This window comes from Sorex fumeus, unplaced genomic scaffold (assembly GCF_029834395.1).
Source record: "Sorex fumeus unplaced genomic scaffold, SorFum_2.1 ptg000149l, whole genome shotgun sequence".
Taxonomy (NCBI): domain Eukaryota; kingdom Metazoa; phylum Chordata; class Mammalia; order Eulipotyphla; family Soricidae; genus Sorex; species Sorex fumeus.
This window is the reverse complement of record NW_026606206.1, coordinates 1,941,983-2,373,620: the sequence shown is the minus strand read 5'-3', so window position 1 is coordinate 2,373,620 and position 431,638 is coordinate 1,941,983. Positions and strand designations below refer to the sequence as shown.

The 431,638-nt window shown below is 38.3% G+C and overlaps 1 protein-coding gene, 1 non-coding gene and 1 pseudogene across 5 annotated transcripts; all 3 read right to left on the bottom strand.

Moving 5' to 3' along the window:
- Positions 1 to 5,485: 5,485 nt before the first annotated feature.
- On the bottom strand, positions 5,486 to 322,654 carry RFX3 (regulatory factor X3). Of its 4 annotated transcripts, XM_056106891.1 has the most exons (20): positions 322,628 to 322,642; positions 288,121 to 288,188; positions 270,226 to 270,299; positions 186,968 to 187,092; positions 137,223 to 137,320; positions 112,052 to 112,310; positions 94,595 to 94,669; positions 84,872 to 85,053; positions 79,073 to 79,192; positions 63,661 to 63,782; positions 61,735 to 61,847; positions 57,087 to 57,202; positions 56,494 to 56,648; positions 52,396 to 52,493; positions 48,970 to 49,119; positions 42,706 to 42,914; positions 32,719 to 32,872; positions 11,743 to 11,805; positions 10,789 to 10,831; positions 5,486 to 7,350 (listed from the first exon to the last, which is right to left on the bottom strand). In XM_056106891.1, the coding sequence occupies exons 2-20, from the start codon at positions 288,162 to 288,164 to the stop codon at positions 7,112 to 7,114; spliced, it is 2,439 nt and encodes an 812-aa protein (XP_055962866.1). In that variant the 5' UTR covers positions 288,165 to 288,188; positions 322,628 to 322,642; the 3' UTR covers positions 5,486 to 7,111. The 4 variants fall into 4 exon arrangements, with proteins under 4 accessions (XP_055962866.1, XP_055962867.1, XP_055962869.1 ...); XM_056106892.1 differs by lacking the exon at positions 288,121 to 288,188 and having other exon boundaries at positions 322,628 to 322,654; XM_056106894.1 differs by lacking the exons at positions 270,226 to 270,299; positions 288,121 to 288,188 and having other exon boundaries at positions 322,628 to 322,654.
- A 13,801-nt stretch (positions 322,655 to 336,455) lies between these two features.
- On the bottom strand, positions 336,456 to 357,796 carry LOC130016240 (protein FAM50A-like; annotated as a pseudogene).
- On the bottom strand, positions 354,254 to 354,360 carry LOC130016264 (U6 spliceosomal RNA). Its single transcript, XR_008791218.1, has one exon. It is a non-coding gene; the product is annotated as a U6 spliceosomal RNA (small nuclear RNA).
- Positions 357,797 to 431,638: the final 73,842 nt, after the last annotated feature.

The following is a 431,638-nucleotide window of genomic DNA, read 5'->3' as shown; positions in this document are numbered from 1 at the left end:
GAAGAAGAAAAGGACATCTTCCTTCTTAAGAGCATTAAGAGAGATTTTAATAAGCTCTTTATCTACGCCAGGAAATGGGTTCTAAATATCAACGTGGTGATGTACAACAAACACAAACACCCCCAAATCTGGATTGATAATGGAAATGTGACAGCCTCTGAAATTAATAGCACTCAGTCACTAATTTTCTTTGAGGGTAAGATTTGTACCCTGCTGGGCATATGATTTTGTTTTCTCTTTCTGTGCCGTACATGTGTAAATATTGCCAATTTCGTTTGACACACAAAAAGGAAAACAACTCAGTTTTGTTTTTAAGCTGGCGAGTGACAGAGACCATCCTTTAGATAAGGCAAGGCAATAAATATTTCCTGACAATGATTCTGAGGAGGGGGAAAAACAAGCCATTTCAAGTGTATTTGTAACAAGGAAACAAATTTATTGATTTTAAAAGACAAGACACCATTTTTTTTTGAAAAACACAAGAAAGCTAGCCTGAGTTCAAGTCTGAAATATTCAGAAAAATCCTACTAATATCTTTAGTATGTTCCAGTCATTTGTTTAAACAACACACTAAAAGTTAATATATATTTTTATAATTATAAAAGTTCCCCAGTTATTGTACAAGTACACAATACAAATCGCCCACAAACTATTATTTAGCTCTTGCCAATTTTGAGAGGACATGATATACTAAAAGATTTAGCATTTCTCACAAAAATCACATCGGAAATACGTATTTACAAAATCAAATACATTATACAAAAAACCATCACATGTTATTCGGTAAAGATGTTTTTAAATAATTAAAAATTTTATTCAACTGGAGTCCAAAAACTGGAAAAGAACATTACATTATCTCACACATACAATCTCTACAAAAGTTGCTTACCTCATTTACATAATATATTCAGTCGATTGTAAAATAAATGTTCAAATATCTCCTAGTGTTACTATGTTTCTGTGCTTGTGGGACTGAATAATGTAATCTGCCACTTACTAAGTGAAATTTAAATGATGGCACTTAAAAAAAAAATACAGTATCTTAAAAAAACACAATGAAAGAAGTTTTACCTAGAAGGTACGAAAGCCCTGAGTGATAGTAGAATTACTGATTGGTAAGCACTACAATTAACCTAATTAAAAGTTTACCACCCCAGGCACAAATTTCCAAGTTTTCTCAAGGCACTCACTTAAAGTTTCTGCAACCAATGCGCTGGTCACCACCATTAGTCCCAATCGATGATGGAGATGAGTAGAGAAAAGAATTTGCTTTGGTACAAAAGATGCTTTTTAAACGAATAAAATTCAATACCTCCTTTATTAGGTCATTTAAAAATTGGGTTTAGCAGGTTAAAACAAGGCGATCATTTGTTCAAAACAATTAATTGAAGGAAAAATTTACTCGGTTATTAACAGTCAATGGGAGTTATTTTTTCTTCCCTCCCCAGAATCATAATTCTCCTAACAAAGATTTGTCGTCCTCATATTGAGCTACATAAACAATTCTTACCAAAGATTTCATTACTCAGGGCTTCCAATCCCAACATCATAATTCATTATTTTTTTAAAAAAAAGGAAATAGGGATAAAATAATCAGATATCAGAATCAAAGAGACAAAAGACATTAAAAAAATTAAGACACGTTACCAATTACTTCAAATGAAAGAAAAAAATCCTAGGCAGTCACTTTGTAAGTGGCTTTTACTATTTAAGTAAAATTGGTAAACTAAACTCAGGTCTACTGGCACATAAAATCACTAGCAGCAATGATCAAGGCATGCAAACTGAGAAGCATTTACAGTAAATCATCATGAAGAATTAAAAAAGAAGAGAGTTAAATTAAAACCCTTTGAGTATTGCATGTTAACACGAGTAATTTGCATGATTTGACTTCCTAAACTGCCTAAAAAAGCAACGTGTACGGCAAACTTGCACTATGCTAAGGATGTCCTTCCGTCAGACATCGGAATAGGTTACACTCTTACGGTGCCCAGCTCGGGCAGCACAAGTACATCTGCAGAGGACGCTGCTCTCATTTTCCATCACACAGGGGACAAAGGGAGTCAAGAACACGCAGACTGTCCACTGAACAAAGTCAGCCATTGTGTAAGCAGACTGGCATTTGTGGGTATCTGGAGCAGCATCAAAGCATCTCCTGACAGATGAGCTCAAAGCTCAAGTGCTCTGCTCTCCATTCTATCTCTATATAATCTTTCTGACAGAGGATTAAAGTTTTGGAGCACAGATAAAATTATGCCCTGTACAAAATTCCCAAACGATATTTTCTGAGAGATCTAATTCCAAATAGCCTACCTGCCCTCAAGAAGTTCAGCTTTTCTTGATCCACTTGAACTTGTTTCTTCTAAGGCTTCACTTACAACTGTACTTTCTAAAGCTAATAAAGAAATGTGATTTTTGTGTGGTTTTGGAAAAAAAAGAGAAAGAAATGTAACCCCCCCTTTTTTTAATCATACCTTTTAAAGGCAATCTAGGTACTTTCAATGTGCAGAGATCGGTTATGACATAGGCCTACTGGCCTACGGATTTGTCCTCTTTTTCTAGAGTTACGATGTGATGCTAGAAAAGGTGATTTTTGTTTTCTCTTCTGTAAACAGTACACTTAGATGGCAGTGAATATTTGGGAATAAATATATCAAGCCCTCTTGAAGAAAATTAAGAATTGTATATAAAATGTAAGTGTTCAGCGTGGAAACACTTTCTCTTCCTAACCCCCCTTTAAAAAAACAGCATAATTAGACATTTGGATATAGAGTATACTTTACCGGTCTAAGTCTAAATAAACGATCTGAAAGGCTTTTGTCCCCCACTGTATATCTTACAATGCTCAAAGGGTTAATACAAGGCATTACATCAAAGGGGTTTTCTAATAGTAGAACTAAGCACTGAATTGATGCTTCTATTCCAGTTTTATTTTTTCTTTCAGTAAATCACCAAACCCGCAGAAATACTAGGATTCCTTTCATTGATCTGTTGTAACCCTATACATGGAGGTCATTCCGCTCTAGTGACAAGCCCAATTTGTAATAGCACTGCATGTCAACCCCTGTCCCCCATGTTCTGGTGTGATTCACAAATCCTCAATTCCGATCTCGACTTTTTGAAAGGTTATTATTTTCTCACCAAGAATTTGGGGGAAGAGAGTTTATAGCAAAGGTCAATTTGCTGAATATAACCACTGCCTCAAATTGTACACAAAGGTGACTCGCCAGAGTTCTTTACTTTCTACCTGCGTCCAACAGGGAGGAACCACTCACAGTGACACACATTTTTTTTTACACTAAATATTTTAAGCACAGCATTATTTTAAACATCTCAAATATATCATCTGAAGAATCTTTTAAATTTGAAAATGCATTGCGTTCAGCACTAAAAAAGTTCATGATTACAGTAAGGAAAACTGTACTCGTTTTCTGAATGACTTACAGCATTCTACAAGAATGTGTTCAGTTTTGCTCAGTTACTACAAATCAAAGGCAGTCAATGTCGCACAGTACTCATTTTAGGTATGCAGTGTGAAAACCGTTTTCTAAAATTTACTTTCATTTTTAAAGGACACCATCTAAAAAGAGGTGCATGAACCGTGCTATACAGTACAGGAAAAAGCACAAAAAAGGAAAGCAGATTTCTGAAAAGGCAGTAAGACTTATACAGTTGGTCCAAACATTGTTTGGATGATATCCTGAAAAAGTGACCAGCAACTTGATACTCAAAGAAAAAATTAAAAGATGGGCCCCTGTTTATCAAGAAGGTCGTTTCACCCATTTCACTCCATTGTTCACTGGCTTCAAGAATGTAATGATTCTGGGTCTGATTCTCAAACTACATGCAAAGATCCAATGATTACCATGGCATTCAATCCTGTTGTTTGAAAATACCTTTTCTGACAAGCAAATGTAGGCAACAAATCATCCTTACAGTTCTCCCACGAGGAGAAGTGCAGCATTTAGTCCAAGTAGCTATTTTATGTCATGTTGAACTGAAATGCCGAGAAATGAAAAAAGTCTGTAAAATGTAACTACTTATTACATGTTAATAAATAACTCAGAGCATTAGTGCTTATCATTTAGAAAAGTCACTCTCAGTGAAGGAAAAAATGGAAATAAAATGCTCGATCAGGGCAATAAATGAGATTGCCCCCTTTGCTCAAATCTATAAATTATGATATTTTAATTTTCTAACATATTTCAAAATTCCAATTTGAAGTTGGCTGAGATGTTTATGTGTGATTGCATATGTGGACTGAGAATAACTGGAAGAGCATGAATCATATATACGTGATTTTTGTCTACTGGTCAGAACAATCCACACCACTGACAAAGATTTAACATTCCTAATTTGTTCATAAGGAGGTATTTTTAGTGAGTCACATTGAAATTTAATATTTATTAATTCCTAATATCTTCTCATTTAGAAGAAACCATGAACAATTGGAAGAAATGCTGAATCCTGGAGGGTCCCCAATCCTAATTTCCATCAACTGAAATTTACCCATTATTATCAGATTCCTCTAATGATACAAATACTTCCGACATTAAACAATGATGAAAAAATACATTTAAAATCTTCAATAAACAAGATAAAACAGGTAAATACATTTGGTCTGATACATAGAAATATAGTCCTGGGAGTTGTGGATAGCACTAGGAAAGTAAAAAAATTCAGAGTTGAAATGGAGAGTGCTTTTTCCCCCCCTAAATTTTACCTGTAAAAATTTGCTAATGCACAAATAAGTAGACTCATGGTCTTGCAGCTTAAGATATTCTATCTGTTTATCATGTGTGAGCGTGTTAGGGTGCAAATTCATTGCCTTTCGGGGAGGAAGACAGGGGATGGTGATTTAAATTATATTTAGATGAAGGTGAGGCTAGGATGCTGGTGGAGACTCTGAAATATATGAATGCATAATACAGTATCTGAATCGGTTAGAAAATTACATCTAAAACATTTGAAGTTCATCTAAGAAACTTTGTTGGTCTTCGTCATCTGAGTAGCCTAAGGCAATTGAGCAACAACAGCTGGAACGCACTGTCGGCCACCCAAAAAGCCATTTGGTGTTTTTTGACTTGGCTCACCCTCTTCTTTCCAGCCCCTCCCCTGCCGCCTCCCTCCACCCCACTCCCCCGGAAAACTGAAAGATAAAATATCTCGAGTTTAATATAGGCCTCATTGATAATCTGTAAATCATTTTGTGCTTTCCCTTCTTTTGGCTTTATTTATGCATTCATTTGTTCTCCTGTTTATTTGTATCCTCCATGCTTTAACTGAATGGATGTGCCTGGTTTTCTTTTTTCTTTTTCTTTATAGTAATTTGAGTGCTTAAAAGAGCCTTGCCTTGCCTTGTCGTGTGAATCAAAAAAGGGGGTGGGTGTATCCTCGCTAGGGTCTCACCTTCCTATTTGATAGCTGAATTTTTGCCCACAGGCACTGGCGTGTGCTCCAGGACGTAGACACTGAGACGCACAGACAAACATGCAGACTGAAAAGATGCACTTCGATAAGTACCTGCTTATTTTGCTAACTTCCTTAAATTATAATTCGATAAGGAAAATCTAAAACAGTGATGATTTTGATGTATCAAGTTGGTAATTAAAACTAGCCACACCCTTAAGCAATCTGGTCTGCAATCAAGTATTATCAGCTCTAAGAAGAAAATGAAGGTTCATGGTCACTCAAAGAGGGGAACTGGGTTTTGAAATTTTTTGTTGTTGCTGTTTTGCTTTGTTTTCCTTAAATTTCCTTTGAAGAACAGGTGGCCTGTCTTTACTTTGGGAGTCTGAAAACGACAGGCACTCCTTATCAAATGGATTGAAGAGGAATTCACATGAACAAAATAAGCCTTACTAAACCTTAGCTTCAGTTCTGTTTTAAGGCACCATGTAATAGCCGAGGTACGATGATCCCTGATGTACATTCTTCAATGGCACTGGTCCATTCGGTCACTTATCCAGATCCTACAGAATTGGGGATAAGCAACCGTGTGGCGTGCCAGTTACACTGCCTTCAGGTTCTGTTTAAAATTTAAATCCACATACTTTAGAAACCAGGAAATATTTTTGAAGGAAATAATGATATGCAGGTTGCTACATTCCTTGCATTCTATAATTTTTTTTTATATAATAGCAGCATGTTGAACTACTATTAGGAAAACGACCTGGAATAAAAGAAAGTCATTCAAATGGAATGGTTTCCTGTATGTCCAGCTCAGCATAAGTAGCATGTACACTTAAAAAAAAAAAAAGTCAAGTCATTTTTTCAGCTTCAGTTTCTAACTATAACAGCCCCACTCAACAGCAGAATGCATCTGTGCAGTGGTCCCAAATACAGAATCAGTAGTCTTTAAACAGAGGAATTGGGATGCAGATAACAGTTAAAATTCAATGTTTAACGGAAGCTTGCATTAACGTGGTCTGATAATTATGTACACAAATTATGTACATATTAGCATAATCTCTTGCAATTTTGCCATTTACTCTGAACTAATAAATGCATGGCTCAATTTTTCTCCAGAGAAAAACAGATGACCTTCCCAAACCTCTCGCATTATAATAAAAATGTTCTGTATTCTCTCTCCACACTCCAAAATGGATCAAAATAGTGTCTTTTGGTTGTGTCCAATGAAAAGCACCTTTCAAAGGAAATTTGATGCATCTGCTGGCAAACGGGCATGCCTCCAGTGTAAATCAAAGAAATTCATTTCTTTTGATATTTCACAGAAGTGCATCTAATTAAAAACTTATACATGAAATCATACACCAAGACTAACAATCAACAATAAAATAGTTTAAGCTACAAAAATGTAAATTACTTTTTAATTATAAGAAAACAAAAACATAGACATTAAGTGTTGTAAAAATCCTCCTTGACACTTGAAACTAAGGGGGAAAAACTCTTATTAAGAGGCAAATAATTTGTTTACATTAAAAAAAAAGTCTGGCAAAATACATACACCCATTCCATTTCACAACTCCAAAAAGTAATGTTCAGCACAGATAGAATTTGACAACAGTCGACCTTCAGGCTTATTAAATTTTCAACTTAAGCCCAATATCAACAGGGTAATGTTAGCTGGAAAAATACGCTTTAATATTCTTTAGACTGCAGTATAGGTGTTTCCTGTAGCACTGCACTGTCTGATAGTCTGAGTACTCGTAACGATGTGCTCACTGTGGATTGGATTCAGGAGGCTTGGCTGCACACCACTCTCCAAGACAGGCTGCATGCAGCCCACGGGAAATGCCTGGTTCAGCTCAGTTTTCTCTCTTTTGGCTTGAGGTTCTGAAGAGTCATCTAGTTCTTCATCCATTTCACTTTCCACTTCACTGCCTTCATCTGCGCAAATAAATAATACTGAAACAGTCACCAGAGGAAGACGGGAACACAGGAATCAGTGTGCGCTTTGGTAATACCTTAAGGCAGTATCATAAGAAAGCAACTTCTTGGGGCCAGAGGGATTGCTCAAAAGACAGAAGCATGTGTTTGGTGCTTGAAAGCCCAGGTTCAGTTCTGGCATCCCAGGGTCCCCTGTGCGTCCCTGGGGAGTGACCCCCAGCACTGAGCCAGGAGTAAGTCCTAAGCATTGCTCAATGTCGCTCCCAAACAAGTAGAAAGTAACCTTATTCTACTAAGGGACAACAGGACAAAGCTTTTGCTAAGGGACAAAGCTTCTAGGTTTTCTCTTACCTCATTTTACTTAGATCAGTTCTTTAAAAACACAGCAAAAGTAATTTATTTTTGGCTAATTTTTGATTGATACCTTTAACAGTTCTTTGAAGATCCATGTATTTTCCTAAAGATTTTATATAGCTGAAATTCATTTCTGTACATTAAACATATTAAAAAGTCAAGATTACCGCCAAGGTTCTGTATATTCTATGAACAAAAACATTGTAATAATAAAACATGATCTACAATTTCATCATCTAAAAAACTCTTATTGGGGCTGGAGCGATAGCACAGCGGGTAAGGCCTTGCACGCAACCAACATGGCCAACACAGGTTCGATTCCCAGCACCCCATATGGTCCCTCGAGCACTGCCAGGAGCAATTCCTGAGTGCGTGAGCCAGGAGTAACCCCTGAGCATCGTCGGGTGTGACCCAAAAAGAATAAATAAATAAATAAAAATAAAAAACTTTTATTTTTCCAGTATGCACTATTAAAACAGCCAAAGACAATGTTCTCAAAGCTTTAGTATGGAGCAAGATTCTCTTTATTTTTCAATCAGAAAAAATTAAAATACTCAAGAGGCCACAAAAAAAAATCTTGGCTATTCCAGTTTTCGGATCTGAATATGCCAGCTTAGTCGTCTCAAGAAACCATCACTTTCACGGACAAACGGGACGGCTTCTTTGTTCCCGCCACCAACTTTCCTGCTCCTGGGGTCTAATACACAATAATACGGGGTAACGCTGAAAGGAAAGAACCTTTTGCTCTATTTTCAGAGCAGCTACTTTATTTACTTATTTATTTTTGCTTTCTGGGTCACACCCAGCGATACTCAGGGGTTACTCCTGGCTCTGCACTCAGGAATTACTCCTGGCTGTGCGTGGGGGACCATATGGGATGCTGGGGATTGAACCCAGGTTGGCTGTGTGTAAGACAAATGCCGTACAATCTCTCTGGCCCCAGGAAAGAACCATTTTAATGGGCCAAGAGATAGCACAGGAGTTAAGGTGCCTGCCTCGCATGTAGCTGACCCTGGTTTGATCCCCTGACACCACATCCACGGGCCCTCATGGTGAACCACCTGCCTAGTGGGCTGAGAATCACTTGGAGGGATCCCCGGGTCTTCTGGACACCTATTGAAAGATTCCGGAATGTCCTTCGACCTGCCCGACTATCGATGAAAATGGCAATGCGATGGTAGGCAGAATAAACGTGGACCACCAAGCAATGCACAAGTCCTTTTCCATGTCCAGTGGACAACTGGATCCATTCCATCTACATTTGCACTTTTAATCAAAACTCAAAGACACGTTCCAGGAATTTATTCAAACTTCCGTAAACCTGGCATACAAAACCTAAAATTAGGTGTTAGTGAATTTCCTGGAGACCAGCACTGACTGGCAGTCAAGGAGAATGCCAGTCAGCCTTTGGCCAAGTAGCAACACTCCTGCTGCATTCTGGCCCCCAGCGAGAAAGTTCCCAAAAGTAGGTTAGGAGACTTTGGTATCAGTGCCTCATTCAAGCTGCTTTATGTCAACCTGGATTTCAACTGTCACCTTTCCTGCTCGGAAAGTACAAGTTAATAGAAATGATTTGCTTTTCTGAAGGTTAGACTGCTAATTCCAGAGTATATATTTGCAGTGACCAAATTTGGGGGCTATAATTTTCCACCTGTGTTGCTTTGTTCCTATGCACATTACTAAAGCAGAAACTAACCCATGCACAGTTGGTAAACAGTGTCTGGTGGAGTCTGTGGGAGTGGTATTGATTCTGAACGACTTCCCCCGCATACTAATGTCTTTCCCCCACCCAGGAGGAAGAGAAGCTGAACACCAGGCAACACTAGTCAAGGACTCCAGAGAATGGTGCGGTTTTTCATGTGCAAATTCCCCAAGTCCCTCCTCAGCCTCATTTGTTCCTGGAATTTCCCCACTGACTCTGGCGCTGCTTTGGAAGGGCTAATTATTAATTTTCAATTTTTGTGCCTTTTGTACCTGTGTCCTGAATTTACTTACTTAAAACCTCAAAATACGTGCAGTTCCATTTTAAAGACCTGTATTTTCTGCAGGTTTTTAAAAATTTTTCTTAATTTATTAATTTTCTGCTTTTAGGCGATGCACAGGGGTTACTCCTGGGTTTGCACTCAGGAATTACTCCTGGCAGTGCTCAGGGGACGATATGGGATGCCAGGAATCGAACCCGGGTTGGCTATGTGCAAGGCAAACGCCCTACCCGCGGTACTATCGCTCCAGCCCCAGTCTGCAGGTTTTTTTTAAATTGAAACTACATTTCTTATTTTTGTCTTATTTTTAATATTACCTGGTACTTTCATCAGGATTGATTCTGTTTGTACATGCACTATTTCAAATTCATTTTCCCCACAAGCCCTGTTCCTATTCCCATATGGTTTTGTAGATCCTGATATTCTTTTTGGGGGTCACATCTGGCTATGCTCAGCGGATAGTCTGTGGTGGCAGGGATCAAACCTGGGGATGTAGGGCTTGTCAGGCAAAACCCCTACCCATAGGACTATTTCTCTGGCCCAGTACTGGGTTTCTTAAGCAGTATCTCTCACATGGCCATCGTAGAAATTCAATGATGCTATTACAATTAAAAAGCATGCATGTTATCTTTTAAACCTATACCCATTACTGCTCCTGCTAGTATGGTGAATTCCAATGTATTCTGAGCTTTCTTTTCCACTGAAAAGTGTGAAATGGTGATATGAGAAGACTGAAAAGTCTTTTCTCATGCCTGGTGAGTCTTGAATAAAAATACTGCGACCAATTCTATCATTTTCTTTAGGACTCTGGAGACTGTCAGAAATAATTTCTTGCTACTTGTAATGAAGTTAAGGCAAAAAGTAGAAAGAGTTTGTAATTACATTTAAATTCATTTCTTGCATTTAATATTCCTCACTAAAGAAGTTACAGAAATGGAGAAATAATGAAGGATTCCAGAAGACATAACTGTCACACTCGTCCTAAATTGTATGCTATTTCCACAAAATAAGGGTTCTGTGAATATACACTACATTTCTCCCCTCAATTAGAATTTATCTGTCAGAAAAGTCCTTAAAAATGTACATTATTTTCAATTCTTACCTTTATCCAGATTTCCAGGAGACACAGCATTTAAATCACCAAACTGCAAAACAACAGTCATTTGTGCAACCGTTACAACCAGGGAGATTAAAATCCTTTATCAGCCTGCTGTAAAAATACCACATTATGACTTTTAAAACTGTAAACTAGTGACCATTTTGATCTCTACCTACAGAGGCCACATAATTTTCTAATCACACTTGTCGAATCTGAACAGCTTAAATTATGTCACAATTTAGCTGTCTTAGCTTCTTTGCAAAGGGTTACAATTTTCTCTGCCTTCTATGCTCCATTTTACTTTGTCTCATTTCAAGTTAACTGTAAAGAAATCGGGAGCTGATGGCCTTGATGAAGATGGATGTGTTGGAATAAATTTGGAAAAGCCTGATGAAGGAGGACACTCTTAGCGCCAGCCCTCATGCACGGCCCCATGAGTCTACCTGGTACTTAATAAATAGAGGAATATGGTTCAACCTCTTGGTCAAACTGGCCTCCAAGACCTCACTTGTACAAAGAGTATAACAGGAACCCCAATGTTGAGGGCTGCTGTTTTTACAAAAGATTTCATTTGAAACCCCTCATCATTTTTAATAGGGTCTCAACATGAGAGGCAGCTATTGGATCACTACTCTTGCAAACAAAAAAATGAGTGTAAAGTAATATAAAACAATAGCCTTCACCTTAGACTTAATTTCTGATCTAGGTTCAAGAGACTGACTGATGGGATTATACCAGTGAGAAAATACATTTTGAAATAAACAAAGGTGGACACACTAAATAAAATATTCAACAACACAGGTAACAAAGCTAATTAAGAAAGTATAAAAGTGAAACCTAGATGCATCCATTCTCTAGACATTAATATTTTTAAAGCTGCAGATTCAGAGTAAGTCATTATCAGAAATGCAGATTTCTCAACAGGCTTAAAAAAGGTGAGACAGAAATTCTACTTACATTCGGAAGTTTGCTTATAAAGAGTTCCATGATAGGAGTATTTTTTTCATCTACAAGGTATGTCTATAAAGTAATAAAACTGATCTTATTTTGCAAACATACACACATTTTTTAAACCTAAACACGTATTGTTCTTCATAGTAGCTACCTTGGGAGCTTATACATTTATTCCAAGGTTCTGGAATTCCTCTTTGAAGACCAATTTCAGGCGTTATTTTGGGTATCACTCAAGAAAGTCTGTCTTGATATTCTATGTCTAATTATTATTCTAAACAACATCCCAAATTTATTCACTGCACTTGTTTCTGGGATGATTTCTGACTTCACACCACAATGGAGTGCATCTCTGACACAATTCAGGATATTTACCACAGCATGTCAGTTTATTCTTTGTTATTTCTTAGCAGTTCAGAGATACTTTAAAAAGAGGCATTCCACAATATTTTAAGCACTGGCAGCATTACTGGAACAAATGTGCAGCATTCCTAGGTGACCGCTTTGAAGGGGACAGGATCTCCTTGATATAACACTCCTACTATGTTTGTTTCAAAGAAGGTCCCATTACTTTATAGTTACATCTGATGGCCACCAAATATAAAATCATAAATAACAAATTATCTTGAAGTTGTTCCTGATCACATGGGTCAGACTTTTTATACTAATCTAAATAAAAAGCAACTCATATAGGATTCCTCGAGTTCAAGGCTGTAATTTAAACAACAAGATGGCAAATTTTAAACCATTTCTGGTATTATTTGAACCTTTCAGAACTATAAAGAGAATGTTCAAAGCTAATGGGTCATTTATAAATTATTTCTAAATGAAGCAACATAGTAAGATTTTTGTTTTAACTGATCCAATTATGTATTGGATCTTGGCAGTGATGTAGATCTACTTCATACCTATTATAAGCAAATATTCAGTTGCTTGAGCCTAAATTATCAATGTCATTGTTGTTCAATAATATCACACCCAAATGGTTTTGGAAAATCTCTGGAAGTTGCTTGAGCCTAAATTATCAATGTCATTGTTGTTCAATAATATCACACAAAGTGGCTAACACCAACCTCTGTATGTATCTGAAAATTTTCTTCAAAAGAAACACTACTTTCAATTACCACTTAACCATAAAAATATGGCAATGGTCTTAACAGAAAGATCTCTTTACATAGCTTCAGCTTAATCTGATTTCAACTGATTATTTAAAATGCTGAGTATCAAAACAAATTAGAGCTCAGGTAGTAGGGACTTAGCTCAGAAGCAAAGAAGGCTTTGTGTACATATTAGGTCTTGGTTCACTCCAAGTATGAAGAAGAAAAGAAATAGAAAAGGAACAATAGAGAGGAGAATAATAGGAAATAAACATTCAATTTTTTTTCAGGCAACCCAGCTTATCTTTATTACAAAACACAAATGCCTTCTGCAAACTGCCCACCTCCATCACAGACGACAATGACTCAGCCAGGACTGACCAGGCTTTCGGACTGACCCACAGGTGGGTGGGGGTTGGGGCGGGTTCGCTGGAAATGGGAATAGGACATTTGCAGAGTGAGAGTGGGAGAGGGCGCAGAGCCTTCTTACAGAACACAGAAAAGGGCAACCCCCCAGCGGCCAGTGCAGTGTCCTACAAGCAGATGTCCCCCATGTCCCCCCATTCCTCCCATAGAGAGTGACAAGGGAAGGCAAGGGGAAGAGAAAGGGGATGGTAGGGGAGAGACGGGAAGTGGAAAGGAGAGCCGAGGTGGGAGGGAATAAAGAGGAGAGAAGAGAGGAAAGGGAAGAGAAGGCAGAGAAGAAAGGCCAGGGAGGGGAAAGTCAGGGAGAAGAGGGGAAAGAGAGCAGAGACGGGAGAGGGAAGGAGCAGGGAGGTGAGGGGGAAAGGCAGAGGTGTGTGTGTGTGGGAAATCGGAAAGACTGTTGGTTGTAAAACAAAATTACTCTTTGCACGTGAACTGCTGTGTGCCAGTGGCAAAGCAGACTAAGCAGGATCTGGACCCAGATGGTCCCGCGAGCACCGCCAGGAGTAATTCCCTGAGTGCACGAGCCAGGAGGAACCCCTGTGCATCGCCGGATGTGACCCAAAAAGCAAAAAAAAAAAAAGAAAAAAATTTAGAGGTTATTAAGAACGGTAGTGCTTGGAGGGATCGCTGGGGATGGGAGATGAGTGCTGAAAGTAGACTAAGGACCAAACATGATGGCCTTTCAGTATCTGCATTGCAAACCATAATGCCCCAAAGTAGGGTAAGCAGGAAGGTGTCTGCCACAGAGGCAGGGGCTGAAATGGGGTGGGGGTGGCGGGAGGGATACTAAAAACATTGGCAGTGGAAAATGTGCACTTTTCCACTGGAGGAAAAAGGAGGGTTGGGTGCTGGATCATTGTATGACTGAAACTTAATCATGAAAGTCTGTAACTATCTCACGGTGATATAAAAAAATAATAATAAAAAATTAGAGGTAGAATTTCTCTTTTATATCTGAGATTTAACTTTATTTTAAATTATAGAATTAGCATTTTAATTTTCTAAAAGTAGTTTATCCTTTTCATTTCATTTATTTATTTAAGTTTTTATTAGTGAAACACCATGAGGTACAGTTGTAGACTTACAAATTTTTGTGCTTGGGTTTCAATTACAAAATGATCAAATACCCATCCCTCCACCAGTGCCCATTTCCCACCACCACGTATCCCAGTAGCCCTCCCATCCCCCCACCCCCCATCCCACCTCACCCCTGTGGCAGGGCATTCCCCTTTGTTCTCTCTCTCCTTCTGGGTGCTGTGGTTTGCCAAAGAGGCATTGGGTGGCAATCGTGTTCGGTCTATAGTCTACTTTCAGCATGCTTCTCCCATCCTGGGAGGATCCTCCCAACACCCTTTATTGGTGCTCCTTCTCTGAGAGTAAACTTTAAAAAAAATGTGTTCTACATGTGACGAAAGAGAATACAGATGCTTATGGAAAGCACTTTAACCTGCTAGTCCATATCAGGAGCAGCAGTTCATTCACTCAATCAACTATGTCCTGAGAGCTTAGGTGCTAGATTTCATGGTAGCCAGATCCAGTCAAAGCAGTTCGCAAATGTTCTTTTTCAATGGAGGTTTCAGAAGCTGCTTGCCATGTTAAGGATAAGTATTTGGCTGAAAAATGAGTAAGCCGAGAAAAATCTCAGGTAAGGCTTGAGAACAAAGGCGATTAGAAGGGGGAATAATTGCACGGTTTGTTGGGTGAGCCGCTGGTCAGAGGAACAGGAAGGAGGGATAGAAACAATGAAAGGGAAGATTGAGAATGGACACAAAGACCACAGAATCACAAACGGGGGCGGACGACAAGTCTGTGAAGAAGACGAGCATACAAGAGAATCAGAAAAGAACGATGAGATAATTGATATGGGTGAAAAAAATTGAGGCTCATAGAAAAGTACAGAAAGTTAAAGTTTCAGAAATGGGAAAACTCTGATTGTGTTCCAAATTGCCAAACTGTGCAGGAAACTGCATCGGAGCTCCTACTCACCGAGGCTATTTCTGTAAGTACAGGTAGGCTTTCTCTCAAATCCTATGGCCTCAAGTGTCCCCTTCTCAACATCACTTCCTCAGACAGGTTTGTTCTGACAGCGTAAGTACCTGCTTCCCTGTCATTCCCAATCAGACCCTTCAAAACCACCTACACAATCTTACTGTTTATTTAAAATCTGTCTTCCCAATCCAATGCCAGTGATATGGGACTCAGGACCCCGTTTATCTTCTTAATTACACTCTAGATTCTAGTGCTGCAATGATTCATATCAACCTCACAAATAAAAACCATCAATTTGGTAATGTAGAGAGCTTAGATTTAATCTTACATAGCGATTGGATTGGGTTGGAGCAATAGCAGAGCGGGTAGGGTGTTTGCCTTTCACAAGGCCAACCCGGCCGACCCAGGTTCAATTCCTCCGCCCCTCTCGGAATGCCTGGCAAGCTACCAAGAGTATCTTGCCCGCACGGCAAAGCCTGGCAAGCTACCTGTGATGTATTTGATTGCCAAACACAGTAACAAGTGTCACAATGGAGACGTTCCTGGGCCCGCTTGAACAAATCAATGAATAACTTCATGCAAGTGACAGTGATAGCTATTGGATGCAATGAATTGGTTTGTTGATCATTATATCGTAAAAATGGTGGTGCTAGATTTGAGACAAGATATTCCGAAACTCAGTTTAACAAAGAAGGAATGTTCTGAAGGAGAATGGACCAGAGAAAATATGTGATGTTTTCCAGAGTAAGATTCCTACCCCGCAAAGAATTTCCCCCCAAGGGTTCATAGTAGGAGCACCGTCCTGGGAAAGAGCAGATTGAAAACTGTGGTTTTGGGGTCAGAGTAATAATACTGTGAATAGGATGGCTTCCCTTGCCTTTGGCTGACCTGGGTTCTATCCCGGCACCCGAGATGGACCCCTGTGCCCAGCCAGGAGCGATCCCTGAGTGCAGAGCCAGGAGAAGGAAGCTTTGAGAACCATCAGGTGTAAGCCCCACAGACAAACAAAGTTGTCAAGGTGGCTGTTAAGACCGTTGTGAAGACCACTGTGCAAGGCTGTTAAGACCATAAATTCATGAGTCAGTAATGGCTCTAAAGCATAAATGGACGAGTGGACAGCACGGCCAGTGCAACTATGGGCAGGCCCATGAGAAACCCTGAATGTAACCCTGAGGAGTAGCTCATTCTGTGGGCTACTGTCTTTGAGAGGGCAGCACAAAAGAAACCAGGTTTGGGCTGGCGTGAGAGTACAGTGGGTAAGGTGCTTGTCTTGCAAGGTGCCTACCTGGGCTTACTCCCCTGCATTCCGTATGGTCCCCAGAGCCCTGGCAGGAGTACAGAGCCGGGAGTTAGTCTGAAGCACTGCTAGGTATGCCCCCAAAGCAAACAAATCAAAGGGAAAAGAGAAAGAAGTCAGATCTGCAGTGGGGAACACAGCCCAGAGGCAGACTCAAGAGTCGGCTGCCCGTTCAATGCAGCCACGGGTAACTTTGCACAGCAAAGGAGCGAGGTCTTGCGATCTTAGATCCTGAAACATGCAGAGAAAGTGAAGGAGTAGGGATACAGCAAACAGGTGAGGATCCACAGGCGGGTCCAGATTGGGGGACCAGGAGCAACCTGACTCTCAGGGCTATTTCTGCTGAAAGTTTATCCCATCCGAGGGAGAAAGGATTAGTAGTAATTATAATCACACTCTCTTGTGAAGATGTTCCCCCACAGAAATGGCATCTTACACAAAATATGTTCGATAGCCAGATTTAGGGATTAGTAAGCAGACAGATACAATCATGCTTGAATGAGCATACACATGCATATGTAACATTTGCCTGCTGACAATAGCTACTTCTTTGTATCCTGTGCCATCCCTGTGTTAATTACGTTGCCATCCACATACAATATATGTGATTTATACACAACATATGTGATTTATACACCGGCATCAAAACAAACATGTCTTAGGATAGGGACTGGCAATTTTACTTTCATAGCGAGTAAAGCAGTATTTTGGGCTTTCTGGTACTGCTGCAGTTTCTCAACCTTTCCATTAATGTATACATAATAATCACAGGCACATAAACAAATTGGTGTTATTATAACCCCCCAAATTTTCTTCATATATTTTATTTTTGGGCCGCACCTGGTGATGCTCAGGGATTACTCCTGATGGTACTTGGGGAAACCATATCTGGGTTGGTCACATGCAAGGCAAGTGCTGTACCTGCTGTGCTATCTATCTTTCTGGCTCCATAATCGCTATGTATAAAATAGTATGATGGGCTGATTGCTGACTAGAAGAGAGCTTCTTAAGCCCTAGAAGATCTGCTTCAGTTCACGAACAGTCAAAGGGATGGATTTCTGTCTTTACAGAAGGTGTCAAGACTTTTGACCCAAGAAACCTATAGAACTAGAGGCTTTTGAGCTAACACAGCTCGGGCACATGGGTCTCACTCAATGAAAACCATAAAGAAAGAAACACTGTTCAACTCTAAAAGATGGAAGTCAGCTGGAAGAACAATCGTCCTTGATGTTCTCTGGAGGCTTGCATGTATAGAGAGAGATAGAGGTGTTTGGTTATGATGTGGGTGAAGAAGGATGATATCCATGATGAGAGAAAAGGGAAGAGATAAGATTTGAAAAGGGCACATGGATTACTAGGGGGCAAGGCTCTCTGAGGGCGGGAGCAGCTTCAGTGTGCAAACATCATTGGAGAAATGACAGAGACAGTTAGGTCCAGGAGAGGAGAAAGGAGACACTACAATTTACAATAATGGTTTTCATCCAGAGTAACTACTGCTTTCACACGGTAATAGTTTCCTACTGCTGCCGTAACGAATTGTCCCAAACCTAGTGCCTAAAAACAATACAGACATATTATTTTCCAATTTAGGACATCGAAATTCCCACGTTTATCTCACTGATCTAAGATCAAGGTGCTGGCAGGGTCGCATTCTTTCCTGAAGCTTTTTGAGGCTACGTATAGCCTTTGCTGTGGTCTACTTCCGACGAGAGCTAGCAATGCCAAGTCAAGTCCTTCTGCTATATCTTTCTGACATGGATTATCATTTCTCTCTGTTCCATTTTAAAAGGTCCTTGTGAAGACACTGTGCCCAGAGATAATCTGGGATAATCTGCTTATTGTCAATTAATTATATTATCTGTAACCTAACAGATTCACATGGTATATAGACATTCTCCTTACACTACCACATATCTAAGACATTCGAAAACAAAATAAAACTGTTAAGATTGCCTGTGTAGGACTATTTGACAATGCCTCTCCCCCATGGTGCCCACCCGGCACCTCTCCCCTCGTATTGTAGAACACAGTAATTTCCCTCTTAATTTTGCCTTTTTGTTTTGTTTTGTTTTGGGGGAGGGATGTTGGGTGACACGCGGCTGTGCTCAAGACTTACTCCTGATTCTGTGCTCAGGGATATGTGTTGCTTTCTTTACTGTGGTGGGTTAGGATATATAGGAATAAATTAATCTTCCATTATTTTTCACTTAGGTATTTCATACTTTTTCTTTTGTAAACTTTCAATGTCATGTACAACTTACCCTCTTGAAAGTAGTTAAACAATGTGCACATTCCTGAGAGCATTTCATTTCACAGTACTTAGAAGGCCTTTCATTCATTCTTACTAGATTTAATACAAGTGTATAGCTATGACTGTCCAGGTTAGAGCTAATTAAGTTGTTTCTTCCTCAATGCTGTTATTTTATTTTCTAGACAGGCTATTTCCCTATTCTGCTTTACTGGCTCTGTTTTTCAAAACAATGAAGTAGTTTGCCTTTGATGACCACTGTGGTTACATCCCAGAGAATTCTGTTAGGTATTTTTGACATTCTATTGTTCATTTAACTCAACATTTCAAAATTATCTCTAGGCTTCTTTTCTCCTTACACTATGTTATTATTCAAGCTTTTGGGTATTTTTGTGTTACCTGTTTTATTATCTTCAACTTCTTAGCTCATCTCTGTATGACTAAAGAAAAATATTCTAATTATATACATTGTTATTTGGACTATCAGTGAAGAATCAATAAAAAAATCTAATGCATAATTAAGACGAGAAACTACAGTCCTGGGATCAGAGAGATAGAACAATGGATAAGATGCTTGCCTTGTACTTAGCTGACCCAAATTCGATCCCTGGAGCCCCATATGGCTCCTTCAGCACCATGAGGAATTATTCCTGAGTGCAGAGCCAGGTAACCCCTGAGCATTGCCAGGTATGGCCCGAAAACATTAAAAAAAAAAAAAAAACCAACTAGAGTCTTCCTGAATAATACAAGTAGCTCCAGGTATTTACATGTTTATAGAAAGGGGGGGGGGAGAACAAAAATGGGGACCTACTATGTGTCTACCTACCTATCAACTTCATACTCAGCTACTCATCTATGTAATACTCACAACTCCGTTAAGAAATGACCCCTTTCTCTCTCACTCTAAATTATAAAGATTATATATAAAAATTATAATAGCACAGCGGTAGGGTGTTCGCCTTACAAGCGGCCAACATGGTCGACCCGAGTTCGATTCCTCCGCCCCTCTCAGAGAGCCCGGCAAGCTACCGAGAGTATTCGATATGCCAAACACAGTAACAACAAAGTCTCCAATGGAGATGTTACTGGGCCCGCTCGAGCAAATTGATGATCAACGGGAGGGCCTTTACCTTTACCTTTTATAAATATTACATGGTTTTATAAATATTTTATAAATATTACATGGTTGAGCAACACCCTCAGATTTGTTATTAACTAATGTTATCTGAAATGATCAAAAAATAATTAAGCGGTGGTGACTATTTTCTATCTTTTCATCACGGAAATACCTTGAAATTTTGATCACAAGGAATTTTATTTTATTTATTTAAAAAAAATTTTTATTAGTGAAACACCATGAGGTACAGTTGTAGACTTACAAATTTTTGTGCTTGGGTTTCAGTTATACAATGATCGAGTACCCATCCCTCTACCAGTGCCCATTCTCCACCAACACTGATCTCTCCCACCCCTCATGCCCCCAAAATACCCTGCCTTTGTGGCAGGGCATTACCTTTTGTTCTCTATCCTTTTGGGTGCTGTGACCTGCAAAAGAGGCATCGAGTGGCAATCATGTTCGGTCTAGAGTCTACTTTCAGCATGCTTCTTCCAACCTGGGGGGATCCTCCCAATACCCCCTATTTGGTGCTCCCTTCTACATCTGGGCTGCCTTTTCCCCTAGCATGTGCAGTTGGCCTCCAAGCCATGAAGCAAACCTCCTGGTACTTTTCTCGGCTATTCTTGGGTGTTAGTCCCCTATTTTGTTACTTTATGTTCCCCAGATGAATGCAATCTTTCTATATCTGTTCCTCTCTTTCTGACTCATTTCGCTTAGAATGATACTTTCCATGTGGTACTACTTGTATATAAATTTGATGACTTCATCTTTTCTAACAGCTACGTAGTACTCCATTGTGTAATTTCCAGGTGTTTGACTTGGTTCTCCATGTCTGTGTGTGATTCACTTCTATTCTTAATGCATCATGGTCTGATGAGATTGCTGATACTATTTTTATCTTCCTGATTCTATTAAGGTATGTTTTGTGTCTTAGCACATGGTCTATTTTGGAAAATGTTCTGTGTGCACTGGAGAAGAATGTGTACTCTTTCTTTTTGGGGTATAAAGCCCTGTATAGGTCTAAAAGCCCTCTTTCTTCTATTTCTTCTTTCAAAACCAATGTTTCTTTGTTGAGTTTTGTTCCTGTTGATCTATCCAGAGGAATCACAAGGAATTTTGAAGCCTTAGTATTTTCTTTAAATATATTCTAAATGAAATCAAATTAATCAAAGCATTTTACATCTAGCATTGGTACAAGATTTTGCAGCTGAGAAAAGAAGTTGCTGACTATAAAATGATTTCCAATTTTATAAAATTTGTTAGGAATGCTAATGTTTGGTAAAATTTGGTGTTCCTTGATTATTATTACAGTTTCCTGTAAATCCAAATAGTTTTATTAAAGCCTGCTAAGAAGGTCAATATTTCTTCCAGTCTACATCACACAGAGGCCAATTTGGCTCTTACGATCATACTGGCCTTCTCCTCTGGGCCAGCCAGCTAACCTAGCAGTGTGTGTGTAGTATGTACTTTGTACACAGGGAACAGACTAGCATCACAATGGTAACCAGGCAGGCTTTTTGTCCTCTTCTTCCTTCTTGGATACAGCAAAGCATGTATATTTATATTACCCTGAAATCTGCAGTAGCATGAAAAAAGGAACAAGCTGGTGGTGCAACGTAGCAAGAAAACAGGCCTTAGTTGCTTTTAAGAAGAAAAACAATTTCAAGACAGGGACATTTAGTATCACCATTAAGCTAAGTCAAGAAAAAAAATCTCTATTCTTAACCCCATAGAGAGCTTTGTTTTTTTTTTTTTTCGCTTATTTTTCTGTGGCCGTAGCTTTCCCTACAGTATAGCACGTCTTTGGGGCCAGTTGTATCTTCCTGGAACAAGTTTCCCTCAATCCTACTCCCCATATCACACTCATTATCTGTAAGCCCAAATTTCACTTTTTAACATTCTTAATTCCCTCCTAGACTTGTGCAGATTATCTTATCCAAGTCAACCCTGTGGAAGAAAGAAGGAACTTCTAACGAGGAAAAACTGTTTACAAATAACGAACAGAATATTGACACTAGACTCAGGTATTAACAAAATAGACACAGTCTTCCTTATAATCAAAGATGGGAAGTGAAAATTTAGACTGAGAAGCAGTCTGAGGGCCAGACAATGTCTGATTCAGTGTTTTCTCTCATGGAACTAGGAGGAGCCTGGTGATTTTAAATTTCAACCCGCCTTCCAAGTTGCGTTACAGATATATTTAATCAATCAAGGTAGACAGCTCTGATTTTATTTGACTCATGACTTAAAAAATATTTAAAAATACAATAATAGAGGTCTGAGAAATGTTTGTGTTGGGCCCAGCAGCGTAAACTTTAAATAGTTCTGTAGCACTGTCCTCCCATTGTTCATCGATTTGCTCGAGTGGGCATCAGTGACCTCTCCATTGTGAGACTTGGCGTGACTGTTTTTGGCATACTGAATACGCCTCGAGGAGCTTGCCAGGCTTTGCCACGCAGGCGGGATACTCTCAGTAGCTTGCCGGGCTCTCCGAGAGGTGTGGGTGAATCGAACCTGGGTCGGCCATGTACAAGGCAAATGCCCTACCTTCTGTGCTATCACTCCAGCCTTCTAGTCTAGAAGTTTGGCTTCTAGACTAGAAGTTTGAAAGTGACGGTGATGCGTGAGAGGGGGATGGGAGCAAACTTTACACACACACACACACACACACACACACACACACAGAAAGACCCTTGACAATTCTAATTTAAGGCAGGCTTCTTTTGAGGCCATCTTCCTTGTCTAATTGGAAGCCATGGCAATACTCTACCCAGAATATTTTATGTTTTTGTTATTATTATTATTATTTGTTTTGGGGGCCACACATGGCAATGCTCAGAGTTTATTCCTGGAACTGCACTTAGAGATCACTCCTGGTAGGCTCAGGAGGCATAGAAGGTGTCGGGGATTGAATACGCACAAGGCAAGCACCCTACCCACCGTAAGAGTATTTTTAAAAGGAAAATGTTTGACATGTAACACTGAATTCATTTTACTTTATTTGTGTATTGTTATATAATTGCCACTGTAGTAAGAGATAATCTAAGAGCCTCTGAACTAATCATTGGACAAAGAAAGAGTGGTGTAAATGATACATACACACCCTCCAAAATAACATTAAGTGTATCACCTAATTTGGGGGAATAAATTATTAACTGGGGACGGAGGGTGAGGGGGTTAAAAAGTGTGGGGTTAAAAAGTGTTTTCTTAGTAGTGAAAAATAATCTTATCAGCCTAATCAGTGGCTGAATAAATAGCAGTACTCCTACATTAAAAAAAAATCTTGACAATTCACATGAGTTGTTTTGCAGTGATGTTGGATTATCGTAACACAAGCTCCTTTCCAGTAACAGAAAATTCCTCATGTTTTATGACACTGTGATCTTGGTACCATGATGGTGAGAAGCAGGAAACCATTCCTGTGAAATGAGAAACTTGCCCATTCCAAACAAGGGCTCTTTCTTCGAACCAGCAACCTATGGCTCTCATCAGAAGTGCCAGAGAGGCAAAGCCAGCATCCCTTGGGTTGGGTTCACGTTAAAGAGAGTGGTGAAAGGTTCAGCTGGGGAGAGTTACCACGCTGAAACAATCCAGGAAATCGTTCACAGCCTGCCTCGTAGTTGGGACTGCCAGGTCTCTCTTTTTTAGGCAAATCTCCCAGCGGAAGACTTTGCCACTGAAGAGAACTATGTGCTGAACTTTCTTCCCTCACATCGAGGGTGTCCATTTTAGTTCTTAAAATACGTTAAGAAAGCTTAAAAGACAGCTCACAGGGCTGGGGTGTATGTTCTGCATGTGGAAGTCCCGGCTTTCCTTACCAACAGCACATGTTCTCTCGGCGTCACTGGAAGCGACCATGCAAGCAACGGGCCAGAACTAGCCCTTGAGCACTTACTGGGTGTGGCTCAACCCCCCCCCCCCCCCGAGATTAAACAGATAAATCTCAAGATTCAGTTTTCTTTCCCTCCACAATTTCAACTGTTTTGGAAAACTGCTATTTGTAAGTGCTTGGGTGGGAGGGATACTGGGATCCGTGGTGGTGGGAAATGGGCACTGGTGGAGGGATGGGTATTTGACCGCTGTATAACTGAAACCCAAGCACAAAAATGTGAAAGTCTACAACTGTACCTCATGATGTCTCACTAATAAAAATGAAAAAAAAAAAAAACCCAAAAAACCAAAAAACTATTGTTGCTGAAACTATTGTTGAACATTCTTCAACTCTCGGTTAAGGTGCATCATTTTCTTGATATGGAAATCCAGATCATCAATGTTAACTCCTATAATTTGAGTGCCTATCATTCTTTTGTATCTCCTTCCCTGAATGATCACTTTTTTTTTTTGTGCATCTACTGGAAAACTGTGTTTAAACCAGAGTTACTAGCAGCACACCATTCCCTGAAAATGAGGAGAAGCTATAAGCAGAGCCAAGCAGAGAAGGAATCAAAAAGAAGAACCTAATACTCAATAGGGGTTCCAGAGGGAAAGAATGGTGGCCGTGGGCTACTGAATACTTTTATAAACGTATGGAGAGATGTGAACACAGTGACACACCAGGAAGGAACAGGATAAAAGGGAGAGTCTAAGAAAAACAGGAGAGTAACCAGAGAACGAAGATGTAGAAGAGTTCTATAGACCTTCTCCCATGCCTCTCCTCTGGGGGGTTAGTTTTATAATTTATTTTCACACTGTAAGAATTGTGCTAATGCAGAGCAGTTAAAGCTAAAGATAAAGCAAACTACAAATTCTAAAAACAATTAATTTTGATTTAGGTCTGGTCTGTGGGTGGGTATGAGGGAGTTGAAGGGTGTAATTTGTTGTTGTTTTCTGGCAGATTTAACATACGAACCACCGTTTACTTAGAGTAATATTCCTTATTGACATATTCTGAATATCAAACAAAATGTGGAAAGCAGAAGGGTGGAAGTCCTATCAAGATACGTCCTACTGCAGGGAAAAGACGCCTGGAACAAAATAATGGAAACTTAGATGCGAGTTATCTGGTTGTGTACAACTGTCAATGTGTGGGCTGGTGTGTACATGTGCTTGGTAGATTTATGCAGCAGATAAAAATCAATAAGCTCCTAATTCTTAAGCGTGCCTATAGTTTATAAGGCAGGGCTGGAGAGATAGTAAAGTGGGTAGGGCACTAGCCTTGCACGTAGCCAACCCAGGTTTGATCCCTAGCATGCCATATTGTCTCCTGTGTCCACCAGGAAAAATTCCTGAGTGCAGAACCAGCAGCCTGAGCATTACTGGGTGTGCCCCCCCAAAAAAATTATAAGAAAAAAGATTCAAATGTGGAGTAACCCATTCGGCTACTTTGATTGTGATAGTCCTGCTTTCGAAAGTTAGATCTTTAGGGATGCTGACACACCCCTTGCAAGAATTCGGTGAAAATTATTTTTTCAACTAAATTTTGCAAGCTCCCCGTGACGTATTCGATATGCCAAACACAGTAACAACAAAGTCTCCAATGGAGATGTTACTGGGCCCGCTCGAGCAAATCGATGATCAACGGGAGGGCCTTTAGCTTACCTTTAAATTTTACTGATTTGCCATTGGTTTCTGACACTATACAAAATCTTGGGAGTATAGCTCCACCAAAGTTCTAGAGTTCCCATAATCAGACTGACCATTTTCCCCTCTTCCCCTTCCATTCTTCCCTACTCATGACATTTTTTTGCAACCTCGGATTTTGTTCTTATGGAGATTCGGGGGAGAGGCAAGTTGGTCTATAACCATCAGTGTCCAGTGGCTTTGTTCCTGGCTTTGTGCTCCAAAAGACCCTTGGTGGTGCACTGGTGACTTGAACTGGGGTTGGTAGTCGGCCCTTGACCTCCTGTAGTCTCTGTCTCATAAGAAGATTTCTGATTACTGTTTCAATTCCCATATTTGTAACAAGTCTGTTCAAATAATCTGTTTCTTCATAGATCGGTCTTGGAAATTTTCAAAATTGTAAAATTTTGTCCATTTCTAAAAGGCTGTCCAATTTTTTTGCATATAATTGATAGGATTAATCTCTCTTCTGAGGTTTTGGATTTCTGTAGTATCAGAATTTCATGTCTTTCATTACTAACTCTTCGTCATTAGTTTTTAATTTCTCTTAGTCTAGCTAAGGGTTTATCAATCTTGTTTATCCTTTCAAAGAGGTACCTTTTGATTTTGCTGATGCTCTGTATCTTCTTTTTAGTTTGTACTTCACTTCTGCTTCAATTTTGGTTATTTACTTCAGCCCGGCAAGCTACCGAGAGTATCTCGCCCGCACGGCAAAGTCTGGCAAACTACCCCTGACTTATTCAATATGCCAAATACAGTAACAACAAGTCTCACAATGGAGATGTTATTGGGCCTGCTCGAGCAAATCGATGAACAATGGGAGGACAGTGACAGTGACAGTGACTTCAGCCTAATTTGATTGCTTATGTTTTTTTTTTTCCTCCTTATTTATGGATGTGGTCCTGTGTTGAATGTTCCTCTGTTGAGTTTGCTAAATCTCAAATCTAAATCCAATAGCACATCTTTGTTTTTATTCGTATCAAAGTAACTTTTCTTCTTCTTTTTTTTTTGGCTTTTGGGGTCACACTCGGTGATGTACAAGGGTTACTCCTGGCTCATGCACTCAGGAATTACCCCTGGCGGTTCCCAGGGGACCATATGGGATGCTGGGAATTGAAGCCAGGTCAGCCGAGTGCAAGGCAAACGCCCTACCCGCTGTGCTATCGCTCCAGCCCCATTTTTATTCTTCTTTCTCTGTTGATTCAACAGTTATTCATCTCCATGTTTAAGAAATTTCCAGTATTTTTGTTGTTGTTGTTATTGTTGTTACATTTTCTGACTGATTTCTTACTTCATACCAACGTTACTGGACAAAATGTAGTGATATTAATATTCACCTATTTATTGAGTCTTGTTTTGTGTGCTAACTTAAAAACTACCCTAGTACAGTTCCATGTGCATTTAAAAAGAATATGTATTAATTTTGGGGGGAATGAAGCTGATGTGTATAGGGATCTGATTGCTTTTTAAAAAGCCATTATATATAAAATTATGTATTATATACGCACATATTTTGCTTTTGTGTTTTAGGTCATACCTGGAGATGCTAAGGGCTTGCACCTGGCTCTACATTCAGGATGACTCCTGGTAGTGCTTGGGGGGGAACCATACAGGGTACCAGGATAGACCTGGATCAGTTGGGTGCACAGCAAGTGCCCCGCCCACTGTGACAACTCTCTAGCCCCTATAATTAAGTTTTTGTCTGATGATAAATCTATTAACATAAAGTGGTGTTGAGAGTTCCGACTATTTGCAGCTGCTGATTTGTCCTTTTAGAATTTTTTTGTATTTACATGTACTTATGTTTGGTGCATATAAATGAATTATAGTTTCGTTGGTGGATTGGTCTCCTTTTCCTAATACGGTATCTGTTGCTGTCTATTATAAACTTTTTGGCTGAAAGTCTGTTTTATTGAATATGCTACTTTAAGTTCCTGCCGCTTTCTCTGCATTACTAGCCTGAAATAACTTCAGCATTTTATTACTAGTTTATGTCTGACTTTAAATCTGGTAAGAATTTTTCTAGAGATCCTTTTTTTTTAAATTTTAAATCTATCTAGCTACTCTGTGTCTTAAAGTGGTTTTATATATATATATATATGTATATATATATATATATACACACACACACACATATATATGAGTTCAATTATTGTAATTATATTTTTATTTTATGATTGTTTTCTATTTCTGGTGCTTCTTTTTTACATGAGCTTTAATCTATATCTCACTTGAATAGTTTCCTTGACAATTCTTTCATTTTTTTACAATATAAGTGTCTCTATTTTGTTTTGTGGTTGCCATGATGATATAATCAGTCTTTCTGACTTAACCAGTCTTTTTATGTTGCTATCAATCCCTTGTCATTAGTCTACAGAGACTGTCACTTTCTTCCTCCCCTTTTTGTTTTTTTAATTGTTTTTTAATTTTTTTTACTGTCTCATTTTATTGTTTGTATTTTTGATTCTATCTTACTACTTATCACCTAACTCAAAGTTAAGTGTTCTTTTTCTTTTATGTGAAAGAATTCCTTTTAACATTTCTTGGAGTAAAGGTCTTAAAGCTTCACTAGCTTTTCCTTTTCTGGGAAAACCTTTATTTCTATAAATTCAGAGATTTTTTTTTTAAATTGTATTGAATCACCGTGAGATAGTTACAATCTTTCATGTTTGGGTTAGAATCACACAATGATCAAACACCCGTCCCTTCACCAGTGCACATTCCCCACCACCAATATCCCCGGTATAACCCTCCTATCCCCCTTTCCCACCTTCCCCCTGCCTCCATGGCAGACATGATTCCCCATACTCTTAATTTAGAGATATTTTTAAATTACCGAAAGTGTATTCTTTGCTGGTAGAGTCTATTTTTCTTCTTTTGGTTTTGGACTACACCCAGCTATGTTCAGGGTTTACTCCTGGCTCTGTGCTCAGAGATCACCCTTGGTGGTGCTCAGGGAACCATATGGGGTTCGAGGGGATCGAACCTTCATCAGCCACTCCTGGGTGGGCCACATAACAGGCAAGCGTTCTTTCCCTTTGGTCCCAACTGGTAGATTTTAATTATAGAACTGGAAGTGTGACATCCTTTGTCTCCTTGTTCGTAGAGTATCTGCTGTGAAACTTAGTTCACGGTGCCAATTCACGGTGTATTTGTATGTTAGGTATCTATTTCCCCAAGCAGGGCTTAATACTTTATCATTAATTTTCATAAATTAAAATCATGTGTTTTGGAATAAACATTTTTGCATTTAGAAATCTGTTTTCTCTTAGCTTCCTGGAGTCTATGGTTAGATCTCTCATTCGTTTTGGGAAGTTCTTTGCTATCACTTGTTTGAATAGACTCTCTCTTCACCCTCTGTTAAATTCATTATCCTCCTGTTTTCTTTTCAACCACAGTCTGGTAATTTCACAGGGTTTTTCATTTTTTCCTGATTTTCATTCCTCTTGTCTCTTCCACTTGAGTCACCAAAGGAATTTTGTCTTTAATTGTGCCACTTACTTCCTGTGCATAATTGAGGCTGCATGTTATGCTTTTCACGGAAGTTTTCATTTTATTCACTGAGTTTTTAATATATAGAATATATTCCAATTTTTTTTCAGTTTTAATATCTTTGGTGAAAAACATCCCCTCCTCCATTCTGTTTTTTTTACGTCATTACTGTTTTATTCCATGTTAAGTGCCTTTGATACAGTTCACTGATTTTCTTGGTAATTATTTTAAATTCATTGTCTGTTTGACTCCCTAATTTTGTGTCTTTAGACTTTCTTTAATTTTCCTTTTTAGACCATATTGTGATGCTCTGGGGTTACTCCTGACTCTGCACTTAGGAATCGCTCCTGGCGGACTTGGAGGACTATAGGGATGCCATGGATAGAACTTGGGTTCCCAATCACCAAAGGGTGGATGAGTTAACTAAAGCTGCCACACAATTCCTGTGAAATGGCTAATACTCAGGGTCTTGTTATATTGCCCGATGTCAGCAGGTCATGTGGATCTTTCCTTCCTCGGTAAAAGATTACTGGAGACTCAGGAGATTACAAAAGTGTAAGTAAAAAACCTGCGTGGCAGTATCTGCACTGCAAACCAGAATGCCCAAAAGGAGAGAGGAAAGAAGGAAAGTGCCTGCCTGAGACAGTTGGGGTCAGGGGGCGGGTGGCGGGGCGGGGGGGGGGGGGGGACGCTGGTGGTAGGAAGTGTACACTGGTGGAGGGAGGGATGTTGGAACTTTGCGTGACTGAAACTCGATCATGAACAGCTTTATCGTGCGGCGATTCAATTGAAAACAAAAACAAGCGGTGTGGAATTTGGCTATTCTGCAGCAGCCTTTTCTTAAGATTTAAAATCTTCACTTATATACCTCATAGAGAGAACTATAAAAATATAGTTGTGTAGGTTCTAAGTAAATAGCAAGAATATAGATCATCAATATACTGAAGGCATTGAGGGCCAATGTATCTCAAGTATTTGTGGGCCTTTCTTAAGGCAAACCAGAGTTGTTCCAGGCAGAAACAGGTCTTTATAAAGTGTTCTCACAAAGAGAAATGTTTCACAAATAAGAGTATAAAAGAGGCCACTGCGATTATGAAAGATGCAACAGGAGGAGGGGAGGACACTGAACTTGATCGGAAGGACAGGGTCAAGAGACATAAGAGCAAGAATTTGTTTGTTTTGGGGCCACAACCCCTAGTGCTCAGGGATCACCTCTGGCAGGCTTGGGGGACTCTATGGAATGCTGACTACTGAACCCAGGTTGGTCACAGGTAAGGCAGGCTCCCTACCTACCCTATCACTACAGCCCCCAAGAAATTATTTTTTTAAGAAAGAACTAAGAATTTTATTCTTTAACACAAAAGAAGAGAACGTCACGGAAGGGTAATTAAGTAATGATAAAACAATTAGGTTTGCATTTTCATAAGATAAGATACCATGAGGGTTTAGAAAACATCAGACATAGCAACTGACTGGTTACAGAGGTCAAGACAGAAAGACATAGAAGAAGATCACACCAAGGTGTCTAGCGAACCCAACAGGAAGGGTCATGGAACTATTTACTGAGAAAGAAAATAAAGCAAGACCTAATGTCATTAAGTATATGAAGAGCTCCCAATAAAGTATTTATAATTATTATTTTGTGGTTGTTATTATTGTTGATTAAGAGCCACTTACTTAAACCGAGATTAAGTGTGATTTTTATCAAAAAACGCACTGAGACTCAACAAGTAAAATCCTTTTTATCTCCAGTTTGATTTGTAGAGTAAGCTTGGGGTAACATGTGAGGGGCACATGAGAAAACAGCCTACCTTTTCCTTGACTTTACAGCTACATTATTCAAACACCAAGAAATTTAAAAAATATGACCATGGCCAACATGTTTATCATGCCCAGCAGGTGTATGAGGAGGCATTATTATGTGACGATCATGCCTATAAAATTAGCCTTAACTGTAATCATGAGGGGGTGCTTAGATCTTTGAGCTTACAGAAAGTGTTTTATGCCTCATTTTCCGAACTATGCTTTATTCATATTTTTTGCTTCATGTGGCAAGCTGTCATTTTTTATTGTTATATATAATGATAAATTTAAAGGATGTCTATTAGTATAATCACTTGACAGGACTTCCCGAGTACGCCATATAAATTCTGGTAGATCAGTACTCCCTGTACAACCATAGGAGACAGCTAGCTATGCCTTCACACTGTGTGACCAGCTCAGGTACACAGCCTTTGCTCCCTAGAGATACAATAAAACAATAGCACACATCAGGATTAGCCACATTCTGTTAATTAGGATCACTGTTGTTGTCAGTATCCCTTTTGTCCTATTCCAAGTTGTCTTGGAACAGATGAGGTAGATGGGAATGTGTTAAATATATCAAAAGGCATGTTTATTTCAGAAGTTTTGAGCCCTGAGTTTAGAAAAATTTTAGTGCTTAATATATATGCCAACTGGGCATTTTGCAATCAGGAATCTATAAAAGAACTAAAGTAATAGGCAGTGATGGGAAGCCAATTTTAAGAAAAGTCCAGATAATTTTGGTAACATAAGATCCTGCCTATAATTTAAAAGCTACAGTGATTCTTGCTTAAACTCACACATATATAATTGGTATCATTTAAGTACAATCACCAGTAAGCAACATCACACAAAGACACATATAATTTGTCAAACACCAAGGGATTTTTAAAAGAGGGAATGAGGACTACTTTAACTGACATTCTTAAATAGGACATGAATATAATTAATATGAATACTTATGGAGGTTCCTGAGGTACTTCATGTTTTATCTATCTTTATTATCATTTATTTAACTAGAAAATCATCTAATATTTTTTCATTTCTAAATTTAAATAGGCACACATAACTTAAAAAATGAACAGACCTATTTTTTTTCTGTAGTTTGAGTTACAGTCTAAACTGGTATAATCCGGCAAGATCTAAAGCATCCTCATTTCAATACAGTAAACCACTTCTGAATCATCTAAACATCTGCTTTATTTTACATGATATTAATAAACTGTTATTTATATTAACCTCAGAACTTTGGTTTTTTAACACTTGTTGAGGTATTTTAATACCGTACAGAGATTGGGAGGAATAAAATTTCTGCATCTGCCACATCTGTAGTGACTAGAAGCATAGATTTTATAATCAGATGGTACTCAAAACAGGCCTTCGCCACTAAGTATATCATTACTTAATCTTTGTGTCTTAGTTTTCCACAAGAATCTCAGACACTTATCTTCAAAAGAAGATAAAGTAGCATCAATCGCAGAGTTGTAGCTACAAATGTTTATCTACAAAGGTCTTAAGAATATTATGCACTGTCCCAACAGTGCTAGCTAAGTATTATGTTTCTGAAACAGAATCAGTAATCTTGTTTTGGGGCATCTGGGAAAAAAGAGTATAAATACACATTAACTTCACTTTCCCTTGCATATTCCCAGTTCTGAGCTTTATAAGAAGTATCTTTATTTTTCATTCAATAATTAATTCTAGTCCATTGATTGTCAGGACTTTTTCTTCTGCATGGATGCCTTTATAACACGTTGAAACCTTCCAAGGGTAGACTACAATTTGCACTTTAAAGATTCTCATTTAAAAAATATAAAGGAGCAGAGGGATCTAGGATCCCTGCAATAACACCACAGCTCCACTCAGAGTCTAAGATTCACTGGTTAGAAATTTCCTTAAATAACTCTTTTTAAAGTCCTGGGGGGATCATAGCTCTTTTAGCCTCTCTTACCTCTCCCATGACAGCAATGGGGGTCTCTCCCGTTGCCTGAGCAACACGATGTTCTACTAAATAGAACATATACTCGTCGTAGAGTAGACGGATCAGGTGGAAGGAGCCAAAGCTAGCAGCACTGCGTAAGGTTAAGTCCCGAATAACCATTGAGCTGTTTCAAGAGAAAAGACAGATATGTAGCTAATATTAGTGACCAGGATCAGAGCTTAATCTAAAGTTTCTCTTAGAAGAGGAAGGCATTCTAGACACACCATTCCTCTTAGAGTTGCACAATAAGCCACAGAATAATTGCATGATTAAAAGCAGCTGGCTTAACTTATTCAAGTAAGATGGTCAAGAGGAAAATCTCACTTGAGTATTATCTATAGCTTTATTAGAACCTTAAAGGTTACGATTGAGAAAGACATTTGATTATAGGCAGGTCTGCTGAATTCACAAAACTTACAAACGGGTCAGATTTTTTTTTTTAAAGGCTTTTAAAAATTGACATTTCATCACTATTATAAAAAATGTAGCTCACAAGGACATTTTTATTGATAAGAAAACACTGTTTATCTCCCTACTGATGATAATTTGGAAATACATTTTGGAGAAAATATGTATTTTGCCATACTAAGGTCACCAAATATAACAAGCAACGTTCCCAGATTAGGCAATATTGAAGAGAGTATGTACAGAAGTGCCTGAACACTTTATTGGAAGCAAACTTATTGATTCCAGTTTCCTGTATAAAAAGGAATTTCAATTTTCCATAAAAGGTGTGATAAAATGATTAAGAAATGCATCCTTGGGGCCAGTGCCATAGTACAGTGGGTAGAGTGTTTGCCTTGCATGTGGACGACCTGAGTTGGACACCTGATATCCCATATGGCCCCCCAGCACTGCCAGGAGTGATTCCTGAGTGCAGAGCCAGGAGTAACCCCTAGGTGTGATCCCCCTCGAAAAAAAAGCAAACAAAAAAAAAAGAAAAGAAGCAATGCATCCTTAAATAAAAGCATTCAATTTACAAAATAAACTAAAATATTTATTAGGAATTAACATTGACTCAACAAATTTTAAACAGAAATAAATCCTAAGTAAAATTTGATCTCATTGAAGATGCATCAGTTGTTGTCCATGCACTTCAAACTACCTGTTTCTAGGTAGGATCAGCATAGGAAATGTAAACCGGATGTATGCCCTTCTTATCATTTTTATTAGTAAACTTCCCTAGAATTTTTTTACCTTGGAAAACTAAATCGTTATTATATTCTCAGAGGAAAAGAGTACTTTTTCTCATGAAAGAGTATTCCGAATCTTGGTTTGCTATGAATTCTAAATAAACTGTTATCTCAATAAAAATAAGTTTTAAAAGTATTTATAACTCAAAATAATCGTAAAATATCAGGTAAAGGAAAAAAGACTATATTTATGGTTTGTTTCATTGCCAATTTTATTTACCTAGGGGTTACTAAAATATTATTATATATATTATTGTGTAAGCTGAATTTAATACCTGACTGTAACATCATCGACGTACATTTTAAACCCTGAAGGTTGGGACACTGATTCTGGATCTTTGTTAAATTCTCTGCTGATCTCAAACAAATCATTTCTCCGAAACTTTTCCTCTTGGGTGAAAATAAAAGCAATTCTTTAGGTCTTATATGATAATTTCAAATCAAACAAGTGTATGTCTAGAATGCTAGAATAATACGGCCTAAATAAGTGGAAGTGATTGCAAAATAATCAGACACAAGAAACATAGTTCCTCATTTATCTAGAGATCAGAGGGTTAATCTTAACAATGAATTTCTCTAAATTTCTTTACCATAAAGAAAATAATGTATGAATTGGAAATGAGACTCATATTTACCACAAAATGACATGACCATGTCAGTCAATATTTTGAGATTCAAAATGAGCTTTGGAGCCAAGTAAAATAATGCATAGGAGATTGTTAGAAAACTTCAATATTATATTACTTTTTGTAATTATGTTAATATTTATTATATAAACAGTAATTCTAGTGGATGATATTTTAGTTTGGAACTTTATAAATGAATTACTAAAATATATTAACATACGGGGCCAGAGAGGTAGTACAGTAGGTAAGGCACTTGTCTTGTATGTTCTGACCAAGATTCAATCCCTGGCATCCCATAAAGTCTCCTGAATCCTACCAGGAGTGCTCCCTGAGAAAGTGGGAAGTCCATACATTATATATAATATATGTATATGATATATTATATATAATGTATGCATGTATACAAATTGGGGCTGGAGCGATAGCACAGTGGTAGGGCATTTGCCTTACAAGCAGCCAACATGGCCGACCCGAGTTCGATTCCTCTGCCCCTCTTGGAGAGCCTGGCAAGCCACCGAGAGTATCTCGCCCGCACGGCAGAGCCTGGCAAGCTACCCGTGATGTACTCGATATGCCAAACACAGTAACAAGTCTCATAATGGAGACGTTACTGGGCCCGCTCGAGCAAATCGATGAACAAAGGGAGGACCGTGACCGTGATGTATACAAATTATACACATAATAATTTATATGCTAAAAATATACGAAAAAATTGTTTCTCACTCTTTAAAATTTGAATAAAATCAGATATACCTTTCCTAAATTCATACACATCATATCCATTCTGTAAAAATAATTTTTATAGTTTTAAATTTGGTAGTTGTAATTTGGGTCTCCTGCTTTTAGCATTGTTGGTTCAAATCATGTGCCTTAATTTAAAAGTTTATTGATTAAATATGACAAATGTAATAGTTGTTTAAAATTAAACATTTCTTTTTAAAAATCTTTTTGGGTCACACCCAGCAATGCACAGGAGTTACTCCTGGCTCCTGCACTCAGGAATTACTCCTGCTGGTGCTTGGGGGGACCATATGGGATGTTGGGAATTGAACCTGGGTTGGCTGTGTGCAAGGCAAATGCCCTACCCACTATGCTCTCCTCCAGCCCCCAAATTGAACTTTTATTATAGAAAGGAGTAAAGGAAAATTAAGCTTCTATTTGAAAAAATAGCATAAAAATAATTATAAGCTGGGGCTGTAGCAACTGTACAGTGGGTAGGACGTTTAGCTTGTAAGCAACCAACCTGAGTTCAATCTCCAGCATCTATATGGTCCTGGACACAGCCAGTGGTAATTCCTGAATGCAGAGCCAGGGAGGAGTAACTCCTGACTATCTCCTGGGGTGGTGAGCCCCACCCCCAGCCTCCAAGAAAGCTACAGTAAAATGTTTCTAGTCTAATTCAAATCTAACTACTTGGAGTCAATAATTTTGAAAAAATAAGAAAGTAGAAGCAAAAATTTGTTCCTAATTGTATCTATTTATCTGAGCAGAGACAGCAAAATAGAACCTAAAATAGAACCTAGAGGAAAAAAGTGGCTAACGCCATGAAAGCAAAAACATATCTGATTTTATCCAAATTTTCAAGAAATTTAACTAAGGCAACATATATCATTTTTCAAACTGTAAGAAATCAAAAGATTAGAGTGTTGTAGAAGATTTGAGGCAAGAACTTTCATTTATTCTTCCTACCAGTTTAAATTCAAAAAATCTGTAGCAGATAATTTGGCAGCACATCAAAAAAATGTATACATCTACTGACCTGAAAATTTAATTCTAGAAATTTACCCAAATGAACAGAGGGATAATTTAAATGAAACAGTAAGAGATAATTTAAACGAAACAGTAATTACAACAGTAAGAAACAATGGGAGGAAATGAAATGTCCATTCGTAGAATTCTAATTAAATTAAGATATATTCATATGTGAAATGTTATGCAATAAGTTTGAAGAAATGAAGTAGGCTAGACATAGAGCCGGTAACATAAAATAATGTTATAATGTTAAATTAAGAAAGATGCATAACAGGAGTTACTTAACATTAAAACTTTGGACTTAAAACAAATGGCAATGTTAATAGTTTATTAGGATTGAGAAAACACATTATTAGGATTTTATCAGTCATATTTTAAAAAGTTACCAGAATCTGTCTAAAGATACATATGTAATTTTATACAAAGCAATCATTATAGTATTTAAAAATATTATTCCACAATTCCATACCACTGAAGGGCTCTAAAATAAAGGAAAAAAATAATGTACAAGACATACACAGTGGAATATTGTGGGACATTAAATATTACTTAGTATTTAATTTAATTAATAAATATCCAGAGATATTTAATGATAAGATATGCTCAAGATATGTTAAGGGAAAGACATAGATACAAATTATGGTAAACAACCAGATTCTGATTGTATACAACACTTTAAAAAATACTTAATCCAGGACTGGAGTGATAGCACAGCGGGTAGGGCATTTGCCTTGCACACAGCCGACGCGGGTTTGATTCCCAGCATCCCATATGGTCCCCTGAGCTACCACCAGGAGTAATTCCTGAGTGCAGAGCCACGAGTAAGCCCTGTGCATCGCCAGGTGTGACCCAAAAAACCAAAAAAAAAAAAAAAATTCTTAATCCACTGGTTGTTTCTGGGCATTAAAGGTATAGAATATTCAAGTTTCTTCTGATCATAGTTTTTGTATTTCCCTTGTTTTCTAAAGTGAATGCATATTTCATAATGGAATGCTTATTTTTAAAGCTGATATTCGTTTTAATATAGAAAGATTAATCCCTGGTCACTTGAATGCCAATGAATCTACAGGGGTAAATACAGATATGAATAGTAAATTACACGTGTTTCTAAATTAAAACTAGGCCCTATGTTTTCTTCCAAATGCAGTAACCTTGAAGTCCTAGAAATAACGAAGGTAAATATATTAATATTACAAAGCTCTCTTAATAGCACGAGAGATTGTTTTCAAGAGAATTTAAACTCAACCACACAACAGGTACTTATTGTATCCTTAGTGTTTCCCGGTATCTTACTCTAGGACAAGTCAGACAAAATTCAATGGCATTCACATTAGGAAAGGAAAACCGATTGCAAAAAATAAGTAGACACAAAATAGTAAAGATGTCAGGAAAACGATTTTCAAGCAGGTACTATCAGAGCAGAAACTTGATTGAAGTAAAGGGAGTGAGTCATGCGAACATGTGAGCTTCTGCGGCAGGAAGAAGACAACTATAAGCTGAGGTAGAACGAGTTTAAAGACCTGCCAGGAGAGGCATGGTAGGGAGTCAGCAAAGAAGAGAGTTCTGGATGAAGTCTAGAGATAACCACCAGAAAGACAATGAAGGTTCACATACACCATTCTAAGGCTTTAAATTTTGTTTCAAGTATTTCAAAACCTCCAGACAGTATGATACTCACTTTATTTCAGCATAAAATGTATGTGAAATATGAAATTGTGTTGGAAAACCAAAATATACTACTAGTCTTCGGCTGTAATAACAAAAAAGGGATAAGCATACCATGAAATTATTGTCGCATATTCAAGAAAAGAATTAGTTTAGCTGTATTATTAAATGCGGTCTCCTTTACTCTTTTTGCGTTGGGCTGATGCCCTACAAGCCAAATATTAAGTGACACGATTACCAGTTTAATTGGAAATCTATTGTCCATTTCAGACTATTGTAAAATATGTTACAAAACTGAGTCCATTGAATTTCTTGTTGCTAAGCTACCACGAACTCACCTACTTTTGAAATTAGAATTATAAATGTTAACTAGGTTATGAGAGATAAGAAACGTCTTTGTGTGTTTAACATTTTATTCATGTTTGGAAATTGAAACATATACTATAACATGCATTTCCCAATCTGCTTCTCACGTATTTGAGGATACAGCGTAACCTTCTTAAAAAGAAAACTGAGAACACCTTTCCCTATTACCCCCATGCCAACTATTTTGTTTTGCTTAGTTTGTTTTTTTTTCCCACACCTTGCAGTGCTCAAGGCAGACTCCTGGCTCTGCATTCAGGAATCACTTCTAGCTGTGCTGGGGGGACTGTATGGGGTGCTGGGGCTCGAACCTGAGTCAGACAAGTGCAAGGCAAAAGCCCTACTTGCTGACCTGTCACCTGGGCCCAGCTGCTATTTCTTGCCGAATGATTATAGTTGATTCCAAAGACTCTCATTTTTGTGATAACTTATATATTATCCAATTGTAGGTAAGGCAGATTCCCTAGGCCTCCTTTCAAGTCACAAAATCATACTACAAATTCCATTCTTAGAAAAGGAAGAGGCAGACTAGAACTGACATAAGGGTAGTGGGTGGTGGGCAGTCTTGGGCACTTTGTGATGGTGAAGGTGTGTCAATACCATCAAAATTAACACTATTGTAACCATCTTATCAAGATACAACAAATTAAAAGATTGTAATGGATATTTGGAAGGCTCTATTCTTCTGTACATAGGCAGACAAATACCTCACTATTTCTTTATTTTTGCCTCAGAAAGATGGTGGCATTTTTCTCCCTCGCCTTCCTGAGAACCATCAATGGCCACTGCGAGTGGTTAAGAAAGAAAGGAGCACCAGCTGTTATGCAAGAAAGGAGCACCAGCTGTTTGCAGCAATTGATCAACTGCATCTCTCATGACTGTCTGCAAGTTCACTTTGATATCTCTGTACATGTGAATATGCACAGAGAATAAAAAAATTTTTTAAAGAGAAATTGACTTCAAAACACAATGGGTTTAATGGTGGAGAGTAGCTAATTCTTATTCTAACATAAATAAATATTTAAATATGACTCTAATAATTCTTCTTCTCTGATTGTGAATGTAGTTTCCACTACTTACTCTGTTCTTGGGCCTCAATAGAACAGTTTAGATTTTGAAGGCTCTTAAATTTCTGAGTTATTCACTTTGTCTATCAATAGGAGATACGGATCTCTCTGAATGCACCTTTCCTTCTGAGGCCCTGAATTGTACACCTTAAAGACTTTCTTTGAAAAGAAAATAATAATCATACTTATAATGTGTCTAATAATAAACCAATTATCCCCAGCTCAGGGGAGGACAGAGGTCAAGCAAGTGATCATCTACTGGGTCTGTGTATCTGCAGAGAACAAAAAATAAAGCAAGGAGTTTTCTTTCTTTTAAAGATAACTGCAACAAACCTTGATGGAGACAGAGAGTCCACAGATGTATTTCTAAAGCAAAATCAAGTAAATATAGGTTAAAAAAATAAAATGAAAAATGGATGAGTCTAAAAAAAGCCCAACAAAATAAAAAAGCAGTGAGAAAGAAAAAATAAACTTTCTTTTCCTGACACAAAGGATTTTTTTTTTTAAAAAAGCTAGTATCTCTTTTTCATCAATCATTCATGAAATATATATCTCATCTCTATGGTTTTCTGAAGGGGTGGAACAAAGGCGAGTATCTATAAATCTTCTAAAGAAATACTCACACATTAAGAATTTAAGATATTCCATTACTATTATTGTTTCTGTATCTACTTTGAGAACACGTTTTCAAATATTTCCCACATATTGCAGGAAACCTTATTATTTATCATCAATAGATTTCTATTTAATAGCCATATCCAAACTTCATACTGGCTTTAATGAAGCATACTAGGTGGTCACAGAGCAAACAGATTTTTTTGGGGGGGGCTTTTTGGGTCATACCCTGTGATGCACAGGGGTTACTCCTGGCTCTGCACTCAGGAATTACCCCTGGCGGTGCTCAGGGGACCATATAGGATGCTGGGAATCGAACCTGGGTCGGCTGCATGAAAGGCAAATACCCTACCCTCTGTGCTATTGCTCCAGCTCCAAGACAGCACCTTTTAAGAACAAAGGTATTAAACAGGTAAGAGAGAATTATGAAAATGTTTCATTCCAGAAATATTGGAAAATAAAGCAACACAAAACTTTTTTTTTTCACTGCTGTTGACTTTGGAGTAAACACAGGAAAATTATCTGCAGGACATAGTATATCTATAGTTCTTCATCAGTTTAAGAAATAAAAATGGGACCAAACCTTCTGAGAAAAAAAGAATTCACTAATAAGAAAAAGCAAAGCAACTATTACCATTCAACAACAACAACAACAAAAACTGGCTCCATTCTTATAACGATGGTCAAACAAGTTGGAAATCCTAGAAATCCTAGAATTTGGGTTTTCTGAATTCACAGGTTACTACTTCCTAAACTCTGTTACTTCTTCATTTATATTCTCCCCTCCCAGCTAAGCTGTAGATTCAACTGATGTTCTGATGACAACAGTGAAGCCTATCGACACAGAGTGTGTATGCCCCCACTTCACAGTTCTACACAATTTATTTATAATGTTTATCTTTATCTCTTTCTTGCGATGGGGATAATACTGAACTTGTATTAGCAGATGCTATTATAATTATTAGTATTATTAGATTTTTTGGGGGGGGCGGGGGGCGGGGGACACAACTCCTAAGCAGTGCTGAGGGACCCTGGAAGGCAACTTCAGCAACTGGACAGGTGATTCAATGCAAGGACCTGAGGACGATGTGCTGCTCAGACTCTGAGAGGCCAGGGCCACATCACCTGGTGAGGCCACACACTGCCCAGCCACACTCAGGGGGAACAAGTAGTACTGGGGCTAGAACCAGGGTTGACTACATGTAAGATCCTTATCTTAACCCCTACACTATCTCTCCCTGATTATCAGTTTCATTTTAAAAAGACTTGAAGACACAGAGTTCAGGCCTTCAGAATGAATGGCGTGGAGAGTTGTAATCATCCTTTTGGTATAAAACATCGACAGCTTAGAAAAGTATGAGCTTTTAAATCTGAGGCATAAGCATAGACTGAGGAATGAAAACTGCATTAGTGTATGCCTGACAACTCACACAGTTTTTAACTCTTGGGGTAGGCCTCTAGTCAATAGCTCATCTCAATAAATTTTTTCACATATAACTTAAAGGGCTTTTCAGAGGTTTTGTTACATCCGACAAATATACATTTAATACTGTATTACTTTAATCAAAAAGTGATACAATAATGATGCCTACTAAATATTGATTATTCACTAGAATTACCAGAAATAAGTCTTTTTGCTTTATTTAGCTTTGTGGGCAAATCTGGCATTGCTCAGGGCTCACTCCCAGTGGTGCTGGGGATCAAACCTGGGTCAGCCCCATCCCCAAGGCAAATATCTTAAGCCCTGTGCTATCTCTAGGGCTCCAGAACTAAGCTCTTTAAAAATATATATATAAAACTTATATTCCTAATTACTATTTCCTAATCACTAAGATTTTGAGTCAATGGGGTTTGGAGAAGTGCCTTAGAAATATTTAAAAAGGGGCTGGAGGGATAGCACAGCAGGTAGGGTGTTTGCCTTGCATGCGGCTGACCCGGGTTCGATTCCCAGCATCCCATATGGTCCTCTGAGCACCGCCAGGAGTAGTAATTCCTGAGTGTAGAACCAGGAGTAACCCCTGTGCATTGCTGAGTGTGAGCCAAAAAGGAAAAAAAAATTTAAGAAGTTAACTCTGGGAACTAGAGAGATAATACAGGGTGCTTATCCTGTGTGTGGTTGACTCTGGTTCTATCCCTGGCACTGCATAAATGGCTTCCTGAGCAATGCCTGGAGTGATCCCTGAGCAGAGCAGACCTAGAGCACCACCAGGTGTGGCCAAAAAACCAGCCCTTGCAAATTAATTCTGATAGGCAAATTAATTCTGAACAAATTAGGCAATTATCCAAATGGTTCTAAGCACACTTGAGAATAACGTGGATAACTTTTTAAGAAGTGGAGATTTCTTGGCATCACCTCCACAGTTTCTGATTCCAGCAGAGTTTGGGAAGGGGCACACATTCCTAATATCTTTCTAAGTCACAATCATGCTGTTAGTCTGGACATCAGTTTGAGAATCGGTGAATTAGAGAAATGAAAAAAAAAAGAGTTGCTGATAAAGCCTTAAAAAAAGGCTTTGAGCAAAGAGGATCTCTCTTTCTAACAAAAACTTTGTTCTCAATGTCATCGTATGGTTTCATAGTGGGATCACTGAGTTGCACTGAACGAAGTAAAACAATTACAAACACCAACACCAATAGAATATGTAAAACAAATTTTAGAAAAGACTGAGAGGATACCTGTAGAAGGACCATTTTAGCAGAAATTGCCTGGCAGCTTTCGGAAAACTGGGTCTTCCCTCGTAGGGTTTCAGTGCTTGCATCATCACGTTGTCAAGCCACGCAGCCCACTGCTCCAGGGTGCTCTGCTGCTGAAGAGTCATCTTGAAGTCCGTTTCTAGTCTCTGAACCATGTTGTCATCACACTGACACACCCAGGAAGCCTGCTCCTGGCACAGTCCACAGAAAGCAGAGGAAAAGCTCAACTCAGCATCATTTCATTGCACGTGATCACACCAACCACACGTACGAGGGAATAGGAAATTTAGGGATAAACAATAAAACACTAAGAAAATGAATGACCACTTGACAGTTAATAAAGAAAGTAACACTGCCTTTGAGTATGAAAAACTGACATAGAAGCTTGACCTGGTTTTTCTGTATTAATGAGTATGTTAAAATATATGATCACTTCAGAAAAGTAAAGCCTGGACCTATGGTACACAGGGTCTTTCATTCTGTTATATTTTGTACTTCCTTCAACAGTTCTCAATGTTTCTACCAGACAACACTTTCAAGCCCATTCATTGAGAGGATTTGGAATAAGTCAGATGGATAAATAGATTCAATTTGCCTAAAGTAATCTCTCAGAATTAAAACAGAAACAGACTTGAGTAGTATTACGAGGAAGCATTTGCTATGCAAGATTTATGTATTGGGAACTTGAAATCTCAAGGGCTATCGAGGCAAGGACATAAGTACAGTTTAATTAATAGGACTGAAAAACAAAACTAACAAGAAATAATACTATTGAGAAACTGTAGATTAGTAGATGCCAAGAAACTCAATTACAATAGCATTCCTTCTGGTTCTGACTGAGAAGTTTCATGTTTGGTAATAGCAATGAAGGCAGGAAAATTTAAACCTACTTTTTTATTAGCGAGACACCATGAGGTACAAGTTGTAATTTTGTGCTTGGGTTTCAACTATACAATGATCAAATACCCATCCCTCCACCAGTGCCCATTTCCCACCACCTACTTTTAAGAGAGAGAGAGAGCTCAAAGGCTTGCTTTGCACGCAAGAAGCCAGGATTAATTCCTAGCTACACGTGGTTCTCCACCCCTTACTCTGCACTTCTAGGAGCAATGGTGCCATGAGTGCCAGTGGGTATGGGTCAAAAGAAAACAAATAGAAAAACCCTGTATACTGAGGTCCAAATTTATTGTTTCAGTGGAATAAATCCTTAATCTTAGCCTCTAGTACCAGTACATCTTGATCCTATGGATTTTACCTATTCAAGAAGTATTTCAAACAGAAGACGCTTCAAGTACAATATACAGACTCAATTCATTTTATTTCCCTGGGGAAACTAGTTTCTCCTGTATTCTCAGCTGAAATGCTATCCATTCTCTTTTCTCTTTTTAATCATAAATACTTGAAGATTTCATCCTCTAAATACCATTCTTACGTATTTAAAATACACTAGAAATGTGTTTACAAAATCGTTAACCATTTTGTTCATGCATTAAGAAATAACAAAATTCGAAGTAGATCTAAAATCCAAGCACTGAGTAAACCACTACAAGCTAACATAATTACCCTTCACATGCCTTTAAATACTTACTGTATATCAATATTTAAAATGAAAGAGGACCACATTATCCTTCTAATTAATGGTATATTTAGTTTAACTACACATGCTAACTGAATTATCATGTAAGCAAATGTAGAGCTTTCTTTATTGCTCAATGGTTGAATGCGCTTTAGTGTTATGAATACACGGTTATTTACATAATAAAGTCCAAGTTAGAAATTAGTGTTTATTCCATTTATTTTCTGTTAGAAATAATGCCATAATTAATGATCCTATAAGTTTGCATGCCATATCTTTAATGATCACTTCCGATGTTAAATTCTAAAATGTAACTTCCACTGGCACAAATTTTTTCAAATTCTCAAAATAATGATTACTCGCATGGACAATTTTATTTTGTGTTTTATGCCATTCCTGGCTGTACTCAGGGTTTACTGCTGGCTCTGTGCTCAAGGATCAGACCTGGTGGGACTTGAGGGACCATCTGGGGTGCCTGAACCACACCTTGATCAGCGGCTGTATCTAGTGGTACTCAGGACTTCCTCCTGGATCTGTCCTCAGGAATCACTTCGAGCAGTGCTCAGGGGCCATATGTGGTGCCGAATGGATTGGGACCGCCAATTTGCAAGTGCCTTGACCCATGTACTATCTCTCAGGCCTGCTGTCTTGTCTTTGATACGATGAAATTATCTAAGAATAACTAGGTAGATTTCAATCTGTGCTGTCAAAGTGATTCTCAGAAATTTTGTGTTCATTTCAGAGTCCAGGAAATAGCCAAGATAAAACGAGGGGAAAAAATAGCCTTCTCGTTGGTAGGTATGGAATGAGTAGAAAATAAATACATAAATTACCACTAATATGCAAAGATATTAGCAAAGTTGGCATTTATACCGAGAATAAACTCATGGATGGGTATACATTAATTGACATACTTTATAGAGCTGAAGATAGACAAACATGCATCTAAAAATAGTCAAAGGATCAGGAGTGTGGTTCAGCAGTACACTACATGCTCTGTGGACATAAATACTTAGCATTGTTGGAGATGGAGAGAGAGCAAGCTGGAAAGGCACCTGCCTTGCATACAGTTATCCGTCTGGCTCCTGGCACTACATACAGTCCCTCGAGTACCTCTAAGAGCAATGCCTGAGCAGAGCTGAGTGTGGCCCCCAAACCAACCCACCAACAGTCAACTATTCCTAAGCATTACGAAAGAAAAAGAAAAGAAATACACACATAGAGTAAAAATATTTAAGATATATCTCAAATACTTTCAGAAATCATTTTATATGCATTTATATTATTCAGCTTAAATTACGACTGAAAACCCCAATTTATTATCCCTATTTTTCTTAAGGCACTTTCAAACGTTTTTGTTCTGAAAAATGTTTACTTGATTGATTTGAAGTTCATCTCACCCAGGGACTTACGGAGGGCAAGCAGAGGGTAGAATGCTTGCTCACAAGCTATCTGGGTGTGATCCCCGTCATCCCTTATGGTCCCTGAGCCCTGCCAGGACGGATCCCTGAGTGCAGAGCCTAGGAGTAAGCGCTGAGCACTGGCGAGTGTTGTCTGAACAAACAAGTAAAATAAGGCTCATTCAAATCTGAAATAAGGATAGGAAATAAATATTTGAAAAAAATGTATAAATTTGAAGGCCAAATGAACTTTTACTATTCTCACTAGAATTAATGTAAACTCCATGGAAATATGGAAAGGTGATGTTTTTGGCATTTGTGATTATACATGTATTTGTGTATTAATTTATAAAAAGATTTTTTAAAATTTATAGATATTAGTTGCTTGAACCTAATCAGTAAGTCAGAATAAACAACTAATTTAGAGTCTCCTAAAATGAACTGAGGTCCAATATTATATTTTGATATATTTGGTGATTAAACCAAAGTAGGGCTGCAGATTGAGATATCAAGGACATGGAATGATGAAAAGTTTATTTTTTTAAGAATTCATGCTGTTTAAAATATTTTAATGTGATGTAAATCACAGCATTATAATTTACTCTAACTATACAGTTTCTCTTGGTATATTCAGTTTTACATTCACGTCACAATAAATTTGGAAACATCTGATTTCATTTTCTCCACGAGGAGCCTGTAGACGTCCCTTTCCTGTCACCTTCCAATTCCCCAATCTCTTCGAACTTTACAAACACTAATCTACTTTATGCGTTCGTAGGTTTTCCTTTGCTGCACATCTTCATCCAAATGTAATCATGAACCCCATGTGATTCTTGGCACCTGACTTGTTTCATTTAGGTTTTCAAAGTTCACCCAGGCGGCAGCAGGTATCAAACAACATTTCTTTTTGGTGTGAAGCAGTGTTCCATCCGGTGGTCATACCACATTTTGTGTATATATTCATCAGTTACTGGATAGTTACTGATGAATTTTCACTTTCATGCAGTTCAGGTGAAGAGACTGATATGAACATACATCTAAACTTTTTTAAGCACCTGTGACTTCGTCTGGAATATTTCTAGTAGTGAAGTTGCTGAGTCATACAACTCAAATTTTAACCTTTTGAGGAAAATGCTAGGCTGTTCTCCCTCGTGGCTACAGCATTTTACTCCAATTAGCAAGCAGAGTCTGAGGGTCCCAATTTCCCCACATCCTCATCACGCGTGTTATTATCTGTTACCTTGATTATACCTTTTAGTGTAGATGAAGTGGTATCTCACTGTGGCTTTGATTTGCATTTCCCCGGAGGCTAATGAAGTCTGAGCATCTTTTCAGGTGCTTAATGGGCATTTATGTATCTTCTTGGGAGAACTGTCTATTCATATATGTAATTCCTTAATTGGGTTGTTTCTTAAATTATTGGGCCGTAATGGTTCTTTAAGTAATCTGTATACAACTTCTTAATCAGATATATAATTTATAAGTACTCTCAATTCTAGGAGTGCGTAGTGATTTCATTTTCTAGGTGATCTTTTTGAAGCATAAAAGCTCTAAATTTTGATTCTGATTTCGTAGTTTTCCTTTCATTGATTATGTTCTGGGTGAATAATGATACTGTTCTTGTATAGTAAAAATTAGTCTTATGTTTTAGCATCTAAAATAAAATATCTGCAGGGATTCCATAATTTTTCTAAATTAGCTATTCAAAAATTTACTTTTTTAGTTACGATGTCACTGTCACTATTCTCCCGTTGTTCATCAATTTGCTCGAGTGGGTCCAATAACATCTCCATTGTGACACTTGTTACTGTGTTTGGCATATCGAATACGCCATGGGGAGCTTGCCAGGCTTTGCTGTGCGGGCAAGATACTCTCGGTAGCTTGCCGGGCTCTCCAAGAGGGGCGGAGGAATTGAACCTAGGTTGGCCAGGTTGGCTGCATGCAAGGCGAGTGCCCTACCCACTGTGCTATTGTTCCAGCCCTTAGTTACCATAAGGATAAAAATATTCCTTTTCATTTGAGCTATCAAAATTGTTAAGCACATTATCCCTAATTCTTTTATTTATGGGAGAAGGTCACACCAAGTGTGGGCTGGTTCTCTGCAGTGTTCAGGAGACCATGTGGTGCTAAGGATGAAATTTGGGCCTCCAGCATTTGCCTTGCAAGCAGCCGACCCGGGTTTGATCCTTCCATTCCTTTCGGAGAGCCTGGCAAGCTACCAAGAGTATCGCGCCTGAACAGCAGAGCCCGGCAAGCTCCCCATGGAGGATTCCATATGTCAAACACAGTAACAAGTCTCAAAATGGAGACGTTACTGGTGCCTGCTCGAGCAAATCAATGAACAACGGGAGGACAGTGCTACCAGATAGTGTTCAACCCATAGAACTCTCTCTCTAACCTCCTAATTATTTTCCAATGACCAAGTTTGTCTGGACTATGTATAGTAAATTCTAAACTAGAGCTGCTTTGTTCTTAGTAGTTTCAAGCAAGGCTGGGAAGAGACTTTTTTTAATGGAATCACTGTGAGATACAGTTACAAAGCTTTCATGTTTGAGTTTCAGTCATACAATGATCGCTCCAACAGTATGCATTTTCCACCACAAATGTTCCCAGACCCTTCCCCCCGTCTTCATTCCCAACCCTCCTCCTACCTCTCTAGCAGACAATTTCCCCCAGAGTCTCTCTCCACTTTTGGGCATTACGGTTTGCAATACAGATACTGAGAGGCCATCGCGTTTGGTCCTTTATCCACTTTCAGCACACATCTTCCATCCCGAATGATCCCTCCAATCATCATTGACTCAGTAATACTTTTTCTATTCCAACGGCCTTCTCCCCCAGCTCATGAGGTAGGTGGGGAAGGGACTTTTAAAAACAAAATCTCTGGGTTCGTCATGGTGCAAATGTCTTTACTCAAGATGTAAGCAATAATTTAAAATAGATACTATACGGCAACTTGATCAAGGTGCAACAGCTAGATGGATGAATTTAATCTCTTGGCTAATTTCAGTGACTGTGACTGCCTTCACTCCATTAACTAGTAAATTCTGGTGACATACTACATTGCTGTCCACTACTATAAATCTTAACAGGCTTTAACCATAAAGCGGAGAAGCAGTGTTTAATAAGAATAAACTTTCCTCTATCTGGAAACTGTAAACACAAAAGCTGCCCCATGTAGTGATGAAAATAAGTCCTAGGTCTTAAAAAAAAAAAACCAAAAAACTGGATCTCATTAAAAAATTTTCTTTCTGGAAAAAAAAAAAGTACCTGGACGTTGGCAAAGTCAACACGGTTGAGATCATTGAGCATCTGGTTGATCTGAGAAGTGTTCTGAAGCACTGCACGAGCCGCCTGGGCCAGGTGATTGAGCGACGTGTATCTTCGCAGAGTCTGGGCAAAGGCACTTACAGCGGCAACCTGTGAAGAAAGCCACTTAATTCGGGATACCCGCACCCTTCAGTTGAAGAGACCATTGAAAGCTCCCGATTGTTTTCCTTTGCTACATTTTAAATGCTTTCCCCTCTGAAAGTTATTTCAATTGGTGTGGGAGTGGACTCGTAAATTGTAGCATTTAAATCTCTAAACCAAGTATTATTTTTCCTTTTGAAAAGGTCTCGGTCAGGACTAAAGCAAACACCCACATTCTTGACACCTGAGTGCAGAATTAATTAAACCAATCTTGCAAGCAACCACTCATCTAGAGCAAGAAATGATCTTGTCTAGGGAAGTAAGAGAAACATTGATTTTCATCTCTCTTATATTCTCTGTAGGATAGTTAACTACAAATTAGGCAAAAACATTTTTTCCCCTCTTTTTCAATAGGAAACCAAACTATGCAGTCCGATACTTTATATTAAAGAAAAATCACCATTACTAATCTTCAGAAAACTGTCATTCCGATTCACTCTATATACCTTATTTTTATTTCACTGCCTTTTAGTTTTAAATACCTGACTTTATGGATATCTAAGGAAAGTGTTCAAAGCTATTATTTGAAAACGTATACCTAATGTACTCGTCAGACACAAGCAACAAGCTCTTCTGAGAAATTTCATGAAATCTTCATTCACCCTTTTTTCTAACCTCTTTTCTATTTTCAAATTCTACTTTCTGTCCTTTCCTTTTCGCCATATGCTATAGGTCTGAATAGGTATACTGGCACGCTTTCTGATGCCATCAATGGCTTTCAGTTGGGTTTGGTGAATGACAGGTACTTTCAGACTAAAGTATATAAAAAAAAAGGTTGGCTGAGGCCTGCCTTTCTTTCCCTTTAGTCACTGCTCTCTCTCTTGGTCTTGGAAGAGCTTTTTTTCTTTCTAGGCTTTCTAAGGCCCCAGTCACATGAACAGGAGTGGATCTGCTATCACCAGAGCTTTCATCTGTTTCCCCTTCATGTACCAGGTTGGTCCAAAATTCCCACTATTGCTAGTCTTGGAGTGCTTCACCATTCCTCCCTGGCTTTCTTATTTCTGTTAACATTTTGGGAAGCAGATCTTTCATACACTCTCTTCAATTTCTTAAACTCTCTTCAAATTCTCCTTGGATGGGCTCTGAATGAACCAGATGATGTTAAAAAAAAAAAACAAAACAAAAACAAAAACAAAGATAATGCCCTCAACCCAATTAAAATGCTAGATAAATTTCTCTCATGAGCTCATGAGAATATTTTAAATACTTAGACCTGAGAAACATTTATATTTGTAGGAATGTATGACATGTCATCGTTATCGCTAAAGGTAAGAAACAACTGATTATCAACTAAGTAGTAGAGGTGCATTATGACTTACGGATGTACACAGCTTATTCAATGCTAGAAAAAATATTTGAAGGATAGTCCACATAATTAGTATATAAACCCACGCGTTTTGATATCAATACCTAGAGTCATAACATAATTATGCTGTTTCCTAAGACAGACATCTTCATTTAATAAGCATTCAGTTGAAAAAAGGCAGCAAACCCGTGATGAGGAATAACAGAGGACATCACTCACTACGGCAAAGCATCCAGGTCAACTCTGGTGACCAAGGAAATGGCAGTCATTGTAGCTGGATTACTGCCACATCTACTTTGATGACACTGAGAAGGGGGTATCGCCAGCTGTTGGAAGCTGTTATGACTAAAAGTGACTGCAAGTTGGAATGCATGCTCTCCTCATCATAATCAAGTATCTCCTCCTTTTACTGCTCAGCTCTATGTGGTAACCTAGAACAGATCCACCACGAACAAGTTTGTTCAATGATGGAAATGCTTTGCGTGTGTGTTGCCTGATGATGGCAGCAATGGCAACTTGAGTTATATGAGATGACCGAGGAATTAACTGCTTAATTCCATTGTGTTCTCATGGTAAATAAAGAGTCAAATGCAGCGCTAGCTTTACTGCATCAACAACATGGCTCTAAGGCAAGAGTCTAAAGGGAGTGTATCAATGAAATGTTTCCTCCCATGTATTTTGGAGACAGTATTTTAGAGAGAAAAAGTATTACTACAAATCTTAAGCCAAGCAGCTTGAAAGAATTGGGAGTGACCTGTGATTCCACTGACCTGTTACTTTAAATGTTTTAATCTATCAAATATGCCTCCAAAACAAAAGCCCAAGCTTATTACTGGAGCCTAAATTACTAATCACAGATTAGTAATATATTATCAGGATCTAATTACTAATCAGAGATAAGTAACTAAGACTCCAAAAATAATGACTGATAAAAAGTCACAAATAGGACTTTTATGCTAATATAGGATTAGTCCAACCTTGCCATGGACCAAATTCCCAAAAGCTATAAAAAGGGAGACAGAAGGAGATAAAATTGAAGACTGAATTCATATCTCTAGCTAAATAATGACCAATTATGAGAAAAGTGTGCACTTGAAGAAATGATCACTTGATTTACAAAAGCAATGACTCTCAACCTTTTCCTGACTGTGGCCCTCTTCCAAATTGTTTCTTTCCTATGCCCGCTCCCTCCTCCGCTACCATCTGGATTCCTAGTGTCACGCCATGACCTCCATTAATTTACAGGATTTTCACCTGTGCCGACTCTGGAATATTCTAAAGTACTAAAAAGCACTCTATGGTCACTGGTTGAGAAACGTTTCACAGAATCATTAGATTAAATAAGCACTCTGAAAATCAAAAGTATTAATTTGTATTTATATGAGCTTTTCAGTGCATAGTAAGTGTATACGGGATTTAAAAAAAATATAAAACTTGGGTTGAGGATGGGCTGAAATGTTCTGAGTACATCCCTTGATGCGTTCAACTACTTGGCACCACAGAGGCTCCAAGAGCACTGCTAAGTGTGACCCTAGAGGCTTCCCCAAGCACTAACGGAGATGGCTCCCACAACAGAAAATCCAGACTTTTTCTTTTTCATATAAGAACCATCAACATTTTTAGTATATATGAAGTTAAATAATACTGAATATATACTTTAGGAAAGATCTTGTCAATATACTATGTTTAAAATGCTTCTCTTGTCTCTTAAAAAAGAAGCCTTATCAAATGTCTCACGTAAGTTCTTTATCTAGGAACTTCATGACTACAAGTTACAAATATAAATATTAGTTCTAGAATATTCTATATAAATATTATATCAGCATGGGGCACACTACAATCTGATAGGGAAGATACAAATTTCCTTGTTAAGAACCTTTTCCTAAACATAAAGAAAAACTTAAGACCTTAAGGTGTACCTTGGTTTGTATCATTCTCTGTGGAATATTGTTCATGGCATTGGAGAGCCAACCTTCAAGGCTTTTTGCAAAATTTCGAATGGCTTGGGTCAAGGCACCTAAATGTTAAAAAATAAAAGCAGAAGAAAAAAGATACCAAAGAACATTAATCCTCATGCCAGAATGAGGGAAAACAGATGTACACAAAATTTGAAATAGCACAGAACTTATATTGTCATTATTACAAAACTTTAATAATATTCCTAACTGTGAAAGCATTCAAGCACGATAATTTTGCTTATAGCAACATATACCAGTTGTGAAAATAGTTATGGAATTTTCTATCTGAGACAAACACTGTTTTCATTAATTGCTTGGTGTTCAAAAGCTAAGTATTGCCTTTAAAAATTCTTCATTCTGATTTGTCAAGTTTTTAAATCTATTTTCATTTCTTTAGTTAAAATGAAAATGCAAAGCTTCTCTCTCTCTGCATCTATTTATACTAGAACATATCAATTAGACTAATTATCTCTCACTCTTGTTGGAAAGTAAGGTAAAAATTAAAATTGCCTGATCTGAAAATTCTGAATAACTATTCTCTGACACGCTTGCCACGCAGAGATAATATATCAATATGACAAGACTGCTATTCAAAATTAGTTCATTATGTATCCTTACATATCTAGTAAGACCTGAAATAGCTGACAATGGAAAGATAGTATAGTGGGTAGGGCACTTGCCTTGCCTGCGGCCAACCTAGGTTCGATCCCTGGCATAATCTTGGTTTGATCCCCAGCATCCAGTATTATTCCCTGAGCTCCCTGAGTGCAGAGGCAGGAGTGACCTCTAAGCACTGCTGGGTGCGCCCCCTCCCCCAATAAAAATTAAAAAAAAACCCTGAAATAGGGATAAGACCCATGAGAACATCTTCTATGGTTGTCACAGGATGATTAGAAGCATTGTTAGCTATCAGGAATGACTATGGCGTTTTACAAGAAGGCACGTGTTAACCGAGACTGTTGTGTAATAAACAAAATTATTCTCTTAATCAAGTAATCTAGCCAAAGTCTTTTACTTCAATTGTGCCCAAGACCCACAAGTATAGTAAGCTGTTTTAGATACTGAATAAGTACATGCTGAGGTTTCCATAACATAAAATTAATCTCTATTATGTTGGTATGCATTAAAATTTTATTCTATTATATAACAAAAGAAAATCTGTATCTTTTATCCAAGTCTCCCAAGAATATTAAGGTTACTGAGGGGATTCAAGTCTTTGGTGTTTCTTCCTGTGTTCAACTGAGTCTGGCATGCTTCTCTATTACTTTTTTTTTTTTAAAGTAGGGTGAGAAATAATTCAGTTAACTCAAGTAACTTGGCAAAATATATCAACTTTACTAATTCAATGATAAAACTAATTTTATAAAGTCTATTAATGTAGTCAAATGACATTAGGAACTGAAATGGCCAACTTTGGATTAGGAAAAACACTCAAGAAATGCAGACTTTCAAGCACAAGAGCATCTCTTTGAAACACATGGAAATGCCAAACAGAAATCTCTTGAGTACTAATAATTTGAAATTTCCAAAACTTTGCACTTCAGCAAAAAAACAAAAAAAGAAAGTGAAATAGTTTCCTTTTATATTATGTACTAGAACCATGGAGGACAGGCATGAATGGAAATGAAAAAAGTGAAAAAAAATTAACGTTCCTTTTAAAAACTCAGTAAAATATTGTTACAGATTCAGTTTGGCTTTCTGTATTATGCATATTTTTACAACAAATACATGACATGTATTTAATATGGAAAAACAAACACCAGAAAAAGCTGCATTTAACAACAAATTAGCAGGAGTCCTATCTAGATGAATTTGAAACTAGGTTTGAAAATAAAAGTATATCTTTCATAATAGTAGTTACATCTTGTTCCCTGTCTTTTTTTGAGGGTGGGGGTGATAAAAGACATTTTGGATTTGGGCCACCTTAAATAAAGCTCATAATTGTTACCAATGACTGATTTCTTATACAATTCGTTACACTGAATTTAAAAAAATTCAGATATGTGTAGTTTAGAATATAGTAGCTTCAAGCTGACTTTAAATTAGTGTGATGTGCAGACTTTTTGGGGGGCTAAAAAAGGAATCCCATCTGGATAGTAAATGGTGAGTGAAGGACTAGTACCAGAAAAAAATTTTTTTTTAAGAAATAAAATTAAGTTTTCTCTCTCTATAAGGATTCATGTCAGATCAAATTGTGCAGATTGTCTCTGGGAACTTTTTCTTATGAATGGATGGTTTGAAATTTAAAACTATTCCAAAGCTAACTTGTCATAATGTGCTCGTGATTAATAGTAAAATGCATACAATCAGAAGACAGTTAACAAAACTGCATTTTAAACTTGATTTTTGTTAGGTCTTATTGTAGAATGGGAATTAAATGTCCAAATTACATGGCAGGATAGCACACGGCTACATCTTATAATTTCAGAGAAGCAAAAAAGCTATATTCACACGAAAGGAAGAAGTGTCTGCTGAATGTGAGACAAACTCCATGCTAGAATAGGTTGATTTTTAAGTCAAAAGTTGCAAAAAGGTTATGTGTATGTACTTAATCCATGGGGCTTAAGTTAAATAAAACTGAAGTGACAGTTAGGTAACTATTGAACTTGCAAGAGTAAAATTGTATGATGTTAGCATAGAAGCGAAATATTTTTGAATTAAGAATTATTGATATTGTTGGCTTGCCTTAGAAATTAAAGTGTTCAATAACATCTTTGCCTGTATCTCATTAGAGAAATTGTATGTCAGTGGTAAAATGTTATAGGCTAATGAGTTGCCCTATGCAACGTCTATTAAATATCTCTGGAGATTATCATTCAGAGCACAGGGAGCAAGACAATAACAAGAAAAGTCAGATTCAAGAATACAAATCAGTAGAGAATTTATACATCAAAATTTTCCATGACAACATCATTAAAAATCAATCTTTAGTTAGAAAATATGGTGCAGATAGAGTAGAAAACAACAACAAAAATGAGATCATGGCAGCTAGATTAAAAAAAATCAATCCCTACACAAACTTATGCATATTATATGAGCATGCATTTCTTAGAAATATATTTTAGGTTGAGGTAGCCACATTAAAGAACTCATGTCTTTTCTTGTTTGTCATATTTAGAGAAAATAAAGACATACAAATGTGAGTATTTTCAACTTTTCTTCTACTAAATTCTTAAATGTTTTCTCGACTATTTAACATTAGTAAACTGTGAATAGTGTACCTGACATAAGTGGTTGCCAATTTCACAAGCAAAAATACTGCTTTTACTTTATTAGTGTCATTGTAGAATGGAACTCCTATCCTATTTCTGAAAAAGTTAAGGTCACTAGAATACGATCATGAAAATTTCGGCATCACATCACTTCAGCTGCCTCTAACATAAGCATCCTTAGAAGCATTTATATTGAAACTTGCAGAAAATAGCTTCTTTGCTCCCAGGTAGTTTTAAAAGCATCATCACTTCAAAAAGTAATCTAACTTATCTGTATAATTTCTATTTGCTTCGTGGTGGGAATACAATGCTTGTGAAGTTACATAGATTTTTCTCTCAAAATGCCAGCTAACCATTACTGCTAATGGAAACTGCATTTGTAGTTTTTAACCTGATGTGGGTGACAAAATAAATGCTTTTATAAAGGAATTCAACGTCAGTGGAATCCAAGACACATTCATTTCAAATCAAAAGCAACCATGAAAGAGGCAGGCCTCGCAATTACAGATTTCAAAAGTTTTTGACTTTACGAAAAAAAAAAATCGTGTCCTTGAGGAAAATACTGTCTAAATGGCCTAGAAATATTCTGGCAATTAGTCACTGGGGTTGTCACACCCATGAGCTCACTTTTCTTATCAAAAATAAAGTGAAAACTTGGACATAAGCATTCCTCTTTTACTGCAGTTTTGCTCTAGGCTGCTGTCATGCAATGCTGTGTTGCATGTTTCCTATCTGGTAAATTTAAATGAGATCAGAATCACTCTAGATTGCAATGTCACTTCCCCAAACTTCCTGGGTGGAATGTACGAGAACAAAAAGCATCCGTATTTGTCTGCATTTAACTTACTAGGAATAGGTCTAAGGACGTCGGGGATGAGAATCTCCACCAAAGCCTGGTACATCCCATGGTCACAGTTACACATCCATTTCAGGATAGACTCATGTTTGCACAGAGTTATCAGCTTTGCTTTCGGAAGTCGACTTTCTATTTCACTCAGATTGCTGGTGTGAATAAATGTAGCAAATGAATAGATGGCAAATGAGGATAAAAAAAGAAAATGGACTTTTAAAAATAGTTTTAGTTCATCAAATATTACTGAGGTTAGAACTATACCACCATTGCACTGGTGCCGTACGGCCGGACACATAAAATACTCCCCCAGAGCTGCCTGTGCACATTAATACCTTCTGACGGCATGAAAGGCAGATATGACAGTAATTCCATGAGGATGAAATAGCTCTACCGCAGCCCCCGAAATCAATAAATATGGGAGCTATAATATACACACTGAATCCTCAAGAGAGCAGTTTGTGGTTTATTTCACTCTATTCATTTCATGTCATCGGGTAAGGTTCACAACTGGTATACATATCTCCAATTCATTAGCTGTGACATCTATTCAACCATGAACATGGACTGAAAAGCATATTGATTCTGACCTTGATTCAGTCATGGTAGTGCCGTCAGTTGGAGTAGAGGGAGAATAGCGCCAGAAAGTTTGCCATAATTTTTCTATTAGGCTAAACTGAAGATTCACAACAACGTCCAATATTGCCTAAAAAGTAAAGTTCTAATTAGTATCACCTTCCAACAGTATTCCCACTTGAGATGTGTGAAGAAAGCATAATGTAATGGAACTAAAACTGAATTGAAAGACACTTTAAATAATCTTGGAAACACGAGATCATATTTCGTCTCATGAAATAGGGAAACAAAAAAGATTAGTTCGGAAAAAGGAGAAGAAAACGACTCTTGAAGAATTAAGCAGAATAATTAATATTTCTCCCTTAAAGGCCTTATCTCCCACCTTCATTTTCATTTCTGATCTGTTTTTTTTTCCTGCTTGCTTCCTTTCCCTCCATTTTCTTCTTTTCTTTTCTTCCATTCTTGTATACTCTACTTCCTCCTACCTTTGTGGTACCCATCTTCCTATTCTCAGACGCAAAAGGGTAGGGAATACAGATTCCATCACATCAAGTCACTGCTGGGCCTCATATGTCCACTGGCTATCCAAGAGGGCAACAGTGAAGGCCATGGAGGTGCTTGTGTCAGTTGGGAGTTAAGCTGCGTTAGCCCTAAGGCTGCTGACCTGGGTTTGGGAGTGTTCCCAGGAAGCAAAGGTGAGGGCACAAACTACAGTCAGGTTGGCTTTCAGAGGACAGCAAATGGCTACGGACACAAGGGCACAAGCATCTACCTCTTGTTGGTCTGACAAGAACATCCTTTCACTCCCATCTCCGCTCATCCACTTCAGAGAGCAGCTTCAAAACTATCCCTATTACTAACTTTGGGGGCATAGGGTTCACCTCCTCCATAATTTTTCTCTCTCAGAAACATTTGCCAGCTGTATCAAGGACTTTTTTTTTTTGGATCGTGCTAAAATTTGCTACTTTCATTAACTTTTGATGATCATATTTAATTTCACTCTGTCATCGCAATTAGTTTGTAAATTAGCCTTCAAATAAAAAGGCAGTCAGAAAAATCAAAGAATAACTTGTTTGTGCAAAGAATATGTGATTCTGAGATTATTTTGAGCATAAAAGAAAGAAGCAGTCAGTAAAAATGTGTCAGCATTAAGAATGAGGACAGGTATAAAACAGCCCTTGTCAAGATCTGCAAAATTCACAAGCGCTAAAAGACAACGGGCAATTGAGAGTCATCTGAAGTATTTCAGTCAAAAAAGAAAAAAAAACTCTACAGAGTGTGTGCTACCTATGTCGATATGGCCAGATGCATGGTACAGAGAAACTTGAGCTGCTATGCAAAACCCTCAGATCAAATCAAATAGTCAGCTAAATCCTCTTGAGGGGCCTTTCTGGGAACCAGAAGAAATAGTGCAAGTAGTATGACCATAAAAATGGAATAAGGAAACGAGTTAATTAACACACCCCTCGTTCTTTAACATCAGGGGCGAAAAAGCAGTGTGCAAGCACTAAGTCAAATGCATAGAGATGTTCTTCCTCCGAAGCAAAATCCAAAATCGTCTCAAGGAGCAAAGGATACGGACTTTCTCAGCTATGACTACGGTGTATTCTAAGAGACATTTCTAAGATATGAAACAGTTATTAATACCTTCTATAACACTGTAATAATATTTGGGGGCGTCAACACTAGACAGGGCTCAGGGGAACATATGGGGCACCAAGGATCAAACGAGTTGGCTGAATGGAAGACAAATGCCCTACCTTTTTATACTGCATCTCTGGGTTGGCTTTAGGAATATTATGCATACATTAAAAGAGGAATACCAGGCTGGAGAGATGCTTCAAGGGGTTGGAATGTATGATTTGCCTGGGCGAGACCTGGGACCAAGCTCTGGCACAGCATGATGCTTTGAACACCACTGGAAACAACCCCCAAGCACTACACTGAGGTACTTTTGGGGGTGGCAGTAAACAGAGAAACAAACTAAAACCTAGATTCTCATTTTATAGAACAGGCTCAGGCTTTTTTCCTGATATAACTCATGACACTTACAACTGTTATAATCAAGTTGTGAGAATTATAAACTATAAAAAATAGTATATCAATTTTCCTTGAAAACAGATACCAATATGAAATGTAAAGTGAAATATGGCAAATAAAAGACTTTGAGGCATCCAAGATGCGGAATCAATTTAAATAAAATGACCTCAAATGATTTTTAGGCCCTGATTTGAGATAGTTTAATAGGTGAATAAAACATTTTATTGTTTGTACACCCACTTCAAAAGAAGTTCACATTAAAATATATGGGTAAATGTATTTCAAAATAATACATATTCTGTTGGTTTAGGACAAATCACTCTACAGGTCTGGATATGAGATTCAGACACCTGTACTTCAAAAATTTGGAAGTTTAGGGATTGAAGAAATAGTACAGTGGGTAGGGCGCTAGCCTTGTATGTAGCTGACATGGTTTGATCCTTGGCATCCCAGAGGGTCCCCTGAGCACTGCCAGGAGTAATTCCTGAGTGCAATGCCAAGAGTAACCCTTAAGAATCGCTGGGTACCTCTCCAATTTGGGGGGGAAGTTTGAAAGAAAAAAAAACAATTTTCTTTTTTAATATATGCTATTGCACCAAGGGAGAGGACAGGAATTCTGGTCACTCTGAATTCAATGGGGATCATTCTGCCAAGTGCCAACAAAAATTTGGGGAGAGTTTTCAAGTAGATAAATCATACCGTACATTGTTCAATAATGTAAACAACTAAAATCCAAATTATATTCTGATTGAGAATCTTGAAAAATACAAATTATCTGTCTGTAGGGTGGTATGATTAAAGCAACGTTCATCTGAACAGAGTAGTGAAAAAATGAATGAGAATTTTATATATTCTTTAACATATGAGATTTACAGAGAAATATAAAGATTACCCAAGAATTATCAAATATTGAGAGATGCACAGTTGTCAATGAGAAATGAGCATTAAGTATCTTTCATCATCATAAAAATGTTGAGAATAAATGGACAAGATATGCTGAAGAATACTTCTGGCATGAGCTTTGTTAATAAAAAGATAACTTGTTCTTGGTTATTAATAATCTAGCACCCTTGACAAGCACTCAGATTCACTAAAGCAGGTCTTATTCTAAAGTGGGAAAAAAAAATCTGTGAATGCTATGAGCTGAGATTTCTCACTGCACACTGCATTGTCAGCAGTCAGGGTGATTGGCCAGGAAATCCAAAGGATTATCTTTTACCACCAAGCACATCACAAACAGTACCTGAATAACACTACTTAAATTCCATAAGGACTCTTCTCTCAGAAGGAGAGACACTTAAGAAAATTCTTGCTGCATCCCTTATCCTTCTTCTATCAGGTGAGCAACACATATATTAACTTATTGGCCTTGACTGAGTTCGATTCTTGGAGACAATGTGTAGCTAATTTGAATGAATGATCCGCAGAAAGGAAATAGGAGTGGGGAGAGAACTTGTCCAGAGAAACACTAATCACACGATCAAAAAAGGCTAGAGTCTTAAGGAAGTCTAGAAAGAACCCATAAAATGCTTTGTTCAACATTTGTATTTAAAAATGTATTTATAGTGCAGTTCTACGGCCTCATCTGGTTGTTCCCAGGGCATACTCCTGGGTCTGCACTCAGAGATTACTTCTGCGGGGGCTCATGGAACCATAAATGGTGCCAGGGATTGAACCAACACAAGGTAAATACTCTAGTGACTGTACTCTTCGGCTGAATTTTTTTTATATAAATACACAGTAAAGGTGCAATCTTTAGGAGATAAAAGGGAGATATCGAACTGTTCTCTCTTTTCACTCACTCCCAATGACCAAGTTTTCTTCAGAGAGGCAATGAAAACCGTTGGTATTTTCTTATTATTTCTTCTGAACAAATAAGATACTACGCTACAGACACTTGCTTTGTTCCTCCATTTTCCTTTACAAATAAATTCTGAAGCTGGTTATGTACTCGCCTATTTAAGGATGGCTGTTCTTTGAAATGGCTGCATACTATTTTCTATAAAACACTATAGTTTCATCAGTTCCTTTATAGTATTACAAAATACTCTAACCTTCATGAATTTAGAATCTATAAAGATACTAGATACTAAATTCATAAACTTCAATACAGATCTAAATTCATAACTCTTTTTTGCATATTTCATTTTGTATTTATTGTTTTACCCAGGATAACGACCTAGAATTGATTTGAATTGCTGCATCAAAATATTCACACTAGGGGCTGGAGTGAAGTACAATGGGAAGGGCGATGACTTTGCACGTGGGACAAGCCGGGTTAGATCTCTAGCACTCCATATGGTTCCCCGAGCACTGCCAGGACTAATTCCTGAGTACAGAGCCAGGAGTAATCCCTGAGCATTGCCGGGTGTGACCCAAAAAGATCAACAACAACAACAAAATCACACTAGGATAGATAAAAAAAGATGGAACGTAAACTTTATTTTCCCTTTCCTGTATCTCTCATTTCTCCACTGTGACACAGAAAAGAGAAATTAACTTATTGTAAGTGCTCATAGAAATTAGAAAAGTAATCTGTCTTCTAAGAAGAAGTTTATTTTGTTTTAGCAAGTTGTCTGGCAAATCTTAGCATGTGTTTATACTTTGTTTGAAAATACTTACCTCACAGTGCTCTCGATAAAGACTCTGCAGTGACTTGATATCCTCAAAGGTAGTACCATCTGGCAGAGAAGAGATTTCAACTTCTCCAAACTCTGGAAGTGCTCGAGATGCATCTGTTACCATGACAACACAACAGAAAAAAGCTATTGTGGATGGTGCCAATTGCAGATTAATGAGGGAAAATTTAAGAAGACTAAAAAGGAAAAAAATTTTAAAGGTCAGAGGTCCAAGGAACGAGAACTTTTCATATTAGTATACTGTGCAAAACTTAGCAACACTGTCAGCACAAGAAAATATAGAGAATACTAAAAGTTTTACAGAAACAAATTTTTCACCGTAACTATATTAAAAATAATGTCACAGTGTCTCTCAATGTAAGACTCTTTTTAGAAGAAAAGGATCTCAAGTTGGCTCAGGATTAATTTCAGCTTTTCTGATTATCACTTAGGCATATGAAAAAGTAACTATAAACTCATGATACTCAGACCTCTTACATAATCATAAACCGGAGAAGTCACAAAAAAGATACAAGAAGAACTACAAAATAACATTAAACTTAAAAAACACTATGTGATGTGATGGGTGATGTTATAGTCCTAAATTCAATCACCCCTTGAAACAGGAACATCGTACTGGCTCGTGGCACAGAACGCTGGGCATCTGACAGGCCTTAACCAACACATTCTTCATGGTGCTGGTTCTCCTATTACTCTGGTATGTTCAACTAAGCTGTAAAACGTTTCTCTATACAGAGCACTGGGTCATCATTGAGCCTTCTCTTAGGATGAAGGATTAACGAGGCTCTTTGTTCTTCTCTCATTCGCTCTGGACATTAACGCAAGAGCTATGGTGCTGCCCAGTCATAAATTCAGATACATTGGTGGAAACTAAAATTGCAGTAAAGTGCTCACTCCAGAATTCTAGTAATCCAGAATATGCCTTCACATTCAAAAGAGTTTTAGGTAAAATAAAGACACATAATGAAAAGAATAAAATTCTTATCAAGAGCTCAAGGGTCCGAAGAATGTACCTGAGGTTTTAGTTTAAGAAATGCTGCTGTTTTCAACTTCAGTAGCTATACTAACCCGGGCATCCATTTTGTTGCCTTTGTAAGAAAGTACACATAGATACATATACATACACATATACACACACACACACAGACACACACACAGACACATACACACACATTCTCTGATAGTTTCCACTTATTCTGAAGTAGCACTGCAGCACTGTCCTCCCGTTGTGCATCGAGTTGCTCGAGTGGGCCCAGTAACGTCTCCATTGTGAGACTTGTTGTTACTATGTTTGGCATACCTTATAAAAATTATGCAATTTCATCTCTTAAAGAGATGTCAATTAAAATTATAATTTTGCACTTTTGGCTGTGATAGGAATATTTGTAACGTTAAAGTTCCATTCCTAACTCTTTAAATAATAAAAAGCATGTATACCATCTGAAAACTATAAAAAATAGTTAAGAATTGTGATGTATTTTAAATACCTCAAGTTTATGATTTTTTTACTAATCTTACTGAATATTTAACTTAAAATATTAAACTGAATACACATTTAATTTTAACAGAGAAACTGAAAATTATTTTTGGCACCTGAAGTAACAACTAAATAATAAACACAATTTTGATCAGAAAATCCCGATTAATACCAAGTCTGGAAAAAAATTTCATAGCTTTTAATTCATACACATTTGAAAACCTCACGTAGCTTGCATTTTTTTAATGATTAGCTCTTTGGAACACAAAGAGTAAAAATAACCTAGAACTGTATACTGTGCATAACTTTAGCATAAAAAAAAACTGGCGTAATTGACATCTATAATAGACATTGTACTTGAAAGAAACACTACTATGATTCGATTGTTTTCAAAATCCTAGTAGCATCTATTAGTATTACACCTTAACATACCTAAAAACTGTTGATGATGTTGGCTTTGGGCAATTACAGTTTGCTCAACAGATGTGCCTGTCTGTTGACCACTTCCTGTGAAACCATCTGCAACCCCATCCACTTTCTGCATAGGCTTGTACCTAAAAACATTAGATGGGGGAAGAAACAAATAAACCAATTATTCCTTGCTTTTCTGCACCACACAAAACTCCCAAGGCATTCAATTTTAACCTATCTTCTTAAATGTCTTGCGATAATTATAGGATTGTTTCTTTAACAGTTTTAAAGTTAAGGTAAAAATAATAAATGGAGAGGGACTTAGAAGATCATTTTTTGATTCAGAAATTTATCTAAGAAATAAAAGTTATGAAATATCTGTTTGGACAGCAACAGAAAAGATGTCCAAGATTACCGTTTTAGAACAGCTGGAACATAGCTTTAAATGACCTGTGGATTAAGGGAGTAATACTTTGAATACAGAGACTTTAATCTGAATTATGATTCAAGTGCTAGGATTTGAGGCATGTTGACAAATGACGTTCATTTAAATATCTCCAAAATATATTTCAGTCACAAACTCTACACACTGAATTTTTCTCATCGCTTATCTCTTAAAAGCTCTCATGCATCTCAACACATATTTATCTCCCTTGACTTCTATCCACATCTGCAAATACAAACACGAGAAGGAACATCTTGCAGCAAAATATATGCAAGAATCCAGCTACAAACCTAATTTACTAAATTTTAAAAAAGGAATCAAAGTCAGCTGCATATGTGATTTTATCTTAGATGCTAGTCGTACAAACTTATGTACTTTTCAGAAGACAGAGAAAATACACATCAGCAGTACAGGCAAAAAGGAAAGACTATTTTGAAGATGAACATCATACCTATACACATAAATCAATTAACAAAAAACCCAAATTTGACAAGTATATAATGATAAGCAGATACAAAATAAGAAACAAGAAACTATAATTAAAAATTTCATTTACTTAAAAAAGTCGGAAAATAGAACATGAGAAAATTTAAGTTTTACAATACACTTGTATCAGTTACCGTCATTTTTGTACTTGGCCTTTGCATTCCTTTTTAATTTCTAATTATATTTGTAAAGAAAACCACCTAATGTTCTCACCATCCAGACAACTGACTCTTACACTGTCAGCTTATTAAGACAACTGCATCATTAATATGAGGTGACAGTGAATAACAATGTCACTTAATCGTGCATGGCATACGCTGAAAATGCCTGCACTTTGACCAAGGATACGAATCAAATGGACCTAGTGGAATACCGCATAAATTAATGCGAAGGTTGCTGCAGAAAATGATTCAACCCAGAATACTATAAAAACTTGGATGAATTAAACTTGAAAAAAAGCAGTTAATCTAAGCGACATCTGTATTTATTTCTTGTGTACCAGAATCCCACAAAGAACTATGAAAAGAAAACGTAAGTTACAATAAAAGAACAGACATCCCTTTACATATGTGTATGACTAACAGCATTGTCCTTTATGACTCAGAATCTTTCATTTTCTTTAAATCATGTTCTTCACATCAGAGAGTAAGAGGGATTAAAATTCAAAACAAAAAAGAAGAGTGTGCAATACACATCACTTGTGTTATTACTTCATGATGACACTGTATCATCAAAATATTGTTAATTTCTAGTGACAAAGATCTCAGACATTTATTCAATGGAAAAAATCATCTGAAAAGATGGGGTCAGAGTAACCGAGGATGGAAGGGTTAGTACTATGTTGTTCTAAGAGTGCATTTATGAAAAATAATAAATTATTTTTTATTTTTCCTTTAATCTTTTCATTGAGAGAACAATTTTATGAGGAAAGCAAACCTTGAGCAACTTGGGTGAGGGAGTAGTTAACCATGTTCTAGAAGAAAGATTTTATTTTTAGGAAATATAGAGAAGTTTTATTACACTCATTGGTGAATTCCAGGTTTTATTTGATTCCCTTTGTTTAGCTATGAAGTTTCATATCACTAATAAGATAGGTCAAATTGTTTAACATCCTTCAACTTGTGAAGTTTGGGATTCTCTGGGTTAAAAAGCAAAACAGTTGAATAATTCAAATTCAAAGAGGAATTTGAATTATTAACTCCAGTGAAGAGATAATGGAAATACTACTTATAAATTAAATTATTTTACATTTTAATATAGAATTAAAAACTAATGATGAGACTCCACAATTATGTTTTATCGAGTTTTCTTTGTTCTTCATAGCATCTAGTACATCATGCATGAAAAAAGAGGCACAAACACTGAAGAAAAATAGAATTTTGTCACAAAAGAAAATAATGTATTTTCTTCTGTCATAAGTTTTCATAGGACTGGTGCAATGTTCTTAATCTACCTGCACACAATCCTTAGAAATATGGGCAACAGACGTTTCTCTGGGAAACAGGTATAGTTTATTGAGCATTCAAAACACAATGCATTATAATGTATGATTTTGATTAATAATAACGACAAAATGGGAAACACTATTTATATGTATACTACAAGGTAGAGAAAATGGTATCAATATTAGTTTGTAGGTAAAAAAGGAAATAAGCTGGAGAAACCATACTGGTTAGTACGTATAAATAAATTTTACATAGAGTAGAAGGGAAGGAATATATAGCTAGGTCTGGAAAATGAGTTTTTAAAAAACTAATGGTAAAAGGATATCAAGGTGAATACTGGACTGAATGAATTAGGCAAGGATATGTAAGTGTATCTGTTCTTTAATTTCCCTATCAATATGTAGCATCTCAAAGAATCTAACATTCCTGCCTCCTCAGAAAAAGTTCTTGCACAAGTTTGAGAGGAGTTTGTTCCATGAGGAATGATGTCAGAAAGGATAGAAATATGGCGCATACATAAGAGTATGTAAGTAAAAATTATATATATTTAAATATAACATATATCGTATACAATATTATAAATTATATATAAATTATAAGTACAAATCTATCGAGTAAGAGATAATTTCCAGGGAGCGCTCATTTTCGTTTTTCTTGTTTTGTTCTATGAAATGGATCATGTTGTAGCATCCGCAGAGTCTGATGATTACTGTTGGATTAGTATTCAAAAGGAATCCACAGAACTCAGAAATATTAGACTGAAGAAAGCTACATTTTCATTTTTCGGAAGTCTGGTTCTAAGGAAATTTTCCTATCCCTAGGATCATGGCAGAGAGCTGGATCTTCTGGAAGAAGGGAGATTAACAGGAAGCCAAGAAGAGTCATTAGAATGCTACCATTGATACTGTCTTATGTTTTGAAAATGAAACATTAAATTGGGTAGTTTTCAAAAATTTTAAATAGTATTAAATTATTTTAATATAGTATAAAATTAGTATTTAAATTAGTATTAAAAGCATTGGGTAGCCTTCCAAAAAAATTGGGTAGCCTTCCAAAACTTTTAAGTGTTAGGCTGGCCCTAGATCTGCCCACCATAAGTTTTGAGAACGGAGTTTAGGAGTTTATTATTTTAACAAGCATCTAAGACACTTCTTGAGTAGCCTACAATAGTAGTTCACAGAATCTCCTTGCCCTAATACAAATTCCTTCAGTTTAAATGTTGACGGACATTCAAACATTGATGACATTAAAAAAATTTAAGTTGTTAGTTTTCAACTTTTTCCTAGTAAACTATATTTGGATTATAGTAGTAGCTTTGAATGGAGGACATGAATTAATACTCATGGTAATATATTTTATCACCAACTGGCTTTAACATACATCAATTCAGTATTTCAGAGTATTTATGGGTTGGGCTGGAGCGACAGCACAGAGGGTAGGGTGTTTGCCTTGTATGCGGCCAACCTGGGCTTCATTCCTCCATCCCTCTCGGAGAGCCTGGCAAGCTACTAAGAGTATCCCGCCTGCACAGAAGAGCCTGGCAAGCTTCCCGTGGCATATTTGAGATGACAAAAACTGTAACAAGTCTCACAATGGAGACACTACTGGTGCCCACTTGAGCAAATCGATGAACAATGGGAGGACAGTGCTACAGTGCTATGATGGGTCAAACACAGTAGGGATATGGTTTGTAAAAGACTGTGTATAAACAGAATTTTTACAGGATAAGAAATAGTCTATTGAGTTACATGATAATGCAGAAATGTATGAAATGTATTCGCTATTTTCAACTGGGCTTTTGGTCAGGACATATCTTTCATATATCTTAATAAACAATCATCATTTAAATCACAAATTTTAAGAACAAGAGAGATCTACTAAAAAAGTCTTTGCTAAATCCCTTAGAAAACGGAAGTCTTCAGTTGTTTGAGGTATTCTACTGTATCTTAATTGACTTTATAAATTCATTACTTTTAGACTAAGCTTTCTTACACTAGATTCATACTGTTTATGAGTTGTGGGTGTACTGAGAAAGACCTGTGCTATATCAAAGGAAGAAACAGCTCTTGGTTTCAAAATTAATAAGAGGCAAATGATAATTTTAACAGCTTGCAACTCCATGGGCAATCAGAGCGAAAGTTGCTAATGATTAAGAAATCAAAGAAACTGTAATGCTTTAATAGCTAAGTGTTCTCATGAATCCTATCACTAACAAAGAAAACTTGGAAAATTATTAGGCATCTTTCCTCATGGGGTTAGTTAAAGCTGTTATTTAGAACTTGGACAGCTGTAACTCTACTGTAAAATAATGTCTAATTTTGTCAATAATCTCACATGTACAGGCACTGAAGGAGTTTAAGGAGAAGCGAAGAATGGTATATATTAACAACTATGTTCAACTAATAAGTATCAAGTAGAAGAATTTTCAACATGATAATGTCTGAAAAAGCACCTTTGAAACAGGTGGAAAACACACATGCAAAATCTGAACTGTATAGGCAAATATACTCATTATCATGCCAATAACCCTAGGAAGTACACAGTCATTTGATTTGCATGAACAAATCTAATTACTTAACTCGTAAATGAGGAAAAATGTCAGTATTTTCTACTGGAATATTGAGATTATTTTTGGAAAAACAGTTCCAAATAAAGTCTTTAGTTGACCTGAGGTCTGAAATAAAAATAATATAAACATGGACATACTGGAAGAAAACAGTGAAGGTAGATTCCCAATCTTTTAGAACAGTACTGACTCCCTGATGTCACACTGGGCATGTCTATGTCTAAATGATTTATAAGATCAGTTCTGCCAGTTAATGACAATTACTCTATCTTTTCGATTCTTTTTTTTTCTTTTTGGGTCACACCCAGTGATGCACAGGGGTTACTCCTGGCTCATGCACTCAGGAATTACTCCTGGCGGTGCTCAGGGGACCATATGGGATGCTGGGAATCGAACCCAGGTTGGTCGCGTCAACGCAAACACCCTACCCACTGTACTATCTTTTCAGCCCCTTTTTCAATTCTTATTGATAACTTTTTGAGTATTTATCTCTTTACTAGTTTTCCGCTTATAAAACTGGGTAAGGAGAGGAGAAAACATTGGATTCACTGGGGTAGTAATATTAATTACATCTATAATAAAAATAATTGGGAAAAGTAGGGTAGAGAGTATGTTGACAATGTTCGCTAAAATAATAGCTCTAAATTACTCTTTCATTTAACATATATTCATGGAACACTAATAATTGTATAGAATGGGTATATTCTTGCTAAAATATGTATAACAGTTCTCTACTATAGTTGGCTGTTTCTGTGATACTGATTCTAGAAGAAGTCCGACCTCTCCTTTATTTGGAGTGACAATGAATCCACCTTATGTACGGACAGCCAAAACAAAAAGGGAAGAGAGGCTAAGCAAAACTAAATTAGTGACTTATGGCTTCTTCAATATAGCAAAATTAAAGTGGCTACAATTATTTTTGTTTTTTGAGGTCACACCCGGCAGTGCTAGATCAGGGCTTCTGTTGGGTTGGTGCTCAGCGGATCATGCAGTGCCCGGTGATCTACACTAGGAATTTCAGAATCCTTTCTGATTTCTTTTTTTTTATTTGCTTTTTGGGTCACACCCAGCAATGCATAGGTTTTACTACTGGTTCATGCACTCAGGAATTACTCCTGGCAGTGCTCGGGGAACCATATAGGATGCTGGGAATTGAACCCGGTTGGGCCCTGTGCAAGGCAAACGCCCTACCCGCTGTGCTATCACTCCAGCCCCAGCTACAATTTTTCTTATCAGTAAATAGCAACAACACTGCTAAGTAACATCCTGCATTATTTACAGAAATTACAAGATATTTTAAATACTCAATAAATGCTAATCAGAAACATAACTGCTATTACTGTCAAATTCTCCAATGAATTTTTATAATTTTACAATTTTAAAATGAATCTCTAGAATTATTAAATGGTGATTATTTTTGATCTTCCTGTATTCACTGTAAAATTTCTTAACACATTGAACTGTTGTAGAGGCATAGTGAATGTTAAATATCTCAGTGACAAGATTCCTTGTCTCCAAAAGCCAAATGAATAGCAGATCATCTTCTACTAAGAGTCCTGTCACCTTCAGTTACCTGAGAGCAATTTACCAATAACCTATAATGGTCCTATGGGACTTATGGCCTACGAAAAGCATGGTAAACAATCACTTGCCTAGAAGATTTAACAAAATGTAAACCAAACTAATCAATACCTAGCTTCATTCTTCTATCAAGCACACTAACTCTTAAATATTTTTTTATGACTTGATGTCTTCTTTTCTTTTCTTTTTTTAAAAATTTTTATTAGTGAAACACCATGAGGTGCACTTGTAGACTTACAAATTTTTGTGCTTGTGTTTCAGTTATACAATGACTGAGTACCCATCTCTTCACCAGTGTCCATTTTCCACCACCATGGGTCCCAGTACCCCTCCCATCCCTCATCGCCCCCATCCCCCCCTGCCTCGTGGCAGGGCATTCCCTTTTGTTCTCGCTCTCCTTTTGGGTTCTGTGGTTTGCAAAAGAGGCATTGGGTGGCAATCATGTTTGGTCTAGAGTCTACTTTCAGCATGCAACTCCCATCCTGGGAGGATCCTCCCAACACCCTCTATTTGATGCTCCCTATTTTTTTAACTCTGTGAACTCAGTATAATAGTGATAATTACTAGTTATCTAACACATTCGTGTTTATATTTTCACAAAACTCCTGAGGGACGCGTATGCTTTCACAAGTCTACAGCCAAAGCACAAAGCCTTGGTGCACCATCTTTTCAAATGACTTCTACTGTTCTCCTTCAGGATCACAAACATACCTTCTACAGGATGCATTCAAGCCACCATTCAAAGAGGGAGGAAGCGGCATTTCCCCCCCCCCCCACTTTTGGAGGACCTGGTCATAGAAGTATGACCTGTTACATCCCTGCCACGGGGGCAGGCTCGGTATGGCAGGGACTCTGGGGACACGGGTGGTGGGATTGGTGTTGCAACACTGTAAGCCTGAAGCAATTCTATTATGAACAGCTTTGGGAATCATCGCGTCTTGACTAAAAAGTAAATAAAAATTAAAGATAAAAATATAAAAGAATTTTTAAACAAAGAAACATGACGTCCCCTCTTATTTCACAGAAAAAAGAAGAGGGGGGTGGATGGGTCACACACTACAGTGTCCAGGGGCTAATCCTATCTGTGCTCTGGACCTACAAGTGTCAGCAGCAAACAAGGAAAGTATCTGATTACCTGCAGTGTCTCTCTGCACCCCCTCTGCTCCCCACCCCTTTCCCCAATCTGCATAAACGGCCATCTTGCTGGCAGAGAAATAGCCCAGCTCCACAACTAATCTCAAAAAAAGAACATGATGTTGCTAAATATTTCCAGCTGGATGAATCCCAGCTAAAACTCTGGGATCTTCTCAGAACAGAGGCAGACAGCTTCTCCTTTCGACCTGAAGGAACAGCAGCCCGCAGTCTCACCCAACAGCCTCCAACACAGAAACAGCCCAGTTTCACAACTGAACCTCATCAAGCTGCCAAGTCACTAAGTTGTTCCAGCTTCATGGATCTTGGACCGCAAATGTGGCCGCGGGGCACCACCAAATTTCACAGGGTTGCCAGTCCAGTGGGATTGCAAAAAATATATGGGCAAGTTGTGTAGAAGACCGCCAAGCTCATGAGTGAAAACAGTAACACAAAGGCACAACTAGTATCAACCAGCTCAGTTAATACTCAGACAATAATTTCAGTAACACTGTTATGAGATATAAGAATTAACACAAACTGAGTTTTATTTATCTCACGGTCACAGTTCACAGTCACAGTACTCCCGTAGTTCATCGATTTGCTCGAGGGGCCCAGTAACGTCTCCATCGTGAGACTTGTTGTGACTGTATTTGGCATATTGAATATGTCACGGGTAGCTTGCCAGGCTTTGCCGTGTGGGCGAGATACTCTCAGTAGCTTGCCGGCTCTCCGAGAGGGGCGGAAGAATCGAACCCGGCTTGGCCGGGCCGGATGCATGCAAGGCAAGTGCCCTACAGCTGTGCTATTTATCTAAGTTTTGATAATTCCACTTGCCTTTTATTGTAACAAATAGCACAGCGGGTAGGGCATTTGCCTTGCACGCAGCCAACATGGCCGACCCGAGTTCGATTCCTCCGCCCCTCTCGGAGAGCCCGGCAAGCTACCGAGAGTATTCGATATGCCAGACACAGTAACAACAAAGTCTCCAATGGAGACGTTACTGGGTCCGCTCGAGCAAATCGATGATCAACGGGAGGGCCTTTACTTTACTTACTAATATGATTTAAATTATTTGTGCCTGGCAAGGGTACAGCAGGCTGGGACGGTGGGTAGGAAACAGGACACTGGTGGAGAGAAGATCATACTGGTTGTGAATTGGTCCTGGAACATTCAATGCCTGAAACAAATGTATTGTGAATAACTTGGTAAAGCATGGTATTATAGTAAAGCTTTAAAAAAAAATTTCCTGAGTATGTTTCTGTTTGGGTTACTTTACTTCGATAGCACAGCGGTAGGGCGTTTGCCTTGCACGCAGCCAACATGGCCGACCCGAGTTCGATTCCTCCGCCCTCTCGGAGAGCCCGGCCAGCTACCGAGAGTATCTCGCCCGCACGGCAGACCCTGGCAAGCTCCCCGTGACGTGACGCATCTGATATGCCAAACACAGTAACAACAAAGTCTCCAATGTTACTGGGCCTGCTCGAGGTAAAATTCTTTTAAGAGAACTGGATACTAGTCCTGTTTGTTACATATTCTAGTTTTTCTTAGAAAGTCTAGGGAAAGCACTTGGCTCTATTTTACCCCTTTTGTCTAGAGTTGGAAGAAAAACTAAATTTGTATGTGTTAACACTTCGTATATGCTTCTTTTAAATATGAACAATAAGGACTGAAGAGAATTAGAGGGCAAATTGCTTGCCTTGCATGCAGCTGAACTGGATTTGATCCTGGGCACCCCATATAGTCCCCTGAGACTGCTAGGAGTAATCCCTGAGCACAGACCCAGGAGTAAGCCCTGAGTACAGCTAAGTGTGTCCTAAAAACCTAAAGAATAAAAATTCTTTTAAAAACAATGCACTGTAACAAAAATCTGTATGGAGCTAAAATTAATGATCCATTTTCTCTATGATAAAATCTGAATTTATTTATGTTGAAGCGAGAATCAGCAAATTAGTTCATGAGTAAATTTCACTGAAACTTGCATATTACTTCATTTAACTCAAAATTATTCTCTGTGACATATTTTGAACTGAAGGGTTTTCTTCTAGGGGTGGGGGACAGTGAGAGGGTCACACTGGCAATACTCAGGAGTTACTCCTGGTTTTGCATCCAGGAATTACTCCTGGCAATGCTTGGGGGAACCACCTGGGATGCAGTGCTTGGGGAATCCTAGGAGATGCTGGAATCAAACCCTGGACAACTGCATGCAAGGCAAGTGCTCAGTCCACTGAATTACCTCTCCAGGCGCTCCACTGAAGGTATTAAAAAAAAAAACTAAAAAACTCAACTATTACAGATTCTCCTGTTTTCCTTAAGGAGAGAAAATAAGTTACCTCCTTTTAATCAGTTATAATGTCACCCAATATGCAAAAGTTATTAAACTTTGTTAGAATACATTTTAGCCACCAAAGTGATACTCAAAAAGCCTTTTAGATTGTCTACCTCTGTTTGTCTCTCCACTATGTGCACAGACTGCTATGTTTAATAACCAAAAGTAAATAGAAGGCTTTGTCCACTTAAATTTCCTCTCACCAGCTGTTATATCTCATGATCACCTATGAATTAAGTGGTTCTAATCTGCTCCTTTGTTTTAGGTAAATGGCTTGAAGGTGGCTTTGCTGTTTCAATTAAGCTGAAGGCCAGGTACAGTGACACCTGTGTTTTCAATTAGAAGCTGTTTCTATTTCCAGAGTCATGGCTATGTTCTGTATAGTGGCTTAGCTGGGAATCTGTTTTGTAGATAAGTAGAAATTTCTTCTACTGGCCCATCACATATTCAAATAAAATACCACAAAGGAGCTATAAAATCCACAATGCTATATGAGCGACGGAAATTATAATTGCCAACTACTGTGATTCCAAACTGACCACTAAAGCTTTACTTTTATTTGGTTAAATAATCACTGCATAGGCTTGAATTTTCTTATTATAAGAACATATGAGGGCAGATTGAGACTAGCACACATCGAAAATAAGAAGAACAATCAGTGCTGGTGCAGATGAGGGGAGAATCTCTTAACTGAAAGAAGAAATTCATTGTCGGTGGGAATGTCAACGATGGTTCAGTCTTTTTAGAAAACAGTAAGGGCATTCCTTAAAAAACTAAAAACCAAGCTTCTATACGACCCAGCAACACCACCCCTCAGAAGACACCCCAGGGGACCAAAAATATAATGCAGAAAAGCCAACTTCTATGTTCTATGTTCACTCCAAAATAATGAAATCATGAAATTTGCTCATAAGTGGATGGACACGTAGAATATCATGGTGAGTGAAATGAGTCCAAAGGAGAGGGGAAGGCATATTACTGCACTCATTTGTGAGATATAAAAAAACCATAGTATGAGACTAATACCCAAGGACAGTAGAAACAAAACTTGGAATGACTGGTCCATGGTTGGGAGCTTGCTACAAGTGGGGGTGGGCTGGAAGGGCAGAGAAGGGAACACTATGACCAGGCTAGTTGGAAATGACCATTCTCAACAAGAACTGAGTGCTGAAAGGAGTTAATGGGGTATACATTGTGAGCTTTCGGTACCTATATTGCAAACCACAATTCCCAAAAGAGGGGTGAGAGGGAGAGGGAAAGGGATCGGGAAGAGAGAGTCTGCCAAAGAGGCAGCTGGGTTGGGGTAATGGGAGGGAAACTGGTGACATTGGTGGTAGGGAATTTACACTGAAGGTCAGTTGCTGGAACGCTGTACGATTGAAACCCATCATGAACAACTTTGTAACTGTGTATCGCATGGTCATTAAATAATTAAAAAAATAAAAATAATAAAGAACAGATGAGGGCTAGAGAGATGGTACACGGTTAAGGCATTTGCCGTGTATGCAGCTGATCCTGGTTCTATCCCCTGTACACATGGTCCCCTTAGCACCATTGGGGATAATCCATGAACACATACATAGCCAGGAGCAGTCCCAGAGTACTACTGGGTATGCTCCAAATGCCTCCCTACCACTCAAATGAAAGAGCATGTGAGAGATTAAATTTACACTAAGGAAGATGAATATATATAACTGTATACAACAGGCCCCTGGGCATTTAAACAACTTGAGTTTGGGGAATGTTAAATATTAGTAGAATAATTATTGTGAATGAATATATAAAATATATTTGTATAACATTAAAATATTTTATAAACGATATTAAATGCTTTAAAATACATTATGAAATTTATTTATAAGCGTATTCATTTAAACATATTACAAACATAAATATAAAATCTGTTAAATCTATATAACTGTTTATATTATAAATTATACTTATAAACTTATAAACTGATAAAATATATTAAATACTTTTATGACATACTAAAATTTTTTCATGTCATTTTATGTGAAAAAGAATGGCAGGCTTTCAAATTGATTTTAATATATTTGTAGAATCACTTGAGTTTTGGAATCATTTTATTTAAAAAAATTTTTCTTCACATTGTGAATCTATAATAACATTTTTAAAACTTTATTTTATTTAAAAATTTTTAAAGTTGAGAATCATCTTTTATAAGCTATGAAGACAAATTACTCAAAACTATCTTTTCATTGTTTCGAACATACTCACTGTTTGCTGTATTTTTGGGGCACACCTGGTGATGCTCAGGGTTTACTCCTGGCTCTACACTCAGGAATTGCTACAGCTGTACTCAGGTAACCATGTGGGATGCCAGGATTGAACCTGGGTCAGCCATGTGCAAGGCCGACTCCCTGTCTGCTGTACTACTGTTCCAGCTGGAGAATACTCTTAACTGTTACATCCGTACCTAGGGAGATAAATGTCCTCTCCAGTCCAACTATTTTTGCAAATAGGGTAATTGGCTTCAATTTAGACCTGTCAGTGCTGCCACTCAATAGAATCCTTCAGAGAAAAACCGAAATCTTCTTGCTTACAAATCCCAATGTGTGCTCATTACATTAAAAGCACTTAGCACCACAATTAGCAAGACTTCATTCCAAAAGAAAAGGTGCAAGATCCAAACTTTCATCATTACAAAAAAAAATCTAAAGTTTCAGAATGTCTTTGTTTTTTGTAACCTACTATTGAAACTAATATGTACGAAACTGAAGTTAGCATAATTTATTAACATTAGTGATAACTCTAAATTACTTCTTAAAATGTCCACACTATTGTGAATTTTAACACGATATTATTACTATGTTAAGATTATCTGCTGGGCAGGGTTTGTGGACCAAAATTTACCCTTTATAGTTCTAGAATCAATTTCAAAAGGAAACTTCTGAGAGTCTTGCTTTCTTAAGACATTTTTATTTAAAAACGAAATACTCCATGAAAATCTGCTATGATTCTTTGCAAGTCCCTGGAAAGCAGCCATCAGCTGTGTTAGGTGCAATTTATCAAGGTTCTTGTTCATATTTAAGTTTTTAATTAATATTTTTTATTTTGCAGGGATTTACTTTTTTGGGGGGATTTATGGATCTGAGTTTAGGGATCACTCCTGGCAGTGCTTGGGGACTGGCAGGGATTGAACCCTGGACAGCCATGTGCAAGACAAGCACCTTACTCAATGTACTATCTCACCAGCCCCCCAATTTTTAATTTTTTATCTCATCATCATCTTCACTGTGCAGTACTGCTTTGCAGAAATTCAGAGACCACAGCAGAAAGTAAAATTCCTGTTACCACTAATATATATATATATATATATATATATTAGAAACCCAGGAAAGATTATACAACTCATACAAGCATTATATTTACAGCAAAAGTTACTGCTCTACTGTTCATTTTATTATTACTGAGCTCTTCCTACTCTTTATTGGTTATAAACAAAGAATAGGGGTCTGTAATTTTAAAGAAACATTGAACACCTATGAATTACAAAATTTAAATCCCTGAGAGAACTACTCATAATAGATGACCCTGGGACTGACTCTTCAATATGGAACACTCACACTAGAAATTAGGACTGTGGTAAAACCACTTAAGTGTCTTTATCTCTTGTTTCTTCTTATTCAATATGTCTTGCCATATTAAATGACACTTGCCAAAGTGTCATTTCTATTGAAAATGTTGTGACATTTCACCGTTTTGCTTCAAACATCGAGAATCAAAGTTATTTTTGATTGTTATAAGGTTTATATATAAATTCCTTAATCTATGATACAATGCACTTTAAAAACTTTATCTATTGGGATTGAACAGATACTGTACAGTGGGTCAGGCGCTTGCCTTGCACGCAGCTGCCTGGGGTTCAATCGCTGGCACCCAGAGGGTCCCCCAAGTCTCTTCAGGAGCACGAAGTCAGGAGAAATCCCTGAGTACCACTGGGTGTGGCCCCCAAACCACAAATAACATAAAAATAAAAATTTCATTTCTCACTAAACTACTCAACCCTCTTCTTCCTTTCTTCTCCGGAAATACTACCCTCATCAAATCCTGGACCCTTTACCAGAAACATCATGGACTCTACCCACGGATGCTTTTTCTCTACCTGATTCCCTCTGAATGTAACACCTCGCTTTTCCCCGGTATTTCTAAGTCTCCATTTACAGCACTTTCTCTACATAACATCCTTGCCCTCCTTCTCTCCCAGAGTGTAGTGAAGGTTGTTCTGTATTTCAATAGTTCTTTACATTTCTCAAATTGAATTATTTAAAAAAGATTCCCAAGTGTTTCCCCTTCTGTTTTATTTATCTTGTATTGTCCTGAAATGGAGTCAGGGAGCCATACCCAGAAGGCAGGCATTTTAACACTGAACCATATACTGACGCAGCCATCAATTCCAACCGCCTTTTCAATTTCTAACTCCTCAACGGTAGGCCTGAGTCTTACATCTGCACATAACAATTAGCACTTATTAGAGATCTACTAAGTGTTCATAGACTAAACCCACAAAGAAGGTTCTTTCTCCAGCAGTGACTTAAATCTAATGCTTCTGACTATGCTTCTACAGATGAGGAGATCTGGTCAAGGTCATGAATCACTCCAGACAAGCTGATTAAGCAGATAAAAACCTAGATCATAGAAGTAACTATGTCCCTCCTCTCGTCTACTTAATTACAATTTCTTAACTGAAAAGAAAAATTACAGTTATTGTGATAGCTATGCTTCAATGGCAAAGAGGAAAGGACTTTTATTTCTTTTTTTCCAAATGTGATATAAGTAACATGGGACTAGTAGGTCCTTGGCTATAAAAAAGTATAAATTTATGCAAATCACTTGCCATCTCTGGAATTTACTGGAAATGCAAGGTTTTTGATGCTTTTTACTATCATTACGTAGCACTGAATCCTGAGAGCTATTCTAAAACTATTCACTTATCCATGCATGCATGCATCCATTCATCCATCCATCCATGAGTGCCTGAGATCTCTTATAACTCTGATACCTGCAATTACATATCTTTGGAAGTTGGATCAAAAATATGAAAGAAGAACCCAATAAATTCCATAATAATGCAAATTCCATAAAATAGAATAGTCTGAGAAGTGTGTAGAATAGGAAAAAATTATGAACAGTCAAAGTAAGTTTCCCCAGTTGGCATTTGCCTAGATTTGCTTCTTATGTTTGTGTTTAATTTCTGCCTACAAAAGGACAAGTCACACAAATTAAAAAGGGCAGAGTGACTGACTAGTAATTTAAAGTGTGTGGAAAATCAGATGAATGAAATTCTAAATCATATTTGATTTCTAGAGAAAGTCTGCCAATATTTGCACACACTGATATTTGTCTTGTTCCCTCCCACCCCCCAAGTAACAGGAGCGAAGACCTAAAGAAAGATATAACTGTATCATGTCAATAATTCTAGAGTTTACCTTTGTTTCTGTTGCATGGGCTGTTGTCGCATAGCCATATATTGCATGTCTTCTTGTAGACGATTAAGAGGGGAATCTGGCTTGACACGAATCCCATAGTAATGGTACTTGGAGTTTCCTCTTTATGAAAGAAAAGAGACAGTATGGAGATAAAAAGTCAAACTAATAATTATCGTACAGGATAGGTATTTACTTCTTGAAAAAATAAACACAGCATATATTAAAGTTGGGTCAGAGCCGTAGCATAGCAGGTAGGGCGTTTGCCTTGCAGGCGGCCAACCTGGATTCAATTCCTCCGCCCCTCTCGGAGAGCCCAGCCAGCTACTGAGAGTATTCTGCCCACACGGCAAAGCCAGGCAATACTTCTGATGAATTAGATATGCCAAAAACAGGAATAACAAGTCTCAGAATGGTCAATGTTACTGGTGCCCACTCGAGCAAATCGATAAGCAATGGGAGGACAGTGCTACAGTGCAGGCTATTTATGATTGACTTAATTTTGGATAGTTGTACATGTTTATGGGAGCTGCATTTGAAGAAGTAAGATTCTGAATTAATCAACACAAGGCCAATTAAGGAAAACATTTCCCTATACATGTTCACTTAGATATTACCCGGTTTGTTATTTTGTTCATAATTCAATTGAGAAAGAGAAATGGTGGGGAAATTTCCTGGCTAATAAAACTTTACTAACAGGATAAATGGATGCACAGTAAACTTATCTAAGCACCGTAGCACTGTCTTCCCATTGTTCATCGATTTGCTCAAGTGGGCACAGTAACGTCTCCTTTGTGAGAGCTGTTACTGTGTTTGGCATATCGAATATGTCACGGGTAGTTTGCCAGGCTTTGCCGTGAGGGTAAGATACTCTTGGTACCTTGCCGGGCTCTCCGAGAGGGGCGGAGGAATCGAACGCGGGTTGGCCGGGTCGGACCACGTGTAAGGCAAATGCCCTACCCGCTGTGCTATTGCTCCAGCCCAAAATTTATATAAATCATATGAAAAAAATAATATTTTAAAGTGTTTACATGAAACACAAAAATTTAATGCTATGGTCTTAAATGAACTCAATGTTTCTCTATGTTTATTTCTGCAGGGATGATGTGAAATGAAATAACTTCTTTGGCATAAGATGTAATGAATACCATTGCTAGATATTTTGAAAACTAGGCATGTTGTCTATTCATCTTGAAATATATTTGATTAGTGTTCAGTTTGTGTTGTAGCTTTTGTTTTTAGAGCTACCCAAGCAGTACTAGGGGGCGTAGGGGTCACTACTTGAGCTACTACACAGCCCAGTTGTGTGGTTCTGAAGGTTCTGTGCTGCTCTGGGAATTATGGAGAGTTGAGGATAGAATTTAGGACCTTGGTAGTCAAGGGACACCCTCTCTCTTGCCTTGGAACTATCTCCCAGTCTGTTTTGGAGGTTCCTATCAGTTTTGAAAACTGAATAATTTGCTCACAACAGACATGAGAAAATTTCTCCTTGAGAACAGAAAATTTCTAATTGGAATAGTAATGTAACTATTCCCTTATGACTATGAAAAAGATCATGTTTATTACTGGAAATGATAAAATTTTGCATTTAACAAAACTTGGAAATTCTTACAAAAGTAGCATTTTAAACATAAGTTTTGTAAAGAGAAAATAGGTTTATGCAAGTATATATACATAAATAATAGCAAGACATGTACACATATAGTTATTCACATAGCAATAAATACTTTTTTCTATTTTTTTGATTTTTAAGTTTTAGTTTATCGAGTTTTAGATTAGTTTTTTTTTATTTAATTTTTATTAAGTGAAATACCGTGAGGTACAGTTGTAGACTTACAAATTTTTGTGCTTGGGTTTCAATTACACAATGATCAAATACCCATCCCTCCACCAGTGCCCATTTCCCACCACCACAGATCCCAGCATCCCTCCCACCCCCCATCCCCCACCCCCCATCCCACAGGTAGGGCATTCCTTTTTGTTCTCTCTCTTATTGGGTGTTGTGGTTTGCAAAAGAGGCAATGGGTGACAATCATGTTCGGTCTATAGTCTACTTTCAGCATGCTTCGCCCATCCTGGGAGGATCCTCCCAACACCCTTTATTTGGTGCTCCCTTCTCTATCTGAGCAGTCTTTTCCCTTAGCATATGTGTGACTGGCCTCCAAGCCATGGAGCAAAATTCCTGGTACTAATCTCGGCCAATCTTGGGTGTTAGTCTCCCGTTTTGTTACTTTATGTTCCCCAGATGAATGCAATCTTTCTCTGTCTGTCCCTCTCTTTCTGACTCACTTTTTTCTATTTTAACTTATTTTATTCATTGCTATTGCCATTATTACAGTTTAGATTTGGTGTTTTTACAACAGTGTTAATGATCATGGTTCTGATGTTCTTTGCACCATTAATATGTCTGCTATAATTCAAGGGGAGTGTATTAACACGAACATTTAATGAAAATACTTAATGACGAGGAAATGTAGCAGCAAAAGAGGGGGATGCTTAGCCCATCCTTGACCCCAGTGTTTAGAAAGAAACTGGTGATGGAAAGAAGTCACAGAGGAAAGAAGAGAATAAGAAGGAATGGTTTAACACTCATGAAGGCTTCAGTTATACCAGTGATACGAGTGAGGGGTGTAGCCACATATTCTTAATACAGATTCAAAAGAACTGAAAGCCTGGGATCCAAGCTGCAACCATGGACACTTTGTAATGTGCCTCTCAAGTGGACAGACAGACAGGGGTGAAGTGAGGGTTGGGATGGGGAGGGAACCTGGGAAGGCCGGCTGAGGGAAGTGGACACTGTAGAGGGATTGGTGTTGAAATATTGTATATCTAAAACAGAATGCCTTTCAGTAACTTGTCTTTCAGTAAACAATGGCTTTCTAATAAAAATTAATGAAAAAGAAAGAGGAAGGAAGGAAGGAAGGAAGGAAGGAAGGAAGGAAGGAAGGAAGGAAAGAAGGAAGGAAGAAGTGAAGGAAGGGAGGGAGGGAGGGAAAGAGAGAAAGAAAGAAAGAAAGAAGAAAGAAAGGAAGGGAAAAGCACTCCTTTTGCTGAGAATCAGACCCTGTCTCCAAATCCACTGCAGAAGACAGCAAAACAAACCAAAAACAAAACAAAACAAAACAAAACTCACAGAAAACCTTCCTGAAGTACCACAACCCAACTAATACTGTTCCTTTATTCAAACTGGAAAATAGTTGGGCACAGGGACAGGGGTTCGGAGCAGGTAAAATTCACCAGGGAATATGGCTAATGACAAAGGTGCAAAGCAAAATGAGGCCTCTTGTGAGACTTTAGTCTCTAGTTTCTTTATAGTTTCCTACAAATAAGCATTTTGATCAGGTGTGTGAGGAGGCAGTTCCTAGGATTCCGTTAGAGACGGTAAGGGGCAATCAGCACGTCGTGGGGACCTAACAAACGATGCCTTTTGATTTGCCTTCATTTAGAAACAAAGAAGATTTATAGTTCACTTCAGGCCAAACTTCAGAAAAGCTGTAGGTCTGGCATGATACGGTAATTTTACTGACAGATAAATAACCAATATACAGAGAGATTGCTTTTGGAAAAGTACCTAACTTTTTAGTTCTGCTGTGGTGACATATTTTGAGGAGGAGGACAATTGTACGCCTAAAACATACACAGTGAGTGTAGGATAACACTCTTTTGTTATCCTACAAAAGAGTGTTATCCTACAAGTGAGCTAATTTTATCAAGTGAAAAAAATATCTGAGTGAGTGTGCCTCATGATTTGCACTTTTCAGCTCACTGGCTTATCAATAAAAATCAAGAGGTAGACGTTTCTGTAGTCGAATCTCTCGTGTCTGTCTCACTGCCAATTTTGCTACCACGTAGAGACTTTTCACTACTCTTTCATAGCACTGTGTTTTTTTAAAAAAACTTTCTTGATCGAATTGCTTTGTTCCTTATTTTTCGAGGATTTGCTTTCCATTCTTAATTGCAAACACTACATACAAATTTAAAGGCATCAGGCTACATAATTACTATCTAGTGCGGAGGGAGAGAAAGAGCATCAAAAGGTAAAAGCTAAAATACCACAATGTGTACTTAAAGTATGGATTCTACTCAATCACAAACCCAAACAGCCTCAATTTTGTTTCTCTCTATTTCAAAGATACGTTTCAAGGTTTGAATGGGAGCCTCAAAATAGAATCCATTGAAATCCTGTTGGTAACAAAAGGCGAACAACAATACAGCTATTAGAGTTTTGTATAAAGCCCAGAGTCTCAAAGTATTGGCATGGTATGCATAACTACGGAGCCATCGCTTAGGAGATAGTAGGTTAGGTCTCCGAAGAATGATTTTTGTGATTCTTGGAAAAATACTAGAGAAACAAAAACCTTTTTTCCTAGGGACTGGAAGCTAGTTCCTTTAGTCTGAAAAGAGAATCATAGTATTCAGTTTAAAATACACTAGTTTTTAAAGTATGGGTAGAAGAAACTATATATATATATGAGAGAACTGAATCTCCAGCAATCTGACTGCTGTACAAGCACATAAAGTCAGGGGAATTTTGTGCAGAATAATTTACATTCTAAATTTACATTCTAAATACATAGAGCTTGTTTATCTCATAAAACCGACACACTGCATTTTCAATATAAATTTATAATGAAGTTGTTATTCAAGTTTTTATTTTTTTAAGAATATTAAGAATTCTCTACTAGGATTCTACAAACTTGTGACATGTAACTAATTACAGATCTATTATCTAATGTTATGCAGTATATCTTTAGTTTTATGTTTGCTAATAGATTACTATAATATTTAAGAAATAAAAAACATTCATCTTTACCATATACTTAATTATGTTATGATAATTTGTAAAAATTATGAAGAGGCAAAAATACAGTTTCATAGTTCTTAATACTATTTTCATCATTTTTCATTAGCAAAAACACTCATTTATTCCAAAAGAAAGGAAACAGAAAAACTAAGAATCTTCGTCACATTACTGATTTCCATGTGAAGGAATTATACTTACTATATGAGAACTTTCATACATATATGGTTCATAATTAAGAGTTTTTAAAATGTTTAAATCAGATAAATTGAAATTATGTCATGAGAACTTCCAAAACCATTTTTTCCTTAAAAAAATTTTTTTTTTGGCTTGTTGGGTCACACCTGGTGATGCTCAGGGTTTACTCCTGGCTCTGCACTCAGGAATTACTCCTGGCAGTGCTCAGGTGACTATCTGGGATGCCGAGGTAAAACCTAGGTTACCTGTAAAACATGCTACCCATCTATTATTGCTCGGTCCTCAAGAATCTTCTTTGCAAGTTCACTGAATCATTTTGGTTTCCAGAAATGAAACAAAAATGTCAGCCTTAATTTCCTGGTTAGTGCATTCCAACAGAATAGTTATGTATTAACGCATTTCAGTGTAAATCAACTAGAATCAAGAGCTATAGCTTTCTCCTTTTACTATTTCACTTTATTTATATTTATTATTTACAGAAGAAGGAAAGACTGATTAATATTTATTTGTAAAGCATCATATGTACATCTTCTTTGGCTTATTTCTATATGATCTGCGAACCAATTCTTTTCAAGGCTTTGCTCAATTGGATGTCTGGGACAATACATCATCATTTGGTTTGGTGGTATCACTGCATAATGACCTTTCTTTTTTTCTGAGGGGTTTTATAAAAATAAGCGAATTCTTCATTTTTTTCTTTATATGTTTTCTGTAATCAAGCATTGTTGCTCAAACAATAAACTGAATTAGTCTGGCTTGAAAAAAGATGATTTTTTTTTTTTATCTTACTTTTCAATACTAACCTAGTTCCCAATCTCCTGGTTCGTAGCCCCATGAAAATTGACCTTATTAGTTTTCCAAAAGAAGCAGCATTGACTGGGTCCAGTTTGTGTTCCTGACAGTGTCGTAGGTAGTGGTTGTATAGAGTGCTTCTGGGAAGACTCACTCCTTCTGCTGTCTCATAATTGTCCAACAGCCACTGGAGCTAGTATGAGTAAGACAGTAAACACAGAAAAAAAAGATCATTTACCAACATTAGTGGACACTGCAAACAGAATATACCGAAAATCTCAGATCTCCATCAAGTCTTGTAATAAGACAAATTGCTGCAATTCACAGGTCATCTGACCTGAAAGTGCTCAGAAACACTAGAAAAGGCAGACATCATTGATGACTTCATACCATGCCCATTCCTTCAGACATTCATGCACAAATGCAAAAATACTAGTATTTCCTACATGGACTGCTATATGGAGATAAATATCTCCAGAGAATTCAAATAATTCCATTAACTGGACATATATACAGCTTGCAATTGCCATGAGACAAAATATATTACCAAAGGTGACAGCATGGAACATAATATTTATTCAAATTGTTTATTACAACACACGGATAGCAGGATGTCTTGTACCATTTTTATAGTATCTAATTTCTTAAAATAACCACAAAATAATATTATTTACTAGAAAAAAATTCTTTAGGCAGGAGAATAAAAATCACTTTTCTCTCCAGAAATAAGGCTCATTAGACACTAGTTTAAAAAAAAAATCATGTGGATTAGTACCAGGAATTTTACTCCATGGCTTGGAGGCCATCCACACACACTAGGAGAAAAGGGAGCTCAGATAAAGAAGGGAGCACCAAATAAAGGTGTTGGAAGGATCATCCCAGGATGAGAGAAGCATGCGGAAAGTAGACTATAGACCAAATATTATTGTCACCCATTGCCTCTTTTGCAAACCACAACAGCCAAAAGGAGAGAGAGAACAAAAGGGAGTGCCTTGCCACAGAGGCAGGGTGGGATGGGAGGGGTGGGGGTGGGAGGGATACTGGGATCACTGGTGGTGGGAAATGGGCACTGGTGGAGGGATGGGTATCTGATCATTGTATAATTGAAACCCAAGCACAAAAATGTGTAAGTCTGCAACCGTACCTCATGATGTCTCACTTTTAAAAAAATTTTTAATAAAAAAAATCATGTGGTTGGGGGTTGGAGGGATTTTGGGGACATTGGAGGTGGAAAATGTACACTGGTGGAGGGACGGGTGTTTGATCATTATATGACTGAAACTCACACATAAAAGTTTTGTAACTGCAGCTCACGGTGGTTCAATCAAAAAAGAAAAAAAGAAAAAAAAATCACGTGGGGTCTGAGAGAGAGGACCGGGGATAAGGCAGATGCTCTGTATATGGTTCCTTGAGCACAACAAGGACTGAGCAAACCCTGGGCACAGAGCCAAGAGTAAGTCTGGAGTGCCAATGGGTGCTGGCCCCAAGCAACAAAAACACCCAGCCCAAAAATCTTAAATTAAACTATCTATGGGCCATCTATTTAAAAAGAGAAAACAATTTTGAAGAATATACGGTTTAAGTTACATGTCTTGCATGTGACCAATTGTGGCTCCTTTGCCGCGCCACCTGGTCGCTTGATTGTCATCGAGTGCTGTCCTTGAGGCCACTAAACTGTGCTAACGGTGGCCTAAACAGATCCACACTGCAGTGTGTGAACAACATTGCATCTTCAGGCCTTTGCACTGAACTCTTTGCATTGGGCTCTGGTTGGCAGAGAATGATCCAGAGAAGATCCTCTTGGCTATCCACATCTGGTTAAAAAACCACACTCTTTGACATCACTGTATCAGTGTCCTCCCGTTGTTCATCGATTTTGTTCGAGCGGGCCCAGTAACGTCCCCATCATGAGACTTGTTGTTACTGTGTCTGGCATATCGAATACGTCACGGGGAGCTTGCCAGGCTTTGCCATGGGGGCGAGATACTCTCAGTAGCTTGCTGGGCTCTCCAAGAGGGGCAGAGGAATTGAACCCGGCTCGGCCATGTTGGTTGTGTGCAAGGCAAACACCCTACTCGTTGTGCTATTGCTCCAGCCCAACTCTGTGACATATAGAATATATTTAAGATGATCCAACACACACACACACATATATAATCAAGTCCAACATTAACAAAATCAAATTGTCAACCTGTTTACTAATCTACAAAAAAAGAGAATTAAATAGACTCAAAGTACTTTCATAAGGTCACATATTGTCTCAGTGCTTGAGTCTGATCTCCAGTATATTCTGTAATTACTTGTATACCAGTTGTGATACTCATTAAAACGGCAACTATTTTAGATGATTTCTTTCAACAAAATTTCCACATCACATATGAGGAATGTTAGAGTAAATGGTTTTACAATCTATTCAAGTAAAATGTTGAGAATCACTTATGAAGTAGGCAAGGTGCTAGACACATAGTGATTCAAAAATTAATGTTGTATCTTCTTGTTCTCTAAAAACTTGCAACCAAGTTCCAAAAAAGACATCATGTACCATCAAATGAATTAAAGAATTTCTATATTTTGCTTACATTAGTCTGGGATGAGACTTAGAATCTTCAGACTCTCAAGAAAATTCATTAAAAATAATTTTTAAATGACTTTTTAAACATGACAAGTTTTTCAGAACTATTTTAATACTAAATATTCCTACATGATGTTACATAATTAAACATATATCTATACTTAAACTCATATCTGTATTCAAATCTATATCAACACACTCATGTAGTCGAGAAAATATGGCCTTCAAGATTATAAATATAGTAGAGCAGAATACTTTTACAAATAAAATTCATTTTCTGGAAGTGTCTATAGAGCACCTATCTATGGATGTACATTTAAACATATGATTGTATACAGGAAACAAACAATTGCCTCTGTAACAGTAATAATCTCCCCAAATACAATTTTTAAAAAGGTGACACAAAATAAACATTCAATTTTATGACAAAATATTATTGAACAAGATTTTTGATATATGAATCATCTGTAGTCTTATTGTCAGTAAACATTTTTTTTACAGACACACTCCTACATTATTTCTGAGTATTTCAAATCACAGAGTAAGTTCACTTATACATATTCATTTAGTGTAAAAGAGGAAGAAAGCTGATGGAAAAACAAAGGAGGAAAACATGTTATTAAGCCTCAGCCTAGAAATTTGCCAACAACGTGTGTGTGTGTGTGTGTGTGTGTGTGTGTGTGTGTGTGTGTGTGTGTGTTGGGGGTGGGGAGCAGGACACTCAAGAAATCTCTTCGGTGATTCCTTTTAAATTTTAAGAATTCGTTGATTATGAATACAAATGATATCTCTATGACAGACAAAATGGGGTATCGCGAGCATATCTCATCACCTCAATCAATGAATGGACTGTGACCGCATTGTTTTCTCACTTGGATGGAATTAGGGTAGTTCTGGTGAACCATATTGCGCAAAACATTGCTGGTTCTTGTTTTGTTACAGATACTAGAGAGACTTCCAATAGGATTATTAATATGGCAATAAAACAGAAAAACAAAATAGAGACTAGGGAAAAGAACCTAGACCCGATACCACTGTCATCCTGTTGTTCATCAATTGCCTCGAGCAGGCCCCAGTAACGTCTCCTTCGTCCTAGTCCTGAGATTTTAAAAAGTGCCATATTCGAGGAAGACTGGATATACAGGAAGAAAAAGGAAAGATTAAGGAAAAAACCCTCAAAAAGTCACATATGCCGAAAAAATATAAATTATTAGAAACAGCAGTATTTTATAAAAGTCTAATGAAGTACCCATATCTACAAGCATGGGAAAAACACTTGTAGATAAAAATGTCAAAGGTATGTACGTATGATATGTATCTTCATACAATAATGCATTCTATTGAAGCCAAAGCAGCTAAGAAATCAATTCTTAAAATCCAATCAGCCCTTCCTTTGTTAATGAGCAGAATATAGATCTGTAGAGTAAATCTTAGTTTTAAGGTCATTACTCTTGAAAAGTGACCAATAATCAATTTTATAATATTAACTTTATAAACTAAAGCTCAGAGTTTTTACTTCCACTTCACCCTCTTCTCCTTTTTCAAAGTGATCTCCAGGTTTCTCCTTTTGTCCTTTTTGTAAAATTAAAAACACACACATATGAAAAAAATGCAAAAAAAAAAACTCTGAAGGCTGAAGGTAGTAGCTCTACTAGTCATGGCTGTTTCATTAGGAAACTTGCCAATAACTGCACTAGGCCCGGTGATCCTAAAAACCACTAAATAAATGGTAATTGAATTAGGATCAACCAGATAAGATGCTGAGGTTTAATCCAGCTTTAAAATCTGCATTCTACATGCCATCATTTAACCTTCAAGTTTGGACACAGAGATGAAATCAAAGAAAGGACTAATTACATTGTAAGAGAAACTTAGCAGTTCAACATAACCTGAAGACAAACATTACATACTTGATGTATTTCCCAAGGAAACGTAATGCTGATTCTAAGATAATTTTTTCCCTTTGGTTTTTGTTTTTAATACACTGAATTTGAACACCTGAATTCAATACCTGAACATTTGGTAATTTAGAACTAAACCATTACATTTTTTTGCTATACTTTACACAATGTCTTCTAAAACATTTGTTTACATTCATGGTTTTAAACGGCCATAAAATACCATAGGAACTTTTGACCTTTATCTTTAAAACCTGATTATTCTACTAATGAACGAAATAAATTTATCTAAGGATGGAAAACAAGATAATTGCATCTTTCAACCTTTGCATTTAATCTATATTAATCAGAATAGATTAAAGAAAATGAACAGTTCCAATTTTTCCCAAAGGGAAATACTGATTGACAAATAAAAAAAAGTACAGCTTGTACTCTCAAATTAACATCTAAACATAACATTTGGCATTTTTTCCCAGACGGATTATTATCCATTAGAATTCTTTTAAGTTCAGTTCACTGAGAATATGCATTTTGACAGGTCTTATTTCTATCATAACTTATATTTACAATATAGCAAAATCAAAGGAGAATGGATATAAAACACGTTTTTGCTTTGAGCTGAATGTATCTGAGCAGCTAACACCAGCAAAAAATTATAACATAATTATTTGCTAGATTTGAAGTGTATAAAATAAATGACTGAATCCTTTTATATACTTTAAATGGATTTTTCTCAAATGTACAAGCTGAAGAACATTATGTGAGAACTGAGAACAATTATTTTAAGAACATTCTGTATTTAAATTTACAAGCAAAAATATCCAGAATTGGAAACAATATAACCACTATCAATTTGTATTACACTATAATAGATATACTTCATTAACTACAACTGAGGATGAGTATGAAATAAATGCAAATCTTCAATGAAGAGAATTACGGCATTCTAATGTAGGCTGAATATATACCATTTATAGCATTTTCAAATATAAAACCTTATTAAATATAAATGATTATACTAATAGACTCAATAACCCCAAGCAAAGTCAAAAGCACCACATCAAAATATTACGAGATGAATTACACTACCACTGGATAAAATTTTTTAAGTATAAGACTGGAGTAAAACTACCTTGTCTAGCGCTCTTAAACTGAAGGTCAGATCTGGAGAAATGACAGTTTGCATACATATTGTTTAACCCAAATGTAGGCAGAATACTTTTAAAAGTTTTTGAAAGTTCCAATTCTATCAAGAATGTTCAAAAACAAAAACACTAAAGCACGTTTGAAAAAAAAAAACCTAGGTATGATTTCACAGAAGAGCACACACAACGGGCAAAGGCACTTAGCGTCTATCCCACTCTATTTCTCAAATTCATTCATTTAGCAAACATCTAGTGAACACTCAATATATAAGGTGCACTCTTTTACTCACCAGGGATGCAATGGTGGACAAAATGTATACAATACTTACTTTCTGAACATTCAACTGTTAATTAATATTTATTATTTGACAATGAGAACCTAGTGCTAAAATAGTTTCAATTATGTTACTATTATTAATGTAATAAAATATGGTGATCAGTATAAATGTATTTGGTCACAAATGGGAGGGCACTATAGGGTATGAAGTAGCTCTTTGCTCTGGATGGTATTAGCATAATTATAAAGACAGAACAACAGTACTAAATACTCCAAATTATTATAGTGAAAAAAGGAAATAGATTTTAAAAACTCCTACTCCATCTTGTAATCTACAGAAAGAAAGTTTTTTTTTAAAAAACAGCACTCAGTGGAATTCTAATGCAAGAGCATTTTTGATTTTTCCCTAATAGGAACCTTTGAATATTATTGTAATAATTGCATGATGAGAAAATTCTGTATTCTATATTTCCAAAATGGAATAACAATAGGTTTTCAGTTCCAACACCACGACTGAATCCCATCTTTTAAAATTAGTATATATGGTACAGCTAGAGAGGGGCTAGAGTGCTTGTCTACACGCAGTCCACTTTAGTTCGATCCTTGGCACTGCATATGGTTCCCAGCCCTACCAGGAGTAATCCCTGAACATAGAACCAGGAGTGGTTCCTAAGCCCTGCTGATTATGGTACAACCCCCAAGCCACTCAAAAAGCTGAAACAAAACAATAACAAAAAACCTAGTAAGTACTAGACATACATTTTTGATGTTTTTCCCCTATCCACTGACCAAATAATCCTTTTCAGAAATTGGTAAATCAGGAAACTAGCAATATAAACCTGAAATTTTGTCCACGTCAAAGGATGTCACAAACTTCGATATTTTGTTGAACACAGCAAGAGTAAAAGCAACACAGTTTATGGGAATTTATAGTAGTTGTGCTTTCATAAAACTTCTCCACAGATGTTTACTTTTCTACAACACTAAAAGTTTCTGATTAGATTAACAGATTTAAAAAACACCCTCGCTGGTGCTTATCAACTAGAATGCATGCAGCAGCCTACTCTAGTTAAACAGGGCTAATAAGACACAGGACATCACAAACTTTTCAAGAAGAATTAGACAGCAGGCTCTTATGTGTTGAGAGAAAAGGGAAAACGTGACTGCAGCAGAAAACACTGATTTTTTCCCCCCACTGTTCCACCTGTATCTTAAGACTCAGTAGTTATAAAGACTTGACTGTAGATGTGTTTTAAAATAAATTTTAACGTAACTCCAAGTTATAATAAAATGTATCAGCATATCAAGGAAAAGATTATCAGTGAATTTACAACATTTACACCTACTTTTTCAATATACTGAAAAGCTTCTCATGGCTGTAAACAATATGGATGATTTGTCACGCTGCATAATACAAAACACAAAGCCAGGGAGTAACAAACATTTGTCTGATGTTTGATGTTTATGCAGCTTAATTTACACATTCATTAACATTAACTAGTATACTTCATGACTCCTACAATAGGAATATAATATCACAGAAACTCGAACATATTTGAAAAGTTTAAACAAGTCAATAAATCAACAAAAATATACAAAGAAACATGTTCCACAGTACTGTTCATGAAAGGACTAATCAAAATGGATATTCTTATAATTAAATGTCACACATTTTAAGAAACCACGGATCTCATTTGTAAAGAAAATGTGAATTAAATATGAAAGTCCAAATTCACATAAATTCAAAAATTCTAAATAGGTAACTGGAAACTTCAAGGGTTTTGACCCCCTTTTGTCCCAGATATTCTTTATGAAGAGGGAAGAATGTTTTCACCAGTCATTTTCAAAACACAAATATTAGTTAGAACATCCCTCCCCCAAACATACACCCTAATATATACAGTAAAGTCATATTTTACACACTCACAGACTCATGCTAACACAGCAGAAATATAGTTATGAAACATATAAGAATTGCATATTAATATGAATTTTCTGAAATGGGAAAATAATATTTTAGCTATCACAAAAGATTATTTTAAAAACTCTATGATTTTCACTAAAATTGTAGGCATTTTTCAAGTTGGCAAATCTGTTTTTTATCATGACTCTTCTTAATAACCAAAAAAAAAAATTCTAAAAAAAAAAAGTGTCAGAACACAAGTCATTTATTATTATTATGCTAGAATACGAAGTCCATCATTTTAAATTTAACTATTTTAAAGATTACTGAAAACACTTTCAGAGTGAAAACTATCAATGATAGGTTTTTGGTTTATTTAATTGTTTTACTGGAAGTGGGGTTGTGATTGGTCATACCTAGCAGTTCGGGGGTTAGACTTGGTTCTGTGCTCAGGGGTCATTCCTGAGAGAGCTCAGGAAACCATGTGGTACTTAGGAATTTTGAGGTGCTCAGATCAAACTGGGGTAGGCTACATGCAAGGTAAGTACCTTCATCCATATACTATCTCTCCAGACCTTTAAAAGCTTATTGTAAAGATGGAATTTATATGATTTGGGAGATTTAATTTTGGACGTTTCAGTCACAAAATATGTGGAAGAATTAACTCACAATGACAATTTTATCTCTAAATTTAGGAATACACTGTCAGTTGAAAGAGAAAACAAATTCTTATTAACAAATTCTTATTATAATCATCATTTAGCATTAGAACATATCGTTTCTTATGTTTTCGGGAGCACACCCAGAGGCATTCAGGGGATACTCCTGCCTCTACACTCAGGAATTGTTCCTGGTGAGTGTGAGAGATCATATGGGATGCTCAGGATACCTGAGTAGGCTGTTCAAGGCAAAAGCACTACCTGCTTTACTATTCCAGCTCCAGAATATCTTAAATAGAATTGAATATTGGGTGTCTTTTCTTTTTCTCATTATTTAGAAATAAAAGTAACAAAATAATCTTTCTTATTTTCATTGATGCCCCAAGATTTGAATATTTGGTTGAATAGTTTTAGTTTCACAAAACAGTAATTACTTTTGCTACACTGTTACAGTAATGTTGCATATATTCATGGTCAAAAATTTCAAGAAATAATTAGAGTATCTTGATTTTTTTCTCAATTATTAGCAATTTTTTTTCTTTTTGGATCACATCTGGCGATGCTCAGGTGTAACTCTTAGCTCTGCTCTCAGGAATTACTCCTGGTGGTGCTGGGGGACCATATGGGATGCTGGATATTGAACCCGGGTTGGCTGCATGCAAGGCAAACACCCTACCCACTGTGTTATCGCTCCAGCCCCAATTATCAGTAATTTTTAAACTTTTCTTCAGCATCACTTCTTTTTGGCCATTTCATTTTTAAGTCTTAGGACCTCAGCTTATTTAGATAGCTGTTTCATGCCCATACTATATTTTCTTACTGTTAAATGAACATTTTCAAACAATTTATCACTGGGTTAGGCATGATAAGCCTTGAAAAGCCAAACAGACTATTACTGGTTACAGAAGCAAGTAAGAGTAACTCTCAGTCCCAGACACAGGAGATATAGATTCCAAGCATTTGCTTCAGAAAAAACAAATATCAAACTAGAACATTTTCAGTATTTAAAATGCCATTTTACTTCTTAAACATATATGGCAGCCTGTTATTTACTTGGTAACGTCATACATGTACCCAAAGACAGTACAAACCTAAGAAAGCAATATACTGGGGTCTCTATGTTTTATATATTCCATTGTACAAAACAGCCATTAAGTGATAGAGTTCATAAGGGAAGGAAGGTTAAGAAGTAAAATAAATAAATAAAACAAGCATTAGGAAGCAAGCAACACATGCAGAACAAGCAAGAGATTAGTTTACGTGAAGAAGAGGCAACTTACATGGCTGTTGAGAAGAGAACTTCTGTGAGTGGACAGACCGTCAGACTTTTGCAGCGTCTCAATCGCCATTTCAATCTGATAAAGATGTCATTAAAAAAAAAAGGGCTCAAGACAAGATAGTGATAAAAGGCTCACCAAAGAATTTCTGAATAAGAATTTTTAAAGTTCAGTTTTCTTTTCAATGGTGGCTAATGAATAGGTTTAACTAAAATGTGTACTTCCCCCATTTCCCCCCAACCCCAAAGAATTAATTAAAAAAAAGGCACACTAATAATATGTCCAATCGCAAAAGTAGACCTTTTAAAACATCCTGCAATTATAATCCGATTGGAGACCCGTGGAACAGGAATCCAGTGAAATTTTCTGGTTATAAGAAAATAATTTTGACTTTCACAGTTCCAAGATGTGGGAAAGAAACCACTCTCTAAATATTCTCTCATTTAGAGTATTTAATATTTGTTCTATTCTGTCACGAAGGAAAAATTATACTCCAGATCTTGCGTTTAACATGCATTAGCATTTTAATGTGAATGTTCAAAGATCACTCTATTAATGTTTAAAAGTTATGAATATATCCATCTCTCTCTTACTTAACCCTGTATCAAAATTTAGAAATGGAGGGTCATTAGTAAGAACAAACGTATTAAGATGAAATCATGGCTCCTATATTATTCTTTAGGATGTGGTGGTGAGGCAGAGCGATTAGAAGTGACAGCGGAAATGGAACAGAGAAGAGGAAAAGAAATTCAGAGCCAAGGAAGAAAATGGGCAACAGCAGAAACGATTCTAGTCTATGTAGTCTCAGCATACAACAAGCAATCATCGCACCTAAAGAAGTAGCTTGGGGCCAATAACAAGTGAGAGGCACTCTTCACTTCATGTTTAAAGAAATCTACTGCTCAAGTTCTATCTCAGTATAGCACAAAGTTTAAAACAGGTTCTGCACACCTGTACTTGGTTCATATGAACAACTTCACCACTACTACTATAGTCGGCAGTTATAAAGTATTTCATATCTTAAAACACAGTTGACTTATTTATATTTACATTTGCTATGGAAATTAGGGTAATTTCTTAACACTTGCACTGCATCAACTCCCAACAATGACGAAGATATATAACAAGAATATATCCACAGCAAATGTATATTTTATTTTTCTAATAAATTTCCAATTTTTTGGTAGTATAACAATCTATAGGCTATTTAGTTCAATGAAATTAAAACATTAAACCTAATTTTCTTCTAAACTTGGGAATCAGCCACTGTACTTCTCTTTTGTATTATTTGCTCAAATTAGATTCTTACTAGTGTTAATAAAATGTAACATGAGAAGAATATTCGATTAGATATTATACAAATATTCTGAAAACAGTAAATTTAAACAATGATATAAGACTAGTCTATATTTTTATCATAAAATTAAACTGTTTTCTAGAAACCAATTCTCAAATGTTAATATAGTCTATCTTTATACTTGAAAATAAAATTGAGTTATAATGTAGAAGTGAAAAAAAGATCCAGAAAGTCATGTAAATGTAATGAGTAAACAAGTATTTTACCAAAATGTGAAACAGTAAAAATGATAAGGGACCTCAATCACATCTGATAAAAGGGCAAGAGAAAACGCTCTTGTTTTCAAATAAAAAACTCAGGCACACACACAGACCTGCACATGAAGAAGCTGCTCAAAACTGTAATTGGCTAAAACGTCTATGTTTCTTTTAAAGTCTGAGTGTGGAAATTGAGGCTAAATTTCTACCAATCATATAGACACACAAGCTGATCTTTATTTTGTAATTTTACAAGTTTATATAAAAAGCAAGTTTATATGAAAATACTGACATAAATATAAGAACTGTGAAGGGTTTGGTTCTCTGATTAGTGCTCACGGCCTAAAAGGGACACGGTGGCCATGCTTGAGGGGTCACCTATTGCTGGGGCCTCTGAATGAAAGATTTATGCTTCAGGCCTTTTGAAGTCTTTTGCTTCTAGTTAATCAACAGTTGGTAGTTGGAGGAATTAATAGTTTCACTGAAAAAAATTTTTATGTTTTTATTGCTAAAATTGCTTCTTTTATGGTGGTCCCAGATTTCAAACAATGCCTGAAGTCCAGGCTGTTAGGAAATGATTCTCTCATTTCTGGTCTTTCATTCATTTTTCCTTTTTAAAGAGCTTTGGGTAAAGTATAAAGTCTAGAAAAAATCTGGGTCAAGCTAGATAAACATGAGGCAAAGTAACTCTCTAGAATTCTCGGGATCTTAGAATTTCAGTTCTGTCGTTATTTTGTAATAAAGACTAAAGATGAAGTAGCTCCCTTGTAGCAGTTTTATAAACTATTTGACTTTGGTCTGTGCAAATCTGTAGAGGCCAGGGAACAGAAAAGAGGAAAAAGGGGAATGACAGGACATGCCAGGCGTCAATAATGAGCCAAACAAGATGAGCAGCTTCATAGCAAGAATGTTGGAGCCCACTTGGAAACCTTCTAGTTTCTAAATATCCATGAAATCTCAGACACATTAATTGGTCCAAAGGGATAGCCAGAACTTAGATAAAAATTTCTTATAAACATACCCCTCCAAAGCAAAACTCCACAAACCCCATAATATGCATTAAACATATTTATTAAATAAAACTAGTGAATGGAGTAATTATCTCATGAAATGATCATATACCCCCAACTCCATTCTCCCCCCCCCCCAATTCCATATTTTAAGGGATGGGTTTTATTCCTAACAGGAACCTATCACACCTTATATCATATTTTGTAGGGAACCACAGTAACAGAAAACAACTTCATAACCCAACCGACATTGCTATCTTATAAGAAAAGAAGGGTTTGTAGTCATTTCTATAAAAATATAAGTTCATATGTGACAAAAATAATAGGTCAAAAATGTTAAATTCTCTTGAATCCCCTAATGGGAAAATGCACAAAAGTAAATGCACACAATTTTGCATTCATTTCTCAAAACCTATAGTGTCCCAAATTAAGATTCCGATATTTAAAAGATGTCAGTATTCAGGAACTAGAAATGGGGAGCAGGGTGTTGATTCTAGGAGGAAAGCCGGGCCCAATACAAAAGGAGGCAGAAAAGCACTGGGTGTGTCTGTAACTGTGAAATAGCAAGAGGTCCAGAGTATATGGGAGAGTCAGGGGAGACTTATCAATATTAGGTTTTAAGAGACCTAAGTGGTATGTGCTTTCATAGAAAGCTCTGATATACGTTTTGTTAGGCATAACGCATGCAGTCCTCTAGTTCTAAGGTAAGGAATAAAATGTGCCTGACAATGCTTGTTGAGAGGAAGGTTTCAGGTAGAAGATCACAGACGAGATTCATATCTACTGTTATCTATTACAATAGTAGAGGGAGTGAAGGTGAAAGAGAGCCAGGGAAACAACAAAGTCAGGGGTGAAGAAAAAGCCAGGCAAAACTTTGATATGGAATCAACAAAGGAATAACTAGATGCAATATTCTAAATGGATTACGGATACAACTCCTATCAAACAGCCCAGGATTTGGTCTTTTCAGAGTTACATGAGGACGGGGATCTACAGATATGTATATGGATAAAGATGAAAACTAACCAGGTAAAATCCCTTAGTCGGTTAGAAGAAATTCCTGTAAGAACGAGCGAAAGGAAGGCCAACTGTTCGACTTTATATATTATTGTGGCTTAGATACTTGAGCATTTTATTTTCAAGCATCTGGGGATTGATTAATCTCAAGAAAAATGCACCATTAGCATTTTATACCTAAAATATTGAGATAAAAGTTACTGCTAATTTTTTTAAGCATTACATTGAATCCTTAGGAAATTTTACAAATTCCCCTGGGTACGTCTTAATTTGACGTTAAATTATATTCCACAGTACTCTGTCATATTTAAGAAAGGAAATGACAATCAAGTGAGGCAGATGGAAAATTTGCTTAAAAGTATAGGATCAGTGATCCACTAGATCATTGGTCCAAATGTTCAACATGTTCACATATGGAAATGTTTCGTCTCAAAGAAATGTTTCCAACCTTAACAAAGATTTCTACCACAGCAGCATTACGCAATAATAGTTATTCAATAGCTGGATTATTGGCAAGATTGTTAGAAGTGAAAGTGATTTAAACTTAAGACATATGAGGGCTTGCAAGGCTAAAAATAAGATTTTAAAAGCTATCAGAAAAACTATGGAGCTTGCTGATAACCGAAAATTATTAGACTGTCAAAAATTCGTACATATATTTTTATTCTATTTTAATAAGCATGAAACTCTATTGTCTGCAAGGTTTGGTGTTGGCTCTATGTGTATGAGTAAGCACAGAAAGACAGAGGCAGACATATTTTCAAAATATCATTCACACTGCCCGGTCAACCAAAACACTATAACACATTATGATCTAATTTAAAGAAGTGATAGAATGAATCCACCAATATAACAAATTTATATCTAAATGAAGATAACCAGGACACAATAAATATCACCAGAAAACAGAGGCAAGAAGGAAGGTGGGGAATAATTAGCTCTAGCTGATACTACTAGAGGAAATGTAGGTAAGATGACTATCAAGCAGGGAAATGACAAACAATGCACGGCATTCGATAGGGCACGTTAGTGAACTCTGTAGGCAGACACAAACAAGACACAACAAAACACAGAAGCACAGACCTAAAAGAGCATAGCCTAAAATCAAGGAAGGGTAAGACTGCCTAAGGGATGAAGTTGCGCTAGGGATAGATAAATTAAGTTAGAAGAATGTCTTCCCAGTTGGAATCTGCAACTAAACCGGACATAAAACATAGTGGAAAAGCCCTGAGAAAGGAACTTATCTGATCTTTATATGCTAATCTGGGATAAACTATAGAAAGCAAACAATACACAGACAGGACAACCCCCTCGAAAGACAGGATAGTAACCTAGTACTGAGGTGAAAGTCCCATAATCAGGTAGCAACGAGAAGAAATAGAAATATTTGAATTATATATTTAAATGTGGGGAGTGTAAGCTAGAAAGCCTGTCAATGATTTATTTGAACTTGAACACAACAGCCTTTATTTTATCCCTGTGTGATTAGAACATTTCAAATATACATATTAAACACACTGACACAAATAGATTCTAAAATGCTTTTCTGTTCACTTTTCTGCTGCATGATCTTTATTCTAAAAATACTGACATTTTGATATTGAATTTTCAACTCTACTGCAAATTATTATAATCAAATTAACAAGAAGTCTTGTGCTAGCCTGAAGGTCAGACTAATTTAAGGATTCAGTGAGACCCCTTCTTGAGTGCTGTTTCACTGCATATGAGCAGAGACTAGCATATACATATATACACTTTCTCTTAGATTATCATCTTGTCTTTCAAGCATTTTTTGTCTTTTTCTGTTTAATGATACAGAATCAGGTAATTTCTTTATGTCTAAAAGTGTAGAAGTTAACATATATATAATATATATATATATATATATATATATATATATATATATATATATCCTCCAAAGCAGTGCTCATGTTGCCCAGGGACCACTCCCAGAAATATTGGGCAAAATGGATTATTGTTCAATGTGTGAACCCAGACGGTATCTATCCAGGGCCTGACATTGCTGGAGGATGCTAAAGCAACCCTGATGGTGCTCAAGGACCATCAGAACTACACCTAATGGCACTAGTATGTCATACAGTGCCATGGTTCAAACTTGGTTCCACAAACATGCCGTGCGAAGCATATGACCCTGCCTACTTGAGCTGTTCTCTCAATACCTATGACTGTTGATTTTTAGAATTATAAAATGAGCACGGCAAATTAACAGCTTCCAGTTTTTCTTAAACTTCAGACTATGACAATATATTGATTTATTTTTTGAAAAATCTATCTGAAAAAGTGTTCTACATTAAGTAAGTAATCACCCTACGACCAAGCTGCTATCCATCCTTTCCACAATTTTCTAATGCTAGGACACGCAGTACTTGGTAGTTTAGGCTGGTTCATGAGGATCCTCACTATGGCTTCGTAATCAGGCAATTCTTTTGAGATCATTTGGTCCGATTCTCCATTTAAGATTAGATGTTCAGACTGAAAAGACAGACTGAAGAGCATTATATGACATTACTAGAATGGGTAAGACTTATGAGGTCTCTCTGTGAAATAGTGGGTAAGAAAATGAACCACCTTTCCATAACTATGGGGATATGACTTCTTAGAAAACAAACTTTTGGGTAAGAAGAAAGGAGATCTTCAGCAATATAATTAGGATGGCTTAAATCCCTGTAAGCTCACCAGTTAACACAGGATTCCCACAAACATATGTCTGTTCCGAAGATGGTTATCAGCTAAAGATAGGAACCATTGGTCTAGTGTTACTGCAGGAACATTTTCAGAAACCAGAGATGATACTTCGTACTATCTTTAGAAAGGCCACTGAAATGCTAGAGGAATGGCAGTTGTCTAAGTAGAAAAGTGATAATATCAATGAAAAAATTACCAGTTCAAAGAACTATATTTGGACTCAATGCTATTCCAGAAGAATGTCTGGCAAAGTCTCATGAACCAAAGTGTAGGTAATATGAAGGACCTCCTACATTCATTTGCCGCATTTACCTGACACAGAGCAGGAAGAGGAAAAGACCTTTGAGATCTCTGTTCAGTATGTTGTTATATATATGCCACAGGTACCATGAACACAATTTGAAAATTAAGACCTGGTTTGAGCAATTTCTGAGATAATAATAAAAATAAAAATCATAAAATAATAAATATAATAATAATTAAAAATAAAAATAAAATAATAAAAAAATTAGTGGACTTTTTAAACTTTATCAAAGAATAAAGGGATTCCTGCCCCATCATTACTGTGAGTTTTGTTGTAAGTGAGGTAATATAGGTAAAGAAAAAGTAAAAATTACACAAAATTATTAAAGTGTGGGTCATTAGAAATTGGAAATTTAAACAACAGATAGGACTCAGGATCCCCAAACAGAAGAATTCTCAAAAGACGGAATGCCAAGGATTGACATATGTGCATTTATTTCCACCCTTCTGAATAAAAAAATCAAGCTTGTAGTGATAATTAGACACTAGTTTGCTTTTGTGACAAAAAAGTGGCATGATCACAATACGATAAAAATATGATAAAATAGTAGTAAGTAAAAGTTTCTGTAACAGATGCAAGGGGGAAAACTGATAGATCTGTGCAGCAAAAGAAATCCCTATTGACTTTGAGTATATCAAGCATGCATACCTGTGGGAAGATTTGGCTGTGTCAGTAAAGGAAATCTTTCAGGATTTTTCAGGAATTAGTATGAGATTCAGAAAAGGCCAGGGAGATGCTATATTTCACATTGAATACACAGAAAAATAAAGCAAGTTGAGCTTCTACCAAGATGCAGAAAATCCCAGAAAGAACACAAAGGGAATAGGGCATTTACCATCTGATGGGAAACAGATACCCAGTAGGAAAAACAAGTTGTCCTAACTCTCTGTTTGCTGTTTTGGAATCAAGGACACGTGGAGAGTCTCTGAGCACATGAGTCACCTCGAATCCTGTGAGGTATACAGGTAAAAGAACCAAAAAGGACCACAAAGAAAATTCCACTCAAGCCTTAAGGTACAGAAGACGGGAGTGGGGAGAAGAGGGCCAATTAATAACTGGGTATTCCATAGGCAATCGTGTTTGTGCTCCCTTTTCCAAGCAAAAAGAAGTAATGAGGGGCTGGGGCACAGGCTAACAAGCAGGGCACTTGCCTTTCACACATCTGAGCTGGGTCCGATACCCAACACCCAATATCGTCTCCTGAGCCTGTCCTGAGTAATTCCAGAGCACAGAGACAGGAATAAGCACCGTGGGGAGTGGCCCACAAATAAGAACAAAACGAAACAAAAACAAAGGACTCAAACCCTTCTTGCAGTATGGAGCCTTGATTTGCAAAGCTGCTACCAGGGTTAAATCATTCTGCTGAAGAGTTGATAAATTCAAAGAAGACAGGGAAGAATCTGTCTAGGGGACAAATGTATCTATATCCATTGGATAAATTTGAGAGAAAAAGCAGTGCAAAAAGAATTTTGTACACTGTAAAGACTGCTTTGCTCTGGAGACTGTGACACTGAAACCTTAGTTCTCCTCCCTACAAAATTACCAGTAAAAATTACTGAAGTCATGGATACTTGTGCTCCAGTTGGAGAACAAGGTTCATTTAAGGGGCAACTGAGAGATGCAGAATGAAGTAAATCTCCCAGTCTGAAATGTAGGAAAATAAAAAGAGGTGCTGGAGTGTTTGTAATGAGTCACATGTGACAAAAATTAAGCTCCCTGAACATGTGATTTATGTACACATTTATGGACATCAATGTAATGACCCAGAAAGAGTAATATATATATATGTATATATATATGTATATATATATGCGTGTGTGTGTGTGTGTTATACATACATACACACATATATGGGCAATTAAGACTTTCTCTTGGGGCTGGAGTGATAGCACAGCGGGTAGGGCGTTTGCCTTGCACGCGGCCGACCCAGGTTCGATTCCCAGCATCCTATATGGTCCCCTGAGCACCGCCAGGAGTAATTCCTGAGCGCAGAGCCAGGAGTGACCCCTGTGCATTGCCAGGTATGACCCAAAAACCAAAAAAAAAAAAAAAATATTTCTCTTAATGTAAATATCAACCTACCTATCAGATGGTATTATGAGAAGAAAAAGATTAGCCACAGTTATTATATATTAAGGCATATTCTCTTCACTCTAACTTTTTTAACTGTTTTTCTAAACTAAAGGTCAAGATCAAAATATCCAACTACCACTATAACTTAAATAGGTCTCATAGAATAAATGATTTTCTTTCTAGAACTGTTAAATAAATTGATTTCAAAATAACATGATCATGTTTTATGCTTTATAAAGTCTTTTTGCATTAACTATTATTTCATCTTCATAGCTTCTTTGTGAAATTGAAAGAATCAAGCAGTACTGTCTCCCTAAAGATTAGAAATTAAATATCTTGAGGAATAAGGGACTTTCTTGAAATTGATGGGTATTAACCATGAGACTGGTATTGAACTTAGGATTTATCACCCTAAATTCAACACCATTTATATTATATCAAAATATAACATGAATAGAATAAGTAAAAATATCTCAAGTGCTTAATAAAACTATCTTATGAGATGTGACAAGTAAAATTAAAATTTGCTAAATGGTTTAGCAAACAGGATTCACTTTCTAATAGGAAAAAGATTTAAACATGGTATTGCTTGAAATACTTCATCACTTTGATTTCAAAATGATGAAGACTTCCAAGAGATCAAGGCAACAGAAAGTTTCAATGGATAAATTTTAAACATAGAAAATAAGTTATCTTTAGCATACAATGATCACCTTTTTGTCTTTATAAGTCATTGTAAACCTCACCACAATTACTTTCTTATAGAAACAACACTGTTCTTTTTATCAAATAGTAAAAAACTTTTTGTTTTGTTTTGGGGTGATGTCCGGCTGTGTTCAGGGCTTACTACTGGTTACGTACTCAAGGGTTGCCCTCTTGGCATTCAGGGAACCATATTTGAGCTATGGGATTGAAACAGGGTCTTGCAAGGCAAGCACCATAAACACTGCATGATCTCCCTGACCATGAAAACAGCAAATTTTTAGAAAAACTGATTAGTCCACTTACAACTGGAAACTTCTTTTGGTTAAGTTTCTCTTGTTAATTCCAGGCATTTAAACTCTGAATTTGAAATAAGAAATATTTGTACCTGATGGCATTTGTTCAAAAGAGGTTTCTATTGTTGCTGACATAGCATCAAGTCACAGTCGTTTTTCAGAAGGAGGTAGTATTAACATTCGTGGTTCCAATACCAACTCACAGATTATACTAAATTTTAATTTGCCACCAATTACATTTAATATTTTCTCTGGACTACTTGACTTCTGTTAATGTGAAATATCAGTGGCCTTTACTTTATCAAATCCTATAAGCTAATAAATTAATTTGAAACTAGTCTCAAACTAGTAAATTAATTTGAAATTTGATTTATAAACATAAGAATTAGACGTTTCTTAAGAGGTCACCTGAACTATAGCTTATGTCCATACTTACAAGTAGAAAGTACAAACATTGCTAAACCTTCCTAATCTAGATTTAATGTAAAAAGAAGTTAGTCATTTCTGGCATGCTACAACACACCTGTGCTCTGAAATGTTGTTTAGTACAAAATCGCTAAAAATATATAATAACTCATCGTATTTTGCTTCAGAAATGCAAGGGAATCTATTTGGCTATGCTCAGGGGAGGCTGAAAGCCCCTGTTATTCTGTTTGTCTTAACCTTTGAGTTTATCAAGATTTCTCAGAGTGGAATGTCTTACAGCCTCAGCCATAAAATTATTGCCTCTAGATCTTATCAACTTTAAAACGAGAGCAGTGTGGAACTGACTGACAGCTGAATAGAATATAGATGAAGTGACAGAGTACGAGTCACTCAAATTCCTATTTTATTAAGTGCTTTTAAAATGAGGTCCCAGAACCTTCAGTCAATTTAGGATTTAGTGCAGGAAACAGAAGATTCATAGTATTCTCTCTGAGGGATTTCATTTGAGGTTTCGGCTTAGCCTAGGGAAAACAGGACACAAGAAAACTGGAAATGCTAAGATCATAATGGATATATGTGTTTCTACCAAAGTAAGTGGAGAAGTTTTGTTTTTAAAACCACCGAGACGGAGTAGAATTGTAAGACCAAGAAAATTATTTAAAATAAACAAGTACTGGGGCTGGAGAGATAGTACAGTAGGTAGAGTGCCTGCCTTGAATACGGCTGGCCCAGGTTTAATTCCCAGCATCCTATAAGGTCTCCTGAGCATCTCCAGGAATGATTCCTGAGTGCAGAGCCAGGGGTAAGTCCTGAGCATCATCAGGTGAGGACCCCAAGTAAAACAAAACAATGTATTATCTCTCGTATTAAATAATTGATTTATGCATAATTTATGTACGTTTCTAATTTAAATTTTTTCAATACATACCTATTGAGCTACCGAGAGTATTTGATATGCCAGACACAGTAACAACAAAGTCTCCAATGGAGACGTTACTGGGTCTGCTCGAGCAAATCGATGATCAACGGGAGGACCTTTACTTACTTACTTACTTACCTATTGAAAAATATTGAAAAAGAAGTCTTCATCTTATATGTCTGCATGCTTCTCTATCTCTAAATTGTATTAACCAATAACGTATATCAGTTTAAAAAATTTTTCCTTTAGAAAGCTAGATGGGTAATTTGACTCCTGCTAATATAAGTATTCCATTCAATCTAAGGGAGTCAGAGTTTGATCCTTGGTACTGCATGTTCCAGAAGCATGACCAGGAATGATCCCTAAAAATCCCTAAAGTTCACAGAATCTCCTGAGCACCACTCAGGGTGGTCCAAAATCCCAAAAATACAAACAAAAATTAAATAAACCCACTAGATACTGGCCCACTACAACAGAGGAATAAGAAAACAACCTAATTTCCAGGGAGTAGCACTGTCACTGTCCTCTCATTGTTTATCGATTTGCTTGAGTGGGCCCAGTAACGTCTCCATTGAGAGACTTGTTGTTACTGTGTTTGGCATATCGAATAAGTCACGGGTAGCTTGCCAAGCTTTGCCGTGAGGGCGAGATACTCTCGGTAGATTGCCGGGTTCTCCAAGAGGGATGGAGGAATCGAACATGGGTCAGTAGGGTTTGCCGTGTGCAAGGCAAATGCCCCACCCACTGTGCTATTGCTTCCAGGGAGTACTAAACATAATATTTTTTTTTAAGAGAAAGCATTCTCCTATATCAGGTTTATAAACACGTGTTGTAAGTACACAGATAAATAAGAGCATCAATAATTCTTAAATGAGTTAACCTGGTACAAATGATATAAACTGGGCCAAATTTTGCTTACACAGCAGCAATTAACATCTATACTTTCATCTACTGGTCACGGTCATGGTCCTCCCGTTGTTCACCGATTTGCTCGAGCAGGCCCAGTAACGTCTCCATTTTGAGACTTGTTGTTACTGTGTCTGGCATATCGAATACGTCACGGGGAGCTTGCCAGGCTCTGCCGTGTGGGCGAGATACTCTTGGTAGCTTGCCAGGCTCTCCGAGAGGGGCAGAGGAATCGAACTCGGGTTGGCTATGTTGGCAAACACCCTACCCGCTGTGCTATCGCTCCATCTATACTAATTAAAATATTGTACATCAAAAGTAGATATAAGAAAAATATTAACACATTTTACTTAGATCTATTAGTAAAATCTAATTACAACAATAGTAATTTAACATATATAATTACTAAAGATGAAGCTAGAAAGGCATAAATATGTATTTTTTAAAATGATTCCTTTGCATTGCTTTTCTCTACTATAGTGTTAGGACTTGACGTAAGCATCACTTTTCTATTTCCTAGAAACAGTTCACACAGAATATTACTATGAATATGATGTACATTAAAAATAATTTATCTAGCTATCAAAACAATTTATCTAGTTCTAAGTAGCTATCTCATAATGTAGGAATACAAATGTTACTTTACAGTTTGTTTAAGATAAACTATGTGGACAAAAGCATGAAAATATCACTAGCTATAATCACATTTTTGATCCTCAAATTAATGAAAAAATTGTTTCTAATAAGATGCATAAGAAAATATGGTGATGTAGTTAGAAAAAGCATCAAAATATAATGAATTCAGAGTATGAAAGAAAGCCAATTCTTCTACCTAGTGGCTGTATTGTAGAAGTATTAACAATAAATTTGCTATTAATCTGATATACTGTAAAACACCTCTTCAAGTAGTAACTTAGCTGAGTTTATAATCCAGCTCATACTCCAACAGAAAGCATTTTAGGATTAGCAGCGTGGCTTAGAGGTAAAAGTTTATGTAATGCATGTATGAAATCTGGATTTGCTCGTCAGCACCACAAAAAAACCACCATCTTCCCAAAGTTATATAACCTAATAACAAATTTTATTTACTAGTACATTTATTTATCAGCATGAAATGTGTGTATATACTTATATAAATAAAAATATATACAAATACATATAACATCTACAAAACTGGATTCTAACAACTAAATGAAAGAACTAGAGAAACTATTTTGACCAAACTGAATTTTTGCAGGTTACTTAATATCATAATAGATTCATTAAAAAATTTAATTTACCAGATTCTTTTAAAAGAGATTTGTATATATCTTAAAATAAGAAAGTTAAAAATTGAAGATTAAAACACTTATGTAAATTTTTGATTTAAGGTCACAAAAAAGGCTGCTGTATACTAAATATTTCAACTATGTAAGATATTTCAAGGGTTAATCACTTATTTTTCTTAGCAATTTTGTTAATGATCATTAATTTTTATTGGTATATCACGAGAATCTGATTTTGCACTAGCCCTGTAGCACTGTCCTCCCGCTGTTCATCGATTTGTTCGAGGGGGCACCAGTAACGTCTCACAACACATCGTGAGACTTATTGTTACTGTTTTTGACATATTAAATATGTCACGGGGAGCTTGCCAGGCTTTGCCTCGTGGGTGGGATAATCTTGGTAGGCCGCCGGGCTCTCCAAGAGGGGCAGAGGAATCAAACCCGGGTTGGCCACGTGCAAGGCAAACGCCTTACCGCAGTGCTATCGCTCCAGCCCGGTAAACATACTACACATAAATTTTATTATGTCTAAGATGTATATCCAAAAATAAAAGCATCTTATTCTTCCCCAATGTTTTCATGCTGTGAATGGGCAAAATCTACCTAAATTTTTTCCTTTTTCTTTTCAGCTTTTGGGCCATATCTGGTGTTGCTCAAGGTTCATATCCTTGGCTCTGTGCTCAGGGTTTGGTCCTAGCGGGGCTATTTGACCATCCCTGAGTGAGCTGAGTTCCTTGCAAAAGCCCTACCCACTGCACTATATCTTGTGGGCTCATAGCTGAAATTAATATCAAATGAAAAATAGACACAATGTTGGTATTACTACAGGTGAAAATTACCATCCAGGACCAGAGAGGTTGTACAGGGCCGACCCTGGTTCTATCCCTAGCACTGACATGGTCCTCAGATCACAGACAAGAATGATCCCTGAGCACAGAGCCAGGAGTATGCACCGGGGACTACCATTAGTGGAAATATTTCCTTTGTGGCACAATATACTTCCAATAAACTTAAAATATCTCTACAAAGACAGGTCAAATGAGAGAAAAACAACATAAAAGCCAGGACTAGTGTTCAAAGAACTGAAGTAGGAACCTTGCTCATTAGAGAATTATCAGGCTTACGTTGCTGCTTGTGTTGCTATTGTAATTACCTGAGTTTTGATTAACAAGTTGTTTAAAAATGTGCTTATATACATTACCTTAATGGTTTTTAACAGCGAATGAAAAAAATCACAGGAAATCAAACAAATTCCTTGCACTTATCAAACTGAACTTGATTTCTAGGACTGTAAACAACTAAGAGGAGGATGAAAGAAATTTACTACATAGGTTTCAGGTAACTTAACTATCTTAACAGATGTGAAATTAAAAACAGAAATACCACCTCACAGTGAATTAAACTGACGAAGATCTCCAATACAATAAAGAGGGTAATTTAAATGAAATAAAAATTTCAGTAATAAATACAAGGCAACACAATAAATACAAATAGGTGTATATTTAAATAACATGCATCTATCATGTTCCACTGTCAAATGTACAATGAAGAGGACCTTTATGATTTTTTCTGAAAAGTTACTTTTACGTTTTATTTCTTTTGGTAAAAGGGGAAGTCCTTAGTGCTAAAGGATTAAAAAAATCCTTTAAAAATAACGTTACATACTGTTGCTTTTAAAAGTATTAGCATGTAAAATTAATTACTATGAATTGGTGGTTCTTTTTAAGTAACCATTCACTGTCCAATTAATATAACTCAGTCATTTAAAGTGTTACCTTAATTTCCCCATTATAGCAAGAATTATGCATCAAAATTATGCATCAATGACTTAAGGGGTAATATCTCTTATAACCTATCTAGAAGATCAAAGCATAGTCCTTACCAGTAAGGGGATAAAATGAACTATAAAATATACCCTAATAAAACTTACAATTATATTTACATTACCTAAAATTAGTGATAAAACTAGTATAGTTAGTAAGTATACCCACTTGATGGGAGATTTAATAGGTATCAGTGTGAAGACAAACAGAAATGTCTAGAAGGTGAGAAGTACAAAGGGGTTGGGGCTAGATGGTATGGCGGCATGAGAGAAGGTGGAGGAAGTGGAACAGACCCATTTTTCATAACTTCTTGTTTTCTTAACATCTTGTACATTTAAAGTAGTTCCTTCTTTACCATAATGGATTTCTGATCGGGAGTTTTTAAGTAATGTTACCTTTTCCTTTTATTTGTTTTTTCAATCACACCCAGCAGTGCTCAGGGTTTACTCTTGGCTCTGCACTGAGGGACGACTCCTGATGGGCAGTATGGGGTGGTGGTGTCAAACCTGAGTCAGCTGCCTACAAAGAAAGCACTCGACCCGCTGTACTACAGCTCTGACCCCAACCTCTTTTGCTCTTAGAGTAAGTATAAAGCGATTTTACAATGTTATAAATTTTACAAGGTATTATAATTTTAAAGCTGGGAGGAAATTAGGATATTGTTTCACTTAACGAACCCCTTGTTTGACAGATAAGAGAACTGAGGTTCAGAGAGGCTATATTTTTGTTCTACGTAAATATAAATACACTGGTATGACTAACTGGCTTGGTTGGAATACCATTATAAGTATTATTAAAAGCCAGAGACAAATACATATAAAAAATGCTTCAAAACCGAAGGAAAAATTATAGGAAATAAACTCTCCACTTAGAATGGCTAATCTTCTGATGTTAGTAATAAATAGTAAAATAAAGAATTTTAAAAATGGATTAAGGTACTGATAACAAAAAAAAGAAAACAAGTAATCATTATAAATATAAAAAATATACTTAACAAGCATGTCATATCTTGAGTAAAATGAGAAATTAAAGCCCTCTCAAGATTTTGTAGCACATCTGTTTTTTAACTGTCACTGTATGAACAGACTATATGGTAAGATAAGGAAAAGGGATACTTGCACTTGAATCATATCCTAAGCCTGTTTTTTACAGAAATAGCTAAGAAGTGTATTCCATTATTTTTGGAGGTAGATGATTCTAAATGCTTTCCTTAGTTGAGGTAAAAATGGAAAGCTCAGGATATAGAGTTTGATGATAAAAAATTATGCAGCTTTCAATTTCCACTGCTATGATACTATTTTGACACATTTAAAACTTGGAAACTCAAAAACAGGTGTGTTACTAAAAAATAATATGCTCATAATCATGATTTAGAGTCAAATCAAATATTTTCATTAAAGTTACCTTCATCATTACTTACCAAAATCTCTCTCTGGCAGAATGAATTTACATAGAAACAGTTTTTTTAAAAAACATGTTTGCAAGGATAAATATACCTTTTAAATATGGATTTCACTGTACATTAGGAAAAAATACTACATGTGGATTTCTATCTTAAAAGTGAATCAGCTGAATATTATTAGAAGCTAAGGCTTAGCAGAAATATATATGATTTACATATGTGAGGCCCTGGATTTCATCCCTGGGACTGGGGGGGTGGAAGGAAAAATATATATATATATGTGAGTACAGGGGCAATTGATTATGGCCAAATATAATACCTAAAGTTTGATAATTGCTATTCTCCAAATGCTGTTCTCTTTAACTCTTTAACAATGAGTCAGGAAAAATATTACTGATGAAAGAGGTGAAATTTCCAAACTAAATTACATTTAGTTCTCTTTATTAATTTTTGTCTTAGAGAAATTCTAGTAAAAAAAAAGCATAATATAAAATCTCTTTCTTTGTGTTTTTTTTTTATTTTGTTTTGTTTTGGGCCACACTGAGCAGTGCTCAGGGCTTACTTCTGGAGGTGCTTGAGGACTATTTGGAGATCCAGGGATCAAAACCAGGTCAGTGGCATGCAGAACAAGAGCCCTGCCTGCTGTACTTTCACTCTGGAGTAACAGTTCCTTATGTGGAAAGTATTTTATGAAGTGTTGCTGAAGAAACCTTAATTAAAATCATTATGAATGAGTATCCCCTATCTCAAAAACTTCTCAGTTCATGTACTGTTGAACACATACCAGCAGCATTCGGTCTAGTATATATGTACTACACGCTGGGCCTAATTATTCTTTATTATTATTATTCTGTATTATTACTGTATAATATATTACTGTAGTATTTATGTACTAAATACTGGGCCCAACTATTCTGGGTCTAAGACTATATTCTGAGTTCTACAATAGTAAAACTTCCCAACGCATCTTGTGCAAGCTCATCTAAATTTTTCTTTCTATGGAGGAAAATGCACAAGAGAACCTATCAACAAGTTAAACAAAAACTCAAATACTTACTGTCGCTGGAGAGGCCCGGGTCGTGTGTGTCACTGAGTGGCCAGAATTCTCCATCGAATTGCCAATTAGATAAGTTCCTCCAGAGCTGCTGATGAGTTGTCCTCCTGTGACGCCCATCTGAATCCCACCAGTCCCCACCATACTGTGGGAGGAGACCACTGTAGTCACCTGTGCAGAACTTCCTTGAGTATCAAAGTAATTCCCTCCAGTGTTTTGGCTGTACATCTGTGTTTCTGTGTAAGGATAGGTTGTTGTTCGGCTTCAGGAAAAAGAAAAAAAAGAAAAGAAAAGAAAGGAAAAAATTTACTAGCTTATTTATGTCATTTCATTTTCCCTATTGTGAATGTTTGTATCGGTTGTTCTTAGCCTTTGGAATGTGGAAAGTTTGCTTTTTTGTATGGGACTTCATCCCTAGTAGCTGGGTTTACCTTCAAAAGCAAAGATACACTCTCCTAGTAAAGACATCAACACTTTTCTGCAGTTTAGAGAGTTTTTACATCCTTTAAGCGTCTGCCTCTAACACAGAAGGTCTTTTCCTTCCAAGTAATCTGAGTGATTTCAACTCCTTGTAAAATTTTCTGCAAACACCAATTTTAGGAAAGTTGTATCTGGAATGACTAGGAATTCACAAGATAACTTCCCATGCTATACTGAAATTCCTAGGTGATTTGCAATAAGCCACCAAGAGGTCACTTGACTGGATCTTTTTATTAAGACCAGAAGTTCCTGAACAAAAAGCTCACTCACTTCAAACAATAAATTAAATTCTTTCTATAACTCTTTCTTCCTTTGCACCCAAGATTCTCCTTGATGAGGCGACTATGTCAACTTTTCATACCCTTGGTCCCACTTCTCAACAACTGCAGTCAAGTGTCTGGAACTAGTTTTTCATCAAAATTAATTTTTAATTAAGGTCACTTGTGATCAATTCTAATACCAAGATAAAAAGTTGCTGTCACTCTATATCTTTTCTGATCCACCTGCAGAAGTACCTGTTTGCTAAACTGTTGGCCCTTTTCTCTATTTTTCTGTTCAAATTAAGCTAATTTTATTGATTTTTCATTTTCATGTACCTATTACATTTCAACATAAGTTTTGTTTATACTTCTTTGAAATAATTATATTCTCTCAAGAGCAACTATAGTTAGGAATCTGAAAGTTTTACCTTAAAAAGTTCAAACAAATTCTCAGTTTTTTTGATCATTTTCTTCAGTCTCATGTCTCAGCAAGGATTTGTGTCTATGCTTTCAAACATTTTCTAAGTGTATAAATTCTTTGTTCTTTCTTCATTCTTATGGCAATTATTTTCCATTTTTTATTTTTGACTCTTAATGGACCTTCTGGATGGTCCATTTTGCTAACACCTTGAATGTTAGCAGTTTTCTGTGGTCGCCAGTCTTAGCCAGACAGTGAGCATGAACAATCAGTATTTAAAATACGAGTTTCTAATAGCCATCGAGTTGTTTCTTATAGTGTACTCTACACTATATAGGAGACCCTGCATGTAAAATTTAAATGTACTAATATATGAAAGTTATTTTTCTTGTTATTTGTCTTAGATTCTCCTTCTGTGCAGCCTTATCTCCAGAATGTCCTATCCCCAGGCTAGGAAATTATTGCTAACTCTTACTAAGTTCTGCTAATTTATCATCTAAATAATTCTCCAGTTCTCTTTTTAATCCTCACACTCACTGCCCTAACCCACGATATTTTCCATTGTATTACTTTTTCCCTTTCTCTCAATGTTTTTTTCTCCTCTATCTACTTCAATTTCACTACCAGGATTTTTTTCTAAGATGCAAATAAAAAAAATAAAATATTTATTATAAACCTTATCATGATTCTCTCTTTCCTTCAGAAGAATTTTAAAAACATTTCGTCTGCCTTTCAAGAATCAAGGTCCATGGCTATGTAATCTCCAGACCTGGCACTAGTTACATCTTCAAGTGCCTTTTTCCTGTCTGGTTAAGTGGCTCTGGGACACTACCCCGGTCTCATGTATCCAAGGCAAGTACTCCACCACTGACGAGCATATCCCCCACAAAACTTTCTTTACTCATTTCACACTGATCTTCTAACTGACCCTCAGGGAGTCACTGTCAACACCCATCTTTGCTGCTTACAGCTCATTCTACTCGAAGTTTTTTACATTTTTCTTCAACTTGCTTCCACTGTCCCCTCATGTCAGAATTATTTACTTACACATACTTTGCTCTTCATGACCATTCTTCAAAGGGATATTATTTTTTGCTATCTACATTTTCCTAATATCTACTATATTCCTAAAATAAAGCTCTAAACACTTGTTGTTAATTTCCTCATGTGTCTTTACACTCCAATGCTGGAGCGATAGCACAGCGGGTAGGGCGTTCGCCTTACATGCGGCCAACATGGCCGACCCGAGTTCGATTCCTCCGCCCCTCTCGGAGAGCCCGGCAAGCTACCGAGAGTATTCGATATGCCAGACACAGTAACAACAAAGTCTCCAATGGAGACGTTACTGGGCCCGCTCGAGCAAATCGACGATCAACGGGAGGGCCTTTACCTTTACCTTTATTCTTAACTGTACTTTCAAAATACACCCATACTTGCTGATACACACTTACTAGTCAATAAATAAAAATACAACTTATTATAAGTATACTTGAAATATCTAATTTCATGAACTTCTGTAATTTTTTGCTTTATGAAAAGACGAGAACAGCGCAGTCTCCTGCCCCCGTGCCTGGCTCTCCTCACTGGGGCCCCTTGGGGGGGAAGGGTTGAGTTTCTCTCCCCACCCCCTCACCCCCGCCCCGAGCAGAGCCCCACAGCAGCTGAGGACCTCTGGAGCCAGCCACGGCCATGCTGGGACTACTCTCCACATGTCCGAATGGGCCTCATGCATGAAGGAACCAGCAGAGGAACCCAGGCATGCGGGTCCCGGGGCTGAGGTCTCCAAGCCTACTCGGACTGGGACTGGGCCTTCTCCACCCAGAACCCCCCATCTTCCAGTAGGTAGGCGTCACACCCACCAGCTGCCGCCAGCGCCAGGTTGGTCCCATCAATGGTCAAGACGCAGAGACTATAAAACCCAGCTCCCAGAAGTGACATCTTATTATCTTTCCTTTGGAGAACCTGGCAGGCTACCAAAAGTATCCTGCCCGCACAGAGAGTCTGGCAAACTTCCCGTGTCGTACTCAATATGCCAAATACCAGTAACAATGATGGGTCTCATTCGCCTAATTCTGAAAGAGCATTGAAATGGCTCTTTTAAAATCTCAGGGCTAGGTAGAAGGAGACGTTACTGGTGCCTGCTCAAGGCAATCGACGAACAACAGGATGATCGTGATCGTGATTAAAAGACGAAAATTATGCTAACCTACACAGATATTTTTCTGCCACTTAAATAGATCACTTAAAACTCATTACAACTTACATTTCTAATATAACTTATAAGACAAATTTTAGTAGAATAAAAGGTTTCTCTGAAAGTTTCTACACCGGGTAAAGCGACTACTTTCCAGAAAGAGTCACTTCAAACAAAATTTGGGTTGATGATAGAAAGAAAATCCATGGAGAATTCTTTTTTTCACACGAGAAAATAATGTCATTTAAAATACAGATACAGGGACTGGAGAGATAACATCGTGGGTGAGGGTTTGCTTTGCATATGGCCAACCCAGATTCGATCCCTGACATCCCAGATGGTTGCCCGAGCCCTTTAAAAGTGACCCCTGAGCACAGAGTAAGAAGTAAGCCCTGAGCACAACCAGGTGTGGCCACCAAACCAATACACATAAAATAAAGATACAGTTCTCTTCATCTCGACATTTTAAATTAGAAATCTAATTAACAGTTTTCTCTTATTACATATAATTTCTCCTCTGTATCATTCCAATTTTAGTATATGTGCTGCCGAAGCGAGCATTTGGGCTGGAGCAATAGCACAGCGGTGGGGCGTTTGCCTTGCAAGCCACCAGCCCGGCTGAGCCAGGTTCGATTCCTCTGCCCCTCTGAGAGCTCGGCAAGCTACCGAGAGTATCTCCCCTGCACGGCAGAGCCTGGCAAGCTCCCCGTGACGTATTCGATATGCCAAACACAGTAACAACAAAGTCTCCAATGGAGACGTTACTGGGCCCGCTCGAGCAAAGCGATGAACAATGGGAGGACAGTGCTACATATAATTTATTTGAAGAAATAAAATAACCCTGTTATACATTTCAGCAAAGAGAGGTCATTTAAGTTTATGTTTATTTGACTTTCCACTTCCTATTAAATTGCTCAAAAGAATATAATTTAATCTTAGAATTGCATGCATTGGAAATTATTATTCACGGCGTTGTAAAGCACAGTATCTCAATCAAAATTTTTAAAACAAAAATTTTGACACAAGCAGGACGTGTTGCTGCCATTTTCTGTTGTGCAGCACAAGTCAAATATTTAAGCGTATCTCCAGTTCTAGGTTGGACTGAAAATGATAATGAAATTGCTAACGTGCACTGACATTCACTGGCTTTTTCCAATGCATCAAATACTAGTCTATGTGCTTTTCAAGTAACAACTTATTTCATTTTCATTACAATTTTATCAGACAGGTACTACTTTTCTTATTTCCTGGATAAGATGTATAACTAAAGTTTTGATAACTTAAATAGCAAACAGCTGGTAACAAATTGATCTGAATTCTGCACTCAGCTAATGCTTTCAATCATTTTGTCACATAAAATAACTAAATTTACATGTAATCTCCCCAAACTGAATGAGGACTAGGCAGAAAGCTGGAACAGGCCAATCACAAGCAAGGAAACTGAGACTAATTAGGAATCTCCCCAAGACTAAAAAGTTCTGGTCCAGTTAACTGGGGAATATCATCCTACCTTCAGAGAAGATATACTGTTGTTTATCCTTAAGCTCTCCAAAATATAGAAGAAATGGGAATCCATCCTAACACCTTTACAAAGATAACATTTACTGATACCCAAAACAGACAAAGCTATTTCTAAAAAGAAAATTTCAGACCCATCTCCTTAATGAAAATCATTAAAAAAAAATTCTGAACTAAACCTTAGCAAATAGTCCAAAGTGCATAAAAAACCCTATACATTATGATCAAGTGGGTTCATCTCAGGAATGCAAGGATGGGTCAAAACATTCATATCAATTAACATAATACACCAGATCAGTGAAAAATAAAAATCATATGATCATACCAATCAGAACAGAGAGAGCTCTGACAAAAATCTCACACTGATTCATGATTAAAACCCTCAACAAAATAGGGGTGGAAGAACCTTCCTCAAGAAAATAATGGCTATCTATGAAAAGCCTACAGCCAATGTTATTCTTAATAGTGAAAAAGTTAATTCACGCTGAAATCAGCCACAAAACAAAGATGTTCACTGTTTCTACTCTTATTCTACATTGTATTTTAAGTCTCAACAACAGCAATCAAGGAAAAAAAAAAGAAAATCAAAGGGACCCAAATCAGAAAAGGGGATGTGAAATTATCTCTATCTGCAGATGATATGATAAAGTACAATGAAGACCTTAAAGCGTTCATGAAAAAGCTCCCAGAAACAATAAACCAATACGACTAAGTGGTAGAATATAGTCAATACACAAAAAAAATCTGTCACATTCCTATATACAAATAATGTGTGGAATCACAAAAAAACCTTAAATAACTAAAACCATACCAAAAAATGAGAAACTGGGAGATATCTCATTACCTAACTTGAAACTACTATAAAGCCATAGTGACTAAAGTAGTGTACTTGAATATGGACAGAATCTCTAAATTATGGTTCAGAATAGAATATTCAAGGACAATCCCACCCACCCCGCCAATGTTCAGCTAATTTTTGACAAAGGAACTGGGACCATGAGATGGAGTAATGAAAACCTCTTCGAAAAACAGTACTAGGAAAACTGGATAAACACATGTAAAAAAGTTGCATCCATATCCCAAACCTTATACAAAAATTAATTCAAAGTTGATAAAAAAAAAAAACACTTGAGATGAGACCAGAATCTTCACTCAGGAAAATATAGGCAGAACATTCTAAGATGTGGAGCTCAAAGGGTGTCTTCAATGATACAATATCACTGGCAAAAGCAATAGAATAAAAAGTAAACAAAAGGGAATACATCAAATTAAGGAGTTTCTGTATGGCAAAAGAAACACGGGCTAAAACTGAAAGACAGATAACTGAATGGGAGAAAATATTTGCCATTCAACACTTTATATAAAGGGCTAATATTCAAGATATACAAAATACTCACAAAAATCAACAACAAAAATCCAAAATCCCATCTAAAAACACGGAGAGAGAGAGAAAAACAGGGACTCCTCTGAAGAAGACCCTCAGGATGGTCGACAGGGACAGAAAAAGATGCTCATCATTACTTAGGGTATAATTCTAATTAAGATGACAATGAGATATCATCTTAGACCAGGGAGAATGGCACGTAACAAAAATACTGGGAACAACCTCCTATATATTTTGGGCATGAGGACTAAATCATTTGTCTTTAGTGAAAATTACTAAAGCAAATCTATCTCATAAGTATATGAAATTATATCTGAAATTCTCAAGTTGGTATGAAAATATGGCAGAGAAAGCAACTCACTTCCCAATAGGTGATGATTCTGAACTAAAAATAAATAAAAATAGGGGCTGGAGCAATAGCACAGCGGGTAGGGCGGTTGCCTTGCACGCGGCCGACCCGGGTTCGATCCCCAGCATCCCATATGGTCCCCCGAGCACCATCAGTGGTGATTCCTGAGTGCAGAGCCAGGAGTAAACCCCTGTGCATCGCCGGGTGTGACCCAAAAAGCAAAAATAAATAAACAAATAAATAAATAAAAATAGAGAACACAGAAGGTCATTAAAGAATATTGTTATTGTATCACTATGCCCATTATTCAACCAAGACCTATGGTACTGAGGAAATGGTAACACATAGCAATTTTTAGGAGGAAAAACACAATTTTATTTGAAAATAAAGTATCATGAATTATCTCTGAATTTATCTTTAACAAATATAGTGACCATGAGAAACAGAAGAGACATTTTAACACTGGAATAGATAGTAGAGGTAGACATTAAGTCCTTAGTCTTTGTTCTTTAAAAATAAGAAAGTTAATCCATTTGTTAGAGTATTGCCAAGACTAGAGTCAGAGTTATAGAGTTAAAATTCCTAAACTTATTTTCAAAGTCTAAGTACTCTAAGCTTAGATAAATACTTAAATGAATAAATGCTAAAGAATTTGCATTATATGAATGACTGTAACTAACTATCATGAACAACTTTGTAAACCACAGTGTTTATACAATGTCTAAGGGGACATACAATGTCTAAGGTCACTCCCAAATGTTCATCAAATTGCTCGAGCATTCTATAACAAATTGTGAGACTTGTTACTGTTTGGGGCATAATGAATACATCATGGGTAGCTTGCCAGGCTTTGCCATGCAGGCGAGATACTCTCAGTAGCTTGCCGGGCTCTCTGAGAGGGGCGGAGGAATCGAACCCGGGTCAGCCGCACGCAAGGCAGATGCCCTACCTGCTGTGCTATCGCACCAGCCCAGTATTATGCAGGTAGATTACAGTTTTAATAATCATAATTACATTATGATTGTTTTTTGCGGGGGGTAGGGGAGGTTTGGGGTCCAAACTCAGCTGTGCTCAGATTTATTCTTTGTACGTGCTCAGGCATCATTTCTGGCAGGGCTCAGGGAATCATATAAGGTGCCAGGGATTGAACTTAGGTTGACTATAAGCAAGACAAGAGTCTTACCTGGTATACTGTCTCGCCAACCCCTGATCATTGTAATTTCTAACAATATGCATACTTTGTTTTTGAAACTTGCTTTTCGACTATACCTGATGGTTCTCAGGGGCTACTGCAAGCTTGGCACCATATACGGACAGGGATCAAACCCAGGCTTTCTATATGCAAAGCAAGACTCCAGCCCCCTGAGCTCTCTCTCTGATCCTACTCTGTGTACATTTGTTTTCATATTGCCTGAGCAACTACTCTGATATCTAGGATAAAAGAGAAACCTTTACTGTCTAAAGAGCTACACACATGAAATTGCTTGAGAATTCAGGTGTTTCCAGGAAATAGAAATGGTGACTCTTTACATCCTAGTAACTTAGATCATCTTGTCTTTCGGAGTGTATTATGAATTCCATGAGTTACTGCTTGTATACTTTTATTACCCCCAACTTTCAAAACATATATTTGAGAAAATTATCCAATTTTTGGCATATCAGATTGAAAGTAGCTATTTTTGGATTGTGCATTTGTGAACTAAATTCGCATTTGAAAAAAAAGTTTCCTTTTGTTCTTTATTGTCAGACTTTTGTAAAAATAAAAGTATTCCCATGGGAGAAATATTTCTATTGTTCTGCATATGTACCTAAAAATGAATGTCAACATAGAGATATGTGCATACTTTATAATAGAACCTGCTTCAAAGCTGACTATTATAAGGTTGTCTATAAACGTCAGGACTCGTGATTGATTAAATTCAATAAATTAATGGTTTGCATCCCATCATGCCTCAGCAAATACCCTAAGTATAACTCTGTGTGTTCTCTGCTTAGTTATTCGCTAGAATCCTTTTATAATTTACTCTAGCTATAGCCAATTTTTCTGTTTTTTTACTTTGGATATGTTATCCACAAGTCCATATATGTAGTATCTCGAAATTATATGTTTTGCGCTTTACCCACGTTTTAAATATCCTCCTACCAATAAGCTAGTCAACTATAAAATCAACTAATGGTATGAAAATGGTTTATGAAAAAATATTTTATAAAGCTCACACCATAAAATCTATTATGAAAACAGAAGATAGCAATGTTGATCATTATAATTTCTCACAATGTTTTATTTTTAGGATACTCTGTATACATTTAAGAAAGTCTTACTGAGGATCTATTATGACACCTAGAATAAAAGGAACAACTTCTACTGTCAAAAAGACTACAGAATGTAAGAAGTAGGTGGCCCAAAATAAAAAAGTAAGTGAGACAATCAGAAATTTACTTGTCTATGAAAGACAAAAATAATATTACAATGTGAGAGGGGGAGGAGATAATGTATTAGATATGGTTGTTCAAAGAATGTTAACCCTGAAGAAAATACATTTAAACTGAAACTAAAAGACGAAAACACAGTTAGCTCCATGGACAACTAGAAGAAACTCAAATTAGGAAGCAAATATAATGTACAAAATTTAAAAAACAGACAATATGCTGTTGATTTCTGAAGAACTTTGGCAGTCTAGAATGGAAAGCTAAAATGGAGGTAACAGAATAAATGAAGATTGAGAGTAAAAATGAAATATGCAGATAGTGCAATTTTTTTATAGGTAACACAGGCGTAGAACATTGTGCTTTAGGAGTATAAATTCAGACACACACACACATAACACACACACACACACAAATATACACTCCTCTTCAAATATATGGTATCAAATCAGTCAGTCAGCAGGTTATCAATAATTAATGCCAAGGTCTACTTGATGCCCCTCTACTAACCTTGTTTAGGCAGATCCCATGTTAGTTTGGGGTTTGGTTTTTGTCTGTTCTTTTGTGGCAAACAAATATTTCTCTTCTCTCTCTCTCTCTCTCTCTCTCTCTCTCTTTTCTCTCTTTCTCTCTCTCCACACCCACCCAAAATCAGGCTCTATACTTTGGGTTCATTCCTGTATATGGTGCTTGGGATCAAACCTAGCTTGGATGCATCAAGACAAGCACCTTAACTGCTGTGCATCTCTCCAGCCCCGAAAACAAGATTTTAATTATTATTATTGTTATTATTGACCATTTGAACCCTTTATTGGAAACAAACGACTCCGAGAGACAAGTTAGTTGTGATAACAGCTTCTCACTATAACACAGGGGCAGACATGGCTCACTGAAGGGACAGACCAGGCACTTCAGAACAATATGTACAACTAAAACAGTGGCTAAACTGTTGTATAAAAACACAAACAAAAAAAAGGAGACAGGGGAACAGCAAAGCTGACAGGGAAACTGGGAACCCACTTCCCGGGCAGACAATATGCACTTTCTGGAAGTACATGGGGAAGATGGGGGGGAACACAAGATGTGGGCCATGGGTGCAGGACCCAGGCTCACAGTGCCTCAAGCCTTTCCTTTGACCACAAATAAGGCCCAGGATGACCCAGGGGCCCTACACTTGGCCTAGCTCTTACGAGGCGGGTAGCAGAGGAGGGCAGAAAGGGGAAGGAAGAACAAGAGAGGACAACCAAACCCAATCCAAGCCAGAAAGAAGTGTTTGTCTTGAAACTACAAATCATGACTCACAACTTAATGAATCACAACAGTATTTTAAAATACTGATCAACATTAGAACATAATATATACTAAAGAATTATTTTGAGAAACTTGTCATCACAGATTATATGTGTGTGTGTGTGTGTGTGTATGCATGGTCATGTATATTTTTATCTGCTTATACAATGCATATCCAACACTGTTACTGTACATGCTAGTTAACAAAATTTGAAAACCACTACTATGTGCTATAGCAAGAAATTAAGATTTTAAGTTTAAATCAGAGTAAGAAAGCATAGAAAGAGGAGAGAGAGAAAGGAATGGTCTAGCCAAAAAACTAATTTAACAAAGTACTGAGGACAAAGAGGTAACAGGAAACTATAAAAAAAGGAGGGGCAAATAAAACAAAATTAGAGGTGGATCAGGGGAAATCACTCTGAAATACATTTAGAAAGAAAGAAAGTACGGAAGAAAGAGAGATGTAGAGAGGAAGGAAGGAAGGAAGGAAGGAAGGCAGGCAGGCAGGCAGGCAGGCAGGCAGGCATGGATAGTATAAGGCATTTCAGTGTAATGGAAATATATTTAAATAAACTAAATATTAAGGAAATAAGTAACTAAAAGTGACCAAAAATAGCAGTTTTTATACATATCTGTGTGTGTTCATATGTGTGTGTGTGTGTGTGTGTGTGTGTGTGAGTCCGGCTGTGTATGTGTGTGTATAAATTTGGGAGTATAGAAGGGAGCTATGGAGAACTGTATTTAGAGAAAAAGATGCATTACATCACTTAATCAGCAGTAGGTAAATGTACATACAAGTTAGGTGCTGACTGTCAGTCCCTTTCCCATCACAGTTATTTTAAGAATCTAAGGATAGCAAAGGAAGACAATGTTTGGGATGACTGAAGTGCTGTGCTGTCCTTTGTGGACTTTTTTATTAACTGAATTGCTGTGAGACACACAGTTACAAAGATGTTCACGATTGGGTTTCAGTCATCCAATGTCCCAACACCATCCCTTCACCTATGTCCCCAGTTTTCCTCCTGCCACCCCTCACCCCCCTAGGTTTGCCTCTGTGGCAGGTACTTTTCTTTTTGTTCTCTTGCTCTCTCTCTCTTTCCTTTTGGCATTCTGGTGAGTGGACCACTTCTATGCTGTGGTCTTGTCTTTTATCCAACGACTGCCTGTTACTTGCATCTGTCTTTGCTCAGCCTGACTCTTTAGCCCGCTGATAGGAATTGTAAGTCAAAAATAACTTTCATAGCAATTGTGCAAAGGGAATGGAAACAAAGAACATCAGAACTGGTACTCAGCAGGAAACATGAGACTTTAGGGGGCTGGGGAACAGGACAGGGAGGGGGCGATGCCTATGGGGGAAGAGAGTGTTCAACCCAGAGGAGAGAGGAGGGAGGTGGTGACGTGTTAGGTAGGAAACCCTATCAGCAATTGCACTGTAAACTACAGGGCAAAAATGTAAGCACGCTGGTGGATGGGAGGAAAATGGAACGAAGGGGGCATTGGTGGAAGGGAATGAACACTAGGAAAGAAATCAGTGCTGAAACACTGCTTGCCTGAAACCCAGTCGTAAATGACTCTGATTTTATAGTGATTAAATAACTTAAAAAAAACTTTAAATAAATTCTTTGTTTAGCGAAATAAGCCAGAATTAGTGTTTGCTGACTGAACTACTATTTGCCCATTAGGAAATTTATGAATATGGATGAACAAAGTTCTTCATAAAGTAACATTATTTGGAATCTTCAAGATATTGTATGCATGCATGATATAAACTCTGACAGGCTAGCAGCCTGTATAACTTAAATTGTGATTTTTTTGGGGGGGTGGGGTACTCCAGAAAGTGTTCAGAGGCCTGGAAATCCCTCCTTGATACTTTCAGACACCAGGACAACAGTCTAATGCAATGGTTCAAGGTGTTGTGTAGGAGAAGATACGGTACTAGGGATCGAATTGGAGTCAGCTGCATGGAAAGCATCTTAACGCCAGTATGATCAATCTAGCCGCCCCCTTCTTTTTTGTGCTGATGCATCCACCATTTATAAGTGAGAAAATGAGGCTCTGAGAGCAAAAATGGCCGCCACATTTTCCCACCAATAAGCCAGCTCGCACTACAATTCCAAGGATAGTTTTTAGCCTCTCTACTCCGCTATCCTATAAGAGTGTCCCCCCAAATCTGTCCTGCATATGATTTGGTCTGCATAAGATTGTGTTGGGGTCTAGCCCCTTTTTGTTTGAGTTTGGACAGGCAATTTCTGTTAAATATCCTATGTCTGAATGCAAAAGGAGTATGTCCTGATAAAAGTGAGAAGAACAGTTTTTGAAGGACTCTAAGAGTAATGGATCTACTCAACACCACTAATACAACATATGCCTTGATTCAAATCTCCAAAGAGAAACTTATTTCCATTGTTAAAACAATAAGCGGGCTGGGGGTGAGAAGGAGCCTTGGGGCAGTGGAAGTAGAAAGCTGAGGACTTAGGAACACCGAGTGCCTGAAATTCAACTTTGAATAACTTTGTAAATCACTGTGCACTAATAAAAAATTAACTGAATAAAAAGTAAGTAAAAACTTAAGAATTTTATTGAACTATTGCCAAACTAAGGAAAAATGCAAGTTGAATTATTAAAAGTTGATAATAATTCTTTTAACAACTAGCTAGCTTTCTGATTCATAGGTAATATTTTATTACCATAAGTGTTGATAAAATACAAGTATTGAAATCATAAATAAATTTGTACCATCTTATTACCACTATAGAAAGGTATTTAGGCTTAATTTTTTTAGGTATCTATAATTAATTTCTGCATTTCAACTCACTATTTCTATAATAAGGCAGTGTAGTTATCACACTTCAGGATCCATGTGAATTATCTGTAGGATTAGTGAAAACATGAGATTGCAGTATCCAAAGATGCTGATTTGTAGAACCAATTCTGGGAATCAAAAACTGTTACTTCTAACAAGCTCTCAGAAGATGTCAACTGGCGTCAGTTGATGATCTGTTATCTGTTCTTTGAGACCTAGCAGATTGGTAAAAATACAAAGCCCAATTTTAAGATTTACTTTATGAATATTAGTTCATTCAGTGTGAGGTGCTGTGTTTTCTTTTTGTTATGGAGTCATATCCTGAGGGATGCTCAGGGCTTACTCCCTGCTCTCTGCTCAGTGATACTCTAGATGGGGTTTGGGCAACTCTGTGTGGTGTAGGAGATCACATCAGCGATGTGCAAGGGCTTATGTGCTATACTCTCTCTCTCTCTCTCTCTCTCTCTCTCTGACCCTTAGTGTGAAATTTTTTTTTAAAACATATTTTTTAAATATTTAAAACCATTTTTTAAAAAACATTGTTAGCTGTTGCAGGAGGGTCACACTAGAAAGGCTGGGAAGAATTGGCTATTCCAGGCAGCGCCCTGGGATGAGAAAGGTCACTTTTGCTGGTACTCAGGAGACCACATCTTGCCAAATATTCAACCTCAGGAATTCACCGGGAAGGCATATGCTACACTACTTCGAGCCACATTCTGAGCCACAGTGTGTGTTTTACAAAGTCAAAGTCTACTTTAATAATTGAGTCTTATGTCCTGTGGTAACAATCTATAAGAATTACCAGATTTTCCACTGCTTTTGTCGTTGCGAGTTGTACTACAAAGGTGTAATTATTTTGAGTTGTAGTAAAAAAGGCAGACGTTATTGTACTAAAAAGGAGTACATAACACGTGTGGGTTATTTGCCCTCTCAACAGAGTCGAAGAAGTAAATATAGAATTTAATTAACTTTGGCAGAAATGGCATTGTTAAATAATCTTTGTTGCTGTTTGCTTTTGAGTCATAGCTTGCTTCTGGCTTTGTGTTCAGGAACCTTTCCTGGCAACGCAAGGTACCAAATGGGAATGACGTCAGGTTGGCTGCATGCAAGGCAAGCACCCTACCCACCGTACTACTGCTCCAGCACTCATTAAAGATTTTGATTCCGAGTTACTGGTCTAAATTTACAAAACAAACAGAACTAGATCATAGGGCAATTCAATCTCCATACAGCTTTCCATAATGGCTGTACCACCACCAAGAGTGTTAGAAGGACTCCTTTTTTCTCTATATCCTTACCAATGTGTGTGATCTCTTGCCTTGCTGTAATAACCAATTTCACAGGGTTTAAAATCCTAATCTCTTTAGTCGTAATCTGTATTTTCTCAAGACTAATGGTCATGAGTAACATTTCATGTAGCTCTATGTCTCATTACCATTTTGTCTTCTTCCTTATACCTATATATGTACATGGATTTGTATACACTGAGCACCCCCAGGTGTGGCCTAAAAGCATATACATATTTATATATCTATATATACTGTAGCATTGTAGCACTGTCCTCCCGTTGTTCATCGATTTGCTCGAGGGGGCATCAGTAACGTCTCCATTGTGAGACTTGTTTTTATTGCTTTTGGCATACAAATATGCCACGGGGAGTTTGCGCGGCTCTGCCGAGCGGGCAGGATACTCTTGGTAGCTTGTTGGGCTATGTGAGAGGGATGGAGGAATCGAACTCAGGTGGGCTGCGTGCAAGGTAAATGCCCTACCTGCTGTGCTATTGCTCCAGCTCCAAGACCTAATTTTTTTTAAAGTTAAGTTGCATGAGTGGTCTAAGATGGGAATCCAATTCCAATCTTTTCATGTGGATATCATTTTTTTCTATACCACTTATTAAAGAGACATGTCTTTTCTGATTAGGTACTCTTGGATTTTTTTCAAAGATTAATTGGTCACACATGCATGAATTTATTTGAGATCTCAATTCTGTTCCACAGGTCTATGTATATTTCAGATCTACCATAGACCTTGGGTCCAGGTTGACTGCTAAAAAAATATAGAAAATCACTACCTCAAGCTATTTTCACCCTTATGTTCACAATAACCAGAAAACAATTGAAGAATTCATCAATAAAAGAGATTTTAAATTGCTGAATTGTAGAGTATCATAGTAAAATACTGATGAAACTAGATGACATTTTTAGATGACTTTTTTTAAGACAGAAAAAGTATTGTATGATCTCATTTTTAGCAGAACATTAAACTATCAAGTTTAATCAGATAAAATAGAATTGCTATCACCAGGAGGTAGGGAATAGGAGAAATGGTAGAGATGTTTGTCAAAGAGTATAAAACTTCATTTGTAAGAGAAGTTTTCTGAGAATCTAATTTACAGTAGTATTTGTATGGCAGTAACACTGTAATATTTTATTTTAAGAATTAAAAGAAAATCTCATCAACAATATGTGCACCCCAAAAATCTTGACCTAGATAAAGTGAAATAAAAACATATAAATACAATGTTAGCAGTACCTCCAGTTTTCTATTTCCACCTGTTTTCATCGACGCATTTAATAATAAGTGATCTGGTCTATTTTCATCTGTCCTGCTATTCTTTTTTTGTTTTTATATTTCCGGACCACATCCGATGGTGCTCAGGTCTTACTCCTGGCTCTAAACCAGTTACTATTTCGGGAAAAGTCCGTATGTGGTGCCCTACATGCTGTAGCATTGTGAATATAATTAATTCAACAAATATGAATTGAATGTCTGATAACATTTTTCATTAATAGAGAATAAGATCTAGTTTTCCACATAAATATATATATAATCTAGTGTGGTTAAACTCTACATTAAAAGACAGATAACACAGTTTAGTAACAAATATGCCTCCTGGTAGAGACAGTTTCACATAAAATTACCTTCGGATATTAAAATAAAGGATCAAGTAAGACAAGAAAAAATACAGTTAGAAAAGCTGTAGGAAGATAGTGATTTAAGGGTAGATTAGCTGACTGGCTGACTATTAGCAGAATTAGAAAATTAAGAAATCTAGAAGAGTATTGTAAGTTTTAACAACTAGAGGTCATCAGTGACCTTTCTTGACAAACTTGATTGTAACTCAGAGAAGGAGGCCAGATTGCAAACGACTGAATATGTGGTCAATCCTAAGAGATTCTACTGTGAAGAGAAACACAGAAACCACACACTTGTTAGAAATGAATATATCGTCAAGTGGGATTTTCAAAAACAGATGAAAGCAGCTACAGCACGTATATATGTAGTCTAGGCAAACAGGTCATATCCAAAGTCAGGCTCGCTGCTAAACTCAAGGCAGTCTGGGGACTCTCTGAGAGGAAAGTCTATTAGCCTGACTCCTTCTGACCACTCCACTAAGACATGTTGATACCATCTTCTTTAAATCCTTCCAGACCTGTGAATCAGGTTTAGACTCTCTATAGCTACGGGATTATATTCATATCCTCAAAGACTTTTCAGTCCATGTGAGCTGCAATGCCTTGACTTCCAACCTCTTCAAATATATATTTCCCCCCGAAGACTTCTAATTTCCAGACATTCGTGCAGGCAGAGATTTTTTTAAAATCAAATTCTACATTTTGTATTATTTTTATAATTATACTAAAAGTGAGTCATATTTTTCAGACAATACAATTACTCTAGTTCCCACTCACTTTCTCCCTCCTCTCCCATTCCTGGACCTGTCCTAAATATTAAATAATACTTTTAAACTGTCTGTTTGTCCTCCTGCTGTTCATCGATTTGCTCGAGCGGACCCAGTAACGTCTCCATTGGAGACTTTGTTGTTACTGTGTCTGGCATATCGAATACCCTCGGTAGCTTGCCGGGCTCTCCAAGAGGGGCGGAGGAATTGAACTCGGGTCGTCCATGTTGGCTACGTGCAAGGAAAAGGCCCTACCCGCCGTGCTATCGCTCCAGCCCAGTTTTAAACTATTAATTCTTAATTTACAAACCAAAAAAAAAAAACTAGGCATAAATATGTTATGTATGGTTAAATATTCTAATCAGTGAAAGAAAATATTCAAATGGGTATTTTCAATTCAGTTAAGAAAATAACTTTGGTTTAAGCCTAAAAAGAATGATGTAATTCTTTTCTTAAAAACAGGGAAGATGAAGAAGAAAAATATTAAGTGTCTATTGTAGATGTCAAAGTACTGAATATGAAAATAAAGGAACATATGGTCTTATTGTGCATTATCTGATTTTATTAATGGAAAAGTAAAAAGGAAAAGAGTGCAGTCAAACTATCACCTTTTTTCTTGAAACCTATTTAATTAAAGCATGTGATGTTACATTTTGTTTGTTTGGTGGCAACCAGCAGTGCTTGAGGACACTCCTGCCAATGATTAGGGGATCAGGCACCAGGGACTGAACCAAATCTTCTGTCATGCAAAGCACATGCTCAGCCCTTTACACTCTCTCCAGCCTATGATGCTGAAAACTGTTCTATACATTTTAATGAATAGTCAAAAAGCATTCTACCATCATAAAACAAATTTAACGATGAAAGTATAAGATATAATTTTAAAACCATCAAGAAATTCCTATGAGATACAGACGAAGAATCATTACCCATAAAAAACTCTGAAAAAACATAAAAAGATGCGATTCGGTGTCAATCAACCATATGTCATATAAGAAAATACAATACCATAAAGTATAAAATTCACTAAATTTCTTTTCCCTTACGGGAAAAGGGTTTTCTACGCCAATTTCAGGCACTAAGAAAAGTCTCAATTGTTCAGTTAAAATATATGCTCACTTGCTCAGTTTTAAGTCTGTTAATCTGGCAGCAATTGTCTATCTTCACAGCAAGAACTAGGTAAACACTTGAATATCATCAAATTATAATGATTACACATTTTCATAAGTGATGACACATCTCAGTGAGGGCTATCATCACCTCTTGACTGAGACTGTGATTTATGACAACGCAGCATGGGGATGTTGGTGACATGAATGGGAATATGGGAACCATTCCTTACTAAGCAGGATAGGTTGTAGGGCCATGTGCTGGTCATTCAAAAGTTCATGATATTTACATTTATATTCTAGGAGCATCATTAACAAGAAAAGCATGTATTACCACACAGAAGTAAGGATTTTACTGTGACGCAAGTTAGGCATCAACTACTAGTTGCATCATTCAGTATGCAATTAAGGAAATGTGAATACCCTTTCCTAACACACATAGAAATGTGCCAAATTAAAGAAGTATAAAGACTTCATGAGATGAATATTAGGGAAAAACTGTAGTGAAATGTCAGCACTGAAAAACTATAGAAAAGGTAAAAAATTATAAAAATATTGTTATATTTAAGAAAAAATATACAATATAGGTCTGGAGAGATAATACAGCAGGTAGGGCAATTGCCTTGCACATGGCCAACCCAGTCTGACCACTAGTATCACTGGGGTTAGAGTAAAGATCAGGCGTATACAAGACATGCACCTTAACCCCTGTACTCTCTCTCTGGCTCCTCATTTAAATTTCAGTAAAAGGAAGATGATACTATAGATTCTCTACTCAAAAATTATACTGGATAATCAAAGGTTTTTAAAGATGACTCTTCTTTCAATCAAAGAATGCACAGCAGTTACACAAGTAGCTAGGGTTGAAGAGTTAAGCCCGGTCCACAGAGACCTAGGACAAATAAACTATTTATTTACCCTCTGGTAAATAAACTCATGACCTATAGGCATCATTAGCCATGATCTAGCAACTAAGCTGGGCCACAGAAAATTCATGTTGAACTAGCTGTTTAACTGGAATCAGTTATGCATAAAACAAGGCATGTACTTTTAAACAGTTACATTAAGAGATGCTTTTTTTCTAAGAATTATAATGAATGGATCCACAGATCTCTCTGAATTTACTTTAAGAGAAGAACCTAGAAGTCTAGGGCTGGGAGGTTCAAAAATTTCACAAAAAAAAACCCCTTTGGAATCACAGGGTGAAACACTGAAATATAAATAGTACATAATTTGCCTTGAGTAAAGGTAGATAATATTAGTGTTTACTCTTTCTCAAATGCCATATAACGTACTTGGGATCACTACCACTATTTTGTAGACTTAAAAAACGGGAAAGAAGTTTTATGTCTTTCACCAACACTAGGATGTCACAACGACTTTGGATTAATGGCAGCTCAGATTCTGTAAAGTTTCTTTTCTAACAATCACACTCAATGCCCTTTCCTTTGCTGCCTCCTATTCCAAAGACTTGAAAGCAACAATCTCACTTTTCCAGATTCCTCTGCAGCCAACCATTACTGTTTGACAGATGCAAGCGACAATGGACAATGAGATGCAAGCGAAAGGGACCTGTAGCACACACTGCATCCTTTTCTTCTACATTCCCTCTGGCCGTCTAAATTAGCCCAATAGAGTAGGGCAGCTGACTCTATTGTCAAGAAACTAACAATGTCGTTCTAATAATGTAATAACCTAATAAAGAAACTAAGAATAAATTTTCCCTATTATTTTTTAGTTTTTTCTTTTTTAAAATATTTTTAAAATTTTTTATTTTATTATTTTTTGAGCATTAACAAAGCCATTCATGATTGAACTTGAGTCATACAGTATTCCAACACCCATCCCTCCAGCCCTGTACACTTTCTAGCACCAGTATCCTCAGGTTCCCTCCCTTCACCCCTCACCTCCCCTTGTCTTCCTCTTTGGCACTCTCTCTTTCTATCTCTCCCTCCACCCTTTCTGCCTTTGGCATTGTGGTTTGCAATATTGACACTGAAAGGTTATTCAGAATATCTCTTACCTACTTTTAACCCTCAGATCTTGTCCAGAATGATCATTCCAACTATTACTGTCATAGCAGTCTCTTTATATCTTACCTATCCTCAGCCCCACACCCAATACCCTTTGGATAAGAAGTTATTATTAAGGACATACAAGGCACTGGCTGAACTCTACAAGAAAGAAACATCCAATCCCATCAGAAAAAGGGGGCGATGAAATGAACAGAAACTTTCTCAAAGAAATGGCCAAAAGGCACATGAAAAAATGCTCTTCATCATTAATAATCAGAGTGTGCAGATCAAAATAACAATGAGATATCATCTCACACAGCAGAGACCGGCACACATCCAAAAAGAACAAAAGCAACTGTTGTTGGTGTGGATGTGGGGAGAAAGGGAATCTCCTTCCCTGTAGGTGGGAATGCTGACTTGCCCAGCCTTTTTGGAAAACAATATGGACATTTCTCAAAAAACTAGAAATTGCGCTCCCATTTGACCCAGCAATAGCACTTCTGATAATATACCCTGGGGGTCCCAAAACACACAGCAGAAGTACCATATGCAAACCTAGTTCATTGCAGCACTATTCACCATAGCCAGAATCTGGAAACAACCTGAGTGCCCAAGAACAGTTACTGGTGTAACTTTCATGATGTATCCATCCGGCTGTGCTCCATATATATATATATATATATATATATATATATATATATATATATATCAGCTTGTAATATTTTGTCCATATGGCTTATTTGAATACCATAGTTACAACGACTTTCAAAAATATGCTACCTCTGGCCTGCTTAACTAACTAACAACAACAACAACAACAGAAGCTCTAATTTGTTTAAACCTCTATTTGTCAGATTTTCTGTATTTCTCCGCTGATAGAATACAGCAATAAATGTAAGACAAAATGTTATGGAAATAGACAGCAGTTATGGAAACTAAGCACTCCCAGGGGGATTGGTAAAGCTGTATTTAGAATACCTTTGAAATAAGAACAAATTAGGTAAGAAGTGGTATAGGCTTGATTAATGACTTTCCTCTGGGGTCCTTAAAAAAGAAATACCACAGGCAAGGATAAAAAGACAACGGAATGAGCTTTAACAGTATCTAGTATCTATTTACTTTTTCCTGATTGTCAAAGGTCTAAGTAGTAGGCTTCACATTTTTTTGTTGTTGTTGCTATAAATGTCAGTAGAAATTTGAGCTTAAGTAGAGATCCCAAATGCAAGCTCTATGCAGTCTTGCTTATTCACAAGTAAATATACTTATAGTATGTTTTTATGCAGATACTTATAGACTCGCTAGAGTAATAGGAATTTAGTGACCTTGCATTATGTGCCAATCACCTTACACTACCAATATGCATAGCACCATGCTTGAAGTAAAAGTCAGAAAGAACATAGTATTTACCCTACAGAGGAAGGGTAATTTAACAATAGAGGGAATTGAGTGTTTGAATATTAGCATATACAGATATCATTCTCTATATATCTAGAATGTGTGTGTATGCATACACACATATTATTGTATATACTAGATTAGGCACAAGGGATATTAAAAAAAGCAGAGTTTTCGAAATATGAGGAATGGTGTGGGAGTATTTGGGGACAACGTGCAACACTGGTTGCTTCTAAAAGAGGTGGAGGATGAAGCTAGAGAAGCAGGAATGGGAAAAATGCTAAGGTAGAGAAATGAATTTTTTCTGATAAAAGGTTTAATGGCAGTGGTAATGCACTTCCTAAAACTCTTCCTTTTTCAAAAGGAAGAAAAGAGGTAAGAAAAGAGGTAAGGGTTAGGTCAACAAGAGCTTTCTATTTTGTATCATCTATTTAGTATCAAGTCCTAAGTGAATTGCTTTAAATATAAGAGTAATTATTTTGGCCATGATTATAAAACTAATAAACTAGGTTCTAGATTTTTAGTTAATAGCAACAACAAACAATTTAACTCTTTCAAAGCATCAAACATTCCACTGGTGTTAGATTTACTGCAGTGAAAAACACACACACACACACACAAAACACAAAAATTTCTATTCTCATGTGACTTACAGATTGACAGAAATACATCATTTTAAAATTAGTATTATATTAGTTGTAAAGGCAACATGTACAGAAATTCTCCTTATTTATTTATTTATTTATTTATTTATATAGCACAGCGGTAGGGCATTTGCCTTGCGCGCAGCCGGCTCAGCCGAGCCGAATTCGATTCCTCCACCCCTCTCGGAGAGCCCGGCAAGCTGCCGAGAGTACCTCGCCCACATGGCAAAGCCTGGCAAGCTACACGTGACGTATTTGATATGCCAAACACAGTAACGACAAGTCTCATGATGGAGACGTTACTGGGCCCGCTCGAGCAAATTGGTGAACAATGGGAGGACAGGGCTACAGTGCTATTTATTTATTTATTTACTGTATTTCAGATAAGCTGGCTCAGGTAGTGATAACTTTTACATTTTCATTGCACAAAAACTGCCACCAGCACCAAAATGCCAAGAGCCTTCAAGTTGTCCTTATGTCACTTTAGTTTACCTCTTTTATCCCCTCTTCTCTTCACTGCTTTGTAATTTCATTTTTTGCTCACAAGTCAAGGGTCTAGGGTCATTCAATTTTATCCATGCCCTTGATTTGTTTCCTTACACATCATAGGTAAGTGAGATGATCTGGCATATGCCTTCCCTCTGACATTTCATTTAACATAATGACTTCTAGTTCTAGCCAAGGTGCAGCGAATTTTAAGATTTGATCTTTTCTGATCTCTGCATAATTTTGCACATCTATCACAATTACCTTACCATTCAGCTGCCTTGGACATTGAGTTGTTTCTGTATCCTAGTTACTCACTATTTCAAGTTCTCACTATTATCTTAGTTACTCACTTTTTCTATTTTGTACATACTTCACAATTACTTTACCCATTTTATCTGCCTTGGACATTGGGTATTTCTGTATCTGAGCTACTCACTATAGCAATCAGCAAGAAAGAGAATCAAAGACATTAAAATCGGAAGATAAATTAAACTCTCATTACTTGCAGATATAATATACATAGACGACACCAAAGACTCTAATAAGAACTCTTAGGAACAATCAACACAGCAAAGTAGACGATTACAATTCAGGAAGTATCTGGTGCATTCGTATATGCAAAAAAAAAAAAAATGAACTGGGAGAGAAAAAAATAAAAAAGACATCTCCATTTGAAACAGAGTTTAAAAGCATCAAATACTTAGAATCAATCTAACAAAACATGTGAAAATCTTTATGTGGAAACCTACAAATCACTATTGAAAGATATAGAAATGGGAAACAAGAAAATATGCCACATTCATTGACTGGAAGAATTACTACAATTAAAATGACTGTCCTAACCAAAGAAAAGATTCAATTAAATCCCTGTAAAAATAAAATGACATTTTTCAAGGATTAGAATAAATGCTACAAAAATTTTTTACAGAATCATAAAAAATCTGCAAATAGCCAAAGCAATTTTGAGGAAAAAATGGGAGGAATTGCATTCCCTGATTTTATGCTTTAAAGGTATAGTAATAAAAACTGTGGTAAAAACCAGAGAAATGAAAGACAAACTTTGTATATAGACAAACCAGACCAGCGAAATAAAACTGAGAGCCCAAAGACTCAGACTCAGATATATGGACAGTTCCTCTATGATAAAGAAGTTAGATGCAAGAACCATACGCCCCAAAGTTAGAGAGTATGGGGGAAATTGTCTGCCATGGATACAGGGGCAGGGCTGGAAAGGGGGGAGGTATTGGAGACACTGGTGGTGTAGAATGAGCACTGGTGGAGGGATGGGTGTTTGATCATTGTATGACTGAAACTCAAACATGAAAGCTTTGTAACTCTATCCCACAGCGATTCAATTAGAAAAAAAGTTAGATGCATAAAGTAGACAAAGAAAAGCCTCGAAATAATAATGATAATGATAATAATGATAATCACTATATCACCGTCATCCCATTGGTCGTCGAATTACTCAAACGGGCACCAGTAACGTCTCTATTTCTCCCAGCCTTAAGATTTTAGCAGCCTTTTCTTACTTGTCTTTTCCCAACGACTGGAGGCTCTGTCAGGGTCAGGGGAATGAGACCTATTGTCCTTACTGTATTTTGCATATCGAACATGCTACGCGGAGCTTGCCAGGCTCTGCCTGTGCCGGCGGGATATTCTCAGTAGCTTGCTGGACTCTCCGAAAGGCATAAATGGGTAGGAAGTATCTTATAATGTGACGTGCTGCCACTTTCTGGCCTCGTGGTCTGGAAAGTGGCCTGGAGCGTGGCGGTGGTTGGGCAGCGGAGGTTGGCTGTTGGGGCTGGGTTCCTTGGGGTGGGGAGGGCTCTCACCCGCCCCACAGCCTGGTGCGGAGTCCGGTGGCATGGTTCTGGGAGCCTCCTTTTATAATCCCATTTGGGAGGGATGATGATGATGATATAATAATAATAATAATAAAAGTAATACTAATAACAACAAAAATGTTAATGATGATGATGATGATGAAAGGCAAATATCTTTCACAAATGGTATTAGTAAACCTGAATAGCCAAATGCAAAAATAAATAAATCAATCTGGATCTATATCTCCCAAATTTCCAAAAGTTAACTCAAAGCTTAGATAAGCACCTTGAAATTAAACCAGAATTCATAAAATACAGTAAGGAAAACACAGAAACAACTCTCCAGGTGTGGACCTTAGAGGGATCTTCAAAACTTAAACTTCATTAGCAAAGAATACAAAAATAAAAACAAACAAAGGAGAATGCGTCGAATTAAAGGAAGTTTATGGATGGTAAAAGAAACTCAGATTAAAATAAAAAGACAGGGGCTAGAGTGACAGTACCGGAGGTAGGCTGTTTCCCGAGCGTGAGGCCTACTTGGTTCGATCCCCAGGACCCCATATAATGATCCCTGGAGTCATCTAAGAGCGACCCCTGAACACCATGAGGTGTGGCTCTCCCCCAAGACAAACAAAAGTAAAATAAAACAAAATAAAAAGATAGCCTAATGGATGGGAGAAACTGAAACATTCTATAGGAATTCAGTTCCGGCGAAATGAATCTGTACTCTTAGTAAGCACGAAGCTTAAAGCGGCCTCATGTCAATAACTGCTCGAATTTTAAGAGGAAACAATTTAGAGACAGGGAGGAGGCAGCATGTGAAACGTATAAGAAGCACGTTTGCTTTCTTCAGCCAAGGGATACTTAAAAAACTCGAACGCGTGAACTTACATCGCTCCATTGGTATAGACGGTATCACTTCCTTCCACATACTGCACCTGAGCTGGATAGACATGTTGTACCTGTTGCACAGTCTGTACCTGCTGTACCTGAAAAACAAATATTGTAAGAAAAATATGAAATCCACGCCACTTAAAGTAAAAGCACATGTTAGGAAAAGATCAACAAAAGCACTTTTGCTGGTTAAATTCAGTAACACCCTTGCTTCTTATGCATTCCTGAACAACTATATATAATTGGAACAAATAACATTTTGTACGTGTAGAGTGGGCTGCAGCGATAGCACAGCGGTAGGGCGTTTGCCTTGCAACACAGCCAGCCCGGCCGACCCGAGTTTGATTCCTCCGCCCCTCTCGGAGAGCCTGGCAAGCTACTGAGAGGAGTATCTCACCCTCACGGCAAAGCCTGGCAAGCTCCCGTGACGTATTCGATATGCCAAACACGGTAACAACAAAGTCTCACGATGGAGACGTTACTGGACCCGCTCGAGCAAATCAATGAACAACAGGAGGACCGCGACCGTGATGTGTAGAGTAAAAAAATTGAAAGCTCTAGCATAATTTGTTGAATTATAAAATTCTCTTTGATAGCTTTGAAAGTTAAATTATTAATTACAACTCATAATAGGGAATTTTAAACACACAAGGTAAGAAAGAATACTCTAATAAGCCTCATGTAGACATCGTCCAAGATAATCACTAGGCCTCTCTACTTATTCCTCACAGGATGATTTATAAGAAGCTACTGATTGTATTATTTTCACTATAAATATTCCAACTCACTTCTAAAAGATAAGAACTACTATTGACACAAACACACAAAACGATATCACATAAAACATTAACAAATTCCTAGCATATTGAAATTCCCACCACTGTTCAAATTTTTCTGAATATTCCAATGTCTCCTTACAGTTGGCTATTAAAATCAGGATCCATAAAAATTTCAATTACTATCTTTCTCTTTTAATCTTATTTTCCTATCCTATTTTACGTTTGAGCATTGGGTTCTAATGAAACTGGATTATTTTAACTCACATAATTTCGGGAACTCTAGATTTTTCTGAGAGTGACCTTAGGATGTCATTTCTGAAGTTTATCTCTCAGTGTCCTTTAATTGGTAACTAGATTGAGAATCTGGAACAGGTTCAATTTTTGAAAAGCAACGTATTTTCTATTACATCATATCAGCTGCATACAGCAACTGGTTGTCTCTTTTTCTGAGTGGAATCAAATGTTCTCAGTTAGATCCATTATTATACTTTTTTTCTATTAATGTTTTATCAGAGCATATTAATCATCTAGTGATAATTCAAATAAGATTACAAACTTGTAATCTAATCAGTATTCCCTTTTCATTTATTCATAAACTTCTGTAAAGAAATACCTTCGTTATTTGGTAACTTTAACAAATGACTCGCATAGGAAGAGTTTGTTAAGTACCTGACTTTCCTTTTTCTTTCTTTTTGTGGGAGTGGGGGGGTCACAACTGGCTGTGCTCAGGACTTACTCCTGGAGGGTTCAGGAGACCATATGGGATCCTGGATGCTGAGGATCAAATCTGGGCTGCATGCAAGGCAAACACCTTACCCTCTGTTCTGTCACTCTAGTCCCTTGAGTCTTTAAGGGTGCTCAAAATGATCTTTTTTTGAAAAAACAAAGTTTTCTTTTCTTCTTTATTTGAATTACCATGAATCAGAAAGTTATAAAGTTACTCTTGATTGAGTTTTAGGTGTACAATGTCCCAACACTAATTGCTTCATAGGTGTCCCCTTCCTCCACCGATGTTCCCAGTTTTCTTCCCACCCCCATCCTGCCTCTATGACAGGCATCTATTTTTCTTTTTCCTTTTAGTTCTTTGTTCCCCTTTTAAGGCACCATGGTGAACAATACTGTTACTGGCTGGATATCATGCCTTTTTTTTCCAGCACCTAGTTCTGGTCCATAGTCACTCTTTCCCTCTATCATTGTCAACGTGGTCCCTTCCTGACCTATTTCTCACCTCCCCATACCCCAGGCTTCCTTCAAGAACCAACTCTCCTGCTCTTTGTTTCTGTTGCCTTTCCAACTTCAGCTAAATAATAACCTTATACCCTAGCTCCCTCCCAAAACGATCAAAGCAGTTTTCAATTCGATTTGATTTGATTTGCTTACACCCTCATGAACTTGACTTCTAAACACATTAGATGCTCTTCAGTCACAGCAAGAGTCATTTCTTTGTTACAACATCCCCATCTTTATTCAATAGCACTCCCTTCAATCAGAGAGGGCATGCCCCATCTTCACAACCCTGCTTTCTGTTTTGGTGCAATGTTCTAGAATTAGCTACTATATTCCTCTCATATATATGGTGTCAATAGTTTTTCACATCCTTGGTTCCTATTACCTGGTGCCTAAGAGTTAGTATCAACATATAAAAAGGGCTTAATAAAACAAATTGTTTAAGAAGTTTACGAACAGGCATACTATTTGATACCTTTGTGGCTTCTTCTACAGAAATAGTCATCACTGGAGGAACTACTAGACATTCTTTGCAAAAGTTTATTTTTATTTTCTCTTGCTTTAGGTTTCGGGATCGCATGTGACAGTGACAAGGCTGACTACTGGTCCTCTGTCGAGGGATCATTCCTGGAGGTGTCACAGGGAACCCAGACTGGTTGCATGCAAGACAATCACCTTGATTCTTCTACCATCTATCTTGTCCATTTAATTTGTTTTGGGGGCATTTTGGGTCACACCCAGAGGTGTTCAGGGGCTATTGCTGGCTCAGTGCTCAGGAGTAACTCCTAGTGGTGCTTGGGCAACCACATCCAAAAATCAAAACTGAGTTGGCCACATGCAACACAAGTGCCTTAAGACCTCTTTCATCTCTCTGGCCCATAAAAATATTTTATAATTATAAGCACAAGAACTTATGAAAACCTGAGTAAATTTGAAGTTGAACAATTAAATAAATTATAGGAAAAATTCTGTAGAACAAAGAAAAAATAGAAAATAGAGTAGTCGAAACTTTTTCGACTGTGATACAGACTACTAACAGATACCTCTAAAAGTCCAGTGCAAACCAATGTATAGACCAGGAAACCACACCAACTTAGAGTAAACCGCCACCATCACTAAACTGCCGAAATTAGTGATGAAGAGAAAATTTATATGCAAGGCAACAAAAACAGTAGGAGGACTGAAAACTTCCTGTCCAAAATCAAGCTCCAGATAAATAACATCATAAAAGCAGGAACAGAATATCAAGATCACCCTTGAACCCAATGTTTAGAGAGAAGGAGAGAGAAGGAAAGAGACTGGGGGGTGGGGGCAGGGGCCAGTGGGAAGAGAAGAGAATCCGAAGAAAGAGGTGAACGAGCATCAGGGCTTCAGTTATACCTGCCAAGTGGGAGAGCGGTATAAATATGTAGACCAAAAGCAGAGTCAACAAAACGAAAAACGTGAGATTTAGGCGAAACTTTATCATGTGCTTGTCAAGTTGACATGGGGATGGGCGGAGAGGGAAATATGGGAACTCCAGTGGAGGGAAGTTGATTCTGGTGTTGAAATACTCTATGCCTAGAGCTTCAACTATCAAAAACTTTGCGCATCGCAGATCTTTAATTGAAAAAAAAATAAATAGAAACAAAAAGTTTACAACCAAAACAAAAGGAAAAGCTTTTATCTGGAGAAGTGAGGGGGAGGGCTTGGGGCCACATCCAGCAGTGACCAGCGCTTACTCCTCACTCTGTGCTCAGAGATCACGCCGGGTGGGGTTCAAGGCACAATATGTGGTAACAGAAACTGAATTCACGTCAATTGCAAGCACCCTATCCACTGTAGTATCACTCTGGTTCAAAAAATATATATATATATATATATATTTTTTGACAAACATAAGCAGACCTCCAAGGAAGGTAATGTCAAAGAAATTTCTTATGTTTTGTGGGAAAATAATACGAGATGAGAAATGGTCTCTATACGAGGAAATGAGGAAAATTTTGAAGAGAAGTTGCTATTATTTTCAGGTTTTGTTTTTCCCCTTGGCTTCTTCTTAAAAATGCTATGTTAGGGGCTGGAGTGATAACAAAGAGGATAGGGTGCTTGCTTTGAATGCATTCAATGCAGGTTCGATTCCTGGCATCCCATATGGTCCCCTGAGCACGCCAAGAGTAATTCCTGAGAGCAGAGCCAGGAGTGACCCCTGTGCATTGGCAGGTATGGTCCAAAAAGCAATACACACACACACACACACACACACACACACACAAACACATATACGTACACACAACGTTAATGATTTTTAACCACATAGACTAAGTTACAATATATATTGAGTACCTACAAATATAGAAGTTAAATGTATGTTTAAAAAAAGCATCAAAAATGTGACAAAAATATTTAAGTATTAAAAATTTGCACTGGTACAGTTGTGATAAAGTTAAGATGCATAATAAAAATATACTAAAATTATAACAAAATATATAACCAGTAGCATAGATAAGGTTTAATAATTCAGAGGCAGAGCAACAGTACAGTGGGTAAGACCTTGCACTGTCCAACCAGATTCAATACCTGGCATCCCATATGGTCCCCACAGCAAAGCCAGGAGTAATCCCTGAGCATTTCTGGGTATAGCTCCTAAACTAAAAAAGTTTAATAATTAAAAAACAATATACTCCGTAGAAGACAAAAGTGAAGGAAAAATAAAGTATAATTGAAAGAGAAAAGAAAAATATTCTACATTAAATGTAATCACATCAGTAATTTAACTCAATATACGAAATTTGAATCTTGATTGTCAGAAAGAGTAAAAATAAGTTAAGCTCTAATATATTCTCTTCATTAGAACACATTTTAAATATACAGTTTAAAAATAAAAGGATATGAAAAATAAGTTATAAAGGAAAAATTATTATATGGCTATAATATCAAAAGACCTTGAGAAAACAAATCAAAATATAAATAAGGTATATTGTGTTCCTTAAATACATTGTGTGTGTGTGTGTGTGTGTGTGTGTGTGTAAAATGGTAAAACAGTAATGGAAATAGCAAATCAGTAAGATTTCCATTTTGTTTAAAAAGTAAAGGGCAGGAGAGAGTAGGAGAGAGTACATATGTAAGGCTCGCCTCGCAAGTCACTGACACAGATTGGATTCCTGGCACCACATACAATCCCCCGAGCAACCTCAGAAGTAACTCCTGAGCACAAACCAGGAGTAAGCTCTGAGCACAATCAGGTTTGGCCCCCAAACCAAAAATAATAAATATGTAGAAGAAAAAGCGAATGATAGAGTTTAGTTTCTCTAAGAAGTCTTCTTTATATTACCCCACGAAGGACTTTCTCCCTCTCCTACTGTTTTCTCTTAGGACTCATTAGTGCAGATGACAGCACGTGGCTTGGTACTAACATATTGCCAATGGATTGTATTCAGTTGGAGCTAATGCAGTGAAGTGGAAAAATCAGTTCATTTGGAAATAGAAGAGCTGATTCCAAACCTTCGTACTAGGCCAAGAGACAGCACTAAGTTTAAGGTGCTTGCCTCGCCAGTAGCTACGGTCGTGACAGTGACTGAATCCTGGCACTGCATATGGTCACCCAAGCACTGTGAGGCCTGCTGTCTAAGCATAAAGCCTCTTAGCACTGCCCAAGCGTGGTCCAAAAAAACAAAAACAAAAAAGAGGTCAATGGAACTTATAAAAAAATTTAAAAAATAAAAGGTTGATAAGCAGCTTTTAAATTAGAACTATTCTCTTTAGGTAAGAATCTTATTGGCGTAAAATAAAGGGTGTTTGGAGGATCCTTCCAGGATGGGAGATGCATGTTGAAAGTAGACTATGGACCGAACATGATTGCCACCCAATGCCTCTTTTGCAAACCACAGCACCCAGAAGGAGAGAGAAAACAAAAGGGAATGCCCTGCCACAGAGGTGGGGTGGGGGGCATGGGATGTGAGGATAGGAGGGCTTACTAGGATCATTGGTGTTGGAGAATGGGCACTGGTGGAGGGATGGGTACTCGATCATTGTATAACTGAAACCTAAACACAAAAATTTGTAAGTCTACAACTGTACCTCATGGTGTTTCACTAATAAAAATTAAAAAATAAATAAAGTGATTTAAAAAAAAAAGGATTTTATTGGTGTAAAATAAAAATGAGAAATTTTATTTTCTCTAAAAATTCCATCTAGTCTATCTAATACAAACGCAATGATACTGTATAACCATATGTAGTTACAATAAATCTTCAATAATTTTTGGAATTAATTAAAAAAATAAGATTGTCTTCTATATCTGTAATTTTCATCTCTATATTTCACTTCATTTCAGCCATAAATGAGATAATAAATGTTTATCAAGATTTCCCTCAATAAGGTTTTATAAATAACATAGAGTTAAACTGTGAAAGTCAAAAATATGATGAGGTTGAATATCATGTTCCAGTAACTCACCTACAACATAAACATATAAGAATATATCCCATCATTGCTCTGAGACATCATAGTACATAGACATCATTTTTCATCAATAAAAAATAAAGACATGATTATCTACAAGTTAAAGAGCTGACAAAGTAATGAGAAATCCAAATTGAACAGTCCAAACTAAATAGCTCAAGTATTGAATTACAGGATATCTGTAAGATATTACAATTTCATCCGTATTCATTATTTACAGTTATGGGAACTGCTTGAAATAGAAGTGTACATAATTATTGCAATTCAAAAAGTTTTTTTTTCAATGTTATAATGATAGTGGAGGAAGCAAAAAAAATAGGAACTGAAAAAAAGAGAAAAGTATAAAGAGAAAATTATCGACCTCTTAAGTGTGCGTACCTCAGATTACCAATGCGAAATGAAGATCCTTGAGTGTTTCTTGTTTAGTTAGGTGTTAGCTGAAGGATTGTTATTTGATTTTCCTTTTGGCAGCAGGAAATGTTATGAGGAATTGTGGGACACAAAAGCATAGAAATTATCCCTTTGCCTCAAAATAAAGACAGTTAAGAGATAGAAAAAGGACTCTAACTTCAGAATCTATGTAAAGAGACTTACAAACTCAGTCACAGCAACAAAAATGAGAGTGATAGAATTTCAGCCTACCTCTACCTTTTTCAAGCTCATTAGTCATTCAGAGCAAAACCAATTTTCATAGTGCTTTATCAAAGACCTTAAAGAGTCTAAACATGTATCAATATGAAATAATGATCCAAAATTAAATAAGGTCCTTTAACTGGCAAAGGAAATTATCAGTGCATATACTTTAAATTTGTGATATTTTCTAAATATAGATAAATGTACTTTTAAAATATGATAAAACCACTACGGAAAGATTATTATTTTTAAAATAGGTAATCTGTTGGGATCACCTGTATTGCCTTTTAATGAATGATCATTAAAAAACAAAACAAAAAATTTAGAATGATATCAAGCTATTCTTATCTCTCCTAAAATAATTGTTTGATTTCAATTTGCTCAAATATTATTTGATATTGTTATGCTACACATTCATTTATGTTACTCTATTTACTGAATTATGAATCTAGCAATTTCTGTATTTTATAATTTTAGGAAAGTTCTATAAATTTCTATAAATTTTATTTCTATAATTTTATGGCACTTTAGCACTGCTAAAAGAGAAAAAGAAACTAAGATCCTGTTGAGATTTTATTATTATGCCCAAAATATGTATTTACATTCAACTTTGTAAAATCTTTAAACTATCACATTTTATTGCCCATTTTATTCAAGACTTTAGGAGAGAGGAAGGAGATATTAAATATATTCTACAGGAGATTAAGTTTTATCAATGTTAACATTCTTTCCAAAAAAAATAAAGGAAATAATTCTGAGGTGAATAAACAAATATTTTCACCACTCTTGAATTTCAATAAAAAGTAGTCAAAATGTAAACTGAAATGGACAAAGACAAAATTAGAAGGAAGAAGAAAAATTTCTCTAATAATTTTACCTGTGCAATGACTAAAAATGCCCTTGGTCTAATTTCTAAAATGTTACTGGATACACTAGAATGTTGGCAGTAATGAAATCTAACCATTACAATACCTGTATGAGAAATTTATCCATTCTCTGTAAAAGGAGTAAAGACATTATCCCCAGGATATACATAGAAACAACAATGTCATTTACAGTCCACAGATATTAGGTAAACTAAGGAAATTAATAGTCTTATTGGCAAATATTTAAATGGGAGCATCTCCTACTACAATTCAAATGCAGCAGTGCAGATAGATTATTTTTGTACTTTAAATAATTCTTATTATTTTTAAAGAAGTGAATACCAGACAAATTACATGCCACAGGAAAGTGTGCTAGTTTAACAGATTCAATTACTATATACTGAGGAAAAAATTGTACAATATGTTGTTTTGGATGTGCTTCAAGAAAATGTAAATGAATCACACTTCTTCTTACGTCCCTCCCTCTCTTCTCCTCTCCCTTCCTCCTTTCTTTCCATTCCTTTCTTTTTTCGCCATACCATGCTCATGAATTTCTCCTGGCTCTGCATTCAGGAATCACTCCTGGCTTTGCTCAGGGGGAGCATACAGGATGCCAGGGATAGATCTAGGGTCAGCCATGGGTAAGGCAAGACTCTTACTCACTGTACTATCTTTATGGCCCTCCAAATCACATTTCTGTTAAGCAGAAATCCCTTTCACTAGCAAATAAAATCATTTCTAAATGTGAAGTTTATTGTTTAGCTAAGAAAGACTAGTCTCTTTGTGAAAATTTCAATACGGTGTCAGTTTCTTTCTCTTAGAACACTCCTTACACATTTGATTGACATCAAACATTTCAAATCTTTTTACTCTGAATTGTCAAAAACTGCCTTAAGCTTATTTTAATAGAATTGTAAGAGATAGGAAAGAGCTCTTAGCAGTTTATAAACACAGGGACTAACACAGCTCTTAGAGGCTGCTATGTGACGGACCAAACGTGAAGGAGAAGTGGGGAAGACACACAAAGTAGAAGTTAGAGAAGTCATTTTTTGAAAAAAAAAAAAAAAAGACAATCTTTTTATGAAAAGAGAGAACAAAAACAAGACAAACTTCTCAGCACTTGGCATTGACTATGGCAATCACTCATGGTTCTTATGGTTCCCCACTTCCAGAGTAAGAAGGGTTTGTTTACTCCAAGCTTGCTAAGGGATTTTATATATTTGCAACAATGAGTTAACACTTCATTTTATTGAATGTCCTATTGTCAAATCAGGTATTTTTCTTTGATTTTTTTTCGCATTTTAGTGGAGGTACTTAGCTAGTATCTATAACATTTTCTAACACAAAGCCAGCATTTCCTTTCTTAGTATAACACACTCGTGTATTTTATAGGCCTATGCTGATTTTACTCTGAAAATTTCTTTAATTCTCCTACTTTTACTAAATTTTACATTTGTAGGGTTTAACTATATCATAAAATTTTAATGTGTCAACACAGTATTCATAAAACTAGTTTTTAATACATATAACTGTAAAAATAAATATTTAGTTTAAAAATATTCTATCAACTAATCATTGATATACAATTTTGTGGAATTTCAGTTTAGTTCCTGAATTCACCTCCAAAATAAATTTTTAAAAAACCCTCTTTCATAAGGGAGCTAAGAAAAGAACATAATATGGAAATGACAAATGATCAAAATCATTAGAATTGGATATTTGGTCTACAGAACTGCACTTACATAGAAGGGGGTTGGTAGGTGTCCTTGGGACATTGATGGAGAGAAGTGAGCTCTGTGATGATGTCTCTGGGGTTGGAATGACGTAAGCATAAAAAGTATAATGAACACTATTGTAAAGCAGGTATCTCAATAAAAGTGGTTGAAAAATGGATTTAAATATAAGAAATGAAACCATAAAATTTCCAGAAAATAGTAACTGCCCCTTTATTATTAACCTTGGTGATAAATGTTTTGATTTAACAAAGTAAAGGAATAAGAATAAAAATTAAAAGTGAGTGCATAAAACTAAAAAGTTCCTGCAAAGCAAAGGAAACCATTGGCACAATGAAAAGGCACCCCACTGAATAGAGAGAATATTTGCAAATCATATATCTGAATATTAGAAGTTAATATGCAAAATACAAGGAGAACTCAATAGCAAAAACAAAAACATATTTTTCCCAAAGCAATCATGGAGACAGACAACAGGTACACTAAAAAGATACTAAACACCATTAATCACTGGGGAAATGCAAATCAAAACCACAATGAGATATCACCTCACACCCGCTAGCATAGTTATCAAAAAGGACCAGAGATAATGAGTGCTGGCAGGATGTGGGGAAAAGGGAATTCTTGTGCAGTGCTGGAGGGAATACGAATTGGTGAAGCCTACAGAGAAGAGTAAGGAGGTACTTTTAAAAAATGAAAGGAAGAACCACCATTTTATCCAGCTGGTGATTATCCAAGGAAAACAAAAGGTTTAACTTGAAAATACCCCAATGTTCATTGCAGCACTATTTATAACAGCCAAGATACAACCTGTGCCAATCAACAGGTAGATGGATAAGGAAAATTAACAAACATGCACTTGTATGTGAGTATTACTGAGCTAGTTTTAAAAAGAATAAAATCTCTCTATTTGTGACAAATAGATAAACTTTCTAAATATAAGCATTATGCTAAGTAAATTAAGTCAGAAAATGACAAAACTCTGTATGATCTCATTTAAAGGAAGAATACAAAATAAGGGGCATAGATTAAAAAGAACAAATTGTGGTGATAATAGGTAAAAGCGAATCAAAAAGCACAAGCCCCCAGTTATAAAAATAAGTCACAGATGTATAATATGCATCACGGTGATTATAGTTGATATACAATATCATTTATTGGAAAACTACAGAAAGAAAATCTTAAAAGATCTCGCTGCCAAAAAATGTATAAATACGTATGGCAGTAAGTTACCCAAATTTCAACTAGAAAAAATTAACTACTTGGCAGAGCTGTTAAGATAAAGTTGTGATAGTTAAATATTTGCTTGTCCAGGGACTAGAAAAGTTTCGAATGTTGGTGCCTTTAGCGAGATGGTTTTTGAATTTAATGAAGTATCCAATGCTGTTCTTGTTAAAACTCCAATTTCTTAGAAATATAAGAAAATGGTAGTAACAACAGCACCTTTCTTAAAGTTTTGGCAGGCCAGTTTATCAGTCAAATGAACAAAAAGGGCTGTTGAAGTATTCGTGGCTTGTGGCTCACTAAACAAAAGGCAATGCTGCTTTGACGACCGAGGTGTCCCTATGCTTTGGTTTGCGATCTATTTGTTTGTCAGCTGTTGAAGAAGTTACACTCTATTTCCAGCCTGCTTGCCAAACTGCCTGGAACTTCACAATGAGAAATCATTCCTTTAGAGCTAATACTTTGCTTATTCCTAAGCACTGTAGTTTATAAATGCAAATTATTTGTCATTCATTTACACTTAGAGTATACTAACTTGCTCCCATAAACAACGCTCCATTAATTAGTTCTAATTTAGAGGAGGGAGAATTTAGTTTTATAAGAAATCTCCAGGAAGGCAGGAATAATGTGTTTCTTCTTTACTAGACATTGCAATACCTGTTACAAGAAAATCCTCCACAAGGATAAGCAGTGAAAAGGAGGCGATCAAAACACACCTTTACCGCGTAAGTCTGAACTGCCAAGGACTAAGACACAAAGCAGCAAAGAACAAACAGAACACCAATGGAGAAAAACAGCGAAGATAATATTGAAGGGAGAAGGAAAAATTCAATTTCCATACCATTCCTAGATGAATCAATTTTGTTTCTTCTAACTTGATACATTTCTTTTTTAGTAATCCTACCTATGTTGTAGCTGACTAGAATAAAATACATCATAATGTGAGGACTAAATTCCACTATGAAAAGACTGCTTCCATTAAAGTCAAAAAGATAAGGTCATCAGCACAGTGACAATGTAAGAAAAGGTAACTATTTAGAAGATCAATGTTTTTACATTAGCAGAAACAAAAACATTTTGAAGTCTAAAAAATTACGCAGGATGTGAATCATTAAAATGTTGAAGGGGACCGGTAGATAGCTCAAAGGGTTGGAATAAATGCTAGCAAGCATAAGGCTCCAAATTCAATCCTGGGTATCACAGGGCTCCTTTAGTATGGCTTGGGATAGCTCTGGAACCTTACCCAGTCCAGCACTATGGAGTGTAACCATCGTGACCTCCACCACCAGAAAATCAAAGGAACATTACACTGCCATCTTAACGCTGAATCATGTAGCATTGTTGGATTAGGATCATCAGGTCTCCCTGAGGATTGCTTGGGAAGATCCTCACCAAATAAATAAATTTAAAATAATTTTAAATAAACAATTTTATGATTTTAAACTGAATTACTGACCAATTAGGACTGCAGACAAGTTATTTATGATGGCTAGTTAGTGCATCTGAAATGAAAAGAAAGTTTACGTGATCTCCACGCAAGTCATTAAATGAACCTGTTTATTTTATTTAGGGTTTGATTTTTAGTATTAATCCAGATTACAAAATATAAGGTCAAAAAGTAGGATTAAAATTATTCGTCATTACTTTTCCTAATCAATTTTTAGTGTCATCATATGAATAGCCATTTTTTTTAGTGTATCAGTGATTCAAACAATCTTCAAATATCTATTCTTTCATTTTAAATTCTTCTCTGGGGTAAACTCCTTTTTAAAATGTAAACTTATTAATATGTGATGTGTAAATTAAAACAGGGCTTGCTTCTGAGGAGGGCAATGATGAAGAAGATCCAAAGACACAGTCTTTGGTGCGAAAAACATATCCTGGATCTTTTGGGAGAATGGATTATATGCTGAAGGAAGATAAAAATCCAGCTATCCGAAGAGAAGTGGAGGGGTCTTAAATGGCATCATGGATGTTTGCCTTTAAAAAGACGTAAACCTTGGGGCCAGAGCGATAGTGCAATTGTAGGGTGCTTGTTTTACATCCTGCCAACTCGGGTTCTATCCCAGGCATCCCATGCATCCTCCACACTCACTGGGGATAGATCTCAGAGATGCAAAAAGTACAGTAGAAATGATATCTGCACTTGTCTGCTCATTGTGGCACTGTTTGCAATAGCAGAATCTGGAAAAAGCTTGGGTGCCTGAGAACAGATGACTGATTAAAGAAACCTTGTATATCTACACAATGAAAAACTATACAGCTGTTAGAAAAGATGAAGTCATGAAATGTTTCTATTTATAAAAACTATACATGTCTAAACCATGCCTACTTCTTTTAGCTATCTGTTGGCCTGTACTTTAAATAATTTTATTTTGTATGTCAATATGTTTGCACAAATCAACATTAAATCCAATTTTCTTTGTTAATGATATAAAATTGTTGTATCACCAAGATTTTGACAGGAAAGGCAAAGGTCTTTAATAATAAAACCTAATAAGACCCAGTGAAGAGAATAGACTGATATCTTGCTTACAAGTCTAGTAAAGAGGCAGTCTACTGACAGATCCAGAAACCCCAAGACATTTTTGGCAACACTGAGAACAGAGGTATTAACACCTAAACAAAGGAGTCACTGGTGGAATCTAAAATGTGAGTAGCACTGCTCCTGAGTTCAAAAGAAACCATAAAGCTCAATCCTAGGTTCTTTATCAAGTTTTCAGGGAGAAGACTAAAGAGATCTATATAGTTATTTCTGTTTTTACTATATATATGCAAAATAACTAAATCTATTAGAACTTGATCTAGTTTGCAAAAAAGTTAACTTGACAGTGATTATTTCAGTAAAGGTAGAGCAAGGATGAAAGAATTACATTTTCGTAACATATTTTTTGAGGACCCAAGTAGGCTTCTTGATAATTCTTTAGGGTTTTTGGCTTTTACCAGTAAAGTGCAATATTTCCTGAGTTTTTCTCACTATGACTTTCCAAACAAAAAATTTCAGCTTTTCTCCCAATCGTTTTATTCAGATTGATTAAGAGCTGTGATCTTCTTGTAAAATAAGAAGGTTGAAGATGGAGAGTGAGATATATATACTTCAGAGAGATTACCACAATGATTATGCATGAACAATCATGGTAATTGAAGATTGTTTTCTAAATATTTGAGGACATCAGAAACACAATATCCAAGGAAAACCTAGCAACTGAAAATGGTTTGACTCTGGCTGCCCTCGGAACTCCTGATTAGATAATTGGGATTTTTCCATTTTAAACAGTTTCATAAAATGTCTCTTTACTTGCAAGATATCAAACTAACTTTCAGTTTCACCTATAGAATTGCCTCAAGTATTTGAACACAATTGTGAAATCAAACGAATCTATTCTCAAGACACAGAGAGACTGAAATCATTTAAAATCAACTTGTAAATTTTGGAACTTCTTGAAGAATTCCAAGGGAAAACTCATAACGCTGCAAATATCTGTATTCCTAAAAAAATCATCAGCAAAAGTTTCATATATATATCATGGATCGGGGTGTGGAGCCAGGAAGTCAAAATATGTAATATTTCAAAAATGATCATACATAAACCTGTCCTGTAAGTTATCTCCTTTACTACATAGATGAAAATCTAGTAAATTGGAACTTAAATCTGCATACTTTGTTTTATCATCCCTTTTACAGATATTTCTTACAAACACCCATTATAACCATACAACAGAGAGCTGTACAGGATGATTTCTTTTCTACCCCAATATATGGAAATGATCGTTTTATAAAACATACTGAACTGTATCTATTAAGGTCTAGGCATCCCATTGTAAATTGGTCATTAAAAATGACAGAAAAAAAGGATGTACACTAAATATTATTATTATTACTGTTACTATGGTTTGGGGGCCACATCTAGTGGTGCGCTAGGCTTACTTCTGGCTTAGCATTCAGAAGACACTTCTGGAAGGTTTGAGGGACCTTATGAGGTGCCAGGATTAAACCCAGGGCAGCCATGTGCAAGGCAAACACTCTATCCACTGTACTGTTCCTCTGCCCCACGATACAATGTTTTTTTCCCTCCATTATATTAAATACACATATTAATATAGCACTGTTGCACTCTTCTCCCATTCTTTATCAATTTGCTCGAGTAGGCCCAGTAACGTCTCCATTGTGAGACTTGTTACTGTGTTTGGCATATTGACTATGTCACAGGTAGTTTGCCAAGCTCTGCTGTTTGGGCAAGATACTCTCGGTAGCTTGCCGGGCTCTCAAGAGGGGCGGAGGAATCGAACCTGGGTCAGCAGGGTTGGCCACGTGCAAGGCAAATGCCCCACCCACTGTGCTATTGCTTTGGATATAATACATAGTAATATAATCAAATTAATTTCAAACTGAGATTGGAGCCTTTTTTTTAACAAAGTCCAGATAACCTAAATTAATTTCAAACTGAGATTGGAGCCTTTTTTTTACACTGTCCAGATAACTCCTATATATTTATCCACATATTCAAGGTGATGGTCCCAACTGTGTGTATTTAGTGAGAAGGGGAAGTATTTTTCTCAGAAAGGCAAGCAGTAATTAATTATCTCATAATGATACATGGCCTTAATAAAATGGTAAAGCATTTGTAGAAATAACAATAAATAATTTAAAGAAAAATCCTTCAATTATTGTGTTTGATTTAAAATCAATTATTTTTAATGAAGCAAAAATAATCAGAGAATTATTTCACTCTAAGGGGGAAATGGTAATACAGTTATCACATTTACTTGCAATTGTATATCCATATCTTTAGATACACATATGTGCATAGTATATATGATAGGCATACTATAATATACTATACATAGTACATACAAATGCCTGTATATTATGGAAACAGAACATTATTTGATGCAGTAAAGGGTGATTTCTCTAAACAGAGAACTGCTCTCACAATCTACCATAATTCGGTATTTTTAAAGGATGTTTCTGCTTATAGTATCATCAATTGAGTACTTCTTGGTTTGTAACCAATGTAGTAGCAAGACAAAGCAAATGAATTTAGATACTTACAAAATAATGTAACTAATTCAATTTCTTTGGCAGCACAGTCAATTCCTACAGTTTAATTTTAATACTTTATGTTAGGACAAAGTACTTACTATTAAATCAATGTTTCTACTTTATAGCTCTAAAGTACATTATAATAGCTATCAAATAATTGATACAGATATGCTGACTGTGGAGATAATTTCAGCAATTTGTATAACCAATAGCATTAGTATTACCACTCTAGTAATAATAAATTACTAATAAATTATGAAGCTTTATATTGGGCCATGAATTTAAATTGTACAAGGCTTCAATAAATGTACTGTCTTAAAAAAGCAGTTATGGAAAGTAGACTCATCAACTTAAGCAAGATGAAGAGAAGCTGGACAAAATCCAGAAATAAGGACTATAAATGTGGAAATAATCTAACAAAGAAAGCCTAAAATAAAGTGGGAATAAAAGGCAAGGATGGGCGTTAAGAAGTCTTTCGTCAAAAAGATCCAGTAATATCAGTGCTGTCTATAGACAGTAGAACCAAAGAAGATAAGCTAGCGACCAGAAAGGTAACACAGCGGGTAAGGCCAACTATGGCTAAAACCCTACACCACATAAGATCCTCTGAGCACCACTAGCAGTGACCCCTGAGCACAGAGGCAGGAGTAGTCCCTGATAAGAGCTGTATAGTCCCAAATAAGTAGAAGATACACTTTACAAAAGCAACTGACGGGGTCTAAGTAGATACCCCCCCCCAAAAAAATTCCTTTGAAGTATCAAGACTTTACAGCCTTACAACAAAGACAGCTATAAGATTCTTAGCTCTGAAAATATTTAGCTACAACAGATACGACTGAAAGTTGTCATTCTTACATGCAGTAAATATTTGATTAAACCACCTCCACATGATTTCTCCTCCTTCAAAGTGTGCCAGTCTACTTCTTGCAACCGTATCGGCATTTCTTTGCCGGAGAGATTCCACACACTCCTTAGCATCCACTTCGCGTTCATCCCCCCCTGTCAGAAAGGGACTTCTCAGGAAGGACAGCTGAGGTAAGAAACTCTGAATCCCAGAATGTCCCAATGTGATTCATCTCTAATTATCCAGAGTAGTAACTTGTATAAAAAAAACTGTAACTACACAAAACATTCGCCCCACCCCCATTTATTCAATATCCCCATGATATTTCCAATAGTCACTTTCCAAATATATTACATGTTCTAATATATTTTGTATCAGACTATACATTGAAGCACCAAACTAAGACCACAGACACATTCACAATAATTTATTTTAAAATCTAATTCCATTTTATTTTGTGGTCCCAAGGATCAAATACAGGACTTTACACATACAATGTGTGTGCTCACTTGGTCCCATGTCAAATCTTGAAATTATTCCTTTATTTTAAATTTAATAATATACATATACATATGTATATGAGCGATAGCACAGCGGTAGGGCGTTTGCCTTGCGCGCAGCCAGCCCGGCTGAGCCGGGTTCGATTCCTCGGCCCCTCTCAGAGAGCCCGGCAAGCTACAAAGAGTATCTTGCCCGCATGGCAGAGCCTGGCAAGCTCCCCGTGACGTACTCGATATGCCAAACACAGTAACAAGTCTCCAATGGAGACGTTACTGGGCCCACTCGAGCAAATCGATGAACAATGGGAGGGCCTTTACCTTTTTACCTTTTATACATATACATGCATATATAAAACATAACTGGAAATAATAATTAGTAGCTTCTATACTTTATTACTATGATGCATGTAATAAAATAAATAACACCAATTTAATACCAGGTCAACAACTGTAAATCTAATTATCAACCTTCTCCTAGTTTTTTAAGTAGTGTATGTGCTTTTATTTTGGGAAGGAAGGAATATTAGTAAATATTGTGAGGTTAAACAAATATACAACTAAACTGACCTTTATTATTCCAAATGAGTGACAAAACAAAAGTGGAAATAATTTCTTCACAATATAATCAGGGTCTGAAAACTCTCTCCCAGAACCACCTGAAACTTATAAGACCACTTAAAATCACTTCACATTCCAATAGAATATATATCATTCCACACTTAAGAGAGTATTATACTACGTGACAGATTAACCCTAAAAAGACTAATTAGTCTAACTCAGAAACAAATTACCATATACTTATTAAATTTCTTTGATCACTTTACAGTTTCAGAAACTTTATGTAGTTAGAAGTGCTAGTCTTAATTTTGTGTGGTTGAGGCCCAGTCATTTCATTTTTCTGGACCTGTTACTCTCCTTAAAATAATATAGCCAAAGTAAGATTTGTGCTTCTGCTTCTATTTTTCATGTTTATCTCTTTTTTAAAAATAAAATGGGTAAGTAAATATGAAGTTTGAGGTTCCCAGTTTTTAATTTCAAAGCAGATCTAGGAAGATTTATTCTCTATTCAGACCTATTTATTAGGAGGAGAGTTACAAAAAAAAGAAACACAAAAGAAAATAAGTAGAAGAGAAAGAAAACTGCTTTTGGAGAATGGGGGGGGGGGAGGAGTAATATTAGGCAGTGAGAAAAAATACCTTATTTTAAGAATAATCTAATTTTATTAGCAAAAACACCCCCATTTATTAGAATGGCAACTATCAAAGAGATTGAGAGAGTGAGTGGATGAGAGTAAGAGGAGACATTGAGGGTCATAGAAAGAAAGAAAGAAAGAAAGAAAGAAAGAAAGAAAGAAAGAAAGAAAGAAAGAAAGAAAGAAAGAAAGAGGGAGGGAGGGAGGGAGGGAGGGAGGGAGGGAGGGAGGGAGGGAGGAAGGAAGGAAGGAAGGAAGGAAGGAAGGAAGGAAGGAAGGAAGGAGGAGAGAGAGAGACAGAGAAACAGAGAGAGAGAGAAAGAAACTATTGTAATGAGGATGTGGAGAAATAAAACCCTTATACAACCGGGAGTGTAAAATGGTGTAGCTATTAAGGGAAGCAGTATTGAAATTTTTAAAAATTTTAGGAGAGCATATTGTACAAGTCAGCAACTTCACTCATGGATATATACACGAACAACTGAAAGCAGGGTTACAAAGAGATGCTTATAGCAGCAATCGGTAAGAGTCAAAGGCAGAAGCAATTCCTGTCCTTCAACATAAAAGGACAAATGTAATAGGCCCTACCCACTGTGCTATCGCTCCAGCCCCAAACTGGACTATATAATTCATCAATGCACCTTAACAGAAACATAGAAGATACACCAAGAAGCTACATGATTTATCAGATCCTGGCTAAATATAAGGTCAAAACTAAAAAAGAGAAATTCTAAGAACTTTTCTTTCATTCTGATATATCTTTTCTGGTACAAAACTAGAATGCATCTTATTTTTAAAACATATGGCACAGGGACTGGAGAGATATTACAGTGCAGAGAGCACTTACCTTGCACATGGCCAAGTGGGGCTTGATCCTTGGCACCCCATATGGTCTCCCAATCTCCACCCAAGGAATCCCTGAGTTTACAGCCAGGAGAAAATCCTGTGTAGCACATGTATGTGCTCCCCTCCCCCCCCCCCCCCCCCCCCGCAAATAACAGAGACCATTTATCCTATTAAGAAATTAGATGACTGGTTAAAGAGGCTTTGGTACATCTACACAATGGAGTACTATGTAGCTGTTAGAAAGGATGAGGTCATGAAATTTACATACAAGTGGTACAACATGGAAAGTATCATGCTAAGCGAAATGAGTCAGAAAGAGAGGAATAGACATAGAAAGATTGCATTATCTGGGGGATATAAAGTAACAAAATATGAGATTAATAACCAAGAATAGCTGAGATCAGCACCAGGAGGATTACTCCATAGCTTAGAGGCCAGCCGGGTATTCTAGGGGAAAGGGCAGCTCAGATAGAGAAGGGAGCACCAAATAAAGGGTGTTTGGAGGATCCTCCCAGGAGGGGAGATGCATGTCGAAAGTAGACTATGGACTGAACATGTTTGCCACTCAATGCCTCTTTTGCAGACCACAACACCCAAACGGAGAGAGAGAACACAGGGGATTGCCCTGCCACAGAGGCAGGATGGGATGGGGGGACGGGGGGTGGGAGGGATGCTGGGATCAGTGGTGGTGGAAAATGGGCACTGGTGGAGGGATGGGTATTTGATCATTGTATAATCGAAACCCAAGCACAAAAATTTGTAAGTCTACAACTGTACCTCATGGTGTTTCACTAATAAAAATTAAAAAAAAATCAGTAAATTAGTATTTTAAAATGGAATGTGGGTGTGCCTATTTGACACTACATTTACAATTAAGTATTTTCAATTAAAGGTAAGGTAAAGGTAAAGGCCCTCCCGTTGATCATCGATTTGCTCGAGCGGGCCCAGTAACGTCTCCATTGGAGACTTTGTTGTTACTGTGTCTGGCATATCGAATACTCTCGGTAGCTTGCCGGGCTCTCCGAGAGGGGCGGAGGAATCGAACTCGGGTCGGCCATGTTGGCCGCTTGTAAGGCAAACGCCCTACCTCTGTGCTATCGCTCCAGCCCAATTACTATTAATAAAAAGCACATTCATATTGCCTAGTTCGCTAACTGACTTAACAAAATTCATTGATCATGTGTCATATTGCATGTGCTAGATTGGCCTGCAATAAGAGCAAAAGAAGACATGGTCCCTGGATCACTTAGGTACAGCACAGTACAGATTAGTTAGAAATGCACGAACCACTTAATTAAAACCATAATAACAAATTAGCCTGTAAAGGAAAGATACATGGGAATGGGAAAGTATACAAAACAATATCTAGTCTGAGGATCAGATAGGCTTCCTTGGGACAATGACTACTGCCTTTCAGTTTCCAATAAAATATTACCCAAACATGTACACACATATGATAGGCTGACACTGCTGGGGTCAACTACCATAACAAAGCTTCCTATATATTCAACCTATTAGTAATATCTTTTGCCCTAGCCAGTATTTTCTATTTCTCCCCATTAATCCAAGCTATTCTGCATAAAAGAAATCTTAAACATACATGAAAATACTCTACAACTGGATGGGCATCTTTTTCATAACGTAGCAATTCAGATACCCTAATAGACATTCATGATCTCTTCATATATCAAGTAAATATTCACACAAAATTAGTATGTGTTTATATTCATATACCACATATGAGAAGCACTTTTCTTTACAATTGTTTTTCTTACTTCCAGTTCCTAGTAGAGTATTTGATACATGAATCAGAATTTATTCTCATACTTGTAAAAATGCTTTGCAATTTACATTAGTACCGTCACAAATACATTCTCGCTTGAACTTAGTAAGAATTCTGGGTAAATTTTCTATTTCAGGACCAGAGTGACAGAACAGCAGTAGAGCATTTTCCCTGCATGTAACTGACCGGGGTTTGATCCCCAACTCCACATATGGTTGCCTGAGCCCAGCCAGAAATGAGCCCTGAGTGCAGAGCAAAGACTAAGACCTAAGAATTACGGGACGTGGCCCCCAAATAAATAAAGTAAAAATAAAATATTTCTAAATGATCAATTTCAAACATAAAAAACATTAAAACTGGGTTATAATTCTGTAAAGTATCATGATCATCAGCTGTTTTCCGTAATTTCACCCATGATTTCATCTAATAATGCACCTGCAATTTATATCATGCACTTTCGTCAAAAAGTGTAAATCTGTATCATGTACTTTCCTCCTAAAGTGTACAGTGTGTGTGTGTGTGTGTGTGTGTGTGTGTGTGTGCATGTTTGTGTGCATGTGTTTCAGGAAGTACCAATCATTGCAGCACCTTCTGTTTGCCTGTTCTTGGTAATATTAAGATCTTTATATTCTAGTATCAGAATAGTATCATTCTCGCACAGTTGTTGCTACACAACGGATTCTTAGCCATTGTTTGCTAAATATGCTCCACAAAACACTCACAAGAAAATGAGAACAGAGGTGAAAGTAACTTGCTCAAGGAGCTTATTCAAGTACACGTGGCATTCCAACTTATTTAGGTATATTTAAATAAAGTTTAAGCTATCGTTTCTTTAATCCATATCTCTAATAATTTAGGGCAAAATTAACACTGCTCCATAGAACAAGAACCACAATCAAACTGACCAAAAATATATCCAAGGGGGTAAAAGAGAGAGAGAGAAAGAGAGAGAGAAAGAGAAAAAGAGACAACACTACAACTAAGGCATTTGCCTTGCATGCAGCGAACCTGGGTTACTGAGTCTGGTTACTGAACCTCAACACCCCCTATGGTACTCTGCAGTTTCCAGGAGAGACTCTTTTTTTTTTTTAAAGGGTGAGCATCATGCATTTTCTGTTTTAGATCCTAGTTCCTGGATGGATATTGAGAATACGGTGATTTTGTTGATTTGAATTAAAGATATGCAAAATTTTAACTTAAATCTTTTTAACTTCACGGGGGTATGGTCCCGCCAGCAGATCAATCTGTACCTGTGAGGCGAGTGCATCAGCAGCCTCGTGGCGCCTTCAGACTTCCAGATTTCCAGATACCCCAAAATTGCTGCTGTGCCTTTGGCCAGACCCCAACAACTTGGGGCAAAGTTTACCAAGAAAGGAAACAGTCAAAAGTTAGGTATGTGGGAAACACACCCACAAACCACCTCCGGCTCAGCTATATAACCGGAGGCAAATGAATCTTGGAAACCAGCGGCTTTAGGTAAAAATGCATCCGGTCCCTGCAGGAGGTTACCAGTGCTGGGCCAACCCAGGTGGAATAGGTTTCATGCCTTGGCCTGTTCCCCCTGGCGGCCCAGTGGCCGCCATCCTTCAGAGGCCACTGGATAGTCAGGTTTGGGCCCCCAGTGACGAGACACACAGGGCTTCATGGGATGGGGGTGAGGCCGGGTTTGTCCTCCCCACCCCAACGAGACCCCAAGTCATCACCCACGAATGGCCTCTCTGGCTCCTGATCCAGCTGCTTAACGGCCATGATCCCAGAGACTCAGAAACAAATCTCAAAACCCAGTGGCTTTTGGCAGAAATGCGTCCGGATCCCACAGTGTGTTACTGTTGCTGGGCCATCCCAGGGAGGAAAGGGTGTTGTCACTCCACCTGCTCCCTCTTGGTGGCTCGGTGGCCATCATCCTTCAGAGGCCATTGGACAGTCAGGCTTGGGCCTGCAGTGACAAAACTTGTTGGGCCTCACGGGATGGGGGGGGGGGGAGCCAGGCCTGTCCTCCCCTCCCCAACGAGACCTCAAGTCATCACCCACGAATGGCCTCTCTGGCTCCTGATCAAGCTGCTTAACGGCCGTGATCCCAGAGACTCAGAAACAAATCTTGAAACCCAGCGGCTTTTGGCAGAAATGTGTCTGGACTCTGGACCCTGCAGTAGGTTACTGTCACCAGGCCACCCCAGGGGTGAAAGGGTGCTGTCCCTCTGCCTGTTTCCCCCTGGAGGCTCGGTGGCCACCATCCTCCATAGGCCATTGGACAGTTAAACTTGGGCCCGCAGTGATGAAACTTGTTGGGCTTCACGGGATGGGGTGGAGCCGGGCCTGTCCTCCCCACCCCAACGAGACCACAAGTCATCGCCCACGAGCGGCCTCTCTGGCTCCTGATCAAGCAGCTCAACAGCCATGATCCCAGAGACTCAGGAGCAAATCTCGAAACCCAGTGGCTTTTAGCAGTAATCCCTCCAGATTTAGGTGTTAAAATTTCGGAATTTCAAAATCACATGGCCCTACTGCAGCCACACGACATCATATGTTATTCATAACCAGCAATAGAACACAAATTGTCTATTGTTGCCTTTTCAGCATATCTGTGTGTTGGGGTAAAATATCAAATAATAATGGTGGGTCTGGTGTCGAAATATTCAATGTGATCAAAGTAGAGAGAGAGTAATGTGAAAATCATCTGCCCCACAGGTGGGGGGAGGGTGTGGGATGGGGGTATACTGGGGTTTTTGGTGGTGGAGAATGGGCACTGGTGAAGGGATGGGTGTTTCATTGTATGACCGAGACTTAGACCCAAATGCTTTGTAACTGCTCTCACGATGATTCAATAAATAAAATTATTTAAAAAAAAATCTTTTTAACTTCAAAAATATTTTTATTATTAGGATAATTTAACAAGTTACCTCTCTGCTCTTATTTTTCCCTTATCAAGTTTGTGTTATTTCTTTAGTGTTAAGAGACAGAGAGTGAGGTACAAGCCCACTGGATTTGGGAGGAAAAAAGTATCCCCAGTTGCATCAGTTTTTTTTTAATTTAATTTTTTTTATACTCTGGTTTCTCTTCAGATCGCATAAATCTTTCGCCTTTTATTCCAGGAGAGATTCTTAAGTGCAGAGCCAGGAGTCAGCCCTGAGTACTGCCAGATGTGACCACCAAAACAGCCCTATACATAAATATGTTTCATGTGTGAGATGATCTACTGATATTTATTTGTACTGTCAGTAACTTATTTTTATTTTGTATATTGAAGGACTATGAATCATCTGTATTGCAAAGACTAAATCATATCATTTTTTTCCTAGATAGTATTACTCAACTTCTCTGATGCTCTTGGTGGTAATATTTTTTTATTTAATAAATTTTATCAGGGAGTGGGGCATACCTGGAAGTATTCAACGTCACACCTGGAGATGCCAGCTTCAAACTAGGATCACGACCCGGCTGCCTGCAGGCAATCATACTCTTTATCCAGCCCCACATTCTTTTTTTACTGACTGGATCAAATTAATCGCTAGAACATTCAATTTTTGAAAAATTTACTTAAGAAATTATTAGGGAAAAATGGGAGTATAACATATTTGAGTAGTATAACTGTCTATCAGGTTACTGAACCACAGGCAGCAGTGAATTTTAATACCAAAGGAAAGCTTTGAATATAAACAAAAGAGAAAAACTGAAAACAAGTGTTAAAACAGTTTTGTACGAGAGGCTGTGGAAATAGTACAGAGATAAGGCTGCGGCCTGACATGCAGATAACCCCAACTGCATCCCATAAGGGCTCCAAGGCACAGCCAGGGCTCCCTCCTGAACACAGAGCCAAGACTAGGCCCTGAGCACCGCTGATTGTGAATCAACCCCTTCTTCTACAGTAACCTCTGTACAGAATAAATCTGTTACTTTGGGTACCACAGAGCACTATAATCAATGGTTTACCATCAGCCCCCTTTCACAAAAAAGAAAGGTTATTATTAATAGAATTAATACTAAAGTTTTGGTTCATTTGAAATAAAATTAAGTTAGCTACTCTCACTTCTAGAATCTTCAGAAATAATTTTTCTGTTAACTTTCATTCAGGGCAAATCAAGTTAGTTTGCATGATAGTTTAATTAAGCAAGCGATGAAATATAAAATAAATCTGAGATTTACAATGGCACTAGTCCTGTTTAAATCCTATTAAAATCATTTTTATTTTGGAATCACCTTTCTTATGTTCCAAGTGCTGTATTTTCTTGTGTATAATTTCTTACTTCATTTCATTAATCTCATTTTTAGTAAGTTGATATTATTAATAACGAAAAGCACAGGGCTTTATAATAGAACCCAAACTATGAATACTTAATAACTAGAAACACAAAGTAATAAATGGAGACAGCAAATAGCTATGTAGACTTATGACTTACCAATCTGTAAATCAAAAATAAGGGACCGGAGTGACAGAACAGCAGGCACGTCATTTGCCTTACAGGCGTACGACCTAGGTTCTATTCCCAGCATTCCATGTGGTCCCCGAGCACTGCCAGGTGTAATTCCTGAGTGTGGAACCAGGAGTAACCCCTGAACATCGCTGGGTGTGACCCGAAAAGTAAATCAAAAATAAAGGTTCCTGCGTGTTGTTCTTCTTAATTTTAAGGTCTACTTCTTTCCTGCATTTTAATCATATTTCAAAGAAAAAATATTTTAAAGCAATACTAGAAATTATTATTATAAAAACAAATTATTATTTATTAAAGAAATCCATATTTGCATTTTACTCTCTGGAGAAGCTCAGATACCTTTTTTTTGCTAGTTTTCTTTCAGTTTTCTCGTTCTTTCTTCCTATACCCTCCACCTCACTCCTTCCTTCTACTAATATTTCTCTAAATAAAATTATTTCACCTCTTCCAAAAGAAATGTTTATTTTAGCTCCTTACCGATGCAAAGCACAATACAAATAAAATATCCTGTCAATTACAACATAAACTTTGGTAAAGTTAACGTTCCAAAGGTTATAAGTCAATAGATTTGACATATCTGGACTTTTTCACTGTTGGCATAGGATGGTTACCTCGTCCTTCATATTATTGATATGTATTACAGTAACTAAAAATATCACTGTATCACTTTATCACTGTCATCCTGTTGTTCATCGACTTACTCAAGAGGGCACCAGTAACGTGCCTCCAATCGTCCTAGCCCTGAGACTGTAGCACCCTCTCCTTACTTGTCTTTCCCAACTCTGTCCCATTGGAGGCTCTTTCTAGGGTCGGGGAAAAAGACCCGTTATTGTTACTGCTTCTGGCATTCGAATATGCCACCAGTAGCTGGCCAGGCTCTGCTGTGTGGGCGGAATACTCTTGGTAGTTTGCGGGGCGATCTCGGAGAGGTATATCTGTTTGAACCCCATCAAAGATGGTGTGGTGATGTTCGCTCATGTGTGAGGCTTGGGGCTGGAGCGATAGCACAGCAGGTAGGGCATTTGCCTTGCACGCAGCCAACCCAAGTTCGATTCCCAGCATCCCATATGGTCCCCTGAGCACTGCCAGGGGGTAATTCCTGAGTGCAGAGCCACGAGTAACCCCTGAGCATCTCTGGTGTGACCCAAAAAGAAAAAAAAAAAACTCATGTGTGAGGCTCAGCCCGAGTTTGTGGAAAGCAGCCTGGAGCCTGGCAACGGTCGGGTAGTGGAGGTCGGCGGCTGGGGCTGGGTCCCTTCCATGCACTTCTGGCTAGTTTTTTTTTTTATTTTGATAATCATCAAGGATTGGTGGAGATCACAGGATATTACACAAAATCACCAAAATTCATTTTTCTTCTAGATATTTATCTTTTTAAAAGGTATTTACTTATCAATAAGAGACAATATTTTTAAAGGAACTCTGTGGCTTAGCACATACACAAGCATAGAGCAAGACTTCGGCTATATTTAGAATAAAAATGATAAATAAGTTTCCATGTCCAAGATAGATTTTGGAATTAATCTCGTATATAATCACTTAATTTGCATTAGTTGTTATTTTATAAAAATTTTTTCTAATATAATTTTAGGTTTCTAGAAAAAACCTCATGATTATATAAAACATCCCCAAATATCCTTTCACCTAAGGGCTGGAGCGATAGCACAGCAGGTAGGGCATTTGCCTTGCACGCGGCCAACATGGCCAACCCGAGTTCGATTCCTCTGCCCCTCTCGGAGAGCCCGGCAAGCTACCGAGAGTACCTCGCCCGCACGGCAGAGCCTGGCAAGCTCCCCGTGACGTAGTCGATATGCCAAACATAGTAACAACAAAGTCTCCAATGGAGACGTTACTGGGCCCGCTCGAGCAAATGGATGAACAACGGGAGGGCCTTTACCTTGACCTTTACCTTTTATCCTTTCACCAGAACATCTTAATAGCATTCCACAATGATATTAATATTTTCCATCTACTTTTCATTTCATTTCATTTCATTTCATTTCATCATCCTGTTATTCGTCGATTGCCTCGAGCAGGCCCCAGTAACGTCTCTTTCATCCTAGCCCTGAGATTATATTCAAGGCTCTTTAGGAGAATGAGACCCACCATTGTTACTGGTATTTGGCATATTTGGTACGCCACGGGGAGTTTGCCAGATTCTGCCCTGTGGGCAGGCTACATTCGATAGCCTGCAAGTTTGTCCAAAGTAGGAATGAGACAATAAGATGTCATAAAAAAAGTTCTGATAAGATAGCACAGCGGTAGGGCATTTGCTTTGCACCCAGCTAACATCTACTTTTAAAGACTACATTTGTTTTTTAAAGTAGATTTTCAGAGAAGACTTCAATGAATCTCAAGATACATAATATTTTATCTGCTAGTTATTTCATGCAAATAGTCCTTTATACTTATTCTGGTTTGTCGCACTTATCTTGCAAGTGGGAGTTACTAAAAATAAAATGTGCTAACCTAAAATATTATGCAAAAATCATATCATATACGTTAACTAAATTATATCAAATATGCTAACTAATATGAAAACACACAATAAAATAATTTTATAAAGTATAATGTACTAAAATAACTCCTTGACATAATGTCTATCCTTTGCCATGACTGTCATATTTAGTATAAGTATGTCAACAAACTTAAATCACTTAAAATCTTATTTTGTAATAATTCATTTAGTTGTTTTATCTCTTTCATAGCTCAGGCTCTGAAGTTGGGCTTGGATGATGCCAACAACTAACGTGGCTCATGAAAATTATATTATGTAAACATCAGGTTTAGATTAAACACTTGAGACAATAGGCAGATGGGATAAAGAGAGTATAAACTGATTTACTCTAAATAGTAAATCAGTTCATAAGGACTATAAGGAAAACAAATCATCAGTCATTGAAGAAATGGCTTTGACTGATGTCTCCATACAAGTCTGGGGGAAAAAAGAGTCATTACATATGTCTATTTCTAAAACTGGCCCTGGATAAAAAAGCAAGATAATATTTATCTTGGTGTACGAGTATAAAAGATACACGTTAAGTGTTCCAAGAATTAACCTTCTGATATAGAAAATAAATGTGAAGATTCTGAAGACGGAGAAAATGTAGTTTAGGTAGTGGAGCATACGCCTACCATGTGCAACACCCTGATGCTGTGATGTTCAATCCCAACATTTTGTTTGCCGAGCATTAAGTGTGTAGCTCTAGTAAAACCCAAGCAAACCAGGAGTGCTGTCATGGCTTCTGTGCATCCCCGAGTGACCCCTAATATCAAGGACCCCAAACAGCATTGTATTTGTTCAAGGCCCACAATGCCAGGCCTAGAATTGCTGAGAAGAGCTACTCTCGTCTTCAAGGCACTGATGGAAATAGTCCCCTTGAGAAAGAACTATTTATCTTGCAACAAAAGAGTAAAGGAGAGGTGAAAAATTGCCAACCTTGTCCCAAGTATATCTCAGGAGCTACTATCGGGGACAAGAGAAAGCCAGTAGATAAGTAAGGTTAACTAGTCCCCAGGCCCATCCAATCCAATATGCATTATAATTCAATCAGAAGAGTTCAGTTTTTGTGTCTTTATTTTCCTTTGGGATAATTTATATGAGAGCACGGGAGACTGCGAGCAAGTGACAGAGTACCTACTACTTGCTCAGCATTTTCTTGTCTCGTGAAAAAAAAATTAAAAATGAGATTATCAGGCTGGAGCGATAGCACAGCGGTAGGGCATTTGCCTTGCGCGCATCCAGCCCGGTCGAGCCGGGTTCGATTCTTCCGCCCCTCACAGAGAGCCTGGCAAGCTACCGAGAGTATCTTGTCCACACGGCAAAGCCTGGCAAGCTACCGTGATGTATTCAATATGCCAAACACAGTAACAAGAAATCTCAAAAAAAATGGAGATGTTACTGGGCCCGCTTGAGCAAATCGATGAACAACGGGAGGACAGTAGTCCAGTAGAGATTACTTTTTAATAGATAACAAAAACACATTTTAGTCCTTTAAAAACCCAATGTATACCACCAATTCAATACACATACATTTTATAAGCATTACTCCTGACGAAAGCACAGAGTCAAGGTCAAATTGATCATTATTTAAAGTAAGTGTATTAGAATTCTCTGAGCCTCAGTTTTCATACTTACAAAAGGGAGATAATGGCATCCTTTTTCAAGATTCTTTTAAGTTTTAGTAATAATGAGTCCAGAATAAAGCACAGATTTGACTAATATGTACTTTTATCTGGCACTATCCATCCCCTCCCAGTCTATCCATTTTGACCTTGTTTTATTTCCAAAAACTCATCAGGTACTCTCACTCCAGTTCTCAATGTGAATAATTCACTCAGTCAAACTTCAGCTTGAAAGTCACTTCCCCTGGAAAGACTTCCCTGAACATACTGAACCATTAAATAATCATTTTTATTTGGACTTAAACAAGTTTTTTCTTTCTGATACTGATGACAAACAGGCTAGCTATAAACAAATCTAGCAGAGCATGTGTATTTTTAGCACAGATAAAGAATTCCTCTTATTGCTGGCAAAGAGGCAAGGTGCTCTGTTTTAATGAAGTTCAAATTATTCAAATTATATGAAAACATAAATGCCAGTTATACTAAAATTTTATACTTTCCACTCATATGAAAATTTTATGGGAGATACTGAACATTCCAAGTGAAAAAAATGCCAATGTTGAAACTGATTAATTTAATAATTTGATAATTATCATGGGAAATATAGTATACACCTACATGTAGGAACATTATTGAATCAGCTAAATAATTTGTTAAAGAAGAAAACTTTCTGCTCAAAATTTTCCACTGGGAAAACCTTTTTAATAGTTTCATTAAATAAACTCCTAATCAGGTCAGAGAATACATTAATGTATCACTCTGAGTGTGATTTATAAAACCCCACAGCCTTTCACAATACCACAGTTGTTTCAAACACCTTATCTTTTATGAACTTAATAATATACTGGGGCTGGAGCAATAGCACAGCGGGTAGGGCGTTTGCCTTGCACGCAGCCAACATGGCCTACCCGAGTTCGATTCCTCCGCCCCTCTCGAGAGCCCGGCAAGCTACCGAGAGTATCTCGCCCGCAGGGCAAAGCCCGGCAAGCTACCCATGACGTATTTGATGTGCCAAACACAGTAACAACAAAGTCTCATGATGGAGACGTTACTGGGATCACTCGAGCAAATCGATGAACAATGAGAGGAAAGTGACAATAATATACTGGAGTTTTATTTTATCGATAGAGAAATCTTTAGGCATTTTCTCTGATCAATATGGAAGCAGCATCAGGTGTCCATGCAGGGCTGAGAACAGCAAAATAACTCCCGAAGGTCAGGCAAAGTGGACATTCTAATCGAGGGCCTGGAACGTCTCTAACTTAATAGTGAGTTTGAGAAATATAAGAAAAACCAGTTTATTGCTTAGTAGAGAACATGGAAGTCACTACTTGTAACACTAAAATAGCTACACAGAATAAACCAATGAAAGTCAGTAAAGAGAGAACAAAGGACATATCATAGAACAGAGAGTCTAAAATGTCCCTTTAAAATAATCTGATAATTTCCATACTGCTACTACTGTTATCAAAGGAACGCAGAGGGTAGGGTCAGAAAATCAAGAGCTCCAACTGGTCATTTCACAAACCCTGTTTACTCAAGGGCACTTGCAACCCAACTGGTCAGTTCTACAAAACTCAGCAGAAATAGCTAAGGGGCGGGATTACAGAATATACATAAGTACAGGTCTCTGTAGGATTCAGTTGAGTTGCTGCCATTGCGATCTTTGAGACAGCGGTTGCTCCTGAACTCCTTTACCAACGTGAAGCATGAAATAAGATTTCTAACACTGAAGAAATCTACATGTTGGAGTGTTAATCTTTGTCCCTATCCACAAAAATTTCCAGGAACCTCAGATCTGCTGCAACGTTACTAACAGTAAAACCAGTACAAGTAAAAACTAATAAGTTTATTATTCCAATACAGATTCCCTGATTTCACTTGAATTTTATGATGCTTTTCTCTATCAAAATAACGTGTGTTATGTGTGTGTGTGTGTGTGTGAGAGAGAGAGAGAGAGAGAGAGAGATGCATTTTTTCTTTCAACATGCTGCTCAGACATCAGAGGTCACAGTCATGATGTAAGATGGTGAAAACATTACTGATCTTAAATTCCATGAACCATCTTCATCTTTACTCTTGAGGACTTTATATCTAATTCAATAACAATATATATCTCACTCAAATGTTGCATTCCTAAATTGTCTTTTAATTTTTATTAGTGAGACACCATGAGGTACAGTTGAAAGACTTACACAATTTTGTGCTTGGGTTTCAATTATACAACGATCAAATACCCATCTCTCCACCAGGGACCATTTCCCACCACCACGGATCCCAATATCCCTCCCACCCCCCACCCCCCTCCCATCCCACCCTGCCTCTGTGGCAGGACATTCCTAAATTTTTACCTCTAAAGTCCCAGTATCTAATATAATATCAACTTCACTTACTCTTCTTTAATATTCAGGGCTGGAGAGATACTATAGCAATGAAGAGCACTTATCTTGCACACAGATGACTGGGTTCAGTCCTTGACACCCCAGATGGTACTCTCCACAGAGCCAGGAGAACACCCTGAGTAGAGCCAGGTGTAGCCAAAAATCAAATGAAGTCATGAAATTTACATACAAGTGGTACTACATGGGAAGTATCATGCTAAGCGAAATGAGTCAGAAAGAGAGGGACAGCCATAGAAAGACTGCATTCATCTGGGGTACATAATGTAACAAAATAGGAGACTAACACCCAAGAATAGCCAAGATAAGTATCAGGAGGTTCACTCGATGGCTTGGAGGCCAGCTGCACACTCTAGGGGTAAAGGTAGCTCAGATAGAGAAGGGAGCACAAAATAAAGGATGCTGGGAAGACCCGCCCAGGATGGGAGATGCGTGCTGAAAGTAGATTATAGACTGAACATGACTGCCACTCAATGCCTCTTTTGCAAACCACAGCACCCAAAAAGAGAAAGAGAACAAAAGGGAATGCCCTGCCACAGGGGTGGGGTGGGATGGGGGGGTGGGAGGGATGCTGGGAGCATTGGAGGTATGGAATGGGCACCGGTGGAGGGATGGGTACTCAATCATTGTATAACTGAAACCCAAGCACAAAAATTTGTATGTCTACAACTGTACCTCACACTGTTTCACTAATAAAAATTTTTAAAAAATCAAAATGAGAAAATATACATGTATAGTATCCAGATCTGATCACAATGATCTAACTCCAGATGAGAAAGTACTTTAAAAATATTTTAATAGAAAACCAAAGATAATGATTTAAGGTATTTAAATGGGAGGGTCTTGTTTTATAAATATCCAGTAAAGACTGTCAACTAAAGAACCTTCATATTGGGTTGGAACAGCGAAGTTTATTACAGGTGTTCTTTAAAATACCTTACTTGAATTTTCAGTGTGCTGAAGAGACAGTAGATTGGGTAAGGCAATGCATATGTCCCAACCCAGGTACAAACCCAGTACTATGTAGAATTTCCCAAGCCCCACAGGAGTGATCCCTAAGTACAACACCAGGACTAAACCCTGATCACCGACAGATGTGGCCCAAGTCCCTCCGAGTTAAAAAAAAAAATATATATATATATATATATTTATTTATATATTTGAATCTATATAAACCGCTGTGAGAGAGACCATCACAAAGCTACTCATGATTGGTTTCAGTCATACGATGTTCCAACATCCATCCCTTCACCAGTGCACATTTCCCACAAGCCAATGTCTCCAGTTTCCCTCCCACCCTCTCCATCCCATCCCACCCAGCACCTGCCTCTATGGCAGTCACCGTTTTTCTTTCTCTCTCTCTTATGTATTACGGTTTGCAACACAGGTACTAAGAGGTCACTGTGTTTGTTCAGTGCATTCACTATTTTTGCCTGGAAGGTACAGCCGGAGTAACTTTGTTTCACTAGGTGGAGGCTTTGGGGTTATAGATGTGACTTCTGGGGCTTCTAGAAGTACAGGAGGTTGGGGTGAGGGAGGTAGCCGTCCCAACCCCGAAAAAGCCTGGAGATTTCAGTCACAAAACCCTCATACCCAAATTGTCAGTGAGATTCAGTCACAAAACCCTCATACCCAAATTTCTCGGTGAAATTCATCCCAAGATGGTGGAGGCCGGCTGGGGGCAAGCGGCAATTTGGGACTGTGGGAGCAAGTAAGTGCTGGAGGTTCTTTTTGGGTGGGCTCTGGGCTGACCCACGTGATTCACCCTGGTCTGTTCAGCCTTGTGCAGGCCCCAGATTAGTTTTGGCTTTTGATCTCTTTCGAGATTCATTTATGAATCTCTGAAGCAAGGTCATAAAGCGCTTGTATGGCTGAGAGGGAGGTGGTTTGTGGATGTGGCTCCCAGCTACCTAACTTTTGGTGGTGTAATTTCTCAGGAATCTTGGTCCTGAGTTGCTGGAGTCTAGTCAGAGGCACAGTGGTGATTCAGGGATATCAGGAAGCCTGAAGGCACTCCAGATTAACCCGCGGCAGCATCACGCCCCCCTGGAAGCCAGTGGCAGCAGCAGCAGCAGCAGCCTGGCAGGGACCCGGCCCCAAACCTGGGCTGCTCCCATTCCCGGCCTGAGTACTTTGGTGGGCTGCAGCCACCAGCCAGCAGAGCCTGACCTGGGGCACATGGTCCATCCTGGGTTTCCAGACAGTTAGCACTCAGAGAAGTCTTACTCCATAATATGTTATGGGTGGGGTGGGCTGGTCCAGGGATGAAATGGTGGTAGGGCCACCCTACTGGAGGCATATCACCAGGACCGCACAGTGGGAACCTGAGGTGCTCCCTCAACTCCAGGATCTTGACTTTGTGGTGCTGCTGGGTTGGACCCAAAGCAACCTATTCAGACATGCTGAAATTCTGCAGCTGCCTAAGCACTGAAAGCTGCATTCGCTTTGCCCACAGGCAGCTGAGCCTCCACCGACCGTCCTCACAAGTCCCACTCCCGGTTGGCACTCCGTGGAGGGCGACCCGCCGTTTTAGCTGAATGACACTCTCCTCGAGACAGGATATCAAAGGAGCACCCATATTCATTCACACAGAAATTTTGTGGCCGCCATCTGCTGTTCAGAGTGCTGAGAGCGGCCAGTCCTTCACCAGCCTTCCTGCCTGCCACTGGGCTACCACTATCTTGACCAGAATTCTATGGTTTTATTTTTAATATCGAAGTTTGAGTAATCCTGAATTTCATTTGTCTTAATATGCAGATGAATTGGATGGAGTGGTTCAAACCCATTTATGCCGAGGGCTTCCTCCTAGCTCGGTGCTCAGGAATCACTCTGAACTATACTCAGGACCATATTCAGTGCTTGGAATCATACTCTATACATTTCATTTTTAGCCTGGCAAGCTACCCGTGACATATTCAATATGCCAAGCACAGTAACAACAAGTCTCAAAATGGAGACGTTGCTGGGCCCGCTCGAGCAAATTGAGGAATGATAGTGACAATGACCGTGACTAAGAGTGACTCTGGTTCTTTCAAAAAATGCTCTTTTCATTTGTAGAACTGCACAAGAAAAATACCTCCAACCCCCTCAAAAAATGGGGAGGAGAAATGAGCAAAAGCTTCCTGAAAAGGGAAAAAGAATAAGAAATACAAATGGCCAAAACACTCTGCAACACTAATCATAAGAGAGATGCAAATAAAAACAACAATGAAATGTCACCGTACACCAGATACTGGCACACATGCTCCAGATCACGAATCATCAGGGAGATGTAAATAAAAACAATGGGATCATCTCACACCACAGACTGACACACATCAAAAAGAACAAGAACAACCAATGCTGGCACAGATGTGGGGAGAAAGGGACTCTTGTATTGTTGGTGGGAATGTTGACCGATCCGGCCTTTCTGGAAAACAATATGGACATTCCTCAAAAAACCAGAAATTAGGCTTCTATAATCCAGCAATATTACTTCTGGGAATATATGCCAAGGGTGCAAAAAAAACAGTAGAAATGACACCTGCATTTGTATATTCATTCACTGCAGCACTATTCACAATACCAAGAGTGTCCAACACAGACAACAATACCTGAGTGCCCAGAACTGACAACTTGTTAAAGAAACTTTTGAATATCTACACAATGGAATAACATTCAGCTGTTAGGAAAAATGAAGTCATGAAATTTGCTTATAAGTGGATGGACATGGAGAGTATCACGCTAAGTTAAATGAGTCAGAAAGAGAGGGACAGACATAGAATAACTGCACTCATTTGTGGAATATAAAGTAACAAAATATGAGACTGACACCCAAGGACAGTAGACACAAAGGCCAGTAAGACTGCTCCTTAGATGAAAGCTTGCCTCATAAGCTGGGGGAGAAGGCAGCTGGGAAAAAGAAGGGATCACTAAGTCAATAATGTCTGGAGGGACCATTTGGGATGGGAGATGCGTGCTGAAAGTAGATAAAGGACCAAACGCGATGGCCTCTCAGTATCTGTATTGCAAACCATAAGGCCTCAAAGTGAGAGAAAGAGGGAAAATGTCTGTCACAGAGGCAGGGGTGGAGTGGAGGTGGCAGGAGGGATGATGGGGACATTGGTGCTGGAAAATGTACACTGGTGGAGAGGGAATGGGTGTTCGGTCATTGTATGACTGAAACTCAATCATGAAAGCTTTGTCAGTGTATTTTGTGGTGAATCAATAATAATAATTTTTAAAAAATGATCTTTTGCTTAAGATTTTAAATCACTCTTTCTTTAAAAAGACATTCAACTGGGATTCATCTTAAAACATAAACTCATCTTTTAGAATAGTCTGCCACGGTCTTAATTATGAGAACACTGTCCCCATAGGATAGCAAGCCAACGAGAATTAAATACCAAATAATAGCAAACCAAAGGAAAATGTCTTCGTTTCGGTTGCTTATATGAGATAATGCTCTCACAAATGAAAAGAATTCTATTCATGTTCATCAGAGCTAGGAGGCATAGAAAGCAAACCTCTTGACCCTGACGAGAAAGGAAAGATAAAGACAAGCTTAACTCTCCAAACTAGAAAAGAGGCCCATTAAAAAAGCTATTGATCAAATTCTGATCCCAATAGAATATTCTTTTATATAATTAATGTATTTTATGGCTTTTATTAATGTATTTTATGTTTTCCTAAAATATTTTTAAGAAGCGATCTTTTACTACCCTCTTAATTACCATTTATTGCTTCTACACAAAGAATGTTCTCATGGGTACATTACTAATTATCAAAGTTTTTCTTTTTTACCGTGATGATGAGCTACAATATAAAAATATGGCATACAGAAATGAGGACCAAAATGGTGCATTATTGAAACTTTGGTTTCAAGTGAAGATCCTAGCTATCTTCTTACCAAACTTTGTTCCTAAGATTTTATTTGTTGATTTTATAGCATTATAGAAACTTGCAGCACTGTAGCACTGCCCTCCTGTTGTTCATCGATTTGCTCGAGCGGGCACCAGTAACGTCTCCATTGTGAGATTTGTTGTTACTGTTTTTGGCATATCGAACATGCCACGGGGAGCTTGCCAGGCTTCGCCATGCAGGCGATATACTCCCGGTAGCTTGTCAAGCTCTCCAGAGGGATGGAGGAATCGAACCCGGGTTGGCCGCATGCAAGGCAAACGCCCTACCTGCTGTACCAGTGGTAGTGGTATATAAAGTTACCCACAAAAAATAACCCATTGGTTTATCATCACCAAGGCAGCCTAGATACACCAAACCTGAACTGACAACAGTTTTGAGGAGGTGAGAAAAAAAGAAAGAGGATGGGACTAAAGGTGACATTGGACAAGGGTGTAAGGGTTATAGGCACTTCAGTAATGGTGGTGTAGAATAATTCTGTACATGCATACTACAAACTTGAACACTATTTTGACCATATTACCTAAACTATAATTTATAATGGGCTGGTGTGATAGCAGAAAGGGTAGGGCATTTGCCTTGCATGCGGCCGACCCGGGTTCGATTCCTCCGTCCCTCTCAGAGAGCCCAGCAAGCTACCAAGAGTATTCCGCCCACATGGCAGAACTTGGCAAGCTCCCCATGGCGTATTTGATATGCCAAAAACAGTAACAACAAATCTCACAATGGAGATGTTACTGGTTGCTCAAGCAAATCGATGAACAATGGGAGGACAGTGCTACAGTGCTACGCAATTTGTAATAAAAACTGAAATATTAGAAAGCATTTGTTTAAAATTCAGCCAATTTGAGATAATACATGGCCTATAATCCCACATCTCTGAATGGATCTCTTTGCCAAAGTACCCCAAGATTAACTGAACACCGGGTCAACATATTTACTCTTGATACGTACCATACCTACATGGAAATGCTAAATATGTGATAAACTGATGCTAATCGAACAGGAAAAAATATAGTAATATAGTTACTCCTTTCACTTAAAAAATGCAAACAGTGAACAGTCACTGCCAAGATAGGTTAGTTATATAAAGGTTCTTATCTTCATAAACTCTTGAAAAAATGAGTATTTAACATAAAAAGAAAGTTCCAGCTAGATATCAAAGACTATCCAGAAGCAAACTGAGTCCTTGGGCAACCTCAGGACTCCAGGGCTAGAGAAATAGTTCATCAAGAGAAACACTTTGCATGCATGAGGCCTGGGTTTGATGCCTATACCTCATGGTTCCCCCAGCAGCGCTAGCAGTAACACCCAAGCACTGTGCTACGAGTGGCATTGCCAGGTACTGTCCCAAACCAAAAACAAACAAAAAAGCAAAGAATAAAATAATCTGAACAAAGTTAACAGTCTCTTTAGAAAATAAAATCTTTCAACTAAAATCAAAGACACTCATCCTCAGGGCTTCATTGCTCCTAATATGCTGTGTTTCGGAAAAGCAATTTAGAGACAATATACTTGCCAACTCTGAGAGTCAAGACATATTTTCCATTTTCAAGGAAACAGAACACAGGCAGAAACACAATAGAGAGAACAGCCATCCTTAGGGGAGGCAGCTGAAACTAGGACATTTGAATGAAAAACAACAATAACAAAAAGCTGAACAAGCCCTCATCCAAGATGGCTTAGGAATTATTCTCAATGTCAGTGGCATTTGTGGAGTTCAAGGTTAAAACAAAAACTTAGAGTTTGACCTCTACATTCTACTTTGAAAAGAATTTAATTGGTTGTCTATCTGAGAAGAGAGGAAGGAAGGCATTTTCATTTTCCCTTACCTAGATTTTCAATTCAGCTCTGAGGAAAGTAGGCTCAGTTTTAGACATAATATGACCAACATTATATGAAACTCTTAAAAATCCTTCAAGTGAAGTGGTGATAACCCATTTCTACTCATAGTTCAAAGAAATGCCTTAATTAAAAAAAAATTGGCAGGTTTGTTATTTCGATTCTTTTGGAATCATACCTACCAATGCTCAGTGCTTAGTGGCTGCTCCTGATAATTCTCATAAAAATATGCAAAAACTATGTTAGGGAGCATACCCAGGCCTCCAGCATGAAATCATGTGCTCAGTCCTTTGAGTTATCACACCAGCCCAAAGCAAGGCAAATGTTTGGTTTGATTTTGCTTTTTCCATTTAGTTTTTAATCAAGATAAGGTACAAGGAGATTTTTAGAGACTTTATAGAAAACATTTAAACACAGGAACCCAGAAACAGCAATATGCTCTTTTCCAGTGAGACTTCCAATGTGGGGTAGCTATCCCTGTTGAAAAATAAGTTTTTTTTTTTTGGTTATCTGTATTTGCCCCATTGTCTCTTAGTTAACGATGCCTGACCTGATTGGACACTCCATATTAATGCAACCAATTTAAAGGTTTAACTCTTACAATTCAAATTCTAGTTTTAGTACACCTGATAGTAGTCAAGGCAAGTCACACGGCAGAGTCTGGCAAACTCCCCGTGGCATACCCAATATGCCAAATACCAGTAACAATGAAGGGTCTCATTCTCCTAACTCTAAAAGAGCCTTGAATATGGCATTTAAAAAAAAAAATCTCAGGGCTAGGACGAAGAGACGTTAGTGGGGCCTGCTCGAGGCAATCGATGAATAACAGGATGGTTGTGATTGTGACTGATAGAAAACATAAAATATGAGTAAAATATCTATATGTAGAAGCTAAGATGGTGGTGTTTTGGAATCTAATAAAAACTTCAAAGGTATCAAGTTTGATAAATTATTACATAGCAAGTCCTTGATATTTTTGCTCAGAAATCTCTATTCCTAAACCCGAATGTCTAAACAGAGGTAAAATATTCATTATACCAAATAATGAAACATCATAGAAATTAGAATCAAGGTTTTATTTGGCACCTGTTATACAATAAGATCAGAATCAAAAGGGTTTAAAAATCATAAGTATATGTAAGAATTTTAAAATCTTAATATTCTGATATATATAGCATTACATGAATCAAAGTAACAAAAATTACTCATAGTTGGGGGCCAGAGCGGTACAGTGGGTGAGGCGCTTGCCTTGCATACAGCTAACCCAGATTTTATCCCCAGAATCCCATATGGTCCCCTGAGCACTGAACAGAAGTGATTCTTGAGTGCACTGCCAGGAGTAACCCCAGGCATAGCCAGGTACCGCCCAGAAAAAAAACAAACTAACAAATTAATTACAGTAAAAATGACCAAAGCAAAGACACAACTGAAAGTTGAATCAGGGTTTAGAGAGACAGTGAAGTAGATAGGGTGCATGTCCTGCATGTAAACCAACACATGTTCAATCCCTGGCATCTAATCAGTGCCAGAAGTGATCCCTAAGTACAGAGCAAGGAGTAGTCCAAGCAGTGCCAAAAATATGTAAATAAAAAGTAATACAAAAAAAAATAAAGTTAAAATTAAAGAAAAAAGTTCGATCAGAATGAAAAGACACACTGGAAAGCCGAAAGAAACAACAAAAAGTCTATCTTACACATCAGTGTCATGATTTCAATATCATCCTGACTCAGTGACAAAAGTTAAAAGCTTTGAAAGCTACTATAGCGTGAAAGGTATTCAATGAGATAACACCAGTACATTAAAAATAATGTAGGACACAAAGCAAGAAATTGATCACTTGATCACTTGACTTCCCGTTACTCTCCAATTTGCTTGAGCTGGCGCCAGTAATGTCTCCATTCATCCCTGTGGCATGCTAGTGTAGCCCAATGGCTTCTGCTCGTTCTAGGAACACGAACAGCCTCAAACAGATCCTTCAGGGTCTTGAAGAAGAAGTCTGACCATCTCGTAGGTGGGCAGCCACGCAATCTTTTGATGTCCTGTGGAATCCAGTTGGTAATGGCTCTAGGCCAGCGGTCATCTCCAAATCTCATTACGTGTCCAGCCCATCTGATTTTTGACGACTTGGCAATGAGATAGCGTCCTTGATTCTTGACCATCGATGGAGGTCAGAACTCCGAATTATTTCTCTCATTTGAGTGAAGCATGATACTCCAACCATAGCTCTTTCGAATCCTCTTTGGGAGTCCCGAATAGTGTTCTCATCCTGTTTTTGTAGGGCCCAGGTCTCCGAGGCGTATAATACTGCAGGAAGAACAGTGGAATCAAAGAGATGTGGCTGGAGCCAGAGGTTCTTCATCCTCTTAGCTATTTCTTGGACAGCTCTTGAAGGCATTCCAAGCCACTCTCTTCCTCCTGCTCAACTCAGGTGCCAGATCATTCGTCATGTTGACTTCTTGACCTATGTATACATAACTGTTGCATTCAGAGATGTTCATTATGTTGAGAACCAATGGAACGTCAGGAAAGAGATCGTTTCTCATAAACAGTGTCTTCGTGAGATTCAGCTGTAGTCTGACCTTTCCACACTCAGGGTCAAAGTTGGCCAGCATTTGTGCCACTTGGCTAATGTTTGGTGTTACTAGAATGATATCATCAGCGAAGCAAGGTGGTGTAGTTGCCAACCGTCTATCTTCACTCCCATTTCTTCCCATTTCAGTGACATTCTCGAGGGTGGCACTGAAGAGTTTCGGTGAAATGGTATCACCCTGCCAAACCCTTCTTTTGATGTCAATGATCACCTCCCTGTAGAATGGTGAGATCCTGGTAGTGAATCCACAAGGCAGCTCACGGAGGATCCTGATGTATTGAATTTGAACGCCCTGTTTGGCTAGGGCTTCGATGACTGCTTCCATCTCAACAGAATCAAAGCCCTTCTTTAAATCAATGAACGTTAGACAGAGCAGCATCTTGAACTCCCGAGAAACTTCAATGTGCTTGGTTATCATGTGGATATGGTTCATCATGCTGAATCCTTTTTGGAACCCAGCTTGCTCGCATGGTTGTCCTTCATCTAGTGTTTGCCAATCCTATTCAGGATGACTCAAGTGAACAGCTTGTAGACGACAGACAACAGGCAGATCGGGCAATAGTTGCCAATGTTGTGGATGTCTCCCTTCTTGTACAATAGTAGTCCTGCTGGTTTTCCTTTGGGACAGAAGAAGAGCCTGATAAAATCTCAAGGTCGAACTAGGATGCCAAAACAAAGAAGGACAAAAATGACTGTCTGTACTTTCAATGCATGTATGCTGGCATCAGATGCATCCATCGAGGACCTGATGGTACAAGTGCGAAAGATTAAGTATGACATCACTGGTCTGACGGAGCCGAGAAGGTATCAATCACATCATGCCGTTTTCGACACTGGAGAAGAACTCTTCTTTGGAACATGTGACAAAAGAGGCATCAATGGTGTTGCTGTCCTTGTCAACAAAAACTTGGCCATGAGCACTGACTCATTCAAATGCCTAATAACTCAAATTGGATGATAACACTTGAATAGATGTGGCTCACTGCCAGCAGTTTCTATCTTTGTTGTCTATGCACCAACATCCAATTATGATGGAGAAATCGCGAAGTTCTATATAGAGATGGAGAAGTTCTATAAAGAAGACCACAACTTCTACAAAATCATTGTCGGTGATTTTAATGTCAAGATAGGACAGAGAAGATCAGCCGAAGCATTCCACATCGGGACCCATGGCCTAGAATGGAATGAACAGGGTGAGAGACTGAGTTCATCATGTCGACCAAGACCATCCATGGTAACTCACAGTTCCAGAAGGCCGAATTTAAACGTTGGACATGGGAGTCTCCCGGTGGACGGTTCCACAATGAAACTGACCACATCATATTCAATCGACGGTTTTGCCTGACCAGTGTCGTTGTTGTCCCAAAATTCCAAAAAGGATGTGACCACCATCTCCTTCATGCAAAATTCTACTTCACGGAGCATGAGAAAGGGCTGCAACGTTCAAAAAGAGAACTCCCAGCACAACCACCAACTGGGAGCTCTTTGGCACTATTGCTGCAACATGGGAAGATGCCGTTGTTGACAACATTGAGGAGGAATACGATCGACTGGTTCAGCACCTCCATGATTGTACGAGGAACGCCAAGAGAGAGATAGCCAACAAATTACACCTGTCTTCGAAAACTCTTGAGCTCATTTGCCAATGTGGCTTGGCACAAGCCTCAAGCAACCGTAAATGAATGTCTGAGCTTGCAAAGCAGTGCAGAGAAGTGATCAAGGAAGACCTCAAACAGAGAAGAGCAGCAGTGCTGGCAGATGTGGCAGAAGCCGGGAAAAGCATTTGCAATGCCCGCCTGTCCTTCGCCAACTAGAAGACCAAGATGACTGCCCTCCGGTGTCCTGATGGATCCATCACATCTTCCAAAAGGGCAATGGAGAAGATTATCCATGACTTCTACTCGTATATCTTCGATAGCCATGTCCACTTGCCGACATACCAATTCCCACAGGATGGATATGTTGTTCCCAACATTCTCCCATCCGAAATCTGACACGCCATTTTGTCGGTAAAGAAGCAAACAGCACCTGGCTCAGACAAGGTCAGACCCAAACACCTGAAGAACCTGCCTTCAGTACTCATCAATACACTGGCTCGGCTCTTCACTCACTACCTGTCTGAATGCAAGGTTCCGTGCCAGCAGGACTATAGAAAGCAAGAAATTATTATAACACAAATCTTATCAGTTATAGACAATGTACATCCATTTAGACAGAATGCACTGGGGAGCTTCAAATATAACAGTTCTAGTGGGAAAAAATAATGCCAGAAAGAAATAAAAGAGGAAGAAAGGAATTCAAGTCTGGAAGGACTTCAGGGAAAACATCACACAAACCCCCTATGTGAATAAAATTCTTCTGACAAAAAATAAAATAAAAATCTTCAATTTCTTTTCTTGGTGTAAGGGGACATAATATACTGCCTTAATAATATATAGGACATCTTGAATGTCCTAAAAGGGTCAACTTTGAGGAAGTGAAAAACATTTCTATGAGGAATGAGCTACGCAGCATAGTACTATGCTTTCCAAAGTGTGCTCCAAGTGTTCTTGAGATAAATTTTCATGAGAAAGTGAATATAGCGTGTATATGAATGAATCTGTGATCTTTCGTTTATGGTCGGTGATAGAGGTTTTTCATTCCCTGTAGCACTTTAACTTTTTTGGGAGTGGAGGTGGGCACATTTGGTGGTGCTCAAGGTTTACTCCCAGCTGTTTAAATTTTAAATGGGTGTGTTTTAAAATAAAATAAAAATCAATTTTTAGTTAAGAAGCAATCATATCCCCTCGACAGACTTCAGGAGATGAGGTAACCTGCTTTTTCTCTAGTTTTCCTGAAAGTTTATTTTTATGTTTTCGTTCAAACTCTGCACTGAGGAAAACAAGTACCAGTAATAGCATATTTTTAAAAATAGGAATATTAAGTAAATTATTAAGAAATAGCCGACTCTCTTCAGAAATCAGCTCCCAACAACCTGAAAAGTGGAAAAGCATTCATTAAAAAATAGGATTCGTGACACCCACCATTCACAACTTCAACAGACTCGGCTCTACAGCTCCTGAACTTCTACTCATGGCCACACAATGCCTGGCTGAACAATCTGCACGCTCAGTACCTGAACTCAACATCTCGACAGGTCCACATTCCCTCGCTCCTTACCTCCAGTGTGCAGCCACATGCACAGCTGCACAAGGGCTCCTCATAAAATGTTGCACTGCTCCCAGTTATGCTTCCTATCACTGGGTGAAGACCGGCAGGCAAGGCAAAGAGCAAATTCTAGCCTAATTCCTCGGAGAGCCCCAGGAGGGCTGTCTGCATAGATTCATACTCAGCACAGCAGGGGCACAGCAAACCCAAAGGGGAAGATGCGTAGGAGACCACCAACTCAGAAAATGGTGACTAATACAGATGGGTCAACCAGCACCAACCGGCTCAGTCAATCTGCAGACGTTGACTTTAGTTACACCATTGTGGGGATGTTTGGTGAACTCAAAGGAATGATGGCACAGGTAGTCAGCAAAGCACAAGAAAGTACGGAGTAATGAAAAAACTACAGGCAGAAATGATATATAGAGTATCATAAAGGTAAAGGTAAAGGCCCTCCCGTTGATCGTCGATTTGCTCGAGCGGGCCCAGTAACGTCTCCATTGGAGACTTTGTTGTTACTGTGTTTGGCATATCTCGTGCGGGCGAGATACTCTCGGTAGCTTCTTGGGCTCTCGGAGAGGGGCGGAGGAATCGAACTCGGGTTGGCCATGTTGGCTGCGTGCAAGGCAAACGCCCTACCGCTGTGCGATCGCTCCAGCCCTTAGAGTATCGTACTTGAAAGAAAAAAAAAATGGAAGTCATGAGCAGCAAGTTGACAGCAGCTAAAGAAAAAAATCAAGGAACCCCAAGAAAATATAGTGGAAACAGAAAACAACTAAAAGTGGAAAATAACCTGAAATGAAATGATTAGCATACCTAGAAATAGGGGATGAGTTCAGAAGGAACAATATTAGAATCACTGGAGTTCTGAAGAACAGGAAGGCAAATTTTATATAGATACAATCGTTAAAGAAATCAGAGATAAAAATTTCCCATATTAGAAGGATACAGGTACCCAGATTCAAGAGGCCTAACGGGTACCAGCGAAAATAGACTTGCCCAGGCACATTGTATTCAAAATGACAAAACCCACAGATAGATACAGAATATTGAAATCAGTAAGATCAAAAAAGGAACTTACATTAGAAAAGGAAAACCCATAAAATTCACAGCAGTTCTATCAAATGACACCTTATGAGCCAGAAAAGAGTAGAGAGACATAGTATAAAAATGTAATGATCTGAACACCAAGAATACTCTATCCAGCTAGATTAAAATTCAGATTTGAGTGATAAAGAGCTTCTGGGACAGGTAACAGTTTAGGGAATTCATACCTTAAAACCAGGCTTGCAAAAAGCATTAAAGAAGCTTCTTTAAAAGGAAAGACAATTTCCTAAGCACTAGGTATTGAGTATGGCATTCACTCCTGGCGCTAATTGTTGCCCTCTTCTAGATTAAGAAAGGTTATTTACTCCTATCCTGCTAATAATGAATAATTATTAGCACAATAATGAATCAACATTTCATTTATATTGAATATTATATATCTGGGGCTGGAGCGATAGCACAGCAGACAGGGCCTTGCACGCAGGCCACACGGCCGACCCGAATTTGATTCCTCCACCCCTCTCGGAGAGCCCGGCAAGCTACCGAGAGTATCTCGCCCGCACGGCAAAGCCTGGCAAGCTAACCGTGATGTATTCGATATGCCAAACACAGTAACAACAAGTCTCGCAATGGGCCCGCTCAAGCAAATCGATGAACAATGGGAGGACAGTGCTACAGTGCTACAGTTATATATCTGATCAGGTGCTTTTTATATCAATAGATACTCCTATTATAATTCTTATTAATGCAGACATTTAAGCATATCTATAATACAATATTTTCTAACACAAAGTCAATATCCCTTTCTTAGGATAAAACACACTTTTATACATCTACTGTAGGGCTATTCAGATTCTCCCCTTAAATTTTTCTTAACTTCTTCACTCTTACAAAATTTTACATTTGTAGGATTTATCTATTTAATGTGACTCTTAAAATGCACTACATCTTAATCAGCATTAAATTATTCATAATATTAATTTTTAAACTTATACACCTCTAAAAAAAAATCCTGATAGCACAGCGGTAGGGCGTTTGCCTTGCACGCAGCCAACATGGCCAACCCGAGATTGATTCCTCCGCCCTTCTCGGAGAGCCCGGCAAGCTACCGAGAGTATTTGATATGCCAGACTCAGTAACAACAAAGTCTCCAATGGAGACGTTACTGGGCCCGCTCAAGCAAATACACCTCTAAAGAAGATACAAGTTTTGAAAAAAATTCCTTTCTCAACTTATCACTGACTTACAATATTGGGGAATTCTAAGAGTTTAGCTCTATTTACCTACGTGTGTAGATGCCACTACCTCACAACTGAGAGAGAAAAAGAGAGAAAGAGAGACATCTATCCCAGATATGAGATTAAAAAGAATCTTGGTTAAAGGAACAGCAAATGCTCAGTCATTGAAACTGAAGACTTTGGTCAGCAGCACTGAGCTTACATGGGGGAGTGGGGGAGAGGCATCCTTGGTATACTAGTGGAGGGGGTTCTCTCTGTTGGTGGCCGTGGTGTCAGAATGATCTACCTATAAGAAGTATGAGTAGCTGTAACGTAAATATCAGTAATTAAACAAAAATGGTTTTAAAAAATGATCAGTCCATGAAGGAAAATATAAATACTGAGTATCAGAGGGTGCTCAATTTAACAGTCTATATGGCACTTATAAAAGTGAACAAGGTCCACTCAGACATTCAAATCAGTTTTTTATTGCTGTAGCACTGTAGCACTGTCCTCCCGTTGTTCATCGATTTGCTCGAGTGGGCACCAGTAACGTCGCACAACAAATTGTGAGACTTGTTGTTACTGTTTTTGGCATATCGAACACTTCACGGGTAGCTTGCCAGTTCTGCTGTGTGGACGAGATACTCTTGGTAGCTTGCCGGGCTCTCCGAGAGGGGCGGAGGAATTGAACCCGGGTCGGCGCGTGCAAGGCAAAGGCCCTACCCACTGTGCTATTGCTCTAGCCTTTTTGTACATGTGACAAGGATCACACCAGGCAGTACTCATGGCCACTGGGCCACTGCAGGACCAGGAACTGATCTAAGACCTCATATATGTGCAAGACTGTGCTTTACTGCTTATCAACACACCTGACCTTACTTCCCTGTTTCAAAATATAGGTAAACACTTGAACATCTGAGAAAATCTTCTAAATAAAAGAGAAAAAAGAATACAAAGCAGCCTAAAAGGTCACCTTATCCAAAGATCAGAAAATTTCAACAACTTAAACCAAATTAATATCTTTAGAGAGATATAATTGGGAATTTATATGATCAGGAGTAAAATCAGGAAGCAAAAGGAAATATGTAGGCAATTTTTAAAAACTCTTAAAACAGAAATGAAAAATATTACCACTGAAACATGAATTTCGCCTCAGAACAAAAGAGTCAAAAAAGTGAAAAAGAGAAAAATAAAAGTGGAGACAATCAAAAATGAAAACTAAAAAAAACCTAAAAACTAAAGGTTTTCTAGAATTGAATGTTCAGAATGAAAAGGGCCTCAAGTTTCCAGCACAAAATATGAAACACGCACCTATCAAGATAAGTCATCATGAAATTTTAGAAAACTGAAAATATGTCATTCTAAATATCTTCAGTTTGGGTCTTTTTTTAAGCCTTGGCATTGCGTATGATCCCCCGAGCCCCACCAGGACTGAACACAGAGATCGGAAACAGAAGTAAGCCCTTCACACCACAGGGTGTGGCCCTAGAACACCAAGAAAAAAAAAATGTGACTAGGAGATAAAAGCTTAAAATTGCTATAGATCACAATTCCATGTAATTTAACATAATAAACCACAAGTATGGGATGGCAAGGAGAAGCTGTGTGTGTGTGTGTGTGTGTGTGTGTGTGTGTGTGTGTGTGTGTGTGCGCATACGTCAAAATCAAGAAAAGTTCAAAACGTAACTATGAACCAATTTTTTGATATATTTACTTACAGAGACTAAAAATCCTTTTCTGAAATCTTAGCATATTCTCCTCCTATTCTACTTTTCTCTTCTGAGTTTCTTTGTTTTTCTTAATTACTTATTTATAATTTCAAGAGCAATATTTGCTACTGATTTTTTTCTTGATACTGGGAAATTACAGGCAAATCTCACACCTAAAGATAACTGCTTTATGACATGATCCTTCTCACTCATTTTCTTGCCATTTAGAAGAAAAATTATAGGCCAATGTGTTCACAATCCACATGTAGAACTATAATTGGCATGAATAGCATAATTTTATCAGGATCCTTCCAAAACAAGCCAAGTGTTTTATGAATAAGCCCCTGTAGTAAATATGTGATGATAAATTCATTCTCAGTTTTCTTGGAAAGATGAGTCAGATCTCCAGACTTTTAAGAAAACTTCGTTTTCATTAAACTGCACTAATCATCTGGGGCTGGAGCGTTAATACAGTGGGTAGGATACTTATCTTACACATAGCTGACCTGGGTTAAGTACCCAGCATCCCATTTGGTCCCCAGAGCCTATCAAGAGTAATCCCTGAGTGAAGAGCAAGGAGTAAGCCCTGACCACATCATCCAGGTATGGCTCCCCAACAAACAAACAAAACTGTTATCAGTCACCATAATGTCCACCAGGCACATTTTATGATAATTCAAAGGCAAAAATTCCTATCTATACTGTATGTGCATTATTCTTCATCAGGAAGTACTTCCATGAGCCATGAAAATTACAAACTATAGTCCAAGATTGTCATAATACTCAATCTCAGAACACAAATCCAAATAGGATGCAACTGTCAAACAGTACCATGAGGATATGAAAATATGATTGCTGGCATTTTAATGTTGAGGAAATGTTCTGATAAAGAATGGGAGTTGTAGTAAGAAGAAAAAACCTATTTAGGATGGTTGATCAGAAACAAATACTCTTCTTAAACACTCATCTTCTATTTCTAGAGCTTAACACACACACACACACACACACACACACACACACACACACACACACAACCCTAGTACATCAATGAGATGCATAAGAATCACCGAGTTCATTAAAAAACTAAACTAAACTAAATCTGTCTTAGTACCTACTCATTGGTCCAGAAAAAAAAATCACCCAAATCATCTCTGGACACAGCTCTATTAGAAATTCAGTTAGACAGATGTCACGGTACCTTCTCTGAGAGAAGCAGTTTCTTACCTGTTGTTGTACTGGTACTTGCTGGACCACCTGGGTCGGCACTGCTGCTTGACTAGCCACAGATGTTTGTAAAGTCACTGTCGAACCTGTGTCCGACCCAGTCTCTGATGTTTGCATGATGGTCTCTGAAATACATTAAAATAGAAATTAAGTCTTAAATATTCCCCTTGCATCACCAGATGCATCATTTGTTCTTAATAACCCATATATAGACTAACTTTCAACTCAAAGAGTAACTCTTAACCGAGCTTACTGTCACAATAGTCTGTGCGTGTTTCTAAAAGAATTACTGAAAATTACTTAGCAGTATTTCCTTAAATCACAACTAGGAGTAAGTCTTTCCTCTCCTTCTCCCTCTCTTTTTCCCCTTCCTTCCTGTTTTTCTGCCAAACCGACTGATGCTCAGGAACCACTTTAGGGATCACATGGTGCCTGTAAACTGAACCTAGAACTCTGGCACACAAAGCAAGTGAACATAACCTTTGTTTTTTTTCTTTTTCCTTTTGGGACACACCTGGCGATGCACAGGGGTTACTCCTGGCTCTGCACTCAGGAGTTACTCTGAGCGGTGCTCAGGGGACCATATGGGATGCTGGGAATCAAACCCGGGTCGGCCGCGTGCAGGGCAAACGCCCTACCCACTGTGCTATCTCTCCAGCCCCATGAACATAACCTTTGAACTACATTTCGATTCCCATGGTTCTAGAATTCTTATCTTGAGGCTGTGAAGGTTGAACTTCACTGAAATCTACCTTTCTTAGCACTCATCAATTATAGACAGTTTCACCACATTTACAAAATTATGTCAAAATATTCAGTTCTCAGAATACAAACCTTGCCAGGATATAAATTTCAAGCAGTATTTTCTAGATACCTTTTAATCACAGCAGAATGCCACTAGAGGGATGCAAAAGTATTTCCATGGTCCTTTCCGACTTTCTAATTTTCTATTCAATGACATTTTAAAAAGTGTATTTAAGTCCTAATGGATATTGGAGGGTAACTGATATACCCTTCAAAACTTAGTCTAATGATCGGGCTCAGTTATTTTTCTCTTCCCATGATAATATGTGATAGTAAAATCATTACATTGTTACAGAAATATAGGTAAAAATAATAATGCTTAAGATTTTAAAAAGATGGGAACGGTCACTATTATATAACTTTTTAACAAAGACATGAAATCTGATTCTCTTGTTCACAATTTAATATGGCACATTTAAGCTCTCTTCTACCAACACAAGATCAAACTTTGCAGTGTATATTCTAACAAGGAAGTGGCTTCTAAGAACTCAAAGCCCTGACATACTATTTTTGCTACTGATACAGTCAATACAACGTATATTAACTTCTTTGCTTTGAAGCAAGGACGAGAATTCTGATTTCCTCTTCTGGGGAAGGAGGAATAATATTTAATTGAGAAAAACACTGCAATATGGTTTAAAATTGGAACCAGTATGGTGAGCATTACTTTTCCCGGAGAAAATTCTTAAAGAGTATTCAGTTCTTTCAAGTAGAAAATTAACCCTTCTCAGAATCTTTTTGTGACAGCATGACCTCTTCTATTTCCCACCCAAAACCTTTTATATCGTCTCATTCAATTTGAGAAATGGATCAGTGGAGACATCTAATTTACTCTTCTCATTTCATAAATGAGAAAACGAAAGCCTAAGAGATTAAAAGACTTGCGCAAGATGAACAGATATTACACTTGATCTTAGCCAAAAGGGTGGGAAGTGATGATTTACTGAAGATGATAGGAGTAGATGGGACAGGTCTTTTTTCACAATGAATCTGTACTCTTTTTCTCTCAAGACCTTGATACTGACATTCCTGAGTATTCTTATTCTAATGTCAGTCAAAACTCTAAAGCAACAGAATAAACCTTAGCACATACAAACAATATAGCAGTAACAAAGAGTACTGGTTGGGTGTTTAGCATGATGATAATTTTCAAAATGTTAATTCATAAATTAATCCATGCAACAACAGAATGTAATTGGTATGATTTAATTTCCATCTGCGGATGAGAAACTTCTGGTACAATACGTTATGTAAAACTAGGGACTTCAAAAATAAAAGGAAAGTGGTGATGACTGTGGGTAGGGTCAGTTAGTGTTCCACTCCAGGAAATGGTGAATTTGAAGAAAACTAATCTATAGCAGCCAGTTATTCCCGTTTTCTAGAACAGAAAACCCACATTTCTATGTAAAAGCTCCCAAAGAGTGGCTCAATTAAAATTTAAAAAAAAGAAATCCAAAACCTAGCACCGATCTCTAACATACAGACTCTACACATGCACACCACTTTGGACTAAAACTGAGATACTGTTTTTAGGTATGCCTGAAATATATTTGAGAATAGCAATACTCATTATAGAAAACTTGTCTAATTAAGCTTGCTGGTGTTGAACGGTTCTCAAATTTTGTGGATGAGGAAACATTAGCTATGCCTCTCTCCATTTTTTCTCTTGCAGATAAGTCAAAATACCCTAAACACACATACACCAACAGCAAAGCCGGTGTCCTTTGACTCACTGTATAGTTATAGATTATCGGTGACATTTGTGCTACACCAGAGAAGCTATTAGTGGGAGTGCAGTGATGCCTCAGCATAGGTAACAGAAACAGTATCTTCATTAGTGAGGTTTCCTTAGACTTTCTACCTCCAATACGGCAGTTAGCCTTTGTTGATTAGTGTACAGATGAATAATAGAGGGGTGCCATATATGGCTTCTTGCTTAAGCTGCTCAGCCAAAGGTGGATGAGTTTCTTAGAATTGAAATCAAAACGTTTTTCACAGTGCAAGCTGAGAACTTCATCAAAGGCTCTCATTAAAATTAAAGAGAAACACTGACACTGTTTCATGTCCATAGAGTATATTACAGACCAGTCCTCATATCCTTTTTTTTTTTTGGTATCTGATGACTCATACTTTGCCATCTACTTCTGTAAATAAAGATATACTAAAATGTAGACAGAATACCATTTATTTAAAAACAAAATGGGCGAGGGTTTAGGGCTTATTTCACTTGGATGGGCTTGGGAAACCATATGCGGTGCCAGGGATTGAAAGCAAGAAAGCCACGTGCAAGGTACATCCCCTCCCCATTGTACTATATCTCCTGCCCCCATAAAAACTAAATACACTTTTAAAGCAATTCCTAACAACTCTTAGTAAAGATCTGAAGAGGGTCTCACTAAAGAAAGATTTAAAAGCATAGATTTGGGAACTGCTCACCAATAGACAATGTTAAGCTAGCAATTGGTTTTCAGTCAGAGTGAACAGAATTTTAAATTATTAATTGCCAACACTTTATAATTAGATGACATTCCACTAAGAATTTTCAGATTCCCAGGACAGAGAGAAAGTACAATGGGTATAGTACTTGTACTGCATATGGCCGACTCAGGTTCAATCCCTAGGGCCAATATAGTATCCCAAGAATGCCAGAAATGATCCCTTAGTACAGATCCAGGATTAAGCCTTGAGTACAGCCTGGTGTGGCCCACAGACAAAAACAAATCAAAAAAATAATCTGCAAATTCCCTTGAAAAATGAATGTTTCTATACAAGGCAAGGCCATGTTATAGTTTTATAGACAAATCACTGAAATGATTGTGTGTATTCACTTTTGTGGTCTCTCCAGGCTTTGGGGTCCATGATATGCTGGGGAAATGAACGGCAAACTAATGCTATCAATTCAGACGGAAGCAGAATATTTCTTTCCTTGGGTTTAAGACAGTTCTGATAACATATATACGGACTCACTTCTTTCATGCAGAAAATATACAAGCTTTGACTATTTTACTAAAAGAAATGTGTGATTGGAAAAATCAGTCGTATTTTAGTACGAGTCAACAAAGGCTCGGAGATGTTAAATCACTTAAAGAGAAAGAGCTACTTAGTAGGAAAAGGCGGTTTGGATATAACACTAAAGCGTCTGCACTAAAATAAATGCCACACTACAATTTTTGAGTTTCTTAATAGGTGTTGCTCATATTGAAGTGAAGGGTTTAAAAACAAACAGCACACCAGTTAACTTTCAGAGTAACTTCCAAAAGTTTCAATTACTTAACAGACTCAATCTTCATAGAACACACAGTAAGAAAATTAAGATGGACAGAAAGCAGTAACTCACAGAACCTGGAGTGTCACAGGTAAATGTATTTCCAACCTCTGGTTCTATGTACTTATCACATGAAAATTGTCACATAAAATTCAGGACAACAGATAACTATCCCAGAACACCTGTCTACTCCCAAATTACCGCTTACTATCCAGTGTAGTAAGCTGGGTTTCTAAATTACAAGGTCATGTTTATTGATAAAAAATAAGTCTCTAGGTTTTATTTCCATTTTTCCTCAACTGGAACAACTCCATCCTCTGATTTTGTTGTCTTCCTCAACTTTGAGGGAAAAGTCTCTCTTTGCCAATGTGTCATAGCTTGAGAGAATCAGAGACAATCCCTACATATCATAGCCATTAATAGGTGTTTCATGGAACAAGTCCTTTGTCAAGTGCCAGCAATATGCTAAGTAGCTGAAATATCTTCTTCATTTAATCTTCAGAAAATTCCCATACTGAAAAAACTAAGGCATGAATAGATGAAACAACTGGCTAAAAAGCCACATTAGTTAATAAGGCGCACAGAGTAAAATAAAACTAGATTTGTCCGAATCTAAAACCCATGATGTTAATCAATGTGTTCCCTGCTTTGCAGTAACATACTGAGAGGGCATCCACACGAAAGCTAAAGACAGTCCCAAGAGCAGTCTCTGGGATTCTCAATTCTTGGCATTTCTATTTTTAACAACCATGAATGGCCAACCTTCCTCCCAAAACACCAGAATGAGAAATCATTCTCTCTCTCGACTGAAAACATTTTTTTAAATCTACTTTTTTTTTTGTTCAGAAACACTTCAACTGATTAATTCTGAAGACCTGATCTGAGAGCTCAATCAGAATCTTTAAAGCATGTTTGAGGAGTATAACCCTCCTGCCAAATTTTGCTAATTTTTTTTTAAAAAACCCATAGACACATTCGACTATTCTGGTAATTTTCCAGCATTTTTGCAAAGTAAGGATCATCACATGGGGGTATTTTCTTTACAAGTCTCATTTGTAAGCTTCGTCTTACACTCGGCATGAAGGTTTGTGTATACATTTGAGGTGTTCTCTTTCACACAGCAGTGGTTTGTGGTGTGTTGTTTATGTTTGGGAGTAATTTGGTTAGTTTAGTTCCTCCACAGACTCCTTTCAAGTGATACTTGTTTATCAGCCACAAATAGTCACATTAATCCATTTTGATAAGTTAAATAAGCCCCTGCAGTTTGTGCATGATGCAGCCCATATGTAAAGGAGCTGTATACTCTTGCAGGAGAGACATGCACAATTTCAGTCTAGTCATCCTTGCCTAATGTGGCTGTCAGGTGTGTCAAGAGCAACAGATGCTTGTTTGACAAAGGACCTTTTTATTCTGGCTAATTAAGCAGTTGGACCCACCCGCCTGTTCATGGTTCTGCTTTGTACAGCCAGCTCTGCCTGAATCATGCGGATCTACAGTTAAATAGGCCACGTTTTGAAAGAAGGCTAATTAACCCCTAGGAGAAGGAAAAGAATATTGCAAAAACCCAGCTGCTGAATGCAACAAGATTAGCATTTCTTCAACCTGATGGGCAAAACCTAGGCAAAGCAAATGTGTTTGGAACAAACATGCGTTATTACAAGTTTCAAGGCATTCAAATGTTCTTTGTGGAACTTCTTGAAGATTATTTAATACACTCAAATTCACAGTTGGATTCCTTTTATCACACACAATGTACATGCCAAATTAAATGGTTTAACAGTCTGACCTAATCAATTCCTTATCAAACAAAACTATATAGCTAAGCTAGCTTAAAAACAGGTAGCATACATTTAATTTTTATGGGTTTCTCATCCAGAAACAAATCAGTCTCATAAAAAAGCAAAGTCTGCAAAGTTCAGTTCCACTAAACTGCCTGTACTGCCACTGTTTTTACACTGAGAAATGTAACAGGTTTTAATTTAGTAGAGAAGAAGAGACATGCATTTTAATTTTCAAATGTAACAAAATTTCTTTATAGAAAAGCAAAAAATGCTCATTTTAATTCCTGCTTGAAAGTAGCCAATACCATAAGTAGTCAACAGGTTTGGTGGAAATGAACAATAACTAAAATGTTACACTTAAGAATTAGTTTTTTATTTGGAAAACTATTTCATATCACAGGAATAATATTGATTTTTCATAAATAAAGATGATTTTCAATTAGAAAAAAGTTTTAACACTGATATGCTCTTAAAACTTAGGGGTTCAAAACCACAACTAAAATTCTGCAGCTGAAAGACTGCATTAATACCCTGAGTATCAGCATCTTTGAACATTAAAAGCGTCCCTACTCATAATTAAGATCTTTCAAATTACATAATTTAAATAAGCAATGGTTTTGGGAGAGGAGGGAATGCAGAAATTTGATTTTCTGAAGATAAAACTAATATCAAAAGTATGTATTTCTGCTATTTGGAGTAGAAAACAAAAAGTATGAATATTCCAATTTTGAGGGAAAAGCTCCACAATTATTAATTTTTCAAATAACTCAAAGATATTCTATATACATATTATAGTATATTAGCACATATTAGGCATACATATTTTAATATGCCCAATAGTAAGACAATAGGGAATATTAAAATCACATGAGAAATTAAATAATCATATGGTTAAATTCATGTTTTGAAATTGACAAAAAAGATACTGAGCTAATACATTTACCTAAAAATATAAAACACCATGACCTGTCTCTTTCCTATTCCATCTAGCACACAAGAAAGAAAGTGGTTAAGTTATAAACTGTAGTCAGCCTTTTTATTTAAAATGCACCTTTGTGAAATGTATTCATTGTAAAACACAGGGCTTTATCAAATCAATAAATCAAGTACTGAAGGGATGTGAAAGGAAAATTCATGATTTTCTATATTATAAAAGCTCTGCCTCTTTATTTAGGTTTGGTGTTGCAGTCCTCATGACTGTGTACAATTAATCTTTTGTACTAAATTGATCTGTAGAAAAGTGATGGAATGATAATAGTGTAGACTGTTTGGCAGTCATCTTCCAGTGATAACTGATGACAGTGATTAATGTTGGAGATGATTAATCAGCACACTGGTAGCATATACAGGTTGCCTGGGTAACTTTTTCACTTTTCAAACAAAGGTTTTCCCGTCACAAATTCTTCCCTTGACTCAGAATAGATTATGAGAAACTGCTTCTTTAGGAAAGAAAAAAAATCAAAATAATGCAATAATTTCTACTTTTAATGGTTAAATTACGTTTTAAATGATCAATTAGTGGATTATTAAAACCAAACTGCTAAAATGATGAAAGAATTATTTTGCTATTATTTACTTCTAGTCATCAAAAGACTGTAGATCAAGAGATGCCATTATTAGACAGAGGAAATTAGGAAATTTGAGAAAAATAAGAACCAATTGTTAGTGTTTGTGCAGTCAACTGCAAATACCATTCCAGCATTTTTTCTTACTACATTTCATGAGTTCATACAGTCTTTCCCTGATGGCATATGCTAAAATCTGGGTGTTTCCTAATAAAGGCTGAAAGAGAAGAAAGAAGAAACAGAAACGACCAGAAATCCCACATTCTTCTCACTGGAAAAAAAGGTCAGAGAACAAAGTGATGTAACACTCAGAAATAGTCTTACTAAAATATGACACAAAGCCCTAAGTGTTTCTCCCTCAGGTCAATTCAATGCTAAGAATGACTAGAACCTACTAAATGACCAATTATTGATAGTAGTACTTAAAATAGAAAAATTTAAAATTCTGACCACTTAATTATAAGTCAATCTTCTTTATTATTAGTGATGTCATCTGTTCAGTACCACTTTGTGATGTCAGAACCCTAGTTGCATCCCTAAGACAAATATTTCCATTTTAAAAGTTTAGAAATTTTTTTGTAATTTGCCCAGAGTTATAGGATTCCTAAGAGATAAAACCAGAACTCAAGTCTAGATTTGTCTCGCTCTAATAATGATACTTATTATCAGTTGGTCACACACACACACACACAGACACACACACACACACAAATAGCAGTGTGGCTACTACTGAAATTAGACACAAAATCTATTAAGACATTGAAGAGGAAAGCTAAATTTAAAGAGAGAAAATTATCACATGAATAGAAAATGCAAACAACGCCTAGAAGGTGATTAAATTTTACTATTATAAAGTCATTAAAGCTATTATTGCTACGGCACAGAAAAGCATATCATGGATTAAAAGATAACTGTACTATGTGTTCACAAAATATTTTATAGAAAGTCCAAAGACACATTACAAGCATTAAGGCACATACTTTGCATGAAAATGCTTCACGTTCAATACCAGCACCACATATCATCTACAGCGTACCACCAGAGGTGACCCCTGAGCACAGAGCCTAAACACTATCCGGTATGATCCCCAAACTCCAAAAGGCAAATTAAACAAAAGGGTTACTTTGTGAACCAAGAGCTATGACAGCCAAAGAAGCCACATTATGGGAGATACAAATTTCCTCTTCTACGGGAAGCAGAGATCAGAAAACATTTTCAAAAGAAACTGAATTGATTCTGTGTGCCAGGCACTATTTTAGGGTGAGTCGTAAAGAATCTTAAACGTTGTAAGTCAGGTTTAGAACTTCTTGGCCAGGAGGAAGGCTCAAAGGGCTAGAAACATGCTCCATAGAATCAACTCAGAGAAGCCATCTAAAAGAAGTCATTCCTAAATTTTGTACCCTAAAACAGTTCTTAGCTAGATACCTGTAAAAAGATTTGGCATATGTTGACCTATTCAGATGCTGGAGAAGAACTCATTTCCTTTCTTACTCTCAATGGCTTAAAACTTGAAGACTTTAAAAAGCAACTTTTACAATAATGAAATAGGTTATTTAAGATACATATTTGAAGATCATATCTGCAAATGCACGAATCTCACTGTAGTTCCATAACCTGTCATTTTCTAATGAAAAAGGAAAATCTATGGTAATAATTATCAAATGCCAAAGAAGATCCCTTCCTTATGACACTGCCCTATAATTAATGCCCAATCCAGATTCAGGAAGTAATGATTATTTTGCTTCACTGCATAAAAAGTGGTAAGAGTAGTGCTCCCTCTGTCAACATCTCCAATTCAGAAGGATGCTGTAAGGAGAGAATTTGGGTGTTTAGTTCCACCAAGCTAACAAGTGTACCGTCTTCCTACTAGCCTTAGTAATGGCTGCTCGCTTTTTTCTACATGCCATAAACTTTATTTGCTAACTTTTTTCTTCTTCTCTCTGTGGTCACTGGAGAGGTTTTAACCTCACACTTGAAAATTCTCTTATTACCGTATTTTTTGGATTGATTATAAATGATAGGTGAGATGAGAGCAAATAAAAGGAAAAGCTAGGTAAAAATTGTTACTTAAAAATTTACAAAGAAACATGTAGTAGTACCCTAAACAAAATTAATAATATCCTTGAGATTTTACAAGAGTGAAGGCAAGAACAGAAATTTTTTATTTTATTTATATCAAATAAAAGGCTCCAATAACAATACTCTTAAATTCCCTTGCCCACATAAGAGATTTTTTCCCTATTTTTTCTCTCATTTCTTTTTCTTTTTATAAAAGTGGAGAATATAATTTCTTACAGCTCATAACAATTCTAATGATAGACTCAAAGAGATCACCATATCTTAAGAAAGGAAAACAATAATATAGTTAATAATGGAAACAATATGCCCCATTTTAAATGTATAGCATCCTGAAGAACAAAATTCTTATTACTGTTTTTTCAGTAAATGTAGAGAAAGTGGGTGTAATGTGCTCAAAAACAAATCTATAGATTTACATACACATTGGCTTCTGTAAACACTATAAAACAATTCAATTAATCAAAGATGTTTTTGAACTGTCTTGTTATTATGTGCATTTGTGTACACTAGAATAAAAAGATGTGGACAAAAAAGGAAAATTAGAACAGATTAATGAATATAAGCCAACAGATTAAGTGAAAAAAAACTCTGAAAATCAGTAATACTTTAATTCAATTACACTTAATTTAAAATATTATTCTTTAGAACTTACAGGAATTGATAGTTGAGCTGGGGTGTCTCTTCTGCTTTTCCATTACTAGTTAAAGAATTCAGCTGTAATAATTATTGACTATACACAAGTAATACAAAATAGTAACTCTAGTCAATCGGCTTCCTTTTATTAAGTTTCAATCTTGAATTTGGTTACTGACTCTTCTCCCTGTAGCCTCCTTATTACATGCAACCATTCCTACTAAACTACAAAATCTCAACTTAAATTTCCTTCATCTTATTAAACCTCTGCCCGTAACTGCTATTAGACGCTGTAGAGAATACACAGATTCTGCCCTCACTTAATTCAAAATCTATTGATAGTCCGGGACAAAAGAAGGTAAAAAGTAAGAGCTGAACAGCTGAACTTTGTTTTCCTCTCATCTCCCAATTTAATCATCAAGTCAAGTGGTCCTGCTTTCCAACATCTCTTCAAAAACCTATTCATGTATCTCAGTGCTCTAGATTCATTGCACTCCTGTTCTTCAGAGTTCAAGTCATTGCTACAACAGGTCACAGATTCCCCCAGGATAAACTGCAAATTCTTTAACAAGGCTTATAAGGCTCTTTAGAACATAGTTCCTGCTGTCTTCGAGAGCAGATACACTCTTCTGAAGAGTATAAACAATCCGGCCAGTAGTGTGGAACCACTCTCAGTTCCCCAATCCTAAATCCTTTGGCTTAGCAGGTGGCAGTTACCTTTAAAAAAACAAAAACAAAAACAAAACCCTTCTCATCTCTTCTTATCTTTATCTTGCAGATTTCATGATAAATTTTAAGAAGAACCGGGAGGACCAAGTCTTCCCCTTTCCTTGCGACTTTTTTTTTCTTTTTTGGGGGGAGGGATCACTCCCAAAAGTGCTCTGAGTCTAACTCTGGCTTGGTGTTCATAGTGAGTTGTTCTGGGTAGTTCCTATAGCAGCCTATTCTTTACGACATGCACAGCAACCATCCTAGTGCAGCATAATTGTCCCTTCAAAGAGATTCTAAGAATCATGGTCACATGGTTCATGCAGAGGTTCCTGAAAGTTCTCTGACCCACAGCTCCTTTTGGAAGAAAAAAAAATTACTCAACCCCTAGCACCCATCACTTCCGCCCCTGCGCCTCCAACACACACATACAGGAAACCTACTCTCTTTTCATCAAACAGAAAGCAGCCCCAATTACAACCAAGACTCCTATATTTTGCTCTACCACATTCTGCTCTCCTAGTTGATTCCATCACCCCCCAGGTGGCAGCATCACCCACTCTGGAAAACACTTTATTTACTTCCCCCATGAATGTGCAATAATGAATGCTTAACATGCAAAAGATATTTGATCTGCTGCGTGAACTGGTGACTGTAGGAGATAGGCAATCTTCAGACCCCAATGAAACTCATTACCATTAGTGGGTGCTGTATCGCATGTATGTAATACTCTTAAATTCCCTGTATATTTTCTATGTGTTATTTTTCATCAAATCCATTAAAAATATTACCTCTTGACTTTCTAATATAACTTCACATTTGACTCTTATTACGGAAAATTTTCCAATTTTCATATTCCAAGACTTATAAGCCCAAATAGATTTTGTGTATAAAATTTTGTTAAGAAACAATGATTAGGTAACTCAAGTAAGAAATTAAATCTTCGATTGATCTGAATCTCCTGAAACATCGCTTACTGTGTTTTAGTAAGTATATCTGATTCACCAATTGTGGATTCAGATCCAACTCTCTAATATGTCATCTCTGAAAAGGTAGCCTGGTATGCTTCTTTTGTTTTTATATGACAGAAGCACTCAGAGTTCTTTAATTTTCATAGCTGAAATGCTAAGAATAAGTAATCAGCCTAATACTAATTGTTCTAACTTCATCATTAATTAACCACTTGAAATATATTTGAGCTTGGAAACATTCAACTGACATTTTTCTATGTTCTCTTAATAATCATTCAAACTTTTCACATACACACACACAAAGATATTTCAGGAAGTCTAGCTACAAACTAGTTAAGACACTTATAAAAACTCTTTAAATATATTATATCATCTGTCCAGAAATGTTATGAGGTACATATTATCACATCTTTATGGATGAGAAAACTTTGGTCCAGAGGCTAAAAGACTCTATTCCCAAGTCACAAAGTCATAAATAGGCAGAGTAACAACTTAAATAATACCTATTGGGTTCCAAGAGCAAATATTTGAAGATTTATTTTCCCTCTCTTTTTCTTAACCCAGTCACATATGATATTATGCTTCTGAAGTATCCATTCTTTCAACATGCTAAACTTCTATGTCATAGGAATTGGACATGCTGTAAAAAAATTTTAAGGACAGCTAATAATTTTCCAAGATATATCATCCCCTAAAATAAAATCTTGGGTCTTATACTGATAAGGCTCTTGGCTTGCATGCAGCCAACCCAGGTTCAGTGAGCAACACTGGGTGTGACCCATAAATCAAGCACCGTAGCACTGTCACACGGTCCTCCTGGTGTTCACCGATTTGCTCAAGGGGGCCCAGTAACGACTCCACTGAGAGACTTGTTGTTACTGTGTTTGGCATATCGAATATGTCATGGGTAGCTTGCCAGGCTTTGCCCTGCAGGCGAGATACTCTCTGTAGCTTGCTGGGCTCTCCGAGAGGGGCGGAGGAATCGAACCCAAGTTGGCCACGTCAGCCGCGCGCAAGGCAAACGCCTTAACCACTGTGCTATGGCTCCTCAAATCAAACAAAATATGAATCTCAAATTCATTTTCAGCAATTCAGAATACCTACAAGAGATGGCTGTCTATTCCATTCTATAGATCTCAGCAAGGAATAACAAAAACACTGAATCAGGTGAGTGCTATACAATCTCTGCTGAGTTGTCAAAACAAATATGCTTGTTGAAATTTAAATTGAGGCTCAGGAGGTATTGAACAAACACATTATCTTTTATTTTTTAAATCTCTGAATTGAGCTCTCAGATGCCCACCATTAATTCTACCTGAAAAGAACAGAATGACTAGTTGCAGCTTTTCAGATGATAAAAGTAAGAGTAAACTCAATTCATTCACAAAAATAACTGGTTTTCTGAAACTAAGGTCTTTGGTGTAAGTTTCAAAGACTGTTCTGACTTTTACAGTCATAAACCGACATGAGTAACTCAAAGGAAAATGTTTAACCTTACTGCCCAATGGCATTGCAATCAAGGACACTGAGTGCAAAAAAGAGAGAGCTTTAAGGAAGGTTGCAGAACAAAAACAGTATTCAAAAAAAGCTAAGTGCCATACAGTTTCATGAAGTCATCATTCTCTATTACAACCACCATCTTTATCTGCTTAAGCACTGGGACATCTTTTCTTATCATATGCTAAATAAATCATTACATTCCTAGATCAATTGGTTTTGTTTCCTTAATCAAATGTTCATATGGGAAATGTTTTGTTACAGTAATCAGATGAGCAAAGTAAAAACTTTTTCAGTCTCATGGAGAGCTTTTATTGTTATCTATAATGCTTCAGAAAGTCAATTGTGGAAGGAGTCTCTCACACTCACATGAACACACACACACACACACGTACACAGGGACACATACACACAGGACCTGTAAGTGGTTCCAATTTTGTCCAAGGGTTCAGTTGATAATAAAACACTTAATTCCAGTCAGGAGTACTCTTATACCACAGCCCCAGTGTTCCCACCCCTAGAAGAGATGGTGAGGATATGGTAACACTAAGTTAAACTTTTCAAGAATTGTCATGCCATTCATTCATCTGGGTAGGATAAAGTAACAAAATAAGAGACTAATACCCAAGAGTAGCTGTGATAAATACCAGGAGGTTCACTCCATGGCTTGGAGGCCAGCCGCACACCCTAGGGGTAAAGGCAGCTCAGATAGAGAAGGGAGCACCAAGTAAAGGGTGTTCGGAGGATCCTCCCAGGAGGGGAGAAGCATGCTGAAAGTAGACTACAGACCGAACATGTTTGCCACCCAATGCCTCTTCTGCAAACCACAGCACCCAAAAGGAGAGAGAGAACAAAAGGGAATGCCCTGCCGCAGAGGCAGGGTGGGATGGGAGGGATGGGGGGTGGGAGGGATACTGGGATCCGTGGTGGTGGGAAATGGGTACTGGTGGAGGGATGGGTATTTGCTCGTTGCATAACTGAAACCCAAGCACAACAACTTGTAAGTCTACAACTGTACTGCATGGTGTTTCACTTAAAAAAAGAATTGTTATGCCAAATCATTTAATCTGTTCACTGAAAAGGTCCTTGTTCTAGCCATCCACAATGGTGACTTAATATACAGCAAGTAAAATAGTTCAAAAAGGCCTTGAAGCATTTCTTTGTGGGGACAGTGGGCTTACCTTGCACATACCAACCCAGCATCCCATACAGAGCCCTGAACACTAACAGGAGTGATCCCTAAGTGCAGAGCCAGGACTAAGCCCTGAGCACCACCAGATATGCTCCTCCCCCCAAATTAAGTGGGTCAGAGATAGATCATCCGGCTACAATACGAGCTTTGCATGTGGCGGACTCACATTCCGTTCCCAGCACTGCATACGGTCCGCAGGAAACAAAGCCAGGAGAGTCCTAATGCATCACAGGGCATGGCACCCGAGCAAATCAACGGAACAAACTCAATTCTTTGACACATGTGCAAACCGTAGGGTATATCAACAGGAAGGGTTTGTTTCTTGCACCATTTATCTATTAAGTGTATTCTGAGCTCTTAATCCACAAATGTTAACTAGATGAATTAGTTCAACTAGATGGATGTGTTTTGTTTTAAAGTAATTGCAAAGCATTCAACATAATAACTATCAGTGATAAATCTGGCACTTAGCTGACATAAACTGATACATATTTCTGTTGGAAAATGTCTAAGGTGAGACTACAATTAAATACTTAAAATTGCTTTAGTGCTACACACAAAAAATTCTAAAACTTTTAAACAATCTTATACAGTATGATTTGTTCAATAAACTGCTTTTAGGAAAAGTATCCATCTAAAAACTAAACATCTAATAAACTGTGCGTGACAGTTTTCAGTGAACTGGGTAAATATTTGTTTTGGATAATTACCTAGCTTCCTAATATTACAGCATCTTTAGGTATACAGAAGATCAGGCCCCCATTTCACAGGGGATCTGAGACTGATACATCAAACAGATCCATTAGTTAGTATTGAAGTTGGCATTAGAACTCAGAATTCCGAATTCCCAGTCAATAGCTCTTTCTAACAGACACGATTTAGAAGAGAAGAAGGCCGGCACTCAAGAAGAAGTAGGAAGGCCTGCCAGAAGCTCCAAGTACTTATTACACAATGAGAGAAATTCTCGTAACATGCAGAATGCTATCCTAAAATAAGAGGGTCTCTTAGATGCTTCCAAGTTTCTTTCTCGCATAAATGAATAAGGCACTGTGTATGGGTATTTAACAAGATTCAAGTAAGGTAAACCATGGATCTGTGGAGATACCATTTAAAACGGTCACTAGATTTTAAATTCTGTGAGGGATTCTGGATCATCTTGCAAAATCGTTTTTTGGTGCGTTTTAGATTTTCCTCTCGGAACATGGCGCATTTTGATGTTTCAGGTTCAGTATTTTATTAGTATACGGAGCAACTGAATACTTATGTCTTAGAATTTTGTTACATTATCCACAACATAAAAACTATGCTTACAATAAAATACAGAAACCCAAGACTAATTTCTGGCCTGCCAGTAAGAAAAGAAAAAGCGAAATTCAACACCTCAGTAATTGCCACCAAAATAAACAGGGAACAAACTCTGGATTTGCACTTGAGCAAATAAGTGTAATTTTGAGGTGTGAGACAGAAATCTTTTAAACGTAATGGTTTGTGTAACAGCTTTTCTAAGGTGCACTTTTCACTGTCAAATAGCTTGAATTACTTGTAAAGGTAATCAGTTTGAATGGCAGGTTTACAAGCCTTCCACACGTGTATTATTTATCCAAGTTTAAATGTTTTGCAATTACTCCTCTACATATTACGCTCATGTTGTCTTTTTCAAATTATTTTTACAAATGTAACTCCAAAAGCAACCATACTGACTTAATCACCTGAGGCATACTGTTGGTTTTATTAGCTCATAAATTGTCCAGATGTAATTTACATAAGTGATATTTCTGAAAACAAGAAGCATGTGAAAGCTAGACGCAAGTATCTCCTAGTAATACCTACTCAAAATTTTTATTTTCTATAAGAGCTTTATTATAAAGCCAATGTAAACTATTTACTTTTCATAACAAACTAGTAAACTAAGATTTACATATTATATTTAAAACTATATATAATTTTGGGATGATTACTTGTCCTGATTCTAAGGAGTCATTTTTTTTTCTTTTTTACAAACCAGATTTAGAAGAATGTCCTCCCATTGTTCATCAATTTGCTCAAGAGGGCCCAGTAACATCTCCATTTTTGAGACTTGTTGTTACTGTGTTTGGCATATTGAATATTCTCAGCAGCTTGCCAGGCTCTCCGAGAGGGGCAGAGGAATCGAACCCGGCTCGTCCAGGCTGGCTGCACGCAAGGCAAACGCCCTATCGCTGTGCTATCGCTCCAGCCCTTAGAAGAATGATGTTTTCAAAATGCACCTGAAAAGGTATTTTCACATGGAGTTTCCGTATGATTTACTCAAGGGGCCAAAGGTGCTGTTGAGGGAGTAGGGTGCTTGCTTTACTACATTTGCAGGTACCAACCTGGGTTCTACCACCAGCATTTCATATGGCCCCTCAAGCACAGCCAGGAGTGAGCCCTGAGCACAAGCCAAGAAAGAGTAAGCCCTAAGCACAGCCAGGTGCGGTCCCAAACCAAAAAAATAATAATAATAATAATAATAATAATAAAACAAAATAAAATAAATTGTAAAACTTTACATCGAATAATATATTCTCTTTTTTTCAGGTAAGACAATGTTTTGGTTTGGTTATTTTGGATGTGGGGGGGCACACCCAGCGCTGTTGGCAGGGATCACTCCCCAGTGGTGTTCAGGGGACCATGTGGTACTGGTGATGGAACCCATCTGGTTCCACCTACATGTGAAACCCAAGCTCCAGCCCCTGAGATGCCTGCCCAGGCTAAGCCAATAGTAGAATTTACTTGAAGGACGTTAACCAAATAATCATTCTTCCTCTCTCCCCGTCCATTTCTCTTGGTTCCCGCTTCAATGTCCATCCATTTCCTTCTCTGCTAGACTTTACCAAAAAATACCTACTCAAGTCCATAGTTTACTAATTGACTATAAACATCCCCTCTAAAATGTTGAGGTAGAAAGTCACTACTTTATTTCTTCACCAACTTTATTTCTCCAAACTTATTTTTATTGATCTTGAGAACTAGTTCTGACATTTCCTACAGATTTGGTCTTATAGTTACCATTTCAGTCATAAATATAAAAAGAAAACAGCTATTTTTTTTCAATTTTTACATAAAAACATGGCTCAAGTATTTGATGTCACAAAACAAAATTTATTGTGAAATCAAATGATCACTGGAAAATATTCCTGGTATATACTTTCTCAACTATCAAAGAAGTGCTTAATATTAATGATCATATGATGTTAACAATAAATGTTAACACTATTCTTGTGTTACTTTCAGTACGTGGTACTCAGAATAAGGTGAGTTCCAAGGCTGGGCAGATCCTTCCTGCTAAAGCCCAAACATCGCTCACATTTTGGATGACCTGTTTGAATCTTCATGGTAAAGCTCAATGTTCCCCTTTTACCATGCATATGGAAATGATACATTTTAGCATCTTTTTAAAAATTATTAATGAAAAATAGTCCCAGCAATGCTCACGGGCTGCCTCAGTGCTCAGGAGTGGACCCAGGCAGTGCTCAAGGGGCCATAAGAAGAAGTCTCAAGGATTCAAACCTGTCCACCAATAGGCTGCTCTCTCAATAAAAGAGCACATTGTATTAGATGATACTTTCATAGGTACGAAAACAGCTCCTAATCTCTTTAAGAATAAAACAATCACGCCTGTATTCTACACACCAATAATAAATTAAGGCATTATTCTCTCTTTAAATGCAGGGAACCATTTAATACAAAACTGGCTAAATGAGAAAAGTAGGTACTAAAAGACGACTCCTGGTGGGGCCCATACGTGGTGCCAGAGATTTGTGGTGCCAGGCTGGCCGCATGTAAGGCAATTCCCTTCACCCACTTAACTCTCCCTCTGGCCCTCTTCTAAAAATCCTTGGCAAGGAAAGTTTGTTTCCTGCCTCACAGACAGGGTTACCATCCTGATTTATTAGTGATCCAACGCCCTAGTTTTCTCAGGAAAACAAATTCATTTATTCCTGAAGCCTTCAGAGTCATTCTTCCCCAGTGATCTCTTCAATCCCATGTTCCTGCTTCTGCCACATCTTTTTCATTACTACTGTGAAAAAGGTCAGTTTCGTGTGCTTCTCTTACTCAGCTTTTCATGGCCTTTGATATGACTGACCACATCTTTCATCCTCTTGCCCCACTCCAGGCCAGCAGCAGATATTGTCTATTCCACTTCAGAAATACTTACTCGTGGAGGAGATAGCTCAATGGGGTTAGGGTATGTTTTGCATGTGGGACGCTCACGTTGGATCCCTTCTACTGCTTGGTGCCCTGAGCACCTCTGGAGGCAACCTCGAGCACAGAGCTAGGAATAGTCTCTGAGCACTGCCAGCTGTGACCCCAAATAACTAAAGCCAAACAAACAGGTTTGTTTCTGTCTGCTTGTGATAGAACACAGTATCTCATGGCTTCAATAACTATAGCCTCTCAACAGATCTCCTCTTTTCCAATCCAATCCGATTCTGCACAGCACCTAAATGACTCTAAACTGACTCCTCGCAACCGTCCTCTACCCAGTCCTGAGAACCACTCTGGTCTTTACTCATCCCACTTCATTCAAGCCGGCTGCCTTTCTGTCCTCCAACACGTGGGCTCACACTCAGTGTTCCTTCCACCATGTAATGTTCTGCCCTCAGGAAGCTGCCTCGTTGGCTCTTGATTCTCATGTCAAGAGGCTCCTGCAGAGAGGTCTCCGGGACAACCCATGTAGCATGCCTCTCCAGGACACTCTAGCCTCCTTCCTAATTTTTCTTTGCTTTGAGGAGAAGCATCCTGGTGGTGCCCAGGGATTACAGGACCACACCTGCTGATACCGAAGCCAAGCAGTAGGGGGTTGATGCTTTGGATGCCCAAGCAGTGCCAGGGAAACAGGTGATACTGTGGCACATCAAACATCACACCAGCAATCTGCCCTAGACCCTGTTACTCTCTTCACATTACATACCACTCACTGAGTTACTCTGTTAATTTCTTCGTTTTCTGACCTATTCAAAATAAAAAAAAATTGATCAAAGCAAAAAGTTCCTTGGATGTCTCTTTTGGCTCCAACAAGGTTACCATTTAAGAGATATCCTTGTCCTTCCTTGCTTCAATCTGTTGCACTTACTGAATATCATTTTTCAGCTTCAGTATTCACATATATAATGACTCTGAAATCAATGACCCCAGATCCTTCTCCTCCTTTACATTTTCTAATCCTATATAAACTCATTTTCTTTCTCGGACAACATCAGTGCCAATCCCTCAACTTCTATAGCGATTCCAACAAGATAGTAAAAAATATCTCTGAATGTTCCAGCTTCTTGTCTTACTGGCACTTAATTCACTGTCTAGATCTCCTGTAAACTCCAAAATCTACTTGACTTAACTATCACAATCACTTAGAATCACACCTACGTTAAGTATTTCTTGCCTTTTTTGCATACAAAGTAATTCAAAATTTGGGGGTTGGAGGGACAGTCAAAGAAGTAAGGTACTTGTCGGGCATGCAGCTGACTCCAGTTCAATCCCTGGTACCATATGGTTCCCTAAACAGATATTTGAGGTTAGTTAGTCCCTGAGTACTGACAAACGTGGCTCTAAAACTAAATGAATAAGTTTTTTAAAAACAGAAACAATTAAGTTTGTAAAACTGATACAAGAAGACATTATTTACAGTGAAACTAAAATAAGAAAACTTATTTGAGAGTCAGGCAACAACTTCCATAGTCCTTATTTAGCAAGCAACTTTTGTTGTACCAAAATGTGTCAAAGCAAGTTTAATGAGGTGCTTTCTGAATAATACTCCATTTAATTTTGATAACCAAGGTAGAAAACAAATGTTATATGTGAGCACATGACATAACTCAATTAGGTGTTATCATATTATTAGACATAAAATTAGAGAGGTTAATTGTGCAGTGTCACAACAAGCAAGTAATAATGTAAGAATTCTAATTTATATCTAGCTGACATACAGACAAGCATTTGTGACATTATGCCATGCTGGCAGGTTTTTGACTTTTATTAAAGTCAATTTAAACCAAGCCTGAGTTTTCCTGTTCAGAAAAAGAAAGGGTATTATCCATAGTCCTCTGGGAGCAACAAATCAGCAAGGAGGCACCTGGAATGAGGTATTTTGCAAGTTTCAATAGACATGCCACATGATTCCAGTATGGCTCTCCGCTCCACACTACCATTTTCCCAATTGCAACTAACTTTTTTGGTACCAAACAGTTAATAGAAGCCCTGAGAACCACGTAAACAAAACAATAGCAGCAAACGACACCCCAAAACAAAACAGCACGAACAAAAAAGTTGAAACAGAATCGGAAGTAATTTTCAAGGAACCAGGGGGTGATGAAATGGCATAAAGAACTCTGCCCAGAAAGCACAGAGCCTTGACTTCAACCGTCATCCTGACATAAGCAATGTGTAATCTCAGAGGGTCTGCTTCCTGGGGTCCCAGAATCCACTGCGACAGCGTACCGAACCTCTGGCCCACAACAGTCAGATATACGCAAGCTCAGCAGCTACAAGCATGTGACTCCCGTGATCAATACCAACAGAATGTACTGGGGAACCACTACATAAATAGTGAAAGAACCCCACCCTCACCCCCTGCAACTACCTCCACTCTGCTCTCAGCAAGCTCTTGTACTAGTACCACAATTAAAGTAAATGAAACCCAGGGAGTTAGCATCAGAATATGTGAGAACCCGAGCAGATGTACCAGACATGGAAAGTAGCATGACAAAGTGTGTGAGCTTCACAACCTAGCATGTGTGTGGCTCTCAATCACTGTTACAACAAAAAGGGAAAAGGAAGAGGGGGGAAATACCAAATGAAAGAAAGCAAAAGGAAAAAAGAAACAATAACAGGTCAATATCAACATCATAGGTTTAAAGCTAACCATATCAACACTCATAAAATGCAATTTAAACACACCAAAAAAATGAAAGATTGGGGCTGGAGCAATAGCACAGTGGGTAGGGCGTTTGCCTTGCACGCCGCCAACATGGCCAACACAGGTTCGATTCCCAGCATCCCATATGGTCCCCCGGGCACCGCCAGGAGTGATTCCTGAGTGCATGAGTCAGGAATAACCCCTGAGCATCACCGGGTGTGACCCAAAAAGCAAAAAAAAAAAATGAAAGATTATCAAATAAGACAAAAAGAAAGAGAAAGAAAGAAAGAAAGAAAGAAAGAAGGAGGGAAGGAAAGAAGGGAGGGAGGGAGGAGAAAAAAAGCAAGAAAGAAAGCAAGAAAGAAAGAAAGAGGAAGGAGGGAAGGAAAGAAAGGAAAGAAAGAAAGGAAGGAAAGGAAGGAAGAAAGAAAGAGGAAGGAGGGAAGGAAGGAAAGAAAGAAAGAAAGAAAGAAAGAAAGAAAGAAAGAAAGAAAGAAAGAAAGAAAGAAAGAAAGAAAGAAAGACAAGGCAAGAACAGTAACAACTCAAGTGGTGGAACACATATGGAGCAAGTGTGAGGCCTGATTTCGATCCCTGATAATGCATGCTCTATCCCCAGCATTGGAGGCCAGCACCCCACCACTGTTGGGCAGAGACAATCAACTATCAGGCTAAGCATCATCAGTTCAGCACTAAGAGTGACTCCCGGCAACCCCCCCCCCCAGCCCCCAGTACCACTACATATGATTCTATAAAATTAAACAACAACAACAAACAATAAGACAACCTATTCTGAAGAGATATCTCAAAGAGGTCAAGGGCATGCCCAGCAGTTATGAGTTCCAGACTTCATTCCCAGCATTACACAATACGTGAGCACTATGACTGTAATATTGGGGACCCCCGAGCATCACCAATCACCATTGGTGCAGCCACAGTGGACCTCAGAACTTCCAGGTCAAGCATCAAACTAGTATGCTCACACTATCTGCTTAAGTGTCATAAGAAGTAAACCCTGGGCCCAGAGCAATGCAAGGGGCCCACTAAGAAAAGAAAGCACATTTTTAAAAAAAAATACGAAATCTATTTAAAAAATAATAAAAGAGGTTAAAAGTTAAAGGGCTAAAAGACATAGCATGCTATTTTAATGTCAAAGATTTCCAAGAAGGAAATGAAAGAATAAAGGATTATTTCGTAATAAACAAAACCAATTCACTAAGAAAACTGGAGTCAGAGAGATAGGTCAAAGACTGCATGCATGGGACCAGATTTTGATTCTCAAAACTGTAAGATTCTTGGAGCACCAACAGAAGTGACTTTCCAAGCACTCAGTCAAGAGCATATGCCAAGTGCCTCTGGATGTCTCAAAAAAAGGGAAAAAGAAAAAAGGGGAAAACCTAATAATTCTAAATGTTTATGCGCATATCATCAGAACAGACTATAAAACAGATGAAGTAAAACTAGAGTAAAGGTAAGGTAAAGGCCCTCCCGTTGATCATCGATTTGCTCTAGCGGGCCCAGTAAGGTCTCCATCGTGAAACTTGTTGTTACTGTGTTTGGCATATTCAATGCATCACGGGTGGCTTGCCAGGCTCTGCCGTGCGGGCGAGATACTCTCGGTAGCTTGCCGGGCTCTCCGAGAGGGGCGGAGGAATCGAACTCGGGTCGGCCATGTTGGCTGCGTGCAAGGCAAACGCCCTACCTCTGTGCTATCCCTCCAGTAAAATCATTAACGGAGATTTTAACATGGTCAGCTAATAACTCACATAACAAGTAGACAAGAGATGGGCAAGGCTACAGAAACACTAAAAACCAACCTGACCTAACCTGAATTTACACGACTCTCCAGCAACTGCGGAATACATAGGATCCTCAAGTACATGCGGAATATTTAGCGAGACAGACAATACAAAACAACTCTCAGTAAATGCCAGAGTCAATATTACAAATTAAGTTGTCTAGTAACAGGACTGAAGTAGGAATCTCTAACAAAAATATTAGGGAAAACCGAATAATGTACTTGTAAATAATTCATGATTCTAAGAAAAAATATAAAGAGGCTCTGGAACGTATTTTGAGCCAAATAAAAGGAGCATATAACATTATACTTTGCGAGATGCTGCATTCTCCCGTAAATATCGGAGTGGAGGAAACTAGCTAAATGAGCCGATCAATCAACTGGTTTTAGAAGTCGGCAAAATTTAAAAAAAAATAGTTTTAAAGAAAGAGCGCCGTATACACAGTGCAGTGGGAAGTATACTTCCTTTGCATGTAGCCAACTGGGGATCAACTCCCAGAACTTGCTTGGTCCCCCAAGCACCGTGAACCAAACATCAGGAGTAACCGCTAAGCAGCCAGCCAGGAGCGCTCTGAACACTGCTGGGGTGTGGTAAACATCTGTTTATTTACATATGTTTTTATATGTTTAAAATAAATGTTCAAAAGATGATGAAATTATAAAATATTAAAACTGGAAGAATCCCAGAAATCGTTCTAATATTTGTAAGTTCACAAAATTAACAATGAAAATGGTTCCAGGAAGAATGTGTGATTTGCTTCATATGGTTTATAATAGTAAGCATTTTTAAGTGAAGTCTTTGTTAATCTATATTATACAAGTGTGTTTTTTAATGTCTACTTTTATCTATAAAAAAAAGACAAGTTTAAAAAATAGATGTGTACATAGTTGATTTCTGTATGATTAACGTGGGAATACTTTACTTCCTGTATTGACATATACCGTAATAATCTAGAGTACGAAACTGTTGATCCACATGGCCTGAATTCATATTCTGGCTTGACCAGGCCAACAGTCAGAAGATTGGACAAACTGCTTAACTCCCAATGCCTCGGTTTTCTCAAATGAAAGTGGGAGTAAAGTGAGAATACATAGTTCCTAAAGTGATCATAAGGATTAAGCAAGTAAACGCATTTCGTGGGCTTACAACACCTTCTGATGCATGCATAGCAGAGCTCAATAAATGACAACTATTATTACATAGTGTTGATTTATAATCACTTGAGGCTTATTAGTCAAGACAATGACTTTTAATTTTTAATTAGGTGACATCAATTAAAACAGAATATCAGAACAGAAAAGGGGGGGGGGGGGAAGGGGCTTCTTCCAATTCATAAATGCGAAGGAAAAAAACTCAGAAGTTCTTTGAAAGCCATGTCAAAACAAAGATGGAGCAATTTCTTTTCAAGGCAAGAGACAATGATCCAGTGAAATATTATCTATTATATGCAATGTTTTATATCAAACAACATATTTGAATACAATCACACGTATGAGATGATAGTCTAGCGTTATCCTACCGCCATCAAGGCTATTCTACCGCTATTCTTTACAAGGCTCTTGATTAAGCTAGAATTTATAGATTCAAATACAATAATTTTTAAAAGAGAAAACAATTCTAAAGTTGTATTTAGGTAAAAGGCAGAATTCAGTAGTATACCACTTGAACATTTGCTATAAAGAAAACAAAATAAATGTAAAATGCATTCCACATTTTTATTTTATGTAACTTTAATGCTTTCAACGCTGCATACATTACTAAATGCACAAAAATAGATGCTGTACTATCAAATTGTAAAGAATACCAAATTTAGATAATTACACTTCCTAATGTCTTCAAGTATCAGATGAACAAGTTTTTCTAAATGAAGATAATTTCATATGTCTCTTACGTGTTCTGCGCTGGAGCGACAAGGTAGTGTGTTCGCCTTGCATGCGGCTGACCCGGGTTTGATTCCTCCGCCCTCTCGGAGAGCCCGGCAAGCTACCGAGAGTATCCTGCCCGCACGGCAGAGCCTGGCAAGCTACCGTGGTGTATTCGAAATGCCAAGAACAGTAACAACAAGTCTCACAATGGAGACGTTACTGGTGCCCCCTCAAGCAAATCGATGAGCAACAGGAAGACAGTGCTACAGTGCTTATGTGTTCTACAGAGGGTAAACAACTTTTAATTAAATAACTCCAAAATTTCATATTTTAATAAAAACTATTGTTCTTATGACACGCCATTTTTTGACATGATACCAAAGACACATTAAGATAAACTGAATGAGCATATGCCTCAATCAACAAGGCAACAGAATAGCAAATAAGTCTAAGTTATACTACTCTAAAGTTTAGGGAATTAGGTGAATGAAGTATTTATCACCTATAAATTCCTTACTCTTTTCATGCCACACAGGGACGGTTCATGCTCAAAATGTTAAGTTTAGGGGCTGCAGAGATAGTACAACAGGTAGGTCACTTGCCTTCCACGCAGTCAACCTGGGTTCTATCCCCAGCATCCCATATTGTTCCACGGCCAGGAGTAATTCCTGAGTGCAGAGCCAGGAATAACCCTTGAGCATTGCCAATGTGGTGCCAAAGCAAAAAAGTTAAGTTAGTCGTGAATGTCCATACAGTCAATGAGTGAAATTAGCTGAACAAAGCAAAAAGCACATGGAAAACCACAGAACCACGAGTTCCTTTAGGTTGCTTTTCTGCTTCCACGTATCCTCGGTCGGCCTAAGGTGAATTAAAGCCCCATCATGTGCACAGCCTTCCTGCATGTGCACAGCCTTCCTGCAGGTGACATGAACAATACAAACTCTAGCACTCACCACTGGGAGAAAGATCACAGATCACAGATCATCCTGTTATTCGTCGATTGCCTCGAGCAGGCCCCAGTAACGTCTCCTTCATCCTAGCCCTGAGATTATATTCAAGGCTCTTTAGGAGAATGAGACCCATCATTGTTACTGGTATTTGGCATATTGGGTACGACAGAGGGAGTTTGCCAGACTCTGCCATGTGGGAGAAAGATCAAGGTCAAGAAAATAGTCATACATAGGCAAAGTACTAAAGAGACACTGTACAGTTCACAAAATCTAATGCCTACAAGATAGCAGAAACCAGAAAAAAGAAGCTAACACAATAAAAAAGGGAGAAGCATGCTGAAAGTAGACTATAGACCAAACATGATTGTCACCCATTGCCTCTTTTGCAAACCACAACACCCAATAAGAGAGAACAAAGGGGAATGCCTGCCACAGAGGCAGGAGGGGATGGGGGGTTGTGGGGGGTGGGAGGGATACTGGGATCTGTGGTGGTGGGAAATGGGCACTGGTGGAGGGATGGGTATTTATTTGATCATTGTATAATTGAAACCCAAGCACAAAAATTTGTAAGTCTACAACTGTACCTCATAAAGTCTCACTAATAAAAGTTTAAAAAACGCTGATTGTGACCCTCAATTTTTATAACCATAATCAATATTTAACTAGAGCTTTACATTTCTACACAAAGCATTTCTGCACCATTATTTGTGTACAAAGCATTTTGCACACATTATTGTAGACAAAGCATTATTGTGGACAAAGCATTTCTACACACATTATTTGACCCAACAAGTCAATGAAGAAACAGTGCAGACATTTTTATCAATAACTATAGTTTACAAGTAAAAAAATTAAGCAAGAATTCTATGTATTTTTTTTATTGAAATACAGTGATATACACTGGAGCAACAGCACAGCGGTAGGGCATTTGCCTTGCGCGCAGTCGGCCCGGCCGAGCCGGGTTTGACTCCTCCGTCCCTCTCAGAGAGCCCAGCAAGCGACCAAGAGTATCTTGCCCGCACGGCAAAGCCTGGCAAGCTACCCGTGAAGTATTCAATATGCCAAACACAGTAACAACAAGTCTCAGGATGAAGACATTACTGGGCCCGCTCGAGCAAATCGATGAACAGGAGGACCGTGACTGTCACAGTGACATACACAAAGTTGTTCATGATAAGGTTTCAGTTATACAATGTTCCAACACCCATCCCTTTACCACTTCACCATTTCCCACATCTAATGGTCCCAATTTTCGTCCTCCCCAGCCCCCCTTGCCTTTATGGCAGGTGCACACTCTCTCTCTCTCTCTCTCTCTCTCTCTCTCTCTCTCTCTCTCTCTCTCCCCCTCCCTTCCTCCCTCCCTCCCTCTCCTTTTGGGCCTTATAGTTTGCAATACAGACAATGGAAGGTTATCAAGTATATCCCTTTACCTACTTTCAAAACTCAGTTTCTATCCAAAATGATCATTTCCAAATAATATTGTCATGCTGGTCCTAACTGCCTCTATCCTAACTGCCTTTAGCCCCACACATACGCTTAAAATTAGAATTTTAAGAGACTTATCTCAAGGTCACTTTTACCAGTACATTAGTAGGGGTAGCACTGTCGCACTGTCCTCCCACTGTTCATCGATTTGCTCAAGTGGGCCAGTAACAACTCCATTGTGAGACTTGTTGTTACTGTGTTTGGCATATCAAATACATCAGGGGTAGCTTGCCAGGCTTTGCCGTGTGTGCGAGATACTCTCGGTAGCTTGCCGGGCTCTCCAAGAGGGGCGGAGGAATCAAACACGTCTCGGCTGGGCCGGCCAAGCAAATGGCAAACACCCCACCGCTGTGGTGCTATCCAGCCCACATTAGTATGAAGTTGATTTAAACTTTCTTACAAATAGCTGCTGATTTCAAAATCTTTCAGTTCCATAGCTGTGTCCATTAGATGAGAGGAAGGTTTTACAAAGATACTATCGGAAATTATTTCTAAACCATTGTAAGCTATTGTATTTTCACTAACTTCTTTTCATCGGGGTCTTCCCTTCCCTCCTCAGGTCTTTTCATTCATTGTTTTCAACTGATGATCAAAAACTTTAGAAATCATATTGGTCACCTAAATCCCTTACATTCTAACCTGCTCGGTCAATGATGAAACCAGAAAATATGGACCGTTTTCTTCTATGAGATTGGTGACTACGCCAGAAACAAATTTGTGGAAATATCAAAAGGAAACATTTCTAACCTGTGTAATCAAAAAAGCAGACCAAATAATCAGACATTATCTACTGATTCTGGTCTCCGGCTGTATGACCACACTGAGTGAGCATGAAGAGACTGAGAACGGCAAAGTTAGCCACAAATAAAAGCAAAATAAGATAATAAACCTCTAAAGAACGACTCAGGTAATTGCATCAAGTGTTCACAATGTGTTCTTAACTGAAAAAAAAATCTGTATCAAAACTAAGTGGAAAATGCTAGCAAAATGAGGTGGAAGAAACTCCGATTAGTTGTATGTTTCAGTATTTGGGGGGAGCCTTACTTGGTGACACTCAGGAGCCAGTCCTCACTCTAGAACTCAGAAGAGACCATTGGTGGAACTCCCGAGTATCAGATGTGGTACTGGGTATCTGAAGAGGGGTCAACGAGGATGCAAGGCAAACACTATACTAACTCTCTGTCCCCAAACTGTATGCAACTGTTAAAATAGCTTTCACATAAACTTAATAATAAAATTTAACATGCAAAAAAGGAACATCTAAATTACCAGACATACAAATCAATAAAGATAGCCACTATTAACATTTTCTAGCTAATTTATGAAAATAAAGAATATGAGAGAGGGCATTTTTTGAGATAAACACTAAACCCTGTTCATTATTCACTGAATAGAAATAGATTAAAACAGACTTTCAGGTCCTTCATTATACATGAAATCATTTGATCATCCCACTAATTCAATGATTCAAGGAGTACTTTTATTACTAATTTACAGATAGGAAAATCTAGTCCTGGGATGGTTTATTGTAGATGAACAAATGAAATAGAATAATCCTGTAGTTCTTTCACCTTTTCTTCTGTTATATTTTATCTTTCTCTGCCTTTTTGCACCTCTATCCCAACACAGTTAACACAGAGACCATTGCAAAGTGGACTCCAGCAGGGAAGTTAAACTCATCAACAGGATCAATAGTACTGTGGGTGGGAATTAGTCACTCCATAAGGCAAAAAGACAGTGCTTTGCTAAGAATAACTTTTTGGAAAAGGGGAAGAGAGAGAGAGAGAGAGAGAGAGAGAGAGAGAGGTATTGTGGGTGAAGATACCATATAGAATAGAAAAGGTGTCCAAGGAATGCAAGAATCCTTATTGCAATATCAATAAAACCAAAGGTTGGAAACAAAACTTAATCCATGGGATTTATTCTAAAATAAAAAATGTATAACCAAACCATCCCGGCAGGTCTTCCATGAGTATCATTGAAGATTCTCCCCCCACCATCCCACCAAATGTCTGCTTTTAGGGCCTACAAGATGTACAGATGAGGACTTTGCATGGCATATGGCAGGTTCCAGTTTCAATGTCCAGCACTGTGAAGGGTCCCTGATTACCACCAGGAGTACCAGATCCCTGGTGTGAAGTCAGGAGTGGTAAGAAGTCAGTAAGAAGTAAGAAGTCAGACGTCACTGAGTTCCACTAGGTGTGGTCCAACCCCTCCCCCACACACACACATACCCCCAAATGAAGTTCTGCTTCAGTCCTGTAGGGTTGATTCCTGAATCAATGTAAGCATTTCTCCTACCAGTGCAGAACTAACTGTGAAAATAAAGTTGGGCATTGTCTTATTATTGATGGTACTGGAGGTACATGTCTTTGTAATCATTTCTGGAAAGATAGAGTCAAAGGTGAAAATACTGTCACTTCTACCTTAGCATGGAGTAGATCTACCCAATTTTACAGTACTGAGTTTATAAGTGAGTATTTAATATTTAGATAGTAAAGGAGAAACCTTTCTACTGACGTATCAGAAGCACCTCTTTTCCACCCTCAAGTGCTACTGAGAATGAAAGGTTTTCTAAGTGATTTACAAATTAAACAACATGGACTAGAAACAGACCCATGGTACCCACAGACCGATGAACAGAGTTGAATATTCTGTCACAGACCCCCAAATATTTGACCACTTAATCTTTGACAAAGATGCAAGAAATGTGAAGTGGAACAAGGAAAGCCTCTTCAACAAACAGTGCTGGGGAAAATGGAGAGCTACAAGCAAAATATGAACTCTGACCTCTATCTAATGCCAAGCACAATAGTCAGATCAAAGTGGATTAAAGACCTCAATATCAGACCTGAATCCTTAAGGTATATGGAAAAAAATGTAGGCTGAACCCTCTATGACACTGAAGCTAAAAGCATCTTTAAGGATGAAACACCACTGACCAAGCAAGGGGAAACAAACATTAAACAAATGGAACTACATTAAACTAAGAAGCTTCTGCACCAAAAGATAAAGAGAGCCCATGAAATGGGAAAGAATATTTACTCAATACCCAGCTGATAAGGGGTTAATATTCAGGATATACAAGACACTAGTAGAATTGTACAAGAAAAAAACGTCCATCCCAAAATGGGAATAAAACATGAACAAAAACTTCCTCAAAAAGGAAATAAAATAGCCAAAAAAGGACATAAAAACACGCTCTACATGGCTAATCATTAGGGAAAAGCAAATCAAAACAACAATGAGATATCATCTCATATCAGAGACTGGCAAACATCAAAAAGAACAAGAACAATCAGTGCTGGTGTGGATGTGGAGAGAAAGGGACTCTCTTTCATTGTTGGTGGGAATGCCAACTGGTCCAATCTTTCTGGAAAACAATATGGGCAATCCTTAAAAAACTAGAAATTGAGCTTCCATATGACCCCGCAATACCACTTATGGGAGTATATCCTGGGACATAAAAAAAGCACAGTAGAAATGACATCCGGACCTGCATGTTCATTGCAGCACTGTTCACAATAGCTAGAATCTGGAAATAACCCTAGTGCTTAAGAACAGACAATAAAAGAAACTCAGGTACATGTATGCAATGGAATACTAATCAGCTGTTAGGAAAGATAAAGTCATGATATTTGCTTATAAGTAGATGATCATGGAGAGTATCATTCTAAGTGAAGTGAGTTAGAAAAAGAGGAACAGACACAGAATGACTGCACTCATATAAAATATTATTATATGAGAATAACTACCGAGAGTATCTTGCCCGCACGGCAGAGCCTGGCAAGCTACCCGTGACATATTCAATATGCCAAACAGAGTAACAACAAGTCTCACGATGGAGACGTTACTGGGCCCACTCAAGCAAATTGATGAATAACGGGAGGACCGAGACCGTGACCGAGAATAACATCCAAGTAGAGACAGGGCCAGGAAGATTGCTCCACGGATGGAAGCTGCCTTATGAACTGGGGGAGATGGCAGCTGGGATAGAGAAGGGATCATCACTAAGTCAATGATGATTGAAGGGATCCCTCAGGATGGGAGATGTGTACTGTAAGTATATAAAGGACCAAACATGATGGCCTCTCAGTATTTGTATTGCAAACCATAATGCCCATAAGGAGAGAGAAAGTAAAACTGTCTGCCATAGAGGCAGGATGAAGGGTGGGAAGTGACGGTCAGGGGGATACTGGGGATACTGGTGATGAAAAATGTACACTGGTGGAAGAATGGGTGTTCAATCATTGTATGACTGGAACTGAAACATGAAAGCTTTGTAAGTCTTGCTCATGGTGATTCAGTTAAAAAAAAATATGAGAATTATTTCTCTATTTTCTCTAATTATTCCGGGTAGGGCGTTTGCCTTGCATGCAGCCAACATAGCTGACCTGAGTTCGATTCCTCAGCTCCTCTCGGAGAGCCCAGCAAGCTACCGAGAGTATCTCGCCCTCACAGCAAAGCCTGGCAGGCTACCCGTGACGTATTTGATATGACAAACACAGTAACAACAAGTCTCACGATGGAGACGTTACCGGGCCCGCTCGAGAAAATCAATGAACAACGGGAGGACAGTGACAGTGTTATTCTCTATTAGTCTCAAAGATTTCTTAAGTTAGAACTACTTAAAGTTCCTTCCAATTTAGTTACTTGCTTATAGAAATCAAACAATATGTATCTGAACAGTGAAAATACAGTATTCAAGAAACAAGGAGACACTGCACATGTGCTACGTATAAAAACTTCTATAAAAAAAAATTAAGGGTCAAGGGAGTTTAGAAAAATAAATGGACTTAAGTGGACAAATACATTTCAGAAATGTGACTTCTGTATGATTTTAATGTGATGGCTAACCAAACAGCCACAGTGAAGCTGCATTGGGAAGAGGTGGGCAGACCAAGTATGTTCAGGGAAAATTCCTGGCTATGCTTAGGAATCACTCCTGGCGGTGCTTTAGGACCACATGAGGCACCAAGGATCAAACTCTGGTCAACCACATATAGGACAGCTGCCTTACCTACCGCTATCTCTCCAGCCATAACATATTTTTTTTTAAGTTTTCTATTTAAAAAAGAATCTCTACCAGAAAAAAAAATCCACTTTTGCACAGAAAGACTAACTCTCTAGAAAATAAAACAGAGAATGAAAGATAAAAAAGGGGCCTGTGATACAGCTTGAGTGACAGAACATATTCACCATGTGTAAGGTCCCTGGTTGAACTACTGGCAAAATATGCCCCTAGTCCAGCCCCTCACAGTACTCCACCAACAGTAACAACAAAAATTCTCATGGGAACAAGGTATTTTTTAACCACAAGACTGTACATACCATAGACAGAACCCAGAGCAATAGTACAAGGGGTAGGGGCTGTTGCCTTACACATGGCTGACCTGGATTTGATCTCTGTCATCCCATATGGTCCTCCGAGCACTACCAGGAGGAATTCCTCAGTAGATAGTCAGGAACAACCCTGAACATTACTGGGTATGCCCCCCTCCCCACCAAAAACAATTTAAACCAAAGGGAGACTGAATAAATATGATTGCTCTCATAACCTCAAATTAACACTATCAAAAAATATGCTAAGAATTATGTTCCACTTAAAATCTATGAGTGACCTGGGAAACAGCTGATGTATAAGGTGCTTCCTTGGGTGCAGCCAAACTAGGATCTTTCTCCAGCACCACACATGGACCCTGTACTGCTGCTCATCACCAACATGCCCACTGTAAGGCTTCTGTTTTGTATAAATCACCTAATGGTAAATAAAATACAGTCTCAAACAATTCACTTTCGAATCAAATTTCAAGTACGGCATGACAGTCCAAAGAGAAGACTGTCAATTCAGAAAAAAAAAAAAATAGCAAGCTGTATATCCTATAAATGTTCAACAATCAGCCAGGGAAACAGTGCTTTCCCAAATGTCCAGGAAGAAGAGTTCCTTAGTAGAAGAGAGGAGAGGAAGTTAAAATTTAAGACAAATCTTAATGTAATGATGCTGATGCATACCACCTGCAACTTATGCTTGAACGTGGTGTAATACAAACTGCAACAACGAGTCAACAAAGACAAGGTGAGGTCCCTAAACAGGTGGATATTCAGGATGGCAGCATATGATACAGACATAAGTCTCATTCTTTCTTACTTATCTTCCCATTCGTTTTTTCCAGAAGCCAAAAGTTTTGTTTGGGATATATGAGAGTCCCCAAAAAATTAACTATCACTTCACTTCAGTAATGTGAAAAAAAAATTCTCACAATCCAAGATACAACAATTAGGGACTTAATGGCCACAGTTATTTGTTTCTACATGGAAATAAGACCTACAATGATTGATTCAGAATATCAGGACCATAGCACAGTGGTAAGGCATTTGCCTTGCAAGCGGCCAGCCCGGCTGAGCCGGGTTTGATTCCTCCGCCCTTCTCGGAGAGCCCGGCAAGCTACCAAGAGTATCTCATCCTCACGGCAAAGTCTGGCAAGCTACCCAAGACGTATTCAATATGCCAAACATAGTAACAACAAGTCTCACGATGGAGACATTACTGGGCCCGCTCAAGCAAATCGATGAACAATGGGAGGACAGTGCAGTGCAGTTAGAAATACTCAGACAAATTCTCTCTTACCTAATGGAGTCAAGTCTGAGAACAGTAAACCTAAGTAGCCATCAGATTCCGTATCAGAACCTACACAGGAGCACCACAAAGACCCAACAGCAGGAAGTTAGTCCAAAGAAACAGAAGCTAGTAAGCTACCAAGTCATTTCTAAAGTAACCCATCTTTGGACTTCTGAGTTACATTAAGATATTTCAATTGTAGCTTAAACCCATTTGAGTCATTTTTTAAAAATCAGTTTAATTTTTTTTTTATTACACGCAATAAAAACCAGTAAGGCAAGGACTTAACACACACACACACACACACACACACACACACACACCCCACACACATACAAAGTCAACAAAACAAAATGCACAACATATAATGAAATTTAACTGCCTTTAGAATGGCCAAATTTATTTTTAAAAATTTTGCTATTAAAGGAAAACATAAAGGATCTGTTCACAGATAAGTAAGGAATTACTTGGCTTCTCGACTTTGGAATTCAGAGCACCATTTTAGATGCTAGCCTCTGTCCCTGAAACAAAAATACCTAAATGGCACCAGGAAAGATGGCTCTAGGTGCTGGAGTGCATGCTTTGCATGCAGAAGGACAGGGTTCAATATCTAGCACACCAGGTATTCAAAGCACTGCGAGAAGCCCCCAAGCACCACCAAGCACAGTCCCTCAGTGAAACAAAAACAAAACAAAACCTAAGATACAGAAGTTGTCTTAAGTGACTTTCTTGTACAAAAATCATTTCAATTACATTTTGCCCAAATAGCACCTGATTGAAAACATTTTCCAAATTTACACATCTATCTGTAAAAACAGATGTTGGCAGGAAAATATTTTCCGTAAGACGAGGAGACAGTAAAAAATAAGTATCTTTGGTTATTTTAACACATAACTGACAGTTTTGTTTAAAAAAAAAACGCATTCAGGATTCACAGTGCAGAAGTATGCACTACAAAAGATGTTCAAGTCTGTGAATTATTTTTCAGCCATAATGGATTTAGCTTAAAATTTTTATACATTTTATATAGTTTATACACATGATCAAATATACACACAAATCCTGATGGTATAGCATATGATAAATCTAGGTTATATAACTAGCATATATAGTAATATATTTACGAATATAGAAAAGGAAAGAGAAGTGGGAGTGAAATGAAAGAAAGATGGGGAAGACGAGGGAGAAAGATTATTGAGTTTTTCTCTTAGAAAGAATCAGTCCCAACTTAATTTAAGATATAAAAATTTTAGGTGAAACAATGGATTACTATGTACCTGTTAGAAAGGATGAAGTCATGAAATTTACCTACAAGTGGTACTACATGGAAAGTATCATGATAAGCAAAGTGAGTCAGAAAGAGAGGGACAGACATAGAAAGACGGCATTCATCTGAGGAACATAAAGAAACAAAATGGGAGACTAACACCCAAGAATAGCCAAGATAAGTAGCAGGAGGTTCACTCCAAGGCTTGGAGGCCAGCCACACATGCTGGGAAAAGGCAGCTCAGACAGAGAAGGGAGCACCAAATAAAGGGTGTTCGGAAGATCCGCCCAGGATGGGAGATTCATGCTGAAAGTAGACTATAGACAGAACATGATTGCCACGCAATTCCTCTTTGCAAACCACAGCACCCCAAAGGAGAGAGATAACAAAAGGGAATGCCCTGCCACAGAGGCAGGTTGGGGTGGGGGAACGGGGGGGGAGAAGGATACTGGGACCCGTGGTGGTGGAGAATGGACACTAGTGGAGGGATGGGTACTCGATCATTGTATAACTGAAACCCAAGCACAAAAATTTGTAAGTCTACAACTGTACCTCATGGTGTTTCACTAATAAAAATTTTTTTAAAAATTTAAATAGAGATCAGACTTGTCTTAGAAAGCAATATCCTTTAAATTTAGAAAATAGCTCTGCATTCCTTGCACTATATCTTTTGTTACGCAGAATGAACCTAATTGTTTCTTCCAAATAGTGGCTAAATGCATTTAACAATCTTCCATCACCATAATGATCTCTGGATATTGAAGCAGATTAACTATGATGTGCCCAAGTGTGACACACTGTACAACAATAAGTCATACTGAAGGTCAGGGATACATTCTAGAAATGCATCGCGAAGCCATTCCATTGTTATATAAACTTCAGAGTGTAATTATACAAACGTAGACAGTATAATAAGCATAACAAAGTAACAACCCTTAGATACTGATTTGACCATTTTCTTCTGAAAGGTAATGACTTTGCTCTCGCCAGTATAATTTCTGGCTGGAATCTTGAATTTGTTCCTGTCTTATTGGGAGGATTTTTCTGTAAAGCTCAAAGTGTTTCTTAACTTCTTCTAGTTTGGCAGAATCTAATTTCTATCTCCGGAGGGCTCAGGGATAGCTCAGAGGGAAAGGGAATTTGATTCTAGCTCACCCCCGTAAGTTGAGTGAAATCCCTGCTGTACAGGAATTCTGGCACTATAACAAAGTGGGCATCCTTTGGTGAGCACATGTGGAACCTCCACAGTTAAGTGTGTGAACCACAGTGAGCACAACGAAGTGTGTACGCACTGCATCCAAGTATATATAACCCCTGATCATGGCAGCAACAAAGAGAAGGGGGTGGGGAAGAGAAAGGGAGAATGTATTCTTTCTTTCTACTTACCATGCATCTGGTTTTTAATTTGATTTTATACTGAGATTCTGCAATTTACACCAAAGCATTAGTAACGGTTTCTAACACCAAACCTATCACCCCTTCCTTTCCCAAGGATCTCTTCCAATGTTCCCTCAACTCAACTGTGTGTATTGGTTCTCCCATTACGTGGCCTTTGGCCCTGTGTTGCTACCTTGCTGTGTATCTTTAAACTCCTTATGAGAAAGGTCATCCCTTTCCTATTAACTGACTTCATGCATCATCTACTTCTATCCTCCATGTCGTTACAAACGGCATGATTCTGTCATTTCTTAGAGCTGTACAGTATTCCATGTAGATTTTATTATTAACTAGTGATAAATGGTTAGAGTAAACTTTGCAGTATGTTTTGTAAATCTGCACTGAAAATTTGAAATAAAAAAAAAATTGGGAGAGCGTGTCTCACTCGGTGGTGCTCAGGGCTTACTCCTGGTTCTGCACTCAGGGATCACTCCTGGCAGTGCTCAGGTGACGATATGGGGTACCAGGAATCAAATCCAGGTGGGTCAGGAACAAGGCAAATGCCCTACCTACTGTACTATGGCTCTGGCCCAAGTGTGGACTTTCTGGTTCTCAGTTGGACACCTGAAATGCTAGTAACACCTATATATTCCCTGCTGACACAAATCAGAAAATTTAAAATATCATGTCATTGACGGATCACGAGTAGAATTAGAACTTTTCTCGTTTTCTAATTTCTGAAGTTGATCTAATCTCAACCTCCAGAGAAATAAAGGTCTTCTTCATATTTAAAACTATGGAAGTTTCAACCTGTTTACCAAATAGGATGTAAACATGATTTCAAAATGAATAAAGTTAAAAGGTTCAATTAGTGTGCCTGCCTGTCAAACAGACATGAGGCTGGGTTCATCCCAACAACTGCTGTATAAAGTGAGTGCAATACCAGTGGCACTGAAGTTTGAGATCCAGGAGCCAAAATGGTGTGCCAAGCTTGTGTGTGAGCACGGCTGAAGTGTCTGATCCTTGGTGAGCACCAAAACCGAATCGACATGTGCCACAGCTGTGTGTGCAACTCCCTATCACTGACATAAAAAACAAAGGGAAGGAGGTAAATAACTGCATTAAATACAAAATATTTAGGACTTAATATTTTTAAACACTGAGTGCAATAATCATCCCACTGAGGAAGAAGGCTTTCAGGAAAGCATGGGTTACTTAATCGAATTAATCAATCATGCTAATTCAAAAATCACTTGAGATATAACATTGCCGACATGCCCACTGCGTTCAGGTCTAAGTATTTTTTGTTGTATTTAGCTTGGAAGGGAACACACTTGTCTCAGTGCTTAGATCCCACACCTAGCAGCACTCGGAGGATTATATAAAGTGCCAGGATTTGAACCAATAAAGGGTCACAGGCTAGGCAAGCACCTTAACCGTGTACTACCTCTACATGTAGTCTCAGTTGTAATCACTTTTGAGCCCGCGCGTGTGTGGGTGAAGGGGGAGGAAGGGTGTTGGTCAAACCCAGCAGTGCTCAGGACTTACTCCTGACTGCGCTCAGGGATCACTCCTGGTGGAGCTCAGAAAGCCATATGGCATGCCAGGTATTGAACTGGTTTAGCTGCATGCAAGTCAAGAACCCCATATGCACTACTCGAGCTCGGTCCCCAAGATTTTCTTCAGAGGGTAATATGTCTTTTAAAAATACCGTATTTAAAATTAGGTTGGAGCGATAGCACAGGGGTAGGGCGTTAGTCTTGCGCACAGCCAGCCCAGCCGAGCCGGGTTCCATTCCTCCGCCCGTCTCAAGAGCCCGGCAAGCTACCAAGAGTATCTCGCCCGCACAGCAAAGCCTGGCAAGCTCCCCGTGACGTATTCGATATGCCAAACACAGTCACAACAAGTCTCACGATGGAGATGTTACTGGGCCCGCTGGAGCAAATCAATGAACAACGGGAAAATTGTTTTCAGCATGTCCAATTCTTTAAACAAAGTACGTTAAAATGCAGAAAGAGATGGATGCTTACGTGTCTAACATCATATGCAACTGGGTTAAGAACTAGAAACAAACAAAAGCTCTTGGAGCCCAGTAGGGAATATTCAAATCCTTACTCTGCCCATTTATGGTTTCATGACTTGGGATCTTTTTTCTTCTCAGAGTTTTTTAACCTCTGGACCTACGCTTTCTATAAAGATGTGGTGATAATATCTCACGGCAACTTGGGACGGCCAGGTGTAACGCAGGTGCCCTACGTGCTGTACATTGCTCTGGCCTATAATCACTTTTATTTATTTATTTATTTTTTTGCTTTTTGGGTCACACCCAGCGACGCTCAGGGGTTATTTCCGGCTTTGCACTCAGGAATTACTCCTGGCGGTATTTGGGGGACCATATGGGATGCCGGGGATCGAACCCAGGTCGGCCGCGTGCAAGGCAAATGCCCTACCCGCTATGCTATGGCTCCGGCTCGTGCCTATAATTACTTTTAAAGTCAGAATAAAAATTTTCATCCAATGAAAGGTTTAACATTTCCTGACTTTTTATATCAACAGTCATGAATTACAATTAGGTATATGGATATGCACAGAGACCTGTGTCAATGGACGTAAATTGGCAATTACTTTCAGATTTTTAAGAAATGTGGTCTCTTACAAAATCTGTATTCTTTATGTAATTTTAAGGTGTGAGGCACCAGGCACTCTTCCCTTTATGTTCTTGGGAGATGTAAATGTCGTATCTAACACTTACCCGTCTGAAAATTTTGGCTTGCCTGAAGTGAATTCACTTAAAAATTAATTGAATAATACTGGTAGTACTCTGGGTAGCTAAACATTTCGCTGGCCTCTTTAAATTACCCAGTAATAGATGCTCTCTTCTCGGCTGTTTCACAGCTGTTTTATGTTTGCTATCTACAATACAGAAATGGACTTCTACTCCAAAGCCACTTAGTGTCACTTTCTATTTCAAAGCCCTTAGTTTGGTGGAGAAGCTTACAAAGCCACAAACTCCAAGCAGAGATTTTCAACCCACAATCCATTTCAGAACCAAGATGATCACACCCAGATTCCTTAGCTGACCTAGACTACCACTATCACTTACTTTTACAGGATCTTTTAATTTATCACTAACATTTCTTATAACAGAAATTATATGTTCACTGTGGCAACATAATTTTCTTTTTGTTATTGAGTCATACCCTCCTGTGCTCAGGACTTACTCCTGTGCTCAGAGATTACTCCTGGTGGTTCTTGGGTGACCGCGTGTGGTGCTGGGGAATCAGACCAGGGCCGGTCATACACAAAACAAGTGTCAATTCAGAGAAACAAAAGTGTTCACTGGCACTCAAAACAAATCTTACAAGTAAGTTCAATACTCAGGCCAAAAAAAGCGGCTTCTGAACTGAAGCTGCATGAAAACTAGACAGCATACTATGAGCAAATCATTCGATTTCCTTAGATCTCTTTGCTTCATAAAGTCGAATTCATTTTTTTTAATCAAAAAGATAGAGAATTGGGGTTGTGTTGGAGTACACGGAGCTTAGGTTTATCAGATTGTACCCATTACTTCGTCTGCCTGTAACCTCCTCTATGCTCTCTTCCCCAACCAATTTGTAAGGTCTCATCCTTCTTAGACACTGAAGCTGTACTGTAAGTTAATATTGTCTTTCTCCTCTCCTTATGTCTTTTGAGCAGTTTACTTGAATGCAATGTCCTTTTGTATAGATACAGGAAGACAATTAATTAATATGCTCCGTAACTTAGGAATTGATTGGCTTTGGATATTATTCACTCCTGGGCATCTGCCTTCTCAACTTAAGCCTCAGTTGCCCTCACTTCCTAGCACCCCAAGGGCAGGGTCCCGACGTGGGACTGGATGGAACCAGGGCAAGCCGGTAAGTTATGTGCTACCCTGGCATCGCGATGGGCCAGGCCAAAGTGCCACGGTTCTTAACTATAAGTTAAGAGTTTGATCATAGGCAAATGATGTCATGATCCAAAAGTAATGACGAGACTAGGGCCCTGCTGCTAGGAATAGGAAAGATATCTGGCCTGAGCACTGCAGTCTGAGATCGAGATGGCCCTAGGAGAGCAATTCTATAAGCCCAAAGTATTTCTTACTGTGTCCATACAAAATGATTAATATTATGTTGGTTGGACAAGGAGAGGAGAAACACGTGCTAGAAGCAGTTTCCTGTGTGTCCTGACTAGCTTGGATGAGACTGCTTTTTTGGAGATGTAGATTCCAAGCTCTAGCAGACTGGTCTTTGTTGTGCTAATCTAAGTGCTTGTAGTTTGTGAAAAGGTGAGGCCAGGATTACTGGCCTGCGGATGTAAGGAAACAATGTATGTTTGCCACCTCAATGTCCTTTCTGTAACTCCTTTTGATGACATCATTATATTGGGTCCTTTAGAGGTACTATGATCTATATAAGGGAGATTTCAGGGCTCTCTGGGGGGACACGTGCATCAGAGAATCTGGGAAGATGGGGCTGAGGACAGAAGCGGAGAGAACAAAGGCGCGCACATGCTTGAGGATTCCTGAGGCCTCCATGACATACATCTCTTCCATGTAATAAACGGCTGCTGAGACCAACCAGCCTGGCCCTCATTTCCTTCCTTCGCCTGACCATCGCCATCGACCTCCTTGGAGTGGGGAAGCGGCCTGATCGCCGGCCCTTTTATTTTTTGTGTGTTTACACAGGGTTGGAGGATAGCACAGAGGGTAGGGCGTTTGCCTTGCATGTGGCCAACCTATTCCCAGCATCCCATATGGTCCCCAGAGCATCGCCAGGAGTAATTCCTGAGTGCAGAGCCAGGAGTTACCCCTGAGCATTTCTGGGTGTGACCCTCCCCCAAATATATATATACATAATGTACCGATATATTAACATATATATATATATATATTCTTTGTAAACAAGATTGAAAGGACTGGTGATAATTTATGTTCACGGGTGATTTCTTCTGTTATCCGACTTTTACTAAGCAGTTGCTTTTAAGGCAAAAGTCCCATTTAGCTAAGACACACCCACCAATTTTTTACTTTCTGATACTACCATCTCAGCAATAGCTGATCAGAACAAGAGAATACCTTGTCCCAAAATGATTTAGGTACTCTTCCAAGATTTCTGAAACTGAGAACTTTGTCTAGAATGGTCTCTCTATTGACGAGGGACAGCGGCTGGCTATTATTTGGTCATGTGAACCTGAAAGTTGAATTTATAGAATATGAAGGAGGGAAAGCCATAGAGACATAAGTAAATGTAAAAGATAAAGAGAGTTCTACTTAGGTTTCTGATGATAAGTTCCTATTTTTTCAAGAAACTAAGCTGTTCCTTGGGAGCCAGGAGTTAGTCCAGTATCTACTAAACTTTCAGCTTTTAGATGCATTTAAATAGGTTTCTGATGTTTAAACGTGGGAAAAACAGAACCTAAGAATGTTCAATTGATTGAGTGCATGTTTTGCATGAAAAAGGCCCAGGTTTCGTCCTGGCACTACATGGTTTCCCAAAACACTGAAAGGAGAGAAAACCTTTACACAAGAAAACCCAAGCACAGATTCTGGAGTAGCCCCATCCATCACTGACTATGGCTACAAACCACACACACACACACACACACACACACACACGTATGTACACAGAGCAATTTTTATATGTATCTATATATAAAGAAATTTATATATGAAACCACTTGTGTATATCCTCTGTATATTTATATTGTCTGTATACTGTATGTATACACACAAAAACTTTTATATATAAGATTATATATAATATACATACAGTGTTTAAAATAAATGTCTACTGTTTTAAAAGATTGTATAGAAGAAAAATTAGACATAGAAAGTGTAGAAAGTACCCAAATCACTGAAGGATACTAAACTGAGTAATAATCAAGTTTCTCATAATCAAAGATAAGTAATCAAAGACATGACTGTTATGAAACAACATTTTCACTGAAAGGAACACTTCATTAACATAAAACATATTGATCCTAAAACATAAATAATTCTATAACTCCTTCCAGGAAAATTTTGCTATCACTGGACACTCAGTTTCAAACTTATTCAAACTCCTTTATTCTAGCTGGCTAAGTTAACTACACTTTTAAAACTAAAAGACTAATCACGATCATGATCATCCTGTTGTTCGTCGATTTCCTCAAGCAGGCACCAGTAACGTCTCCTTCTTCCTAGCCCTGAGATTTTAAAAGAGCCATTTCAATGCTCTTTCAGGATTAGGAGGATGAGACCCATCATTGTTACTGGTACTTGGCATATTGAGTACGACACGGAAAGTTTGCCAGACTCCGCCGTGCGGGCAGGATACTTTTGGTAAAGACTAATATTGGAATGTTTACTGAAATAAATATCTAATCCAAAAGAAATATGAGAAGACAAACTCTATGCAATATTTAAAGTAGAGGAAATTATCACACCCAACTGGAATTTTTGCTCAAACATACAAAGAAGATGCAAAAATCAATGGGTCTAATCCAAGAAACTCCCTAGACATCTCCTATAAGTCAATCATCTCAAAATACCATGCAATTCTGGTCACTCCTAGAGCCAACAATTTCTACTTAGTGTTTTTAAATTGCTAATTGAGTAATCTACATCTGTGTTAGAGTTAGAATGGAAATGACAAAATTCTAACAGTTTTCTTTTATAGCACAATTCAAAGTATCCATTATTTTCCAAGCAGCAAATGAAAATGTCAAAAACATTCTTGCTGTAGATACTCAGTTGTTTTCTGCCAAATTAATGAAAGGAAAATATTTCACTTTGAATTGGTTAATTACCATGAATCCTTCTGCAAAGGGCTCCTGCTTGCAGAATTAAGCCAGCTCTAGTTGGCAGAATGCCCTAATATTCATGGAGACTAGACTATAGGCTCCACTGTACTCAAGAGACTTTTAGTTTTTGGCATCCGCTCTTCAGCTTACAAATCATCAGTACTAACCACTGTAGACACTCAACTGTCTGAAGTAAACAGGGCAGAAAGCACCTGTGTTTAACAGTGATGTGCCACATTCTGCTTCTTTGAAATGTTAAGGACAGACAGAAAACAAAATGAACAGGAATGTTCTGACTTACATATCCTCTACAAACTAAAGCTAATGCAACTAAAATCCTCTAGTGACAAAGCTACTTCAAGGAATGCTTCTAAGAAAAAGGCTGCTATGGACAAGGAGAAATCTGAAAAAGTTCTTTTCTTCTGTTTTAGAAGCTATTTCAAATACAGCTCTTTCAAGTGAGTAAATGAAAGCTACGTAGGTAAATGAAGCCATCTGAAATACAGGCCTCTTGAGAAGCCGCACACAGATCTCATACCGTGTTACAGGATTTTCAATGCTGAAATCTGCCTATTCCGAAATCTTAAAAAATAGCCATATAATAAACATAAAATAATTCATGCCTCACCACAGCTCTCCTCTCCACCTTCATGTCACTCACTTCTCCAAAGAAATTATTTGAATCTGGAAAAAAACTATAATGTTTTGTCTTTTTTTTTTTTTTTTTTTGCTTTGGGGCCACACCCAGCAGTACTCAGGGATTACTCCTGACTTTCTGCTCAGGGATCACTCCTGGGAGTGCTTAGAGGACCATATGGGTTGCCAAAGATCAAACCCAAGTCCAATGTGTGGAAGGGCAAAAGCCTTCCCCAATGTATCATCCCTCTGGCCCCAATCTGTGACGAATAACATATAGGATATACTTTCAAACAGGAAAATGCTTAACATCTTGTAAATATTTCATTAACCCTTCTATGTAACAAATAATGGATAGATGAAAATTGAAAATATCTTTTTTTTTTGTTTTTTGGGGTCACACATGATGATGGTTAGGGATTACTCCTGGCTTTGCACTCAGGAATTACTCCTGGTGCTACTTGGGGAACCCTATGGGGTGCCAGGGATCGAACCTGGATCAGCCACGTGCAACATCTTTCTTTTTTTAATTTTCCTTTCCAAAAGTAACATAAAAAATTGATCTTGACTCAAAATGGATAAAAACTGGTACGTTCCTTCCTTAAAGACACTTTCCACCTGGTCCTCATGAGTGAGAACTCCAGACTCAAAGTGTCAACACTTTACAAAGAGAATCAGAAAAGTACAGAGGCCAATAGTTAATCCTAAGAAATAATTAATTTCATTAATCTCTGTTAATATCAAAGTATTAAGGCAAATAAAACATCAAACTTTTTAAAGTTAGTAAAATAAATCCTATAAATTCCTAGTCAAAAACACCAAAGAAGTTAGATATTTGGGCTTTGACAAGGTAACATAATTTGCTTACATTTATTTTGAAATAAATTTAAATTAACTCAAGATGACAACCAGAATGTTTAAACAGTCAACAAACACTGAGAGAAACAATACACAAGTTAACCAAAGAATGCAAAGGATAAACAGGGAATAAAGAGAAAAAAATAATAGGGCAACAAAATGACAGACTTAGAACAAACTGTATCAACAATCATAGTATCACTGTATCACTGTCATTCCATTGTTCATCAGCATCAGTAACATCTCCATTGGCCCCAGCCCTGAGATTTTAGCAGCCTCTCCTTACTCGTCCTTCCTAAAGGTGCCGTACTGTAGGCTCTTTTAGAGTCAGGGGAATGAGACCCGTTGTTGTTACTGATTTTGGCATATCGAATACGCCAAGGGAAGCTTGCCAGGCTCTGCTGTGCTGGAGGGACACTCTCCACAGCTTGCCGGGCTCTCTGAGAGGGACAAAGAATGAATATAAGAGAATAGAATCAAGTATGTTAAAACCAAACACATGTGTGCTACTTTAGGTACATCAGTGGGCTAGACTAAGAGGTCGCACGGCCCCGGTGAAGACAGCCTGGTGCGGGGGCAGGAGATTCTGCATCGCTCTCTTCTGGGAGCTTTAACAATCATAGCAAATTTAAGTAATTTAAACTTTCCCATTAAAATGCATTTATTGGGCCGGAGAGATAGTACAGCATGAAGGTACTTTTCTTCCATTCCTCAGAATCATATATGGTCTTCTGAGACCTACCAACAGTGATCCCTAAGCTGAGTCAGAAGTAAGCCCTAAGTACAGCCAGAGTAAGTCCTAAGTACAATCAGGAGACAAAAAGTAACAAAATAGGAGACTAACACCCAAGAATGGCCGAGATTAGTACCAGGAATTTTGCTCCATGGCTTGGAGGCCAACCACACATGCTAGGGGAAAAGGGAGCTCAGATAGAGAAGGGAGCACCAAATAAAGGGTATTGGGAAGATCCTCCCAGGATGGGAGATGCATGCTGAAAGTAGACTATAGACCGAACATGATTGCCACTCAATTCTTCTTTTGCAAACCACAGCACCCAAAAGGAGAGAGAGAACAAAAGGGAATGCCCTGCCACAGAGGCAGGGTGGGATGCAGGGGATGGGGGTGAGAGGGATACTGGGATCCGTGGTGGTGGGAAACGGGCACTGGTGGAGGGGTGGGTATTTGATCATTGTTTGTAAATCTACAGCTGTACCTCATGGTGTTTTACTAATAAAAATTATAAAGAAGTAAGCCCTACACAGAGACCCAAAAACCAAAGGGGAAAAAGAAAACAGAAAATATCAGGATCCTAATAAAGCAAGACCCAACAATAGGCTGGCTTTGTTAAGTATATATAAAATATAAAAGCAAATAGGTGAATACCAAAAGGACAGAAAAAGATAAAGCATAGTAACACTAGCCAAAATAAACCTAATTTATTAGTATAACCTGTGAGATCAATACTAGAAAGCACTGATTTTAGAACTACTAGTCAGATGACATGCCTCAGCGATACAATAAATGCTCTGCATATGTAAAGCCCCATATTTATTACCCAGAACTACCAAAACCAAGAAAAAACTCCTCAGTTTAGAGAAAGAATTAAATTTTGCAGACTGCTGCAACTCGGATCAAACTGGAGGGTGCCATGTTAAATAATGCCAATCAGAGGAAGAAAGACAAATACCAGATGATCACAATCATCTGGGAGATATACAGGAAAAAAAAACAACACAAGGGTGTAGACAATATTGAACAATGACAAACTCTTGTCTCTGGATTATAAAACCAAGACTATAAACAATGGGGGAAAGGGTGGAGAGGGTCCGAGGAAGGAGTAGACTAGAAGTGACATAAACACAGTGAGGGAAGGTCTTGTGCACTTTGCTGGTGGGCCAGTTTAGTAGCTTTGTACATTACAATTACTAATGGTAATACCAGTGTAATTATGCTACGTAAACTATAATAATTAAAAATTCAATAGCAGAACAATCACTACTGATATACAAGATAATTTCATTATGACAAAGTGATCAATTCATTAAGAGTTTATAATAATCTTAAATGAATATGCACTTACTCTATTTACATTAAGAACCAAGGTATGCAATATATCAACATAAAAAGACTCAAATTTAAAAGGATTCAGATAATGGAAAGTATGTTCTCTGCTCACAGGTGAATAAAATTAGAAGATATTAAGAATAAGATCTCTAAAACATCCCCAAATATTTCAGAACTTAACACGATACTTATTAAACCAAAAGTAGGAGGTTCAGAGAAATTGATTGAATTTTTAAAATAAAAATAAACTAAGAGTGGAGTCCAAACGTAATTTAAATGAGTATGAAAATATACCAAATATATCAAAATCTGTGAAATCTCACTACAGTAGTACTTAAGTCAAATCTGTAACACAAAAGATCTATAGTAGCTTCTCCCTTAAGAAGCCAAAAAAGAATTAATTAAGCCCAAAGCAAGCAAAATTGTGAAAATGAGAAACCTAAGAAAAGGTATAATGGTTAAGCAAATAAGAAACTAATTAAATTGTATATATATATGTATATATATATATATGCTCTGGAGATACTAGTATCCCCCAAATAAGAAATTAAAAGAAGGTTGAGTCAGGTACTCAATTTACATCTCAAACTCAAACTGTCCAAATGTACATCGATTTTTTTTACGGCAAAGCTCTCTCACTGTCACAAAAAAAAAGTTTAAACAGAGACTCAATTTATCACTTGGCTAAGTGAGATACTAAAGAATTCCCACTTGAGATGAGACAGAATATCCTGGTTCCTAAATGTACTGGTTAAAAACCCAAAGTTTCTGCCCAAGAAAACATTTGATTCAACATAGTCATAGACCACAGAAGTAACAATATCAAATATTTTGAATGGTTATATGGATGGTTATGTGGAACACATGAGCAAGGTTTATAATAAGCACATTATTAATCTTCAATAGGGTTCTCTTTCACATCACAGAAGAAAGGAAGACTTCAAAGATAGTTGGTACATGTGTATCTTGTTTTTACAGAGAGTAACAAACATTTCTTTAGAGAAAAGTACATCTGTATTTACTATGTAACTCTAAACAAGTGTTCAATAACAATTATAGCTACCATTTATTGAATATATTACAGACCCAGGAACTTTATAAGTTTTTGAACACAGGAACTTGACAATACTGTAAAATAGCTATCGTCTCTGTTTACTCTTGAAAATCTTATGCAGAGGAGGCAAACACTCTTCAGATTGAGGACCTGAAACCACGTCTGTCTGTCTCTAAACGCCAGACTAGTTTGCTAAAGAAAGAGGCATCTGCGGCTCACTCTGTGATCAAATACTTTTCAAAACTACAAATTTTAAGTCATCCAACTTCATTTCCTCCAATACTGTGGAACTTCTTTACAGTCTAAAGTCATCAAGGTTGTGAGTGAGACCTTCTTGTCTACTTGACCAACATCGTTTCAAATCATTTCTCCTGTATACTTCAGATACACTAAAACAATAGCAAGTCTTAAAAAAATACAATGCATTTGTACTTGCTGTTTGTATGTTTCTACATTTTTTTAAGGTCAGATGAATAATCCTTTAACCTGTCTAGTTCTAAAAATATTTTTTCCTCTGTTGAAGTCCTCCACATTTTAGTAAAAATTAGATGCACTTTCTTTAGCAAATGCATCATTCTCATATGAACAATTATGTATGAAGTATGTTTCCAAAAAAATTCTCTCAAAATGTTATTCACCTCTTTATCACCAGTTCAAAGCCCAATGCCTGCTACATGGAAAAAGTTCAAAGATTACTGATTAAATGGATGAGTAGAGGACAGGATGAATCACAAGTTACACGAACACACTTCAGAAGTATCTGAAGTTAAACACTAAGAAAATGTTTTCCTTTATTCTTGGCATATAAAAGAAACCATACTGCCTATAAGAGAGAAATATGGTTGTCACGATAATGTGTAAGTGTATGCACATCATTAATTCCATATGATTTCATCCTAATGTATGTCATAACTGAAATTACTATTATTATTCAGTCTACTTGTATAGCTGACAATAAATTATAACAGTACCGTATACAAGCACTGTAGCACTGTCCTCCCACTGTTCATCGATTTGCTCAAGCAGGCACCAGTAACGTCTCCATTGTGAGACTTGTGACTGTTTCTGTTTTGTTTTTGTTTTTGTTTTTTATTTTTTTTTGTTACTGTGTCTGGCATATCGAATACATCACGGGTAGCTTGCCAGGCTTTGCCGTGCGGGCGAGATAATCTCGGTAGCTTGCCAGACTCTCCAAGAGGGGCGGAGGAACTGAACCCCGGTCGGCCCCGGTCGGCTGCGTGCAAGGCAAGCACTCACTGTGTTATTGCTCCAGCCCAATTTATACCAAAAATTGTAAAATTTAATTTATACAAAAAAGTATACAAATATTAGACCAAAATATCACGACAGTTGGAAACCAGGGGATCTATGACTCCTCTGATTAATTGTTAAGAAGAAAGCCTGGGTAGCCTTTTTGTGACCTCCTCCCACAAACAAAACTATTCACAGATTTTACCACTTCAAGATGGAACCTGGTTCAGTTCTCCGCCCACAGACAATATGAGACATTAAAGAAAACTCCCACCATCTAAGACTTCAGGCTCCATTCTTCAACAAACAATACAAATACATTATTTTGGTTCTGCTTTCAGACAGGGATTGGGGTTTGGGATGGAAACATCCCAAATGTGGGGGTGGAAAGGTATAATCCTGGTGGGATTAGTGTTTGAATATCAGATGTAACCAAATATTGTACGCTACCTTATAAAATAAAGAAATTGAAAAATATATTTTATACCAATAAACGTAAGTGTAATTAGATTTCTAAAGTAAGTTTTAATATGTCACTGGAATAACTTATGGTTATTTTGATTTAGTGGGCTTTAATAAATTCTTATATAGTTTTTTGGTGCCCAAAGCTGGTAGAAATAATTTGATCGTTGTTTTTTCCCATTAAAATTGGGCTATAACTAAATTTTAAATGCAAAATATGACAAAACTTAAAATCAAGAAGGTTTGAGAACCACTCTCAGAAAACAGAAAAATTATTTTAATTACATGAGAAAAGTTCAAAAATAATCTGGGTGAAAACGAATTATTGCCTACTGACTGAAGAAAATACCTTTCCTAAAGAAATGTTCAAAAGAAACTGTTCGTCTGTGAAACAAATGCCTTTTACATGTAGGTTAAAAAAAAAAAAATTCACACCTTGCTTATTTTATTCTCTTCTAAAATACCACTTCATAAATAACAGTAACATTTTGATTTGGGCTAGAAACTTTTTCTTCTAAAGAGGAACTAATAGCACAGCGGGTAGGGCGTTCGCCTTACAAGCAGCCAACATGGCCAAACCCGAGTTCGATTCCTCCGCCCCTCTCGGAGAGCCCGGCAAGCTACCGAGAGTATTCGATATGCCAGACACAGTAACAACAAAGTCTCCAATGGAGATGTTACTGGGCCCGCTCGAGCAAATCGACGATCAACGGGAGGGCCTTTACTTTACTTTACTTTACTAAAAAACATATAAGAAAAGCCCTGAGTGCTCTCTAAAGTACTCATCCATAGCATGGACTTTTCTTTAAAAGGACAAGAAGAATCCAATTTAAATCACATTAAGTGTAATCTTTGTTTTTCCCCTGAAACATGATAGTAAAATAGGGATAATAACTGATCGACTTAAGAAACAAAAAAGAAAAGTTTGAGACTGCAAAATCAAAAGATAAAAATAAAATATTTTGGGTTAAGATGCCCATTAAATAAAAGGAGATTATTTTCCAAAAGATGGTGCAATTTTTCCCACAGATTAGCCTGAAAACATAAAAAAAGTTTCATGAGAGAACTGGCCTCTAATTACACACATGTACACACTTCTCTAAAGGTGGATAAAAATTCAAAAATTTTTGAAACATCATCTTCATAAAGGCCAACAGTGCTTTTTAATTATACTAAAAGTCCCTTGTCTGCTTAATCTCCCAGGAACAATTTTAATCAGTCAAGCCTAATACACTCTATCTCATAGACAACTTAACAGAGCTCTCAACTATGAGCTAATGGGAAGACAAGGAACCACAAAAGCCATTTTTATTTAAAAAGGAAAACCAGCCGGCCAGGATATTTGGCCAGCATTAAAGGAAGATTAAATCATGCTTCCCCCCCACTCACTCTAGTTAACTTCAAGAATGACAGACATATGATTAATTTGCTCTTGAGACATTTTCTGTAAACAAAAACATACCATTTGAAAAACATTACCTCTTTACAATTCACAGTGTTTCTCTTATTTTACTTTCCCATTCACAAACATAGTAACATACTAACAGCCAGTTTGCCATAATCCTAGAATAACTCCTAAAATTCACCCCCTTCCACAATAAAACAAATGCTAAAAGGCACTCTTTAGTTTGCAAAAATCCTGCAGATCTCAAAACAAATCTGAAAAGATATTTAATGGACCAAATAAAATGATCTCCACCTTTAAAGCAATGTCTAATCCTTTTAATCAATCTCTAATCCTCCTCTGTCAGTGATCTGTCACTTCCTCATCCACTCTAAGGCCCTCTCAATACAGCACCTACCATAATCTCATTCTTCAACCTCTCTAAACTATTTAATTCTAAAAGTTAATATTTAAAACTTCTCTCAACCAGTACCTTAAAAAATGAACTGATGGCTGCCCAGGCACTAAGAGTCTAAACATATTCTACACTAAACTAAACTGGTTTTGTCTGGTGATCCCTCAAACTGCGCTGAAATTAAAAATTCAGATTTTTAAGACTACCCCTAAGATACCTCCAACTCACTACTGCATGGTTTATATAATATTTTCAATCCCTTCCATGCCTCATTTCTTTCGCCTATAAAACGGACTCTTTCCTATAGCTAATAACATCTTTCCTCAAAAAGGATGTAAGAATTAAAGGACATAATACATGAAAGAATGGATTTAAGAATTAAAGAACACTGTACATCAAGAATGGGAGAACATTTAAAACACTTAAATTTCTCTCCAACACATCCATGGAGGGATGTTTTAGTTTTTCTCAGTTCTTCATTTGCTTCACAACTTCCACTGAAACCTAATGAAAATACTCAGTTTCTCACATCCTCCCTGGAAAATTCTGTCAGCCTTAGTCTTTGCTAGTAGCCAGTTTCCAAAATGTTATATTATTATTATTATTATTTCTAATCTCTACACTCAACCCCCTACCTCTTGAGGTTTTCCAGCTATTTTAGGGCTCCCTAGGCATCTCTGCCTTGGTTTTCCTGTAATATGAGTCATGTTTGCTCTTCATTAGAGGCGATTTGATTTACCTTGGCTTCCAATTTTTACTTGCTTGGTTCTTTTCCTCATTAGTGCTGTTCTTTTTACTAATTGCATTTGCACACTATCAGCTTGGTTTGACACTTTTTATTTATTTAAAAGTCTATTCTTTATAATTAAACTATGAGGGAAAATTGAAATATAGAAGATAAGAATAAATACTGATGACTATCCCCTAGTGAAAAACAATTGGATAAATCTTAGAAAACGTTATTTTACACACAATAAACTTTGTATATTAACTGATTAGATCCTGTGATTCTACTGACCTGGCTGCATGATGAGCTAGAGAAACTCAACTTGTTTGCTGAAATGGTGTGCACTAGCGGGTGGAAAGGAATACTTGCCTTAGCAAAGCAGGGAATAAAAATAAAACAAGTTTTCAAGAAATGTTCAACAGTACAATGAACAAAGAAAATAAACACAAATACGTTAGCCAACCCCCAACCCCTCTGAAAGAGCTGTCTGATTCACCTGCAAGTATTCAAAATTAAGACACTCACAATTCTAAAATTGGTAAAGCCAGATATGTAATAGGGAATATCTTTACAGAATAATTTAAATCATTTACTACCAGAGACGAGGTGACTTTTTTCATTTGCAATAATTTTGTTATCCTGTAGTATTATTCTCCTTATTCTCTGTTGATACACAAATTTAAAATGCTTAATGGTGCAAAAAAAAAAAACTATTAGTCTTTAAAAACGAATTCCATTTCCTTCACATACTTTATGCTTGGGGCTGGAGCGATAGCACAGCGGTAGGGCGTTTGCCTTGCACGCAGCCAGCCCGGCCGAGCCAGGTTCGATTCCTCCATCCCTCTCGGAGAGCCTGGCAAGCTATCGAGAGTATCTCGCCCGCACAGCAAAGCCTGGCAAGGTACCTGTGGTGTATTCAATATGCCAAACACAGTACCAACAAGTTTCAAAATGGAGATGTTACTGGGCCCGCTGGAGCAAATCAATGAACAACGGGAGGACCGTGGCAGTGACCGTGACCATGTAATTTGGGGGGACCCACACCAGACGTACTCAGGGCTTACCATTGGCTTTGTGACAGGAAACACTCTAGTGGGAGTGATTTGCATTCAGGTACCTATATGGGGTGCTGAATATTGAACCCGGGTCCACTGCAAGCAAGGCAAGCGCCCACCAACTGTACTATCGCTCTAGCCCCAGTTTTATTTTTAACAGTAATAAACTGATATTGCTTACTTTACCTTCAAAGTCTTAATATTATTCCATTTCATTCACTTGATATTAACAAATAAATTTTCGAATCGATCTAATTCAGGACTACCGGCAATAATAACCAGAAGTTTGTCTTTTACTCAGTATTTGCTTTTAAAAGACCATCTATTAAATTGGTGCCTAGATATAAGCTTCAAATAACCTTTTCGAGAAAAAGGACTCTGCTGAAAAATGACTGCTAAGAAAGGAGCAGAAAATGCCACAGTGAGTCTGATGTATCCAGTCGTGATGGAAAATAAGGACACGAAAGATAATACCAAATGAAGCAACTACAACTATTAGGGACTATCAAAGTGACACGAGCCAATTAGAAACTTTTCAGTGGCAAAAGTTAAAAAATTTGTACAATGAAATATACACTTTCGTGCTTATATAAAATACAACCGATTAAAAAATGAGCAAAGAGAAAAAATCTCATAGAAAAGTATCCTAAATAATATGAGAATATATTCCACCCACAAGGAGGTACAACATAACTCCTTAAATGTGGGCTGAACATAGTTACTTCTTTCCAAAAATCTAAAGTCTGAGAAAGGGAGATAAGGCATACCTTAGTAGTGGTGAAACCAGTTAATAAAAAAAAAAATGAGGTATGTTAAAATCTTCAGAAGCTTTCTTTACAGCTTCCTAGGAAGCTAAGCTTATTCTAAATAAAAAATGAATTATAACTCTTCCTAACATTCTCAAATCCAGAAATCACTTGCACTAAGTTAAATGGAAAGATGCGATTCCTTTTCAGAATCCTGTACTTAAATTCTATTCTATATTTAACTCTCCATGTGACTCAAAGAACCAATTTCCTCATCTATAAAATGAAGCAATCCTATCTGCATTCTCCTCACTGTCCCACCTGCATACAGTCCTAGCCTTCAATGTCCTGGCCTTGCTGAGATGCCAACCTGGTGTCAAAACTAGCTGTCTCTAATTTGTTCAAATGTCACTTAAAAACAAATTAGTTCATGCCTGCTCTAAGAATAATCAGAAATTAGACACAGTGGTTCCCTCTATCTGGGAGAACAGGAGGTTGGAGTTGGGAGGGAGATATGATTTACACCATAAACACTCTTGAGCTACTCTTGAATTCTTTTTTACTTACTTGTATTAAATATTTAAACACTTGTTACAAAAGCAACAATAAGAATCCATTATTACTCAGGGATTACTATAGGTTCCTCATTTCTACCTTCATATCTATTATCTAACTAAGAATTTAGAATGAACAGTAGAAATTGTCTTTGAGATTCTGCAAGAACATTAATTATTAATTTTTTAGGTCCTACTAACATCTTGTGTTTTGTCAGTTTACTGCAGATGGGCCTGTAATATAATAGTTAGATATAGACTTTTGAAACTGGTGGTAACATACAAATTTAAATTTCATTTAAAATACCAGTTAGAATAGCGCATATAAATATCTTAGCTGTTTAGTGAATATTTGTTGAGTGGATGCAGTATGTTAAATATGTGAACATATAACATACAGTTAAAGTCATTTTTTTCTAGTTTTAGTGATGATTACATCTCATCAATGCCAGGCAATTTCCAGCACTATAGTGTTACTTTCTTTTAACAGATGAGTAAATAGAGAATGAGTCTTTTAAGTTCTTAAATATTTAAAAATAGCTATTATTTTGATGATTCTTACGTTCATGGAAAGCATATACAGGCAAGTGTATATATACAAATTTATAAAAACATATAATATACAAAATGAATGTATAAATATGTATATAGGTAAACACACAAAATGCAATATACAAATGTATGTATATACATGTAATACAAATATATATATTAGTGGCAGAGAGATAGTACAGCAGGAAGGGCAGTTGCCTTGCACACAAATGTACCGGGTTCAAATCCCTGGCATCCCACATGGTCCCCCAAGCACCGCCAGGAGTAATTCCTGAGTGCAGAGCCAGGAGTAACCCCTGAGTATTGCTGGGTGTGACCCAAAAAGCAAAAAAAAAAAAAAAAAGGAAAAAGAAAAGAAATACATACGTTAACTTTCAGTAAGAAAATCACTACGATTCTTCGAAATATTCCTTTAATAAGGAAATCCTGAGGTACATCTTAAGCCTGAAAGACAATGGTATTCTCTCACCAGTACAGAGGCTATCTTCTGCACTTCTATTAAAATTTTAGTCCACATAGCAGTGACAGTTACATCACAAATTCCCAGATCTTTTTCACAGAAATTGCTCTTACGACATGTCTATTTGATTTTTGACTGTCACTGTCACTGTCCTCCCGTTGTTCGTCGATTTGCTCGAGCGGGCCCAGTAACATTGTGAGACTTGTTACTGTGTCTGGCAAATCAAATACGTCAGGGGGAGCTTGTCAGGCTTTGCAGTGCGGGCGAGATACTCTCAGTAGCTTGCCGGGCTCTCCAAGAGGGGCGGAGGAATCGAACTCGGGTTGGCCCAGTTGGCCGTGTGCAAGGCAAACACCTTACCTGTTTGCTATTGCAACTATTAGGATAATTCAACAAACCCATAAGCAAAGTTTTACACTATCTATTATAGGCTATTTTCATTTCAGACAACTAATCTTTTTCCAACCCGATTTCCTCAAACTTGGTTTTCACTCCCAGCTTTATGTGATATGCAAATATGACTGACTGTTTTATCCAAGTGAGTGATAGAAATGGTTAATAGAACACAGTGAAAGAGTTCATGTCATCTTAATAAAAATCTCTCTCCAAACCATCCAGTTTTTTCAACCCACTTTGAATCTGTCTTTAACAGTTTGACAATGTATTTTAAAATGTATCATGAAACAGCCATTCAGAAATCTTGCTAAAACCAATTAACTCCATCTACATGAAAAAACAATTATCAAGGTTTGTTTTATTGGGGGGGGGGGGGATGAGGGCATGGGAGGGCATGGGGACTGAGCCACACCATGGGATGCTGGCAATCAAACAGCCACACGCAAGCTAAGTGCCCTACTCACTATAAGACCTCTCCAGCCATAATTAATTACCACACTCTTACGACACAGTGAACCCATGTGTTCTCCTTCTAAGTAAGTCTTTACAAGTCTTCACTTATCTAGTGATCAATTAAAGGATAGACTTGATGCCGATGAATCTCACAAGGGCATTCATTCTACTTTTACTTTTTACACAAAAATTTTAAATAGGATATGCAAGGAAACTCTCTTTTGGAACCTCAGGTTCTGACCATAATTTAATGACTACAAGATCACTAAATCCTTTATATCAACAATTGCGTTCACCCTACAGCATCACCTTTCTTGAACTTTAATACCCTAGCTATCATGTTTTGTCTCCTTTCCTAACTTTGAATACTATTTTCTTTTGACAGAGAAGCTGACACCAACCCGAGAATTACAGAGCTCTGTCCTCACACCAAAAGCTAGTTATTACACTATCTGTCCCAAACAATACTTCCTCTTTTTTCTTGTGTCCCATGACATAAGCATGATATGTGTGGTCTTTAGCATCTCAACCACACTCTTCTGTATACTTTTTAAATTCATGTTCCAACTTTTCCTTACTTGAATCCTTTTCTTCTCATATAAAATCATAATTTTACTTTGAAACTCTCAATACATTTCATTAACTCAATTAATATTGCATTTCATAGTAAGTAAATGAATTTCACCAAAGTAAAGCAAAGAATACAAGTATGTCTAAGGTCTAGTTCAAGAAATTAAAACTGGGGACTGGATCAATAGTACAGTGGGTAAGGCATTTGCCTTGAATGCAGCCAGCCATATGGTCCCTGAACACTTCCAGGAGTGATTCCTGAGTGCAGAGTGGAGTAAATCCCCACAGTAAAGTATTGCTCAAGCAAAATAAATAAATAAGTGATTTATTTTAAGGCAGGAACAGAGACTTCTATGTGAGAATTGAGTACAGAATAACTACATGAAACATGCATATCCTCGTAAATCTTGAAAAAGGGTATGATAATAGTCTTGCACAGAGAGGAAACATTCATATCAAGACCAGAGACATATACAAAATTTTATGAGTATACTGTTTCCATACAAGAATGATCAACTCCAGGGGTGGAGTGATAGTACAGCAGGTACGGCATTTGCCTTGCACATGGCCAACCCGGATTCGATCCCCAACATTCCATATGGTCCCCAGCACTGCCAGGAGTAATTCCTGAGTGCAGAGCCAAGAATAAATCCTTAACATTGCCAGGTGTGAACCAAAAAAGAAAAAAAAAAAGAAAAGAATGATCAACTCCATCTATCTGAGACTTAAGCTATTTGAATTGAGATGGCTTAAAAACAATGAAGATGGTCATTAAAAGTCACTGTAATCTGAATGTTCAATACCTAGATACCTAAATTTAAGCAAACTCTCTGTGAAACATTATGCAGAAGCTAGAACTCAAGATATGCACCCTCCAACACTCAAATAAATCTTTTAAATAGCGCTAAACACAGTACTGAAGCCACACTACAACAGTGTACTTGCCTGGCACACAGATAGATAAATTCAATCCCTGACATCCCATAAGATCCTCAAACCCTGCCAGAAGTGATCCCTGAGAGCAGAGCAAGGAGTAAGTCCTAAGCACCACTACCTATGGTCCACAAACCAATAATAGACAAATAAAACTAAAAACTAAAATAATACTAAGCACAAACAAATATCTAGAGTCTATCTTGAATTTATTTGGCCTAATATCCCCTTTTCAGGGAAAATTTTTATTCTTTTTTATTCAGTGCGACCCTAGAAATGTACCTTCTTCAGGACAACAAACATAGTATCACCCAGTCACACCAGTCCTCCATCCACCCAGCTCCAAATCTGAAGTTTACTGTGACACCCCTGCACTGATTTAAAGTCTAAGACCAGCAAGACAAAATTAAAATACAATGTGCATGCACTGTTTGTATGCCCACTAAATACATGCTTTAAAATACTTGTAAATAAAAGCATTTAGATTTTTACATTCATTTGACTAGTTACCGGTGGGGAGAAAAAGTGGGATGGAAAATAAGAATGGAAATTTAAATGAATATATCCATATTGGAGGTCAAGAGACAATTTTTTAAAAAGTGACAAGTTTTAAAGTCTACAAATAGCAAAATCTAAGAAATGTATAAAGTCGACAACCCTCTAGCTACAGGGACTACTGGGAGAGCATAGGTTCTTTACATGCTTTCCTGAACATGCCAAGACACTTTTAATATCTAGGAATCAGAATAAACTAGAGATACAAAACATTTTGTAATATGAAGAGGACAAAATTTAACAGGGAGAGGACAGCATAAATAAAAGCAATCCAAATGTAACTTTCTTCCAAAAACCATTATTGAAACATTTGTGTTTCTGATAGATGCTGGATAAGGGATTCAGTAAACTAAGGATGTATTCATTTTTTAAAGTGTTCCAATGGGAAAACAAAGGGGAGAACAATTCAAACTAGAAACTAGGATGAGTATTACTAGGAGCTCAGAGTAGGAACATCTTTAATAAACTCAGAGAAGCCCCGTCACTAGCAAGACAAATCCTGCATTAGGCTTTATCTATACAGACTTTCTACTGAACCAAAACTGAACACTATAGGCAAAGAGCCAACACTTAAAAATCTTCATCAAGCTTTAGTGCCAGGTGACAACTGTTTGCTGTGGTAAGATTTATGCAACACCATTCAACTAGCTATCCTAGAACCAAAATAATGTTACCAAATGATTCTCATCCAAACAAAAAGAAACGATTTTTTTACGTTTTTTATAATCACATCTGTGAAAAGCAGAAATACCTAGGAAATTTCAGGACAAGATATCACTGGTTAAGTTTTCAGGAAAAAGAATGTAAAATCACAAAACTGGCACCCTAATTAGAAACGTCAATAGGGTGCTCAGGGCTGGAGCAATAGCACAGCGGGTAGGGCGTTCGCCTTACAAGCGGCCAACATGGCCGACCCGAGTTCGATTCCTCCACCCCTCTCGGAGAGCCCAGCAAGCTACCGAGAGTATTCGATATGCCAGACACAGTAACAACAAAGTCTCCAATGGAGACGTTACTGGGCCCGCTCGAGCAAATCGACGATCAACGGGAGGGCCCTTTACTTAATAGGGTGCTCAACTAGGGGTAAGGATGTAGCTCAGAGACAGAGTACTTTCTTCGCACGTGTGAGATCATGTACTCAAAAGTCAGTTCCACAAAACAGTCTTTGAATTTGGGGGTGGGGGTGAGAGGGGTCTGGGCCGTATCCAGCAATGCCGGCGTTCACTCAGAAATTCCTTCTGGCGGTGCCTGGGAGACTATATAGGACACTGGGGAGAGAACCTGGCTGGCCACATGCAAGGCAAATGCCCTACCCATTGTACTATTACTCCAGCCCTAAAACCAACTAAAAAAAAAAAAAGTTCAAAATCAAGACAACTTGGAGACAACTCCACTGACAAGGGAAATAAATGCAATAAACATATGGAACTATGTGAAATTAAAAGGCTTCTAAACAACAACAACAACAAAACTACCACAAGAACAAAACTGCAATCTAACAACTGGGGAAATAGATTTGTATATCATACAAAGGGGCAGATGACAAGGGGTTGATATGCAAAATATATCAACAACTCATGATCTTACTAACAAATGACAACCCAGGCAAGCAATGAGCAGTTCTACAGAGAAGATATACAGACAGTTCAGAGACATACTAAAAATATCCATTATTATTTACTATGTTGTTCGACGATTGCCTCGAGCAGGCACCAGTAACGTCTCCTTCGTCCTAGCCCTGAGATTCTAAAAAGTGCCACATTCAAGACTCTTTCAGGGTTAGGAAAGATCCAGAGACCCAGAGACTATTTACTATGTCAATGTTAATACATGTAAATAAAATATAAATAAAATAATAATGAGGTGCCACTTTAAAACGATGAGAATGGTCTATATCAAAAATATCGAAAATAGTCAGAGAAATAGTATTGCAGGTCAGGCACTTCCCTTGCATGTGACTGACCTGGGTTTGATCCCTGGTACCATATACATATGGTTCCCCAAGTGCTACCAGGAGTGATTTCTGAGCACAGAGTCAGGAGTAAGTCCTTAATACTGTCAAGTGTGGGCACAAAAACAGGAAAGATTAAAAACAATAAATGAAGGTGGAATATAGATTAAAACATAGGTTAATGGGAATAGAAACAGAGCTATGAAAATCATTTAGTGAATCCTTTAAAAAAACAAACAAAAAACCATATGATTCAGTGATATCTCTCTAGACATTTATCTTATTTATCGCCATGTAAACTCTGCTACTGCATAATCATAGTACCCTATTTTTTCAGAGAAAAACTTGATGTAAAATCTTCCATCATGTAATAGTCTTACGGTATTACTGTTCCCCAAATTGCTTGTACTGACCAGTGACATATGGATGCACGTTTGTCTTCTTGAGTTCTGTGCGCCACTAACAGAATTCTCAGGACACATGCGTTGTCGGTGTATTGTCTGAAAACAACTTGAGTAGTTTATATAGAACACTGTAGTCCCAACAATCTTGTGACTCAAAGCAACACAGCAGCGTAAGTTATGAGGGGAGCAAGCAAGCCAGCGAAGTGATAGGGTAAGGCTCACTCTTATTGTCCTGCAATTTGTCCGTGATAGGTTAATGTGCAAAGCATTTCGTTCTCTTTAAGGGCAAATATAAAAGCAACTCTCCAGGCCTCAAGCTAAAAGTATCAATTTGAATGATTCAATTTTAACATATGAGTATTCCCTGCATCCTATTCCAACAAAGACAGTTTAGTAAAAAATTATTTTAGGTAATACAAATACAATTTTTGGAAGCTTTATAGAATGGCGCCATCTCACATGAAGAAAAATGGGAAGTATAAAATCTGTGATGACTATGTAGTAAAAGATAGTATCCAAAGGGCATGAAAACACGAATTCAAAAACATGTGCACCCCTATGATGATAGCACTATTTACAATAGGCAAAACATGAAATTCACCTACATTCTTATCAATAGAAATAAGGATTAAAAAAAAGTCATCGTAAACAAACTCAATGAATGAGACTTAAAGAACAGGACTTTTCCACTGAAAATGATGAAACTGCGGCTGAAGAGACAGTACAAGGGTAAGGTGTTTGCCTTACCTGCAGCCAACCCTGGTTCAATCCCCAACACCACAAACCTATGGTTCCCCTGAGCACAGCTTAGGTAGAGCCTCTCAATACTACCAAGTCTGCTCCTAAAGCAACAACTGCTTCCTCCTCAAAACAGAAAAAGATGAAACCGAACACTGGAAACCAAAGGGACAGAACTTGAGTGATTATGTGAATTAAAAGAAAATTACACGGAGAGGCCCCTGGGTCACAGATAAAATAAAGGTACACCGACAAAAATTTCATTCTTGGACTCATGAAACTATGGTATGTATCCATGAAAAAGAGAAATAAGTAAAGAGGGTTTTTTAGTAGTGGCTGGCTGGAATTTTGGTTGTAGGTATTGTGAATCTAATGATATAGAGGTGTTGAGCTACACATTATATGTATTACAAATCCGATTGATCTGTGAATAGACACACACAGTATACTTCTAATAGGTTTACTATAATAAGTGCCTGTCTATCGGGTACTTAGTAGATATTATCTCTCTTTTGGAATCTAAAAATCAAATTATATTAAAGTTGAAATTTTGCCTTATGAGATGCAAATCAGCATCTCAGCAAATTGCCTTTCCACGTATACACATACATAAAGCCAATAAATCAGTAACAAAGTCATATAACAGATTTAACATAAGAAAAAAGTCCTTGTTTATTAAAAAACTCATCACCATATATCGACTACATATTAAAGATAAAAACTGTTGACATATATACTTCTATTTCATTCAAGTACTAAATAACATCTGCTCCTTGTTACATCGGCTATCAGAATGTCTATCTTAATTTATACATCCTGACATGATCTTTATGTCTCCACACATACTTCAGGCACCATCATTTACAATCCTATTAATGACACGGTCTGATGCATGCAATGTCCTCACACAACACCCTCATTCCCTCCACCGCTGCCCCAATGTCCCCATCCCCCCAATCTCCCACTCCAAGGCCCTCAGTGTGGTAAACTAGACACAAAAGGGAACAGAATCTAAAATGAATATTTGAAATAGCTGTTTTCCAACGATCAAGTTACCGTCTCCTTTGGGCGGGGGTGGGGGTGGGGGTGGGAGGGCTCTCCCAAGCAGTGCCTGGATGACCATTCCTGGTAATCTCAACCAACCAGACTGGACGGTTCAAAGCCAGGACCCGACAGTGCCCGGCAACCAGAGCGAAAACAGCGATGCCAAGGAAGCCATATACTGCAGGGAATCAGGCCTAAGTCCCATGCATGCAATAACCCTGATCTCTGCATTATCTCCCCAACCCCTTGTTTTCTCCTCTTTACATTAACACTGAAGCTGATATAATAGAGTTGCAGAGTCTTATTCACACCACTTAGTCACCTTATTTTTTTTTGTATACTTTAAATGGAAGGAGACGTCACAGAATCTCAGAGTTAAATGCCTTACCTCTCATCTTCCTGAATGAGGGTGGATTGTTAGGGAGATCTTAAAAAAGTATACAAACGGGGGCTGGAGAGATAGAACAGTGGACTGGGCATGTGCCTTGCATGTGGATGACTTGGGTTCAATCGCCAGCAACCCACAAGCAAGTGAGCCTACCAGGCATGATCCCTGAGCAAGGCCGAAAGTAAGCCCTGACACATGAAAAAATGCTCTATGTCACCAATCGTCAAGGAGATGCAAATCAAAACAACAACGAGATATCATCTTACACCACAGACTGGCACTCATCAAAAAGAGCAAGAATAACCAATGCTGGCATGGACTTGGGGAGAATGGAACTCTCTTTCATTGTTGATGGGAGAGCAGACTGGTCCACCTTCCTGGAAAACAGTATGGGGATTCCTCAAAAAACTAGAAATTGAGTTTCCATATGACCCAGAAATACCACTTCTGTGAATATATCCTGGGGGTGTAGAAATGACATCTGCACCTATACGTGCATTGCAGCACTGTTCACAAGAGCCAGAATCTGGAAACAACCCAAGTGCCCGAGAAGAGACTGGTTGAAGAAACTTTGGTATATCTACACAATGGAATACTATGCAGCTGTTAGGAAAGATGATATCATAAAATATGCTTATAAGTGGATAGACATGGGGAGTATCATGCTAAGTGAAATGAGTCAGAGAGGGAGAGACATGCAATGGCTGCACTCATTTGTTGAATATAAAACATCATAATATAAAACCTGCACCCAAGGACAGTAGAGACAAGGGCGAGGAAGACTGGTCCATGGTTGGAAGTCAGCCTTATGAGCTGGGGGAGAAGGCAGCTGGGACAGAGAAGAGATCACTAAGTCAATGATGGTTGGAGGGATCGCTTGGGATGGGAGACGCGTGCTGAAAGTGGATAAAGGACCAAACATGATGGCCTCTCAGTATCTGTATTGCAAACCATAAGTCTCCAAAGTAGAAAGTAAGAAGGAAATTGCCATAGAAGCAGGGGGTGTGGTGGGGGTGGCAGGAGGGACACTGGAAACGTTGGTGATGGAAAGTGTAGACTGGTAGAGGGACAGGTGTTCAACCATTGTATTACTGAAACTCAATCATGAAAAATTTGTAACTGTATCTCACGGTGATTCAATAAAAAATAAATTCAAAGTAAGCCTTGAGCAGATGTGTGGCCCCAAAATAAAAGTGTGGCCCTAAAACAAAAACAAAACTGGTCATCAAACAAGATGCTAAATCACTAAATACATAAAGACATGATAGCAGTCAGTTATAAGCTACACAAATTCATTATAAAAAAAATCCAAAACTCCGCTCACTATTTTCATGTAATTTCTAAGTATACATACATATATCTAGATTGAAAAACATGATTAACAGATAATCAATTTCCTAACTATCCCTAAGTAGCGTATTTTGAATAAGTGTACAAAATAGAGAATTGCAAAGGCTTAACAGTTCTGTTGTATTTTTATTCTGATTTTGATATATTCAATATTCCAAAATAACAAGTTATGAGACTTTATAAAATCTGACATTTCCCAGTGCGCTATATAACAGTCATTCTTGAGAGTATTTCTTATTTTCTTTTTTTTTCCATTAATATTTACTTAAAATGTGTATTAAAGTAGTCCTGCTACTATATTTAACAGGGTAATTTGTAACTTGGCTTTTTATATCATTTCATACAGTAAATAAACATAAATGTAACTCATGGGGCAAGAGACTTCATAAAATATGATCATGCTAGGTAACAACAATGCACTGAATGATTTAGTTGTAGCTACTGGTTCTTGTATCTTATTTCATTAAGTAGGTGCTTTTAACGCAAAGAAGCATTCAGCAAGTTTACACTGGAGAGATTTTGATATCATAACTGTTGTAAAGAAGGAAAATAAAAAAGACTAAATACCTTATAAAATTCCGTTTCATATGGTTTAAAAATTTCCACTAAGTTTGAAATTTCATTATTCTAATAAATGTCACCTAATATTTATCAAAGAAAACTCATTATAGATGATTTACAGGGCATATAGCGTTCTCTTCAAACAGACAAAACTAGATGGCAAAACAACAAATATTTTAAGTCTTTTTGAGCAAAAAGTTAAAATATTAATATTCTTGATGCAGAGCAAAAGAGATAAAAGAGAGCCAAAATCTCATTTTCACTGAAAATAAAATTTTGAGTTCTTTAATACTCTGTCTGGTTCATTTTCTTTTTTTCATATAATCCAATTTCCCAGTATTTTAAAACAATGTTAATAGGTGGTAAATGGCATTTATTATCCTGATCATAAAACTCACAGAATGTGCTCTGCATGAAGACAGAATGGGTTTCAACCCAACATGTAAAAACAATCCGACTCAGTCAAATCAAAATATAACTAAGCAACTTATGAGTCCTCAGGGTGGGGAGGGGAAAGGGGTGATGAGGAGATAACACAGCAGATAAAGAACTTGACCCAAGTTTGACTCGCGCATCACATATTAAGTTTACAACCACAGAAACTTCAGACGGCTAAAGAACCTTGCTTTTTAGTTAAATGTGTCATCTACTGCTAAGAGTACACAGCAAAAAGTCTGAAGGTTTTCCTTCTAAGGGTAAGAAGAAAATACCTCTTTCCCAATTTCTATTCAACAATAGTTCTAATGAATACAACGTGGCATAAGACAGATTAACAATAAAAAAATAGTTTAAGTGACACTATTTAGACTGTTTAACGAAATTAGCTAATCTAACCAAATTTAGACTCCTACACTATGAAGGACACTTGAAAAATGAAAGTACAAGTCAGACATCAAGAAGTATGGGGACTTTTCAAACCATTTTCGGCAAAAGGTTTGTACACAGAATATATAAGTATCTAAACTGAATAGGAAGAACACACAAATATTTTAATAGGAGAATGGTTTGGAAACTTTACAAAAGAATATATGCAAGTGGCCAATAAACATATGAAAAGATGTTAAAAATTATTAGTCACTTTGAGGAAATACAAATTAAAACTACAATGACTTATTATTGTAGTTTTACTAAACTATAGCTAAATTAAAAGTCCTGTCAAAACCAGCACGTAGGGGCTGGAGCAATAGCACAGTGGGTAGGGCGTTTGCCTTACACGAGGCCGACCCAGGATCGATTTCCAGCATCCCATATGGTCCCCCGAGCACCGCCAGGAGTAATTCCTGAGTGCAAAGCCAGGAGTAACCTCTGTGCATTGCTGGGTGTGACCCAAAAAGTGAAGGAAAAAAAAAAACAGAATGTACTGTAAAGGGCTGGAGCGATAGCACAGTGGTAGGGTGTTCGCCTTACAAGCGGCCAACATGGCCGACCCGAGTTCGATTCCTCCGCCCCTCTCGGAGAGCCCGGCAAGCTACCGAGAGTATTCGATATGCCAGACACAGTAACAACAAAGTCTCCAATGGAGACGTTACTGGGCCCGCTCGAGCAAATCGACGATCAACGGGAGGGCCTTTACCTTTACCTTTACTGTAAAGTATGCAGAGTTTTTGACACTCAAAATCGCTGTGGATGAAAAAATTATACAGACAGTTTGGAAAACAGTTTCAAAAGTACATGTGTGTGTTTGTGTGTGTTTGCGCACGCACATGCATCCACCTTCATCAGATATCTCAGCAATCTCCAACTCATTTATCTGAGGAAAATAAGGCACACACCTTTGAAAATATGTGTAATAAATACATATAACAGTTTTGTTCAGAGTAGCCAAAACTAGAAACAATTCAAATACCAAAAAAATACTAACAGCACAAACTGATTTAGTTCCCATAAAGTGAATTACCATCGCTCCAGCCCGTTGTTCATCAATTTGCTCGAGCGGGCCCAGTAACATCTCCATTGTGACACTTCTTACTGTGTTTGGCATATAGAACACGTCACGGGGAGCTTGCCAGGCTCTGCCATCTGGGCTGGAGCGATAGTACAGCGAGTAGGGCATTTGCCTTGCACGCAGCCAACCAAGTCGACCCGAGTTCAATTCCTCCACCCCTCTCGGAGAGCCCGGCATGCTACCGAGAGTATCTTGCCCACACGGCAGAGCTCCCCGTGACGTATTCGATATGCCAAACACAGTAACACCAAGTCTCACAATGTTACTGGGCCCACTCGAGCAAATCGATGAACAGCGGGAGGACAGTGACAAACTGAACTACACTCAGCAATAAAAGAGAAAAACAAACAAACAAAAAAAAACTTGCACAATGTGTATACATGTTTGGTAATTTGCTCCTCATAACAAAACACCCCAAGGACGAGATATGCCCCTTGATAAGAAAGTTCAGGTAATAGACTGCAAGTGCAAGGGGTTTGCAAATGTGCACCTACAGAAGAAAAGAACAACAAAAAACTGCCTCGGAAAAATATACCAGGCAAGCATAGAACGGAACTGGGCAGGATCTTTTAGATGTAGGGACAACATGGGCAAAAATAGGAAGGAAAACTGTCTGGGCTCTACACAATTTTAGGGGGGCCTTCCGACAGCTGTGTAAAATACCCCAGCCACTGACCTTCACGAACCCTTTAAGCGCTAAATGCCCTTAATGTCTCTATCAACGAAGGCTCACCAGATGGGAGGCTGGGGAAGTTGTGCAGGAGTGATACTGTACTGTATAAAAGGCCAGCTTTGGAGACCACCGATGGCTGCCCAGAGACCTGACGCCTGACTGAACAGTTCATGGGTTTGTCTCACGTGTTTGTCTCATTCTCTGTGACCAGCCTCTGCTGCATAGGGGCTGAAGGTGCCAATCTGACTGGCTTCAGACATAACAGTATAATCCGAACGAGGCCAAATGCAAAAACTATTTAGTATAGTCTTCAATTTGTGTAAATTCTGTAAAAAGGCAAGACAACAATGATATAAAGCATACGTATGATTATCAGGGGCATTGGGGATGGTGTGGAAGACTGAAAGCAGAAGCAGAAACAAACTTTTTGGGGTGGTACTCACCATCTTAATTGTGAGAGTAATATCACTGTTTATATTTGTCATGACTCATTAAATTGTAGTTAAAATTTATTATAGTGTTTATAAATCATTATCTCTTTAAGAATGAAATTTGCCAAAGACGTTTTTAGAAACCAAATAAGGCTACTATACTTGCAGATGGCTACTGATTCTGCATTTTCCTTTGCCATCTTTGGTTACTGAACCTCTTCTACAATAGAATGTCAGAGACACAGGGAGAGGACAAGAGGTAGTAGACCAGAACATATTTTTTGTCATAAATGTAAGGATTTATGTTTATGGAACTTCATGGCTGTTTGCCTCAATATCCCATGTGCTCAACATGAGAAACCACCATGCAAGTTAAATATTGACAGTTCATATCGCCATATTGTTAGCCTTTGCTTTCTGAGGACTTCATTCTCTACACTCAGTATCAATCCTCAGGTCTCTTATGTTTCTGAAGAACTTTGATTTCTCGCTGCTATGAAAACTGTACCGTAAAGCAGGTTCACAGAGGGAATTTCGTATCCTGTTTATTTTGTCACATAGCACAGCGGGTAGGGCGTTCGCCTTACACGCGGCCAACATGGCCGACCCGAGTTCGATTCCTCCGCCCCTCTCGGAGAGCCCGGCAAGCTACCGAGAGTATTCGATATGCCAGACACAGTAACAACAAAGTCTCCAATGGAGACGTTACTGGGCCCGCTCGAGCAAATCGACGATCAACGGGAGGGCCTTTACCTTACCTTTACCTAAAAAAGATACATGTGTCAGGGGCTAGAGCAGTAGCACAGCAGGTAGGGTGTTTGCCTTGCACAGGGCAGACCCAGGTTCCATTCGTCTGCCCCTGTCCAAGAGCCCAGCAAGCTACAGAGAGTGTCCCGCCCACACAGCATAGCCTGGCAAGCTCCTCTTGACGTATTCAATATGCCAAAAACAGTAACAACAAGTCTTACAATGGAGACGTTACTGGTTCCTGCTCAAGCAAATCGATGAACAACAGGACAACAGTGCTACAGTGCTTATAAATCAGGTATCAATCACAATCAATCACAAACATCCTGTTATTCGTCGATTGCCTCGAGCAGGCCCCAGTAACGGCTCCTTTTTCCTAGCCCTGAGATTTTTTTTAAAATGTGCCATATTCTAGGCTCTTTCAGAGTTAGAACGAAACCCTTCATTGTTACCAGTATTTGGCATATTGGGCACGCCACGGGGAGTTTGCCAGACTCTGCCGTGTGGGCAGGTTACATTTGGTAGCCTGCCAGTTTGTCCAAACAGATATCAATAAAGCCAATAAAAGCAATCAGACACACTGATGCAATATAACTGATCCATGTGTAACTAATAATTTTCTATCTGGGAAATAGCCACAAGTTGTTTGATTTGAATATACAGAAATTCAAATAATAAAAAACAGGTGAAAACAAAATATTTTAATAAAATCTATATAACTTCAATGCCTCTTAACTTTCTGTTGCAAAAAAAGCGGTAAGAATCAACATGCTAAAGTGTTTATATTTAAAAAATAAATAAAAATAAAGTGTTTATATTTTATAAAGTATTAAAAACAGAATATTCTTTACATAATATGTAAGGCATTCTTTTCTAGGGGGGATCTTACTACAGTGATTACAATTTGAAATCCACACACTATAAATCAGAGTTTAAGATTATAGGTGGCATGTCAGCATTTCATTTTATTTAGTCAGTTTTCGGCGGTCACACCTGCTGGTGCTCAAGGCTTACTCCTCTGAGCTCTGAGTTCAGGGATCACTCCTGGTGGATTTGGGGGACCATCTGAGGGTACCAGCAATCAAACTCTGGTTAGCCAAGTGCAAAAAGTGAGCACACTACTCACTGTACTGTTACTCCAGCCCTGGCATGTCAGAATTTCAGTTAGTATTCCACTTCTGAGAGCCCTAGTCTGCATTGTTCTAAAATTTATCTGCTGGAAAACAGCATTATTTTTTTATCCATACGTATTTTTGATTTTTACAAATCACATTTTTGTTGAAGCAAGAAATTTTTATTGAAATTTACTTAGAAAGATATGAAGTGAGAGAAAGGGAGAAGTGTGTGCTCAAGAGAGAAACAGGCTTCTCCAGAGTGGAAACAGGCAGGCTAAGAAACATACAGAAAAGGAAGCAAAATAAGTGTTCAAGAGAGAACACTGACTTGAAGAGCAAGCCCACATTTAAACTTTCTTAAAGAAAAACACAAAATCAAAGTTATTATTATATTGCGTACCAGGGAAGAGAAGGCAAACACAACAGATGATTTTATTTGCATATGTACCAAATTGGGAGAAATGACACAGTAAGATTATTATGAAAGAGAAAAGTGAAAGAGGACGAAAATCAAATAGGAGAGAGTTGAATATTTCTGCATAGCAGGTCTGAAAAGGATGAACGAGACTAACACTCACATCGATGTGACTCTACTAGCATTTTCAGTAGCTCGAATAGAGACTTCTTACTTGAATTGGAAGATTGCCGAGAAGTACAAGGTAAGACTGAAAAGAGGATTCATTTCTCCAAGAAACATTTATTGAGCACCTATTCTATGCCAGGCACAGAACAGAAATGGATATGTTTAGAAATAATCTAACTTCGTCATTTAACGCTGTTGTCACTAATAAAGTTCTCTAGAACTCATAGTTCTTTCATACACAAAATCTCAAACAATTTCCACAATGATTTTATAGACTGGTTTAATAGAGTTTTAGTATAAGGTAAAAGGTAAAGGTAAAGGCCCTCCCGTTGATTGTCGATTTGCTCGAGCGGGCCCAGTAACGTCTCCATTGGAGACTTTGTTGTTACTGTGTCTGGCATATCGAATACTCTCGGTAGCTTGCCGGGCTCTCCGAGGGGGCTGGAGCGATAGCACAATGGGTAGGGCGTTTGCCTTGCAAGCAGCCAACATGGCCGACCCGAGTTCGATTCCTCCGCCCCTCTCGGAGAGCCCGGCAAGCTACCAAGAGTATCTTGCCTGCACGGCAAAGCCTGGCAAGCTACCCGTGACATATCTGATATGCCAAACACAGCAACAAGTCTCACAATGGAGACGTTACTGGGTCCGCTCGAGCAAATCGATGAACAACGGGAGGGCCTTTACTTACTCGAGAGTTTTAGTATATATACTTTTATATAAAAGTATACCTTATATAATGTATACCTTTTGTATAAAATGAACCTTTCTTAAACAAGAAAAAACTTAGTACTTCCAGCACAGTACCCTTTTCTTGGGCCAATCTCTACATGCTATTTGGCTCCTATTCTTTACCAAAGCAATTCTTTTATTAAGAAAACAATGTTGATTTCCTGGTCCCTAGGCTGCCAGCACAGTGCCAGATTTGTTCTTGGCATCGTCCATTGGTGACCGTCCATTGGTGCTGGCTGCACTGCTGAGACAGAAGGCGGTGTCCTAGCAGGGATCTTGACCCTCCAGGATGTTATGGGGCTTGGCCACCACAGCCCATCGATGTAGCTGGTCACCCCTGTGCTGGCTCCATGGGCGAGGTAGGGCCGTGATCCAAGGCACCTCCAGCCACTGCCAGGAATTTTACAATTGATGTCACACCCACAAACCACCTCCAGTGCCATGTAAACTCTTTTACCGGCCATGATCCAGAGATGCATAAATAAATTTCAAGAGAGATCAACAAGATGCAGAGATTCTCCCAGACCCCATACAAGACTGAGACATCCAGGTACCTCAAGTAGGCAGATGACCCCAGCACCTGCCAAAGGACTCCACTGCTAAGGACAAGCCTCATCCAGAAATTAATCTATTGAAAAGCTCAGGTATGCAGGTTTTGTGACTGAAATCTCTGGGATTTCATGGAGTGGGGGAATGGGCTATGTGCCCCCCCCATCTCCCTGTACTTCCAGAAGCCCTGACAGTCATGCGCATGCCCCCAAACACCACCCAGTTAAAAATTTAACTCCAGTTGTATCAGCCTGTGAAAAATTTTCGATTTCCAAATGGTCACATTTGTAGTCACGCAACACCTCAAACTCTACAATACTGAGAAACCCAGAGTATCACATCAGATTGGATGGGATGGATTGGAGATGGCACCCAATCTTGCTTAACAAAATATCAACACAGAAAGTTTAACCTATAGCAACATCTTTGTAATCTCTTACATAGGGACTTAATAGCTCCATGGTGAGAGACACAATCTTCACTAAATTTCTTCTGAAAAAACATTTTTGATCATTCTTTTAGAAGATGATAACAACCAATATAAAATAAATTACTGAGGGTCTGCGATGGAGGCAGGCTTAAGGGATGGCTGGAGATAAGGGTGGTGGGAAGGTGTAATGGGAGTGGGATTTGTGTTGGGATACTGAATGTCTGTAACAAATCATCACGCACAACTTTGTAAACCACAATGCTTATAAGATGTAAGGGGAAAATGAATTTTTTAAATAGAAAAAAAGGAGAAAGTAATGCATCCAACAAATATATAAAACGAGGTTGTATGGGCTGAATTAAATAGCAGAACTATGAAAGGCAAGGAAATGTTCCAGCACTCTATTATAGAACTCCAAGAATACAGGAGAGAACTGTAGCAATGAAAGGCACTGTCTCTAATTAAGTACAAAAGAATTTAAATGGGTGTCCTATTTGAAAATACAAAGACACTAAGATAACTGAAGAACCAGTCTAGTCATTTTTAAAACTGAAATGTCAAAAAGTACATCTATTTTGTTGCAAGAATTATCTAATTTGGTAAAAAATGTTTCTCCAGTCACTAAAACATTAAGTCACATATCATAAGTCTTGTCCCCTGAAATCAAAATAACCCAATTTACTGCTAATGGATATATTATTTATATTAGTAATTATCTATACTTAAAAATATTCTAGAACCCCTACCAATCAAACTTTCTGTAATCATACAGTCCAATCTGAGTTTATACCCTCTTTCTGAAAATCTCAACAATAGTTCGTAAAGCTAAGTTTAAAAAAATACAGATTAAATCTATTGAGTTGAGATGAGGCTGTCTTCCAGAGGACCAGGGTTATTTGCTAATAAAAATAAATGCCTAATCAAGGGTTTGCTAATGAAAAAGTATTTTAAAATTTACAAAACATGAAATCTACATAGAGTCACTTTAATATTCTCCTTAGATGGGATTGTATTTCAGAGTAGATACAAATTCTTTCCCAGGGCAGGATTATACTCAAAACTTCTTTTACTGTTCTAAATAACTTCATTCGCTTATGATATTTAACAAGATGCAGTAGTAATTTTATCAATATAAATGGAGACTCAACAGATATAAACTAGTCTGTGAAAGAGGAAAACCGGATCCAGAGAGACAGTACAACAGGTAAGGCACTTGTCTTGCAACCTGCACTGTGATATTCCCCTGAGCCCCTCTTTAAGTGATTCCTAAACACAGAGTCAGGAGTAAGCCCTGAGCACTGCCAAGTGTGGCCCCAAAACAAAATGAATAAATAAATAAATAAATAAAGGTAGGAACACAATCAGGAGATAACATCACATAGCTAGCACAACACCTAGCATGCACCCTATCTAGAATTGATTCCCAGCACAACACAGTACTCTCAGATTCTCTAGATACAGCCTGAAGACCCCTCTAGCCACCATCAAGTGTGACCCTGTAGGTTCCCAGCACCACGGGGCTAGGCCTGGGTATACCTGGCACCTCAGGACCTGAGCAGCTGTTCTCAGGACCCTGCACTAAACTGTCTGGCCAGTGGGCAGAGAATCATTGGCTGGGCTCTAAGGCCTCTCGAGAACCACTTGGGTAATGCCCCAAATCAACTAACAAAAGGGGATAACAAAAGGATTGAAACCAAATACGTCCAGCCCAAGTAAAATTAAATGCAACCTGGAGTGGAAAGAATTCAATGCTGCTCTTTGCAACGGCCAGCAGAGGCTGCCAACGTCTAAGAACACGTAAGGCTCCCCACTGCCCCACAGAGAGAGAAGAGTTGTCACCAAAATAGCACCTTTCTGGTATGGTATAAACCCCAGCATTCTGGATTCTTCACAGCACGTTATTATACGACAATTACCAAGTTTCTTCTCCACCACAAATTATGGCCGTGTAGTAGGAACAATGGAACTACGTACGATTTTGAAAAATAATCACACTTACTATCTTGAGCAAAAGAAAAGTCTTCTACAAATACTTTTTTTAAAAAAAATTACAAGTTTTACAAACAAGTAAAAACGGTTCTTTTCACTGCAGAGTATCGCAACCTAAGATCTTAAAAATTTCATGTGAAGAGACGCATCATTTGACTTCTTGAAATTTTCAGTTACTGAGAACAAACTTGATTCGATAATTTGGAAGTATCAATCTTAAATTTACAAATACTCAGAAGCTTCAGTAGAAATTATTCAAGGTCAGCAGTCCTGTGAGATTCTGTCGGTCTGTGGCCCTTACTCAGAGCCAAGAACACGGATATACAAAGACGCCGAGAGGCAATCATTTTTGGGGATGCATTTCGTGAATCTGCTCCACAGACTCAAGACGTGTGGATCTGGTCCCTTTTGTGCTTCACAAGACTGCTATTTCTTGCAGCGAGGAACCTGACTGTCAATCACTGCTCTCCTTTGCCAAGCGAGGATGTGCTGCAGCTCTCACTTGTCACTCCTATTATATGCAATGTAGGCAGCTTAGCGCTAAATCAATTTAAGGAACTGCAGAAGTTAAATACATACATTATTATTATGGTGACAGAAAAGGCAATGAAAGTCTTGCAGCTCCATTTGCTTTCTTTGTTGAGAAAAAAAAAAAAAGCTAATTATCTGCAGCTGTCAACCATGAAGACCTAGACCTATTTAAGTCAACATTAGTCTTGGACAACTGAAAATATTTCTCGTATTTTTGCCCATTTGTTTTCATTTTGAAAAAAAAACAACAAAATTTCATTACAGAATATTAAACATTCTGAAGGACGTTAAAACAAGTTGAAAAATATAAACTGCAGATTTTATATCTCTTTTCACAAGCAACTCTAATGCCATAAAAAAACTTCAAATTTCTTCTCATCTTCATTTCCTACTTGTTTAGTCCAAATATTAGACTGATACAAAGCCTTTCCCCAAAAATTCATATTGTAAAAATACAGGTTAAAACGACACTTCGTTAACAGAAATTCCAAACTTATTAGGTCTACTGTTTACTTTAGCACAGTGGGTAGGGCGTTCGCCTTACAAGCGGCCAACATGGCCGACCCGAGTTCGATTCCTCCGCCCCTCTCGGAGAGCCCGGCAAGCTCCTGAGAGTATTCGATATGCCAGACACAGTAACAACAAAGTCTCCAATGGAGACGTTACTGGGCCAGCTCGAGCAAATCGACGATCAACGGGAGGACCTTTACCTTTACCTTTACTGTTTACTTTTAGGGGGGAAAAAATCAGCACCCCCCAGAAATCTACCGACCTTCTTCAAGTGAACAAACTAAGCACCCTTCAGTTGTACCAGGTGGGGTACTAGAGGGAACTTCCAGAATGGCTTGTGCCAGCACCCATCAGGGCATGCTATTGCCTACTTCGAGAAGAATTACATGTTCTATTTAACAAAAAGGAGGGGAAAAGTGGCCCCAAAGTTGAAATACTGATGAAAGACCATTTATATTGATCATCTGCTTCTATGCTCATAGATGATTCTATTTAGCCGACAATCTTCTCTTCAATCTAGTCCCGTTTGAATTGACAAGCTGAAAATAATTTGCGTTTTTCAAATTTAAGGATTAAATATCTGTGTACTTTCAAAGTATCTCTTAAAAGAATAGATTTGTCGGGGGGGGGCGGGGAACTTATCATCTGTATATACAGAATCTCTTAACATTGTACTCTAACTTGTACAAAGATAATGCTTGATTGTGAACATTAAATATTCTCAGTTGTTTCCAGTGACAAAAGTTTTCTCTTGTAATTTTCATTAGAGCCATTATTATATGAACATACTTAATGTTTTGAAGTTTCCTATTAAAATACGGCCCTCATATACAAAATACTGGTGGAACTCCACAAGAAGAAAACATCCAACCCCATCAAAATATGGGGCAATGAAATGAACAGAAACTTTCTCAAAGAAGAAATCCGAATGGCAAAAAAGCACATGAGAAAATGCTCTACATCATTAATCATCAGGGAGATGCAGATCAAAACCACAATGAGATACCATCTCACACCTCAGAGACTGGCCCACATTCAAAAGAACAAAAGCAACCGATGCTGGCGCGGATGTGGCGAGAAAGGGACACTCCTTCACTGTTGGTGGGAATGTCGACTAGTTCAGCCCTTTTGGAAAACAGTATGGACGTTTCTCAAAAAATTAGAAATTGAGCTCCCATTTGACCCAGCGATACCACTCCTGGGAATATACCCCAGAGAGGCAAAAATGTGTAGTCGAAGTGACATCTGCACTTGTTTGTTCATTGCAGCACTGTTTACAATAGCCAGAGACTGGAAGAAACCTGAGTGCCCAAGAACAGATGACTGGTTAAAGAAACTCTGGTACATCTACACAATGGAGTACTATGTAGCTCTTAGAAAAGATGAAGTCATGAAATTTACATACAAGTGGTACTACATGGAAAGTATCATGCTAAGCGAAATGAGTCAGAAAGAGAGGGATAGACATAGAAAAATTGCATTCATCTGGGGGATATAAAGCAACAAAATATGAGATCAATACCCAAGAATAGCTGAGATCAACACCAGGAGGATTACTCCATAGCTTAGAGGCCAGCCGGATATTCTAGGGGAAAGGGCAGTTCAGATAGAGAAGGGAGCACCAAATAAAGGATGTTTGGAGGATCCTCCCAGGAGGGAGGGGAGATGCATGTCGAAAGTGGACTATGGACTGAACATGTTTGCCACTCAATGCCTCTTTTGCAGACCACAACACCCAAAAGGAGAGAGAGAACAAAGGGGAATGCCCTGCCACAGAGGCAGGGTGGGAGGGGGGGTGGGGGGAAATGGGCACTGGTGGAGGGATGGGTATTTGATCATTGTATGACCGAAACTCAGGCACAAAGATTTGTAAATCTACAACTGTACCTCATGGTGCTTCACTAATAAAAAAAAAATAAAATAAAATAAAAAAAAATACGGCCCTCTACATTACCATGAATTTTAAAAATACATTCTGGCCCAGTATAAAGTCAACATAGGCAAATGAAATATTAGAAAATGAGAAATGCGAGGGCCAAAACAGGGGTTTAGGATCACTTGCACCACCAGGAGTGATCCCTGAGCCTAGAGCCAGAAGTAAATCCTGAGCACTGCCAGGAAGGATCCAATCCTCTTTTCCCTTGTCCCCAGCACCAAACATCAAAAAAACTAGACAAAAACAAAAGTCATGAAAAAAATTACAGTCTTTAAAATCTGTAAATCAAGCTATCCTTTTAAACCAGCCTTAGATGGAAGCCTTTTCTCAATATTCCTGACGCACATCCTAGCCATGTACTCAGGGGCCACTCCTCACAGTGGTTGGGAGACCACATGTGGTGCTGGGTATTCAAATGAGAGACAGCAAGGCAAGCTCACTATGCACTCTACTATCTCTCCAATGGCCAGTGTTTCCTCTTTTACTGTACCTTACTGTTAATCAAAAGTTTGTACAATATATCTTTACGAGTTGTCAATGCCTAATCTATGTAACTTGCTCACTCTCTAAATCTAAATTTCACTAAGTGTAACTGAGCTAATGAAAACATTATGTTTACATATGCTTATGCCTGATATAACTAATGCTTCCAATAAATTTCACAGAATATTTCTTCAAACTCATCAAAAAGATCCCTACCAAGATGCTGGTCACAAATAAGGTTTATGATTCTTTTTGAATTCTACTAATCTCTGAACACAGTTAAAAAAGATGAAAAACCTGATAATTTGTTAGATTATGAACTGGTATTCTCCTGGCTTACCAACTCTAATAGGACAGACAGAAGTACGGCCTTTTTGTCTTTGATTTCTCAGAATCTGTCAACCCAAAAGCACAACCATTACTGAAGGCAAAAATGATCTCATTTAGTAAAGTAGATTCTTGCCCTTTCATTAGGCCCTAATCTAAATTATGGTATAAAGCCATAAGGCTCTGTACTCATGACTGGCTCATGATAAAAGGCAATGACTGGCCATGTGGCCTGATGAAGTCCTAGGACACAGAAGGGTCTTTTTGGGACTTTATCAGTCTTAGCACAGGCAATTTATTTTGAGCCAGAAAAATAAAACATAATCTTGGGCCATCTGGTTCTGTAACACTCTATATTTGTTTAGAAAGGTCACTGTTGTCAAGATATTGAATGTTATCTCTGGAGTAGACAGGAAGAGAAGCTTTTGAAAGCAGGCCAAGAATATTAAAGCAACAGATATTAAGGTGTAAAGCAGAATTTAAAAGCTTGGACTATTGTATTAAAAAGACCTTAGTTCAAATCCCAGCTCCACCAACTGCTAGTGAAATGACCTTAGGAAAGTAATCAGTTTTCTTAATCCATCTTTCCCACATAGAAAACTGAGGTAAGAATACTGCAGAAGGATATTACGACTATAAAATTATGTCACATATATCACTGGCTTATAGTTACAACTCAAATTACCTACTCAATAATTACTATTTTCTGTTGAATCTTTCTTGGTTGTCTTTAGTTTTGCATGAAACCAAAAATGTCATCTTTTTATAGACATTTCTTCAGACAGCAAACTGAAGTTTAAATACAGACTGACAATATAAGGTATGTATAAAATAAGTGGATTTAAAGCTTGTCACTAAAACATTAGTCTAAAGCATGTAAGCAGTACTTGCTTTTAAAAAAATACTTATAAGCTATTACTTTATTGGTGCAATGGATGGGTTGTATTACTGAAGAATAAATAAAAAGCAGTTACAAATCAGCAGTTCAGTGAGACTAATCAAGTTGTTTTACTGAACTACTGTTATAGTATCCTGATACGTTACAAAATAGTTTCTTAGCAAAGGTAGTTTTTAAAAAATATTTCACTATGGTACTATGCACAAACTATTACGGTTAGAGGATAATCCAGAATTAACTTATACACACTCTTTAAAATCCGTCTAGATTGGCAATGTGCTTAAACACACACAAATAGTGCCAAGGGGACAAAGATACTAAATAGTAAGCAGTGAGCTGCTTGCTGTGCACATGTGACAGACCCAGGTTGTTCTATTCCTGGCACCACTTACGATCCCCCAGAGCACTGCCAGGGGTGATCTCTAAGCACAGAGTCAGGAGTAAGCCCTGGGCACCCCTAGGTGTAGTCCAAAAACAAACTATATGTCACATACATAAATACCAATGTGTATGTATATATCACACACTTTATAAAACAGCTCAGTTGAAAAAACCGTTTAGAATGCTGCCATGAAACAATGTTTTCAACTCAGCAAGCAAGATTCCAGCTATATTTATGTAATTCATCAATGATGGCCTAATATTTTACTGGCACTTTGGTAGAAACAGCCATAATGATGTGCTGAACTGTATTATCCCCACATCGACTGACTTTCCCCAAATCAAAGTAGGCACCATCTGCTGGAGCAAGAGCTACGACTGGGTTAGAAAAGAACATACCAAATTCTTTTCCACTTTAAATATAAAATGTCATATCACTTCCTGTTATCAATAATAGTATTTGTCATCAATAATGACAGGCACACGAGCGCGCACACGCACACACACAAACACACACACACACAGCGCGCACGCACACACACACACACACACACACACACACACACATCTTCCAAATGAACTAATAAAAAGGCTCCTGCTTTATACTGACCAAAGACTATGAGAATTAAAAACACATTTCAAATTCTTGGATCCAGCCAAGATGGCTACCTACATGGCAACAAGAGTCTGATACTGAACTGAACTGAAGTCAATAAAGAGAAGTAGATTGTAAAAATTGATTATTACACAGAGTAACATGGGCTGGAGCGATAGCACAGCGGGTAGGGCGTCTGCCTTGCACGCAGCCAACATGGCCAACCCGAGTTCGATTCCTCCGCCCCTCTCGGAGAGCCCGGCAAGCTACCGAGAGTATTCGATATGCCAGACACAGTAACAACAAAGTCTCCAATGGAGACGTTATTGGGCCCGCTCGAGCAAATCGACGATCAACAGAGTAACATATATATTGGAAGTTCTCCTGAGCAGCCTTCAATAACCAACTTGCTTATATCAATTCACACGTTATGTCCACTCTACTTTAACAGATTTCTGTGGCACACTGAATACACTGTAGATTTTGTTCTAGAATCTTCAGTTCTCTTCCCAAATGTTGAATAGTATGCTTTCAGAACCAGTGTTATTTGTAATAAAAAATCTCAGTGTGGAGTTTATAATTATCAGTTAACATCATAGTTTGTAAGCCAAGAAAATACATATAAAAGGCATTATATAATTTCAAATCGTGTGTGTGTGTGTGTGTGTGTGTGTGTGTGCGCGCACGCATGAGCGCATGTGTAGGCAGGGATGAATGCATGGCCTTCTACATACAAAGAATGTGCTCTACCACTGAGCCAGTGGCTGGAAAGAGAGGAAAGAGAGTACATACAGAAGGCAAAGTGCTTGCCACAAAACAGATAACCTAGGATTTATCCCCAGCACTGCTCAAGCACAGAGTTAGGAATTTCTCTTGAGTACCACCAGGTGTGGTCCCCAAACACCTAACAAAATATAAATTTAAAAGCTTTGAAAAGACTCAATAAAGGCAAGTCACCTCTAAACATTGTTGTGGAAATATACAAAATAAAATACTGCGGAAAAGTCATGAAACATTCTCAAAGTTAAAACGAAGAGAATACTATGTCCCACTCCTTCAGTTTCTGAACCAGTAGGGATGGGGTGAAACCAAAGAAATTGCCATATGATACTGATAATGCTTGCTTGGAAACCACACTTTTGGAAGACAATTACTTGGAATTCCTTAAAATTTTAGTCTACATTGAATAAACAATATATAGAGGCCAGAGACATTTTAGGACCATAGGGCACTCGTATGCAGCCATCCCAGGTGCAATTCCTTCACCGTGCATGTTCTAAGCCCTGCCAAGAGTGATTCCTGAACACAGAGCCAGGAATAAGCCCTGAGTAATGCCGGATGTAGCCCATAAACCAACAATATAACAATAATTAAAAAGAAACTAAGTATAAACTGGAAATTCTTTATTGGGATATATTAAAGAAAAATCTGGAATTTCATCAGCAAACCTATACCACAAAGAAAAGATTTTTATATTAATCCAAAATATCCCACTTACAAAGGCAAAACAAAACAACCTTCTGGCTAATCAAACATCTTAAGTTAACAAGGAGATTGGATAAGAGAAAAAGCTTGAGAAAGGGATCCAAAGAACTGTGGTGGAAGGAAACTGGCACTTTTGTGGTGATTGTATACATTAACACTGACAGGGTTTAAAATTGTATTCCTGAAACTATGTTCAAGAAGTGCCTTAGGTTTACAACGAAGTCTAATGCATCTAATAATATGCCACTCTGGACTGCTTAGAACAGCGCAGAAGAACCAACCCAAAGATGGTAACCACCCATCATTCAACCACTACAGCAAGCTTGTCATTTTAAAAACTAGAGTGATAAAAAGAGTATCTCAGATATGCATTACCAAGTAGTGATGCATTCCTACAGTACCATGTAAATTCTAGTGCAAAGAACATCGTATTTGTTAAACTATAAAGAAATTCAAATGCCAGTTTTATAGAACCAATCTAATATGTTTAGGGCACTTGGTTCTTTTTTATGTTGCTATTTTACTGTGTTTTCACTTATTTCAAATAGTGTTTGAGAGCACAGTATAAGGAATTATAAAGAATAGAGAAAATCCTGTAAATCTTCTAAAGTACCTCATTTACTGAGAAAATAAGTAAGACCTAATCACTATATTAAAAGCCTAGAATTGAGTTACTACATACCCACAATTTTTGGGGAAAACCAAAAGCAAAAAGACAAGAGCAAGAGAAACTAAGATAAACTGAAATCCTAGTGTGCTATTGATGAGAATGTAAAGTGATGCAGCAATTTTAAAAAAATAGTACGGAGTTTCCTCAAAACACGAACAACAGAATTATCATATATGCTAGCTATCCCACACTAGAGAACAAAGAAAACAAAAAATGAAACCAAAAACAGGGTCTTAACAGGTCAAGAATATAACTGAAAGCACTGGAGCATGCAAGAGCTCTGGAAAAAAAGGAGCTCTGGGCTAGATCACCATCACCATCACCATATGGAGCCTAGAGCATCGTAAGAAATGGTCCCTGAGCACTGAAAGTACAGTCCCCCAAATGAAAATAAAAAAAAGATCTCAAAGATTTGTACACCCATGTTCACTGTGACACTGCTCACAGGAGCCAAGACATGGAAGAAACCTAAATACTCATAAGTGGATGGATGAAGAAAACATGGCATGTGTACAGAGCGGAATATTGTTCCGTTTATGTTATCTCAACTACAATAAAAATAAGTGAAACAATAATGCAGGCCAGGGCACAGCCACACATCAAATTTCAACTCTTAGAAAAAAAAAATGAACACAAGTTCTATAAAGAAAGAAATATATGCTACAAAATGGATAAACCTTAAGAACTAAGTGAAATAACAGTCACAGATGGTCAAATACTGCATGATTCCATTTTTATGAGATATCTAAAACAGTCAAACTTTTAGAACCAGAAAGTGAAATTATTCTTCAATGGGGACCAAGTTTCAGTTTTGCAAGATAAAAATGTTCTAGACATCTGTTGCACAGCAGTTAACAGTGTACACAGTTAACATTACTGAACTATACACTTAAAAATGGTTAACATGGCTTAAAAACAAGGAATGAAAATGTCTTGAAAACTGAAAGGTAATAGAAAAAATATTGAAAAAATTCAATATAACTTCTGCTTGTGAAAACAGTAGTCTTGCAATATCAAACTTAATTTTAGCATTTTAATCTTTAAACATTAATGTATGTAAAATTCAAATAATCTCTTAAATTCGCTATTTATTATGGAAAATAGGTATGCCATATCAGAATCATTTGGAGTTCTTTTAAAATATTACTTATTCTCACCCAGAGAGATGCTCCCAGTTGAGTGAGCCATCATTACTGATGCAACTGTGCTATATTCTTCAACAGTGCTGGGACTGAAAACAGATTGAGAATTTCATTTTTAAATGATAGTTTAAATAAGCAATAAAATAAAATCTAATCACTTTTCCTATAATTAGGAAATTACATATATCGTTTGATATAATTAAATATTCTTCACACCATAAAGCTAAGCATGGTTTTTATTTTCTGAAAGCATATGAAATACATTATGTGACAGCTCTAAACTACATGGAACAATCCCTGTTGTACAATTCCACTGGACTGGGCCCCCATGGAAAAAGAAGCAACAATATATGGAAAATGCAGACAGATACACCTCTGAAGCTCATGCAATATTCTCTCCAGTACATTTCTCCTTTCAAGCTTGCCTATGTGCATTTATCTACAGACGCCATTTTCCCATAATCTCTCTCCTATTCTCCAAACTCCTTTGCACATCTATCTTACAATTAGAGAAAGAAAAGTTACACTTTTTCTACCCAAATTTACCAAAAAAAAAAAAAGCCTCTTATTTCCATATATTGCTGTTTCATCTCCAGGAAAACAAAACTATCATTTAAGAACCCTAGGTTATGGAACTGGAAATTGTGTAGTGTGGTTAAGACACTTTCTTGCACCCAGCCAACCCAGGTTTGATCCCTGGAATTGCATGTGGTTCTCTGAGCCCACAAGGAATGATCCCTTCATACGAAGTCAGGAGTAAGCCCTGAGCTCAGTCTGAGGAGGCCACAAAAAATAAAACAACCAACTATGGAGTTAATGAAATCTTTTCACACAAATTTAGCTTTTTCTTACACCATATGCAGGAGTAGTGCAACAGTTCCACTACTACAGAATAACAACACTTTTTAAAGTCACAAAAAAAATATAAAAAACCTATTGGTAAGTGGCACTATAGTAAAATTAACCCCTAAAAGATATCTGTGAGCCAACAGTCTGTTGGTGAAAGTATCTTTTTCAAATGTATTAATTAAAAACTTATAGACACATCAAGAGCATGGCAATTACAAATTATAACCTCTATTCCCTGGATATATCTGAACTTGCAATGCCCCTTATTTCTCAATTTTTTTCTTCTTTTTGAGTCACACCCAGCAATGCACAGGGGTTACTCCTGGCTCTGCACTCAGGAATCACTCCTGGCTGGCTGTGTTCGGGGGACCATATGGGATGCTGGGAATCGAACCTGGGTTGGCCACGTACAACGCAGACGCCCTACCTGCTGTGCTATCACTTCAGCCCCTCAATTCTTGACCTCTTCATATTATATCAAAAATCTCTAGTATGCCAATTTCATCCTTTCACTTGTTTCCTTCACTATAATTTTTTAGTTATTTTCTTAATGGTTGTCCTGGAAATTACAATTAACATTTTAACTTCAAATGTTCGAGCTTGAATAAATTATAATTTAATTTCAATAATACGTAAAAACTTTCTTCCAATGTACCTGCTTTTTTCCACTGTGTTCTTATCATTATCAAACAAACCACACATTTATAAGCCCATGGGCACAGATGCATGGCTATTGCTTTCTCTAGCTGGATTTTAAAATGAAGGGAAAATTACCAAAATGCATTTATATGCATGTCTTTAATACCTACACCACTAGTCAGTACTTTTTTATATGGATTTAAAATTCACGAGTTTGTTGTCTGATACCCTTCATCTTGAGGGAATTTCTTTTCTAATGGCAAAATTGCTACTTAATTTTTTTTTTGTAAAGTTCTTAACTTCTCCACCTTTGACTAAATGCTTGGCTAAACTAGAATTTCTAGTCCTAGGAATTCCTAATTTCTCATTTTTAACACTTTGAAAAATATTTTTTAGTCTCCATGATTTCTGGTAAGAAGTCAGCTACAAGTCTTACTGAGGATACTTTTTAGATGGAAAGTTATTCTCTTGCTGCTTCAAAGTAACGTGTTTTTGACTCTTGGAAATTTGATTACGCCATGTCTAAGGATGATCAATATGGGTTTACTCTATCTAGGTTATGGTATTTTAATGTATAAATTAATTTTCATCAAGTTTGGAAAGTTTCTTTAAATTATTTCTCATCTCTTTTGTGGACTCCCATTACACATATGTTGCTATACTTGATTGTGTCTCACTTTCAAATTCCATAATTTTGATATGGTTCTTTAAAAAGTATTTCTGCTTACTGAGTTATCTTTGGTGAGACAACATTCTCACACTTTATTTTTTTTTTTAATTTTTATTAGTGAAACACTTTGAGGTACAGTTGTAGACTTACGAATTTTTTGCTTGGGTTTCAATTATACAATGATCAAATACCCATCCCTCCACCAGTGCCCATTTCCCACCACCACGGGTCCCTGTACCCCTCCCACCCCCCACCCCACCCCCCCCATCCCACCCTGCCTCTGTGGCAGGGCATTCCCTTTTGTTCTCTCTCTCTTATTGGGTGTTGTGGTCTGCCAAAGAGGCATTGAGTGGCAATCATATTTGGTCTATAGTCTACTTTCAGCATGCATCTCTCACCCTGGGAGGTTCCTCCCAACACCCTTTATTTGGTGCTCCCTTCTCTGAGCTGCCTTTCCCCCATCACACTTTATTCCTGAAACACAACTTTATTTAATTCTTTGAACAAACATTTTAGCTGTCTTAGCAAAACAGTCTATTATGTCCAGATCTGGGCTTCTGCCTGAACATTTTTCTGTTACCTACTTGCTTTGTTTGGTTTCTGTATACATAGTTTACTTTCAAATTTATATACATATATATTTTTATTGGGGCTGGAGCAATAACACAGCGGGTAGGACGTTTTTGCCTTGCACGCGGCTGACCCACGTTCAATTCCTCCACCCCTCTCGGAGAGCTGGGCAAGCTAGGAAGAGTATCTTGCCCGCACGGTAAAGCCTGGCAAGCTACCTGTGATGTATTCGATATGCCAGAAGCAGTAACAACAAGTCTCGCAATGGAGACATTACTGGTGCCCGCTCAAGCAAATGGATGAACAATGGGAGGACAGTGCAACAGTGCTATATTTTTATTGAAAACTAACCTTTCAGATGTTTTCACACCTCATTAGAATCTCCCATACCTAACCAAGTGTTTTTATTTTTAACCCACTGACATTGCACATTTTCTTAATGCCACTATTTGCCTAGAAGCTTTATGAACAACTAGACTCAGTTATACACAATAAAAGATTCTATTACTCAATGTCGTATGCATTCACTGAATCCTCTAGATTTGTTTTCTTTTTTCTGTTGGGTTTGCTTGGTGACTTTAAGGGGACCTTGGGTTCAATCCAGGAAATCCTCAGCAAGTCTGGCCACAGAAACAATGAAAAGGCCCAAAGATACAGTGTTGCTCAGACCGCTGGGAAGATGATCAGTTCCACCCCCAGGGGAATTAAGTCTTCCAGAGCTATACCCAGCACTATGGGGGGTCGGGAGGGGGCCACGGTGGTATTCAGGATAGGACAGAGAAGAAAGGCATGAGCCCCAAGACTTATGCCATTTTCCTGGTCCCTCTTGAGATTCATTTTGACCTGTACCATCTTGAGATTTGTTTTTAATGTTTTTTTTTAACCTGATTTTTAGAGGAGCAATACTCGAATCCATAATTTTGTGATCAGTGACTGGTGTCAGGAGACTTCCTTAAGCCTACAAGTCATTCACCTTTGTCAAGAGATATTTACGAGCCATCACACCTTCAAATCCAAGTCTGCTTATGAAACAGTGCTAAGTCTTCCATCTCCGCTTACACGGTGTCTCAGAATCACACAGAGAGAATCATCTCCTTCTCTTGATCTTTCCTGGGCACGTGTACAGCCTTGCATATCATGAAGCCTTAATAGATACCTGGGAGTATGTTAGAGCTTTTCAAAGTTCCTCTGTGGCTGGCTAAAGCTCCAGGATTCCTTTTTAAATTTCTGGCCAGGCTTTCTTTACCCAACTGAGATCACAGCCTTAAGCAGTGGAAATGCTGCCAATAGTTGCTGTTGTTTTCCAGCAAAGCCCTGGGGGTACACTTTTTTTTTTCCCTCAACTGAGCTCAGCTCTGAGTCAAATCAAATAGCCAACCACTCAGACAATAACATTTTCCCAGGGAGCTGCAAGTTTGGGGAAAAAAATATAGCATTTGTACTCTGAGCTGGTGCTCTTCCTGGATGTGCAAAAGTGGTCAGACATCTGTATCACATACAATGCTGCCGGATTTTACAATAATGCTATGCTGGGGAAAGGAAGGAAAACGGGAATAGTTACAAGTTTGTTCCTGACTCCACTGACTTCCAAGGGTGCAGTCCTTTTCTCTTAGACAGCTTTGAGTTCACTCTCTAGTTTTGGCTAATTTCCAGAATTCTGAAATGGTTGATAGTAGCTGTCCAGTTGATGTTTTGCTTTAGAGGAGAAGAAAGGCCACTAAAGCCCTAACATGAAATTAACCTCTAATATTTTTAACTCTATTTCATTCATTATTAAGACATTAAAAATAAATTTAAGCAAAATATTTTGCTAGAAATTTATAGTGTGGTTTAGTACGTTTCATTATTGGGGCAGAGGGGTGGGGGCGTTGAGGCAAAGCTGGGTACCAAACTCAGACTAAAACACGTAAACAATATTGAGTCCCTCCAGTTACAAATTTTCCTATCACAGTATAATACAAACTTGGGGGAAAATTATATGAGCATAATGTTTAAGGTTAAACAGTGAGAAAAAAAGCCTGATCAGTGAGAGGGACAACCTCAGGAGCAATTTCACTGTATTTGAAGTTACTACATAAATGACAAAACAATTAGGGTGGTGTCTGACATTAGATCTAGTCTTGACTCCAAAGGCCTCCCAAGTCTTATCTGAACAAGGAACAAATTCAAGGCAGAAATGCTATTTCATCTTTTCTGACTTGACTTGTCTGGTCCAAATCCAATCCAACTCTGACAGGGAGAAAAAGAGTCACAGAAGACTGAGAGTAAAAAAATCAACAGAGAAGACTTGAATTTAAAAAGCAACCATCTCTCTGGAGATTTCTCTGGAAATTCAATACAGACAAACTGCATTTGTCTCAGCTTTATCCGAGTACGACCAAATCGGTGTCATTAAGGTAAAAATAAGCTGAGCTGTAGAAAGGAAAAGAGTTATTCATTACTATTAGCTCTCTCAACACGGCCTTATATTTGATAAGCTAAAAACAGACCAAAACTATCAACTACTTTTAAGTAAAAATTATTTTTTGGCAAAACATCTATTTTTGTAAATGTCTTATCATTTATTTTTCTATTGTGTAAGAACCCTAAAATGCACTGAATTACAAAAAAAAACACTTTAGTTTTTATGTTTTTTGTTTATAAGTTTCCAATCTGGACATGGTCCACTTATGCACTTGTGTCCCTTGCTTGTGGCAAATCATACAACTACTTTCCCCTGGTAAGCGACACTTGGGCTAAGCTAATATCTAGCATGAATCAATCTAGGTTCACTGAGAATTTTTATTATAGGTGGAAAAAATATGAACCTGATTTATAATACAAGCTATATGATCTTGGAAAAAATCACCCTATTTAAAATAAAAACAAAAAATTAGCTTTAAAAACTAAACTGCTGAACAAATATAAGAAAATGTCATTTACTTAATAGAGTATATAAGTGTAGTAATAAATGTAGAGTTATAGTATAGTCAACCTACCTAGGTTTTATTCTCTACTGCATGAAATTATAATAATAAATGTTCATTAGCCCATGCTAAATTACTATCACAGCAACTACATTATGCTATAATACAATAAAGAATAGTAACACATAAACTATGATTTAATGTTATATGCCAGGGGCTACCAAGAAACTCCAGGTAAACTACTACTTAGACTATAACTCAAGGTAGCCATCTTTTAACAAATAAAATGAATAAAAAGTGTAACTACTTTAACTTTCTCAAGGTCAAAATACTAATAAGTAGAAAATCCATTCAAGCCTAATATATAATAGGTACTTGATAAATATTTATCTATATTAGAGACAAATAAAGCTAGGAATATCTACTCTGAAAGCAGTCTTTACCAGTATCAAACTATAATACTACTTATTTTTATATGCAGCTCTTTAAATAATAATGGTATTTAAAAACTAATATGTGCAATTCACCTTTCTCAGCTGCAAAATAGCTTCCCATTTAAAAAGTACTTTCATTTTGGGTTCTGGCAGACAGTACAGTGGGAGAGTCCTTGCCTTGCACGTGTCTGACTATCTGAGCAGTTTGATCCTTGGCACCACATATGGATCCCATGAGCCTGTCAGGACTGATCAGGTCCAAGCACAGCCAGGTATACCCCACCAACCATCCACCCAAAAAGAAAAAAATAATGGAAAAGTACGTTCATTTCGGGCTGGAGCAATAGCACAGCGGGTAGGGCATTTGCCTCGCAAGCAGCCACCATAGCCGACCCAAGTTCGATTCCTCTGCCCCTCTCGGAGAGCCCGGCAAGCTACCGAGAATATCTCACTCGCACAGCAAAGCCTGGCAAGCTACCCATGACACATTCGATATGCCAAACACAGTAACAGTTGTCACAATGGGGAAGGACAGTGACAGTGATGTTCATTTCAAAAATCTCTAATAATCTAATGAACCATTTTAATGGTCATATTATGATGTCAGATTACAAACTGAAAATAAAAAATTAGTGACCCTACCCAAGAAATAGGGACAGAGAGCTAGTAATAAGTGGGTAAGGAGTTTTGCCTCGCACATCCCAATCCTGGGTTAGATCCCAGGTGAGCTATATGGCCACTGAGCCAGAAGTAAGCCCTGGGTACTGCTAGGTGTGGCCCAAAAAATAAAACCAAGAAAATCACTGAGACATAAACCAAATGCTTTACCAAAAAATGTTTTATATATATGTTATATATATGTTTTATATGTAAAACAGATATAAGTTCATATTCTCACATTATGAAACAATCTTAAAACATGAAAGACAAAAGAGCAGAAAGTGACCAACAGGAAAACAGAACTAAAGATATAAACTGACAATCAACAAAAGAAATCTAGAACTAAAAAAAAAAAATAGCTCAAAGAAGTTGATGTACATGTTGAAGGACAGGCTAAGGATCTGTGTTCTATCTCTGGCACCGCATGACTCTACTGGCACTGCCAAGTATAGTCTGATTGGTTCCTAAGCTCCACCAGACCTAGCAGACCACATAATCAGGCTCTGAGCACTGAACTTCAAGCCAGTTCTAAGTATTATCACTAGGTATGGCACTTGGACTCACTAAGCATTGTCAGGGAGCCCCACTCACCTACCCCCAAAGAAATACAAGGGACTGATACATATGCTTTTAATTTTTTTTTAATTTAAATAAAAACTGTATCTCCAAAAATGAGATAACTGGAAAAAAACTTAATTCTAAGATATGATCATCCTTAGTGGCAGAGAATGTGCTTATAAACAGCATTAAACCACTACTATTGTATTATAAAATGGCATCTTTCTAAAAATCATTCTGGTCACAGACAAAAATAGACCACCCAGAAATTTCATTCATAAGAATTCATTTAGGGACAGAAAGATAGTACACAGGTAAATCACTTGCCTTGCATGTTCCTGACCCAGGTTTGATCTCTGGAACCATAAACCAGCCCCCATCACACCCACCAGCAGTGATCCCTGAGTGTGGAATCAAGAGTGAGCCCTGAGCACAGTCAGTTATAGCCCAAAAACCAAACAAAAAAAGGAATTCATACTTTATTTTTAAAAGGCAGTTATATCAGATACATATGCAATAATCAACCACAATAAAAGCACACACTGTCTAAATATATAGCTACACGATACCTTAACAAGATGATAGAAATAAATCCAATTAAAATACTACCATGAAAATATTCAAGATATAAATTCCTGAATTATAAAATAAATTTATAAATAAATTTTCGAGAAAGTACAAGGGGCAAGCTCTCCGTGGCGTATTCAATATGCCAAAAACAGTAACAAGAGGACTCACAATGGAGACGTTACTGGTGCCCGCTTGAGCAAATCAATGAACAACGGGAGGACAGTGCTACAAGTAGAATTGGAGATATAGTACAACTAGTGCGGCACTTCCCTTGCACGTCATAGGCAGAGGTTCGATACTCAACACCATATCCCTAAGCACAGTCAGCAGTAAACCCTGAGCACGGCCAAGTGTAACCCCAAAACTGAAACGAAACAAACAAACCAGAAAGTACAAGTGTTTCTGTGTTTGTGGAAGGGAAGGAGTAGCACATGTTAGATAAAAGCAGACCCAAGAATACCAAAACAAGCCTATATTATGTAATCACAGAGAGAAAAATCCAGAAATGTGACAAAATGATTTTTACTTTATCCTTTATAGCTTTTTGTTTTCTTAAGTCATATACGATTCATGAATTATTTTATACTCATAACACAATAATTTTCAATGTCAACTGTTTAGCCTGAGGCTCTATAAATTTTCAAGATTATTTTTAATAAAAATATTAAATAGTTGATAACGAATGTTTTATTTCTATCAAATGACAATCTCAAAGCTATAAATCATACTTGTTTCTACTTATTTAGAATTTGCGGTATCTTTTAAAGTATCATTTAAAATTTTTAAGTGAAGCAGGAATGGTTTAAATCCTGAAGAACACACTTGGCATATGTGTGCCATTTTATGTGATGGAGAAATGATTTGCATATGTAAAGTCTTAAACACTTTGATTCGGTCAAAAAAAAAAATTCAGCATCACTTGGTATGTTAACTTGGGAGCTTATGCTTGTTATTTGCACAGTATAATGAGAATTCTCAATTAGCCATGGGTAAGATTATCCACAACTAAGCTTGCTTTTCAATTCTGCTCATTGTACCCAAAGTGTAGCACTTTGGTTCTTTGCCTTGTAGATCACTTGGCATTATTTACTTTGCATGAAGCCAGGATTACAAAGAAAGGAAATGTTTAAGATCAATTATTCAATCTAGCAGAAATGAGCAAGTACTATCCTTGGGACCAGGAGTCTAAGATCATCCATATGCCCCATGTAAGCCATCTTAAAGCTTTAGGGGGCCATTTTGGTGGTCATAAATGACTCTAATGGCATTTTGGCTACAGGTGCTACAATAAGCTGAAACATGGCTATTACAGCAAAACTATCCCATTAGTAATGACAATGGTGACCCTACTGAAATAACTATTTTGTTCAATGTTATATTTCTAGCTTACTACGTAAGAAGAGATTAAATAATTGTTGAATAGTCAAAAGAAACAGATTTCTAGTCCTGTAATCAGCACACAATATAAACAAAAGGGAATGACAATAGAAAAACTAGAGTTTTCTACCATGACCTATGTGACTGGGTACTATTATACTTATGGAAATTCTATAATCAGACATACTCTACCCAAAATATGTAGAAAAGCGTAATCTCAATATTATCTCGATGCATATTATCTCAATGCATAATATCCTAGTGTCGACTAAGTTCAATCTTGCCTTGGCAAATGGTAGACAGAGTAGCCTGAAGCTCATAAGGACTCTCGAATAAAACTGGCAGATTTAATTCTGGCTTATCATGCATTACTTGAGTAATCCACTTAAGATCTTAACATACCTCTCAAATCTAGCCAATTTACTTAAAATCTTCTAGATCAAGATCTTAAAATCTTCTATAAAAATGGAATAATAATAATATAAAATCACAATCTCCTATTCTAAATACCCCATAGACTAAACAAGTCACCTGACTCAGAACTTTTTCAATTTTAGGCCAAAGATATATGGTTTGAGTGGTAGAGCACATGCTTTGTTTGTTAAAGGACTTGAGTTCAGTCCCCAGGATCACATGAGGTGATCCCCAGAATTTTAGGTCTAGTCCAGGGCACTCCAGGTACCTTCAGAAGAGGTTCACAACACTAAAAAAAATAATTACCTTGAATTGTAAGAATATATGTGTGTGTATGCATATATATATATATATATATATATATATATATGGATATATGGATATAGGGGCTGGAGCGATAGCACAGCAGTAGGGCGTTCGCCTTGCACAAGGCCGGCCCAGCTGAGCCAGGATCGATTCCTCCACCCCTCTCGGAGAACCTGGACTGAGAGTATCTCGCCAGCACGGCAAAGCCTGGCAAGCTACCCATGACGTATTCAGCAACAAGTCTCACAATGGAGACATTACTGGGCCCGCTCGAGCAAAATTGATGAAAAACAGGAGGGCAGTGATATATATGTATGTATGTATATGTATACATATATATACGACTATACCACATGTAGATCTGGATCAGCAATTTAATCATATGTAGCAATATTTCTAAATTGAATGAATGTTCAAAAGTATAGACTAAGCAGACTCATGTCTAGGGTTTTGCAACTATTTTTGCCACAAGCTTAGGGAAAATTAAAATTAATTAAAATGCTACATTCAAAAGCTTGAAATTACTGCTACAGTGGGCTGAGACCACCAAGTGGAGTGGGGAACAGAAAAAAGGGGACCTTGGGACATTGCAGACGGCTACAAACACTCTGGTGGTGGGAGTAGTAAAGTAACAGGAAGCAGCTTTTCAAGAATAAAGCAATAATATGTAAACTGCTGTAAACCTCACATGTAAAAGCAACAACAACAATAAAAACACCCTACTACTTAAGGAAATGGTTGATTTTAGTTTTCTGAAATTCTGAAGTCAGTACATAATTCTCTTGAGGAATGTAGAGATTACTGGTGTGTAAAGGTATATACAGTGCCTGGCGCACAGATAAGACTTAATAATAAAACTTATGGTTATAAAACGTTGGTTGCTAAATTTACAAAGATAGAGCAAAATAGATAAAGTAACTTGACCTAGATTAGTTGTATGGAGGGATGAGAAGTGATGGAAGTGGACTGGTCAAAGGGAACCTGAAGATAATGCCGCTACCAAAACAAAACAAATTAGAAGTTCACTGACCACAAAACCAAAAAAAAAATAAAAGTAATAAAAATGCACCTGACACACTGAACTCTTAAATAGACACCTGCTTCCTTTTGATTGAGGCGACTGTCTCTAGAAGATCAGAAGACATTTACTATTTTTACTTCACACTTCACATGCGGTTTCCTACTTAAAACTATACAACTTTCTTCCTGTGGAAATAAAATAAAGTGGATTGGGTATTTAAGATTCTTTTTTTCAAGGTAGAACCAAACTGGTTTCTCCTTCACATAACAAAGCAGGCAAGTTTTTATTGATCTGAGCAGGACGAAGCAAATTTTGAGCTGCTAATAAATGCAAGTACATTGACCTCTATCACTTAAAAGACTCTAGTGAAATTTGTTCCTTCATTCTCTTTTGTTCTACTTGCTTTCCTGGTCTGAACTCCTGGAAAAACTAACACTTTTAGGGAGAATAAAAAATATCACTTGGCACTCAGTGGCAAACAATGAATTAGAAAGTTTAGCAATACACCCTATTTAATTTTCACAAATTCATAAGGCAATAGTAATTATGTTACATTAAGTGGACAAAATATGGTTAAAACTCAGGTTTGACTAAACTCAAAAATATATAAGCAATTTCCATATGCCAAAGCCCACAGCTACATGACCACATTCTTAACGTTCTCTAGTATTTTCATCAAGTATTTTTTATTTCATTTATTTTTATCATTTTGTTTTTAATTGGGGGGGGGGGGCATACCAGCAGTATTCATTTATCACTTTGCTTGCTTTGTACTCATTTATCACTCTTGGTGGGGTTGTGGGACCATTTGGGTTACAGGGGACTGAACCCAAATAGGACATGTGCAAGGCAAGCACCTTACCCACTGTACTCTCTCTAGCCCCATCAGTATTTTTTTTTTTTTGCTTTTTGGGTCACACCCAGCGATGCTCAGGGGTTACTTCTGGCTCTGCACTCAGGAATTACTCCTGGCGGTGCTTGGGGGACCATATGAGATGCCGGGGATCGAACCCAGGTCGGCTACGTGCAAGGCAAACGCCCTACCCGTTATGCTATCGCTCTGGTCCCCCCATCAGTATTTTTAAAATATTAATATATGATGTGGAAATTCTATTATGTCTCAGATCAAGGATGTTTTTGCTCTTTCTCCCCAAATTAAAAAGATAGCTTGCACTGGGGCTGGAGAGACAGCTTAACAGTCTGCAGTCTGTGCTTTGATTCAGGACGCTTCCCTGAGTACTGCCTGAAAGACTAGTGAAGAGCAAGCCTAAAGTAGACCCCCAGCACCACCAGGTGAGGCAACAAAATCCAACCCAAACTGGTAAAATAGCAGTCACAGGGACAGTTCAGTGGGTTAAACACCCTTGTATACAGTCATCCCAGATTGATCCCTGGCACTACATATGGGTCTCCCAAAAGTCACGCCAAGAGAGATTCCAAAGCACAGAGCCAGGAACAAATCCTGAGCATAGGCAGGTGTTGCCCGAAAAGCAAAATTTCAATTTAAAAAAGGTACATTACACTTACAAAATTTAACAAACTATCTCTTGGCAAAAAGTAAAAATACCTCCATAAATTTTATATATACACACAATTTTTAGTTACAAATAACTAAATGTTTGGCTAGTACGTTTCCAACTATTTACTGGTACAATTTTAAAAGGAGAAAACTAAACTAAACATTAAACATTAAACTAAACCTTAAAGAAAATTTGGTCAAATAATCATTCTGTTCTTCAAAATTGTTAAGGGGACATTATCTAACAAATTACTCTCTATTTCTACTCCAGATTCGAATGACCATTCAGGAAGTGTTATTTTAATAATAAAACAAAATCACTATTTCTGGGGCTGGAGCTATAGCACAGCGGGAAGGGCATTTGCCTTGCACTTGGCCAACCCGGGTTCGATCCCCAGCATCCCATATGGTCCCCCGAGAACTGCCAGGAGTAATTTCTGAGTGCAGAGCCAGGAGCACCACCAGTGTGACCCCAAAAGCAAAATAAATAAGTAATAAATAAATAAAAATTTTAAAAATTACTATTTCAATATTTTAAAGTTTATTCTCTTTAGGGTTGGTTTTCAAGGCAGTTTTATTTTTTTTTAATTTTTATTAGTGAAACCTTATGAGGTACAGTTGCAGACTTACAAATTTTTGTGCTTGGGTTTCAATTATACAATAATAGAGTACCCATCCCTCCACCAGTGCCCATTTTCCACCACCACAGATCCCAGTATCCCTCCCACCCCCCATCCCCCCACCCCACCCTGACTCTATGGCAGGGCACTCCCTTTTGTTCTCTCTCTCTTCAAGGCAGTTTTAAGTTAAGCTCTAAAATACCTATCATTTTATTGCTTTACTGATTTTACTTTAAAGTTTGTAAATAATATGAAAATACATTTGAAAAGAAATTTTAAATTCTTACTCTTTCCCTAAACTAAATAACCTCTATGGTATGAATCTTCACGCACTACTGTCAATATACATTTTCACTGCCCTTTTTCAGTGTCTCTCCAGTTGCAGTATGAGTTGTGGAGAAAATAACTGAACATTATCAATTTAGAGTATTTAGTCCAATTCAACGCTCTAAAGAGAACAATGACTACGAAAAAAAAATTTTAAGAAAAATAATACTCTAGAACCTCACGTTCATTTTTAAAAATTTAACATTTTCATTTTTAAAAGTACAAAACTGTTGATGCATATTTGAACTGTAAAATAAGATTTGATTCTAAATACTCTTATCTAGAACTTGTATGATTTAACTTTTAAGCATTATTAAACTTCATGTTTCTACTGGACCACTGATGGAAATTTTCTATCTGCAGATAATTTCAAAAATTGTTATGATAAAACAAAGTTTATACATGCCTATTGGTAGGGCCAGAGAGGTAGTATAGCAAGTAGGGCACCTGCTTTACATGCAGCAGGTATAGGTCAACTTCCAGTACTAAGCATCATCTCCCAATCTGCCAGGAGTGACTTCTGAGTATAGAGCCAAGAGTGGTCATCCTGAGCACTGCCAGATGTGGTACGTAAATACAACAACGGGGATGGAGCAATAGTACAGCGAGCAGGGCACTTGCCTTGCACAAGGCCAACCCAGGCTCAATTCCCAGCATCCTATATGGTTCCCCAAGCACTGCCAAGAGTAATTCCTGAGTGCAAAGCCAGGAATAACCCCTGTGCATCGCCAGGTGTGACCCAAAAAGCAAATAAATAAATAAATAAAAACACACAAATACAACATACATATATATGCACACACATACGTGTGTATTTGTTGTTGCTGTTTGGATACACATTTATAAATACATACACGCACGCGCGCGTACGCACACACATACACACAAAACAGAGGGATAGTACAGCAGGCAGGGTGCTTGTCTTGCATGCAGTCAACTTGGTTTTTATCCCTGGCTCCCAAAATAGTAGCCCCAAAATAGTCCTCCAAGCCTGCCAAGAGTGATCTCTGAGCACAAAGTCAAGAGTAACCTTGAGTACTGCAAGGTTTAGCCAAAAAATTTACCACACTCTTCTCTCTCTATTCTTCCCTCCCTCCCCCTCCCTACGCCCCCTTCGCCAAAAATCTAACATTCTCAAAGGTCTATACACAAAAGTAACTTAAAAAAAATTCTCTTCAAATTCACTATAATAGGGGCTCAGGAGATTCTCAAGGATCAGGAATGTATTCCTCACATGTACAAAGACCTAAGTTAGATCCCTGCCACCTCATGCCCCCTAAGTACTGGAGCTCTGGAAGCATGTACTAGACCTCTGTAAGTAGGATCTAACATAGAATTTTCTAGCCCAGTTGGCTGAATATTACCAAGAGTTATGCTCCAGAACCCTGAGCATAAGCCAAAACTCTCATCCCTCAAAAAATAACCCAACAATGTAAGCAACTGCAACCCAGATTTGAGAATATGAATACTATTTTAAATTCTATTTAAATTATGATGCTTATTAGGGCTGGAGCGATAGCACAGTGGGTAGGGCGTTTGCCTTGCACGCAGCCAACCCGGGTTCAATTCCTCTATCCCTCTCAGAGAGCCCGGCAAGCTACTGAGAGTATCCCACCCGCATAGTGGAGCCTGGCAAGCTCCCCGTGGCGTATATGCCAAAAATAGTTTAACAGCAAGTCTCACAATGGAGACATTACTGGTGGTTGCTCGAGCAAATCAATGAATAACAGGAAGACAGTACTACCAATACAGTGATGCTTATTAATATATAACTTTATGACCAAGACATGGTATGGCCAATGAACAGTTTAATTCTTTTGAGTTTTCCTATCTTATGCTTCAAATGATAATTATTTCAATTGAACCTGGTAAAAATTGTGTATTTCGTGCATTATGTTTATTGGCTAAATAGGAACAGAAGCAAAGGAAAATGCTAATTCTTGTTTCTAAATTCACAATGCCAATGGAAAAAGAGTGCATAACTTGACCTTTCTTGTGGAATACAAGAACAAAAGGAAATATACCTTCCTACTCTATAATCCTTGCAAGCAGTATGGAGCAATGACTCTCAAGTCCTATCTTCTGATGAACTACACTACTAATTAAACAGAGTAGATCTGTTGTGCAGACCGTAACATTTCTTGAGGTACCTCCTGAAAAAATCTGCTTAGAAAATGTAATTCAAAAATAACTGGTAGAGGAAAAGAGAACATTCAAAGCAAGAGTTACCAGATTTGGGTTACATGCTTGATTTTCCACCTGCATGCTACATGGACAGCCTCAATCACATTGTTTGCACTTCTCAGTTTCCATTTCCCTGTTCCATAATATGGAAACAACCCTTACACTTTATGTAACTGATCCGCTGGGAGAAATTAAATAAGATACTACACAAAATATTATCTAAATTATGACCTAAAGTATAATTCCTTTCCTACTTCTATGCAATATGTGAGAACATTTTTCCCTACTACTACCTTCCCCAAGACAATTTTTATATTTAAAATATAAAAAAGGATTTCATACTATACAAATTAAAGAAGATTAAAAGGGCAAGGTAAATGGAGAACAGTAAAGATGGACACTGTAACAATAGTGCACCATGTTTCTTGGGATAATTCATGATAATCTCACGTCCACTGCTTTTCTAAGTGAGCAACTCCACTGACACATCTACTAGTTTTTATTTTGTTTAAAAGCGCCTCCAAACAATTCTAACACATATGCATTTATAAGCATTTTCAAAAGACATATACTCTATTTTCCAGGTCCATACATGCTTTCGTATTATACATGCTATCCAAGTCCACATTAGATGTTTTCAATCAGAAACACTGAGTGATTAGGAAGAGAAATGTCAGAGTCACCTGATACAGATAAGGCCAATGGATTGAGAAACATGACAAAATTAAATTTGAATATACTATCTTTGAGAAAGTGTCATTCCTCCTGGGGAGAGGAGGAAGACCACACTGAGCAGTTCTCAGGGATCACTCCTGGCTTTGTGCTTGAGGCTCACTCCTGATGGGCTGGAGGAAAAGAACGTGGGAGGGGTGGGAATTCTCTGGGATACTGGGGATTGAACCCGGTGGACCACAAACAAGGCCTGAGCCTTATCCACTGTACTATCTCTCCAGCTTCAGTGATAAAGATTATTATGGCTTTTAAATTATAACTCCCAGAACAATTCTCTTTTAACTCATATTGCCATGGTCCTAACCACAAAACTATTCGACCACTTTCTTGCAGTCACAGATCCATAATAAAATTTTGGAAATATAAAGGATCATTTTTGTTATGTCCTGTAAAGGAATTTTATAAAACCACAGGCTTGAGATGGAAGATATACCTCCAGCATATTTCTCTTGAATAGTGACTGAGTCTCTACACCAGTGGACAGGGCATCTACTTCCCACAGAAAATAAAGAAGTTTTAAAATAGCTATGTTTTACCCTCTTGAATGGACAAGTAACTGCATCTCAACTATGCAGAAAGAAGTAACTGAAGTGCAAACATCTCATAAGTTGATCACGGTAAACAGGGTACATGTATTTTGACTCTAAGCCTATGGCTCTGATCCCTTCAGGCCTTCAATCCAGCCCTACCCTCCTCTTTTCACTTTTCTGAAAGTCAATGGGAAGTCTCACTTTACAGTTCTGTTGTAGTAGAAGCTCACACATCTAACTGGTGCCCATTCCTGAATAAGAAATCCATTACTGGGTAGAAGAATTATGACATCAGCAGTATGCTAAAAAATTATTCTACAATTAATTATGTCCACTGATTCCCTAACACGGGTTCTCATGTCACTGGCTGGATTTCATTAAGATTAGCTAGATATTTTAACTATCTTCTATATTAATTTATTATCATAAATGTACTGATTAAGAACTTGTGTCATAAAATATTTTATAGAGTATAAAATATTCATGAACACGCCTTTGTTACGTATACCTAGTTTACTATACTTCAGAATGCCAAACTCATGCATCATGCAGAGTAATCCATGAGTACATAATAAATGGACAGGAAAAGACAGCATTGGTGTCTTATAAGTATGTCATTTTTAAACTACTTTTGTGTTGTACAAAGTGAAATTTCACATTAGTAAGAGTTTCAATGCTGTTTCTTATTATTTCCTTACATACTTTGTACCAGCCATTACTTTTCAAGAAGCATGCCTTTAAACTTACCTGGGGCAGTTTGGGGAAAAGGATAGGAAGGAGAAAAGTTTTCTAAGAAGCAACAAAAAGATAAACTACTACAAACATTTTAAGATATTAATTGTAACCACAATCTGAAGAACTTTATCTTACTGTTTTGAGTATATAAGAGAAAAATCTCATTATTTTACATATAAACTACTGAAAAAATGTGGACAAGAAGAGATACCATATTTGACATTAAAATACTGTTCTGTACACATAGTAAATATAGTTCATCATTTATAGATAATATGTGATCAATTACCTCATATTCTTTCCATGAGTCAAAATCAATGTATTCTCTACCATAAAATGCCAGAATGACCAAGTGGCCTAAAATATTAAAAGCAAGAAGAATTAAATTAACATAAAAATAAATAATCTGATATCTAGAAACTGTTATTATTTCAAATTAATGCACTTTAATATTAATTTTCATACATAATCTTTAAAAATTCTTTATAACTACATTTTCCTTTCACTTAGCCATGGAAGATATTGCTTTGGTTTTACAAAAAAGACAACATACATTTTTCAAAACAATTAGACTTAAAGAATAAATACTATTCTAATAATTAGGAAATACATATATGAGGGAAAATAAAATGAATTATTTTTGAAATAATGTGTACTTTTTTATTGTGAAAACTAGGAAATGACACAATTCTACATTTGAACATCAGCAAACTGATTTCTTAAATACAAAGAAAACTGAGCACAGATGTAACTCAGTGATAGAGGGGCATGTCTTGCACGCATGAGGTTTAGGTTTGTTCTGAAGTACCACAGGACATATATACATACATACAGACAGACAGACAGACAGACAGAGCTTATGGCAAAAGTGAGAGTGTTTTAGCAGGCGACATAGCTCTGGTCATCCCTTAAACATAATTAAACAAAGGACCAGAGAAACAGTAAAGAAGGTAAAGCATTTGCCTTGCATGTGGTTGACCCCCAATAGTTCCCTGATACCACATTTGGACCCCAAGCACCACCAGGAGTGACCTCACCACAGAGTCAGGAACAGTCGCTGAGCAGTACTGGGTGTGGTCCAAAAGAGGAAACAAAAATAACTAATAACAATAATTAACAATTAAAAAAAAGAATCCAATGCATAAGCCTGTTTCACAAGCTGAGGAAATTAACATGACACAAATGCATTTCCAGCTGTATAGAAATTTTCAAAAGTAGTAATTCGGTTTGGGGAGAACAGGCAAGATTACTTTGTTCTGGAGAGGGGGAAACTTGTTGTAAGGATGAAACCGGGAGACAGACTTACACAAACAGAGCATGTGCCGTATCAAAGTTATTTGATTCGGGCAATATCACTTTAATAACTTTTACTGGATGATAAGGTAAATTTACAGTAACAACGACACAAAAATACATTGAAATGTATTCATTTATGTATACTCATGCCTTTCGAAATTCAGAGTACAAAGGATATTTGAATCAGCTACAAACAGCAACATAGCTGCCCAGCATGATTTACTTTTGTTTGCTTTCTTTTTTTTCTTTAAAAGTAAAGACTGCATTAAGTGACAGTTGCCATAAATTTTTATGTTGGTCCATTAAACTTGGAGAAGAAACAAAGCAAACAGGCACAGCTGAGTATATATGAACAGGTAACAGTCTAAACACACGTATTTGGGGTTACCTGAACAAGACAAGACAAGACATCACTAAAATAATCACAGGTGCCTGCTGTGTATTTAGGCAATTAGAAGCCAAATGCAGCCAAAACGCAACAATCCATACCAGAATTAACACGAGAATTCTAAGAAAGAACTTGGCATTTTTAACCCCACTGTCAGACAGTGTTACTTTATTATAAATCTAAAATATATTTTCTGAAAAATAAATTTTCTGAAAGTTTTATCAAACATATTTACTACAAAGTAAAAAATGCTTTATAATAATCGAGCAAAACAAGTGTTATACATACCTACAATTATTATAATTTTTACCACCCTAACTGGTTAAGTCTTTTCCCCAACTACCCTCCTCTTATACCTAATGTCAGTGAGTAACTAGAAAATCTGGGGCTGGAGAGAGAATACAGCGGAATAAGGAGTCTGCCTTGCATGTGGCCAATCCAGATTCAATCCTCAGCATTCCATACGGTCCCCTGAGTACTGCTAGGGGTCCTTCCTCAGAGCAGAGCAAGGAATAACCCATGAGCACTGCCAGATGTGGCCAAAGAAAAGAAGAAAAGAAAAAACAAATTACAAAATTCAAGTCAATCCACAGTTACACTTTATCTACTCCTTTTCAACAATAAAAATCTCCTCTTCGGGCACATTTTCATCATCTTGTACTGATACTAACAAAATTGCTCAGGATCATTTACTTCCTGAATTGCAAACTCCAAGTCACCCTACTGGAACATTCGTGATACAAATTTGCCTTTGTCACTTATCATTTTTACCTTAAAATTCAATTTGTCTTTTAGAGTTACTTCTCAAAATCTACTTTTTCTTTAAATTGAGACCATTTAAAATGACATTCTATTCATTTAAAGAAGATTTTGCTTTGTTCATTGTTGGTTTGGGAGCCATACCTATCAATGCGCCAAGGCTACTCCAAAGTCTGTTCTGCATGGAGATATTCTCCACGGTGAAGCATCAGTTACAAATAGTAAAAATGGCACTGAACTGGTGGAGGCACGGGTACTCGATCATTTTATGACTAAACGTAATCACGAAAGTTTGTAAATCTAACTGTATACCACGATGAGAAAAATCTAACTGTATACCACGATGAGAAAAATCTAACTGTATACCACGATGAGAAAAATCTAACTGTATACCACGATGAGAAAAAGGGAAAAAAAAGAGAAAAAAATCACACTCACAAGTAACTTGCACATTATGATGCCAATCCCTTCCTCAAAGATGTACAAAGGTCCCACAAGAACTCTATTCCTCATTCTATGTTCTATATACTTCTCATTTCTGACATGCCTATACAAATGTCTTCATCTTAACCTTCAACATTTATTGAAGCAATCTCCTGTGCTCACCAATATGCTGGAATTAGGTGTGCAGTAATGAATGGTAAGCAAAACATTATTGTTATGCACTCATATCTAACCTTGCTACTTTCAAATACTGTCCTTTCTCAGTGGCCTTATAATTCTACCAGAAGCCATCATTCACCTTCTTCATGCTCATCCACTCATTACTCCACTCTTGGTAGCAAACAAGTCCTGCTGATTCACCATCCATAATCATATGATCCCTACCACCATGACCCTGACACCCAGGCCAAAAGGGTATTTCCACGGGTCTTCCACATTAGAGAGCCTGCTTTGCCATCTGGCGAGTGAAGCACTTCCAACCCAGAGCTACGATCTTTAATGTGTCTGGAATCATAAGGCAATGGATCCTCAAGACCCAAATTACCTGGCAGAGACTTTGACCATCAGCCCAGGGCAGATGATAATTGAGGCATACCCACATCTAGGCCCAACGTGTAGTTACTAGAGTGCTTGCAAGTGGCAAGAGACAGGTTGCTTTAGGAGTAGGTACACAATCATGCTATGGTAAAGAGTCTAAGATATAGAACCAACAAAGTAGACAGCTGGAAGGAATAAGATTCCAAGAGTCAATCTTCTTCTTCAATTAAGTTCTACAACAGAACTCATGACAAATCTGAGAATTCTATGTTTATCCATCTCATTATGAAGTCCATTAGATCAAACAAAGAGGTAGCAGCACATTTTATTGAAGTTACAAGATTTACAACATTTAAGTTTGTGGAATTATAGTAGAGTTTCTGTTTTCTTTCAACCATTATGCCAAAGGAAAGACCCGATTTCCACAACAGTTTTCCACAAATAACTCCCCTTCTCCAATATTCATTAGAACTCCTTAAACAATAATTATAATAGTAGTAGTCACAGCAGTAGAAGTAGTAGTAATGAGAGTAACATAGATAACATTTCACACCAAGGGTATTGACAGAAACTAATCTATGCTAGGCACTTTTTATACCCTTATAAAAATGTATAGATATCTATATCTTGACCCATAAAGTAAAAGTAATAGAATGGCAGAACAAGGTTTCTAACCAGGTTCCTCAGCATTAAAAGCCCATACTCTTCACCCTAGCATTGCTTTCAGAAGATTCAAGAGAGGGCTTACCTGTCCTGAGACACATTCCCTGCCAAAGTACACTGTGATCATACTTCCCAGAAAGACCACTTTTATCATAAATCTGATCCACTTTGAAACATACACATTGGTTGGTTTTGCACTATCAGTTCCACATCCTTAACCTGGTTTCATTCCCACTCCATCTGCTTCATTATTTTCTTAAAAACTTGTCAAAATCTTCATACTAAAATAAAACAGCATCCACTCACAGCATGTGCTACTTTCCCAATACACCTCCCAAACAACCTTTAAGATCCTTCACCCATATTAGCTTCTTCTGTAGACTTCTCTAACCACGTAAGCCAGAATCTATGTGTGTGTGTGTGTGTGTGTGTGTGTCTGGGGTGTCTGTGTGTACACATACAAAATCTTCCAACAATTCAAGTACTCAATAACTACTCAAAGTACTGATAATGAAGGAATAAAACTAACTGTAAAAATCTTATTTGGGGGAGAAAAAGTTCTATGCAGAGAAAATTTATGAAGCTAATGTGTTGGCACTGAACTGAATATCAAGTATTAAAGGTACAATTATGGTCTACATGTTCATAAGCTGCAATACACTACAAATAGCCAATTAATGTTTTTAAGTGGCTCCAATCCGAATAAACGTGTGTTTTTAATTAACCTAAAATTTTTGCAATGTTTTGGGCAATTTATTAAACTGATTTGATTAAACAGTTTGTCAGTTTCTCATGTAAATATGTAACCAAAATTGAAATAAAAATTTTGTAATTTAGTATTTGAAGGGGCTGGAGCGATAGCACAGCGGGTAGGGGATTTGCCTGGCACACAGCCAACACGGCTGACCCGAGTTTGATTCCTCCGCCCCTCTAGGAGGGCCCAGAAAGCTACCGAGAGTATCTCCCACATGGCAAAGCCTAGCAAGCTAGCTATGGCACATTCGATATGCCAAACACAGTACGAAGTCTCACAATGTTACTGGGCCCACTCTAGCAAAATTGGTGAGCAACAGGAGGACAGAGACGGTGACAGTATTTGAAGAGTTACTGGTAACAATTTATCTGAAAAACTGGCTACATTTAATGCTAGTTTCCTTTAGCTCAATATATCACTTTAATCTCGCATTCTCCTCAAACAGGATATCAGGGAAATGTTAAGCATATCCTCTACCTCTTTCTTTCCTTAAATTTAGTCTCAAACTACCTTCTTTAAAGAAATGAAAAAGGTAGCAATTGGCTAAACTAAATAACCACTTTAGTTACTAGCCATTCAGTTTCACTTGACCGCAGCTAAAAGGTCAATAAGTCATAAAACTACTGAATTTCAAACTACTATTCTCATTAAATCACTGCCTTTATGGAACCTTTAAAAAAAAACAGCTTACACTAAAATTAAAACCACTTGTTGTTTTGCTCACCACCATTGAGTGTCAAACATTCTGTTTTTTGCTGTCTATTTTGTTTTGGGACCACAGCCAGTTACCCCCAGGATACTCCTGCCTCTCTACTCAGGGATTATTCCCACTCAGCCATAGAGAAGGTAGGTACTTAACCTGCTCTAGCATCTCTCTTCTGCTCAACTCTCCCTCCTGACCTGCAATTGAACAATTTTAAGGGATTCAACCTAAAACAACAAAAGCAATCAGACTTTTCTTGTAATCCTGTGGTGGTCTTCTCAACAGAAGTTACTGATACCCAGTTTCAATGCTATCATCAATGTAAAATACTCACACACGGCTGGACAAACGGTTCACTTTTGTTCTGATAGTTTTTCACATGGAAGCAAAATTGGGCAGCCTAAATGTTAAATATAAGGTTGTCTCTAAGTATTTACTAAGTCATCCTATTCTTTACATGCTAGCCTTTGACGGTATATAATTACTTCATCTGTTAACATATACTTTCGCTTTTTGGAGGGGTCTCATCCAGAGGTGCTCATGGCTTACGCCTGGCTCTGCACTCAGGGATCATTTCCTGGCAGGCCTTGAGGAACCATACGAGAGGCCAAAGACTGCACTCAGGTCATCTGTGGAAAGGCAAGGGCCCTGTCTGCTGTACTACTGTTCCAGCTCCAAATGTATACTTTTATTATCAATTATTGCTCCTGTGATGTTTAAAGAACTTGTCCCAAGATCTGAATTCATGAACAAAAGGGATTACTTTAGGAACGTTCTCTAAAGAACTTCTACTGTAAAAGTGGCCTATCACTCCTTGAAAAAGAATCATGATTACACCTAGTTCAAGTTCCTATTTTCAGCTGCTGTTCTCTCCTACCAATCCATCTCAAATCTACAAGAAAACTAAAGATAATAATGGCAGAAATACCATCTGAGTGCTAACAGTAAACAGCCACGTAAAGCTCTCTTATATGAAATTATGTTAACATTTCATTTTACTGTATTATAACTCCATTGAATAAATTATTAATTCCATATTTTTAAAAAATCTTGAGATCAAGGTTATTAAGTAACTTAAAGAAAACTAGTTATTAAATAACAAGACCAGCAATCATACTTAGATCTTACTATAGAAGACTAGAACTCACATCTTTCCTACAATACAATGGTAACAGATCTTATGCACCAAGTAAGTGATTTTTCCTTATTTATGCGAAAGAAGTTAAGGACATCTGAGTATGCAGAACTGGTATATGAGTGTCTTACATAGTATATTTGGGGTCTTTGTGAAATTTTTACAGTTCCATACAAACACTACAGTACCAATATACCAATACTGTGACATACTTAACCAAAAATAAATCTATGCTCAAGAGGAAGAAACTCTTCCTACAAATCTTGATAGTGAACCTTTGATTACGTATTCAAGAGTGAGGTTCAGACTAAGATAGCTCAAAGTACTAGAGCACATATCTCGCATGGAGGAAGCCCCAAGTTTCATTCCCCAGCCTCATGTGGCACCTTCCCACCCAAGCAACACGGTATAGTCCAGGATGTCCTCTGAGCACCAAGGGGTATAGCCACGGTGGTCCTCAGGACCACAAGCCCTGGTTGGTGGTCCCCAATACTACTGAACCCAAGTAGCATCACATGGCCAGGCCCAGCACTGAACCATCTGGTGTAGTTAACAAAGTATCACCATGCCTCAAGCTTCTGAGCACTTCTCGGAAGTCTCATTCCCACCCCCTCTTCTTAACCCCCACCCACAAAAAAAAGTGAGCAGTGACTATGTTTTCAAACTCAGACAGACACAGACAGAATATATACCATGTCAAACTTAACTGCAAGACAAAAATTCAGACTGAGAAGCAGGGCTGTTCTTTAAAGTACTATACAGTCAGGATTTAAAATATAGGTGGATCATGGGGCAGCAAAACTTAAGTAATATCATTCAAGATAATCACAAGGTAATACCACTCAAGGAAATAACAATCACTTTTTTCCCCTCTGGAAAAGCAGACAAATCTATATTATAGAAGTGATCCCTAAATTCACATATTTAATTCACCATGATTATAATGGATGACCAAGGGACATTTAAATATTTCAGAAATTGATAAAATAGTGGTAAAAATAAGAAGAGTTCAAATTCTGTCTGGCAAAGGTTGCACTAAATTTCACTGAATTGGGGTTTCATCTGTTAGCAAAATAAATCTGCTCATGATGTCATGCTGACCCCTGGATCTATGATGCTTCATAGTAAGACGCTCTAGAAGGAAGCCAGTATGGTATTCAGTGGGTGTATTAAAATATCTCAGTGGGAAAATGCCACCACGGGCAAGCTATTACTAGAGAAATGCAAAAAAAGCATGCCCCCTAGTCACTGATACACTCTACCTGAAGCAAACTCATTGCTTAGAAAATGGTCTATACTATATTGGGTCTTATTCTATGCCGTGCACTTACTCAAGAGGTTGATTCTACCTTTAGCTAAAGCTGCGTATTTTCTAATCTGTGTAGGGCAGCTGTCAAGTAATGAGAGTAAGCAGTGCCATTTTAATAAGGAAGTCTTTTAATGAAATATAATAGGTCACAAATACCTAATTTCTGCTCTTTACTGTAATTGCCAGTCTCTACTATAACTGCCACTTTAACAATCTTTTCCGAATGCTGACACAAAAGATGAACAAATCAAGGGTATTAACATGTGTGTGTATTTACAGCTTGTTGCTGTCAAAGGCTGTAGTTCTACTTCCAACTGGAGCAGCAATATGTGGATCTGTTTCTTTTGATGGAGGCATCTTGTTCCGTGGTGGGGAATGTATCTGAGTCAATCTCCTTTTCACGGTTATATAAGCGACAATATTCTAAGAGATACTCTGGAAATGCTGACAAAGTTATGGCACAATATTACACCTTTAGGAACATCACAGTTTTGTGAAAGAGATATAGATTTTACTGCTTTATTTTTCCTTTCTCTGCTCCATTAGTTATTACAAAAGCATTAAAAGTCAGTTATTAAAATAATTCTTCAGAGTTCACTGTTTTTCTTAAACAAATTTCAATTTATATCAAAACAAACATACAAATATCCACTTAAACTGCCTATTAGTACCTAAGAAATTGTTTTAAAATTAAACAATCCCAGGGGGCTGGAGCGATAGCACAGCGGGTAGGGTGTTTGCCTTGCACGCGGCTGACCCGGGTTCGAATCCCAGCATCCCATATGGTCCCCTGAGCACCACCAGGAGTGATTCCTGAGTGCAGAGCCAGGAGTAACCCCTGAGCTTCGCCGGGTGTGACCCAAAAGGAAAAAAAAAATTAATCCCAATGAGATAGCACAAGTTTTATGTTAAAGGCTCATGCTTTATGCTAATTTTGCCAGTTCAATTTTATAAGCATAATAAGAATCAAACTAAAATAAAAAGTTCCCTGAAAACTTTTTTATATTATAATCCTTTTCAGCTTTTTGTTTTATTTCAAGCATGCTGTTTTTTAACCAGAAACTTTTGAAACTTGGTACTATATTTATGATTTAAATATCAAAAGTCCTAATGTGCAAACAGTGGTAGTCGTATAATAAGTTTGCCCAATTTTGAATAGCTAAGCTTCCCCAAATCAAACTAGCTAAAACTGAAAAGAAAACCATGACAACTGTTTGTACCTCTTGTTTTATTATTACATCCGGCCTGGTCACTCTGAGAAATTCAATCTATTATGGTTGCTAGGAGTCTGTTGCTGTGCAACGTAGAAGGGTATGCTGTGCTTTCAGGATAAGGAGTGCTAATAAACCTGTAGGCTTCCCTCCATGGGTCTGACCAGAGTGTTTAAAGGGTTTAATACTTTTCAAGAGTGATTGGCCCACAATTCAAGACACATCCTATTAAAAACAAGTCACACCGAGAGAGTTCTAACAAAGGAACAAAATGCTAAACATACACAAATATTCAGAATGTATCCTCAGAATCCCTGACTAATTTGGTAAAACAAACAGAGAACAGATTATGATCTACATTTTAATTACACCATCTACCATTCCCAAGTTTTTTTTTTCTTCCCTATATTCCCAGGAAGGTTATAAGGGATATAAGTGAACTGACAAAGTTTCTGGAGGGAAAAAAGCAAGCATCATTAAGAACCTCCAACTTCACCTTCACCCTTTAGTATATATAAAACTTAAATTCTAATAGAAAAATTAACTAAAACTAGGAACTCGAAGTCCTGAGCAAAACCAAATAATCCCTCACTATATTCATCCATATTTCAGTGATAATTTTATATTAATTAAAATCAATTCTATCATGGATACGCATATTTTACCACTTTAGAGACTTACATACAACAAAAGTTACTTGCATAAATTCACTACAACAGAACTGTCTGAATATAAAAAAGAAAACAGAATGGTAATCTACCAATACCACTCAACAAAATGGGTGAGAAAGATCTTTTTCATTGGGCAAAGGAAAAAGCAAATTTCTAATAAAAGTTGTAAACAATTTGTATAGCAGGTATATTATCACAAAGTATTTGAAAACAAAATACCCCGTCTATCCCAAAATTCCAAAGAACATATAAAAAAGTAAATGCCACATAAATAAGTAAATGTGTGGTTCTATACTAAACCATGACAGTTTACTCAGAACTTTCCAAGTCGTATTTGGAAATGTTGTACTTTGATTATCCTAGTACTGCTGAAGCATAAAGTTAATTTGTTTTAAATCTCACAACATTTTCTCTTTCCTCATAGCAACACTGAGTCCTCCTATATAACTACTCAGAGTTCGGAGGACTTTTTAAAGAATCTGCCAGCTGCATGATCTTATTGTTTTACCTTGTGTTTTTTAAAGTCCATGAATATCTGCTCTTCAATGGGTTTCCCCCTCCCAGCCCCCCAAACTCATTACACACCATAGGAAGCAAAGAAAATTAACTATTTATCTAAAAGTACCGAGAAACAATGAACAGAGGAATGCAGAACAACTGTCCAAAAAAGAAAGACAAAGAGTCCAATAATAAAGAGGACTGCAACAGGCTGAGAGACCAAAGAAGTGAGATTTTAGCAGGAAGAGAATAGTTGGCGAAGAAGGTTTAAAACTAAAAAAAGCTTTTAAGTAAAGCCAAGCAGAGCAGAGGAGCACAAATGGAGAAACAGGATATAAAGGATGAGAGAAACAATGTTTTAAAAATAGAATTACATTTTTAAAGAGAAACAGGGGATTCATTTTCCTGAATTACATTTTAAAGAGAAACAAGAGGATTCATTGTACTGATAAGGTGAAAAGGAAAACAAATACGGATTTTTAATAATCATCAATTAACTTTATTTTCTTTAATTCATCTTTGATGCCATAATGCATGCAGCAACTCAGAAAATGCTTTCAATGCCCTGATATTTGTAACATTTAGTATGTAAAGAAGTAACAAGAAGATGCAATTTAATTGTACAATGAAGCAATGTGAGGATTTCTCAACTATCACTTATGACAAAGAAAAAATAAATTCTAAGTCTCAGGACCTAATGTCTGAAAACCTATTTGAAAGTAATGAAAACTGAGTTTTCAAATAATAAAATGTTAAATGTACATATCACAAGTTTTAAAATTACTGGTACCTGACTCTACTTATGAGTATAAAATTCACACGTGTTAGGTGAACTTAATTTCTAAAGCAGACTATTTGGTCAGTGACTATCAGGTGTACTAAAACTAGAATTTGAATTGTAAGAGTAAAAACCTTTAAATTGGTTGCATTAATATGGAGTGTCCAATCAGGTCAGGCATCATTAACTAAGAGACAATGGGGCAAATACAGATAACCAAAAAAAAAATTATTTTTCAACAGGGATAGCTACCCCACATTGGAAGTCTCACTGGAAAAGAGCATATTGGTGTTTTCTGGGTTCCTGTGTCTTCAAAGCTACAATAATTATGTATGTAGTGTGGTATCAAAGAACCACAGGACTATATACTTGAAGAGAATAGTATATTCATCTAAAGGATTATGCCTCTAAAAAATTCTTGGACCTGCAACATCTTATTTGACTATTTCTACATACTTACCCTATTTAAAAATATCCTCAATGAATATTTTAATAGAACTGCATTCAACCTTCTAAGTTGTATTAAGTTTAACTAAAAGTATAGGTTCTTTATGTCAGTATTGTTTTATTAGCAGGAAGAAAAAAATATAAGAGCCATAAATATTAATTCTTCCTAACAAAAGTGTTTCCCAAAATGTGTTTTCATTAAGTTTACAATTTAACCAAGTCTTTACAGATACTAATAATGAATTAAAAATTTAATACTAAATTTATAAAAGAAACGTGATATATTTATTTCGAACAGTGGTATCAATTAAAATAATTTAAAACTTCTTAAATTAAAAAAAAAATGTGGGGACTGACTGGAGTGATAGCACAGTGGGTAAGGCACTTGTCTTGCATGCAGTAGAACCAGATTTGATCCCCAGCATCACAGGGGGTCCCCAAGTCCCACCATGAATGATCTCTGCATAGAGAATGTAGAAAGCCCTAAGCACAGCTGGGTGTGACCCTGATTAAAGAAAAAAATAAAACGATATATACTACACAAATTTTTTGAACGTAAAATAAATTTTACTTGGGTCGGCCATGTTGGCCGCGTGTAAGGCAGACGCCCTACCCGCTGTGCTAGGGCGTTCGCCTTACATGCGGCCAACATGGTCGACCCGAGTTCGATTCCTCCGCCCCTCTCGGAGAGCCCGGCAAGCTACCGAGAGTATTCGATATGCCAGACACAGTAACAACAAAGTCTCCAATGGAGACGTTACTGGGCCCGCTTGAGCAAATCAACGATCAACGGGAGGGCCTTTACCTTTACCTTTTACCTTACATTTATAATATGTACTGTCGTATAAGTACCGCGTGCTAACCAATAGTGCTGGAGTGATAGAGAGCACAGCAGTAGGGCACCTGCCTTGCATGCACCCGGCCCGGCCGAGCCAGGTTCAATTCCTCCACCCCTCTCGGAGAGCCCGGCAAGCTACCGAGAGTATCTCGCCCGCACGGCAAAACCTGGCAAGCTCCCCGTGACGTATTCGATATGCCAAATACAGTAACACCAAGTCTCACAGTGGAGACGTTACTGGGCCCGCTCGAGCAAATCAATGAACAACTGGAGGGCAGGAAATTTATAATGGCAGATATAGTAGTTATTTACAAACTCTGGCCTATCATTTGCTAAAATGTGGTCATTCTGATCAAGCATTAAGGTTTGGATATTTAACCAACTTTCAAAGATGGAAACTCAGGATTAAAGTTACCTACAATTACATAAATTCAAACAGATAAAGCTGGTTTTTTGTTTTAGGGGGCAAGGGGGTGTTTGTTTTTGCACCACATTTTGTGGTGCTCAGGTCAGGGCTTACTCCTGGCAGTGCTGAGGGGACTGTATACAGGGACTGAACCCAATCAGATGTGTGCAAGGTAAGTATACCCTACCCCCTGCACTACCTGTCCATTCCTAGTATTTGTATTTTAACACACAAAAGTAATTTGTACTTTCTTAACTTACATGTTTAAAAAAAAACAAGTATATATTACATTATGTACATCTAAAATTTTATATGCATTTCAACAGAGAATAATCTCAAATACCAGAAAACTGTGTATTATATAATAAATGACCGGCATATAAAGCTGAATATTTGACACGGAATTGAAACAAAGTGATTCTGACATTAGTACACTGAAAATCTCATTCTAAAAATACCAGCATAATTTGTCAAAACGGCAAATTTTAAGACAATTTGCCTCCGTTAGTAATTTTTATTTATCTAAATAACCTCCCATTTTCTTTTGCATGTATTAAAATATTATAAACTTAATTACAAATTAATGATTAAAGATGACTAAATATGACATTTATGCTATACAGACCATGGCAATCTAACTTTCAATGCACTGAGAAGTAACTGATCAGAGTTATCATATATTCTTTCGCCAGTTAAAATTAGTCATATAAACAAACTGAGTATAACTAGCAGTTGGGTTACATGTATCAATTCTTTCTGATTTTGCGAATACATATAAGTTATAGAGATGTTTCAAAAGAACCTGTAAATTGGAAGCCAACAAGGTATACTCCACTATGTCCTTCCTTCCTTCCCAAAATGAACAAAGAGCAGTTTTCAAAAGGTTCTTTATTCCTTAATATTTAACCATATATTTAGTTAACAAACCTAATATGTATATATATATAAACACACACACACATATATACACATATACATTTACAAATGTAGGCAGTATATTTAGGGAAAACAATACAAACATAAAATGCAGCAAATAGGGGAAAAATTATTAAGGACAATGTAAATAATTAGGACTCATCAGAAAGGCTAGCATCAAGGTATCATTAATATATAAAACCACATTAATATAAAAAATTTACCACAGCCAAGTTTTGTACAAAGGTCTCAGGTAAAGTCTTCCTAGCCATCCTATTTCAAATTGCAGCCTCCTCTATCTTTATCATCAAGCCTCCATATATCCTCTTTTTCACAGCATTTATAGTCATCTGCTATAGCACTAATTCACTTTTTTACCTTTATCCCCAATTACTGGGTTGAAGGCTCCAAAGAGTAGTGACCTTATAAACTGGGGGTTGGGGGTCGTGCATGTGTTTGTTTGGGGGCAGAGGGGGGTTTGGACCACAGCCAGTGATGCTTGGCATTTGCTCCTGGCTCTGTGCTTAGGGATCACTGCTAAGTATGCTCAGGGACATGGGGTGCTGGGTATCGCACTGGAGTCAGCCACATCGCAAGGCAAGAGCCTTAAGCCCTCTACGCTCTCTCTGGCCCCAATCAGCTTTGTTCACTGTCGATCTCTCTGATAAGTTACTCTTTAATACATAACGTGCATGCAGTATTTTCTCAATAAACAAATGGGCTAATATAGAAAGTAAAAATGAGCTTTCACAACAACTTAACTGATTCTAGAAGCTGAAGGGAAATCCTTGGGTTTAGAGAGCAATTAAGATGACTGTCCACAAATAGCAGAACATTCACCAAGAGGTGATAGAGAAATACACTGACTAGAAAAAAACTTGATGTGTATATTTATGAGTTATAGCTAGATTCAGATTTTTTTTTAATTTTTCTTAGGATAAAGTTTCTACAGTAAGATGGAAGGCTGATAACTGTAATAGTAAAACCCTTAGTAGTTAGTGTGGGGGGGGAGGGATCACAAATGTTACCCCAGATCTAACTACTATAATCTCTCTACTGTAATCAAATCTATTTTTAAAAACATGAAGTGAAAAAATCCATTTACAGTAACAATGCATTGCTCTAATGGCCATTATAAAAACGGCTGGAAAAATCATAAAATAAAAAAGTTCTCTTGGGGCGGGAACGACAGTACAGTGGGGGAGGGTGTTCGCCTTGCACGAGGCCGGCCCAGGTTCCATCCCTGGCATCCCATAGAGTCCCCGGAACACCGCCAGAAGCAACTCTTGCGTGCAGAGCCAGGAGGAACCCCTGAGCACTGTCGGGTGCGACCGACCCCCCTCCCGAAAAAATGAAGCAAAAATGTTTTCTATAATGTGATAAAATCTAAAGAGTCAATAATCTGAGGCTTAATCATTTTATATGATCACTAATAACAATAAAAGGCACTGGGTTTTGTGCTATATTAGAAAAATTATATCCTCTGCCCCCAGTAAACTTTCAGTTTGAAGAGATCAACCACTTACAAACAGAAATGGAAATAACTACTCCCAATCAGTAAGACGAAATTCATTACAGTGAACTTACCAATTAAGGAAGAACCTAACTGTAGGAGAGATCAATATAAATAGAGTGGGAGATACATTCTAAGAATAACAAAAGGTAAAGATAAAAACAAAACAAAACAAAACAAAAAAACAGAAATCAAGTGACCATATACAGAAGCACAGCAACTGACATTTACTTATGAACCAAATAAAGTGCTTTTTTTCTTTTGGCCTCTGTCATCTGATGTAACCTTATAAAACAATATTTTAAGGTAGATTTTATTCCACTTATTTCAGAGTTTAAGTAGCCTCTGCCTATCATTTAAGTACTTACTGGTCAGCAGTAGAGCTGGGATTTCAACCTGAGCTATTTATTCCAGACTTCATGCTCCAATTACATAACAGTATAAGCCAGGCTCTCAGAAAAGTTACAGCGCGGTGTTTGTAAAAATATGTTTGAAAAATGCATATTAGGTGGTAAGCATCTCAACACCAAACTCTACGGTAGTCTGATGACTCAAAAACAGTTCTTAAATAATTCTGATGAACAGGAAACAGGGAATACTATACATTTCTAACAAAGGAACAGTAAGCTGTGGGCTCTCTGGACATCCAAATCACCTTCTTTCTTATGGTATTTATCAATTTGATATTTTTATTTTGTTTCGGTTTTTATTTGGGTGCCACTCTCAACTTTAATCAGGACTTATTCCCAGCTCTATACTCAGAGATGACTCCTGGTGGGACTTGGGGGATCATGTGCAGGCTGGAGACTGAGCCCTGAGCAGCTGAGTGCAAGCCAAGCACCTTTCCTCCGTACTGTCTCTCTGGCCCCTTATTAAGCCACATTTAGAAACAATTTAATACAAATCCATCCAGACTAAAAATTCACAAGATATTAAGACCGCACTCCATTTTTCAGATAATTCTTATTTACAGCCAATAAATATAGCAATCCAGTATTAGTTACTCTGGAAACCGAACCTCTATTTTCAAATCTCAGTTTAAGTCTTGTAAGTACTTAGCACATTCTTCTCACCTAAATTACATGTTTAATATTTATAATTTCCATTCCATTTAGTAGAAAAGTCGGCATGATGGCAGGTCAGGAATATAGTTAAGTTGGAAAAAAAGTGCTATTTAAAATTCCCTTCCCTCACCTTAGCCCCCAAGCCACTTTTTTCCAATTAATCCAAAGCAAAGTCAATTTAATGTGCTGTTACGGAATCCCTAAATTGACATGAAACCGCAGCATCAGATTAGAAAAGTAAAATCATGAGCACGGAGAATGAGGAACTTCTAGGCAAAAATGCAAGATCTAAGTAATATTTCATCATACCTTTGTTTATCGTATCTCCATTTTTATTGAAGGTGAGAATAAATCCAAAGGGAACGCTTGTACAAGAGAGGCCTGCCCCTGGGGATCTACCTTGTTAAGAGCAAATGACAAACGGTTTTCTCCTAAAGGAAACTCACTCCTGTTTTATGTAAGTGTATCCTTTCTGATTTGGATACCACAAATCAGACTTGTCAGAGCATCGAGTCACCATTAGAAAGTTCAGTGGTCATTTTCCTGGTGGAAGTGTTTCAAATAATCAGTATAATTAATTAGTATAATCAACCGAGTTTGATGCCCAAATTGCGCTTCTTCGTCAAAAGGCAAGAGACAAAAATCCACTTCGTCCTACCTCATAATTTTACTTCCGATTCCAAAACACAAACTGGACATACACACACCCTTAACAAAAATCTTGAGAAACGCTTATTCCTGCCGTACTGTCAAACAAGCGACCCTTCCAAAATTCAAACGAAGAAAGTAAGGAAAATACACTAGCAGGGCTTCTGGTATTGCTTCTGGTTGCTATGGCATCAAGGGCAGTCTCCGGATTCTCATTCTTTTCCTTCTCTTACTTTGGAGCACTGCAACACCTTGAGAGCCACGCTGGGCAAGCTTCAACTTGTGCTGCTCAGGGCAAGCTGCCAGTTATTTTACTTTAGTTTCACAGAAGAATGACCCATAGAAACAAATGTTTCCAGCTTTTTTTTTAATTAAGAGCTCAACGGATTTTTTCCTAACAATCTTTAGAATATCAACATTCTTACCCTCATTTAAAAACAAGGGGGGGAGGGGAGAGAAAACATACCACGCCTGAGAATCATCTTTACATTAATTATGATATATATGTGTATGTAGCACCCAGCAAAAGGGAATATAAATATTAAGAATGAAATTATAGTATTTTTAAGGGCAAATATAGTTTTTCACTTTACAATAGTTTATGATTATTATTTATGAATTTTATCTCTACGCCATTCTGAAATAGTGGTCTTTATACAAAAATTTATGACAAGTAATTTTTAATTCAAAAATATATCCAATTTGAATGCAAATTTTTAAATGATTTTTTCAGAAAGCAAAATTTAAACATACAAGGGTTTGAACTTGTAGACAAAAAAAAAACAACTATCCTAAATACAAAAGGCTTTAAAACTCAAAGAGCTATACGACAGAACACTGGTTGAAAAGCCTGTGCAGGTTATTTAATCTTCGTGATTCTCTAAGTAAGGGAACAGACAGAAAGGTTGAAATAGATAACCACCAAACTTTTCAATACAACTATTACTAAAGCATCCTAATTATGTCTCTCTGCGATCCAATATATTTGCGTCACTTGGAAGCATCACAGGCTTTTCACCTCTTTAGCTGTGCTCTAGCACTTTTCCTTCTGGTCAGCGGGGCAAAGTCAGATATAATAAAGGAGCAGAAAATTATGGTAAGAGCAGAGTAGAAACAAGGAAAAAGACTGGAGTTCAGCCTCTGAGGAAGGTAGAAATTACCACAAGGTGTTTAAGGCTCTAATTCCAGACTCCAAAGTTTCGCTATACGCTAACTGGGTCATTTTGAAAATATGGGTCAGTTCTTAGGTAAAGCTTGCCTTCATATGGTATCAAACTGGAACATTAAATTGTTTGCTATTTAGAAGTTTCTACAGGCAGATCAATACAACACTGGAAATGCTTATCCTATAACTGTACCCAATAATTAAGCGCAGTGATAGTCAAACGTTTTTCAATACCAAGATAGATTCACCAGTTCTTACTGAAGTTATAAAGAATGCAGAATAACAAAGCCAAATAAAATTGTAATTTGATTTTAAATTTAAGATGTTGATGGGGGAGAACGCTGAAAAGGGGAGAGTGCATCAACAGATGGAATAGGAAGGATGCTGGTATTCTGATTGTAGGCTGGGTATGGTAACATTATTTTTAAGGGGGGTAGGATTACACTCCTACAACATATTCAGTCTTGTAAACCAACGTTATCTGAATTTTTTTAGAAAATGTTTCTAGGGCTGCAGAAACAGTACAGTGGCTAGGGTGCCTGCCTGATACACAGCCTTTATAAGGATGATTAGCCTTATAACTCAGGGCAGACCCTTGGCAACCCACACGATCCCTGCCTTCAGAAGTGATCCCGAAGTGTAGAGCCAAGAGTAAGCTTTACGCACCAGCAAGTGTGGGGATGAATAAGCTTTAAAATAAAATTGTTTTTAAAGATTTAAAAAATCATTCTAAATATTTACACTGATATTGCATTAAATTCACAGCAAAATCTTCTACAGTACTGAAAGGTAATCTGTATATTTCATGATCTTTTATTCCACAAGGTCATATTTGTAGTTTGCCAAAACTGGTATTTTCTTGTATATAATCCACCTTCTTTCTACTTTTGAAAAGTTTAAATATGTAAGAATATGCAGAATCATACAGTAACATAACATTTCCTAATGGTAGAAAGATAACCCTTTGAAAATAGATTCAGTACTTTAGTTATATAAAATAAGTTCATTAAATTAGTGCATAACTTTGATAATTTTTGTATCTCTTTACTATGCTATTTTGCTGATTAACCTGGAGTACAGATATCTAAATGCTAAAAATTCTGTATTAAGTTATATACATTTTAATGGAAACTTTGGATTCAAGAAGTTTAACTGTTACATAATTAAACACACACACACACACACACACACACACACACACACACAAAACCATAGGCCAGGGCTGGAAAAGATAGTACAGCAGGTAAGGTACTGCCTTGCACAAGGACAAACCAGATTTGATTACCCAGGCATATGGCCCTCAGAGACCTACCAGGAGTGATCTTTGAGCACAAAGCCACAAATAAGCTCTGAGCACTGATAGGTGTGGCTCAAAAAAAAAAAAAGGCCTTATTTAAGGATGATGTTTTACTTCTCAAGTCTTGTTTACTTGGATTCAAACAACAAGAAAACGCTCGCTTTTTTAAATATTTAGGTCTACACTTTGTGTTACTTATTAAAATGACATTAATCATTATTTGTCTGCTCATTACAGAATAACTTCCAACATGAATAATGGATTTTTTTCTTTTGCAAAGGACTAACATTGAAAAATAAGCTTCAATCATACCTGATTTCAGTAAATAAAGCCTAAGGAACCCTCCTCCTTCCCTGAAATAACTGATTTTAAAAAAGTTAATTGCTTTGAGTATCATAAATTAAAAGAACATTATCGCTTATCTATGGAAAGTGCTTTCTTTCTACTCTATAACGGCTCAGTAACTAAAATAACTTTGAAGGGAACTTTCCAGAAAACAGTGGCACTCTTTCCTTATCAACCTGCAAAAGTCCACCAAAATCTACCCAGGAACACTTTTCAAGACCTACGTGCTCCAGCATTCTGCAACCTGGGCTGTTGTTCCTGTGCTTGCGCCTTTGTAAATTGTTAAGTCAGATTCCAAGAAGAACCACCTAGAAATACTACAAAAGATTTCACCAACTAGGGGAAAAAAAAAATTCTGATTTAAAAATGTTGCACTAAAAAGAAACAACTTGAGGAGAATCACTTTATCTTTTTTGTACTGAACAGATTTAAATAGTTTAAGTATTCGTGATCTGACTGAAACTTCTCAGATAAGCAAAGAAAAACAGAATTAAAATTTATTTCAGAAAACAAGTCTTTCAAACTATATTTCATTAAAAAAATAAAGTACTGATTATTAAATTAAGGTTCACATAGGGGTCACCATACTGTTTTCTCTACTTGAATATAAATTTTTAAAGTTCTAAGAAAATTTTAAGAATATAAATTTAAGGTATAATTTCCTCCCTATATGGACTTTCCTAATGTAAATGGCTTTAAATATACTATTTGTGGCTAGAGTACCGTACTTTAGGTAAGCCACTTACCTTGCAAGAAGGTGACCCGGGTTTTAATCCCTCACACCCCAGTATGGTCCCCAAGCCCACCAGGAGAGATCCCTGAGTATGGGGCCCAGAGTAAACCCTGAGTACAGCTGGGTAGAGACCCAAAAGTCAAAATAAATATTATATAAGCTAAGCAAATATCCCAACTATATTACATTTTGTACACTACTGTTATAATACTATAACTCTGTAATCAGCTACGAGAAATTCTGATACAGCATCTCAATTTAATGCTTTTCGGTTATTATTAAAATACTAATAATGAAATCTCATGTAATAATGGTCGAAGTTTTCAAAGCCTTATTATAACTATTTCCAACAAAAAGTGGTTTTGAAGTTGGTGCCCATAAGAAACTTAAGCACAGTTTATTCCCCAGCCTTCCTTATTCTTAAAACCACAGTAAGACAAAACATTACTAGCCACCCATTACTGCATCACTCGTACTATATAAATGATTCATATAATCTAATTTTTCTTTAAATTATCTAATTTTGTTTAACTGTATTCTTAATACTGTCTACTTTTTCCATCATTATTGATTTCAAATCACGTCATTTTTCAGTCTATACTTTGAAATCTTAAAAATACAGTACAGGGGGGCTGGAGCAATAGCACAGCGGGTAGGGCATTTGCCTTGCACGCGGCCAACCCAGGTTCAATTCCCAGCATCCCATATGATCCCCTGAGCACCACCAGGAGTAATTCCTGAGTGCAGAGCCGGGAGTAATCCCTGAGTATCGCTGGGTGTGATCCAAAAAGAAAAAAAAAAAAAATACAGCACTGTGGGTAGGGCGTTTGCCTTGCACGCAGACAACCCGGGTTCGATTCCCAGCATCCCATATGGTCCCCTGAGCACTGCCAGGAGTAACTCATGAGTGCAGAGCCAGGAGTAACCCCTGTGCATCGCCGAGTGTGACCCAAAAAGCAAATAATAATAATAGTAATAATAATACTAATGCAGTACATATTTCCAAAATATATACTAATTTATATTTTATATGTAATTTCATATGTAGCTAAGAATATAAAATTTTCATCTAATAGACCTCATTTTCCTCTTTCAAAATATTCAAATATTTTAAAAATATTTTTCAAAACTCAATAGAAAAATGACCCATTTCAGGATCCCTATATTAACCAAATGTCTGCCATTAAATACACTCATATTTAATAAGTATCATGTAAATTATTAACCCCTCATTCAAAAGTAAAGCTAAAGAATAATTACATAAAGTGACAAGTACACAGATTAACATATGCAATTATCAAGCATCTTTCCTAGATATCTTTGGATCAGAAATTAGAAATGCAATTAATAATACTGGTAACATTACATGTTATGCATGTATGTATGTATAATATATAATATGTATGTATGCATAATATGCATAATATGCATGTTTTTATAATATGGTAACATATAGATACACTGAACAAGGCAAACTGGGTTTTTTATAGTTCCTAAATTGAAGCTTCTTTTTCTCTGTATATATATCAATAGCTATTCATTCTCCAGTTTTTCCAACTATATGCTCCAACCCTGATGTACCCTCATTCATATGCCATTTCCCGCAGACTGAGGTGGCACAGAGTGTCATGTGCTGGCATTCTCAGGCCTATAAACCAAAAGGTAGGCAGAACTTTCAAAACTAAAAGATACTGCATCACACAAAAAGGTACTAGATGTTTAGGAATTCCAAGCAGCAGTGTAAATGAGCAAAAATATATTGAGGATTATATTGTCCAATATGAAGTCTTTCGTTCCAAGTTTATCAAGGACAGCACTTATGAATGAAGTACCATGTTCACTAATGAGCTCTCACAAATTACCCTGATCTGCACCCCAGAGCAGTCACATTTCTATCAACATCGGTAAATGCTCAGGCAAGTCTAACACAAGCAAACACTAAAACACATTTTCTTCCTATTTCACAAATAAAATCCAACCTTACTCGTAAGCCAGATGGCTCTCAAACCTTTGCTGAAATATAAATCCACATCTATTATGCAGCTCTACTCATTCAACATTACTTAAAAGGGTTTAAATTTCAGAACTCAGCAGATTTCTAAAAATAAGGAAGCAGATCAAATGTTGATCCAGCAGTTCAACATCTTAGCCTAATTGGAAAATGAATTACAATTTTTACCTTTAACTATAACTTAATTCAACTTCAGGATTAGCGGCCTTTGTTAACTAAAGGTGGCCTCTGAAAGCCATCCTATGAGGCGATATTATAAACTATTCCCCAAATCACACAAAGGTAATTCAAAGAATTCTCCAGACATTTCCCCCAATTTTCTTTGCTTCAAGAAAATAGCATTCAGGTGGTTCAGATATTGTTCCAAACTACATATAATGCAAAAAATCAATTTTTAAAAAGTAATAGTGATAGTTGGGCTATAGTGATAGTAATAGTGATAGTAATAGTGATAATTGGGCTGGAGCGATAGCACAGCGGGTAGGGCGTTCGCCTTACAAGCGGCCAACATGGCCGACCCGAGTTCGATTCCTCCGCCCCTCTCGGAGAGCCCAGCAAGCTACCGAGAGTATTCGATATGCCAGACACAGTAACAACAAAGTCTCCAATGGAGACGTTACTGGGCCCGCTCGAGCAAATCGACGATCAACGGGAGGGCCTTTTTAATAGTGATAGCAATTTATATCACCAAACAAAATGTGCATTGAAATGACTTTCTAAGACTCTACATCCACATATACACACAAAACACACTATCTAATTTAACCTCTATATTTCTTAATATAATCACATCCTAAAATATATCTTGTCAACAAAATGTTTTAAAAAGTTCTTTAGAAACTTGGATTACAATCATGTTGCAAAACATAGAACTAATTTTATCTGGCCTACGTATATTAATTTTTCAAACTGGGTTCTCACTGGGTTCGCACTTAAAATATATACTATACATTTAAATAGTAAAGGTGGTTTTCAGATCACAAATGAAATCTCCTGTTTTTTAATAATGATCCTTAAGCTGATACTTCATTAAAATTCATCCCAAGATTATTATCAGATATAATTTGATACCAATCAATGAAAGCCAATTGTGACATAATATTATATACTCTTTGGTTTTCTGAAATGTCTAAACATTGGGTGAACCTAGTTAAAACTGGAAAAAAGATACATACAAAACAACAATGTATACTGTAAACCATGTGTGTCTAATATAATAAAACATAATATTCACAAAGCAATACAAAATGTAGACAGGTAGGTTTAAGAAATTGTTTTCATTATTAAACACATCAACTTAGACTTTCAGCAGAACCAAATGATATGCTTAGAAGATTCTTAAAAGAATCCCTAAAATATTATTTCATATCCACTAATATCTTAAGGGATGAACACATACAATACAATCAGTTTGAGTAAAGGAATCACTGAAAAATATAAAAGAGGAAAATTGCCAGACTCATGAAGATGTATGCTCTCTGCAGAATACTACAGTAGGGGAAAAAATACACAGAAGAAACATCTAAGTACCTTCGGTCTCTCATTCTCAGGCCCCAGTGCAACTTCAACCCTTACCCTCATCAGAACTTTATAGTCCAGGAAAACTTGACAGTCCCGGGTCAACAGAACACTTAAAACACTAGCATTATAAAAGAAGAAACAGGATATGATTTCTAAAGATATATCCTCTTCCTGCCCCTCTCCAGCTCTCTCCCTCATCTTTCTCAAAATAAAGCACGGAAGTTAATTGACAGTTTTAAGAACGGTTTTGCATATTAACCATGTTGATTGAAACTGGAGACAAAGAGATACATTTTTGAGAATGTAGCTATTCTATTATACAATCTATTATACAGAAACATGCAAATGGTACAAAGTATTGAAATGTCCACTGTATATCAGATGTTTAAAGCTTTTATCAATAAAAAATAACATTAATTTTTTAAACAAAAAACAATCAATTTTTCAGAGACTCTGTAAGGCTAGTGAAAAACATGAAATAAGCAGACTATATTACTTGCCTAAAATAACTGCAAAAGCTCTTCCCTTTATAATATACAATCCTGGAAATTCTTGGTAAGTCCACTTACCAAATCAACATTAAAATAAAATTTGGTAAAAATACACACTTCTTGACTAAAGGCACAATAATTTTTCTGCTTATCAAATCTAAAAATGCTTATCTAAGTATAAACTACATGTTTTAAAAAGCAGCAAGTGGAAATTTATAAAAGAATATCAGTGTGAATAATAGCAATGCATCCCAGGATTGGTTCCCCAATTACTCTAACGGCTCCCAACTCTCTTGACAGGAACTTCTCTTTTCAAGACCAGGTAAACAGGGGCAGAGTGATTTTACAGCAGGTAGTGTTTGCCTTGCACACAGCCCAACTAGGTATGATCCCTGAGCACTGAGCCAAGAGTAAGCTCCGAGCACCACTGTGCGTGGCCCAAAAAAAAAAACGAAACAAAAACAGCTAAATATCACACAGGGAAGAAAAAGTCATGGTTTTAATAATTGGGAAAGAGATGAGGAAAAAGATAAATTCTACTGCTTTTGATGAGAACACGATCCATCTCTCCCTTCATCTCCCTACAACCCCCACCCTGTCGAATATCTTATCCACACATACTTGGGAAATTATGTCCTGTTTTAAATATCTCATTGGTGAGCAACAGGCAAGAAACCCCAACTGTCAGACATTTGTCTGGCACACAGATATACAGGAGCTGGCTCTGCAGGAGCTCAAGCTGTGAGACTCAGCTAACTCCAATGTGGGTGAGGAAAACAGGGCACTTGGCCACAGTTCCCTAAAGGGGCCAACGAGACAGTGAAACTTTCTGAGTCTGCCATAGGTATGACCCAAAGGCTGGATTTTTTTTTTCTTTATTACTCTTGTAGGAAGAAAGAGCAGGCAAACCTAATATTACTTTGGAAGTTCTATCAGTACAAGAAACACCAGACCTGCCTTCATACTGCAGGCAAACTTCCCATCGATAGTCTAAGCCAGGGAATCACCAACTATTAATGAAAGGAAGAACCTGAGTTGTCACACAGCTCTAAAGCTTCACTTTACAAACGGAACAACTGAGGCTTGGAGAGTTTACGCGGCCAGCCTAAAGTTTAAAGGCAGAGAGCACAAAGGGCTGAAGCACAAGCTTTTTTATATGCTGAACGCCCAGGTCTTATCCCCAGCACCAAACGGTCCTCTGAGCACTATCATGGATGACTCCTGAGAACAGTGTGTCCAAAAACAAAACAGACAAAAAAACAAACAAAGGGCAGCCAACTCAGTGCCAGGTCAGAACCTTTTTACTCCTCTTGACTTCCTTTGGCTGGCACTTTTTAAGATATTTATATATCAGCCTAGCTATCCTCTACCCTTTATCCTTCCATAGTGTCTCTCCATACTTTCACCACTGAAAACACTTTTATTTTCATACCAGCTTCCTTGTTCTAAATTTTTCTGGGCTTAAGTTCCACTATGCCTTGTCCAATTTTACATAAATAGGAAATACCAGGAACCTGTAGCAATCTTAACTATGAACTGTAAAGCAGAGGCAAGAAATACTCTCTGGTACATTATAACATCCAAGAAAAGCAATGGGGGAAAAAAATCACAGTGTTAAAAAGTCAGCGGTGAGCAAGCATATATAGGTGACTGTTCAAGTACAGTATTTTGGGGTTGTAGATAGCACAGCAGGTAGGGTTCTTGCCTTGCATTTGACCAGCCCATATGGTCCCCTGAGTACCAACAACACTACCCGCCCCCAGCACTGCTCGGTATGTCCCTCCCACCCCCACCATAAAAGTATTTTTGGATTAGAGCACTGTAGCACTGTCCTCCCGTTGTTCATCAATTTGCTCGAGCAGGCCCAGTAACGTCTCCATTTTGAGACTTGTTACTGTGTTTGGCATATTGAATACATCACGGGTAGTTTGCCAGGCTTTGCCATGGGGGCGAGATACTCTCGGTCACTTGCAGGGCTCACTGAGAAGGGCAGAGGAATCGAACCCGGCTCAGCCGGGCTGGCTACGTGCACGGCAAACGTCCTACCGCTGTGCTATTTTACTTAAAATGCTTAGCTGTAGTCCAGTCCATAGCCAGGTCTTAGAAGGGTACCCTCTGAAGCAAAATCATGCTCAATTTACATTAGAGTAAATTTATGTCGTTAGTGGGAAAAGGTTATGGTTTCTTCAAGAGGAGTGTAAACTGAAGAGAAACACAATAATCAATGATACAAAATGTTAACAATATTACCTTACCATCTAAGTCACATTTCCTAATACTTCTTCCAAAAGTTCTTCTACAAACGTGTCCACTTCATTGGAGAAAGAAAAGATGACTGAGCTAAGAGTAAGCCTACTTTTAAGGGGCTTATAACAATAAAAATGATTAAGTTCTTAACAGAAAGGAGAAGCAGCACAGGAGAAGAGGCAAAAGGTCTGTATAGTATATAAAAGGTAAAGGTAAAGGCCCTCCCGTTGATCGTCGATTTGCTCGAGCGGGCCCAGTAACGTCTCCATTGGAGACTTTGTTGTTACTGTGTCTGGCATATCGAATACTCTCGGTAGCTTGCCGGGCTCTCCGAGACGGGCGGAGGAATCGAACTCGGGTCGGCCATGTTGGCCTCTTGTAAGGCGAACGCCCTACCCGCTGTGCTATGTATAGTATATAGTACGTCAGCATTTAAAAAAGTGATGGATGTGGGGCTGGAGCAATAGCACAGCGGGGAGGGCGTTTGCCTTGCACGCACCTGACCCAGGTTCGATTCCAAGCATCCCATATGGTCCTCCGAACACCACCAGGAGTAATTCCTGAGTGCAGACCAGGAGTAATCCCTGTGCATCGCCAGGTGTGACCCCGAAAAAAGGAAAAAAAAAAAGTGATAGATGGTCCGGTGAATTACCTATTGAAATGTATAAATCACATTTCCAGTCTGGGAAAGATTAGGGGGTATTAAAGATTTTTAAGATGAAAAAAAAATTATCTTAAATGTTTAGAAAAATAGAAGAACTAATTGCTTAATAGTTATTGACTTAGATATTGACTCCAAATTTCCCTCTCGACATCTGTAACACTTTAATAAATAGAAAGATGACACCTTTCCTTGATACTTCCTATTATATATATGTTCTATTGGATAGCACTCCAAGACTATTTTAAACCTCAAGATTGGGATAGGTATTGATGCAGTAGTGACTGCACACATCTGCTGATCCTTAGTAAAGTAACAATTCAGAGCGGTGTATTAAAAAAATTAGGAATAATTTTTAATAGATTCATCTTTATATACCTATCTAGACTATTTTGTCATTATGATATGTTAGTAATCATACTATTAACAAAGCTTATAACCAGGACTCATCGTTTTTAAATGAATTTTGAAAAGGAAAATAAAAATTGGATAATGAACTAGGTAACAGGAACTGTAAGAGTTTATAAAATGTTGCATCATTAGTCCTCAGTCTAAGATCCCTGCATCAAAAAAGCTACCCAAGAAATAATTCGTGACATTCAGTCTGCAGAGCTAAACTAAAATATAACACTGGGACAGCATCCTAATAATTTAGAGTAAGAAGAAGACTGCTTATCAAACATTAATAGCACCATGTCATTGTTTTATTTTTCAAACAGAAGAGAAGGGAATAATTATGCTACGAATGTAGATAAATGGGTAGTTTTTCAAAGCCCCAAGCCCACATAAAAACTCTTCACTGGCAAAAATAGTTTGAATAGATATTATCTTAGTATTTTTATAGTATGTTAACTAGCCACCGTATATTCAACATATATTCTTTTTGTTAAATAATGGACCACAGTACGTTATATAAATTACTAACTTTAATCCTCAAAAAACCTCCACATGGCAGGCAGGTAACAGTGATCCTATTTTTGAGATAAGAGGGGTAAAGTTAAAATAAAGGCAATTAATTTGTCCAGGGTCTGAGAGCTATTAAGTAATCTGAAACCTGACTACAAGGGCTGTGCTTACTTTTTTGTTTTTTGGTGGGGGAAGGCAGTGGGCCACATTAGAAAGTGCTCAGGGGTAAATCCTGATGGTCTCACAAAACTGTATGTGGTACTGGGGATCAAGCCAGGATCAGCTGCATGAAAGGCAAGTGTCGTATCACAGTACTATCAGGCTCCAGGGGCTGAGTTCTTAACTCTTCTATACAAATTTAAAGAAAAAACAAACCTATCTGGTATGCCAAACATATTTCAAATTTTAAAACTGTTTCAGAGAATACACTTTACACTTTGATGTAAAAATTTAAACCTTAAATACAAAAATTCTGAAACACAACTTTGACATCATTCAAAAATCTAAGTGGCTGATGACACTGTAATAAACTGCAAAAATACAGCTTTTAAGAAAAAAGACCAAAAAGACTAATACTTTAAATGTAATTCTCCACTGATGTTTTAGACTTTTTGTGGCATTCCAACAGCTGAAGTTCTATGCCTTATTTATTTTTTACAAAATACCACATTTTGCTGATTATAGTTCAATGTGGGATAGTAATATAAATCCATTGCTTGGAGGAAAATGTTTATATGATGTAACTTTATCTTTCTAAGCTTCCTTGAGGAGATACTGAATACCACAGATTCGGTATTTCTCTTTAAGAGTATTTACTTAAGTGGAAAGAAAGTTAATGATATGGTCCAGAAGATATTACAAGGATAAGGCATTAAAAAGGCTCATCAGGGTTTAATCCCTGGCATCCCATATTGTCCTTTTTAGTAATGCTAGTAGTGATCCCTGAGCACAGAGCCAGGAGAAAGCCCTGAACACTGACAGGTGTGGCCCAAAGGCCCCCAGCTCTCCCCAAAAGGTAATGATACAAGAATTCCAAAAGATTGGCTACAATAATTATCCTAAAAAAAGTTCTGACTCCTCAAGTACTTGGTAAGATACAAAAAAGCAATACATTATCAATCTCAAAGGGTACATGACTTAAAGAAAAAAAAACTAAAATTTTTCAAGCAAGGTGGTATTAAAATAATCAAACCAGATTACTCCAACTGCATAAAGTGGCACTGAATTCTCTAAATAGTTCTTAGTATTATTATTGTTTTCATAGTCCTATAAGTAATATCACCACACACTTTCGTAAGTATTTTACCACTGAAAGCAAATCACTATGTACAAAAATGTTCCAACATACCTAATTCACAGAGTACAAAGACATCCTGCCAAAAGCCTATGGTTAAGTTAAACTAAACTTTTACTATTAAAATATTCCAACAAAATAATCAACGTATACAAGCCTATAGAATTAAATGTCAACATTCAAACTCGACCAAAGGTACCAACTTTAATATTGCCTTATGCTCTGTTAATATATATACTAGTACAGAAACAGGCTTTTATATCAAACTGTCCATTAAAACAGTTTATTCAATTTATACTCCTCAGAAATAAGGCTATTATATGCTTGAATGCATATGTATCAAATTTTTTCTTTAAATAAGGGTTCTAATCAGTTCACATTCTTAGTAATGATAATCTCATGTTGCAAACAGCATAGCACCCTCTGGTGCATTTGTTATAATATATACAAAATTTTCACAAAAGGAGAGATCAGAGTAAAAATAAACCTTAGAAATCAATAGGTTGACACTCCTTTATTTACACAAGTACGTATTTAAAACATTAATGCTTAAAACAATTTTTAATAAAAAAAGAGCCCTAAGAACTATAGCACAATAGAAGCAAGTCAGAAAATGTTTGTCAGAAAATATTTCAAATAATCAATGAGTAAAAACCAATTCCAACATTGATCATTCAAAGTAAAATACCATGCAGAGAAAAGTTTGCTTGTTTTTTTTTTAAAGACAGGGATGATGAAACTTGTCACCTTAACCAAATTTCAGTTCATTCAAATCCTATTTGACTTTTTGCTTCAGTTAAATTTGTCATGAAACATGCTCTGTGTATTTTCTCTGGATTCAAAAGAAATTTTTTCATTAAGTCTAATAAAATGCTTAAGTGTTGAGTTAAAGGACTGGCAAATTGAAAATAGAATGACTCAGAAAAAACTTAGGTTAGTTAAATTACAAACCTTGATTAAATATAGTTCCAATTTTTTACTTTATAAAAGCATCTTCTAAGGAAAATAACAGAAGTCTATCTTACAAAGGACAAAAACAAAAGATGCCACCTGCTTTAGACAACTCTTGTGAACCACCAAAATTCCCAAAGCACAAAAATTCACAAAGCATAGAAGAAATGATGGAAATGACACCTGTTTAAAGCAACCATGAGTCCCTAACACACTAGTTCTAGCCAAATTGATTCCCAAAACACGGGAACACTATGCACCTGTGAAGAGAGGGAAATTTAAAAATCATTTTAAAATAGTAACTTTGCTTGTGTGTACAAACACCATGATGCCTAGTCAAAAGTATCCCAAGAGAAACTATTAGTAGACCGAATTTTTCACCTAAAAAGGTTCTGCATAAAAGCAACACAAAACAAGCAACAGAAGCTTCATAATTTAAGTTTTACTTCTTAAAGTTTCTCCAAAATTTAGAAGTTTATTTCTTTGTAGTTACATTGTTCTCAAGATAGATAGAAAACACAAAAACAAAGAAACATTATTACACTGTTTGGATACTTTTTTGTTAATGTTTCTCATCTCCACCATTTGAATGCTATATCCAGGCTTTTAAACATACATACGGTTTATAAAAAAAAAAATTATATCCACCTACTAATTTCCTCTGATGAAAGTTTGGAGGAAAACGCAGACAAGACATCCACATCTCAAGGATAATGAAACACGTTACAACACACAATTTCATTTTATAATACATAGCATCTATCTTACATACAGTTCATTCTATTAAGTGCTCACTTTAAACAAAATTATCGACATTAAATTTATTTAGGATAAAATAACTTGGGGATTTAAGTATACTCAATTTACAAATTAAAAAATCTTTAATCACCACCTAAATGGCTTAGTTATGAGATTATTAGCATACTCTAGAAATATTTTTAAGTGTATGGAATATGACCCCCTAGACCAAAAACATGGATTGTTCAATGAAGCATATTAGAATGCGATGTAGTTCACTATATACTACATACATAGGGATATTTATTTCTTTAAATTCATAGGCAAAATCCAAGAAAGCTGGTAGGTATTATGATAAGAAACAAATCACAGATGTTCAGCTACTCAGAACAAGTTGTGTTTAAGTTATTTCAGGTTAAATTGTTATCTAACAGCTGAAGTGTTAGAAGTGCAGTCACTTTCTTCTATTAGTCTATAAAGTGCAAACACAAAAGAAGATATATAGTAAAATCTCTCTAGTAAAAAATATCACAGGTAATATCTGATGTTTTTAAGGAAATGCTAAGTATCTCGTGTCAAAACTTCTCAGTTATTTCTGGTTATAGGAGCCTATCCATCTGAATAACGTTAACATACTCGAGACAAATCTCTAACCAAAACTTATATACCGCAGAAGTGCTCTGAAGAATGGATCGATAATAATTCAATTTAGGTTCCGCTTTCAAATCAGCTGTGAAGAATGAAGATCTAAATTATGGAAAATATAAATCAAGTTGTAATGAGTAATGAGTTTAATGAGTGAAATGCCTCAAAAAAGTCACTGCACACCGCAAATGAAAATACTGAACCACGATAGCTAATAATCTACTCAGCTGAACATCTATTATGTAAATGGCAGGATGTCTGAAGCTGTCTCAAGACAGCAAAACTCCTCTGAACTTCAGAGAGAGTTTAAAGGACCCAGGAACTTCACCATCCAAAAGTGTCCAGGCATTTGACACTCATCTGAACAGAAAAAAGGACGCAAGTTAGTATTAGAGATTTGCATGGGACCCAGGTTGGCCAGGGGGTGGATCGACATAAAAAAAGAAATCCGAAATGCCCTGAGAAAAGTTTTTTTGGAATCACCATTTTCACTTAAGGCGGTCATCGCGGAAAAAATGATTTGAAAGAAGACGTTATTTTTTGAACTCCAACTGTGATTTTCAAAGACTTATTCGCTTCCAACAGAATCACAACCAACCACCGGCGTCTTGGTGAAGATTTTAAGAATAATTAATACTGTCAAATTATTCACAGGCAACTAACTCTCCCAGGTAAATCAAACATGTTTGCTGTTGAACTCTTTGAATGTTTAGAAATCCCAATTGGAAGCTTCAAAATCATGTGCAAATATTTCAAGGCGCTGCATTTGGTTACTTGCACACACTCGCTGTCCAAAACTCTCACTGGTCATTTTCAGGCTGGAAAATGAACAAACCGACAAGGATCCCTAAAACTCGGGTCCCCTCTCGCCAAGCCCTCAATATTCGAGGACTCCTTAGCATTCAAATCGCCAGCAAAGAAAAGCTTCCCCAAAGGCAGACTGAACAAGGAGAAAGTCCTCCCAGCCAGGTTGAAGTCACTGTCTAAATAACAACCCCCCCCCCAAAAAAAAAAAGTAAAACACACGAAAACACACGTTAAGGACACACAACGCCTAGGTCTTAAAAACCACAAAGAAAGTAAAATATACACACGTTTTAAGTTGGGAAGCTTCATACATTCTTTATGAACAACTCGACTTCAATTTCAGCTCTCAAAGGGAAACGCACAGAGATGAAGACGGGAGGGGAGAGGAGGGGGGAAACTCTTCCAAGTGCCCCAAGTGTCACGAATGACACCGCCGCCAACGGAGTTCTCGCCTCAAGAGCCGAGCTGAGCTCAAGTCCTTTCCCCGATTGACCGCACACCGAGTCGCAGCACCCCCGGGAAAACCGCTCCCACGCCACGGCCCGGGAGGGGGGTGGGGGTCCGGCAAAGTGAGATGGAACCTCCCGGCGGCAGCCCCCCTCCCATCCCCATCATCCCCATCATCATCCCCATCTCCATCATCCCCATCATCCCCATCATCCCCATCCCCGCAAGCAGGAGAAAGCACTGTCAAGAACTACTAACCCAAGTACCGCAGATGCCCTGCGTCCGGTGGCAACAATCACACGCGCGCACGCACACGCGCACGCACACACACACACACACACACACACACACTCAATGGGGGGGGGGGGGTAGGGGAAACACACTTTAAAAAAAAAAATCTTGCTTGCCCGGTGCAGAAACGGGAGACCAGCGAGTGTAGAGGCCCCCCCACCCCGGTTTCCCATGTGTGTGCACGCACGCTGAAGGGGTCGGGGGTCGCAGGGGGTGGGGGGGGAGGGCAGAGTGCAGAACGGATCTTCAAAAACAGAAGACTGTGTGCCGCACAAAAGGAAACACAGTTTTAAAAAGAAAGAAGAGCGAAAAAGAACCGGGGCGGCAGCGGAGGGGCCCAAAAAAGGACGCGCAGGAGGAGACCCCCCCCCCCCACCAATTCCCCCGTTTGGGGCAGCCGGCAAAAAAAAGAGAGAGAGAGAGAGAGAGGGGCCGAAAGGGAAAGGCATCGGCGGTGGGAAAAGTTGCCACCGTTGTAGCAGGAGGGAAAAAAAAACAAGACCCCCTAACGAGGCCCCCCCAAGTGAACAACAACAACAACAGCAGCAACAGCAACAGCAGCAACAGCAACAACAACAACAACAACAACACAAGCACCTCTCGGGCCCCCCCCCCCACCACCACCACCCCGCACCCCCCGCCCCCCTTGGCACATTGTTGTCTATTTCGCTCGGGCCCCGGACCGGGAATCCCGCCGCTCGGCCCGGGAGGAAAAGGCAAGAGCGAGCGAGGGAGCGAGCGGGAGAAAGGGGGGCGAAGTCTCCGTCTTCCCCCGACCCTCCTCCTCCTCCTCCTCCTCCTCCCCGTCCTCCTCCTCCTCCTCCTCCTCCTCCTCGGACCAGACCTCCGTGCAGGAGCTCCAGCCTCTGCAGCGGGCGACCGGGGCTCCCTCTCCCGCCGCCGGCCGCTCGCAGCCCCCTCGAGCTCCCGCCGCATCCCCGGAGCGCGGCCGCCCGGGGCCGGGGCCGGGGCCGGGGCCGGGGCCGGGGCCGGGGCCGGGGCCGGCGGGCGGGCGGGCGGGCGGGCCGGGCGGGCGGCGCGGCGCCCACACCCCCGGACCCAGAGCCGCGGGCGCGCACACGGCCCATTGTAAACAAGCCCGGGCGGGGGGTGGGGGCCGGCGGAGCCCCGCGGCCGCCCCCCGGGGTCGGGAGGGAGCCCCCCGCGCAGCCAGCCAGCCGGCCGGACTCGGCTCGCACCCACGGACACACACACACACGCGCGCGCGCTCGTGCATTCACACACAGGTAGAGACCGAAGCATATTCACCTTGGCTGTGGATTATTGTGGTGGTGGTGGTGGTGGTGTTGTTGGTGGGTGATGGAGATGGTGGTGGTGGTGGTGGGGAGGAGGAAGAGGAGGAGGAGGAGGAGGAGGAGGAGGAGGAGGAGGAGGAGGAGAGGAGTAGTTGTTGTTGATGGGTAACAGTCGCCAGGACTACGGTGGCTATGGCGCTTGATTCACAAGGCAACGGTTGCTATAACTCACAAAAGAGAGAGAGAGGGAGCGGGAGAGGGAGCGAGGGAGAGGGAGAGGGAGACGCGCGCGCGGGGCGGGCCGGGCCGGGGAGGGCCGCGGGCGGGCGGGCGGCGGGCGGCGGGCGGGGCGGGGCGGGGCGGGCGCAGGGGGCGGGGCCGGCCCGCGCCGCCGGAAGGGGCGGGGCGCGGCGCCCTGAGTGGCAGCGGCCCGGCCCGAGGCTCCGAGCGCGGCCTGAGGGGAGAGGGTCGCGGCCGGGGGCGCGCCTAGGGAGGCCGCGGCCAGGGGGGTCCTTCGCGGGGCGGGGCGCGAGCCGCCCCCCTGCCCCCGCCCCCCCCGAGTCGGCTCGGGGCCCAGACGCGCCCCCGCCCCTCCTCAGAGCCGCGAAGAGCGCCCGACGGGGAAGCCCGGTGGGGCTCGCGGGGGTCGCGGGGGTCGCGGGGAGGGAGGCGAGGAGAGGCCGGGCGCCCCCAGGCCCTCGGACGGGGTGCGAGGGGCGTGGGGCGCGAGGGGAGACGCCGGCGCTCCGCCAGCCCGCGGAGAAGCGCCTCGCCGCCGCCGAGGGGCCTCGACCCGCCCCGCCCCCGGACGTCACTTCCGGGGCGGGCGGCCCGCGCGTGGGCCCGGATGTGCGGCCGCGCGTCGCCGCCCCGCCCCCGCCCCCTGGCTCCTCGGGCGCCGGCGCGAGCCCCGGGGCGGCCGCCGCGGCCCGGCTCGCGGGGCGGAAGGGAGCGCGTGGCCCGGGCGCCACGCGGGCTCCTCGGACCCCGGCGCCGGCTGGGACGCCGGCACCGGCTCTCCCCGCCCTCGCGCGCTCTCGCTCGGGCGCCGCGCGCGCCGCCACGGGGCCTCGACTCCGCCGGCGACCGGGCGGGCGGGCGAGCGAGCGAGGGAGCGAGCGGGGCCGCCATCTTGGAGAAGGCGAACCGCGGGCGCACGCGCGCGCGTGTGTGTGGTGTGGTGCGTCTGTGGGGTGTGTGGTGTGTGTTTGAGGCGTGTGGTGTGTAGTGTATGTATGAGGTGTGTGGTGTGTGTATGAGGGGTGTGGTGTGTGTCTGAGGTGTGTGGTGTGTGTATGAGGTGTGTGGTGTGTGCATGAGGTGGTGTGTGGTGTGTGTATGAGGTGGTGTGTGGTGTGTGTATGAGGTGGTGTGTGTATGAGGTGGTGTGTGGTGTGTGTATGAGGTGGTGTGTGGTGTGTGTATGAGGTGGTGTGTGGTGTGTGTGTTTCAGGTGTGTGGTGTGAGTGTAAGAGGTGTGTAGTGTGTGTGTTTCAGGTGTGTGGTGTGAGTGTTTCAGGTGTGTGGTGTGTGTGTTTCAGGTGTGTTGGTGTGTGTTTGTGGTGTGTGTGTGTGAGTGTGTGGCGGCGAGGCGTCGGCTCCCTGCAGCCAGGGGCGTGGCGGGCTTGGGGAACTGGCACCTGCCGGGACTTCGCCCCCACCCCGCCCCCCGTGCGAGTCGCAAGTTCTCCTCAGCCCTCGCAGTCGAGCCGCCCGCCCGCGCCGGCCAAGTGCCCCGCCCCCTGCGGCCCGCGACCCGGCTAACGGGCCCTCGGCCGCGCGGGCCAGGCCGGGCTCTCGCCCCGCCCCCGGCCACCCTGAACCCGCGCGCGTCCTGAGCAGCCGCCGTGTGTCCTGGAACGCCACGCCCGGGGCCGGTCACGGGCGGCCCAGCCCCAGCCAGGACGGACGAAGGGCGCTGGGGAAACCCACGCTTCCATTCCCCGCGGTCCAGTCGGGGGTCTGGCGGGCACATTCCTCGGGCCGCGGAAAAGACCTCGAGCTTCCTAGTGGGGGCAGCTAAGCTGCTTATCGACACAATAACGGGCAGCCCAGCCCAGCCCGCCCGGGGCAAGTCCGTGGTCGCTGGAGGCTCAAGTTTTGCACCTGCACAACAAGGGAATTGCCCCCACCCCCGCACCCCGGGGAACGGCACAGTGCTCCGATAATAACAGCGCCCGTTCCCGAGTTCCTCCCCTGCACACGGCCACTGACTTGCATTCGCTCCTGCTCTCCGTCCTGTTTCCCCTTAGGAGATCTTGCTTTCCTTCTGCCTTGACGAGCTTAGACTGAGTTGAAAAGGGACTGGGAAGGGCGGTGTTGCATTGGGAACGGGACAGGCCTGACCAAAGACGGTGCTAGGGAACTTCAGCGCTGGTGGGTCCGAGTCAGAGCCGAAGGACCCTAGGGCCAGCTGCTGCTTAGCGCCCAGACTTTGAAACAGTTTTGCCAGAACAAGAGGGTGTCGTAAGTCCACCTGTGTGGAAACCGGGAGTCACTGGGAGTGTCCGTTTTCATTCCCTTGAACCGGTTCATTCCCTTTTCCCTTTCAAAAGGTCAGTTCCTCTGATCTCGAGTGCAGGCCCGTTGACTCAAGGCTCAACCAGCTCTGAAGAGCTTTGCAGTTTCCCACTTCTATTGTCTACTCCTCCTTGCCTGCCCCTTTCCTCGCCGTCAGCTGTTGCTGCTGCTTTGGGCTGTCAGTGAGCATAGTTCCATTATTCCCTCCCACACTTTTAATTTACTGCTTGTAATCTTCAGGCTGGAAAACCACATAACGACGCTCTTGCAAAACGGTGCCTCAAGAGCATAAAGAGGTGCTTTGAGGAACTCGCCTTTCGCAAAGGTGTGCGACCTTTTGTGCCAGGACATTGTAACATTAGTTTTAAGCGGCTTAGATACTTCGTGTGTGTGTTTTTCAACCTGCTTCCTGATTTGGCTTTTTCCCAAGTTAGGTATAAAGTTCATGTGCTGAGTTCTTTACAAAATGAGAAATTAGAATATTTTTCCCGGGTTGTTTTTGTTTTTGTTTTTGTTTTTTGCCGCCCCACCAAATCAGATAACCACACCTATATTTCAAGCTAAAGATTCTGAAACATATTGAACACATGTGTTTTATACTGTGACTCGAGAACAGCACCCAGAAATAACTGCCTCAGATCAGTTTTGATAGGCTCTCTTTTCATAACTATGCGAGTTTTTAAGCTTCATAGTTGCATCTTTGTGTGTATAATTTAGAAATAAAGCTCTTAACAAATCACAGGAAAGACCCGAGAATGTCTCGTGTATATCTGCACTGTCTGCACTCTCCTCCCCGTTGTTCATCGATTTGCTCTAGTGGGCACCAGTAATGCCTCACAACAAATTGTGAGACTTCTTGTTACTGTTTTTGGCATATTGAATACGTCAAGGGTAGCTCGCCAGATTTTACCATGCAGGGCGGGCGAGATACTCTTGGTAGCTTTATCTCACCTGTTGCAGTACACTACACATTGGACTCAATAAGAAAAGGTGCTTAGCAAAAAAAGATCTTTTATGCATACATTTAATAAACTCTGAATGCAGTAATTACTTGAGTTAAATAGACCAGACATGGTTCCTGTCTGTAAAGTGCTCTAAGACCATAATATACTTAGAATGTGTCCTTTGAACTTATATAATTCTTCGAAATTTTTTTTCGTTAGCTTTCCTCATTTTTGCAGTGACAGAATCACACACACCACACCTGAGTAGTGCTAGAACATTGTAGTTTTGCTCCCTAGGGAATCTCCCTATGGGCATAGTCACAGCGGGGGACTCCCAAGAAGTATTTAGGGGGCCTAAGAGCCACTCCTTGTACTTAGCCTGACCTATGGTGTGAGGATGTGGTGCTGCTTGAGGCCTGCTGTGGGGAGTACCCTCAGGGCCACCCTGGGGTGCTGAGACAACTCAAGGGCTATGCTCTCCAATTCTGGGAGTCTCTGTGGTACCAGAGATCAAACCAGGTTTGGATACATGCTAGACATGTGCTCTTTTTAGTTACAGTCCTTGCACTATATATGCTCACAGAGCAGAACTTACAAGTTGTATACTCGAACACATTCTGGTTGTAGTGATAGCAGTGTGGGGATAGGAGTCCCATGGTTGTACATTTCTGCACTTCAAGAATCTCGCTTTCTGTGATCAATGGAAAGTAAATCACCCAACGTTTCTCCCTGAAAATCAGGCTTAACTCTTTTGCAAACCACAACACCCAAAAGGAGAGAGAGAACAGAGGGGAATGCCCTGCCATAGAGGCAGGGAGGGATGGGGGGAATGGGGGGTGGGAGGGATACTGGGATCCGTGGTGATGGGAAATGGACACTGGTGGAGGGATGGGTATTCGAAATAATTTTTTTTTAAAATCTCAATTTCTGGCCTCGAGAATTTATATAATTCTTTCAGATTATTTTTCGTTACCTTTCCTCATTTTTTTGCAATGACAGAATCACCCACGACACCTGACTAGTGCTTGATACTTTTTTAGTTTCAGTGCTTGCCAAGGGTTACACCACTTTAATTGTGTTCTCACACACCCTACAATGTTGTAACAGAAAGCCATTTAGGAAACGGGATTAGAAAACAGCAGAGCTACCAGACACACAGAACCATCTCGGCATCATGCTCAGTGCCTGGGGCAGTGCTGATGAGCAAACATCTGGTCTCATTCTTGCAAGACAGGTGTGCGAAGCCCTGCCTTCTTAAATGGTGGATTACAACATCATGTGGGAGGCCAGTTTACTTTTGAAAAGTTTGTTTTAAAATAAAGTTTGCCATAATTACCAGTAGACGTTTGATTTGTGTATTTATATTCTTGTATACTTGATAGTGTCTAATAATTTCTCATGCAGAAAAAAAGTAACAAGAGGAAAACATTTATGAAGACTGAGTTACTGCCTCAGGCTCTAAATTCTTATTATTTGTTCATGGATTGCGTACTTTATATAATACTTTGGTGTGTTCTTAAGGGTAAATTGTCTCCTCCGTGTTCTCTGTTGTTACTTGCTCCTCTTAACATCTTCATATTTAGGAACTAAGACATTACCTTAATATGAATGCTTATGGAAGAAAAGTTGCATATGAAAAGATGAACAACTGAAGTGTGACAGGCTTGCTTTCAAAAAATTATACGTACGATGCTTGAAAGTTAATGCTTTGATCTGTGGCAGCTTACCACTAAATTTGTGGTGAGTCTTTTTTATGAAACATCGCAGTTTCTTAAATTTTTTTTCTTGATGTACTATTTCTTCAATTGAAAGACCCAGAGTCTTAGTTCACATGTATGAAGTGAAAAATAGCTATTTCAACAGTATTTATTGAGTACCATAATAAGCACCGTGCAAGGGAATTAGAATTTCTGATTACTCGTTGTCTTTACTGGATCAGTCATTCCAGTGAATGATAATCAGCAAGATCAAGCAGGATAGAGGCCAGTGTAGTTCAGAACTACATAATTTGCCATTGTTCTCTGGAGTACCCCCAGCTACCCTTTCTACTCAAGTTATACTTTGGTTTTGACAATTTTACAATATACTTATGGTAGATTTGTCTTTCTGATTGTGTTATGCAAAGCAGCTATTCAGTAAAACAAAAAGTAAGGAGACTGTCTGAAGGATTAGGTGCTTGCATTGTGTGCACTGACTCTGGTCTGATGCCCAGCACTGCTAAATACGGAACATTTCTCCTAGTGCAGATGTTCTACCCAAGAATACTGTTCTAGGGGCTGGAGAGATAGTACAGTGGGTAGGGCCCTTGCCTTACCTACAACTGGCCGAGGCTCAGTCCCAGTATTCCATAGGATTCCCAGAGCATTCCCCAGGAGTAATTCCTTAGAGCAGAACCAGAAGTGATGCCTGAGTACTGCAAGATGTGTGGCCCTAAAAGAAGGGGGAGGGGGGAATCCTGTTCTATATATATTTTAATTAATATTTACGTGTCCAGTAAAAAGTTGTAAATCAGTGCACATTATATGCATATATGTATAGTTAATAACTGCTCCCATGCCCTAGAAATCACTAATAGAACCATTAATACTGTATTTACATGGTTTTCCCCTTAATATTCTCATTTAGCATTTTAGAGGAAATGATAGATACGTAGTAAAGTTATTATTGGCAGATTTTCAAATGCAATGTGAACATATAGTATATAGTGTTGATTTGCTGCTCAGAAGGAAAAAATTCTGACACTTTATAATGCTGAGTACATCTAAAAGTAAAGAAAAAATTACATTTGAATGCTAACAGTAAATCTAGATCAGCACTTCTAATTAGTGGCCATATGGTCCCCTGTGGCCCCAGAATACTCCAAGAGGGTGAAACTTAAATGCTGGAGTCATAGTATAAGACATAGTATAGGTCAACTGGCAGGACAGGGGGCTCAAGAAAACAAGCTCATAAGGAGACCACAGCCGTAGAAAGGCTGAGAAACCATTGCTAGAGATAATGGAGACCCACCCCCGCCTCCCCATTGGTACTGCAATGTCTTAAAATATGTTGTCTGTCACGTAACCTCAGGTAAGTTAGGACTGCGCCAGAGTTGTTGATGCTGCAAGCAGTGACCACATTGAGAAGGCCGTGTAAGCTTACAAGTTCATGACCGAAGGGGAAAAAACCTTTGTAAATAAAGGATTAAAGGACTTGAAAATCTAAATTTTCTCTTTTTTTTTTTATTAGGGATGGGTATTGTGGGGGATTAAACCCTGGAGCCTTATACATGTGGAGCACGTGTAAGACATTGAGCCACATCTCAGCTTTTAATCTTTCTGATTTTAAATGACTATAAGATGACTATAAAAGGATAGTCATTTTCAAGATCTAACTTCCAGATATGGCACTTCAGGTGAGCTGACTCAACCGCATATATAATACTTTTGTGAACCAGGAATATTTTTTTGGTGAAATAAATAAATTAATAGATTTACCAAATTTCTTAACCAAGTATATTTTTGTAAGATTATTAGAGGTTATTTCTTATCATCAATTATGCCAATGATATATGCTAACATGTTTTAAATACTGTTATCAAAAGTCATCAAATTTGATTTTATTTGACCAAAACACTTAGACAAGTTTGTTTTAAGGTGGCTATCTTAACCTTTATTCCTTTCATTAGTATAGTGCGTGGGCAGGGATGAGGGAGATGGAATTGTCCACCATGTTCTGTAGGGCCTTTATTTCTATTTTAAATATACTAAAACTGTCTTTTCCCTCAAACATGTCATACCACTCACCTCTACTAATGGCACGTACCTTGTAGAGCTTCCTTTCGAAATAAGTCAACCTGATAGTTGCTTTTTTTTTTCAACTTCCCTCTCTTCCCTTTTTCTCTGCAGTTGATGTCATTGCCGCCTTGACTGGGCATTGCACACTCTTCTGGCTGTAGTGCCCACTGGACAGCACCACCACATCCTGCTTTCACAGTCTGCCCTGGTTTAGATTTAACTGCCATGCTTATATACATGAACACCAGGAGTTGTTAGCTGAAGCACACAGGTTATGGTCACAGTGTTTACCAAAGATCACTCTGCTACACACTTGCTCACCAGAGGTTACACTTCTTGGCCATGGTGTTCACTGTGGTGTGTGTGTGTGTGTGTGTGTGTGTGTGTGTGTGTGTGTGTGTGTAGGGCCCCTTTTGCAATACTTCCACACATTTGGCTGCCATGTAACCATATATATTTGTTGCAACACTAAGATTATCAATGTCAGAGCCATAGGTTGTGATTGGAACATGTAGGACATCAGGGATTTGAACTCAAGATCATACACTTGCAAGGCAAGTATTCTAAGCCATTGCTCCACTTCTCCAGACCCCTGAACTTTATCAAACGGATAAAGATATCTCAGCTTAGCTCAGTTGCTAATTTTAAAAAAAAGTCACTGATCCAGTTACATTTATTTTTGTCTCTGCCATTTTTGTTTGCTTTGAAAGACGGAAATTACTGCGCCTAGAATATTTTTTCAAAAGTATATTTGTTGAATTTTGAGTAATAATCCAAAGCTATACATTATACATTGAAATCTTGAGACATCCTCAAGTACTGTTTGAAATGTTATGTGATACTTTTGTTTTCCGCAAAAATTAAGATCATTTTTGAAACTTCCATAGGTTTTGGCTTAATGTGACAGTTACTGATTAAGGAAGGAATTTATTAGGAGGCCTCCAGCTTCATATATCAGACATCAAGTTGTACTCATAAACCACACAAAATATACATAACTAAGGACCACATTTACAAATAGCCTTTTTCATACCCTCGTTTTTATTCAGATATTATCAAAAACAAGTTAGTGAGTGATGGTAGAAAAAAGCCTAAGTAGTGGAGAGGGAAAAAATGCCTTACAGATGCTACAGAAATATTTTAGGCTCCTAGTTCCAACATTTTCATCCAATCTAAACAAAATGCTAGATTGTTGTTTTTTTTAATTTTACTAAAGTATCATGATTTACAAAGTTATTCATAGTTGAGTTTTAGAAGTATCTATCATTTCAACTTTTTTAATTGTGAGTCTGTGATTTACAATACTGTAATGATGGTTTCTCATCCACATAAATTCCAACACCACACCCAGATCCATCACAGTGTCCTCACTTCCCTGCCCTGCTAACCCCCTTCCCCAGAACTCAGTGTGGGTCAATTCTCCCTCAGTGTTGCCTTTAATGCATTTGTTGCCTAGCCGTGTATCTTTCAAGACCCACCTTTGAGAGAAATAAACAAAACGATGAATTTTATAGCTATGTATTTTTATTTTCGTTTACAGCCTCCTTTCATATTTAGCAGTTAATTAAATGTTTAGATCTCCAACATTTTTAGAGACCTTGAAAAGATAACTTTTGAACATAGTGTAGAAGCATGAAATGACCCTGAAATATAGAAGAAAAATTGAATTTAATTTCCTTCCTGGGATGATTGTAAATGGCCAGAAAATACAGACCTCTACGGATATGGTGAAACACTTTGTATGCTAGTTTTACAAAGATTAGAAAACGCTAATTAATAAATAGAAAACTTTGGTGACAATTTAAGTGCACTTGAACTCAATACCCTAATTTGACACTACAGTCTTTACCTTATAAAATTATACCTTATAGAAAATGACGAATGAATTTACTTTACCGGGTACCCTATTTGTAGCTTCAAATGTGTGACACAATAATTATAGACTTCTTGTTTAACATGATACTATTCCTCACCCAGAAAAAATAACTCTTAAAGAAGACTTAATTTGTGTTGAAGATTGATGAAAGGCAAGAAATGTTAATATGAATAATTTAAAAAGATATATAAAGGTCCCTGACAAGGGATTTTTCACAGGGTTAAACATGCCTAATTTTGAAAATGAATAATTTTTAAGATTAGCTTCTTCCTGAATTCAAATCAGACAGATTAAAAAAGTAAAATTTCGTAAAATAACTGTCAATTTCTTTCAAGTTAGCACTGATTCAGTGACCCAACAATGTAATTCAAACCACCACATTTCTAGAAAAGCCAGATAATACAAGAGCTTATAAAGAACCAGTCACAGAAATGGCAGAGTTGAATGATCCATAAATAAATGAACCTAAGATGGATTTTAATCAGAGTAGGCATTCTCACTGCTAAGAATAAATTAAGGCAGTTATCCAATACAAGAGTAATAATATAAGAATGTATACACATGTATATCTTATTTTTAGGCCACACCCAGCAGGATTTAGGATCTATTCCTGGCTCTCTATTTGGGGTGGCCGGTATGTGTGAGGGGGTGGGGGTTTCTCTCCTGAAAGTGCTCAAGAAATGATATGCAGTGCTAGGAATTGAGCACCAGTCAGCCCGTTGACGGATTTCTGGACCTAAGAATATTCTTGTTAATTTAGTTTTATAATTATTAAATTACAGCTTATCAGTGTCTCTTGAAAAAGCTGTACCACTATTTGGCGATCATCAATGGAAAAGAAATACCTTAAAATTCTATTGTGAATTTCCAGAGATATAATTCGTGCCTGTCAGAAGCAGGTAAAGTAGACTAGAAGTTGTAAAGTTTCAGGCAAGAATGTCAATACAACCTATTTAAATATCTACAAATAACCTGGTGTCAACTATAATGAGGCAATATGAAGGCGGTGAGAGGAGAAAATATACTTTGAAAATAAAATCAACTAAGATGATTACTGTATTCTTTTGAAAGTGTTGCAGTTTTATGAGTTAATTTGCCTTGTTTTGTTCATTTGTAGAGAATGAATAAGAAAGTGAGGGAAGTAATGGTTTTACAAGCAAAATATAGTTTATTGAGACTGGGATTAAAGCCATAACTAGGAATAGTGAAATATTCTAAAAGCTTGCATAAAAGAAATACTGACAAACTTAAAAATAATTCACTTCCCAAGTACTTATGAGGACCTCATATATATAATTATTTATCAGGAGGACGCGTGGGAAAGGAGGAATATACACTTGATCACTTGACATCCCGTTACTCATTGATTTGCTGGAGCAGGTGCCAGTAACGTCTCCATTTGTCCCTGTCGCGTGCTAGTGTAGCCCAATGGCGTCTGCTCGCTCCAGGAACACAAAGAGCCTCAAGCTGATCGTTCATGGTGTTGATGAAGAAGTCTGACCATCTCGTAGGTGGGCGGCCACGCGCTCTTTTGACGTCCTGTGGAATCCAGCCGGTAATGGCTCTAGTCCACTGGTCATCTCCAAATCGCATTATGTGTCAAGCCCATCTGATGTTCGACCCCTTGGCAGGTTCCAATCTTCAGCATTCCGTATTGTCTCCCAAGCTCCACCAGGAATGCCTTCTATGTGTACTAAGCTCTGAACACAGCCTGGTGTAGTCCAAAAATCAAAAGAAAGAAATGAACATAATATGAATATAAGAGAAGTACATAAGACACTTTTTATATTTAGATAAAACTAAAACTTTAAAAAGGGGAGAACATTGTGAATCTTGTAGTGAGCATTCTAATATGCAAAATTCAGTGTCACATTGAACTGCAGAAACACTGAAAAAATGAGTTAGGAAGAACAGGTTTGGGACTGATGTTAGAGCCATCCAGATAGTAACTAAGCACTGTAAAAACTGTTGGAGCATTCTGAGTGATTGCTAATTATCAGTTTCCCCTTCCTTTATAACCCCATTATGCCTATGGTTTTGTTTGTTTGCTTTGCATTTATTTTTGTTTTGTGGAGGTTTTCATTTTTTCTGGATCATACACAAAATAACCTTTTCAGACTTCCTTTCCTAGTCTCACTTGAAACTAGAGAGAGACATAGACTAAACTGCAGTCAATGGACTATATTTAGAAGTGTTCAAGGGACCACTTCTGAAATCTTAAGAGGCACCTTATTTGCGTCTCTTGCCCCTTTATCCTTTCATTCCCTTTCCATCCTGCTGTTTAGAACAAGGAAGGCACAAACTTGAACCAAGCCAAGTACACAGAACAACGGAATAAGAGACTAAGTCCTTAGAGATTGTGAGGCCACGGTACCGTGGGGCATTGTGTATGTGTACATGAAAAAGAAAACAGCTGTCTTGTTTTCTATCTCACAGATGAAATAGATTCCAATTAATCCGAGCATTTCCTAACTGCTAAGTAGTGTCCTCAATTTTGTACGTATGTTATTTCACTTAATCCTTTAACAATGCTATATGTAGGAACTATTATTACCCTCCATAAGGAAACAGATTAAATACTGTTCCCTGAATAGCATAACCTTTAGAATTTAGGATTTAAACAAAACTGAGGGAATTTGATTCCAGAATCTGTCCTCTGAAACCATTACACTGAGTCACCTCCCTCTATTCTCTGAAATGACACCAAACCCTCCCTTACATGGGGAACAGGGATGATTTTGAAGGCTACAGTGTGAAGAAAAGAATTGTGCTTGAATTTGGAACAATGTTGTATGATCTGCTAAAAAGGAAAGAAAGAAAATAAAAATAAAAAATACATCTGAAATTTTTCCCCATTTAATCTTGCTTTCATTGCCTATTTTATCCCGAAGCCTGACCGTTTTTATTACTGATAATGTGTCCCTTTCTAAAATTATCCTAGCTAACTTTACTTTGAGAGCCTCTCATGAAACTCTCGAACTCTGAAGTACATTCTATTGCTAGTTATCTGGCCATGATCAGTCCCAGTGGACAAGAAGGTGTTTTAGATGTGTGTCTCAAAGGGGCTTTTCGTTGACCATATTCTGCCAAAGCCCTTCTCAGAACCCAGCTGGGATAATCTTTGGTGCAATCCAGGGGCAACTTCTGCGCTTAATTGTCTGATTTCTCTCGAGAAAGACTCAGCTCCCAGCCAGGAGTCAATCCTTCTGGCGACAGTCTCTGTTGCACTCCCGTTAGCAGCAGGAGAGCTCTAAGAGTGTTATGGGCTTTGTTAATGCCTCTCAGAGAAACTGGAGAAAAAAGGATTTTAAGGGCATCTTGATTTTTCTTCTTTTTTGTGTTTGGCAAGAGGAAAAAACTGGACCATTGGAGATTGTTCTATTCCCTTACCATCTGGCCACTTAAAAGGTTTCAGAGGTCATTGGATCTACTCAGAAGATATTAACACTATAATTCTGTGAAGAAATGAGGTAATAAATAAGGGATCTATTTATCCACTTGCGGTAAGAAGTTCCAAAGGCAGAACACAGAAGGAAAGGACCTGTGATGTCGCTTCCAATTTGCTTTCAGGTTATAAATAGCACTGATCCTCAAGAACAGCTTTATTAGGATGGGAGTTTGAAATGAATCTATCCTTTAACCTACTGTGGTTTTTCATTTCTAGTTCATCTAACCAATTTTTCCAGCTAACACAGACATTTGAAAAGCACATTTATAATCACTATTATGCCATCTTGGGGTAGAAATCGGTGCACACTCCTTTCCAAAAGCAACTTCTCTGAAATACAATTCCCACAGAGGAGAATTAATCCATATTAGGGGCACAATTAGAAAAGTTCTAGCAATGTCTGTAGTTGTTTAGTAATGTATGTGGTCAGTGTAGCCACAATCATTATTGAGTGTTTTATCACCCACAAAAATTCCCTTGTGGATCTTCAGAGTTCATTACCTCTTACCTCACTTTCTCCTACCCAAAACCCCAGAAAAAAACAAATCTACAGTCAATGTAGTATCTCATATTTTAGATTAACATGTAAATGAAAACATACATTGCAGGATGTCTTTGATATTTCTTTCTATTGTGCATACAAATGATTCATCTTTATTGCTGAATATTGTTTAATTACTCATGTACCAAAATTTGCTTAAATTTTTGTCATTTTAAATAATACTGCTGGAAGTCGTGTATGCCTATTGTCGATAAATATTTTAATTTCACTTTGGTTGATTCCTAGGAGTAAATTTCTTTGTCATTGGCTGTGTATAGTTAACTCTGTAAGAAAACACGAGGATGCTTTCCTAAGTGCCTTTATTTATCATTTATCATTATTACTGCCATAAATATATGCGAGTTCTAGTTTTTCCATATTCCGTCAACCCTGTAGGCAACAATTAAAATACCTTTTTTAATTCTAGCTATTCTAAATCTCACTGAGCAATTGCACATTTTATCTTTATCTGTATTTCTCCAGCGATGAGCAATGGCTTTTCATGTGCATATTTTCCATTCGTGTATATTCTTTTGTAAAGTATTTCTTTATATTTTGTCTCCTTTCAGAGTCGTTTTTTCCTATAGATTTTAAGAGTTCTTGACATAATTTAGCAACAAGTACTTTATTTTTCAGGTGATTCTACCATGTATCACTTTATTTGAAGAGCACATCACGAGGGCACCCAGGCTCCCGGCGTCCTGGAATCAGTGGCGGCCCCTCATGACACCCCTGCTCACTGGATTGTGTACTTGTCCCACTTCTTCTCAGGGTCGTAGGGCTCCCAGCAGCTGGCGAGGAAGATGTGCTTGTTCTTCTCTTACCAGCTCCTCAGCACCACCTTTCCTGCGTGTGACTCATCCTTCTCCACGGAGACGTCGCAGAGCAACCCATCATCCTCTTGAATGTCAAGATTAAAGAGTGACCCGCTCTTCCCTCATGCCTTGGTGACAGTGAAGTCATAGAAGCTGAGTTGGTGAGGGGTGAGGAGATCTTCCTTGACGTACATGAGCTGCTCCACCCATGCAGACCTGAGCTCACTGAAGTCCTAGCGCAGGACTTCCAGAGCTTTCTGCAGGAACTGCTGCATCGTGTCCCCCCTTGGGTTCCCCTTCTTCATCTTAACCATGCCCAGGTGGCCGGACCTGTCCCAGTAACTGACGGTGATTTCAATCTCCTCGCTCTTGATCTTCTCCTGCTTGACCTCCCACTCCTGCCGCAGCTCTTCCCAGATCCGGTTCTCCCTCTCCTCAAGGTCCCCACCAGGCAAGAAGCTTGTATCCACATCTGGGTTCTTCCCCAGCTTCCTTTTCTTGGTAGGCACCTCTCTTTCTAGTTTCTCATCGTACAGAGCCACCGCATCCTCATCCTCCTCCCCAGCTGCCTCATAATCCTCAGGGTGAAGGAGAGGCTGGAGATCTTCCTTTTGGCCGCCTCCTTACGCTCCTCTCCAAGCTTTTACAGTTTCAGCTGCAGCTCCTTTGACTGCCCCTTCTTGGCCAGCTGATTCTCCCACTCCTTTACCAACACTTCCCTGCTTGGCCTTCATGTCACTGAGGGTGACGAGGCCCACAGTGCTGGACTCGAGCTCGTCCTCCACAGCACCAGAGTGCACCGAGAACTTCTTGTCCATATTGGCCTTCATGATATTCTCCTCTGCTTCATCTGCTCACACTGCTTCTCCCTTTTCTTCGTGAGGTGCATGGCGCGGCCCGACTGGCTTGCTGCCCCCTTGTACTGGGCCGTGGTGGCGGTGGCACTGGCGGCATTGACAAGGACCACAAGGATCACAGCAGCAGCACAGGCCCGGTGGCAGCGGCCTTCTCCTCGCAGTCAGCTGAAGCACCCGCTGACTCGGGGATCATACCCATAAGCCACACCCTGCCGGCACCAGATAATCTCATCGGCCACCCTCCAGAGGGACAAAGCCACGTGGGTTCCGGGGCCGAGATCTCCAAGCCTACTCGGATTGGAGTCGAGCATCTTCCACTCAGATCCTCCAAATTCCAGTAGGCGGGGGTCACACCCACCAACTGGCCCCCTGGCGCCGCGTAATCCCATCAGCGGCCAAGACTCAGAGACTATAAAAACCAGATCCCGGAACCAGGCGGCCACAATGACATCTCATTCCTACTTTGACAAACTGGCAGGCTACCAAGTGTAGCCTGCCCACACGGCAGAGTCTAGCAAACTCCCCATGGCGTACCCAATATGCCAAATACCAGTAACAATGATGGGTCTCATTCTCCTAAAGAGCCTTGAATATAATCTCAGGGCCAGGATGAAGGAGACGTTACTGGGGCCTGCTCGAGGCAATCGACGAATAACAGGATGATCTGTGATCTGATCTGTGACCCTCCAGAAGTCACGGATGCTCCTCCCAGATGATAACGATCAGGATCATCCTGTTGTTCGTCGATTGCCTCCAGCAGGCCCCAGTAATGTCTCCTTCGCCCTAGCCCTGAGATTTTTAAAAAGTGTCACATTCAAGGCTCTTTCAGGGTTAGGAGAATGAGACCCATCATTGTTACTGGTATTTGGCATATTGGGTACGCCACAGAGAGTTTGCCAGACTCTACCATGTGGGCAGGTAACATTCGGTAGCCTGCCAGGTTGTCCAAAGTAAGAATGAGATAATAAGATGTCTTCCAGGAGCTGTTTTTGTTTTGTTTTGTTTTGTTTTTTAATTAGTGAAACACCATGCGGTACAGTTATGGACTTACAATTTTTTGTGCTTGGGTTTCAGTTATACAATGATCAAGTACCCATCCCTCCACCAGCGCCCATCCTCCACCACCACGGGTCCCAGCATCCCTCCCACCCCCCATCTCCCCATCCCACCCTGCCTTTGTGACAGGGCATTCCCCCTTGTTCTCTCTCTCTCTTCTTTTGGGTCCTGTGTTTTTCAAGAGAGGCACTGAGTGGCAATCATGTTTGGTCTATAGTCTACTCTCAGCATGCTTCTCCCACCCTGGGAGGATCCTCACAACACCCTTTATTTGGTGCTCTCTTCTCTCTCTGAGCTTACTTTTCCCCTAGCACGTGTGGCTGGCCTCCAAGTCATGGAGCAAAATTCCTGGTATTAATCTCAGCCACGCCTGAGCTGGGTTTTATAGTCCAGATGGGAGTATAAAATGAGGCTCCCAGAACCATGCCACTGGACTCCACGCCAGGCTGTGGGGTGGGTGAGAGCCCTCCCAACCCCTAAGAGACCCAGCCTCGTCAGCCAACCTGCACTACCCAATCACCGTCACGCTTCAGGATGCTTTCCGGGCATTATAAAACACTTCCTACCCATTTTCCACAATTACTACACCATATCTAATGGGGTTCAGACCGTAGGCAACAAATCATAGAGAAAAAATATATAAATATATGCCTCTCAGAGAACCCGGCAAGCTACCGAGAGTATCCCACCCGCACAGGCAGAGCCTGGCAAGCTCCCCGTGGAATATTTGATATGCCAAATACAGTAAAGACAGCAGGTCTCATTCCCCAACCCTGAAAGAGCCCTCAATCGTTGGGGAAAAACGAGGAAGAAGAGGTTGCTAAAATCTCAGGGCTGGGAGGAATAGAGACGTTACTGGCACCCGCTTGAGTAATTTGACAATCAACAGGATGGCAGTGATATAGTGATCACTTTATCAATTCCTAAAAAGTTTCTTTTGAATAACAAAATACTTCAATTTTGACAATTTCAATGTCAACATTGTATATCATGGTGTGTGCCCCATATATATATATATTATATATATATATGTGTGTGTGTGTGTGGTCTTTTATATATATATAGGACTGTAGCACTGTCCTCCCGTTGTTCATCGATTTGCTTGAGCAGGCACCAGAAACATCTTTATTGTGAGACTTGTTGTTACTGTTTTTTAGCATATTGAATATGCCACAGGGAGCTTGCCAGGCTCTGCCATGAGGGCAGAATACTCTCAGTAGCTTACCAGGCTCTCCGAGAGGGATGGAGGAATCGAACCTGGGTCAGCCACGTGCAAGGCAAACAACCTACCCGCTGTGTTATTGCTCCGGCCTGTTATAGATCACCGTCACGGTCCTCTCGTTGTTCATCCATTTGCTCGAGTGGGCCCAGTAACGTCTCCATTGTGACACTTGTTACTGTGTTTGGCATATCGAATACGTCACGGGGAGCTTGCCAGGCTTTGCCGTGCGGGCAAGATACTCTTGGTAACTTGTCGGGCTCTCCAAGAGGGACAAAAGAATCGAACTTGGGTTGGCCGTGTTGGCTGTGTGCAAGGCAAACACCCTACCGCTGTGCTATCGCTCCAGCCCCCGTTTCATATATATATATATATTATATATATATATATATATATCTTTCCCTCTAAGATCATTTTATTTTATTTTTAGGGGGATGCCTCCCAATTAGTTCTAGAAACCCACGGTGGAGGGCTTTCTAGCTCTACATAGGGCCAAAGAGTTCAGTGAATGTTCAGCCCCAGTTATGTGGTGCGGTTTGGACCCAATGGTAATGAGTCACGTAGATCTTAGCAGTATTTGAGGGCTATCAAGACTACACCCAGAAGCGTACAAAGTACCATGTGGTACCAGGGATTAAACTCAGGTTCTCATGCAAGCCATGCATGCACCCCAGTCCTTTGGAAAGACCTTGGCCTTCTACCTCTTTTTCTAAGAAAAATAGATTATTATCACACAAAACTTTTGGACTTGGTAACAGTTTGAATTAGCTTTTGTATCTGATGGGACATAATGGTACAGTTTGACAGATTTCCATACAGATATCTGATTGTTTCAGCACTTTTTAAATACTGCTGTTCCTTTCCATTGTGTTACCTTTCAACCTGTTAAAAGTCAGTTTTCCATATGTATGCGGGTTTAGTTTATACCTCTCTATTCCATTGTTGCATTTATCTCTATTCTATTCCTTTGGGGCTGGAGCTATAGCACAGTGGGTAGGGCATTTGCCTTGCACACGGCTGAACTGGGTTCGATTCCTCCACCCCTCTCATAGAGCCCAGCAAACTACCAAGAGTATCTCGCCCGCACGGTAAAGCCTGGCAAGCTACCCATGACGTATCCAATATGCCAAAAACAGTAACAACAAGTCTCACAGTTTGTTATGAGACGTTACTGGTGCCCGCTCGAGCAAATTGATGAACAATGGGAGGACAGGACAGTGCCATTCCATTGTCGTCTTTGTGATAATGTGTTACCTGAATAACACATTTTCTTAATTACTGTAATTTATAATACTATACATATTGAAATCATGTAGGATTAACTCTTTTTTTCCTATTCTTTTTCAAATATGTTGTTTTGGACATAATATAGGTTCTTTGAATTTTTATATAAATTTTATTTCTATATGAATTTCCACACAATTTTATTTTTCTTGATTCCTTTTTTTTTCAAAGTATAAGTTTTGGCTGTCTTCCTAGCTCAGAAGACCCAGAACCCACTCCAATCAATTTTTGATCAACTGAGCCACTAGTTTAATGCAATATCCCAAGGATACAGTGCTACTTATACAAGTGTTGCTGGGGATTCCCCAAGCCACCACGGTGGTGCTCAGAAAATTCAAAAGCTACATCCATTAATTATCAGGAACCGTGTGTGTCTGGAATCATATTGGGTTTGACTGCTTGTGAGACTAGTGCCCTAAGCTGTATACTATACCCCTTCTCATGAAATAATTTTTAAATCGAAATAAAATTTCATACTATGCATTCCACCCTTTCAGTTTATAGCTATATACACAAATTTGTGCAACCGTTATCAAATTCTAAAACATTTTTTATCACCCAAAAAAGAAAACTGTGCCCTTTAGCAAAGACTTTTCATACCCCTCAATCCCTGATAACTATTAATTTTCTTTCTATTTCCAAAAAGTTGTCTGGTTTTATATTCTTATTTTAATTACTATTGAAATTAAAAATATGGTATGTATTTTGACTGTACACATAGAGTCCTGATACAATTTTATTAGTAGTAATCACTAGAAGAGACACAGGAGCATATGATAGATACATTTAAAATGTTTTTAAATACTCATGTATAAGTAGCTATTTTATTGAAACTTCAACAGTATAATTTGTTTTGTGATTTGTAATGGTCTGGAGCGATAGCACAGCAGGTAGGGCATTTGCCTGGCATGTGGCCACCATGGCTGACCCGATTCCTCCACCCCTCTCGGAAAGCCCGGCAAGCTACCGAGAGTATCTCGCCCGCACAGCAAAGCCTGGCAAGCTACCTGTGATGTATACCTTATGCCAAACACAGTAACAAGTGTCACAATGGAGACGTTACTGGGCCCACTCGAGCAAATTGATGAAAACTGGAGGACAGTGACAGTGACAGTGATGATTTGTAATGTACAAAGATAAAATGTATCTTATATGAGTTAATTTTTTAATATTTTATTTAAATACCACGGTTTATAAAGTTGTTCATAATATAGTTGTTATGAGCTTTTGGTGTTCTGACACTAATTGCACCACCTGGGGGACCTTCCCTTCACTTTTTTTTCTTTTTTAGTAGACTGGGTTATTTATATTTCATATAATGTCTGATTTCAATTTCCAAATCAGTATCCAGTTTTTACATAAATCTTTACCTTCCTCTAGTTTGTATGTGAATTAAGAAATTCTTTTGCTGCTCAGCAAGGAATTAAGCCATTATCATAGGTAAAAATCTGTAACTCCCTTCACTTTTGTATCCATTTCCCAACCACCTCCCAAGCCTACCCCTGAGCAGGTACACAGTAATTTGGTTTATATTACTTGTTACAACCAACTGGCTAATGGACTTATTAAAGATACTTGTTATATAATATATATATATATATTTATATATATATATTGGGTTCCAAAAGGGAGCTCCGGCAGCCGAAGACCTCCAGAACCAGCCACCACGATCCTGAGACCACTCTCCACTCACATGAAGGTACCGGCAGAGGAACAAAGGCATGCGGGTCCCGGGGCTGAGATCTCCAAGCCTGCTTGGATCGGGGCTGAGCATCCTCCATTCAGATCCTCCAAATTCCAGTAGGCAGGGATCACACCCACCAAGTGCCCCCCAGCGCCATGTAATCCCATCAACGACCAAGACCCAGAGACTATAAAACCCAGCTCCTGGAAGAGAACAGCACAGAGTCTCCTGCTCCCGCACCTGGCTGTCCTTGCCAGAAGCGCGTGGCCGCATTTGCAGCCGCACGACATCTTATTCTTACTTTGGACAACCTGGCAGGTTACCGAATGTAGCCTGTCCACATGGCAGAGTCTGGCAAACTCCCCGAGGCATACCCAATATGCCAAACACCAGTAACAATGATGGGTCTCATTCTCCTAAAGAGCCTTGAATATAATCTCAGGGCTAGGATGAAGGAGACATTACTGGGGCCTGCTCGAGGCAATTGACGAACAACAGGATGATCGTGATCGTGATTGTGATACACACACACACACACACACACACATACACATGAAAATTGTTGTACCTCACCACAGCGTTGCTGTCTTTGTCTGAGGATTTAGAAGCTATTTGTTGCTAATTGAGACTTCTGTGTTAACGTTTTTGCTTGGTGGAATTTGGAGGTGTCACGAGGTCCAGAAACTTCAGGATCTGTAGAACTTGGACAAGACTACAGAGATTCTTAGTGAATGGACCATTGGTGTGGAAGCAGCAGAAGGGTATGGGTGTAGCTTGCTAGGGCTTCTGCAGGGTGGGGACTTGGTTCACCCCGCTGCTAAGGGCGCCCCAGAGTTTTCAGTTGGGAGACTGCGTGTCTGTGAATTTTACCTGCTTGCCTTTGCATCTCCTCAAAGATGTAGCCTCATGAATCTGAAGAGCAAGGCCAGTGGGTGAGTCAACATGGTAGTGACTGTGGAAGGTGGACCCATACGTACTACTGATTACATTTACACTGAGATTAAATAATTTTCATACAATTCAAAAGCAATCTAAATTAGAGTCTATACGTATCAACTACTTAAAATATGTTGTAAACAACTAATTACACACAACACATACTACTGCTGATACATGCCGGACTTCCCAACAATGGTTAACACACTCACCTTTCCATACTGTTGGCTATGTGGGATCAACTACTGATTGGCTATAGCTTACATTTTGTGTGTTGATTGAGAAAATAAGATAATTTTTATTTATCTTATGACTTTAACTTCATGTTACACAGAAGATGAAACCTGCAAATGATTTTTTTCAAAATTTTCTTCTTCATACTTCCACCGCTTCCTTGTGTTTCTTCAATGAGTGCCCTCCAATCACACCTTGTGGCTTCTACCACTCACCCTCTGTATCATTCCAGCACACCACAGGGGAAATATTGCCTACTGTGGAAAACTCACTTTTTGGGAAAAATATTGCCCACTGGAGTGATATAACAGCAGGTAGGGCGTTTGCCTTGCACACCAGGCCAACCCAAGATTGATTTCTCCACTCCTTTTGGAGAGCCCGGCAAGCTACAATAAGTATCTCGCCCGCACAGGAGCCTAGCAAGCTCCCCATGGCGTATTCCATATGCCAAACACAGTAACAACAAGTCTCACAATGGAGACGTTACTGGGCCCGCTCAAGCAAATCGATGAACAATGGGAGGACAGTGCTACAATGCTAAAGTGGAAAACTCTAATCATAACTTTTATCATAAGTAGTATCATAAGGTAAAAGTAAAGGCCCTCCCGTTGATCATCGATTTGCTCGAGCGGGCCCAGTAACGTCTCCATTGGAGACTTTGTTGTTACTGTGTTTGGCATATAGAATACGTCACAGGGAGCTTGCCAGGCTCTGCCGTGCGGTATCATAAGAGCTTACTCAATTTATTTAGGGTTTTTATAGTGTTTTTTAGAATAGTTTTTATAGTATTATTTTGAGAAAATTGGTTTGTCAGAGTTACACTGTTTGATCTATCAAAGAATTAGCATTTTTTCCGCTAAAAAATGGTCCACTTGAAGGGACATGAACAGTATTGCAGTTTCGCAGTGAGTTTATCATTCTAAGTGTATTACATGGTTATTAGTGAAGTAACCTGAGTTAATGTAATAGTATCTGAACTTTCATATAGATGTGAACATATTTTTATATAGGTTAGCCTTTAAAGTTTTAAGACTTCAGAAATGTTTAAAATTCTTCATTCTATATTTCAACAGTAAAAGTGAATATGGTAAAATCTTGACGGAAATTCTAGGAGTAGAATTGAGCTTTCTATAAAAATTATGTAAAAAAATTAATGAAACAACTATTCATCAATGAAATATTTCACCATATAAATAGGCTTTTGTTGAACTAATATAATTGTGTCTTGCTATGGCAAAGAGTTTTTGGTTGGTAAAAATTTGTTTCTAAAATCAAGTACTTAGGAATCAGCTTAACTTAGGAAGTAAAGGACCTGTACAAAGAAAACTACAAAATGCTACTTCAGGAAATAAAAGAGGACATGAGGAAATGGAAAGATATCCCCTGCTCATGGGTCGGGAGACTTAACATTGTCAAAATGGCAATACTACCAAAAGCATTGTATAAATTCAATGCAATCCCTATAAGGATACCCACGACATTCTTCAAAGAAATGGAGCAAACACTCCTGAAATTTATATGGAACAATAAGCCCCCACGAATAGCTAAAGCAATTCTTGGGAAAAAGAAAATGGGAGGAATCAACCTCCCTAACTTCAAACTGTACTACAAAGCAGTAATAATTAAAACAGCATGGTACTGGAACAAAGGCAGAACTGCAGACCAATGGAACAGGGTTGAATACACTGACATCTCCCCTCAATCATATGATCATCTAATCTTTGATAAAGGTGCAAGTAATGTGAAGTGGAGTAAGGAAAACCTCTTTAACAAATTGTGCTGGCATCACTGGACGGCTACATGCAAAAAAATGGGCTCAGAACTCTGCCTAACACCATGTACAAAAGTAAGATCAAAATGGATTAAGGACCTCAACATCAGACCAGAAACCATAAGGTACATTGAAGACAAAGTTGGCAAAAACCCTCCATGACATTGAAGCTAATGGTATCTTCAAAGATGCCACGCCACTGTCTGAGCAAGTGAAAGCAGAGATAGATAAATGGGACTATCTTAAACTAAGAAGCTTCTGCACCTCCAAAGAAACAGTGACCAAAATACAAAGACAGTCTACAGAATGGGAAAGGATATTCACCGAATACACATCTGACAAGGGGTTGATATCCAGGATATACAAAATACTGGTTAAACTCCACAAGAAGAAAACATCCAACCCCATCCAAAAAGGGGGCAATGAAATGAACAGAAACTTTCTCAAAGAAGAAATCTGAATGGCAAAAAAGCACATGAGAAAATGCTCTACATCATTAATCATCAGGGAGATGCAGATCAAAACCACAATGAGATACCATCTCACACCTCAGAGACTGGCCCACATTCAAAAGAACAAAAGCAACCAATGCTGGCGTGGATGTGGCGAGAAAGGGACACTCCTTCACTGTTGGTGGGAATGTTGACTGGTTCAGCCCTTCTGGAAAACAGTATGGACGATTCTCAAAAAATTAGAAACTGAGCTCCCATTTGACCCAGCAATACCACTCCTGGGAATATATCCCAGAGAGGCAAAAATGTATAGTCGAAGTGACATCTGCACTTGTTTGTTCATTGCAGCACTCTTTACAATAGCCAGAAACTGGAAGAAACCTGAATGCCCAAGAACAGATGACTGGTTAAAGAAACTTTGGTACATCTACACAATGGAGTACTATGTAGCTGTTAGAAAAGATGAAGTCATGAAATTTACATACAAGTGGTACAACATGGAAAGTATCATGCTAAGCGAAATGAGTCAGAAAGAGAGGGATAGACATAGAAAGATTGCATTCCTCTGGGGCACATAAAGTAACAAAATATGAGATTAATACCCAAGAATAGCTGAGATCAGCACCAGGAGGATTACTCCATAGCTTAGTGGCCAGTCGGGCATTCTAGAGGAAAGCGCAGCTCAAATAGAGAAGGGAACACCAAATAAAGGGTGTTTGGAGGATCCTCCCAGGATGGGAGATGCATGCTGAAAGTAGACTATGGACTGAACATGTTTGCCACTCAATGCCTCTTTTGCTGACCACGACACCCAAAAGGAGAGAGAGAACAAGGGGGAATGCCCTGCCACAGTGGCAGGGTGGGATGGGGGGGGACGGGGGGGGGAGGGATATTATCCATGGTGGCGGAAAATGGGCACTGATGGAGGGATGGGTATTTGATCAGTGTATAAATGAAACCCAAGCACAAAAATTTGGAAATCTACAACTGTACCTCATGGTGTTTCACTAATAAAAAAAAAAGAATCTCAAGAATTCAGAGGTGTATTTAAAAATATTTTTGAAGTATTTCAAATATTTAGAAAAAATTAGACTTACAGTGTAATTTAGTCTCTTAGTGATATGAATCCAAAGTATTGTTTAGATATTATTAACATATGTTCACTTTAACCACACTTTGGCTGTGTTTTCCTTATGTTTATATCTTACAAAATGTATACTGTAATTAATATAAGATATACATATACATATCACATTACTAGAAATATATTTAAAAAACAATACAGCATATAAAGTTTTAACATTTTATGACTATGCTTACATGAAACATATAATTTTACCTTCATTGAAATTTTGTAAAAAATAAAATGTTTTATAATGATATTATGCTAAATTATCTTGAGGGGGTTCTCTCTATCCATCTCTGATCTGTGAATTCACTCAATTTTCACAATAATCTTAAGAACATGGGTATTATTTTAATCCTCATTTTTGCATACTGGGAAAATGAGACCCAAATATAATAGTTAATTTTTACAAGGTCATAAAGTCAGGATACACACCCAGGCAAGAATTAACATTCATTAACATTGCATACATTGGTTAAATGCAAACACCTTTTGGGGGAAGGCAGTATTTATGTGACTCAGGGCCCACTCCTTGTGAAATTCGGCCAGTTGTATGGGCATAATGATTGACTGATTGTGCCTTGCAATGGTAATATGGCATTAGTTGGGTCCAGTTCTTCTAGGGGTCATTAGAACTACATCCTGATTCTGCCAGGGATTGAATTTAAGGTCTGGTATATGACAGGTATATGCTCTAGCTCTTTGATAGGGAAAAATATCTCATCCCAACCCCCCCCAATAAATGAATAAATCATTGGAAATTAATCATGACTTCAGACTTTAAAATTCTTTATAAAATGTGCCTACTAACAATAGCAGAAGATTAAGTGTATGTTTGGTGTACTTTTTGGAATGGTTCAGTCAATTGATACAGTGATATCTAGGAGTGAATCAAATATCTAAACTCATGTGACAATAAATTTTTATTTTATTTATTTTTATTGCTTTTTGGGTCACACCCAGCAATTCACAGGGGTTACTCCTGGCTCTGCACTCAGGAATCACTCCTGGCAGTGCCTAGGGACCATATAAGATGCTGGGGATCGAACCTGGGTTGGCCGCGTGCAAGGCAAATGCTCTACTCGCTGTGTTATCACTCCAACCCAGAGACAATGAATTTTTAGACAGAAAAATTACTCATTTACTATAACAGAGCCTGAAATAAAAGCTATATTTTTATTCGGTATATTATATTCCTTGTATTCATTCTGAAATCTGAAATTCATGAAATGGCCCATCAGTCATTTATCCTGATGGGCATGTCTACTACTGTCACTGTCACTGTCCTCCCGCTGTTCATCGATTTGCTCGAGAGGGCCCAGTAACAGCTCCATGGAGACTTTTGTTGTTACTGTGTCTGGCATATCGAATACGTCACGGGGAGCTTGCCAGGCTTTGCCGTGCGGGCGAGATACTCTTGGTAGCTTGCCGGGCTCTCCGAGAGGGGCAGAGGAATCGAACTCGGGTCGGTCATGTTGGCTGAGTGCAAGGCAAACGCCCTACTGCTGTGCTATCGCTCCAGCCCATGTCTACTATACTACCTACCAATTGAAAATATCCAAAATTTGACATTTTACACAAAATTTTATTTTCCTACGTTGTTTTCTTTTTCACAATGAATGGCATTCACCACTTTCTAACTATCTGAGCTGAAAATCTTATAATAACCTGGACTACAAACTCCCTGATAGTCGGTCACTAAATCAAGCTCTCATCCATAGTTATTGTTCTCCCCTCTTCCCACTGACAGTTTCAGAAGGTTATCTAAACATTTCTTCTAATGGTTTTATTCCTATCCTCGATCTAAAAACAGCTAAAACCTCTTCAATCATGGTAAAAGTAAAATCCTCACTTTACTTTTAGGAAGATATTCAAATACCTAGACTGACCACATAACGTTTTGTATAATCTGGTGCTTCTCTGTCTCTCTAGAAAACTGTCTGGACATCTTCCTCCTGTCTGGTGATGCAAGGATCACTCACAGGGCAGGCTAGGGAGAATCTAGGAGGATAGCCAGAGATGGCATGACTATAATTAGAGTTCCAGAAGTCAACACCAGGAATTGTACCCGGTGACATGCATGATCGGGTCTACAGTAAACAATTCAAATCTGAAAGTTAGTTGAAGAACAAAATTCAAGGTAGGGATCAAAGTTGAATAAAAGAACCAAGAGAAGCAAGGAATGAGTGCTGAGAGAAATATCAATCTGAAGGATTCCTGAATGCAGAGGTTTATAGTAAGCTTGTTTGTGGTATTAAAATTCAAGCATAGGGAATGATGGGTTTAATGAAAGTAAATCATATTCTAATTGGTACAATACACTTGCCATTACAAGAGATATTATGCCGTTTCTTGTTTCTGTGCCTACCTCATGTCGTTGCCTCTCTCTGAAATGTTCTCTTTCACTTCCAAGTTTCTAACTCCCACTCATCCTAAACTACGTTAGGCATCTTCTCTCTTGTAAATAATAGCAGTCAGCATAAACGGAGCATCTACAAATCTCCAAGCAACCTACCAAATGCTCTATACATCACAGATCACAGATCACAGATCATCCTGTTATTCGTCGATTGCCTCGAGCAGGCCCCAGTAACGTCTCCTTCATCCTAGCCCTGAGATTATATTCAAGGCTCTTTAGGAGAATGAGACCCATCATTGTTACTGGTATTTGGCATATTGGGTACGACACAGGGAGTTTGCCAGACTCTGCCATGTGGGCAGGCTACATTCGGTAGCCTGCCAGTTTGTCAAAGTGGGAATGAGATGTTATAATAAGGTTCCAGGATCTGGTTATAGAGACTATAAAAACCAGATCCCGGAGGGAGAACAGTGCAGTCTTCTGCCTCCGCGCCTGGCTATTCCTCGCCAGGGCCCCTTGGAGGGAGCGGGTTGAGCTTTTCTCCCCGCCCCGACCAGGGCTCCGGCAGCCGAAGACCTCCAGGACCAGCCACCACCATGCTGAGACCACTCTCCGCACACATGAAGGTACTGGCAGAGGGACAAAGCCACGCGGGTTCCGGGGCCGAGATCTCCAGGCCTACTCAGATTGGGGCTGAGCATCCTCCACCCAGATCCTCCAAATTCCAGTAGGCGGGGGTCACACCCACCAACTGGCCCCCTGGCGCCGTGTAATCCCATCAGCGGCCAAGACTCAGAGACTATAAAAACCAGATCCCGGAACCTTATTATAACATTTCATTCCCACTTTGACAAACTGGCAGGCTACTGAATGTAACCTGCCCACACAGCAGAATCTGGCTCTATACATAATCTCATTTAAATCTGTTTAGGAAAGGTGCCTCTATTTTCCTTATTTTACAGATTAAGACACTGACATTTAAAAAGACGAATCAATTTCCAAAAGGTTATACCACAATTAAATGAAGGAGTGTGGAATCAAACCCAGGCAGTCTGACTCTAGAGTTGGAGCCTGTTACCACCATGGGCCTTCACTAATTCCCCAAGCTGATCTGTGATGCCTCTTCTATGCCTCTGTGTTTACATCATCAAAGCCCCAACCTTCTTTAATATATTCTTTTATTTACCTGTCTCTCCCAGTGGCTGTGAGGCTTCCAAAAATCAAGAGTCAATATCTAATAAAGGGTAGAATTTCAATAGTGTTTAATTATTACTGTCCATCAAGTTGCTATGGACATTGGGTATTGAAACAAGGAAATCCGTGTCTACTGAATGTGGGTTGGTGTAATATTCTTTCACTGTTTAAAATACTTTCTTAGTCTGGATCAGTCACTAGAATCAGAATTTTTTCTATACTGGACAAGATATTGATAAGATATTACTTCTTTTTTTTTAACTATATAGTTAACTGCTTCTTACAGTCATTGGAATGCTAATAGTTTTTCAATATAATTACTTATATTTATGTAAACTGTTTTTTATTAATTCAGCCCTAATTTCAGATTTACAATAATAAAATTTTATGTCTTATATTTTTATATCTTTTGTCTTTTAAGGTTTTTGTGGAATTAAGAGAATAGTAGATTTGTCAACTTTAATCTCCATGTGACTCATATAGTAAATTTTAAGGACTTATTTTACCTAATTGGAGACTTTGTTTCATCAACCTCTCAGACTTCAAAAAGAGGAAAAATTACGTGCCACTGGGAGGGGTGCAGTCTTTATTTCTTCTAGTCTTCAGAAAATTGGTCACTAGTCCTGTTAAGACAGGTATCTTTCTCTAGGCCTAGAGAAGCAGATTCATAAATAAGAAGACTTGTAAATGTTTCCAGTCCTATCCTATTCTTCCATCCATAATTGAGGCAGAAAAGTGATTTTATCTGCTTCTAAAACAGTAAGAAGTATGAAGAAATTTTATATCATTTGCTTTTAGGTTTCTTCGGGCCCTCTGAAAGAAAAAAATCATTTAAAAACTATTTAGAGCCAGAGCAATAGTACAGCAGGTAGGGTATATGCCTCGCACACGGTGCGTCTGAGTTCAGTTATGGTCCCCTGTGCCCCTACTAGGAGTGATCCCTGAGCACAGAGCAAGGAATAAACCCTGAACACCACCAGCGGTGACCCTTAACACACTCCCCCCAAAAAATTAAGAAGTAAAATAATTATAACAGAAACATCAGTACAAACTGACAAAATACAAATAGTTATCCAAACAACTTTACCTTGTGAAACTAAATAAGTTAATTGTAGAACTTCTACTAGAGGAAAGACTGAAGGATTTTAGAAGTTATTCAGTCAAGACTATAGATTTGACTATGACTACCTGCTAGGTTTTAAGGTGCTGAGAATGTGTAGTAAAAGTACTGTGTAGGATGCCTTTGGTGCCATCTCCAACTAGGGTCTCTATTGGCCTCCAGAATAAAGGACAACCTTAGGGGCCATGACTCTTTTCTGGTATTTTCCATCACAACTGCTCCATGACTCATAAATATCTCTTGGTCTCCTGAACACAGAAAGCAGGTTTTCAAATACTTCTTTACTGACCTTCAAAGATTTGTGCAAGATGGCCAAGGTACAAAGTGGAAAGAGCCTTAAGAAAGCAAGAAATATTTAATCGACTGTGCCAAACTCTTCAGATATTTCAACTTACTTGATAGGGCAGTTGGTTTTAGTTTAGCTAATTACACTTCCACTGAATTGGAATGTGCCTACAAATCTAGATGTAAGGCTATGTTTTGAGTCAAATCACTTAATTTTTTAAATTTAGGTATCCTTTCTTTAACAAGTTTGGTTTTTGTTTTTGGTTGCTCAGTCCTGCCTCAGTTTCTTGGTATTGAAAGAGGGATCATAGGTTAATATCTATTAATATTAATATCTATTAATATCTATCACTAATTAATGTAGCTGCCACCAGAAATCTAACCTTGGACATAAGTTGCTCTTACTTATAAGTCTATCTATCTAGAGTTATAAAGTAAGAGTAACTTATGTCCAAGGTTAGATTTCTGGTGGCAGCTACATTAATTAGTGATAGATATTAATGAGAGACAAATATGAAGATCAGAAACAGGACTCTGTAAACCAGTTTTCTGTGCCATGAGAGATTTTTCAGTGAGTTCTAATGTTAGAAACCCTAGTTTTAACTTACTTATATTTTGTAGAGTCTGGAGCGATAGCACAGCGGGTAGGGTGTATTTGGTGTGCCAACACCCAGTAACAATGATGGGTCTCATTTCCCTGATCCTGAAAGAGTTTCCAATGAGGCACTTGCTAAAATCTCAGAGCTAAGACGAATAAAGACGTTATTGGTGCTGCTCAAGGAAATCGATGAACAATGGAATGACAGTGACAGTGATACAGTGAACTTTTACTTTTATTAGGGAAAATTCCATTTTTATTTACTGGTATCTTACAAAGTCTTCCTTTATGCCTATTTTTAAATATAAGTAGCTATTATCAAAGTTGTTTTGTTCTCACAAAGGTAAGTCTTCTTAATTAGATTACATTTCCACTGAAGCACTTACAATTTTATGTACACAGTTCAAAATTTAAAATTCAGTTTAGTCTTTGTTCAAATTATGGGGATATAAAGTTGCTGCTACCAATTTGATAAGCTTATCAAAAACCTGATATAACACCCACATAGACAAATACATTTGAGAAATTAATAAATAAATAATTTGAGACTTGATTGGGGCTGGAACGATAGCATAGTGGGTAGAACATTTGCCTTCCTGTGGTTCGTCGATTTCCTCAAGCAGGCACCAGTAACGTCTCCTTCTTCCCAGCCCTGAGATTTTAAAAGAGCCATTTCAATGCTCTTTCAGGATTAGGAGGATGAGACCCATCACTGTTACTGGTATTTGGCATATTGAGTACAACACAGGAAGTTTGCCAGACTCTGCTGTGCGGGCAGGATACTTTTGGTAGCCTGCCAGGTTCTCCAAAGGAAAAATAAGATAATAAGATGTTGTGCGGCTGCAAATGCAGCCGTGCACTTTTGGGAGCTGGGTTTTATAGTCTCTGCATCTTTGGCTGTTGATGGGACCAACCTGGCTCTGGCGGCAGCTGGTGGGTGTGACGCCTACCTACTGGAAAATGGAGGGGTCTGGGTGGAGAAGGTCCAGTCCCAATCTGAGTAGGCTTGGAGACCTCAGCCCCGGGACCCGCATGCCTGGGTTCCTCTGCCAGCTCTTTCATGCATGAGGCCCTTCCGGACGTGTGGAGAGTGGTCCCAGCACGGCCGTGGCTGGCTCTGGAGGTCCTCAGCTGCTGGGGCTCTGCTTGGGTGGGGAAGGGAAACTCAACCCTCCCCCCTCCAGGGAGCCCCGGTGAGGACAGCCAGGTGCGGGGGCAGGAGACTCTGAGGTATACAATGTACAAAAAATAGTAACAACAAGTCTCACAGTGGAGACGTTACTGGTGCCGGCTCGAGAAAATCGATGAACAACGGGAGGACAGTGCTACAGTGCTACAGAGAGTTGATTGACAAATCTAAGACTTGTGTAAATTAAAAAGAGTTTTATTTTTCAAAACTAATATAGTACTATAAATAGTCTCAGAAGAGAAAATGTTTTCACACTAAATTTTTTTTTTTTTATTAGTGAAACACCATGAGGTACAGTTGTAGATTTACAAATTTTTGTGCTTGGATCTCGGTCATACCATGATCAAATAACCATAAAAATATGGAACGCTTCACGAATTTGCGTGTCATCCTTGCGCAGGGGCCATGCTAATCTTCTCTGTATCGTTCCAATTTTAGTATATGTGCTGCCGAAGCGAGCACACACTAAATTTTTATTGTGACGATGTATAGCAAAAAAAGACAAAAAATAGAAAAAAAATATTTTAAAAATTATTTCAAAAATTTATTTTATATTTAATTTAGATTTAAGTTTCGTTTCCAGTACTATTAGTAATGACTTCTCATTCATATAATTCCAGCACCGCACCCAGTGTACCCATCTCCCTCCCCCAAGAACCTTAAAACTTGTTCCCCTCATTCCCTCCTTCTGATTTCACCTCCCAACTCATTGCTGCTTACCTCACTGGGTACCTATAACTTGATTAGTTAAAGATACCCAGTGAGTGTTAAGTGTTTCACCCAGTAGTGTTAAGCATGTCCTATAAATATTTCAGAAAAGTTGAGTAAAGTCTTATTATGTCATCTGAAACAAATTTGTTTCTTACCACTTCCAGGACTCATAGTTCTAACAACAACAAGAACAACAAAAATACAGAGCCAGGGTGAGATGGGGGGATGAGGGGGTGGGAGGGATGCTGGGACCTGTGGCGGTGGAGGATGGGCACTGGTGGAGGGATGGGTCCTCGATCATTGTATAACTGAAACCCAAGCACAAAAATTTGTAAGTCTATAACTGTACCTCATGGTGTTTCACTAATAAAAAATAATAATAATAATAAAAAATGCATAATTATATTCTCTCAGCATGAGTGGCAAGAAGGAAATGTTTCCTAAGACATTTATAATACATCTGAATGGAATTAGTTGATTATTTAAAAACTTAAAACATACTCACATGGCTTTTAAGAACGACACTAGTAGCAGAATCATCTCAGAAAACTAAAGACATCCATACCTACACATATTTCTGGTTAAGCAATAAGTATTCCTTTGTCTTCTGTAAATCTCTGAAAAGAATAATATTGTTGATTAATGGTGAATCATGCTCCAGTGGTCTATTCATACTCTCTGGCATATTTCTCTGGAGGTGGGTGGTAAGTAGCAAAGTTTTGATAACAATATTGACTCAACTTGGAAAGAGATTAAGAATTCAGTATGATAACAGATATATATTTTCTTGTTGTAAAAATATTTAACTCTTCTGTTAAAAAAAATGAGGTGGGTTTGTCTTTTTTTTTTCTCTTGATGGGTCACACCTGGCGATGCACAGGGATTACTCCTAGTTCATGTGCTCAGGAATTATTCCTGGCGGTGCTCAGGGGGCCATATGGGATGCTGGAAAATGAACTCGGGTTGGCCGCACACTAGGCAAACGTCCTACCTGTTGTGCTATCACTCCAGCCCCTTTGCCTTTTTTAATGGCAACCAAATATCTTTTCCTACTCTTTAAGGCCTATACTCAGTTCACTAGAGTTAACTTTTTTGGTTTTAACCCTGTCCCTTTCTGAATCATTTATATTTGTGTTCTAAACTTCTGTTCACATGCATTCTCACCTCTAAATTTGACATTAAAATTGTCCACAGCTATTACTTGGGAGGAAGATGAATGTTGCCAAAATGTTGTAAAGACCTTTAGGCTTCACCAGGTAAGAATCTATTGTGTTTGTAGAAGGCAACACTAGGTACTTATCCAAATGTATTTCTCTTCCACACTTAAAAACAGGACTCAGATTTTGCTCGAAGTGACAGTGATATTTTCTAAAAATACTTCTTAACGTCCTCTAATGCCAAAGGTAGCCCCATGACATAATTTCAAAAGTAACCCTGTGGCTTATGTGGCTCATGTGACATCTCCAAATTTCACAGTACTGACAGCTCAGTAGGGGTATATCAAATTAGATGGGAAAATTATATAGAAGCTCAGTAAACTCAATAAAAATATATATAACATGAAAAGTTCAACTAGCATCTAACAGCTCACAAATCCTCAATGACTTTAGTAACACCATCGTGAGATGTATGTTGTGTTATCAAGAAATATAAATTATTTTGTGTCTTCTAAGGGGGCAGATGGGAAACTGGGTCATTGGTGGGGGAAGGTCACACAGGTGGTGGGATTGGGATTGGAATATCACATATTTGAAATAACTGTGTTATGAAAAACTTTGTAAATCACAGTGTTTTTCAATATAGTTTTTGAGAGAACAAAAGGGAATGCCCTGCCACAGAGACAGGGTGGGATGGGGGGGATGGGGAGGTGGGAGGGATACTGGGATCCGTGGTGGTGGGAAATGGGCACTGGTGGAGGGATGGGTACTCGATCATTGTATAACTGAAACCCAAGCACAAAAGTTTGTAAGTCTACAACTGTACCTCATGATGTCTCATTAATAAAAATTTTTAAAAAATTAAAAATTTAAAAAAAACAATAGTAAAGGGTCAAAGAGAAAGTGGTGAGTATCTGCTTAAGAACATTGACTCTCATTTAGTAGATAGGGGGAAGCCATTGCGTTTTGTTTCAGTATTTGAGGGGAAGCCTCTCACAAGAAATACCCAGGAGATCTGGGGACTGGCACCTTGTGACCAGAGGACTATGTGCTGCTCAGGTTTAAATCAAGTTCCACATGCAAGGTGAGCACCTTAACCCTCTGCTATCTCTCTACAACCCAGGAACCACCATGTTTCTAATGGGATTTCAAGTGCTATCACAAAGGCATAGAAAATAGGTTAAAATAGGTTAATCTGAAATAAAAGACACCTACTAAAAGTTATAGACTTTCAAGTCACAATTTATTCAGTCAAGTTGAGATGGTGGCAGAAGAGAAAAAAACATGTCGTCTTGATGTCAGGATAGTAAGAAATTTTTATTAGCTTTATTACCATCAAATTCATGGAAGAGTCACAGTAATTTTATATCTAACGATGTTGCTAAAAGGGAAACTGTGTATACAGCTTATTATTATGTATACACCTCTATTCCAGGCTTCAGAATTGTGCCTTTTGGATAGTATCACCTGAATGTTCTCCAGGTCCCTCAAACTAAAGAGGTTGATTCTTGGACTGTGAATCTGTTTTTTTTCTCTTGCTGTCTGATTTTTAAATAAATACTGTGAGTTTCCCCCATTTTATTAAAAAAGTAATATATACTCCTTGGTAAACACTTGGAAACTTCACAATGGTTTGAAGTCCACTGTGAACCTAATGGTTTGTTTCTTGGTTGTGAAGTTCTGCTTCTGTCTTGCAATATAAGGAGTCTATCTCTGTCTTTGGTTCTTGACATTTTGATTATAAATGTCCTGGTGTTGATTTGTGTGGGTTTATTCTGATCATTGGTCAGTGTTCGATGTCTTCAGCTTGGAGAAACTCTACCCATTTTTCTTTTCTCCAACTAGTTTTTCTTCTCTTCTCCCACTTTGTTCTCCTTCAGGAATTCTTATAATTCTGAAGTTGCTCCTCTGGACATTGTCAGTAATTTCCTTTACATTTTTCACTCTTCACTTCTTCTCTTTTCTATTTCCTCTTTTTGCTGGATTTGTTTGCTCTATCTTCAAGTGTATCGATTTTTACCTTCATCCATATTGCTTCTAAGGCTTGCTACTGCATTCCTTATTTTTGTTGCTTCTGTTTGGATGATTTTTTTTCAATTTGTTTCCATCAGACTCTTTTCATGTTTATTGACTCTTTGCTCAAATGTCATTCTCAGATATCTGAGCATTGATATCATTGTTATCCAAAGGTCTTCTTCCAGCAGATTACAGAGGTCTGTTGTCACTGGGGATCCCACTGACTTTTTGTTGTCTTCCATTGGCGTCTCTATGTTCTTTTGTTTTCCCATTGTCTTGGATTTTACATTCACCATTGGTAAAGGTTAGATGAGGTCTATGGTGTTTATGAGCAGATGGTATCTTGGACTGCTGTTGTGAGTGAACTCTTATTTGGGAGCTCCTAGGACCTTTGCTGTCATGACAATTATGCTTAAGCCCCATGTTTTAATGATGATTTTTTTAATGCTACTAAAGTCTGAAGATTTCTATCAGGACTTTGAGAGTGTGGAGTGGCTGGAGTACAGTTTGTCATGTGGCTGCTTTTGTGGTTTGGTATTTTGGTGTTAGCTGGCACAGAAAAAGTCTGGTGTCTTTTCTAACAGCTACATAATACTCCATTGTGTAAATGTACCCAAAGTTTCTTTAACCAGTCATCTGTTCTTGGGCACTCAGGTTTTTTTCAGATTCTGGCTATTGCAAAGAGTGCTGCAATGAACAAACAAGTGCAGATGTTACTTCGACTATACTTTTTTGCCTCTCTGGGATATATTCCCAGGAGTGGTATTGCTGGGTCAAATGGGAGCTCAATTTCTAATTTTTTGAGAATAGTCCATACTGTTTTCCAAAAGGGCTGAACCAGTCGGCATTCCTACCAACAGTGGAGGAAGGTCCCTTTCTCGCCACATCCGTGCCAGCACATAAAATTTACAAGTGGTACTACATGGAAAGTATCATGTTAAGCGAAATGAGTCAGAAAGAAAGGGATAGACATAGAAAGATTGCATTCATCTGGGGAACATAAAGTAACAAAATAGGAGACTAACACCCAAGAATGGCCGAGATTAGTACCAGAAATTTTACTCCATGGCTTGGAGGCCAGTCACACATGCTAGGGGAAAAGAGAGCTCAGATAGAGAAGGGAGCACCAAATAAAGGGTGTTGGGAGGATTCTCCCAGGATGGGAGATGCATGTTGAAAGTAGACAATAGACTGAACATGATTGCCACTCAATGCCTCTTTTGCAAACCACAGAACCCAAAAGGAGAGAGAGAACAAAAGGGAATGCCCTGCCACAGTGGCAGGGTGGGATGGGGGGATGGGGGGTGGGAGGGATACTGGGATCCGTGGTGGTGGGAAATGGGCACTGGTGGAGGGATGGGTATTTGATCACTGTATAACTGAAACCCAAGCACGAAAATTTGTAAGTCTACAACTGTACCTCATGATGTCTCACTAATAAAAATAAATTTAAAATAAATTTAAAAAATAAAAATTAAAAACAGTCTGGTGTCAAGGCAGGTGCGCAGGGCATCACAAGTACCTGGCAGTCTCCTGGAGCCCTCTGGTACTGCCCAGTAGGTAGGAATCTCGGCTTGCATGTGGCTGACCCGGATTTGATCCCAGGCTTCCCATTTGGTCCCCTGTGAACCTTCAAGAGTAATTCCTGAGTACATAACCAGGCGTGATCCCTGAGCATCACTGGGGATGGTCAAAAGAAATGTGGAACAAGTAAAAATTTCAGTGGAGGCCATCTATCAAAGCACTTGGCTTGTAGAAGATGCTAAATAAAATATTAAACTATTGCTCATTTACTGAATGTCCATTCTGTATCTTAAACTGTGTTCCAAATTTATTCTGATGGTTTTAATTGACTCCGATTCCTATGAGATTTTCTATTTTACTATGTGGGAAACATAAAGGCACTTGCTCAGTATCAGTCTTGTTCAAACCCAGGTTTGCCAAGGTCAAAGTCCATCCTTTTACGCTATCCTGCATTGGTTATGAAAATATTTTCTTCTTCTTATCCTTCCCAGATTCTCCAATCCTATAGAATGCATTTTATTAAACTTCTTTTCTAAGCCACATCTGAGTAAAAATCAATCTTAGGGTTGGGGAGGTGTCCTAAGTAGAGCCTTTCATGTGCAAGGTTCTTCTGGGTTTGATTCAGCACCTCATGGTTCCTTGAGTACTTCCAGGTGTGGTCCCCACAACAGTAACTATAAATAAGGAGAATTAAATATATGGGTGCATATACTTAGCTTTATACACACGTCTTTTATAGTTTTATGATTCTCATTTTTAGCCAAAGGAAATGAGGACCAATTTGTATTGTAAATGAGATTGTAAATGTCTGATATGTCTATTAATTTAGCTTAAATGGGAGATGTATCCCTTTACCTAGGAGGCCAGATAACTATGAACAGATTAGAAGCAGTTATATTTATGGATTTGACCTGAGACCCTAATCAACCATTTTAAAAATATATAATATTTGGTATAAACAAATTTTCATTGGTTTAAAGAAAACTAACAACCATTTGAAAATTAACCACACATGTCTATACATTTTATATACCTTTATAATTGTTTTGAAACAGACAAAGTTTTTAGTTACATTATGGTTATAATAAGGCCTATAATCATGACTCGATTCTCACATATTGTTAGAGTAGAACTCCATCTGTGGGTACTTAGAAATCGTGTCAATTTTTATCATGTAGTAAGATTCAGTCAAATTATTTCCATAACTTTGGAAGTTACTCATTCCACATTTTCTTTATTATTTTTTGGCATAAGAATCTATTTTATTGCTCTGACCAAATGTCTCTGTCTTGATAGCAAAAACATTTGCTTTCCTTTCATCTTACTTGATAATTTTGGAAGAACAAATTGACAACTCCCATGAATGATTCTGAGTTAACAGGATAGCATCTGCCACAGAGTGGTTCTTCATTTTAAGTGCATTGAGAAGCTAATTTCATTTTAAAATGAAAAAAATATTGCCTGATCTGAGGTGGAAATAAACAGGATCTAGCTTATGAAGTCTTGACCATTCGTACCAGAGAACCTTAATTAGACAGTAGCAATTGTTAACCACACAAAACAATGCATGAATTGAATTGGTCTGGGGGACCCTATATTCATTTACTTATTTGGTTCTTGATATTTATATTTGAAAATTTGGCATGAGATGAGATCTGTTTTTAAAATAATTAAATGGTGGTGTGAGAAATCACAATTAACACAATAATACTTTCATATCAAAATTGGTAAATAAACTTAGTTTCGTAAGAATTGTCCCTTAGGGACTGGAGCAATGGTACTGGACGTAGGGCATTTGCCTTGTACCATGGCTGAACTGAGTTTGATCCTGGCATCCAATTCAGTCCCCTAAGCAGCACCAGGAGTAATTACTGAGTGCAGAGACAGGAGTAACCCCTGAAAACTGCTGGGTGTGACTCCAAAATAAACAAACAAAATAATTATCACCTAATATCAGTGATGCATGAATTTGTTTCTTTGTTGTTCATATTCTGAATTTTCGTCAAGTAATTATTAGCGTTCCTCTGGAGATTCGTATTTTGCTATATGCTTACTTTATTGATTTTTTTTACACAGAAGTATCCATTGTTAAAAATCTTTGGAAATTCATTTTAAAATGTTAAAACAATGGATTTAGTAAAGTTACAACAGGTAGCATAAGGAAGATTAATTAAAATCTTGCCAAATATTATGTCCAACAAATTATTTATAAAGATAAATAATTTTTTTTTTTTTTGCTTTTTGGGTCACACCCAGTGATGCACAGGGACACTCCTGGCTCTGCACTCAGGAATTACTCCTGGCGGTGCTCAGGGGACCATGTGGGATGCTGGGACTCGAACCTGGGTCAACTGTGTGCAAGGCAAATGCCCTACCTGCTGTGCTATTGATCTAGCCCAGAAAAATAATTTTTTAAATTTTTTAAAATTTAATTTTTATTAGTGAAACACCATGAGGTACAGTTGTAGACTTACACACATTTTTTTTTTTAGATTTCTTTTTTTTTTTTTTATTTATTGAATCACTGTGGGAAAGGTTACAAAGCTTTCAGGTTTATGTCTCAGTCATGCAAATATCAAACACATTTCCCTTTACCAATACTTATTTTTTACCATGAAGAACCCCAATAAAACCCCACCCCCCACCCCTCCCCGTCCCTGTGAGGCAGATGAATTCTAGTTAACACTCTATCTGCTTTGATTAGATTCATTGTTTCAATAAAAGATTCACCACTATTATTTAGAGTTTACCCCCCCCCCCCAAATCAGACATGCTGAAAAAGCATTGTGAAGTGATTTGCTTTCTACAGCTGGGTTCAAGAATTAAATGTTGGTTTTGGATTTCTGCTATTTTACCTATTGACCCTGGAAGTATTTCTACTGAAAGTCAGATAGTTAAGAAATTGGTTTCTGTGTTCTGGAGTCCTGGCCGTGCTGGAGAGCCGCTCGCGGGGGGCAACCGGTGGCCTCGGTAGGGCGTGAAGGGTGGAGCGAAACGCCCCCCTTCCCATGAGGTTTTAGTCGCCCCCACACTCCCAGCTCATACCTGCTGTCCACAAGGCTCCCATGTGGCCGCCATCTTTCTTTCCAGAGAGGAGAGGGCGAATGGGGCAACACCCTTTCCCCTCCGGCAGACTTGATGGGCTGGATCAACGCATAGTCCGTTCACTTTTCTGCTCCAAGCTGCTGGGTTCTGCATTAAGTCCTTGTGCTTCTGGGGCCATGGCCGTGCTGGAGAGCCGCTCGCGGGGGGCGACTGGTGACCTCGGTAGGGCGTGAAGGACGGACCGGAACGTCCCCCGACCCATGAGGTTTTAGTCGCCCCCACTCCCCCGGCTCATACCTGCTGTCCACAAGGCTCCCATGTGGCCGCCATCTTTCTTTCCAGAGGGAGGAGGGCGGAAGGGAGTAACACCCTTTCCCCTCTGGGCAGAAATGATTACCTGGATTAACGCATAGTCCTTTCACTTTTCTGCTCCAAGCTGCTGGGTTCTGCATTAGGTCATTGTGCTTCTGGGGCTGTGGCCGTTACACACATTTTTGTGCTTGAGTTTTGATTATACAATGATCAAAGACCCATCCCTCCACCAGTGCCCATTTTCCACCACCATGGGTTCCAGCATCCCTCCCACCCCCCATCCCCCCATCCCACCCTGCCTCTGTGGCAGGGTATTCCCTTTTGTTCTCTCTCTCCTTTTGGGTGTATGGTTTGCAAAAGAGGCATTTTGTGGCAATCATGTTTGGTCTATAGTCTACATTCAGCATGCTTCTCCCATCCTGGGAGGATCCTCCCAACACCCTAGTTACTACCTTGAAAAGAACATACATGTAATTTCCCTTTCAACTTTTCTTAATATTAGTATTCCTCTGTGTGTATATTACATAACTGCATATATATATATATATGCTTGTCTTTAGAGAAATAAATGGAATTTAGTAGTTTTCCATGAAAAAATAATTATAGGAAATTTATTTATGACTCCTATAACTTTTGGGCCGAGGAAGAATGTTTCTGCCAAAACAAAAAGGAGAGTGGGGAAATAATTCTTTTTGTTGTTGTTGTTTTGTTTTTTGGGCCACACCCAACAATGCTCTGGACTCTCTGGGCTCTGGAATCACTGCTGGCAGGCTCAGGGGATCGTATGCAGTGCAAGGAATCAAGCCGGGTAGGCTGCGTGCAAGGAAAATGCCCGACCTGGTGTACTATCACTCTAATCTCTTGGGAGGAAATTCTTTGAGAGACCCACCCACTATCTTTTTAAATATTTGCTTGAGAAGAAAACATATTAGAGTGGCTGCTGCTACTGCTCTAGTTAGAAATGAGAATACGTCTACCTGCTTTAGGTAAGGGAGTTAGAGTAGGGGGACATCTCTTAAGAGTGGGTGGTCAGAGAATGCCTTAAAGGCAGCAAATTTAAAAAATGAGTTCTGAAGCCAGAAAGAAGCAACCAACAGGAAACAAAGAACTCAAGAGACCCAGGCCATAGGATAGAGCTCAGGTCCCCATTACCACCTCTCATGACCAGTGTCAAACAATTCAGTCCCAGAGGTTACCCCGAGCACCACTGGCGTGTCTCTGGTAGTCCCTGTAACCTTAGAGCCTGGGTAACAACACATCCTTGGGCCTTAATACTAAACCATCATCCTGGATGATCAAGTATTGAGAAGTGAAACATTCACTTGAGTCTGAAATGCAGAGCAAAAAGAACGAGTGGCACAAGTAAAAGTTGTAATACATATGGAGCACTGTAGCACTGTCCTCCCGTTGTTTATCGATTAGCTCAAGCGGGCCCAGTAACGTCTCCATTGTGAGACTTGTTGTTACTGTGTTTGGCATATCGAATACGCCACGGGGAGCTTGCCAGGCTTTGCCGTGCGGATGTAATGCATAAAAAAGATAATTTGGGACCTTGTAGACATAGTAAAAAGTTTTACTGTTATTTACTGGCTTAAGTTTTAAGTAGAGATTTAACTTTGAATTTTCTTAATCATTTAACTTTGACTTTTAAAATTGCTTTGACCTCTATTAAAAAACAGAAATGACCAAAACCAGCTCAGAAGATAACTACAGAGTAAATCACGAAGATTAAAGATAGATGAACTTGGAAAATGATAATTTAATAGTTAGAAATGACTTGAGAGTTTAATTCTTTCAAACCACCAGTGAATATGTAGTGTTTTAGCCCACCAATTCTGATTACTGAAAAACTGGAGTGATTTTGAATAAAGTTATAATAGCCTTAATAGGAGACATGATGAAAGGAACCCCCAAAACTGTACTTTTAAGGTACAGTTTTTAAGGTACATCAATAATTTAACACATCAACCATTAAGGGAGAAAAAGCATATAATTCTGTCAATTATTTACACAGAGCATGTGATAAAAATCACTAATTGTCCCCAGGAAAAATTCTAAGTAAAACCGGAATACAGGAAAGCCCCCTGGCAGATCACAGTAACCAGGAGATATTATGGACAAGCCCATCCACTTGTACAAAAGGACAGGTCTTTCTATCTGTCCAGACTCTATATTGTTGGAGTGACTACCAGCCAGTGACAATAGGTGTGGAGACTTGTAGTACCAGTTGCATGTAACCCAATGTCAAGACCTTCTGCCGACCTAGATGGATTTCAAGAGCTAATGCAGTAAACAGTCCTGCTCCAACTCCCTTGTTCTAGAAACCAGCCCATCACACCCCAGCTGAGCCTAGTATATCCAAACCACCTTGGTAAGGCATTTGAACAGTAGACAGAGGCCACCCTCTTCACTCTTCCTCCTTCTAGGAAAGTTTTTCCAGGGGCTTGATTAGGCAGATTTTTCTCAACCATATCTTTGTGATGAATGCTGTCCATCTATTGGAAGCCATTTGGCAGCATTCCTGGCTCTTATCTGCTTGATGCCAGAAACACACAATTCTCTCCTGGTTATAATCAAACAAATGTCTCTAAGCACTGCTAAATATCCTCTGAGTGACCAGATTACTCTAGCTGAGTACTCGTGGACTAGAGGCAAATGTCACAACTATGTTTCTCAATAAAACAAGATGGGAAATAAGAGAATTCTTTCTACATTAACACATCAATTAATTGTAGTTCTGATAGGAGCCTCAAAATAAAATTTTTCTTAAAATAAAACTGACCCAGGTTCCATCCCAAGCATCCCAAATGGTCCGCTGAGCCCACCAGAAATGATTCCTGAGAGCAGAGCCAGGAGTAATCCCTGAGCACTGCTGAGTATGGCCCCAAAAATGAAACAAAAGAAAAGAAATAAATAGACCACCCCAAATATATACAGAAAAGAGTTGATTATAGTTACTTTGTTTAGAAATTTATCAAGGGTAGAATTACTAACTTTTAAAATTGCTTGAAATCTACTTAGAATCAAAACACTATGTACTACAGAGGTAACAGACAAATAATTGGTGTAACATCATTTCTAAAATAAACAATAAATTAGAATCTTGGCATTGTAATAGTGAAATTTTTTTTCTCTCTTAAATGATGTTAGTATTACCGGTTAATTAAATGAGAAGTTAGAAGTAGACTTTGAAGCCTAAGATGTAAATATAAGAAAATAATAAGGCAAAACTGTCAAAGTAAAATTAGAATTTTTTCTTTTCCATAGAACCTTGAACTGATAAAAGCTTGATAGCAATGTCTTAAAACCTATACATAAAGATATATTTGTTTATATTACATTAAGAGCTTTCAGCCAAGAAGAAAGCTATGGCCCTTGTCCAGGTAAGAGATAGGAACAGTAGTTATGGTAAGAAAATAGACAGATTTTATACATAGATTGTGGTAAAATAATAAAAGGATTTTCAGATAGATCTGACTTAGGGTTGACAATTGAAAGGAAGTACAACGAGATGCATTCTTTTGGGATATCACTTCTAAGAAAAAATGCGAAATTTCTCAGAGATTAGATATAAAAGTGCATGATTACTTAGAAAGAAGCAAAGAGACCATGGCCATAACATATTTACAAATTATGAAGTGTTGCCAAATACTATAAGTACTTCCAAAGAAAAAAATATATATTCTTTTTCATCAATCAGCTGTTTGAGGTATTTCAGGAATAAGCATTTTGATATAGCCTTGTGTATGACAATGAATCTGTTCATCATTTTGTAAAGAAAATTAGAAAAATAACTTAATATAGTCTAATCTATCAACTTTTATTTTGTATTTTGATAACTGAGATATATTAAATGCAGAACATCACAAATAGATACATATATATCTTATTTGCAGATAGCACTTACTAGAATTATTTTTTATGTAGGAGTACTGCTATTTATTCAGCCACTGATTAGCTGATTGAATTGTGCATGAACTCCACCTTATTTTTTTTGGTTTTTTATAATTTTATTTATTGAATCACCGTGAGAGCAGTTACAAAGCTTCCGGGTCTAGGTGTTGGGGATCCAACCCAAGTTGGCCAAGTACAAAACAAATGCCCTACCCACTGTACTATCGCTCCGCTCTGCCCCTTATCAGAATTGGAGGACCAAATACGGTGCTGGGGAGGGAGTGGGGGTTCAGCCACATGCAAGACAAATGCTTTGGGTCCGTCACATGCAAGACAAGTGCCTTCCCTCTTGTACTAAATTTCTGGTCCTGGGAAAAACTATTTACTTCTTGGGGACGCACCCCCCTAGACCTTGGAAAGTCCTACGAATGTGATACAAACCAGGCAGATTAAAAACCATCATGAAGGCTCAGAAAATTAAATTGCTGTAAGAATCACAGCCCACAAAAGCAGACTGGGAATACGTGTACTAAACCTGTGCAGGCTGATTTGCTGCTAATATAACATATTTAAGTAGAATCTAGGTTCTTCTGAGACGATCGTCGGAGCTCCTAGGACATGTAATTTTCAAAAACCACTGCTTGCTGAGACTGGGTTGGTTAGAGGAAAGTGAGGGGCTGTGTGGGTGGAAATAATGAGCAGATTATCCCTTTGATGACAGGATGGCCTTGGAACTTTCATAGTGGGTGTAATGAATTCTATACATACTAGATATGTTAAGCTATATCCCTAAAATTCTGTAATATTGTAAACTGATGATGATTTAATAAAAAGATAAAAACAAAATATAACGCACAGGATCTCAAAAAAGTAAAAGTTTTGTTACTAATTCAAGAATCTGAAAAAAAATCCCTCTTCTGAGATATTGCAGAAGTTAGGGTGCATGCATGCCTTGCCTGATTCTGGTACAATCCCAGCATGACATGGTATCACAAGCAACTCTGGGTGTAGCCCCGCTGGGTGGTCCTAGCTGTCCCTCAATTTTGAACTCTAGAACTGGTTGGTCAAATATAACGAGTGACCCCTAGACTCTCTGAACCGTGCTCGGGTGGCCCACACGGAAAACAACAAAGCAAAAGAAAAAGCAACAAATGAACACACAGGATAGCAAACAGAAGAGAGAAAATACTGACCGCCGTTCACTCCTTTACTTATCATGAACCAGCATTATAACGGTTCCTTTAAAATTCTCACTTCTTTTTCATTATATCTAGAAAAGGTTTTTTGTTCTTCTTCTTCTTCTTAAAAAAACTTATGTACGTTACTCTCTCCACATTTGTTTTCAAGATCTCAGTGTTACTGGAGAAAACCACAGCATTATTGATCAGAATAACAGATTCTAGACCCCATTCTTGAATGGTCATTTAACATTGACAAAATAACCTACTCAACTTTTGCAGTAAATTTACATTTTCTCAGATAATTTTAAATCTCCAACATCCATCCCCTTGCTCTAAGCTAATAACTACTTAGTATATTTTATACAAAAATAGTAGTCTTACTCCAATATGAATTACTTCATCTTTCAATAAGAGCACCACCACACTCTGTATGCACACAGTTGCCTCCCTTCAGATGTAATAAGAGGTTTACTGCTCCTGTCTTGACTCAACTTTCACACTTACTTTTACCAAAAGGAATTTTATCTCCCATTTCCCACTCCTCATTACAGTATTAATGTCTCCCTCACCACTGGATCCTTCTATCAGAATAAAGCATTCTTTGAGATTACCTATCCAAACAAACCAACAGAAAAGCAGTCTGTTTCAGCTACTGTTCATTTCTGTTTCTTTCACAGAAAAAGAACACCGACTATATTCATCACCTAGACTTCATCTCCCATTTTCTCATCAAATCGTCCTAATTAGGTATTTCTCTTGACTCCTCTAATAACGTAGACCTTCACTAGTGACCTCATCCTGCAAAAGCTAATAATGTTCACTTCTCTGAAATCATCTTATGTGAGCTCTTAACATTTGATACTATGCACTGACCCTCTTTCTTGACATCCATTCTTAACTTGATTTCTGGGATATTATGCTCCCTCGACTTTTCTTTCCTCTTTTTGGCTCTTTTATCTCAAATGCCTTTACCTCCTGTTCCAGACCTCTAAATATTATGGTTTCGGAGGGCTTTCTCTTTGACTCTCTTCTCACCTTAATGATCACATCTAGGTAATTTCAGAGAGTCAAAAACTTTAAATACCACCATTAGCGTATTACTCAAATAACTCTGACATATTTTACTCTTTGGAGTTCTAAATACTTACATTCTACTTGACATTTCAATCTAGATACCTAGTAGATAACTCAAACATGGCTAAATAGAATTGTTACCAATTTGCTGTTTCAAATATTTTGCCTCTTATTTAACAGATCAACCATCTAACTTAATTTCTCAGATAAAAATGTTTATGTACATATATATGTTTTATTAAAATTGGGACTGGAGCGATAGCACAGTGGGTAGGGTGTTTGCCTTGCACGCAGCGGACCCAGGTTCGATTCCCAGCATCCCATATGGTCCCCCGAGCGCCACCAGGAGTAATTCCTGAGTGCATGAGCCAGGAGTAACCCCTGTGCAATGCCGGGTGTGACCCCCCAAAAAATTAAAACCTTGATTATTTCTCTCACAGCCTATATCACATCCATTTGTAAGTACAGGTGGTTTTCTGAGCACATCCTGAATCTAATCATAGCTATTATCCTCATAGGTCCACATAATCTATTTAACTTCATATTCTACTTCATATTCTACATAACTTCAGATTCCACATAACTTTATATTATCTATAGGTCCACATAATCTGCTTAATCTTCATAGGTCTGCATAATATACTTAGCTTCATATTGGTCCAAATAATCTACTTAATTCACAGTTCCTTAACAACTGGCTTTCTGAATTCACTTAAAATTGAGACATGACTGTCTAGTAATTTTTAAATGGGCATATTTAAAAATGTCCCAGAGTCATACCCTGCACTTAAGTATATGCTTTTATTTACTTATTTTGGTTTCAGGACAACATCCAGCTGTGCTCAGGGCTTACTCGTAGCTCTGTGTTCAGGGATTACTTCTGGTGCTCTGGGAACCATTTGTGTTGCTGGGGACCAAACCAGAGTCAGCCATGTGCAAGGCAAGGGCCTTACCCCTTTACTATCTCTCCAACCTTCTGGGTATTTGCTTTTAATTGGGGTATAAAAAGATATTTTAGGGAAGAACTTGAGGATCGTACTTCAAATGTCATTCTGCATTGATATCTGATTTTAAAAATGTCCTTAAGAGACAAAGAGAGACAAAGAAAGAGAAATAGAGAACCCATGGTAAACTTTACATGCAAAGTTCTTTAAGAGTAATTTAGGCATACATTTTCATGGAGCTATAGTTTACATAAATAATAAAGCAAAAAAAAGGGGATTTTTTAAAGTTGTACTAATGAGAAAGAGGAACAAACAGGAAGGGGTAGGCCCTCTGCTTGAGACAGATGGTGATAACAGACGACAAAAAGAAATCAGGACCACTCCGTTCCCATTCTGCCTGTATTCTGCGTCAGAGACAATGATCTTTAGATGGGAGAGGGAGAATTCACTCGCTTAGGAGGGAACTGATGTCAAAAAGATAGGTGGGGAGCGAGAACAGCAAGTGCCCTAGCGAGACAAACTTCACTGTAGGGCTGGGGAGAACTGGAGGGTGAAACTTCTCAAGTAGCAGCTGTTATCTCCGACAAACAGTATAGAATGAAGAGTTGTCACACGACCAGAGAAGGAAAATGCAGTACAAATTTTCTATAAGGGAAAACAGTAATTCTGCAATTACAGATCACTGAGCCTGACATTAACCCCTGTGCAAAATTACTGAATGGATTACCAAGATGGATGGGGTTTAAAACAGTATATAACAAAAACATTTAAATTCTTATAAAGTTAAGTGGTATTCACTAAACCCAGCAAGGGCTTATTAAAATTAAACTATATCAGACTAACCTCATTTTCTTTCAGGGTGGTTAACCACTATTGTTCAGAAGAGTGAATGTTAAGCTCTAGGTTAAAGGCTTTACATGTGTTTTCACTTTTGATCTTAAGTATTATTTTTCTTTATTTATGGAAGCTGGGTAACAGGTTTCATGCAGTAAGAAGCCTAAACCACAAAGTTCAATCTTGAAAACACATATTTAAGCATAAGTACCTGCATTTTAAAAGCTGTAATGTGCTTGTCAGGTTGACAGGTGGGGATGGGGACAGGGTTTAGAGGTGAAGAGGGAATGTGGGACACTGATGGAGGGAAGTTGACACTGGTGATGGGATCAGTGTTGAAATATCGTATGCCTAAAACTCAACTATCAATAACTCTGTAAATCACAGTTATTAAATTACAAAAAAAGAAAAGAAAAAGTCATGATCTTGGGGCTGGAGAGAGTAAACTGAGGGTAGGACATTTGCCTTGCATGTGGCCAACCTAGGTTGGATCCCTGGCACCGCATATGATCCCATGAGCTTGCAAGGCATGATTCTTGAGCACAGAGTCAGGAGTAAAGCAAGCCCTGAGCACAGTAGGGTGTGGGTCCAAAATCAAGCAGCCAAAAATCCATGGTCTTAATCTTTATATTATACTAAACACTAAAGAGGAACGATAGCACAGTGGGTAGGGTGCTTGCCTTGCACGCGGCCTACCCAACTGACCCGAATTTGATTCCTCCGCCCTTCTCAGAGAGCCCGTCAAGCTACCAAGAGTATCTTGCCTGCACAGCAAAGCCTGGCAAGCTACCTGTGATGTATTCGATATGCCAAACACAGTAACAAGAAGTCTCACAATGTTACTGGGCCGGCTCAAGCAAGTCGATGAACAACGGGAGGACCGTGACAGTGAACACAAGAGAGTATAGGATGGTGTGGTATCATTGGAAAACTATTGAAATTTTGCACCCAGCATCATCCTTTGCAACAAGATTTTTAAAAGACGAATTAAATGGCGATATTATTTGGCTCGTCCACAAATAATGGGATGATCAATTTCAAGGAGCATTGAATAATGTGACACTGTTTATTGAGAAAGAAGTTTCCAGTGATCTTTCTTTTAGAAGCCTTATCCTTTTGATATGTTAACTCATTTGACATTTTCGTGAACAACTTAGTGACATTAATAAATAGCATGTTAGCAAATAAATGGTTGACCTAAAATCTGATTGGCAAATACCTAAAAATATATTAGATTTCCTAGAGCTTGGCATTTGTTAAATAAAACTTAGTGCAGTTTAGTAGGAGAAAAGTAAAATCTATATGTAGATTTTTCAAAATCTCTACCAACTCACGTGAAGAAAAGTGAATAGTTGAAAGTTTTTCATTAATACCTTCTTTCATGTGGCCAGGCAAACTTAGTGGTATCACACCCTTATAGTAGAGCAGTTAATTAAAGTGATAAGGTCAAACAAGGAAGTGCTAGGTTAGATCACTAAAGGCTGGAAAAATAACTCGATGCACTGAGTGCATGCTTTGCATATGGAACACCCAGGCCACCACATGTCCCATTAAGCACCACCAGGAGTCACCCTGAACACAAAACTAGGAGTTCACAATCAGCATCACTAGGTGTGTCCCCAATCCATAAAAAGATTAGGTTATTGAATTGACTCATTATTAAAATGAATAGCGATCTCAGCATTTAAAGAAAACAGTGCTAACAGGTTCAAAAAGTAAAAGAAAATAGTAGAAAGCAAAGAACCTCGAAACTTAGTAATTATGAGAATTTAAAACAGAAGAGTAAAATCAACTTTTTCTATACTTACCAGAATATCTAGGAAATAGGAAATAAATACCTCTTTTTTGTCACATACATTTTCGTGTCCTTTTCGTCTTCATTCTTTCTATATAGACATAGATAGGTATAAATATGGACGTGTATACACATAGGGTTCAATCCACAGATAGACTAATGCTTGGTTCTGACACCTTATTTTTTGTTTTGGGGGCCACATCTGGCAGTGCTCAGGGCTTACTCCTGGCCCTGTGCTCAGGGATCATTCCTGGTGAGGCTCAGGGTGCTCTATGGGGTGCTGGAGATTGAACCTGGGTCAGTCAAATGCAAGGCAAATGCCCTAATCACTGTACTATCACTTGAACCCCAGTTCTGACAGTTAAAAATCATGATCAGGTAGCTTTGTACATCCATACATTATCTGGAATATGAAGAGATTCGGAATCATATCTCATGAGAAATTAATGAAGTAATCAGGATACTTTTCCTAAATAGTTAGATATTATTTGTCTGCTGTAAAAGTGACAGGACTATATAGGTTATAAGAACAAATTAAAAATCAGGGCTTTATTATTTGGGAGGTAATAAGGGCTGGAGTGATAGCACAGAGGTAGGGCATTTGCCTTGCGCACAGCCAGCCCGGCCGAGCCGGGTTCGATTCCTCTGCCCCTCTCGGAGAGCCTGGCAAGCTACTGAGAGTATTCAATGTGCCAAACACAGTAACAAGAAGTCTCACAACAGAGATGTTACTGGGCCCGCTCGAGCAAATCGATGAACAATGGGAGGACAAGTGACAGTGACAGTGTTACGGAAAAAATTCAGATTTTACTGCCCTCACACCCCCGATAAATTTCCCTCCTTTCCTGTTCTCTAATGACTATAATCTAGGGCCAAAGGTTTCCTGTTCCCCTGTTACCTTCCATTCCCTTGTCCTGTTATTTTATATACTGCAGATAAATGAGACCATCCAGTTTGTCTTTCTTCTATTGATTTTCCTAACACGATAGCCTCCCATTTCTATCCAAGTTGCAGTGAACTACACCACTTTATCATTCCTATCAGCTGCATAGTATTCTATTGTGCATGGGGAGGGGCATACTTCCATTATGCACTAGCTTATAGAGGTAAACCGGGGCAGGGACCAGGGACCTTGGACACGTTGGTGGTATAGAGGTGTGGCCTATACATCTATCTAAACCACAGAGGCACCAATTCTATAATCATGGGGACCAACTATAGGAATCAAACTTAAAATGTGTTATTTGGTCTGAAGCAATAGTACAGTGGTTAAAGTGCTTGCCTTGCATGTGCCCAACTCGGGTTCAATCCCTGGAACCCCATATGTTCCCTCAATCCTACGAGGAGTAATCCTTGAACTCAGACCCAGGAATGAACCCTCAGCACTGCTGTGAGTACTCCACCCCCCAAAATTTTGCTTGTTAAAGAGGCAGGCTAGCGGTCAGGAGGAGGGTTGAGAGGGATCTCAGAGGCATTGGTGGAAGGGAGTTAACAATAGTAATGGTATTGGTATTGAAAAATTATATTCCTGAAATTATATTATCAACAACTCTTTATTGTGGTACATTCACTATCACGATCATCCTGTGGTTCATCGATTTCCTCGAGCAGGCACCAGTAACGTCTCCTTCTACCTAGCCCTGAGATTTTAAAAGAGTCATTTCAATGCTCTTTCAGGATTAGGAGGATGAGACCCATCATTGTTACTGGTATTTGGCATATTGAGTACGACACGGGAAGTTTGCCAGACTCTGCCGTGCGGGCAGGATACTTTTGGTAGCCTGCCAGGTTCTCCAAAGGAAAGATAATAAGATGTCACTTCTGGGAGCTGGGTTTTATAGTCTCTGTGTCTTGGCCATTGATGGGACCATCCTGGCGCTGGCAGCAGCTGGTGGGTGTGACGCCTACCTACTGGAAGATGGGGGGGTCTGGGTGGAGAAGGCCCAGTCCCAATCCGAGTAGGCTTGGAGACCTCAGCCCCGGGACCCGCATGCCTGGGTTCCTCTGCCAGTTCTTTCATGCATGAGGCCCGTCCAGATGTGTGGAGAGTGGTCCCAGCATGGCCGTGGCTGGCTCCGGAGGTCCTCAGCTGCTGGGGCTCTGCTCGGTGGTACATTAATTTTAAAAAATAGAATAAAAACATTTTTTAATTTAAAAAATTTCAAGTTTTAAATGACTGGGTATAGAGTCCAACTTCACTGCTTCCTAGCTTCCTAACCTTACTCATATTACTTAGGTAGTCTTTGCTGCAGCTTCCTTATATGTCTAAGTGTCAAAACAATAGCACATATGTCTTTAGGATTAAATGTAACTCAGCTGTATAAAACATAATATTGTCTGATGCGTGTTAAAAACTTGGGCTGGAGCGATAGCACAGCGGGTAGGGCGTTTGCCTTACACGCGGCCAACATGGCCGACCCGAGTTCGATTCCTCCGCCCCTCTCGGAGAGCCCGGCAAGCTACCGAGAGTATTCGATATGCCAGACACAGTAACAACAAAGTCTCCAATGGAGACGTTACTGGGCCCGCTCGAGCAAAAAACTTGATATACTTTAATTTTAAAGATACATCGAAATTGTCCCTTTTGTTGAAAACCATTAGTAATGATTATGATTTTAATGGTGGTGCAGTCAGGGAGTGATGGGAAGAAAAGAATGGTTACAGCAGGGGTTAGGGATTTGAGTTTGTTTTTGCTTATAGTGGAATAAATATGGCTAAAGAAAAATGTGCCTCAGTTAGTCAAATTAGGTTACCTTAAAATACCCAGGGAGGTCCCATAATCCATTTGGATTAAAAACAAACTGGCCACTCTAATTATTAGAATATGGACTATTGGGCAGGTAAATCATATTATAGACCTGGGCAAATTTCTTTGACTTTTCATTTAAAAGTCAAGGTATTAAATCTTTTTGAGAATATTCTATCAGAAATACTATTAGAGTTTCCCCTTATTTTCTTGTGAGCAGAGACAAAGATAGGCATATTAAAATAAAATTGTAGTACCTGACAGATTATCTGAAAGAATAAACTGTGTATACAAATAAAAATACTTATCTTATGAAGTTAATTTTATTGTACCTGTTGGCAATATACACTTCATGTTCAATGCATGCTTTTTTCTATATTGTTCCCCCCACCCAAGAAAAATTTTAGAAATAGATTCTTAATTGACAAAGAAAAGAACTAGAGTGCAGGTAACTGTTGTCTTCAACTAGATAAAGTACATTGTATAGATAGTAACTGGACATTCAATAAGATTTGTATGTCAAAACAAGGAGAGAAACTTGAGTAACAGTATGTTTCAATTTTATCCTGGACATTTTAGCTGTTATGCTGGGAGACTCAGTTTCTTGGTTTCTTCATTTCTTTAACAATTTTGTTATTGTACGTATGTACAAATGTGCCACTAGCTTTAGTAACATATAAACTATGTACAAATAAACTAAAACATAAGAACATATGTACATATGTACTACTCTATTTTATTTTATTTTATTTTTTTGCTTTTTGGGTCACACCCGGCAATGCACAGGGGTTACTCCTGGCTTTGAACTCAGGAATTACTCCTGGCAGTGCTCAGGGGACCATATGGGATGCTGGGAGTCGAACCCAGGTCGGCCCCATGCAAAGGCAAACGCCCCATCTACTGTACTATCGCTCCAGCCCCCCATATGTACTACTTTATACTACATAAATATGTACTACTTTATGCTAAATTCTTTTCTAATTCCAGGAGGAAAAATAAGTAAATGTCATCGAATTATTAGAATTTATATTCTGATTAGCAGACACAATACATAAACATAAAAATTAATTTTACCAATGTTAGGTGTTAGCAAAGAATCAAATATTGTGTGAAGACAGGAAAAATATTAGGTGGTTACTTTGGATTGAATGACCAGGTTGTTCGAAGGACCTAACAGTTTCACTGTGAGATTACTGTGAGGATCAAGGGGGAAATATCAATCTAAGAAAAGATAATAGCTAGCTAGTACAAAATTGTAAGATGAGAGAAGACCCTTTTGGCCGAAAGGCTATAGACAGGGTAGATAATGTTCATGAGAAGATCAGAAGTATTAGGTGGATTTTAAGCAGAAGAATACAAATATCTCATTATTATGTTAAAAATACTGCTCATCCTTTTACGTAGAGAACATATTATAGAAATCAAGAATGTAAGCAAGAAAAGTTTGAAAAGTTAAAAGATGTTAGTAATATTCATGAAAATAATGGAGATAACTTAAAGGGAAATAGTAATGGATATAAAAAGAAATAGAATTGAGATGATGTTTGAGTGTGAGCAAAATATTAGAAGGAGAACGCTGAATGCATTTTAAACCTTTCCTTGAGAAACTTAGTAGAAGTGATGCCATTTTCTGATATTTGTGAATTAGGGAAAGGAATGGATTTAGAAAAATGAAAGTTCTTCTTATGGAAAAATTATTATTTAGATCGTACTACACATTCAAGAACTTCAAAACTAGTTTATATAATTGAATATAAGTTTTAGAAGAAAGGTGGTGAACGGCAAAAATCGGTTTGAAGACGAGGCTTCCTAAAGAGAGTAGGGACAAGTAATCAAGCTGATAATCTCTGATGAGACTACATAGGAAAAAGGAGGAAAAGAGTGCAAGATTGTGGAAAATCCTAATGAGTGAAAGATAGCAAAGAGTTCTAACCAGGAATCCAGAAGAACAATCTCAAGTAGGAGGGATTGATCAATTTTTTGTTAAATGTTACTGCGAAATGAGGTTAAGAACAAAGTCATGACCATTAGATGTGATGGTTCCTGTGGATGATGCATATTGAAAGTTAATTAGATGAAACTAATGAGAAAATGATGAGGAGAGAAAAGAACTACTGAAAGAAGAAAGTGCCTCTAGACAATAAAACTATTAAAACACTCTAAAAACTGAACAGGCCCATGCATGATGTAGGAAGAATTCAATAAGATATTCAGTACGATATGCAATGAAGGGATGATTTGTACACCTGCATCTGAATTGTAATGAATAACCCTAGGTTATCCCTGAATAACCCTGGATATACTAGACCTATCTCACAGTATTCTCTAGTATTCTTTTATTCTATGTTATTTATCTTATATTACTTTCTTTCTTGCTTAAACTGTCAAGGCAGTGTCCCACCATCTGATCCCTGTGCAACCTTATCAAAGATAGATAAATTATTTTCATTAGGCTTTATAAAACATCAGACTTAGCTCTTGAATTTTTATTACTTTCTCAGTAGATTCTGTGTTAAAAAAATAACCTCATACAACTGTCTTATAGTTTAGAGAAGGCAATTAAGGCTCTGAGAAATAAAAGGGTTACTCCAATATAAAATTCAGTGATAATAGCAAAGCTTGTTCTAGAAACCAACTTTCCTAGTTTCACTTATCATCTTACTACTTCTCTATTTTTGTCATACATTTTTCTAATTTTTATGAACAGTTTATATTAAGAATTTTAGAAGTGTTATTATTTAAAACAGGAAAATTTATAAAAGACCAAAGAAGAACCCCACTCTAAGGAATGACCAAAATTCTCAGCACCAAAGAATTGTTTTTTTTTTTCCAGGAATGATCTGGGGGCTTTGAGTCTCCAGGTGCTGGGTAATGAAAGTATGTGGCTCTCATCTGAGTCTTTCTCTGGGAATTATCATCATGGAGCTGGGCAGACTCAGAAGTGATTAATTAATTAGGATAGAAGTCAAGCAAGAGCAGGGTGGAGGGCACAGTCAAGCTGCATTGAACATGAGCCTATGACTAAATGAGGGGTCCCTGATGATTAGTTCGCTAAGAAGGAAAAAGCCACCAGGTGGTTTCCCAGAGAGGTTATCCTGATATCAGTCATTTACAAGCTAATAATGGGCTGCTGTTGCACTATCATCTTGCTCAAGGGCCTCTTTGAAGAAATCTGTTAAGTGAAATTCTCACAATGAATGGTGTCTCAGTTATGTGATCTGATCATCCACTTAGACTGAAAAGAAATTCGGATCAAAGTAATAATATATGCCAATTTATTTAGAAAAAAATTTCATTAATTTGTTCAGGAACTAGAAAAAGAAAAGTTAGAAGAATGGTGCCTTTTCTATTCATTAGCACAATCCATGTATTTATGGACGATTTGATCCAATAGTGGTATTTTGCACAGCATCACATCAGACTAAGAGATCCATTTGACCGCAAAAAGGATGTAAAAGTGAATGCATAATCATGAAATTCAGGAGTCCCCACTTTGACAGAATAATAAAATATCCTCTTGAAAGTGCAATTTGAATATGACATTCTACAAGAATGGGGAACTCATACTCTAGAACCGAATTAGAGATAGCACAAATGGGTCTGAGGTCCAAGGGGAAAAATGGATAGGAATGGCTTCTTTGCCATCCTTCTATGTTACCAACATATTAAATGTATGCTTCTGATTTACAGAACTCTAGATGACATTGTTCTAAGTGTTCTGCTTACTAAAAGGGGGGGGAGTGTCCGGTTAAAAGACCTGAATCCCATTAAACTATATTATACATGAAGCTATATTTTAAAATTTCTGTTGTCACTTTCAAATACATGACAAGAAGAAAGCAAAGAATATAGTACATAAAGAAAAGGTCCTTATCCTTCATAGGATGATTCAGATTATCAAACAGATGATGATGATGATGATGATGATGATGATGATGAACTCAGATTATCTGACGCAAGTAGGACTACTGGCATAGAAGGCAGGAAGGGAAGACTATGCTTGGTGCCTATTCAATTCTTGAGAGATTCTTTTTGGTATCCTGCATGGTCTATTTTGGCAATGATTAGGCAAATGCAACAGTCATGGTCTATGAAAGCCACAGTGACCAAAAAGTTCCACCAGATGCATAAGGTATGAGGATCAGGGTTGTTTTATTATGAAAACCATCTAGATCAGCAGAAATGATTGCAAACAGTGAGTGAAATGTTGACTTAATGGCATAGAATAGACACAATGAGAACTAAACAAAATGTGTAAGGGAATTCAAGTGGTACAGGTATTGGCTGTAGCCAAAGTGATATTTTTCCCCATCCAGATACTCCTTTAATAACTGAGGAATTCATTGTCTCAGTTTCTGGTAGCCTTGACCAAGAATGAGCTCCTAACTATACTTCTATTTGTGAATTGCCCTTGACTGAAAAGACCTGACTTCCCTGTGGTGGCACTTACTCCAAGGATACAATTTCTGATAATAAGTATGTCAGTGTGGTATCCCCTTCGACAGAGGGAGGGGCAATTTTGAAGGGCCATCCTATCTCCAGAAATCTCTGGGTCTTCATTGCAATTTCCTTGAACTGCCACACCTTTCTGAATTCAGCCTACACACTTAACTTGCCTTTGAGGGTTGGAATAGGGATGATTATGAAAACAATCACCAAGAAAATTACTGTATACAAAACTCCTGTAGAATTTATTTCTTGGGGATATGAAGTTCAAAAAAGCATATGGCGTGTCCATAATAATACTTTCTAGTCAGGAAAGTAATAATGTAGCAGAATAGTTCATGAAGTCAAAGAAATTTGTTTAGTACAATTGTGAGATATTAGTTACTACTTTTATAAAGTAAACCCATGCATGTATAAATGTAACAACCCTGAAAAGAATCTAAAGGTAACAAAATATTTTATCTTTGGGTTTACTTAATTTTGTGTTTTTGTTTTGAGGCCGGGCTGGAGCGATAGCACAGCGGGTAAGGCGTTTGCCTTGCACGCAGCCAACATGGCCAACCCGAGTTCAATTCCTCCGCCCCTCTCGGAGATCTTGGCAAGCTACTGAGAGCATCTCACCCGCACGGCAAAGCCTGGCAAGCTACCCGTGACATATTTGATATGCCAAACACAGTAACAACCAAGTATCACAATGGAGACGTTACTGGGCACACTCAAGCAAATCGATGAACAACGGGAGGACTGTGACCGTGACCGTTTTGAGGCCACACGTGGCAATGCTCAGGGCTTATTTCTGGTTCTGTACTCAGGGATGACTCTTGGTGGTGTTTAGGGGACCATATGTAATTCTGGGATGGAGCCAGAGTTGAACATTTGCAAGGCAAGCATCTTATCTACTCTACATCTCTCTGGTCCCTATGAATTTTTTATAGTCAACACTAGATCTCATTATGTTTTGCTCATATAAGATGTTATTTTAGTAGAAACATGAAATTATAATATGTCTATAAAATAGAGGCATATTTACAAAGTGGAGAAAATGCACAGAGTTCAATGTGGTTATCCCATTACAGATGGCTGTTGATTTAAGAATGAGATACAGTATGTCTCTCTTCTCGAATTTGTTCACTGGACTAATTAAAGTGACCAGGTACAGTAAACACACCTATTGAAAAATCCGGATCATATGATCATGCTTATGTTCAATTTTTGAAGAACTATTAGGTTATTTCCCAAAGCAGCTCAGGACGTTATGTTCAACAGCTATAAGCCACGCGATTTTTCTATCCTAGTCTAAGCAGATTTCTCTTAGTGTCGAATATTCTGCCAGATAGAAATTAGTCATTTCTCTCATATGGAACCGTGTAAAGTCCCAACCAAGGGAAAGACAAGGGAAAGTCAAAAGAATTTGGCTGGTTCTCAAGACTTCATTCAAATATGATGAGTCAGGCATCACGGCTCTTCAAGACTAAGTCTTGGCTCATAGAACGTTTCCCTCTCGATCCTCTTGTCAGCTGTTAGATGCATCCATTGGCTCAATCGACTCAAGAGTCATTAAATTAAAAGTGGGAACTATTATTCTTGATTTACACATCCGTTTGGTTCTCTCAAAGAAAGGGAGCCTTATTAGCAAATCAATTATTTTGGGAAGAAAACCAAGTATTAATTAAAATCAGAAATCGTAAAAATTGTTGTCTAGTCTGAGATTGTTTTTATTGGTTTTAAATTTCTGCGCATAAATTTTGTAAGAAGGTGATACCTGCTTTTCCTTGCTCTTCTCCCTAAGCAAGATCACTTCAAAATTTGTCAGGAAACTTTCTGTATGTTTTACTGAACATACAATTCAGCCTCTAGTTTCTTGACAGCAATTCTCATTATACTTAAAGAACTATTTCTTATAAACATTCTCCAGCACAAAAATTTTAATGGAAAAATTATGATTTATACAAGTGGCATCAAGGAGTCCAATGGTTGCCGTGCCTGTAACAGTTTCACAGAAAATGTAGAAGTGTTCATCAAGTGGGTGTTTCTTGATCAATTCTAAATAAAGCCCAAATGAATCACATCAAAATATATTCTCCGTGAAGATATTTTTGAAGAGGTTAATCAAATGTAGTTCAAGCAATATGCCTGCATTTAATGTGATTTTGACTTCACTAATTTGAAGTGATATATGATAAAACATTAATAAAATATTTATGCATATGTTTTGCAATCATTTTTATCTCTTCAAATTACAAAAGAAAAAAATCATAAAATTTAAGTCTGGCTCAGTCAATTTTGAGCTACATTTTCTTTTTTTAATTTTAATTTTAATTTTTGCGTCACCATGAAATACAGAGTTACAAAGCTGTTCATGGTCTGGTTTCAGTCATACAGTATTCCAACACTCATCCCTCTACCAGTGTATATTTCCCACCACCAGTGTTCCCAGTTTCCCTTCTGCCACCATCCTTCCACCTCAGCCTGTTTCAAATGCTTGGGGGAAGAAGTCAATTGGGATAGAGAAGGGACCACCTTGAGCTACTTTTAAATATTTCCATTAGTAAGTGGCAAAGTAACTGGCAAACAGACCATCAGTTGTCAGATAAGTTGAAACTTAGTCTTTAAGATATAGAGGTTTGAAATGGGCTAGGACACAGTTCATTGGGCTGAGAAAATTCTTTACATGCAGTAGACCTGGGATCGATCTCTGAACCTCTTGCTGGCAACTCCCCAACACAAAGCCTGGAGTACCTCCTAACCATGATAAAGTTCATCTATAGGAAGGAAGGAAGAAAGGAAGGAAGGAAGGACCAAATGAGATAGCGTTCCTGATTTTTGACTTTCAACGAAGGTCAGAACTCCAGATTCCTTCTCTCCCTTGAGTGAAGTGTGATACTCCAAGCATAGCTCTTTCGATTCCTCTTTGGGAGACCCGAATAGTGTTCTCATCTTGTTTTTGTAGAGCCCAGGTCTTTGAGGCATATGTTAATGCAGGAAAACAGTGGAATTGAAGAGTAGTGCCCAGAGCTGGAGGTTCTTCATCCTCTTAACTATTTCTTTGACGCTCTTGAAGGCATTCCAAGCCGCTCTCTTCCTCCTGCACAACTCTGGTGCCAGGTAATTTATCATGTTGACTTGTCGACTTAGATACACATGAACTGTTGCATTCGAAGATGTTCGTGCCATTGAGAGTGAATGGAATGTCAGGAACAAGTCCATTTCTCATAAACATTGTCTTTGTGAGATTGAGCTGTAGTCCAACCTTTCCACACTTATGGTCGAAGTCGGCCAACATTTGTGCCATTTGGCTGATATTTGGTGTTATTAGAATGATGTCATCAGCAAAGCGGAGGTGGTGTAGTTGCCGACCATTTATCTTCACTCCCATTCCTTCCCATTCCAGTCGTCGCATGATGTCCTCGAGGGTGGCACTGAAGAGTTTCGGTGAAATGGTATCACCCTGCCAAACCCCTCTCGACGTCAATGAGACGATCCTGGTAGTGAATCCACAATCCAGCTCACAGAGGATCCTGATGTATTGAGTTTGAACTCCCTGTTTGGCTAGGGCTTTGATGACTGCTTCCGTCTCAACAGAATCAAAGGCCTTCTTTAAATCAATGAACGTTAGAGGGGCATCTTGAACTTCTGAGAAATCTCAATGAGCTTGGTTATTGTGTGGATATGGTCAATGGTGCTGAATTCTTTGCGAAACCGAGCTTGCTTCATCTAGTGTTCTGCCAATCCTATTCAGGATGACTCGAGTGAACAGCTTGTAGATGATAGACAATAGGCAGATTGGGCGATAGTTGCCAACGTCGTGGATGTCTTCCTTCTTGTACAGTAGTACAGTCCTACTGGTTTTCTATTGGGATGGAACCTTGCATTCAGACAAGTAGCATGTGAGGAGCCAAGCCAATGTATTGATGAGTACTGATGGCAGATTCTTCAGGTGTTCGGGTCTGACCTTGTCTGGGCCAGGTGCTGTTCGCTTATTTACTGACGAAATGGCATGTCAGATTTCGAAAGGGAGAATGTTGGGAATGGCATATCCATCATACAGAATTTGGTATGTGGGCAGGTGGACGTGGCTATCAAAGAGATCCGAGTAGAAGTCATGGGTAATCTTCTCCATTGCCCTTCTGGAAGATGTGATAGATCCATCAGGATGTCAGAGGGCAGTCTTCTTGGTATTGTAGTTGGCGAAGGACAGGCTGACTAAACATCAGACTTATTTATAAGCTGTATTTTGTCAAAAATATCACAGAAATGATATTTACAGTTTTCTCTGAATACATAGTATTTTTACTTGACTCATATTGCAAAAGGCACAAAGGTTTATGCTTGGGAAAGTATTTCTCCCATTCCTAACTTCCAACAACCTAGCTCTTATTTACATGGACAAAACCAATGTTATCAGCTTTTTATATAACCTTTGAGAGATATCATGCATACATGAACAGGTATGTATAGTAATACTTTTTAATGCCACTGGAAGCAAATTATACACATTCTTGCATTGCTTAATTAATATGACATTTTGAAGATTAACCATAATCATACAAAATGTTCTCTTTTTCATTTATGCATTTTATATTATTGCATGAATGTACCATAAACTGCTTAACTAGTCTACCAGTGAAAGAATCTTACCTTATCCTTCGATCTTTTACTTTTCTTTTGCACTTTGTACTGTTGATGGCTAGTACTTTGCCGTATCACTGATGCAGTTCTCTGCATGCTGAATTAAATTGTATTTTTTAACTTCCTCAATTCCATTTGTATAGACTCTAATACCCTTAATCCATTCATTCTTGAGCAGGTTGTTTTATTTTTATTGTCATTGAGTGGAGTGTTGATTTGAGACCTCCTCAATGAGGCTTGAGGCTTTGTTTGAACTCTATGATTTTCCAGGACTTCTGTCCTTGTCTGTAGGTGAATTAATTTTGTTTCCCCATTGTTCTTAATAACTTGTGGGTGCTACAATTTGAGCTTCATATTCCTACTTAACTGAGAGCTGATCTGATATGTTATTTTTCAGTAAAGAGTTACTATTTATAATCTGTTAATCCAAAAATTTTTGTGCCCTTAAGAAACTATTTCAGTAATCAATCAGGGGAATACCTAATTACTCCCATTTACATAGCAAGGTCATTATGGAGGAATTTGAGGACAGATATCAGAATTTACAATCCCGTAGAGTTGGTGGGATTGAAAAGGTAAAATTTTTAGTGTCCATATGGTTTTAGGTTTTAGAGCTGACGTTGTGGGTCACAGCACAAGGGGGATGTAGCCAGGGGAGATTTGGAGCCCTTATCTCACCTAGGTGACAAAAGAGGTGATTGTGAGCATTTCATATCTGTGAGAGCAGATCCTGAGTTCGAGAGCTGTTTCAGGGGACTTCTCTGATCCACAGGACCCATGGGAATATTTTAAAGTATATATGCTCCTGGGACCTCTTCCAGAAGTTCATAATCAAAATCAAGGACCAGAATCTGGAAATATGTACTTATCCTTTTTAGATAATGTGATTTACAAAGTTGTTTCAGGTTGTTATAAAGTTGTTTAAAACACGGTTGCAGGCAAACCATGTTCCAACTTCTAATCTCACCAGTCTGTGACCCCATCCCTCCAACTGTGGCTCCAGTTTTGCTCACATCCGTCCTGATTTCTTTTTCTTTTTTAAATTATTTGTTTATTTATTTATATTGGCTTTTTGGGCCACATTCAGTGATGATCAGGGGTTACTCCTGGCTCCACTTCTGGAGGTGCTTGGAGGACCATATAGGATGCTGGGGATTGAACCCAGGTCAGCTGCATGCAAACAAATGCCCTACTTACTATACTATCACTCTGGCTCTTCACTCTGTTTTCTTGACAGATACAGTTTTTTTTAATATAAAAAATGTTTTCCAAATTTTATTTTATTAAAGTGCTGGGAGTTACAAAGTAATTCATTGTTGTGTTATTGACATGGAATGTTCCATCACCAATCTTTTTTTTTTCCATCACCAATCTTACCAACAGTGTTAAATTTTCTCCACCAAAGGTTCTCTGGTTCCCTCTCCTACCCCCACCTAAGCCCCAGTCTTGACAGACACAGTTTTAATTATTGTAATTTGTGTCCCAGGCTTTTCAGTCTTGTAGGTCCTAGTGACTTAACTATATTCAGATGGTTTACCTCTACATTTTCCAGATGACTGCTACCAGTTAATGCAGCATCTTTCTGCAGGATTAGTTCTGGGGAATTCCCCGTTCTAGGTTATCTCTTCTCACTACACTGCTTTTAGCAGCAGAGTATTTCACTGACGCTAGAAAGCAGAGGTCACCTTTTCTGACAAGAGCATGATTCTGACAAAAAAGAAGATTTTTATAGTATTTCTGTTTGATTTTTAAAAACAATTCCTTTAATATTAATTTTTAGTTTTATAGTTTAGTTTACTTTTTTATTTTCTTGTTTGTGAGTCACACTCTGCAGTGCTCAGGGCTTTCTCCTGGCTCTGTGTTCATGGATAGGCTTGGGGAATCATCAGGGGTATCAGTGGTTGGCTGTGTGCAAGGCAAGTGCCTACCCACTATACTATTGCTCCAGGCTCTGTTATTAATATATATATTTTATGTTTTAAAATTTTTATTTTTAAACATAATTTTCTATATTTATAATTTGTGATTTCTATGATAATTTTAAAATTTTTTTAATTTTTAAAATTTTTATTAGTGAGACATCGTGAGGTACAGTTGTAGACTTACAAATTTTTGTGCTTGGTTTTCAATTATACAATGATCAAATACCCATCTCTCCACTAGTGCCTATTTCCTACCACCACGGATCCCAGTATCCCTCCCACCCCCATCCCCCCCCCCCATCCCACCTGCCTCTGTGGCAGGGCATTCCCTTTTGTTCTCTCTCTCTTTTGGGTGTTGTGGTCTGCAAAAGAGGCATTGAGTGGCAAACATGTTCAGTCCACAGTCTACTTTCAACATGCATCTCCCCTCCTGGGAGGATCCATCAAACACCCTTTATTTGGTGCTCCCTTCTCTATCTGAGCTGCCTTTTCCCCTAGCATGTGCGGCTGGCCTCCAAGCCATGGAGCAAAATTCCTGGTACTAATCTCAGCCATTCTTGGGTGTTAGTCTCCCATTTTGTTACTTTATGTTCCCCAGATGAATGCAATCTTTCTATGTCTATCCCTTTCCGAGTCATTTCGCTTAACATGTAGTACCACTTGTATGTAAGTTTCATAACTTCTATTTTTAATTTTATTAAAGCACCATGATTTACAAAGTTATTTATAGTTGAGTTTTAGACATACTAAGTTTCAGGACCAATTACACCACCAGTGTCCTCTTTTCCCCACCAGGGTTCCCAGGTTCTTTCTCATCCACCCCCAGCCTTTCACCTTGACAGGCATATTGTTCAATTTGATTGTTGAGGTTGGATCTCTCATTTTCAGTGCTGTTGGCTCTGTGATTTGGATATTCAGCTCTATCCCTCCTTTACACCACCAACATACTCAATCTCCTGAACTCCTGCTCCCCATTGCTACCCATCTATCTCTTCTTCCCCGACTCAATTTCTTTTCTTCTCTGCCCATCTCTTCCCTGTTATCTGGGGCCAACGGTGATCTAGGAATTCCCCTTTAAGAATTCCCCATCAGAAGGGGGGCCTTCCTGGCTTGTCCTTCATGGCCTACCAAGGTCACCCCCCATGAGCAGCTCTCTGGCACGGCCATGGCTCCAGAAGCACAAGGACTTAATGCAGAGCCCGGCAGCTTGCGGCAGAAAAGTGAATGGACTATGCGTTAATCCACGGCATCATGCCTGCCTGGAGAGGAAAGGGTGTTGCCCCCTTCCGCTTTTTTCCCCCCCCGCCGGACAGCAAGATGGTGGCCTATCAGAGCATTTTGAAAAGTCAGGTATGACCCAGTGGTGACGGGGCGCCTGAAACCTCACGGGAAGGGGGGCATTCCCGGCTCATCCTTCATGTCCTACCGAGGTCACGAGTTGCCCCCCACGAGCGGCTCTCTGGCACGGCCATGGCTCCAGAGCTACAGAAACCAATCTCGTAATTATCTGGCTCTTGGAAGAAATCCCTCCAGGCTTAATAAGTAAAATATCCGAAATACAAAATCGCGCGGCCTTATAACCAGCTGTAGAAAACAAATGATTTCACAATGCCTTTTCAGCATTTCTGATTGTTGGGTGTAAACTCTAAACAATAATGGTGCATCTTTTGTGGAAATAATGAATGTAATCAACGTAGATAGAGAGTTAAGTAGAACTCATCTGCCCCACAGGCATTGGGAGGGGTGGGAGGGGGTATATTGGGGTTCTTGGTGGTGAAAAATTAGTACTGGTGAAGGGAGAGGTGTTTGATCATTGCATGACTAAGACTTAAACCTGAAAGCTTTGTAACTTTTCCCACAGTGATTCAGTAAATAAATATATAAAAAAATTTCCCCTCAACCAGTTATTCTATGTACCACCTAAAAGTGAGACGATCCTGTTTTTATCCTTCTTCTTGCTTACTTCATTTAACATGATCATCATCCAGTTCCATCCTCGTTGCAGCAAATTGCATAATTTTATTTTCTCTGACAGCTGCGTTGCATTTTATTGTGCATGTGTACCACGTCTTCATTATTCGCTTATTTGTCATTGGACACCTTGGTTGATTCCATCTTAGCTGTGGTGCTAAGTGCTGCAATGAACAGTGGTGTGCGTATGTCCTTTTGAATGAATCTTTTTGTGTCCCCAAAGTAGATATCTAGAAGTGGAATTTTGGGGTGACAGGCAGCTCAGTTCTTAGTTTACTGAAACATATTCTTTAAAAAATAGTTTCCTGTTTCGAGTGTGGCTATGCCACCAATTAATTTGCCTTCTATTGCACTCTCAGCAATACTTAATTCTTCCACTTCACACAACTCCCCACAGCCATATTTCTCCTGACAGTTGATGATTCTCATAAGAAGCTGGGGTTCAGTAAAAATAATGGCTGCAGTTTGTTTAATAGGAAACACCATAATGGAGATATTACTCAAATTCTCAGTGTACTAACTCACACTGTGGAGAAAAGCTGATTTTGATTCTCCAAGGAAAATCTCATAAGCAATCTCAATATTCATTTGATCAAGATAAATGATTCCATTTTTATTAAATGGAATAATCAAAAGGTTAATGATGACATAGCTATATCTCATCTCTTTCCTCCTCTACATAAGCACACACGTATAAAACATGGTTGCCCTCACCCCAGCTCCTAGAAACTTGTAGTATCAAAGTATACTATTCAGTGACTTCTACTTTTTCTTTTTTTTTGCTTTTTTGGATCACACCCAGCGTTGCTCAGGGGTTGCTCCTGGCTCTGCACTCAGGAATTGCTCCTGGAAGTTCTTGGGGGACCATATGGGATGCCAGATACTGAACCCGGGTCAGCCACGTGCAAGGCAAACGCCCTACCCGCTGTACCATCTCTCTGGCCCCAGCTTCTACTTTTCTTGAAGGCTTCCGCAGGGAACTATCTCACCCAGTTGCGGGAAAAGTTTTGATCAATGTTTTGGGTAAATGTGAATTTGAGACCACATAACCTTCCTCAGAAGACATAAAAGTAGTTTAAAATACACATACAGAAGCATTTAGAATTAAGGAGAGTGTATAATGTAAGTTATTCTGTTCGTTTAAAGCCCCACTTCTAATCCTTTCCCAAACCAAATCTTTGTTCTTGCATATTTGCTTCCTCTCTCTCTCTCTCTCTCTCTCTCTCTCTCTCTCTCTCTCTCTCTCTAGCTCATTATCAGTGGGAAAGCATAAGTAAAATGGTTCAGCAGCTCCATTTGCCTAAAGGCTTTGCAAGCAGATTTAGAGCCTTGCTCTAATTGACACATTGTTTCTGAACAATTTGGAAAAAATTAATCAATTGCATAAAACAAATAAAATAAAATAAAAAATGTGAGGTTTTTTTACTGCTTTAGAAACTGATGGTCCGTGGATTCTCAGCATGTTAATCAATGATAATAACCTTTGAGATAGATTTTATGAAAGCAGCAAAGGAACTGACATATATTGATTAGTTTTCTACACAGATCACTTATACTAATAAATGTAACCATATGTTCCCATTTTGTAGATGAAGAGATTGAGGTTTAGAAATTAAACAATTTACCCAAATTATGCTTCTGGTTAGTGGCATAGCTAGGACTGAAAGCTAATTCTGCTTCCAAATATTGTGTTAATTCTACTGAATCATATTAACCATCTAGAAAAATTATACAATTTAGAGAAATTACAGGCAAAATAATGAGCATATTTAGATAAAAATCTATTCAGTGTTTCATTATGAATCTCCAAACTAGATAATTGTGGTGATTCAGTTTCCGAGACAAGTATTTTTGTGACTGAATGGATAATTATTGAACCATAGTTGTGCTATTAGATCATTCAGACTGCATGTGATTGAAGAGAGTAGAAGTTCTAGATATAGTACTACTGTATATGAATAAAACATTGAATTTAGTTTAGGATAGTTTTAGCTATAACCAAGTATCACGATTACTGCCCCACAGAGAATGAGACAAACACACAAGGACTGTCTAAGAGTTAGGGTCTCCTGGGAAGCCTAAGTGAGCACACAGGCTGGTCATTTATTCAATACAATATAGTTCCCTGCCCCTGGCTCTTAACACATGAGCCTTTGTTTAAGTTGACAGAGACATTAAGGACAGTTGATTAAGCACATCAAAATTTAGCAGGTTCATTGAGAACAGAGTGGGGCTGGACTATTTCACAGTAGGTCAGCAGGCACTCTTGGAGTACAGAGTGAACTCGGTTCCCTATTCCATTCTTTTGCCCACTCTTTTCTTTCCCAAGCACGCGTTTGCTGCCCTGATATATTCTAAAAAGACTTAAACTGTATTATTCAGATGATTATCCCAATCTTAGCATTTTTGTTATGATGAAAGTAATTTCCAAAGTGAGTATAAGAGCTTCCTAAGGAAGTTTTAAAATTAAAAAAATGCCTTGAATAATTTTTGTTCATGTATATTCCTATAACAAATTTAATCAACATTCACGGACAGATAGTTTTAAATATTGGTTTTAAAATAGATAACAAATACACAATGTCTTCTACAATAACATCACCCAAAAAGAAATCGATCTCAATAAAACTCCAGTAAAAAACAAAAGACTGCAGTTTCAGAATATTAATGTAGACTTTACCTTAGTGATATATCTATATCTAACAAAACCTAGAGAAATTCTAAAACATAAGATTTTTATAAAATTAAGAAAATAATTTGTTCTAAAGGTATAAAACCAAACGATTTAATGATCACAGAACAATCTCTATATCTTCTCTAGTCACACACACATATATGTGTATATATGTACATATGAAGGGCCTCAAAACCGATCGTTCATGATCTTGACGAAGAAGTCTGACCATCTGGTAGGTGGGCCCTTCATGTTCCCGGAGCGAACAGATGCCATTGGGCTACACTAGCACGCTACAGGGACAAATGGAGACGTTACTGGTGCCCGCTCGAGCAAATCGACGACTAACGGGAAGTTAAGTGATTAAGTGATATGTACATATATGTGTAAACATATGTATGAAGATGTGCATATATGAGTGTGTGTACATATTACACATAAGCATGATGTCAGCTTTCACCATTTATTTAGACAAATGAGACATCAGTGCATGGCATGACCTGGATACTGCTTCTCTATTCCTCTTACAAGTGCTTCATATTATTGTCCTAATTTGATGGAATTGCAGGAATTTTTTTCATTACTTATTTATATATTTGTAAACAATTTTGATATCACCATTTTAATTTTGAAATATTTTAATGTATTTAAAATCATGGTATTAACAAAATCACTCATGTACCTGACTCCACTATCCATCAAAATTAATGCTTTACTATATTTTCTTTCACTTTCAAAATTTAAAAGTTTTTTATGATAAATAATGACAATAAAACTTTTATTTTTTTATTGAAAACATGCAATATTCAATAGGATCTGCTCAGGTCTTTTGCTCATTACAATTTTAGAAAGCTTTACCCGTTGAATTTCTTTTATTATTGAGTTAGAGAAGTTACACATTCTTAATAAAGAGCCTTTGTCTGATTTGTTATCATTTAATTTCGTAATTGTGTTTTTTATTGAAAATAAATCTTTATTTTGATGAACTCAAATTGTCATTTAAAAAATGTTATTTTGGGGCTGAAGAGATAGCACAGCGGGTAGGGCGTTTGCCTTGTACGCGGCCAACCCGAGTTCGATTCCCAGCATCCCATATGGTCCCCTGAGCACCACCAGGAGTAACTCCTGAGTGCAGAGCCAGGAGTAACCCCTGTGCATCGCCGGGTGTGACCCAAAAATCATTGATGTAATACATATTAAAAAATAAATCACAAAATAAAATAAATACATAAATATTTAAAAAATGTTATTTTATGTCTTGGTTTCCCAAAGACACTATATGTCATTGTTAAATATTTTAATTATCCATTTCAATTTTTTGCATGTGGTTTGAAGTATCAACACAGGCCTGCTCTTTTTTCTATACATATTTCTAATTATTTAAGCACTATTAGTCAAAAAGACTTCTCTCTATCCCTCCGTGAATTGCTTTGGCAACGCTAAAGAAAATCAGCTGACTGTTAAAGCAGTAATGTATACCTGGGCTCCTTTCACATACATATTAGACAATTTGTGAGAGATCTATCAGTCCCCAAGGCTCTATTTGCCATCAGTTGTCTTTCTCGCTGATCTTCAGACAGAATAATTCTTATTCATCAGTCTTTAAGTCAGGAAAAATAGGAGCATTCTAGAATCATAACAACAGTCCCATGGATGCACAGGGTTTATGAGGCATCTCTAAGAATAAGGAGCTGTAACAGGAATCAACAATCAACTGCTCCCCTAATACCGATTTGAAGGAAACTTTGTGTCACTAATTACATAACTGCCTGGAAAGATGATGAGGGGCAAGAGGAGAACCATGGAGGTAACTCTCCTTGAGCAATACTTAGCACAGGAAGAAAGGAAGCAAAAAGTACAGAATCTCAATTAAAATAATCTTTTTTAAGGAAGGGGAGAAAGCATCAACGACAAAGGCTATTACTCTGTGCCTATGCATTTTAGTTACAGTCAACCTTGTCACCCGTCGCAGTAGCCAATCTTTTTTTTTAAGATTTATTTTATTGTTATAAAGATGTTCACAATAATTTATTACATTCAATATTCTAACACAAATCCCACCACTATTACACCTTCCCACCACCATTATTTCAAATTTTCCCACCACTATCCAAGCCTACCCCCAAACTAGGTCCTAAATAATTTATTTTGTACTGCTTGTGATGAATAATACACTGAATTGCGTTTTCTTGTAGAGTTCTCTTTCCTGTCTTTGACAAGAGGCCACTGTACTGAAAACTGCAATGGTATGCCCACTGCACTAAAAACTCAAGTAGGTTTAATGGCACAGTTAAGAGTTACAACGTGAAAACATATGTTCTGGAACAGGTTCACTTTCCTTAAATTTTTTTTTTTTATTCAAGCAACAGAGCCAGGGAACTGGTCTATAGAAGTGACCTTTCCATGGTAGGGAAGTGGGAATGGGTAGGTTGATGGGGACAGTCTCTGGTGGAGGGTATGGAGTTGAAACATTGTATGCCAAAACCCTGTAGTTGTACTGTTAATCTTGGTGCCTCAAATTTTAAAAAGTTAAATAAAAAAGAAAACTCCCGGGACTGAAGTGATAGCACAGAGGGTAGGGCGCTTGCCTTGCACGAGGCCGAACTGGGTTCGATTCCCAGAATCCCCTAGGGTCCCCTGAGCATCAATAAAGGTAATTCCTGAGTTCAGAGCCAGGAATAACTCCATGCATCACCGGGTGTGACCCAAAAAAGAAAAAAAAAAAAGAAAAGAAAACTTCCTTAAGGGGTAAAGTTTTGAGCAACAATTAGTATTATATAAACTTAGAGCAGTTTACAAAATAATTTAGGGAACAAGAAAATTCATCCTTACATTTTATTATCTTAAAAAACATTTTAACCCCGAGATTCTGCCTAGAGTCGGCTCTTCTGGCTGTTTCTTAAGCTCCTTAACGGTCATGATCCCTGAGACACACAAATTGATCTCGGAATCCACTGTCACTGTCCTCCTGTTGTTCATCGTTTTGCTCGAGTGGGCCCAGTAACGTCTCCATCGTGAGACTTTGTTGTTACTGTGTTTGGCATATCGAATACGTCACGGGGAGCTTGCCAGGCTCTGCCGTGCGGGCGAGATACTCTGGGTAGCTTGCTGGGATCTCCAAGAGGGGCGGAGGAATCGAACTCGGGTGGGCCATGTTGGCTGCGTGCAAGCAAATGCCCTACCCGCTGTGCTATCGCTCCAGCCCATATTTCTATCAAGAATGGGAATTCCATTTTCTATATTTGCACGCCAGCACTTGTTTCTGGTGAACAGACTGAATATGAATAGACTGCTGTGAGATGATGTCTCATAGTTTGGGTTTGAATTTACCTGATAAAAATTTATGTATGATAAACATTTTTCCATGTACCTAGTGGTTATGTGCATGTCATACCCAGAAGTACTCAGGGATTACTCTTGGCTCTCTGCTCTGGGATCACTCCTAGTGTGCTCGGGGGAGCATATGTGGTGCCTCAGAGCAGACCTGGGTTACCTGGGGCAAGGAAAATGCCATGCCCGTCCTACTGTCTCTCTGGCTCCCTTTTGCATCCTATTATAAAAATTAATTGTATTACTTTTGAGGTCCTATGGTTTGGAATAGTGGTAAGGTTTATGCATTGGCATACAAAGTTTCTGCACTTCTGCCATCACCAGAGTGCTGAAAAGCCTCCTCAGCATTCCTTATGTCACGTCTCTTCTATTCTATCCTCCCTGGTCTCCAGCCCTTTGTCTTGGTAATAATATTCAATTCTCTTCTCAGAGTTCAAGGGTTTGTTTCCATTGTAACTTCCTTCCTTTTCTTTGTCTCTATATACAACAGATGAGTGAGATCACAGGCCTTTTTTCTTCTATGTCTTTTTAATTTAGCTTAACAGGATACCCTCTAGGTCTGTACAAGTTGTAGAACAAAGAAAGATTTTACATTTTAGAGATGAGTAGTATTGCTTATGCACCTCACAATTTCATGATCTGCTCACCTGACTTTAGCATTTGGGTTGTTTCCAGATTTCTTGGTTTTTATAGACAGTATTGCAATGAAGTAGGTGCAATAGATGTACATGCGTCTTTTAGAATAAATGTTACTGTGTCCTTTGACCCAGAGAAATAGAGCAGAGGTCTAGATCACTTGCCTTGCAAGCGTATGGTCACAAGTTCAAATTTCCAGTGACCCATATAAACTGATATGTTCCTGGCAGTTCTTCTGTTTGAGTCTGGGATCGTCATCTGAGATCCCTAGCACCACAAGCCATTTCTGGCCAGATAGAGCCAGGTGCATGTTACCATCACAAAAATGGGTGCAACCAGCAATTTCCATCTAAACTTATTCCTGTGCTCTCTTCCATTCCATGGAATCATGTATCTATTTTTGGTTCCAACATCATACTGTTTTTCTTACTCTTGCTTTGTAGTTTAGTTTGAAGTTGGGGAATATGGTGCCTCCCATGTTTTCCCTTAGGATTGAATGAACTACGGAAGGTCTTTTGTGTGTTCCATAAAGATTTCACTAATGTTTGCTTTCTATGGTTAATTTAGGGATTGCACTGAATCTATGCATTGCTTTGGGTGCAATGGTTATTTTGACAATAATAATTCTTCCAACCCCTGAGCATGGGGTATTTTCTATTTTTGTGTTTTGTTTCTTAGAATGATCTCTCTATTTTTTGTCATATAGGTTTTGTCTCTTGATAATCACATTGCTGCTTAATTCTTTTTGATAAACTTGTAAATAGAAATATTTTCTTGAGTTCATTTTCTAACATTTCATTATTTTCCCTTAGAAACAGAGTAGGTTTTAGGTGGGTATTGGTTTTCTACCCTGCCACTTTATTATACTGGTATATTGTTTTCAGTGATATGTCCAGGGATTTCTATGTAGAATATTATGTCATCTGCAAACACTGACACATCTAATTATTTTCAAATTTGCATTTCTCTCTCTCTTTTTTTTAATGTTTCTCTCACTTTGCATCCAGTACCATGTTGAACAATAGTAGTGATAGGAGACAATATTGTCTTATGCCTGATTTAAGATAAAAAGCTAGTCTTTCTCTATCGAGTGCACCATAGGCTCTGTGTTTATTATAAATGACCATTATACATGCTTAGGAATGTTTATTCTATCCTGCCTATACTATTTTATCACCAACAGCTGTGAGTTTTGTCAAATTCTTTCTCCACTTTGATTGATATGGTCAGAAGATTTTAGCCTTTCTCTTGTTGATGTGCTTTTTTTGGAGAGAATACCCATATCCTGTTGAAGTCTACTAAACTTATCTGATATAATTCTAGATTTAAATGTTCTTTTTTCCTTGTTGGTACTTTGTGGATTGACCTGTTCAGCAAATAAGAGTGAAGAATTAGGACTGAAGAAATAATAATTTGTTAATAATTGCTTCATGTACTTTAATATCCCTTCACCCACATAAATTAATGACTGTTAATTCTTCTTGATGAAGAATTGATCACTATAAAATGACCACTGATTACTATACAATGACCATCCCTGTGTGTATTGTTATTTTTTTTAGTTTAATATTAGAAGTCTGTTCTATTGTGTGTGTGTGTGTGTGTGTGTGTGTGTGTATCCCTGTCCTATTCAGTTTATCATTTGCCTATAAGATGTATTCCCAGCCTTTTCATTTGAGCCTTGGTTTATGTTTGGATCTTAAGTGTATTTCTTTAGGCAGAAGAAGTTTGCTTTGTCTTCTCATCTGTACAACCACTCTGGCTGTGATTGATGTTATAGCCACTGGCACTTAGGGATATTATTGGCATAAAACATTTTATTACCATTTTTCTATGTGTTTTCTTTGAGGTCTACCTTTTGTGTGGTGCTTTTTTTCCTTTTACTTGTTCTTGTTTGTTTCTTTTCCTGGGGGATTTTTATTCTGAGATTACCTTGAGGGTTTATACATAGGGTTCTAAATTTATGCTAATTTTAATTGATAAGCAAGTTACTCTCAGCTCATTCAAACATTCACACTTTATCTCTCTTTTTCTTCATTGTTATGTTTATGGTGCCTTATTGCTTCTAAATGGAGTTGCTTTTCATTATACAGAAGTCCCTTTAGTATTCCTTGAAAGACCTGTTTAGTGGAAATGAATTGTTTTATGAGTTATCATTATCAATATTTTAATTTAGAGCATGTGTTCTTATCTAGAGTTATATGTGTCTTCTAATTAGGTTATCAGCTGTGTAGAATATTATGGCACACTTTTTAGAACATTTTATTTACTCTGATATACTGAACATAGCGTGTTATCTTATACCACTTTCAAGACTGTTTTAGTTTTTAGTATTGATTCTTTTCTACAACCTAAACAGGGCCATTTATAAGGATAGACAGTACTGATATAGGAAGTGAGAGTTGTAAGAGTTAAGGCAGAAAAACATCATTTCTTGGGGTCAGAAAGATGGTACAGGGGATACAGAATTTGCCTTAAATGAAGCTGAACCCTGATTTAATCCCAAGCACCACATACGGTCCCCCAAGCACTTATAGGAGTGATCTCTGAATACAGAGCCAAGAGTAAGTCCTGCACACAGCCACATGTGTTCCAAAATGCCTCCAAAATAATTATACAATATTTATCAGAACATTTCTAAATATACTATTGAAAGTTCTAATACAGGATTCAAAACACCTAATTCAAAGATATAAATTAATCCGAGTGGAAGGAAAATGTTAAATTCATAATTCATTGACTGGTCCTTAGCGTCATACCCTTATAACTTCCACATTTCCCCCTATATCTCCCTGCAGTCATTTATAACATTTCTAGTATGAAAAAATGCAAAGATAAAACACCCACTGTTTGTAACTCTAGAGATTTGGTTGCATTGCTTACTGTTCCTGAAATTTTATTAATTTGCTAAGATGGTTTCTGGGACTATTGGTATAAAATTAGCCACTCTTTCTGTTGTATTTTATATTTTATATAGTATCTTTATTTATGTTTTATTATAATTTCTAACATTTCAGCACAGAGAGATGGATTTGAGATTTAACAATCATAATAGTTCTAGCTTCTATATATTTGGAGATAAATATTTCCTTACAATTTTGTGTAGAAGACCTGTTTGTAAATGGACATTTTCAGTTGTAACAACATCAACCCAATGTTGAGTTATTTGTTGTCTTTATAAGTCATCACTTGAGGATAATACATAATATATGTACATGTGTATACATATGTATACATTTATCTCAAGTCTCATAAATGTGCTTAGGTTTCTACCACATTCAAGGCTGAGTTTTAAGATTGATTCCTCTTCCAACCCAATGGAATAGAACGTGTATAGAGACAACTGGTCAACTGGTCTTTAGTTACCAACAGTCCAAAATAAAAAGAGTCATTTTAAATTAACAGAGATTTAAGGTATATATACACACTTACATATTATATGTAAATATAATTCTGTATAATGCATGCCTGTCTACATATAGTTCTTAAATACATAGGTATATCAAAAGATCTGCACTAAGTCATTAATCACTGGATAGTGCAATGTGACATTCTTTCTTTTCTTTGTATTGTTTATTTTTATACACTGCATTTCATGTAGTATGGGCTGGAGTGATAGCACAGGGGTAGGGCGTTTGCCTTGCACGCAGCCAACATGGCCGACCCGAGTTCGATTCCTCCGCCCCTCTCGGAGAGCTCGGCAAGCTACCGAGAGTATCTCTCCCGCACGGCAGAGCCTGGCAAGCTCCCCGTGGCGTATTCGATATGCCAGACACAGTAACAACAAAATCTCCAATGGAGTCGTTACTGGGCCCGCTCGAGCAAATTGATGAACAACGGGAGGGCCTTTACCTTTACCTTTTCATGTATTATCTCTATTATAATGAACATTTAGGAAAAGTTACGATCATGTAGGCTATGATCAATTCATCTAAAATATTTCTCAGGGTTTTGTCATCCATATCACTCTCCCCTGATTGAAATTGTCATTATTTTAAAAACTAAATAGCCATTACTTTGCAGTTTACCTCAGGTATAATTTTATTGGTAGAAGGTAAAGCTTCTGAACTGAGACTGAATGACACTATAGTGTATAGGGCATCTGCCTTGCATGTAGCCAGCCTGGTTTTGATCCTGGAACCCCATAGGCTCCCCCAAACCCACCAAGAGTGATCCCTGAGCACAGTGCCAGGAGTAAGCCCTGAAAACCACTAAGTGTTCCACCCTTGCCCCCCTCCAAATAAAACACCAAACAAACATATAATCAAACAAACAAAAACCCTTTCTTAGTTGACCACAACTACTATTAAGATTCATTACCATTTTGGAAATTTAATCACAATGTTGACTATTTAGAATAGGTTTTAGATATATAGAAGAGAGGATAACTGTTTAGAATAGAAGATAAGAACAGCCATCTGGAAATCTTGGGAAAAGTTACTTAATTTCATTAAGTCTCCTTTTTAAAGTCTATAGCACTGTATCACTGTCCTCCAGTTGTTCATCAATTTGCTCGAGCGGGCCCAGTAACGTCTCCATTGTGAGACTTGTTACTGTGTTTGGCATATCAAATACGTCATGGGTAGCTTGCTAGGTCATGCCTTGCAGATGAGATACTCTAAGTAGCTTGTTGGGCTCTCTGAGAGGGGCAGAGGAATTGAACCTGGGCTGGCTGGCAGGCCGCGTGCAAAGCAAACACCCTACCATTTTAAAATCTGTATAGTGGACAAAGTACTAGAACCTATTTCATGTTGTTGACTAAATGAGATAACAGAAAAAGATTTGAGTGCTGTGCTTTGTTAATGCCATATTTTTAAAAAAATGAGCTTGAGCTATTATTTCAACTGTTTTAATTAGAACTGGTGATTTTTAACAATTTCTTTTTAAAATCATCACCAGAATATTAGTTAATCAAAAAGATTAAAAAGATTTCAGGGGCTCTAGGGGTTTGCAACAGATTAGTCACTTACCATGCATGTGACCAACCTGAGTTCAGTTCTTGGAACTGTTGGGAGTGATCCCTGAGTGGAGAAACAGGAGTAAACCCTAGTCATAATAGATGCGTCCCCCCAAACCAAACCATACCAAAGCAAAACAAACCAGTTTTAAAAAATAGTAATTTTCTTCACCATTGGGTTTCTAATTTTTGTGCACTTTGGACACTTCAGATTCTTTCATTTAATCATCAACACTGGATCCTTTGAATGTTCAAGATAAATGAGACCCATGAAGTACCCACTTGATTGGAATAAACCCACTAGACACTTGGTTGACTTAGGATCTTGTCAGAAACACAAAATTTGTTTTGTGTAAGGTAAATATACTCACCACTGGCTAATGAAATCATGATTCAAAAAACAGGAAGCAAAACCTCTATTTTGGATGAAAGCATCCATTAAATAAATAGATACATCTGTGTGAGTAGAAAAGTGATGGAAAATCTTGTTTTAAAGTAGTTAATGTCCATCCAAACTCTAAGTAATTTGCTCAAGGAAAAAATACAGATAAGTTTAATTTATGTCAATGTAAAACCTTTTCTTAGTGCTATAAAATCATCTTTTTTGCTGTATACCAATGAGGTTTATTTCCACTGCAAGTTTTAAAAACCCAAGAGATTACAATTAACTTAGCTAAGTGGACATATAGAAGAAGGGTAGACTTCTGTTGTGACTCGATTTGGCAGTGAGATTTCGGTCCCTGATTTGCTTCCTCTGAAATGGCAGTTAATGTGGAAATAGACTCTTCTTATATCTGTCACTTAGAGGTAAGAAAACATTTCCCAGGGACTCTCAACACATTCTCCTTGTCTTCATTTGCAGATCTTGTCTTAGTTCCTGCTCCTGAGACAAAAATTAGCTAGAGACTAAGTTATACCTGAAGTTCTTGGCTTCATGTAAGGGAACTGTGAACGGATGAATGAAAATAGTCAAAAATAAATAGTTTAAAAGTTTTCTTTTTAAAAAAATGGAGTCTGAGTGGAGGAGGGGATCATCATATATTTTATATAATTTTTAGAAAAGTGTTTTTTTTGTATAAAATTTGACTTTTAAACAATTCTGAAGAAAAAAAAATCCAACCCTTTTCCTCTCTGATTTTCCCCTTTCTGGAAATGACAATAATAAATTTGACTCAGAAAAATAAAGCTTTTATGTATACTGATCCAGCCAGGTTTCAGAGTTATCAAATGACTGAATATTCTCTAGTTGTTTGGGAAAAATCTAAGCGGCAGTTTTCTTTACTTTTTAGAACATAAAATTTTTTTTAAAAAGGAAATGCAATCTGTATATAATAGCCTAGACTTTAGAATGTTGTTATATAACAGCTATTTGATGTTTGACAAGTTTTTGACACTCTTTAATGAGCTTGTTGTTATCTTTAATCTTAGAAACAAATTTACCATGTACAAAAATCTGAGCATCCACTATGTAAAAATCAGCATTTTCTTCTTGAAGAGGTAAAGTGACAAATTAATTCAGCAAAACACTTAATTTTCTTAAGTTGAAAATTATTTACTTGTATTAGTTATTTTAGTCTCAGTAATTTTTCTTTTATTCCCTTTTATCTTTTAAATCTCAATTTGTTTATGGGGGAAGGGTGGGCTAGGGCCACTCCCAGTGATGCTCAGGGGCTCGTCTTGGCTCTGTGCTCAGGAGTGACACTTTGTGGTGCTTGAGGGACCATATGTGGTGCCAGAATTTCTACTTGCTTAAGACACTGATTTGCCAAGTTATTCAGACTTGAGTTTTAGGCATGCTCTGTTCCAGCAGCAATTCCACCACCAGTGTAAACTTTCCTCTATTAGTGTCCCCAAGTTCCCTCCCACATCCCTCACCACCCAGCCTGCCCCTTTGACGGGCACATTCCGTTCAGTTGTTGTGGTTTGAATCTCCTGCTTTCATTGTTAGTGACTCTATTTCGCCAACATAGCTATACAACTCCTCTACATTATCAATGCATATTTGAACAGAATAAGATGCTTGCAGAGTTTCACAGCTGCTTGCAAGGTAAGTGCTTACCTCAATACTCTCTCTCCCTCTCTCTGTCAAAGGTACTGTCAAAGACACAAAACCACTGTCAATGATAGGGTTTTGTGCATACAGCACCCCAACACCAGACTCCCCCACCAGAGTGTCAGTTTTCCTTGACTGTTGTCTCAGTCCCAGCAGCTGAGGCCCTCCGGAGCCAGCCACAGCCATGCTGGGACCACTCTCCACACGTCAGGATGGGCCTCATGCATGAAAGAACTGGCAGAAGAACCCAGGCATGTGGGTCCCGGGGCTGAGATCGCCAAGCCTGCATGGATTGGGACTGGACCTTCTCCACTCAGACCCCCTATCTTCCAGTAGGTAGGCGTCACACCCACCAGCTGCCACCAGCGCCAGGTTGGTTCCATCAATGGCCAAGACGCAGAGACTATAAAACCCAGCTCCCAGAAGCGTGCGGCCGCATTTGAGGCCATGCAACATCTCATTATCTTATTTTTCCTTTGGAGAATCTGGCAGGCTACTGAAAGTATCCTGCCCACACGGCAGAGTCTGGCAAACTTCCTGTGTCGTACTCAATATGCCAAATACCAGTAACGATGATGGATCTCATTCTCCTAACCCTGAAAGAGCATTGAAATGGCTCTTTTAAAATCTCAGGGCTAGAAAGAAGGAGACGTTACTGGTGCCTGCTTGAGGAAATTGACAATCATGAACAGGATGATTGTGATCGTGATCGTTGTCTCAGTGTCCACTACTTTAAGCCGCCACCACCACCACCACCATCCCTCCACTCCCCCCACCATAGTACCATCATCTTAGTCCCAGTTCTAGAAATAAGTTCACAGATTCTGTGGCTTTGGAACATTTGTTTTTCCTTTCTATGCTCCTTTCTATCCCACATAACAGAGAGATATTCTGTCTCTATCCTCCTGGGTGACTTCACTCCACACGTTCCTCTCCAATTCCATCCACATCGCAGCTAATTGCGTAGTTTCATCTTTTCTTAGAGCTATTCGTATTCCAATGTGTATCTGTACCAGAGCTTATCCAGTCATCAGTTATCTTAAAAACTAGACAAGCAAGAAGTAAACTATTTTCTATTATTAGTTTCTTTCGAGCTATTATTTATGGGGATTGTTTAGTGACCTGGGGCTGGAGCGATAGCACAGTGGTAGGGCGTTTGCCTTGCATGCAGCCAACATGACCGACCCGAGTTCGATTCCTCCGCCCCTCTTGGAGAGCCTGGCAAGCTACCGAGAGTATCTCATCCACACTGCAAAGCCTGGCAAGCTCCCCGTGATGTATTCGATATGCCAAACACAGTAACAACAAAGTCTCCAATGGAGACATTACTGGGCCCGCTCAAACAAATCGATGAACAACGGGAGGACAGTGATATACCAGTGATATATACCAGTTTAGTGACCTAATGTTAGGAGAACTACATATAGAGTAAAGCTAGTTAGAAAAAAGTCAAACTATTTTGCCCCTCAAAATCACAATCTTCTCAGGTTACTGGATTCAATGAATCCTTTATTCATTTGATAAATATTTAATATCTGATGATTTTGTGCCGGGAATTAAAGAAAAAAAGATGTTGGAAGCCCAAGAGATGGTACAGGGGTTAAGGTGCTTGTTTAGCATGTGGCAACCCCAGTTAGATTCCTGGCACCCTCTGAGTAAAGCTAGGTGTGCCCCAATTAATACTTGGACCTTGCGCAAGAAGCTTATAGTAATGTGACACATACTGACATATAAAACAAAGGAAATTTTAGAATTGGTTAAGTGCAGCTATAGAGATGTGAATAAGGTGTTTGGAATTACTTACAAGGGTAACAAACCACCACAAGGAGATTATGGTAGTTAAAATAAACATTTTCTTGGAGGTGGTGCTATTTAAGATAAATATTGAGGGTCAGGAAAAGCACATTGGACAGAAGATAAAAACATTAAAAAAGAGAGAGAAGATAGTGTGCTCATATGCAAGAGGTAAGAAAAAAGCCTAGTGGAGGGGAAATTCTGGACAGTTCATGTTTCTGGTGAAAAAAATTGCAAAGCAGGAAGTGGAAATACAGAAACGCATAGAGATACACAGGAGCCAAAAGGTAGAGAACAACTTTTCCAAGAGGGAATGAGGATTCACGAGAAGATGTTTAAGTATAAGATTGAAACACATCAGGTTTTCTAACTTTTATTCTAATCTTTAATTCTACTTGTGGGTTTCATCTTTACTATTTAAAACTATCTGAAAGATGGGGCTGGAGTGATAGCACAGTGGGTAGGGTGTTTGCCTTGCATGCAGCCAATCCGGGGTTCGATTCCCGGCGTCCCATATGGTCCCCTGGGCACCGCCAGGAGTAATTCCTGAGTGCATGAGACAGGAGTGATCCCTGTGCATCACCGGGTGTGACCCAAAAAGCGAAAAGAAAAAAAAAACCTATCTGAAAGAAATGGACTACAGTTTATCTCCTCAGTTTTTTAACCATCCTGTTCTCACAACCACTAAATAGTATTCTCTACCATTGCAATATTATTATTATTATTATTATTATTATTATTATTGAGGTGCTAGGTCATTATTTAATCTAAGCTTCTCATTTTCCCGCCTTTAATTGAGGTACTGTTATTTTCAACACTGTTGATTATAGTGTCATGAGTACATCATTCCAATAGCGCACCCACCACCACCAGAATCCCTCCCTACCCATCCCTCATCCCCCTGTTGTCCCAAGGTAAGCTGAGTTCTGTTACCTGTGACCAGTTGTTGCTTTTTTACTGTTTTTCTTTTCTTTTCTTTTTCTTTTTTTGTTTTTCTGCGCACATCTGGCAGTTCTCAAGACTCATCCTGGCTCTTTGACGGCACTCAGGGGAACATACGCATTTCCAGGGACTAACTGGCATCAGCAGTTTTCAAAGCAAGTGCCTTGTCCCCAGTGCTATCGCTCTGGCTCTGCTCCCTTATTATGGTTCTTTCTATCCCACAGGTGCAAGAGATAATGTCCCTCTTCTTCTCACTGACTTAGTATGATAGCCTCTAGTTTCATGTGTTAAGCTTTTTGTTATTCCTGTAAAACAAAACAGTGGTGAAACTTTTCTACTTTGAGAAAAGACAATTGCTATGAACTAAGAGAATTTTTGTTGAGTTCATGTGAGTCCCTGTTGCCATTTATTATGTGACACCCAGTTTAATTTTGTTTCGTTTTCATTTCATATTTCCCTATATAATCCAAACATAAGATTAGAAGAGGTGGGGCTGGAAAGATAGTATGGAGGGTAGGGTGTTTATCTTGCCCAGGGCCAGCCCAGGTTAGATTCCTGGCACTCCATATGGTCCCCTGAGCTGCCATTCTATGCTACGAGCACAGAGGCAGGTGTTGGCACTAAACCTTGCTAGGTGTGACTCCAAAACAAAAACAAACACACACCAAAAAATAATCAACAGTTATTGGTTGCCATTGCTCCCTAAAATATATACAAAATTTGGATTATTAAAACATTTCTATTTAAAAAAATTAAAGCATTTCTATTCTTGAGAGCCATATAAGGTTTTCTTTTATAATTATTTGTATTAAAAGGAGTTGATTTAATAAAGAATATTAAGTAAAAGTGAATAAACAAAATTAAAATCAAATTATGTATCTAAGAGTTGGGTGATTTGAATGTACCATTTAACTTCCCAAACTTTATTTATTCATGTGTCAAATGGAGAAAAGAATAAAAACTAACCCAGATGGTTATTGTAATAAGTGAATTAATATATCATATTTGTTATTTATTGTTAACTATTACTTTTACTATGATTTATGTGGACCATATTTTAATGTACATTTTATTAATGCTTAATTTGTAAAATACCTACATACTGAAAAATGATTGCCTGAAATTACAAAGAAAATTGACTTCATAAAAATCATTTTAAGTAAAAACGAGGTATTAACTATCCATCACGGGGTATTTTTTTTTAGCTTATTATGATCTGTTCATTCAGATCTGTTCATCTGTTCATCTATGCTATCATTAAAAAAATAAGAACTTCCTTGAACATAGATGTAAAGGCTAAAGCCAGAGTGGCCATATTGAACAAAAGTACCTTTTGACTTGGCTATGCATGATTATAGAAGATGATACATCTCTGAGAATTTTGTAGAAAAGAGGTTCAGACCAAGTCCTACCTGCCTTGCCATATTCTAGAGGGGAACTATCTCCTTGAAGCTACTATCACTTTGAGTGTCCCTTATTTCCAAGCTAGAGATTAGTAAAAGTCATCCATAGTGCCCCATAGTCATCAATATAATCATGAGGTTTTTTAATCATACAAATCATGTGCTATTTGCTTCCTAGGGAAAACCCTCTGTGCAGTTTTGGATTAGTTGTGAATAAAGAAATGAGAGGGATTTGACTTTAAATATATTGTGAAGGAAAAAGGGGGTGGTAACAAGGTTTAACCTTTTATTTTATTGCTTTTTTTTTAATTTTGGGGAGGCAGTCTCTGGCTAGCTCAGAGGTACTAAGGGGGGCTATTCCAACTCTGTGCTCAGGAGTGATTCTTGGTAGTTCTCAGAGGACTATAGGCAGCAGTGGGGACTGAACTTGGGTTGGCTGCATGTCACACAAGTACCTTACTTCTTGCACTATCTCTCCAGCCCAAAATAAAATTTTAATAATTTGTCAACAGTGCAAAAAAGACTATATGTACATATAGCACTGTAGCAGTGTTCTCCGGTCGTTGATCAATTTGCTCGAGTGGGCACCAGTAACGTCTCCATTGTGAGACTTGTTGTTACTGTTTTTGGCATATCAAATATGTCACGGGGAGCTTGCCAGGCTTTGTACATATAGAGAGCAAGGAATTGTGTTATATGTAGCACATATATATATATATATATATATATAATATTACTAAAACAAAGACATAGGGACAGGAAGAAGATGAAAGCTGGAGTAAGGTAAGCTAGAAAGGTTAGAAAACTCTTTACCAAAGTAATGAAGCAGCTTATCTTTGAAAGATAAGGGTGGCAGGCTGACAAAAGAAAGTAGCCAGGACAAAAGAAGTAACTAGAACACAGATGTTGCGATGAGAAACTGCCCAAGTTCTATCCCTTTGTAGAAAGGCGAAGACCTAAGTTTGGTTCAGGTGTGTGGTGCATTCTGGAACCTGGCTAGAAATGATTCTAGTCCTGTTGGCGTCAGATCTGGAAGGGACTTGATGCCATGGTGCCATTAGTCAGCTTCAAGCAAGGAAGGAACATCATCTAAACTGTAGTTTGGGAAAGATCATATTGACAGCAAGTGGATAATGGTTAACTATGTGAAACAAGAAGCCATGACTATGATCCAGAGAATTACTAAGGAAAGCTATCTAAGCAAAGGGAACTGATTGAGGGTGAGGGCTGAAACTGAAAGTTCTTGGCTTATTTCCAAAAGCTTTGATTTATGCTCCATTTCACAAAGGGGGTTTTAGTTTAATCACCTGAAGGATCATTCATAATTCGGTTTCTCATAATTTTATAATTTGATATTTTGTTTGACATTGATTGGTGATTCAGTTGCTCTCATCTGTCCAAGATATCACAGGTGGTCCCAAAAATTATTCCAGGAAGGGTTTTAAAATATACTTTTTAATTATCAGACTGAGATGGTTCTATTTAGAAGGGATACTAAAATGAAAATTTAAATCCCTAAATGCATAGAAAATTGGTCGTTCTGGTTCCCTGGTTATTGAATTAACAAAACACCCTCCTATTTTTTTTGCAGTACTTGAGAGAAATGTTTTTAAAACAACAGTACAATCTCAAAAACTCTTCAAGAGAAGATATATTACAGTGGGAAACCGTCTGACATGAATTTGAAAGCTTACAGTTCTACTTGGCTTTGCCTGGTGTTGTGAATGACCAAAACTAACCAGGTCCAGAAGAGCATTCAGGAAAGCTGCTTTTCTGACTCTATGTCTCTGCCCTTCCTGCTTCTGCCACTGAGCAGATTGCAAGAGTCTGGTGCCAGCTCTACATTGCTTAATAATAATTCTCATTAGCATGCTGCCTTGGATGAGTCTTGCAGAGCAAAATTTAGCTCCTCCTCGGTGTGAATCAAGAGAAGAACCATAACGTGTTCAGAGTGTGCAAAGGTTGCAAGACTTCGGATAGGGAACGCTTTTTTGAAGAGCATCGTACCATCTCCCCCTTCCCTCTGACATGGGTGGCACAACTGAAAACACTCTGTTCTTTCCTGCTTCTTCTCTCAGGATTTCAGTTGTTTGTGGTTTCCTGATAATTTTTGAAAGTCTGTGCTGTGTCCAAGCTCAGTGCCCCTGCAGAGTGGATGCCCTTAGCTCTGCTCTAAGCTTTGGATCACACGGCAATAAGCCACGTGTATCAGCAACTCCATGACTTTCCTGCAGTCATTCACATTAGCTTTCGCTGGGAGAGTGAACGGGATGCTGTTTACTCTTCCTGCAGATGCCAGGGTGACTGAATGACGCTCTGAAAAGACACACACAACCTTGCACATTCACAGCCTATTTAACAGGGCCCATATTTCCCACAAAGGCTTTCACATGCCATCTGCTGTCACATGATGCCACGTGCCAGGTCCTTATACGAAATGTATGTGATCCCTCAGTTTCTCACTCTTCCTTTAGAAACAGCAAATTGAACAAGACATTAAGGAGGCTTCACACGAAAGGAATTATGTGCATATAAAATGGAGTGAGTTAAAAGGAAAATTCCACTGTAATCGGCTAGCTGCAAAACGGCAATTGTGCCTTTTTTATGAAAAATTTAGAGATGTTATCAGACTTGGGGATTAGCAGAAAAGACACTCATTTTTGTGAATCGACTCACTGCCCCCCCAAAACTTTAGAAAGACAAGGCCATCCAAAGCACATTATATTTTTTTCCTTCTTCTGTTGGCATACAATTCTTTCATCTGATGGGATGCTAAACTGGGTGGCAGGGCAGCACCACACTGTCAAACCACAACTGACACAAGTAGAAGAGAGAACTGGTGTAAAGTCTGCCTGGCAACAAATGAATTAGTATATACTGCCTGGTCTCACTCTTGAAGGATGGCACTTTCTTTGTTAATTGAAAAGAAATGCAAAATGGGGGAAGTAGTGAAAAAAAAACTATTTTAATAAACTAAAATGAGAGATTTCTGCCTCGTCTTTCTCTCTTCTTTCTGACCTATTCCAGCACACTATAATGTTTCACAGTCTTGCATTTTCATGTATTATTCTGATACCGTCTGTAGGGAGCCCAGAACAGGCTGCCAGAGACAGTCTGTAATTGAAAGTTCTTTCAAGAGAAGGACTTCTATCAGACCTGCCGAGGGAATAGGAGCTCCACCTGCTGACTTTTTTATGTTTGCCGACTCTGAAAGAATGAAAAGCATAAAGAAATTGAATGGCAGTTATTTCTTTTATAATTTCTCAGTGGAAATACGATTTTCAAAATTATTGATAAGAGGCACCGGTCTAAGCAGGGGCTTTCAAGGCGAAATTGCAATCTATAGCTTGTTTTAAGATGGGGATTATGTTTGACTTCCCTGAGCTCGTCTAAGTAATTACTTTAATCTGTAACAACATATAAATTCATAAGTTGTTGCCACCATGGCTCTTAGGGAGTACTTGACTTTTTAAATTTTGCATCTCTCAGCTATAAATTTACACTATGCTGCTGGTTTACACTTGTGTTGTTTGAAGATGCCGTATTCTCTTGTTATAGCAAGTTTGAAAGAAATGCTAGGTATTTTCAATCTGAAGAATAAAGATCAAGTCCTCGTAAAACATTACTGTATTCGATAGCATAGGCATTATCTGGTTATTGTCAGCATTTCAGAGAGAAGCTTTGTAGCTCTAAAATAAGCATAGCAAAAGGTAAGCTGTTCACTTGTCTTTTCCTCTATGAAAATAGCCAAGGATACTCATGGAATGCATTAGAATTATGGTTAATTTCTCAACTCTGTGTACAGTGAGAGCCTCAAAAGCAAGGGCATGTCCTAGCTCCTTAAAGTCTCAGTATTGTGGGCTTCATTCCGTTGTCAGATTTTTCTCATTAACAAATAATGAGCTAGTTACTCGTCAGATAAAATTGGGATGGGGAATGAATGCTTTATTTATACCTTGGGTTTACTTTATATTACTCTTATGAGTGATTACAGTTAACTCCTTTCCCATATACTTGAGCCATAGGAAGTAGCAAAGGTATCCACCCTGACTCTCTGTCAGAAGATCAGATTATTCTAATGGAGGTTCTTGTTAGCTAAATTACTTGGTATTCAGGTATCCCTGAAAACCCCCCCCATGACCTTTCTAGCAGCACAGTATGCATTCCATGAGCTGCCAACTATCTCTGCTTCATTGGTGGTTCCATGACCCAAACCTGCCCCATTCCCTGGGCCAGTCAGAGTTCTACCCTGAGACTGACAGGAAAGCAAGATGAAGATGCCATCTCCTTCTTCAGGAAGAGGTCAGAAAGATAGAATTGTTGGAACACTTGATGTCCAGTGGGAAATATGCCAGCAGCCTTGGCCCTGTTCCCTGTGAAGTGGTGACAAGTTGGCTCAAGTTGGAAAAACAAGACTGACCAAGACAAAGTCTGGAGTGATAGAGATGGAGGCTTCAGGAGGAAGGGTGGGAGGGAGGGAAGTCTTAGCATTCTCATAATCCCAGACCTGAGGCCCTGATTCCTACATCACTTCCTTGCTTTCAGCAAGCATTGGCTTCTCACATCCCAGGAAGTCCCATTTGGGGAGTATGCGGTACTTATAAAGTCTTTTCACTGGTCATCAAGAGGTCTGACTACCATAGGAGAAAGTGGAACAGAAAAATTTTCCAGTTTTTTCTTTTTTAATGTAGGAATAGCACTGCACAGTAGCACTGTCCTCCTGTTGTTCGTCGATTTGCTTGAGCAGTCACCAGTAACATCTCCATTGTGAGACTTGTTACTGTGTTTGGCATATCAAACTCGCCACGGGGAGCTTGCCAGGCTCTGCTATTTATTCAGCTATCGATTGAGCTGATTGAATTAGGCATGAACTCCACATTATATTTTTTATTCAGAATGCTAAATTTATTTAATTATTATTAGTAGTAGTAGTGGTAGTATTTTGAATCACTGTGAGACACAGTTACAAAGCTTACCTGTTTGAGTTTCAGCCATACAATGATTGATCACCCAACCTTCCACCAGTGCACTTCTTCCACCACCAAGGTTCCCAGTATACCTCCCCCATTCCACCCCTCCCCATGCCTTTATGGCAGACCATCTCCCTCATAGTCTCCTTCGTACTGCTTGTTATGAATAGCGTAAGATGTGTCGTGGTGACGAGAGTGGCCGTGTGCTCCTGGAATTCTAAAATTTTAGATAATTAGGGTCTGAAGAAATCTCTACAGGGAGCTGCTGGGTTTGGAGATTCTTTTGTCTGTCTCTGGATCATGGCTGTGAAGGAGCTAAAGCAGAAGAAGCCACAGGCAGTTTGTGGGCGCGACCTCCAGGGTCCTATGAGGAGTGGGGAGGGGGAGGATGGAAGGACCAGCCCATCCCCTATCCCTTGAGGCCTGGAGTTTGCAGTCACTGAACACACACACCTGCACTTCTCATTGGGTTCTGGAAGTTGGCGGCCACCAGGGTTTTTAGGGGGCAGGTGGAGGGACGATGCCTGCCCCCATCTGAGGTACCCTGGTGAAGTTGGCCTGGCTTGAAGTCCAGAGACATCTCTTCAGCCAGCTGCTCTGTTCGGAGATTCTTTTCTGTGTCTCTGGATCTTGGCCCCGAAAGGAGCTTAAACAGCAGCCACAGGCAATTAATTTGTGGGCGTGACCTCCAGAGTCCCCTGAGGTCTGCTGGGGGTGTGGGGGGATTGGAAGGACCAGCCCATCCCCTTGAGGCCTGGAGTTTGTCATCACTGAACCCCTGCGCCTCTCCTTAAGTTCTGGAATTTGGCGCCGCAGGAGTTTCTCAGGGGCTGGTCTCCTAGTTGTTTTAGCAACAAAATTAGCATCTATGTAGTATTTTATCCTTACAAAGTATTTTCATAATTTTTTTCTCATTTGGCCCTCATAATAATTCTGTGAAATGAAGAGAATACAATGTATAATTAGACAGATGGAACGGTGAATGCAGGTTTTTCCAGTGGTTCTGGAATTTTACTGAAGGCCTTAAAGCTGAGTACAAAAGACACTGAAGTGTTTTACATTCTGAATTCAGAACATTCCTCGTTTTTTTGGAATGCACTCCCCCTTTTCACAGGCTTATTATAATGGGTTAGTTCAGAGAATTCACATCATGAACCCCAAGTACAAGGAAATCCAAAAGAATCACTTGTAATATTGAGGCATCTTTCCAGTTGGATATTTAATTCACCAGCAGTCCTTTCTTTCCACCTACACTAAACAGCCAGTATACAGGAAAGAAAAATGGTTTATGCTCCAAAATCATAAGCCAAGGTAGAAGTTGAACAGAGACTTGCATATTGATGTGCACAGCTTAGTATGCATCAGAACCATGGTGTATATGCATGCATGCGTGTGTGTGTGTCTATATTTAATCTTGTTTAAACAGATTACTGGATCCTACCTCTGGAATCTCCAATCCTTGGTTCAGAAAGTTTGGGGAAGGGCCTGAAATTTTGTATTTATAACTCATTTTTCAGGCGATGGTGATACTCCTGATCTGAAAACTTGTCTTGAGAGAACCATTTATATAGATCATCTCATTTGAATTCTAGACTCTTTGGACACACAAACCCTTTAACAAGGCACTAGGGAGTGTTCATTTCCTGTCCCATTGCAATATTGGTAGCTCATCAATATTCTGAATATTCTGGAATCTTCTCAAAGGAAAATTTTATATCAATAGAGTCTTTTGGTATGCCTTTGCAATTTTATACTGTGGATCAAAAATATAACAGAAGTTATTCTGGATTGAACGCAAAAATATAATTCTGGAATGAAGATTTCTAAACCTAAAATTTTATGTATATTTTAATTAAGGAGAGCATGAGTTCAGAGCATGGCTAAACAGTAGCCATATACAAGGGAAAGATAACTTTGGTTTCCCACTTAAAATGTACATCGGGGGAAAAAAATAAAGCAGAAAATAAACAAGATGAACTCAAAATACTGTAGCAAATGTTGGGCTGAAACACTGCCAGGTGTGGAGGTGTAGAAAAATGAACACACATTTTGGTGGCACAGCATAAAACTGTTTAAAGCCTTCTGCAGAAGTTTCTCAAAACTGTAGTTTTGACATGGATTTATGAGAGAGTTACTGAATTTATCATGGAGACAACTAACAATATTGTGTGAGAATTGCCCTGTCCATTCTCAGTTGTTGTATAACTTCTTGATAACATCACCTCCACATATGCCAAAAAAATGGAATACAGAAATAAATTCAGAAATTCATTTCTACACAATAAAAATGTACCAGAAGGTGTGAATTCTCAATAAGTGGAAGCTAGCTCATACTCTCTTAACAAAGTAATATTCCTACAGAAGACTCAAAATGTATATTTTGGAGTATATGAGAATTTGCACAGATGTTTAGAAATACGTTTTTTTTTCTTTGAACCTTTTAATTAAGTTTAACTTACAACAAATTCTAAAAGGTATGATTTTTGATCGGTGTTGGTGGCGGACTATAAGTTCCAGGTGGGAGAAGCAAGTATACACATATAAGGCAATGACCAGCAGCTTTGAAATGATAGCAGCTTCTCGAATCTTCATTAATGACCACGAAAATGGTTGGTAAAGAGTCGAAGTGGAAGCAGGTGCTCCAGTACATGTTTAATGGCAACAAAATTAATAAAATATTGTAACCTCAAACAAATACTAGCTACTGTGGGCATGTTAATAGCAGGCTCAAACGTCTGATTACAACTCATGGATGATCAGGGCTAAGGGAAAGTGGGGAAATGCGATTTCCCCTCAAATGGGTTTTGTGCCCCTTATTCACTTAGGGGTCAAGGCTTCAACTTTCCAAAAAGTGTGGAAGGAAGGAACCACACGTGGAAGGAAAGAACCAACAAACTAAATTTTCATTTTTCTTTTTTTTTTTTTTCAGTTTTCTTGATCTATCTTCCTGGTAACTTAATTTCCCATTTTGTTGTAACAAGCAATATGAAGTAATTTTGTGATATCCAAGATGGAAGACTTGGGGTGAGGGTGGGAAACTGGAACACTGGTGGAGGGAAGGTCACACTGGGGGTGGGATTGGTGTTGGAACATGGACTGTCCGAAACTACATTATGAACAACTTTGTAAATCGTGGTGTTTAAATAAATAAAATAGTGCTGTTTTATGTGCTTCATTAAAGGCTGTAAAAATGTAAAAACAAACTAAAACAAAATCTCCTTCCAAAAGTAAACATCTCTTGAGCACACTTAATCACTTAACTTCCCATTAGTAGTCGATTTGCTCGAGGGGCGCCAGTAACGTATCCATTTGTCCCTGTCGCGTGCTAGTGTAGCCCAATGGCATCTGTTCGCTCTGGGAACATGAAGAGCCTCAAACCGATCGTTCATGATCTTGACGAAGAAGTCTGATCATCCGGTAGGTGGGCGGCCACGCGGTCTTTTGACATCCCGTGGAATCCAGTCGGTAATGGCTCTAGTCCAGCGGTCGTCTTTAAATCTCATTACGTGACCAGCCCATCTGATTTTTGACACCTTGGCAAAAGAGACAGCATCCCTGATTCTTGATCACTGATGGATGTCAGAACTCCAGATTCTTTCTTGAGCACACACATCACATCATCTGTCTCTTTGTGTGCTCTGCAAGGTCTATTTTCTCTTGAATATGTATTCCTTTTACTTCTCCCTTCTCACATATTTCTAAGTCAGTCTTGTTAAATAAAAACTATCTTTCTGGACTAGTTCACCCCCTCCTGATATTCTCCCCTGAGAGGGAGGGCAACCAACCCGGAACATCTGTGCTGAAGTTAGGACGAACTTTCTTTTCCTGCATTTGGGCAATTTCCCTCTTCAGCATGAGTCCACGGCTCTCCCAGAACTCCTGCTATAGGGACTCATTCCCATGCCAGGCAGAAGAGTGTTTAAAGACTGCCTTGTGTTGAATCTATGTAATAGCTTAGTTTGGATAGTAATTTTAATAATATTAATTTTTCTATTTCATAAGCATGGGATATTTTTTCATGTCCTAAGGTCTTCTATCTCTTTCTTTAATGATTTGAAGTTAACATTGTATATGTAAGATACTGGATGAAGAAATGTATTGTGATAAAGGCGGTATGCTTAGATCACTTTTGACCCCAGTATTTAGAGAGGAAAAGGACAGAGAAGGAAAGAAGTCAAGGGGGGAAGAAGAGAACTGGAAGTAATGGGTGAGAAGCTATCAGGGATTCAGTTATACTGGTGATATGGGTGAGTGGCATAGCCATATAGCCAAAGACAGACTCAATAACAGTGAAAATGTGAGATTTATACCACAACCTCTGTAACTCTGTGATGTGTCTGTCCAGGCTTGCTAGCTTCTGTGCAGTTGCCAGGTGGGGATTAAGAGTGGGGAGGGAATATGAGAACACTGGTGGTGGGATTGGTGTTGAAATTTTATATGCCTAAAATTCACTTAATCACTTAATCACTTAACTTCCCGTTAGTCGTCGATTTGCTCGAGCGGGCGCCAGTAACGTCTCCATTTGTCCCTGTCGCGTGCTAGTGTAGCCCAATGGCATCTCTTCGCTCCGGGAACATGGAGGGCCTCAAACCGATCGTTCATGATCTTGACAAAGAAGTCTGACCATCTGGTAGGTGGGCGGCCACGCGGTCTCTTGACATCCCGTGGAATCCAATCAGTAACAGCTCTAGTCCAACGGTCGTCTTTAAATCTCATTACGTGACCAGCCCATCTGATTTTCGACACCTTGGCATATGAGACAGCGTCCCTGATCCTTGATCGTTGACGGATGTCAGAACTCCGGATTCGTTCTCTCATTTGAGTGAAACGTGATATTCCAAGCATAGCTCTTTCTATTCTTCTTTGGGAGACCTGAATGGCGTTCTCATCTTGTTTGCGTAGGGCCCAGGTCTCTGAGGCATATGTTAATGCAGGAAGAACAGTGGAATCAAAGAGATGTGCCCGGAGCCGGAGGTTCTTCGTCCTCTTAGCTATTTCTTCGACGTTCTTGAAGGCGTTCCAAGCCGCTCTCTTCCTCCTGCGCAGCTCAGGTGCCAGGTCATTTCTCATGTTGACCTCTCGACCTAGGTACACATAGCTGTTGCATTCGGAGATGGTCGTTCCATTGAGAGCGAATGGGGCGTCAGGAACAAGGCTGTTTCTCATAAACATTGTCTTCGTAAGATTCAGCTGTAGTCCTACCTTTCCACACTCACGGTCAAAGTCGGCCAGCATTTGTGCCGCTTGGCTGATGTTTGGTGTTATTAAAACAATGTCATCAGCAAAGCGGAGGTGGTGTAGTTGCCGACCATCTATCTTCACTCCCATTCCTTCCCATTCCAGTCGTCGCATGATGTTCTCGAGGGTGGCACTGAAGAGTTTCGGTGAAATGGTATCACCCTGCCGCACCCCTCTCTTGACATCAACGATCACTTCTTTGTAGAATGGTGAGATCCTGGTAGTGAATCCGCAATAGAGCTCACGGAGGATCCTGATGTATTGGGCTTGAATGCCCTGATTGGCTAGGGCTTCAATGACCGCTTCCGTCTCAACAGAATCAAAGGCCTTCTTTAAATCAATGAACGTTAAGCAGAGCGGCATCTTGAACTCCCGAGAAACCTCAATGAGCTTGGTTACCGTGTGGATATGGTCGATGGTGCTGAATCCTTTGTGGAACCCTGCTTGCTCGCATGGTTGTCCTTCATCTAGTGTTCTGCCAATCCTATTCAGGATGACTCGAGTGAACAGCTTGTAGATGACAGACAATAGGCAGATCGGGCGATAGTTGCCAATGTCATGGATGTCTCCCTTCTTGAACAGTAGTACGGTCCTGCCTAAAATTCAAATATCAGTAACTTTGTAAATCACAATTCATAAGAAAGGAAGGAAGGAAGAAAAAAAGAAAGAGAAAAAGAAAGAGGGAGAGAGGAAGGAAAGAAGGAAGGAAGGAAGGAGAGAAGGAAAGAAAGAAAGAAAGAAAGAAAGAGAGAAAAAGAGAAAGAGAGAGAAAGGAAGAAAGAAAAGAAAAGAAAAGAAAGAGAGAAAGAAGGAGAGAAAAGAGACTGTCTTGTGAAACTGATAGGACATGAGGACATCTGTGTCCTGTAGGTGCTTGTAGCTGAATTTCTCAGTCCTGACCCAAGCCTGACTTCTCCACAAGTGGCCTAGGTGGGTTGCTCAGAGAGGGGGAAGCTCTCTTTTGTTGAAACTACCTCGCTCGCTCCCCATGTTACAGAACCAGTGGCAACACGAACCTCTTTTTCTTATTTTAGACCCAATCCTTTATTTCCAATGAAGATTCAAGTAAAAGGGAGGCTTACTGGCTTCTTATTTTAAAATGACCCCTTTCCTTCTGTTGTAGACAGGTGTGTGGGGGGGGGGGGTGGGGGGGAGGAGGGGGCTGGCAATACACTTTTGGGAAACAATCACAATTTAAGAAGAAATTGTCTTGCTCTGAAGTAGCTAAAAAGCATGAGGACCACATCCTTTTGATACATACAAATCCTGAGTTCTTTGGAGAGGAGAAACCAAGGCACCACCCAGAGAAGTGAAAAGGTCTCGGAAAAGAAGCTACTGAAAAATCCACTAGATTATGTCTCGCTGCTGCCTATGTTCTCTCTAGGGAGCCCTTTCTCTGCCCTTACAACCTTCTAAGTAAGCCTGAGTGAAAAAACAGTCTTGCTATATATTCAAAACAGACTCATCAACATTGAAAACATAAGACCTATGTGGCAAAAGGCGATGGGACAATGCAGGGACAGTAGTGGACAGTGGGAGAGGTTGGGGGTTGGAGATGTGGAGTAGCGGAACACTGGTGGAGGGACGTGAACATTGATGGTGGGATTGGTATGGAAATATTGTATGCCTAAAACTCAACCACCAATAATTTTGTAAATGTGATTTTTTTTCTGGCTTTTTGGGTCAATGCACAAGGGTTACTTCTGGCTTTGCACTCAGGAATTACTCCTGGCAGTGCTCATGGGACTACATGGAATGCTGGGAATTGAACTCGGGTTGGCCTTGTGCAAGGCAAATGCCCTACCCGCTGTGCTAGCTCACTCCAGCCCCAGTAAATGTGATTCTTTAATGAAATCAAACATTACTTAAATATATATAAATTTCAGCAGTTTTGTAAACCATGGTAGCACTGTAGCACTGTCCTCCCGTTGTTCATCGATTTGCTTGAGCGGGCCCAGTAACGTCTCTGTTGTGAGACTTGTTGTTACTGTGTTTGACATATTGAATATGTCATGGGTAGCTTGCCAGGCTCTGCCGTGTGGGCAAGATACTCTCGGTAGCTTGCCGGGCTCTCCAAGAGGGGCAGAGGAAGTAAACCATGGTACCTTAAATAAAAATTAAAAATAAGTAAATATTTTTTTAAAAACCCTTGCTTCCCACCTCAGCTCCTTCTGAAATTTCTCTCTGAGAGGGAAAAGTGAAGGACCTGGGATATCTGTTTGAGCCTGGGACCTACCTGACCAGCTCCAGGCATCCCCTGGAGTGTTGATGGCTGGGCGGGTTGAGCAAAATGGTGGAAGTACTCGCCTTTCTCTCATTCCCCACTTCACTGAGCCACCTGCAACATAAAATGACAACTACGAAGGGACAGTAGTGAAGAACTTCAACAAGAAGGAGGCAACCCTGTAAAAATCTGCGGTTTAGATGAGCTCCCTTGGAAAATATCTTTTGTAGTCATTATGGAAAATTTTAGTCTCTACCAATGTAATACATGCTTTTCTTTTACCCTCCTAAAAGTTAATGGGCAATTACAAATCTCTAGCTAGGAATTGGGATGCTGCTGTGGCCAGAATACAGGACTAGTCCGCAACAAAATACAAACACAGCCAGCAAATTCTAATGGGAAGAACCAAACACAGGCAGCAGAAATTCAAGAGAGAAGGTTCAGGCATTAGATTGCGAGGCAGAGCAGTCACCTCTCCAGGAATGTGACAGGGCTCTGTAAAGCCATGGGTTTAGGATCTAGACTATATACACAAAAAGGTATGGTCACGCTGGAAAGGGTCTCACTGCCAGGGATGGACTGGGATGCAGTCTGTTGTAAACCATTCGTCTCTCCCAGGAACACTGAGGTTGAGAAAAAAAGGTCATTGGTTGAGACTTCCAATACAATGAATCTCCGGCAGGGCAAAGGCCTGGGGTTAAAGTCCCACGAAACTAGGGGTTTCCAGTGCAAAGGCATGGGGTGACATACCCTCCTGCTCTTTAGGGATTCCTTGCAGGCAGGTCATAGGGGTAGAGTCGCCATGCAAAAATGAAAAGCCAACTCTGAGAAGCTTAGTCAGAAGGCACTAAGAATCTGCTGAGAGAAAAGACCAATCTGAGAAGAAGAATATTAGGGACCCTGCTCTGGAATTTCTCTCACTTCGTAGTCTGTTGCTAATGAGGATGCAAAAGAATGGAGAGCTGTCTCAGTTCTTAAATAATCAACCTGAGGGTGTTTGGGAAAGATACTAATAGTACTGATGCCTCAGGCTCAAATGCGTACCAAAGGACCTGCACTTTATTTTTTAATTTTTTAAAAAGTTTTTATTAGTGAAACACCATGAGGTACAGTGGTAGATTTACAAATTTTTGTGCTTGGGTTTCAGTTATACAATGATCAAGTACCCATCCCTCCACCAGTGCCCATTCTCCATCACCACGGGTCCCAGTATCCCTCCCACCCCCCATCCCCCCATCCTACCCCGTCTCTGTGGCAGGGCATTCCCTTTTGTTCTCTCTCTCCTTTTGGGTGCTGTGGTTTGCAAAAGAGGCATTGAGTGGCAATCATGTTTGGTCTGTAGTCTACTTTCAGCATGCTTCTCCCATCCTGGGAGGATCCTCCCAACACCCTTTATTTGGTGCTCCCTTCTCTATCTGAACTGCCTTTTCCCCTAGCATGTGTGGGTGGCCTCCAAGCCTTGGAGTGAACCTCCTGCTACTTATCTTGGCTATTCTTGGGTGTTAGTCTCCCATTTTGTTACTTTACTTTATGTTCCCCAGATGAACGCAATCTTTCTATGTCTGTCCCTCTTTCTGACTCATTTCACTTTAGCATGATATTTTCCATGTATGTAAATTTCATGACTTCATCTTTTCTAACTTCTGAGGAATGTCCTGCCCTACCTTGGACTCCAGGAAGACTCTCATTTCAGCTGAGCCCCACAACCTAGTCCTTAGCCTGTAGAGAACTGACCCACCCATTGGAACCAGTGCCTGAGATTGATCCAAGTCACAGTGGTGGTGAGATTAGTATTGTTATAAACAACATTGTAAATGACAGTGTCTAAATAATGTTTCAAACATTAGAAAAAAGCAGGGAAATAGGGAATACTGAATCATTTGAAAAAAAAAAAGTGAATGAAGTAATTCAACCAGGCCTGCCATCATTGGCAGTGATCTCTAGAGACTGAAAAATTTAAGTGGTTAATGTATAAGACCTTTTCTTTATTATCCTCCTGTCAACATCCACTAGGACAGTCCCTTTCTAGATGTCCACAGGAAACTCCCATGTCTAAGAAAATGTTAATTCCCTCCTACAGATTCAGGGGAGCTGAAGATGGTAACATCTCACTGTCTTAGGTTTATAAAAACTCGCCCATAATTTAACTTGCCAATTTCATACCAATAAAACACTTTCTCAACCCATTTCCACATAAAACATTCTGGGAACAGAGTCTGCTATGAAAGTTGGGAAATGGGCTATGTCCCAATTGACTGACAGGGTTATTTTTGCCCTATGGATTATGGATTATGGATTATTGCTTCCTTTCTTAGTCCCATATCATTTTTTCCCCTGTAAATCTTGATGAGTCAAAAAACTCAGAAAACAACTGGAGAAAAAAATAATGATCAACTTTGTGTGTGTGTGTGTGTGTGCATGTGTGTGTGTGTGTGCGTGTGTGTGTATGTGTGTGTGTGGATTAAATCAAAACAAATATTCTTAGGGATGGACCCAGGAAGAGCCTGGCAAGCTCCCCGTGGCATATTCGATATGCCAAAACCTGTAATTATAACGGGTCTTATTCCCCTGACCCTGAAAGAGCCTCCAATAGTTGGGAATGAGTAAGGAGAGGCTGCTAAAATCTCAGGGCTGGGACGAATAGAGATGATACTGGCATCCGCTCGAGTAAACTGAGGAACAGAATGACATTGATACAGTGACAGTGATATGTACCCAGGCTAGCTAGCAAACCAATAGGACAAGCTACATCTTCACTAGAGATGAGTGGTATGTAACCCAACAATCTTAAAAGCCTAGGTGCTTTATCTACTTGTGACCTTCTTAGATGACAAAATAAGCTGTACGTTCTCTACTCTGGCTACTGAGTCTATAAAGAAATAGAAATTCTCAATCTATACATGTTATTTTAAAAATAAAACGTCTCCAACACCTGAAATTCTTAAATTTCAGAATCTATACTGTTTAGTAAGGGCTGAGAAACTAGAGATCAAGCGAAAGTGAGATAATTGAGTTCTATGAAATTGCTGCAGGCCAAAACCCAACTTCAGTTAGAAATTCGGCTATTTTATAAATAAAGGTGTAATTTCAGCAACTTGTGTACTTCTGTACAAAATGACCAAAATTAAAAAGTTTTTTGAGTTTATACAACTGGAGAGCTCAAATGTTTTCTCTCACTCGTGGTGCCAGAGACTTGGTTGAGTGGGGTAGGCGGTCTCCAGAAGAGAGCTTATACCTCTCCGCTCAACCACCTGGGCCACCAGCAATCAGGGAAATGGTTGGTCTAGACCATATCAGTCCTAACCTCTAAACAGACATTGTGGGTTTGTCATCTTCCCCCCCAGAGAAAAGAATCCCAAGAATAGGTGAAATGGTGAAGCCAGAAACTCACTGAAAGCCACTTACAAAGATAGGAGAGAAAAAGAATTACAAGTTTAGGAAGAAAACACAGGTTTCTCCAGAGCAGGAATAAGCAAGCAAAGAAACATCAAGACTGGCAAGTGAGATATATACTCACGGGAGGACCTGAAGAACAAGCCTTTTTTTTTACTTGCACATGCTAGGCCTGTTTTCTACCACTTGAGACATCTCCCTGTCCCATAAACCAGCTTTTCATCCTGGTCAGGACTATCCCTGGCTAGTCTATCTAGAGTATATAGCAAATAATCCATTCAAAACATATTTATTGAGTGCTTTTCAAATATAAACACGCTACTTGGGTTCAGCAAGCACAGTCCCTGCTTTTAGGACGTGAAGATAAGCACTCACGTCCAGCTATTTGGATTCACTCTGGAGAGGTGTCTGGCTGTTCTTATTAAGGTAAAGTAAAGGTAAAGGCCCTCCCGTTGATCATCGATTTGCTCGAGCGGGCCCAGTAACGTCTCCATTGGAGACTTTGTTGTTACTGTGTCTGGCATATCGAATACTCTCGGTAGCTTGCCGGGCTCTCCGAGAGGGGCAGAGGAATTGAACTCGGGTCGGTCATGTTGGCCGCTTGTAAGGCGAACGCCCTACCCGCTGTGCTATCGCTCCAGGCTGTTCTTATTATTTTATTAATTCCTCTTTGTTGATTTTAGTGTGCATTCAGAAGTATAAAATCTGTGAAATAAGTGAATTCCCAATGAATGGGTGGAAATGGGCTACCGATACATAGGCCTTTATTTATTTATTTACGTATTTATTTATTTGCTTTTTTGCAGTGGATTTACCAATATTTTTTAGAATCTGTTTTAGGTACTGTGATTTATAATACTATTATTGTTAGGGTTTCATGCACACACACTTCCAGCACCACACCCTTTGCCAAAATGTCTATTTCCCTACCACCATTGTCCAGGGTGCCCTCATCCTATTCTTCTTCATCCTCGAGCCATGGTTAGCTCCCTACTGGACATAAGTTCTTTTATCTATTTATTTAATTGAATCACTGTGAGATATAGTTACAAGCTTTCATGTTTGAGTTACAGTCACACAATGATCAAACACCCATCCCTCCACCAGTGCACATTCCCCAGTATACCCCAATATCCCTATACCCCACCCTTTCCAGCTCTCCCCCTGACTCCATGGCAGAAAATTTCCTCCACACTCTCTCTCTTTCTACTTTTGGGAATTATGGTTTGCAATATAAATTCTGAGAGGCCATCATGTTTGGTCCTTTATCTGCTTTCTGCACACATCTCCCATCCCGAGTGATCCCTCCAACCATCGCTGACTTAGTGATCCCTTCTCTACTCCAGCTGTCTTTCCCCTCTTTCCCACCCCCACCAATGAGGCTGGCTTCCAACTATGGGGCAATATTCCTGGCCCTTGTATCTACTGTCCTTGAGTATCAGTCTCGTGTTATGTTATTTTCTATTCCACAGATGAGTGCAGTCCTTCTATATCTGTTCCTCTCTTTCTGACTCATTTCACTTAGCATGATACTCTCCATGTCTACTGGAGGTAAGTTCTTTGTTTTGTTGCCTTTGGGCACTTGTTATTTCCTTCTGTGTTTCTTTATATCACACCTACGAGAGAGATCATTCTGCTGCTGCCCTTCTGACTAACATCACTCTGTGTGATACTTTCCAGGACCACCTATGAAACAGCAAATTGTATGATCTCATATCTTCTTATCATTTTTATATCTCATGATTTTTGAATGGTTGAAGAAACTAGGAAATTGTTAGCAAACAGGATCTATGGGGACAGCTCAAAAAGCTGGAATACAAATTTTGCATGAGGCCTGGAGGCAATCTCTGGCACCACAAAATTCCTTGAGCATTGCCAAAAGTGACCCCCCCCGAGCACTGAGCTAGGAGTAGGTCCCTGAGCATCACCAGGTGTAGCCCCAAACCAAATATATATAAGTCTAGTAATAATAACAAATCATGTAAAAATATGAATATTTAAATATAGTTAAAACCATTAGGAAGCAAATCATTGGCATATATTATAGCATATGGGTAGTATATTTGACCATACCTCTCTGTGGAAGAGTGATAAGACAAAATCTGATCTATAATCTAAGGGAAGTGCTTCAAGCAGTCTTTTGCAAAAGCTCCTTTAGTAGAACATAAAATAAACTTAAGAACTAAGGTTTTCTTAAAAGTCATATTCTAACTCAACATTAGTCTCATTGTAGGAAGTTGATTTGAATCATAAAGTGACTCGGGGATTGAGCCCAGAATTGTTTCTCGCCATTTCCAAATAACTCCGTAGTAAATCATAAGCCTGTGTAGAACATAGTGCTTACGTGAAAAATTAAGTGTCTCCCAACTCACGTTTATAGCAAGACCCTGCCTGTTGGAGACTTCTGCCTTTGTCACTCTGCAGATTATGTAGAGTGACAGCGAAAGACAAGACACTCAAGTCAAAGGATCTCCAGAAAGGCTGATAATTTTCTTAAGCCCCACAAGAAAAAAAAAGACCTGCAAAGTTTTCCCCAGGTAGAGAAAATGCCAAGTTCCTGCCAAGCTTTCCTCCCTCTCTCTGGGTTGCCTCTCCAGTGCCTCTGCCAGCTGCTGTTTTCATTGCCATCATTATTTTATTTCTGTTTCTCAGAGGATAGCAGAATGCTGCCAACCTGCTTCTGTCCTCCTAACACTCTCATCTCCCTGTTCTCTAACATGCCTTCTATCCAGCCTCTAGCCCATTTTTTTCTCTAGCTTTTATCTTATTTCTCATTCTCCCTGAGGTTTTAGCTATCACATCACTCACTTTCTGCTGCAGTTGCTAGCACTGCTCTCCACTGGCATTCTGACTTTCAGCACCAACCCTTTTGTGTAAATCCTGATGGTCTCAACTGTGATATTTCAAGTCCTTATACTCTATCCCTGATTGAGTTTGCTGGGTCTCCGTTAAAGGGGTGAGGACAGGTGTGAGGTCCATTTTCATACTCCGTCACAGGTCTACTTGTTATCACTTGCTGCAGGAACTTGGCTTCTAGGAGAGTGTCCTGGTACTCTGCCCCTTCTCTTCTCTTTAACAGATACCCTCTCAACTCTATTTCCATCCACATCTGATGTCCTTAGCACCTTCAAATGCCAACAATGGTTTAATTATTGACTTTCTTGCATAAGTTTTGAAGCATAGGGCTTTGACATCAAATGGCTCGAGTGTGGAGGCCAGATGTGTATGCGACTGTGGCAAATTACTGACCATTTTGAGCCTTTATAGCCAGAAATAGCAACGACACTTATTTATGTCAATGTTGTAAGAATTAAGAGGGACAATACGTATAAAATATGTTGCACAGTATTTGTCGTATTTACTTGATAACAACAGTTGTTGTTATTCTTGATTATGAATCTGTACTCTATCATGATCTATCTTCAGATTACCATCCCCATAAATTTCATGTCAATTATCTGTGTAAATATTATCTGTGTAAATTCCATATCACAAGTATACAAACAATCATCACATTCAATAATTTGATGTCAGTTATAAAAAGACCTATCACTCATCGCTAATCAAGAGTTTCACATCATAGCTTCCCGTCTTGCCTCTGTTCTCAGCACGGCAAGTGTCTTTGCTGTTCGTTCTGTTCTCAGTTCACTTACAAAGACGGTCCGTTTCTGTTGCTAATACACACAGCATTACATTATGCCACATTCCCATGAAGAATTCTCTCACATGATCCCCAACCCTCTACCAGAATCACAAACCCTCAGAGATCAAGCTTTCATTTCTCAGAACTGTTAGTGTCTTTATAAAATACTTCATCTTAAATTTTTAATACAAATACCTTCCACATTCTTTTAGAGTATTGCTAAAGTAGGTTAACCAAGAGACCTCAAATTTAAGCCTTTTGATTAAATTGATAGAAATATATTTTTCTGCCATCTCATAGCCCAGAGATAGTAATGTATTCCAGAACAGAGAACCACAAGTTACCTGTGACCCTGCATTTATTTTCTGCCCTGTTTTATCTTCTGGTGTTGTTCACATATTCAAGCTCAAATTTATTTTATCTTGATATGTAAATTCCAGAAGAAAAGGAAAATTTCAAAATAAATGGTTTCATTGTTTTAAAAAAAAGTGATTTTACAGGTAAGTTTGTATGTTAGCAATGGATTCCTTGGCCAAAACTAAGTCAGTACCAAGCAGGACATTATTTCACAAAAGTCTGGGTACATTGAATTGCTAGGCAGCTCTCTACTACTAAAAGAAAGAGGGAGAATCGATTCTGGGGGTGTTGAGTAGTCTCTACCTTGTGCCTACATGGTTAAAAATTCAACAAGACTAGGGGGGTGTCTTATGGAAACATCAGTCATCTTCTCTACCTTTTCTCACTTTCATTACTACCCTCCGAAAGAGTCCATAACGGATTCCACCTCCATTGCTTTTTAAGCTATTCTAACGGTTACTTATTTGTCTGTAAATAGTATCTTAAAATGTCGAAATACTCTTTCAAACCAGTACTGGCTCAACATAGTATCTTACTGATTTTCTGCTAGGTACTTTATATTCTTGCTGAGGGCAACTGACAAAATTGGATGCGATACAAAAAGCATCTTCTTGAAAGCTTCAAAGATTTGCCAAGTCTGGGGAAGCAGCTGCAGAGCGAAACCACCCTTTTGGTGATGTCTCCAGGGTGGACAAACAGAAGCTGAAGACTGAGCCCTGCCAGAAATAAGGATTTAATAAATCAGGTTTCCTTTTAGTTGAAAATTGAAAGGACTATTTCTTCCAGCTTGAACAATGATTGCAAGAAAAACCGTTGTATAAGATTTGTAGTCGGCACTCAATGGTAACGCAAACTCAAACTTATGTATTATATTCACACGTTCCTGGGAGGTAAAACCTACCACTGTTTCACTGTTTGCAAACGCAAATGAATATCCTTTCAGGAGAAAAACAGTATTATCATACCAGGGTACAATGTTTCTTCCAGATAATTTGTAAAATATATTATCTGAAGGGCTGGAAAGATAGTACAATGGTTAGGATGCTTGTCTTGCATGCAGCTGGCCTAGGTTTTATCCCTGGTTATCGAATATGATCCCCAACACCCACCAGGGGTGATCCCTGAGAGCAGTCAGGAGTAAACCCTGTGCACCACAGGCTGTGACCCAAAGACAAACAAAAATTTAGATTCAAAATGAGTTTTCGTAATAATCAGGGACGGCTCATAAAGTAATTATGCTTGCAACACTATAAAATTAAGTCCTAATTTTAAAATATCAGAAATGAATTGGGAACTCTAAAATTTAATCTACCATGACAAAAAAAAATATAATATATGATAGTCATTAAAGGTTTGCTTTTAGAAGAATTTAGCATAGCTAAAATAAAAATCTAAAACTGGACAGCAGAAAGAAGAGAATATTTACAATGAATCACAAAGAGATAAAAGAAAATAAACTATGGATGAGAGAGAAAGGACATACAATATGTCACTGAGTTCTAACCAGAAACAGGCAGTTTGAGAGAATGGGACAGAATAAAATCAGAAATAATAACCCTGAATATTTCAAATAAAAAAGATACAAATATACATCTTAAGGAATTTCAATAAACCCTAAGATGTATAAACCCAAATAAACCCACAGACATTTTAATGAAAATAGAGACAACCACTGACAAGAGGAAATATTTAAAACAGCATGAGGAAAGAAGAAAATTGCTTTCAAAAGAACTGCTGGACTGTGAACTTACTGCCTTATAGTAGTAAGAGAAGCAAGAAAAGAGGACACTGATATTTTGAATTAACAGTAGCATTTGATATGGTAATAAAATAAGTTGTTATTTGTAGTAGAAGTACTTCAAAAATCAGTATAACTTGAAAGTCGGTAGAGACAAAAATGGAAATATTGAAAAAAGATACAAATAAAACAACTGAGATAACCTAATACTACAGACTTACCTATGTCAGTAATTACATAAAATAAAAGAACTAAATACTCAATTTGGCAAAAAAATCGATTTAAAATAAAACTCAATTATACACTGCTTATAGAGACATTTAAAATATAAGGATATAGAATATATATGATTCAAAGGAAAAATGAATTACTTTAAACAATGACTGAAAGGAATCAACTGTAGCTATTATGTAACAGAATGGACCTCAAAAACAGAAAATTAGCATTGATTTACTGATTAGCATAGACAACATCTACTCTACAGAGAAAATGTTGTATTGACCAGAGACCATAGCAATTTATACTTGAATGAGTCTAAAATATAAATAATGCAAGCTTTAAACAACAATAAAATAAAATAATTTCACAATTGTCTTGAGAAATTTTTAAGACATCTCTGTTAAAGGTAAAATAATCACTGTCACTGTCACTGTCACTGTCTTCCTGTTGTTCATCAATTTGTTCGAGCGGGCACCAGTAACATCTCCATTGTGAGACTTGTTGTTACTGTTTTTTGCATATTGAACACGTCACTGGTAGTTTGCCAGGCTTTGCTGCGTGGGCAGGATACTCTCAGTAGCTTGCCAGGCTTTCCGAGCGGGGCAGAGGAAACGAACCTGTAAAATAATAAAACAAAAAAAATGAATGGGTAAGAATTAAAGAGTAATTAACTAAACAATTAATAAAGGTAACATAAAGACAGCTTTGGAATGCAAATTTTTTCAAAAACAGAACCATCATTTTATCAATGGAATTTACTTTCTAATGTAATAAAACTACAATAAAATGATTAAAATACAGAGAAAGTTCCTACAAATTTGGAAATTTACTTCTAAATAATAGGTCAAAGAACAAATTACATGGATATTAAAAACAATTTCACATGAAATATGAAAAACAATAAATCAAACTTACTGTGTTGTGGAAAGCAGTTAATGCAGAATTTAAGAATATATGTTTGATAATATAAAGCTTAAATAAAAAAAGAAAATAAAGCTAAAAAGCCGGTGATCTAAATATCCTTATAAATATGTTTATTAAAGAATAATGAATTAAATTAGAGGAATGATAAGGAAGAAAATAATAAGGAGTGGAATGGAATCAAAATTAACATAAAGAGGACACACATTCAATACCAAAATTTGGTTCATTGAAAAAACTAATGAAAGAGAACTGAAAAAAGAGAACTAAAGTCCTGGCAGAATTGATTAAATGAAAGAATAAAAAGCATATAAACATGTATCAGAAATGAAAACTACCACTACATGTTCTATAGCCATTAAAAAGATAAGAAGAGGATGTCCTGAGTCATTCTGTGCTAATAAATTCTGAATTTTAGATAAAATGGATATTTGTGGACAAATTTAACTACCCATTAAAAAATGGGTACCATGAATAGTTATATAAAATTGACTCAGCAATTAAAATACTTCCCACAAATAGACCTCTAGACCTATTCAGATGGATTCAGCATCATCCGTCACTTAGGAAGAAATTATTGTAGATTTAAAAAATTCTTTCAGAGAATAAAAAATGGTACATTAAGAAAACCACTTAGTAAGATTAATATAACCTGATATTAACTGTAGTGAGAGAAGCTAAGAGCCTTTCACTCATGAATGCAAAAACCCTGAATGAAATAGAAGTAAACAACTGACTACTGAATTTCCTAGAAATATAAGGCACAGGAGATGCCTAGATCACCCTTGGATCCAGAATATAGCGGGGCAGACAGAGAACAGAAGGCACTGAAGGGTGAGGAAGAGATTGATGGGAAACCACGGGGAGCGGGGCCCTGGGAGATTCGAGTGCATAGGTGGTGGAGAGAAATGGCTCTAGTCAATACCTAAACCAGAGTCAGCAGCACTGAGAACAGGGGATCCAGAATTAACAACCAAACTTCAAAATGTGCCTGTCAAGGTGACAGGCGGAGACTGGGGGCTTGGGGCAGTCCGGGGGGGGGGGGGGGACGGATTGGGAAGGAACCTGGGAACCCTGGTGGAGGGAATAAACCCTGGTGGTGCTGGAATAAAGGATGCCTAAAACCCAGTTATGAATAACATTTTAAATTAGGGAGCTGTAATAAAATAAATTTTAAATTGATATAAAGCACAGTATCAGTAACATCTAAGCATAGTAAAAGAAACTTTTAAAAAAATTAAAGGCAATTTTCTCACAAACGATGAGAAAAATTTTTACAACAATGAAATTTTTTGTTTGTTTTTGAGCCGCACCTGGCAGTGTTCAGTGCACTTAGTATTCACTTTTTCCAATATTCAGGGGTCTGATTGGGGTGCTGAGGATTGATATAATAAGGAATCGATTGAACCTGGGTCAGTGGCATGCAAGGCAAACGCCCTACCTGCTGTACTAACTATCTCTCCGGCACCTACAACAAAAATTTTTTACATGAAAAAGTTGAAAGCTTTCTTAGTTAATATTGGACAAAGTAATAGAAGAAAGATACTATCCTTTCAGCGTCCGATCTTTGCATTTTATCTGCAGAAGCATAGAGACAAGAAATTTTTTAAAGAATTGGAAAAGTGAAGAAATTTTATTATTTGTAAAATATGTATATGTAGAAAATTTAAAATATGAATTTGCATTGTTTAAAGAAAATGCGGGACTCTGCTCCAGGCTGTTGTCACTCGGGGCGCCTGAGAGGGGTGTGGGTGAGAGCCCTCTGCCCCCCAAGGACTCAGCCCCAGCAGCCGACCTCCACTACCCAACCGCTGTCACTCTCCAGGCCACTTTCCACACGCTCAGGCCAAGTCTCACATATGAGTGAACGGATTCTTGGACCGCGTGGCTGCAAAAGCAGCCACACAACACATCATAGGACACTCCTTATCCATTTTCCATAATCGCCACACCATGTGATAGAGAAATATATATTCATGCTCCTCGGAGAGCCCCGCAAACTACTGAGAGTATCCCACCCTCATGGCAGAGCCTGGCAAGCTAGCTGTGGCGTATTCAAGATGCCAAAAGCAGTAATAATAACGGGTCTCATTCCCCTGACCCTGAAAGAGCCTCTAATACGTTGGGAAAGACAAGTATGGAGAGGCTGCTAAAATCTCAGGGCTGGGACAAATGGAGTTGTTACTGGCATCTGCTTGAGTAAATCTTGAGTAAATTGAAGAACACCGGGATAACGGTGATACAGTGATACAGTAGAAGGAAACTCGTAATATCTTTCTACTTCCTACCAAATCTACTCCTTTTTCCCTTGTACCTGCCACCTTATCTCTCCCTCCCACCCCTTTCTCCGCAGGTACCCTTGGTTCTATTGTAAGTGTTTGAATAAACAAAGACTGTTTTTGTGGTTTGCTTGGTCATCAATGTTATAGCCTCACTTCCCACACATAGGTGCAATCATCCATTACTTGTCTTTTCCCAACTGACTTGATTCACTTTTCATAATTTCTTTCAACTTTCTCCATTCTGGTTTATTTTTTGTTATTAATTTACTTTTTGTTTTATCAAAGTTTTTATTAATGTTCGGGTCACCTGGTTACAATGGCGTTTAAATTCATAGTGCTGAGACACGATGTCCTGTACACCAGTGTACACCTGTACACCTCTACCAGTGTCCATGACTACCCACCACCGTCCTTATGTCAACTCTGGTCTTCATTCTTTGCTCTCTGCCCACCTCCCACAGCTGATAATGTGGTGGTGGGGGTGGGGACGCACCTGGTAATGCTCAGGGCTTACTCTTGACTCTGTGCCTGAGGGTCACTTCTGGTGGGCTCAGGGGACCGCATGGGATGCTGGAAATCAAACCAAGGTTGGGAGCATGCAAGGCTAGGACCTTGTCCTAGCTGTACAATCCTTCAGACCCCGGGTAAGTATTTTTACTTCGTGAGTGATTTATAATAGTGTAAATGAGAGCTGCATGCAGACATTGTTCCAGCACCGACCCTGTTGCCTTTGGCTCTTTGTTGTTCTCTTAACTTGGTATCTCT

What these genes read in the sequence shown, in the direction of transcription:
- RFX3 (XM_056106891.1), bottom strand. Translation starts at nt 288,164, where the DNA reads ATGGTAGAGAATACATTGATTTTGACTCATGGAAAGAATATGAG. An exon ending in AACTGGGAGCATCTCTCTGG is followed by an intron (nt 187,093 to 270,225) that starts GTGAGAATAAGT and finishes AATGTATTTCAG; the next exon opens with AGACCATCATGCAAACATCA. An exon ending in ACTACCATGACTGAATCAAG is followed by an intron (nt 56,649 to 57,086) that starts GTCAGAATCAAT and finishes TATTCACACCAG; the next exon opens with CAATCTGAGTGAAATAGAAA.